The sequence below is a fragment of the Bombus vancouverensis genome, chromosome 2 (assembly GCF_051014615.1).
Source record: "Bombus vancouverensis nearcticus chromosome 2, iyBomVanc1_principal, whole genome shotgun sequence".
NCBI classification, from domain to species: domain Eukaryota; kingdom Metazoa; phylum Arthropoda; class Insecta; order Hymenoptera; family Apidae; genus Bombus; species Bombus vancouverensis.
The window spans coordinates 7,484,045-8,043,086 of record NC_134912.1 but is presented as its reverse complement, the minus strand read 5'-3'; the positions used below and the strand labels follow the sequence as shown (position 1 = coordinate 8,043,086).

The 559,042-nt window shown below is 33.1% G+C and overlaps 35 protein-coding genes and 2 long non-coding RNA genes across 80 annotated transcripts; 18 read left to right on the top strand and 19 right to left on the bottom strand.

The window, feature by feature from the left end:
- Positions 1-103,768: 103,768 nt before the first annotated feature.
- LOC117165655 (unconventional myosin-IXa) lies at positions 103,769-124,665 on the bottom strand. 5 transcript variants are annotated; one of them, XM_033348976.2, is made up of 15 exons: positions 123,984-124,665; positions 122,326-123,221; positions 121,937-122,238; positions 121,224-121,841; positions 120,848-121,146; positions 120,521-120,780; positions 120,141-120,448; positions 119,720-120,057; positions 119,566-119,626; positions 118,287-118,613; positions 116,112-117,035; positions 115,948-116,025; positions 113,633-115,878; positions 112,558-113,565; positions 103,769-112,237 (listed from the first exon to the last, which is right to left on the bottom strand). In XM_033348976.2, exons 3-15 carry the CDS (start codon positions 122,227-122,229, stop codon positions 112,140-112,142), a joined length of 6,858 nt encoding a protein of 2,285 aa, XP_033204867.2. In that variant the 5' UTR covers positions 122,230-122,238; positions 122,326-123,221; positions 123,984-124,665; the 3' UTR covers positions 103,769-112,139. The 5 variants fall into 5 exon arrangements, with proteins under 5 accessions (XP_033204867.2, XP_033204871.2, XP_076480397.1 ...); XM_033348980.2 differs by having other exon boundaries at positions 124,195-124,665; XM_076624282.1 differs by having other exon boundaries at positions 124,268-124,665.
- Positions 124,666-128,161: 3,496 nt separating this feature from the next.
- On the top strand, positions 128,162-146,939 carry LOC143303709 (uncharacterized). Its single transcript, XR_013060272.1, has 3 exons — positions 128,162-128,238; positions 128,461-128,570; positions 146,622-146,939. It is a non-coding gene; the product is annotated as an uncharacterized LOC143303709 (long non-coding RNA).
- On the bottom strand, positions 132,681-278,938 carry KCNQ (KCNQ potassium channel). The gene is made up of 15 exons (XM_076625225.1): positions 278,478-278,938; positions 258,848-259,218; positions 253,695-253,874; positions 248,273-248,447; positions 180,606-180,696; positions 174,839-174,965; positions 172,839-173,014; positions 172,433-172,573; positions 169,189-169,299; positions 168,378-168,584; positions 159,254-159,501; positions 156,751-156,843; positions 152,659-152,815; positions 146,684-146,806; positions 132,681-145,734 (listed from the first exon to the last, which is right to left on the bottom strand). Exons 2-15 carry the CDS (start codon positions 258,942-258,944, stop codon positions 145,633-145,635), a joined length of 2,028 nt encoding a protein of 675 aa, XP_076481340.1. The 5' UTR covers positions 258,945-259,218; positions 278,478-278,938; the 3' UTR covers positions 132,681-145,632.
- A 5,280-nt stretch (positions 278,939-284,218) lies between these two features.
- On the bottom strand, positions 284,219-289,204 carry LOC117166229 (arrestin domain-containing protein 17). 3 transcript variants are annotated; one of them, XM_033350018.2, is made up of 7 exons: positions 288,755-289,204; positions 286,770-286,925; positions 286,489-286,700; positions 286,021-286,203; positions 285,726-285,937; positions 285,182-285,369; positions 284,219-285,073 (listed from the first exon to the last, which is right to left on the bottom strand). In XM_033350018.2, exons 1-7 carry the CDS (start codon positions 288,867-288,869, stop codon positions 284,940-284,942), a joined length of 1,200 nt encoding a protein of 399 aa, XP_033205909.2. In that variant the 5' UTR covers positions 288,870-289,204; the 3' UTR covers positions 284,219-284,939. The 3 variants fall into 3 exon arrangements, with proteins under 3 accessions (XP_033205909.2, XP_033205910.2, XP_076483814.1); XM_033350019.2 differs by lacking the exon at positions 288,755-289,204 and adding an exon at positions 288,494-288,669; XM_076627699.1 differs by lacking the exon at positions 288,755-289,204 and adding an exon at positions 287,940-288,041.
- A 3,141-nt stretch (positions 289,205-292,345) lies between these two features.
- Positions 292,346-314,329, top strand: Syt4 (Synaptotagmin 4). Of its 2 annotated transcripts, none has more exons than XM_033350017.2 (7): positions 292,346-292,551; positions 294,131-294,445; positions 295,297-295,658; positions 296,317-296,475; positions 297,179-297,496; positions 299,555-300,104; positions 314,240-314,329. In XM_033350017.2, exons 1-6 carry the CDS (start codon positions 292,500-292,502, stop codon positions 299,672-299,674), a joined length of 1,326 nt encoding a protein of 441 aa, XP_033205908.1. In that variant the 5' UTR covers positions 292,346-292,499; the 3' UTR covers positions 299,675-300,104; positions 314,240-314,329. The 2 variants fall into 2 exon arrangements, with proteins under 2 accessions (XP_033205908.1, XP_076483813.1); XM_076627698.1 differs by lacking the exon at positions 314,240-314,329 and adding an exon at positions 304,460-305,939.
- Positions 306,183-309,438, bottom strand: Dolk (Dolichol kinase). Its single transcript, XM_033350016.2, has 7 exons — positions 309,190-309,438; positions 308,586-308,839; positions 308,158-308,378; positions 307,900-308,088; positions 307,616-307,825; positions 307,200-307,527; positions 306,183-306,988 (listed from the first exon to the last, which is right to left on the bottom strand). The coding sequence occupies exons 1-7, from the start codon at positions 309,267-309,269 to the stop codon at positions 306,855-306,857; spliced, it is 1,416 nt and encodes a 471-aa protein (XP_033205907.1). The 5' UTR covers positions 309,270-309,438; the 3' UTR covers positions 306,183-306,854.
- On the bottom strand, positions 309,768-313,059 carry Pgi (glucose-6-phosphate isomerase). The gene is made up of 11 exons (XM_033350015.2): positions 312,822-313,059; positions 312,433-312,526; positions 312,073-312,264; positions 311,883-311,963; positions 311,587-311,802; positions 311,285-311,524; positions 310,989-311,169; positions 310,755-310,873; positions 310,441-310,669; positions 310,303-310,369; positions 309,768-310,229 (listed from the first exon to the last, which is right to left on the bottom strand). Exons 1-11 carry the CDS (start codon positions 312,950-312,952, stop codon positions 310,106-310,108), a joined length of 1,674 nt encoding a protein of 557 aa, XP_033205906.1. The 5' UTR covers positions 312,953-313,059; the 3' UTR covers positions 309,768-310,105.
- On the top strand, positions 313,630-314,981 carry e(r) (enhancer of rudimentary). 3 transcript variants are annotated; one of them, XR_013061812.1, is made up of 5 exons: positions 313,630-313,901; positions 314,036-314,121; positions 314,240-314,327; positions 314,458-314,731; positions 314,839-314,981. XR_013061812.1 is itself a non-coding variant. In XM_076627700.1 (4 exons), exons 2-4 carry the CDS (start codon positions 314,083-314,085, stop codon positions 314,676-314,678), a joined length of 348 nt encoding a protein of 115 aa, XP_076483815.1. In that variant the 5' UTR covers positions 313,631-313,901; positions 314,036-314,082; the 3' UTR covers positions 314,679-314,736. The 3 variants fall into 3 exon arrangements, 2 of the variants coding, with proteins under 2 accessions (XP_076483815.1, XP_033205917.1); XM_076627700.1 differs by lacking the exon at positions 314,839-314,981 and having other exon boundaries at positions 313,631-313,901; positions 314,458-314,736; XM_033350026.2 differs by lacking the exons at positions 314,036-314,121; positions 314,839-314,981 and having other exon boundaries at positions 313,643-313,901; positions 314,458-314,736.
- Positions 314,982-315,813: 832 nt separating this feature from the next.
- LOC117166224 (phospholipase DDHD1) lies at positions 315,814-322,069 on the top strand. 3 transcript variants are annotated; one of them, XM_033350014.2, is made up of 10 exons: positions 315,814-316,419; positions 317,122-317,436; positions 317,979-318,146; positions 318,237-318,365; positions 318,432-318,573; positions 318,671-318,777; positions 318,867-319,180; positions 319,300-319,585; positions 319,656-319,790; positions 319,887-322,069. In XM_033350014.2, the coding sequence occupies exons 1-10, from the start codon at positions 316,356-316,358 to the stop codon at positions 320,030-320,032; spliced, it is 1,806 nt and encodes a 601-aa protein (XP_033205905.1). In that variant the 5' UTR covers positions 315,814-316,355; the 3' UTR covers positions 320,033-322,069. The 3 variants fall into 3 exon arrangements, with proteins under 3 accessions (XP_033205905.1, XP_033205904.1, XP_076483811.1); XM_033350013.2 differs by having other exon boundaries at positions 315,815-316,419; positions 319,653-319,790; XM_076627696.1 differs by lacking the exon at positions 317,122-317,436 and having other exon boundaries at positions 315,815-316,419; positions 319,653-319,790.
- Positions 322,070-323,143: 1,074 nt separating this feature from the next.
- LOC117166231 (regulator of microtubule dynamics protein 1) lies at positions 323,144-325,755 on the top strand. Its single transcript, XM_033350022.2, has 6 exons — positions 323,144-323,551; positions 323,638-323,817; positions 323,931-324,113; positions 324,365-324,579; positions 324,643-324,881; positions 324,994-325,755. The coding sequence occupies exons 2-6, from the start codon at positions 323,642-323,644 to the stop codon at positions 325,249-325,251; spliced, it is 1,071 nt and encodes a 356-aa protein (XP_033205913.1). The 5' UTR covers positions 323,144-323,551; positions 323,638-323,641; the 3' UTR covers positions 325,252-325,755.
- Positions 325,756-326,725: 970 nt separating this feature from the next.
- LOC117166230 (lysocardiolipin acyltransferase 1) lies at positions 326,726-329,079 on the top strand. The gene is made up of 4 exons (XM_033350021.2): positions 326,726-326,893; positions 327,012-327,219; positions 327,389-327,955; positions 328,038-329,079. Exons 1-4 carry the CDS (start codon positions 326,726-326,728, stop codon positions 328,205-328,207), a joined length of 1,113 nt encoding a protein of 370 aa, XP_033205912.1. The 3' UTR covers positions 328,208-329,079.
- Positions 329,080-331,516: 2,437 nt separating this feature from the next.
- On the bottom strand, positions 331,517-340,498 carry Nnp-1 (Ribosomal RNA processing protein 1 homolog Nnp-1). Of its 3 annotated transcripts, none has more exons than XM_076624170.1 (7): positions 340,297-340,498; positions 335,101-335,324; positions 333,494-333,664; positions 333,248-333,430; positions 332,878-333,152; positions 332,017-332,794; positions 331,517-331,827 (listed from the first exon to the last, which is right to left on the bottom strand). In XM_076624170.1, exons 1-7 carry the CDS (start codon positions 340,496-340,498, stop codon positions 331,594-331,596), a joined length of 2,067 nt encoding a protein of 688 aa, XP_076480285.1. In that variant the 3' UTR covers positions 331,517-331,593. The 3 variants fall into 3 exon arrangements, with proteins under 3 accessions (XP_076480285.1, XP_033205902.1, XP_076480290.1); XM_033350011.2 differs by lacking the exon at positions 340,297-340,498 and adding an exon at positions 335,464-335,893; XM_076624175.1 differs by lacking the exon at positions 340,297-340,498 and adding an exon at positions 335,792-335,891.
- Positions 335,991-338,524, top strand: LOC117166232 (serine/arginine-rich splicing factor 7). The gene is given in 4 exon segments (XM_033350023.2): positions 335,991-336,305; positions 336,577-336,956; positions 338,282-338,466; positions 338,469-338,524. Coding segments are annotated over 4 exon segments (612 nt in total). The 5' UTR covers positions 335,991-336,296; the 3' UTR covers positions 338,507-338,524.
- A 4-nt stretch (positions 340,499-340,502) lies between the features above and the next one.
- On the top strand, positions 340,503-344,688 carry LOC117166262 (uncharacterized). Its single transcript, XM_033350072.2, has 3 exons — positions 340,503-341,305; positions 342,719-343,062; positions 343,333-344,688. The coding sequence occupies exons 1-3, from the start codon at positions 340,503-340,505 to the stop codon at positions 343,893-343,895; spliced, it is 1,710 nt and encodes a 569-aa protein (XP_033205963.1). The 3' UTR covers positions 343,896-344,688.
- Positions 344,689-348,723: 4,035 nt separating this feature from the next.
- LOC117165967 (uncharacterized) lies at positions 348,724-352,098 on the bottom strand. Its single transcript, XM_033349510.2, has 4 exons — positions 351,947-352,098; positions 351,176-351,495; positions 350,688-351,103; positions 348,724-350,619 (listed from the first exon to the last, which is right to left on the bottom strand). Exons 2-4 carry the CDS (start codon positions 351,482-351,484, stop codon positions 349,887-349,889), a joined length of 1,458 nt encoding a protein of 485 aa, XP_033205401.1. The 5' UTR covers positions 351,485-351,495; positions 351,947-352,098; the 3' UTR covers positions 348,724-349,886.
- Positions 352,099-352,576: 478 nt separating this feature from the next.
- On the top strand, positions 352,577-354,124 carry Spase22-23 (Signal peptidase complex subunit Spase22-23). The gene is made up of 5 exons (XM_076627720.1): positions 352,577-352,881; positions 353,255-353,330; positions 353,534-353,620; positions 353,710-353,813; positions 353,905-354,124. Exons 1-5 carry the CDS (start codon positions 352,739-352,741, stop codon positions 354,032-354,034), a joined length of 540 nt encoding a protein of 179 aa, XP_076483835.1. The 5' UTR covers positions 352,577-352,738; the 3' UTR covers positions 354,035-354,124.
- Positions 353,818-356,437, bottom strand: Noa36 (zinc finger protein 330 homolog Noa36). Of its 4 annotated transcripts, none has more exons than XM_076627718.1 (7): positions 356,353-356,437; positions 355,834-355,974; positions 355,431-355,601; positions 355,076-355,307; positions 354,808-354,972; positions 354,628-354,699; positions 353,818-354,557 (listed from the first exon to the last, which is right to left on the bottom strand). In XM_076627718.1, exons 2-7 carry the CDS (start codon positions 355,951-355,953, stop codon positions 354,313-354,315), a joined length of 1,005 nt encoding a protein of 334 aa, XP_076483833.1. In that variant the 5' UTR covers positions 355,954-355,974; positions 356,353-356,437; the 3' UTR covers positions 353,818-354,312. The 4 variants fall into 4 exon arrangements, with proteins under 4 accessions (XP_076483833.1, XP_076483834.1, XP_076483832.1 ...); XM_076627719.1 differs by having other exon boundaries at positions 356,349-356,366; XM_076627717.1 differs by lacking the exon at positions 356,353-356,437 and adding an exon at positions 356,123-356,256.
- Positions 356,438-357,979: 1,542 nt separating this feature from the next.
- Positions 357,980-361,168, bottom strand: Taldo (transaldolase). The gene is made up of 6 exons (XM_033349572.2): positions 360,964-361,168; positions 359,905-360,028; positions 358,989-359,228; positions 358,781-358,906; positions 358,583-358,719; positions 357,980-358,470 (listed from the first exon to the last, which is right to left on the bottom strand). Exons 1-6 carry the CDS (start codon positions 361,058-361,060, stop codon positions 358,196-358,198), a joined length of 999 nt encoding a protein of 332 aa, XP_033205463.1. The 5' UTR covers positions 361,061-361,168; the 3' UTR covers positions 357,980-358,195.
- A 521-nt stretch (positions 361,169-361,689) lies between these two features.
- On the bottom strand, positions 361,690-364,470 carry Ugalt (UDP-galactose transporter). Of its 2 annotated transcripts, none has more exons than XM_033349557.2 (5): positions 364,012-364,149; positions 363,594-363,665; positions 363,337-363,456; positions 363,025-363,239; positions 361,690-362,938 (listed from the first exon to the last, which is right to left on the bottom strand). In XM_033349557.2, the coding sequence occupies exons 2-5, from the start codon at positions 363,610-363,612 to the stop codon at positions 362,291-362,293; spliced, it is 1,002 nt and encodes a 333-aa protein (XP_033205448.1). In that variant the 5' UTR covers positions 363,613-363,665; positions 364,012-364,149; the 3' UTR covers positions 361,690-362,290. The 2 variants fall into 2 exon arrangements, with proteins under 2 accessions (XP_033205448.1, XP_033205431.1); XM_033349540.2 differs by lacking the exon at positions 364,012-364,149 and adding an exon at positions 364,216-364,470 and having other exon boundaries at positions 361,691-362,938.
- Positions 364,471-364,722: 252 nt separating this feature from the next.
- Positions 364,723-366,472, top strand: Dim1 (thioredoxin-like protein Dim1). 2 transcript variants are annotated; one of them, XM_033349382.2, is made up of 4 exons: positions 364,723-364,869; positions 364,982-365,113; positions 365,238-365,374; positions 365,551-366,472. In XM_033349382.2, the coding sequence occupies exons 2-4, from the start codon at positions 365,036-365,038 to the stop codon at positions 365,762-365,764; spliced, it is 429 nt and encodes a 142-aa protein (XP_033205273.1). In that variant the 5' UTR covers positions 364,723-364,869; positions 364,982-365,035; the 3' UTR covers positions 365,765-366,472. The 2 variants fall into 2 exon arrangements, with proteins under 2 accessions (XP_033205273.1, XP_033205282.1); XM_033349391.2 differs by having other exon boundaries at positions 364,742-364,869; positions 365,030-365,113.
- LOC117165863 (Protein tyrosine phosphatase 52F) lies at positions 365,753-379,711 on the bottom strand. 6 transcript variants are annotated; one of them, XR_013061816.1, is made up of 21 exons: positions 379,658-379,711; positions 372,316-372,717; positions 371,960-372,247; positions 371,552-371,830; positions 371,205-371,471; positions 370,793-371,125; positions 370,348-370,665; positions 369,929-370,261; positions 369,523-369,822; positions 369,247-369,450; positions 369,014-369,119; positions 368,625-368,851; positions 368,464-368,540; positions 368,241-368,375; positions 368,047-368,169; positions 367,801-367,949; positions 367,490-367,625; positions 366,815-366,881; positions 366,639-366,737; positions 366,142-366,208; positions 365,753-366,067 (listed from the first exon to the last, which is right to left on the bottom strand). XR_013061816.1 is itself a non-coding variant. In XM_076627714.1 (20 exons), exons 1-19 carry the CDS (start codon positions 379,659-379,661, stop codon positions 366,652-366,654), a joined length of 3,834 nt encoding a protein of 1,277 aa, XP_076483829.1. In that variant the 5' UTR covers positions 379,662-379,711; the 3' UTR covers positions 365,753-366,208; positions 366,639-366,651. The 6 variants fall into 6 exon arrangements, 1 of the variants encoding a protein (XP_076483829.1); XM_076627714.1 differs by having other exon boundaries at positions 365,753-366,208; XR_013061813.1 differs by lacking the exons at positions 365,753-366,067; positions 366,142-366,208 and having other exon boundaries at positions 366,660-366,737; positions 366,815-367,625.
- Positions 379,712-381,218: 1,507 nt separating this feature from the next.
- RpL10Ab (ribosomal protein L10Ab) lies at positions 381,219-383,643 on the bottom strand. Its single transcript, XM_033349367.2, has 5 exons — positions 383,508-383,643; positions 382,626-382,781; positions 381,961-382,109; positions 381,554-381,726; positions 381,219-381,447 (listed from the first exon to the last, which is right to left on the bottom strand). The coding sequence occupies exons 1-5, from the start codon at positions 383,510-383,512 to the stop codon at positions 381,277-381,279; spliced, it is 654 nt and encodes a 217-aa protein (XP_033205258.1). The 5' UTR covers positions 383,513-383,643; the 3' UTR covers positions 381,219-381,276.
- Positions 383,644-383,768: 125 nt separating this feature from the next.
- Positions 383,769-388,250, top strand: LOC117165880 (TBC domain-containing protein kinase-like protein). Of its 4 annotated transcripts, none has more exons than XM_076627716.1 (15): positions 383,769-383,970; positions 384,056-384,362; positions 384,502-384,712; positions 384,790-385,039; positions 385,146-385,374; positions 385,447-385,721; positions 385,790-385,936; positions 386,014-386,134; positions 386,327-386,488; positions 386,555-386,732; positions 386,795-387,001; positions 387,110-387,369; positions 387,445-387,572; positions 387,653-387,815; positions 387,873-388,250. In XM_076627716.1, the coding sequence occupies exons 3-15, from the start codon at positions 384,508-384,510 to the stop codon at positions 387,978-387,980; spliced, it is 2,433 nt and encodes an 810-aa protein (XP_076483831.1). In that variant the 5' UTR covers positions 383,769-383,970; positions 384,056-384,362; positions 384,502-384,507; the 3' UTR covers positions 387,981-388,250. The 4 variants fall into 4 exon arrangements, with proteins under 4 accessions (XP_076483831.1, XP_076483830.1, XP_033205235.1 ...); XM_076627715.1 differs by having other exon boundaries at positions 384,052-384,362; XM_033349344.2 differs by having other exon boundaries at positions 383,769-384,362; positions 387,880-388,250.
- Positions 388,251-388,310: 60 nt separating this feature from the next.
- LOC117165904 (protein broad-minded) lies at positions 388,311-393,772 on the top strand. The gene is made up of 8 exons (XM_033349405.2): positions 388,311-390,073; positions 390,147-390,484; positions 390,572-390,768; positions 390,847-391,179; positions 391,267-391,586; positions 391,987-392,164; positions 392,244-392,459; positions 392,529-393,772. Exons 1-8 carry the CDS (start codon positions 388,398-388,400, stop codon positions 392,634-392,636), a joined length of 3,366 nt encoding a protein of 1,121 aa, XP_033205296.1. The 5' UTR covers positions 388,311-388,397; the 3' UTR covers positions 392,637-393,772.
- On the bottom strand, positions 393,182-397,101 carry AIF (Apoptosis inducing factor). The gene is made up of 12 exons (XM_033349654.2): positions 396,760-397,101; positions 395,967-396,256; positions 395,784-395,844; positions 395,537-395,697; positions 395,335-395,465; positions 395,075-395,250; positions 394,822-395,013; positions 394,541-394,734; positions 394,177-394,429; positions 393,894-394,078; positions 393,625-393,822; positions 393,182-393,530 (listed from the first exon to the last, which is right to left on the bottom strand). Exons 1-12 carry the CDS (start codon positions 396,848-396,850, stop codon positions 393,459-393,461), a joined length of 2,004 nt encoding a protein of 667 aa, XP_033205545.1. The 5' UTR covers positions 396,851-397,101; the 3' UTR covers positions 393,182-393,458.
- Positions 397,102-399,129: 2,028 nt separating this feature from the next.
- Positions 399,130-403,687, top strand: LOC117166051 (T-complex protein 11-like protein 1). 6 transcript variants are annotated; one of them, XM_076627861.1, is made up of 8 exons: positions 399,130-399,263; positions 400,035-400,148; positions 400,958-401,077; positions 401,193-401,461; positions 401,542-402,060; positions 402,153-402,337; positions 402,422-402,588; positions 402,654-403,687. In XM_076627861.1, the coding sequence occupies exons 3-8, from the start codon at positions 401,068-401,070 to the stop codon at positions 402,899-402,901; spliced, it is 1,398 nt and encodes a 465-aa protein (XP_076483976.1). In that variant the 5' UTR covers positions 399,130-399,263; positions 400,035-400,148; positions 400,958-401,067; the 3' UTR covers positions 402,902-403,687. The 6 variants fall into 6 exon arrangements, with proteins under 6 accessions (XP_076483976.1, XP_033205589.1, XP_033205627.1 ...); XM_033349698.2 differs by having other exon boundaries at positions 401,167-401,461; XM_033349682.2 differs by having other exon boundaries at positions 399,164-399,369; positions 401,167-401,461.
- On the bottom strand, positions 403,302-408,369 carry Rtel1 (Regulator of telomere elongation helicase 1). 4 transcript variants are annotated; one of them, XR_004466149.2, is made up of 13 exons: positions 407,960-408,369; positions 407,465-407,888; positions 407,122-407,377; positions 406,748-407,011; positions 406,367-406,677; positions 406,081-406,287; positions 405,838-406,000; positions 405,481-405,738; positions 405,174-405,413; positions 404,601-405,110; positions 404,337-404,481; positions 404,098-404,251; positions 403,302-404,019 (listed from the first exon to the last, which is right to left on the bottom strand). XR_004466149.2 is itself a non-coding variant. In XM_033349636.2 (12 exons), exons 1-12 carry the CDS (start codon positions 408,090-408,092, stop codon positions 404,172-404,174), a joined length of 2,991 nt encoding a protein of 996 aa, XP_033205527.1. In that variant the 5' UTR covers positions 408,093-408,369; the 3' UTR covers positions 403,302-404,171. The 4 variants fall into 4 exon arrangements, 2 of the variants coding, with proteins under 2 accessions (XP_033205527.1, XP_076483974.1); XR_013061870.1 differs by having other exon boundaries at positions 403,302-403,844; XM_033349636.2 differs by having other exon boundaries at positions 403,302-404,251.
- A 152-nt stretch (positions 408,370-408,521) lies between these two features.
- On the top strand, positions 408,522-411,192 carry Oscillin (glucosamine-6-phosphate isomerase Oscillin). 2 transcript variants are annotated; one of them, XM_033350065.2, is made up of 6 exons: positions 408,522-408,660; positions 409,331-409,479; positions 409,619-409,903; positions 409,979-410,337; positions 410,466-410,547; positions 410,893-411,192. In XM_033350065.2, exons 2-5 carry the CDS (start codon positions 409,356-409,358, stop codon positions 410,541-410,543), a joined length of 846 nt encoding a protein of 281 aa, XP_033205956.1. In that variant the 5' UTR covers positions 408,522-408,660; positions 409,331-409,355; the 3' UTR covers positions 410,544-410,547; positions 410,893-411,192. The 2 variants fall into 2 exon arrangements, with proteins under 2 accessions (XP_033205956.1, XP_033205955.1); XM_033350064.2 differs by lacking the exon at positions 408,522-408,660 and adding an exon at positions 408,822-409,228.
- Positions 411,193-411,486: 294 nt separating this feature from the next.
- Positions 411,487-415,033, top strand: LOC117166257 (uncharacterized). The gene is made up of 2 exons (XM_033350063.2): positions 411,487-412,251; positions 413,542-415,033. The coding sequence occupies exons 1-2, from the start codon at positions 411,762-411,764 to the stop codon at positions 414,294-414,296; spliced, it is 1,245 nt and encodes a 414-aa protein (XP_033205954.1). The 5' UTR covers positions 411,487-411,761; the 3' UTR covers positions 414,297-415,033.
- Positions 415,034-417,644: 2,611 nt separating this feature from the next.
- Positions 417,645-420,019, top strand: LOC117166269 (uncharacterized). The gene is made up of 2 exons (XM_033350085.2): positions 417,645-418,032; positions 418,212-420,019. Exons 1-2 carry the CDS (start codon positions 417,805-417,807, stop codon positions 418,932-418,934), a joined length of 951 nt encoding a protein of 316 aa, XP_033205976.1. The 5' UTR covers positions 417,645-417,804; the 3' UTR covers positions 418,935-420,019.
- A 767-nt stretch (positions 420,020-420,786) lies between these two features.
- On the bottom strand, positions 420,787-430,084 carry LOC117166249 (fatty acid hydroxylase domain-containing protein 2). Of its 3 annotated transcripts, none has more exons than XM_033350050.2 (6): positions 429,895-430,084; positions 423,415-423,544; positions 423,167-423,270; positions 422,418-422,745; positions 421,676-421,948; positions 420,787-421,476 (listed from the first exon to the last, which is right to left on the bottom strand). In XM_033350050.2, the coding sequence occupies exons 1-6, from the start codon at positions 429,920-429,922 to the stop codon at positions 421,317-421,319; spliced, it is 1,023 nt and encodes a 340-aa protein (XP_033205941.1). In that variant the 5' UTR covers positions 429,923-430,084; the 3' UTR covers positions 420,787-421,316. The 3 variants fall into 3 exon arrangements, with proteins under 3 accessions (XP_033205941.1, XP_033205940.1, XP_076483978.1); XM_033350049.2 differs by lacking the exon at positions 429,895-430,084 and adding an exon at positions 426,868-427,076; XM_076627863.1 differs by lacking the exons at positions 421,676-421,948; positions 429,895-430,084 and adding an exon at positions 426,868-427,088.
- On the bottom strand, positions 424,844-426,861 carry LOC143305152 (uncharacterized). The gene is made up of 2 exons (XR_013061871.1): positions 426,593-426,861; positions 424,844-425,786 (listed from the first exon to the last, which is right to left on the bottom strand). It is a non-coding gene; the product is annotated as an uncharacterized LOC143305152 (long non-coding RNA).
- A 1,171-nt stretch (positions 430,085-431,255) lies between the features above and the next one.
- On the top strand, positions 431,256-448,025 carry LOC117166418 (uncharacterized). Of its 4 annotated transcripts, none has more exons than XM_033350377.2 (11): positions 431,256-431,498; positions 432,446-432,619; positions 432,694-433,071; positions 433,155-433,507; positions 433,593-434,352; positions 434,508-434,574; positions 435,740-435,868; positions 436,004-444,887; positions 446,406-446,569; positions 446,885-446,939; positions 447,237-448,025. In XM_033350377.2, the coding sequence occupies exons 2-11, from the start codon at positions 432,452-432,454 to the stop codon at positions 447,259-447,261; spliced, it is 10,983 nt and encodes a 3,660-aa protein (XP_033206268.2). In that variant the 5' UTR covers positions 431,256-431,498; positions 432,446-432,451; the 3' UTR covers positions 447,262-448,025. The 4 variants fall into 4 exon arrangements, with proteins under 4 accessions (XP_033206268.2, XP_033206267.2, XP_076483816.1 ...); XM_033350376.2 differs by having other exon boundaries at positions 434,508-434,616; XM_076627701.1 differs by lacking the exon at positions 435,740-435,868 and having other exon boundaries at positions 434,508-434,616.
- A 4-nt stretch (positions 448,026-448,029) lies between these two features.
- Positions 448,030-461,257, bottom strand: LOC117166419 (arylsulfatase B). Of its 2 annotated transcripts, none has more exons than XM_033350380.2 (9): positions 461,150-461,257; positions 454,765-454,955; positions 454,143-454,373; positions 452,256-452,411; positions 451,868-452,132; positions 450,215-450,372; positions 450,011-450,146; positions 449,256-449,704; positions 448,030-449,085 (listed from the first exon to the last, which is right to left on the bottom strand). In XM_033350380.2, exons 2-9 carry the CDS (start codon positions 454,942-454,944, stop codon positions 448,585-448,587), a joined length of 2,076 nt encoding a protein of 691 aa, XP_033206271.2. In that variant the 5' UTR covers positions 454,945-454,955; positions 461,150-461,257; the 3' UTR covers positions 448,030-448,584. The 2 variants fall into 2 exon arrangements, with proteins under 2 accessions (XP_033206271.2, XP_033206270.2); XM_033350379.2 differs by lacking the exon at positions 461,150-461,257 and adding an exon at positions 456,701-456,857.
- Positions 459,336-554,504, top strand: Grd (GABA-gated ion channel). Of its 3 annotated transcripts, none has more exons than XM_076627704.1 (10): positions 459,900-460,039; positions 480,991-481,500; positions 505,205-505,352; positions 511,311-511,503; positions 512,329-512,549; positions 539,488-539,570; positions 540,253-540,393; positions 548,637-548,789; positions 549,419-549,678; positions 551,883-554,504. In XM_076627704.1, exons 3-10 carry the CDS (start codon positions 505,246-505,248, stop codon positions 552,270-552,272), a joined length of 1,548 nt encoding a protein of 515 aa, XP_076483819.1. In that variant the 5' UTR covers positions 459,900-460,039; positions 480,991-481,500; positions 505,205-505,245; the 3' UTR covers positions 552,273-554,504. The 3 variants fall into 3 exon arrangements, with proteins under 3 accessions (XP_076483817.1, XP_076483819.1, XP_076483818.1); XM_076627703.1 differs by lacking the exon at positions 459,900-460,039 and adding an exon at positions 466,496-467,188; XM_076627702.1 differs by lacking the exon at positions 480,991-481,500 and having other exon boundaries at positions 459,336-460,039.
- LOC117162160 (uncharacterized) lies at positions 491,888-499,448 on the bottom strand. The gene is made up of 4 exons (XM_033344016.2): positions 499,276-499,448; positions 496,415-496,620; positions 493,551-493,864; positions 491,888-492,220 (listed from the first exon to the last, which is right to left on the bottom strand). Exons 1-4 carry the CDS (start codon positions 499,420-499,422, stop codon positions 491,973-491,975), a joined length of 915 nt encoding a protein of 304 aa, XP_033199907.1. The 5' UTR covers positions 499,423-499,448; the 3' UTR covers positions 491,888-491,972.
- Positions 554,505-556,251: 1,747 nt separating the features above from the next.
- LOC117162169 (glycerol-3-phosphate phosphatase) lies at positions 556,252-558,592 on the bottom strand. Its single transcript, XM_033344045.2, has 6 exons — positions 558,312-558,592; positions 557,969-558,129; positions 557,749-557,886; positions 557,459-557,666; positions 557,229-557,370; positions 556,252-557,148 (listed from the first exon to the last, which is right to left on the bottom strand). Exons 1-6 carry the CDS (start codon positions 558,400-558,402, stop codon positions 556,962-556,964), a joined length of 927 nt encoding a protein of 308 aa, XP_033199936.1. The 5' UTR covers positions 558,403-558,592; the 3' UTR covers positions 556,252-556,961.
- Positions 558,593-559,042: the final 450 nt, after the last annotated feature.

The window sequence follows — 559,042 nt, the reverse complement described above, 5'->3', positions numbered from 1 at the left end:
TGGGATATCAAACTGAAAATTAGCTGGCTGCTACCGAGATCGTCGTCAATCTACAAATTTTTAGTCATAATCCTTCGAAAACACAATTTCAATGAATAATTGGTATCACTGCTTTCATTTTGTTGCCGTACGTGCGTGAATTTTCATTTAATGATAGGATTCCATCGTTCTTGTGTACGTCGATATGCAACGCCCAAATTACATAAACTCTCATTTAATCTGTATCGAACGCAAATTGCACATTGTTGTTTCCGATATGCTATGACTCACGAAAATATTTGAGCATCTGCCATAGGAAATTTGTATGAATATATTACATGTGTTGTAGAAACTTTTATGGACACATTACGTGCTTTATGCTTTTGGAAATTTCATTAGAAGTCTAATGAGACACGATCATCAGGATTATAGTCGTGAAATCTGAAACCAATCTGAAAATGTATCATATATACCAGTGAGTGAATGTTTATTGCAAACATACTCTTAACGGAAAATAGTATAAAATACAAATTGCTTTATATAAACAAATAATTAATATTAAAGATAGTCCCATTATATATTGAAGCCTATTGATATAATGGATAATTGAATTGCTTAAATAATTTTGTGATTTTTCTGAATTATTAAATGTTTGTAATAAACAGATTGCGACTTGTATTATATATAGGCACGTTTTCATTGATTCATTTCAAATTTTACCAATGTGGTTATAATAGTTGTATCATATCCTATGTTATACAAAGAATTCTGCATAACACATAATATCAGGACGAATAATAAATTTGCTCGTCTTTTACTAGGCCACGGATTTTGAAAAATATTATAGAAATTATTTGAAAAATATAAAAATACGTCTCTCTGAATCTTTTCATAGATGTATTTATGAAAAAACGAAATAAGTTACTCTTTAGTTAGATAAATTTGATCATATACGTTTAACAAAATAGGAATGAACCTATTATATTCACATTTTCGTCAGCTAATGTATCCTTTCTAGGGCATTGAAAACGCAGCAGTATTACGTGAAATATTTTTCGTATTTTCTGACAATATATTAAGGTTACGTATATTTTACCAGTATTAATAAGAATTTGGTGGGAACTGCGATAAGCCCCGGTACATAATGGAGAGTGGCACGGTTGCATCTCTAGGGATCTATACTAAATACATAGGTTCGATAATAGCAATATATGGAGTAGCATGCGATTTGCGCTATGTGGTGAAACCGACGTTAAGGGGGTAAAATCATTTTGGAACTATTCCTGTTGTTCACGATCCGATTGTGTGACCATATATCCCAAGATCACGTGCGTAAGTATGTATGCATAGGTATATATATAAACACGTGTTTGCGTGGGCAGATATATGCACATTTATGTATGAAAATGTAGAGCCAAATCAGATTATCCGAACAAGATTATATTCCGTGCAAGTGAAAATACATTGTTATACGGAAGACTTTAACGTTATTAGAGAGAGTTCACTGTTTCTTGGTATAATATTCTAAATGTGTTAGCAGCTTATCTTAGATTTCTACGTAGCCCTGATAGCTATAATTTCATAAAGATCTAGATATAATTTCAAGATGGTTATTTACGAATCAAATACTGCGTATCTGTAAGATTCGTTGATCTAGAATTATATCGAATTTCGTTGTTGAATTAACCGAATTAATTTGTTATTTTTATTCTTTGTTCTTCTCATCGAAGAAAATTTCTGTACTCTCATGTAAATATTTCGCTTTTCTATCTATAACGCTACAGTGGCTAAAAAAAGTGCTGGCACCCGGCACACATCCTTATTTTCCAATGAAGCGCTTTTTGGTCGGATCCTATATTTCATTTCTATAATATTAGATTTTTGCAGTCATATGAAACTACTGCTACAGCATACGAAATGTACTATACTGTACTGCATGATACTGTAGTATACTGTAATAACTACGATGATGTGCAAATACACTTTGTGCTCACTATATGCCACAAATGACAAGTTATTCATAGCTAGTCACGTTATTAGATATGTAAATAGATAACCATGTATACTTACATAGCAGTTAATCTAATATATAGTAATAATAACATAGAAATAATACTATGTCATAAATAATATATAATAATAGTATCTCATATTATTAGATCTCAAAGACAGTTTCATGGTCATACAATTTATTTTAAATTTCATTAAAAATATATTACATACAAAAATACGAGCAATAAACAAGGCAAAGGTAAGGTAATAAGGTATATACTACTGATATATGTATATATTCGCTTGTATCTTGAAATTTTATTAAAAAAATGAAAAATATCGAATGGTTTTAATTCGATGGCCAGGAATTGTATAATCAAACACGAATTTCATCAGTCCTGTTAAGCCTGGTCTTGACCATTCAGAATTTCTCAGACACGATAAGGAACATCTTGGTACAGCAAGCTTCGATGTAAACACGATCCAAATTCATGGCTTTAGGTATATATGTATATAGTCTCTTACTCATAGAACACGATACACACAGATGACTTCTGGATTCCTGATACATATAGCAATGGATTGCTGATGATTACTATAGGTTATACCGCGTATGTACGATGCGATATAGTTTACTCCTGGACTCTAGCAACTTATAGGATATTCTGGACTACGACAAGCCGATTAACATGATTCAGCAGATATGAAATATGCGAAAGGAAGCTGTGGTGGAGACTGTGAAATACGACGGAAAATAATTCCGGGCATAAGAAACTTAAAATAAACAGTACTTAAACTCGGATAACGAGCTAAAAATATTTTCTCGTGCAGCTTTCAGATGGTACTTTTATTTTCCTATTTGCGTCGACAAAGGGGACTCGGATGCGTAGGCGGAGCTTTGTCGTCGAGCGAGCCGAACACAGAAAAACTTTAGAATTAAACAAAGTCGTGATAAAATTAAAACAATCCGGGTGCACGAACGTCAATAGAGATCAGAGAATAATGAACATAGATGTAAAGTCATGTTAAATAAAACATAGCGGGATAATTAGATTCACTGTACGTAGGATTATCGTACGAAACGACAGATAAAGAATAGAAATTATTTTGCTTTAAAATAGTCGTCGAGTTAAAAATTGCATCTGAAGGTTGTAACGACCTTAATTCGTGCTGCAGTGCTATTTTTTGTAGAACAGCATAATTAGTTAATAAATAATGAAACAAATAGGATTTATAATTATTAAGCAAGAAATAAATAATTTCACCTGACAGAATGGAACATGCAGAAGAATATAAAAAATGAACAGTTAAGTAAACTAATGGAAGCAAAGTAGATTCGTAAACAGCTGACACGAATTAGATAATTATAAATGTTGACTGTAGTAAAAGATATGTAGTACTTCCAATGTCTTTTTTTTCCTTATTTCTTTTTATTTCTAAGTCTAAGAAAACCACCTAAAACTGAGAATTGTTCAAGGATTATCTAAACGGCGAGATACTTTCACCAGTCAAGATTACGTAGGACCAAGGATTACATAATCCGTACCTAACGTTATTTCTAATGCTAATTCTACAATTAACACGGATCTCTAAACCGTAGGGTTTAAACCGTGATTTTGTACCTTAGATATTTTTCATACATAGCAGACGTGGACGATTTTGCAACCCTATCTGTGTCAATGTTTCATAGGTCGTGGTTTTTTGATGATCGCGTAGACACATTTCGGGGATCTCGGTGGTTGTCTTACCTGAATAATTTTTAGATCTAGGCAGCCCCAAGGGTGTTGACGGTCTCTGGATCTTACTAATTTAGTAGCTTAGACGATCCCTGTGTTCTCAATGGTTTCAATCTGATTTCAGAACTCCAGCGGTTTTATCTCTTCCGTAATTATAAAATAGACAATTTCAAATCTCTTCAAGCATAAAATCATCTGTATATTATACAAAAAATGTCTATAGAAAATGCAATATTATTAGCTCGTTATATAAACTTCGGAACAATGACACGATATTTATCCTTGTAGCGAACTACTTATTGCGAAATAAGCTGAAAAGCATATTATGCCTCGTGAATTCTCAACTCGTTCATAATTGCAGCTATTAACGTTTCATTTTAATTCCACCGGTTCGAAAATAGTTCAACGTTTGTCGGGGATCATTAAGCCGGGGTGTAGAACAAACCGACCGCGGATTTAAATGTTCCAACGCCCTTCCTCCGTTCGCTCAAAATCTTGTGTACTTCAGCATTTGAAATTCCCCCGCATCAATTGTGCCAGTCTAAACGCGTTCAACAGCTCTCTCTCTCTCTCTTTCTCTCTCTCGACCATGGCCGTTTATTGCAGTTATTCAGCTGAAAATCCACTATGTACTGTGTTACGCGCGGAATAATTCGCGTTGTTCTTGGCATCGTGAATCGGCGAAACGGTAAATTACTTGAAAACAGTTTCTGTTACGCGAAATGCCGAATTCCCAGGGCTCCCAGGTGTTTCCAAGGGTCTCCTAGACGCGGCACAGCCGCGATGCAAATATTTCTAAGTGTTTGGACGGCGTGACGAGTAAAAGTAAATCGGATTACACGAAAGCATTCGGAGATGTTAGCCAGTCGCTGTTCCTTTCTCTCTTCATCAGGATGGACGACCTGAATTTAGTAACTAACGTCGTATGTAACACGGTATCATTTATTCGACGACCGGCGAGCGATTATACGCCGTTGTAACTGTCGGATCTATCCGATGATACGGTGATTTAATTAAAATCTTTATTAATTACCCGCATTACAGAACGATCCAGCTGGTATTATTTTCATATCGCGTGATCTTCGGACGTTCCGTTGTTCTCACTTCCGTTTTCTGTACGTACCACAGGAAACGGAGTTGTGGTTTTACGATTCCGAAAGTCGAAAGTTTTACGATGCTGGAAAATAAAAAACAATCGGTGGATAACAAACCGTGTACCGTGAAAAAATTCCAACCGAATCTCTCTCTCTCTCTCCCTTTTTCCTTCTTTTTTCCTGTGGGACATTTTTTGTTAGAACCGATATGTTCGCTATAGGATGTGTATATGTATGTATGTATGCGTGTATGTAGAATGGTGGACAGAAGAATGTTTATAAGATAAGAAGTATAGGAAAGCATGATAATTTTACAAAATAAATTTATATTTGATAGAAATAATGAATAAATATATATTGCAGAACAGATGATGGTTATTAACACGGGAAAAATGTTTAATAAAAATTGTTACTAAGACTCGTAGTATCCGAGTTTTAAACTTCCTTTCATTCGCCACTGTGTGTACGTAAATACGAAATTCCGTGGCAGGCAAGAACTGCGGATCGGTCTTTTGATGCAATTATTTTCTTAATGATCGTGATACGTATTAAAAGAGTGAAAAAAAAGGAAAAGTAGAGAAGAGAGGAAGTAATTGCATGGAGAAGTGGTGGAATTTTGCGAATGCGCAAGAAGGAGGAATTGTAAAGCCGTATGCAGTCTGTAATAGCATTCAATGGAGGAATAACGTTCGTTGCACAAAAGACCTTTGTTATGAAGCTGCATTCTCTAGTTTTTTTCCAGATTTTCCTTGAGTTTTATTCGTTTCAATTGTGCGCCGAACCAGAAAAGCGTACGCATGATTCTTCCGATACGATATTCATGCATTACTTTTTCCACGTAATTTTCTTCGTACGTCATCCTTACTATAGAGTCGTGTTCAATCAGCCGTTACAAAGAAATCGTATTCTGTTGAAATATGATATCATCATGTATATAATAATGCGAGTAAGGATATTATTACGAATACAGAAAATTTATAGTTAATATTCCGTTCCCCAGTGAAATATTGTTACGCGAAATAGGATACTCTTCAATTTTTTGCCCACTTTCATACAGACAGTTCTTCTCCCTTTGCCTTTGATATCGATAAGAGATCGCGTGTCATATTTCATTGGATCGAGGATCGGATAATTAAACATGCCAGCGAGATCGATGTTTTCCTTTTCACGTCAAACAAAACATAGCTTTATTAAAGTTTAAATCGAAATCTCGGCCGATCTCATTGGGGATTCGATGTTTTTTCTTTGGGATTTCCAACGAAATTCTGAATAAAACTGAATAACAATTTTACGAAATCTGATTAGCACGTTGACTGGCACGCTGGTTCCCGTGATTGCCTCTCCGCCATCGCAACGTTTCGAAATCCAATCTACTATGTATTGTACATAAAAATTTCGTCTATTTTTACTTTTTTCCCTGTCGCGTTTCGTTTTTATGTATTTCTGGAAAAAGAAAAAGACTTTTTTCACCCGAAATGAAATATTTTCTAAGTAGAGAAACGCTAAGAAAGAGAAAGAAAAATGTTCTTCCGGAATTTTCTATTACGAACAATGAACACTGTAAACGATAATGCAGTCAGTACAATATACGAGTTTGATAAAGTTGCTTATGGAACTATGTCACGGCGAATAATTTTATCGGCCAACTGATTTTGCACACAAACGTGAAATGATATTACCCTGGGAATTTCCATTACAAAGAACGAACACCAAAAACCCTGTTAACATGCGAAAAATGATATAGGTGTCCGGTATAGATACTCACTGAGGAGCATTGTAAGGTACAATTTTATTGGCAATGAACCATACACGCATTCGCGTTACAATATTTTTCGTTCCTTCTTATATAATTTTGCTGTCCACAATACACACACGCACACAAACATTAATATAAAACACGAGAATGTGAATATTGTAAATAAAGTTTACAGCCAGAGAAGCATCGCGATTTACAGAAAAAGGATACGATTTATCTTTCGTTGTAATATATTGAAATTGTTATTGAACACCATTGAGTTTTCGCCATGGTGAACATTGACATTCGAATGAAACTAAATTACTATGATTTATTGGTGATGAACTACACACGCATTTACGTTGTAACGTTTTGTTTTGCTCTGTATAGGTATAACTTTGTTGCACACGATATTTGCATATTAATATAAAATTTAAATATTGTGGATAAAATTTGCTATGAAAAAAGGCATCATGATTTAAAAAAATATACCATTTAATTTTCGTTATTATATATTTTAAATTGTTATAAAGTTTCAGTAAGCTTTCGCTGTAATAAGAATTAAAATGAAACTAAATTACTGTAATATATGTTAGCAGTGTACACATATTCGCGTTTTATACGATAAATGCGTGTACACCTAAAATACCAGAATTCCAATATCGTAAATAAAGCTTACAGTTAGACGAATTGCGATTTAAAATAAAAAATATACCATTTATTTTTTTCCCCTGTTATATTGTAAATTGTTGTAACGCTCGATTCAGCTTCATTTTATTAAAATGAAATGAAAAAGTAGTTATTTATGATTTACTACGAAATTGTTACTGGTTTATTGCTACGAAATAAATATAACGCGCGAAGAGTTGTGAATTGTACGGATATACGTTTGATTACACGCGTTAACAAGGGTTACGTGCTTTTGCGTGTTCAACCAATTATCCCGAGTAATTCGGGCTTCCAGTGTCTCTCGACGCGCGAAACATAACCTATTCCAGCAATTAATTGTAATTAATCGCCAATATCTATGTGACAAACCATCCTGGTTAGGTATCGGTTGCCGAGATATCGAGACAGTACGTAAGTCGGACATCAAAGGAGCAAATGTAGGATTTGCTATTTAAACAGTATGAATCAAGACTCTAGAAGTGCGAAATATGTTATATACAAAAAATTGGCACATTAGACAGACGAAATGATATAAGATTGGAAATTGATGCAAATTGAAAAGATTCGCAAACGTAAAATTGGAAGTTGATAAGATCGATCGAATGAAATAAAATGTATAAAATAGTTGGAAACGAGGAATTTGAAATCGATAAAGATCGAGTAAATCTTGAAATACAAGGTTTAAAATTAATTTGAATTGGGAGAGATCCTCGAATTGTAGAAATAATAAAACTAGAAGAAATAATATAAATTGAAACAGTTTAGAAACAATGAATTTTATACCGACGCAGAATGATTAAATTTATAAAGTTATGTATCTCATAATTGAAACTAGGGCAACTCGGAGAATTTAGACTACTAAATTGGTATAAATTCCTCGATACAAAGCCTTAGAGCGAGTTTCAAACTAAGATAGAGCAACATTCCCAAGATTGTCAATTCTCCCATATCAGATTGAAGCGAAAACATTTGAAAAGTACAAAAGTAATAAAAGATTTTAGATTGGTACATTCGAAATCGATAGGGACAGAAATGTAATAAAAATACAGTGGGCAAGTTCGATAGAAATTCGGTATCATCGAAATGGTCAAAAATATAAAATCCTAACCCGGTATGCAGCAAGCGAAAGCTGTGTCTCGGAAATTTAAATTTTGCTCGAATCAAAATATTGAATTTGCAAACAGGAATGGTACAATTGACGTAGTCTCGCAAACCAGTATACATGCCACATACCTAGAAACTTCTCGCTATACAAAATATTTTGAAGTTTTATTAGCACGGTAATGAGATTTGACCGCCGTAATTATATCGGACAAATATGTATATGAAACTACAAGATATTTAATGTAAAGTATATCAAAGCTCATAAAAGTATGTAAACAATCAATCGAGTCTCTCAAAATCTTTCAGAAACCAGGCTGATAACTTTCACTTTTAATTATATTCATATTATAATCTTTTACTAAATGTACGTTTGCAGTAAACGTCTTACAACTTCTATGTACATTTTTGGATTGATTTTGAATTTTACCGATATAATCATGACAATCGTGTTCCGTAACGGAGTTAACGAAATTTCGTAATATTTTACAAAACATATAGATAAAAGTTTTCCATAACAAGTACCCAAATATTTTCACGAGCTACCTTACGATAGGTGCACGTAGAATCTTGAAACGAGCAACGAGATCAGAAGACACCGAGAGGCAGAGAAACTACGGAATATTCTCCTCGTGGAGAGACAATACAAACGAAACGCAACGAGAATTACCAGATAGAAAATTCGCAGCATGACTCCTTAATCCGACGTCCAAGTTCACGTATGCAAATAATAGTACATGCCTGTGTTCCCTGGCTGTTTATGCTCGAAGGCAAACAAGTCGGTACACAAAGAGAGGCGTGTGTGCAGAGGTTCTGCGTCCCTGCAAGCACCAAACCGCTTTACACGTGCCAGTGCAAGCACGGCTAGCGTTTAGACCGAATCGAAATTGAAGCGCCGGAGGAGACTGATGCTGAAACAGATTGGATTTAGTTGAAACGCATATCGATCTATCATTACGCCATGGCCCGTTGCTTCGATGTTGTATAATTCTCGTTTTGATGGTAACGCGCGTTGCCCATAAGCTCATCCTGCGTTGTGCCGCCTAACTTTCGACAACAGGGATTATCACACTTGTGTCTTTCAACGCGAAAGTTATTTGTTATATTATACGATAGTTAATGTTAAACTATTCCATGTGATATGAGAAACAAGCGTGCGTCTATCGTATGCAACTTGATGACGATAGTTTTGTATACAACTTACGTGGAGTTGAATGCGGCTACGTTGTCCTTGAGCGTGTTGTGTTTCGTAATTTGGCGGGATTCTCTACCTGTTTGCCGAGGAATCCTGTAATTTCCACTGTAATTCATTTTACTGGCTTGTGCTGCAATGAGGTCCGACACAGGAATTTCTCTTATTATTTTCTTATTGTTAGCTGCGAATTATTGGATACTACAGAGCTTCGTTTTACCCATTTTTTGAAATAGTTTGGGAGTGATAAATTACTTGGAAAATTTTATTTAATTCACGTGTATGTTCGTATGTGTGTGTGTGTAGGGTTAATTATTAGTTTGCGAATTGGAGAAATTTTTAGATTCGAAGATTTTAGAATTGAATTTATTTTTCAATGAGACGTGATTCGCGAACCGTAACCCCTTTTTCAAGATTAATAGACGAGTGTGTACGAGAACAACTATAACAGATACTTGGATTAGCGAGCTGGTTTCTCCTTAATCAGGGTGCTTTGGTAGGACCCTACGCTGTACAGTTAATCGATCAAAGAAGCGGACCACTGAAAAGCTTTACATTTCGAAATGGTTTTGGTCGTTTTAACGAAAGATGCAACCCGAAAATTATTTCCACTCAAATCTTAAATCTAACTTTAGTAAATGTAACTTTTACTCGATGTTTGGAAATAAAAAAAATGTTATTTCTCTTGTCTTCTTTTTATTTCTATGCTACCAAACGTAATTATGAACACACACTGGCAGCATACGATAAAGAGCGAGTATACTTATCGCGTTTTACTCGATTCTTTTTCCCAATATAAAGGCCACGCGTTTCAACATTTCGTTAATTTCCGCCTCGCCCAATATTTAGAGAAACTTGGAGCGTTTAAAACGCGCCTTTTTGCCGCTTGCTTCGTATCTGCTGCTAGGATAACGTTGGTACGTGCAGCAGGGTGCAGTAGTTGGTAAGATATACGTAGGATTAAACCATTTCGACGTTAAGCCCGACGTCCAGCAATCAGATGTTCCGTTCTCACGTCCCGATCGCTAATCGCTCTCGTACTAATAGCGGAAAGCACTTCAACCCCGTCCCATCCCCTCTCTGTCTCTCTCTCTCTTTCTCTCTCCACTACTTTTAACCCTTGCTGTTAAAATGAATCTAAAAAGAACCTTTTAACGTCCATTTTACGTATCCGTGTTGTCGGGTACTTTCAACGAAAATCACATTCAGCTGTTGTGCTTTTTACCTACATTTTCCTCGCATTTTTCTTTATTTACTTTTACAAATAGTACATCACGCTTGACAAATGACGTTTCTTCTGCGAAGAAAAGATTGAAAACCCACCTACGTTTGCACTGAGTAAAAGTTATTATAAATACCAATTATTTTTGTTCTTCTATTCCTATAGTTCCTATTCATTGAATTACGACAACGTACTGAAATTTTACTTTTGTAATTACGACATATCATATGGACACATAGTGTATCAAATAGATGACAAACTATATATTCGATTCCTATAGTTTCTGTTCATTGGATTACGACAACGTACTGAAATTTTACTCTTGTAATTACATGTCACATGGACACATAGTGTATCAGATAGATGGAAAATTATATACTCGATTCCTATAGTTTCTGTTCATTGGATTACGACAACGTACTGAAATTTTACTCTTGTAATTATATGTCACATGGACACATAGTGTATCAGATAGATGGAAAATTATATACTCGATTCCTATAGTTTCTGTTCATTGGATTACGACAACGTACTGAAATTTTACTTTTGTAATTACGATATGTCACATGGACACATAGTGTATCAGATAGATGGCGAACTATATATTCGATTTCTATAGTTTCTGTTCATTGGATTACGACAACGTACTGAAATTTTACTTTTGTAATTACGACATTTCACATGGACACATAGTGTATGAAATAGATGGCAAACTATATACTCGATTCCTATAGTTTCTGTTCATTGGATCACGACAACGTACTGAAATTTTACTTTTGTAATTGTGATATGTCACATGGACACATAGTGTATGAAATAGATGGCAAACTATATACTCGATTCCTATAGCTTCTGTTCATTGGATCACGACAACGTACTGAAATTTTACTTTTGTAATTGTGATATGTCACATGGACACATAGTGTATCAGATAGATGGCAAACTATATACTCGATTCCTATAGTTTCTGTTCATTGGATTACGACAACGTACTGAAATTTTACTTTTGTAATTACATGTCACATGGACACATAGTGTATCAGATAAATGGCAAACTGTATACTGGATTGTCCAAATTATTATCAAGTACGTAGACGATAATATATATAGCAATTGTTTAATTTATTTCGTTCCTTGTTATATCATATTAAAAGTATTCCTGCGTTTCACTTAATCAGGCAATTTACTTGATTCGAATGCCACTGAAAATAAAGCCTAGCTGTTGATACTTTGAATTTTGATGTTGAATTTTTGGTTGAAGCCAATATGTTGATCACTGTATTATCCAAGTCGAAGACAAAAATTCAACATACTTAACAAAACGATGATGACATAGTAAAATATATGATAATCCATGCGACAGTGCATACGCAGCATGCTGGAAATAATACGAGTTGTAACGGCAGACAAAGGGAGGAAATACATATAATTGGCATGTATGTGAATGACACCTTAGTAGCCCATAGAATTTGCTATTAGAATTCGCTCACGTCTTGCAATTTAACTAACAAAGTGAAAATTACTAAAAATTCTGAACGGTTCTAATTCGATGATTAAAGGCTTTAGACACCTTATCACATTCACTAACAACGTCGAATTTATTTTACTAACCAACCGATGGAAGAGCAAGTAATAGTTTATCATAAATATTTCAAATTCTTTCAATTTCATAAAATTCTAGAATCTAAGCGATAGAAATAGCAACGAAAACAAATACTGAGCGATCCCCTGAAATTTCTTTCGCAGCTACATCTTTTAAAGAATTCTATAATGTTATAAATTGATAAAAAAAAAAAGTATTCGAAATAAAACTCTGCGTCAACGTTAATCTCCAAAACGTTAAAAGAAATATCAGGTTCATTCGCATCCTTTTTCTGTGAGTTGCTTCAGATAATTTATACACGATCTAAATGAACTCTCAAGAGCTTAAACGACGATGTTTCCGAACTGTACGTCCCTTTCGCAAATACCTTGTTAAAGTAGTAACAACTTTAATAACAATACCGTTGGGTGTATAATATACGCGCATCGGAATGTATGCAAACTGGGCTGGAATACAAATCAGACGCCAAGAGGTTTCGCCTGAAGTTTAAGAAGTTTGTCTCCCCGAATGAATAGCGTGTCGGATATCATAGATAAATGACTCGAGCCTGCATCGAGGCTAAGGAGGTTATTACGTTTCTCCAGTTATCAAGACCCGAATAATTCTTTCATTAAAGTTGAACTACATTACGCGCAGAGGAGAACTAACTTTCCTCATACGGACTATTCTTCGCCATTTCTGCAAATATAAAAAGCTTTATTCGCAAAGGTTATATCATATCGTGCGACCTGAAACGTGTTAGTCATTTCTATTGTTTTAAACGACACGCTGCGAATCTTCATTCTTTAACAGTGATTCGATCGAACCGTGGATTGGGTCGTTGGCATTATAAAGGTTGTTCAACATTAAATGATAAAGTAAAAGGATGACTTTTGCGTCATAGAAGATGATCAAGTCGATGTCCAATTGAATGGACCAGGCACTGTATTTCTCGAATGGCTGAAGTTGTGGTTGCTACGTGATGGATGCACTGTATATTTTGCGTATAGCGTAACGGTGACACTCGATAAGATTTTTCCAAAACGATGGAAAGTGTCTTTTTGGTTTCTCTTTCGCGAATGATCAGATAAGTTTGTCTCTCATAGAACGATAAGTTTGTCTTGTTATTCTGTTATTTAATCATAAGTAGCTTCGAATGATCGACAATGATGCGATAAAATCATTTGATATTTTATTAGAATTTCGAAAGTGTATTATGTTTAAAATAAATGGAAGTGATCTTCAAAACCTCCTCAAATATAGAACGATTGTTATTGGCACGTTATGGCCCCTTTGGTGCTATACCATTTTCCCATAAGTACAGTTTACCTTATATCTTTAAAAATAAATAACGGGGATATTGCAAGTAGACAATAGTTACTGTTTTATAGCGTATAAAAGGTTTCAAATAAATTCTACTTGCGAAATATAATTTGGTATGACACGTTACTGGAATTTAAATCAGCGTGTGATCAGAATTGTGGCAAGTTATTAAAAATACATTGAATTTTCTGATGTAAGGGGGTACCCTGAAATAGAATGTTCCAAAACAGCGTTTTTTTGTGATTTTTTTTAGAAGGGAAAGAAAGAAATGAAGTTATTGAATTTTGAGGTATGATTTTATATATATTTAACAAATACAAAAAAATTTTTTTTAAAGTAAAAAAAATTATAACAAATTTCTAATCCTATTTCATGGGCTGCAGTTTTCAATCGGCGTGAAAGATCCACCTCGTAATTCTTGATCGAAACAAAAAACCAAAAAAGGATTAAATTATTATATATTTTTATTCTCGATAAACTAAACAAGTTCGTCAAAAAGTTTATTTAAATAATTGTTATAGTACCTTAAAGTTTATCTTTTCTTTTTATAAAACACATTCTTTCTTTAAACTCGCCAAAAGTTTTAATTTCACACTATTTTCTGCCTTTTTCTTAGTTCATCGAGAAGAAAAATATATAATAATTTAATCCTTTTTTGGTTGTTTGTTTCGGTCAAGAATTACGAGGTGGATCTTTCACGCCGATTGAAAACTGCAGCCCATGAAATAGGCTTAAAAATCTGTTATAATTTTCTTTTTGACTTAAAAAAAATTTTTTTGTATTCGTTAAGTATATATGAAACCATACCTCAAAATTCAATAACTTCATTTCTCTCTTTCCCTTCTAAAAAAAATCACAAAAAGACGCTGTTTCAGAACATTCTAATTCAGGACACCCCCTTAACGCGAAACGGTAACGTATTAATAGGCAGGATACTGCGAAAACGTTTCTTCATGTTTCTATAAATTTTTGTTAGTTTCGTACATAATGGAGAGCTTTTCAGGGTAACAATGATGAAAGCGCGGTTTTTTTCCACAGGGCGATAACGAAGTTACACGGTAATTGAGATTTCCCTGGCACTTTCCACTGTTGACGTTTTCGTTTTTAAGCTTGTCACTCTATTGAATCTTCATGCAGAGTACTCTGGAAATTACTGTTACATTTGCCGATGTATTCCGCAGGTAAAAATAATACAGAAACGTCACGCGAAGATACGTTTATAAATGCTTGATTAAAAAGTTGCAATAAAAGTATGAAACATAAAAGAACGATCGTTGATTTAATTTCATTTGATTGACTTTTAGAGTCAAGTATATTAAGAAATATTTTGGGAATAATAAATTAATTGAGAAATTCGCTCATATCGAGTTACATTTATTTTCACATGTCAAAGCGTTATCTGCTTCGTCAATGAAAGCTTAACGCGAATTATTATTAAATTAATTCGACAAACTATGCCAGTGATTAACGCATACTATAAACACTCGTTAATAATAAAACTTTTAAGGACGATCAATCAGACGATGAGAACAAAATTTTCCGAGACATCTATGTAAGACACCCTCTATATATTCCAACAAAGTTACATTCGACAAGCCGGAAATTCCGAAGCCGACAAAAAATCAGCGCCATTAAACACAACGCTGTTACTAAATATACGCAACACATACCGCCTGGCCACTTGTACGAGCGGGTTAAAGATATGCAAATTTATGTATTCGCGACATGTAACACGTAAACCTCGTATACCAAGCAAGCTTGTTGAAATTCTCGTTTACGTTGTTTTCGTTGTCCTATCGTTTTCGTTTTTCGGTCGCGAAATTGGCGACGCTCGAGTGCGGTTTTTCTCTCCTATAATACATAGAATGGCGTCGATAACTTTGTCAAGATAGACGATTCGTTCGTGCGGCTTCTTTCAACAAAAGGAAAGACAAGAAAGAAAAAGAGAAGGAAGGAAAAAGAAAGAAGAAGAGAAAGGTAAGGGTAGCATCTCGATGGCGCAGCTATCCTGGTGAATCGACCCTTATCGTTTCGCGAAAAGCCACGTGATCGAATTTAGCCGAGATTGAAGCCGGCCGTGCACGGTCGTACGGGACTTCCGGTAATCCACTTTCCCTTAAACCGCAGCCACCCTTAAAGCAGGATAAATGGTTAGCATGGAGAAACCAGAACCCGAAGTAAATTCTCGAGAGTGCACCGCGGATTAGCTCTCGCGCTAACTACTTGTATTACAGGGAACAGTCCCGACGAAATTGGAATATATCCTCGGTTCCGCCTACTTCCTTTGACACACTAAATATTCTATTTCCAACTTAACGCTGTGTACGTTCAGCTGTCTTGGCCACCTGCAGCGATTAATAATCACCGTTGAATTGCAGGTGAAACTATCGTGTCGTTTGCCGATGCTATCGAAGCGCCTTTGAAAGTATGTCAAGAATTGGACGCTATTCTTGTTGAATATTTCATTTAATTTAATTTCAATATACCGATCGAGAAACCCATCGAATTACAAATGGATTACAATGTGCATACACTGTATACACGTATACATTACAGAAGTTCAAACGAAGAATGTTTAAATACGCGAAAAGAAGCGGAGAAAAACTCCGGTACGAAACAAAAATTATTTGCGATCGAACACATTTTATAGATGGGGTGGAAATTTCTAAATTTAAATGCGAGCCTACGCGCTAGAAATTTATTCACTTTTCTGAATGTTCTCGCAGAGGCGTAGGAATTTAATAATTTCAGCAGCCATGGACAGGAAACGAGACCATTTATCAGATTAAAGGGAAGGATCAAGGTAGCCACTGTCTTATGTGATTCAAGAGATCTCAAGTTTAGGCTATCTAAGATTGGCTTATAATCGTGGTCAGTGATATTCATTACACGTACAGCGTAGGAGATGTATTGGATCTTCGGGTAAGTCTTGAACTTTGAAACGTGAGGTCACGTTTTTGCTCAGAAACAACAGAGATTCAACACGAATGGAGAAATTCTAGCAAATAAGATGGCAGAAGATTATCGCAAGATGTTGGAATAAAGTTTATAATTTTTTAGTAGAAGAGATTTCCGATTTATCCGACAACCTCGAACGCCATTCCAGAAATATTTATATATATAAGGTATAGTTTTGTATTTTGTATTTTTGTATTCCGTGGGAGAATCACGTATCATTAAACCATTATGTTAAGAATGTTCCTTCGAGCATAGAAATTATGATATAGATTAGTGGATGTTGGCATGTACAGTATACATATTATTTTTTGACGTTATTGCGTGATACGTCTTGGAAAATGTTAGGAACGTTTCTTTGAATTTGAAACTAGGGTATAGATTAGATCGAAACGTAAGTGGGTGTTGGAATGTGTTGTATAGAACACTAGGTATAATTAACCATGTTGCACGAGAATGTCCATAATACTGACCGGAGTTATATCTCTTACCGGTTCAAAAAAGCGTGTCGAGTGATTTAAACGTGAATGTTCTAGGTGTGGTTCTGTTGCAGAGGTCTAATTGTCTAACTTTTTCGCATACGCGGTATGTAATGGAAAATTTAAACGAGATATTTCAAAATGTGTTTTATCGTATACTTTTGTTGAAACTTTGTAAAAGATATTCGTCTGCTTTAGAGTTTAAATACAAATCGAAGTTTTAAAACTTGTTTAGAATCATCAATTAAAATCATCGTTAATGACATATAATTAATTTTATAGTATGAATTATAATAAAGTTTCCCTTTCTCAGAGCCATCAATTAATGTCACCACTAATAACCTGCAATTAATCTCATAGCCCGATAGAAATATGAATTCTAATGAAATGATGGACATAATCTTGTGTTTGCAAACTCCTCTATGATTTACTTTCTCATTTTCTCCGTTTATTTCCGTATTTATCGGTACTGTTCTGTTATTCTTATTCACGGCATACGAAACGATTCTTCTCTGTTATAAAAAAAAAAAAAACAATGTAATATTATAAACAGCGTGAAATTTTGTTATGACGAAATACGAAGAAAAATGATCGAAACTTTTTTAGAATCAATTGTAAGATCTCGTCATCACTGTGCACGCGATTTAAAGCCGCTATTAGGAAGTCGAAATTCACGATGAGGATATTTTTGGTTTAAAATCAATTTGCTGGCGTTCCACAGGTTTTCATGTAAAACGCAGAGTGGTGTGCCAAATCCACACGACGTGCGGCAACATCGACGGTGCCTGGTACCTGATATGATTTTACCGTGCCTTCTCTCGGCCTGGGAAAATGAAATTTCCCCTTGCCTCATTTTCGTACGCGCCTATATTCCCGTTCTGTGTATGTGCGTCCGCCAGCCTGACTACGAGAAAGGTCGATGTCGTTGGCTGAAGTAAAACGTCAAATTGCATTTCGAAACATTTACATTGAGAATAGTAGTGATAGAATTAACTTTCCGGAAACTGTACAATTTCTAGCGAGCAAATACCCGCACAGTACGTAATTTGTCATGAGTACTATATGTTTATGCGATATTATTGCTTTGTTGATAGCGTGTGTTTGATATTTCGTGTTTATCGTCAGTACTCGTTCGGACTCTTATTTCAGGCAAACTGATTAGTTCCAGTTTGTGTAGATCTCCAATTTCACTATTTGGATACGTAATTAATATTGAATAGTTAGGATTGGATTTTCAAAGAAACGAACTACTTGCTTTTATAAGTTTAGTTATTGCGAGAACATAAATACGCGCAAATCCCAAGATTGTAACTCTCTACACGCTTCTCTTTACTTTTCTATTTATCTATTTAATCGATGTGGGTTTTGTGCAGCTCATTTTGTGATTCGTTTATTAAACAAGTATAGCAATTTTATCGAAGCAATTTAACAGTTGAGGAAGATACTATAACAAGTATTTTACCTTCGAAATTAATCTCCTCTTCGTTAATTTTTCTGCAGGTATTTGTTACCTTAAGTATTCGTAGGCAAACTGGGTCGTGGATAAAGCAAACGAAAATTCACCTTTATATTTCTTTCCACGCAACTTTGATTTTTAACGAAAGAATTGTAAGTATTTAACGAACGTCATTGTATAATATAGCAGAGGCATTGATTTATATCTAAGAATTCTTGCAAATATTTTGAAAGCCACGAATCGTAAAAAGCTTTTTTTTCGACATAAACGACTAAGTTTGTCTACGGATTATGGAAAAATATACGTCTGTCTATGGAGTGTTAATACTCCTTTGCAATAACCTTGCAATGCTTAAACTTTCGCGAAGAACAGTACTAATAATATTTATTAAAATAATTAACGTTATTCGTACAGTTTCCATTGATCCCGAGAATTTCCATCGAACTAAATAAATCTCGACTAATGGAAAGTTGACGAAAACATCTAGCTCAGTCCTCGCATATTTCTCTCCCCAAGAATTCAACGACTAACGAACTGGGAAGTTAAATCGTGCACCCTATCTCGTAGCCCTTGAACAGAAATAACTAGCACAATTACCCAAACGTAAGTACTTAACCGATTAAAATCGGATAACGAAAAAAAAAAAAAAAAAAAAGGGAAGGAAGCACTAGTCGAAATAACCGTGCCACCAATTACATCGTTGACTCCTTATTATCCGGAAGTAATCAGCCTATCGGTATCATCTGTGCAACCCGATCTGGAAGAGGGAAAAACGTGTGGCGAGAGAGGGGCGTGGTGGGTAGTAGGACACGGGGAAATCATTATTGCCGGCAATCACGCGAAGTTCACACTGCGTCGTTTGCACGAACACGCGCGGCGTACCATCGGTGTTCAAAGCAACCCTCTTTCGCTTAACAAACGCTTTCATCGAGAACCACCACGAACCGCGACCAAGTGGCGGGAATTGAAGAAACCCTGGAAGGGAGGAGAGGCGAGAAAAAAAAAAGAAAAGTAAGTGGAAAAATCACGCAGAGAAGTATGTAACGCAAGCTGTGCATGATACAGTGACGTGGAAAAATTTCGAGTCAGAATAAATCTTTAAGTTTATATTCGGAAAGCGATATTCGAAAGAATTTGAAATAACGTAGCGCGCAAGGATATGACAAGTAAAAGAAAATATAGTAAAATAGACAAACGCCGCTGTATAGTCGTATAATGCTTCTTAAAATTCTTTAAAATATCATCACTTTTGGAATATAAAACGAGAAATCTATTTGGCCGGAAACTTTTGCACGCCACTGTGTATCTCGGCGTGTACAAACGTTACTCGCTGTTGTTATGACACCGGTTGGTAGTCGTTGCGTCAACAATGTACCGCGTAATGCATCAGGGAATTAGAACGTTGCGCGGACAGAATCCTTCGTATCTCGTGTGCTTGTGTGCTCTCGAATTAAATCTGGCTGCGAATTCGCTTAAGAGTTCCGCGAATTTTCGCCTTCCCCTCGTCACGATTGGATCTCGCGTGGAATTTCATTCTCGAATATTTTTCCCTTTCCAAGTTCAGTTCGAAATCTCCAACTTTCGAGAGCGTGTCTCCTGCCAGAGTAGGCACACGATACTTCGTTGTTCGAAACTGGATCATCTCGAAATATATATCGTTTGGATTGTTGAGAATGTGCCATGGAAATGAAAATTTTGGTGTGTAAATTATACAATTGCTGTTTTCTTCATCGAAACTGATACGTATTCGTCACAGATCTCTAAAAGAATTCACGCGTGCGTTTTAATCGCATGACTTTCTAAGAGGATATCTCTTCACAGACAGATGAACAGCTTTAATAAGAGTTCGAAGAATTAATGTTTTATTTGTGAAAGAATTCTCTTTAGAAAACTAAAGTTCTTGAAATAGAATCGTCATTTATTCCAATGCGTTAAGGCGGAGCAAGGATTAAGAATGATTTCTTTATAAGCTACAGCTACTTTGTACCATAAAGAATTCAATGACTCGTGCAACTTTTAAAACTGAAAACAACAACTGAAATTATTGTAATACGTAGAAAGAAATTTGCACTTAAATAATTATAGATCATTGCAGATCCAGTGAACCGATAACCCGTTTATGTTTTGCAATTAATTAATTAATCAATGGATGCACCGATTAATAAGATCCGAGGCTGCTTTCCTAAACCGGAATCCTTAATCGTGACAGGATTTTCCTTCGAGCTCGGCATTCCGCGAATGGTATCATAATTCTTTGCACGTCATAGTGCAGGAATGAATCGCGTTTTCGAGAGTTGAAGCGTTTGTATGTCGGAGGTTCGTAAATATTGAAGAATATTGCTCTACGCTCTGGCGTGGTAAATGTTTTGAAAAAATATTTGCCCGGCGGATAGTTAGAACCGAAGGGAAACTAGGCAAAACGAAGCGACAGTTTCGTTAGAGGTTCGTGTGTGAAATGAGACCAATGGAGGATCGGGTCGTATTTTTGTAACGCGGAAATCGTTCGGCCAATCGTAAAAGTACGCCTCTACACGAAAAATATGTCAAATGACGCGTCGAATAGAAATTCATTTGGTATATCACTTAGGTAATCGCAGTAAAATTAAAAACGATATCGATCGATTCGCTTCTATCGGCTGGGCACTAACGACAAGCGTTTTCTCTTCGATGAAAATGCTCGACCGTATCTTTTCTCATTACTCAACCAAAGAGTATATAGGTCAGAGATGTTCCCATTGTCCATCCAGTTTACGTCGCTACGCTTTCACGAGGATTCCGCGTTAAACGGATGAAAATTCCAAGACGAGTTTCGAGTGATTTAAGAAGACCAGCCAATAGCTAAAGCGAGCAAATTGGTTCTCTGGATTGAGAGACAAACGTACGGATAGGGAAACGATCGACGCGAGAAAACGTCGTTTCTTGCTACCCTCTCGTCAACGAACGCACCTTTTTACACGCTGTGTCGTCGTTGGGCACTTTCTTCGATTTCTTTTTTCTCCTCGCCCTTTCCGACGTCGAAGCAATTTCGCGAGAAGATTATTCACTCGACGCTTTTAGTGTTTTAGTTGCGGTGAATAGCAGAAAACACGGAATAATTTAGTCTGACGAGAAAGTGCTTTCGCAGAATTCGATGTTTCAGCCGTCAACAACATGGATACTTCGTTACTTACACGACGAGTCGATAATTTAACGTTACGACAGGAAAATTCTGTGCAGTTATTTGTGCAGTTTTATTTTAAATGTCATAAAGTTACGAGTGTTATAAAGGAGATAATAAAACGAACAAAATGTTTATCATCGGACAGCGACACGTCCGAATGTCTGTTTTATAAAAGCTACCGGTAGTTGGAAAACATGAATCATTAATATTTTAAATATTTTTGTCAGATCAATGAATTTGTTTTTATACATTTACACTTTGTATCTTTATATTACATATTCCATCGCTTAGTTTCTGTATTTTATTACCTCCGTATTAATATCCTTTGCGCCGCTTCTATCTGCTAAACAATCGAATTTATACCACCTTTATAACAAAAAATATAATGCATTAATACCAAGGTAAACAATCAAAACATAAAACCATAAAAGTTAGATGGAAAAGGAAACACGTGATAATGTATTCGCACGCTGAATAATCGGAAAATTAATACCAAAGTAAGAAAACAAACGCAAAATACAAAAGTATTTCATCTACTAGCCACAGACTAAACCAAAGTTTCAGAAAGGAAACCAGATGAAAAAGAAAACACGTGATTCTGGTTCACGTGGCTATTATGTAATAAAAAACAGATAATACACTGCTATACTTAATAATCAGGAAATTAATAGGAAAAGGAGGAAAAAACGAGAATCACGAATTACGAAAAGCACTCCTATTACCTAGAAAATAAACCAAAATACCATAGAGGAAACGGGAATCTAAAAAGGAACATGTGGTTCCATTAAAAAAAGCAATCGCATCTGAAAAAAAGTAGCGTATCGCAGCTGCAAAAACTAACGCCACCAAAAAGTAATACCTTCGCCACGTTTCCTCTATCGTCGCCCATAACAGGAACACGGGTTACGCAAACTACGTAACTCACCAGCGGTACACGCTGAAGCGTGCTCGTGCTTTTCCATCCTCTAATACGTTCGTAACTTTTATAGCAGTCGCTAACAACGGACTTACCACCGACCGCGTGAATATAAACGAGAGTACACATCGTACTCAGCAACGAAACAATGGAGAGAACCATCGACGAGTCGTTATCGTTCTAGACAGCGGTATTTTTGGCTAGAATGTTCGTTAGGCACCAACGATCGTATGCTAGATCGATAACTATACACGCACGTTCAGAAATACTAAGACACTTAGAGAAACTTAAACCAGTTTGACAACTCAGTAAGATATTACCAGAGCCTTTAAGAATTATCGCTGCGTTTCGAGTTTTAAATTATAGAAGACCAATATTTCAATATTATGATAACAATTACACGAACTATGTATAATAAAATGAATGACTTCCTTGTCTATATTTGTCTTTCGATCGGCATTTTTATCAATTTAAACATTTATATTGTTATTTGTATTTTTATTTGTTTCGTGTTCCATGCGTGTCACGAACGGTTTTACAGCGTGTCTTTCACACGCTGCTACGAAATAACGACTATTATATTTTTAATCAATCGATGGAGAACAAAAATAGCACCAAGATAATAAATTTTCTTCGGTTCTAACGCGATGGATAAGACATTTTAATGAAGGAGAGCAGAATTACGATGCGCTATGTTATTGTAATTCTCGCAAATAATTTTAGCTAATTTTAACATACATGTATTATATCACGGTACTGCATGAATACCAAATTTTCATCGATTAACCGTTTCCTTGATAGTGGGCATTAATTGACACGTTTCGTACGAAACCAGCAGGTGTTCTGATTCTATTGAACAGGACTGTACTACATAGAACACGGTCGCTGGTTTATCGTGGCGGGAATCGTGTCGTTTCTAATGATATTCGGCTATGATTCGGTAACATCTCCGTCCACGATGCAAATGCGGCGGAAGTGCACGGTAAAAAGCTTCGTTGTCCGCGTTCTCTTTTAGGCAGACTATCCCGAGACGATTACCATGTTTGGCATGGCGCGAGTCAGCGACTCTTTTATCGTATCGTTCCCGAACACCGATTCCTCTGCAAAACATTTTCTCATGGGTCTTCACGTTTCACGTGACACCCTCGCTCGGGATTTCGTTTCAGTTTTCGGCAAAGATTTTTCACCTACCCGGTCAACAGCACTTAAACCGCTTCTGATAATTCCTGATAAGCGGAGAAATAATTGCGTCGGGACGAGTCTTTAATCGGCGTGTCGATTGCTACGAAACGATCGCAAATTCGTCGATAATCGCGTTATCGTTTTTAATTATTCCGAGCTTACCGTGGGGATTAACTCGTCTGCTATTGATCATTTTTCGTCTTTTATGAATATTCGCGAATACGCTGTTAGCGAATGAGAATTACATAACGCCGCGTTGTCATATGAAAATGGTGGATTTCAGCATGATGATACGAACGTTTAATTCGTTACGTTGTTACGTAACGTAGAGATGGCTTACGGATGGCGGAAGCTTATTTATTGTTTAAAAATATGGAATTGTTTATTTGACAAGGAAGGAAATCGGTTTTTTTTTTAATTAGCAGGCAGAAACGGACGTTTGAAATTTATACGTATGTCGCAGGAAAGAAACGAATGAATTAAATGGTAATAAATATCATTTTTGTCTATATTTGTCTGTTTTATAAGAATTTGCCATTCCTTTTCCTAAGTATTTCTCCAACGGTTTTACAACAAATACGATATATTATTGCAACATTCTTTTCTAATTGCATCGACATATGAAAGTTCGTTTCCAAAACAATTGGGAATTGGTCGGTTCATAAATCATATTTTTCTAAAATCCACTTCTTATGCATCTTAGTTCAATTTTCTGTTCCTTGCCTTTGAGAATGGTTTCTGTGTTGCAAGTCGGCCATGTAATCCAACAGCTGCTTATCTACGCTTTACCGTATCCAAGAATAATCCGGTTTCTCGAGTAATATTAAAACTTGCTTGAATTTCACTTTTATTCTGAAATCTTCTTCTTTGGTTACTTTACACAGCATATTCCATATTATGAAAATTTGTATTCTTTAACGCGGTAATCTCGCGGGATAAGTCTGCACGTCCTAAAGTGACCACGAGGAATCTAATTTTTTCAATGTTTTTTATTTCTCATCCTCGATGATTCTTCTCGTGGCAGAAAACTGTCAATTCCACGTTGTTACATTCAAATTATAAATATACGTAATTCTACGCGATCACCAATATTTACAAATACCATGAGAAATTAATTATTTAATGAGGAGTTATGACCCTTACGATGGATAAACTAATCTTGAATTGAGAAATATAATTCTTGAAACCACTCGAAACGTATGAATTAAATAAAAAAAGAACAATCAAATAAGTCATCTCCTTCAAGTAGAATATAATTTTGTTGCGCAGATATAATTTTGTGATTGATAAAGAACAGAGGAAATAAAGCGAAATAGCTGCGAATTAGAAAAAATGATATGGCGTTAGAGTGGTTAGGCGATATATTTGGGTTATGTAATTATCGGAATTAGGTTTCAGATATACAGTTCAAAACTAGTTCAGGTACTAATTCTAGATAAGCATCGACTTTAGCCGAATATCTAATTCAAAACTGGCTCGGAATTAACTTAGGCATATGAAATTAATTTAAGCCTAAATTGGAGTGTCTAGCTAACTTAAGGTTTAGGGATCTAATTATAATGGGTAGTGGGAGTAAAGTATACACTTAACTTCGAATTAATTAAGATTCAGGTACTTAAACAAGAATATGCGTTGGATAACGCGAAGAGTCTGATGGGGAACATTGATTTTACTCAAACTCGTAGTTATATCTAACAGACCTATTTTTCTCTCTCGTCGATGTATTGAAACTACTAATTAAAAGATCTTCTCTTCCTCTCGGTTATTCTATTCTTTGATTCAGTTCCAATGATTTATCAGTTTCGAATTGTTCATTCAATCTATCCTTAACGAATTACGTTCACTTACTTTTCGTTCATCTACATTTACTTCTCTTATAAATTTATAAATGTTATACATTGGGCATATCATAAATATTTATCAAATCTTTGACAATCGTCCCTTATAATTAATTACCTGCGAGAATATCAGAATTGACAACGTATTGAAATAGATCAATGTCTGAATTATCGGGAATTAACATTTTTTGACAGCTAGGGTTTAAAAGGCAACGTTCATCGCGATGAAAGTTTTACAGAACGTTTGATTTTTAACCATATTATATCTGGGATATTGATTAAATAGAAAGAATAGACAGTAATTTCCGGAATTTTGCACAGAGCGGTTGGTTTGAAACCAATATCCGAAACATATCTTATATTCTATAGCATCATATCGATATAGCAGCATATCGTACAGCGAATACATAGATATATACATAGCGAATAAAGTTAAAATAAAGAGCCATGTCAGAGGAAAAGGACCAATCCTGTAGCGATGCTGTTAAAAATTGAAACTTTAATACCATAATATCAATTGTAGAAAGAAGGTTGGTAGAACGTAGAAATACGTATATACGTGTACATAATTCATTTTAGAAAGAAAATGAAACATTCGCAAGCAATTCGTGAACCTTTAACAAAGTACAATGCCATAATATCAAGAATTTCGTATAAAGTTCATCAACGTAATGCAGAAATGTTACTTCAGTAAGAAGAAAGAAACTCAACACGGTGACCGTTTGTACGATAATTTTGCTAAAGCGTTTTACAAAATGAAGGGAAGAAAGAACGTAGTGTATTTCGTAAAAGCGACAGACATTTTCATATACGTTATAACAGTAACAGTGACAGTGAATGCGCGTCATTGAGAGGAAAAGAAATCGTTTATTTTGAAAAGAACGGCAACCGAGCCGAGTAGAAGAATCGGAGTTGCGGCTTCGTTTAACGAAACTTGTAAAAACGCTGGTACAACGACGCCAGCACAAATTTACACGAAAATTCATGAAACTGGGAAATCCCTGGTATGCGGGCAGTAAAAGAATCTTTGAACACCTGCTACGTATTTGCATAAATGAAAAACTGGCGAAAGTTCTTTCCTCTGTAACCTGCAAGATAATAAATTTTATACAAGTTCCAACGATCGAGGAATAAAAAAATAATCCTTTAAATACCTCCGAGACCTTGCGAAGCACTTTGCAATAATTAGATTTAAGTCATTACAACGTTGCCTCGCTTTTAACTTTTAAACACACGCGTCAAATTATTATTTGATGCTTGCAGGTATATATCGTTTTAATATAACGTTGTATAATGTAAAATAATAACAAGGGGATGGTTAAATGAATTAAATAATTATTTTCAGTAATTAACAGTGAGAATGTTAAAGGATCATAATTTGTTAATGAAACTTATACAGTTCTTCGTCCTTACAGTTTTTCAATCTTTCTTTTCATACTTTCTTAAGGATTTATTACAATATTAAAATACAACATATTGTTAATTTCTATCGCTTAAATAAGATAAACATTTGCAAAACGCATCTCCATAAGTTTCTCTATTAAAGATAAATGTTTTCAAAGAAAATGAAGCTGAGCCACACGCATTTATAAATATTGTATCAGATATGACGGTAAAAAGCTGCACTGGATTATTTCCTTTTGCGCATAAAATTAAGCCCGCATCCTCGATGAAATTTAATCAGAATCCATAGAATATCATAAAAGTTTCACTGTAGCTCGACCATAGCACTCGGAGAGGGTTGACGCAGACGAGAGACCGGATAAGTCTTCTCGGTTGCGCGATTCAAAGGATCGTAAATTTTGCCCGATGTCGTCCTGCCTTAAGTTTTCCCCAGAGTTAGGGTAAGACGAGGTTCTCTGGTAGGCGAGAACTCGAATCCATCGATCAACCACTTTTCGTTGGAACTGTCTGGATCAAGGTGAAGTATCCTTCAGAGGGGAAGAAAAAAAGTAGGAATTCTTCACTCTAGTGAAATTCCAGCCAGAGGTGGGGTGGGGGGCACCTGTATGCCGAAGCAAAGGTGGAAAGAATTGTATGGAGAAGAAGTCGCCTGAAATCTGGAATTTACTTTTAAATGTATTTCGGATTTTCCGCGATATCTTTGACGCTTGGAAATAGTTCCGATAGGAGTTGGATACGCGATACAGGAATTTGTATTTTCCATCTATTTCGAGCTTTACTTCTCTCGTTCTTTTAAATACGCAGCGAAGGATACGTAGAAAGAAAAAAAGAACCGAATATGCTGCTGGTAGGAAAATTCTTTGAAATTATGATTACGAGAGAGAGAGAAGGAGATAGAGAGAACAGGATATAATATAACGGAAGTAAATTAAACAAGATTAAAATTAACGTCAGATTTCTCTCGTATATTACTACATTTCTTTTGCTATAAACCAAAGATATTCAGATAATAATTAAAATTTATTTCGACCGAGTGGAATACGAAGCTAACTCATCGAAAAAACACCTTGTACAAAGAAACAGCATTTTTAAACATGTATTCTAATTTACTTGTTACAAAAGATGAAACTGTCGTACAATAATGTTTGATTCTCGTAAATCGATTCTACTTACAACGTTCTATCCAAGCATTCGGTAATCGCTTTAATCTCTTCTAATATTGTTCAAGATTATTCCTCAAACTAAATGATATCACGCGATAGTAATAATAAGTTTAAAAATTAGAAATTACAAAAGACAGGAGGAAAAAACGAAACGCCATCAAACATCACTTGAAGCGTATACACACGGGACAACGTTTCAACACGGAGCCGCGTTTACGTCCGGTCGCGATAAACAAAATGTAATTTCGTCGTCGAAAATGTACACACGTACGGGGACGAATCGTTGCAAGTTATCGATGAAAAACGGCGTATTCCCAGGATGATTTGTTAGCGGGAATCGTTAGCGCGAGCGAGGTGCAATCCGTGCATTGTAAAGCAATGTTTACCAGCACGGTGACTATTACCGCGATACCAGTTACCGATAGCCACGCGCGTATCGAGTATACACATGGCGCGAAAACATCGTGTTTCGGCAACTCGGTACACGGTCGGGTAAACATTGAAAATTATTTACCATAAAGCGAAGATTTTGTCCTGTTGAACGCGCGCGAACGAAGTACGGTGGGCGGTCGTGCGTAAAATCAACGTTTATTTCTTTTGACGTGGCCATCTTCCAGTCAGTTCCGCCGTGCGAGACTTCCGTGAAAAGAACAAAGGAGAAAGGACGACAGAAAGCAATAAGAAAAGGACAGCTACGATATATTCCGAACGAGGACACCAACGTCACTGACAGCAACACCGTGTGCACGTGAAAGTCTTTCACGGAAACTTCCCCCTTTAAACGGTCTTCTGGCCCTTTCCTTCTTAATCCCGAAGCGACCATGTTGAAAATTCGTTAGAACGGTAAGAGAGGACTCTTATACCTCGAGAAGAAGCCGTTCTTCGTAAATATTTCGCTCGATCGAAGTAAAGACTAATCGAAAACCGCTCCAGTGACAGATGGTTATTTAACAGCAGTTAGGGGTTGATCTCTCTATCTTCTCAGTTATCGGCAATTTTCAAAGATCATCGGTGTAAATTCGGCTACGATCAACGGTAGAATAATTACGACAGGTTACAATTTCTTCATTTTCCCGGATGGAATTTATTTTACCGAGGTTTCATCCACGCGCGTGGAAACTCTTAGGGGAAATGAAGATGGGACGCTTCCAAATTTTGCGCCTCGGGGTAGCTCGAGCGGCTTATCTCGTCAGTCTCGTTCGATGAAAACGACGCAGCAATCTTACAAACTCGTGAATTTTTTCTTATTTATTAGCTTTAAGCGATCCCAGTTATAGCCTCGGTTATCTGCGAATCTACATTGTACATAGATATATTCGTGTCTTCGAAAGAAGTTTAACCCTTTGCAGCGTGACTTGATATTAGTTTTTATCTCAGGAGCTCCTTTGTCGAGTTCCACTCGACATTCTTTCAGTCCCACTTTTTTTTGTGAAACGTGCGAAAGAAATTGTTTCAAGATATATCATACACTTCACAACGATAGTGTGAATAAAAGTGGTATTTAAGTGAATTTGTTTCTTCCTTCATTTATTTAAATTCTCTTATTTTTTAGTTAAAGTGAATTTCAAATAAAGCACTTGAAAGCATTGGGAGCTGCTGGTAACGAAATTGAAATAAAATTCGGAGTGCAAAGGATTAATAGATTGATACTCTCGTAGTCTGTTTCTAGATGGATGCTTCTTAAAAGTCGCAATTTTATAATCGTATTTATATATAATTTCGAATTTTTAATGGGACGATTTAATGGAGTAATTCAATGTAAACAGCTGGTAGAAAATTTAGCCGATACTACTTTTTCCGTTGAGTTATGTTTGTTGAGACTACATTTTCGCTATGATAGGAGAACAGGCTATTTTCAGGTTTCGTTGTAATCAAGTTGTTTATCTAGCGTTGGGATCGATGGAGCAACGTGACATTTTGAACAGTAACGGGGTTGATATTATCATTATTTTACAAGAAAATATTTTGGGAGCTAGATATACGGGTCATGAATAAAGAAAGCCGGTCGATACCGAGGTTGTTTCGTTCCATGGCGAAGTAACGTATGACTTTGAACGGTAGGATCACGGGTCTACAACCTTATTTTATGTTCATCAGGAAATAGGAAAAGCTAGTACGAACATAGTTTTACGGACATATTTACTTTCATTGGTTTACCGATGTGTGCCAATAACCTATTGGTATTGTGGAAAGAATAGTGTCATACGATACAAGGAACGGTTGCCAAAGTTCTTTTACGTGAATGTTATATTTTCCATTTGGTATTAATTTTTACGTAAATTCTACTAATACTAAAAATTGAAGCTTGATACTGAAAATATTTATTTGTGTAATTAAATCTTTTACCACGAATAAACTAATTTGTTATAAGGCTTTTTAGAACATGATATAAAATGTACAACTTGAACACGCTTTTTAGGGATATAGGTATAATATATTTAAAAGTACAGATAGTATAATAAAGAAACAAATTGTTGTGTGTAGATCGTAATAATTTGATCTCATAGTTCTTTTGGTATCTAAAGTATACTTTGGTTGATTATTCTTACGTATTATAACACAACAAGCTTTGTCATGGTGCGATTTAAAAAGCACGATAAGTTTTATGAAACGATCGATTTAATCTTTACTTTATAGTATTAATTATCGTATGTACGTAAGATAAACGTAAAATATTATACGACAAACCTATGCTTACAACGTTAGTTATAGAAGTAGTTTCTTAGATCAACCGTGTATGATAGTTTCTAATATTTATATCGTGTACAGAAGAAGACGTGATTTCTTAATTTTTTATTTACGTTTACTACGTCTCATCCATTTCACATATTTGCCATTAAATTTCGCTTCTACCTTTACTTCTACTTCCTTCGATAGTAAGAAACTGACATTCGTAAAAATTGATATTCGTATAAATTTTATTGAAATTCTTCACGATGAACGTCTTTACGGAATTTCCTTCATTTTATGAAGCTACTTGGCCTGGATATATCATATTTTAAATAAATATGTTTTGCTATTAAATAAAAAATTACTCACGATTATTATAATAATTCATAGTTATATGTGTATTATTCAAATCGAAATACATTACGTGGCATACCTTGATACGAGGAATAAGTAACAATACATTCGTTTGCTTATTTCACTGAAACTATTTTCATATCCAGCGTAAAACATCTACCGGTTGTATTTGCATAATTAGAATACACTATCAACATTTACATATATAAACGAAAATATTAGCAACCTGTACCTTTACCACGCTATGTACATCAGCAGCTTTATTCGTGTCAGCCATCAAATGTAAAGAATTTTATTTACATGTATGTAAATAATATATATTAGTATGAGAAGAACAAAGAAAGTGTAAAGAACAATAGCTCAGCTTGTGAAAATCCAGTAAATTCATCATTGATTCGCGATTATCTAATGGAATGATGTGAATTACTACTTCTAAGAAATATACAGCAGTAAAATAATCAAAGAATTATTGAAAATTAAAAGGATGATTTAACAGACCATAGAAAATGTGAAGCACCGAACATCAAAGAGTAAATTCCACAAAGTCTGAACTTCAAGTTGTAAGAATGCCAGGATTATTACCTAGCGTTAGGAGTTCTTTTACCGAAGATTACCTGAGGTCTCAGGATCCCATAGCAGGACTTCTAACCTTGGCCCCCTAATCTTGAAACTTTACTAAAGTTGTATTTTCTTCTTGTATCGCACATCTTGTCGTATCCGTTTGTGTTTCTTTTTTCTTTCATTCAAAATAAATTTCTTTTGGTTCCATCCGAATCGTCAATACGCTCAATCAGCCATTGATTCCTTTTGTATATTATTATCGCGTAATATCGTGACAAATACGAATACCTTAGAATACTTTACAAAAAAACCAGTCGACTTCCCAAAAATGCATTCTTGTAAATCAATGAAATTACTATGATAAACTACGAACTGATCGTTTTAATCACTTTGGTAGTTCTAGGATTAGAACGAAATTTACACATACTCGTCACGCGTTGTCCTCAGATATACAATAACACTCCTACACATACATCACCTGCCAATTTAAAATATCGCACATTCGCTTTTAACAACTTCTCACTCATCGTTGTTGATATCTGGCAATAACTTCGAATTAATAAGGAAATTAGCAGCAAAAGATTCAGCGTAGAAACAACTGGAAACGTGATTATAGACTTTTCGCTGATAGCGTATACCTTTAACGATCGAACCGTGAAACGCGTTTCCCGTGAAAAACATGCAGGTGGATTGCTGTTGTATGTTTCTCGGGGCTCTCTGGCCCGAATAACGCTTCCATCGACAGATCAATGGAATCCGAGGAAGAAGAGGCGGTATTTCGGAACAGCCTCATCTGGCCTCCTTTCTTTGACAGTGTCGGGCAAGAGATCGAGCAGAGGCTGCTTCCTTGCCCGAGGCTCGAAAAGCCTCTATCTAGGTCGGGTTTATCAGCTTGAATCTATCAATTACATAAAACAGCAGGATCTAGTGGCGCGCGCGTTCTACCTTGCACACGAATGCTTCGTTGGATATGAATGCTTTTCGGTAAACACCGAGTCGAGCAACGCTAAGCTGCGCTCTCACTGAAGCAACAACGAGGAGTCTTTCGTTCATGCTCCATGATTCTTGAAAAGTTGCTAATTGTTGGCCAATCTTTTTCCGTGTGTCTTCAGGTTTCTGTTACCAGTAACAATAGTTTCTGCTTGTTGTCTGTCAAACGGTGAAGATCAAAGAGAAGCAAGAAACAGGCGGCAACACGTTGCGACTGAAACAAATGCTTGTACAGTTTGACGACTGTCTCGACACATTTGCGTATGGACAACTTATTGCTAGGGACAAACGTCGCTTCCAGACTGAACGTTCCTTTGATTATGTTGCTTCAATGTGGACAAAATGTTTCTACAAGTTGACGTTTCAGCCGTACAGAAGTCACAATAAACAATTCCATAAACTGAAAAGCAGAAAAAATTGGTGATATCGTAAGTGCTATTTTCGAAATTCATTATTATTTCTGAAATTCCCTATTGTTTCTATCGTCCCGTTTTAACAAACGAGCTCAGGGAAGCAAGTAATTTATTTCTTTGCAATCTGAACATTAAAGTCGTCTTTATCTAATGGAATTGAGAAATTGACAAAAAGTGAAGTTGATCGATTTGGCTGGCGTAAAGCTGCGTCCTCGCTAAGGCAACAACGAGCAACTTTTTGTTGCCTGCTGTTGCTTGTACGTTTCAAATAGTTCCACCAGAATCGTGAAGGAACACGGCGAAGTATCGGACAACAACTGGTAACAATTTCAAGAAACATAGAACCCCAACAGAAAGTTGCTTCGTTGTCACTTCAGTTAGGACGCGGCTTTACGCGATTTACAATAAGATGGCACGTACTTGGCGGACGCTGGTTCGCGTGCTCGTGAAAAAATGCAGTGGGTGGACAGGCGGATAGAACGTAGAAGGGGCAAAGGCTTGTTCCAAGAAATAAATAGGCTACAAACAGGGAAAGGGGATTACATTACACCGTCGAAGGGAAATTCCTGTGCCAGAGATAAACGTCCGAGACGCGTGTCTAATGCACCGTGCCGGAGCTTATCAAACCTCGCCGTCGTGTTATCGTGTATATACCTTTAAGGTATAAGTAGCACCATGCTGTGGACAGTTTACACTTTTTCACGTGGACACACGCAGCTGCAGCTCGCCAGCAGGTAATCGTGTCCACTGTTGTTTGCACAACCCGTGCAGTTGGATAAATTCTATCTCATAGCGTGATGTATTTTAGAATGTTCAGTGTAATCGCAGCTTCCCGGGTATACAGTCTAGATAGATGGTGCAGCGTGAAATTTACGTGACTCACGCCGCGGACGTGTATCGAGTTCTTAATCGTCGTTTTGGATCTCTTCGTTCCGATATTTTGCAGAATGCGAGATACAGTCTGGTATGGTATACAGTCTAGGATGGTATCGATCTTACTTTAGATGTAGATGTGGAAGTTGACAATTGAAATTGAAATGGGAGTGTATATTTACATAGATTTTCCTTGGGACGTTACTAATTGAGCATCTATCAAGTTAAACGGTATCGTATCAAAAGAGTCGGTGACGAGGTAGACCATACAACGTGTAATGTTTCTTTTAAAGCCAAACAATTCCTATAATAACGATTTTTTTAAAATATTTTCTATGATTTATGAGATATTCTTGCGTTTTCAATTAAAGAAAAATTCGTTATGTATTATATTTCTACGCTTTATAAAAATGATCCTCAGCTGAAATGGAAAATGTATAGAATTTGAAGCTTTTTATGAAGTTTCATATTGTTTCACTCGTTAATTCTTTATTTGGAAATAAATTCTGTTCTTGACCGTCGTAATACATGGGTTCGGTATATATAAAATTAAATTAACGCTACACCATGGTTCTTGTTGGAAATCAGGACATTACAACGTGTAGCAATTTGTACGGTACTGCCTTCCACAAGTACAATAAATTTTTGCTAGCTGACACAACGGCGCGCACTTGTAACTATACTATACATTCCTAAAATGCTCATCTCTGCTGCTTCTTGCTCGTGAACGTGAGGTTGTTTGGCCGTTAAGCCGAAAGAATTTTTAAGGTCAGGATATGAACTCCCTTTTTTTGAGAGATACTAAACTTCTCTACTCTCATAACATTTCGAAAATACACCGCATAAACGTATACTTCAGGTCCATAAATTTTGTCAAGTCATAAACTGAAATTTCAATTATCAACTAATTTCAGATATAATTCTAGTTATCAGTAAATGCAACATCGAAAACATATTTTTATCGACTCTCTTTAATTTTACCTAGATATATAGGAAATTTGTCAATAGATCTTTAACCTTCTTTTTATTCAAATAATCTTTTTTCAATAAATCTTTCTAACGAAGTTCCTGCTTCTCTTGTAATAATTTTCTAACAAAACAGGAGAGAATTCAATATTCCCTAGTATTATCATTAACCCAGATATGCCAGTCACCTTTTCAAAAGGATGATTAGAAAATAATTTTGCTATCTTTTTTTTGCAATTTTTGTAATATCTATTGTTTGATCATACTGTTCAATGCCCTTTGAAACACATAGCCATTTTTTACGACACTGATAACTTTTCAAAGATATAGCTTAAATATCAGATAATTCCAGATAATTACTTGGAAAAACATGTGAAAAAGATTCAAGTATATCCGGATTAAAAACAAAGGATATTTATGTTCGAATATACAGATTTTCATAGGATATTTATGCAATGTACCGCGTTCACAATGTTTACGTTACTAATTTATAAAACTTTTATCGATTTCGACCGTACAATAAAATCTCTCTGGCAGTATATTCGAAACTAATTTTACACGAAGAATAATATCAGTGTCCCGACACGTTTGTAATTGCCGCAGGGCTGCTGATTAATGTTTTAAACAATAAACCAAGGGAATGTATGCGCACGATCGCGAACTGATAGCAAATCCGTTCGCGGAAATTTCGTCGGTGATTATGCTTCATGAATTTCAATCGTGGCTCCAGATTAAGATCGTTCAAAATTGACCGGTGCAATTGGCCGAATCGACGAACGAACTTGGGACGATTTGCGTATTTATGACGTGCATATACAGCAACCCACATTGAGTTCAGCCAGTTGATGGTCGAAGGATTGACCCGGCGATCGTGTAAATTAAAATGCAGTGCATACCGGCCGGTTCTGCCGTCTACTTAAAATCCACGATAGAAGCACGATATACTAAATAACTTAAACGCGCGCCGCGAACGATCTTCTGTCAGTGAAAATGGCCGAATACGATTCGTTTCTCTGCTATCTCCGTTTTAAAGGAATGGTATTCAGCAGCAACGATAAAACGACGAGCGATGGTTATGTAAATTCGCTAGTTTATGATAGTTTAAAGCTGTATTTCGTCTCGTGATTCGTAATTTTCTTGAATCTTTTCCCCCTTACAGATTAGTTTCCATACTGAGATTTGTGTTAGTTTTAACGAAGAAAAATGTTTATTTTCTATTAAGTATTCTGGTCTTCCTTTTGAATTAATTAATGTAAAATATTTACCGAAAACGATAACGAGGAATTTGCATAAGGTAGATTAACTTAGTTGCAGTTCTTGAATTTTGATGTCTGAAACATACTCTTGATTTAACAAACAGAGAAATGCTTAATGTTTTGAGAAAGTGTCTAATGTAAAAATTTTAACGAGAAATGATACACGTCAGTGATAATTTTTTCATACGTTTCCTCGATATTAAGAGACGTTTTTAACGATGAAAAAGATACGTGTCGAGTACTGCAATATCCTACTACTCGAACGTTCGATTTTTATCATAAAAAATAAAGATCTCTGAAAAAAAATATGTGTGCTACATGATGCTTTAATGTAGAGAGATTTTAAACGTCATCGAGGAGCAATTTTTAGCTTCGAATGTTTTTACAGTTTTTTTTTAAATTAATAGCGAATATCATTGAAAAGCTTTCTCGAAAAGCTCTGTTTCAAATAAACAAATGCGTAATTTTTCTCTCATATGTATTACTTGAAAATTTACACGTTCATGAATAATATAAATGTGTAAAAATATATGGAATATTGAAAGTGAAGTATTCGTTAAAATAATTAAGAGATGAAACAAATTGTTAGTTTTATCCATAAAAATATGAATTTCTATAAAGATCAACAATCCAGTTATATTTCAATAAACCATATCATATATCACTCACAATGATTTAAATCTTTAATTCGTTAACTTCGAATCCACAGTTCCTCTATGTCATAATTCTGTTTAACCAATTCCAGGATCTCTATTCAACGCGGTATATCCGCGAATACGAGCACGTTTGTAGCATTCTCCTCGTCGCACAAATCAACCGTATTAAAAGGCCGAATAACGACGCGATGCGACGAACACGTTGGAGGAACGTTCGTCTTCTGTTTCCGCTATACGTACAAATCAAATTAAACAAAGGGCTAGTCGGCCTCGAAACCGCCGTTACACGGTCATTCGAAGCGGTCACGCTTATGAATCAAATTAAATAAAAGAGACGTGAATCGAGACACGAGAACTAATGCTGTTCCATAAAACCGAGGGCTGGCCGCTCGACCCGTTCAAAAACTCGTGAAATACGATTTGACTGTGGTGAATGGGCGATAGCGAGCGATATCGAGAAAGCTCGAGATCCTCCCGTTGAAGCTGGTCACACTAAAGTCGTGGAAATGCCGATAAATCGGCCGATCTGGCACCGAGACCCTATGTGGTACATCATGACGTGTCCCACGATATTTCTTAGGAAAATCGGTGCCACTTTAACGTCTGTTCGGCTTACTCGCGACCGAGCGATTATGTGCGGCCCACCGCCTCCTAAACAGACGGAACTTTCTGCGTGTCACTCTTAATAGTACTATTTATTGCGGTAATAACCGGTGCTGGTGAAGCAAGGCCGCCTGCAGGCTGTCGTACACTAAGAATATCGGGGCGCAATCCTCTTATCTTAGGTACCGTTCGCGAAGAATAGCAGCCCGATATTAACACCTCGCTGGTCGTGTAACGTAAGAGAAAGAGGAACGATGTTATTTACCGGTCACGCTGTAATCGTATACCGTAATCAAAGACAGTTATGCTGTAATCTGTGCAACGTTTCAGAATATATAGCTATCAGGATATACAGCGGAGTATATGTATAAGAAAACAGATTTCAGGTGTTAGCGAAGGGTTAGCGAGTTATTGCGGCATAGGCGGATCAGCTGTTTCTCTTTTACCATTTCTTTACACGCGTCGTTTCTCGGATCAGGCGAGTTAATGGCATTGCCGAACCTATTACACGTTTTAGTGTTGCGATACGAAGTTGTGCAGTTGCGGAGTTTATTCAGCGCATTCGGTGCTCGGGGGAAAAGCCAGCGCTTTGATGACAGTTTATATATTCCAGCGAACGTGCTTTATATTTTACTATAGATAGAAAATTTAATTAGAAAAAGTAAGAAAAAATGACGGTTTCAATAGGCCAAAAAGGTCTTTAAATAACGATAGAACGAATTTGAACGACGAATATCTAGCATTCTGATTTTCTTTTATATTCGAACAGCGTAGCAAACAATATTTTTCCGTAATAGTATCTTTATTTCTACCAACTATCATAGTATGACCGTGTTAGGATGAATGTGGCGAGGGAGGTTTATTCTCGAAGAGTACGGATACTCTGTTTCATATCACGATACTTTATCACGTTCCTTTTCAATATACGTCTCGGGAATATTACGGGTGTAAAGTTTTAGGACAGCAAAAGATATTGATCGGGAACGGAAAGTTTTTTGCAACTTTTTGAAACAGAAAAGGCGACACCTCCGAGGGAGGACAAGATTCGGAAGGTTCTGCTTGAGTGTATGATTTAGAGGTAGAAAGTTAAGATGACGCAGGGCTTGCGAAGTTCTCTAAAAACTTCTAAACGTCCCTAGTTACAACTTATGAAAAGTAACAGTGTAAAGATTAATATTACCGGAGCTATCAATAGCTCTGAACTTTAACCGAGTAAAAATAATGTCGCTTCGCATTTGTTTAGTCGACGTTGATAGTATAACAAGTTAACCTGCCGTGAACTTCATCGTAGATAATTTCACATGTCATCACGGCTAATAATCGCGGCCATAATTCAAACACACTTTGTCGTAGCGTTTCACGGCTCGATCCCTCAGGAATTTGCATCATCATCCTAGAATAGTAGTTTTTATCGCGAATTTCCTCCAATTATGGAGGTGTCCATCTTTGACAAGGGTCTTCTAAACTGGCAATGAATCAATCGCTGCAAAAACCGCTCACCTTCTCTTTTTACGATCCCTTACCACCGTTCTTCTTTTCTATACGTTATCGAGGTATCCTTCGTTATTTGCAGTCGAGGAAAAAAATAAGTGGACAGGTAATGGAAGTAGATATTAACGAAATTTAATCGAACTGATGTTATATATAATTCAATTTTATTCGTTATGGCCACCCAAAAAATTTCTTTCGTTATAAGGAAATAATGGATGCACAACCATTTTTCGTTTTATATTATTTTATCGAATTACGTATGATCCATTTTGTTTTATCAAGATAAAAATCACAACGTTCGACAGATTAGGTTTCATGTTTGTATAAAGATGCGTTGTTGTGAAAGACGTATCTGTGAAAAAAAGACACTTTTCGAACAACTTAATATATCCTGATAGTATTGAGTTGTCAGATGAGTCTCAAATTTGTCCTAGTATAAACTATAAACTTTCTTCCAACATCTTGTGGTAACACAATTAAATCGTCTAGCGCCATTATTCCATCCACGTAGAATTTATATTGTTTTTGAGATAAGTTCGAGACTTGCAGACAACCCAATACGTAGACCATTTAGCGAATAATTGAAATTAATATTTATATTTATGTGTAAACATGTCATATTTAACGAATCTTCGTTGATACATATTTTCATTCTCTGTTCATTTATTCTTGTCCACGACTGCATTTTTCTTGCGCCTCCGTGCTTTCGTTTTCCACAATGTCGCGCGCTATTCTTTAATCGAGCATTTACCGAATGGACAATAACTGTAAATCCAGACGATTAGACGCAGGAAAATTGCCTGGAAGGTAGTATGTGAGCCGGATATAACGAGACTTGTGTCGCCTTTTGCTATTCCGTTAGTGTGCCGATGCGAAAGAAATATAGAACGCACAGAAGCGTCTACACGCGAGGAAAGAACAAAGAACGTGTACGTAACGTGAAAGAAGAACTTTCGTAAAATAGCGTTTCGTATTGCACGTAGATCCGGTTCGAAGAACTAGAAAATGATTTGTCCGCTGGTGTGCTACCTCATAATGTGTGTACTGTTCTTCCTTGTGTGCAATTCCGTGTTAAGCTTAAAAGATGTGAAAATAGAATTGGGGATTTTGTGTTGGTGTCATGTGGTGTATAAACGTCGCTGCTACTTGTGTACTTTATTCTCTGGTTTTCTAAATTGTACCGATTTGAAATACTATATCTATACAAGACTTTACTTGAACGTAATATAATCTTATCAAAGATGGTCAATAAAGCAATTGACGAATATATATATGTTTTGAACAAGTTCAGATTAGCTAAATAGCCTTGATCCTTCGATAATACGTAATTAGAAAATTATCAGGAAATATAAATAACGATGCGCCGTTATTTATGCTGTAGAAACAGTTAAAAGAGGACAAATGGGAAATAATGTCCGATCGTAGCATAATTCAAGGTTCATAGGAATATTCGAATATGTGTTGAGGTTGACTGATAGAGGAACGAGTGGTTGAATTTGTAATAGAAAAATATATTGAAATAAGTATAGGTATAAGTATAAGTACAGGTATAGTGTATGCTGATCCAGATCCTCACTCTTACAATGTTACGATATAATAGAAAGAAATTATGATAGGGAGCACGTTCATATATTAATAGCAAAGGGCATTAGCAAAAAGTTAATCTTGGTGTGTAGCTCTAGCTGAAGTCTACTTATAGCTCTTTTATTTCTAGACCTTGTAACCCAAAACAACATTTATATTCAAAGGCACGATAATATGGATCTCTCCTTATCTTGAATTTTTTTCACTAAATTCTATTCTCTTCGTAAGAGCTGTCTCCAGGTTACGGATATACAAATGTAAGGATGTAGAGTTTTTCTTGAAGTAATTACTTTAACAATATGAGTTCGTTCAAATTTAAAGGAGAACTTCTACATATTAATACAAAAATTTACATATTGTAATTTTAATTATTTGACACTATTTGAACTAGCGAGTTCAGTCATACGAGTTTATGATTTTTCATACGATTGCGTTGGAAACTAGTTAAACAAATGTGAGAATAGAGGCGGATAGATTCATCAATAAGACTGCCTAGCAAACTTGTGCGCGTTGGATGGAGAGATGTTCATTGGGAAACAGGGATCTATTTGAATAGATCTCGATGGTTAGGTAACGGAACTTGCGGGAAATAGAGATTCCGCGATGATAATGGAAACCCTCTGGTATCAAGTATATGATGTTCCAATAGTATGAAACAATGGTTTCTGGCATATGAAGTGCTATTGATGTTACCGATGACCGATGCTTTCTTGACTGAATGATTTCTGAATGGATCTCAAGGTGACGGTATTGATCGCTAGCATTCTACTAGTAGACACTGTTTACCAGAGGTACATCCATTGATTAATAATTTCACGACGTAACGAGTTAGCGTTAGTAGATGGTACGATCAACGTTAACGTTAACGTCAAGATAATAATAATAGTTATACATTTTTATATCCATATATAAAATTATATCATACGCGTATTATTGCCAAGAACATCTTAACTTTCAATCGGCAACAGAATGATAGATTTATTTAAAAAGTTCGCAATATCTTCTTTTAAAATTTAATTTCTTCTACTATCAAATTTATCAGCGTTATACAAGAGAATTTATTAATATTATTTGCGTGTATCTTGTGACCTATAAAATTTCATCAACGATATCGATATATTTCACTGTTTTAAAGCTCGAACGAAAGCTTCCGCGCGATTATCTGTGGATGAAGTTTCTAATCTACAATTAAAACCAAGCCACGGAATCTTCCAAAAGAATGGTGCAAGGAATTAACAACAAAGACGTACTTACTCATCGGACACAACAGAAAATGGCTACCATGATCGCGTTCGCGAAAGTTTGCTGCACGATGGGGCGTAACGTGTTCGAACCATTGAATAATGAATAGCAAACGAAATTGTTGAAAGTAGCTCGGCTCCTCTATTCGGTTTCGAGGCGGGCCGAGTAATTCACCGTATGAAGAGAGCAATTGAAAATAATGCGGCTGATGGACGCGGCTCACGAAAGCGGATCCGACCAACGAGGGATACGAGTTACAAAACGAGTAACAATTTGATCGATAAGCATTCCGCACGGAAAGAAAAATCGTCGTATTCGTCATTGGAGTGTCTGCGCGAGTACGCTGCCGGCGATTTATGGATGTCGTCGTGCCGCTGTCGGAGCAGATTTTCCATTCGACAATTTTGTCGTTTTTAGCAAAGCAGAAAGAGTGATTGATCGATTTTTACGATTTAAACTATTTTATACCGATAATAACTACGACTACGAACGTTTATGTAAAATCCAGATTTTTATGGATACCAACGAAGGAATGCGTTCGGAATAGTGATTTGTTTCACTCACTAAATTTTATATCGTGTATAGTGGCTGCTCGATAATACAGTTGCGAATGATACTACGAAGAAATTGCGACGGTACTCGTAAAATGTGATAAACAGCGTCGTATAATATGGTGTAAGTAGATAATTCTAACAGATTTGATTCTCTAGGGAAATTAATAATTGTAAAGGATATAATGGCTTACCTTTTATATCTGAACTGATTTATATTATAATTCATGTAGCTCGTGTGACACGGCCCCTGATAATTAATTTACTTTGTACTTAGAAATTTATAAATTTTCGTATATTATGTATCTATGTTCTGTCATATTTAATTTCGTATAAATGCAGTAAACATTCGTAATTTAATAACAGCATACACGGCTGACCAAAAAAGTCAATTAAAAATTCTGCTATTTTGCATAATGTTTTGGTTAAACATCTATCGAAATAGAGGAACTTTCTCGGAATTGATAAAGGCTATTGAAAGATTCAATTTATATACACCTGATAAATCATTCCACATTTTTGCTCAATAATGTTACATGATTTTTGTTTTATTTTCCAGACGATAATGATTAATTTATGAAATTCGATTACATCGCTATTCTTACATCTTTAATACTATTAAGATTTCCTTTTATAATATCTAATACATGTTCTACAATTCGTTAAACGTTAATATTCTGTACGCCAAGGCTATATAAATGGTTTCTGTAGATTTAGCCGAAGGAATTAATGGGTAGATGAGAACTTGTAACTAAGATAGCAGTTAATGGAAGGATTTCTAATCCTGGTAAGTAATAGAACAGTGAAATACGATATAACTTAAGATTATTATAAATTCTACCGGTTCTAGAAATAGCTGTCGACATCGTACAGAATATTTATTAAATCGTTAAACAGATTATTAGTCTCGTCTGGAAGTTGAATTTCTATAAAAGCATTTGTCACGTTGATTTCCAAAGATCGGTGACCGATTATGATAAATATCGAACTTGTACAAATTGGAAATTCTTTCAACATCCAAACGTCTTCCTATCTAAGGCAGGATTTGCCAGATAAGCTTTACTGATGAGTTCAACTGGGAAATCCCGGACGAAAAGGAAACTTTCTTTCCTCTTTCGTTGCCATCAAATAGGAATTTTTCCACTTGCTCTTACAATTCGCCGAAAATAGAAATTCATATTTCAACGATAACGTGGCGTTCCATTATGTATTGTTGTAATAAATAGAAAAGATTACGACGTGAATAAAAACAGAGGAGCTGAAGCTACCGTACTTTGAAAACGTTATCTTCGTTACGATTCCTCCGTTTACTGGCGTTAATTGCAGCTTCGTAGTCGACGAACGCACGACTAATCGTAAGTTACTTGTATCTGGCGCAATATTAATTCTCCCATGTTCCCGATACTTGTTTATTATCGAGTGTAACGCGTTCTCGTTTACTTAATTGACCTGCTAATCGCTGTATTGATCACCGGTCGTTAAACGTTCTAACTTTATGCGCTGTATTTTATACGTGTATCGATACTATCGATACGTCATTTGTACGTCAACTTCGTTAAACCCTAATTATCGCTTTTTCGTCTCTCAACTTCTATTTTTCTACATTCCAACGATCAATCACCGTTTTACTCGATTATACGTGGAAACTGAATATTCGTTAATTTATGATATATAATCACGTGAGCTGATGTGGGCTGCGGAATATAAATTTTTAGTTGGAACCCATTTGTTTAACATCGATATACGGTCGTTTCGAACCGCGTTTAATTGATTCATAACGAATTGATTGCAAACTACTCACTTTTTATCTCAGTTTTCTCACAATGTTCATTGCAAGACTCTCTCTCTCTCTCTCTCTCAACAATTTTATTTCTCCAATTATTTTTCGATATTGATTAATAACGATAACACGAGCTTCTCGATATATCGTACACGGTGCACTTGTTTTAAATCAATTGGCATACTAAGTTAACTACCCTAAAATTTCTATCTAAATATGCCTACGTTTAAAACAGCGTAAACATTTTTCAATGAAATACATCTGATACTCCATACTACAATAGCATACCATCTAACGATAGAACGTCTCGAACCGAGAGCTAAACGGCAAATCTTCAAATCGCAAAAGAATCTGGTTACTCCCCGCGAATCTCAATTTCTGATAAACGAACGATCTCAGTATAGTTCTTCACGGCAGCCAACAGCTTGGTTAAGCAGATACTTATTGCCGTATAGATCGTTCAGTTCGATCTTGGTACAATGCAAATCGCCCGAGCAGCTACTTTCGAGGCAATAAAAACGATCTTACCGATCCGGCGGAGCTCGCTAACGACCATCGCCAATTCTTTTCATCCATTCAATTTTTCTTCCCCCACCGCTCCCGCGTCCATGGTAAATGAGACACGAATGATGTGAAGAGAGGTCGTTTGACCCATATCCGGGGCGAAGCTGCCGGTTAATGAGTTTCGGTACCGCGACGACAACGTCGAGTTTGCGTACGTTCCCTCAGCTCGTGCCACATTTTTCTCTTTTTTTTTTCTGCAGTGGCATCGACCGTCATGTCGATACGAATTTTAGTTATTTACGGCGTCGGCGTTCGGCAGTTACCTCGTCGGTGCTGGCATGATCGCCGCTTGAAATTCGCAAAGGCAAATGGACAGAGAAGTTATGATAAACGGGATCGTGCGAAGAATCGCGAGATACGCTGCGACGCTTCCACGGAAAACCGGGAACCGATGCTCTGAGATAATGTTGCGAGTACCATAGTCTGACGTTGCTGTTTAAGCACCCTCGTCTCAAATCGATATGTATAGAGAGGACTCGTGCAGGGAAAAAGGAGAAAAAAGGCTCGGAGAGTAGGGACGCGACTGAGAAGTGTTGGGCAAAAAGAGCAGGTGAAGAAGAAAGGTAATGATAACGAGAGAAAGAGAGGAGTAGAGCATAAAGAGAATAAGGGAAGAAAAAGTGGACGATAGATGAGGTATAAGGGGAAAGAAATAAGAGAAGAATGGAATAAAGAGCGGAATATATGAAATCATTTGTTGGAAGATAAACGATCTGTTGGATGATGCTCGTATCTAGAATTTGATTTCTACTCCAGTCTATCTGGTTCGGATAAGTTTAACCATATTGATCGGTCTGGTTGGTGAACGAGAAGGTAAATAGCGAAGCGTGATAACATCTGTACCGGAAGCCTCCGCAGTTGATGGATGTCGCGCGGAATACGCAACCTCGCCGAGTCAAGTATCGTGTTTCAAAGGCAGCAGAAACTACATGAATTTTCTAATGGTTGTTAATTTGTAGCTATCGCCCCCCTTAAATGTGATGATCCAATGGCGAGACAAAGCACGTATTACGGAATATCTGTTGAAGCAACTCTTAAACTCTTAAAACTCTTAAAAGTACCACAACTACATTTCACAGGTCAATTTTCTCTTATACATTACTTTAGCCTTCACGAAATGTCCACTCTCGCTTTTACCGCATGAGCGCACCCTAAACGAATCCTCCATCGTTTAAAGCTATACGTGCAAGACTGTAGACAATCTCAGACCAAATTTACCTTTACCCACTAAAATATTAAGCTGCCCTCTGTACAAAGTACTTACGAAGTTAATTAACTAATTCGAAACAGCACTGTATTACGTATATACAAGTATTATCGCACATAAAAAATACATCGTTCCTTATTCTTCAGTGAAGAAAAACGCAAGTACGTAAAAGCAGTGAATTATTCGAGATTTTATATATCGTTCTTCGTTGTATTTTATGGTACGGCTATTTGTATATCAAGGTGGTTTTTAATACCAGGATCGGTAAAACTTTGTCTTCTTGAGAAGGATTCTTATCTATACGAGGGAAGATTATTACCATCATTTCAATGTGCACGAGCTGTAACGTTCGTACGCTATCACGTGACGTTTATTAAAGCATTACGGCATGCTTTATTTCATCTCCACGGTTAACCATGGTTTTTATCGAACCCTTCTATTCTCCCTTGTTCACGGTATGCAAATGAAGCTGACCGTTAATATCGTCCCGATAAAATCGTTAGATAGCACTGCATGGAGATTTACTCCCCGTTTTCGGTTCAAAGAGGTAAAAAGGGGCGATATGCGTCGTACATCCAAGGTACCTCCGACCTTGCTTAGTATAGGCACGCACTTGGGAAAAATAATTTGCACCAAAGTGTCGAACATAAATCCATCTTTACCGTCGTTATTTCGTAAGATATCGTAATACCGTGAGAGCTACGAAAAATAACGCGTAGATTATTGGCGTATTACCGGCGTAAAGTTTTATGGAAAGTTTTTCCTATATCGCTGCGTATTTTACGTTTTCAATCGTCGCTTAAGGTGGCCTTTTTAACCGAGAGCAGAGCACCTTATGTTAACAGTATGATAAAATGAAGAATTTACAAAATGAAAGGTTTGGAAAATACAAAGTATTTCTGCTTCGTCAAGATTTTGTCATTTCTGACAACAAATATGGAAGATATATGTTCTTTCAGTTGTCTATAATAAATAAATATCGCTAGAACGAACATAATTGGTTCTGGAATTTTCTTCGCTATAGCATTTATCCGATCGTTTTAATATATATTGGAATATTGCATGTAGAAATAATTCGTTCACAGATCCAGTTTATATAAACGAATTATCGGAAAAATGACAAAGTAAGATTTATTGATCCGGTGTAGAACATTGTATCATTCCTAGAGCTTTCTTTTTAAATAATATTCACGATACAGAAGTATTTGAAGTTTTCAGGGAAAAATCGTTTTATAGAGAAGATAGCGAACATAAGGTGAGCTGAAAGCATATCTCGCGCCATCATTTTATGCAACACATCCTCAAGCTTAATTTTCAGTTTATGAAGAGGATCTATCTTCAACGATACTCTATTACGAGCTTGTTAATTTAAATAACCTTATCGTGTAAATTATCGAACTTACTTTAGAAGCGATTAATACTTCGCCAACTAAAAGACCGTCTATAATAAAAATTCAAAGTAGGTAATAACATGTAAACGACGACAAAGGTAGTAGATTTAATAATAAAACATTGCGCGTATTAATTAAAAATTCTAATCGTAATCTGTCGTGTCCGCAATTGAACCGCAGAGCTTGTTAATTTAAATCTCAGTAGAAACTAAATTTTAAAAACTAATTTTTATTAATATTAACTAAGCTATTAACTACGACTATTTTCCCTTTATTTAACACGAATAATACAACATTTTAAAAAATATTAAATTTAATGCACGCCGTAATAATTATTTGTTTCTCCCAGTCTCGTCTCTAAATTTCAAGAATTAATTCTACCATTGTTAAAAACGCCTGCTTTTCCACTTGATACGAATAGCAACGTTACTCTGTACAATGTTAAATCTAATTCACGCCATAATAAACTCCTCTTCCTCTTAATTTCCTTCCTTTCCTCTCTTTTCCTTATTAAATTACCAACACCTATGTTACCTTATTTTGCGCTCGGTATCGGTACCTACCCTATTCCGGACTCAAATTAACTTTCTCTCTCTCTCTCTCTCTCCTTCTGCCACTAATTCAGTCTGTTGACTTGCAGTTAGATATCAAAACCCTTACCTCCTTCTTTCCTATTTATTCTACTCGGAGAAAAACAGACCTTATCTCCCCGCATTTCCTCCGCTAAGAACCTATCTACAGAAACGTCGTATCCAAAAAAACATCCCTTCCTCGACTTTGTCCGACGAAACTGAGAATACACGATGGGAAGTTCGTGGAGATTTTCGAGTCGTGCGGAGGAGCGAACGCGCACCAATTAATGACGTTTCCCCGATCACTTGCCGGCGAGTTACGATCGAGGAGGGTTCGGAAAACTCATGCGGGTGAACTACCGTTAAACAGAAAGTAGAAGTCATTATCCACAAATTACCGAACACCCGAGGCTCGGTGCTCGTTTCAAGAGGCCACTAAAGCGGTATTAAAACTTTTTTATTTATGGATTTCTCCGGAAGAGTGTTTCTTGGCCCAAGGACCCCTTGCACAAGCTACACGGTCTGTTTAATTTAACATTTTAAGGCACGTCGAATCACCACGCCGCGCTGACTGCACGGACGATTTTTGTTGTCTTTTTTAATGCATAATTAAACGCACACCGCCACGCTGATAAGAAGAAGAGAAGCTTGCGAACGGAAAACGGAAGTTTGAGCGTAATATTGCAACACTGCGTGGACGAGTGCATAGAGAGAGAATAAAAAGCAGAGTGGAGACTTAGCCAAGTACGGAACGTTGCGATCGTATTGTATATGCACGTTTGCATAAATAATCCTCCGTTTCCCACCACTCTGTTTTTATCGAGAGATGTTCTCCCCATTTTCCTTTATTCCTACCTATTTCACAAATTCTTTTCCCTCCTCTCCTTTCACTCTTCTTTTGTAACGCTTTATCGTTAAGTTGGTTTATCGTTCGTTTAATTTTCCAAACGAAGGCGACGGCAATTTCTTTTCCATTCGACAAGTAAATACACGTACACAAGCAAACCAAGTGCCGGCTTTCGAAATCTTTATGAGCCTAAAGACTTTAAAGCATGTCTTGTAATATTTCGCGAGTGATAATTACATGGTTGCGAAATATGTTAACGTGTATTTAAAAAGCGTTAAAAAGAAAGAATGAAAAGGTGACAAAATATTCTGCACTGAAATTTTCTGAAGAAAATTCCCATATGATTGCATTGAAAATTCCCCCCCAGTAGGAAAAGAAAGGGAACAATATTGTAAGTGAGAAATTTTATTCTCGTTCCGTTTGACGGAAAGTTTAACGCGAGGTTGGAAGACGTTTTAACGCAGGGGCCAAAAAGTATTTGCCATCTTGACACTAGCAAAACGGTTCATTAATTATCGACGGAAGTGCCAGGTTGTCTTTCGTCGACGAACCCCATGGCGAAAAATCGAATCGGACGCGCAACCAGCGACCTGTCAACGTCAACCGGCTGAATCACCAATAAAATACGAGCTGAGTTCGGAATAGCCAGAGGGTTCTTTCCAAACAACTGTACGGTTAACACAGGCCTCGCAGTACAAGATAAAATAAAATAACTCTAGCGGCGAAGAGATCCGTTGTTTCGTCATCGATACTCGGTTTCGTCGATGAAAATATCAATCGAGTGGTATACCATGGCGATTCTACGTTGACTCGCTTCATCGAACTTCCTCCGGCTACCGTTGTATATCTCTTTCTTCGCTCGAACAAGTAAAAGAGAAAAGACAGAAAAAGACGAGCAAAAGAAGGAACACGTTGATTTTGTAGTAGTACGTGACCGACCTACGGTTAAATAGTCACGCTCTAAAATCGCCCTTTTCATACTGACCGGCTGGCCATCGATCCCATGTAAGCGAAAGGAATTAGGCCAACCGACGATGACATAGCCTCGTATCCCTCTCGATCATTCCTCGTATGCCGAGTAATTATTCGTGTATCGGCCAACTACTATCCTGCTCGAGTTTCAACCTTTCCATCCTTCGCTCGTCTCTCTCCTTCTCTTAGAGATAGAAAACCCATCTTACGACTTTCATAATCGTATTCACCTCGTAACTGGTCGCTGGTAACCAATGTAAATTTATGGTCCGAGGGACTCATGGTACGAAAACGTGACGCGTGCTCGTTACTCTTCGCTTCCATGACAGTGCGTAAATCGTTACGCGGGGAGACGAAGCGAACGATCCGGGACTCAGCCATTTGTCGATGTCCTCGTTGCGGTAAAGATGGAATTGCAGTTAGGCCGCTAGTCCTGCTATCCTCTAAACCGATTCCCTTCCTCGTTACCTGCTCTTTCACCACTCCCAGAGACCTCCTTCGCTATGGCCCCCTCGTAGAACTTGTATTCCCGTCACGGAAGCGAGGTCGCGAGTATTCTCGACACGGAAACGAAAGGTAACGATGTCTTTGCGGGAAACGACATCGACGTGATATCACACGTGATTCCCAGTGTAGCTACATGCGGTACATGCTATACGCCGAGGCTTCCTGCTGTTCTCACCTAAACTCGTATTCGGCCGAAGCGATACCAAGACTTGATACAATTTGCTTCCGTTGTGTTTAGTCGACCCATTAATAAATAATCGAGCCCCTTCTCTCTGTCGTCCTGATATATCGTCGTACGCTTCACTCGATTACGTTAATCACCGGATGGATGATTCGACTCGTTTCCTGATGGAGCAACGCGTGCTGGTTTCACCAATGGAACTGGCAAGGATAGGAAGAACCGTGTAGTCGTTTCAGGGTCCGAAATTGATAAGGACTTTGGACAGAGACAAAAGAAGGGACATTAGTTAAGGCTGGGAGGAAATCAGGTCGATTTTTATGGTTGCGTAGATGTTCGCTTGTGTTAACCCTTTCAGCGTGTTACTGTGACGAAAGACGTGGGAGGAATGCTGTGGAAAATGTGCTTTGCTTGTATATCGTCCACATTAGTTGTCTGTCGCTAGTGAATTTTAATAATTGTTTCGGTTTTAGAACGATGGGAAATTTTAAAATGTCCAAATGCCCAAAACGTAATAGAGAAAAATGTGTAAAAGTGTAATACTCATTAAATAGCATAAAAAATTGCTTTAAGTTGAAGCGAAACAAACCTATGCGTAAATTCCATCCTCTTCGATGTGTTCGTAAAAATATAAATTTGCACAAACATTCGCAGTTAGTTTAATAATATAACTTGGATATAATTTCTTTGTTACTCAATTTCTTATTACGCCAGACTTATTAGCGAGGGAGCTAAATCACCGGGAGTGTTTTTTGAAATCGATAAATCATTGTAAATGCTAAAAGTTGCTATTCCTCAAAGCATATTTGATAAGCGTATAAGAAGTATACCGAGTGTATGCATAAAAAGCAATATGGTTGCTCTGATATCAATCCTCTGCAATATTAGATCTCAGAAGAAAGTCGTCGTATATTCCTTTTGATGGAAACAAAAATGGAAAGCAAGTCGCCTAGAAACGTTAAAAATGTCATCGGGCTCTTCGATCCGTTTTCCTGTTGCTATGGTTTACGATGTAAAACTTCGACCTTACGTTGTAATTTCTCACATTTACGAATTACGATCCTCCATTCCCATAATTTATTCCTTCTTTCTCATTACTCTACTTGGCAACAAAAATTATAAAAATTTCTCTCCTGAGGGATTCGTGTAAACAGATGTATCTCGAACCAGGTGGATTTGCTAGGTGCAAATTTAATCCCTGTGCTGATGTTTCGACAGGAGTTGGCTCGCACAACATCTATATCCCCTATGGTGCGTGTTGCAGAGAGTTGACCACAGGGATAAGTTGTACAATCTCACGCATCAACACCTAGTCATCTGACAAATTCATGCAATGCATCTGTCTAAGATTTATCGAAACTGATATGATACAGGCAACGTATAGTAAGAACTCTTCATTAGAAAGTTGATCCTCGTTGCCAACTATGATTTTTCGTTCGTATAACGCTAAATGCATACATTTTGCTGTGCGATCTCGCTACGATCATGTATCTCTCTTTGTTTCTCTGTTATGAACAATAAGGACAGACATATGATCTGCGCGATATCGCACGTTAAAATTTCGCTCGTGGAGTCTCCGCATAATAATTCATGTTCAGATAAGTGGATTAAACTGCTAGAAATTCATCTCATTGGACATTAACTAGAATTTCGTTTAAATAAATGAAGCTCGCATAAATGGAGTTTTACTGCACAATGTTGAAACTAAATGAAGATAATGTTTGGCGAAATCTTTAATGAGATCGTATTAGGATTTTACCTCTATTATTTTATAATTCTTGTAATTAACAACTTTGTAATTAAAACACTTTTATAATTTCACAATAGAGAAATTTTCTGGAAGGGGGTCCTATAAGGCAAAATGAATCGTTTATTCGTTCGAATTGATAATTATAATGGCTTTTAAACAATTTTAATCTTTTTATTTCTCCCGAATAAACAAAATATTCATAAAACGGTTCAGCTATCCGACTATAAATTACACGTTGCGCTTATACATTTACCACAGACCTATTTTCTTTTTCAGAAAGCTCGTCAATTTCATAATTAATGGCCAATGGAAAATTATTAATTTTCCTTTGAGGTATCGTATTTATTCGGGTAAACGCAACACGCGATGTTCCACATCATTATTACGTAAAATCAATGTGGTATATTCGACCAATTACTAGGTATACACGTCGTCATTAAACACAATGATAGATAGCACCGAACCATCATTGTTGCTAAATTACCTCGTTAAAATCGAATCGTTAAAATTTTATTTAAACCTGGACATTTGTTATCGTTATCGCTGTGCTTTTGTTCTTGTTTCAACAAACGTTAGATCTGTTTATCCGCTTGGCGTATTCACTGTCTCGCTGTGTCGAAAATTAAACGGTGATCACACATGGGAATATTACAATGTACATGAATGTCGTATCTTTTACGGTAACTGTTAACATCGACGACAGAAGAACAAATATACACAATGTCTCTGATGGATAAACGAAGAGCGCGAGTTCAGGGGAACAGTTCATCGCCGAGCGATTACGAGCTGTCCATCGGCTTGGACGTCTAACACATTTATTGTAAAGGTGTATCGATAATCCCTTGACAAGGTTCGGCCGAGGCTGCATTTACCCCTGACAGCGTAGCACGTGACCTCTTGATCCCCCGAATCCCATTTTTCTTCCGTCGTTCCGCGTTCACCACCGTATCGCTTCATCTTTTTCTCTCAACAGCTGTTCCTGTCTTCCAGTTCTTTCTGCTCGTTCACGTAACTACCAGTCTTTTTAGTTACGGCAGTCAATCCTTCCGTAAATTTCCGGGAACGAGCAGAGACCGTTTCTATTCGCTCTTCGTTCGCTTTTCTATTTCTCTGTTTCTCGCTCTGTTAAAATCTTAATTCTTTGGAGTTTTTAATGATGTGGAAACTGTTGGTAATTACCTGATTCAGTTCTATTTCTTAGAGAATAAATGTATCCTTGGGAAGCAGGTTTTACCTTTAGACAAATTAGAATTCGCCCTTTCTATTTTTCCATCTCCTTATCGAAATATTAATTTTCTGCAGCTTTGTATGATATGCCAAGTGATGGTAGTTATTTGACTGTTTCGTATTCTTAAGTGAACGGCTGCTTTCAGGTGAGTTTGAGTTCGTTCTTCCTATCTATTTGCTCCTGTATTTTATTACAATTTTAATTCTTTACGACTATCGCTGGTTCACTTATCTTTCTCCTGACTGAATCCTATTAATTGTCATTAACACTAGAACTACCACACCAGTCAAATTGACTGGCTTTACAATTTTATTATTAAATTCTTGCTTCATGTTATATCTTTTTTTCGTAATGATGTAATGGCTTTCGCAACGATAACTAAAAGAATAATATAATGAATTTTATTTTGTATTTTATGTATTCAAACTCAAAATAATTTTGTATCAAGGCTACTTGTACCAATACCAGTCAAAATTACTGGTACTTGTCAAAGTGTAAAAGAGTCCTGCAATATGTTTATCGAACCACAATTAACCAATTTCCTCGTTTTGTACAACTTACCACACGTTTTTAAAATTTTTACTGCGCATCATTCAATATGATGATATTAGTTATCGATCGCTGGATCGTTAGATGCTAGCACTAAAAATACCACACCAGTCAAAATGACTGACTCCACAATTTTATAAATGTGTCAACCCTCGTTTAGGGATCATGGTCCTAGATGGATTAATAATACGAAAAATGTACTACATAACATGGAATCCCTTCTGTAAGAAAGTAATAAATCAATAGCTATAAAAATATTCTATTATTACGTATCTTTTAAAGACCAGTTGTTTTGGCTGGTTTTGGTAGAAGTAGCTTCGTGCTAACTATCGGTAGTTCTAGTGTTAATGTATTCGCTGCTATTAAAATCCCATATTATTATTCCTTCCTCCCATATTATTTTCACCAGAAAAATCTTTATCAGAAATAATAATATCTGTTTAACACACTACTTGTTATTTTGTTCATCTTCTTTAATCATTTTTACGTGACATACAAATTAATTATAATTAGAATCTAACGAATTTATATTCATGAAAGTGATGATTATCTAGTTCCTGTGATATGTTTTCCTCATGCCAACTGAATATTCGAAGAGGCAATGGTCCCACCTCCCATTCATCTTTCATAAGGATGGAGGATATACAAAATTCTTGTTCCTGATAGGCACTTGGATTTTAATCAATCGGGAATTAACAGAATTCTCAGGCATCAGCAATGATTATGAATAATTGGTTATCATGAGAATACCAACGCGATGCATGCCTCATCTGATTTAGGCAAAATTCAGGATAATGATATCGATCGCTCTTGATAATAGAACTTAAAATTGCATAAGTTTTTCACACATTAATCGCTATTACTAATTATATTCTATTGTACAATTATTTACTAGATATCATTTATTAATGTTCAATATTAGCAAATTGACAAATTACGAGCGATAGGTTGTAGATATCCAGCGAATAATTTTATAGATTTACTTCAAATAATGTAATCAGATGATTTATGATTTGTCCAGTTTTGTAAAACTTTCGTTACTACGGTTATAATTGTTATACAGGAAAATTTATTAATACCGGTAACCCGTAATTTGTCAGTTGTTGAATCTCACTAAATTGAACATCAAACGCGTATTGAAATCTTAATCTCAAAAACAACGAAAGAATCGCAACTTCAATCAATACCATAATTACTCCAAAAACTATTTCTCTCTAACGCATTTACTTATAACCAGCGTCGAACAATAGCAACGGATATCTGCTTAATTCCGATTTTCCTGTGTATTGTTTCGGCTTTACATAATTAATAACCATCGCGAGGCGCGATTTCGTATGCGATTTAATTTCCCATTGTATCGCGATCGTCGGGTTCCAATTACTGCGGTTCAATTTGTACACGGTTTGCACGAAGAAAAAAGAAGAGAAAGGGTTTCTCCCTCGTCGATTCGATACACGCCGACGGCGTACATCGTTTGTTGTAACGCAATTTGCAGGCTGCTTTTTTTTTCGATAAAGATCGATTCATCGTACATGCGATTACCCGCGATATCGCGTAATCGTATTAACCAGGGCATCAGCGAGCACGTCATTTATTGTAATAATGGCCGATATCGGTAATTTGCGATTGGATGCAATCAGGGAACGGGCCGCAGACCATCGTTTCTCTCCTACACGTGTTTATAAAGCGGCGACGTCTGTAACGGAAGAGAAACGATGATTCTCTCTGCAGCAAATTTCTGAATATATACATATATTATAGAAGCTGCAGTTCGCGTAATGCAATGACACACGGGGTATGCTTTAGCTTGACATCCGGTCTGATAATTCCAATTCAAAGTCGACACAGTCAGGTGCGTGACTGGGCGAGCCCTCCAAGTCTGAGGAGCTCTTCCTTCGCGAGGAAATTTACATAATCGATCAAGTACGTTCCAGCGGAGCAACGTCGGTCGTTTCACTTTGCCTCGAAGTATCCAACCGCTTTGCATGATCGCGAAAAAAGCGAGGCTTCCTTTGTATGCCATTCGCTGCATCCTCTTATCCTTCGTCATTCGCCTTCAATCCCCGTCTCGGTCGTTGCTCTCTATTTTCTCACCTAGTTTTCGCACTCCTTCACTCTTTTTACTTCGGACTACGTGCTCATTTCGTTTCTCGTACACATTTGTCTCGTTCAACCTTCGCGTCCTCCCTCCCCTCCATCGTTCCTCTTCTAATCCTTTATCTCTTTCCTTCCTCCACCTCACTAACAGAGCGAATCTCTTATTCACTTCCCGTTTATTTACCGTCTTTCGTATTTTCATTTGCCCTATCTCGAATATTACCTCACTCTGCTTTGTTAATCGTCCGAATTGCATAGACCATCGTTCCTTCCTCTTTTTAGGAGTTTTATTCCTTGGCTAGCCTTTTAAGACTAAATACACATACAATCGCGCTCAATGTCAATTAATTGTCGTACATATGTATTTTCTACGGGATATACATTTCTCTCTTTATTTCTCTTCTCTTACAGTTTACAAATTTTTATTTCGGTCCAGATAAATTACCAATATTTCCAGGATACATTCGATCACGTTCGTAAAGCCTTGGATGATATTTACTTCCTTAGCCTTTAGCCTTATGATATTTACTGAGGTATAAGACCTCAACCTCAGCTACTTACTATCACTCGCATTTCGAATATTCAAAATTCATAATCGTCAAATTGACGCTCGCTTTTCACAAAACCCTGAATCGTATCATTTTTCATTTTATTCTATCAATTAATCCGTATATATTTGAAAATAGATAAATGTATTAATTCCAAGTTGATTATACAGCGCATTAAATAGGACAGACGCCTAATATGTCACTACCCTTCTTTTTTCGTATCCTGAAAACGTAATTTCCGTACCATCCATCTTATTTGTATCTGCCATCTACCGACCTAAGCACCTTCACTCATTTTCAGTAGCAGATAACAAACCCGACCCTCACGTTCCTACAGTCGCAACCATCTTAAAGGAAAATATGCACTGCGCATCGCATGTTGCATTGCTTCGACCACGGCCTTAAACATTTTCACGTCTCTAATTTTCCCCCACCAAACTATACTTTCTGCCTTCCTGTTTCGTTTGTCATGCCAACTTCAATTCAGACCTGTCCCACTTGTACGTTCTAGTTTGCGTATTTCTAAATTGTCCTGGCAATTACATCGTTATGTCTATACTGTTCAATTAAGCCTAGGCCAGACGAGGCAGCCAATTACGCAGGGTGGAGGATTTAATTGCGTCGGCCTGCCCGGCACGCTGCCTCCACGCGGGCAGGTATCACCACCGCCTCCGAGGCCGCCTCTCGCGATGAAGGTATTTTCGTGCCGCGTGGTGTACCGTGCCGCGGCCGCGGCTTATACCGGAAGTTACCGTCGAACGCCGCCATACCGATGGTCAGACCGGTGATTCTCCCGCGGCAGAATTCACTACCACGTATAATTGATGTGTGTATGCGACGGCATAGCGATGCCTACGGTCTCGGTGTTGATACAAATTGCAGAGAAACTTGGAATTATTGCCGTCGCTCGTGACACGAAAGGCTGGTAAAACATTCCAGTACGCCAATTACGCGTACATATGTAGCGAAATAAAATGTCTACTAGTACAAACATAAAAATAAAAAAAAAAAGGAAAAAGAGAGAGGGAGGAGAGGAAAAGGCTAGACGGGCAATTCACTCGCGTCGTTTTACGACAAACTCAAATTTAACGTAGCTTGTCGTGGGTTTTCGCATTTAATGCCACTACCGTCACCATGGTCGCGACAACAATTATTTTGTTCGAGATAAATGGCAATCGCTACTATATTCGATCGTTTCAACTTCCCTCTTTTTTCGTAGCTCCTTTTATGAATTGTACAAATATATAACGATGATTTAAAGCAAATAGATAACGTTGAGTTTCACCGCGTCGCGTTCTATTTGTCACGCGTACTTTCCCTCCCCTTCAGCTACGTACCGTCTTTCTATTTTTTCGGCTTTTTCCCCTGTTTTCAGTATAACATACTAAATAAGGTTGCGTATAAATATTCTGCTTTAATTAAAGCGCCGTGTACACAAAGCGCGTCGCTGCGTGTACAAAATAAAATGAAATCAACATTAATGCTTTCGCGAACGCACAATCTCGCATTCATTAGGACGTAAAGCCGAGCACAAATCTGAGACGGGGTGAGAGGTAAGGGAGGCAATGCTAGGAGAGAATGAGAGAGAAAGATGGGGAGAGAGGGGGGAAAAAGAACTCGAAACAGAGAGCCGGTTAAAATACAATTAGTACAGCATGGTTTCCAACAGGATGGCAGTCGGACTTATTGCTACAATCATTCTCCGGTTACGCAATATTGCTAAACACCAGACTCCGCAGCCAGCGTGGTCGAAATGAAGCGCGTTCGTTATACTCCCGGAACGAACTAATAAAGCGAACCAACTATGAATTATTCCTATTCAATTCCCGTTTCGCTTAATTAATACGTAACCCAACTTTCATTGAACTTCCGTCCTTGGATCTCGCTTCTCCTTCGAAGACATGCGTTCCAGGATAGCACGTTACCTAACGTCGCGACGTTATTCTACAACGATGCTACGGTAGATGCTCGTTCATACTTCTTTATTTTTCTGCTACTCTCTTGGTGAAAATTTCAATTTTCCAAAGTTTTGAATGGCATAGAAAACTATTGGTAATTGTTCATCTGTATTTCCGAGTGGATAAATGCTCCCCTAGGGCGCAGTTCTATTTTTATACGAGTTCATATTTATCCTCTACTATTTCATCGTTCATCCCTTTTTGTTAAAATCCTCTCCTCTTAGAGCTTTGAATGATACAGCAACTATTATTAGTTACCTCGCTTGTGTACGTATTTCTGAATAATCGTTCCCCTAGAATACAGATCTTCAATCTTCCTATTTCTTTGTTTTTCCCTTTTAGTAAGATCTTAATTATTTAAATGTTCAATAATACGCCAACTATTTGTAATCGCTTCATTTGTCCCCGTTTCTCAGCGAATTCCACTAATCGTCATTAAGGTCGACAAGTATAAGTTATTCTCGTTCAATTTCCGTTTCGCCAATTTAGTACGTAATCCAGTTTTCATTGACATTTCCCTATGTTCTGTCGAGACATACGTCCCACGATTGCATTCGTTATCTAATAGCACGACGCTATTGCCTAATGGTATACATAGTATATACCACTATATGTATATATATAACGTTCTTTTTTTTAACTATTTAATTTGTACTTTACAATTTGTTCAGCCGGACATTTGGTAAACTTTCCTAACTTAATTGCTAAATAACATGTGGATGGCTACCCCCAGCGGGATACCATCCTCGGGTTTGACTATTTTATTTCTTTAGTGAAGTCAATGGGGTGTTATGTATATAACGTAACAACCACAATTGGTGCTTTTAAACGTGTTTCTTCGAAAAGTGCTTTCTCCTAGATCCCTTGTAAATATCCACCGCTTTAAATTTCTTTTGCCGGCTCAGACCGCTTATCCGACAGCTAGCCGTGTCTCGGTATCCGTGTCGCGATACCCATGTCCCGTGGAAGAAGCCTCCGTGCGAAAGGCGTCGGAATTCAGCCACTTAAGTATAGTTAACACGAGTAGGCGAGTTACGTATATCTATACGAGGCTAGATACAGTTACGTAGACTCGCGGCAGCTCAGACGACACCCGGGGAATCCTTATCCCTCTCACTCCAGCATCCCTTTTCAGTTGCTCTGCCATCATCCGCACCCTTGTCTGCTGTCTACCTTTCTCCAATGTTACGCGCGACTCTCTTGCTCTTAACGTTCTCTATCCTTTCTACGCCAGCCTGCAGTCGCCTCTCCCTTTCCCTCTTCACAACCACGGACAATCCCTAGTGAGCCACCGGCGCCTCTACTCTCGACGGCGCCCCGGGTCGTAATTAGTTTGTGGCTTCACCGGAGTCCGTCATCTCCCTACTTTAGCTCGGGTGGAAGAGGGACGACGTTGGCTGGCTTGTTCGCTGGCTGGCTGACTGGCTGGCTGGTTGCCCGCCTGGCCAATCTACGACGGCAGCTGGGAAAGAAACGGACGAGCGGAACGACCGCGACAACGAAGATGACGACGAGGTTATGCACGTTCGACGTCGCGAAGAAACGGCGAGCGCTAAGAACGAGAAGAGCCTCGAGACGAACCTGCGAGAGGGTACTGTCGTTGGAAAATTAATAAATGGAGGGAGAAGGAGGGAGAAGGGAAGGAAGCTCGAGTAGCTCTCGTGAAACGGTAGGGTTGTAAATATTAGGTAGTTCTGAGAGCTACGGAATTCAGCGGAGATTTTGGCGGGATTTATTGTATGCAATTAACCCTTTGATGTTAAACGTTCGGAAAGGAATGTATGCTCGGTTTATTGCATCCCGCATCCAATGAAAGGACGTTTTGTAGAAATGTTGTTCCTTTCCATTAAGAGGAACAAAAGGAAGTGCACGAGGACAATGATTCGTTTGTTGTGCTAGATGCCTGGTTGAAATCAGAAGTAGGAAAGGAATAAGATATACAGACTGTGATGTATATCTGAAATGACCGAAGACTTGAAGTTTACATAAAGATTTCTTTTACTCTTTAAGTTCTATAACGAGTATTTCGCAGTTTAATTGCGAAGATCTTAGCATCAAAGTTAGATACGTACTTTAGATATATGTATGTATATATGTATTTAAAAGCATACTAATCTAACACGTTATAAATATATGAATATATAAAAATATCCTGGATCTGTATTTTCTCGTTATATCATAAATGTATAGCAAAATCTTTATAAAATGGGCAATTATCGGAACAAATGGAAAGTGCATTTAATTATTTATTCATTCGATGTTCTCGCGGATATTTTCGCGTTTGCGAGAGCTTCCCGCAAGTTTCGCGAAAGCAGTCGAATTGACCGGTGCGCACAATTATATTTAAGTTTATCGATACGTTCGCCTGTTTCCATCTGGATCGTGTTATCAGAGTTAACCAATAGTTTCTCAAAAGCGTACTTTAAACCAACGATAAAAGCAACTAATTAAAACACAAAAGACCGAGTAACCAGCGGAATATCTAAACGATGCGGCGCGCTCGATTTCCTCGCCCCGGCAAACCGGATTCGCCAGTCGAACAAAAGGTTAACACCGGCTTTTAACTCTTTCGATTCCGTGCGTTCTCGTGATTTGTCAAAGAGCCGTGTATCTTGCTATTTTAAATACAAATGAATCAAATTAGAAAACCAGGTCCTCATTAAAATCGCTCTAATTAAGTATCTCACGCGATCTGTCATCGATTTCTCGCAGCAATGGGGGTAACGAAGCAACCCTTTCGGCCACGTCTTCGTGTGCGTCACGCAATTTCCGCCATCGGCGTGTGTGCATACACGATTATACACAACGGAACGCGATATCAGCCGCCAATCAATGCAGCGTTGCGTCTCCGTAAGACGTAACAATAACCAGTGGCGCGACGCCTGTTCTTGTAATCAAGAAGGAAGAAAAATATTCCCAGGAACCCGGGGGAATTCTCGAGGAAGCGTGAGATCGAACAAAGGTATCGACGGTTACCAATACCTCCCCAAGGAGACCCGGGCTAAATTGTTCCCGAAATGCAGCGTCTGTTACTTCAACGTTTTATTCCATCCTCCTTCCACCTTTCGGTCTTTCTTTTCGAGAGAGGACTTTCTTTCCGTTTCTCGTACATCCTCGTCCCGTTGATTCTGTGTGAGTTTAACGATTGTCATTCGGCTCCTATAGTTTAAGAGAGATAGGATAGCGTCGCCTGGCTTAGCTAAGCCCTTGGCTGGATACTTGGCCAGCCTCTCTTGCCCTTCGTCCGATGCCGCTCTATCTTAGATATAAACATGTCGCTCGTCGTGTATAGCTATTGTATCTTAACAACAAGATAGAGGATATCCGCGAATCTCTCTTTCAACCCTTTGTGTAATGATGATACATGGAACACCAAGTTACATAAGGTTGTACCTTTAAACGACAGCTTCTCCCCTCAAAATATAAGGAAAGAAGAGCTCGGTAAGACGTTGATAAATCTATTGTAACTTTCCGCTTCTGTAACTTTAAGAAGATGACTTTTAGGTTATATTTCTACACTTTCTCGATTAGGTATCACATAATTTTTCAAATTGAAGCTTTTGCATATTTCTGTGATGTTCTCACGTCGAACTATGGGTAGATAAATTTGGAAATAGGAAAGGTATTTTCGAACCTGTCATGGTAATACAGCGGATCGAATATTAATGGAACGACGGAAGACATCGATATTACGTGAGATACTACTATTTTTGCATTAGATTCGCCTATCTCTTTTTCAACTGTTTTTGCTTTGTTGCAACGACGTTAAAATAATTCCTACATTTTATACCTCGAACAAGGCAAGTTAAATACCTAGGACTCCACTTAGACACACAACTTGAATGAAAACAACATACTAAATCAATTATAGACAAAATACGGATAAAAAGAAGACAGATGTACTGGCTAACTAGTCGAAATTCTGAACTCAGCATAGACAATAAACTAAAAATCTACAAAACGATAAAACAAATTTGGACGTACGGAATACCACTATGGGGGACAGCAGCAATAAGCCACATAAGTAAACTAGAGTCGCTACAATCGAAGATACTGAGAATAGTCAACGCCCCATGGTATGTCAAAAACGAGGATATACTCAAAGACTTAAAAATACTAACGGTCAAAGAAGAGATCGACAGGTACGCAGAAAAATACAAGGAAAGAACGGCAACACATCCAAATCAGTTGGCTGCTCGCGAGCAAAACTCTCATAGAAAGAAGACTAAAAAGAAAACACCCCACTGACCTCACTAAAGAAATAAAATAGTCAAACTCCAAGATGGTATCCCACTGGGGGTAGCCATCTACATGTTATTTAGCAATTAAGTTAGAAAAATTTACCAAATGTCCAGCTGGACAAATTGTAAAGTACAAATTACATAACAAAAAAAAAATGTTATACCCAAAGTTCCCATTCCTACGTTAGATTCGACGATCTTTTCTTCTATTCTCGTTGAGCAACAACGGGTTCTGAACGTACACTAAGCATACAGAGGGTAGACATAGTCGGCGGAGATGTTGGCGAATGCGTGATAGTCGCGCGACACCGAAGCACACCGGATCGTTCCCCGTGCAAAACAGGATGAAAGTTTGTCGCGTGGCAAGGAGCTAGGACAGGAGAAAGGAAACGAGCGGAAGGCTGAGTTTAGTAGGTAGCAGCGGCAGAGCCGGAGTTGGTTGGTACGGGGTTATATTCATGGCGACAGCGCCAGATGTGCAGTAACGCCGCTTGGACGTTGAACGTCCCGTTGCTTCCAGCAGGATATTTATTGTGCCTCGGACACGTTACTAGCTCCTTGCCGAACGAACGTGCTGGCACGTTCCTACCTTTGCTCCTCGCTGCCTGAATTCTTCGATACCCGTTCGATCTCCTTGCACGATTTGCACGGATTTCACGCTCGGAATGATTGACCGATGACGATCGTTCACGGACCCTTGTACGGCCGAATTATTATACCGTTTTATCGAATGGTCCTCCATTTTAATTGAAATCGACGACAGACATCAATACAATAATAGCGTCGTTTATTCTCTGGCTCGCGATATTCACAGCTTTGAGGAAAATGGCTAAGGTATTCGGGGAAAACTCGACTAAAATCTTGTTTCCCATTTTCGAAATACGAAAAGTTTACACTTGGAAATTGTTAATTGTATATTACTTTACGCGTGTTGTTTAAAACGGTCCTTTTGTATCTTTATTGCATAGCAGATCTAGGAGTATCTTGGTTGTCTGTATTCAACGAACGTCCGCCATTGATAATCTACTTATTCTTTTCTGATATGATCGCTAAACATCGATATATTGAAATCAATTGTCACAGAAAGAAATATTTTCAATTAATATTTTTGTTAAAAAAAACATAACCGCTGTGCGGAGAACGAATAGCCTTTCAGACTTTAATCAGATCGAGCATTTTGATCCTTACAGTGAAAACTACAACCTCTTAATAAGTCCACTTCTCGACAAAACAAAATCGTATCACAGTCTATATCTGTTTTTACTTAAGACAACTTCCCAAACTTATCGACGATGTTCCTCGGTCTCGTTGTGGGGAATGTTCTGTATCTCCTCAAAGTGTTTTCTCTTGAAGTGGTTTTAATGGGATTGGATGTTAATGTTCTGAAAAATCGCACGAGCTGCCCAGCTGTACTCTCTGATATCTCATGCTCGCGCCGTTATTTCATTGGCAAGAAAAAACTTTCTGCTGACTGTGTACAGATAATGAAAGTTATTCTTTCCTCTCGTAATGGTTCCTAGAAGCTATCGATCAATTCTTAAAAGCTGCTTTTTCGAAAGCGATGTGCTTGAAAAATGGAGAGAAATTTTGAACCTAGTGTCTTCTAGGGTGGTTTATCTTCCCTGTGATCTTAGTGGATTTACGATGCATGGTTCTTGACAATTGTTACCTGCCTTGTATAGAATCCGCTGGGAATATGTACAATGCTTGAATATAGAGTTTCTGTTGCAACGATGCTATTTCCGCGAGTAAAATGATGCGGCAGAATAGTCACTGTAACTATAAAATATTATTGGAAATCTCTTATCTTTACGATGTATACAATATTGCAACTGGGATACTAATTTTATGGAATTTGTAATAACGTTGCCTTTTGTTATTTGTCGATTTTACTTAAAATTATCCATTGTTATTTACGTTACTCTATAATATTGTAGTTCGCGCTTCTTTTTCTCCTTTTTGTTTTATCCATTTCCAACTTTCATCTCTTTCGTACTATCATTACGTAATTGGTGCCTCAAAGAATTATCATTATATAAATTCATTTATATTTATCGATGGATAATCGATACTACCCTGTTAAATTTTCTTTTACGGTTAATTAAATGTATCGAAGATGATATTTGTTACGAGTCAGGTATATTTGATATTAAGAAAATTTAGACTAAAAATATTGAAGTTATATTATTGAACAACAGGAATAATTAGAATATTCGTGTTATTCTCTTAGGTGAATTCCAATTTAGACAATGTGTCGTGAAAGTTACTGGAAGTATAATGTTAACGTTTGTGGAAGGTCCATTCTCCAGTATAATGTATAAATTATTTTGGAAGATACAGTAACATCACCATTGCAACAATTTTTTAATTTTAGATTTAGGTAACATAATATTTTGAGGAGTCCACGTGTGGTTGCAGTTTCATTTTAAAAAATGGCATTTAGCATTTACCCAACCTAACCCGATCCTACAAAAATAATTAATGTTTTAATTAGATTAATAATATAATTTCAATATTTATATCTCGAAGCGTTTAAGAAGAAGAAACATCGAAGCAGCGATCAAAGAACGTTTCTTATTCTTTTATCATTATTCTTATATTTCAAGTTTATCCTGACTAATATTCATCGCGAAAGAACTCGTTCATTGTATTGTTTGCGTTATCGTTTACATTATATGTCACATCTGAACGTAATTGGCTGCGGGTGCTCGATCGGCATTATTCCGTGGCAGATTTATTTCTGTCGGTAGATTCAATCTGGTTTTCATACCCGCTCCATCAGGGACAGAAATTGCCGCGAACGCAATAATAATTCTATGAACGGTTCCGCAGTTATGCAGTCGAATCTATCGGGATGCGCATTTATTGTTGCCCGCGAGTGCTATCGCGATTCTGGTTTCCTCTAGTTCTGTTTTTCCACCTCTCTCTTTCCATCACTGTTTTTTTTTTTATTTTTTCGTTTTCGTCCGACTAGTTCGATACAGATCGTTCGATCCATATTTTACAATATATTTCGACGCACAAACAAACGTTATTATTTTTTCTAGCCTCTCGAAATAATCGAGAACACGATTTTAAATTGCGTACAGATTTCTACGTGCTGTTTGTGAAACATTGTAAGATCATGTAGAATTTTAACGTATGTATAACATGGAATTCTAGCTCGAGGCGTTGCACGCTGTTGCATTTATCGAGTTTTCTAAACGTAACAGTTCTCTTTCCCTTCTTTTTATTGTTTTTATTATTTTAACGTTAACATCGATGAGTGTTATCAGACCGGTTATAAAGAAAATCGATTGCGAATTTTCCGGTATTTTGACCGATTTCTCTCCTTGTTGCGTTTTTGCTAGACGGTTAAACAAACGAATTACACGGAATATCTCGTACGACACTTCTTGAAGTTTGATACCTGCAACCAACTCACCGGAAAGTTTTCACTACAGTTACAGCGAATTTGTTACGATTCTCGCGCTCTTTTCCCGGGAAATGAGGTAAACGTTAGGACAACTCTGCACGGTCAGTAGTTTACGACGCGTTTCGATTTACGACGGTGTCGCGAACTTCTTATTGCGGTTCTGGAAAAACTGCAAACGCGCCGCTTCTTAACTTGTGCGGAATGACTATTTTAAAGTGACTCGCGTGATGATGTACAAGGAAAATTGTTTCTGTACAAAATTCTTCGAATATCTTTTCATTTTACTATGATCTTTGCGTTGTGTGCAGAATTATGACAATTATTGTATTTGCAAAAAAAGAAGCACAGCAGATAGTAAAAAATAAATCTTACGGAGAATGTGGTCTTTTCTTTCGTTATTTAAGCGTATACAAATTTTGTTACCCTCCAGAAGATCTGTCTAAACATTTGTTGTTCACGAAAGAAAAAATAGCTTGATTTTGCAAAAAAGATTATTCATTTTATCTTAAATTTGTAGCTTGAAAATTATATTTTTTTAATATCCCAGTTGTACGATTTGTATTGGCCTACATTCAATATGATTTAAATTATACCTCGAAACTGCAATTTTATGGCGTTCTACTTTAAATTTTCAATAATTCCGAGTCGAAAATTACGAATGATTTTTTCTGTTATTTTCTATAAACTTGTTTAACGTGGCCTGATGATTGAATAAAGTATTACGGAAAAAATCCATCTCAACGATACTGTATCAGAGTTTATTCGATTTAATTTCCTGTTCTACGTAATATTCACCCTCCCGGAATATACGTTCTCTTTATCTTTCAAAATAAATTTGTTCTTTTGCGTTTAATTTATATACTAGAAAATAACGTAGATAAGTCTCCAATATCGATATCCTTGGTGACCACACAAGTTCCTCATCCCAAATTACTTTTTGTCTGAAACACTGTGGCCCTATTAGAATCCTCGAATTCTTTATACTTTAATAAATCTTGCCTTCGTTTTAATCGAATATCATACAAAGGCTAATAACGTCTTAGACGATTGTTGATACGAAGTTGAAACGAAGAGAAATCACGCGTATCGATGATTCTTCGAGAAATACAATTCGGTGAGAAATGGTGGAGAAAACGCAATAGGGTTAATACACAGTTCGTAAAGCACGAATCGCGCATAAACGAGTCAAACAAATCGATAGCCCATCAAACAGAAATTCGGCAAACCAACGGCAGACGGATAGATGCTGGAATTGCTACATTCGACAGCACTGCTTTCAAGAAGTTTCAAATGCAAAGCTGAATACACAGGTGCGGTTTGACGCACTCGCTCGTAATCCGCATCTAACCCACTTTACACCTTCCCATGTAACTTCTGTTTCGAATCACGCATGCATAATCGCATGTTTAATAAGCTACGTCGATGGAGAAAAAAGAACTAAACCAATGCACGGCTCGTTGCTCGTTCGATTTTCTTTAAAGCGTGCTTTTCGTCCTCGTCGCGTTATTTCTACCATCTAACGCGGGTAATAATCTATGCAAAACCTCGCTGACGATGGCAAATATGAAATTAATGTTTTCTCAGTTCAAACTCATTCGTAGAATAAATCTGAAAACGCGTGCGATCGAATTGGAATTTATAAACAGCGAACAAATGGAGAAAAATGAGCATGCACGTGGTTAGAATCCACGTCGACTAACTCGAAAATTGGAATGTAGAGAAAAATGGTTGTATTACAAGCGTTATCTTTCAAATTTATCTACAAGCATACTATCATTTACATTATCTCTTTACAATAAACGAATTTATGGTAGTCGTTTGTTTTTTTCAGAATTGAATGCCGATCCAGTACATGGACGATGGAATGGAGAAATTGATAGACGCAAGTTTACGAAACGAAACGGCGATCGTATAGTTGTGAAAATTTCTGTGCCGACATTACGGAATTTGTTTATGGCACACGATGCCATTGGAAAAGGAGAGTGCAGAGTTCTAGAAGCATGTAACACGTGTGAGGTATGTTCGGTTGACAGAGGTGAAGCTGTATAAATCAACCCTGTCGGGTTACGTACGAGGTATTTTGCTCTAACGACGCACGTATCCTACTGATCTTTACTCCGTAAATGTTATACGAGGCAAACGGACATGTTAGTTGCGTTAAATTTACTTATTACACGGAGGAATTTATCGTGATACGTAACTATAACATACGGCAGTATTACGCTGCCCGAATTCATATCGATTTATTTTACGATCTCAGTGTAGCAATTTTAGTGAATCGAAAGACGAAAAAAAGACGAATAGAGCGATTAATTTAGATATTTTCTTCTGAAATCAGCAGCCTTCAATTATTCGGAATGCCACGGTATTATATCGGTAATACTTGTTTACGCAAGCGAGCGTTAAAAAAGAAAGGTGAATAATTTATCGGGGGCGGGGACAAATAAAAGTATCGTATACATTCGGCGTTCGATAATAAAAACAAATTGATTCGCCTACGTATTCGCAGTCGAACATGCTTTATATCGTTTGGCCGACCACTTAATATTCCATGCGCAAAACGAAATCGATTTACAAAAATTATCGCACCGCCGGTGAATAACCAACGAATGCAATGTATCTTTTCGCGTTATCGTTTCCGACGGTGGCGGTACACACGGTTTTCCACGGAGCGATTTCAATTTCATGCAATAATTGGCATAAATGGCGCGAATATGGAAATGCATCGTTTTACGCGTAGCCCAAGTTTCGGCCAACTTGGGGAATAGTCGACGGGATAATGACTCCCACCCCATATAGAAAACTCAGTTCCCATCTATTCAACGTCTAGTTCTGGCGCGCGGAGAAAATTCAGGAAACACGCATTGCTTTGCATATATTAAAACTAAGTGTTCAAACGGCGTAGCCTGCATCGCGTTCGTGATATCATAAGTACATGCGGGGCGATGAATCGCTCGTTGGGTTCCGAGAACAAGTCTTCCGTGCCCGGCGAAGTCGTTTAAATTGTGTTATTGCGGCGCGATAAATTACAGACGTGGAAAGAGAGGGTGAGAGCAAGAAGAGGCCACGAACGCCACAAGGTGGGAAAAGAAATTTTTCGTAGCGAACGCGCGAAAACTTCTCTCTCACGGGCGGCGATAACTTTCAACGTTAGGAAAAGTACCGAGCCATCCACCGCCACTGCCGCGCCGCGTCCTGGAATTTAACTTTCGTCCTGATCCACCTGAACCCTGTTTAATCTTCAGTTTACCTTACCTCGATCTCACGAGCCGCTGGTGAACGCCTCGACTTTTCCTTTTTGCAGAAATTTCTTATATCGCTCATGGAACTCTCGTCTCCTACGTCTTACACGTAACACATCGGTCGGGCTGAATTCGTTTCGAAACTGGACGATCGAGCTTCGAGATGGCTACGTATTTATGTGATAAATATGGTGGTGGATGTGTGTACGCTGGTGGCCGAGGGCTGGGATAGGATAACTGTGACTTTTCAGACAGTAATTTGTTAAGCTCCGGATCATATTTTTCTCGAGAACTTGTGCGTGGCTGGAATTTCTTAGGAAACTTTCTCCAGCAAGTTTTCAAGTTAGATTCTCTGAATGGTAATTAATAAATCGTTGGTATACGTGAGTGTAAAGATTGACGATTTGTGACTGCTTTTCTTTTAGCGCTGAATGTGAAATATTGTTGTTTCAAGATTTGGATATCATAGAACGATATTGGCTACTAAAATTTATTCCGTCGTCGATTGATCGTATTAAAGGAAAACGAATTTACTGTAAGTAGAAGAATAAATTTGCTAGATGCGGTCGAGTCGGTAACAGAATGACGACGTGTTTAAACATTGATTTAAAAATATCTCGTTGTCAGCCGTCGTAAACAATGAGAATATTCGTGTGATATTTTTGCACGCATTTAAACTTAGCAAAAGCACTGTAAAAGTAGCTGAAGACATTCATTTAGTTTGTCTAGTAAATATAAAATATCTAGTAAATATAAAAGACAGACATGCAAATGTTAGGGCAGTTTAAAAAGTAATGCGATGTTTCGTTAGAACATGAACCGAGAGGAAGCCTGGAGAATGTCATCGACGTTTGAGATAGTCAAGATATATTACTGGAAATAATTTACGATGAAAAGCAAGAGAAATAGCGTTTCAAGCGAAGGGAAACCATTTTACCATTAGGCAGATTAAAGAAATACGTCAAAGTAACGAAAATGGGCTGCAGAAGCTTAGACGAATGGAGATAACCTTGTTCGATTCCAAAGGAATAAACAGGATCCGTTTTTGAAGCGTATTATCGCTTGTGATGAAAAGTGGATTTTATTCAATTACTGAAAACGTTTGAGATAACATTTTGATAAAGATGAACATGCAAATTTCATGCCAAAACGTTGTTTCGCTCGGAAAGGAAAATAATCGTGACACAATATAGAAATAAAATCCTGTTAATATTAAAATCTATCTCTTAATTCGGTTAATATTAATATTCGTAAATTAAAATAATTACTAGTAAATCGGCGTATTAAAGAGCAGTTTTATTAATTCATTATGACGAATTATAATGAATAATGAAACATCTCGAATACGAATTAAAATTAAATAGATTGTATAAAGTGGAATAAATTTTATCGAAATTACTAATTATTAATTATTATTAAAATTATTATTGAAATTAAAAAGCCGGACAAAATTATTTTTTGCGTATAACATTTGAATATTTAGTTAAAAAATCGTGACAACCTATTCTCTTGTAATATTCATCGTCTGTATCCTATTCATTTCCTACAATCCGAGGGCGAAATTATCACAGGAATATATCGTAAACAAACAGATGGAGTTAATAAAGAAATAACCATGCGTTGGCTAACAAATGGAAATTAAACCTGCTGTATTCCTTGCGCATATCGGGAATAATCATACGAAAATTCCAGGCATCAGAATATGAAATATAGTCATATCTCGTCTATATTCTTTTCACGCAAAAATTTCCAAATTTGCAGTAGAAAATTTGTTAGCATAAAAATCGTTTCAAAATGAGGGCGCTCTAAAAATAGTATCGCGAATATTTTCATAAAACTGAAGTAACACAATTAATTAGCAATTGAGAAGAGGATATAAAAAATACAATTTGGAAGATGTACAAAAGATATATGTATAAACATATGCATTAATCTAGCAATAAAAATATAGCATGCAACGTATTGCAGGAAAAACATAATATCTTGCTGGGGACCCATTCACGATCCACTTGTAGAACGACGACGTTTTTTAGCGTTTAACCGAGAAATTATTTCAAATTTTCTATTGAAGTTTATTATCATTACAAAGACTGCTCGTCTTTGACTTGTCCAAAAAGACAATTTAGTTGCTAGAAAGACAAAGGCGTCATTACGTTATTACTAGGATCGATCGAGGAGCTTTCGACGATCGCATTGTTATCAACTTTCTATCTTTTTTATACGATGGAAAAGGACAAAGTGCTGTAAAAGCTGCTATATAATTATCAATTTAAACGGAGGAAATATTAAAAAACCAGAACTAAAATTTCCAGTGCTATAAAATAAAGCATGAAGTTTCTCAATCTCGTTTACCCTCGAAGAACGAACATGAGATAATTTGCAGATAATATTTTTCAATTTCGACCCTGGTATTAAGTTAGTCGAAGATCCCTACATTTCTGTATAGATCAGATATTCCGGTGTCTTGTTCTGCACCCAATAAAGATCAATGTATCGTAATACCACGACATGCTAATACAGTCGGTAGTTCTGACGAATTTACAACCCTTCAGTCCACTTTCCCTAAAGTTCACCCAGTGTAATACTCTTGCGTAAGAAACTTGCAGGCCACGTACCGTGGTATCAGCCGATGTTGCAATACGGAAAACCTGTTCAACGATAACCGTTTCGATCGTGTTATTTCTGTATGATTTGAAATTTGAAGCAGACACAAATGTTGCAGCATCGGTAGCATAAATTGCTGGAGAGCGTACTTGGCGAATTTTCCTCCATAATCTATATGCTGATGTAGCAAAGAATTTCAAAAATATCAGGAGACAGCCAATTAGGTTAAGAGCAAGTAAGAAGAAGCTTTTATATCCGAAGTAAAGTCGCGACAAAACTACACAAATACTACTAGCTGTTTTCTCGTATTGCTCCTATCGTAGATAAGTACAACAATGTATCTGGTATGCTATATCGAGATTAAATTGTTGTAACCTTATGATAAGAACAAATTGTACGACAATAAGGAAACATATGAAATTTATGACGGCTTATAATTACGCAACGATATGTACTGTAATATTATTTTGTATAATTCATATACACATAAATAATACAATGTCACTCATTGTACAACAGCAAAATTGACTATAGTAGCCAGGACGTTGGGTAGTTAGGGAGTAGTTGAATTCATTGCACAATGCACACGCGTTGAACAAGAGTAATTGGACTCCCAGTGAATTTATCGAACGAAAATACTAGAAAATAATGTATCATTTTCAACGTCGTGTTACAAATTTTAACAAACTACGGGACAACGGATTTCAAATATTCCACAAACATAACTGATATACGCATATCTTTTTAACGGAGATATAAAAATATAAAATATGTAGAAACCGCGAAACGACGTCGTAATATCGTAATATCTTTCATAGTCAGAACTCATAATCACCGAGTTCTAGGATCTTCATCGCTCAAACACGAAGGATATTTGACTCTTCAAATTAATGAAACGTTAGATATTATCTCAAATAACAACGAAGAAAAGAGTAAAGAGGGTAAAAGATCTCGTCAATGAAAATTTCAAGATCGCCAAAATTACAGGCGCATAGAGCTAGATTGAATGCGCAAGTTGCAGAAAAGAAGATGAGGTCTTACGACTATGGCTACGCGTGAGGTTTCATGACCGAGATCTGTTCGAGTGGTGTCTTACTGGGCAACTTCCCACAAACAACTCGTAGATTCTTATTGGGCAAGATTCCACGACTTCCAGATCTCACTGGCCAAGGTCCATCGATTTCACAGTCTTACCGTGCAAGGTTCAACAGTTTCAGAATGGTCTGAGCCGATGATCTGCGACCTTGGGGTCACATTGAACAAAGCAGTACGAGTCTGGTACGTTATAGAAGAGGTACATAACTAATTACATAAGAATCTACATAAAAGTTGTATTGAACAAATTAGAATGAAAGGTACGTGAAAAAATACGTAATGCAAAGGACAAAAAATATTGATCAATAAACGTCCATAAAGTTGGGAAGAATGCATCGTTGTAAATTTATAAAGCCCCCGTGAAAAGTCATCATTCTGACTACTCTGATAGTTCTAGCGTTAATGGACGATATCTCACGATTCCTCGATCTAACTTGGAAATGCGTTTGATGGCTGATTTACGCTTTGACTGCCACGTTGGTAATATATGACCAGCCATGGTTTTTCCAACCAGAGCGTTGGACTTCTTACAATTGTAAAAATTGTATGAAAATTGACAGTTAGGTCATTTTGAATATAACCGATAAATAGAAGATACTTTGAAACAAAAAGTGCCCCATTGAACAATTAAACATTTTTATTAGAACATCAATAAAAAAAAAAGAACAAATCTTGCATCTAATGGTGCACTGTGTTTGCATCCATATCTTTGAGGGGTAATCTACGAATATTATTATAAACACAGCTTAGAAAATAATCGTAAATGCCGCTTTATAATCATATATATAATTGAAGTTAGAAGTGTGCACATACCTTACTATTATATATAGAATGAGCAAATACTGTTTATTAATATCTTTCAGTAATATATTCTGGACGTTTTGCTTACGACGAAATGACGAATGCGAATGGTTTGTTGAAATAAACGAAGTCTTGTTATAATATGTCATTATCAACTGTTATCAAGGCGTCACGGTGGTCACCCGTGACCACTAATAAGATAAAAGGTCCATTGGGGGAGAATGTTATCTTACATCATCAATTTATTATTATTTTGCCATTATAACTTTGAATAATAAAAATACTTCCGTGGCGTCCTGAGCGAACCATGTGATTTCGGCGTGGCAGTCAAAGTGTTAATTAAATGAGATCCTCGATTCTAGAGTCTACGACATTGTTTAAAGTCTCGAAGGTCCAACAATTAAGTGTCACCGTTTCAACACGTCACCAACTAAAATAATATGACACCGATTGTAAAATCTAGTCGAGTATTGCGTGATTCTCATTAAGTAGAAACTCACGACTCCAGCATTTTATAGGAAAAATCTACAAATGCCAATGTTTATCAAAGTCCCACAATCTCAGAACTGCCCAAGGCAAAGTCCCACAGATTTGGATGGTTGCGGATAAGATACTACGATTTTAGGATCTGGTCGGGCGAGATTCCACGATTCCGGAGATTTAGTGGGCGAGATCTTGCAAGCTCGGGATGGTCCGCGATCGTGTCTCACGGTGGTAGTGTCTAAGTAGGTGAGGTCCTATGACCCAAAGTTTGGCCGAGGTTCCACGACTTCGTTGTCTAGTCTGCTGGAGTTCTATGACTCTAAGTGTGTTCGAGGTAAGTCTTTTAACCTCATGGACATCGAGAATCAATTAGCGTCTAATATAAATTTATACGACGATATATATGATATAATATGAAATACATGGCAATCTATGTTTTTATGAAAACAGACACAGAAATAAAACCTAATAGGAGATTTATTTTACCCTTTAAATGTTACGAATGTACGTTACTCTTATCTTTTCCTCTTAAAATTTTATTCATTCTTGGAAAATCTTGATTGAAAAATTTCAGAAAATAATGCATCTGTAACCCGTACTTTGTTCTACAACAAAGAATATACTACAAAATGACCTCCTCGTGGAAAACCAAATTACTTCAATGTAAAGCAGACTGCAATATTACTTGTAATTTTTCAATTATAGTTCGAAATATGAATATCAACTTGGCGGACGCTTACCAACGTCTCCTCCAATTACCAACTTCACGACAATTTCACTTTTGTCGTAATGATAAAATAATATTAACAGAAGCGACGTCAAAGTATTCTTTGTAGGAGAGCAGGAGCGCCGTTTAACGCGTGCTACATATTGGTTGGTATAACGAGGAGAAGCTCTACCACGTGCCGCAACTTTATGGCACTTACAATGGCGGAACGATATTCATTAATCAGAATGTCCAACACGTGTTATCGAAACACTGCTAGTTTGCATTCGGAAAAGTTATTGCCAAACTAAATTTGGCGCTGCGTTCGGTCATGGCTATGGAAGGATAACGAGCAAGTTCGTGCCGAAAGTTTAGCTCCCGTGGACCGTATCAGCTCGACCGTATTAGTATTTCTAAACATAACGATCATGGTGTTGTTGGTCTTGCAGCTTGATTAACTCTTCGTTCTCCATAGTCTTCGCGGAACGTGGAAAATCTGACGACCCGAAGATTGTTTGGGATCGTCGAAGATAAAACGAACGGAAGAGCAACAGAGAAGCAAGGACAAAGCAGAGAATGGTAAAAGATAAAAGAAGCAGGTGAAAGGTAATGGAAAAAGGAAGAGGCAAATGAACCCTTCTTACTCTCTGATATTCAATTAATGTTTTTATATAGGAAGTGCGCTGCAGTCTGATAATTAGCGAAACTGGAGTAATTGGAAGAGAACGCTGAATGTATAATATTCAACGTGATATTATCGATATCGTGTCAGAATCGGCGATATTGGAATATATATATATATATATAACAAATATAATAAAAAATACAACTGATAATCGGATCGAGCGTTATTTTTTTCTCCATTCTTTTGTTTGCCCTTGTTGTTGTATTTTCTTTCTCTTTTTTTTGTTTTCTATGTTGGTTACTTCACCACAAGCGAAAAAAATGATTAAATTTTATTAAATTGCATGACGTAGTGGTGTTCGGGTTTATAGGGGAATAAAAGAATGGCGGTTAACTCTGTTTCGCCGCGAAATTGGCTATTCTAGATTACCAGAAAGGAAGTTTTTCCATAACGGCGTACTGTTGCTCGCCTTTATTGCCTCGGAAACCAAAATGTAACTTTCGAAAATTGAATGCGGACGCGAATTCTTATTGTATTCGCGTAAAGATTTACTAAAAACGGTCGGTGCAACAGATGTTCTCGCGCTGCAAAGTTCCGCTGCTGGTACATACATTTGTACGCTCAAATACGAGGAAAATCGGGAAGTTTTACGGATATCGTAACAGGGGCCGAAAAACACAGCTCGTTAGAACATATTTTTTAGGCAGATTACGTAAATACAGAGATTTAGGGGTTTCCTGTGGTGGAGACGTAACTAGAAATTTAATGACGCTGAAAAACTGAAAACTGCACGGCGCTCGCTACTCGACGAAAATTGTCGAGAAACATCGAGGAAAATTATTTCCCCAATTACTTGGTATTGTCTCTCGAATTATTTGATGTACTCTATAATATCCTCGAATAAACTCCCGGCAGCACAAGTTTCGAAACATAAAATAGGTTAAACTTCGTAGAAGCGAGGTAGATTTTATCAATAACGAGGTTTGTTGGTTCAAGACTAGGGCTTATCAATTCTGAAACGAGACTATGTTGGCCTTAAAGGTTTCTGATGATGAACCAAACCGATCTTTGTTTCCTAAACTAACCTGAAAGTAAGTCGAAATACGAGCAACGTTGAATTCAATATTAAATATCTTTCAATATACAAGTATACTTACTATTTTATACTATACATTTTATACTTACTATTGTATAGTATAAACTACAAATCGAAATATATAAACAAAAATCGTTTATTGCGTACTTCCTACAAAATGCTAGATAATTAACTAATTCATATATTCCCAGATAATTCTTAAAATATGTATGTACCACGCTCATAAATGCTCTTAATCACACCGATAAATCACTATAACAAACTTTTGAAACATATAACGAACCAAACTGCCGTAAAACAGCAACTTCCTGATACTACACCCCCATACTCTACTCGTATCGTACTGGAAAAGTTAACATCAGCTACGAAATAACAACAAAATCACACGGCATAAAAATACTACCGTGGGCGTTGGTTAATCAATTTAATAGCTGACAGCTAGTCTTAACGCAATAGAAAACCATCGTGGATTAATAAATAATCCATCTTTTCTCTTTCCTCCACATCGTTGTATAAACATTTTTTTCAGACACTCGCTATTTCTATAAAAATTATCTCTAAATATCAATACGTAGTGTTTTAGTAAATGTAAGACACAAAAATGTTGAATGCAAAAGTTATACTTTATTCTAATTCAAATCGTAATTAATACCAATTACAATGGCTACAAAAGATATTTGACGTCTTTACTATCCGATGAAGAGATGTCTTATCAGATTCTATATTTCGTGTTCATGGTATCAATTTTTGCAGTCATATGGAAATGTTACCAACATATGCTGATAAAGTATTTAAGCGTTTGAGTGCCAGGGGTCTTTGAAAAAACAGAGTCGAAAAATCCCGAACAACGCGATAATGTTTGTCTTAATCCATTACGAAGAGAAACAAGCGACGCAATAGCGCTCGTCATATTTGTTATTTTTATGAAATACGTCTACATTATTATATATGCGTACTACTAGTTTATAAATATTTCAAGTTTTGTTCAATAAAAATTATTGAGAAGATAACAATGAAATACAAAATACTGCCAGTCGTCCGTAGCGTTCAAATGTTTTCCACATAAAATCCAAAGAGCGCGATCGCGCTGCTTGCGACTCAAACTGTTAATATACCATGTCATATACAATTCATACCGCAACAAATAGCGTCACGCAAAATTCTTTTCATAGCGTCTGTAAATGATCACTTCGTGAAGTCGCCTTAAAGCAAGTCCAGCGTAGCTATCTCGTTCAATGAAAATATATTTGTATTCCTAAAGATATAAATATAACGAACTTCAACCAGATTTCTTTCCACAAAATTCCTCGATTTTTTTAAATTATAAATCTTTACGAACCACCTAAAGAGATGTTGCAAAAAATTCCAAAAAATTTCGAACGCAAGATTTGACTAGAACACAGACGTACGGACTCTCCGACTGACCGATGACAAGAATAATAAGAAGCTAGGGAAGACGGCGAAAGAAGGGAAAAAACAGGGAGAAACAAAAAGAAGGTTGGCTTTCATGAACCACAGAAGCTTGAGTGCGCTGCTCGGTGGCGAGTGAGTGGCGTGTGTTGGTATGACCCACCCTGTTCGGGAAACGTGTCGAGAGGGATGGCAAGGGTCGGAGTTATATCGGGTTTCCACCACCTCCGGGCGAACTCCGCTTCGATGCCCGCGTCGTAAACAAGCCGGACAGACCGCACGAACACACGAGAAGCAACGTGACGCTGGAAGACGATGCTCCGAGCGGAAAAGAGAAGACGAGAAGAAATAAGAAAGCGGGTAAAAAAGAAAAGGACACGGAGGAAAGTAAGTAGCAGAAACGTTTTGCAACCGAGCTACTTTCTCCTCCTTTTCCCTTTCTTCGTATTGCGTTGCGTTTTGCCCTGACGTAGCCGGTTTACCCGGACTCGACGTTTCTCCTCTGCTTTTCTCCAGCCCTCGGCGACCGCTCGTAAATCGCGATAAATAAATCATGGAAATTTATTTACCGAATTATTGCGACGCGTTGAATTCGAATACGTTCGGAGAAGGTGGAAGATGTTCCGCTTCGGTGGAGGATAAAACGTACGGGGATAACGCCCGCGAGAAACGGGGAGAAAATGGTGATGTAGGAAGATCTTTTGTATGGGAGTTAAGTTACTTTATGGTACCAGATTTAGGAGGTTTTTTCGTGCAATGAAGGGTTGTTTGATTTCAAAGGTCGTATTCTGGTATTTTGGTAAATCTTATTTATGGTATTCAGCGGCACAAGTGGATTTTTTCCACACAGCAGATAAATATAGGAAATAATACATAATGGTCGTATTCGTGTAGGGGATTTTTTATACGCACAGTCACTGCTTTTTTGTCATGTGAATATGCTCGACGTAATATTTTATACGTCTTTGAAAATTGTTTGTTGAGCATTTTCTTCTAATATGTTAGAAAATGCTTCGTTTTTGTTAACAAAACATTTCTTTGTATCTGTAGCCGTTTCTAAGTTGGCTTTTATGGGGTCGAACTTTGGAAGGTGATTTCATCCCTTAAACATGAGTTACCGTAGATAAAAATATACGTATCTGCTACTTTTGCTTCTTCTTCAAGCCTATAAAGTTTCATCCAAATCGGACCCGGATGTGACCCTTCCTTGAGGGTAAAATTACGTTGCTATGCTGCTACAAAGTAATAGCTACGTATTTCATACTGTACGAAGAAAGGCGAAAATGGCGTAAAGAATTTGACCCAACATCAGCTTTCTTCTATTTTGGAATGGTAAGTAGAACATTTGAACTAAGTATGGTAACTTATTATAATATTCAGAAATGTATAGATTTTTTTTCTTTTTTTATTAGACTTCAATTTTACCACAATTTCTTAAATTAAGTATTTTGTCACCCGTACCATTTTTCCTCGCATTTGATAAACAATTTAGCGGCAGCTGGTAAGGTAAGGAAGTAGTAGAGGTAAGAAATATCGTAAACTCAGTGGAAGTTATCGGCGTTAAGATAGCCGTGACAGAATAGTAAATTAGTTTTCAAGATCAGCCGATTTTATTTCCTCCGACTTCCATTCTCTGGATCGCATCGATGTGACCATGTACACGGAAAAGATGGACATTTTCGGATCGTAAATCAAAAAATAATCGAGCCGTTCAAAGCAGCAAAAGTCAGAGTCATTAACCAAAGCTCGTGCATCCGTAATTCGACGGACGGAGGTTGTGGAAATAAGAGCAACGCGTACAGCTATTTCTAAGTTAATGAAACGAATAAACCGTGACCATCTGTCCCTGTTTAATCCAGTGCCTCGTAAAACGGTGCGGATAAAATACGAACGCGAGAACGTTTACGAAAATTCCTAATACCTTCCAGACAGGCGATTACTTTAACAGGGTTTCGTAAATAAAAATCAAAATCACTGAAACAGGCTAAATCTCTACTAAGCTAATTTACGTTAATTTTAATTCTGCACGTTGCTTCGCGAAACAGTTTATTACAATCTTTGTTAATACTTCGAAACTAATCTATGCCGATTGGTTGGTATTTCGCCTATACAGAGAACCGTATTCCAAGTCGTAACTCGTCACACTTACTAACTGCACGCGTATATCCGAGAAGCATGTCTGATAAATATAAACACAAATCGCGTAAAGTAAAAATGTTCCTACATGTATAAAAGTATAACGGTCTGTTTGTTTAACACTTTGACTGCTACAATGATCATTGGTGACCGGAGCGCTTGAACTTCTTACAATTGTAAAAATTTTATGAAAATTGACAGTTAGGGCATTTTGAATATAACCGATAAATAGAAGATACTTTAAAACAAAAAGCGCTCCATTGAACAATTAAACATTTTTATTAGAACATCAATAAAAAAAAATGAGAACAAATCTTGCTTCTAATGGTGCACTGTGTTTGCAGCCATATCTTTGAGGGGTAATCTACGAATATTATTATAAAGACAGCTTAGAAAATAATCGTAAATGCCGCTTTATAATCGTATATATAATTGAAGTTAGAAGTGTGCACATACCTTACTATTATATATAGAATGAGCAAATACTGTTTATTAATATCTTTCAGTAATATATTCTGGACGTTTTGCTTACAACGAAATGACGAATGCGAATGGTTTGTTGAAATAAACAAAGTCTTGTTATAATATGTCATTATCAACTGTTATCAAGGCGTCACGGTGGTCACCCGTGACCACCAATAAGATAAACGGTCCATTGGGGAAAAATGTTATCTTACATCATCAATTTATTATTATTTTGCCATTATAACTTTGAATAATAAAAATACTTCCGTGGCCTCCTGAGCGAAACATGTGATTTCGGCGTGGCAGTCAAAGTGTTAAAGTTCGGATTACTTAATTTATTATTTGCTTAGATAAAGTGTCGAACGATAATGTAGTCTGTCTCGAAATTTTCCATTTCTTCAAATGAAATATAACTAGGATTGCTTCGTCGCATCATCCTCTTTTCTATCAATAATTATCTCGTATCAACGTCAAGGTAGATAAATTTTCTAATTTGCATTTTTTCCATCCATATGTCTCCCTCAAATAGAATCTAATTTTAACTATTTATATGCATCCTTCTATATGCTAAATGGTTATCTAGCCATAAATAAGTAAGTGGACAAGTAAATACAAAACCGACGACGTCCCCTTCCTATTTAGAAAAATATTTGCAGAACAGAGGTTCTACACTTCGTATCTACAATTTTAGTCCCGGTCAGTGCACACACGATCTTTAACACGACTACCGACACGAAGAGGGAAGGCGGTTCTGGGCAGAGCGTATAGGAAACGAGACATTTTGCGGAGAATTCTAACCCCAGCGACTTTCCACGGAATTACTTGGCGGCCGTGCACGTAATTGTTAACGGTGCTGGCAGTTTTCACAGAAGGGAAATAGGATTGAGTTTACCTTTGACGTACAAACAGAGCTTTCAACGGATTTTAATCACATACGCCGTGTCGGCTTCCATGGAAGCGGATGTGTCTTTTTTCTTCGTTTCTCTTGTTTTATACGCTGTTCCGTGCTCGCCTTGGAACAACATGTTTGCTTGCAGGCTTACACGTCGGCCGTTTTTACGCGTGTCCAATTTCTACGGGGTTCTGCCTGTCGAATCCGATACCGGGGAACCTTGTCGGACGCGATAACCACATCGAGGGAAATACGTAAACGGAAAAATATATTAGAATCGCTGGAACGAATAATTTCTCACGTTTCAACGGTCGTATTGGTTTTATATACAATTTACTGAAACGTATCAACGAGATGGTATTACCGAGGTAAGCGAGCCAAGCGAACATATCTGATTTTTCCGATCATGACAACGATGGCGATTTTTCAAAACGTCTGAACGTTATTCTAAGAAGAATCGCAATAATATACCAAGGACAATTCTAAGAGAAAAGGCAATTCTGCACGTCGTTTTCAACCGTACGATGGTTGCATGTAAAACAGATTTAAAACTGGATACCAGTTCATTTCTGCTGAAACACCGGAATCAGAGAGTTTCATTCCCTTTGTTTCTCGTTGGCCATATTTGTCCTTTTCTCGTTTCCTTCTGTATCTTCTTCGCCTTTTCTTTTTTTTTTTTTACCTTCTTCCCTTAACTGCTTTCCCTTCTTTTATCTTTTTCTTTTCCTTCTCTTCTTTCTCATTTTCATCCTTCCGAGTTATTCTATAAATCGAACATCGCGAAACGATCTCAGCTATCTTTTTACAAATAGACAAAAAAAATTTTCACGTTACACGTTGATCCTAGGGGTTAACTGAAGTGTTAGTCTATTCAATCATAAAAGCAGCTAAATTTCATTTTTGGGATTCACTTATTGTTTCGGCGGTACAGCGTGATCTCAAACGAAGACAATATGCATTGATAATAATAACGTTGATATAATATAACAATATTTAGGTATTTTTCAATGTTTGATTTCATACACGAAATATTTCACTATGTCTGAATTAAAGATTTCTAATTTATATTTCTATATGTGTTCATGCCAAATGTTCGTGCTGACTATTCACACGCATTTACGTTACATATAGTCAAAACATATATTAATGTATAACAACGTTTGCTAATTTCAGTTGACTTACCGTGTATTAACCCGGTACATATTAATGTAGCTGCGTATTATTCAGTAGCCATGCTTTGTTGATATAATGTTTTCAATCTGAACACGTATTAACGTGTGTAATTTCAAATTACACGTGTGAACCATTTCAATGTGTCTGCATGTTTGTTTCCATGTTTCAATACGTGTATACATTTTAATTGAAATGAATATATTTCTCTGTTATCTATAGATCAATGATTAAAAAGTACATCTCTTCTGCTTTGAAGCATTATAAACACAGAACAAGTTCGAAATTCCTATTTCGAGTAATAGACATTACAATTTTAATTACGTAAAATTTGATGCACAGAGACTACTTGTATTTTCAACATTCCATATTTTATTTGGCCTATTTTAGCCAAAAATACGAATACCAACATAAGTTTGTTCATTGCCTTATCCAAAAAACAGACGAAAAGTTTTCAATTTCTAACTTATAAAAGAACACCTGTAATAGAACCGGGACAAATTCAATCAGAATCGCGAACAAAATTATCGTAACATAAATTAATCACAAGGTGAATGAGATATGACGAGGTTCTTTTGTTGTCAAAAACACGGAAGGATCGAATAAATTAAGCGAGGGGAAATTTCATTCCACGCGTATTTCATTGTATTTAACGAAAAGTGATAGCACCCGGCGAGAAGTTCAATTCTCCCAAGTTCCATTGTAACAAGTATTTGTACGTTTCTGGAAAGTGCCGACAGTTCGAGGGGCTGAAGAAAGACCGCCGCCAGGTGGAAGAAATTGCGGCACGAGCAATTTGCGAACATTATCCGAACGGAGGTACGAAGACGTTTGGCAGCGAACGGGAAGGACATTCTTTCGAATTACACCACCGCCGTTGTCGGCTGCCAACGACGAAATTACATTATCACGGAATTGCATGGTCCCGGGACGAAAACCGGATGCGATGAATACGAATTCACTTGTACGTATCATCGAGAAGAAACAATTATCAAAATAGGAGGAAAAAAAAAACAGAAAGCTAATGTTGGACCTAAATACGTGCCAGGCGAATTCGACTATTAGCAAACTATATGACAGTAGTTACAAAAAGTATTTGTACGTAACGTTATTTTTCAAGGAAACTTTTTTTAATCAGGTAGCACATTTCATCTTTGTAGCATTAAATTTCTATAATCAATCATATTATACCAGAGTAGCACTTAATACTTAGTAGTACTTATAAAACTTAATATACCTGGACTTAATTAATTAGTATGTAAATACTGTAATAAATACAATGGTGTAGAAATACTTTTTGTAACCACCGTAGATTCGAATTCAGAATTAAAAAATACTTTCAAGTAGATTGGATCTCTACGTGAGTACTCTGAAAAATGATAAAAGTACTCGCAAGTAGAATGGAACATTGGACGAACAGATTCGAAACTTAATCAGCATCTTATTAGAAATTCTCCATTTTCTTTTAAAATCATTTTTGTTGGTTATCATTCGCTATTGTAATTTTCTATAAAGCATTGTAAATCAAATATTATTTCTAAATAGTTGTAAAAACAAACAGTAAAACAGAATGTATAGAACGTATAGCGATTTTCTGATTCTCGTAACTCGATTACTACTTGTAAAACTATCGATCCTTTCTAATATCGAAGTAAGTGGATTTTCGAAACTTGCGGGTACTCGTTCACAGATTCGAAACCAGCTTATGAAAGTCGAATATTTCGCAAGTTCGGTGAACGAACCATTGTATGTTATGAGTATTATTTAAATTTATGACGCGAACATATAGATTTGATTCGAATTTGTAAGTGAACACGCTGAACTTGATCCCATCGCTAGAGAGGACAAACTAGAGCAGATTATAAGAGGAGGTAGGGAGCGAAAAATGCAACAGAAGGAGCCAGAGAGAAATAACAGAAGAAAGAACGAAAGATGGAAGAAAAGCTTTCTCCGAGTGAGAAACTTTCGCTGTCTATTGAAACACACGACTGTTCAAAAATTTAGCCAGACCCAGAAAAAGCGTAGCGAACTCGTCCCTTCTGTAGGGCATGAGCAAGCCCTGTCTCCGACAGCTGTCGCGTAAACGTCTACTTTGAAATAGTAGCGGCCTTAGTCGACGGGAAGACTTAGATACGCGGGAGCAAAATTCTTGAAGTTCGACTTTAATGGCGGCGACCCCATTTCGAAATAGACCGTCTATTAGCGAGGTCTTAATATTTCAAGAGTTTTACGGAATTTTTAAAGAAGTGGTTCAGCCTCGCTAGCATCATCTAACGTTACATTAACGTTACGAGCCGACTTACATTCTTCTAGAGCCACGTATAGAATGTACGTAGCCACCGGAAAGCCAAATAAATTTTATTTCGTCGTGACTCAACGAATTCCTTGGTTTGTATTCTTTTCTTTTTTCTTTTTGCATTTACCAGTATGCAACGTCTAGCAACAAACGAAACAGCTAAAGACTAATAATTCTTGGATATACGTGTTTGCAAATAAAATCTTTGCTTGCGATGTTTGCTCGTGAGTTGCCCGCTTGTTGAAGCAAAAGTAATTGATATGGATTGCTAGGAAATCCCTTGTATACCTAGGCAGATTCTATGCTGTAGGAGTTTTCGAAGGATAGAATAAATTATAGCGCTGTAAGGCAGTTTAGCATGCTAAGAATAGCTTCAAATGTACACATAAATATAAGATTAATATAAATAAATACAATAAGTAATTCTCATTTATACTATCCAGTACAAAACTGCAGTTTAACAACGAAAACGATTTATCGATTTAACGCTAGTTCCTGTAATCAGTATCACTCGGTAGTAATTCATCCTAATGACCACGAATTTTCTGTTCGTCTGTTCTCTTTTATACGATTCAGGCATTCTCGTGTCTTATTCAGTTACGTCCGTTTCAGATCTTGGACAACAATGTATTCTTCTTTCATTCTAATATCGAGCAGTAGATTATGGATCTTTCACATGTGAAATTCACTCGCTTGCAATAAGCATTAACACGAAATTCTTATCTCCGCGGTATTTTATTCTTGCAATTGCTGCGATCGAATTTATCTTCTATTAATTATAGAAACTTAAAAGCGATAAAGGTTCCGAATATAACCGAGGTCGGAAACGTCGTTGTAAACAAGACGCTCGAAGTCGAACATAATTTTCCATGTATTTCTGTATGTAAATCGCGAATTGAAGTTCCCTCTTTGATCTGAGTGTACGAAGGTCGATTCGATAAGCTCGTAGCCGTGAAAGACAGAATCTTGACAAATCGGTTGTACCATGTATGTACGCAGGCAAGCGAACCTTTAAGAGCACTCTCTACTTTTATGGCAAAGCTCTTAAGAGTACATAAACAGAGAAATCATTCGTGCTGCAGTTAGTGTGCCGCTTATGTACGTTCGCATTAAAATCTCTCTGCCTTTCCGGTCGGTGGCCTTTCCATTAAAGAGAAAATCTAGCTATGGTCGAAAGAAGCGAATAGGTCCGTTTCATATCCGGGGATATATTAAACACGAAGCGATTAGAGAGAATCGATCGCGCAAAGAACTCATTTTCTTTTCTCAAAAGCGCACACACACACACATAGTATTTAGCTAGCAGCTTTTTACCGGCAACTACCTTATACTACAATTTCTGCGTTGCTCTTTCAGCATTTTCTTCAAATTCCGCTAGCGTTCCATGAAAATCAACATTTTCTTACATTGATTCGATATTCTTTCTCCGTCCTATTGTGAAGAGAAGAAAGAATCACATAATGCGCTTGTTAGCTTCTTACAACGTAGGTAATATTTTCTCAACGTCTTTGCTGGTACGAATGAACCATTAAGAACTTGTGACTTTCATGGCCTGCTCCTACGCTGCTACGACTATTCCAGACTTAATATCTACAAATAATAGAATCTCCTTTGACAAAACTGACATCGTAGCGGTCTAAGAATCGCTAAGTCTGTTGCAGGCTAAGTGTTCCACTTGAAGATACAAGAAATCCCTGTTTTTTTGGCTCTTCCTCTGTAGGGAAATAAAGAAGCATAGAAACAATATCAATAGAAATTGGAAACACTACCATTTACTTCTCAGCTAAGTAAAAAGCACTTGATTGGTAACCAGCGATCCACGATGTGAACAAAAATGATGCAGAGTTGCGATGAAAGAAAAGTTTTAAAATTGGTACTCTACGATGTATCAGACATATTTTCTTCCATGTTGATAACGGTCCATTTATAAAGCGTACATTATATCTATTCGTTGCTCTCGCCAAATATAACTACATTTTCTAAAATTACAATTTCGTTTATAACCTTCTATCGTCCACATACGAATTCAAAGTGCACCCTCATTCCTTATCTATAAAAAGAAAAAACTACCTATAATGCCGAAGAATTACTCCTGCAAGTTCCAGATAACATAATTTAATTCGAACGCCACTGCTCCAACTACTACAACGTCTATATTAACATAATTTAGACATCCAGTGAAACAGTGTTCGCGACTGCATCAACCGGAAAGATGCTCTCCCGTTCTCAATAAGTGACACTTTTCCACGGTACTACAAATCGGCGAGCACGTACGCAAAACGAATTTTCGAACGCGAATCAATATGGTATGCATCCGTAAAGTAGGACATACTTCCCGATGCATTTGCCGGTGTTCTCGTCGCCGTGCCGGTTACGGTAAACACATCGATGTGGTTAAATCGACGAGGTACCGAACGGCGTAGCTTCGCTCGAAACGTCCACACAGGAGGTTCGGAAGGTATAGCAAAGGTAGAAAAGAAGATCCACGGCCAGGAACGAATTTATTCAACGACGTTTGTCACTTGGTTCGATCGATCGTGGCTTAAGGTAAAACCTTAGAGCGCGGCAAGGCAGAGCATCGCTTGTGCTCGAGCAGATTTATAGCGTTATCGAGCAGAGGTTTTCCACGGGATTCGAAGTCTCGAAAGACGTCGATCCGGCTACCACTACTCTCGACCGGGACCTTATCCCGATTCTTCTTATATCCCACTTTACCTGACTGCACCGCGCTACTCTCGTCATTGTGGACGCATCGGGCCGACTCGATGTCGACATCGATTTTCTCATAAGAGTACGGTGAAACTGATACTCGAGCTCCCCGGAGTATCCCCAAGCCCTTGAATCTCTTAAAAAGTACTTCCTACCTGACCGATCTTCTTCCACTTGTCCTTGGAACGGGACGCTCAGTGGGTCGTTGCAGATCTCGAACGTCGCGGCCGCCGTTTCATCGTATGCGGAGTTTTGTTCGATCTTCGGTTTTCCCTTCGTCGCCACGATATCTTGTTAACGCTACTGTCAAACGTTTCATTTTCTGCAAAAATTGCGACGAACACCAATGTGCAGTTTTTTCAATTCCTATGAAATTCTAGATACTAATATGGATCGAAATACAATGATGGATTATTGGCAGCTTGATATGTCGGATGTTTGATACTAGAAGGGTCTTGTGATCCGGATTTTTGTGAAATTTTGAATACCTACGTGAATTAAAAGCGCGTCGGGTCACTGACGAATTTTATACCTCGAAAATTCGATTCTAAGCGAATCGTCGATCTTTGTATCATAAATTAGATATCGCTAAACGATACTTGTATTCGATAAGGCTGCGGACATTTATTTTCACTCATTACAATATGATATATGTGCATTTTTATTTTCATATAAAATATGAATTTGCATAAATATACGCAGTCTATTGATAAATCTGAATATTTTTTATTTGAACACGGTCGCTGGATACGTCTCGTATCGGTGTCGACATGTATTTTTATGATACGCGTAACGATGCTGACTCGAATGCGAAATATAAATAAAAATCAGATTTTGTAAGCAACTTTCAACGTGTGCAAAATTTTGCGATATGCAAATAAAATTCCATATGAAACTTATTCGTAAGCACATAACGTGAATCAACAGAAATATATAATCAATAGAATAAAAGGGAATGAAATCAACGGTAAACGTTTGAAACAAATAATTTGTGGTTTTGCAATTCAAGAGTTTGCTTAAGATTCCAGTTCCGTGGAACTCTGTACGATTACACGTTTATATATCGGATAAAAGTTGCAAAATTTGTTCGATGTAATATATTCGACTTTTCGAATCAACTAATAATTACCATAAGGATTTACGACTTGAAAACCGATAAGGAAAGTTTATCGAGTCCAGTTCATTAACGTTGTTTCAAAAGTACAATCTTTCCTGTCTTCTTCTCAGCCATTGAAGTAATACAGTTTGAACTGTTTGAAGTTGCTCGGTAAATCACATCGGAATTTCTTCTAAACGAGGACAATAAGGTTGCCAACAGATTTAAACAATTTTCTACTTTTTTACAATACGTCAAATGGATAACAAGAAGTTAATTTTCATTTCGTTATAAAGATTTGATCCGAACTTTGCAATACTCTTTTTTTAATATTTCTCAACGAAATAACATTTTAAATATATCTATTCAATATTCTATCAGAAAGAAAGTTAAAGAATGTTACTAGTGTATATATATATTAGTAATTTCTGTATCAGAGATTTTTTACTATCTAACACATTTAGAAACTAAACTAATCAACTTCATTTCCTTCGAAAAATTCCTTAATCATAATATTAATTGAATATTAATTTAATTCTTCAGAAATGGAAACATTAACCGGAAAGATTTAATCTTGCATGGAATTGGCGAAACGTGAATTTTGTTTCTGTATAATACAGATACCGCAGTTATTCATCGCTTCTGTCAAATAAAATTCCTTTTTATAAAATTATGGCGTTTACATCTGTTTCTATATCTATATATATGCTGTATTGTATATTCTTGAAACTTCCTGTTGCCCGCTGCTGTATATTTATCAGTCGTCTTGTACGTAACAGTTCTCGTATTCCGCTGCAGACAATAATAAGCAGAAAAATAAATGTTGAGTCGATGTTGTGTTGCTAGTTCTTGCAAGTAACTGCTTTTGATGCGCATACGAACAGCAAGTATAAATCCCTGATTGAGAATCGGACTAAGCACGTCAGCAAGCGACTCTGTTGGAAACCCAATGTAGTAACGTCGAGTTCATGATTCCCAAGACGTGCAGAACAAACTATTTTGCGGACTCGAGATAAATCACGCCCAAGACTTTGTTGCAAGAAACTTGGGGTTGCTAGATTTTGAATTTGTACCGATATAACAAGGTCTCTATTCGTTCGTTTCTCGATCCTTCTTATAGCTCATGGCAAATATCTTATATCGTGTCGTAACATAGAAGAAGGACAATCGGTTAAGCACAGTATTCTACGATATTAAAAATTCATACAATTTGTCTATTCCACAAATACGAATCTTTATGTTCTGTTCCTATTTTGTTTCTAAGTATCTACGTATATTTCTGATCTGACGATAATAACAGGATGATATCTCTCCAATATTATTGACTAAATTAGTCCAGAAATTTAAAAATCGAGTTTCAAGTTTCATTAGAAATTGCTTTATACGTCAAATATAAAGTCGAATTGAAATTAATAGAAATATCATATCAAATTGTACATAAAAGCTAAGAGTAAAAAATGTAAAATGAAGAATAAAACAGGTTTATTCCAAAATAAATTTTCGCTTTCAATTTTTTATATTCTAAAAGATGTATTCCATGTATTGTATCTGTACCGGCGTGCAGCAAAAATAGTGTCTTCGTTAATTTACGGAGTGATATTGTTCTGAAATATTTTTATTTCTTACGTTAACGCTTAAATAGAAACTTTCGTAATCTAGAAATTAAGAAATAAATAGCAAAAGCAACGTCAATTTCGATTAGGCCAGTTTTTGTCTCCTCTATACGTAGATATACGATATTTATATTTAAAGGAAATGTCACGGAGATCTGATGTTTCTAAATATAAAAATTATACCAGCAAATTGGTGATGCGAATAACGAGTTAATCAGAAAACTGTCAAAATAGTAGAAACGACTAATTAAAAATTCTACACAGAAACTTTCTAGATATTCATTATTTACAAGAATATATTTTTCGAAGATTTACATCATTTTTAGAACGATATATGGATATTGGTTTGTAACTCTTCATACGTTTCATATATTTAAATATTTTTCCAATCCCGTCTCTTCGACACAGATTTTACATTTTCATCATAATCCCAGTATTAATGATTACCGTACGTTCTCAAATTATTCGCGCATTTTTTCCAATTCGTCCGCTATCGATCCAATTCGATGAAAAAGAAAAATTGTTTCTAAACGGAAATGTGTACACGCATTCGTTCTACGATCAATCGTTTCTCGGTTATTCGAGTTTGATTCCCGGATTGACCTCCTTCCATGCTCAACTTACATATATTTCCTTACGAGCTTCCGTTTAATTGAACAAATACTATATCTCGGCCGAATACCGATGCGGATAACATTTCCCTTCGTCTCCGCTGTCAAGCTGGGACTTTTCCCTTTTTTCAATTACCTTTCGGGGGCTTCGGCGGCGGATAACATTTCAAATACTGATCACTTCCCTTGCGTTATCAATTACAATGGTTGCCGGGGGAATACCCTCAAGTACCGGCCTCCGTTATCTTACTGCTGTTGTTCCTCGAGTTTATTATACCATAAGGCGTTCCTGTAAAACATCTTGGGACAATTCGCGCGATATTTGTTTGGTACTTTAACAAGTGCGATGTTCGAAACAATTACGGGACCACGTTTCTGGACAATTTAGAAGAACAAGCCGAATGTCGGGGATGAAGAAACTGCTATTAGTAGAATGGTATGTGTGATATATTGTGGTAATGCAGCAGCGTAGTAATATAGCATTACGATAATATAGGATGGCCTGGCAACGGGGAAGAATGTGATCCCTTGTGCGAGAGTAAGTCAAAAGTGGAGAGTTATCTAATAACTTGAAATTATTCTCGTGAAATTGCTTTTCACCAAAAGGTCAGGCTTATTGATTTTTGCAACGAGATAATAGTACGCCACGGATAATAGATAGTTTGAATAATGCGGACTACTGTTAGATTTATGAAATACCTTCATCACGAGTATTTTATATAATTTTCCGTTGACGATGCTTCGCAGAAAAAATTAGATACATGAAGCTCAGATGTATGTACGATCCCATCTCGTATAATAATATAAATGTGCTATCATAGTCATATATCGTTGTATTATTTTCGTAATGATAATATACGTAGGATGCCTTTTAAACACTGAAAGCTCCAAGTACCAAACAGTAAGCCCTGCTGGCCCAATTTCAGCCACGATAATATTAACCAAATATCGTACGAACTAACCATCTTCCGTTAACAAAGGAAAACCTATTATAAATAATTTAAATTTCTTATTAGAAGACATGTCGTACAAAAAGTAGAAAGAGGAAAAACAAGCGAGATCTGGAATCTTTGTGACCGAAGACAAATAGCCGATAAAAGGATCCCGGAAATAGGCGATCTACTGATGGACGCTCGACGACGCGACGATCTAATTTGGCTGGCAGAAGGCGGTATTAAGCGGGGGCCCGAGGACTGTCGGTAATTAATTCATCGACGCAATGCTGGTCCTCGGTAGAAAGTCTGAAGGATCCAACAGTCGATTCTCGGCTGTTTGCTTTTATCCTTGTCGCCCGACACCGATCCTCTCGTCTTCTTCTCGCCAACCTACGCCTCTTTTCCTCACGGACCATCGGCGAAGTTCGTTCGCAGAGTTTAACCAGGGCTCCGCTATCGACCTGGCGAGCAACCTCGGCGTCTGCGTCGATGTCTGCGTCGCGCAGACGCCCCGACACGGGCCGGGTTCCCTCCAATCGATTTCAGATTTTCCAGCATAACGAGGCCGACTGCTGCCCAAAAATTCCTCTACGCGCACCTTCCTTCTCTGTCTCGTCTTCTCCGCCAGGGCTGTCAACCCCTTTCACTCTATTTCTCTCGCCTGTTTCTTGCACTTTCGTCCCCCTCCTTCTCACCTCTCCCCCTCCTTTTATACTGCCGCTCTGGCTTTTCTACGGGGCCACGAAAGTGGCCCCTGCCGATCGATTTTCGATACGGATAATTGTGGATCCAACGTCCAACGTCTATTGAAAGTTTCGTTTTCTCGCTCTTCTTTTTTCTTCTCTTCTCTTATCCCCTCTAGTTCTTTTCCTTTCTTTCACCTGCTTTCTTCTTTCTCGTTGTCACGCTCGCGGATTGTTCGCGCATAATCCGAGTTCGATTCTTTGACGAGAGTCCGATTCACCGGGATGCTCTTTCTTCGATTGATTTCCACGAAACTTTGCCCGGCTTTTTTTCTTCCTCGAGGCGTTGCTCCGAAAGGTGACTAAGAGCGAATTGTTCTCTGATTCTGGTAATCGAGAGCGTCAGATTGCGCTTCGAACTAGTTATTCCGTTAACAATTACCATCGTCTGGCTCTTAGTAATTAGCTTTTTAATTCGATCAACAGTCTCGTCACGCGTTTAAATAAATTTAGACGGCGTTCGATATTTTCCGGTTGGCAATAGGTTCCCTCGTAAAGAGCAAGACAAAGGCATCCGGCCAATCGTAGAAATTATGTCGACGGTGCAAAGGCGGACTGGTACGAACGAGTCGAAATAAAAAGGCAGAAGGTCAGTGGGTTTCGAGTATCAGAAAAATCTTTTCGATCGTCCCTTCGCGTCGCTCGTCGTGTCCCTCGCTTCGTGTTTCAAGAAGATAGTAGAAACGTTCCGATTATGGTCAGACGTGTGCCGCATATATTCTCTAGTCTTTCAACGGTAAAACGATCGCTATCGTTTCTCTTTTACCTCTATCATGATCTTGACACGTTTCATCCTAACTGCTATCGACGATAGAGAAGGTGGATGCATTTGAAAAGTGTCACGGGACTTTTTTTATTTCGCAAACTACGGCAAACCGGCTGAATTTGTAATACAAGACAAGTCGATACTAGATGGCTCCTTCTAACTCGTCAATCAGAAACGCAATGACCTATCCATGTCGACGATTTCTCACATTTTTGAACGCAACTTCTTCTTTGCCTTTTTCTTCTCGTCCTCTTTCTCTGCTTCTCTGTCAAACGTACGAGTTTCTGTAGCAAGTTACTTGGCGCGTTTCGTCAATTTCTCCTTCGTAACATTCATGCGCTACAACGTACCCGATAGCTCGCGAGACTCGCGTAAATAATAAAAAGCTTCTCGAATCCGCCGGTAACAAATATCATGCTAGAATTTTAATTTTCAATATTGCCTCGAAATTTCAGACGCGCCATCCGTTCGTCTCCGATATCGTATCTCATTCCGTGCATGTTTATGCATTTTTATTTGCATCCGAGTTGCCGGTGTATTCAGGGTTAAAATTTCGTAGTCGTCACCCCTCCGAGGATCTACTCCACCCTCTCTTTCTCTCTCTCTCTCTCTCTCTCTTCCTGGTTGCACCCCTCTGTGCCATTGCGAGAACACGCTTAACCCGGCCGAGTCGCGCAATGGAAATTCTGATTGCGATCAATCAGCTTCCGCTGCTTCAGATCTTCTGCTACTGGGAGGAACAATAAAGCTGACGTCCGCCAAATGCGTCTCTGACCTCCTTTGTACTTCCATCATTGTTTTCCACCGGAAAGCACTCGTCTGTTTTGCCCTATTGCCGATGCGGAACGAACGCACCGTGGGAAGCTCGTTACACGAATATCTTGTGCCCTTTCCTTGTTTATGGATTACAAGTGGCTTGGCTTGAATCTCTATCGAAATCAAGGGTCGTTCTTCGTTTCGTCCCTTTTTCTATATAATCTTACTCGAAGGAGGGATACTTAACCAAATCGATCGTTCATTTTTATTGACTGCCCGGTGGCAGATACGACGAATGAGCATCAGAAGCTACGGAGAACGAAGAGACGAACAGATGGAAATTCAATTTGATTCGATTAGCGAACCAAAGTGGAAGGGTAGGGAAAGAGAGAGAGAGAGAGAAACAATTGTGGCCGTGGTTCGAATTCTCGAGTGACCCTATCTACTCTGGATGATCACGACCCGAGATTTCGATAGTCATTCGATACCAGCCATTTAGACGGTTTTCGATGCTTCCAGTTTTCCTGTAATGATAGATACGAGCGGGGCTAGAGGCCGATTCTCATCGAGAATTTTCCGCGTCCGCGGACAGACGGTTCTGAGAGAGAAATGCAATGTTTATCGACAACGTCGAGAGACTCTTATTATATTTTGACGCGCGAGAGACCGAGCTTAGTCAAGTGAAAATGACGTTAATTAATAATATCGACGGGATAGATAAAAGAATTTCTCTTTCCGATTATAGCGACGATTTTAAAAAGGGGTAATTAAAATCATTTTTTTCTCATTATGGTAAAAAAAAAAAAAGAAAAAGAAGGAAGAAAAAACACGTCACGGTTGACGTTCGGTCTTGTTTTAAAGCTTTCCCCGCAGCAATCCTTTAGCAACGTCCAATTTTATCAAATTAGAGACCACTTTGAGAACGAAGACGCGACCTCCGGCCACGAGTTTCTGTTTGACTTCTATTTAAACCTCCAGAGAGTTCGTCCACCCTTTGGCCATTACCGTGGCCGCAGTGTATCCTTTTAATAATCCACCGTGTATAGTTTCGCTGTTGATACTGGCACGATTTCGCAGTTAACGATAAATATCTGATACGCCGCGATGGAGAACAGCGTCGCTGAATATTTCGCGTAACGCTTATTCACCGAATAATAAGCTTATTCGCCGAAACGAATGCTTTCTGGCTGAATAATTGGACTGACCTACTTCAAAGGGCTCGCTAATTACGTAAAGATATTATCTTATTCGCGCGGAACCAAGTAAATACAACCACTACGGCTCATCTCCTTCAATCTCGGAGCGGTTTACTTTTCGGTTCAGGATTTCGATCCTCTTGTACTACGTGTTCTTTACTTTAGAAACACTTGCATAATGTTCTCGGAAGGTTATCGATATTTACAGCATATGGGTTTCCACTAAACTCAACTCGGAAATTTGAACGAATCTGAATAATTCGAATGCCGGGCCGCGTACTCTGATTATTTGAAAAATCTTGACAAGATTGGATCCATATGAATAATTTAAGCGGTTTCAAAGCTCGACCGGCTCGCTTCTGCTGAAGCTACTCGAATTAAAACAATCAGTCGAGTCCCTTTGTAGTATATTTGAACAGTACGAAGTTGTAATATACGAAATATGTCTACGCAATATATATTCGATTAATTTAACTCTTTTGCAGTATAGCACGGGAATGAGTGAGATTAAATTTCACTTTTTTTTTTAAATTATTATAGATACCGAATGTATTACAATTTGTTTCTTATGAAAGAACTTTCGAAAGTATGTATTTGGTATATTGATATCAAAACTGCAAGAGAAACCTTGGCTATGCGGAAATAATTATTTTCTAAGGCGTTCGCTGTCAATTCGCCAATTTTATTTTATTATACGTACCTGCGAGAAAAAAAGATTTCTTAGAGTAACGAAACGAATCAACATGCTGCTGTGCCTGAAGAATGAAAAATCATTATCTATAACACCAATAAGCATTCTTGTTATCACTTGAAATCTTTCAATTGTTTCAAAATCGATCAAGCATATCGGTGAATTTATGTTATTCGTTTGATCTCGAATAATCTGAATATAAGCAAATTTCCAATCACACGGACCAATCATTCAAATATGAAATTACCCCGTACTTATTCGAATATTCAAAGTATTAGCGCGATAATCGAGTGTCGTTCAGTTTGAATTTCAAATATCTAGACAGCTCTATAACAGCGTTCGCTTTCCACCCCTGTCATACGTTCCTACGGATAGAGTATCATGCTACATGAAACCTGTACGGCGAAAAAGGAGTATCAATTTCATTTAATTAAACTCATTTAAACGTAAATGAAAAGCGTTCCCGTTCGCGCGGCCGTCCGGGATTCTATTTGAGCACCATAATCAAAGGAGTTAATTGACTTCGCCGCGAAGCCAGTAACTTCTCGTCTTCTTCCGACTTCGAATCGTATCGACAGGATATCGATCCTTTTATTCCTTTCGAACGGAATAAATCAGAAAAGTGTATTACGTTCTGACGCATGATAGCCCTAGGCCCCAGAATTCGTAAACCCTATGGGTCACTCCATAAATCAACCCCTTCGAGTATGCCAAACCATCACCCTCTACAATAAAACTCATTTCTTGCGAATCAATATTTCATCCGCTGCTCAAATCCTTTAATTCAATGATCGAACAGCTTTCTGGGAAAAGCATACGTAAGACAAAATAACGAATTGCGTTCAGATTGCGACTTTTAACATGCGTATACGTTACACTTAATTCAGTAGAATCAAAGCAATATGAGAAAAATAAATTACAAGTTCTCGGTAAAAGTAAGCATTCGTGTTAACAAAGATAGTTGCATATTTTCATTAATTGCAGAAACAATCGTTTCGATTAATTTAGCCAGGACACGTTTAAATCGATAATTTCTATATTTTATATTTACATTTTTACATTTTACATTTGTATTGATAATTCTGTATGTACCAAGGAAATAAAAATTCTATAATAATTCGACCATTTGATTAAAAAATACGCTTCACTCCTGTGTATATTTACCATTGACCTATAGATTCCTTTTTCAGGAAGCTTTTCAATTATTTCCCTCGTTGATTCTAAATTGATCAATCACGTTACACTATGACGCACGTATATATAAATACTTCGCTAAGTCAATAAGAGTTAGATTTTGTACTAAATTCAACTTCGACTTTATCTCGATTAAACTGCAATCCTATTTTGTGTGTCAACGTTGAAACAGCGAACAAAGCTGGTCTTAAGGAATACATACTAGCACAAACCGCGCACAATATCAATCAGTTTCGACGAAGCTCTGCTACATCCGAGTGTAACAATGACAACGGGTCAGTCGGTCGAACTTACAACTTGTCATCAGCCACGTTCATCCAGTGTTTTCGAAGACAGTTAACTAGGCAAGAAGTTCGTCGGTTACTGACGTTTCCGGTCGTTTCGGATTTTATAGAACTAGAGGTCGTAACCAAGGCTCAAACGTTGGCTGATTTCCACCATTTAAGCCTCTCTTCTTCCTCGCAAAATTAGTTAACGCCTCTGAAAAACATGACCAGGAGTATTGCCTTTCGAAACGAACTTGGAAAACAAGCTTGTATCGGTTCACCCGTACAGAAGCTATAAAAGGAACGAGTTCTGACGCAAGACGTTAATCAACTCACTGGTGAAGGATTTGCTGTCATTCATCTTGTTTATCGTCTATTGGTGAAAATCCATTGCCGATATATGTATGTATAACGTAATCGATAGGAGAATACGAAGATGAATAAGCGTGAAATATAGCAACTGTAAAATATAATATAAAGATATCGATGGAACTAAATGCAAAATAAAATGGAATAAAAGAGTTTTGATGTATCGTTTCGATATATTGATGTTTTGAAAAAAAAAAAAGAAGAAAAAGAAGATAATTGATCTATGGGGAACGAGTTTAGGGAGATTCTGTTGCATAAAGATAAATATTATACGAAATAAAAATACGAGTGTCGATATGATCTCATTTGGATACATATCGGCCTGTTTCCCAACCGTCTTCCTAGTTATACATAAATATTGATTTTCTCGAGCAATCGAGAACGTTCAATGCGGCCGTATGTAACCTCGAAAGGTCCTTGACATTTTTACGTGCTTCAAGAATATAGATACTAATTGCGGCGAGCGAAAGTATTGTTACAGATATGGTAGGATCGCTCATGAAAAAGTCAACGCATGATATAATCTATCCATATTGTTTCATTTATGTATATGTCATAGCCTAATATCTTCAACAAAGATACATGAATCGTACGTATAAGAAATATAGGAATGAAATGTTAATGGAAAATAAATGATTGATTGGAATAAGACCCTGTTCACTATGTAATTATCGTAGCGATTAGCGATTACTTTTTAATAATTTCGATATTGCGAGTAAGATGAAATTATGTGGAATAACGCTTGAAATGTATTCTGGATGAAATTATGAATTTTAATATCTTTAAATGAATTTCTCCCTTAATAAAGAGTTTTACCAGTACGCGCCATAACGTTCGCTTTTGTTTTAACGAATTATTACGAGGTAATTAATTAAATTCAATAATACGTTTTCTGTTACTTTCCGCTTATTTTTCAAACTTCTTCCTAGATTGACATTACGCTTTCAAATACTCAGACGATTAATTACGGTGGATAAACTTTCCTACGAAAATTATGAAAATCGACATCTTCGAAAAATACATTGTTTTAAGTTTCGAATCTGTTGCGAATAAAATAAACGAACTTCTAAATTTCATAATAAACGAAAAATGAAATACGAATGAATTACACTGATTCAGCTTTAATATGTCTGACTACGACTTATGAAAGTATCTGCGGACATTAAATACGAAGTATTAAATATGAAAATTATAAAACAGCTTTAATACATTTACTCTTTTCATTTACTCTGAATACTAATGTAATATCCACGACATTAATACCGATTAAATTAAGCTAAAGATTAATACGATATCAAGCAACGCCGACGAGTCATCAATCATGGTCAGGAGGCAGGTCCGTACTGCAAAGGTTTAAATTGTGAACGTCGATCGGTCATTTATTTTCCACTGCTCTAATGTTATAAAAACTATTCCGATACGACCGAATTGTAATTCGTTCAGTGCACAAACATATCTGGCGAAGGACTGGGATCTGAACGGAACAGATTCGATGTCTTCGCCACATCGATCGCCGTACCACGACAGAATACATATACACGATGTCGAGGTATTAAATCTCCATTGTCGACGCGCCGTCGATACTTCTGAATTACGCTCGACTGGCTGTTCGCACGTCACCATTTGCAAAGCATAAATTCGCTTTGATTCGCGGACGATTCACGACACGTCGAGCACATCCGGAAACCGCTGTGTGCTTTCACCCTTTTCCACGCCACGTTCCACTCTCGCCAGACGCACCGAGAGCCACGGCCAATCACGAGGGACAGAGCAATTTGTTCAGCAAATTAGGTTAAATCTGAATCTTGGTGGTCTCGTTTCCCCGCGGCCTCTTGCCATCGATTATCCACGCACACACGCGCCTCTCCTGCCGGAAGAAGGGGACACAAAGGATGAAACGGGAACGCCGCGTGTCCAACCGAACGGAAAGTGGAGAAAAATTGCGGGCAAATTACTTTGAGTATATGTTACAAATGGTGCGGTAATAGGTCGGATTTTTATGTAAGAAGCTCATTTGGCAAATCGAGTAACCTCGTAAAAAGTGGAGAAAATTGATGAAATTATATAAGATAAGCGTGGATGCTTTGCGATTGATAAGGTATTGCGCCGGTTGTCTGAATATCGTAATTATACGTAAATACAATATTTTCCTTTGATCTGAGTTTCATATTAAATTTTTTAATCGAGCGTGGTGTGTTTCTTCAGCAATTAAGAAGAGTAATTATTATGCGAATTTTAATATATAGGAATTGCTATTAAAGGGAACCATGAAGCCTGCTTGGGAACCAGAGAGTAATTTACGACTGAAATATCCAAGGTAAATATTAAACGCAGAACAGTTAATAGGAATCGCGGATATGAGCTCATGTACGAAAAACAGAGAATAAAATCGTATCAAATTCATACAAATTAAATGTAGTATATAAATTTATACGACGTAAGTACATAATAACGAAATATGGAAGCACCGTTATTTTCATGCATAACATAATTCAGCGTATTTTAATCATCAGCGACGTTAAAAGTCTGTTTATATTTCGAAATTGTTTAATATCCAAATAAATTAACTGATTAATTATCCAGACGTTTAATTAAATGATTTATCGTTATTATATGACAACGCGTTATTGACGGCAAAAAATGGATTGTACGGAATGATGCTGCAGGTTAATAACGTCTGTCAATATCGATAAATGGGTAAAAATGGATTTAGCCGTATTTTCTTCTTTATTCTATAAAAACGTTTAAATGTTTATGTATGTATATGTAATCTTGATAATACAAACTCTACATTGTATCATGAAAGAAGCTGTCGTAAAATAAATGATCACCCTGAACAATTTAAAACCATCTTTCCTAACATGAGATTATATAGATCCCTCTTTCTCTTTTTCAAGACGTATCTAAATAATTGATAATCAAAATTTCGACTCATTTGTAGAAATATTGCATGTACGCTGATGCCCCTCGAGTCTTAAATAAATTATCTATAGCGGCAAACTACTGCAAAGCTTGTAGCATTTTCTTAACATTAAAATTTCCAATTTTCTCTGTTTACAAATCCTCTATGTACATAGATGTTTTTCACATTCTAAATAGTTCACTTGCAGCAGCATAATTGTCCCTAATTTCTAATCTGCCCCGGTATTTCGTAATCTCCAATTTTCCTCTCTTGATAGTCCCTAATTTCAAAGCTCTCTTTGCCTGGTATATATTTCGTAACCTCCAATTTTCTCTTCTCAACAATATCGCTCCGTTTCAACCCTCGTATTATTGTTTCCCTTGCACATTTTCGCACCGGTGTTATCTCGATCCTTTTCAACACGTATATGCTTCTCGTCAGAAATCCATATTCCATGATCAACCTTACGTCAAGCCACAGAGACGAGAAAAAAAGGCAATGTCATCGGCGAAGGAACTGAAAACCGTTGTCATCGGTCGGCGAGCAAAAAGGATCATCGTCTTCGTACGTGGCTTCGAAGAAAAGAAGCATACGTGGGCGCAAGGGAAGAAACGGTGCACGTACTCGGGATAGAAGAAGTGGTGTCGGCCATTTATCGGCAGGATTTACTGTTCTACGTCCCTCCTCTCTACCGATTGTCCGTGAATTCGAACGGTTATATCACTGGAATTTCATTTCTGTCCGACTGCGGGACATTACCGTCCGTTTGCTCTGTCCCACGAGTTGTGAGAGATTTTCCTGTCCGCCACCCTCATAATTTCCCCTCTCCGCCGTCTCTGCCATCCTTCAAGGACCACCGGGATACCTCAAAACGACGTACTTAGTAGCCGGCGAAAGAACAACCGTATATATTTGCGGGAAAATGCAAATCATCCTCGATATGAACGAAATCAATCATCGCGGTTTGATTTAAATTTTCCATCGCCGAGTAACTAACAGGATGTTGCGAGTTTTAAGCAAACTAAACACTGTTCTGTGCTAACTAGGCGAGTTTTTATAGACGATAGTATCGAGGGACGAATGGTTTTTTTGAACCGTTCAACTTGGACTTTAAGCGACGAAGTTTTATTCCTTGTTGGTATAATCGCGGAATCGACGGCAGTTCCTTAGTTTTATTAATGCTGCGAGCAGCTTTGTTAAAACTTGAGAGCGGACGGGCTCTTTGTAGAGTACACCGAGTGTAACGGAGAGATTACCCTGACACGGTTGCGTTAAAAATCATATCGAAATTTTTCATTCTCTACCGTTTTAATTCAAAAGTATAAGCGTTGGCAAAAAGATATTTGCGTTACATAAATAACGATAGATAATTATTACGCACTTAATTCCGTTGACATTTTTCTCAAATTTTTTTTTTAAATTGTACAAGTTCGACTTCTGGAATTATTCGAATACGATGTTCCTAACAAAATTCTGGTTACCTAATTCACTTTTCCGACTCGCAGATGCCCAACTTCCCCATACCACGAGTTCAATACAGCATCAAGCCGCGGAGGTCTAGCCAGTTTGCCTATCATAGCGGATAATTAATCCGGCAAATCATTGGCCAATTGCAATTGCCAATGCGACCACGTTAATTAACGATCTACGGTTAATGGATGGACTACAAGCAAGTGCATTGCGTAAAACGTTGATTTGCCAAACATTTTCGGCAAGAATTATTCCATTGACAATTATCACGTGCATGGAAGCTCGTGCATGTACGGGCACGAACGGGATCTGCTATTTTCATGAGAGAGGTCAACGCCGAAGCCACGTACCAGTAATAACATTGCAGTCTATGACGATGCTTATTACGAACCCGATATAGTGCACACGAAATCAGATACTGCAGAAGTAAAACTAGACGTTCTTGTAAAAATGTCTCATACAACAAAGAAAAAAAGAAACTATCGTAATTAGGATCATAAAGGATAACAGGAGCTGTAGCAATCGGTTTCATTCTCTTGCCCACCTTTTACCTATTTTCTTCTAACGCTCACGAAAATTAACACGGACCTCCTGTATCGTGCAAATCCTTTGTTACTTTCAAGATTAAGAACCGTTACATGCGCTTTCATTCGCAGATTCTCAAGTCGAACTTAACATGTTTATATACGTATAAATATATCTATGTGAAATATAAAAATATATAAAATAGCCCACGAAAATGTGATCCAATTACTTTTATGAACGGAAGCTTGACATTAACACGGACAACAGCTACGAGATTTATCTGAATTTCATCTGGATGAAAGTCTAGGAAGTCGTTGACCTTAACTTTGAGATGTTAGCGTACGGCTTCTAACAGACTCAAGGTTCCATTGATATCAAAGTTTTATACATAGAATCCAATAACTATGCGGTGCACGTGTACGGATTTAAAAGATTGCTTATATTCTTATAACTTCAGTGTTCTGGTGTAACAGTCTAATATATAGTTCCAAGAACCTTAACAAAAATCTTTTTTAAATTCTAATTTTTCAATTTTATAACAACAAGATGATCTTCCTTAATAAATGCTTTTCTTCGATTTATTAAAAGAAAGGAAATAATATGAAATGTAATCTCCGTTGAAACTGCAACTTTTTACCGTAAAGTTTGCTGTTTTTTTTTCAGGAGAAAAATATCGAGTGAAACATTTGCGAGGATTAGACGAAAACGTGACATTAGGTATAAGGTAGATACTTATTATTTACTGTCAGGTATACTGTACATAATATTTCTTTTGCCTTACAAATATTATATAAAATTACAGTCGATCACGGAGAGTAACCTCGCACACAGTCTCACGGACACACTGATATACCCACACGCACGGTAGGCGACACGTACACGCGCACACATGCACACTACACGCGAAATACTCTAGCTCACATACCAAGTAGACGTTATTACAGATTCGCGGATCAACTCGCCAAACCTTCCTCCTAAATTTACGTACAGATACGTGCACGTTATAGCTAACTTGCCTTATAATATCAGAACACGTGCATCCCTCGCGTCCTCCCGCGATCTCTTTCCCTCGTTGGTTCACGCGTTTTCACTCCCCTTCGATCAAATTTTGCCTCGTGTTATCGTTGTTTGCTAAATGACAAAATTTGGAAACAGATATTTTTGCACAATTTGTACCGCGGTTTCTCCTTATCGAAACACAATGAGAATAATCGTATTAAAATCATTTACAAGCAAAAGAGTCTGAAAATAGAGAATCAAGTTACATGTAATGCGCGCCACGTTAAATTTAAATTTCGATCGTTGATTCTTAATTTGTTCCTTATCTCGGTTTTTCAGGCCAAAAACAACCAGAAAGAGTTTAGGTCACACATCGCCCGATACCTCTAGTTTCACGAAAGACAGCCTAACGGAAGAGAAAAAGAAGAAGAAAAAAGAAAAAGAAAGAAGGAAACTCGTGGAAAATTACGTTTTCTAGTAAATCCGAACCGTATAGAGAGAAGAACAAGTGCTATCCACTCGGCAGACACGTAACATAACCGTTCTATCGCATTCCCGGCGAATACTACGTGGGACAACCGGAACAAAGAGACAGAAAGAACCAAGGCACGGGTAAAAGGTAGGAAAAAAGCGAAAGAAACACGTTCGTTGTCCCTCTCAACGAGTGGTACTATCGTCGTCGTGAGTTAACGGCGAAAAAAGACTGGTATTTCAAGCGTGTACGAGACGCGCTCAGGACTCTCTTTCGCGTTTATTGCCAGCTTCTATGGGTTGTGCTCGATGGAAGGAAAGAACGAGAGGGACGATAGAAGGTGGAACAAGGTGTCGCGCGTTACGTGCATCACCGTGTTTCGATCGTTCGTTGCGTTCTTCGTCTCCGTGGCAGCGGCGGCGGCGGCTATTTGGCTCGTTTCACGGTGCTTCGTTCGCTAATCCCTGCTCTGATTAGGGCGCGAAAACACGCGATCGGACGTAAACAAGAGGAAAAAAAGAGTCTATTCTCCTCGATAGAGATTTCTTCGATGGTCTGTAAAAAGAACCGGATGGACGCAATGAAAGGAAAGCCGGAAACTCGCGGGATCAAAGAGGAGAGCGCTGTTTCGTGGATCGTCGCGCAATTATCCGCACGCGCGCCCAGAGAAACGTTCCTTCTTGGTACACGCTCGAAGGTTCCCATTGAATCTATCGAAACTGTCGTACGATCGTCCTGGTTCCATGTGTCCGGAACGACCGTTATGGGTGCAAGTTTTTCGCTTCGGGACCGGAAACTTGCGCCATAGAGAGACCCGTTACAAGTTACATCGAGGGAAGTTCGAGTTGCGAGAAGAAACGTGGTTACGTCTACAAGACGCGCATTCCGATTCGTGGTGCCACAGTCGTAACGGAGAGTTCTGCGATACGCGTTATCCGTCCTTAAGGTCGAGTGGCTTTCCTCGTGGCGGATTTCCGCTCTTCGCGTATTCGTCTCTCTGACAGTACCGACTGATCGTTTCCCTGGAAGTCTTGCGTGATTCTGTAAACTCAATCCGACCTTATCTTCGACACCCACCCAAGCACACACGCGCGTTTAGTACGCGCGACGCATCGCACCCTTGCAACACACGCAGCCAGGCAACGACACAAACAGATAGCGGAAGGATGAACGCGCGAAAGAAGGTCTGAACGCAGCGCTACGATACGCTACCTATGGAAAATCGCGACGGTGGCCGCGTTTTTGGCCGCGTTTTTGGCCACGCTGGATGGACGTACAGGAGGATAAAGGGAATCGAAAGGACTGAGAAAAGTATGCGCTGAATGAGAGCGAGTGGAAAGAGAAAGGTGAGCGTGGCAGGATCGTGAAATCGCTGAGAAAATCGTTCCGTTTCGTGAAAATTCACCAATGGAAAAGAACGGAGATTTTCAACGGATTTCGTGATCTACGCGAACGAAGAGAAAAAAGATTGAAGCTATACCGATCGCCGTAAATTTCTCCGCTCTCTTCGATCCTTTTTATACAGATATACATACATATATATGTGTGTGTGTATATATATATATGCGTGTGTGTATATACCCGCAGTTTATTCGGTTTTCGAAGCGTTTTTGGAAAACGCGCGATCTTGTACCAACACATGCATGCGACGATGTATCGACTCGCGATGTTCGAACCGAGCGACGTAGGAACGAGCCGCTTATTGAAATTCTTTTTTACGCACACCTACACAATTTTTGCACACGTCTTCTACGTACATATATATATATATATATACAATCATATATTTATATATGTATATGTATATCGTCCTTCGTCTGCGAGACATCATCATGCCTATTCTCTTTAACTCATTCTACGTTTATCACACGTACACGCTCACTATTTTGTTCGAAGAAAAATAACAGGTATGTATATTATACATATATATGTACACACACATATAATATATGTATATATATGTATAAATACAATGAACGAAGTATCCAAGTACGTCGCACAAACATCTTCCTTCGTAGAAGGGAACTACGAACCGGCGCATACGACGCCAATACATTTTTCTTCTATCTAGACAACGATCTGCTAAAACGAAAGATCAGAATTCGATACATCGAACGATCGACTAACTTCCTCTTAACAGAAAGGGAGATAACAGGGAGGAAGAGAGGGAGAAAGAGAAAAAGCACGACGAAATTGGATACTCCGATCGCGCGATCGTGATCTTAGATTTTACGCCAAGCACAAATGGAAAGAACCTTTCAATATCCAGACGTTTCGGTGTATAATCGTTGAACATTGGATGATTCCGTTCCATCGTTTCCCCCTCAGCCCTCGATCGATACCAGACACCTCGAATTTCGCAGTTTCGACAACCCTCGTCGACTTTCCTCGACCACCTTCCACGGCGTCGTTCGCAGTGTATTTCGTGCATTTTCCATTCTCACGCACGATGCTCGTAAAACGAAAAAACCAACCGCGTGTATACTGCAGGTACTTGGCGCGAAAGTACGCCCTCACGTTGGCGACGATCGTTCGACGAATGGTTCACGAACGATCGCCGACCAGGTCGATACGTGTGAACGATAAAAGATAGGTTTCCTCGAAGATAGAGTCGAATCACTGTCGCATCTGTAATTGTAATAAGCGTATTTCGTAGAATTGGGCCAAAAAACTAGAACGATACTTTCTCTTGTTGTCTCCGTAGTTATTTAAGCGATCTCAATTCATCGTTTTACTTAGCATCATGTTCGATCGAGCTTTTATTTCTTTAGAAGAGATCGGGGAGTAAAGTCGATGCGGGTTTAGATTCTGGTGATCGTGCTCTAATCGTTGGACCAACTCGAGCGAGTATGATCCGTGAAACGCAGTGAATCAAGATCTCGAAGACAAAAATATAGAATGGAGTATGATGAGAATCGTCGTCGGCGTAGCCGCACGCGATGAAGCTAATTAGGACTTTTAGGGGCGATATTGTCATGAAGAGTTCCGTTTTCTCGCGCTATCTTATCGCCTATTTACAACGCACGGCGGCCCAACGCACGGCAGAGTGAAAATCTCATACGAATCGATCTTATTCGCTCTTCGACGCGACCGATCGCGACAAAAATCTGATCGATCGCGTTTCCTTCTATATTTAATCGACGACTCGATTGTGAATCGGACACGATTTATTAAACATTATTGCATCGATAACGCTGATTCCTTGGAGAAAGCAATTTTCATCGATTATTCAACGCTAGACGGATTTCGAATACGTGAAATTTTCGCTCCATCTCGAGACGGAGAGTCGTCGAGAAAATTGCCGGTGTCGCGACCCATATGTCGGTTCTTTTTCGTTCTCGTTCGCTTTCCTCCCTTCACGATCGAGATAGATGATACGTTTTGTGCGCTCAATACTAGCACGAAACACCTTTTTTTTTTTTTGCACAGTAGAAGCGTAATGCGTTTGCGTAAAACGATCATTTACAGATACTTTTTTTTTATAACGATTAGTTCTTACTCGTTACGCGGTTAAAAAGACTACCCAGCTGCGCCACGGTGAAATCACTAACACGATTTACAAGCTCTAGATCAAACCGTGGCTGGCCTTCCTAATGATAAATTTCTCGAGAAGATGAAAAACAGAAAGTGTTCCTTACGGGCGAAAGAGCCGACGATTCAACAACCGATCTCGATAAAAGAGACAACAGACTAGCCGAAACAAAAATTAACCTATTTTCTTTTTCTTTTAGTCAACTTTTTGCTTCGAGAACGCACGATCAAACAACAAACGGACTTGTCCAAAACCTTTACAACACACTTTACACACTGAAATTAACAGTAACGTTTTCAGCATAAAGAACGTTTAACGTTAACCAACGTGTGTTCTCATCGTGAGCACGTCCATTATCGATAAAAAGGAAATACCGGGGAAAACGTTTGATCGTATTCGAAACGTTTCACAATCGCAAAGAAATAAAATACGGCAGTTAAGGTGGTGAAAAGATTGACAAAATTATACGATTCGGTAATTACTCCGTGAATTCTCCGTCCCATTTAATTGATATTTACTGTGAAATTGATTACGAGCTGTTAAGCCGCTAACATTCTAAAGCTTTAATGAGTATCATTTAAGAAATAATTGAAGAAAATTGTGCTGGTATCAAGTACAAGATTGCTAGAAAACCCTGAATCGATATTTGAGAGGAACCCCATGGGACGGAAAAGAACGAGTTTCGCTGTGTACGTGAGGCGTATCGTAGGTAAAAGGGTGAATAATACTGATTAAGATAAAGGAACCTTTTGCATAATAACGCGTATGTTTATCGATCGATAATGTACGCGCCCGTGCATACAAAACCGTATACTCTTGCACGATACTTTCACGATGATTAAAGAACACAAGGCGCGTCGAACGAAGAATTGTTTCGACATCGAGGAAGAGACCGATCGAATAGAATTCGTTCGAATGGCCGTGGCCAACGTCACAGATGTCACGAACTCGAGAAAATGCAATAACATTTCAACGTTAAAAGACAGGCTACTACTGCAATCTGCGTAGTAGAACAAAACGCACGTCACAACGATCCTATCCTAATCAGTGTAAAAATCGATCAACCGTAAAACGAAAGATCTCACGCTCGTTCGGCTTGAGCGTTAAAAAAGAACGACGCGCGAAACATGAACATGGACATTTAAAAGAGTTGGAGTCGCTAATCGATCATTCTAAAACGAACGTGACACGAATTACGTAGATTTCGCGAGTCGATGAAAAAAAAGAAGAAGAAGAAAAAGAGGAAAAAAGACAAGAAGAAATTGCAACGTTTTGGAAAGAAAAGAAGTCGCGTGCCCTTTTCCGAATTTCCCGGTTTTAATGCTAACAGTTACTTGGATAAAAGTCACGCGCGATCCGATGTAATTCAACGCGAAATGATTCGATTCGACCGTTCAAATTGCTCCATAACGCGTTCCTAAAACATATTTCTACAGCTTGGAACATGTATGTATACCGCATAAATATTTCCCCACCTCTTTTCCGCGAGCAAGATCCTTTCTCTGTCGTGGCCGATCGTTCGACGATATTTACAGCGAGCTAACGAAATATCGGTAAAATCGTGGGGCATAGATGAAAAAAGAAAGGGATTTCGATTTTTTAAAAAAAATTAATAAAAAGCAAAGTAATCGAGTGCATGTTATTCTAAAATATTCTTAATATCCCGAAACAGAGAGGGAGGGAGGGAGTGAGGTAAGGGGAAGGGGGATATGATTTTGGTAATTCGGTGAATACAAGCATAACTGAAATATGAAATTGGTGGGAAATTGATACGCTTTGTCGTCGAATTAAAATTAAAATAGCACGATGGAATTTTCAATTAAATGCAAAATAAAAAAAGCTAGATAAATTAGAGATGTTGGAATAAAAATAATATTTCTTTCTTCCTATTTTTGTTTTTACTTTTCGCGAAACACGACATCGAAATATTTTATTCCAACGTCTCGCTCGAATAACTTCACGACTCTTTCAATTGTTGGATATTCGAGTCTAACACGAGGACGCACGACAGAAAAACAGACCAACTGTACGCTATAGCGGTGTATTAAAAAAAAGGGGGAGATGAGCATAAAGAAAGCTGAAACTTAAAAAAAAAAAAAGAAAAAAAAAAGAGGAAAAATAAAAGAAGAAAAAAGGCACTGGACGACAGGGGAACTAAAACGAAATCGTAATAAATCTCAAGTAAAAAAAACCGTCTGCTCAGTCCGGTGCATACAAAAAAAGTCTTTGTATATACATAAGTATTACTGTATACAAATGTTTTCCACGTGTATGTGTAATCCGTGTGTCTATGTAATATTTATACATTAGTACGTATTCGCTCGAACGCGTTTATGTATATAAAGGAGTCTCCCTGTATGAAAAAAAGTAGCCTAAGTAAAAACTGATACGAAAGTACATAATTGGCAGGCCGTGTGTGTGTTTGCGTTTTATGTATTTTATCAACGGAATATAGGCGTGTATAAACCCTATACGGCATATATCGACAATAGAAATAATCTTGGTAACGACTCTCGTAAAGATAACAATAATAACAGATTATTACGAGATACTCATTATCGTATATATCGGGTGACTCGAGAAGTTTACGCCGCATTATATTTACCTAAAATGGTTCTACTTGTACGGGTATGTTTAGGCATTATCCAAAACGAATCGCTATTCTGGCGAGAAAAATTAGAATTGCACTCTATGAAAAATACTTTTTAACGAGTAAACAAATTTATTTAATAATATCAATATAGTAATAGAGATTAGAATGGAAGATTAGAAAAGATCATTAATGATTAATATGTTTCTGCCAGAAAGAAAAAAAGGAGGAGGAAATAAAGGAAAAACAAAAGAAGCTGTGGAAGAAACTGGTTGATTACGCTTTTCATAGCATCCAAAGATACGATTAAAATATTGATCGGAACAACGGTATAAAAATTGGCACGAACTTCTCGGATAACCTAATAATATATGTACAAGCTACAATTTGGTTTCCTCTTTCCCTCTTTCCGCGTGATTCGAATCACTTGCTTGAAGCAGCGATTCGATAACTATCTATTGCATCGCGTGCGCGAGTATTCTATGTAAAAAAAACAAAGTTAACGGAATATGTCTGGCAAAAACAAAATCTGACGAGGTGACTCGTTATCACTTCTTTTCAAGCCATCGATCAATGATATTGTTCTATACACCGTCTTTTCTATCGTCCTTTTTCCATTATTCTGCTAACGAAACAATACGAATACCTTCCTTTCTAAACCTGCGGTTGTCAAAAAACTCAGCATAAACTTGCGCCTTTTCTAGTAAAAAAAAAAGTAGTTATTATCGTGTTGATTCACGCAACAGTCTATAAAATCTGTAAGAAGAGCGAAGAACAAGGATAGATTGTTTTCAAACGAACCGATAAAAAACTTGAAGTAGAAGAAGAATTTAAATGCGACTAAACATTTGTAACAACAACCGATAATCCTTGTCTAGTTTTCCGTTTTTCTTGACAAGATAACTATCATAACTCTTCACGTCCATGGTACAGAGGAATGAAACATGATGTATCAAAATGAAGAGATATTCTACTATAGAATACCTACAAAATGTAAATGTTCTGCTTCGATGGAGCTTTCAAGATATCCAGCCTGATTGACACAGTCTTCAATAAAAGGAATGCATTCCAGGAGAAAAATAGCTTATAAAATGAATATTTAATACATTTCACGTGAAGCTATATATTCGCGTAATTTGTTAAACATTCTTTAGAAACCCCTGAAAGCTTTGCGACAGAGTGAAAAAAATAATATATATATATATATATAATAATATATATATATATAATAATATATAATAATATATATATATATATACATATATATATATATATAATGTTTGATCGAATTATCAGCTGAACTTCGTGTGGAACAAATTACTAGACCTACCTAATATCGTGTTTACTACTTATTTAAATTACTAGCGGCTTGCCGATGAGACCAGAGGTAAGACTCGTCGATTCGCTGCCGTCAGTCAACGCTTCACAGCGTGTGTCATGTTGCTACACTTGACGATCATCATTCTTCGTGGTAACGTTTATCGTGGATGGTCATACCATTACCATGTCTTCATCGACACTAATGATCGTCGGAAATGCATTGTCTGCGGAACTTTGCCTCTGGATAGGTCTCTTTCTTACGAGTCCGTCTATTGACAGACATAAAGCAAAAACCATAAATTATAATGATTTAACTTAAGAGAAAAGAATCTAACTTTAATCAGTACTGCTAGCATCTATGTTTCAAAATATCATAAATCTTCTTTAATTTGTCCTTATTATCATAATATAAAAGATAATGATTTATATCATATTATTTGAAAAGTGTATATTAGAACATGCGACTAAATCTTTTCTTTCTTACACTGTATACACGTGCACACAGGCAAAAATGAACTTGTTTTTCTGGACGCATACGTGCATAAACAGTATTCGAAAGATCAAAATTAACGAAATCATAACAATTTACCGGCAGAAGATGGAAGAAGATCGTCAAGAGATCCATCGTCCAAGTCTGTGGCAGATAGAAGTAGGTCGTCGTCTGAAGAAGCTCTCGTTAGGCTGGGAAGAGTTGAAGTTAGTAGGGCCTTTTCCTTTTGGATTTCTTGTATATGATCGACGAGAAGCGCCTCCTCTTCATCGCCTCGATCTCTCTCTCGATCTGTAGTACCACCTCTGGCAGTCACACTTGGGGTCGCAGCGTTTAACTCCTCTGGGCTGAAGATTTTCGAAGATCGTAAACTGGATAAACGATAAGTCGCCGTATGACAAGCGGATTCGAGTGTATTTATGTCGGCTAAAGTTGCTCGCACGACCCTCAATTTCTCTTGTACGATCGTTTCGACGCAACAAGTCTGCCTGCCAACATCTTGTAAAGAATCTTGCGCGGGCAACGTCCTATTCGTCCTTAGAATGCACGGCGCGAAGACTATTGCTAGGGCTGACGGAGACATTCGATTGTCGACTTCATGAAGCGCTACTCTAGCTAGATGAACGATCAGTCGTTCCATCAAATCGAAGTTTGGCTTCGGCAGCTTCTTCAAAATTGCAAATAGCGTACTGATTCGATCCCGAGGATCCGTTAAGTTCGCAGCATGCAGAAAATCATCGTAATACTCGAAGGTGAGGAGAGGCTCTGGCATATCTCGAAAGAAACTTTTCAATACTGCTGCAAGCACGTGTACTTGATAATTCTCAAAGTCCACTTTCTCTAGATCACCTTCGTCCATTTTCACTTTTAATTCCTTCACTTTGGAACTGACACCGCTCTTTCGATATATACCTTCCGTATACAGACCATGCATCTCTATGGTTGTAATTAACCGATCTACCACTATCGGTACTTTACCGTCACCACAGTCCAATTTATACAACGGTACACCAAATATTTTCCGTGAGTTCATTTCGTGCGACGCTTCCTTTCCACATTCTGCCGACGCTTTTATATAACACTTTTTGTGGCACGTTAACTTACAATCTAAACATAGAAATGTAAATACGAATAAATAAATGCTACAGAAAAGGGAAGAAATATGTATACTTACTCTGACAGACAAGTCCTCGCTCGATAGGCCACATAAAGAAAGACGTACATACTTCACAAGCTGTAGGGATGTTTATAATAGTTAACTGGAACATATGATTACCATGACGTATTGGTTCTTCATGTTTTCGTTTCTTTTCCTTCTTACGCTTGCTTTTACTCTGTTTCTCCGGTGCTTCTGTTTTGACTAGCGTCATAAATTCATTCATGAATCCTCTAAATGCATTTACTCCCATCGTCACGGGAAAATCTTCACTGGTATTTTCTTGTTTGCAGACTGTTTCTATTACGTGCAAAAAGTTCGCAATTAAGTCAGTGTATTTGATGTTGCCTTCCACACCTTGCTGAATAGCAACGCTGTAAGTGATCACTAGGTCGTCTTTAAATTTACGCAAAGCCTGCCTAAATACACGATCGACTTCGCTTGGCTTCCTGCCTTCCTCTTGTCCTTCCATTATGTATATCTTCTTCGTAATAAAATCTTGCATGAGAGCTAACTCTTTCGCGTCGGATATAATCTTATCGGTACTGTCAGAGAACGCGGATGTACCGGTTAAGCTGAATTTCGATACCACTACTTGTTTCGAGGCATCGTATGGCGTTCGTGGCGGTTTCCTGTGTTTTCGCCTACCTGGAGTGTTTGCTAATATACATGGCATTTTAAGTACTCCGCCATTCTGAATACATTTGACATGGTATAATTGTTTACAGTCAATACATTTGTGCCCCTGTGTTACGAACGCATCCATCTTTTCGTGGCAGCATACGCACACATCGTCTTTGGCAAACCTTGTTACTTTTCTAAAACAATGACCGGCTAACGTGAAAAGATTGCCTTTCCATTCTAATAGATTCATTCCAGGTGCGAGTTTTAGGTCATTGGGACTTGTATCAGTTCCAGGTTTGTCTTCGCTAAGTCCTGATATTTTAGTTGCTGGGTCCGAATTTCTTCTCCTCAGCTCTAATGTTGTTATAGCGTTGGATCTCATGCGCTTTCCAGGTTGTTGTGTCTTCGATGCAGCTTCATTTTTGTTTACAGGCCAATCTGTTATTGATCTGGATGGTGTATCATGCGGACTATCTTTCCGAGGCCTTATAGTTGTTGCTTTATGTAGGTCACTCTCTTTGATTGTACCCAGAAATAGACTTTTGGTTTCTCCACTGTTGGTTTCTGATACACTCTCACCCATAGATCGGCACTGGACTTCTCTAGTGGGACGATTTCTTCTGGCACTTCTGACAGGCACGTCGGGTTCGCATTTTTCCTTTGGTTTCGAATTTTTCTCCTTGGGCAAAGTTCCTTTCAACAAGGGACTTTTTAAAGCATTTTCATCGTTCACAGCATCTAATTTCATAGATGTATCTCCTTCCGAGTTTTGCCTTCTCAAGTAACTAAAATCTTTCATTTCTTTACTGTGGCCATAACCATGATCACGTCTGATAGGTGAAACTGGGACGCTTTCAATCCGCTCGCTCGGTACACTATTATCACTTAATCGACGTTGTTCTCTAGCTGACGAACTATCCATATGAATAAAACGGTCACTATCCAATTTCACATTATAATTCGATGCTTCGTTTGGTTTGTCTTGTTGCACTTGCTCGAACATGTTATCCGCTATACTTTTATATTGAGAAACGTTTGGAGAACGCGTCAAGGTTGATTTTTGAGGACCAGGCAGTAAATAATCACTATAGTTAATGGACGAAGAAAAGTCTGCTCGGCGACGCCAGACGTCTGAATTTGGACTATGCGTTAAACTCATGTTAGATTGATGGTATGTAATTTCTCGTGGACTTGGAAATGATGGAGCTGTGTTAAAAACAGGCGGAGCACTTTGTACTGTACTCGGAATTTCTGTATCAGTTTCTCCATCGCTATATCCCGTCGATGAACTGTCTGCTCGTTTATTAACAGACGGCAATCGGCTCGAAGCATTTACTAAGTTTGTATTTGCGGCAACTACTGGAGATTGATCACAGCGTTTTGTTCTAGTGCTCGGTATCGGTTTGCCATAAGAATTGTCTTGAGATTCAGAACTGTTGCTCACTTGAGATTCATAGCTTCTTAAACTAGTCAAACTTTCCAAGCTACTTTTACGCTCATTAAATTCATCCGAAGGAAAAGAATCCGTATTTCTTAAGATCGAGCTAGATTCTTGTAATATTCTTGTATTTGGTATAATTTTACGCTTTGAATATGACATACTCGTATCAGCTGTACTATCTCGAAGTACATTATCCATTCTACAATTAACACATATTATTGTGGTTAAGTATCAAAAGTTTTAATGTAAAAAATAGATATTTATTTACCTTGCTGACGTAAGACGATTCTGAGACTCCGTTTTACGAATCGTATTAAATTCCAACAAGCCCTGATCTGTGAGTGACCTGTAAATTAAATACAAGCATTAATAATAATACAAGTACTTGTAAATATACATATTATAGTTTTAACCTCTTTTGCAAGTACTTACTCTTCGTTATTCCTGAGCCTAGGATATACCTTACTGTTATCATATACAAGCTCTCCTTGATTTTGAGTTTCTTTATACTCTCCGATTTTATCAACAAGCAATTTTTTCTGTTTTTTTAATTCTGCGAAAGTCTTCCTCGCTCTATTACCGCGAATATGAGCTTGAAACATAATTACACAGGACTTAAGTTTCTTAAACCAACTATGCTGTTTATATGCCCTCCAAGCAGACTGGATGTGAATGACAGCCTCAATTCTAGTACGTAAAGAATGAGCAAATCTTTGGGCAATGACCATCCTCCAAAATGATTGTATTTGCACAACTGCATTTTTCAATCTAAGGAACTTCCTTCTTTCTAAACACGCACGGAACCATTTTTGTATAGTTGTAATGCTTGTAATGATTTGTTGGTGTAATTCAATGTCTAGTTTAATTTTTTCTGATTCTCTAAGAAACACTTTAGTTGTTCCAAGTTGATAATCATCTCTATTTAAATTTAGTGTCAATAGAAAATCTCTAACGTCAGACTGAGAACTTAATAAGCCCTTAGGTAATAACATTCTATACAATTGAATAAATTCCTCATATGTTAATCTAACGTTAAATCCAGCTTGTCTTATTCTGACTGTTTCTAACATTCCTGTATATCTTAACTGTCGTTGCACTGTTTCTTCATCGAACTCGTTTGGTACCTTGTTGGCATTGCTTTTAATGCATCTAATGAAGAAAGGGTTTGCTTGGTTTAACGTATCCATAAGACTATGCAGACTTTGTTGAAATTGTGCAGATACTGTCATAGGCTGCTTTCTTGCTTTTCCAGGTCCTGAGCCGTAACTTTGCGTTCTTCCAGCAAGTGTTTTTACAGTTTGTAGATTTTTTAGACCCTTCTTACCCCGTTCTCTTGGTCGAAATGATTTATTTTTCCTGTAAAAGTATTAAATTTTAATGTGTTATTATTGAAAATTATTTCACGAATTCCTTTTCCTATTTTTTAATTTCTTATCAAAATAAAAAATATACATAAATTATATGTTTACATTTTGAAGGATATTAGTATTATTTTAGAAATATTTATGTATTTTGGTTCTTCTTTTTTCTAAATTAGTATTAAATATCCTGACATAGAAAAACAGGAAAAGGAGAATTTATGATTCCTATAATGACATGTATGGCATTGCAAGTAGTAACAATTAATTATTACAAACGTACTATGAAAGAGAGTTAGCAAACATTTAGCAGAATGTCATTAGAATTTATATGACTAGATTATGATAGCAAGTATAGAGAAGCATACAATATTAAGATTAATTGTGTACAAAAGTGGTTATCTGCAGATTTAGAAGTTTTTAGAAATTCTTAGTAATATAAGGAAATATAGTTTGATAATTGTGCACTAAATAAATACATGGATTAATATGAACTATTAGTGTTAATGATAAGCAATTTGCATTCTTTACGAACTACTAACTTTATGAGTTATGGTTTTCATTAGTACATAAATGTATTCTTATAAAAAATTTGCAATTCGTTTAATTCATAAAAAAATATTATCGTGCAATTAATTGTAATTAATTGCTAGCAAGAAAGGATATGTTTGTAATATTGGGAGCTTAATGCTATAGGATCTTTTTGAATTGAATATATATGCTGTATCAACCAGCATGTAATGTAAATTAACCCATTCTTAATTTGTATAGAAATTGAATTGAAATAAATGCATTATTGATTTTTAAACATTTCTTAATTAAGCTTATTGTAGGGAATAAATGGGTCAATTTAAATATTATTAATTCAAAAAGTAAAAAATCTACTATTGTGAAATTAACATGCATTAATTGTAGCTAAGATTATGAACAAATAAATTATTAAAATGTGATGACTAAAAGACGACCGGCGATAATGATCGTGAATATTATGGTACATCAAATAGAATGATTTTGATGACCTCTAAAAAATATGTGAAAGCTTCATAAAATAATGAATACTTGTAGAAAGCTGTGTATGACTGCATGGGAAGACCATTAATGTCCTATTGAAATGCTATTACCTATGCACAAAGAAATCCTTCACCCAGAATTACTATAGAGCACACACTACCTTTATTGTAGAGCAGTGAATTTTTGTAGCTTAAATATTACAATGTTATGGAATATTAAATAGGTGCTGTTTACATACATGACTATTTGATTAGCGCGTTCCATGACGTTTGCTTCGTCTTTTGGAAGCACCCTCTCTAGCGGGTTATGAGTATCCCGTCTGAGTTTATTATTACTATGAGGCTGGTCTTCCCTGCCCCTTATTAAGTAACCCTTCATCGTGGTTACATTTGTCGGGTGTTGCGTTTGATTAATGTTTCGAGATTGTGGCCACGACAATCGGTTGTTGTTTACATTGTCGTTGTTTTCGAGTTGTATAGAAGATAATGTGGTAATGGGTATAGTTGATGGTATGCAGACACTGCGCTGCTTCTGATAGCTTGGTGGACGATTATGTTTGTGCAAACTGAAAAAGTCTCTCATGCTTAGTTTTTTTTTTAGTAGTTTTATGTATTTAAATAGTAACCATATATTGTTCAATATCAGTATTTAATTTAAACTTTTAAACTTTGCTTGCTGGTGACTTTAGGAAGAAAATGATTTCATTGAAAACAATCTGTTTCACGAGTGATGAAATAATGCGAATTTTAATGATTGGCATGAATTGTATAAATAAAAAATTATTGTTGAATTGTTAATCATGCTTACGAATAATAGCAAGTAAATTAATATATTTTAAATGACAGAATGTAACTGTATTACGAAAGTTATGAAGATTGCACTCTAATCACATTTAATACAAAAAGTGCACACAGAAAACTCTAAACAATTTCTCACACATAAGATTGGGAAAATTATATGGATTTACAAGCTGTTTATAACTTGCAATCTCTACTTTGTATTATTATAAATCGAGTGAATTTGTATTTTAAGCTTTGCTAGTACACTCTTGCTGTAAAGCTAAAGATAAACATTGTAAATCCATAAGACATCTTAGCATAAAAAAAGGTAATGTTTGCCAAAATGACACATACAGTGGATCAAAAGACCACTTACGCGATTCGGTTAATAGTTAGATTGACGGTCGACAACGTCACAAGATGGCTACAGGGACAAAAGACATGTGGCCAATGTAAATATAATTAACGTTTGCTTCAATTATAAACACATAGGAACCTCTTCAGCTTGATGCAAATATTATCAACGCACAACGTAGATTTATATTTTGTAGGGTGAGATAATATGCAGATAAAACATATTCAAAAACAAGCGCAATAACATTGCCATTTGTTTATCACGATCATTATTATATAACTAATAAATATTGCTCTATATTATGAGTATACAAGCACTCAAATATTTCGTCACCCTTTACGAGAGTAAAGATTATATAAAATTAGACATGAAAATTATGATACCTTATTAAATTCTCGTTCGGTGTCCTATACCTGTTTTGTATAGATGTTTTTGTACCATCAGCTAGAATAAAAAGAAAATATCTCCATATTATTAGCATGAAGAATTTAAATATAAGTAAAAGAATATTCCATATCATTAAAGAAAATACTGTACCTCGACCATGTCTATGAGCTCGACCAGCTTCTTGGAAAGCAAAATGAGCGCGAAAAAATGCTCGAAGTATTGCCCATCTAAATACCGCAACCGGATCTGCACCCACTAATTCTCGAACAAAAGCAAGGGAAGAATTCTTCAATACACCAACAACACCATCGGGTCGCATTAAATCCAGATTTTTTTCTCTCATATTAGCAGCTTGGTACTTAACAGATCCTGCATAATGACGTACAACAAAGGCTGCTTCGCGTCGTTGTGGTGCTTCATAAAATGGATTGTCTTTATGTACTGTATTAAATTTTTGTAGCAGTGTCTCATTCGTTGCACCCGGAAAGCTGCAATAGAAAAAAATTTAATTGAAAGAAATGCGAGATATTACTTGTGTTTTTAAAGAATAAAGCCAATGCTAAATACTAACTTGCATTGATCATCTAAAAGACAAAGGAGGCCATTCGGTTTCCCTTCTATTAAATTTAAACAACCTGAATTATCACTGTAGCCTATATCTGTCCACCTAATCCCCTGTTTTCTGTACTCTCGTTGTTCATATTGGAAAACATGCTGATTGAAATAATGTTGTAGTTGTTCATTAGCATAATTTATACATAACTGTTCGAAGCTATTGCACATTTTAAAGTCTTCAAAACCAAAGATATCTAATACACCTATGCTATTGCCTTGATGATCTCTGAGGGTATCTTTCTTTGAAAGTAAAGCATGATTCACCTATCAACAACAAAATATTATCTTATAATTTTTCAAAAGACAAATTTCAAAGCTAAAACCACAATATCTTACCTGAAGCACAATCCAATCAAATAAAGCTCCATATAAACACTTAGCCATAGCATCTCTTGCTGCAATTGCTTCTGGAAGCCTATAGTTAATAACTAATGTTTCTCCAGACGCTCTTGCACGTTTAGCAGTAAGTGCAGCCAAAAGAGTTTCTTGTTTTACTCGAAGAAGTTCAGATATCAATGCAACCACTTCAGGATTTTTAACTCCCACAGCTTCGTCGTGATGGTGATAAGATTTTCTAGGCTGAAACTCCACATTACCTAAAATAATGCCATCCATGTCATTAGATCCTGTCATAAAAAGTCATTAAAATAATTTATTAATCACCGAGTAAAAGAACAGCTGACAGAACTGCAAACAATCGTCTCTGCTTTTCTGGTGTAAATCCAACCATTTCCATAGACTGTTTCAGCCTTGAAAACTCGTGTCGTTCATCAACATTTTCTAGTCCATAACAGCCACTTTTATTTAAATAATTGTAACGGTCGCAACTTTCTAAATGCAAAAGTTGCTTTTCTTGTTCACTTGCTCCAGCCAAAAGGTAATAAAATACATGATAATTTCTTTCATTTCTTCCTTGAGAAACTATTCTTGATTTTTCCAAAAGATATTTTTGTACGACCGCCCTAAAGATAATTTTATCATAGTCTTTAATAATTATAAAACTATATAATCTTCTACATCTTATGTATAAGAATCTTACCCATGGACCATTCCATTTTCTTTATAATTCACTTGGATAAATTTACCAAAACGGCTACTATTGTTGTTATGTGCAGTTTTTGCATTTCCAAATGCTTCTAGTACTGGACCAGCACTGAGTATTGTCTGTTCAACACCACTACCATGAGAACCTTTCTGACTAAGTGCTGTCAAATGATGCAGTAGAAAATTTGTTGACTCTGTTTTACCCGAGCCACTCTCACCACTAATAACAATGCACTGATTTCTTTTTTCTTTAAGCATGCAATGATAAGCTGCATCAGCTATGGCAAATATATGTGGAGGTATATCCGGTCCCAACCTTCTATTTTGATAGAGTTTTACATATTTTGGATTGTAAATAGGGTAAAATTTAAACGGATTCAATGCAATTAATATGCTGCCAACATATGTATATATGTTTCCAGCTAAAAACCTAGCCCGAAGGTTGTCCAATAGAGTTTGTTCATTAAGATCTGGAAGTTGACATAGATCTGGATACTCCTTATCTCGTGGTTGATATAGGAATCTATTAAAATAGTCCTTGAGGAGTTGTGGATCCATGGGAAACCTACTATCTGACCACAAATAATCTGGTTGTTTTTTGCGCAAATAAAACCTAAAAATAATAAAGAAGTTAGTCTAACACATACATATTTCCTTATATAAAGATAATATTCATATAGTTATAACATTTTAAACAAATATATTTACCTGTAGTATTCTTGTTGCGCTGCATTTTTTGGCCATAATAACATAAGTGCCACGGGACACTCACATGGCCCAAGTCTTCTTTCTTTACATTCTTGCCCAACAGAGTTTCCTACTACTTCTGCTAACTCATAACCATTTGAAACAGACGCATCAATTAATCCAAGTCTCTCTATAATACACTCCACTATTTCAGCTGAGGAAGTTTGTTTTGTAGCTTTAATTGAAAGTGCTTCATATTCTGGGCTCCATTCACCCACAAATACTTGCACTACCCCCGAGACACAACTGTCCATTTTTTAACCCTATAAAATTAATAATATTCAATTTTAAGTCTACATCTATGCATATTGTTATTGATTTTATTACTTTGTGTTCATATGCTATTTTACCTTGTTTTATATAGGGTTAACAAATTTGTCCTCTATCATCCAGGCAAAATTTCAAATGTATTGTTTCTTCTTCTTTTTGTTTCTCAATTATGTACAACCACTGATGTAAACGTTTAAAATAATTTTTATACATTTTGTTTAAAAATAATCAGTTACAGTTTCGCTAATTTATTTACAGGTAATTTTTACATTAATTTAAATTTGTCAAATGCACTCAAAATTACCCAATATTCATAAACTAAAAGACTTTATTTATATACATATATATCATGTCAAATCTTAATCATGAATTGGTTCAACAAAATAAAAGTTTGTATTTTTTCTTTCGTTGCAGTACATAACATACAGAAATAATTAAAGTGCTCCCAAACTTCTCTTGAAGGTCGCATTTAATTTTACCATATTATTTCATCAATAGGACAGAATACCACAAAGTATTATAATCATAAATTAATATACCCTTTCTTTTTTGTATAATAAAACAGAATCATTAAAATTATTCTATTGTTTCTTTGTTTTGTTTTAAATTTATATATTCAGTCAATTTTATAGAATCCTGTTGATTTTGTTCTTCAATAATTAGAGTATTTTGAATTTATAGAATGATGTATTTAATTCAGATATCATGCATTTAACACTGAATGTCCAGCAAAACCTTTCTGATAGCCATTATATTTTATCATGACATTTACTGTATAGTTGCAAAGAGTGTAGGTGTGCTATTGTTGGCAGGCAGTAACTCAGTATCTTCACTGAGACAATAATCCAAGGTTTTCAATGTTTTGTAAACATCCTCATGCCATTTGAGTATTTTAATACACTTATTGCAAAAGATTACAGATGTATTTGCATTTGTACGTATTGTAGAACTTTTGTGCGTTAAAGAAGTATCTTATCTGAAAAAAAATGTATGACACATAAATATTTTACATCAAGTATTTGTTGCATTGTGTAAATAATGTCATTGTTGTATTTCTCTATTACACGAATTTAATTGATTCAAACAATTTCATAATGCAAGAATATTTTATTTTCTTTTTATATTTGACTTTACATATAAATACAAATTATCTATCAAATCCACAATAAAATGTGAATTCTGGGTAATATTGTTCTAACCTTAAAACAAAAAGATTATATCTATACATCTCTTTGTTACTTTAAAATCCCAATCCCTTTTTGTGTTTTTTCTCTATGAATTTGTGTTCACCGAATTTAAAAATATCCCCCTAAATCCTTTCGTCATTGCTGGTAATTTTTCAATTAAACAGTAGCGGATTTATCTCGACACAAAAAGAAGGAACAGTGTAGAATAATATTCTAAATAATCTCGAGTGAACGGTAATCGTAACACATCGATCATTCGTTGGATACACAAAGGATTGCGAAAAACGACATACGTTCCCGAGATACCGATTGCCTCGGACCTGACGGCTGACATTCGCAGGAAAACCGTCTTCCGACGCCGATTGGCGGGTCATGGACCACACCACCAATCAGCAACGATCTGCGAGTGTGAACGTCAACAGAGTAAACCGGGCTTAAATTCATCAAGAATTTCTCGTCCACGCATAACACTTACTGATTGTTACATATCATCGTTAAAGAATGTAATGAAAACATGCAAGTCTATTCAAGGAATATGCTGCTTTTGTTACCTCCTTTGCTGATAACAAGACGCTCGGTGTGACACATTCTTACATTCTTATAAATCATCAAAACCTTCGCATTCTTGTGCATGCTATCATGGACTGAAATTTTCACTGTAAACTCATTGCCGTCTGTTTTCACGATTTCGAATTTCCTTCTTTTTTTGTTCGTTTATTTAAAATATATCCCCTTTTCTTATAAACCGTTACAGAAACGTACTATCGAAAGAACGATATGATACAGCTGTGGCTCTCGCGCACTCGACATACACTGTTCTTCTGTTTTCTCGCACCTAGAGAACACACGTACAATACGGGCGGATTGACACTTCAGTAAACAAGGTCTACTGTCACCGATACTCCTGCGTTAGTTCGGTTGTCGCCGGTTCTGCTGAAAATTACACTAATATTCGTGAATAATCGTGTTCTTGAATTGATAATACCGATGACACGGATGATGGGCCCTTGCCCAATTTATCGTCCTTCGTCTCCTCTCGGGATCCTGCGTCCCGATACGTCCACCATTTCGATTTTTCCGATCACGTGGTACGCAACGTTCGCTTTGATTGGCTTATTTCGCAGAACCACGTGACTGTTCGCTGAAGCACAAACCACGGTTCACGGGTATATAAACAGATCTCAACATTCGTTAGAGAAAACCGTCTGTCTTTTGAATTGAAAAGGATCGTGACAGAGGGCAAGAAAAGATCTTGTTCTGCGAAATAGACTGAGATGAATACAACGTATCTGTCTTTGCTGAAACATTCATAGTACCTATATATATATATATATATGTATATATGTGTCACGCATGCGCAGAACGAAACTTTTCCCTACCCTCCATGTCGATTTTGTTTAACTCAAACGACGGATGGTTTCATCAATGCTTCCACTATGGAAACTCCAGACCTGTTTATATGACCGCACTATATATACATAAGATCATATACATAGGTATACAGGTCTGGACAACCGTAGTTTGGCGTGGTCTGGTCACTCCTGTATTGAAAGCATAGAGACAAGTGTCCGCCAAATGAAGACAAAGAAATCAACATGGCGTCGATATCAGATAATGTTCTGCACATGCGCAAGATATTGCGGTTCTTTTGAAATATAATTAAAATTCACTAGCTAGTTATTTTATATTATTAAAACAATTATAATAAATCCAATCTATGCGCAAATACCTTAGTAACGAGTGTTGTTATGAACGAAGTATTTACTGAGGAGGATATATAACTTTTGTATGCAAAAACAAAATTCTTACGTTACACTCAAATACTCTTACTCCTACGTTTTCGGTATAGGAGTGTCGAGATCTGTTTGTATGACTGTGGTTTAAACACGGAATAAACCGTTTTCCTTTGTATTAGAAATAGTTAAAAGAAAAATACATCTAATCTCAGTTTGTAATCTAAAATAGATTTAAAGTAAAATAGCAATTTTCCAGTAAAGTACAAAACATTTAATGCCGCAAATTGACGTAAAAACTATAGAGCACGGTTTTTTAATGGAGATCGAAATGTAACGAACACAAAGTTTGTCTTGGAATTTTATAAATAATTGTAAATAATTACCATTATAAATTAATTAAAATTTAATTTTAGAAGCACGTTTCACGTTCAAAAAAAATTCTTATATTGGTATTAAATATTTCTTTGGTCTTTTCTCCTTACAATTAATTCATTAATGTTATTAATGAAGAAATTTTTACGATAAAGTTGGAGGAAAAGCGGAAACGGAAATATCTTTTTATTTCTGGTAGATTAACACTAAAGCTACCGACACTTCGTGTATGTCTATTCCTACCGCGTGCGGTCAAAATGACCGATGATTAAAGAAGTAATAGTTTTTATGATTTAATTTAGATAATGGTTAATTTATAACTAAATGTATATAAAATGATGAACCTTCATAAAATTACGTCCAAATTTACTTTTGTTTAATTTCAATTATAGGTAGGCAAGACAGAGTACAAATTTTTCTCAGAAAATAAAAAAGCAAACTAAAATTAATTACCGAAAAATTTACTGTATGCATGTTTTAGGAAAAGTCAGAAATTATGAAGCGATATCATAAAGTTTAAATATGGTTAAATTTGTGTAGAAATCGCGAGAGCGGACAATTTGACCGCGCCGGTAGGTTTAGTATTAATATCGGTAAAGTATGAAATTTGAAAGGAATTGGTAAGATAATTTTCATTTCTGTTGCTACTTTATGTTTAAATCATGGTCATATAAACAGATCCGGACCATGGTTGTATACATAATATTACTGGATATTACACAGGCACGAGTGGTCCAGACCTGTTTATATGACCGTGGCACAAACTTCCATTGAGAAGAAAGTTGTATTTGGAGCTATTTGTTGATTATTTCGTAGAGCACTTCATACAGAGTATTCTGTATTATTTTACTCTTTACTAAGGACAGGATAAATGTGACATTAAATGGGATTTTATGTCTCAGATTCTGATATACCGACCTGGAAAAAATGAGGCTTTTTTTACGCCCTCTATGATTCGCTATAGCAAACACAGGAATTATGTACATAAACAGGCCTAATATGCAATCCTTTTTCGTATCCTACGTTTTGGCGTACATCTGACTCATTCGTCATTTTTGTGTCACATGCGACATTATCGATTCAATATAGTAGCTGTTTGAATTATAAAACTAATAGAAAATCTTCTAGAAAATTATAAATAAAATATGAAAAGGATATTCTACAATCGCAAAGGAAGTATAGAATTTTATACTTACACATACCTCTGCCCCAGAAAATCGCAATACAATTTATGGATAACTGAAATAGACAAATTACGACCAATAAAAAGAGCAAAAGACCAACGAAATAAATAGAAATACCAACAAAAATTTGCTTCTGTGAATAAGTATCTCGATCAAGTACATCAAACTTCATAAATCTGCCAAGATTAAGATTTAAGTCTTACGTAATGCTTTCCGTGATATCTTGAGCGATATTTTACATCTTACACAATGTCTTCTGCTATCTTGCAATATCCCACAGCGTCCCATGATAAATATTACTTCTTACCTAATGAAGAAAGAATTTTGGAAAGATATACACAGTATAAAAGATTATACGTATAAAAAATGTGTATATATGCTGTATATGTGGAATATACAATTATATATATTTGTATATGCAACAGACTCTGGACTACAGCAGAACTTGCGCAGTTTTTAGATTGATATCATTTTGCAAATAGTAGTATTCGGAAAAATGAATACTCGTATCGCTTTCTTAATATGTAGTAATATTTCAGAATATTAATATTTGAAAAACGTGATTCCAATTACATTTACTACAAAATTTTGTTTTATTATAATATAATACATAATCTGTTAGAAAGAATTGAATAACTTACGTAAAAATTTCAAGTTTTTTACGAATTATAGAATTTTACATGAAAATAAGTATCAAGAAAATGCAATATCAGAATACTAATAGGACATAATACATACCCAAGTTATCTACATCCTAGTGACAGAAATAAGAATTAATATTTGAAATTATACCATTTCGCGCGGCATCATATTGAAAAGAGGACGCAACTGCCGAGAAGTCGTCATAAATGTGAAAAATTCTAAAAATTACTAGATTGCCAACTTAAATTTGTATGTTAAAGTTTTAAGTTTTATAGTAATTAGATTTTAGTAAAATTGTAATTCTTTTTGTTGTGAAAATTTCATTTTTCCTTATCTTAAGCCTTCTAATAATCAAAATTATGTTTCTAGGAAGATATTATAATATTTCATGTGTTTTATTACAGGTTTTTCACAACTTCTGCTTTTTCCTGTTATCTGGGAAGAATGCAGTAATGCTTGAAATTTAAACACGTATGAAACTTTGCATATTATCGTATTTCAATGAATTCTATTTCTTGTATTTTATTACAATTATTATTAATTAAATAGTAAAGTCTGGTTTTAAATTCTTACATTAGAATCCCAATTCTTATCAGTAGTAACTAGAATTTTGTTTCTTTTATTATTAAAGTTCTAAGTTTTAAGGTTAATAGACTCCCACATGTGAGTATTTTAGATTTTTTGAACAATCGTCATTTCTAATTGTGAATGTAAAATATTAAATAAAAAACTAAAGGATATAACCTAACAAATCATCATTTCTTCTCAGAACAAATTATTGTTAAAGGTTTACCACGCCTTCTCCTTTTTCCTGTCCCTTAAGAGCGGATGTTTAGAAGAAGAGAACTGGCGGTGCCTCAAAAGCCAAGAATGTAACTGTGTATTTTGTATTTAATTTAACTACATTTTTTACATCTTATGTTAATTACTATTAATTAAAACATGGAATCCGATCAAGAAGTCTTAATATCATCATTATAATTTTTCATTTAATAGAGATCAGTCTTTCATTATTTTAAATTTTTAAAATAGTTAGCATTGCCATTAAGAATAAATTATAGTATTTTATGCTTTGTTATTTCTGTTCTTTCTAGTCTCCACTTCTTCCATTGTATTCGACGATTTTGATTGGTTGACGATTTGATTATAACTTTCCTCTTTTGGTCCACAACAATAACGATGACAACATTCTTCGCATTTGGTCGTGAGTTGCATACATTTTTGTATTTCTGGTTGTTCAATCATATCGTAGGATGAAAGGTCTCAATCAACATAGGTGACTGGTTGTACTATGATTAGAATTTTTGACACGCATGGTGATCTTGTGTATGTACTAAACCTGTGAGAAGTAACATTTTCTTGTCTGTACTTTATTTATTAATCCAGGATATCTTTTCTTGCACATCGCGTCGTCAGATATTGATGATAATGAATTAATATATGAGTACAATGTTTACACATACAGGGTGGTTGGTAACTGGTGGAACAAGCGGAAAGGGGGCGATTCTACGCGAAAAAAGAAGTCGAAAATATAGAATAAAAATTAAAAAAAATTTTTTTTTTTTAATTTTTCCATCGAAACAACGATCTACAGTGAGATCCGTTATAACGTACCGCAGGCGTACCAAGCGAAAATTCAAAGTCGATTTTCTCGAAAGCAAAGCCTCCAACGAAAAATTCTTATTCTATATTTTCGACTTCTTTTTTCACGTAGAATCACCCCCTTTCCGCTTGTACCACCAGTTACCAATCACCATATATTATATATCTTCTATCTGTATATTGGTAGTGAGATCTAAATTTCATCATTTCTTAATATGGCTTTTCCCAAATTCAAATGTATTTCTAAATAGTCGAAACCAAATTTAATCAAATATACATCTTTTTATCGAAGTAATATATATTTCTGTATATTATAACTCAAAATCGTCTGTAGATTACGTAGACACAATTCTGTTGGGACAGGGAACAAATGAAGTACACTAAAGAATAGTAGATATAGTATATTCAACTTTAACTAATATCTCATAATATTAATACTAATAATAATAATAATAATAATAATAATAATAATAATAATAATGATAATGATAATGATGATAATAATAATAACAATCGTGGTGGTGGTAGTAGTAGTAGTAGTAGTAGTAGTAGTAGTAGTAGTAGTACTAGTAGTAGTAGTAGTAGTAGTAGTAGCAGTAGTAGTAGTAGTAGCAGTAGCAGTAGTAGTAGTAGTAGTAGTAGTAGTAGTAGTAGTAGTAGTAGTAGTAGTAGTAGTAGTAGTAGTAGTAGTAGTAGTAGCAGTAGTAGTAGTAGTGGTGGTAGTAGTAGTAGTGGTAGTAGTAGTAGTAGTAGCAGTAGTAGTAGTAGTAATAATGATGATGATGACGACGGCGATGATGATGATGATGCCGATGATGATGGGGATTATGATGATGATTATGATGATAATGATGATGATGATGATGATGATAATGATAATAATAATAAAAATAATAATAATAATACTAATAATCATAATAATAATAATAATGATATACATATGTATAGTCGTATAGACAATATCGGCGCAAATGTACAATATTTGAGAAATCGAATAATTACGCATAATTCATGTTAAAATAGTATTAGCGCTTACATGTACATATATAATATAATAACCGCAATACGTAACACATACATCATACATTGGTTCATCCGTTATTTATTATTTTTCCATCACTTCTTTTTCCTTTTTTCCTCATTTCGAGTTTTCGTCGCTCGTTTCTAAGAAACGATCAATTCACTCGAATACCTCTCGTTTTAATTTTTTTATTTTTATCGTTTTTATGCTTCACAAAAAAATGTCGGAGGATGGATCGCGAAAAAAATATATATGTAATTGTACAAGCTCGACTAATTAAGTTACTTTAAGATCTAAGAGTGTCGCTTGATTTCTTGACAGCGCGCTAGCCAAGTTCATTTTCGTTTTTTCTTTTTTTTTTACTTGTTTGTTTGTTAATTGGAAGGACACTTGCAAAATATCTTTGCCGCGGAGAAGATCAATCGCGTTTGATCGTGAGTGTCGAGAATCGTTACACACCTTTCTGCTGAATCAGTCGATAAAACAGATTGATCGACGAAAATCGATCGCCTTAATATTATTGTAAAATCGACTATTTATTACTTTTGCCTTTGTTGGTATCCCACTTTTAGACTGGCTGTATCGTAAGAGTAGTTTTACGCAAATGTTGTAAATAGTTAATTTATCGTGCAACAAAGTTATATCAAAGTGTTTCGGATTTTAAATAAGTTATTTTATGATACTTTAGGTTTTAAAATATATAATTGTGTAATATTATTTAAATTTTATGGCTATTTAAACCTTCAGTTGTATCATTTCTAGAAATGTTCATGAAGAAATATCTCGTGAATACGTTTTATAGAAATTTGTTTATAATTGTTTACGAAGCATGCCGTCAGCTGCATTTATGGACGAATAAATGTTGTATAAATGTCTCCTTTCTTTCACCGAATATTGCTACAGACTTCACTTCCTGCAGACAGTTTAAAAGTTATTTATTAAAAGTTTATTGCACAAACTGCTGAAGACCTGTATAGTAAGGATACTGCAATCATTGCGTTCTTGAAAGAAAGCTTACACAGCTACTCTATGAACAATTCCTTAAAAAATATACCTTGGTTGAAATTACAGCGATTGGACTATTCGTCTCTGTTTGGAACTTTTGTTTCCGATTAAATCGTTTAGTTTAGAGACTATCCGTACATTATTTTTATTTCTCCCGGCATATAAATTGAGAGTTCAAAGAAATTTTCGCAATATACTGCGACACATATCAATAACATAAATTAAAACCATTACTCACTCACATTGGCTAATATTAAATTTATTATTATAAAGAGAAAATAAAACTTGTGAGATATTATAATAAATTTACAAGAATAAGGGACTCTTATATTAATATTACAATTAGACAATACAATGAATATTTTCCCGATCTTTTAATAATATTTGTTCAAACACAAATTTCTAGATTTTATAAATATTTCACATTAATGATATATAATAAATTACATAATTGAAATAGTTCTTCCAAAATAAACGATTTCATCGTAAAGCATGAGGAGTTGAATACTTTTATATAAATCGGCAAGTCCGGTACCTACGAATTTACAAATATGCCCAGTCGATTTCGGCGGCGGACTATAGTTTAATTGCTCTTGAAATAAATACATATGTATTTATAACAAGTCATTTTCGCCTATTTACACTTATGCACGCATTATAATACAATTATGAGTATTGATAGGTAGCACGCCTTATACATATATACCTATATAATTATATTTTTCAAAACCATATAGTGCGCTATGTAATACAAGGATTGCTCTGATTTCCTTTGATTTCTAACGTATGAAAAAAGGGATATTATATATATTAAGCATAAAGTTGTTTCAGCTGAAGCTATTTTCTAATTTCGCGCGTAAATTTATATCCTAATCTTAAAGACGGTTCAAACGCTATTTACATTTTTAACATTGAATTCGGCACAGATTACCTGTATAGTTAAAAAATAGTGTGTAGTTAATAATGAAGATAAAAGAAGTCACAGAACCAGCAGTAACTTTATGTTATAATTTATAACAATTTCACTTGTCTATTAATCTCGTTTTTCTTCTCTTAAGTCTATCTAGTTAACAAGTTTTTCAATTATATTCCTCAATTATATTTGTAATTACGATTTACAATGTCACCTATTTGTATACATTAAATCATAAAATTTGATACTAGTTATTTATCTACGAACTATTATTTGATAATAGTAAATTAAGAATTCTCTTATCAAATGTTTTCTGGTTAGTAAAACAAATGCAAGGGAATGCACACGATATGGTATTCACCGTCGTATCAAGATTTTTATCAAAACCTCGCGCCAGGTTGAACACGTTAAACTATCAACGAACTATATAGTATTCTTAACGATTCTAGTATCAAGAGCACTAAAATCGAAGAGTATTGCTGGATTTGTTATTTAAATTGATTTACAAAGCGGGCGCATTTGTATCACGGATCGTTACGTTCAGTTTCTCTAACCTCTTACTTTGAATTATTCTCACATTGCCATTTTCTTTAAGTAAACGGCGATGATTCGTATTTCTTGAAAATTGCTTCAAAGTCTGCAATTACTTTTATCGAATAATTATTGCGTTAAAAAGGGTGTTTTTTTTCTATATGCAATTAAAAAATTTTACATTGAAACCAGACTATGAACTTCGAAGAAAACAAAAGATACGAGTTTACAAACGCAATGGATCAATGATATAAGAATATTTTGTTTATTTATATTTCTAATTACTATCGTTTCCAAAATAACGAAACGAAACATTTTTAGATTGAAAATTTTCATGGAAAGAAATCCCAAGACTTGTCAAGTTATAAAGTGTATACTGGAATATTTTAAACAAAAGCACACGTGTAATTACATGAATTAATTTTATAAACTTAAACTTAAACTTTCTCCTCGTCGTAATACCATTTTTTCATCTTTGAATATTCGAAATCAGCCACCGTTAAAGATCTTGGCCCCACTTTTACTGGATAAAGCACGTGTTTTTAAGAAACATACAAAACAGAGATACGATCATCGGAATAGACTCCAATATCTTCGAAGTAATATTTTAATTACGTCCTCACAATAATGGTCGGCCGACAATTTTTCGAACGTAGAAAAAGACACACAGCCAGTGCAAAAGTTGGACAAACTACAGCGTACAGGTTGAATTGCCGATTATATTTTTCAATACGTCGATCTCTGTATTTATCGATTACGATTTATCGGTACAGCGATAGTATAGTCTATTTTATATTGCACAGACTGTTAAAACGAATAATGTTGCTCAAGAACCTTTCGAGATTTGATTCTTAAAGTTTATGTACATCATATTATATAAATATTTGGTGATGTGCCATTGGAACGAGTTTAGTAATTTGACATTGTGTCTGTATCACAACATATCGCTCTGCTGTATTATTAAATCCCATGGAACGTTCGTGTTAAAACTTAGTTATACATTTTATCGTAAATATTCCGTCTTGTATCATAGCTTGCTTAATCTACCTTCATTTTAAATACGATTCGATTTAGAAATAATCCTATAATTTCTTCGATATTAAATATCTAATTTCGGATAGCTTCGACATTATTTATACAAATTATCGTATGTCGTATTAAATATTAGTGCGAACTTCCCAGAGGATCCATCGATTGTTTTACGAGTTCACATAACGCCACTCTTGGGCAACACAATTCGCTCGAAACGTCTGTATTCGTGTATAGTAACCATAGTGTAAGTAAGTACATGCCATGTATTTACAGTAGAAGGAGTTAAAAAACCAAATGACGAGAATTCATTTTTATTTTTCCAATGATATTTCTAATGATATCTCACGCTATTACACGATTTCCAAGTTTTGTCTGTTACAGTGCTCCGGTTTTTACGATCCTTTAACAAAATATAGATATCATGCAATAGCGGGAAAGCACGTGTAGCTTATTGCAATATCTCAATATCGCTAAACAAATAAGTAATGATTCGATTTCTTTATAAATAAATTCTTTTAATCCTGCTACGATTCCTGAGTATTTATATGCCAATTTCGGATCTGTTTTAACAAACCAGACAAATTTCAATATAAAATACAAATCTAAAATTACTCTTATCGACGATTTGTTTCACAATTCCCTTAAACTTAAGAAACCTTTTTAACATTAAAAAACACGATTGGACAAAAAATGGCGGAAAGGTCGCAAGCAGAGTTAATATATATAGCTATTTTTTCGAAGAATTTATCATTTAGCTTTCCAACTCTTCAAGTACGATCTTAAAGATAGTTTTGCGTGATCGTTAAGTATAATCGTAATTGATAGTCACGTTAGATAGCTCGTTTATTCGGTAACTATAATAGAGAATAGTAGTAAAAACACAGCGCGTGTCAGATCGATCGCGGAAATCGGATTGCTTTTAAAGATTTCCGTGATTGTTCCAACCATTTAACGTTAAAAAGTCAACAGTATTGTCGACGAGCTACTATTAGCGGATAGTAGAGGCAACTACGGTGATATGATTGAGTTTCGTTTGTCTCGTTTCCGTAGCTTCAAAAGATTCGATCGTGAACCCTTCTCGCGATTATTTTACTTTCTTTCTTTCTTTTCTTTCGTTCGCAACGAATACGTTTCCTGCATCGCAAAATTGTTCAGCTACTTTCATTTCCGACCTTATTTCTAGTCGATTTTAGAATCGCGATAACATTTACACGTTCTTTCAAGAAAATCCGATCGAGCGTGGATTTTACATTGAAGTTTGTTTAAAAGTTGAAAGTAGACATTCATTTTCCTTGGTTCGATTAAAATTGATTCTACTGTAATGAAAAATTAATTGTGATGGATTTACATAAAATTTGATTTCATATATGGAAATAGGATTTAGTATCCATTTCGGTCAAGTAGGTTTGTCTCATGATTGTTCGAAAATATAGAGTAAATCGTGTCTTTTCTTCGTTCTTTTGTTTGATTTTATCTTTCTCTCGTTTTATTTTATCCAGTATATAAAATCACATGCATCTTTGTAATTATGGTACACGTCGAATTCGCTTTGACGATTGGAAAAAATCCTTCGTGTATCAGGTTTCTTTCCTTTTTTATAATTTAAAACACATTTTGATGCACTAGATTTCATCTACACATAAAAATGCAAGAAACGTGAAACCAGGTTAATACAGGAAACGTACTGATCCTTGATCCAAAAGTATCACGACTGAGGATAAAAGGAGATTATTTCAACATTGGTTAACCATCACAACAACTGGTATCTTTACTTGAACTATTGGACTATGTTGTTAGTTAATATCTCTTTGTGCGTTCGTACCAATTTATATTTAATTAAAGAGAGAACAAGATTCATTATAGTAACAACGCAGGTTTGGCTGTTTGATTTTACATGATCGAGGCGTGAGACTAAAAAAATGGAAATTACCTATCTATTATATGTAGAAGCATCGGTAGCATAATTCTGTAATTAAGCGATTATTGCTTTCGATTTCGTTGCTGATATATCAAAACTATCGAGGCAGATGTTAATGAATCTTACAAACATTGCATTCTAACGATGTTTTTAATAATCTATTATCTATCTCAGTGCGTTACAATTAATTGTAGGTACCTTTTCGAATACATAGTAACTTCTTCATTTAAGAAATTTTATATTCATAAGGTTTTTTAATTAATTGTGACACTAACGGATCAAGGACATACGAAATCACGTTCGTTTCAATAAAGATAGAATGAATAAGAATTAAAAGTAATTATTTTTAAAGATACGTCACTATGTGGACAAATACACAATAAATAGCTACGTTACATTGTATGAGCAAAGTATTACAATTCTGACAAATTTTTGTGTTTTCTTACATATACTTTATCGAATGGATATATAAAACAAAGCACCAGTCATTTATATAATAAAATCATTACCATATTTATTTGTCGAATTTCCTAATTAATTTCTTAATATTAGTCTTCAAAGAAAAGTTGATTTGTTAGAAACTTATGGAATGTTTTCCGGGAGACTTGTAAAATAAAAATAATTAAGGAATTGCGTTAGCGTATTAGCAAACGTTTCGCGATTTTTGTTACAACATCGTACGAACTGAGACAACAAGAATAAATTTACTTTTACAAAAATATGAATTTACGAAATGTAAGATTCGGTGTGACTTAATAGTCTTCACTTGCTGATTTAATATACAAACTTTTACATGTTATAATTTTCAAATTCCTAAATCTAGCGAGTAATCGAAACTCTGTAAATGTTATATTTCATGTACGTACTACAGAGAATCTATATTAAGAAGAATTAACCTACGACATAAACATCATTTTGCAAAACGATGTTCTTTCCATACAATTTACTGTTAAAGTTTAATTTTATTTCGAAAATGCCACTGAAACAAAAGACGAATTTTAGGTACAATAAATAATTGACAATATTAGAATTCTGCGAATATTCTTGTGTTTCGATCACTATGGCTGCTGCATTTTTGAATTAGATTTTCGAACAATTTCCAACACGATCCAAGCTTTTGAAGTTAGACCACGCCAGCCGTGAGGCGAACTTAATTCGAAAGATATAATTTAATATAAAGCTTAAATTCGATTAAATTCGTTCTGTGACAAAACATTTTTATGTCCATCCTTTGTAGGACGCGATATTGCAATTATCTAGCGTAACACGTAGCAGGAATTATAATCTGCTTATTTATTACTTTATTCTCTAGCGAGATTGATTGTGACGCGATGTAAAAACGCGAAGTAATTTCGAACTTTCGTGAACTAATTAAAACGATGTAAGATTTTCAAATTAAACAGTTTCATAAACAAAACTTCTCTGTTTCTAGACGAAATAGGTAGAATTAATTTTATTGGGTCAAATTCTCAGTGACATACGCTATAATTTTGTGAAAAGCAATAACAACAGTTAACGCTAATTATTGTTTGTTGTTTTGATACTGAGTTATGAGGATTTACAAGAAACGACGTTTCAGTATTGCTCGCTTCATTTCCTCTACAAGATTTTTTACTTTTCGTTCGATAGCAACAAGTATATATGTAATTTCACAACACTTGTTACTGTGATTACGTTTAAATTGAAAACTAGAAAAAAGAAACTACCACTATTTCTAACTGTCATAAAAGTGTTAAAGATCCGATAGCATGTTTTATTTTAGAAATTGCGAGCAAATAGAGATTAATCGAAAGAACGAAACTGGTTCGTTTCTGCTAAGAGAAAGGAAAGAATTTCGACTAAAGGTTATCACATGTTCTAATTGCGAACTGCAAGAACTTTTGCAAAATTTGTTGAAATTTTAATTCGTAGATTTAATCTTTTCCCTGTTTATACACGCTACAATGCCATTTTAACACATTGCGTACGGAGCTATGTTTCTCAAATTTCTTTTCCAAAAATTTTGAAAAAAGCTTTGATCATAATTCATATAAAGTATGTGTGTAAAGGTTTGCAATATAAGAATATTATATAAAAGTATTGAAAAGTATTGAGAAAAGAATATTGTATAAAAATTATTTTTTGTCGTATTACAGTATATGTATTAGTATTATTGTGGGCGTATCATAAGATCAAATTATCGAATGATACACCTGGAAACATGGATACATTGGAAACTACGAAGAGTAGTATACTATACAAACGTATATACAAATGGTTTTCAAATCCATTGCAACTTTAATCAATCTTTCTCAGCTTTCAAAAACAAGAATTTGTTGAAAAACAAAAAATTTTGCTTAATTTAGCTTGGACAAAATTAAATAAATTTCGTCTAAGCTGTAACTAGACAGTTGAATGTTAGTCCACTCTCCCTTTTTTTTTTATTAGAATTAAATTCTTTTTTCATACCAGCTGTCTAATGAAGATCAACGGTATTTCAACTTGCTACTATGCCATTGTTTCATTTGATTTGCATGTGATTATTGAATAACGTCAATATTTTCACTATGTGAAATCGATCTAGCCTTAAATATGCAGTGTAAAATTTCAATATTGCAAGATCAGTACGCAATGTATTAATATCGTAATTATCGTATTATGTTGAATTATAACTCGCGTAATACGAGTACATCCGAGATATCTTAAAACCACGATTTTAACGCTTTGCGCTCAATTTTCTAATTCTACTATATAATCTTTTTTATAATTTTCTTTTTCATCTAGAAATATGCATTCATTAAATGTCTTTTCCTTCGTTGAAAATAAACTCGGAAGAACCCGATGGTATGAACAAAGATCGAACATATCATTGTTGTTTATTCAATTGTTAATTCCTCAGTGAAATGAATTTTTCTTTTAAACCGCAACGAAGATTACATTTCCTGTAGATATCACATTTTTGCTACGTTTAAGTTAAAATTCATTCTTTGTAAAACCGAGAGGCAACGTGTTAAATAAAAGTTACATTCTATCTCGTTTCAACCGAATATCCGCGAATAATTTTGTATAATTACACGAAGCAAAAGCGTCTATGTACATGTATATCTATTTATACATTTTACGATATATACGTTACACGTACACTATTAACAATCGTATTACATGTATTTTCGGCCGATTCGCGAACACTACTTGCCTTTCAAGATCCTCGCCATAAATGTTCTACAATTTTTAACAAAGCTATAAATACAACGTATCAACCATGTAAAAGTTGTAAAACATTATCACGACTGTGATAATATATATTTTTATACATATCCTTTATAACATTTCTTTACAATTCGCAAAAATCGTCTCTCTATGCTCGGAGTATATAACGAGAAACATGTTGAATTTTGCAAACGAAGATACAACCTACTTCTCAAGCACATTTATGGTAAAGATTTGTAGACGATTCGATTAAAAAATAATTGGGAAAGTTTTCCTGATTTCACATGATTTTTAAGATTGAAGTTTAAGATAATTTTTATTTCTTTTTCTTATGCTTTTTTTATGTTCTTTCTTTTCTTTAATCACTATGGTTTTGATGAGCGTCGATTAATACTACCTTCCTATATGAATAAACATGATAATATTTATACGCAATTTGATTATATTCGAAGTCTCTTAAATGTTTTCTATTGTAATTAGCAGACATTACGGTGGTCCAGTTAAAATGTTGTACAACGAAAATAAGATATACCGTTGTGAGTATAATTTTTGGACGCTTCGATTGCCCGTGTTTCGATCCTTCTTTTTGTACAAATTCAGATAAAATTATTCGTATTGACCCTTATGACTGCAATAGTAGATAAGTAACGTGACAACAAAGTGAAAATGCAATTATATCGTTATTTACTAGTACATACTCGTAAGTTATTCAAGAGATATATGTTCAGGAAAAGAGGCCGTATGAGATAGATGGCTAATTCGCGTGACCAATCCTGGACAATGTTGACATTTTATTGTTTTTATCAAGTAACTGAAATAAATAGAAGTGTATAATAAATATATACTTATAAAATATATTATACCGATCCATGTTTCAACTGAAAATTAAACAATACGAAAACCATTGATAATTTATAACACTGCTTTTCATATTATCGTAAAAAAATTTCATACAAATTTAAACGTTTTAATTTCCTTCTTGTATAGTTTACGTTATAGTAAAGAGAAAAGGAAAAGCTTAATAAAAAAAATATACATATAAAATTATCTTTGTATGTTTGTCAGATTTCTCAAGTTACTTAAATTTGATTCAATGGGTCAATTTGGAAATTATTGCAATGTCAAATTAGAATCTACCCAGTACCTATCTAGTACGGGTTCTCATTATGATCCAAAAACGTACCTCGAGTTTCATCCCTTAAAATTCATCACTTATATAACTTTTTGGTTTAAACTTAACACGATTCTTTCACGCTGTTCTCCCGAGATTATCAGTTAATTTATAATAAATGTTCCCAGAGTATTCTCATAGAATCGAAAAATCGTGTGTTCCAACATTGATTATTAATCATTGTTCACAAAGAGATTTTATTGGAAAACGAAATCGTTAATGTTTATATACTCTTTACGCGCGTATTCACATTATTGATTGTCTCTACTTGTGGTCGGCAATATAATAATCGAGTGATTTTTTAAATTCATAAACCCTTAAAACGTTCTCTTGAAACGATCGATTGAACCGACTCGATTTTAGGATTAATGACATAAAAGTTTCGAGATCCTAAAAAACGTTTCTCGTTGAATTTTTATCAATACAAAAAATAATCTGGGTAGTATGGGAGTATTATCATCATAATATTTTTTTGTTTATATTGCATGAATAAAAAATTAGGTTGCATCCTCAAAACTTTCGCAGTAACGTTACTTTCGAACAATATTTGTATCCTCTTAAACAATAATTTCTTCGCGTATTCTTCATAAAATATTTCATCCATAAAACACAAGAATTGCACGTATACCTCCTTATTTCTGATTACTTTTTTAATTGCAATATTTAACAATTCTTTTGCAACATAACGCGTCTTTTTCAAATATTTTTCATCGTCATATGAAAGCATGAAGATTGTTGCGTACAGAGATATTGCTATTTAAGAATTGCTTTCGAGATTTAACTTCACACTCCTTTCGTACAATTTTCTCGATTCTTCCCCATAATCTTGTCTCTGTGAATTATTATTTACACATGTTTATTTATGAATTATTAACTTGCTTTATTCTTATTTGTATACTTATCCAACGAGAAACGTTTCATTGTCAGGGACGAAAGAGACTAACGTCGAGTGACTTTGCATTACGAAATTGAAAAATTCGTGCTGTACCTTCGGAGCGTACCTACATGTATGTATATATTGCCATTATAATATAGTTTAATAGTCCTACGATATCTCCTACGTTATTTATAACGCTATCTTACACCTAATTCTATCGTTGATATTATTAATTAGTTGCGTTATAGTGGAATTAGTCGAGTGAGAGGCACCATAGAATCTTTATATCGTAGAATCTTAATACGTTGGAGCGCGTTTTACAGAGTATTTTTCCGTTTCCATTGAAGTGTAGCAACGTTTTCGAACAAACCGAAAAATCTACCACAATGACAAAAAACCGAATTATGATCACAAAAATAAGCATTACATAACTTAATAATTATTAATGGTACATTTACGATCGATTGACTGGAATATGTTCGTCTTAATTGGACAACTTATATATTACGATTAGATAGTCGACTATAAAAGAACGAAAACTCTTTAACAACATATATTTTACAATTTTCTTCGTTATCCTGTTAATTTTATCATCCGAAATAATATTTTTACATCTACAATTTTTTATATATCCAATTGCATTCGAGAAATTAACTTCCTTGAAAAATTTTTAATGATACTAAAAAGATACTCGATTCAAAAATACTCCTAAAAAGCTGCTTCGTTTAAGTTATATATTCTCGCTATATATTCATATGATATCCATATGTATGTATTTATATATATATATATATATACAGAATTGCGTTACGTTAGACTCTAATAATAATATAGTGAAGACGATAGATATATTCAGTGCAATATTTCGCCCGATTATGTACGTAATCCTAGTTATCAAGAAACTGGTCCGTCCCGCACAGAGATCGATTAAACTGAAAAATTTTCGTGCATTTCCAAAGCACACGTGCGTCTCAAAGAAACGATTCGCAGAAGATGCCGATTTGTTTTACCATTCGAATGTATAACGATATCCTCTCTTTCTTGTTGATTTAATTAAATTCAAACCGAAATGATCGAGTATGAAAGAATTGATTTATCACAGATTCATTTACTGTATCTTTGAACATGGATACATTGCTTGAAATCTTGAACTGAAAAATTTTGATGAAGATTTCTTCTTTTTTAATTATATGATATAAATTATTATTTAATAATAAATATTTTAATCACCTTTAAGCGAAGCGAGGCTACTTAATTTTGTTAGCCGAACTTTTGATTTAAATTACACGTATCAAATAAAAAATATTATTAAATATTTAAAAACTTATCAAATATCAAATAAAAAAATAATTGTTATTATAATTCATTGGTAAATTGCAATAGAAAAAGGAAAAAGGAGCAACGAAGATAAGTACTATACAAAAAAAAGAGATGCTCTATAATTATTTCATCTTTTTGAAACTTATTTGAGTTCTAATTATTGTTTAAATAATGAGCCCAGAATTTTTATAGCCATAAATAAAATATAACCTTTCCTTTACACTCGAATGGTCATTGAAAAATAAATAATAGACAGAAAAATGCTTCTTGTTGTACGACATACGTATGCACGCACACGTCTCGAATCGCTTAGAAATTAGATGTGAATTTATATATAATATTTTACGGTGTCAGTAACATTACAATTCGTTATATGCCATATTCGATAGCCTACGTAGAAAATATAAATGTATTTATACATGCAGAATATAATTCGAATTTCTTTTTCTCTTTCTCTTTTTATTTTTATTTCTGCAATATTTCCACTATCACTATTCTTTCGTCTCTTGCGTCCAAGTGCACAATCCTTCATGCATTTTCGAACAACATCGATATAAGATATTCGTGGCGTGATATAAATATCTGAGATTGTACAAATATGTTAGAAAATGTATTGAATAAAATTTTTTGAATATTTGGACGTTCTTAATCAGAGATTTATAAGCCAATAATTCTCTAATGTCTCTAACAGAGACAAAAAGATTTAATGAAAGTAACAATTAAGAAAATTAAATATCCATCAGTTAATATTGCTCTCTTATATATTTTCTGTCGTGTTTCAGAACAGTTTTCGTATATAAGATGGTGCCGAGAAAACTTACTTCATTCTATTACAGTTTGGATCTGTGAAAACCAAATATTTGTCAGTAAATCACGACTATGAATGTTGGAAACCAATTCGAAATAAATATTTTAAATGATTAAACTATTAAATTTTACGACAGATTTTATGACAATTCATGAGAAAAGATAACGTTTTTCGTAATTTCCAGCATCGTTTTTACATTAAGACATATTCGCACAAAACTTGCGGAGTGAATTAAAAACCACGAATACCCTATATAGCTACCAATTCTACATTTGCATCAAAGATCATTTAGGAGAAGATGATATTTCAACGATTTCAAAGTATAGATATATATACATGTATAACATTTTCACGTAGTCCGGCAAAGTTTGCGTTAGAAATCGAGAAAAAATAAAGAGAAAGAAAGAGATAGCGAGAGGGAAGGAGAAAAATGTTCGTTTCGAGCAAAAGTATGTATAGAACTCGACATCGCGTTTTTGTACAATGCGTGTTCCCGCTTATCGTCCACGCGTACACGCGGCTGTACCTCGATTTCCTTCTAACTAGCCTAGCAACAAGTTTTGTAAAGTCCGTGATTAATTTTAAGGCTTAATAATTGATCATTATTAGCGGAGACTAGAAGTTGTATCTGTATGTGTATATATATACACACAAGCACACATGCACGCGCGCAAACACACAATGTATATAATAAGTATATTATTCTATATATATATATATAATATATGTATATAAGCCTATTTATAGAGATATATCTTGTCTAGGAAGTTTCTCTTTATTTGCTTATTGTTCCTCTCTATTATTCCTAGTTGGCCCAAGTGATGTTCCCAATACGTTTGCGTCGTTTCTCCGGCGTATCGTCCCACGTAGCTCTTTTGAAGAAGCTTCTTCTATTTTCGGTTTTCTTATTTTAACACTTCCCCTACTCCGATTACCAACTTTTTTTATCACGTTTCTTTATAAAACACATATTTCGATAAATTCTTCAATGTTCACCCGCAGATCCGATTAATTCGACTCGTTCGGAATTTCGATCTCTTGGTTACAACGTGCGACGCGAAGAAACGCCGATCAGCCGAAGATCGACGTAGTGAATCGATTAAATCTCCATTAACACCAACGAAGAATCTTCTGTACCTTTTTTCTATTTTATCCTTTTTTTAAATTCTCTTTATTTTATTCAATTTTTCGTTTATTTTCTCATTTCCAACGTTTCTAACGCTTCTATCAGCTTGGCAACTATTCCTCGTTCGTGCGAAGAGAATTATCGTTTCTGTGCGTTTAGCGTGATCGTTTCGCGAAGGCTATTCTCCGAGGACCATTGATTCTGCGTAGCGGAAGTATCCAAGTGACAACGTTTCCATCTTCAGTGAGCTTTCGTTCCCGTCCACTCATACCAATTTTCAATCCCTTTAAATGTGAACCGATTTCTTCCGGGAGAAGCGCGTCCTCTGGGCTGGGGAAAGCGAGTTCCTTGAATCTTTGGTGTTCTTTTTCTCTTTTACCTATCGACGAGGTGCGAACAAGTTTAAAGGAAACGATATCTTCCATTCTTTCTTCCCTTCTTTTCCGAGTTTTTAACGTTCTTTCTTCTTCCCTTTTTCTTTTTTGTCCTAAACGAGTTTTGTATGATCTTCTGATTTTGTGAATGCTCTGCTTCGATTCACCTCTATTCGTTTAGTTACAGTCCATGTTACGAGTCATTGAAAATTAAAGCAATTTTTAGAGTTTGAAATAATGGAGTTATCAAAGCTTCACTGATTCGATTGTAACTTCTTTTCTGTGTATCATCTATATTCTTTTCGATCTTTATTTCGTAAACGTACTTTATTTTCGGATTTATTCGAAAAATAAAACAAATTGTAGTTTCGTTCTATTAATCATTGCATCTTATTTCCCTTTTTCCTTTTTGGGCAGATATTCTTATTAATTTTATCTTCAAAGTAATTTTAACTAATCACAATTCTGACGTTCACGTTATATTTATTTATCTTGATGTTTTCACGATTCATATCAATTATATTCCAATAACAAGCAACAGATTATTCATTTACTCTTACTCAGTTAACATACACCATTTCTAAAATAAATCCAAATCTGTTTTTACAACTACCAATTGAATGTTTAATGACAGATTCATTCCTTCTTTAATTCACTGTATCTTCCTGAATTGCGTCTTAATTAGCCAATCAATCAACTAATCTATCTTTCGTTTTTCGTTTATTTCACAGCTTTCATTTCTATCAGCGGTTCTTTGCTGAAATTACTTTAAACCTTCGCTACCTTGAATGCATCCACCATTTCCTTTCATCCACGCCATTCATCGCTTTTTCCCATACTTTTTTTCAAATTCTTTACGATTCATCATTTCTTTCAATGCTCTTCCAAATCCTTCGCGATTCATTGCTTCTTCCAATATCCAGCCAAATTCGTCACTCCTTCCGGTGGTCTTCGAAATCCTTGATGCGATTTATCACTTATTTCGATACTTCTCCATTCCTTCGCGATTCATCACTTACATCGATATCTTTTCGATTCTTCGCGACTCGTCACTTCTTCTTATATCCTTTCATTACCGGCGACAACAGTAAGAAAAGACGGGAAAAGAAAGAAGAAAAAGAAAACAAATGGGAGAATAATCCGATAAAACTGTCTGCGCCTGCAGTTTCCTTTGAACGTTATCTCCACCTCGGTTAGTGACGCGAGAAGTCTCACGAATCAGTAAATATGTGCCGTGCTCGAGGGCTATCGGAGACATCGATTCAGCCGCTTTTGCTGAGCATGTTCGAGGCGACGCTGGTTATGGTAACACGGGGCAAAGTCCACGGGATTGCTGGTGATCGCGAAACAGATGGCACGAGCTCGCCGGGGGCTTTCTGTTACACGTCGTCCTCTATACTCCTCAGAGGTATTTGTTGCTTTTGTGCCACTGCGTTCAGCACGTAGACCAGCTGGTCCAATTTCTTGTCTATCACGGACAACTGCGGACAGAAATGGTTTCCATATAAGAATCAATCTTCTCACTGCGACGCTTTGGATAGAAAAATCTCTGCCTTCTGACGCGAGATAGTTTCCTTTGGACTTTCTATTTTATTCCTTTTTTTCTTTTTGTTTAATTTCATTTCAGAGATCAAGGAGAGAAGATTAATAGATCGAGTTTATGTTTTATATTTTTATATTCTTTGCTTTATATTTTGTTTCTCTTTATTTTTAAATCATGAAACGAGGTAGAAATTCTGAGAAGGAATCGATCGATGATTTTAGATTCGGTTAAATACCATTTATTACGGAGAATGTTATGACGGATTTAATCAAAGGAGACGACTAATAACACGATTCTTAGATTTCGTAGAAAAATACAAGGAGAAGATGGTTCAATCCAAAAGTTGTGACGAAAATCGTTATTAATTTTCCCCGAACAATCTTTAAAAGAGGAAGGAACAATGAAAATTTCAACTTCCATTTAATGATACTCGAATTACATCTTTCTCGAATTCGTCAACTTTGAAACCCTTGTTATCGCATTATATTATTACGATGCAACTATCCCTGTTAATACGGTTGAATTGAACTCGAGTATCTCAGCACGATGTAAATTTAAACACGACTTAAACTTCCATTTAATGATACTCGAATTACATCTTTCTCGAATTCGTCAACTTTGAAACCCTTGTTATCGCATTATATTATTACGATGCAACTATCCGTGTTAATACGGTCGAACTGAACTCGAGTGTCTCAGCACGATGCTGCGTAGGCACCCAACAAATTGAAAATTATACTTCTCATTACATCTGTTTATCTGCAATCCTACAGTGAAAGGAGATATACTGTGAAAGACTAACAAATTTTCTTCCTTTCAAAATAGATAAGGGGAAATCAGCATTGAGGATGTAATGGAGCCGGAAAAAAGGTCACGACGGAACTCACCTGCTGTTCGACCCTGTATAAACGTGCACCTATAGTCATCGGTTTCACGTTGCCTGCTCGGTCGATTCCTGCTAGGTAGCTGCCTGGTTTGCCCAGGGTCTGGTCCAACCTCCTCTGCAATTCCTGTGAAAATGCGCAGGTTAAACGCTTAACGGTGTAATGTGGTATAAAATTAGAAACAAACGAGTTGTTTCTTTCGAATTTTATAACATAAATATTGTTTAACGTGAAGATATCAGACTTAATACAAGAGACGTATGTAATTAAATAAAGGGACGTAAGAGTCGTTAATAAACTTGCGGATTTCTATACACTTATGGGGATTTTGAAAATACAGAAATGTACAGAATGCACATAAGATATAATACTCTGAAACTAGAACACTCCTTATAATATTTAATAACTAATACTTTCTGCTTAAGTTCTATTTCTTTAATATCGTTTATAAAAATATTCATTTGTATAAATATCCACTGTCCAGTTATTGACATGTTTTCAGAGTTATACGTGATACTTTGTTTTAATCACTTAATATCACTTAAAATAATTTAGTTATTCATTCTAAATGCGATACTCTGTGCAGTCTCAAGTAAGAGGAATTTAAAAGAAATAACGCAGCCTCATTTTATTTATATCTAATCTGTAATATAACTTACTTATAATATACCTATGGCGGTTATAGTCATTTTTCTTTCTGATCAATAAAAGTTTACTTGTTGAAAACAATATTATTTCGTATTTATAATTCTTGTATTCATAAGTCTCATAATTCTCTTTCTATTATCAGAGTATGTAATTAACTTGCGTTTTCCTATTCGTGGGTCGAATTTTCCCTCAAACTTAATATACAATTATACGCACGCAGAGACCGTGCTCGCTCAGAGACCGACATTTTGCCAGGCGTCGTGCTCAAGTACATCGTATTATGTATACATATACACGCACGCACAGGCATATATACATACATACATACATACACATCAAACGTATAATTGGATTTTCGAATGTGAATATTGCATTATCCGTTCATTATCCTGGATCGAAAAACAACATTCGATGTTCATACGCGCATTATCGAGCGAACGAAATTGATTGTGTTGTAGAAATGTTTAATTAGCCTTATTAATTAATCGTATTTCACGAGTAGCGAGCAACGGCAAATACCGTCGACTTGCTTGATGCTGGTGATAAATTAATGTTGGCACAGAGATTAGGAGAAATTATAAAGTAATACTTTCTTCAGGTCAATAAATATATTGTGTAGTATATACATACTAGTGAAGATTATGGGGCCATCGAGTGAAAAAATAATACGAATGAAGCGTACACTGTTTGCAGTTACTAATACAAAAGAAACCGGTATTTATTAAACAAGCAATTTGTTGCAAATTCACACTCACTTGCACAGTTTAACGCGTTTTGTTTAAAGGTAAAAAATACATCACTAGCTTCTTTAAGGAGAATATTATATGTTACTGCCTTTTTACATAATATCAAGACCTAAAATGTTTATAATTATTCAAAGGTACAAAACTCTCGTTTTACACTTTCGTAAAGTTATTGCGTTTCTTTGATTGTTGGCCAGTTTTGTATTGGACTGCGCTAGATTTGTATTAAATTATTTTTATCGATATCAGTAGATATTTACGATCAATAACATCAATCATTTATAATTTAATTATCAATAATTAATGAATCAAGGAATGTTGGTTATCTTCTATTTTCGTTATCAGGAATACCGTAGGTATATTATATGCAAGTTGCACAAAGTCAGAAATTCATAAAGAATAATTACAAGAATTTAATCCGAACCAATATCAATCCAACTTAATAATGTAATATATCGAGGTTCATCGTATCTCGGCACGCTATTGAAGATCTCAAAAATTGCAAAAACAATGAAATATTATCTGCCTATTATAACGATATAACAAATCGATGTTCGTACAACTACCATAATGTTGAGAATTATGTATGAGAATAAGGAAACGCCATCTTAGCGTGATACCGTGAAGGTTTAAGAATACTATCGATTTTCCGAATATATAACAAAGCCTGGTTCTCGCTCGAACAAAGGATGCCTCGTTCGCGTAAGCTGGATCAATATGATCGATGATTCGCTTTGAATAATCACAGTGTTCCACATCATTTCCGGATGAGTTTGTTATTCAGCATTTTCGACTCGTTTCAACGCTAGGAAAATCAGAACAAATTGTAGATATCCTTTTTCGTAGATAACAAGCGTCGGATCTACGGTAATGAATTTCGTTGGCTTCGTTAAATTTTTTGTATTAATTAATCACGAGAAAATAAATAGTTTTCGCGTGACGAATGGCTTAATAACGAAATTTTCAAATATGTGAGAACATATTGATTTATTCGAGAAGTTCGTAACGATGTTTGAGAAGGAATTTAACGTAATATATTTTTATCGAATACTTAGAGACAATCCACATTTATCGAATAATGTATGCATCATTTTTTATACCGACTTATATTTAATTTATATTTAATTTATACCGATTTCGGAACAGAAGGAAGGTATCTAAATTCCACATATATTTGTTCTTTTATGTATCTATTTCTTTTATGTATCTATTTATATGTCTATTTCTGCAAAATGGCTTGACCAACCGCAATCATTCTTTTTTGCATTTTATAGGGCATATCTCCTGGTTATTTTTTGTCAACTAGTTTTTCTGTTGCAAAAATCCAATTTTTACGTATGTTATCGATTACTCAGTATTAGATTGAGCTATCGGTATGAAACCTTTTGCATTTTCTTGTCCACCGATCGGCTCCGTTTGCAAAATTTCTCCAATTTGTTCGTTATTAACTATCGTTATTGTAAAGAATTCGTTCATTAATTTCATTTACTTGCGTTCAGCGATTGCTTTGTCATTGTTAGATAGATGTCGAAATGATTGTACTGTAGCGACCTAGGCGAGCGCTTTGAAATTGCGTTTCTCAAGATAGGCTTTAACTCGCGTTTCCGTCGCAGGAAACGTTGTTCTACGTCGTTTTCGGCTATAAGTCTATCTTCATTGCGCAATGATTTGGGACACACTATTGAGTTATAAAAATATCCTTCCCTATCGCTGTTCATATTAATAATATCAGTGGCGCAGTACAGCTGATTTATTCTTTATTCGCATACAGCCAATACAATTTTTTATTCATTAGTAAGAATTAAAAATTGAAATAAATAATAAATAGATAGAAATAAATGACCGCCTAATTAATGACAGTGAAACCCATTTTACGCTGGCCTTGTAATATCTATCGTTTCCATTAAAAAATGTAAAATAAAAGATTTTTCTGAATTGAATGAATAGAAATGAACATAGATCATATATTAGATGTATTTTTAATTTTGCGTCACTTTCAAGAAGATTGCGATATATTTAATACACAAGTTATGTTTAGTAAATAAATGAATAATCTTAATCGTTGCTCCATATGTGTCTAAATAGAATACAAATTTTTTACGCATTTCGAAGTCGCTAATATATTGTTGACAAAAAATCTTTTATTTGTAGTGAACTTTCGTAGAGTAAGTTCACAAATCCTTTCCGAAAAGCTTCTCGAAATTTCCTGGCAATGAAATCCTCTGAATATTTCATGCAAGCCTCTAGAATAGTCTAAAATATTAAAGTCCTTGCTGTCGCAAAACTTGTAAAGAGCAGAATAAATGATAATGGAAGTGTATTATATTTGGAACGGATTAAATGTTAATCGATATTTCAAATAAATTTAATAAATTAGTATCATACAATTAATTAATAAAATATTATATGAAAAATTTAATCAAATAGAACTTGATACAATATCATTTTTTTTTATTAACAAGAACATTTGCCGAATCCTTCAATGCGGAATTTTAGAAGATACTTGCCATGCAACATTTCAAGAAACTTAGAACGCATCCAAGTCTTAACCATAATTCGTACAATAGTTCAATTAATTTTATAGCATCCTAATAGCAACTATCTTCTCATGATATATCGATATAATATATCAACGTTATATTGGCCCAATAATCGAAGAAAATATTCGCAAGCATAACGAAATAAAGTCATATTAAAGAGAAACGGTTTTCACTTTCTATTAATGAAGGGTTATCCCTTAAAACACGGCAAAGTTCAAGCACACGAGTATGATTGATACAATTCCAATTGGTTACGCTATTATGTCGACAGCCGATCACCTAACCTAGACCTGTCGTTCCTTCTATTGACAACTCCGTTGTCCCGTGGTCTGACATTGGCTTTATTCGCCCGCAGCGATTGGCAGAGACGTAATAATTGTCGACAACGCGAAATCTGCATTTCTCCGATGAGAAATGATACGCGACGTAGCAGCTGCCATTGTCTCTCAGCCGCAGCTCACAGCACGTTCTATCGCGAAATGCTAAACGTTACTCGCCTCGATGACCGATTTCTTTTTTTTTTTATTCTCCTTGCTATTTTTTCTTTTCCGCTATTCTTTTTTCTTTTTTATTTTTGCATTTAACGGAGAATCGACGAGTATTCGCGCAGATGGCGATAAAGAGAATTTTCAATAAGCGTCGATACGATCCGATATTATTAACGAGTCCTTTTTTGTTACTTTTTCAATCTCTTTCTTTTTTTGCCCATTAATTAGTTTACTAGAGAAATGTAATATATTTCATTTTTCGAAATATTTGTCTTTTCGATAATTAACGAATATAAATTTGATTATGTGTGAAATTGATGTACGATCAGCGAAGAAAGAAATTATATTCGCATCTTCATCAGTGTTTTTCTTCAGTTAAAAATCGAAAATGATGCAACTTCTGATGTGTTGATTTTCGAATGCCATTGTTTCTGCTATCTTGTTTTTTTAATAAGATTTTGTCGTTTGATTTGACAAGTTATACATGCGTGATTTCTTAAATATTAAGATTGACGCTTTAAGGCCACAAAATAGCGAGAGAAATTGATATCTAAAATAGAAATAATTTAATTGGAAACTAATATGTTAGGAAAAAATGCTTTTCGAATAAAAAATATTGATGCTTGATATTATGTGATCTTTTCGTTTCTCTATCTCTATTCATAACTCTTGTGTTTTTATTCGTTCGTGTAATGACGGAACTTTCCTGTTGTCCGTAAATATAAAAGTTTCCTTCCGCCTCTTAGCAATTTTTTCGAAAATTACCTACGAAGATTTACATTTGAACATGAAAGATATTTTCGTTCATCTTTTATATCTTTCCTGCTTTGCTCAAATATTTGACCTGCGTGTGTACACAGGTAAACATTAATATTCGCATTAGCGATAGAACTTGCGAGCTTCGCGAGTCTCTTAAAGGATTCAGCTTTCTCCTTAATCAAAATTCCTTCTTGAAATCTTTCTCTTCTTTGCAATAGGGTTCGTAAAACGAAAAGATGAAAGTTTAAGGCACTATTTCTTGTTCAAAATGCCATAAGGAAGAAGGTTTCGCGAAAATTTCAGCTAGGAAGTTACATGATTTTTTACTTTCCTGTTTTCCAGTGTACAATTTTTGGATCTCGCAACGGTAACTTGACATTTCATAAATTCAAGGAAGGAAGTTAGCATGACAAATGTGCAACTTGCGAATTGAGTTCTCTGATAATGTTCCAGAACTATAGTTCAAGTAGAACAATATGATTTGAAACTACAGTGTGGACAATTTGTCTAAAGGCAATGTTTCACCTAAAAACCTCAATTTGTTAACAATGTTGCTGCAGTGGTAACTTTTTAAGTTAATTATAGAACATAGTTGCAACTAAAGGTATATGTGATTTGGAAGTTACACAATCTATAGATTTACATATATCTAAAGTTTATTTTATTTGCTTATCCCTGTACTATCATATTGTATCGTAGTAATTATTAATTTCTATATTCCAAACTATTTCTGTCTATCAGCAACTAACTCGTACAGTCGTTTCGTAATAATACGAAACAAAGTAGCAACAAAAACTTACCTTTATCCGAACCATCATATTCAAGTGACCTTGACTATACTGTTCGATCACATCGCGCACGTCGTACGGTTTCCGTGCTTGCTGAAACTTCCTCCTGGCCACGAAGTACTTAATCTTCCTGATCGCCCTTATGGCGTTTCGATGTGCTTCCGTCAGCCTGAAAATTGTAATGATTCTATTTTCAGTCAATTTACTCACACTGGTAACAAACAAATTTTCCAATATACATATACGTCATTACCATTCACCATTCGTATCACAATTAATATTTCTTCGTTTCCGTTTACACAGATCTATCCTATACATAAGATTATGTTTACTTTATGAATCGTTTACTATTTCGTATTGAAATAAAATTTGTTCCTCTGTTCGAATTATTATGTATAAAAACTGGAAGTCTAAGAAAATCGAGCTAGATTCGGTTTAAAAACGGAAAAAATAGGAGGGAAAATATAAAAACCGTCCAAAGGAGTTTGATTGAATGTGATAAAAGGAAGAGAAACTTGGCGCAAGTAGAGAATTTATTTTATTATCCAACACCGACTATAGATCGTCAACACTCGTATAACTTTGCTTATCGAAAATATTTTCCGTTGTCAGTTCACGATTCTACTAACTGTTTTAAATGATACGCGTGCTATCTATCTCACAAGGACATTCTCGAGAAAAGTGGCTGTCCTTCGGTTGTTTACTATTCAATGCTGTCTTACCGCGAGTAAAGACGTATTCTCATTGAGAGACGTACATAAATGGAACAGGGAGGATTTTACATGCATATGTATTCCACTAAGAAAGGACTCGTGTTATTTCAACAATCTCGTCAGTGGCACACTTTCGACGTTTATTAGTGTCGCAATTGATGATGCGAGTTTATGCGAAACGATGCGATGTTTGCTGGTTGTTCCTTGTTCCGTGTCATGGAATTTTATGAGTAATTTGCGCTCTTATTGCTTCTTATTCTTATAACGCTAAATTACTCGAGTCAATTAATTTATTTCTACAAATTATGTGGACACAGAAATTAAATTTAGTTAGCTATTGACTGAAATACGTATGATATGTTATTTTTAAATATCGAATTATTTTAAATTTATAATAGAACAAGATAATATTTAAAGAAATGTTAAACTGTTCGGGCAACTGCGAAATTGAATAATTACAATTTTTACCATTTTTTGAACGTGTGTTTTCCTAGAAACTGAAACTGGAACGAAAATGAAACATTAATACAATACATTCTTTGTTTTGTGACTTTACGTTTTCAGTATTAAACGTAGTAATGAGAAATTATTCAAATGAGTTTGAAATTGTTCCAAAGATTGACCAGCTTTCTTATCGTGATACTATACAGTAAAGACTCGCATTACTCGCGACTTTTCATTTGCCAAAGTTTGCATTCCAAAGATTATATAGATTTTATAGATTTGATTTTGTAGATAAATTACAGAAAAATTACAGTAACATTACCAGATAAAAATAATATACAAGATCCGTTTATTCAATTCAAATACTAAACACCCTTTCTCTAAACAATCTGCATAAATGGAGAGCATTTTTCAGCACTTTATCCAAATCTAGCGGAAGATGTTTGTTTGCTCATCTGGAAAATTTCACCATTCGACTTATCTATTCTCAATTCGTGAGTCGAAAATTCCTAATTCACAGGAAAAATTGGAGTGGCTCGACAAAACGGTTGGCCAGCCGCCGACCGCTTATTTTCACAAACGATTTCACGTTTCAGCGATGAAACGCGGGAAACTCGAGCTCCGAAACGCTAGAAAAGCAAAAAATAAAATAGAGAAAAAAAGAAAAAGAGAGGGAGAGAGAGATGCGACTCGCGAATCAAACGTTAGGGATGTGCGTCGCGGGGCAGCGAGAAGAACGGGAGAAAAAGAAAAATTCTGAACGCGACTTGTCTTTGTGTCGGAGGTTCGAGTGCCAGGCTTGCAAAGAATGTAGGCCGTCCATGAAGCGAAGTAATGCACCGGTGAAAAAAGCACTTACGTTTCGTGCTTTTTGAAGTGGGCGAGGGAAAGAGAGAAAGAAACAGACGAGTAGAGAAGAGGAGCTTTTCACGAGAGCCGCCGCAAGGTAACGCTCCATTCCGCTTTCGAGAACGGAGACTTCCTCGAAATGTCAATGCCACGTGCTCGGAATTTGCTTTCCTAACATATTACCAACTTTGCTGTTGGTTTACTCGCGGCGATAATTTTCGATAATAACACTTTGAGGAGAATTTTGAAAAAATTCTTCCTGGACAAGGCTAGGGGAGGATAATTGTTGGTAGTAGCTTCTCGAGGTAAATGTCGTCAAGATGCACGAAAAATATTCGAAATTAGAACAAGAGACAGTTCATGAAAGCTCAATATCTAAATCACAGGCACGAAAAGAATTTGTATGATCTATTTGCATGAACGACAGACTACAGAAATAGTGACAAACAAGATATTAAGCAAGTCTTTGATATTTTTTTCGTGATCACAACGTTAAAAAATAGGATTCAATGACATAAATTGATTGAGAAGATACTGCGGATGAAATATTTCGTTAACACATAAATAATGAATCGGCGCAAGAATCTTTAAAGAGATAATTTTTAAAAATTTGTTTTAAATAAGAAGCATATTAATATTAGATTGTTGTAAAAGTTTCTTTCGTTTTGTAAGGAAATAATAGATGCGCACACTTTTTGTTTTATTTCGTTCCAGTAGAATTAAGTGGATTATACCTAATTCGATAAAATAATACAACAAAAAGTGTTGTGCATCTGTTACTTCCTTACAAAACGGAAGAAGCCTTTGCGACAACCTAATACAAAGTTCTAGATTGAGATATTAGAAAGAAATACGTGTATGGTACAAGCTCTCTTTACCCCCACAAAACGAGTCGTTGTTACACTCAATAATTGCTGCTTGCATTCAACAGTGATTCTCGAGCACATTTAAATTTCTGTTCGTCGCACGCTTTACCCACTTGCTTTGCAGCAGTTCTCGAGATCGATCGAATAGCAGAAAGACCATGAATCGCGGCACGTTTAACATTAACGAGATCCGAATCGTTGAATCGGATGCACACTGTACGGTGCCGTTTCGAGCTGTTTCCAGCATGTATTACAGAAACCATACGTGCTGGACGAAAATTCTCCGGTTAATATCGATTCCGCATGCAAAATGAAAGTAATTTGCATGAAGATGTAGGCTTCCTCTATTTTCGCCTATGCCTTGATTTTGCTTGCTGTTAACAGACTCGACGTGCAAACGAAAAATAGTCGAACGATACTATCGTTGCCAGTTTTTTCAAGGCAGTTCCATTTAGACACCGACAAAAATTTTACTGTTTTTTTTTTTTTTTTTTTTGTAATTGTGAATATTTTGGAGATTAATGAAATTTCTATTAGATAATTTTAGAGTGGGAAAAGTCTCTTGACTATTTCACTTCGACATGATGACACATGCTTTTTGTATTTAAGTATCTGAATCGTCTAATAATTAATTTTAATAACATTTGGATGAAAATTTGTTAAGAAATGTTTGTTTTATTCCACGCGTCTTCTAAACATGTATTATTAAAATCCAAATTTTGTTTCCTTTCTTTACATATGTGCTACATACTTTGTCGACTCTAAATTATATCGAATCGAGCGACAGTTAATGAAAAGACCTTTTTATTCATCCTACAAATTATTCATAGATTTCTGTAATACTAGGTACCATTTGATAAACTCTGAATTATGTCAACAATTATTCATTGTCTCTACGAAATACAGACATAAATTTGTTCAATATCAAATTACTGTTTCGCACATTAGCATATATGTACTTACAAATCTCTTTCATTTTTCAAAAAGTATTTCGTAGACGTTAAAATATAATCACAAATCAAAAGAGTTACCTATATCTCGATTTATTCAATCAACTCTTCAAATCCGATTTAACCAATCGACTCAATCAAAGGAAGGTAACTTACAAAAGACATTTCCATAGCACAAAATCACAACGTTGTGTAGTTTGCTTCCATCTCTCGGTTAAAATACTTTTCCTCGTATCTTCATACGAAAATCCAGTAAGATGACAGAAAGAAAATCGTACTTACGTGGTGACTCTCTGTGGTTCCTCGATATCAATGTCAATTTCATCGCTGGTAGCCTCCGTGACGGAGCTCGTCTGCGAAGTGAAGAGGCTTCCCCTGCCAACCGGAAATACGCTACTCACACTACCAAACTCAAGAACTAGTTCGTTCGACGTTCAAAACCGCTCCAGAGAAAGTGCCCTTCAGCCGGTTGACGTTTCCTGTCACGCCAACTTTCCCGAACCAGCCATTATTTCCCCGCGAAATTTCCAAAGATTTTCTCCGTTCCCGACCCTTACGCACACTTCACATGCTCCATTTTACCAGCGTTTGATGCTCGAGTAAATGAGATCTTTTCGCACCAGTTATCTATTGTCTAAAGTCGGCGGATCAATACAAGAAAAAAAAATGTACGTACAGCTACAAGACTATTGTTAGAGAAAGTAGCGAAGGGTTTATAAGAAGAATTTATTTAGAAGATTTTTGTTCGAATATATTTTAAATGCATGTATAAATTTTTAAATATTAAATCGTAGGAATTGTTATATCTGTCGGCTTCTAAGCTTCTCTCTGGAGCGAATTTCAAAATTAAGTAACTAGACTACTGCTTAGATTACTCTTTTCATTTTCACATCAACGTTTTATGTTTCGTTCCGCAAAAAGAAAACATTACGAGATTTCGTATGAACACAGTAAGGGGATAATATCATTATTCCTCGTTACAATGCAACAATACCATAGTTAGCAAAGAAAATCCACCATAATCTGAAACTCAATTAAATAAGAATAATGTCTCGAAGTAAAGTCGGTCGATTAATTTTACAAAGATAACCAGAATATTAAAATAAAGACGACTGTATAATCAGACGTTCTTGATGGTAGGAACAAATATTTTTATTAAAGTCGCATTTACATTAGGCAATTTTTGCCCGACTCGTTAAAATGATAGAGCTATAAAAGAAAAATTCATTATCTATAGCTTGTATCTTGTCGATTCACTGGTCATTTCAAAATTGGATATTCCAGAGGCTTATTTAAAAATTCAATAAGTTCGCGGGACCTCATTTCCAAGCGCAGACTATAGAACTCAATTTGCAAGTTTATTTGAGAACTGAATAATATTGAAAGTTATGGAACCGTGGCTCGAAGTTTTGAATGAAACGCCCGCATCGATGGTCTGTATCATAAAACGTTGAATGAAATGTGATTTTTGTTTAATTTCCTCGTATAATACCAAAGCTATTTGTGTCTAATCTGTAGATCGATTGGAGTCTGTGTACGATATTCCAAATTATTTAATCCGAAATTAAAAGTGGCCAGTAAAAGTATTTTACTATGAAAAAAAGAAAATAACTTCATTAAAAGATTTATTACTGAAACTGAAATTTGAATAACCGCGATAACCCGAAGATTATTTATCAGATATTGATTGGTGCAAACCTACAAATCCCTTTTATATTATGCCATTTTGTCATATTTTATTCTACTTAATATGTATTTATATATGCAATATATATAATTAATTAATAATAATATAATGCAAAAAATTTGTCTAAGTAATCTATTGTAAGTAAGTGTAAAAGTAAAGTATTGTTATCTAGGTAATAAAAATGTACTCAAAGTCGAATAATGTATAAAAATAAAGAAGTATAAAGAATAAAGAAAAAATAATTAATTAATATTGTCAGATCACTAAGCAACAATAAGCAATCTAAATTCGTAGTTTGAAAATTTCTTTAAATCTTCGTCGAATAAAGCATTTTAGTGAAACCTAAAATTGCTTATCAATGTAATAATATCATTAGATCGATATAAATTCTATTCTAATAGAAAGATACAAACTGAAAATTAAAGTTTCTATGTAAATGTATTGGATGGAACTTACATCTGTTTGTTCGAACGTTAATTCATATTATTGGAAAGTGAAATTGTTAATGAAGCAGTGAGTTAGTGAATTCCTATTTTCAGGGGTCAATTCATTATCCTGATTATTTTATTCGAATTATTCAAATATACACAGTTGCAGTGTAATGAATTTAAAGGAAGTGAAATTTCATCTTTAACTTTAACGAGTCAAATCGTATTTATTGATTTAAGATGAGGTTTCTCGTTGATTCTAAAATCAGTTGCAAAAATTGTGTACCTTTCACGTGTACAATCAACTGTCACTATAAAAGAAATCAATCAAAGATTGGCATTGATTTAATAAGATAAAAGATCTAAAATTATAACATATTGGGTTATCAATGTCATGATCGTAGATTTTCTAGCTTGTTATCAAGATTTACTGGTTTGGATTAACATTTATGAACAGATTTTTTTTACTTTAAAATAAACTTATCGTACATTATACAAATATCAATGGAAAAGAACTCCAAGCAAAATGGTTACCAAACCAACTACCAAAGTATACTATCGGTTACCGATAATCAACACGGCGCTTAATATGTTCATTTTCCGCTCCTACCAGCAACATTCGTCAGCTTTACTAAATTAACAAAAAAGAACAATCGATGCCTCGACTCACCGATTGTCGCGTCTAGCACGATTAGGTGTACCAGCCTTCGGTTCCTCCATGTAGAAGATTACGTCGCCCTCGTTCTCCATCCGTTGGTTGTCATTCTGACCCCCGGTATCGCCAGTAGCACCGCCACTGGACACACCACCGGATATCGTAACCGGCGGTAACTGTTGCTGTTGTTGAACGTCCATCCGGTTCCTCGATTTTCGCCTCTTCAGTACGCTCGCCTTTTTTGCCACCTGGATCATCAGAGACTGAACCCCCGGTGCCCTCCCATTACAACACACGTCGAACACAACATGCACTATCCCTACTAGCGAGCGCCACAGCTCGGCCCCGAACACGGATCCATCTGAAAAGCTCCCTAGTTCGCCAACGGCGGTATATCTGTGCACTGAAAATTTAAGCTCGTTCGGCTGCCGCGATATTATTCAGGATTTTCGTTAATAATGGACGGATAGTATCCATATAGATAGCATCCATAGGTATTGGCAGAAATCTGCACCTGGGTTTTCATCATACACTCGGAACAGATTCTTAATATATTCCGTGTTGCAGCAATTTTACCTAGTTTGTCATCAAACAGATGTTACGACTGAAGTGACTTTACGATTTTGCGTATCTTTATTGTCAGAATATTAAATGGCCTAAAGATTAACGAGGGAAAAGTTCGATATAGGTCATCTGTGAGCCATGTGCGGAATGTGTTACTATATTGGAGCTATTCCGGATGCATTGCTTCTTTCAGCTACGTGAGTTTGATGACTCCGAGAAAAGGGGAATTTCTTGTATTCACTTCGATTAATCTCTCTTAAGAGCAAACATTCTATAGGTATGATAATATAATGGCCAGATACACAAATGATTGGAATAAGATGCAGACTTTGTCAATAACTTTGAACGAGACACATTCACTATGGAGGATGTTTTTCAGTGAAACGAGATTGTGACGAATGACTCTGTAACGTGTTAACATAAAATGAAATAATAAATTAATTACTACGTGTATAGGGATCACAGAAAACGTGTGAATCTTCCTTATAGTTTGACCAAATGCATGATCCGCTTTGTATCTCATCAAGTAGTAGTGACAAAGGAAACGGAACATACGTACATTGATTCGAATGTGGCAGTTCTCTGGCAATTTTAGTTTTCATCAGATTAATCACACGGTACTATCCTGCTTCGAGATTCGTCTCTGATTATTAGCGCAAGTTTAATGACGCCATATTGATAGTGTACAGAACTCCTGATGAGATTGCTAAATGAGATGAGATTGAAAAAATGCGGAAATACTATTCTAAAGGGACCTGATCTCCATTTGAAATCCACGCAGTATCAGCTTGTTGCCAATCTTCTTTGTAAGTCGAATAAAATATTTCGTAAATCAGTCATGAAATCGTTTGTGTGGATAAAATGGTATTAGGAGGAAATAATGGAAAATTGTTGAAACTACATTCGTGAATTTGAATAAAAATGAAAAGATATTATATGTATATATAATAATAATGATAATATGAATACATATGTGTGTGCGTGCCATTTACGCATTAGATACCAGACATTTATCAATTTTATAGAATAAATTACGAAAAAATACTGCGGAGGCACAAATATCAGTCTCATTAAACTATTTCCTCGGATGAAGAAAGGCCAATTAAAAGTAATAAAACTTTAAAAATAAATCGGTAAACGATCTATCCAAAGAAAAAAAAACTAACCTAACAGCAATCTAATTGCATCTGCATTAAAATAAAAACAAGAAAGGAATAAGGTAAATAGGGTAACGTTTAGAAATTAATTAACAAGAGGCTGAGAGACTCGTTTGAAATTCTTTTTCGCAACATTCGTCGCATCATATGGAACGGTAATCGTTGTACGTTTCCACAAGGGGAGAAAAAGTTGGAAAACGAATTGTTTACCGTACCGGGAAGAAAAAACAAGACCCACGGACGATGAAACTGTTCCTCTCCTTTTCAGACTTATCGAATTTTTTCCGTACAGGAACGAAAGTAGGTCAGCATCGGTTTTCAAATCTGCTCTTGGAGCAGGCAATATAACTACGCATTAACGTCATTTTTCCTTAGGCTCTACGCGTTAAGTACTTATGGAGGGTTTTGGAAGAATATCACGGGATAAAAATTCATAAAACTTCCGTAATCGACATAACTTGTCTACTCGCGAAATCTTTACGAAGAAAGTTTTAGCATTCAAGATGAATCGATCGTGAGTTTACGTAGCTCTTGACGATAATTTGATTTTCGAATAGTTTCCATAATTTGGAAACTATTAACAAAGAGGTTCGATACCTCCTACTAGCCAAAAAGTTTAGTATCTTTTGGATGTATCGATTCGGATGGTTCTTAGTTTGATTGAACAATTTCAATCACTTTATACTTATTGATATTGTTAATCCCGATAAACGATATTTATTATGGAAGAACATAACAAAAATTTCTCACAAACTTATTCTAATCTAATTTAAAAGTAATCGAAACGTTGCACTCGACAGTTCAGTTCGCATAAACCGATGTGTTGTAACCTTTAAATCAAATCAACGAATCGAACACACGTGAAAATAAAGTGATAGAAAGACGAAAGAAAAGTGAGCAAGTGAGAGAAGTCCGAAGAAACCAGGAAAAGGAAATTCATTGGGAAAAGACGTCAGATGAAAAAGGTGAGAAAGTACCGTCATGTCTCAGTGCGTTTTAGTATTCAATCCTATTTGCCAGCGTGAAAGCTGTAAATGTTTAGCATGGACAATGAAACGTTCTATCAAGATTCAGGAAACAATCGCACGAGACAGAAAGGAAAACGACAACGGAAATATTCGAGCGACGACCGTGACAGCCGACGAGCGTAAATTCTCGTTCCCCGCGAACGCGTTCGTTTCTTTGCTTTGCAAGCTGACGCGAAAATAAAATGGCGAGACGTACACTGTGCACCGAATCGGTGAAACGACTCTGCTTCAAATGCCTCGAAACGATATTACGATTGTGCATCGCTTTACAAATACCACTACACGTTCAAGTTTCTTTTTTATATTTCCAACTACATATAAATTTCGATCAATAAATTAAAAATTAATGAGAAAAGAAATAGGGAAGTTCCTACTTACGTATATTTTCTATAGAATATAAACTTCTTTTAAAGGGAAGGATACGTAAATGAAATCTTTTTCTTGTATTTTTTATCTGTTCTGCATAGGAAATAATGATAACGTAATAAAAATAGTTGTTAATAGATATTAGTTTATAATATTAGTAATAATGTTATGTAATGTAATTAGATATTAGTGGTAGTGAGTAATAATAATATAATAAGAGGCCAAAAGTCACCTAGAAATGTGTTTAGGTATCCACTGCTCGCATGGCTCTTATATTCTGTAATTATAGGTTTTAATAAAGATATTAGCAAGTATACATATTTAGTAACGCAAGCAATTCAATTGCAGTGCGCTTGTAATATTTTATACATAGGTACTAATAATGTAATTAACTATTTACTATCCATCGCTATTAAATTATATTGTAACATGAATAAAATCAGAATATTTTAATTTTGTAATAGGTATTTTAATATCATGTAGAGTTATAGAAATATAAGTTATTGGAATATGAAAAATGTTCCTTTTTAAGATAATTATGTTTAAAGCAGAGTTGTTATCACCAGTGTTGTGTCGGTTCATATTGTGCGTACAGGATGTCAATAATATCAAGAATACTTGTTAAGATTAACATGTAGTGTAGCATTACCTGAAACTTACGAATTTTTCATCTGTAACTGTTAAACTCAAACTTTTTTTTATATTTCAATCCGTGTAATGATTATGCTACATCTAAAGGTGGTGATATTATATCGATTTCTAACATCGAAATATATTTTCCTTTTCAACATTTGAAATTCATTAAAACAATAACATTGCTACGTACGCAGGTTTCTCTTAAGGACATAGATTACAATGTTCTAGAATTGTTTACGTTTGTCAAAGCCCAACGTAACATACATCTAAAAGAACTATAAAATACTCAGGAAACTGAGAAAAGGAAGTGAAAATTGATCGAAACCAATGAAACGAAATAAATAATTCATATACAAGCTTATAAGTAGCTATCAAGCGATACTGCAACTTTAACTTCGTCGAACATGATCAAGTACTCTCCACTTAAGCATCGAAGCGATACAAATTGCCAATAGATTACTCACATGAAGCGCTTAAATACGAATGACAAAAATAATATAATTGTACGCGTTTAAAGAAATTTCTCTACCCACTTTTATTTCTAACAAATCACAATCAAAAAATGTCAAGACACGATATACAAACGATCAGACAACTTTTATGAAATATCCTCGACTTTCTCAACACCCTGTACGTGAAAGCGTCGCACATTTATTTTGCACAAAGACACCGCATACACTCAATTAGAATTCATGCACAATAATGTGTGACGCGGTAGAAATACATTGCATAGCGCAGATCATTATTATTTTTCACGATCCAAGTGGTAAAACGAAGCTTAATATAAGTGCAATATAGAATAAAAACACAACAATATAGATACATACATAGAAAAAAGAGCAATAAGTATTATACGTCGAATAAACGAGCCTTTACGCGAATTATCGCGAATATCTCGCCCCTCCCCGCGTTATACAGGGTGTATTATACTACGCATAGAATTGCCAATGATCGCGTCTTGCTTTCGTAAATACTGTTTTTAAACAAAATCACCAGCGTATCTATTCTATGAATATGTATTTTACAACAGTCACGTGTTTTAATCACTTGCAATCATTTTACAGCAACATATTTCATTAATAATGCAAATTGCTTCGAAGCTTAAATTGCTAAAAAGCGTATAGAGTAAATTTTGTCGATTTATTATATACTCGACGATCGAGTTATTTAACATAACAAAATCATATCTGGACAAATATGTCGCGAAAATTGAGAAAAAAAGTAGTCGATATCGATCTCAAATTCCGTGTTTGTTTGCTTGTGTGTGTGTTTGTGTGTGTGTGTGTGTGTGGTGTCATTGGAAGCTGAAAGTGATTATCGACTAAAATATATCACTTAAATTTTAATATTTGAAACATTCAACAGACTCGCGTGTGGCCAGTGATTCCGAAAACGCGATAGGTTCCCGTTACGTGACAAGGAAAAGTGAATAATAAATTGGTAAATAAATAAACATGCAAAAGAGTAAAAATTGAAATAAATCTAAATAGCCTTTACATACCATCTTCTTTACACAAATCAACTGAAATATATTAGGTACATTTTATATATATCGTATCAGAGAAAGGAGAGATGTTTTTTGTATGTATATGATATAAATTTTAATGGAATTAATAAAAACGCGACAGGTGAGCGTATGAGAGAAGAAAGGACGGAACAGAAAGAGCGAACATAATGGGATATATTGTAATACGCGCGAATTTTTGGCAGCAGATGCGATAGATATTGATGTTTCCGGCGTAGAATTTCTTTCTTTTTTCCATGAAATTCCTGTGTGCCGAATTTATTTGAAAATTTCGTATATTTCAAACTGTAGAGCTTTGCTTGAAATATTCACAAAATTAATTTATAATTCATAAACCTTTGTTTGGCACGATTCATTTATTTATTCATATAGAGTTTCTTTATGTTTATTAATATATTACATTTGAAAATAATGTTCTCCCCTTGTATACTCGTTATTCTCTGTAGAATTAATTTATCATTTTTTATATTTCTATTGTCTATGGACATTGTGTTCGATGGCAGCTGAGCAAGAAGAAACAAAAAGGAAAAATAATAATTTGCATCAGCCACAAAATATTAATAAATACAATTTTCCAAGCGAAATAATTAAATTACTGCCAAGGATATTACGTTTAAAAAAGTTACATTAAAAACAGCATGGTTAGGAACAAATTTTTTAAATATAATATATTTCTTGAACTGATACGTACCCGAATATGATACAAACTTAAATTAAGTCGTATCGGTTATTTGATACCAAAAAAAATTAAATTAAAAATTTTTTTCATTTTTAAGCAGTACCTAGATGCGAGAAGCGATTTGCATAACACTTGATTAATCAGAGTTTTGAAAGCAAGGTTTATGAAAAAATGTTAAATATTATCGAGAAATGAAAAGCCTTTATTCAGTTGATGACTCAAGTTCTCTTGAGCTTCCTTTTGATAAAATGTTGCATGATTCATTACAAAGAAAAAATACATAAACAAATACAATTAAGCATTCACTTAAAATTAAATTGCACATGATCGATGCCAAAAATAATAATCGCCCTTCTAATGTAATCGAACGAGAGATGTTTGTTTATGACATAATAGATAAAAATGTACATTAATCGTATTCTATTCAAAAATACAATAAAATTTTTATTAACTTTCCTTGTAATGCAAATTTGTACACTTGTATCTACTTAAATATAAAAATAATTTTTTTGACTCTTAAGAAACAACTTTCAAATTTGGAAAAAAAAGGAAACGCTAATCTTTCTCAGACAAATGAACATCAAACTATTTTCGATTATATTTAAATACCTGCGAATAAAATTCTTCCAATTTAATTGAGATTCTTTAACACATTCATATAACGTTTATCAGTGAATAAAATGAATTTCTGTTATTAATCCACGAAACTAAATATGTACATTAATCAATGAACCATTCAAAAAGTTCTTTGCAGGTAAAAGGGATCTTTTTCGCAATTTCTCTTTTGTTATAGGCAAAAGACCATCCCTAATTCGATTACACGGCAAATTACAGCACGTTTCGGAAATTCGTGAACAAACGAAACGGAAGTTAACGCTTCGTTAAGAGGCAAACGATCCCTACGAAAGAAATCGATGTAATTCGTTTTCTCAACGATGAAATAATGAACGCAACAGAGGAGGGTTCGGATAAACAATAGAGAAGCGAGATTTTTCTCGTGCCACGACAGAAAACTGAGAAAATATAATAATACAGAAGCTTTCAAGCGTAATTTGAAACTGCATCAACACACGAATAATCACGAGCAACACTCAGTTATTATTATATTTCGAATATATTGAACGGCACATTAAAAACACAGAGCAGAATTCGCATTCTCTGCTTGCATACATCCACTGCCAAATTATTTGCATGACCCTGTGGGATAATCGAAGTCCTGCGATCGATACTAATTTCACGGGACTTCGTGTATCTCCGTATTAATTAACGTTTCTTTTCGTTCTCTTTCTCTTTTTTTCTCTTCTATTTTTTATCTCTTCAGTTTTAATGGAAGTCGCAAATTTTCTCAATTTTAACGGTAATTAACGAATCAACATGCCAATAAGTACCTTCAATCCAAACAATTCATTATCGATACCAAACTCGAACGAGAACTCTGATATAAGCAGGTTGTTTTTGAAATGACGTCGGAAAATCACAGATATACATTTGAAAAATTAAGACTGCGGAAAATCATTACCTCACTTTACGCGCTTCGTTATTTACTTTTACTTATTAATTTTGAGATTGGAATTTTGGTACGTGTTAGTAAGATTCATCTTCACTGTTGCGTTACGCATAAATGAAATTATGCACGATAGAATTTTCCAAAATAGTTTATAGTGCATCGTTTATTAAGTTTTGAGGAATTCTGGAAGGATAACATTTGGAAAGATTTTTATGCCAAAAAACTAAATCTCGTCTTGTATTTCATAAAATAACAGCATAAGGTGTCGTATAGATTGTTATAAAAACATATTAGGAATTATAGGAAATTTGTTTTATACAAAAAATTATACAAATACTTTATACATAAATTACAAACTATATTTGGATTGCTTTGACGATAATACGTCTGTAAATTTTCTAATGTCATTTTAAAAACGTTTTATGTTGTATACCAACTCGAAAAATCTCGGTAATATTTAATTAATACAATCCCATATAAAATAGAATAAGAAAACAGTTTGAAATAGTTGAACTTACGTACATAAACAAATTACCAAGTAATATTGTTTCTTTAAGGAAAATATCATAGACTGATGACGTTACCTTGTAACGAAAATAAAAGCGAATAATCTCTTTCGTAACTGAATTCTCTGAAATTTGGTATAGTTTACCGAGATCAAACGAGGCAACGCCGTCTCACATACGGCAGGAAAATCAAACGAAATTTCAATTGTGAGAAAGGAACATTCAGAACATAAAGAAAGGAAACTAGCTCGACGTTTTTCCTATTGTTGCAACAGATAAGCGCATATGTTACTGTAAAATTATGAATTTCTGTAACTTTTCTCATTCTCAAAATAGTCGGACATCGTTGTGTCATATTTAATTTTCAATCATTGTAATCTTTACTCGAATCAGTGATGTAAAAAGTCAAATTAAATTACTTTCAAATTTTTATATCATTTTTATTTGATAATTATTCGTTTTAAAAATATCTTCGTTTGATTTACATGTGTGAGATTTGTGTGAACAAAATTTTCGAAAAAATGCACATTGAAATAGCTAGAACGATCTTTCATCTATAAACATATATCAGAAATAAATATGTACCAAATATACGACTATACTTGAAACAATGATATGTTATTCTGTACAATAATCTACAAACTTCCCAAAATATATACAGAATTTAAATGCCACACAAAGTTCAGATTCATATCGAAAATATGGAATTTAATTCTTAATTTCTCGACAAAGATTTCCTTCTACGCAAGCATTTCTCTACACAGACTTTTACATAAAATTCATCAATAAACAAATTTAATACGAAACTTCCACTAAACTGTCAAACTTTCACTACTGACTCTCGCTTACAACTTCTAACGCTGATAACATTCAACGACTTTCAAACATCGACACATTATAACTACACATCTACCATTTTACAGTAACATCCACCGTAATCTGTTCAACGAAAATAAACATCAACCAAGTCTCCAATCGTGATATTCTGAATCCGGTCCGTCATTGAAAACAAGAATGACTGAAATGATCCCGGCCTAAAGAACGGCAAAGAACGAATATCGCAATCGTCAACGTCCAATTAGACGATTCGTAAGCAACTAGAAACAGCAACAATCAACGGCTACAGTAGCTACTGCCACTGAACTCGGGCCAAAAAATCGCGAAATCTTACCTTTCCCAAAGGTGTGGACGGTTGTCCGGCTGGTGTTGGATCTTTGATGTAGATGTTCCACGTGGCCACGCTGTTGATGGCTTTGTCGGCAGCGTAGCACCTCCACAGACACTGTATTAACATCGCAGCGGCTGGTATCTGTCTGTTGAAGTGTTTTTGTCGTTGTTTTTGCTGGACTTTTAGTGCAAAACCAGAGCCCAATATTCCCTGAAACGCGTATTTACCAAATCGCTGAATTCCACGAAACAAGAAACAGAGGCAGTTGATGAAATTATATAAGTTTAAGCATCGATCGAGTGCTTTGGCAGTAAAATTTAAAAACTTTCAAAAAGTGGAGTTAGCCACTTTTGCCTGTGAACAGCTCGTTTGTGTTTTATCTCTTAACACGTTGACTGCGTGCGTGGCCCTCCATTGTGAGTGAAATTAGTCTTAAAACTATTTATATAAGTAACTTAATAATCTTAAACTTGTCAATCTGTTTTCGATGGCATTTGAAGATCATTAGCTACTGACGCCAACGTAGCGTCATCCGCTTTCGGAAGCACGTAAATCATGACGCCACAGTTGCGTCATCAGCAGTCCACGTGTTAATGCGAATGTCAACAATCCAACTATCGGTACAATTGTTATAACAGTTTGTTTTACTATCATTGGAAAATACGTATAATGCTTGTTTTCGAAAATAAGAAATTGTTCCTTCCAGAATATTCTTTTTAACGTTAGAAATATCGACGATTAAAATATAAAATTTATGCAAGAAATCAAAATGGAAAATATGTGGAAGAATGTATAACGCTAGAATTATACTTACGGCTGGAAGTGCGAAAAAGGATATGGCGAATACGCTGAAACACGAAGCGACTATTTTTCCCATCCACGTTTGTGGGACAGTATCACCGTAACCGATCGTGGTCACGGTAATCTGAAAAAGAAATAAAATTATTTCTCGTTAGAAGAGTTCAAGCATTCTGAAAATGAAGAAAGAGAATCTGTACTTTCGTTTAAAAAAAGTTACTTAAATAATTTTCATCGTAACTTCTAACATCATAAAAACGTGGTAACGATTGCTTCTGTCTTTATGATAGCCATTTTATCAACATCACACTTCCTCGCAAACAAATAAAAGAAATATATTTTCTCTTAACACTATATATTGTATAAAACTGTATAAAACAGTTGACTAAGGAAGAAGAAATAATGTCAAGAAAATTAACAAACCACTGTACAGCTTGCACGACTGAAGCAACAATTTCGCTAAATTTAAAAAGAGAACCAACAACTGGCATTCGAAGAAAATAACGTCAAAAGTAAAATTCGAAAATAAATGTATAATAAAGAAAAAAAAAAAAAGAAAGAGGAAGCGCACAAGAGATGAAACCGCAGGAAATACATGTACACCTGTAAAACCAATATACTCATTACGAATTTGAAATTCGCAGCAGGATAACCTCAAAGCACTGCCGATCAAATTGGGAGGAACATAGAAATTGTAATTTCCGATTTCACCGTAAATTTGATATTATGCGTTATTGCGCCACTGCCATTAGCCAACAGGTAATTTATTAAAGGCTGTTCCGGTTGAGCGCGGCGTGGTAATTAACACCAAATTGAAAAACAACCTAATTAAAATTTCAATTCCGCGCCGCGTCCCTTTCAGTCGCGGCGAAACGATTCCAGGAGAATTTCCCGTCTCCTGGAAAATCGGACAGCGGTTGAACAGCGGCAATCCGCGAGGCGACGTTAATCAAGCCCACATTTAAATTCTCGGCCTCGGTTTCATCGATCCTTGCTGCCCGTTCGACAACAGCTATAAATACAGACATATTTTCCGAATGATTAGCGGCAGTCGCTTAACAAACAGTCGTCCGTACGATCGAGTCAGTTCAATTGGTTTCGACGAAAATCTGGAGAAATCCGTGATTCCAATTAATTATTGGCGTTAATAGAAATCGAACGAGTGGAGCAAGAGCTGGAAGATTATTAAGTGGAGCTATGTGAATGAGCATGAATATATACATACATATGTAGTTTGATACTCTGATAGACGTTACGAAATTCAGACAATTCGTTGTCAATTTTGCAGTGACTTTTCACAGACGTTTTTCAGACTTTTTCTAGATATCTGGTTTCGTTACTTCGAATCTGCTTGATATTATACAACCTACATAGTTATTCGCAATGATCGTTATAAAAATCTCTGAGTTACAGAGTTTATCGAATAGCGTCGAGTTTATAAAAGTGATCGCAAACGATGATTTGCAGTGGTTTAAATTTTTCTTTAAGATTTATTTCAAGCCTTTTCCAATTTGATTTAATCTTAATTCGAGTTTTATCGTTTGTTTAGAAAATTTCTAATTTTGAGAAAAATATAGAAAGGTTGTCGTTAACATCTGCATCTCCTGTTCCTTGATGTTATCAGAACAAGTTTGATAATTGATTAAAAGTAAACATATAATTTTAAAGTAGAAGCATTCGTTTCATAAATTCCCAAAAGTACAACTGCTTTTAACTGTTTAATAATTAATAAGGGAATATGATAACAAGCTTTACACAGATCCTACTGCATCTGTTCCGCTGTTTATGAAATTTTCCAATCGTCTACATGTAGTCGCTTTGTTGCTGTACATGTGTATACCTGAAAAAAGGACAATACACGAAGTTTCATCGTAGGTAGAATTGTATTTTGTTACAAGTACTCGTCTGAAAAGCTATAAACCAACAACGAATTTGTATTTATTAATCGTTCCCAATAAAAGTAATAAGTTTTATCCCATGGTTTTCTTTGTTAAAATCACTCCGATGTTGTAAAGAAAAGAAATCGATAGAAATGCGTACTCGTGGATTAAAACGAAAGCTTCCGAATATTTGTATAGCCATTTGCAAAAATATTCCCGCCGAAACCAATTCGAAATTTTGAAATCAAAGATCTGACTGAAGGACACAGGTATTTCTAGATTTTAATCCAAATATTCCAAGACCGTTCGTGAAATAAAATTTCCCAAAATTCAGCTTTTATTTCTAAATTTCATTATCTTACAACATTTGCGACTTACTTAAATTAAACGAAACTATATATACATATATCTTAATCTCTAATTATATACATCTTAGCTCTATCATGCAAGATTCAGGCTTTCAACATACTCGTTATCAAATTAAAACGTCTAACGTTTTCAAATTCATGATAATTGGCAATTGGTTCGAGATAAAATTCGTTTTATTTAATACAACGTTTCTGACATTTATACGTATGTACATATATGTATGTGTCTCCTCATTTAACCGTATTATCCGGCCAATGGAACTCGATGTTACCTATCGATTACCCTCGATTACATTAACTTGCCAGATACTTCAAATAATTGTCGTCCAATTATTTTATCAACTAATATAACGGCGAAATTTATATTCAAACTCTTTCTGTGAATGCTTTATAGACATTCCCCAATAAAATGTAAATTTAAATACGTAATTGCGTCGGAAATGATTATTCCTGCGAATTTGAAGTAATTTCGGATCGCTATTGAACTATTATTATATAAAAGAAAGTAGAAATTATTAAACAAAAGAAAGTAGACGAGCAAGGAAGATGATAAAAAATGAAAAAGTACAAGAACATTTCTGGCGCGATGCGATCTTCGATTCTTTTTTCCAACAAAGTTCTTTTTCATCTCGCATTCGTTCTCGCATCTTCTATTGTTTTCTCATCCGCATAAAATTGCACGTATCCTATACCACACATACACATATCGTTCATCCTTATACATATTTGTACGTTGTGTCATTTCCTCGTGTATACTTACGTATATATATATATATATATGTAAATGTGACCTCAAAAAGACGATAAAAATTGGTAGACAACATTCATACATTTTGTACAATAGCGTAAGAAATATAAAACTTAAGGAAATATTTTTCAGACAGACTGTGCATAGGAGACGTCAAAATACATGTGTATGATATCGCTTAGAATGACAAAATAGTTTGTACCAGTGCTAATAAAGCTATGAAATTGTACAATAAGCAAGCATTTAAAAATAAAAATCACATACCACGCCCCACCATAACGCATCGGCGTAGCTGGAAAAATCTGTCTTGCCATCGGGTCCAACAACATCCTTTTCGGCAAGATACACGAAGTAGCTGCTGAAAATAAGACCTAGGAACCCGATGTACAATGTCGTGATCAGCTCCTGAAAAGTATGAAATCGTAAAAAATACGATGAAGCATCGCGTTATTTTACACTGGCTAGTGGAATCGTTTCTCGATGAAATTATTTATCGAAATTATTGACCTAAATAACTGTAAACATACGTATGTATTGATTGCGTAATAAGCCCGATGAGAACATTCGATATAGGTACAAGTATCAAATAGAACGCGAGAAAACGTAAAATATTCTATATAATCAATAATTAATACTTATTGAATCTAAATTTAGACATTGATTAACGTACCTGACGATGAATAAAAACGACGGAGCCGAGAAGTCGCCACGTGCCACCTTGTCGATCGACATGAAGCATCCGCAATATTTGTAAAAATCGGATTCCTCTTATAGCGGAAGTGGCGAACACCTGACCATTGCTTCCCACCGACAACACCACCATAGACGCGACCACCACGATTAAATCTGAAGAGAGAAAACAGAAAGAAACAAAAAGAGACAATTAATGATCGATATCATAGGACAGAAAATTCATATGGAGTGACAGTAAATGTTCATACTAGCGTAACGATAGTGTATCAATTTTTATATTGATATATGGTATACTCGCTGTATTATTACACACACGGTCGAGACAGACTCATTTCTTTAACGTATAAAATAAAAAAAGACATTTTAAGATAACAAAATTCGGAAGAATAGAAATAACAAAAAGAAAGTCAGGCAATCTATATAAAAAATTTCAATTTTTAAATATATATACTACAACTTTAATTTATTTTTAACGGAATTTTGCCACGGTATGAACTTTTCAAAATATGCAGCATCTCATCCCCGCTAACCCTGAATCGGATAAATGATATCTCAAAATGATTCAGTTTCACAAAATACCGATTCTATCGTGTTGTGTCTGAAACACTGCCAGGTATAACCCATGATACGTGCACATCCATGGCCGATGACATTTCCTTGCCATTCCGCGTCGCTACGCTGGTTATTCACTCCATGGAAATCGAGCGTGTGTAATCGGCCTTACCGATAAACACGCGATGCCTGATCCGATTAATATCCGGCACCGTGTTACAATTTACCACGCTCGTAAAGTTCGTTTGATCGCGAATCAAGTCGCGCGTCACGAAGCCGTCGCTGTTCATTCTCGAACGATCTCGATTATACTTTCGCGCGATTCAATTACGTGAACAGCACGAGAAGCATCGCCCGTAGCGAGTTTACGTCGGATAGCTCATGAATCACAATGGAATCGCGTACACGATATTAGAATAGATGTGAAACATTTCGGTATTATCGATCGGAATTTTATCAATATAAGATATTTTAGCGATAAATATCCTTAATATTTAATATCAATATCCTAATTATTTAATATCAAGGTCGTGCAGATATAATTATAGAAAATTCAGAAAGGATAACGATATATTGAATTGAAGAAGGAAAAGTAATGTACGAGGCTTAACTCGATAATTGGCACTTGATGAAGGCTACGAATTTATCTTACTTTTATGCTTGTAACATAGACTCGAAAGAATTAAACCGATCCTTTTAATACGAAGACAATAATTCGCTAAACTCTGGAAAGTTTGCGTCCCGATTTTAATAGGAACGTTTCTGACAGTTTCTTAGTAGTAGATTTGTCATACTCGAATATTAACGGAAATCTGAACAGAAAACAAGCCATTCGATAAATTTTAAAAATCATTTTCCAAGTAACAAATTTGTCATGTATGAATATTAAATGATATTAAATAATAATATTAAATATTAATATAATAATATTAATATTAAATAATATTAAATAATATTCAACATAAATGATATTTGTTATCCTACTGCAGAAAAGTAATTTTGAAAAAACTCTCAATGAATGACGAGCCATTCGATACGTCTCAATCAGAATATAATATCTTAATCGGTAAATCATAATCTCAGCTTTTGACGCTTAATACAAATCATTGTGTCTCATGAACCCATAGACTTCTCTGTTTGTTGGTCAACTCGCAGAATCGACTTAGAGATTCAACTATAGAATGTAGGATATCCTGATGATATGATGTTCGATCGAACTTGATGAGAGGATATCTCGTATGGATAACGAGTGAATGACAAGTGCGGTAATGAAATCAGCAGGGACACGAGTCCGACAAACAGTTTTGTCACCGGGGGAAGTTTCAATTTCGGCCACGACAATCGATCAACGCGAATATTGGATCAGCCCTTGGGCTGCGAACTAATTAGACCGGGACTTGACGTGCATTAGCGAAACGCACTCACCTATGATACAAATCGGTTTCCGTATGAAACGGAGCCTGCCGCAGCAACCCATGTACTTCGATCTGCATCCCGCACTCCACAACCTCACTAGGTATTCCACGCCAAAGAACACCACCAAACATATTTCCTGTAAACACGAAAGAGAGTACATAATGCAAGGCTTTTTAATTAACTTGCCAAATTTCTCAATCGAAAATGGCAGAAAATGGTTGAGATCGAATGTGCAAGTTTTAGAATAAAATAGATCAATGGATACTGAGAAAAAATACGATGTTTTTAATGTTGAAATATAAAACGCACCAGGCGCATGTGGAAGATTTAAAAAATGAAGTACTTTTGGGTCTTATCGCAGGTACTAAGATATTTCGTATCCGAATTAATAGACGGACGAAAGTTAGGAAAAATAGCTCGGATACCAGAATTTTCGTATAATACAACAAGTATTTAATTCAGGTTTACGTACGATGCTTAAGGTGAAAGTTGATGTTTGCTTTTATATAATCATGTACATCTAATAGAAAATGTTTGAGATTGGATATGCAATTTTTAAAATGAAATAAATCGATGAATATCAAAAAGGAAGTATGAGCTTTTAATGTTACAATATAGGACTTATAAGGCATGTCAGTTTCTGGATATTACATATAAAATGTAATAACGTAAATGTGGTTAAACGCAGTTAAAACTAAAAAAAAATAAAAAAAAACAATTTAAACATCGTTCAAACAGTTTTTCCGAACAGTAGAGCATGAAAAATATTAGATAATCACATGTTCAACTTGTATCCACATGCCGTACATTCTGACCATTCAACTTCCATTCACCATTTTTCCATTCCACGTAATTCAAACGCCGCTTTATTCTCCACGTTACCATGAAAACTTCTTTTTTAACAGAGATTTGAACAGCCCACTAGATTCGAATGTATAACTTTGTCAAAGAATATTCTAACTGTACATTCCATATGTTTCAATCAGATTGATTGGAATTGTTTACTTGTTGTTGCCGCGTGTTTTTCAGTTCGATGTTCTTCTTCGTTATATATGTCTAATTGTATTATTATACACAATTTTTTATAGGAATTTTTAGTACAAAATCTTTAAAATGATGAAAATCAATCGTTATACGATTTTAATTTTTGAAACTTAATTTGAAACCTATTTAACAATTTCATCTTGTATCTGATTTACATACACACGAACACGTTTCATCACACATGTTTTATCTCTGACATTTCAAACACTTTGTATTGCGTTCTGTGTGATGAAATATGTCACGTATAATAAAACATGCTTTGTAACATGAAAGTACAGGTGTTGCAAAATTTATTGATTTACGCGTTCCTTCAATAATAACGTTTAAAAGTTTCAAGAGGACGTTTCATGAAAGCGATAAATAAATTCCACACACATAATGATCTGTTGATGATAAGTTTTATTTACCATAAATTTCAGTTTAGCAAGTTTCATATTTATTTTATCGTTCGTATATTGCATGCAGCTTCCAGAATTAAAATTGCATATCAAGAGGATCAATCAAAAAAAATGAAATTAAAATCTCTATTGAATTCTACAACAGAACATGCTACATTTACTCGTATTACAACAAATATTGGCAGTGCAACATTCGCGTTTTCGTTGAAACAGTGTTTGGATAAAGCTCGTCGAAGAACTTAATTTAATTTAATTAGTTTCTTCATCGCGGAAGAAATAAAATTAGAAGAATAATAATTTATTATTATTAGAAAAACAAGGAGGAAAAGGAAACAAAAAAAAAACATCTTCGAATTAAGAAGAAAAATTTACAGAATAATACTACACAAATATTTGAATAAACACAAGCATCGAACAAATTTCATTGAACGATCAATGACGAACGCATCGAAAATGCGAATAAACAAGTCAATAGGTTAAATGAGCGAGAAAAATGCGATGTAAATTGCCTCGAATAATCGATAATTGTAATAACAGGGAGAAAGGCATTTCCTTGATGACTTTCTAGGCAGCGGAATCATTAGTCTCCTGTTCTTAAAATAAATGTACAACGAGCGCGATGCTATACATATAGAGATGCTGTATCGATTGTACGACCTTTATTGCAATGACACGACGCCCTGTAAAAATGGGGACATCGATGACAGAATCGCGATGGTCTGCTGTCCCGTGAAACTTTCACATTTTTCTTCTTTTTTTTTTTTTTTAGCCCTATTTTGCACGAATACTTCGTTGATATTCTGGATGGTGTTAAAATTCAATAAAAGATAATAATGGTAAGAGTATTTAACTTACCTACATGTTAAGAATTAGATTCGACATTTGGATTAAATTTGTATTGGTTTGGATTTGGATGGTTCATGGTGTTAATATTTCACAGATAGAATTAGCGTTGAATGACGGAAGGTAATTAAAAGGGTGAATGAACTTTTTGTCAATTGGTATATATATAATTAAATATTATTGTTGTATTGTTATATATTTATTATCATAATTATATTATTTTTGTAATTATATATACCTATATATAATTTAATTATACCTATATAGTAATTTATATATACCTAATATGGAGAAGCCAAGCGTATATAATATTTTCAGATATATATAAAATAAAATAGTCATTGATAATTTTATTCATCATTTTATAACTATATTATATCTTGACAAAAGGAACAGAAGATACTATCCTTTGATTAATTACCGATGTTAGTTATAAAAAGGAACTGGTTATTAAGAAATGTACGAGATGGAACTGTCCACCTACGTTTACTTTTAGGCCAAGATCTGTCTAAGAAAACCGGAAGTCAGGATGTATCATGAGGGTGAAAATGGTAACGTGTCAAGGCTCGTAATACGCACGTAAAAAGCTTTTTATGGTGTATACTCGTGGTACATAAGTAAGATTTATGGCTCGTCTGACAATGGACATGGACAGACGGACACGGAAAATTCCTTTTCGAAAAAACAATTACGATACCTTCCGAATGCCTCAAAATCTATCATTGTCTTTACTTTTTGGTGCTTTTTGAGACAACGTGACGCATCAGTATCGGAAGAGAGTGGGTGTACTTCGAAAACTTGCTGGAATTTCAATTACAGTAGAAGGCTTTGTGTCGAAATAGTATTCGCATAATTCGATCGTGTTTAATTTAGGGCGAATAAATGGAATGAAAGGTATTTCAGTAGTAGGAAACGTGAAAATTAATTTATATTTAATGCGTCGGTACTACTAAATACTTACCGATAATATTGCCACGGTAGCGCATCACGTTATAATTAAAGGGCCATAAAAACAAGAATAAAATAGTGAAACATTAGATTTCATATCAAAAAAAAAAAAAAAAAAAACTATAGCTCGTAGTGAATCGCCCGAAAGCGTAACGTACGTTCTCCAGCGTTGTTCGATTCGAGAATTCAAATTAAATTAAATATTTACGAGCAAAACCGACATGTATTTTTTGCAGAGTTAATTTGGAAACATTTACGGCATTATTTACTTATTTATTTTCTCCGATTGTACACCAGTCATATTCCATCAACGTTATTCTTTAATCTAACATTTGAACGCAGCATCGACCTTCCCGCCTCCGACCTCAATTCCGTTAAATACCGTTCTCACTGCACTTCTATCTGAACATTTTCAAGTTTCTGTCAATTTGGCTGTGTTTATTCTCAACTGAACGAAGAAACCCTTTTAGCTTGAATGATATTTACGCTCGTTCCACGAATCGTTTCAAATAAACGCGTAAGATAGAGGAATATTTTTTTAAACGTCCACTTCTGTTGATTCAATTATCCACGTCCTTTCGTGCGATAAGAAATGAAAAGAAGATGCGAGAAGTTTAATAGAAAATAGATACATGTCAATACAAATTCATTACACACATTGCAATATAAATTTCTAAGAAAACGAATCTGAGAAGAAATAATTTTTTTTTAAATATAATACCAAATCGTAATTATTTTAACTGATAATTGAAGCACATAACAAATGGCGATTACTATCGAACTTTGGCTTAAAAATTCATGTTACTCGACATCTTTGAACAAACCATTGATTCATTAACTTCGGTATTCTGATAGTTCGAATCTACTAATGAGAACAATTCGAAGGCCTAGAACTTCGATCTTCATTATCGCGACATTCCACGATATTTATCAAACAGTTTGAAGACCATTAACGGTTGAAGTCCACATTGATCACGATTAATCGTGAAACACATGCCAAACTGCACAGACTTCTATAACGAAACATCGATTTACGGAAATTTAGTATTAAAGCATACACATTAGAACGCGCAATTTTATTTTAGTACCGCGTAACATTGAAACCTGCAATTAGAAAGATACTACAATCGCAATATAAATTTCTATGTTGAATTTTCTTGATCATTTTAGATTTTAGGTTTTTACGGTGATTAGATAACATAGTTATGGTACTTTGGGTTCTCGTCGCGTTTTTATCAGTACATTACGCTTTGTTCCGACATTTTGCGAATATTCTAAATTCACTTCTTCAGGGTAGACCTGAAAATGAAGCGCAAAGTACTAATAAAGCCAAGATTGAAACCCGAAGAGTCACGAATATGCTCTTTAATTATCATACTCATAAAAGTATGAATTTGCAGAAATATTCGCAATGTAAATACGACAGTACACGATAACTACGTTAGAATTCACCTTTCAACATGTAGTTTCGAGTAGTCGATTCAGCAGTGAACAGAAAATAAACAAGACACGAGGGAGAAGCAGCTCGATGGCTTTGAGCTGCCACTATCTTCCACCAGGATCGTAGACAACAAGCGCTTTCAACGAAAAGAAAAGTACGTTGTTTCCTCGAGAATTGTGTAAAAGCACTAAAAGACCGATGGAACGTTAAACGCTTCCCTGAAAGATATATGGAATAAAGAGATCGTTCTCTGTGATTTCGGAAGTGTTTGTTTGCGAGAAACAGCTCAGCCCTTTGGCATTGAAAATTTCCCCTTTCGAATGTTGACGAACTTCCAGCTGACTTTCTGCTTTCAAACCCGGTATAACTAATTAGGCCAATTTATCTTAATCAAGCTACGCTCGAATTACTTTCCAAACGAATTACTGTTTTGTTTGAGACGAAACTCGTATTGAGCTTAAGCTTCTACGATTTTGCGTAGCATTCGAAGAATTTTGATGTGCAAGCAACACTGAGAATAAGTCAATTTTTGTTCCCACGAATTCCCGGTAATTTCTCATTTTATTTTTTTATATTTTATTTAATATATTTATAATATAAACGTCATTTAGTAATAGCGTTTTAATTCTCACGGAAGAACGATTTCAACTTTTGATTATTTTTCAACTTACAAGTCTATTTTCTAATAGGAATTTACTTACCGATCTTTATGTTACGTAGGTAGCGTTATTTTTATATTAATATAATAAGTATATTAATTTTGCAGTTTCAATCTTAGGAGATTAATTTTACTTTTCAAACACTACCATTATCAATTTAAGATAATTATCAAATGATAATCACGATTGTATAGTTTTTTTTTATTTATTTATTATTATCCATGTTTTCCGGCTTTGGAAGACTTCCGGTTAGCCATTATATTGAACTAAAGAGTAGACGTAACTTGATCTTGAACCTAACTTGATTTAATTTAAAACTTATAGTCATGATTACGAGCGACAGATGTAAAAATTCTCGAAACATCTATTCAAGTGCACTATGAAGAAATTTTTATATAATGGGTGTAAGAAATTGACGATGAATATAGTAGAAAGCTACTTACCATCCAAAAGAGGGTTTCGTTCGCGAAATTACTGTACTGGTCTATCGTCGACAAAACGCTAAATATGAGGCACACCAATACCACCATGAACCTGGAAAAAAGTAATTTCGATTAACAATTTCATTATTTTGCGCTCGTTATTTACCAATGAATTGATTAAAGGACTCCTTCCGAGTTGTCGAACCGTTTAATACTATGAATTTTAAGATTATTTATTGATGTAACGCTGTAACTCTCTTAAATTACCATTCCAATAATAAATGTAATAAAATTTATACGTTGAAAGTTTAACACAGGACTGCGACAATAGTATCGAAGTATCTTTACGAATATCTTTTAGTTTGTTTGGAAAATGTAGAGAAAGAATTGCTCGGTACAAGGTTTATACGCAAAGTTTATAAGGTCTAACAAGTCATGAGGTTTGGCGGAGTGAAGTCTAGTAGTTAGAGAGATACGGTTCCTGTTGAAATTTCCGAGAGATGTTCTACTTGCTATTCGACGTCCTCTGACATTCTGGTTACTGTTTGACTTATTACGACCATCTGATTTCTACTGCTAATTTCAACTTTAAACGGAAACTAACATCGCTACGCTACCAACTTTACAACTACAATCGCAAGAGCAAGATACAAACGATACGATATTTTCAGACTTCGTGTATTCGTGACTTTAGCATTGTCGAGGGAGATTTTTCGTTCAACAATGAACGTAACAGTGTAATAGTATCAGCTACGATTCGCTCAAATTTACAAACAGATAAACAAATCACAGTTTTTAGATGAAATATGTAGTCCGATTTTGAATAGAATTCTATGTTCCAAATATTTCTACGCTCTTAATCTCAATGAAATTATATAATAAGAATCCAATGGTTTTTCTAACGGATAGCTTTGTACGCAAATATCTTGTTGATCTCGAAAGGATTAAATAGGTTTATCTCGTACAATTAAACGATTGAAATAAAAACGTTCATCGTTGGCTTCCACTTTGTTATACAGACTCGAATTAAATAATAAAAAAAAGACTTTGCTATACTTATCACTTTCAGATACATTTCGTTTTAGAGCTCTTACATAAAATTTTTAATTTATTTCCTGTTATACGTATATAACATTATTATATTATAATAAAAATATATTATTATATTATATAACATTGTGTCAGGGAAACAAGGAATGAAATTTTTACTTCGACGTCACATACTACGAAAGCACTTAAATTTGTTAGTTTAGAATTTTACATAAAGGTCCTCATGATTTATAACTGCTCATTTTCTGCATCGGAAAAGATCTATCCATCTTACTACATGGATATATTGGGAACGATGAAACAATAGATGATACGCCCGATTTATAATTGCGTCCTGCATTTTATCACGAATCATTGTCATTGAAAATTCATGAGACGCCAAACGCGTTACTTACGTCGCCGCATACATTATCAGTCAATAACAGCCGGGTCATGGAAGAAAGGACTTATTTATAAGCGAACCAATTCATATGCATGCATTACGTATCGATTCTAACCGTTTTATCATCGAGACATTTAGACAGCCGCCGAACTGGGACGTCCGCTATACCTTTATCCAAGTTTTGCAATTCATACGGTCTTCCGGCGAAAAGACACTTATAACGATATGCTATTTTTAGCAAAAACCTAGTTACTATTATATTATAATCCGTCGTTGAAAACAGCTCTCTAAAGTAGTAAGCTGCGCGTATCAATCAGTCGCGAGAGTCGCTGCACATCCTTAAAAGGTTCGTTTGATTAGAATAAACCACGCTTTATACAATATCATATTTATTTATTAACATGTAGGGAATAAATATTTCTTGGAATAAACATATTTATTTAAGCCGATTATCAGGCAATTACAATGAAATAAATAATCTTTGATCGTTAAGAATTTCAAACAATAAGACAATCGGGATTAAGTTGGGATTAAGTAAGCAGAACTTCTCAAACTTGCTGCATGTATTAAATAAGTCCGATAAATTCGAAATTTGTTAGTTTAATAGGTCAAGTGGGTGCAATAAACTAAGATCGCTTAATTCATTAAACCTATGGTGGCAATTATTCAATATTTCAAATAAATGAAACATATTCACAGAGCGATATCCAATCTATGGATCTAACGTTATTAAATAAATGGAAAAATAATAGGTGGTACTATTGAGGTGAATATTAAACTTGTTGGTTTGTTTCATAAAGAGACGAGTGATAAAATTGTAATAGTCAATTATATTAAAATCACTGCAGGTACAAGTACAGAATTAGTGTATTTTTTTTTATTTAGTAGAATTTTTACAATCAATTCTCATTGAGAATTATAAGTAAATTATTTTGGCGTGGTACTGTAACTTGGATTATAAATGTTTATAGTATGTTTGATTCTAGTTGAATCTAATGCTTAAATCTAAAGGGTAATGTCTTTTTAGTCTGCGGATTTGATCCGTCGTGTCAATTAATTGGGTAACTAATAGATTTTGGTAGTTATTAACTTTTATATTATATCTGTTACTGAATTTGGATATTTCTTCTTTAACTGTGGGTACTACTATTCAACTCTCTAACCGTTCGCTATTCGACTAACTATTCGACTATACGACTGTCCTAGAGAGCACGTTCCTTTATTTGTATCAACAGGTGTTATTATAAAAAGTTCAATTGTAAACTCCGGTTGACGATTACAAATAACGGCAATAATATTTTGTCCGAAGTTCGTTTACTTTAAGACCTTGCAAACCTAAATAACGTTGGTATCCCAAGGCACAATAATATGAGTCTCTCCCGATTCAAATGTTCCGTTGACTCATGTGGCGCTACACTATTATGAGATTAAAGAAAAAATTGCAGGTCGTCAAAAATTAATTAACGATACAGTATCTAAATAAAACTATCACTAAGATTTCCTAACCCTGTTCTTTCAAAAATCGACTATCTTTTCGTATCTTGTAGTAATCTTGTACTCAACTTACTAATCGCGTAATTAATCGACTCCCAAAGTTAGTTAAATATATGTATAAGGCTTGTAGTATAGGTTATACGACCTCAAGATAGCCACACTATCCGAACTAGCTTCTCTTCTCTAAATTATAGTAATTAACTCGACGGCACGTGATCCTTTCGACTCACGATATGCCCGTCTCGTGTGCATACGATTACTTTATACCGCAATATCTCCGAAAAATTTATTTGAAACTTTCAGACGATTCTTTTATCATCTTCTTTTCCTAACAACGGAAATCCAAACTAAAAATATTCTACTGGCTCATTGGCAGACGCTTCAACTTAAACATGCAGAGTAAAATAATGCTATATAAAGCCATATTAAAACCTGTTTGGGCCTATGGATCCAACTATGGGGAACAACGAGTAATTCCAATATAGAAATTCTCCAACGATTCCAATCGAAATCTCTAAGATCCTTAATAGATGCGCCTTGGTATGTTACCAACGAAACAATACATCGCGATCTTAAGATAGCCACAGTTAAAGAAGAAATATCCAAATTCAGTAACAGATATAATATAGGAGTTAACAACCACCAAAACCCATTAGTTACCCAATTACTTGACACGACGGATCAGTTTCGCAGACCAGAAAGGCATTACCCTTTAGATCTAAGCATCAGATTCAACTAGAATCAAACATACTATAAACTCTTATAATCCAAGTTACAGTACCACGCCAAAATAATTTACTTATAATTCTTAATTAGAATTGATTGTAAAAAATCTACCAAATAAAAAAAAAATTTTCTTTTCCTGTATTTCTCTTAGAAAAATATACAGAAAAAAATCTCGTATAATATTTTTCTTTCACGTTTTTTCCCATCGTCGAAAATGAGTGAGATAGTTAAGGTGGTCAAATTGAAACGAGACACCGTATACTTACGGTTGAAATACATGCTCAGTACGAATAATTGAATCCGTAGAGATTTGAAAGGAACAATGAGGACCGTAATTGCAATGCAGTGATAAATTACTGGCTGAATTATACTCGTTTAGGTCACGAATGCACACATTATTAAATCGATTCGCGCAACCAGAATCGTCGTTTCGCGTGTTCGGACATTTTCAGATGGCCAGAAAAATATTTATTAAACGTGTCGATGAGAATACAATTTTTAGGTTGCGCAAATCGCTTTTCTACACATTGATACATACATAGATTTCGCGATTTCGAGACCTCAAGATCCATCGTCTTTTTCTGGATTGGATTGCACGAATTTCCTTCTCTGTGAATTCCATCTTCATCTTCTCGCGAACTTATTACAGAAAACAATCTTTTTTTTTGAGAATTTCACGGACAGATCACGTCAAGTTGCAGCTTCGCAATTCGATTAGATGTTCCATTATATCTCTCTATCTCTGAAGCAAACTTACGTGACTTACTTGAATCTCGTACCGTTGTTAAGTAAACCACTAAACAGCCTCCCATTCAACTGGAACCAGCGCTAAACGCGCGTTACACGACGACCTATCATTCATCGTGATCTTCTTTTTCTCAGATTTCATCGAATTTCAGTTGGTTACAAAAGTCAGTTACAGAAGTTTCCTAAAATTGAACTTCTATGTACAAGCAAGCATTTGATGTAACACAGGTAGCGGATCGATCTCGCGATATTTCCAAGAAATTCACTTTGTATTCCCTGTGTCACGCAAACGATGAAAATTTCCAAAGCGACTCAACAAATTTTTCCGTGATTATACACAGGCTCGAATGAACTCCAAAGCAATTTAATTTATGTCGGTGGTTCGTATCAGCACGCGAAGACAATCTACGAAGCGATGCGGAATAACAAACGAAGCAAACGCGATAGAATATGCACGAGCACGATATGTAGGGCGATATTTAACAGTTGGAAATGCAGATACCTCGAAATTTCACAACTTGGCTGGACTACTTTGATTCGATTTAAGGCTAATCTCGCGTATCACCGTCGACCTTATCGTAGCGACTTACTGTCGACGTTGGTTTAAGATTCTCCGATGAGGAGAATGCGACGACGGTTAGATGGGAATGTCGTGAGCGGAGAACGAATTCGAAGTTTGCAAACTTTACGACGTTGATAAATTTTCCAAGCTTATGGAATTTCGAAGAATTTTCCATAACAACCGTATGCGACAACGTTCTATAAAACTGTTCGTAATACATCTTTCTTTTTTTACAAAAAATTTGATATTTCAGAAGAATATAATAAGTTTAATCGTCGATTCTGCACAACAACGTCTTATTCAGTTATTCCATAAATTTTGTCTCTTTTTTTATCTAAAGTTTAATGTGAAATTACAGAAGAGCATTGCCACTTTGTCAGTTCAGTCATCAACGTATTTTTACAAAGTTTTTGTTATGTTCTATTAACGAATAGTTTCCATGCCATACACACAAGGTATGCCAACTAGAGAAAAACTCGTTAAAGCCGATTTGTTTCGACCGATGTAAAAAGTATTAAAAGGATTAATAAAAGTGATGAATGTACAATGAGAGATTGTAAATTATTAATTCACGAAAAAGTAACGTAATCTATTATTTCACCTGCAACAACCTCGTACAAAATCCTCTAAATTCTCCGCAATTTTCTACCAAATAATAAACCCTGCAACTTTCAACGATACGCTATTGAGGTACAATAGAAAAAAAAAGAACACGGCGCCGTATAACACCGTAGAAATGAAAAAAAGGGAGCCGAACGTGGACAATTATCATAGTAGGTCGATGAAGGTGACCCGCAAAGCGAAGGTAGCCTAAGGGGTGTGTAAGATCGAAATTATAGTCGGCCGACACGCCATCTTAAAGCGTGTTCCAAAGCGAGCCGACTTCGTTAACGCGCCGTTCGTCGTTACTTAACGAGCTATCGCTTGCTAATAAATTACTTGCACAAGCGGATGAATCCACCGCAACGTTTACCAAAGCCTTCGGATTTCCTACCGTAATACCCGCGAAATCATCTCGGCGTTTATTCCATCGTAAACGTCGAATGGGAAACGCTATCTGCCCGTGGAGATGTCGGCCGCATTTCAATTCGCATCTCTGGCCGTATGTACCCCCAGCCGTTGATTATCGTCACTGTTTTCTCGTTTCGCTTGTACACACGATGAATTAATAACAACGTTTAAATGAAACAGATCTCGCTAGTTTGAATCTCAGGAAGTGGTGGCTGGAAATAAAGAATTTCGTGCTTTCGGATAATAACGTGAAAATTGATTTTGTATTACGGACGAAGTGAAACTTCTAATCTCTTACGGTCTTTGATGATGAAGCTTTAATTAAGTTCGTGTTCTTGTTTATATTTAAAATAAAAAAAGATATATAAATCTTTTCTAAATCGACATCCAAAAGTTATTCTGTTTATTATTGTCCGTAGTAAATTCACTATTGTTTGCATTCAATCGGGGAAAAGATAACTTTTATTCAAAAACCGATCGTGCGACCAGTTCGATAGAAATAGATATATTAAAATATACCTTTGAAAATATAAAATATATTAAAAATATTAAGTGTCGTTATAATGTATATAAAGTATAAGGAAGGTATAAAAGGACTGTGTACTTTTAGTTCTATGCTCTATTTCGTTTCTTTACATTTAATTATCATAAAGTCGAGTTTTAGCTTTAAAATGTAAAAATCGGTAAAATAATATTTTATTTTACATGGTTGAAATGTTTTCTTTCATCGTATATCGCGGAACAGCCCATACAGTTAGTGTGTTCACGACGTGGTCGACGTCGATAGGCTCTTCATCGTGGAGGATAGTCGAGGAGTGCTCGAGAATTTATCCCTTGTTGGTCGACCAGCTCTATCAAGTGGTCTGCGAGCAACGTGTCACGAACGACGTTCCTCTTGTTTCTGTATCACCAAAGAGGATTTACGATTGTTTACCCTCTTTTGACGTTCACTTCCCCAGTTTTTATCTCAAGTTTCGAAAATTCGGAACTATGCACGTGTCACGCTAAGAACGTGAACGAATCTCAGCAACTTTAACCACATAAAAAAGAACCATAAAAAAGAATACAGTGACAAACATTATGAGTTACCATTGCTATTTACGATCATTTTTTTCGATTGTAACACAATCCAGATCCAAAAAGTGTAATATTTAACACCATCTTTTCAAACAATATTATTTACGAATGTTATAATTCGTTTGAATAGACGTAACTTTTTATAGGAATTATCGTTGCAAAGCAATCCCTCTAAAAGGATTTGATTGAAATCTGTAATTTCCCTTTGTAAACTGAATTATTGATTCTAGACGAATCAATATTTCCTACTAATTGCAACATTCCGTGTATAGTTAGAAGAATCAATGGGAAAAATTGGACGCGTGGTTAAGCATAGTGAGAAAGCATCGTGTAAATCGTAACCAGTTACATCGGACCGGTTGAATCATATTCGTCGAATTAATTTCGGAATATCGGTTAAACTGCGTTCGAGTGTTACTCATATACAAGCGCGATCCATTCATTGATTGTTTCTCTCGTAGTTAACCGCAATCCAAATCACAATGGTATTCTAGTGTTATCGACGTTTATCCTGGGGATTGACGGGTAGGACGAAATTTTGCGATTAAAATCACTTGTATAACCGCTATTATCACTTAGCTGGGTATCGTTATGATTAACTTTGTAAAACAAAAACAACCATAGTTTAGGTATTAAAAATTAGATAGAAAGACAAGTGTAAAATAATATAGCAAGCAAAATAGACATTGACTCTACTTAAATATTTCTACATACATCGACGTATGATGTTGATATTTAAATAATTGTTGTTCTTAACATAATTTGAATCTATTTCGCGGAAAGACTTCTGGTTAGTTATTAATATTCAAGTCCTCGATTTCATTAATGCAATACATCGTAAAGTATAGTTTGCTTATGAATGCGACAGAGTGGTGTAGAAAGATCAATAATAATACCTATCCAGACGTACAAGATTTATTATGCTAGAAGTTGACACGAATGCATACTTAGTTCGCATAGGTTACGAGCCAATTTTCCAGTAAATCAAGCGTTTCGTAAGAAAATGTTTCATACGGTACACTTCCTAATCTTCCTAATTTTTGAAAAAAAAATTTCTATTTCGACAAGCATTTATAAATAAGCAGAATTATAAATAGAGATTTAAAATTTATTCGTACAGATAGAAAGTAATTATACGCTTAATACGCTCCCAATACAATTTAATATAATTAATAACAAAAAGTGTAAAAATATTATGCTGTAAACGAACGGTGCGTAGAAGACTTCAAACAAACATCAACTATGTACGATATCAAACAATCATTGAATTCATATCAAGTACAATAAATACGGGCGACCAACATCTGAATTGTATGTCCGCACGCAAACAGAATATATCCATGAAATTTATAAATACATGTATCAAATTGTAATTTCAATCATATTATCTCCGTATTTCGATATCGATGATAATCTCCTTAGTGGATCATAAACATATTACATTCTCTTAAACAGAAATATACGAAGACTCTCGAAAAGCTTCCAATACCAATCACAATCGCGATTAATTGAAAAAATTATAATCTTCTCGATATACACAGTACATCGTTTATTTGTTCTAAATTAAAATCTAAAAGATTTGTCGGATCATTTCTTCGAGCTAATAATTCTCAACGTTCGAAAAAACATTTTCTCGATTCCGTAACTATTCTGTATATTCCATGCGTGTATTATATTAAAAAAAATACCAATTAACAATATCACACTACCTTTCTTTCACATATCACCTACCAAATTATCTTCTTCGTCCATTCTTTCCATTGCAATCGTAAATCTCTGACAAGATCAACGTTTAGGCGAATATGACACTTAATTTATTTCGACTTTCCGAAAAATTTTCGAGCGGAACTCGAGATGTTGGACGCGGATCGATTCGTTTGCCGAGCGAATATATTTTTCTATTTTACGAGCGCAGGCGACCGACCGTTAAAAAATTTAACGATGCTCGTGTAAAAGATTGAAATACGAGAAAATTCATGCCACGCTCAACACAGAAAGATCGCGCGCATGTATCGTCAAGCATGATTTCCGGGCTAAAAATAACAAGCGGCACGCAAATAGCTAGCCTATGCATTGCACCTAATAAGTAATGCTGCTATTTATGCGGCGACAAAGTAGGCCGAAACGTTAGGGTCGTTCCTATTTATTAAACGACGATGTTTCTTCTCCGACCACGAGAGATTATCGTTAGTGGTACTGCAGCGAAAAAGGTCGCAAGAAATCACGATTTTTTGTCTAATGGATATATGAAGTATCTTCTTAAAATTGGTTAAACAGGAAATTTCTTGATATTTTGTACCTTGAAAAATGCTAATATACGTGAAGTGTATGCGTGATTCTAGCTGAATCTAATGCTTAAATCTGAAGGGTATTGTCTTTTTAGTCTGCGGATCTGATCCTAGTGTCAAGTAATTGGGTAACTTTTCTTTTTTTTTTTGCACGTGGAGAAATCCTCATGGACACTCCGTTGCTGTTAATAATCGGTAACAGCAGAGTAGTGTCGGACTCCTACCAACTGAAACTCCACGATGACCATCCTACGCGTATGACAGGAGTGCTCCAGGAGTGCTCCAGGAACCTCTTATGAATTATCTTCTGTTGCACCCCTTTCCCGTGTCCTCTTGTTCGAGCCAGTCCTAATAATTCTCTGTCTGTTTAATTTGGCGTTAGCAATCCCCTCTTCTAGTCGTGGTCCGTTGGGACGACGATAAAGCGGCTCTAGGCCGCCTGACTGCCATCCCCTTCCATCGTCTTATTCTACAAGGGTGAGAGTTTTTCTTTCTCTCCCTTTCTGCTCGCTCCTTTGCGAACATAACTCGCTCGCAGAAGAGGCGGACAGCCTCGTATTTCTGTGGCCAGCTCAACATCGCTTCTGTAATCGCCAAGGAGATTAATCTTTCGCCTATGGGTATAGCGGGACAGCTCCCACGCCGGACAAAGCTCGTGCTGCGCTGTGTCCCTGCCCTCCCCGCAGTGGTAACAGATGTTCATCGTCTCCCGACCGATTTTCCTCAGGTACTCGCCGAACACGCCGTGTCCCGTGAGCACCTGGGTCATCCTGTAGGTGAGCGGGAGGCCGCGGCGGCTTCTCCATGTCTCCCAGTTTGGCAGCACCGCCTCCGCCCTCAATGTTCGCCTCCCTCGTTGATCAGCTGGGATCGCCACTGGTCCCACGCGTCCTCCTCGGCGGTTCCTAGGTCGTTTGGGGCCGCCTGCTCGGTCGAGTCCTCTCCCGGTTCCCATACTCTCATGCGGAAGTAATTGGGTAACTAATGTGTTTTGGTGGTTGTTAACTCCTATATTATATCTGTTACTGAATTTGGATATTTCTTCTTTAACTGTGGGTATCTTAAGGTCGCGATGTATTGTTTCGTTGATAACATACCAAGGTGCATCTATTAAGGATCCTAGAGTTTCTTATTGGAATCGTTGGACAATTTCTATATTGGAATTACTCGCTGTTCCCCATAATTGGATCCCATGGGTCCAAACTGGTCAGAAATATTGGCTTTATGTTTTCTGAATATCGAATTATTAACAACTCATAGCGAACATATTAATGCAATAACTTGGATATACTCTCTGTAAAATTGTTCGATTAGAAATCTGTCGATTCTTAATTCTTTTGCATATCTTCGTAGGAAATAACCTGCATACACTGTATCATCTGATTTGTTTAAATAGATACATATCCGACAATTTCACACATATCAATTTTATTCTTACACTTTTCGAAAGTCTTGGAATATTAAGAATTCGTTTCAACTCGAATTCAACTCATATTCAATTGGAAATTCGAAAACTTGTCAGAGACACAGTAAAGCTTACAACATACGTATGATGCGGAAATTTAAGGTACAACTTTACGAGTATTACGAATATTATCCATGTTACATCGGCCTTTTTAAAAATTTCGCCACTGCAACGAGCCAGTTTTACGAAACGGACGAAAAAGCTTGCTGCCTTGAAATATTGGAGAAGTAAATGTATAAAAATATGCAGCAAATGTACCAAGCAGAGTCTAGACGCAGAATTATAATTTTCTTTTGCTGCTGCAATCCGAATTTTGATAAAAATATAAAGAACTATAATATACTGTTAATGTACATTTCTTGTAATTACGTTGGAAATTTCCTTTCTTTTAATATCAAAAAATTTGTTAAGGAAAACGACGCGATGTCTACGGCAGAATTAAAATCGTTTTACTAAGAAACTATTAAAACCATCGTTTCATGCATCCCCTGAAGACACTCTCGATTATACGCGAGCCACACAATGCGAGTCAATTTCCTTTGTTCGACGAAGGAACGATGAATATTCGTCTCCAATTTCGCATCGATTGTAGGAAAACGTGCGTGTGTAACAATGGTGCAACCAGTGACAAGTATTCGTTCGGATAAGACAAATAGATATTGCAAATAAAGTTTCTGTTAACGTTGGAAAACAGATTATGATTAAAAATATTTGCACTGCTGGTAATGGAATTTATGATAGCTACTGTATATTGTAATGAGAATATAATTTACGATGTTTACTGAGATTCGTGGACAGTCGTACCATCAAGTGTCGTACTACGAGCGTTCTAATTATTTCAAAATGAATGAATTATATAATTCGCTAATAAGAAACTTGGAACAATGATCACGTTGGAGGTCGTGACAATTCTAGGTAAGATAATTCATTTTAAAACAAGAGATATAAATCGTGAAATTTATTAAATAGAATACATGTGGAAGCTATAAATAATTATTAATTTCATTGTTACATGCTTCAAACGTATTAATTTAACAGATTTCTCTTACATTGACTCTACTCTGTTAACCAGGAAAGAGGAGTTTCTGTGCTAATCGAAGGGTATTACATATTTTTACGTATTAATTTTTTAACTTCCACTGCCTCTTTACTCCTTAAAATAAATTTCCCTCTTAGTTGTTTCAACGCGAAACCATGAAACAATTCAAATAATTTAACATCCTGAAAATTCATTATATAATTTACAAACCTAGGACTCTCAGTGCTTAATACTGAAAATGTAGAGAAATTATGCAATGTATTTCTTATGCGTCTGATGACCAACAAATTATTCAACTCAATGAAATATTGCACAGTAGAAAATAATTTATCACTAATATATTTTCGCTGTCCATTCAGCTAAAATAATTAAAATCACGCCGTTAATTCTTCTTCGTACTGACTATTACCAAATAAATTAAAGCAAATAATTTTCAATCTAAAGCAACAAGCCATTTTTTAATATCACTGTATCAACTATTATATCTACTATCATGTTTAACTAGCGGTCTATACGGAATTCAAATCTCTTGAATGTTAAGTATTCTGAACTGGAAAATTTCTTATAGGCAACACGCAACGCGATGACTATCACCACGAATATAATATTTATTTCCATTTTGCATATTCTACAGGATACAATTAACTATAGCAGTGTATGATTAAGCTGTTACTTCGGATTTCTATTATGTAAAATTGTACGAAGCAAATAGAAATTAAATCTTCTTTATCGTTTGCGACAAATGATCATCGCAACCATTAGCTCGATTAATTGATGTCTCGAACAGAAAGAAGAACCGTCTGAGCTCGGTCGACGATCATTGCGAAGTGTGAAACGATTTATAACTCGTGCTGAAACGTTCGGCAAACAATTCAACTGATATAAGACAAATAGTCCTGTGATAGTTTTCACGACAAAATGATAAATATTTGTACAGCTAGTTGGACTTCGATTAATATCATTGAACCATAATTTTTCTTCTGGACAAGGAGACCATGATCACGGATAAGGAACAGATTAGGCCTGTGGTCTCATGAAATTTCGTATTGTACGACCTGAAATCCCAATTTTCCACATTTTTCTCAAATATTAAGTATTTATTCTCGTGACACTTAATTTTCGTGACAATTTAATTATTGGGATGGTAATGTACAATAGTAGTATTTCAGAAGATGGAAGAACTCGGAATTTACTTCTTTTCTACCTGCAATTCTAGTTTCTACAACTTTCTGTTACTTCCTTTCCTTTATACTAATCTCCAACTTTCACAGAATAGTTTCATGAATGAAATCAGTTTACACGCGTAGCCAAATGAAACTATTTGAAACGAATCTTTCTATTGACTTCCGAAAACATCCATAATTCTCGTGCCAAGAAGACGGATGCACATGAGCTAATGATAAAATAAAATGAATCACGCGCCCGCTCAAATGAGTCATGAATGCGTGAAATTTATCAATTATGGTATTCATGGTATCCCCCTGGGGGTAGTCATCCACATGTTATTTAGCAATTAAGTTAGAAAAATTTACCAAATGTCCAGCTGGACAAATTGTAAAGTACAAATTAAATAATAAAAAAAAATTTAACAATTGTTAATTTCTAACGCGTCGTCCAAGAGTTCGGTATGTGATGTTCCGTTGAACTTTACGAGGAAATCGGTTCGATCGAACCACTTGGAACATCCGCCGAGCGAACTTGTAACCGAAATCGGTATTGATGTTTCGCGAAGCTTGCAATTATGATAAAAGGTATCTAAACAATAATACACGGGGAAACCAGATAAATTATGCGGTTAGAACGATGTTCGCGCCGAACGAAAAACGGATTCACGCTTGCGGAAATGAATGGCGCGTTCGAAGAGTGACAGTGGATGCGTGGAGAGCAAAATGAAACACGCTTCCGTGATAATTTCCGATCGTGCCGTTTCGCATCGTGAAAAGTGCGATAGTGCAGTGTATTATCGCGAAATCAACACAGATCCGGTCAAATCTTTCGCACACGCAAACCGAGAAAAATAAAGAGAGAGAGAGAGAGAGAGAGAGGAAACGAAGCGAGGATCGATCAAAAGAAAAAGGAAGCGCAGGTGGATAGAAACAAAAGAATGGAACAACGAGGGAAAGTGACACGAACGCAAGCTCATTAAAAAGCGCCGAGGAGAATCGTTTCGCTGCAACAGGAAATTAACGAGAAACGATAAGAACAACCGTTCGATGCCGGTCTCGTGGTACGCGATAAAAAAACGAGAAAGAGAGAAAATAAAAAAAAAAAGAAGGAAGCGTGAACGTGGTTGCGTTCGTGCGATCAATAGACTTCGATGCCACACGTACCATCATGACGTATACTTTGTTTTCGTAATGAATTATTTAAAGGACTGCGGTACTTGGCAGCAACTTTGGAAAAAAGGAGGTCCGCAGGGAAAAACAAAGAGGGAGAATGAAAAACGGCAAAACGCTGAATAATGCATGAGGACCAAAAGTATTTTGATACTTATGCAGGTGATTGAGAACGTGGGCGGATCAAAGATGGATTTTTACTGTACACGAGGCCAGAGAAGCAAACGGGAATAAAACGGCGGTCAGGAACGATAGAGAAACTCCAGGGTAGCGGAGTACTTTCAACCATCGGCAGTTTGGCCATTCCTTTTAGTCAGCTTTTACGATGGCGTTTATTTGCAACGCTCGCCTCGCGAAACGCTGCATCGTCCAGGGTAAGAATACTTCATAGGGTATCGAGCGACGGTGATAACGTTTTTACGATTTCACGATTTGAGCGTTGAGAAATGGGACTGTTTGCGTTAATGCGTGTGTATTTTTGCTTTCCTTTCCTTTTACGTCCGCTCTTATCGTTACGCGATGGCAACGAAGTTTCTACCAGAGGAAATATTTTGCACGATATTTATTAATCTCGAATAGGATTATATTTTACATGATTAATTGATATTATAATGCGATAATAATCGTTTTCTACGTCGTAAAAGTAATTGATAATACTTGATATATTTTCGTGATTGCTTCGTTTTATTGTAAATGAGTTTCCATTAATAAATCATAGCGGATCATAAAAACCCTGTGTGCGTCAAGGGGTTGGCAGAAAAAATATTGCAGGTGCTTCTGACAGTCGAGAAAACCGTTTACGCTTCTTACGTTTAATATACTTCTTACGATTAATTTTATGAAGATGGAAAAAATTGATCGTAAACGCAGATGTATAAACTGTTGGAAACTTATTTTGGTATAAATAATACAAATAATCGATATTACTCCCCTACAAAACCAATACGCATTTACTTGGAATATCAGTGTTTTGACAATTACGAATGTTTGTCTCTTTACATTCTCCTTTTTCTCCCGTAATATTATACCAATCCTCTATTTCTCGATTGCAGATCGTAAAGAAAGATGGAACTTTATTCGAGTAGTAGCTCTAAACTTTAAAACCTAGTTTACTGCTGCTGCTGCTGCTCGACTAACAAGTAATGATAGACGATAAATAAAAGTAGCTAATAATTTAAAACTCTCATTACGTTAAGCCTTTGTAACACTTTGTAACCCCGCGTGACTTAAAAGTTATGTTGTCACGTTTATCAAGTTACATAGCTATACAACGTATTGCCTATATGAATCAATTTTGTTGAAGTAATTTCTATCTTTCTTACGTCATAATAATTCATTATTATATCTTTTCCTTACGAACAATCAAGAACGTGATTAATAAACTGCGGATGTTTGTGCAAATTCATATTTTCATAACATTACGACGACTATTTTATTTTTCATATTTTACATACTTTTTCATATCACGTACATTCTGTACGTCCTGAAATTCCACGATATCGTAATATTATTGCTGTGAAACTAGCGTATGGCAGTATTTGGCTTTAAACACGCGATATTGTTCGCAATAAAAAAGAAGTCATATTCACGCGTCGCATAAAATGGAAAAACGAGCGTGCATATTTTACGCAGCATCTTTTCCCATCGGGAATTCCCACGAGTGATCGAGAAACACCTCGAGCGTGTTTTGTCAAGTGGAACGAGCCGACAGAATCGACGTACAATGAGAAACGCGCACGGAGACCGAAGGATCACCGTCAAACAAGCTTCGACGTCTATATAATATAACAGAGGCGACGCAAAGACGATACAAAAGAATTTCGATTCACTTGTTGAATCGAACCGTTTCTATTTCGAATAGCTGACGTTGCTTCCTATATAGAACGGAGAAATATTTGTCTTCGAGAACAGAATGCAGGATTGCAAAGGTATAGAAAATGGTGGATGATCCTTGAGAGGAAATGAATGGGGCTATTGATTAAAGCATGCAGAAAGTACGAAAATATATATACGTCATTCCCATGACTTAATATTTAAATATCGATCAATTAAATTCCAACATATTGTTACGATCATCGTATTCCTCCAAGTCAGAAGAGACGACATATTTATTTACAGAAGTGAATTATCATTTAATAAAATAATAATTAACATTCTTTTATAAATTGTACAATCATTTAGTACATGTTCCTTGGTTTATAGTATTCTTCGAGAAAAAGCTAACGTTAGACAATTGTTTTTCCTCGTCTGTTTTCTGATATCTAATAAAAGTATAAGCTTCGAATCATTAACAGTATAGTGAAATTTCTTTAACAATTTCTCTAACTCTCTCTTTATTTATTGGCCAACTCGTGTCACGTATTAATTTCGTTAAGTTGTCAAAGTGACTCTTTAAATATTGTCAAAGAAATAAACGATCACGATTGCCAATGGTTGACGCAACATGAAGAGAGATCTCAGTACTGAATACCAGAGTAACGAACCTGTCGATACGTCACTAATTCCTCGAGCAGTACGTTCAGAAAGGGAAATCTCTCTAATACTGATCCTGGAACATTAGCATACGACGAATCAATTTCACGTATGGTACATCGGGCAAAATGTCAGTTTTGAATATTAATCCTGACGAAATGTAACTACTCTAATCAGATAGATATTAACATATATCGATTTATCGCTATTCATTCTGCCCGCAGAGAAATCACATACGATATTCCGTGATAATTTTAATAGAAATTCGATTAAATAAAAGATGTTGATTGGATTTTCAACGATAAATATATTCTTCTTTAAACAGCTTAAAGATAAGATGTACGAAAGTGTAACAAATTTTACGAGCCACTCTAAACATACGTAAATTTCAATCTCAGTAAAATTCAATCTCAGTCGAAGAATCCCCTCAATCAAAGATCGAATAACGAACATTGTAATCTCACATTTACCCGCATGTTAGATTGTTGCGCCATGAAACATCGAGAAAAACGATATAAATAGATGTAATTTACTTTAGAGCAAGTTCCAAAATAAGACTATTTAATGAAATTAGAGAGCATTCTACTTGAATTGCAAATTCACGCTCAAGTAATACAATTCTAACAACATATTAATATTTATCATTTAATCTGATCTAACATGTATGTTTACCTTTATCTTTATGTAAATTAACGTGGTTGTTAATGACCTCAACGAGCTGGTGCGACAGAAAAATGTAATTTAAAGGGAAAGGACAGAAACAAGATCTCGTTGAGAAACGACATCCATTACACAACAACCTGATACGATGTTCCGTTCGTTGTTACGATCATCGATGTTAACCATCGCAACATCTAACCGATATAGAACCTCTCTCGTAAAAACTGCATCAAAAGTACTCACACAGTGAAATGGTAGATGAAGCAGATCCACCCGCCAGGATGTTCCAGGAACACGTACAGTCTTTCCTGGAAAGTCTTGCCCTTTTTATGATGGAACACGTACTTGGCTTTAAAGGCCTGGTCGATGGGCAGATAGATCGGGTAATACGGATCGGGCACACCAGCTTGGTTCAAGCTAGGTGGCTCAACCTCCGTGGCGTTCATATCACTATTGATAATATCATCTTTGCTCTTCTTCCGGCGATACTTCCTTTTCATCGGCGTGGGCACCCTCTTGTGGTGTGCCTCGCCGAATCTCGGCGACCGGAAACGTCTGAGGAATGTGAAACGACGACTAGGCGAAGAGCTGGCCTCGTCCATCTGCGTGCCGTTGTCCTCGGTGTCCTCGGTCTCGCTGCCCGGCGTTTTCAATGCCATGTCCTCCGATTCAAGGCAGTGCTCGGTGATGAGCTCGTCCTCGCTTGGCTGCAGGACGGCGTACGCCGTGCTCGACCGCCTTCCTGTGAGCCTAGAGCATTGGTCCTTGCTTCGTGGAAGACTCTCGTTGGTCTCACCTGGACATTTCCAGGATATTGCCGACTTGTGCTGAACTCGATAGATACACGCCGAGCGTCGCTTTCAGGAATCGATTTAACGTTAAGGATTTGCAGCTGACGAATAAACGCGAACAGACGCAAACAAACGTGAAGGAACACGAACGAACAAGACGGCATTAGTCTTCAACTGGTATCGTTCACCTAAGATACTTAAATAGAAAGTAAGGACCATTAACGCGTGTTTCACTGCCACGCGAATTTTATACATACGTTTACTTTGACCATTTTGACAACCACGATAGATCGAATTTTTACAAAATGTTACATTATATTTGTTCATATTTATCTGACAATGACATCTAGATTATTCACATTCTAGATTATTGTTGACGATGTGTACTATTGTACCGTCAAGCGACAGGATCGTGTTTATTAATGTTCGCTTGCGCTGCTGCTGGCAATGCAGTTTGCGGTTGCTCGTTAATGTTCGTCTCTGCTCATTCGTCAAGCGCAGATCCAGTTTAAGTATCGCGTTTGATGCTCGAGGCGGTAAATACGATCGAAATTGATTATAGGCTGCTTACTTTTGGGAACATTTCCAGTTCTAAGGTGATTTATGTAAGGTAATTTACGTAACGATGTGATATTGGGAAATGATTATGACACATTTCGGTACGATAGGAACAGGAATTAATAAATTAAGATCGAGTTTGTAAGATACACTCGCAGCAGGGATTAATTATATTTGAATTCGAAAATGTAGAATATAGTAACGCTGGTTTCTTTTGTGGATACGCAACGAAGACGTCAAGACCTTCTTCTCTTTCTTCTTTCAACGAAATATCACAGTACGTTAATCAATAATACGTAGATAATTTTAATGAATTCCTGAATTTTTAATGAGTCGTTCAACTCAAGTGGAAGATATCGTAACGTTAAGAGTGCTTCAACCGATTACAATTAGCGCTACGCTTCGTAAAAAAATCTGAAAAATTATGTCAACGATCGAAAATTCAGAAATCTTCGACACTTGCTGTCTCCTTATTACCCTGAAGTCTGACTTCATAGCGAACAGTATACTATGGGGAACTTCGTTTTTAAAACAGAAACTTTCTATGCGATATTATATTCCAATTTATATCTACATACATCTGATTAATAATTTTTAAATTTTTCATATCAACTATTTTTCCAGCATTCTTGGAGTGTTCGGATGTTCGAGTTTCGATCGAGCGAGCAATCGCTAAACGACGAAAGAACTTTTTATTTTAATTTACATTTTAATGTTGCCTTCAATTAGAAGAAGAATGACCATTCGCTCGTTTGATCTAACCGCGCTTAAAAATTTCCAAATCTATTTCGATTTGACGATCTGGCTACTTTGATTTGCGATCCTATCACATCCTATCAATATTCTAAAAATGTCAGTAAATAGACGTCAGGATTGTAGCAGTAATTTTCGTTTCCATCAAATCCCGGGAACCAGTTTTATGTTTGATTCTTCTCATAGCTCACTGATTACTCGACCATTGACCGCTCGTTCGTTGCAATTGGCTTTTAGCAAAACTCCTAGTCAATTTTACGGGACAACGGACAACAATTCCTCAAACAGTTACAAACGCGTCACGCTTTTCCATCCTCGATCCTTTTCTATACCATCGCGTATTTCTAGAACATTCATCGTGTAATCGATTCAAGCAAACGATCGCTGGTAAAACGTTTCGATTGATTTCTGAAAAAATTTGTCAGTTCTGATTGTTTCGCGTGATACGTTAATAGCCAGAATGACATTCCATTGATGACAAATTCTATCGTCGATCATGCGACATCTCTATCTCGCCACATTGGCAGCTCGGTACGGCTTATGCGGCCTGAATTTTGTAACGCGAGGGAAGAGCGAATTTCTGGGCAAACGAGCCTAGGGATTTCGGGCTGATCGATCGACACGATGAATGGATGCTTCGAAGTACAAAAGAACGTTTGCCTCTCAATAGGATCGAAACTGATCAGTTTGGTTCTAATAAGTGCTTCGTCGTGGCTTCGATTGTGACTCTCGTCTGATGCTTCATTGTTGAGAATATTAATAAGCGATTAATAGGTGGAATCAAAAGATAAACGATTGATAGAAATAAAGATCGATAGAAGAATAGAGATCGGCGAAATTAAAATTATTTGCATGTAGCGGATTTAGATGTTCGAAATTTCAGTCACGCTAAGTACATTCTTAGTGACTCAAAAAGTACAAGAAATTTATTTCTAGATCCTATAGATAGAATTTAACATCCAATTTAAGTGTTTCTCGTTGCTCGATAGATTCAGAAGAAACATATTCCTCCGTGAGATTCAAAATTAATAAATTATCAGAAGTTATTAACTAAAGAATGTATTTCAATTGTGAATTTCCAGTCAGAAAATGATGTTTATTCTATTACGCCAAGCGTAATACTGAGAGGCGATCGATGTAGTATGTATAACCTTCAAGAATATGTCAATTATTCAAAAGAACATAAGATGAAAATATAAGGTTCTATGTATTTAATAAAAGATTTTCATAACCTTCGAGAAAAATTACTTTTTTCTTTAACACGCAACGGTTGTGCTTAGCAATAGTTTCCCATTGTAAAAAGCTATAAAATACTTAACTATTCTCTCATTTTATACACTGCTACCCGTCGTTTACCATCTACGACGTTCTGTAATAAAAAAAAACCTGTAATAGCTAGAATATAAGAGAAACTACTTCTCATTAGAAGAAACTACCTAAATCATATGATAATATCATATCGACGATACTGGAGACCAACATTTCACGAAGCGATAATATTTATAGCCCTTATTCGCCACGCTGCTACGTTTAAATCTTTATTCTTTTAAGGAACAAAGATTTTCGTTATCGAAAATATAACACGTGTGACTTTAGTTTTCAACTAATAGTCGTAAGATGGAAATAAAACGCTGTTTCGTATTCAGCCTTCGAGCAACCGTATTTGCGACAGTGTTACGTCTCGCCGTTGGAATGTTATCACAAAAGAAGTGACAATCATGGTGCGTCTATGGAGTTTGCGACATTTATCATGCCGAGAACATACTTACTATTTAATATGAAAAGGCGATATTTCTTGAAAATTAATTATAATTGTAAATTCCGTTGCTTTCTATTCCTATTATTTGAATTTGGTATAAATAAATGGTATTGATTTGTTATGAATTCCACAAGCTCTAATTTTTCAAGTTAACTTTAAGTGAAACGGATGATTAAATTTCTAATAAATAGTAATAATACTAAAACTGTAATTTTGTTCTCTTCGGCGTATATTCGTTTAATTTGAATATCGTCTTGGTCCACGTGCATCGTAGTTGTTATAAAAGTGATAAATAACATTATGAAAAAGTTCTCTCGGAACCATTACGAGATTTTAAATTACGGTATAAAGAATACGAGTATATTCAACATGGTTTTGTTATAGTATATAGTATCATTTAACCTTTGAACTTTGATATTACTATTATATTATTTTAATAGGCATACTGTTTATCAACCAGTAATTAACTTGATTCAATGTGACAAATAACTGACGTTTGGATTGGGTTCATAGACTTGATTACGACATGTGCTCTACAAACAAATGATGAATTTCACCGCTGAATTAATTATTCGATTAATTGACCCGACTATAATCAAATTATACGGGCACGATTCACGGTAACAATCGTATCACCAAATAGCTGAAAATGACACGCAGCTGGATATTTGATATAAATGCATAAGGGCGATTGATAAAATATATTTTAAAATGTGTTTCAATAAAAAATATAATACATTCTAACTTATTTAAATCAACTGTGATAATTTAATAACGTAATAACATTCCAATAATTTTAATTTAATATAATTTCACTACGATACATGATAATTAACGATTAACATAGTAATAATTTTTTGCGTTTTATAACCAACTATAATTCATAGCAAATATATACGGGGTATAAGTGACAATCTTAAACTACAAACTTTTATAATCTCTTTCCTTTCTCTCTTTGCGGTAGAACTTTCTTCTTATACTATTTTGATCGACAGGCAACGTACGAAGTCCCGACACTGACCACTCCAATACCGTGCGAATGCGAGACTTTTTAAACGAAGCATAACTATGACGTGTAGTAAGTAGAGATTCTAAGAATAAATTGGAACACAAATACGATTCAATAGCGCGCAAAAGTTTTCAACAAGCTCGACCACCTTCTATTTTCTACCATGTATAAGGACAACGATTTTAATGAACCTTGGATACATCAAGAAGAATCTTCATGATCGTATAGTAAAATTATCACGAAAATTCCTTCTATGAGACACGCCGGCTGTAGTATTAACAAAGCAAGGAAATTGTACGAGGAATCTATCTCGCGCTCATTCCATTGATAAACAGATGAATCGTTCGCCGAGTAGGAATTATTCAAATATTTGATCCAATGAAAATCGTTAAGGATTCGCAATTCCAGCTAGCGCGAAGCTAGTTCTATCGATTGATTCTGATATTTTCTTTGAGAAATATTTACCTGTTTCTTACATTCCTTTTCCCTCCGTACTCTTTCTTCGTTTGTCCCGCTAATGAGTTTAGACTTTTCCACGATCGAATCACGATTTTGCAGTGTCGCAGTAGATCAAGATTTTTCTATCTCGCCGCCGGTGTAGCAAGAGTAGCAAAAACGGCTGAGAGATTCGATTATCGACCACGTACGTGACGGTTATATTTCTCAGCATCAATTGAAGTAACGAGATTGCTCGACATGTCGCTGTATATCGGCTGCCTTCTATAGTACAACAGATCTAGACCGCTTATCTGTTGTGGAAAATCGGTCGAGTGAATATCGGAAGATACGAAATTTTACGACGCGCTGTTATTAATAAACGAAAATTCTATCGATAGCTAGTTCCATGGAGAATCGTGCAAGTGAGATAGGAAATTTTTCTTATAAGCAGAGGACTCGGATCAGTTTGTCGTAATTCGATACTTCGTGGATACTTGCGATACGATAACTTGTAATACGTGACTTGTAAAATTCCTGGTTTATAATATTACTACGATGTGTATAAAAAGGCAGAGGGAAAGGCTATGGTGAGAAAATGTTTGCTACGAGTTTCAAAATGAAATCAGGTATTACTTGGTATTTTACATTATGAAGCAGTTCTATTATCAAACTTATTTTAAATGGCTTTAGCTTGTTTTTAATATAAGTAAATAAAAGTAAAGTTTCTTATCGGATTCAGACTGAGGCTATATTAAAAGACACGAGTTTTCGCGATCAAATTGTTGCGCAAGGAGATGGTGAAATTAGATTAAAAACTCTTGCATTGAAGTTCCATGATGGGAAAGCAGATGGTGACAAGCTGTTACTGGTTTGAATTTAACGCGTATTACAGTACGTCGAAGAAGTATTGAAAATTACTGAAACTCATTTATGCTTTGTTCAAATATTAATTATATTATGTAAATTCGATATTCGCGATACAGATAGTACCTACGTCACAATAAAATCACATGAAAGATGGAATATTACTTGATACCTTATAATAGAAAGTAATTCTACTAACAAAGCTTCTTCTGATGCTTATATTTTAATAACGAAATCTGACATCGAAGATCGATCGGTAAAGTATTAGAGGAGCGAAAGTTTTGTAACGAGATTCTAACGGTATCAAAAGTCTTTGTTGATGGCTCGTTACGCGAAAGTCTATGAAGTAAAGTTAGACATTTCTGGCCTTAAAATTTAACAAAAGACTGAAATTATGATACAAGTTTAACATTGAAAATAAAAATGAAATATGATATTAGCAAACCAGATATGTATTCAGAAATACAAATAATTATAAAAAAATACTGGCAACAGTCGGTCACCGATATATTTTGGAGGCTGTAAGACTGTGTTTTATCACGTTCGGGATGAGTAAAGATACACCACTAACGAGATGACCCGATAATTTATGCTACAGGGCAGATTCTATACACTCCAGTGAATTCTACTTTAAACAGAATTAATTAGTGGACTTCGATTACTGAGTCTTCGTGGACTTGAAGCTTTACTGCGAAACTGTAAAAACGAATAAAACCGATAAAATTTCATCTATTTCTGTATTATTCCGTTATTTTTCTTTTTCCGCGAGTATCTTATGTTAAAAACAAAATAAACTCGGTAAAATCGAAAATTTTAATTAAATCCAAACGATCTTACTAAAAAATAGTCCTGAATTTTTAGAAATTTTTTGCAACACGAATCACTGCACTCTCAAAAAATGATTAGATATATTGTCACAGAAATTATTGATTTCAATCATCCTTATGGACTTTATGAACCAATGAACGCTATTATGGATTGTAACACGTACTAAAAGATCGTCTATAGTTTTCTATTTGTGTAAAGTTACACGAAGCTCGGGGTTTTGAATCGAACAAAAGAAACGCTTTAATTTAGGTGGCAAAGGCTACATCCAATTAAAAACCGATGTAAAAGCACAAGCCTTTCATTTATTGGAGTTAGTCTTTTTTCTTATAGGTTATACCCCGATACACTGTTATCGTTAACTTTATTCCCTTGTAAAATGATAACCGAGCTCCGACGAAACGACTACGACATTGAATTTCTAATTCTTTGAATATTTTTGACGAAAATAGTTGATTAAAATTCATTCGAAAAACTTAAAAGATTCCATTTTATACAACAATTGGCATTTCTACGATTTCCGTAGTAATTGGTAGATTCGTAGAACTAAAATATAAGTAGAGTCAATATAATTTTTCTTTGCACATTACAAATTGAAATTTAGGTTTGCTCATTGTTTAAATGATTCGCCTTAATGCCACATTTTCTTCGCGCATCGAAAGCCTTTTTGTTCTTGTCGAAATGAGAACGTGATTACAATAAATTAATTAATTAAATAATTAATTACGTGATAAATAAGGAATGTTTGTGAAGGATTGTCTGAAACTACCGATGAGATTCCCAGTGTGTCGACTTTTCATCCAATACATTACAGGAACAAAGTTTCCCACCTAAATCAAAGTTTTGGAAGTCTACTTAAACATATGAAACTTGCATTCTTATTAATTAAAGCGGACCTATAACATATTTAACGAGGACCCAAGAATAGGTACAGTTGTTGAATGATTAATCGTCTATTAGCCACAAATCGATGTGATATTTGGCCTTTCAAAACTCCCCGTTAGACAGCTACCATCAGATTATTATTTATCACCGCGCTGACACTCTGCCTTCGAAGTGTAAAATGCAAAGTGCGAGCTGTTCGCTCGACAACCGAAAACTAAAGTTACTCATCTCATTAACTTCCTATATACATGTATCGCTAAAAATTACGTGGTAGTGTAAGAAATAAGAATAAACTAATAAGGAATATCAACATTGCTTATTTCAATTTTTAAGAGCCGATTAATATTCGTTAGCTGTTCAATAGTTATCGAGCGTTGATCGTTTACATTTTGTCAAATCTCCGCTTCTATATTTCCTTTCTGGAAGAGAACTAGTCTTAAAGTTACCTAACCGAAATCACAATGATAATAAAAAAGATAACTTGACAGTAGTATATACTATAAGAGTTCGATATACTAACTATACTGCAACTAGCAATCTTCACCACGAACGAATCTTAAAATCTGCGAAAGCTAACGAAATTGGACGTCCAATTAAAACGCGTACGATCGAGCCTGCAGGTCGCCGGCGGACAAAGAAAATTGGTGCAAGGATCGAGCTAAAAATGCGCGAACAGTGCACGTGGAGACCAGATACCGATACACGCTAGGCCGATAAATTGCTTCGAATTATCTGCACGCTCATCGCCAGCACTTCCTTTTCTCTTCGAGCAGCGACCACCTCTATAGGCCGTACAGATAAATTCTAACGATTACATGCAATTTCCCCGGGACATTAGCGAACGAAGAATCGGAAGTTGAAGCAGCTATAGCGAGCCGCGAGATATTCATCGGGAACCACTTTAACTTCGACCGAAACCGATTCGCTGTTTCCAAAGAAAGAAGAGAAAACAAAGAAGGATAAGAACGAGAGTTTCGTTCGATGATCTCTTTGAGCGCTTCGCCGATACTTGAGAACACTGGTCGTAATTTCACGTAGCTGATCTAAATTTTCTATTTCCACGATCTACGATTCTGTACGACACGAGATATTGTCGCATTATGCGACAGTGACGATTTATTTTTTTAACATTGTCCCTTCTTTCTCGCTCAGTTTCATTTTTCCCTTTTCGATTGCACCGCAAGAGGATTTTCTATATGTCTGTTTTAGGAAAACCAGAGACAGGGAGAAGTAGAAGTAGAGGAAGGGCGGAGAAAAGTAAAATTATTGGAAAATAAAGTACAAGTAAAAAGTGGGTAAAGAAGGGACGAATGAACGAACGAATGATGTGCAATGGGGAGAATGTTTATATAGAAAGGAAGTATTTAGAGATAGAGAGAAAGGACAATCGAAGCATCGATATATATTGTTAGGCTACTGTAGTCATCAAGTAAGTTTAGCTTTAGTTTTGTTTCATGTTTGTAAACTACGTACAGCCAAGTTTAATCTCCAAGCCATAAGGCTGCAATGAATAATTACAATTATAACTTTTGTCAAAAACGTGTTTCAACTCCAGATGATCTTCTATCAACAATGATAATAAAAATGTAACTTAGCTAATAACGGACATATGGAAACCTTTGTTACGAGTGAATTTAAAATTTTGCCAAAACTAATCAAACTAAATCTCTAGTTAAAACCCGAAACGCGTATCATTGGACTTCATTTTTGTATAATCCGACGTTTTTGCTGGAAAACCATGCAACGCCGAGAAATATATGGAATCACGAAAGAAATGTTGACAAGATGCCTGTAAATATTAACGCAACCATCCGCGTATTCTCATGTCCACATCAACGAGTTTGTACACTACAGCGGAACGGATTACAGGGGCGTAATAGAAAGGTCAATGGCGTTCATACTCGTAATCGATAATATAATAATTCCGTTCTGATGTAGATTATATACTGGAACAATGTCGTGCGTTATACTCGACCACGTTCTGAGCACCGAAACTCGCGTTATCCTACGTGTTCATTCAGCTAACATTACTGTAACCGCATTATTACAGGCGAGCAATGTTAATATCAGGACCACAAGTCCTATTTAATCGATATTATTAACTAATACCATATCCAAAATTTGTTGTTACACTATTCTAATGAAAATGTGTCATTTTCTATTTAAATTTCTACTTAAACGTATCGATTAAATTTTTCATCACGGTTAACTAAGTTTCTGATTAATGGCTATTCTCCTAAAGCGATACAAGGTAACGTAAACAATGCCGCGCTTGAACTAGCTAACCCAAACATTGCCAAATCACAAAATAAAATTAAGTAAAAATGATAAGCGTATATGGATGAAAATAATTAATTCTTATATTGAAATGGAAGAAGCATATGTATATGTAATTTCTACGAGTATGGAAATTCGGCGAATAAATATCAGCGAACAAATACATGTTGTGAAACGTAACTATATATGATATACGTATATTTGTATGTTTGTATTAATTTAGAATGATTGCTCCGTTATAATAATTCGAAATTCGGAAATCTATGTACGAAATATACGTATACTGAATCGATACTTCTTTTTTTCCATGCACGTCTCTCTTATCGAAAGATATAATACCACTGAAATATATGAGATTGTGAAATCTAAAGCGAAATAATACAAAGCCAGCGTTTATGATTGAAAAGAGTTAAGAATTATCACAATGCTCCACCATCAGGTGAATGGGATCGTTTTATTCTATCTTGAGACAATGAATTCCACGGATCCTCCAGCTGAACAGCTGGAGCCCGCTTCAGTCCGCGAAGGGAAACTTACTCGAAAACGGAAGCCTTGTTAAGAATGCGTTAACCCAACGTTCGCGTTGAGAGAAACGGTGAATACGAATAATGTAACTTCCCAGAATCAGCTGCAGGCAAGTTCCCTCGTACAGGTGAAACACACTTAGAGACAGGGACAGAAGATTACTTGAATCGTCATGAAATCCAGCAAAGAATGTAATTGTACTGCGTGGAGGCGGATTTTCGTAAAACTTAATTAGGCTGTATTATCACTACGATCATCTAACTTTAACGCTAGCCGAAACTCACTTTCTCTCGTACTGCGTGTATTACAGCAATGGACGTTTAAGATACATACCTTTTTAGAGCCGAACAATTACAAAGATTAATAATTATTAATACTCGTTAATAATCGTCAAAGGTAACGCTGATTTTCAATTATAAAATATGATGATATTTTATATTAGGTTGTCCGAAAAGTGTCTCTCTTTTACAGACACGTCTTTTACAACGAAGTATCTTTATACGAACATAAAACCTAATCTGTCGAACGTTGTGATCTTTATCTTGATAAAACAAAATAATATAAAACGAAAAATGTTGTCTATCTATTATTTCCTTATAAAACAAAAGAAACTTTTAGGACGACTTAATAATTTGTATGACATATGGTTATATTATACAAAATATAACCATATTTATATATTATAAATATATTATAAATATAAGTGAAATTAATAATAATGTAGTAATGATCGATGAATATTTACGAAACGATGCTAAGAAAATTTGTCAGCCGAACTCCGAAATGCACATAGAAATTTCATGACACGAAAGTGGCGATATACGAGTCTCTCTTTATTGATTGTAAATAAATATAACTCCCCTGTAGTATTAATAGGGGCATCTGCATATCGATGGAAGCTCCCTGATATTTCATAATGAGTCGCATGGAAGATCGAGAATCAAGCGTGTTTCACTCACCGAGCAACCACCAAAGGACAAGAGATTTTTCAGTTTTCCTAGCGAGGGAAACAAACGTCCCCTTGTTGTTGCTTATTTTTATCTCAAAGACAAGATATTCTTAGTATACTCGAGAAAAACAACTAACATGCTAAGTAAGGGAATGCTCTCTTTGCAACCGATTCAAATTTTTGGAAATTGCAAACAGAAAGATACCACAGGGTAAAAACAGATAACTCTTGGTGGAATAAATAATGGGTGAAACAGATGAAAAAATGGATGGGAAAAAGATTGCGGCAAGTTCGAGAAAGCAGAGATGAAATTCGTTCGAGAATATTATTTTTGTGATTACTAGAGGCGTAATTTTATTCGTTAAAACATTGCGTTATAAACGTTGATCCAATATAACTATTTTATTGAATGATACGTATATTTGTTTACCAAGGGTCCTTTACAATCGCGGATATTCGAACACTGAAGTTTTCCATGAGATTATGGTAATGAAGGCTGAAACTCCTGCAGACTTGTCTAAATAAATATAAATGTTATTCTTAGACGCAAATCCCCAAAATAAAAATTGCGCGTCTCTTATTCAGATGAAAAATATCTCTACTTACGTTCTATTTCTTTAGCGATGTTCATAGAAATATGAATCTGCAAAAACGTCCGCAGCCTATTTATTAAAGGAAGACCGAACTAAGTAACATTCAACGAGGAACCATAGAAGAAGGCAGAATTCTGCTTTTCTCCTCGAACAAAGGAGAAAGGAAAAAGATTGTGAAAGGGAAGAAACGAGTGAAATCTTTCGCTCACCGCAACGAAAACACAGCTATTACTTTATTTCACGTGTTCACGAAATCAGTCGCTCTTTTTTCAAAGAAGATTACACTCCAGCCGGCTTTCTTTCCGAGCTTCCGTATAATACAAGGCAAGAAGCTAAAAATCAGCAGCTCGTTGCCTACTTTCCACCGAGCTGTGAAACGAGAGTCACCTAAAAGCCATCACGACGGCTTAAGGGACACTTTCAACCGGCGTCGTGCTCTTTTGATATTTCAATTCTTTTTTTTTCTTTTTTTGTTTTTTTTTACTGTCTTCCGGAGAGTTAAGAACGAAAAGAAATCCTGCTAGAACAAACTGCTAGAACAACGTTCAAAACGGAGCGAATAATTTGTTAATTCGGAGACGAGGTCTAACGGAGCCGGTTCTGTAAAAACCGCGTAAGAAGATTTCGATCGTTATTTCGTGAATGAAAAAGTTAAGCGGATCGATCGTTTGCGATAAGAAAGAGGAACATTTTACGATAGGAAACTATCGCAGTAGTTGTTTGATACTGCTAAACTTTTTGGTATCAAGCTTAATCCGTTTTAGTTTATTTACGGTTGCGATATAAATTCGACTTTTGTCCTTTGTACTGCTCCTTTTAATTAGTTTTTTGTGGCAGGAAATTTTATAACAGCAAAAGAATCGGCAGAGACGAATTAGTTCGCCAGTTGAAAATCTTCGTTCTTTTCTAAATAAATAGATCGATTTGTAAATTAATAGCGAAAGTAATTATCAATTTATCAATAATCGCCAAGTAAATAATTTTTATCAAAATACGTAGCAGTTGACAGGTTAGTTAATTCGATTAAATAACTTTAGTATGTACTTCCCGTAATATCTGGTATAAAATCAAGGAAGTATATTACGAATATTTAGGAAAAATAGTTTGCGCAAGTTTTCTACAGACAATGTTCTCAAAGTCGGTCAAACTATGCTGACGTATTCTATTTGCGAAAGATAGCCAGAATTCACGTATACAAGTTTGATTGTGGCCACGCTCTCTGCTTCAAACTAACTAGGCAGAGGTTTTATTTCTGAATTGTTAGAACTCGGCTTGTTCTAGCGATATGGTCGATAGTAGAAAAAGTCCGGTGTACTACGTGTTACTGACAATTAAAAAAATGAAACGTAGATTCTTAGAACATCTACGCATCTTATTGTAACCTAAACGAAATTTTAATGTCATTTACGTCTAGTTTTATTCTATGTTAGATACTCAAAATTAAACAGTTTTTTCGTAAATTGTTTTTTGTAGAGATATCTTCGTGTCGAACTTGTAATTGTATATGACGATATATTGATATTTTAAATTGAGGCTACAAATACCGAAGATGATGACCTGTGACAGCTTTTGCTTGCAATTATTTTCAAAACAACCCCACAAATTTTTTTCATTCGATTTGTGGCACTTTTTATATTTTCAAGTTATCGACACACGATTAGTAGTTAGTTCATAGTAATTCATAGTATTATTAGGTTCATGCTATGGATAACGTAATTATGATCGTGTTACAATCAAAACTCACGAAGAAAATTGTTTTTAATGAATGTGAAACAACGTTCGAATTATCAGATTATTAGAGTAACAGAATATCAGTTAAAGAAAAGTTCAATAACACACAGATTACATGGCTCTCTGCCGTTCATTTGCTTTTAGTTAACGTAAAAGAATATCTGATGCAATAAAAAATAATTCTGACGTTAATAATATCAGAATAAATATCGACAGCGTCTAAATATCTTTTAATTAGGTACTGCCGAAACGCAGGTAATATTTCACACGAAACTCTTTCTGTGTCGTTTTATTACAAATTTCCCGTCCTCGTGTGAAACTTGTCGATGCAATTTAATCCTTTGTGAACGAAACATTATTCAGGTTCAATTTAAAAGCAAATTAATTGTAAACGACAAAGTTTTAATTTTGAAAATTTATCGTGCTGTTGAAAATTCCATAGAACATTGAAGCTTCAATGTCAAAAATATCTTGGAACATTAACATGTAATATTATTGACAGAAAATCTAATGTAACGCAAGAGTCCCTGTATCTCTCACTCTCTCACTCTCTCTTTCTCCCTCTCTCTCCCTCCCTCTCTTCATAAATATCAATTTTTGGTACCTACTGAAACTATCCCAATATTAATACTCGTTCACAAAATATCAATTCAATTAATCGAATTCGAATTCTATTGCATCTGTACAAGAAATCTATCTTCTGTTTGATTGTAGAATTGGACGGTTCATAAGGGCTATAAATACGAGACAAACCGAAGGAAATAGAAGATACGAGAGCGAAAGAACGAGGCTGTTCTTTTCTAAGGTTTAATTTATGACAATAGATCATTAGAGAATCAAGAACGATCGAATAAATTCAACTTCTTAAAAACCAGTATTCCAAGAGCAAATTTATAACAATACGAAGACTGATATAACTTGAGATACCACCAAACCCCCTAAACTAACCACAAAAACTAAAGACACGATAGAAATCTACGATATTCGTAGAGAATCACGTGTCGAAGCAACCTAATAGAAGCATCTTTGTACAAGAAATTGTAACAACGAAACAGAACAACAGAAATCGCCGAAAAACCAGCAGTATTCCTATAATTTCAGTGAGCAGCCAAAAATCTTCCGATCGTTACACCATATAGAACGAACTGAGTTTCCTCGGCTAGTCCGAGTATACCTGAATGCGTGCACTTCTTATGATTCTGATGACCTTGGCAGTTAACATGGTGTCCGTGAGAATGGTGCGTAGGATGATGCTGCTGGCGTTGCTGGTGCTGGTGCTGGTGCTGATGCTGGCTGATCGGCGATTTAAGCACGCTCAGCACCAGATCTTCGTGAGATGGCACGATCGTCGTGAGCTGTCTGCTCTGCCTGTATATGTTCTCCTGCTCCGCACGGTTCATCCTGCATCCAAGTCGTCGACGTTGCAAATAAAATCCCGGATACCATTCGTGTCTCCCTCGACCCGGACCGCTACCTAGCATAACAGCGTGCAGCATCCCGACGCTCTCTTGCAGCAAGAACTTTCGTTCATCTGACCCACCGCCAGACGATTCTCCCTTTTTTTCATGGTCGTCTCAGATCTATGATCACTTCACGATACGCGGTCTTCTTTCTTTCTTTTTTCTTTTCTTTTTTCACAACTTGATAAAATACACGTTTTATACGATTTAAACACTATTCGAGTATTTTGTTACACCGATTCCGATTCAATTTTCAATTCAGGGAACAATGGAAGTAACAACGTTTCCGGTTAAAGATTGCGTGTGCAATTGGTCATCGTTTGATGAAACTATTTATGATTTCGGGTGTTAATTAAGCACTGACGAACGTCTCTTAGTACGTTTTAATGGGTTCGTTCGTTATACCAATTTAAGGGGAAATTAACGCGACGAGTACCTTTCTTTTTAATGCAACACCCGATTTATGCTGTTTGAACACTATTTGGACATTGGAGACGTTTAACTCACTTCTGACGCAGTTTGATAACGATTTAAGGGGATTAGGGTTTTAGGTTAAAGATTCCCAGTGTAGTATTCTTCCACATCGTTTAACAAAACATTCGATTTGTGGCATTTAAACGCTATCTGAATATTTTGATGACGAGATTTTAGGGGAGAAACGGATGCTGAGATTTCAAATTCTCGCACATTCCTTCACCACAATTTCGTAAATCACTTAATTCGTGGAATTTGAACGCACTAGTTACACACTGGAGCCATTCAATTTTTCGCTAAACTTTGATGAACTGATTTTTCATAGTTACGATGTAGTAGCCTGGCCTTAAAATTGTATTACAAATTTTAACAAGTTTCGTGCGATTAATATCAAACTGATGAAATTCGTATACTTTGAGACACTAACGCGTAATGAGGATCGTAGTCTTTGAATGTTTTAATCTTTCATGCGTATATCTTGTAAGAAAAAGGATTTTTCGTGAGTGCGGGTCTTTCAACTCGAATCTCTAAGCTACTATCACATTTTCGAAATTTCAAATTTGCTATCAAACACTGGCCAATCTTTCTCTAAAGTCTTGTATACGTGTAAACACTTTTTGCGATGGAAAACAGAAGAATAAGAACTAATGCCAAATTAAACTGCTTTCTACTCTGCTTAAATCAACCGCAGATAATCACGAGTTTGATCAAAAATTTCTTAACCACTTTGATCCTCGAACGCGAAATAGTCGATCTGAAACTGTAACGTTTTCTCTCCTCGCAATTTGAATCAAATTTACGCGATCATTAGCCTATTGGCAGAAAGGTGGCAGAGGGGATCGATCTCTGCCCAAGATCGTTTCCTATCGTAATTCAAATCAATCGCGAACTATCGTAATTCACAGAGATCGTGCGTTTCAATCTCACATGGAAATTAACGACACTTTCCTCCCCCTTCTTCTAAAGTACTTTCTTTTTTATCCAGTTCTCGTAGTTTTCTCCTGTTTTGTCCATGTAGTTTTTCCTGCTGTCGCAACAAAACGACCCTCCATTGCCTTTCCTTGTTTGTTCTTCGTTCTTTTTCCCTTGAGAAGTATCGAGCAATTTCACTCGTTGTCCAACTTCTTCTGCCTTGCAATGCTGTTTCCCTCGCGATATCTCTCGTTCCTCGTTCGATCCACAATCCCGCAAAAGCGATTAGCTCTCGTAATATACTTTGCCTTGTCGATCGACTCGTCCCTTGAAAGTTGGACGATCGAATACGAATCGCTCTTCAACTTCCAAGTTTTTGTCGCATACGATGGTACAAATTCAAGAATCTATCAAAACAAATTTCCGAGGGAGAAATTCTGTCACAGCAGAGGCCATTGTATAAACAGATCGACGATCTTCAAGGACTTGGATTCGATAGCAATCTTCAGTTATATTTCACCCTTTCTGCCTACACGTGATACTTAAATCTGACTCGAGCGATCGTTTCGAGTAATCGTTAATTATACGGCTGGAGCGCGTAATAAAGGCGCAACAGTAGCAACGATAACTTTCTACCCCCCCTGAATTTGCCTTGCGAAATAGATTTCTCTCCGGGAAACGTGAAGAGGAATCACGTGCTCGTTCCTTTTCCTCGGCTTTTCTTCTCTACCTAGTTGATGTCCTCAACGTCGAGACTCACCTCGAGACTCTTTTAAAGGGATTACACCTCTTGCTTTTCCACAACAGTCTGGTCGACGAGATTGGCATTCTCAGCGAGTTGCGGATCCTCTTGTCGATCGTTGCGACACGACGCGACATTGGACAGTGAACATTCGATGCTCGAGCCGTTGCAGAAACTGATCCCGAGGGTTTCCCGACGATTTCCGCTCACTTATCTTCCAAACAGTCACACACGAACTCTCGTGCGACGGACTCTATTATTCTCGACGTGTTTACCGTGTCGAGATAAAAGGAACGAGAAGTACTGTTTCGTGTAACCTGAAATTGCTTCGGGATTTTACTCGATATCGCGTTACGCTAGCAAAACATTCTGCTTTACTTCTACGCTGGAATTAGCGTATTTATCGTTCGGTATTTTTATCATTTGATTGAAACGCGGTCTCGTCAACCACTTCAAAACTTGTAAGTTCTAACAGGGAAGCTTTTAAGGAAGCAATCGCTTCACCGTGAGGACGTGCAAATTCGAAACTCGACGTCAGCTTGCCACGGAAAAGGCTCAAGAAATCTCTTCTTTTCCGACCAGCTTCGAGCTTCTGTACAAACTATTTCCTATCATCGAACGTAATGTCTATTTCGAGATTGAAAATCCCTTGTCGAACAAATAGAACGGGTCTTCGGGAAAAAGAAAAGAATACGCGTGCATGGGTGGTGTGTACATGTCGGCGAAGAACGTGTATTCAACACCATCGGATCATCTCTGCTCGAACCTTTCGAGATCTTGCCCTCGTCGGATTCAGGCGTTTCGTAAATTCTTTAAACGCGATCCTAGCTCCGTTTTGACGTTTCTTTCTTCCACCTCTCTATCAACCTCTAAAATCCTACAATCGGAGTAGAAGGAACGCGAGAAATTGATCGTTCCCTGTATTTTCTTCTTTTTTCCATTCAATTCGTTTGATTTGTAGCACGAAATTGCTTCGCAATAGCGAGATCCCTCTATATTGCTCTTATTCAAGACGTCCGCCAGTAGATCCACGTGAAAAGAATTTTGTTGGACTTTGTAAGATTTCCGATTCACCGTGCCCTGGAGAGAATGAATAAAACGATGTAATTTCGGCCCTTTATCCGCATCTTTTCGGGGTATACGGTGATTTAATAAGGCAACGAATGCGATCTCCACGGTCTTATCTCAATCATCCTCGTCACGGGCCGCGTGTTTAACGACGGGATTACATTTTACGAAGCCTCGAATCCGCGTCCGACCGTTATCCCCGGTCCGATAAAATTTTAATTGAAAGTTCCCACGAGGACGCGTCTCCTTTGACATTTAAGATCCGCCTATTTCGTTGCAGTGCGCTTTCATACCCGTCTAAATGCGGGTATGAAACCGCGATTCAATTTCGTCGTTCGTTTCTTTCTTTCTTTTTCTTTTCTCTTTCGTTCGCCTCTTATACACGCGTCCTCGATTCCTACGTGTCTACGGAAAGTAAAAACCGTTTGGAGTTCGTAAGATGTTGGATCTCGATCGATTTGGGCATGTGCAGGTTAACGTTCAGGATTTCGAAATCGTTGTAGCATCGTTTCGAAAGAATAAGTTTGACACAGGTGTACGATAATTTGCCTCTTCGATCCGTTCCCCATAATTGCGCGATCATTTACGACTCCGATCGAGGGAGTTTGAACGAAAAAGCTTGGCCGAGTAAGTTTCTTGCAACCTCTGAGAAAAGATCTCTTTCAGTCATAAGCACAGTTCGTCCATGTTTTCGTCCCTCGAGCTTCGATTCCTAACTTCTTCGAATCCTCGCACGCTCGAAATCCATTTCCCTCGATCGTTCACAGACTGATCTTTCTTTTCCCGCGCAATGACAATTATTCACGTACGTTGCAACGAAAAAACCACGATCGTCGTAAAGCCTACATTCGACTTTCACGGATTTTCTCCTAAAGAAAAGAAGGCAGAAAGGAACAAGGAGGAGGAGACGAAAGAAAAAAGAAAACAGGAAGGAACGAGTTAAAGTGCAGTAAGATCGGTGCGAATTTCGCTCGTGTTTCCAGATGATTTTCACGCACGTGTTCCCGCACTCACTCGAGACGGAAGCACAAGGAGGTCGACAAATGGTTGTTCGAGGGCGAGCGACTCGTTGATCACGCAATCGCACCTGGCAGAGGGAAGAGGAGGGTGGATGATACACGAGGTCGCGTGGCGCTGGTCGAAGACGCGTAATGTGCTCAGGACGACAGCCCGCAACCAACTGTGGCTCTTGGCCACCCTGTAGTTCCGCCACCCATCGCAACCCCGAATAGGTGGTGGCTCTCGGCGCTTGTACGCCGCGCACCGTTTACGGATCATGAGAAATGTTTTCATCTGGCCTACCCTCGTCGAGCGACAGATCGCACACGCAAAAACCTTACGCTTCTTCCACGGTACTCGAGTTTCACTCTGGTTAGTGCACTGAGCGTACAGGCTTAGAACGATTCATAGAGGGTCTAAGACTTTAACACTAGAACTACCGATAGTTAACACGAAGCTATTTCTACCAAAACCAGTTAAAATGACTGGTCTTTAAAAAATGGGTAACAATAGAATATTTTTATCTTTATTGATTTATTACTTTCTTACAGAAGGAATTCCATGTTATGTGGTAGATCTTTGGTATTATTAATTCATCTGGGATCCCTAAACGAGGGTTGACACATTTATGAAATTATAAAGCCAATCATTTTGACTGATGTAGTATTTCTAGTGTTAGCGATCTAGCGATCGATCCGAATTTTTCCTGACAACCGATATCATCATATTGAATGATACGCGGTAAAAATTTTAAAAACGTGTGTGAAGTTATACAAAACGAGGAAACTGGTTAATTGGGGTTCGATAAACGGATTGCAGGACCCTTTTACACTTTGACAAGTACCAGTCATTTCGACTGGTGTCGGTATAAGTAGCCTTAATATAAAATTATTTTAAGTTTGAATACGTAAAAAACAAAATAAAATTCATTGTATTATTCTTTTAGTTATCGTTGCGAAAGTCATCATTACAAAGTACATCATTGCAGAAAAAAAATATAACATGAAGTAGAAATTTTAAAATAAAATTGTAAAACCAGTCAATTTGATTAGTGTGGCAGTTCTAGTGTTAATAACGGCTTGATAGCAATTTTCTTAAGCAGTTAGCTGTTTTTTACGAGTATAGTCAAAGTAACGTCATGAAGAAATGGCAATTGTTTTATTCCATTTTTATTTATTTTCATTTTAATTTCATTTTTATTTCAAAAATCTCTCATTTCATTTCGCTCCAACTATAATTACGTTACGTTACTAATTCTATATTGTAACAGCCACGTGTGCTCTGTGTTTCACGAGTATACTCGACGTCGCTTATTTTTTGCGACACAACTTAGGCACACGATTTTCAAAGAGCTCGCAAATCCTAAATGGTTAAGTGCAACAGAAGAGAAAAATTTCCGTCGAATATTAGCATTTTGTTTGTAATAATATTATTATCGTTGTTATCATCGTTATTAGTGTGGCGAATTCTTGGATACACAGATATAATGCGCGGGGAAATAAATTACACGCGCAGATACGCATATGAAAAACAAAGAAAAGAAAAGAAGAAATTGCTAATGCTTCTGTGTTCCAAAATGGGTCTAATCGGCTGACGATAGGGTACTCTAAGAGCGTTAGTAATTAGCAGAGAATTTAGAGATCCCGCGAATAAGCTCCACAGCGTTAATACTACGAGAGACGACGTTACTACGATGAGCCGCAAATGATAAGTTGGACTTGAAGGTGACGTCTAGATTCTTGACAATGCTTAGCGTGGATAATGGTATAGTATAATTAAAGACTAAATTATATTTCTTGCTGCTAAATCTAAGGGTATAACGTTTAATTAAGCTGAGGGACAATTTATTCAGCGCACACCAATCATGAAATCTATTAAGATCTACGTGAATTAATTGTGCGAATTACGGACCTTTAGTTCTATGAAAAATTAATTAATATAATGAATAATTATGGTAATTACAGGTTGAATGATTATAGGTATAACGCTAGCTTGTATAATACTGAAAACAAATGTTACTTAAAGTTTCACATCTCTTCTTAATTTGCTAAGAAATTAAACCAATTCGTAATATTCAATTACGGGAAGTTTCAAAAAATTAATTTTTCTCATACAAACAAATGGGAAAATATTACGAATCCTGAAGATAGTTTTGCAACTAATTTCATTTCTCTCGAAGTATTTATTGGAAATTACAAGAATTTATAGAAGATCTGCGAAACGAAATGTCTGCAAAGCCATGGCTTGGTTGGATTAAACGGTTTGGAATCCATTAAGCGTACAAATTCTGCACCGTTTATATTGCGTTTCTGCAACTATTTTAAGAATCGTAATTCCAGCCTTCCACTATCTTCCTCATTTTTATTAAATCCTAATTGCAACTTATAATCTTAATACTATACGGCGCTAATTATAATTGCCGCAATTTTTTCCATGAAACATAATACGAATATTTTCCCCATACCTTTACGAATTATTACACGTGTAATATTTGGAATTTATTGATATACAAAGTAAACAATTACGATCATCGGATCTTGGTACAACCAGCATTTCCTGGATTCATTATCAGTTCATAATATAAAGATAAAAGCTTGGAAAGTTACATAACTGAGAAAATTGTTATGTGAAGAATTCTCCTACACAAAGACGACACGAAACCAGATGCAAATACGTTCGAAAAACTCTTTGAAAACTCTTTCTCGAAACTTTCGTTAAGAGTTCTTTCTGAATATCCTTTCTTAACTCTTATCCGCAGTCTTCGCCCTTAAAAGGATTCACTCCCACGGTTACACAAACATACATTACACATTATATATATACATATATACACATAGCAACGTTCAAAGCTAGCCAACTAGCATTTTTAAAATATTAGCTGTCCAAATATTGTCTTTCCGTTGTGTACAAAATATCTTTTACTTCTACGACATTTCAACAATCTTTAGCAAAGCGATTTTTACATGCATTTTAGTTTTTGTATAAAGAATTTTCACAAATTGTTTTCGCGACCAGTCGCTTAGAAAGTACGCAAAAAATGTTAAATCCTTAAAAATTGACTTTTATAAATTGTAGCGATGAAAGAAAGTGACGATGGATAGATTGGAAAATTGAAGGAAATTGACGCTGAAACGTCGAAAATCTGGATCGACCGAGTTGATTATAAAAAGTTGGAAGATAAAATGAAGGAAGAAATGTGTACAATGGAATGGAACAAGAGGAAGGAAACGATATACATATTTCCGCCGTGACTGATTAAGTTAGCAAATCCAACGATAGTTTCGAAATCAGATGCGAAAGTTATACAGAACTTACCGACAGTTCGAATAATTTAAGCGGAACTTTTTGAACCGGAACAGAATGAAATTATTCAAACATGGCTGCAATAAATCGTAGAACCGTTGCTGAATTTCTCTACATTTCCTTTTTTTTCTGTTTTATTGCTTTGTACGATAACTTTCCCAACATTTCAACCATGCACTTGATGATATTTACCCTAACAATCCCAGACCAGACAAAGTAACTGGTATGTTAAAAATATATTAGAACGAATACAAATACCTATTTTATAGGAATCAAACATACGATAAGAAAACGTCCACGGTTTTGAAACAAATAGTTTACAGTGCTATAGATACTTCAATTTCTTCAAACTTCATCAGATTGCAGGATCTATTGCGTTGGTAAGTAAGTGATTGCGGATTTTGTCATTAGGTGGTATTGACAAAATCCGCAATCACTTAGTTGTCAACGCAATAGATGGAAGAAGAAACGATCGACAGAAATAAGCAACGCTTAAGAATTTTCTATCACTACCACGATGTTAAATAATACTAATAATAATAGTAACTAATAATATATATGGTATTCAAGTAACCTAATTACGAAAATATTAACAACCTTCATCGCGCCTATTTATTCTTAACATATTATATTCGTTAAAAAAAATAACAAGCTGAAAGAAAGATAAAGATATAACTCGTTAGTGATACTCTTTTTAAATACACGTATATATTTATCTTTATGCGCATACGAGAAAGCAGAGAAAAGGCAGAAATTAATGGGAAAATTTCACGATTGCATGCAGATGCACGTTAACGAGAGATCTTCGTCCTATGGGCAGCATCATTAAACAAGTTTGTTTGTACTGAGAACAACGCGGTGAATGTATACCGCGAGGTCGGCTCGTCTGGCGAACACAAAAAACGGTGGAATTTGTAGAAAATTGTGAAAAATATTAAAAAAGTTGAAATTAGGTGTAATTTCACAAAATTACGAAACTCAGATTTCTATAAATGAGAAAAAAAGGAAGGTGTTATTGATTCGTTTCTATTTCTAGCATTTCTCCTGCAAGATGCAACGATATAAATAAATATTTTACTGGCCGATTCTTATTCCCTTTGAAAATGAAAAACTGTTACGTATATCAGTGTAAATATCAACGTCCTCGACAGTCAGCTTTATGGTCACGTTTCTGATCTGCGGGATCAGAAATTCTTTTCTGTCGTTAGATAAACGAGCAATGCGTCCCAAAGGATTTCTTAAAGTGTCTCGCAACCCTTCTTCGACCACGATAAATTTTTCTTACCGCCGTCAAAAGGGAAAGAAGTCCCCTCTCGGATGCGTGCCACGTACCTTTTTGCAACTCTATAGGGACGCCAACCCATAATTAACAATTCGATATATACGAGATGAAAAATTGAAAAGTATACGTGATACATTCGATATAAGAATGACTTCGACGTTACTTGATTTGTTATTATTAAGATACATTGGCAAATTTGGAACGGGTACAGCCAACGAGTAATGGAACAAAATATGAACGAAAGGAAGGGGAAAGTAATAACTGAGATACCGACAGGAAGAGATGGCGATATTCAAAAAACAGTGGGAGGACGACAAGATTAGAGAATCAAAATACGACGGATTATGTAACTACATACAAAATATCAGGATGTCACGTCACATAAAGGAAGAGGGGAGAGGGCAAAGCGTTATAACTAGAGGGATATGGAAACGTAGAAGATGCGAACAAGTATTGGAGATCGGAACAGGAAAGAATATGTAAAAGTGAAATATTGAGGGGACGTTGAAACATCTGATAGAAGACAGTGTAGTAGTGGAAGGAACAAACACAAACGTGGAGAAAATTCTAGGTAGATAAAAGATAGAATGGAAGTGTAGAAATGGTTAAGGAAGATAGAAAGGAGGAGGAAAGGAAGAGGAAAGATAAAGTAGGAAATGATGGGAGAAATATCAAAGATTAAAAGTTGCAATAAGCAGACGGCTAGCAGTAGGAGTGGCTGACGGAAATAATAGTTTTAGAATAGGAAGAACTTGCAGCGTAGATTCTTAAATACATAATATGTTGTAACTAGGTTAAGGCTAGCATAAGAATAAAGTATACAAGTGGATGAGTGAAAAGATCGGACGAGGAGAAGGTGTTAGAAAAATTGTAAGCAAGTCTTCACCGTGATGTCGAGATCAAATAAATTATTGCTATTATTATTTTGTTGAATTTTTGTTCCTGTTTATTTTTTCTTCATCTTCGTTTGTTATAGTTTTATAATTTTTATTTCTAGACAAAACAGATAAGATAACATTCTTCTAGAGAGAAAAATATCAGTCTAAATTGGAAGAACGTAAATCATTAATCGTATTTTATTAGATATACAGAGTGCTATCTCTCTACATCGATGGATTTTATGATTTTCTTCGTATAGTCGGCGAATCAACTCGATTCTGTCATCACGAATCGTACATATATATAATAGAACTGTCACGATAAAAATTAAAGATTCACAAGTGAAGCATATAAACGCGGAAGCTTTCTAAGGAAACGTTTTAGGGGCAATTTTGTCAAATCAACACCACTGATAGTGAAAGAAGCACTAAAAGGTCTACTAAATATACTGTACCTATACATACCTATAAGTATACAGAAATTAGGTTATAAATATATGCAAATAAATACATACTATGTGTGTATAAACCCAAGCTATGTAGGTATACAGATATCCTGTAATGACATCTAAATGGAAATCGGAAATGACCATTTACATGCTTCCAACTCCAATTGTTATAGCAATTTTCCGAACGTCGAATTGCAGAGAAATATATGGAAAATGAGAAAAAGAAACATTTCTTGAGTAGAAGCACAATCTAACTTCATTTGCCCGGTCCAATTTCATGATATCTGTATCTCATATAGCTTACCGGCTTATAGTGATAAAACGACTTCAACTGATAAATGGCTTCTGGCGAAAGGATTCAAGCCACCTTTTGGCGGCAGTAATGCGTGGTTGAATAGCAATCGATATAAAAGTAGGATTACCAGTAGCTCGTATCTTCGGACATCCACGAGCGCAGTATCGGTTGTGGTCTCGTTTCGATCGAGCAATTCAAGAGAGAAATGTAATTTTAGTTCCTACTACTTTCCATATTTATGCTTATGTCGATTTAATATTCTTTGACACGAAATTAAAATGTAAACATTTTAAACATATATAAAATTATGTATGTTTAATATACCATTATATAATATACAACATATTCTATCATTCTTATTATACAAATATATATAATATATAAGTCAGTATATATAACACTATGGATTAAAAAATATCATTAAAAACAAAAAATACCTGTTATCGAAAGATGCATAACATGATATCTACATGTACTTTAACACTAGAACTACCACACCAATCAAATTGCAGTTTGACAATTTTATTTTCAAATTCCTACTTCATGTTATATTTTTTTCCGCAATGATGTAACGAGTTTTGCAACGATAACTAAAAGAATAATATAATGAATTTTATTTTGTTTTTTATGTATTCAAACTCAAAATAATTTTGTATCAAGGCTACTTATACCAATATCAGTCAAAATGACTGGTACTTGTCAAGGTGTAAAAGGGTCCTGTAATCTGTTTATCGAACCTCAATTAACCAGTTTCCTCGTTTTGTACAACTTCACATACGTTTTTTAAATTTTTACTGCGTATCATTTGATAAGATGATATCACTTATTAGGAAAATTCCGGATCGATCGCTAGATCGCTAGATGCTAACACTAGAAATATCACACCAGTCAAAACAACTGGTTCTACAATTTTATAAATGTGTTGACCCTCGTTTAGGGATCATGATCCCTAATGGATTAATAATACCAAAAATGTACTACATAACATGTTCCTTCTGTAAGAAAGTAATAAATCAATAAATATAAAAATATTTTATTGTTACGTATTTTTTAAAGACCAGTTATTTTGACTGGTGTTGATAAAAATAGCTTCGTGTTAACTACCGGTAGTTCTAGTGTTAAATATTCTACATTCTTAAATTTAATTCTGAAATTAATATCCTTTATGTTCTTTAAATTTACCGATATATATGCGTGTAACGTCTGTACAACGATAAAGAACACTCGTCCGAACAGTAATTTTTCCTTAAATCGAGATTCTACGATTTTAATGAGAACGCCTTCTAACGTCTGGCCAGCCAGTTCGAAACTAACAAAAGCGCAGAAACGTTTCACGGCACGTGTGCACTTCGAATCGACATTTCGCAGAGCGAGCTCGTTCGAGGCACGAAACAACCACGAGAAACAAACACCGTCAAAGTTGCCCGTCAGGCTCGATTAATCGAACAACGTTCCCGTTTTCCAGCCAAAAGAAATTTCGATGTTTCGAGGCTGAAGCTCGCACGTTGCAGAGGCTAAAGCGTTGCTGCGGTTGGGATGAGTAATGGAGGACAAAGGCAGCTGTTTGTCAGAAATATTTCCAACGTTTTGACCACGCGGTTCCATCGAAACGGCATCGATATGGAACGATTTCGGTGGTAATCGAGAAACAAGAGGACTTCTTATTGATTCACATTTCACGTTGTCCTCTTTAAAGTCTCGTTGTTCCCAAACGTCTTCCGCGATATCCGATTCCCGGAAATACCAGTATTTCAATGGAAAAATGGCTTAAAAATAATTAGATCGTTATGTTCTTGGAAAATATCACTTTGGAAAAGAGAATGGTATTCCAAGGTATCGTGATTCTTCTTTCGCAAATGTATAAAATATTTTACGTATTTTGTTATCGTACATTATCACTTAGATCGTAGGTCATGGATCGAATAAAATATTTATTCGATTTATAAAATATATTTCAATTATTTCGCAATTTCATTTAACTGAGTGTTCTCTTCCTCTCTCTTTTTTTTTTTTTTTATTTGAACATAGCGTAGTATATTTTAGGTTGAAGGATTTTGTTCATTTTGTAAGATACCGATGATTAAGGATTGGTTGAACGATCTACTCTTCGTTATCTTTGACTCGCAATAGATATTTATGTAACAGATAAATATTACAACAGAGACTATACGTATTACGTATGATCCATTTTGTTCTATTAAAATAAAAATCACAACGTTCGACAGATTAGGTTTCATGTTTGTATTATATAAAGATGCATCGTTGTAAAAGACGTGTCTGTAAAAAAAAAACACTTTTCGGACAACATAATACCACGCGGTTTTGTTGATTCTAACGAAGCTACAAGTTGCGAGATACGACGACTGAGTAGCTTTGAATGTAAATGTTACAAGTATTAACGAAATGTGATTTTTCTAATATCATGCTGCTAGGAAAATGCTTCGGAGACTTGAGTCCAATCTTTTAGAACATTTTATATATTGCATTATAATTGGTGTAATTGGCTCGTTAACAAGTTAACGTATTATTATTCGATAACGAACGAAATAAGCAGAAACAAACTGCTAACTATTTTATCCATTCAACCTTTTCCCTCTAATGTCGATATACCATCGATAAAGTGAAATTTCGTCCTTGCTATCGTGACGACTTTTCCACCTCTACGATTTCCACGGTGACCTCACCTGAAAGCGTTCGAGCATCCCGCCGGTTGCTTCGCAAAAGATAAGTCGATAAGTCGAGTCAATGGTAGCGAAGGTATCGCGTCAAAAGCAGTCGAAAGATCGACAACACGGACTACCGTATACAAAACGGTTTAAACGGAGTTTATTCACGGTTTGCTGCCGTCTTTATGGCCCCGAACGCGGATGGGAAAAGTTCGATTAACCGATGGGCGGGTTAATTGATTTTATTAGATGTTCGAAACGAGTTGCGAACAAAAAACTAATACCGCTTGGTGAGGTATAATTTTATATAACGTAAGGGATAAAATGCTCGAAAGCACAAGGAAATTACGATATTAAACAAATAAGAAATTGATTTTTCGATTATCACAGACAGTTGTTAAAAACGTAATTCGATAATTACCATAGAAAATATTCTAAAATTAGACGAGTCCTTTAGCGTCATTATTAAACCTGAAATATATCGTTAAAAAAAATAAGAGTAGTAAAATCAATTTACTTATCAAACTCGGACGAATCGAATGAAACTAAGCGCATTCTGCACATTCGTTGATAAACCAAATTAAACCATTTAGCAGAGTACGAGATACGATGTTCGAAGTTCCAAAATATTATATTAATTTATATTAACGTACAAAATTACCAAACTACCATCTCCAAGATTTTTCGGCGTTTAACTTTTGCCCCGTTTGTCTCACATTTGCCCCGTTTTACGTTATTATAGCTTTCTCTAAACTGTAACACGATGCTAAAATAGCAATTTCAATCTCGAATAGACTATGACTGTTTTCCCTTGCATCCTAATTACATACGACACGCGATAAGTAAACTATTCAAATACGTTAATCGATTAATTTTCATCCAATTATTTTAATTACCGCTACATAGTCCAAAATATAATCCCGCATGGTTGTCTTTTAGAAATGCAGAATCATTGGGACGTCTTGAAACAATATGTATGTATGTGTGTGTGTGTGTGTGTGTGTAACGGTGTAAGCGGACAAGGGAGTTGAACGCGCTGTAAAATCACTCTCGCCGCATGCAATTATGCCATGGCTGACCTATACACCTGCTTTCGCTGCCGAGTAAACTGGTTAAGACTCGTGGGAGTAATCTCTGACCAGGGTAATAACCAGCTTTGTTAACTGTTTCTGTGTAAACGCCACGCGACCAGACATCCCCAATGGAAAATACGTGTATGGTCAATGTTAAGTATAATTCTCGCTGATGAAATATCATACAGGGAAGTGATTTCTGAGCTTATTGTCGTAACGATTTGTTGCGTCTATACGATTAATGGAAGTAACGTGACAAGACTCGTTAGAAAGACAGGAATTTCGAGGATAACTATAGGAGGAATTAACAGAAAGTTACGACAGCCGTTCAACTTTCCTTATGTGTCTTTCGAATAATTCTTCTGTCGTATTAACTTTCGAAGACTGAAGTGAAAGTAGAAAAACCAATAGCTGAGTTATTCAAAAAGTCGAAAAGGAACAGTTGAATGAAATTGGATAACACGGAAGAGGATAGAATAGAGTCGTTCGTGGTATTAAGAAGTTTGTGGCAACTACAAACTGTTCTTAAAAATGCTTTCGAAGATCTTTTTGAAAAATTTGTGGACATTTGAACAAAGACGAAGTTACCTTTATTAGACTTGCAAATTACATATTATATTTTATTATAGTCTATAAACCGTATCTTTGTTTAAAATATCTGAACCGCAGATATATTTACATTAAATATAAAATGAATACGCACGAGAAAGAAAGAGATTTTATAAATAAAGCCTGGAAATATCAATTAAAAAGCAATGAAATGTCAGATCATAGCTACCGATGAATTTGTTTTGGAACTGTGCTTTAATTTACATATAAAACAAACGCAAATCTCGCTAACAAAATAAAAACTACACGCGCACCATCAAGCATACCAGCAATCGTACGAACACGTGTTTCATCATCGCCGACCAATTCATATTCATCGTCGATTCATCTCTGGCCCATCGATAATCCTTAACGACACTTCCAATTGTACGTGACTTTTCCAGCAAACATGTATCTAACTTTTTCAGCCACCTCGACTGGCTCATAAACCAGACAAGAAGCAATTTCACGATCAAAAGCGATCGATCGAATGCAATCTCAACCGGCTAAAAAGAAAGAAAACGATCGAATCGAGTTCTGTAAAAGCGAACAGCCACACCACGAAGGTATTCGAGCTCTTTAACTTCGGCAACTGTGCCGACACCAATATCGTAACGCCTACTTGTCACGATCCGATGTTCGGTGCACGCGGACGGAGTAAGTAGTTCGTAGTGAAATGCTAAATACCGTCGACGACCCGCGTGTCTATTTATAGAGGCGGCTGGATCGATATTCGGCCGGTATAGCAAGAGTAAACCGGGGCTAGAGCACGCGAGAAGGAAAAAATAGGAAAGGGAAGTGAGAAAATACGATGAAATCGGCAAGAAAAGCTTACAAAGAGCGAATACAGAAAGCGAAGAGAGATAAGAGAGATATCAAGCGAAAAAGATAAATACAGCGAAGAGCATAATTAAGATATTGTCACGCGAATTTTATATATTTTTCCCTGGCAATTCCAATAGATCGAAATATATTACGCCATAATATTTCATTTTTACAAAGTATTACGTCGTACCGGACCACTTTTCTCTGACAATCTAAACCGTTCGCGTTGTTGAAAATTTGTTAGTCTCCTTCCGCTGTTGTGAGTAGCAATATCGCAATGAAATCAACGAAGAAGCCTATCTACCGGAACAAGTCGACCGCCAAGGCAATAAATTGATTTATTTTGCATAGTTTTCTTAAAAAAAAAAGGAAAAAGTTTATCGTAGCAATCTTCTCTTTTAACGGCCGGAATTTATTATTCAGATGAGTAACGGTGATAAAGGTTATTAACGAATTACGAGCTTATTATTTCGCCCGTTTCACACCACTTTTATATTACTCTTTGGAAAAGCTTTTCCATTACTTCTGATGGCTTGGCATGACTTTCGTTTATAACAGTCTTTTATTTTATACGACTTTCGCGGGCTTATGCAGTGCACTTGCTGGTTACGTCGTTTTAAAAAGGCATGAGATAAATCAAAATGTTTTTTATTTGTTACACAGAAGGGACCAAAAGATGTTGGCTGTGTGCTTTCTCAAAATTGAATCGATTTATCGTCAGTTGGGAAATTTCTTTTGTTGAAACGTGCATACGTCTTTTTATCCTCCTCTGTATATTAAAATTTCTTTCGCGCTCATAATTCGCGATAATTTATCTTCAACGTTTTAAAGTTCTTCACATACTTGTTTTTTTGTTTTTCTTCTTTTTTTTTGGCACAAGGTGCACGAATAAGGGAACGTTGAAGGGAGCGAATCGCCCGAGGAATCCCCGTTTTGTTCCAAAATCAGAAGCGCAAATGCGAAATGTGAAAGTTCACGTTAAATTTAGTTGCAACGCCGCTCATCCGAGCCTAGCGTTTGATCTCAAAGCAAACCACGATCTACTCCAATCTTCCACCTGCTCTCCTTGTTTGTTCCTTTCACACGCTTCTCCTCCACCATTTGTTCATCTTTCTACTCGACGAATCCTTTTCTTCGTTTCGTTTCCCTTTCCTGCGAAACATCGTTAGAGTGTCCTCGCCCGGTTGAATCTATAACAACTGTGAATTTAAAAGCAAGAAGAAAATTTGCAAATAACTTGTAGTAGTTAACGAAGTAAATGTATTCCGAGCTCCACTCCAGCAAATAGATCTGGATAGGAGATTTCTTTGAAAATATTCTTCTTCTTTGAAAATATTGAAAATATTGTATACATTAAGAAAGTAGAACCTAGATTTTTTTATTCGAAATCATGCGAATCTCCGTACGGAAAGTTTTAGAAATCAAGTTATCAAATTTACAAATCATTAAATTTAACGAGATTTACCGATTTACAGATTTCAAACATATGAAAGGAATGAAAAGATATGGAAAAAGATGATATGCAAAGGTATAAGATATTTATAAGATTTTACACGTGTAAAAATATATCTAATCAGTGATTAGTTAATCCTGAAACAAATTTTTCCGACGTTGTATTAAGTTTTGTAGTTATCACGTTTTTCAACGTTCCATTTAGAAAAATCGAAACGTCATGGTACAAATTTCCCAGTCGGTGCTCCCATGCCGCCGCGCAGCTACGCTCGCGTTGCACTCAATAACCACTATCAAACATTTGTCAAAATAAAACCGCGACAACCGAGTAAAATAAAAAGTCGAGAAATATAATACGCGAAATCAATGCCGTTAATGCTTCGATTGCGATTTAAATTGGTTCGCTCGTGAATACGCTGATTTCTCAATTTTGTCACGTCAACGATACACGATGCCGCCTCTAAATAAAGGACGACAAATCTCGTCGTTATACTTGCCTTCATATTTCAGTCGCCTGACTTTTCCCAATATCGCTGCGAAATTAATGGTTAGACTGCGGATTTTTATACAAATTTGTCTTTTTATGTACACGACTAAAGAAACATAACTTTCAGATTTGTTTTGGTTATTAAAAATTATAACGAATGCTCTATTTTAGATATTTTGTACATTATCGTTACATATTAGATATATTTTAACTAATATTTTCACTATAACATACAAATTACACATTATATGCGTTCTGTCCTTATCTCCGTCTTCAAATTTCTAAAACAAACACAGAATACTCCGCAGCGTGTCAAATTACGATTCGATTATACAAAAGTACATTAAAGAATGGCCCCGAATAAAGAACGAGTCGAATGGAAATCGTTTTAAAAATACAGCCTTCGAAATTTGATGTTTTCTCAAGACGAAATCTTTTCTAAAGTGTGCTCCTTTTGTGCCACAAGAACTTGTACAAATAAATTTTGCAAAATGGAAATTATCGATGGAGAATCGTTCTATTTCTACTTCCTACTAGAGAATACCACTAACTCAACTCTTGTATAACCAGATAGACGCGAGTCGATCGTGTTCTCGCATGAAAAGGAACGCGAACCGACTCGGCTGAAACTCTGAAATAGAATGTGCAAAGGGGCCCATTAGCGACCTGTTTGTACACTCCAACGCTCTGAAGTGAGCACTTTCCGTGCTACTTCATCTTCTGCTAAGAGGCTGACCTCGCCGAACGCCCGGATCCTATTGTCTCCGAAGTGAAGCGACGTCTTCGCCACAAAAAAACAAGAGGATAATTCTATACGAGCTCGTGTCTGTTTCCCATTGTCATTCGTTTCAATGACGGAGGCCTAAGGTGACGGATCTCTTTGCATTACCTTCGTTTTGCCTGCCACTGGAACCAACTGAACTTGTGCTAATTAGGAATTTTTCACACAACATCTCGAGTATCTTACGGTGATTCATTCACGGCAGTTGAGCTCGAAAGGTTTCTATACAATTTGACGATTTTGAGAGAGCTGGCTTTGTGCGATCGAGAAGACAGATACATATGTAGTTTCGAAGTACCGTAAATATTTTACATATAAATATTCTATTTGTGTATTATATAGATAGATATAATATTGCACGTTTCAAAGGAGAAGTCAATTATTAACAATTTCAAACAAACAATTTGATAAATATTTCGAACACAGATACTTCGTGTCTATAGGCACTCTGGGTAAAAATATAAATATTTTTTCATAATGTTATATCTTCCAAGTGGAAGTGCACTTTTACATCTTTTCGCAAGCGGTTTCGCAATTCGAAATTTACAAAACGTCAATATATTCTTTATTTCTGACTTCTCGCTATTTTTTGTATTAGAAATATTATTATATATTACGTATTAGAAATTCGAAATTCTCAATCGTTAAGCGACATTTAACGACTCGACCGATCAGCTGACCTCAAAACGAACTAGAACATTGTATACGATAATTTTACTCTGCTGCTTACTATATATAAATCGGTCGTTTTATACGAATGGTTTTCTGATGGCAGAAAAAGGAAGGTAGAAACGATAAAAAAAAAGGGAAAGCAAAGGAAGATGAAGAACGAGAGAAGCGAGTTTCTTTCTAGCTTCGCTAATGGTCTCGTCAATAAACTTACTCAGCAAATCCTGACTTACACATATAACGGCTAATGTTGTGTGATGCAGGTTTTGCGTATGTATCAGCTTTGATGGAGAGAATTTCACAAGAATAACAATTACCAGATAGTCGTCAAATGGCGCTTTCGGAAGTTAATATACAAATTTCTAGATATTATTAAGCTTCAAAATATTTGTACATTCTCTACCAAACTTCTTTAAATTCTTCTTTATTTTTCCTTTGAAATAATAAAATGAATAAAACAAGGAGTAACATGAAAAACAAAATTGTCAAATTATAATCTCGTTAGCAAGCTGTAGCGCAAATCGTTGAATTATTTCAATTTTTTTATACATTTATGTAGATGGTCACTATAAAATACATATCGATATTCTCTGATGCGAGAAGATCCTCTCACACGTGTAATCCAATTTCTGTATTCTTCCACATGAATGGTGGCTTACGATACATCTACCATGCGGTAAATAATTAATCTGTCGTAAAAGTTAACGAAATCATCGTCAAACGTTTACTGTCACAACTTACTCGCCGCACATCCAATTTGAATGGATATTTTTAGCAAATAGAATCTTACTCTCGTTTTGGTAAGCGGAAAGAACTTGTTATACTTTGAAAAGATGCTCAACATACGCGATTGGAACGAGAAATCGTGCATATGAAAAAGTTTTCTTTCTCATATTTTGTTTTAAAGTGCGAGCGAAGATATTTTTTAAGTAGTTAGAAAAATATAAAAAGAAAGAGCTTAAGAGAATTAAAAAAGTATTCAGTTATAATATTTGGTATTTATTATTACATTATGTTATATTATATAGTATTTAACTATAGTCATAGCGTTATAGCATAGTTTTGACGGAAATAATTGATAAAACAAAGTATCGTTGATAATATTTTCATTTATACTTTCTTGAAAAACGTTATACGTATATTCAAATAGATTTTCAACATCAATTTTCAGGAAAATTAATCCTTGCCTGATCAAATTTTATCTGGCGCTTTTAATTTTTTCTACGGAAGATCACCTTCTCTCCGCTTGTACAGCGCTTTCAGCCACATCTTAGTAATTTATTTTAACGAAGTAGTAGATGTTACTGTCACCGCATGTGTACCATGTTAGCTTTCACGGGAACTCTTCTCTCCTATTTTGTCATTTAACTTCCGACATTTAACGATTATTGCTCCACGCTGTGGAGTTTACTTTGTAAGCTATCAAGAACATCCACGAATTAAATGTATCCTCGCGCCTGTCATCCATAATTGCGTTAGTTTTATTTCTCGTCGATTGCGCCTTCGCAAACAACGGGAAATTATGAAAAACAACGGGATCACAGCTTTTTACCCGAACATATCAATTTTGCAATGGAACAGAGGAGATACGAGCTCGAGCAAAAGAAAATCTCGAAACTCTCAATGAATTATTTCGTAGTTTCTACGTGAAAAGCCATATATCGTTATAAATGATCCCACGTATCCTTTGATACAAGATCGGGAAAAAGGAAAAAAGGAAAACTCATGCTCGAAGAAAAGACCTGGAATTCTTCGATAGAAAATCGTTACTTGAGATGCGGTGTATTTGACCGTGCAAATTATTCGCCTAATAGAACAGCCGTATTTTTCAATAGCATTATTTTCACTTTTTCTTTCCTCTTCTCGTCTAACAAAATTACTTATTATTCTCGGAAATATGGATATTTCGATTTTGAGATCAATCGTTGGCAATCTATCACGTAATTTATACAGTAATTTCTAACTATAGTCGAGTAACTACACCACCTAGCTACTTGTTGCAAGGATAATGGAATTATGCTGTCACTTTTGCTCTCTCTCTCTCTCTCTCCGAATTTCGAGAATTACCTATTATTCCATATTAAATATGCATGAAAATTAATTAAACTGAAAGGCTAGATTAAAGTTCGTAAATGAAAATGTTAAACTTCACGAATTACAGGTTGAAATTCATAGTCAGAGTATACGTTGAATTTAATCTTCTTGAAGATTAATGATTAGATTCGCGATTCATGTAGAAATTATATCTGTGTGCGTTTTCCACACTGTGTACAAAATTACAATATACTGTATATATAAAATAACAATATACTGTGTACAAAATTGATATCATGAAATGCCATCGAGAAAATATATTTCGACAATGTTTGATATTTTACGGTAAAATTAAACGTTCTCGTTTGCGGAATTATTTTAACAACAAATATAGCTCGTATTTATTTGTTAACCTGACGATTACAAAAAAAAAGTGAACGATGTTATTCGCATAACGAATCAACTTCCTAAAACAACATCATAAAATATATGAATTTTTATCAAATTTTTTGTTATTTATCTCGTAATTGATCTCGGAAATTAAACACTTGAAATTAAAGAAGATGCATCATAAAGTAATCGCGATTATAGCACTCCATTCTAATTATAAAAAAATATTCGCAACATTTAATCGATCGATATGTAATTTCTCGACAAATATGTAATAAACATATGGAGACATACAGATAATACAGCAAATATACCTAAGTATACCATGTAGTATAACGATATGTTTGCTAACATTGTTCGCAACTTCACCGTGTTTTCCGTATATTTCTCGTGTCGTACAGCCTAAGTGCCTGTTCTTTTCGTCGCTGAAATTGTCGTCAGGATGCACAAATAAAATACAAAGCGGAGAAAAATAGAGGGGAAAGACATGAAAAGGAGAAAAGAAGGTGGCGATTCAAAGCAATATTTCGAACGCTACAAGAAGAGAATCACTTTGCAACCACAGATCTGTCGATCGATCAGGCAAAGTATCGATATTCAGACTTGGACGAGTGTACAGCTCTCGGTGAATTGCGCCTTTTTCCCTAAACCTCGATCAAACGTGAACTTCAATAGCTCTTTTCTCCCAATGAAAACTTTCACAGACTTCCACCGTTCACGCCCGAATCGTTTATCTTTCAACCGCAAGCTTTTTTACCTCGTCAAACTTTGCTTTTCGTACGATTGTGCCTAAACAGTATTTAAATTCAGATTTAAAATGTAGATGCAATATATGTTTTCGCTTCTTGGATTTAGAATAAAAATCTAGATACAATTCGTGTCTCCTTCTCTTGAATATTTATGCAATTTCATGTTTCTGCAGATATGATTGAAGGAATGGAACACAAACGTAGATTTGTTTAACGATTTCTAAAATATTTTAACGATTGCCAAAACTTGCTAAATATTTTACATTGTATATTTATACGTTATATGCATTCTCTCTATATTTCTACATGTTTATCCGGAAGCAACTGTTCGGAAACGGAAGACAAATAACTTGATACATCTGACAGCGAACGAATCACAAGTTATTCGTTCCAAGTAATCAAGCACAAACAATATCTCTTAACGAGATATTCATTTTATCCGGCACACAGTGCGAGAACCATGAATTCTAAATTTTTCGAATTATTCATTCTGGATCATTGAAAAAATAATCTTTCCTAAGGAGATATTACACGCGTGTTTCCTAAGCGTCCCTCGTTTCATTCATTGCACGGTGCAAGGACCATGAAGTGTACAAATTCACCGCAAACAGCCATCGAGAAACATACGAACTCCGAACTTTCCATCGAACAAGTTGATTCAAACAAGTCGGTGCCAAGAATGCAAGAACGTTGCCTGTCCGGCAACGACTCGCAATTTAAGTGGCGCGGAATCAACATTTCGAAGAGACAGGAAGAACATCCAATTGCTGGGAGCAAGAAGGAAATAAACGCGGAAGAAAAACGATTGCGAGGTAGGAGGGAAAGGTGAAAAGCAGCGAAGCGAACGCAACAGTAAGAGTTATACTTTGTGGCAGGGGTCTTTTGGTCGCCGAATGGGAAGAATCGATATTCACATGCGGGTCGATATCTCGCGGCAAGGCCACACCACGACCCTTCTGCATTATTGATGCTTGATGGACGGCTTTTGTGGAACGGGGTGTCTCGCTGTTTGCGGGTCACCAAGCCTCGCGTGCCGACTGCTCTGTGTCACAATAATTTTCTCGCTGCGCACCGGTTATCCTATTCAACGATGGACGTTTGCATGGTGAATGCCTGGAATGCGACTAATCGAGACATTAACAGATAACTAACTACCCTTTTTTAATGCATTCACCGACGCATTAGATCGTACCACGAGTTTTTATTTTATCAAAAGTTTCACGTAAAGTTACAGAAATTACGTCTTTCATCATAGACGTACGCTCTCTTGTTTACTGTTCGTTAGAAACTAACTTTTCTGTCTCCTTAACTGTGAACTTTTGATCGCGTTCTGTTAGGTTTACTTCTTTCTTTTCTTTTTTCTCTTTTTCTTTTTTGTATCGTGTAATTTATAAATTTGTGACACGTCTGACAGAATTTGAAATACTTGTTAGTCGCTATTTAAGTTGCAATAATTTCTTCATCTTCTTAAACTTTGCAACTATTAAGGATGAAACGGTAATTAAGAAAATAGATATGTTATTGATAACGGTCACTCACTCTCTATCGTTGTTATTCATTTACTTCTTAATATCAACGTATTCTTTGCTTACATGGTGTCCTTTACGTAATCGATATTCTAGAAAAGTCAGAAAATTAATATCTCATATTACGGACGTAACGTATAGCACGGTTGAAGATGAATAAATTGTACCGAGACTATAGTAACTAAACATGATTTATTGGATGATAGGACGTCGAGGATGATGCATGTTTATACTCATACGTAAGACACATCGATTCCATCATACTTTCATAATCGTGGAACTGTCTATCGTTAATGTTTATCGTCAAAGACATGGAATTTTTTAAAAAATTTTCAATCTACGTCAACCTAATCTCTATACAAATGCTATAATAAATATAATGATGTCGACATTCTTCCTACAACCATTGTATGTCCTGTCTATAGAATTTCAAACTTCAAGATGGGTCTTAAAACCGGCTTTTTAGTCCAACGTCGCTCATTGTCAGCCTCCCACTAACTATAAAATTAACCATTTAAAAAAGATAGTTTCAAGTTTAAATAGATTTAACCGGCGAAGAAAAAGTTGAAACTTTGTCATTATATTCCTTCGTCAAAATCTTCATTAAACGTGATAATATAGATCGACTCTTCCCGCCACTTTGAAAACTAAATTGCTCTATTGGGTTGGCAACTAAGTGATTGCGGATTTTGTCATTAGGTGGTATTGACAAAATCCGCAATCACTTAGTTGCCAACCCAATAGATCTTCTGAATCCCCTAAATCCACCACGTACGGATATATCAAACTATAGTGCGGTGCACGCGGTAACTGTACAATTGTGCGCTTTTCGCAAAAAGAAACTTTACTAAATTTAAAAACTAAAAGGATGGACGAACGCGATAGTGGCACGGACACGCGAGCACAAACCGATTGGCTCGTCGATATTGTGCTAGCGGGCACAAAGCGAATTCTTTTCAAGACGATATTGGAATCTCCCAGGCCTATCGAGCTTCCCAACGGCTAAATCACGGCAACGAGACACGTTGATCGATAATGGTTTTCGGTAGCGCGGATTTTCATCGACGCACGAGCAACAAACGCATTATACGCGTCAACCTTTGCAAAGCAACACCGATTCGAATCAAGCAATTCCGATCGCTCCTACTACCCAATACTCGTTGCTCTTTTTACTTACAATTACAGCTACTGTTTCAGTACGTGGATCCGTACAAGCTGTTGAAGTATTGGTTTGGCAACTAAGTGATTGCGGATTTTGTCATTAGATCGTATTGACAAAATCCGCAATCACTTTGTTGTCCACCCAATAATTACTTCAAGAAAAACTCTACACCTTTATTTTTGTATATCCGTTACCTGAAGAGAACTGCTATGAAGAGAATAGAATTTAGTGAAAAAAATTCAAAATAAAGAGAGGTCCATATTATTATGCCTTTGAATATAAATTTTGATTTGGGTTACAACGTCTAGAAACAAATGAGTTGTAACTAGATTTCTATTGCTATTTCTTGCAGTCTTCAGCTAGAGCTACCAAGATTAACTTTTTGGTGATGTCCTTTGCTATAAATGTATGAACGTGCTGCATATTCAATTCTATTGTATTGTAACATTGAAAGAGTGAGGATCTGGACCAGCATACACTGTACCTGTACTTATACCTATACTTATTTCAATATATTTTTCTATTACAAATTCATCCACTCGTTCCTCTATCAGTCAACTTCAACACAAGCGGATACTGATTTTTTTCGCGACAAATTGTTTGCAATTTGTTTATCGCGAATATCTTGACCCTTCTTTGTTTTTCTCTTTCTATTGTTCATAGCCGTATCGACTACGCAGGTTTGCAGGAGTTACAAACAGACGAATCGTTTTCAGTAATTATACAAACTCGTAGTTTTAAGAATATAATTAAAACAGAAATAGAACGATGGTGGAAAATTGTTTCGAATATCATAAAAGGCATTGGATATTTTGTACAAATATTTTGTTCATACCGTGTGCTTTTACGCCTTTTAATCTCCTATAAATGCGTAAAATCTAGTTATCAGTGACGCGAAAGAGTGAGATAATTACACAGTGGATTAAAAATTAACAATATCTAGATTATGGATGTTGAAATATGTGAGTGAAATATGGGAAATATGAAAATGTAATATGCCAACTTACGCATGATAAGTATATTGAAAATTGTGAAAATATTCTGCAATAACAAAGTCTTCATTATAAGCGCTCGTTATCAAAAACCAGATATTACAGAAAAAAGAGACGATGGACGTGTACGAAATATAATCTTAACAAAATCTGCGAAAATTGTGTAACGTATGAAATTATGCGAAATAATACGCGGATCAATTTAAAAAAAAAAAAAGACAAATCAATTTTCTGTAAAATACGCGTTTGTATAAACAACCGAATCCCATTAATAATTCTTCTACTGATTTATAATCTTCAAAATTATTCTTCCTAAAAGTATTTCTATATTTTCACATAGCATTATCCTCATCGCCGATTATATTAGGTTGTCCGAAAAGTTTCTTTCATTTTATAAAGAAATAATAGACGCGCAATGTTTTTTGTTTTATATTAGTTTATTGAGTTGTGCACGAACATGATAATAGAAATAGAACAAAATGGATCATACCTAATTTAATAAAATAATATAAAACAGAAATTGTTGCTCATCTATTATCACCTTATGAAACGAAAGAAACTTTTCGGACAACCTAATATGATTATATTTATAATATAGTACATCGAATTTCATGTGAAAAATTGCGAATTTTTCAACATGCAAATTTCATGAAGAAACGAAAGAACGAAAGAGCGAGTAATATTCAGGCAATTGTAACAAAAATAACTTGAAGCATCGTGAAAACCGTTCTTCATTCAGTTTACGATGTGGAAAAAAGGCTGCAGTGGAAAAAAATTCATTTTAATGTTTTGTAGCTTTGTCAATGTTTATATTGGACTGCATTTCTTTAAAATTCATTCGTTCGTTTAAAAATTCATTCGTTTAAAATGCTACCAGACTTTACGTTACGCAGGAGAAACGCTCAGGCAATATTTTTAATCACGGTTATAAGTACTTCTTGAAAAGCACAAAATTCAATTCGCTGAAAAGTAGAGAAGTTAAAGTCTTGTCACTACGCCATTCAACCTGCGACTATCGCGTCTACTATTATTGCAATTGCTAATGAATTTTTGAAGATGTTAACTCCCACCGTTTCCTTCCTTTTCGTATATTGTTTAATAACTTTCTAATTAATTCGTGTCGCCTTCCAGCGGATAATTTTAATATCGAATTAATCCACTAGCGACGTTAAAATATTTTCACAAATAAAACTCTCAATGTAACAAGAAAATGTCGTCGTGGAACGGCTGAATAGTAGTTGAACTGCCATGTAGCATAATTATTTTAATATTTAAGAGAAACAGAGTGAGGACGAAGCGATGTTTAATAATTGTCATTGTATCATATCAAATATGTTACTTTTGTTCATTTTGACACTGTAGTTTCATATCCTTATGTACGAAGAAGAACGACGTAAACAGAAATTTGATTTATAAAATCACTTCAAATTTCTCGAATTATTCAGAATCCGTTCACGGATCGAGGAAATTGGTGTAAAGTTTCAAAATTTACAATAAACAATAACAATTTCGTTACAGCGCAATTTTAAGCGTGTCCCTCTGCGAGTTATTTAGCTTCCTGCGTATAAAATTCTTCAACATTCCAGTTTCGTATTAAACTATTCGATTTTTTCAATGGCCAGAAAATTTTCCTCGCATTTCATAACTGTTTGCTTAATCGATTCGTATAACATGCCCTTTAATAACCGTCACATTTTTATTGTAGAAGATATTTCGATACGACGCGCACCATTAATGCATATTTGGATAGGTAAAATTTATTGGAAGAAAGAAGAAAAATTGTAAAAATGAAAAAAGTCCGTGTATAATCCCATAAATATCAATAGCTTATGACAAAAATAATATTTTAACAAATAACATACGCGTGTACAAAAAGACGGCCAGTGTCCTACATTTCCGAAATACTCAAAATTGATTCGTAACCTATTTAAAAAATATGCAGGGCTTTGGTCACAAAGTTTTAACATTCATACACATACATGACGCATACATACTCTACTCGACCAAGCTATCGCCCAATATCTAAATTAAACATCCACTCGATTCTTCATTTTCCTTTAAAAGTTAAAGGAAAGACGGGAATTTAAAAACCTGGTTCGTCGTTCGTCTTAATTCTAATTTATTTAATTCTTTTTAAATTGACAATTTTCTCACCTGTATGGGACGCACGTAGGATCTGTTATGATTTTATTCTTCATTATTGCATCGGTATATAACAAAATACGATACACAGAGGATCAACGCAAAGTTAATTCGACGTATGAAGAGCCATGCGGCATTAAGGTAATCGTGTTGAAAGCTTTGCAACGCAATGATAACACGTTGCAATCCTACGCAACATGAACAATTTGAATTAAAAGGGGAAACCGCGGCAACTGTGCGAGGAAACACGAGTAGCTGGGCCGAGCTCGCAAAACAGAAGCACAATCTAGCACAGAAGCTCGGATCCACGCGAATCCCGTCTTAAAGCGGTCGACTAGGGCCGCTTTACAGACGTCCTTTTCTGTTATCCAACGCGGTACCTTGAAAAGAAGTAGGTTACAGGGTCCACACATAGTCGGGGACAAAACTATGTGAATTATATATCTAAATTTTATTTATTATACGTTTTATCTTCCATATTATTATACATATACATATTTGTTATACGTTATTTACAATTTACTTTTAATCAAATAGCTTCGATTAAATAGTAAATAATCGAAATGAATATTTACATTTTTATGTAAACAAGCTCTATTTAACAAAACTTCATTGGCATCCATTTCCACTGTCCAGTACGATGAGACCAGGAAAAGAACGAAACACCAAGGTGAACGTGGAAGGATAACGTAGACGTACAGCTCTGATATTCATACGTATAGTTACAAAAGTGAGAAAATCGATATTAGTCGTTAAGCTGCTAGCCATCCTATCCTGCCTCCTCCGATTCATCATCCGTTTCCCTCTGATACACCGGGCCTTGATTTTGTCCTATTCCTTTTTTCGATGCCAACTCCGAAGCGTCCTCCAAATTTCTCGATACATTGTCCGCGATATTCGTCAATATCCGTTTTTTTTCTTTTCCTCAGTCCCTTTGAAACTATTCTCTACAGTAACGAAAATATTCTCCGCTCTTTCTATTTCGAGATGTAGGAACGTATGCAATCATGTTAACGTTATTTAGATATCCTACTCACTGTGATGCTCATACGTCGTCGTATGATTCAGAATCTCGTGTTAGGCGGTCCCATGTATCGTACTCGTATCTACGCATACTCAGTTAGTAGCAGTTCGAAGATAGCGAAAATGAAATTTTCTTATTTTTACACGCGGAAGATTCATTTCATTTATTTCATTAATGAAATCCTCGTGTAATAAAGAATTTAATTATTCGCATTCTTCGATCACGGTATCCATATGTGATTTTTTAAACTTCTATCTTGGGAGGAGAACGTAACCCAAGGAACCACCAAGTTCGTATATCCTGCGAAGCGTTGTAATATTAGGAAATTCTTCTTAAAAAATCGAAATGTTATATTTATCTACAAAAAGTTGTCTTTTTTTCGAAAAATAGATAGAAACTCAGAATATCACCAGGTATATCAATAAACAATTATCCTCCAATACGGAAGAAAATCTTCCACATAGCTGATACAGCAAATATGTGTAACGTTATAATAACACAAGTGTTAATAATTAACAGTAGATTTCTAGCGGAAAGTTTATGATTTTAATGCACTGTTACAGTTGGAAGAAATTATTCTGGAATTATATTTTACTTGGGTAAAAGATGTACAAAAATTCAATACGAGAGAAAAATTTCGTTCGGTAAAACGGAGAGAAAAGCAAAGTCGTGGGAACATTGTGGAAACATTTCGTTAATGGGAAAACAGGTAGACGATGTTGGCCAGCAAAAAGAAGGAAATTGCTGTCCAAGATCGATAGTAATGATGGAGCGAAACAGGCAGAATTATGACAGCGAATTCTGATTGGATCTCGTTAAAGAAATTCGTGTCAAGAATAACATGTAACAAAGGCGAGACTGTGTATCGAATGTGACTCTTAACTCGTTACATTGATAACGCCTAATGCAACAGTAGCGTGCTAATAATTGTGGACAATGTTTGTTTCCAGGGTTATTCGATACTTAACCATATGTATGATGTGTAGCTTTGAAAGATGTTTCTACAGATTGAAACGTCAAAAGGAAAATATCCGTGCAGAAACGTTTGAGAAATTCATGTTTTTCGTGAAGAAAGAAATAAAGTGAAATACTTATTTCGGTGGCTATTAACAATTCTAAACAACACAAAAATGCTAAAATATTGTATCCAGTTATATTCAAGAAAATAACGATCTTCTTAACCCCTGGTCGGTTAAAGTTACAAAATTCCGAACATACATCCTCTGTGTGCACGTTTTACAAGGGATATTCCGTTTTGAGACGCAATTCTCGGCTTAATGCCGTTTCAAGTTAAACGAGCAACGCATATCGCTACCACGTTGCCATTAAACGACGTATAATTTTGCTTTACCCGGCCTTTGGAAGATCTCGCGAAATGCGCTGCACTCTGCTTGTCTGTTCTTAAAACGATACAATGCATATTACGTATTTGTACGCAACTTGGCATACTGTTAGGAAAGAGATTAAAATTCAGCAACTAAAAATTGTATATGATCTTCCTCTACCGTTCGTAAATTAATGGCCTTAATGCTCGGTTGATGTATCGAACGAACAGCTACGAATATAAATTATACGATGCAAAAGTTCCATAGAGTATTATTTTACATAATGTAGAGTAATATTTTACATAATAAAGATGCGTGAATAAAAAAATCATTATTTTCAAGAGATCGTACGCTGTTCCTCGTTGTACCGCAATGTGTTATTATGTTTGTAACAATGCGTTCCTCAAGCTTAAGAAACGTTTTAGCGACAGTAAATCACGATCGGCTCGAAAGTGATTTAAAAAATACGTCGCAAAATTAATCTATCGGGTTGAATAATAAATTCCTTCGTCTTTCGCTAATGCATTCATTTAAAAAACTATTGTAGAACGTGTTTGATAGATATAAATTAAATACGTTGAACGTAATTGAATTTTTTAAGCCATATATAAGGAAGAATATTTTAAACAAATGGGACGAAAAAGTTACTTGCTGATTAGATAGATTTTTTATAAAAGTGATAGGACTTGACGAATGAACTTATTACTCAAGTTCAACATTTTTGTATAAAGAATCACCTGCTGTCCGATTGTCTGATATTTTGACCCTACTCTGTATAAAAGCAATATCGTCTCAGAACCTATGCTGCGCCTGCTTCGATGAAACGAATGTACGTCATAAAAGTAGCCGAGCCTTTCTTTCAAAATACCCTACGTACTCCTCGATACCGCATTGACCCTATTTCAGACGTGCTCCCTTCCGAACGACGTTCCACGAGGAAACGATATACTTTTCCACGGCAGGCTCCCCCAGGTGTATTAGTATGAAAGCCCCGGTTATCATCACTGAAACATTCCTCACGCGAACAACTTCTGGCCCCTTCGATGATATATGCGCAGGGGTTCTGCAGGGGGCAGAACACCACATGCACAGCCGTCACATGATCCAATTTGAATAATTTGAATAACTTGACACGACAGCAATAGCGTACCACGAATAATTCCTCCGCGATGGACAAGGCAAATTACTTAATTGCATGTCTCACGATTCTTTTTCTGGAACGGTGGCGGGCGATTGTAAAGCGGACCGACATCATCAGAAAACGTGTGATCTCGTTGGCCAAAAATTTTTAATTAAAATCGGATTCAGTCGCACGACTTTAGATGACTGGGAATGGCTTCGAATCTCGTGCATAGTCCGACGATTAGATTACGGATTCGTATGAATTTGTGGATTCGAAGATACAAAAATACATAGAATTCGCATAAAATGCAAAAATATTTAAGACGTAGTGAGTATAGCTCGTAGCAAACAATTTCAGAAAAAAATATCTGAAATTATATATATATAATTTCCTATATAAAAATATATAATATTTCATATGTAATATCAAGCAATTTTTAGCGATCAATAAGTTTTTAAAATATTCTATTTTTATTAACAAAAATGTTAAGCTTTAGTAATAAATTCATTCGTCAAGTCCTATCACTTTTATAAAAAATCTATTTAATCAAGAAGTAACTTTTTCATCCCATTTGTTTAAAATATCCTTCCTTATATATGGCTTAAAAATTTCAATTACGTTCAACTATATTACCTTGATTTTTGTTAGTTTTTTGTAAATGATATTTCAATCTGAATATTGCCAAGCGTTATCCATAATACACACTTATCTCTTTAAAATCATCTTTAACTTTTCTAAATAACATCATTTACATGTTAATTTCAGTACCTACTGTAACGAATCAGCTAATGTTCGACAAATGTAATTGGCAAATATTACTTTATCAGTGGTACTAATTCAAAGTATTATATTTTAATGATAATCGGTGTGACAAGTGTAGCTTCCCTAATCTCGACATACGCATAATCACTCCGTTACAAATTTACGTAATTAAAGCATATTATATATTATTAAAAGTAACATTTGCATGTTCCAACAGTGCTACAAAGCAGAATGAGAGCGAGAATTATTATCGCGAGTACCTTGTTCATACACGCTTAATTTGCAACAACCATTGTAAGCCTGGCTTACATTAGTTACATTAACCGCTTTGTTACATCAATGAGTTACCGCTCTCCGTAGTAACCACTGCAACATTCTATTTTTGAATTAGGGTTCCAACCGTTTTAATCACCAACCTAACTAGTACTCGTTATCAGTAGCTTATTTACGAATTTAGATGAAAAGCTCCTTTTGTTCTAACCTTTCGTACTCCACTGATGTTGCTGCAACGATATTAATAAATTGAAGATTGTATCTTGTACCGTTTCTAATAATAAAAAAAATTGAGAAAAGGACGAAGATTACTGTATAGGTTTTTTTGAAACAAAATAAAAAATTTTCGTTACGTAAAGAAAAATATCAAAAACGTTACTTTGCTCTACTTGTATATTCTAGTGCAACTTCTTCATCGAATATCTCTCTGGAAAACGTCACTCTATCGACGCGATTTAATTAAGGACCATATTCCACCGAAGGAAAAAAGAGGTAACAGTATTTTTTCCAGATAAAAGAAGTAAGGAAAAATAAACGGTGTTTTTCATCTGTCGGAAAATTGACAAATAGACGGTCGTTAATCTTTGTAGAAAAATTCTGTTTGAGAGGTAGGTTCAAGTAAAAAAAGCTGTTTTCTTAATATAAAAATCAGTGAGTCACCAAAGACATGTATATGACTTTTGAAAAGTATAAAACAATAGAAATGCTAAGATAGGATGTAGCAATAGAAACGTAAAGCAGAAAGAATTATTTAAGGATTTTGTTTTTGCAACAAATATTTACGTTGCAAGAATTATAATTCTGTGTAGTACACGGCACGAATGCTGTTAATTTGTAACGTTAATTTTTGCAATAAACGTGTAAAAGCTTTTGCAAGAAGGACCGAAGTACGACAAATCGAATTGCAGATTTCTGCATAGACGCTCAGTAAGTGATGTAGCCAGGATATTGATCAGACCAAGGGATACAGGTCGGTATAGAACACGCCATCTGTGCGAAGAGAATTCAACTTCCTAGCAAGCGCAATAAATCTTCTGTAAACAACGATGAAACTATCGATCCTAACTAATAATTTAAATACATTTAACCTACGTTTTGATAATTATTTTTATCATTTCAGAAATTTTAGATATGCATTATACTTTCTACCATATTTTTTGTGCGAACTAAAGTTATGCTTAATTTTAATTTTAATTTTGATAATTGAAGAAAATTGTTCTTTTAGCGACACTTTTAAAATACAATAAAGGAGGATACACATTTTTACAAAGGATACAAGAAATATCTTCGATGTTTCTAGTGTTAAGTTATTCTAACATCTTTTCCTAATCTTTCCAAATAATAGCTTGTCTAACATTTCTTTGTTTTTCATTTCTTTTTGTAATTGCAGTTAGGAAAGGGGAACAAGGTGTTTCAGTTGCGCGGAATATATGTTTCATACATTTGTATAAACAAACTGATGGATAAAATACGATGTGTATTTCCCATGCTTCGTGAAATACTCTATTCGCGCGATCAATCTTACGAAGTATACCATATTCCATGATATTTATTAACTGACAACAAAGATCGATGTGGTAACGTTCAGGGAAGATAATATAGGAAGCGGGACCAATATACTGCCATTAATCCGCCTTTGACATATCACCACGCAAGACAGCATCCAAACGAAGCTGCTTGAAATAACGTGTCCTATTAAATTATTAATGTTTATGTAAGTTCACACTTTTACCAGGGCGACTGAAAAAATAGTATCTGACCGAACCACCCTCTAGATTCTAAATATTTCGATGAATATCTTGATTTGATCGTTTCATATATTTCTCTGTAACTATTATTGTACGTCCTTGCACGCTTAAATTTTTCAGAAATGCATAAACATCCGTCGTCTATTTATTATTCACGGTATTCATTTATTATTCATTATTTTTTGCATAATGTCTTCCAACGTGAAAAATTCGGTTAATCGATGGAGAAACGACTCTTGAAGGAAAAAGATCGTACACGTAGAAAAAATTATTCATCGTGGAATATCCACGGTCAATGTTTATGTATTAAAGTCATGACGCAGGCGAAAGCTGCTGATTCATTTCGACTAAAAAGTATTACATTTTAAATAAATGCAGGCTTCTGTGCCACTCGGTTTACAAACTTTTAACCAGGTATATCGTGTGTCATTTCAATATATAAAATATTTAGTTAGTTCACATTTTTCTACTACGAAACGTCGAAACTTAAAAGGTCCTATTGAAATATGCTTTCTCCTACTTCACGTAGAGAAATTTCAAAATCCATATATATTTGTACTACTCATAGATATTCAGAAACTTGAATTATTTTATAGTAACAATACATATATGACTGTTACCAAAACGTACGATATAAGCTAAAGACAAAAGCGATAACGTATATTGCATACAGTAACAATAGTCATCGATAAAACGAATAACGATACGAAATATCAAAAGCATCAAAAACATCGAACAATGTATATATATAAAATTGATAGGTACTTACACAGAGAAGTGGTATAGGAAGCACTTCCAGCCAGTGGGACGCTCCAGGAAGTTGTAAACTTGGCCCTGAAAGGTCGCCTTCCCAGCACGCCGATGTTCCTTCACGTGATAACGACCCTCCCACGTGTTACGTTCGCCACCGGTGTTTGCACCCAACAGTAATCGTGGATCAACACCTGAACATTCGTGAAATTTCGTTGAATACTCCAAACACCGATAAAAGTACGGAAATTTGAAGATTTTTCGTCAGGAATTTCAAGTAACATTCCACGAAGCATTGAGTTTCCGCGAAGCTAAAGGATAGATAGGATGACTGTAAAAACGTTAGACTAGATCTACGTATAGTATAACGTAAAGGTTTATCGTTACATCATCTGCGTACCAAATATTTTATTTTCATTTTTATTTTCATTAGAATATTTCATTTTAGTGTAATGTTAGCGTCGTTTCTTTTAGAGTTTTTTTTTTTTGAAGGATGTAATATTTTTTAATGAAATTCGTTCCGAAGATATTTTACTTTTCGTATTTTCACATATATTTTCTTTATTCATTGAAACTTAATTAATACGAAATATGGTAATTTTATATGATTTAAGATTTCAGTTATCAGCAAACGAATGCAATAGGAATTAAATATAAAAATGACATCAGAATTTTTAATTCAGAGTTTTTAACTTAAATACGTATACGCGTATTGCAAAATTTTGAAAAATCTACACACATGCAAAGATAAATTCTTCCTGTTAGATACTATCAAATAAATATTAACAACGTAGAAGCATATATTTATGACACATGACAATAAATGCACATTTTGGTTACGTAATACATTACATACAAGTATATACACACATATAGATATTTTCAATTCAGTCTGGTAAAAATAAGTAACTTTAAAAGTTAATTTCAATCCACCAGGTGCACAGACGTTCACAACAATTTGTCGAGGAATTGTTCGAGAAAGTTTAATATCAATAAGTTTGCAAATAGCGCGATAGAGGTTTATACATATATGTATATAGTACTCTCACATAGACTAATCGACACTGGTTATGCATAGTAAAATAATTTATAGACACTGAGCTTTATAATTTTATTTACACGCGAAGCACATTAAAAGAGAACTTTATCAGTTATATGATTTCAAGCTTAAACCCCAATTAACGTTGTTAAGAGTATCAGATCGTTACATAATAAATATCAGGCTTTCAGTTATTTTAAAGTCATAAAACTTTCAATAATTATTTTCATTCGTGTATTATCCTGTTCGGAAAGCTTCGGTCAACTATTTTCTTCACTGATTCAATAATATTCTCAAAGCAATTGTACGTTCTACATTTTGCAAGCAGCGATTTGACAAGTTGAATCACCAACATTTTCTACAAATATCAATTTGATCAAATTGCACCGAACCGATACAGCAACAGAAATCAAAAGAACTTGCACAATTATTTTAAAAAGTATATTATTTCGGATGGTCCTTTGTTTGATTAAAAATGTTCGTTTTAAAGCTAGTTGTACCCATTTCCGCATACCATTCGCCTCAAAACGCATTTTGTTTATGCATTTATGGAAAATATAGAATGATATATTTTAGGTTTCTTAGGTTTCACCTTTTTAGTTTCTTTTACTTCTTTAGTGCATTGATAAAATTAAGAATTTGCATAAATGTCCGTCATCTGTTTATTATGCAACAATCAAATATTTGATTCAAGGCTTAGGGGAAACACAAGTAGATTATTGTTAATTAGTTTATTCGTCCGAAGATCCTGTTACTTGGTTAAAGCATGAGCCTTCAATACGCTAAATTATTCATTCATACCAGGAATTACGTACACGGTGTAGCTTAGAACGCATCTCCGTATTATACATCCATCCCGTATACATATAATCTGCATAGAGATCGTATTATGTTATATAATCGCATAAACTATTTACCATTTGTCAAAGCCTCAGATGTTCCGCGAAGCTGCTGCAAAAGCACATCGCGAAGCCCATATATGAAATAGAAACGCGTTCAATGCAATCGAATCTCTTTGATAACTCACAGCTATGATTTCGTTCGATAAAGATAGTATAAAATAAAATCCGTATTTAATTAAAATACTTAAATCGAATTTTATTATTTGCTATCATCCTCGTCGATTCTTAATAGTAAATCTTGTATTTACTAGAGCTATATCATTTAAGTAAGATTGATATTATCTTATAAACGCTCCTATTCCGAAGGTATTGTTATTATTTCCATCGTTTTCGCAATCGATCGCAAAAATTTCCCTGTGCAACGTACAGCACTGCACACTCGCGGCAGCAGTTACAAAACATCGAACTTCATATTACCGATGAACTATAATACGAGTTACGTTCAAGTCGATTAATACGTAATTATTTGTTATCCACTGACGCTGCGTTCGATAGGATTTATTCGTTTATTTATTAAACAATGTCGTACAAATGAAATTTTCCAACTCCTTTTGACGATATACATATCTTTAAATAACAAAGAGAGACGCGTTTATCACTCAAATACAATCGATATTCCATCAGAATGTAAAATAAAATTTATGCAAAATTCTTATTGAGTAACCCAAGAATGAAATGCTTTATTACATAAGAAATTTACAAATTTGCCAATTGCAATAATGAAATTCTATCGCCAATCAAACAGCAAATTGCTCGAAACTTTTTCAATTAAAATTCGGTATGCTAATTCAACTTACGTTTCTCATCAAAAAATACATTATTTTTTGTCGAGTGCGACAAAGAGACGCCTGTTCGATCGAATGGATTGTCATCTGACGAGATAAAAATTTGTGGCTACGGGACAGAATTGACGAGGGAGAGACGCACGATTGCACGAGCGGTTCGATCCGCGCCTTTTTATCCGCCACTCTTTCATTAAAAACTGTCGAGTGCGCCCACGAAAAAACCACAGCAAGCTGAACACGAACCACAGGTTCCGAGTAATCCAATTATTTGGCGAGTAAATATCGGCCACGCATGAACTTGAAGCGGACAGAAACAACCTGATGCGGAATTAAAGCATGTCACCCATAAGGAAATACGATATTCTCAGGGGATATTTGTAATTAATGCTATTCGAGCCACGAGTCGAACAATTTCGAGCGATTTCTTTTTCAGGATACTATCGACTCGATTCAGTTTAACGTCACAATGACTACAGAAGGTATTAATTTTTTATGTCCTCTTGCCTGATTATAATACGGCATATTTTATTAGTTCTTCTTCTCCGTAATAAGTTGAATACTTGAGACATTGAATAATCAGTTTAAAACGGGAATTTATCTGTATATAGAACGACATATAACTGTATCTGAACTTTTAAACAATCGTTGACTTAAAAAATTCAGGAGATCATGAAACTGTGGCATCGTGCCATTTAAGAAATTTAAGTACACCGAAGGCGTAGAAGATTGCGATGTAAATAAAATCTTCAACTAATTACATCTTGTTCGAGACGATAAGATCAATTTTTCCTTCAAGCGCAATTTACAAAAGACAATATGTTTTACGTGCACTAGGTATACAATGATGAAACTGAACTAAACACATGACAAAGAGTTAGATTTTCAAATACTGAAAATCCGATATATCGTTACTTACAGCGGCAAGTAATTTAACAAAATTTTTCTGCCAATAGTTCGCACCATTTTCCAAGTATATCGTTCTTTTTCGATAAATTCTTTACCGTCTACCATTATTTTCATATTAATCCGAAGCATATTCGTTTTTAATACCTTATCGCGTATATAATAAATTATTTATCAAGCTTATATTATTTGTACCGCAGAGCAGATATCGGTGTATCCAAAAATACATTCGATACAATCATGAATTTATCTACCTTTGATCTAGCGCTTTACTAACTTTTTTCTCACACTATCGCTTAGCAACCTGACTGTAACCAGGACCTCACCCCTGAAACGCTTCCGCTTACAGGATATGACGTCATCTACCCTTCCATTACGAACTGAAAGTAAGCCGATCCTTCGCAGTCAATATTTAAGCTGTATCTACATACGCCACTGGTGTCCGAGAAATCCCAACAATTCTTCACATTTCACCAACTTACTTTACATTAAAATTTGAAGGAAGAATAATTTCTTATCCAGAAATACTATAGCACGGTGCATGTTTATTTCGTTTATTTCAGATTATGAATCTTCTCGATTTATATATTAAGAAGCGTTTAATTTATAAAAAGAAACGATTATAATCGACCATTATGCAAAGTAACATGTATGGACGAAAAACGCTCGATAATAGTTGAAGTGGATCTCACTTCTAAGAAAACTCTACATCTTCTCTGGTATTTAGTTTTTGGCACAACGATTCTCTTCACAGCAGCTTCTTTCGTCTCTATTATATTGGGTTGGCAACTATTCCATTAACACCTTTTATCATTATCACCTAATGACAAAATTCGCAATCACTTAGTTGACAACCCAGTACCGCGGAAAGATCGCCGACATACAGACAATGTCGACGATAAAGCTCAAATGCCGACAAGCCGAAAGAGTGGGAAAATTTCAATAGGTCTAACGGCTATCAATACATTTCGGCACCGCAGCAGTTGATATTCAGTTAGCCACCAGAGAGTCAAGAGTCAAAAGTCGTTAATCGAGAATTGTGATATCACGCTACTGCATTAAGTTCGCGTTAAATAATCATCGTTTATCTGTTTAATTCTCTGTAACAAATCAATTTATCAATACATTATCATGTAGAACAGAAACCACTGGAAATCCTAATTTCTAACATTTCTGGTAAAGAAATCCTATAATACATTCATCCACGCGTTTGCTTTCTTTATTCCGAGATATAAAACTTCAACAATAATACAAAATACAAGACCATAAATTTCAAAGGTCCACGAAACACACAAAAATTAACACTTTAACGACCAATAGCCTATTAATCGGTTTATGTCGCCGACGCTCACCGACCGATAGCCTATTAATCGGCTTTTTGTCGTCGACAATCTTTCTCATTATTTGAGCAGTAATTTGTTATTTAGTACTAAGGTATCTTGCTCAGTTGCGTTAGTTGCATTGCTTTGTAAGCTCCCCACAGTTTTATACCAATTTGAACAACTTACCATTCGTGATGAACGAAAAGAATGGTATTGGAGAGTCTAAACCGAAACAGAGCCGACGGCAGGGAGAATATGCTGAGCCTGAGCTGCCGGTCGGACGTGCGTATACTGTTGAACAGCTAGCGGTCAGTAAAGTGTTAAGAAGGTGAAGAAGCTCAAATTCCAATGAACAAGGTTACCATCTAATGTCGATTGCCATCTAACAAACCGGGTCGTGAAACTCTCAACACATTATGATATTAAAGGTAAATAAATATCGCAATATTCAAGTGCATCAAAGGGGAACAATAATCGTGAATAACCTCACCTCCGCTAAAAGTATCATTGTTGTCGGACTGCAGCGTAGCACTCGTGTCGGATAAGGGCGACGGTGCTGGCCTTAAATCCGACGGTGGTTCCAATCTCAGTAAATCACTTCCGCCATCTCCACCGCCTCCGTTTCCTTTTCCGACCTGTACAATCGTCACGTTCAGAGGTCCCCGGTTACCTGTCGTAAAACAGAGAAACTGCTATGAGGCTCGGACACCAAAAATACATCGTCTAGATGTTTGCAACGACGGTGCTCGCTGGTACTACTTCCGGCCAATTCGTCGACCAATGTATTGCATGTTTACCAACTAACTTGCAAATTGGAACTTGCATTAATCCATCAAGACGGTTTCATTTGTAGTTTTTTTTCTTCGATCAATTTATATAATCCTTTTTTTTTTTTTTACATTTTTTTTATCTTCTACCATATACTACTCTCTAAATACTAAGAAGTATTTAATAAAGCTCTTTGTATTACTTTATAAATTACTTCCTATTACTTTATAAATTTTTATTATATTCTCGACTATGCGTGTGACTTTATAAATGATTATCGTGTAATCCACGGAAGCATAAAACGATGGAGAAATGATGAAAGCTGTATGTATTGTAAGTGTAAGAAGAACTAGGGATATTACAAAATTATTAGAAATATAATCGGTATAAACGAATTTTATCATTATCAAGACAATCACTAACAAGTTTCTTTCTTTCATATATGCATGCGTAATAGTAGAACGAAGCATATATATCTTTTTATTCCATCTAGAATTTCCATCTCAAATAACCCAGCGATAATTAACCAAGAGTAAATTACTCGTTCGATAAATGGAGAAAGAATGCAACTTCGTGTATGCTGAAGTTACATATAGTTTCTCGGGAAATTATTATAGCCAGAGGCCATTTTTTCGATCGATACTGGCGTTGTAGACGCGATAATTAATTACCACGAGCTCAACTAAAAATACAATTACGTTAATGCGGTATGTTACATCTATATGCACGCAACTTTCTATAGAAAATGTTTCATTCTTCCTCTGCGGTACGTGAAGCGCGCACACAATGGTGTGCGCAACACCTTAGAAACACGTTCATTGAAACATTCTTGCGTTCGATGAAAACCAACCAGCATGTATAATGTCGAAAATCACCCTTGCATGGCTCTTGCAAGGTCAGCATTGAAGATTTGCAAGTCAGAAACACTTGAATTATCAGATGTACGAACATCTAACACTCGAACGATTCGAACTCTCGAACGAGTTGGATAGGCGATTATTCGAACCATTTCATCAGCCGAATAGAAACGTCGAATAGTCCTGCAGAATCATTTAACATTTCGCTAACGTTTTAACGTTCGTATCGTTCGAGTTAATCCATCGTTTAGGAATATCTATTTTCCACTCACTTTCCACCGTGAATCAATCGATCAATACTAATTCGACGAGCAGCCAACCGTGCAAAAATCGCGTATCAATGTGATTAAAGACCTTTTAACCTCGGGAAGAGTAAATTCGCGACGCGTCAATGAATATTCAAAGATATTCTACTTTAACTTGAAAGTAAATCTGATATTAGATAGCCAGGCTCTGTAATTGAAACACAAAATTAAATCGAGCATGTTTACATCAGTTTGCTTCATCTTTCGCGAATTCTGAGTTTATTAGTAATTGAATTAATTACGAAAAGTAAACGAAGGTGCGTGCGAATAGTTAAACGCTCACGATGTTTCCCACGTGTTATCATTTTCGATAATATAAAAATGGCCAACGCAGATCGATCAAAGTACGAGTAGTCGACGGCTTGGAATTTTTTCCGCGTTATATTTATTCATCAATGTCGGTCAACCGACCAACGTCGTTGACAATGGCAGATTATAATTATTCGAAGGAACACGATTATGAACGAGGAAATAGGCGATGAGTTTCTCGGGAACGTTACTAAGTGGCAATTAACCTTCGTTTTACCGAGCTTCGAGTAAGCTGTGTCAACGTTAAAGCCACTTAACTCTTAATCTATGCCTTCCCTGATTTCCGATTCAATAAATTATCGAAAATATCCGATGTGATAGAGCTTCCGAAAGAAAACAATCAATTCCTCGGAAAGAGCGTCGATGTGTAATATACTCTGAAATATACTTTGTTAAACCTGCTATCCGATGACTTAATGCTATGACCTTTTCTCTGACACAATTAGACATATAATATTTGTGTACGTGTGTATATATATATATATATATCTTCCTACAGGTTAAACTTACTAACCAGTGACGTAATACTACGACCTTTCGTTGTTTCACAGTTTTACCAGGTCTCCTCGGGGACTATCCTTGCTAAATGTTGGTAGATAGGAAAGAGAGATATAAGGGAATAGAGACATTATGTTTGGGTAAAGAAGATGTAGTAGTTGTGAACGGCGGCGTATTTCTAAGGGTCATGCAGGACAAGTAGATCAATGCTATTTTTATTTTCTTTTGCGATTTATAACGAGGATTTAACCTACGTATGGTCAGACGTATTCGTAAAGCTGAGGGAATCGAACTCGCGTAGCTATTCGATACGAAAAATCCGATTGCTTGTAAGACGTTTATGATAAAGATCAAAAATGACAAGTATATGACTTAAAAAGTAGGAATTCTTTTTACAAGACCCAACTATCAAAGCTACACAACCAATACACGGATATTTATTCGAGCCATCGTTACTCGTCGCGTTTTATTTCTCCTTTGAAATAGTTGACCATCGTGCCGAAGATTTCACGATGAATACGAAGAAACATCAAATCCTTATCGCGTCCTATCTATACAATCCGGTAGAACACTACTGACTTCCGAGTATATCGTATACGTAATAAAGGAAGACAATAAAATTTTACTGCTTAAACAGCCCTCGTAAAGCTCGGCTTTTCATAACCGATGACCAAATTCAAAATTATGTCGACTGGTGCACTCGGTGCAGGACCATCCAGATTTTTATGAAAATTTAATGGACGCTGCATAATCTCGGTTAGACGAGATTCGTCGTTAACGTAACGATTGCCCGACGAATTTTCCATATTTTGTTCACAATATCGATAAAAATTCTACGCTCTCCTAAATATCGTCCAGTATAAAAATATATGTATATATATACAAAATGTTAAAAGGTATTGTATTTAATACATTTATACGGATTATGTAACTCCATTTGTGTAAACGAAATTTCAGTCGTGCCTGATTAACTGAACTTCAACTGAGCTCCTATTATCTGAACTACTGCCGAGCATCAATCCATTTATACGAATGTCGAACAATAAGATGTAAACAATAAAGGCACGCATTATGCGACACACTCTCGTAATTCATTATTGATTATGTATTTAAAAGGAAAATCAATGTTTCGTTGACTCCTCTTGTACGAACGTGAACTTTCTATTAAACTGAACGAAAAATGATAGATGGTGGGGAGAAATAGGTGGACTTCTATTATGCGAACGACCTAGTTATTTGAAAGGACTAGTCCTCCGACAGGTCCATATAAACGAACTCTGCAGTATTTATAAAACATTGATATTATAGGTAAATCTAGCTTGCATGAAAGCTTAATCGAATTAGAAATAATTTTACGAGAAGTTTGTTCTATAAAAAAAACAAATGTAATTTGAAATCTTGCGATTGGCGCAACCTCCTCTTACGGCTTTTGCAATTAATAGGATCCTTCAAGGATTAAAATTTAAAATCTATCAAGCGGTACAAAAAACTTCTTCGCGTAAAGTATACGTTTAAAAATTGTGTGAAAAACTAAGAAGGCAAAACAGGTAAAATAGAGATAGTTCTAGGATCAAAGACAGAAACTGTTATTCAAACGGTATAAGAAATTCTTCAGTACTGAGTAAACATTTATAAAACATGTGAAAAACGAAGAAAACTTGCAAAGACAAATTTACAGATGGGCTAAAAAAAGTTGTAGGATTAAGAATGAAAATTAGAAAAGAATTACTCTTCACACGGTACAAGAAGTTTTTTCGACTGAGCGTATCTACGTATATTTAACTCATTCACTCATCGTTCGAACTAAATGATGATGTATTTCACTTGTCTTGCTTCACACTTTTCTTGTCCTCGCAACGTTTTATAACAGTGTTAACAATATACAGACAGAATGTATAATCTTTGTTTTTGATACGCCAGTGTCAGATATGAATTGTTGCTTTCCGTTAAAATGGATGTATCATTATTAGATGCTCTTTTTAACATGCCGGTTCTTATCCTTATAATTTTTTAGAATCTTCGACCTCAAAATGTAGTTTCAAAATAGAAAACGAAAAGCAATTTGAAAAACACTATCGCGCTCTGAGTGTGAAATTTGGAACGTGGATCTGTATGTCGTACCGTGCTTTAAAATATATCACACTCAATTGTATTATTAATTATTATTAATAATATCTTTAAGAAAAATTATAATTTAATTATCAAAAACTTCGTTCCATTGTGCTTGCGTAGAGAATAGTATTATCCGCCACAAATTGCAATGCTGTATCGTTTACGCGTAATTCGCGTCAAACTCTGCCGTACAGAGAAACAGCCTCGCACAAATTTCAACTGTACTTAAGAGATTAAACAAGTGCGCAAAGTGCTTAACGATGTTGAAAGTTAAATGTCGCGAATTATGAAGAAACATTTTAGTTTATTTAATTTTTCGCTAAAATAGCCAAAAAAGAGCACTTTGATTTATTCCATTGATTCAAAATGATACTTAGCGTTAACCTTACCTGGCTCGATTAAATGATCGGTTTCAAAATTTCATTGAAAATTGTATATTTATTGTTTATGCAATTTCTTATATTATCCGATTAATCAATTTCTCGATTTTTCTTAACATAGGAATCTACATAAAGTTAGATGAACGAAAGAAACAAGTACAGTTTTAAATTAAATTTTGAATCAGGTCATTCAACCTGGTAAAGTTAGCGTTAGACTGCGTAGTTATAAACAAAGAATGTATCTGATGAAAACCATCCCGAGTCATAAAAGATAATAGAAAATTTTTCCAGAAGCGATACAAAGGTGGTACAATACGAAGAAGACAAAAAGCTCATAATTCATTAAAAAGGTGTGAAAAAACGGGGAAACTTTATGCGATGGCAATAGATAAGATAAAGGGAGAAATGTGTTACCTGTTCTGGAGGGTGGAAGCAGCAATCCCTGAACCTCCTCTAGAGGCATCGCCTGTCCGTGATGGTCTCGGTAAGGTCGATGAGGTCGATCCTTCATGCCTCCTAACGAACGCAATGGTGGCGTTCGTCTTTGCCAGTTTCCACGTTGAACAACGATAGTAACGTTTGTTATCGGAGGTAAGGATCGAGGCGAAACTCAGGATCGGGTTCGGGAAACTGTGCGAGTCCTGAAGGACTCCTGACGATGACGAAGGACGGTGGTAGAGCGTCATCGCCCCGCCGTCGTCCCTAAGACCATGCCCAGCTTACAAAGAATCTCGAGTCGAACAGTTTGCAGTGTGCTACTTCAACAAGTTTAATCCTCTTTCGCTCTGTAACGATAAACAGAGAAAGTTTTGTTAATTATTGGAATTTCGATTGTCAGGAATAAACAGCGCGTAAGAAAAAGAAATCGAGGAAAACTTAAAAAAGAAAGTTTAATTCTTCTCGGTGGAATTCTACACGGATATGGATATGCGTGTGTTTATTAAATTTTTCCATCGAAATATCTGAAGTTGGAGATTCCTTTCATTGGTAAATAATATTTGATGTATTAATGAAAATATAGAATCACGGAAACGAGCATTACAATTTTTTATATTTTATTTTATATTTGTATTACTTAATATTTATAGTATTTATATTATATTTTATATTTGTTTCGACAGTTTTAGAAATTAATTTTAGTCGCCGCAACGTTTCGTGTTCTTCGCGTATAACATGCTATAGATTTAATTGACCACCTATTGCAATGATGTAATAATTATAATAATTCATTAACTAGGGCTGCACATTTTCTACCATCGATTAATAGCAAATTGTGTATTTAACAAGTATATTTCAGGTAATTTAAATACGTCGGTTTTTTATTTATAAAGTTTCGTAATTAAACATGAAAGAACTATCGAGGAGATTATTTATTCGTTGCGTCTCATCGAGTTGTTAATAATCTAATTCTGAAGTAATCAGAACGTTAATTAACAATCAGCTAGGTCATGCAATCAATTGGCAAGTTGATATTGCACATTTAATAATATTGCGTTCTCTGATAAATTCCGTAATGCCGTTAAATATAATTAATAATTATCATTCGATTAATCGAAGGTACAGAATTTTATAAAATTTGGCAGACGCGCGATAAAATGCAGATGATATTTCATACAATTTGGAATTATTTTATATTATAAAATGAATTTGGTCTTGAAATAATATATTCCATCACTTTATATGATATTATTAAAAATAACAAATTATCGATGGTACTCGTTAAATGCAAGCTGAGTAATGGATCTTATGCCAAAATTTTACGTATCTTACACGTGATTTCGATTGTAATTGCCAAGATTACTATGAAAGGACTACGACCATTTTTTCTATGAAACCAATTTAGGTCACATATTAATTGCTGTTGTGAAAAAGTTGTATCTTGTAGATAGACATAGGTATAATCGTTGAGCTGCTGATTGCACTGTCCTCGAAACTTATCATCAACCTTACAGACCACTTTACAACAATTTTTCAACCCATTTATGTATCATTAATTAACTGGCAATGAATAACTTTTCTCGCAATTCTACATTTTATACTTGTACTTTTATTAAATCTATGATTCTGTACATATATTTTTATGACGTTTCAATCATGCATTTTTTATCGTTACACATTTCTTTCTGTTTGAAAAAATAATACGAGAGGATATTAACAGCTGAATTAAATTACTTGAAATATTCCATATGATATAGTAATCTACAGTGCCACGTCTATCTTTCCATTGTTTTTCGTTACAAGTAACCCGTACGATCAGTTGATGCGATTATAAATACCGAAAGGAAAAGATAAGCTTAATGTTGAAATATCTTTACAACTTGAAAATTATTGGAAATACTGAAAATTGATTTAAAACATATTTCTAGTGAGAAAGAGAAACAACTTTTGATTATCACACCTTTGAACATGAACTACGCGAAGTAGACTGAAAACTAGCAATAAAGCGATCTGCCAATATACAAAATCTCTTGCCTATGCATATGTAGATCGTACCAATAACCAACACCATAAATCATTCAACGATGACAGAGTTCTTTCGTATTGCCAGCAATTTGGTATCAAAACGATACTTCTAAACAGCTTATCATAAATCGTCATTCTCATTGTTGTTTTATCATAGGAACGTACACCACGTGAATACAAAATAATTAAACCTTCCACGTTTACAGAATGTTAAAAACCAACCAATGTGCAAAATAAATATTCACATAAAAATATAAATCCAAATTTGGTACTTTCACTCCTCGTTAAAAAGATAACCCAGGTGTGCTATCTTTAATTTCTCAATGACGCCTGCGAAGTTTTTCGTCTGTAACGTATAATATCAAAACATTATGAGCTCATAATATACGGTTCATTGAAAATAATTAAAAATATTGTGAGGTTTAGTGTGTAACAAAAAAAATTGTTTTATTTTAAGAACGAGATGATAACACATGTATAGTAAGAAAATAATAATCAACATAAATTGTAACTAACAATAATTACTTATCAAACATATATACTTATTTAATAATGGGTACATTCCCCTTTATTTTCTATGACTTCTATTATACGATTTGCTATCGATTTATATAGTTTCTGGATATAATTTTGACTTAACGTATCTCATTTGCGTACAATTGCATTTTTTACTTCTTGTACGTATTGATACTGCTTTCCATTCGCATATACGCCGTGAACAAGTTCTGCCCAGCAATTTTCAATAATATTAAGGTCCGTGGAGCGTGCAGGCCGCGGCAAAATAGATATATTATTTTCATTAAAATATGATTAGACCAATCTTGATGTGTGTACAGATGCATTATCTTGTTGAAAGATGTAATCAGGTCCAGAAATGCGTTCTGCGTGATTATTTATTTGTTCTTTGATTAAATTTATGTATCAGACACTATTCATTCTCCCATTGTTGAACTTGATACTTGTCTTGCCGAAATAACCGATGCCGGCCCAAACCATCACGCTGCCTCCTTCCATTTGTCGTCGAATGTCTGACATTGTCTCTTTTCTTGTGTCATGAAAATAATAATGGAACCCATCAAAACCATCCACTTGAATCTTTTTCGTCTGAAAATAGTACCCTTCTGCATTACTTTTTCCAATGCATTCATTCTTTTGCAAAGCGTAAACGTTCTACTTTGTGTTTCGTTGTTAACGAAGGTTTCTTTCTTAATTTTAGCCTCTTGATATTTTTACAGGATAGTAAAACCCGACAAACACTTGAAACACTGGCACTAAGACTAAATTTTTCCATTATTTGCTTCGTTGTTAACTGCGAGTTGGAAGCTACACGCAAAATTGCTCGCTTATCACGATCGGATAACGAGGACGGCCGACCAGTACTTTTCTTTTTGCCACAATCTTCAACATTTCTCAAGAAATTCTGTATTACTCTACGACTTCTTCTTATTACTTTCGATATTTTTGCTACTGATAACCGCTGCTGTTTTAGTTCGAGAATTTGCTTTTTTTCAGACTCGTTTAATTTTTTTCCGCATCCCATACTTACAAATTTATATAATATTCTACTGTAATCTTTACTCGTTGATAGATCGTGAACTACTGAGTAATTTCTAAACATATTAACAGAGTGTGTTATCATTTCGTTCTTAAAATAAAACAATTTTTTTTGTTGCACACTAAACCTCATAATATTTTTCATTATTTTCTGAGCTCATAATGTCTTAATAGTATACGTTACAGACGAAAAACTTTACACGCGTCATTGAGAAATTAAAGATAGCACACCTGAGTTATCTTTTTGACGAGGAGTGTATGAGTATGTAGTAGTCATAGATATCGATTTAGTCGCTACACGCAAACGTTTACAATTTACGGTATATTTTTGTAATCTATTGCACATATATACGTTACAGTAAATGTGTATATATATATATATATATATATATATAAGTTATATTAAAAATCCAACAGCATCAAAAAACTATACCGAAAAGTGAGAAGAAAACATGAAATCTTTGACTTCGATATAATCTTCGGAAATATAATTTTTATTATTAAAGAGCATTAATCAATAATTAGATTTAATAATAGCGAGAACACGAACGTTTTTGTGACTCGCTCTATATACGTATATAACGCTGAATTGCAACTGACGTGACCGTTCCCATATGTATTTTTGCCTATAGACACGCTTCACGTTCTCATACCCTCGGTCGTCGAAGCGGAGACGCGTAGACCACCGACAGCTGTTTGTTAAGAGTACACATTACGTGCGTGTGAAATAGATCGATAGAAATGCTGTCTCGGTTAGTAGGTCTAGTTCAACTGGAATTATGTAGTGGATCGTACAGTATAGACATGCGAGATCGTTCGTGTCTCTCAGACCGACAGTGACCTTATCGTTGCACGTGATACTTTTTTCCTGTCTGTCCTTCGTCTATCAATTTAGTTGGCGCCCCTTCTTTAAAAAAAGAAGAAGAAGAAGTAGAAGAAGTAGTAAGAAGAAAACTGTAAACACTTTTTCCAACGACAAGGGAACACAACTTGACGTGAGCTCTCCGAGTTTTTTTCCAACTCATTTTTTTTTATCACGATGACGACTATCCAACCATTAAAACGCGATTTACCACGATGTCCATGTCGCGCAACTATGCTACTATGCGAATATTTACGTAGCAATGGGAATTGCGAATGTGTATCAAGATTTTGAAATTAGCAGTGCCTGGTGTCCGGAAACTATTAAATTAAAACTTCAGTTTTCCTGTCCTTTATTTTTGAAGGTAGATCCAACATGTACATTTCATTTAGAGTACATTTACGAATTATTAATTCATTTTGAACCTTAGATAGCAAAGAACTTACACGAATATACGTACTACCAATGAATATAGGCAATAAAAATATCGATAATTATCTATGGGGAGTAGGAAAGAATGAGGCTAAACTACGGGTGTAATACTCGTAGGAAGAAGCAAAATTTTCGCTGCAACTATTCGGTATAATAAATCTATTATGTTTTCTAACCGCTGTTTCATTCTACTCTTGGTATTATGTTCATTCTTCTTCTTCGTATTATGAGATTTTCGATTTCTTTATTAAATTTATATGTCGTTGTTTCGTCGTATGCTAAAACAATTTTTAAAATGATAATAATAAAGCAAACATAAGTCAGGTTTGGATTCTGGACTATTTGATTCATCATAAATTTATAAAACTAATATCGCGAAGCCAATATAAAATATATATAATATATAATACTGTATATAAAATATAGTATTCGTTTTTCTCATCCGACGTCCTTAATTTTCTTAGAAAATTATTTCTGATGCCGAGTATACTTCGCCGTTCGAAAACATCATTTAGAAGCCACTAAGAATGATTTAATACGAAGCCACCGAGTAACAGTAATTTAATGCGTAGTAAACTGTTGTAAACAACTGCAGGCCATTGTATTTTTTGACGAAACCACTTCTTAAGTCATCTGAGATCCTACTTAACGAACAATTCTACGTATAACATGATACATAAATAGTTCACGTGATTCGCGTGTAAAGTGAATTATGTATTTTGATAAAGTACATTACGAAGGCGAATGAAAATGCACGGAGAGCATGCGATCTCTTAAGAAACTCTAAATAACCAGCAGGAAACTGCTTCCAATCGTGCGACAATGACTTTCATCAAATACGTGATACTGTGAAAGAACTACGTTGAAATTGAATTTGAAATATAAAATACCTCCTCAATGAAGAACATTATTTTCAAGCCACCAACGATGATTTATACGGTAATTAAGCATTTTGTAAACACTAGCCTGGTATGAATTAAAAAAAAAAAGATTAAAATTAAAACTACAGAATAAAAGATGTTAAAATAAAATTTCCCTTCTAAGTAGAACATAAAAATACCGGAATTTATCAAATAAGAACTACGTTAAACAGTACGTTACAAAAAGTAACGTGCCCGACTGCAGTTAGATTCGAATCAGCTATCACTTGAATAATTATGAAGGTTGCTGTATGTCATTAACTGTATCTAAAATAATGAGAATGGGAGGATAACGATCTACTTATGTCCCTCTTGTTACACTGACTCCGAGACAAGCATTCACTTGACTTGCGTACGAGATTCATACCTTCCGTTTTCACAAAGTTCTTTGTTGAGAACTTCTCGCGCAGAGTTCAACAATACAGCGTCAAAGTCACATTTTTTGCAATCAATGTTTGATGGACTTTTAGATTAAAATCACGCTGAACCGTGACGTATCTCGCGCTTCCGTCTTCCTATTACGCGTTTAACGAAATTATGTAATCATATTATCCTTAATTTCGGGAACCTCATAGGACCACGATATTAAAGGGCTACGAAGTTTTTAATCTTGAAAGTAAACTGAATATATTCTCAGAGGTTCGTCTAATTTTTTACGGCATTTACTTAAATGTTAACTATGCTCGTTATTTGAAGCAAAAGGTAAGGGAAGAGATATTAACTGGAAAAATAGCAGTAGAGGTATTCTGACCCATTAACTAACGGACAAAAATTATTATTTTCACTAACAGGTATAATTATACGGAAATTTATTCCTTCCAACGAGAGACCAATGTTTTTATGCATTTTATATTATACTTTATATTATATTATATTATACTATATTATATTTTGTAATATTATTTAAACATATTATGCCATATATCTACTTAAGTGGATCGGAAAATATTGGTTTTTTCGTACTGCCAGAATTAAATGTACAGAATATAAAACAAATAACATGTTCATGATATTTATTAAAAACATATTATGCCTACACTTTGAATCGATACAATAGTCAATAATTAATAATAAAATCTGTTATGACCACATAGCATCGATCAATACATCGTCAGAAAAATAATGGAGACCTCAAATAGCAAGCGACTTGACATTTAACGAACTCGTGAACTTCGAAATTCTAGGACAATTCACTGACCAACCCATTCTTCCATATAGACTAAAACTACTCGATTAAAATTCGTTTTTGAAAGAGGAAAAGGTCAATAAATCCTTCCAATCTGATGAATTATTTTATTAGGTGTAACAATCTCATTATGTGACCAGCGATAATGTAAAAGATATAATTAATTTTAAAGGCTATTTTTATTCAGAAAATACGCGCTTTTAAGCGAAAAAAGGGATATAAAGCTTCTTTCCAACAATCTGTACGCCATAAAAGAATATTGCACCAAAGGTACAGGTGACGCATGAAACTGCTATGTCTAATGAAATTTTGTCGCATCTTTCACTGTTTCAGCGCTATAGTTTGCCCTGGTTACATGGAACACCTTGTAGATCATTTAATGGTTCTATTTTTGTTCCACTGTAATGGTTTAAAATTTCATTCTAAAATAAATAACCTACGTGGCTAAATCATATTTAAAAAATATAGAATATAAAATGCAGAAATAACGTGTAACCAATGATGGAGATAGCCATTTCGTGTCAGTTATTTAATCGCTCACTGACAACAAGTGATATAAAAGAATATCTAACTATGCGATACATCAAAAGAATAGCTTTTCTTATCAGGGACTTATCTATTATAGGAACAAAGGCAATAAAAATTGTGTTGCAAATTATTAAACGAACATACCTCGAGATTCCTGCAAGAACATATACATGATACTAAATATTTATGTGCATGATAATTTTACTACTTTATGAATTGTCGCAAATGTCTTCTATTCCATTATATGTTTATTCTATTACATAATATCATCTATTATAGCTATTAATTTTTTATGAAATTATATTTGCTGCCCTATTTCGTCATATATGATTCAGCATTGCACGAAAATATTTTATTCCACGTTTCCGACTTATTTCTTCATACAGAACCGCCGTCTTTAGACTCGTCAATAGAGTGGTACAATTTTAAATGAACGAAACTGAGATGAAAGATATTTTGTCCTTTAGCAATTCAATATGTTTCTTGTATTCGTCTTCTACGGAGGATCATAAACTTCCTAAGCACACGTTAGACACAAAGATAAACAGGTATGTTTTAACTACTACAACCTCTACAGTTTTACTTCTTCAGGTGATAACGAATTCTGTACATTTGCATATAACGATACGACAGTTTCTTCAATTTTATCTGCTCGGACGTCAGTGAACAACTTAACTATACGATACAGTAAATTAATTGCTTTTAAATCTCTACCTTTTACTTTAAGTTACTTACTACTCAAATCCCAAAGATTGTCCACAAATTCTTTAATCGATACGATAGAAAATGAAAATTATATAATCTTTGGATAATTACATGATATTATAACGAGAAAGCGTGCAATGCGATGATTAACAGAGCGCAAAACGTTCGCAATAACGAACGCGCGAAAGGTATTTCATAATCGATGGCACATTAACAAACTAGATATTGTGACATTTCATGGAAATGATCAATACCGTGTGGAGTTGACAAAAATAGAGTCGTTATAGCGTAATTTTAACAGGTATCATCATCTCGATTTACGTAATCGATTTCCATCCTATAACATGTTTAACAACGGAAAATTATAACAGCTATAATAAATTCGACATTCTACAAATTTTCTAACTTGATATACAGATCCTGTAACCTATAAATCCTACGACCTATGAAATCTGTAGCCCATAAAATCCTGATTCTGTTTTAGCTTCGGATTTAATAAATCCTATTTTCCGCAGCTTTTACATTCTACAGATTCTGATGACCTACAAATTTGATAATGTACAGTTTACACAAATCTTATACCTTCGCTCTAACGTCAAATGTTTCACATGTAGCATAATGTATTTGACGTAAGCATACTTTACGAAATTAACGATTTTGCCATAAACTCGAAATGCAAAATTACTTATCAAAGAACAAGAAGACACCACCAACACGATCATAACTGTGTAAATACCTTTCGACCTACATTGCCACCCATTGTTCATTAATACCGTAACGCAATAATCAGATAATTTATATCAGTACGTATCATCGATACGAAACGTTATTACCATGTGTCTAGCATCCATGACAGAACAATTTCAAACGCCACTCAATCAGACCATAATCCCCATAATCTTAACCCTTCGACCGTGATGTGTTCGAAGAGGAAACCATTTGCTACGCGCAGCACGAGATTGTTAGCGAAGTACATTAGGAACATTAAACATCTAGTCATCGCTTCTCCTTTCATCTACAAATCGATTTACCATGCCACGTATAACGCGATTATCTCTTAGCAGCGACTAAAATAAGAAGAAAATGTAGAATAACATTTTTTACATAGACGAGCGATGAATTTTCGAGCTCGACATTCTCAGAAATTAAATCTCCGCATGACAAAGCTTTATCATAGATTTTCTTTTGAATTTTGAATTCAAAACCCAAGTAACTTGGCTAACTTACACGAATTATACATTTACGAAAATTACATATTCCGTTTGCTGTGTGTGTATTCAGTTCGCTAAGGAAAAGGCTCGACCAATATATCTTGAAATCGCTCATTGAAAATTGATGCTTAGGAAACAGAATACGAAACATCGTCGACTGAAAACGTTTCGTGACAAGCTGCCCTTCCCTTGCTTTCCAGTAAATAACTACAGTACCCAAGATTTATGTTGACGTCTATCAATGATCGATGTGGAGTTGTCATGCTAAATGATCCCCTTCCTTCTCTAATCGTATTTTCTATTCAGGTCGCTTCAGATTTGCTTACGGATTGAGCTTCTTTTATCTCCGCCAAGGGATAGAAAGAAATATATTAGTCAGATGTACTTTTTATCGGGTGCATGTGGAGAAAGGGGAAAACGAGAGAGAATGCATTGTCGCGGTTTTAAAAGTATCGATTATTAGCTGGTGTTTATTCCGACATGGATGCAGCTTTACAAAACATACCCGATTTCCGTTAATTAAATGGCCAACTATCCGGCAATTATCGAGTGACAAATTAATGACGACTTCTATTAATAGACTTCTATTAATACATTTTTTAATAAAGTAAAGTAATATTAAAAATTATTTTAATATTAAAGTAATATTAAAATATTTTTGTATTAGACGAATTTATCTCGAAAGATTTACTTCTGTAGACTCAAACCGATAAATACTGTCTACGGTTGAAATATAAATTTTTTTTATCACTATCGTGACTAAGTTGCTACTTCTTGGCCGAAGTATGAGATGAAATACTACGTATCACTATTACTACCTGTATTGGTCACTATCCTTAAGCCATCAGCGATAATAACCCAACATTGAGTTCACGCGATATTTTCTTGACGATTTATTTGCCAATCAATTTACGTTATTGAATTCTGTTTTTTAATATTTCAGCACTAAAAGGAAATTCTAAGGATTCGACTAATGTCTTTTACGTCACTGTGTCTTCCATTTGGACTATACAATTTGATAAAATTAAGAGAAACTGAAGTATTTATAAATTATGATTAATGCTTGGCCTTTCGTGGGTTAAAGGAACGAAACAATTTTTCAAACTTTAACATATATATGTGTATAAATGAATCGTTGTTATGTCAGATTAAATATTTTATATCAAAAGTAGAAAGTATTTAACGCTTCATATGTTGTATATGATAATTTATATATTAATTATTAATTATATTGATTAATGTATATTAATTAATATATATAACACACGAAACGTTAGATACTTTCTATTTTTAATAGAAAAATATTTAATCTGACGTAACAAGGATTTTCTTCTATCACTAATTGTAAAGAAATATTTTTCGATTTGAATGGAATTAGAATATAGATCCTAATCACTAAATATAAACATCAATTTTGTATTCGTTCTGGAATTTAAATTATGGACAATTGTAAATAAAATTTCGTGTATACTAGAAAAATACAATGTAAAAATATGAATGAAACCAAGCACGCGTTCATGTAGGAATAAATATATTCAAACTGCGAATGAATGAAAACATGCAATTATGTAAAACACCTCTAACTCACTATGTAAGATAGTGTTATAAGTCAGTGAGTGAACACTTGCTTTATCTCGAGTAACCATCGCTGCAAGTATATCTCTTAATTCAGAAGCTTGGCGAAGGAAATCCTTGAATTTTGTATGGACACAATTGCTATCGAAGTGTTCTGAACATGTTTGAATTATTCATGGTTCTTATTCATTGTCCTTGCAAATGCTAAGACGGCGTTAAACACGAAGCAAGAAACATGAAGTTTAAAAAACGCGACGACAAAACATTTCTAAAGGCAACAGCAGCGAAATTAAAATTAACGAATCAACTTGCTTCAAAATTATTCTCGTTAATGTCATTATTCGTTACATTACATAATTTCAATTACGTTATTTCTGAACCGATATCAAAGAGCAAATACTTTGCATCTTAGAAATCAACGACAAAGCAATTTCATGTAATTTTCCTAATAAAAACGATACCCACGTAAGATAAGCGTCGTTAATGATAACAAATGATATACGTATATATGTATGTATTATATGTGTGGTCATTATATTGTGATTCCCGGTCAAGTCTAATTTTATTGTTCAGCAGACACGATGTTTTAGCTGTGTGTAATAACTGGCACGTATAAATCGAGTTAAATAGATGAAAGATGACTATAACCTTGATGACCAACCGACTTTTCGATCGGTCATGTTTATCTGTTCAACGTATCAGAACTGCTAACATTAGTCAGTTCTTGAAACGATATATACTCATCCTGATTCTATAACGAAACTTTTATATTTCAGAAAAATAATTAACATTATTTCGTATAGAACATCTGATATTCGTTCATGGTATTTTCATAGCCTCCCCGTGAAATAAAAAGTAAAGTAATCAAAATCTCGAGGAAATTGACCTTTTATAATAATTTGTAATTTGACGTTACAGTGGAAAGATTGAAAGTATAAGATATAGATAGTATAGTATAGTATAGTAAAGTATAAGGTATACTCTTCGAGTATTATTAAGAAAATGATACAGATATTATTTAAAGGGAATATTATTTTTCGAATATCGAATATTATAAACCGCGTTCCTTTCGTAGAAATAACGTTAATTCATATTTCTTACAGGGAAAATTCCTGCACATCGTACGAGATAGACCAACAGTCTGTTTTGATAAATTCCTTTATGTAATTCGCTGAGAAATCTATTGGCAATATAATTTAGCGTATCGTGCCTCGAAAAGATCTATAAAAGTATACTTTTACATAAACCTACTACCGCGGCGCCGTAAATGATATACTTTTAATGAAATTACTTATCTCACGTCAGCGTGGTTTCGCGAACGAAAGGATATTAGAATCGATTCAGCATCTTGAATTTTGAACACGAAATTGAGAAGACGATCCACAATGGAAGAGGAGGTATAATGGGAACTTTGGTAGGCAAAGCGGTACAAAAGTTACTGACTGCCGGCTAGTGAATTTATAAAAGCTTCTACAACTTCAACTGACATTTCACTGAATCCTGTAGATTATATTTTCAGGAACTGGAGAAACTCCTATCCAAGAAGACGACTCCGATAAAGTCGTCCCATCCTGAATTTCATACTTGCACGCTCTTTCACTCGCTACTCGTTCCGCGAAATAATCTAACATGTAAAATAGAATTTAAGTTTGCCACTTTATGGATGTTATTAAATATTGTTTAGTGAAAATCATCCTTTCTTTTTCTCAGCCTTTGAAGACATTTGATCGAATAATGGATAATTTTACAATTGATTAATTAATTAAATAATAACGTATACTAACATTAAATAATTTTCACTTCCTTCTCAAATGTTCCCCAATCTTTTAGCAATTTTACCTGCAGAAAACAAATCTAACTGCAATCTTCTATTTATCAAAGTTTTGATAAGGTCTTGAAACGAAAGATCAAGTTTAAATATCTATTTTTACCGTAACAAACTACTTTCTATGATGTTGCTTCGTTTACCACAATAAACTGGCATAGTAAAAATTCATTATTTCGGATGACAGCTGGAAGATAAATTTGAAACTGCTAGCTAATCTCGCATATATTTACATATCTTAAAGGAAACAATGAAAAACAAGTTGAGCATTAAATATCTGCTAACAAAGTTACTGAACAAAATTTATATATTTTATACAGCGTCTGAAATTCTCTCCTGAAATTTATCGACAGAATCACGCGATCAGCGACCAAACTGTTGTTAGACACGTGTCAAGTTCAGTTTAAGGCTTGACAAAACAAAATACGTGACTTTCCATTTAACGCGTGATTCGAAAATTCGAACCGCGCAGTTCCTAAACGATCTGAAACTGCTTAAACAGTTATCGTTGATAACCAGCCGCAAAACATATGCATTGAAAACAGTTTGACAGTTTACTCTCGAAATTCATATACATATACGTTATTTGTATTTGCTTCGACGATCAAACGTGATCACGAAATATTTACACCGGGTATTATAAGACACTGTGTATATAACAACTCCACATAACGAGGTACACTACATAATACCATTTTTTATATCTTTTTGTTTACAATTAAGCGCTCGCAGTTCGAGTACCAACTATACAATTTAAATTGTATAATTTCGTGCAATAGAAAAAAAGATTATCATTGCTATCGACAATAACACTCGTTAATTGGAATTATCAACGAACAGTTTGAAAATATTTGGAAGATTTTCACCAATGATTTTCAAAAGCGAATAGAAGCAGATACGATTTAACGTCGGACACAAAATAGGATATTTGACCTTGTCAAAAAGCAGACATTTCTCAAGCAGCATCGCTCTTCTGGGAGCAATATGCTATGTAACTGTGCTAAACGATTCGTTTTTCAAACGAAGACAGACGTCAGGGCTTTTATCATAGCCCAGCGGGACTTTCAAGGAAGAGGTATAGATCGAAGAATACCAGCAAACGCGAGTGAAAAGAAGAAAAATTACGTTGCCCTCTGTTCACCTGATTTTCGCAGCGAACGAAAGAATAAAGCCTGATTCACACTAGCGGTCAAACGTACGGTTAAATCACGATCGATCAAAAATCTAAGATTTTTCTCAAGCATTCGCACTAAAAGATCATACACAATCACGTTCAGTCCAAGTCTCCTTCAATTTTTTTTTTTTTTTTTTAATATTTGATTCCTGAGATTTTGATTCTTTTTGAAATTTTTTCCCTATTTCGATCCAAAGTTTCATTTTGTCAAGTGTGTCACGATATCTTTCGCGACTGAAATCGTGGACTGACATCACGTTACAATTTCGTACAAATTTAATCACGTTCTTCATGTTCGTTTTCGACTGTCGACCGTGGTCTTAATCGTCAGCAAATCGACAAACCACGGTCAACAGATTTTCATTTGACTTGACCGAATCATCCATAGTGAATGCTCTCATCGGATCACGTGTGAACGATTTTGACCGGCACTTGACTTGACGCGATCTGACCGTACCGTGATCGCTAGTGTGAATCAAGCTTTACTGGACTATTTAAGTTCGAAAAATCGGCAAAGCTCAGAATCATTGCTCTTCGTTAAACGGACGACAAAGCGAGATCATATACCGTCCGATCAAAAGTTAAAAATCTTTATTCATAGGTAAAAATGAGCTTGAACGATTTTGTGATACTGAAATAGAAAATTTAAGGTCAGTACGCAGTTCGAAGGACTCAGAGGAACGCGAAAATGAAATTGAAATTTTGAAAGTTTGTAGTTCAGCACTGGGATAATTGAATGAGCGAAGCACGAAAATGTTAAGGAAAGAAAAATAAGAATTTTACAAGTTAACTGAAGAACATTCCCACCTAGAAGTCAGCCAGAGTAATTTCTTAAAGGACATGAGGAGATCACTATGCAATTCATGGAACATATGCATGTTCAGAAGAATGAAGAATTTTTTAATTAATTGAAAAAGTTGCTCGCTATTTATTATCTAGGAAGGAAGCGAGCAGAAACAATTCGTAATTGCCCTTAAGATCCATACAGTGGACAAGTTTCAGTGAACAGGAAATGTAACGGAAGATCAAATATTGGCGCAATTATGCAAATGACATGAATCTTTTGGCTGACAGTGTAGTTATAACAGTTCTTGGCCGGTTTCGTCGTTTACTTTGCACGTGCTCTTTTCACGTCATAATTTTAAGTCATCGCGAGTCTCTCTCCTTTAAAAGTCAGCTTTTATAAGTCACGGTTAATCGCAAGCGTGGGTCTTCTCCTGCATCAAGGAGAATGAACTTCAATATTGAAGTTGAAGTGAAGAATTCTGCAGGAGAAAAGCAAATAACGGGACAAATATTTTAAACAGAAATAAAAATATAAAGAGTTACGTAAAAATCCGTTGTGACATTTAAATTTAGTATAGCCTTCTGATCTTAATTCGTCGTCTCCATAAAACAAGATAAAATCGTCATGAAGATTAACAGTTCCGTTATAAATGTTTCCACATCGAACTTCTATTTCTTTTTTGATTTATTCCCATCCGATATTGATAAAGTACAGCTGTCCACAACTGCAAAATATTCGGGATAAATAAATTAATAGGTAGACAGTATTAGGTCACACGGTCAAAAAGCTTTAATTATTATTCTAATTAAAGAAACAACGAATCTAAACCTGTAAAGTTAATGTTACGATTTAAAGGTTAAAATATCATCGGAATGATTAAAAACCGTAATCTTGCGAGAAATATGAGCTACCCAAAGCCAAAGGGATGCAAATGATACTTTTCTGATATCGAGAAAATCGAGTTTGAAATTCAAATGTGTTACGAATTATCGAATATATGAAAATAACGTTATTGCACCTGCATCTCTTTGGCCTTAAGCGCCATGTATATAAAGTAGAATTATAATACTCCGTGTTGCTAAAAAGTGTACACTATAGATAGGGTACGTCACGCTGTTACCAAAGCAATAATAAAGAGCGTATTTTCTATTTGATACAATAAAATTGAATGTATAAACTTGCTGATATTCTATTTGACCTAGTTTTAGCTTCTAAGCGCTGTGTTAATGACTTCAACGTGTGCAGATTGTACCTACTATTCTATACACCTACTTCATGTTCCTTATCCGTTAGAGACATCCATCTATAGATAAAAGAAGTACGAAGACAGGAGGATAACTAGAAAACGTAAGAGAGAAAATACATTTGGTCTTCGATTACAGCTATATCGTTACAAAATAAGTGTCAATTTCGAAACAATGAAATTTTTGATGAAACTTAAAATCATCTGAATTAATATATCTTCGTCGTAGCACATAAGCTCGTTTTCGTGAAAACAAATCTAGTATAAACAAAATGTGACATTATATATATTTCTAAAGAAAAATGGCCCGAAAATCACATTTCCGCGTGTTGTATCTCGAAAGCATCAGAACCTCGTTGCTTTCAATAGAACCTTGACGGTAATATCTTAATCAGAGAATCAAATAAATATTCAAAATTGTAAACCTAGAAATTGATCGTAATAATCTTCGAATAATTCTATGTTATTATATAATATTAATAAACGTTATTATATAATATTGTATAATAAAAGAAACTCTTGTGAACGTCGATACGTATTCAGATACTGTCAGGGTAATAATCAGAATATATATGTATATAGGTCAGAATAGTAGTAACAGTTGCATACTACACAGATGTAGAATAGCGAGCATAAATCGATACATAATTAAGCAAATTACCCAGAGGCAATCACTGTGAGTCACATAGGGTGTCATTAAATAATTTAAGGAGGATCGATATTTTTCCAGCATAGAAGAAAATGGCATAAATGTCGGTACTAAATCGTGGTAAAGTCATTCGACGATAACAGGTAGTTGTACTCAGTCAGGTATGCTTTTCTTTACGTTTCATTGTCGCACCATCTTGGAAACTGTATAAAATCGGCAACTTTGGCTAACAAGTCAATCGGATAAAAGCTTTATGTATTAGGATGGAGTATGGTGCGTATTATATCAGGGCAAAATTCATCCTACGATTCTCTGAAAAATCACATATTGTGCAAAATTATTATTGTTTTATGCGAATAATGATAAGAAGTATAGAAACAGATGTATGACAGTTTAATACCGTTTCTACAGCATTACAATACATCTACGGCATTATTAGTGTCCATCAAAATGTAAAAATATATTACAATATTGTTTGTGAGTACGAGATGAAGCATATAAATATTAAATGAATTTTGATGGCTGAAATTTACATGGAAATTAAATCATTCAACGGCTACCGAATAATGTCTTAGGGGTGTAGACCCATTTTTGTTTTAAAATCTCACACCACGAGAGAAAATAACAACACATAATTAACGGCATTTGATTTGCAAATAAGAAAAATGCAAATATTTATTAGTATACATATATAAGGTACAAACATAGTAGACTATTTATTAAAAATTTCATTCCAGGATTGTCCGTTCAGTTCTAAGTCCGCATGTGTCCATATGTCTATCAATTCCTTCATCCTGACAACCAAAACACGATTACTTGGTTTACTGATGGATTTTACAATCTCGCTGTAAAGTGGCAAATCGTTTCATACTGAAAATAAACAAAAACGTTTATTCGAAAATATACTAAAAAAATAAAAATTGTATCCTCAGCAAAGATCTCGCTTTCCCACTAGATTTTCCGCTATCAACAAAATTCGACCAACTGCAAATAGATCGTTGCAACACACGGTAATCAACTACTTCCATGTCGCTTCACGCAAACAAAAATATGTACTCGTTTCACTGTTAGCCCATTCTCCGAAAAATAGGCTCAATTCGCGATGGCGTATTTCGCGGAACAATGAGAACGTGACACGAAAAACAAACTACGTATGTACATGCGCGAAATACTCGGTCTATCAATGATGTAAATGTGGTGTCGTCGTGCTTTAACTAGATGAAAGTGAACAGCGAACAGCAAAATCTAAATGTCAATTATGTACAAGTAATTCTCGATAGAAATAACATTGGGTTCTTTTCCATAGAATCATAAATGATTTGAATGAATGGCTCATTAAATATCGCTAATATATCCATATAATAAGATATTAAGAGAATTAACGTACAGGTGACCAATTAATCAACAAAACGCTATAATTTACATGTAATATAACTTTCGTAATAATTTCAAATTTTTTAATTCTTGTTAATTATAATATTCTTGTTCCATCTTCGGAAAAATTCCTGCCATGCATATAATTATTCGTCGTTTCTATAATGTTACATCATATATAGAAATCAACAAAAATAATTTTCAACGAAATAGAAGATCTTCTGCCGCTTATAGCGTCGAAGTTACGTGTTTATTTTCCACGAATCATTGATGTTTCTCGCTAATCTACGAAAAGGTTGTTTAAATAGAACACTGCGTGCAGAAGATACCATTGATCTTATTACTTCACGCGTATATTAGTTCGTTAATTACATTGCCTGTTTCCGTACTAATAATTAGCATAATGAAATTTCATAAATATCTCGAGCTCACATAAGCTAGCATGTGCTCTGAACTTCGACCCCGTTTATTCACGAAACGCAAACCTTTGGGTTACTCACCCGCGTCAATTATCGACTACGCGGATAAATCACCGAAAACACGCTAGAAAATGTATTTCTTACCTTGACACTTGATCTAATGAGAAACTAAAGGTAATTCACCGAATGCTTAATATTATAAATAATACGCGAAATAAAAGAAATTGTATTGAACGGAATGGGTAATTAAGTAAGTACAAGTGATCAGGATCAAACGCAAGCCAGACATGGATTTCACTCGACGGGGAAATTAAGAATTCGTGACATACTTTAGAGCATTAATAAATTGTTACGACAATGAGATAAATATTACAGAGTATATATAGTTTTATCAATAACTTTTATATTCTAGCAACTTAATGATGTGAACTAATCTCTGTTTTATGATCAACATAATAATTTGTATTTTTCAATTAATTGTCATAGATGATTGGGCAGAAAATTCAAATCATGCACTTCAATATTTTTAGCATACTATTTTACCTATATGTGGTAAGCTTTGTAACGAACACAATTTCATCGTTTTATAATAAACATACGATATTTTCAGCGAAGATGAAAAAAATAATTAAAAGATCACGTACTCGAGTAATTTTATCGGTCGCTCAAGTATCCAATATCGTAAAAATGTTCAAGGTATTCGATAAAAGAGTCATCGTAAAAAAACATCAGCTACACTTCTTTTTCTTTCTTAACATTTGATTAATTAGCTGACATAGTTCAGTGAAATTGTTTTTAACGTCGTATCGTTTCCAATATTGTTTCTCAATTGCATCACCAAAATGCGAGAATTTATAAATTTCCAGTTATTCGAATTATTTATTCACTTTACCATGTAGCAATCAATACAAAGAATCTTCTTAACATCTGTATAACAACTGTTTAACATCATTATCATGTATAAATATCCCTCGTTTTTAGGTTGTGTTGCTTCTCAACTAGTGAGCTCATTAAAATTTCCTAACAAGAAAATGTAACATAACTTTACATCGTATGTCGAATTTACTATCAAAGAGGAATCCAAAACAAAAACAAGTCAACGATCACACGCCTAACAATACAAAAATAAATGCTTACCTGTTATGACAACAGCCCAGAAGAACGAGACGTGTACCAAGAGAGAGATAATACGGAGAAACAAACTGTTATCCAAATCACATATTACCAATCACCAGATCACCAATGCATTCGAAGATATGTGGACGAGGATTCCTCGAGACGTCCTGGTGGCATCAATTCCTGCGCTTGCTAACCAAGAATTGTTCATTGTTCACTTGCTTGCACAAAATTATGACAGCAAACCGAGAATGGAGAGGAAACCACCGTGGATCTGCACCTGTCTACGATAATAGGCACGTGTACCAGCGATCCATTCGCGTACACGTGTATACGCCGTGGCGCGTGAGACACACACGCTTTGACTATCGATTATGCGCGAAAAGCTGTAGGGCAATGTAGAAAAAAAATGGTCCCTCGAGAGACTCGCGAGCTACCACTACCACCATAGGCGGCTTTTCTACGGAGACAACTCGTCCTGCGGCGTTACGGACGGACAGCTCTGACAGGAGGCGTACACGCGCGCCTCCATCCATCGCGCATACGTTCACGCGCATCGTGCCCTCGGCTCATTAAGCAGGCGCGCCAACTGTAACGCTTGGAATCTTACCAGGCTATCGTAAACAAAAGCTGGCTTATTCTGTGACTTTGAACTTCAAAATTAATCTATACAATCTACACACGTAATAAAACAGTAGAAGGGTTGTGTTTATACATTGAATAAACAACATAAAACATCAGTCATTCAGGAACAGTCATAAGTTATGGAGTCCAAAAAGCTAATCTTTGCAATTTTTGTCTGTTCCTTTGCACTCGTATCACTGCTTGTTAAAACTACTAAAAGTAGGAACTACTTTGAACGGATTTTGATGGGGTTTTCTCTGGTGTAGAGCTTAATTTTTAGGAGAGAAAATAGGATATATTTTATCTCGATCCGTTTTGTAGAAGCTAAAAATAGCCTAGCATCTGACTTGTATGCGCTCCCATATTTGGTAAAGGTCAAACAATATGTCTAAAATCGAAACTTTTTATAATTTAATATTTTTTTACAATGGGGTGTAATGTAACTGTTACTATAAAAAAATATATATACATAATGTAATAGTCGTGTATTTTGTAATAATTTTTATTAGAGTAGTCGAAGTGATCAATTATTCGGTCAACATGTAATTGAATGTAATAGATAAAATATTCTATATCTATTTACGTTATTATAGACAAACTCTAGATCGACCATTCTTAAGATCTTTCGTTATCTAAAAAAGCCAAACAATGACAATATGTACTAGTTTACTATTTACTATTTTGTTTATAAAATTCAATAAATTGAAATATATTATAGCTAAATATAAAACACAACAAAACAAAGAAAATATATAATTAACTTAGAAGAATTTAGAAAGGGAACTGTATTTTATGCAAACATGTATGGCTGGTCAGATGGCTAATTACGAATAAGCTAGACTATCCGTTCATTTTATGTCAAATAACACGGTAGAGAAGGGGAAATACACCATTCAAAATAAATTAGAGGATCAAGTTCCTGTACAATGTAGGAAAGTGAAACGATGAAGGGATGAAAGAAACATGACATACTCCAGGTGATAATGACTTTTTAATGGACTAATTTTGTATGTTAAAGCTTTCAAGCTACTAAATTTAATATCAGTAAGGATAATTTGTAGTGTTGAAATCTTTAAAATATTGTAGTTTTTCTTATATAAGCATAGTAGCATTTTTTAACATACAGTGACAAAATTTTATTATTTTCAATTAATTTTATTAATAATTTTTTACATCTTCCTTTTTACAATTTTTTTACATTTAATAAATTTTTTTTAGTTTTAAATATCATAATTGGTAGAAACAGATAAAAATTACTCTCTGAATTTATAAGAATGATTAAATCTGTACTATGCAATAATTATAACCGCAAAAAACTTTAAATTTTGATTGCTGTGTATCCATTTCATAGAAATTTTACACATTACGTATCTACCACTTTATACTTGTTTCGTCTTCTCCTGCACTTGTTTCGTTCCATACGAATTACAAATAACTGCAAAATGACACGATAGTGATTAGATATATATTCAAATAAGATGCATTTTATTATCTATTCATTACTTCGAATAAGGAAATTAATATGAAACCATCAGAATGATTAATTGATGAAGAATTTCAACACGATTAATATATTATTTTATACGCATTACATTATATTATATAGTATAATATTTAATACATAATATATATAATATATATATATATATTAAAAAGGAGAGAAATACATATACATATATTAATATGTTAATTCTAAACTTCAATCTTGCAATATTCGATTGCACGATCGTAAAAAGAATTATCATGCAAATTGAAATATTATTTTCAAACATAAAAGAATTACTATTGCAATTAAATTATCATTCGAATGGTCGTATTTTTACGGCTGTTGGTTAAAGACACGTGTGTCCCACGCAATGGTTCTTCATAATGAAAATTTTCAAACAACTGGACGAAAATTAGCCTACCTCTATCGTAATCCATACTATCCTTGCTAGTTGAACATCCGCACAATAGTTAGACCATAGCCTACGAATATTTCATTTGCTACTCTCAAGGACGCAAAACCGTCCCAGTGATACTTCCATGTAATCGATCAGCCTTAGACGACCACTTAATTTTCCGGTATGTTTCAAGGCTTACATTTTTCCATACTTGTTTTAAAATCGAACTTCACACAAATTTGTTCTCAATTAGTAAACGAACCGCAGATATGTCATCTTAATAATGATCGTGTGAAAGTTTATAATCTAAAATTTTCATATGATCAGTGTCGTTGCCAGAAAGGAGTTAAAATACTATACTTCATTCACGTTTAAATGCGGGTTTCTTACTTAGCAATCTGCGGTACCATAACGTAAACACGTTTTGTAAACACGACAAAATATCAAAACATCTGGGCATATTTGTGCAGCAATATGTAATTACCTCGATCGAGAGTAATCGTTGCCACGCCTTAGAAATTTGCTATTGCATGTCCAACGATATCGAACGTGGAATAGCGATAATACGTCACTCCACTGAGCCTCTATAAATTCCAAATATGGAAATTTAACCGGCTAAATTAGAGCATCGACGAGTCGAGCTGGACACCGTTCCGACACGTTCAATTATAAACCACGATGCTTTAATTAGCGACAACGTTTCGAGTGTAACTTACGTAACAATAGATTATGGTTCAGCGGTACGCTAAAATTGGTTAAAATTTAACGCCTCATTTGTCCAACTAGCGGCTAACACTTATGCGGTATATTGAACATCGCAATACGTAGTTATGTATTAGACACGAGTAGAATTGAAACGTGATACCTCTGTGACCGCGATACGTCGATGTTCGACTCTTGCACGATATCACAGGAGACCTCGTTAACACTCGAATCAACGGAGCTTCTGTTCGATCCACATACAATAGGAATATAGTTCCATTAACTTAACCCTTTGTATTCCTACAGTGGCTACGAAAAGTATCTCTACGCCATTGTATTTAGTATAACATTTATATAGCAATTAGTTAAGTTCGAGCATATCAAATATCGTGTCATTTCGTACAATAGTATTTTCACGTGTCTACAAAAAAAATGTGTCATTAGGAAATAAGGATATGCACAAATACTTTTTGTCACCATTGTGCATCGAACTAGACGCGCAATTCTGATTCTGTCTCATTTTTCCTAACTTTTGTATATAAGATATAATTTCTGTTATATTAGGACTTTCGTAAATCTTCACGCCATGCAAGTGCGCTATAGATAAAAGAAAGTTCTTTTGCGCTATACGACAAAATATTTTTCGTTCTAATTTAGAAGGAACAAAACTAGAAAAGATCTAGGTATATGTTAGCTATACTAGCATATAAGAGTTAATAAGGAATTTAAGTTAGGTGTAACCGTACTCGATATCATTTCTGTTCGAATTTCTCTGGTCCAATCGAAGGTCCGTCCATTGATGGACAGCACTATACGAATTTCTACAAAAATATTTGTATATACCTAATTTGTATATACCTAATATATACACGGTTATGAAATAATTAAAGTTGTTTCTAAAAATAATGAACGAAAAATAATTGATATGCGAAGAAAAAACGCGGATGAAATTATTTTGTTTGGTTACTAGTTTCAAATAAGGAAACATTTATATTTCCTTATTTTTATATATTATATTATGAGTTGAAAGCTGCGCATCATACTTCTGAGAGTTCGCAGCCAGTTAGCAAATCAAGACTTAGTGAGCCGAGAGGAGGGGATAGTAGTGGTCAGTTGACGAAAGAACTTGAGAATATTTATACAGATTCATTAAGAACAAGTATTAAGAGCCAATTTCATTACTGTGAATACGAAAAAATCTTTCTGAGTAATTGCAAATAATAATTGTGTTGTTAACGACAAAAATTATTTTCTACAAACTCTGCGGTGTTTCATTTCGATTTAAATAATACACAATTCCGCTATAAAATCAAAGGGGAAACACAACGGTTCTATCGATTTAAAGTTGAAACTTAAAAAGTAAGGCAACCCCTGAATCGAATTTAACGTTGTGCCACTGATAGGATCCGTTCCGCAATAAAAATGTAGCAGCACGATATCGAGTCATGCATTGTCTAGATGCAGCAAATAGATAAGAAATACCGTGTGTGACGAATCATTCCTCGATATGACGAAGTTATCGATAGAGATCTTTCCGCAAAACATGATTAACATAAAATCAATAGACACCTTGAACGCCCATGTCGTGACCAGAGAATAAGATATAAAGCGTTTTTATTTTTAACACAGTTATATTATTCATTTTTCGATGGAATTTAATTGATAAATCGCTATATACTATTATAGTTTACATATACTGAAACTTAAGATTTTAAGTAATTATAATCGCATGAAAGGCGTCGATAGAACGGGAAATTTTAATTCGTTAAAAATTTTGATTAATTTACAATTATTTGAAGAAATTCATTTCATTTGTTTAATTTTTTTAATTTAAGAAATTGATTTTAATTTATTGGAGAGAGTTATTCGTTTAATTCTCGGGCAGACATTTACGCGTCTACCGTAACTGCAGTAGGTAAGAACATTCCTGCACAAACAAGGTTGAGTAACTGGGACTTTATTAAAGTACAAAACTGAAAAGTAAGGTCAGAAATGAGATGAATGTAACTGTAATCTATTGAGCATGCAATAGTGTATAACATTTCCGAAATGTTTTACTCGTACATTTCACTAAATATATTTATAGAATAACAATAATAAAAAATAATAACACACGAAGGACAAGAATTATAGATGATAGTATATAACATTTTCGAAATGTTTTACTCGTACATTTTACTAAATACATTGATAGAATAACAATAATAAAAAATAATAACACATGAAGGACAAAAATTATAGATAGGAGATATTTATTTATCTCTAAAATTGATTACTTTATTATGTGAAAAGGTAATATGAAATAAAACTTAATCAAGTGTGGTAGTATACTTACAAATATCAAATTAATGAAGATATTTATCTTAGAATGGAAACTAATGTCTGCACAGTAAACGATTGTATCCTAATTGCGTTTTACTTACTTATGTAGAATTTTTTGCGATAGTTCAGTATCATTATAACGTTTAATCAATTTGGCATATAAAGTCAAGCCTGTACTTATACATAATGACAGTTACTATAATTCAACAGTATATAATTAAATATCGTAAATATATGAAAAAGAACGTTTTATTGACAACAAGATAGATACAAATACAAATTTAGGGATTTGTATCTTCATTATACACAATATATATGATATAACTAATATAACAATATGATATAACTAATGATAGCATATAATTAAATACATATAAAAATGTGACTCGAACAAATTATCATAAAAGCTAAATGTTCTTGTATCGGCAGTTTAAAAATGTTAAATATTGCTTTAGATTGTAGTCATTCCTACGAAAAATATCATAGAAAAATATGCATAGTATTTTTTTGCATTTCGAGTATTTTCTAATTGTGCGCCTTAATTAATCAGAACGATTTCTTCGTTGCAGAAATGCAACCTTCAAAACTAATTACAATTTTTGCCATTAGTGGTATATGACTAACCCGCATCTCAATCAAAATGTAATATCCCTAATGAGAAATTACATAAATTAAATTATACTGTCATTCTTATGCTTTAAATAATTATTTTCTTGGGATTTGCTTTGGTTAATTATTTTGCCCGCATTCTTCTGTTTTAAAAGGAAGTTAAACAAGACGTGCTTCAACAACTCTTAATTCAGGCTATCAACTTAAACAACATACACAATCACGAGCTCCTAATTTTGATCAAAGCTCCTAGAAACTGTTTTACAGACTGTAATATGTAACGCGTGTATGACTTTCGCTTTTCTTTCCCAAAACAAAGCACCAAATTATTTTATTTCGTTGTTTACTGATTCGCCGCAAAATTGAACACGGGATATTTTGGCGCGAAACGATTCGACACACCAAAAATATACTCGGATTCACCACGTTCCCACAGACTTCTAGCACCATTGGTTGATTCTTCGTATGATGGTGGAGCTATAATTTTATACATTAATTACTGTTAAACTATATCCTTTCTTAGAATACAATAGTTTAATTCATTAAAACTATATAATTATAAGAAATACATGAAAATATTCTTACGCAGATTAGGGTACAAATTCGATGGTGGACTTCCGTCAACGCTTGAAACTGGAATTCCTGTCATCGTCCACCCAATTTCTGAGGGTTGTGGATATCCTTCGGCCGATGGAGCACTTGGAGTTTGATAATTTATTAATGGTACCGTGCCCACAAATATAAGGGTGTTCTGCGTCAAATTTCGATGGTACCTAACATAGAATCAACCGCTCTAACTCATTCAAAAACATTTTTACGAGCAACTAGAATCGGTTTTATACAGCCAATTTTCCATTGTGTCGTTCAATTGCCATTCTTTGCAGATCATTCGATGAGTCATAGTATCATCGTATCATACAAATAGTGAATAGCACTGATTTATTTATAATGCTTCACAAATGTAATAACGCATGTATTTAATTTCACTTGAAACATGTAACATTAAAAAAATTCTCTTATAGTAAAATTAATAGTATACAAATTAATTAATTAATTAATTAACTTTTGCGTATATAAAAATTAATTAATTCGCAAATAAAATATTCTGCATAAGGTAACATATACTAACCATCCTGAGACACAAGCTACGACTTTAAGATTATATTCCAGATCAATAATTCCACAATTCCTCAAGTTCGATGGAGGAAGTGGAGGTATATCGAGCTTCTGTTCATAATCTGCAGTTCCGTGTCCTTCGACGGGTCCTTTGGCAACTTCCGCTATCACAATTTCCTCCGTTTTAGTATCAGTGGTCGGTGTGGTAGCCCGAAAAGTCACGATCTAGACTTCATGTGATTCCATTATTATCTCGAAATATTTTCACTGATATCGCATATTTATCAGCATCATCAAACTGTATATACCTTACACAAAATGAGTTTTATAGTCTCCACAGTGATTCCTGACAAATTTTCAACGTTCACCTTTATTGGCATTGTTTGACCTGGTACGTATCCCCTCACTGGTAACGAATAGTTAACAGTTAATGATGGTGTTCCGCAACATAAGCAGCAAAACGTCTTACTCATTTCTTCTTGCACCTTTTCCTGAAAATGTATGCGTTTCTTTATACCATAATAAAATTTTACTACATCAACTGTATGTACAAAAGTTAAACTATAAAACATAATATTGCTATAATTTTTATAAATTTTAAATATGAAAATTTTCACTCTCGATTTAATTTTCTACTTCGAAATGTATGCTAAATTTTAAGGAACTGAGTGTTCCCATAACTGTTTAACGAATGTCAACTATTTGTAGCTTCAATTTCAATCGTAAAACGTTCACCAAATTTTCACTGAATGGAGAATTTTCTGATGAATACGTACCGAGGATCTTACTTCTTGATTAAGGTCAAAAGGCGACACTACTGTAAAGGGGCTCTTTACTTCTTGATCGAATTTCCAAGGGCGATCCAGAGTCGCTTTGACTGTATACCGAACGTGGCCAAAATCGGATTCGAAACTGCTGGGTAAATTCATGGGTAGAATACATTGAAACGGGAATTTATGCTCGCCGCCTTGTATCTCGATTTCACCTCCTAAAGAAAATTTATTACTTTTTCCAATGAAAGTTCTAACCAATGAAATAATTTAAGGTAAAATTTTACCAGAAGCTGATCCAACAAGATAATACTTTGTATCGAAGTATTCTTCATGTGCGGTGACCGTCTGAGTTCCATCTCTGTACTGTCCTCTCTCATCCATATCCTGTTTGTCTGTTGTCCAACATGTATTCGCCACACCTTTTATTTTTACACATATGCCTGGAAAAATAATGAAATTGTTAGATATTATTATTAATCAATTGATATTCCTCTTACATAAATTATAGAATATCGTATACATATGACATTCTATACTATAAAGAGAAATTACATATAGTTCAAATTCATCAATCTTAATTTCATACTGCATACGGTAATGGCTTTTAAATTTATCTAATTGAAATCACATATTGATTTAAGTACAATTGAATACAATTGTACTCCGATACAATATGAGTAAGATTGAGGTATTGTTTTTGTGAACATTGAAAACTGATTATTACTTTCTTCACATCTTCGCTCTAGGTAATATAGATGTAATTTAATACTGAAATTAAATAGTTTTGTTACTCCATTTCATTGCGTATGATATAAATGTATATATAATATGTGATAGTATACATTGCCTTGTATGGTTCTAACGTTTAACTCGATTTCAGATAACTCTGAATAGTAAACTTATCAGAGCTCCATACTTTCAATTATTTAAGGCGTTTCACATTGCTCGGTTTAAACAAAAAGTGACACATTTTTGAAATTACCATTAACAATGAGATAATAGTGTAAAATTAACCGCGAGCCAACCGCAAGTTGATGCTAATAAAACATTACATCAACGTCAAATAAATGTCAAGAACATCGTACCACGAGAGAATCCTATAGAATATTTCTATGTGGCTGACATAAATTTAAAATATAAATAGCATCGCTTATAGAAGAAACGTTCGTGATCTGTTAAAAATGTTACAAGAGTAAAAGGTGATAAGGCATAAAATCATAAAAAAAATTAGCAAAAATAAGCAATAAAAATATATACAAATTCCAGAAAAATTAAATTAATAACAATATTCTATCATATGAGAGACTGTAATACAATAGCAAATAATGATATTAAATAATATTACAGCAAAGAAATACCAATATTAAATAAATAGTACCAATACTAAAATAGGATATTAGCTATAGTAAAGTAATTAGAAGAATATTGTTATATATAATATAGTAATACAATACAGCGTGACGAAAACAAGTGTTCCACGGCCGATCGCCACTGTTCATTTCCACTGTGCGGGTGTGTATAGTCGTGCTATAATTAAACTACACCTTACCACAAAGAAGAAAAAAATATTCTCCACAGGAATGCGGCGACAGGAGCTCGACAATATACATCGAATATCATTTCGAAATTAGAAGGAAACTTAGAATAGAACATGCTCCTACATAAGCAGTATACGGAGAATGCATCTAATATTATACATAGTTTCTCCCACACTCAAGTAATAGTTCTTTGTTCCACATTCGCTTTAACTTTTTAGAGTTCTTACAGATGGGAAATAATTTAACAATATCTCCTTAATAGAAAATACTAAATAATTTCACTTATTCCTTTGCTATTTAAATTTGAGCAAAACTTACTTTTCTAAATGTAAAATGTTTTTTAAATGTTTACAGTCATTCTTTAATTCTTCAAAGACTTTTTTCATTTAAATTACAGATTTTTCTTCGTTTAAATTATCTAACTAAACGAAGAATACTACAAATAATTCTCGTTACTTCTTCGTACTTACTGCCACTACCTCTCCTGATTTTCTAATACGGCATATATCCTCGAATCTGTAAAATGCACTACACATCATGATCTGTCCGGCGACACATAGCCGTATTTCCAATAAGAAAGCCATATGAATGTCGCGTATCTCGAACACTTAGAAACACCTGTCGATCTCTAGATATTACTAATCGAGTATATACTATCACATATTACTCATCCGGAAATAACATCGTCTGACTGAGTCACTCGACAATACTTTCGAATATGCATAACATACCACGAATCTTCTTCGTACTGTTTAATACCACGATGATATTTCCACTGACGGTCTGTCCTGGATAATAAGTCCCCCAAGGATTGTCGTAGATTATTCGGAAATCCTTTAGTCCCATGTCTGTTGCGACACGGTCACACCTTTCGCGGTCACTCGATTTATAAATTCGTTTTGTTTCTTTATTTATTAATTATTCCAGTGACGTTCTGGGATAGATGTGCGATCATCCAACATACGGTCGTTCATCCGTCGTTCTTGTTCCACACACTGAGCACACGCAGCGCGGCTATATCGAGCCGCTCGTAAAAGCCGGTCTGATCGTAGTTACGAGTCCACGTTACTACGTACCATTCGATATTTGTCTTCTGCGCACATACCAACTGACGCAGTGCTGGTAGAACGATGCTACAGGTCATTTCAAACGGATTATTGACAACGGCGCTTGTTAACTCTCGCGCTGAAAAATCTAAAAGAGAGGTTATGATTCAAAGAAAAGCTACGTTAAATTCAATATTTACTGTTTTGCTATACTTTGATCTTAGCTATCAGGCCTAGCAGTGATAAAAAGTAAGGTGACGTTAGATTCGTTATGTGCTATTCAACTGTACTTCGATCATTGGTATCAGACTGAGAAGCGATAAAAGAAGATCAAGGTGCAGTATAATAGTAAACGATGAACTTAATATCACTTTTCAATTTATCACTATTTTACGTATTATAGTATTTGCTATTATATCGATGATACAACTGATCCGTGGTTAACGTGAATATGTGTTATCTGCTTCTATAAATGCAGTTGAAATGACGAAGTTTCGTAAAAGATATGTAATGCAGGAAGCAAAACAAACGAGATAATAATTCAAATAATTTCTCTCATTATTTTGGTACACATTTTTTTCCAGTTTTTAAGCATCCTGTATATTCACACTGCGTCAACGATAACGTGAAAATACGACGATTATGGAAGAATATCATACTATCGATATTTATATGACCATTTAGAAGCTCCTGAATATTAGTACTTTTAAAATTATGCTCGCCACTTTTGAAGTTTCCCATATACACGCGTTCTATCAACGATGACGTAACAACATTACGTTGGCCCCATTGGTTAAGCGTGGATAAACATGCGCCCAGATAAAGTGTTTTCACGTATCATGGCGCTGTAGCCTCGTGATGGAACCGCGCATGCTTTTATTCAAGTCCAATGACGTCATAGGCGGATAACAGATAAGATAGCGATGATGTAATTGACGAAGACGGCTGATAATAAAGCTAACACTTATCCTCAAATGGTCGGACTCTTCCAATTTATTAAGATAATTAAACGAGTTATCGTTTTTATCGGTTATCTGCTTAAATTATAATTAACGGAATGATCGAAGTTCGTTTATACGATAGTCCTTAATATAACTTGTATTTCAAGAGATCCTAAATTTCCTATCAATGATATGTCGCTAAAAATACCAATGATTTAAAATTAATAGCTATTTTTAGAAATTACTTTCAAATACAACTGTTTTATTTTTAATACCATGATATTTTATAGATCATGGGAACAATACCAAAAGAGTAATTTAAAGATAAAAGTAAAAATTAAAACGTCAAACAATAAAAATAAATATCGATATAAAATAATGATTACAAATGAAAATTATAAGTAGAAAAGTAGAAAATTATTATAGATAAAGTTCTTGAAGAAATGCATTTACGTAAAAAGTATATATAAAAACCAATTATTAATAAAATTCGAATGAACTTCTTTATTTTGATTGAAAATCTATTCTATTCTTTTCTAAAAAAAAAAAGATTTACGCGATCGTTAAAGATTTAGTAATAATTTCTATAAAAGCTTGAAAATGAGACCAGTTATCTGTCACTCACGTAATCCCAATTCGTTTAAAAAATGTAGTAGATGTGCACGCGCCGTGTCGCGCTCTGCGTACACGATATTTTACGGAAATTTATTTTCACGTCGAATATCATCGCTTGTGTTTTCGGACACAGAAAATACGAACCTGTCCACGTGAATGAGAAGGTTAGTATTCGATCCTCAAAAATATTTCACAGTTACGAATACACTCGTATGTATGCGCAACACGGCCTTCATCGACATTTCGATCCAGTACAAGTGATATTTGTATGAATAAATTTTCGTCAAATTTGATACGAAGAAAAATTTAACATTACAAAAGGCAAGATATATTTCTAAAATATTGGGCGGTTTTAACGAATTTCTTCAATTTAGACAAAGAAATTGTATACGTATATTTGACATATATTTCTGAGATTATAAATGTAAAAAATATGACATTCTAATTTAATTAGTAACATAAAATTCGCAATTTATGCGTGATTCGTGCCATCATACGAATGTTAATTTATTCGCTTAATTAGAAGGTTTGAGGCGATAGATGACTCATAGAGACTTATCTTCCGTATGTTAGCTGTAATGTAGATCGATAATTCAAAACAGAACTCGCGCGAAGTGGATTAAAGTTGCAGTTTTACTTTTAGTCTCACCTTTCCCTTCGACTTTGATGCTTTCTCCATTTTACCGAAGGGGTGAAAATAAATTAACTTTAATAAACGTAACTAATATAAATATGATAATAATATCGTCCGAAGTAAATAATTAAAAATATCGCGGCATAATTCTTCCTGAACATACAAAATTTCTATATTATTAGTCTTTATATAATAATTTCGTCGGTATTACTATATCGCAATATTTTTATCGGTATTTCAAAACGTATTAATGAAGATTGTTAAAACAAAACATTTAAATTATAAATATGTAAGTACGTCAGTTTCATGCAGAAGGGTCCATTGTACCTGTAGTCCACGCCCAAATATAAATATAGATAGATATTATCTATTGTTTCCTTAAAAATCAGTACAGTTCCCCGGGTCGGTATTGGCCGTAACATTGCAAAAACAAAAATGAATTCCACGATGAAATATTCTGACGGTTACAAAACTGTATGAATATGCTTTCAACGTAATGACTAAACGATAAAAGAAACATTATATTAAAAATATAGAGGGGAATCATCGATCCTAAAAATAAGAAAAAGGAAATGTCTTTACGCTAAACAAAAATTACATAAAACATGTTATCATTCAGACCTCGCTATCTTCAAACTCCTTCTCAATCGTATCACGCTCACCGTGACACGTTAAAAACAAAACACCACCCTAACTCTCTCGGGCTTCAAAATCCCAGGATTATCAGAAACGCGCACAAATCTTTTAATTCCTCTTCCCTTTTCCCTGAAATCCCTCTTCCATCATGAGTCATTCTTCGTGGGTAATAAAAACCAGTCATCCTATCGTTTCTCAGAATATCAGTTCTAAAACCAAGCTACTCCAACAATCGATATCCCGTCGATTCGACCCCTGGTTGCGCCACTTCCCCTCAAGTGCATCATCCTGTGAAATCCTTCGTTACCTGCAGGGACGGGGGCCCTTCTTTCGTCGTACGACCATCGAAACAGCATTGTCCCTGGCGTCATGGTCGTCGTCACCGTCTTGATCGTCGGCGTCGTGGTCGTCGTTGGTTCCTTTTCCAGCGACGTCTATTCCGCGCAAGCCCCGGACGTTACTATTGATCGGAGCATTTCGTCCGATGGTCGCCTCAGAATACCACGAACGGTCCGCACGCCGTAAATATTCGTTCAGTGCGTCGTGGCCGAGTAACTTACGCGGATAAAAGCGTCCAAATAGACGGAGGAAAACGTGGCCGAACATGGTCGGAGGAGTGACGGAAGACGGACCTGTGATTCGACCCGTCGATTTCGGTGAGTGGACTACGTTTACGTGAAATTCCACTTGCCTTAGCCTTTTTTGCGTATCTTCTTCGAACCGGGCAATCCTCGTGATTCAACCGACATCGATCCTCCTTCGCAACCACAATTCCGAGCTCTTTGCTCGATTTACGCGATTACACCATCGTGCATCGCTTCTCCTTCTTTCGGGAATAATTCGATTTCGAAGATGCCATTCGACCGATTCGAATGGGACACTGGTTCGGGATTGAGGAAATCGTGGCGCCGATAACCGCAGACAGCTGTTACACCGCGTAATCTTGTGCGTTTCGTGACTGGGTGTTTCCATCGATTGCGATCGCTTTTATTTTATTTCTTCTCGTTGTTTGTAGCTGCTTGTAGTTAAATCAATGTAAATTACTTTCGAATTTGTTCTCGTTGTTTCGTACTGTTAGCTGCTTGTAGATGAGTCAACGTAGACTAACTACTTTAGAATTATACATGTAATCGCAATGGTTGATGAATGGTTTAATAAATTGCTTCAATTCGACAATGTATGCATATAGTGGAAGATGATTGATTTTACGGCTAACGACACACAACAACATGTGATATTTGTCAGTCGATGCTTGTATTATCAGTATCAATTAGTTCACGTATATACGTAGATTCGACGGTTGATGCTGTTTTGGGATGTTTTGGGGTCGACGTTGCGAACTCATACGGTTCCATAACTCGTTATAGGGAAACTTGATGACCATGTTATTCGTGATAGAGTATAAACTTAAACACAGCACCCTGAATAAGGGATGAAATTCGAGTGTTTCTTATAACATTTCAACGAAAACGTTATTAAGACAGATATGAAAATAGCATAAATTGTATTTTAGCAACATCGCGTGACTTTTATTGGAACTCGTCTTATTTTTGATCGATTCGTGACGTTTACGAGGTTTGATTAAACTAGCAAATAAGACGCGCACGTTGTCACGATGATTCAACGTTGCCAGGATTTGCTATTAGTCAGCAATGAGAGGCTAACCTTCCTATGAAATTCAAATCTTCTCTGATCGATATGTATTTTCGTCTTCGTACGAATTAATTTCTTCGATGCTAATTGCGCAAAAAGTATAACTACAGATTTTAGATAGATATTTTCCTGGCCTGAAGTTCTCATTAACTACAACCGGTTGCCACTTGCATTCAAGCGCGTAATGGAATTAAAACACGCGATAAGAAATTAAATTAAAAAATATTCTTTTATAATCAGTGAGAAGAGTAGGTTAAAATATAAAACTGAGAATGTTAAATTAAGAGAAGAAAGATGTGTTTAATCTTTGTCGTAAGTTGAGGTCTTAAGAACAAGAAAATTAAAAAATACGACACATATTTACAAAATGTTATAAGAAATACGATGATATCTTCCAACGTCATATACTTATATATACGCATGTAAGTACAGTAGTTTTAAACATAAAATACACATACTTGATTACTAATTCCTCCATAATGATCGTTCACAAGCGAAATGCGTATTAAAAACAAAAATTCAGTAAACTGTCGATAAATAAAAAGTAACAGAATTTCAAGGAAAAATATGCATGAATTTCAGTGTCGACGACGACCGTAGTCGCACTATGTATAGGAGCCGTTTTCCTACTTTGCGCCGTCGCCATGACCTGGTGGCTTTGTCGACGACGTCGTGAACACACCAAGCTGAACTCCGACAAGTCCCTGGCGTTCAGGCCGCCCCACAGAAAACCGACAGCAGTTAAAAGTCCCGGTAGTACCAGCCACTACCTGAAGAAAAGTCCCAGCCCGACCGGACTAGCCAAGAGTCCTCCTGGTTCAGGTGGACAGACGCCCAGCCCGACCGGATCCCAGTCGTCGAATCCTGGATCACAGCCAAGAACACCTCAGGGTACAGGTATAAATCTTCGTTCAAGTACGTTTATTAACTCCCCTTTCTAATCTAATTCTAACAATCAAGTCGGTCGAAAATGCACAATTTTGTTTTCAGCGGAATTATTTCCTGGCTATATATTAATGCATTCTTCTGTAATTTTAACTCTATATCATACGTTTATAATACGACAAAATGCAAAACACAAGGTAGGAAATGAAAAAAGTAAGCGTTTTTTTATAAATACGAAAACGTGATTGTTTATTTTGTACGAAGAATGAATTAAAAATGGTTGGTTGGCGGTTGACACGGACTTGTGCGCTTTCAACGATTAGCTGAATAACACGAGCGTTAATGGCTAACACGTCGATAACCATTTAACTTGTACAAAATTTATTATTCCGGTTATTACTTCCGTAATTGGATACAAGAATCGGATAAATTTTAACATCTTTACTTTCACTATCAAACATTTGACTATTTAGCCGTCGGTATCGCGTCGTAAGAAACGAGTGAAGATATATATACAAGCTTCTTTCTACAACCTTGGTAGCTGAAAGACGTTTGCTACGGTTTAACTTAGAAGCGACATTTCCGTCCTCTCTTGGAAGTTCATTTAAAATTTATTCCGATTCTACATAAAAGACAGTAGTCGCGGAAGGAAAAATTCTTGCTGTACAACGAGAAATTAGGACAAATAAATTCTAAAGTACTAACCACGTAAAATAATGAATATGGTTGATAGAAATTACTTTAAATTACTAAATGACTGAATGTACTCGGTAGAAATTATTCCTAAGCCAGAGTATTAACATGTTAGAAGAGACTGGCTTATCGATGATTAAAATATCGGTTGCTCGTTCAATCAACTACAGGCACCCCGGCTCAGACACCTTCTGGCGAGGTTACTCTAAGCATCGAGAATGAACGGGACAAGGCGGAAATTGAGAACAACGAGAAAACAGAACGCGAAAAGAACCACGGAACAGAGAATAACAAAGGCGATATGGGTCAATTGGTATTCAAATTGCGGTACGTAAACGAACAAAATGCACTCGGAGTGACAGTGGTGAACTGCAAGGGTCTACCTGCGAGAGCTACCAGCGATCCTTACGTGAAATTGAAGTTGTTGCCGGATAAACAACACCAAGCGAAGACCAGGGTACTCAGAAACACCAGAGACCCCGTCTATGATGAAGATTTCACGTTCTTTGGAATATCGAAGGACCAGCTACAGGTAACAAATTCTTTCTACTTTTTGTCTTTTAAAAAGCAACAATTAAATTACAGATTTTTATTTGTTTATTTCTTTTTGCTTTAATTTGTCGTTAATAATTAAATGGTATTCGAATGTTAAGAGCGTGAATCTTAAGAGTTTGTTATGGACAATGGAGAATTACGATCGAAAGTGAAATTACAATGGTATCCAATAATTCGCTTGAGATTACTTCTTTATTATTTACTTTCTTTATTGTCATCTCAAAACGAAGTGATAACAAAAAATCGACGTTAAAACTAATAACTATAACGTTAAAGTGACGATACGGTACAATATTTCTTGCTTAAGCTGCGTTAATACTTTTGTAAATATTTTTATCGTTTCGTGTTTCGATATATGTTATTGTTATTAATCAGACTCCGTTGCATGAAATGTTTGATTATTCTATGTCCATAGAAAAAGATGTATATGTGATGAATTTATAAAGATAAAAAAGAGAATGAAGATTTTGTAATATATATAATATTTTAAATTTAAACTGAATTAAGTTCAGGACATAAATATTCTAAATTTAGAATTAGCCGAGTTCAAGATATAAATAAATATAAAGATTAGATGAATTAGAAAACGAATCGAGATATCTCATCGAAACGTATTTTTTCGTTATCGTTCACAGAAAATCAGTCTGCACTTTATAGTGCTCAGCTTCGATAGATATTCTCGGGACGATATTATCGGTGAACTGACATGTGCACTTTCATCGGTGCCCGATTTGGAGAACGCTGATAACCAGGAGATATCATTGTGTCGAAAAATATGCCCTAGGAGTCTAAAGGTAAGAAACAAAACACTAATGAATAATTAACTTTTTCAAGTTACTCTACTAATAGCTTGCAATTTTTGTCGAATTTCACAATTAGCGTTAACAAACGTTCGTTAAACCATTTTCCGAAAAATGTTATTTCTCCGTTCTCACACGCAACACAACGCAGCGAACAAAGATAATGCGGAGAATAGAAATTACAAAAAATTAACGTAATTTGTATATTAACTTTTTTACAGCTCCTCGTGAAAGGAAGAAAGATACTAGAACGAATTTTATTTAATTAATTATCTAGCAAACAGATTGATCATCCAAAGCTATATCTTTCTTTAAGAAACCATGAGAGCTTTTCGTAATATCAATAGGAAAAGGTACACGTTTGTTAATGTGGCAAAACTTGATGAAAAAGAGAAAAAGAAGGAGGCTAAAAATCCGGTCAATTTTATTTTTCCGTTCTAATTATTATTAACAAAGCGTTATTCGAGCTTCAATACAATAAAATTCGAACGCGCGATGCAATAGAAATACTTTTTGCATTTTCTTTCCTACGAGCTGCTCTAAACGTCGCGTTGAAGGAATTAAAAAAAATGATATCTTGATAACTATACGAATAGTATAAAATCTCTATCTTTTTATGACTTGCCAATTTACTTGTCAAAAAAGAACGTTATATTTTATAGTGAAAGAAAAATTGAAATCATGTATGTGATTATAGATTCAATCACAAGGCAGAGGTGAGCTGCTAGTCTCCCTTTGTTGGCAACCGATCAACAGCAGATTGACGGTGGTTGTGCTGAAGGCGCAGAATTTACCGAAGATGGACGTGACTGGGCTGGCAGATCCATACGTCAAGATCTATCTTTTGTATAACTCTCAGCGCATAGCGAAGAGGAAGACGCGCGTGAAGAAACGCACCCTTAGTCCGGTCTTTAACGAATCATTTGGTTTTGACATCCCGAACGGTGCTGATGGTCTTAACAACGTCAGCCTCGAGTTTATGCTGATCGATTGGGATCGTGTTACAAGAAACGAGGTACGTACCTTCAACCGCGTTTCTAGCTTACTACGTGTCACTTTCGTTCCCCCATTTTGATCAGTAAATTCAAGTATTTCTCCAACGTGCAACTTTCATTTGCAAATTTGTCTCCTTAGAAATTATAATTTAATTACTAATATATTCTTATATACATATATAGCAGTTAGGGTAGATATTTTATTTATTTTCCATCCCTTTACAAACGAAATGTTACATTTGCAAAACAAACGTTTTGTCGACTTTTCGATATCACAGTAATATTTCAACCTCGGTCATATGTGATTAATAGTTTTTCAGTTAAATAACGATAATTAACAATTTTCGATATAGTAAGTTTACCGATAAAGTTTCGTGTATTTATATTTTGTGTTCAAAACCACCCATCGAATTATCTTTTCAATTTTTGTACGCCATCCATGAAACCATTCATTGCTTGCGTTTCACCAAAAGATCAATTTCTAACTTGTTTTTCACGCGCACGATCTATAGGTAACGCATATATATGTGGATAATCACTGCATTATTTAGCGTTTCGTTACTATCCTAGTTAGAAGTGTATTTTTAAGTGATTTTTTATTAATGAAGGTAAAATTTTGGAATTAACTTTAGGATAATTTCTCTGGTTCATAACTTTTAGTTATAGTTTGAAATTTTTTAAATAATTTCTTTTCAAATGAAAATAAAACCTTTTAATAATCGTTATATAGTATGTAATTATTGGTAACGTTTGCATTCGTCAATCTTTTGAAATTCTAATTTGAATTAAATTAAAAGTTATAATATTAAAATTTAATAAAATTAAAATAAATTTGAAAGTTAAATTTTAGATTATAATTTTAAATTATAATGTTACATTTTTAGTAAGCAACGTATAAAAGCAAATCGGAAAGAGAAAAATCAGTTTCGTGAGATCTGTAAAAAAACCTAAGAATTCCTTCTACAGTTAAAGATATTAAGATGTAACGTAGTATTATGTTACAAATCCTTCTCGCAATATGCAAAACGCGAAGCTAAGAATTTCTAGGAATATACCTACTAGGTAATTTCGTTCGTACTAGTGTTAGTCAACAAAAATGTATGTGATTGATCGAACAATTAAGTCATGCACATGCATACAGTGGTGCGTGTGTACGTATCATACTGTACGACCCTCAAACTGTAACACTATAGACAGGTATAGCGTGACACGACTGAAAGTCGTAGACTCGCACGGTGTAGCGTGATTTTTCATCATTTTCTTACGTAACATAACACTAACTAAGCATGGCGAACTCTCGTTCGATCGATAAATCAATCCGTGAACAATCCGAATTTTCAAAATGATTACCGCATGTCACGTTTTTATTTAGCTGTACGAAATACTCTATGAAATTAGGTCAAATTATATCCATGACATACCGAATAAATTCAAATAGTAATTTGATTAATCAAATAAAATCAAACGAAACAAAGCTGATAGCAGATCATTTAGTTTCGGTTTTTCTACAAAGAACACCAAGCGATATAATAATAATGTAAAATTAAAAAAATATAATAACAATATAAATTTGAACATTTGAAAGATTTTAATACGTTTACACATCGAAATAATGAGAAACGCTTTTAATAGGAAATATACGTAATGATAAATCACCGATTATTTCGTAAATTATTCAGAATTTCCAGCTTTCAAGTGGAAGATCTTGCGAGATGACGAAATTAACTTAAAACTGATTAATTACGTAATTATTCTATCCGTTAGACATACGCTTATACTGTATAATAGCCACTTACTTTACCTTCTATTTTAAAGTCAAAGTATTTATATGTAGATATATGATACATACATACAACATTTTTACAAATAACATAATCGAAGAACAATTAAAATCTCTTTTGAACTCGTCTCGTCTTATCTCGCGATTGATCCTTTACACTCCAGAAACTATAACAATTGTCAATTAACCAATTAGTTTCAGAGAAGTCGTAGTTCGGTAAACTGCTCTGTAAACAAGATAGAATCGACAAAAAATATATTTCTCGTACCCATTATGCACATAATTGTACATTTTTTAGGTGATTGGACGACTCGAATTCGGTGGACCGAATTGTCAAGGATCCGCTTTGAATCATTGGAGGGAAGTTTGTAGCTCACCGCAGAGGCAGATCGCCGATTGGCACAAATTAAGGGAGTAAAACTAGTCTCTCCCAGCCCTGTCAACTTTCCTAGAATCCCGTCTCCAACTATCCAAATGCCCCACGTCCTTCTCCATTGCGAAACCACTGATTCACCCCTTGAAACCCTACGATGAAGTAGGGTATCTGTTTTGTAAACCTAATACTCGATGTATATTAGGCTTGAAACGAGTGGCGGCACGTCCACCCGCGATCGATGCCACTGCGTATACACCGTGTGAAATGTTACCGTCTACTACTGTCTAGTAGTCGTCTAACCGTGTTACGTGTCGGCATTGTCGGTACGAGGCGTGCACTACGAAGAGCTACTTCTAATTATCCGATCAATTCTGAACGCAGTTCGACTCGATAGCGAAACCACACCTGTTTTTCGTTTGGACACTGAACAAATTGAGATTATCGATCTTCCTCGTCAGTTCCAGTTCATTGCGTAAGTTTTAAGCTTTCGTATTTTAAGTTTTAAGATTTTCACGTAACAGAAACACGCAAAATAATACCCACTCCTCTGAAGATGATATTGATAGAGCTATGGATTTATACTATTGAGAGAAACAATTATTCGCTGAAAAAGATAATGGACAGTGAAGATAAATTCAGGATCAGTAAATCGTTCACTCTTCGAGCGTAGATCGCGTCTTCGTTGATCGCAGTGGCAAACGATCGCGAGAGAAACGCATACAAAATGCTTTACGATATAAATATAGTTGTTAAGATTTCCGACCAGGTGGCAAAGGGAGGAGGAAAATGAAACAGTTAAATACAAAGCTAATTTGCCGATTATTGAACATTGCTGCACAGGGTCGTACTATAGAAAAGCAATGCTTTTAATCGGAAAGTTGAAAGAAGAATTCTTGATACTTAAGTGTATTTCGAATCCCATGCAAAATCTTTGGTTTATAATATTTCATAATGCATGTAGTTTGATTTGAAAAAGTTGCGAAAACTTACCCCGAAACGAGCAAATTTAAATATTTGATCAGCAATTAATAAAACTCTCACTAAAGTATAGTACATGAAAATTTATCTTAATCTTTGATTTATCTACTTTTCAATTTCGGTCATTGACTTCAATGATAAAAGCTTAAAGCTAATCTACGTGAATGTTTACGAAGGACCTTGTTTTGAACAATACATTTGTATTTTACGAAACAAGAGCGTTTCAATGAAAGTTTGTTACAGTTAAAAAATAACGTATGAAATTTGTATTCCATTTAACTCGTTCGGTTCTTTTTTAATGCAATCAAATGTGCTGGGAAAATTTCGCACGACCCTGTCAGATCACAAAAACCATCGGTTTTGGTGAAGTTAATGTGAATTAATCGTCAAAAGAATATCGAAAATCACGCGACACACTCGCAACTGTGTTTATCTCGTTCGTTGTGTAAATGCAAGAATCTCTCCAAAATATTCGTCGAACAACAAATTACGATAATCGGGAACAATCTTTTAATATAATTTTCAGTCAGTCTCTACTCTTGGGGAAAGAGAAAAGAAAAGGAAAACAAGAGAGAGGGAGATATAGTGGAAAAGAGAAAATAGAGTATTTAGTTTTGCTTCGATTGCTATTTCTTAATATTTACAATACACAGGATTCGGAGAATTAATAGAACTCTCCAAAGAGATATATATATATATTAATAGATAAACGAATAGAATGCGGTTTTGGAGCGATTCTTGTATAGAACGTATGCAAAGACCGGAAGACGTGGAGATAATACCGCTAATATCAAAAGCATTGATCTAGTTAAAAACAATAATACGATTATTCGTTCCTGTTGCAAAATTTTCTAACTCCGCGTCAACTGGCTGAACGACAATTATAACTCGATAATTAATAATAAGGAAAGTTACGATCGCTGGTGAATACAGATTTCAGCGTCGACTTTTCGGAATATCGAAAAACTTCAAATAAAAATGCTTCTCCTCGAGATAAAATTCTTGGAGAACATTGAATAAGATTCTTGACGTGCTCCGGGAAAAAAGCACTGTAACAAATGCATAGGAGGGAAGACACAGTATTGCTATAAAAGCTTCATGGTGCATTGAATTATTGAATTATCATTATTGTTGAATTATTTGCGTTATATTTGTTGATTTTTCCTTCAAATTCATATATGATTGCCTTTACTTGCTTTAACGAAAGCGAAGCATTTTCTTCTTCGTGTCATTAATAATTGTGGAACGGGGTCGAGGAATTGTGACGTTGTTTTGAAGTGCCAACGGAGACCGCTTCGCGATTGTAAATATGTAATTTACGTTTAAATGGAGGGGGGAAAAAGAATGATACGATGCTCTTTATTTAGTTACGACGAACCCATTGTGGTTTCAATTGCGATTAATGGAAAAATTAGAATTTATGACTATAGTTTATGAAAAGATTCCATTTACACAGAGTGCAACAAGAGATCAACCATTAAGTAGTGGATCTTGTTGAAATGTTTCCAGTAATAGTCGATTATTGTTGAAATGGTAGAAAAGATAGCAAAACACCGCTTTCAACGAATGAAAGTATTGTCGACTCTGCTTTACACTATTTAATTAAATATATTACTTTGAAAATGAAGATTTGTTACTTAGCAGTGTATTGATGTACCTATTGTTATCAATAGAGGATTATTTTTATTCTATTATCGTTGTACGTCTGAATTATTTGACAAACTTAGATATATACGTAAGGGTACGATTAAAAACGATCCTATAATTCTTTAGAAGGGAAGTTAATAGCTTCTTAATCTGTTTCACTGGAAAGTAAATTAATGTAGATAAATATGCACACGAGATATCGGCAATCGATACAATGAATTTAAATCGTATAAGAATGAGGAGTTTCTGTTTAAAGGCCCCGTTCGCATGTGCCGCAAATACAACACTGCAATGAATAACGAATATCGATTAAGTATTATGGTAGGCTCGAATTCACCGAAACTTTAAAGTTACTTTAAACTTGAGATAACCTTTAACATACGGAACTTATACACGTGGATCAATTATGAGAATATCAGCTTCGTGACTAAACTGTAAAGTACACTAGATTACCACAGCATAACCGACCACTGCTAATTACAAAATATTTGCTATGTTTGGAACATTTTTTCTGACGATGTGTTTAACGAAACATAGCGAGAGTCTCACGGTGAACGCAACAGAAATGTTCCTAGAAAGTAATCACGCATAACTCGATTAAGCGAATATTTTTAATGTATCGAACGTTTGATGAAAGGCAGAGCAACGTTTTTCAATGCAAAGTTACAAAAGTTTCACATTTTAGACATTATACATTTCAAAATATAATTTGTAGATTATTGACAAACTTACAGTGAGTCCGACCTAGATTGCAATTTCATTCAATAAATCTCGTTTACTTATTCCGTCACCTCGATTTAATTCAGATCCAAAGTTTAGAAAGTTCCAGTTCCAAGTAAATCGACGTTAATATATTTCTTGTTTATGTAAAAGCAAGACTACCAACCACGTAATGTTGCATTTCATGACGAATGTCGAAGTAATGAAATTGTAATACAGATGCATTCGTAAGGTTATAAATATCAATGAAAGTGTTAAATAACATGCATCAATTATACCTTAAATACGAAGTATAAGTGAAAGCGAAAATAAGTCACATAATTATTTAACCGAAAAAGAGAATTTAAAACACGTAGATCGAATCAAGCAAAGCATGAATGAAATTTATTGGCTTTTATGAAAGTTTGAATTGGTTAAAGACGTGATATATCAGAACGGAATAAAAAGCACCGCCACAGAGGGTCGTATTAAACCAAGCAAAAATGTAATCTGTATTTCCTGTCCGTAAAAGGAAAGCGCCTGACGTGTAAAACGTTTAAATACATATGCGTGTCAGTCGGTAACTGGTAAGATATAAAGCGATTGCTTATTTTTTTATCGTAACTTTTCGCTCCATCGTCCTTCCTTTGCGAAAGATGCAATGGCAAGACCAGAAAGAGAGCTGCTAAGACAAAGGGAGAAACGAATTCTTTGCAAAAGAGGAAGATGCAACGACAAAATGTGGGCATAGGTCAGCACCAAAAAAAAACGAAAGTAACAACAGGTACATCGTAATATATCACAAAAGAAATTCAAAAAATACACCGAATACATAAATTTTCGTAATTAAATATAGTAGAAAGAAAAGAGAGAAACCAGAAGATCGGTACTATTGCGCACCATGATGGAACGAAAGATAAAAATAAAACGGAATTACACGATCGAGAGTTTCAGGATATTTATTTAATTGCTATACAATTACAGATACAACTATATAAGAAACGACTATAATAAGTAGCACGTAGTAAAACATCTCATAAATATCATCTGTCGTTCTCCTTGAGCTTGCTATTAATCGTTCGACGATTTTCGAATAAGACAGCGATTTACCAATGCGAAAACCCAGCTTCGTGAGATCGACAGATGCGATGTAACATAATGAACGTCGGTATGGAATGCTGGAAAATCACCGTTCTTGTCACAGTTCCTTTCATCGTTTTTATTCTTTCATTTGTCGATAATTTCGCGGTTAGGGACTTTACAACAACGATTTTTTGTATTGAGATTTACGATGTAGTTGATACTCGTTTATGGAATATAGAAAAGAGATTCACTTCAATTGTTTAGAATCCAACCCTTCCCTGTTTTCCAATAAAATATAATACGTGAATTTATCATACATATTTAAATGCAATGAGTCGCTTAAAAATTATTTTCTAATTCACCATATATCGATATAATTTATTATTTTTCAACATTTTCTGTTTTATATGTATGTTTCAGAACGTATTTGTCGCTTGGTCCATAATTTTTCTGAGACATAACTGTCGATATAATAATTTTGACAACGATAAACTTTTTATTGTTCAATAAAACTTTACAATATAATAATTACACTTCCCAACGTACAATTTAAATTTGAGGTGTATACATAAGTAAAAAAAGATTATATACTAAAAATAATTGACTGTATTAATATATTGAAAAACGTTTCATTTGACATTAAAACAGCCTGACATTTTTTACAAAAGCAAATATCTACATGCGGTGCGACGATAATTAACATCGTTTAAGTTGGAAATGCAGTAAAAGATGCGTAAATAATTTAGACATTTTATTTATTCCTAGATTAATTTATTTATAATTAATATATTTATTTATGGATTAATTCTATGTTATACCTTAAATATCGTATATTTTCAACTTAATAAATTAATAAGAATCTTTTACAAAATAAGTTTTCAATACTATTTCGTAATGCTATTTCACAAAAATAATTTGAAATAATTCATGACTTCCGTATCATGTTTCATATTGCAACGCCAGATTAAACAAACTACACATAACTCATAAGTTATGTAATAAGCTACTTTTATGTATAAACTCTTTAACAATACGAATAACCACGATAAGAAGTATTTTATTTTTGTGATAATTTTTATACTGGAAAAGATAATATAAATTTTCTACATTGTTTCTATGTCATCCTCTTTCGTTTTTGTTTTCATCTTTCTCTTCTGATCATTTTAATGTTGTATTTTAAATGATGCAATCAATCGGCAGTTATAAATAAACTGTACTTCTTGAAATAAAAATATCTAACCGCACATTTAATATTTACAAAAACTAATGGCACTTATAAACCATTCATAAATATATACACATATAAATACCAATAAACTTTAATAAATTAATACGACATAACCACTAATATTTAAAAAAAAGTTGTTTAAAAAGATGGTATAAAAAATAATTCGTGAAGAAAAATGTTAACAGAGAAACTATACCACTGCACATATCAGTTTACATAAACTTAAAATTATAGATCTACAATTTATACGATTGTAATATTTTCGCATACATGTATTTTTACTATATCAATATTTTTAATCAAATATTAATTTAGATGTATTTATAATTTTAGTTTATTATTCGACTCGTCTTGTAAACAAACGATTTCTACACAGAAATTAATATGCGATAACGTGACAAGACACGTCAAACGATTTAGAAAAAAAAATAAGAAAGAAATCTAGACACTTTTAATATATAATGTTATTAATACTTTTCTTCACGAATAAAACCTGCGGTATAATAGAGTTATATTTAATACAGAGTTCGCAATTAATGATAAGCCTTGACAAGAAATCGGTGCTTTTCGAACATTCCGCATATCATGTACGCGTATAGACATGGCGTATGATGACATGTGTACGGTCAGATTTTAAGGCTGTGTGGTCAATAAAACAATGAAACGAGATAATTTTAATGATCTTTTTCAGACCTTTTTTATGGTAGCTATATTATTAGCTATATATACCAGGAAAATTTGACATTAAGAAAGAATACGATATACTAATATAATACGAATTAATTACACTTTCAGATTACTGCAAGATTAACGCAAAAAAAGTTATTCCACCTTACAATAAACATTTATTTTTTCTTTTTTTGTTTATTCTTTCCTGCAATTACTAAACAATAAAATATCAATAATACACATACATACAACTATAAAAATATTTTATTATTAGATTTTGTTTACAAACTCTTTCGAGTGAAATACAAAAATGCATCGGTAGGAATGAATAAATTATGCGTTACGGAATACCAAATTATGTGAGTCGTCGTAACAGTACAAGCATTCCATTCATCTTTTTTAAACAAATCAGATGATTAAATGCAATATCAAGGATAAAGTAGCTAATGTTTCATGTGCTATTTTGTGTTTCAAACAAATTCATATACACATTTAATATAATATTTATATACAAATATGAACAATTTTATATAAATATTATTTAACATAACTTTCAACAGTAATATACATGAGTAAGATTTTTCCGTTATTCACTTGAAATATAAATTACAAAATAAATATTTCCAATAATGCATACATTTTTAAATGATATAAAACTATGGAGCTATATAATAATGAAACAGCATATAGTGCAAAAAAAAAATTTTGACTAGTAACTAATTTTAAGTATTACTCGTAACAAAACAAGTTAGTGTGAAAAAGGATGTTATATACAAGGAAATATATACGTATCTTCAAATATAACGACACAAAGAAAGAAATGAATTAAGGAAACACTACACCTTTGGTCCACACTACATTGAACAATCAAATATGTTCAAATTTGTTTTAAAACAGTTACTGTTACCTATTGTTTGCTTAGACCATTAGACACATGTACATGAACAATGGTAATGCCAGATTGTCAACTTGATTTGTTTGTGCTTCAATAAATGACAACACGATACTCGATAATAAGCTTTGTAAAAATAACCAACCATTATCTACGTAGCCTATTAAAAAACATACATTAATTTTGTGGTGTACCAGTATATATTTTTTAAAAATAACAATTTTAATAATTAGTTATTTTAATCAGTATTTTATCAGACTTCCACAAGGATATTATTAAATATATTAAATATATTTAAATTTATATATATTTACAATATACATAAATTTAATTCATAAAAATTTAAGGGAAAAACTTTAAATAATACATACCCATAAATGCTAAAAGACATATTAATCCGATTTGGCTAAAAATACAAGCAATAGTTCCTTCAACAGACTTATCTGAATTGGTCCATTTATGAAAACCCCATCTACTACCAACAAAACTAGCAGCAGTATCACCCACACCAACTGTTAAGATACCACTAAGCAAAGCTAATAATGAAAGATTGTTGGTAGGCATCCAAAGTGGGAAAGACAAACCACAGAGCAAATAGAGAGGTGTTAAAGAAATCAAATTATCTTTCTCATCAGCAAACACAGAAAATCCCTGCTGTAATAATTCTCCAAGAGGCGATATTTGTAAGTACCTCATCAACTAAAAAAGTAAGAAATTATCAATAGAAAACTTAAAAATATCGTAAATATAAAATTCAAGAAAACTTAGTTTCTTAAACTTGATATACCTCAAGAAATACAAACAGTCCCATTATTACACCACTAGCTAGATACAACAATATGCGTTCATATATTAAACCAGGTATATACACAAGTACAGCCAATAAGTGAAACATTTTTCGAGTTGAAGATGTTGCTTGGAGATTTAATAATACCTGGTAGGTGACAACTATTACACCTAGTACTAAACATAAAGCCCAGTATCCAATTAACATGATCTGTAATATTTGTAACTGTTAAAAATAATTTGATACTTATATAAGAAATACTGCAAAATTATTGTTATGCGCACCTTATTTGTTTTATTGCAAACAAAGTAAAACGTCCAGATTACAGGATTTTGATCCAATAAAATATACATTAATGGTAAGACTACAATCAATAAAAGTGTGATTGTCATTAAATAAAAATTTCTGGCTAAGCGAAACATTGGAAAATAACTAGATATTAAACACACTGATATCACATATAACATTGCAACCTGAAATTATAATTTTCAATTATTGATCACATCAAATTTATTATTTGTAGAAGATTTCCTTTAGAATACCTGTAAAATAACTGTTGCAATATCGTCATCATGGATTGGTGGTAAATGATATCTTAGTGGCAAGTTTGTTACTACAGACATTAGAAACAAAATACATCCATGCATAACTGCTGTTGCTTCTCCAATTGTGAAACAACAAGGAAATGTAGACATCAATTGAAGAATACCCCATGTTCCTAAACTTCCGATACTTAAGCCCCATGTGACACTCACCAGTAATCCTGTTCTTATTTATCAAGAAATAAAATAATTTGCTTTAACTAAAATAATATGATTTTATAAAATAGATAATTAATATTTACATAAAAAAGTTGATTTAAACAAATCATATTATAAGATAAAACTTAATATAATTTAACTTTAATTAATTCATAAAATAATAAAGGATATTATTAACAATATAAAACTATATTTATAAATTGATATACCTTTATTTACTACAAGGAGGTATAATAAGGATGTTATTATAGCTGGTAAAAAATATATAGCTTGAAAATCTTTAACTGTCACTTTCTCAGTTGACAATTTCAAATATAAACATATGGAACTAATAACAAGACCAATTCCTGTGAGACCCACAATGAGGCAGATTTCAGAGTAACTAGCACCTTCCTTTAATAGAGTTAAAACTGCACTTAAACCTACTAATGTTCCAAGCCATAGTCCACTGTCAGCTTTTATACTGAAAATATTTCTTAATGTTAATATTTTTATATGGGACTTAGCTGAAGATAAATCATTATAAAAACACTTTTATTATAATAATGGTATCATTATAGTTATAAATAAGTAGCATAAAATAGATCAAACATACTAATAATTTATAATACATAATTGAATATTTTAAAATATTTATATATACATTATTTATACATACAAAATATTACAATATATTGAATAAAATTTAACATTACATAATTTTTAATGATGTAAATACAAAATTTAAACATATTAAATAGTTAATATTCTTAAACAGATTTCTAGGTTAAGTCACGTTGATCTTTACATTCATACACTGAATAATAAACATACCGATGTTTTATGCCATTATCTTTCAAACTTTGCAATATCCTTTCTTCTAAGTGTCTGTATTTGTTTAAAAGAAATTCCATTATTAATAAGGTACCTAAAAAAAACGCGTTCTACACCATCAATAACCACACCCCCGATCTTCTAAAACGGAAAACGTGAGTATGAAGTGTGAATGGGTAAATGGTGTGATATCGTTTGGAAAGATGAAACACTTTTTCCGCCGTATATTGCGTATTGTATGCATGTATAGTAAAATACGCAGTACAACATATATACATATGTACATAATAAAATATAATAATAAGCAAATGACGAAATATCTTAAAATATAGATTCGCTTTGTTATAAATTTTAAAGCTTTATTTTATAATTTTTTATATTTTTTGCCTTTATTTGTAATATTTTTGTATTAAAATTTTTCTCACATATTGTTATTAGGACGACATATAATATACGTTTAAAACAAAGTTATAATTAGATATTTAATATTGGATATTGAATTTGGATAATGTTGGATAATGAACATATTTGTTAATAACATAGAAACCAAGGTAATAATAAAAAAAGAAACAGAAAAATATGATTATATTATTTATTAAATACATATTTATAAAAATTATAGAATAATGTCACAAAAATAAAACAACAGATTATTATTTCGATAAATAATTTTTTCATCATTTAACAATTTGCAATGTCATCTTATATCTTTCACTTACAGTGATTTAATAAGTGTATTGATATGATTAAAAATTTCTTGATACTACAATTTGTGATAAGAAACAGTAAAAGAACATTAAAAAATTATATTTCTATAACAACTTGTATATACTTTAACAAGAGTTTGATTGTAACAATTGACAATTACTACTTTATCGTACCTCAATTATTTATTTTATATCATTTGAGGAACTTTTTACGAGCTATGATTTTTAGCAAATGCGATCAATCCGTTTGTTGATGAATCATGATTTGTAACTGCTTGAGTACTTTCTAATTCAGGTTCAATTACCTTTGCCAACTGCTTCCCTAATTCAACACTATTAAAATAAAATTATATATTTTTACATATTTCGAAGTTTTCAAGTATTCAATGATGAAGTTATTACGTACCCCCATTGATCAAAGGAATTGATATCCCAAATAATCCCTTGCACGAAGATTTTATGCTCGTACATTGCTTTAAACATAAATTACGATTAAACTGAATGATACATTTAAATGATGTATTAATATATGCATTAAATTTACCAATCAAAGCTCCAAGAATAAAAGGCGTTATTTTCTTAAGGAGAATAGTATTGGTTGGTCTATTTCCCTCAAACATCTTATGTGGTAATAATAGATTTATTTGCTCAGGATTCATTCCTGCTTTTTGCAATTCAGTTCGTGCTTCATTCTCATTTTTTCCTTTCATCAAAGCTTCGGTTTGTGCAAAACAATTTGCAAGCAATATTTTATGATGGAGATTTCCTTGAACCTAAAATAAGAATGTCTTATTACCTGCTATTATATTAAAACTTTCTTTTCGAATGATAGTTTCCAACTATTAATTATAATAGTACCTTATTATGTGACTGTATTGGAATTAAAAAATCAGCGGGGACAAGTCTAGTACCCTGATGTAGTAACTGGTAAAATGCATGTTGTCCATTAGTACCTGGTTCTCCCCATACAATTGGTCCTTAAATATTTAATTTTTTTCTCACATTAACTGAATAAAACACTTATAATACTTAAATAGAAAAATTAAAAAATTGTATTTTTTTCTAGACATATAAAATATATAAAATATTTACCAGTACTGTAATTTACAATTTTCCCTGCACGAGTAACATATTTTCCATTACTTTCCATATCTCCTTGTTGAAAATAAGCAGCAAACCTATGTAAGTACTGATCATATGGTAATAATGCATGTGTTTCAGCTTTGTAAAAATTATGGTACCATACTCCAAGAAGAGCTAATATAACTGGTGCCTATAAAGTAATGTTTTATTAAATACACAACAAAATTCGATGATTCAATATTTTTCTCAAAATATTAAAAAGATATAATTATAATATTACAAACAAAGATTAAGAATATACTTGCATTTTTCTCCAATGGAGCACTACAGAAATGTTGATCCATAAAGTATGCACCGCTCAATAATTTTTCAAAATTTTCAAATCCAATAGACAAACAAATTGATAAACCAATAGCTGACCATAATGAATAACGTCCTCCAACCCAGTCCCAAAATCCAAACATATTTTTTTCATCAATACCAAATTCTTTCACTTTTTGATTATTAGTAGACAATGCAACAAAATGACGTGCAACTGCTGCAGGCTATATAAAAATAAGTATATTTTATATACCACTAAATTTAAGATCATTATTTCATTACTCACATCTTTTAAAGCATCCAGAAGCCATATTTTAGCAGAAGTGGCATTTGTAATTGTCTCTTGAGTAGTAAATGTTTTCGATGCTATTATAAAAAGAGTTGTTTCTGGATTCAACTTTTTCAAAGTTTCAGCAATATGGGTTCCATCTATGTTACTAACAAAATGAACTCGTGGTCCAACATGAAATGCCTTTAATGCTTCAGTCACCATTAAAGGACCCTATATATATAAATATATAGCTACATGAATAAAAGAGGAATCAATTTATATATCTTATGATCACAATTTATATAACATACCAAATCTGAACCACCAATTCCAATATTAACAACATCTTCAATTGGTTTACCAGTAAAACCTTTCCATTGTTTTGAAAGAATCTATATAATATAAAAATATAAATATTATATACAAAGTTATTACTTCCGAAAGTTAAAAATAAAATATAAAACTGTCTTATACATATATATATATATAAATAAATTTTACCTCATTAGTAAATTGTTTCATGTGATTTAATACAGCATTCACTTCTGGCATTACATCTTTATTATCAACTAATATTGGTTTGTTAAGTCTATTGCGCAAAGCAATATGTAAAACTGCTCTATTCTCTGTGAAATTAATTTTCTTTCCATTAAACATGGCATCTCTTGCGGCTTCTATTTCACGTGTTCGTGCCTTAAAATTTACAAAATATATTATAATTGCGAATGTAATAAATTATTACATAGCATTTAAATATATTTAAATATAAATATAAATATTAAATATATTTAAATATAAATTTCTTCTTATTATAATTAATGCAATATAAGTTTAATACTTGTACAATATTACAATACATACTAATTCCAATAAAAGTTGCAATGCTTCTTCAGTAAGCCGATTCTTAGAATAATCAAGTAAAATTGGCCCATCTTCAGGAGTAGGAATTTCTAGACTAATTAATAAATTAAATATCGTTAAAATGATCTTTATATAAAATCATATTACAATTATTTTCCATAATATTTTAATGTGAAAGGTATTCCGTTATTGTATATAAAATTGAGCGAAAGAAATATTTCAAGAAAAAAATCATAACTATATAAAATAATACGTAAAATAGAAATGCTTTTTTTCATTTTAATCTCATAAACAATTCAGACGAAGATTTTTACAATAATCTCATTTTATTAGAGCAAACAACCTTCGGGTCATCTCAAGGTCATATGTCAAGGATTGATAAAACTCACCTAAAGTTTTCGAAGCGTTTAGGATTTTGTTGAAAAAGATCATATATTTTAATTTTTGAACCATTAATATCAAAATACTGTTGCAACTTAGTCCATGCCGCTTCGGTAGTCAATTCTGGTTTCGGTTTCATTTTCTTAATTTAAGAAAACCGCGCTGACAGTGTGAAATCCAAACTCGTGCTCTGTGGCTCTATGTCGACGTCGACTACTCACGTATAAAGTTAATTCAAGATGTGCCACATTTCTTGTATGTTCAAGCTGCTTCTCAACGTAATCTCTCATAAAAACGGTGTTTGAAGAATATCTTTCAAAAAACTATCATACTATAATTGCATTATATATAAATATAAATCTTAATATTTTAATTTTACAAATACACGCAAATTTTCAACAAATATTCATTAAATACTATTTAATATACAATAAATTTAATATGATTTAAAATGAGTTTGATAATGTTAAAGAAATAAAGGATTTTTATAGTATAGATTTTCATAAAATTTTCTTAATATTTTTAATTAATAATATATATAAAAATGGAATAAGGAACAATAAAACTTTGCTGAATAAATTGAATAATATACATTTCCTTAATATAACAGGTAGTTTTGCATTCAATACTCCTAACATAATTTATTTATCGTAATCAAATATATTTAATATATTTAACTACTAAATCATTAAGTTTAATCATATAGTCTTATAATTTTTCATTCGTTTTTAGGAATTTCACATTTCTTTAAAAACTCGACGTTAATTTCAAAATTTATATTTAAACATAACATGAATGTTAAACATGTGGAACGTAAATTGAACCACGAGATATACAAGAAACGAAGGAACAATACGATATGTTCCCATTGAACTGATGTATGTTCCAAATTCCAAGTTCCAAGTGAATCAAGTGTTATCATCGAAAACTCTAGAGTCGAAATTTTGAGGTTGCTTTCTGAAGGGATTTCGACGTTTTATTTTTTTTATTGCGTGGAATTATTGTGGCAAAAGTAATAAAAATTGGGGAAAAGTTAAACGCCGTTAAAATCATATAACTGAGTTGTTCTTAATTCAAGATCAAAAATGGTAATCGACTTTTGTTTTGACTATTTTAAGTTATGTCAAACTTTTGATATTTGTTTATTTGAAACTTAAATTTCTTTTCACGTTCATAGTTATAAATATACATATGTTTTAACCAAGTTAAAATTATTACACAGTTTACAGCCAATTTTAGATATCATAATATCTTTATGTTAAAATACATATGTGTATCTATGTCTTTTTACACTGGGACACGAAGAATGTAAATATTTACTTTTTTGAAATATTATAACCAATAAGTATTTAAAAATGAAAAATTGTTTAGTACAGTGTATACATTAAAATAACTAAATTGCAATATTTGTTTTTGTCTGTTATAGTCTCACACAATATTGCTTGTACAACCAGGTAATAGACCTGAAACAAGAACATACTCTGATTACGAAAGTGTTAATGAATGTATGGAAGGTAAGGATATTCTATATTGTGGTTGGAACTTAGTAATTTTTTAATTGAATCACAGAATATTTAATCATGTATCAAATACATATATATATGATATAAATATAGGAAAATAAGCTTGATTTTTTTAATACAGGTGTATGCAAGATTTATGAAGAACATTTAAAAAGGCGAAATCCAAATACGCCAACAATAACATACGATATCAGTCAATTATTTGATTTTGTTGATCAACTTACAGATTTATCATGTCTTGTTTATCAAAAATCCACAAACACATACGCCCCATACAATAAGGATTGGATTAAAGAAAAGATATATGTTTTACTACGTCGAGCTGCAGGACATGGGAAATAATTAATAAATAAATGTACATCTATAATTTTGTGTATAATAAAAATGACGTTTAGGTAAAGATCTATATTAAAGTTTGTAATAATAAATATATAACGTACAGAAAAACTGTACTATTGTATATTCATATACTATAGAATAATCTCCTTAATATTATTTTTAGGGATAATATGATTTCTTATTTCACATATATATGTGTTTATAATAAAATAGTTATGTGGTTTTTTAAACTTGTATTATTTTTAAATGAATGTGAATATATGTATTAGTTCAATGAAATATATATTTCTCTTAATATTAAAGAAATTCTATTATTTTATTTATAAAATGAATTTATATTATTTTTTAAGTAGTAATAAATCGTTCGAAAAAATGTTTATTAATTCTTACATAAATACATGAAATTATAAATATTCAACATTTATTATTCATTTAACTTTTACAAAATAGAATAATAGAATATATGTATGTAGGTAATGTGAAAGTATCATTAATAGAATAAATCAAATTTTTTAAAAATTATATTTATATGTATGTTACACAAAAGATGTATTTAATATTATCTAATTCTATTTAAAAATTTATCTAAAAAATCAATAGTTATTTACCTGGTACCAATGAGAGTGAATGATGAGATAACACATTGTATATAAAATAACCAATAATTCTTTTGCATAATACATAAGAGACAATTGGAAAAACTAACATTTTATATGCATATTTTTCATTATGTACGTTTGCAATTTGCGCATGAATAAATCTGTAAAAGAATCTGGTTTGTACAAGATGAAATTATCATTTTGTTATAAAAATTAAGGCAAATGATAGTGCGTATTCGAATTAAGTTCAATATAACATTACATTAAATGTAATAATTAAATATCAAAAATGAAAAATATGCAATTTTTACAAGATATATTGTATTTAATAAATATTAGACTTATATATAAATGTAAATTTTACAAACAAGTTGTACGTATACAGTAATACGTTTCAGTTTATTTTTTATTTTTTACATGATTCATATGCATTAGCAATAAGCACATTGTATCCAATCACTCGTAAATATATGCGCTTATGCATACATCTATATATATATATAACTATATATCTCTATATACATATAGAATGGTACATAGTAATATAAAAGTACGTATGAATTGTACATATCGCATACTGTTTTACGCATTGCGTTTATACATCAGCTGTCTACCATTAAATGCAGTGGTTTTGACGAAATACGAAATTGGAGTTATATAAGATAACAAAACGTGAATAAGTTTGTTTGTTGAGACCCAAGTCCTAAAAATCAGTTTTGAGATAACGTCCAACTACTGTAGAGAACGATTGCCAGTTCATCAATCAGCTCTCAACGTTGCATTTGCTCGTGAACGAGACACCTTTATATTTTAATCAACGATACCGTCATAGGAATTATCCTTTATAAATACTAATAAAACAATTTATAATATTTTCTACTGACAGACTGTGGATTTTGTGTTATAATTAAAGTTTTATCAATGACAAGTGTTCAGTAGTGTCTAACGTTAATTTTGATAAAGATTGTTGCTCTTTGTACGTGTCAAATGTTACAAAAAAATTGATATGACATAAAATATTGCAAAATTTTTTAATCAGATGATTTAGAAAATATCCTGTGATTATTACATAAGTGACAGGATGTCTGACAAGATTGAAATTGATCCTTTTAGTGAAACACCTCTGGAATCTCAAAATTGCGAAGGTAAAGTTATCAATTATTTAAGATTGTCTTTGCAAATAACTTAAACGTTATTCATTATACAAATTTGGCGAACTATTAAAAGAATCTATTATTTAGTGCATCTGTCGTCAATAAGGAGCAATTCGTATACTCAGAATATCTATAATACGTATAAGTATCTACATATGTACTCGATACGCGCAGTCGATATAAAGAAGAATTTGAAAATTATGCAAAGTTACTGCAAATTGTAATATCTATAATATCTGATAAAAAAAAACTTTCTAAATGTTTATCATATCTAATAAACCTGAAACTCATTTTAATATACTTTAATGAAACCTATAGAAATTTAACAATAATTTATCAATTTTATAAACAATTAATGAAATATATATATATTTGAAATCTTACTCGATGGTGTTCAATTTATAGCTTTGTAATACATATAATTTAAACATATATACTTCTCATGTATTACAACTTATTAAATCAAAATATACTAATAATGACTGTGTGTGAATCTCTTATTTTACATTTTTTGTTATTGCATGTTATATAATTTGACATTGTTTGTAAATAATAAACTGAAAGATTAAAAACTATAACATTATATCTTTTTAACCAAAGTTTTTAGTAAGTTTTATATTTTATTAAATAACAAAAATTATATGTACCATGTTAAATTTATTTTATTCTAATTCCAAATTTTTATGTTTAAAGAAATTCCAGAAACTACCAGAGAATTAAATTCAAAGGATAACTCACAAAATATAATAAATGAATTAACATATGCAGAACCTTTAACTGCAGAACAAATACGATGGTTTTATAGAGATGGTGTAGATAAAAGATGGGTAGAATTCTGTGGATATGATAGCTTAAGAATTGAATATGCTTGGCAAAATTATCAAAATTTCCTTAGTAAAAGTAATAATATAACCAACAATCCACCTGCTGTTGAAAAAATTGTAGTTAGAGGAGGAATGTATGATGTGGAACTAGATAAAATGAAATGTGTTTCAATATATTGTACAGGTATATGTTTTATTTAGCTTCAATCTCATATATCATTATTTTTTTAATATAATTTAACAAAATATAAAGTAACTAAAATAATTCAAGCTTATATTTAATTATTTCATATTACATTTCACATTCTAAATAAAATACAAATTTCTTCATTGTATATAATATTTTAATTTAATTTGAGTAATAACGTTCATGTTTTTTATGAGTACTAATTATTATGTCTACCATAAAAATCAAACAATTTGTTATCTTAAATCTATTATAATTAGTTTCATTTAACCATGATTAATGTAATCAGAGTATAGGTTGAGTGTTATATGTATATTGTATTGTAATTTTTTTTCAATTTCTATGTATATTTCAGATAGAGAAAGTTTTATGCACAAAAATATTTTTATGATTTTTTCACTTTTAAATTAAAAATATTTCATTAAATAATTAAAAAGATAATTCATTAAATTTTTAATTAATTAAATAGCTACACATATATTGTATGTATATGGTTTTGTTTAAATAAATGTAATCATCAGTTTTAATTTTATTTGAAGGTGAAGAATGGGAAATTATGAGAGGGACTTGGTATTATGATGGTAGTTGGTTACCTTTAGAGGCAGAACAAGCTAAAATTATAGAAGAAGTTCATCTTAATCTTTTTCAAAAGCAAAATTCTGGTCAATCCACTTCAACATATGATACACCTTCTCACTCTTACGAAGGTATGAATTTTGCTTTTAATTATATATTACTTTTTGTAATAGTATATATACAATGTAATATAATAAGGAATTAAATTTTTGTATTTCTAGTATTACACACGGAACATTTTTCTGAATTTCATGTTGACTGGCATAGTATAAATGATGTAGTATTATATAGCGAATATAGGCATAAAAAATTAATGCGTAGTGTTACATCAAAATTAGGTTTTGCAAAAAGTAAGTATTTTAAAAATATATAATTATTATTAAACATTTATGCATTACTTATAATGGTTTTTATAGCAACAGGTTATCAACTAAGAAGAGGATATAAAATCGCAGCTGTAAAGGAAGATAAACCTCATGATATTGATCATATAATTTTTGTAGTTCATGGAATTGGTCAAAAAGGAGATACTGGAAAAATTATTCGTAATACAACATTGTATGTAGAAAATATAATTAATGATTATAATATACTATATGCAATTGATATATAAAAGTTTTAAGAAATTAATCTATTGTATTTAATATTTAACTAGGTTTAGAGACTGTGTAGATTGGTTGAAACAAAAATATTTTCCTAACTCTAACTATAGAATAGAATTTTTCCCTGTGGAATGGCGTTCATCGTTAAAGCTTGATGGAGGTAAAAATCTGATGTACAATTTCTCTAATTAATATTTAGATTTTTACATTTTTTTAATAGCATCTTGTATTTAATGAAAATTATTTTAGGTATAGTAGAGGCTATCACCCCCTTTAGTGTGGTAAGCATACGGCACTTATTAAATACATCAGCAATGGATATTCTCTACTACACAAGTCCTCTTTATGGAGGGGAAGTAAGAGCTGGATTACAAAAAGAATTAAATAGATTATACTTTATGTTTACTAGTCGTCATCCTGGTTGGAAAGGGAAAGTTTCAATTTTAGCACATTCTTTAGGATGTGTAATTGTTTATGACATTGTCACAGGCTGGATGGCTCCAGATACAAGACCTCCATCTCCAGAAACGCAAGAAGTTTTAAAACAACGATTACAATTCCCCGTAGGTGTTATTACTAATTGTATATTATTTATACAATATAAGATATTTATATACAGTAAGAATAATTCAATATAGTATAATATTAAATAATTTTAATTTAAATATTTTCATAATTCCAGATTGAAAATTTATTTTGTTTGGGTTCCCCATTATCAGTATTTCTTGTATTACGTACACCCTCTCCATCCAACAAAACAGATGTGATGCCTCAAGGTTTATGCAAAAGATTTTACAATATATTTCACTGGTCTGATCCTGTAGCTTATAGAATGGAGCCACTTTTAGAAAGGGGATATAGCAAAATTGAACCTGTTCTAATTCCGCCATATGGAGGAGTTGATGGTCAACAAACAGAGCAGTCACCACCAACAATGAGTAACGCTGACCAAAATTGTTCTCTTATAGGTATATCAGATAGTTTCTATTTATTTTCAAATTATTCTATTTATTTTCAATTTAAAATATTTAATAGCAGATAATGATGAAAAAGAAGAAAATTCAGTAGATATGTCTAATCGTGCACCAGACAAAGGTTGGAGTCTTTGGGGCTTAGTCCGTGCTGGTTGGAATGTTAAAAAAGATGTTTCTGCACCTATCCAACCAGGTCAAGGTAAAAATATTACATTAATTTTTAATTAATCTGATAATGATAAAAGTTATTCAATAAAAGGTATATAATTCAATATCTTTTTACTCTTTTTGTTAGAATTAACAGAACGATTGGATTATGTACTTCGAGCAAGTTTAGGGAGGAATTATTTTTACACATTAGCAGCACATACAACATATTGGAGTAACTACGATGTAGCTTATTTTGTGCTAACAAGACTTTTTCCAACATTAGAAACATGATGTTGGTTTGTATGTGTAGAATGAAATCAGTCAGATTCTGTTAAAATTTACTAGTCCATTGTAGGCCTTTAAAACTTAAGATTGGGAGTAGGCCTACCACCAAAACAATCTGTGATAATGAAAAAAACGATACAATAATATTATAGATTCTATGTAATCGTTTTATATCTTTCGCATAATTTAAGGTTAATGTGGTCGAGTTTCACAATTAAAAAATTGAAACGAGATTTTACGTATTCTATAAGGTACCTCATTTACATGCAGTATATTAACGTAGTTAACTGAACGATTGTTTAAATAATTTCATCTAATTAGTAAATTCTTCATCATTAAAAAGATATATTTTATAATCTATGTTGAATATGCAAATATAGTTTATGTAAAATATTTATTTAAATTACTATAACATATTATTGAATAGTATATCTTTCAAAAATTTGTATTATACAGGTTAACTGAAAAATTATTAGTTATATTTATTTTTTAGGTAGAGAAGTTATATTTTAGATCTTAAAATAGCATTAAAATTGTACTTTAAGCAACGCTAAAACGTCATAATTAACTATCATAATAATCTAAGATCATAAATCTATATTATAAGAGTTTGAAAAATCCTTTTGCATTCAATAATATAACATTTTTTTTATATATCTTCACAAACTAATATCAATACGAAATTGTAATTCTACTTTCTGTTACATGTGTACATAGTTTTGTATATTTTATATTGTTTATTAATATGTTACGTATTATATATTATTTACATGTTAGGTAAAGAAAGACAGAAATGTATTTAATCAAATTTTAATTAGTTATTTTGACTTATTTAAAATTATTGATTGAGACCAATATGCGTTAAATATTTTATTTCTTTGTTATAGTAATCTTTTATTTTGCTATAAAAAATGAAACTCGTCCTATGTACCGAAAGTTTACTTAAAATAAGACAAAAAATATTTGATTAATTGTATCAACCAAGGTCGATCCATAAAACAAATAAATGATATCAATATGTTATCTTCGTTGCTTGGAATAAAAAAGGATAATAATTTATTATTATCTTTCAATACTTATTAGATGATCGAATTTCCCGTTAAAATAACAAAATTTTTCGTAATACGTTAGAAAGACTATACTTTGTTAATGCTATTTCCATTGTATAGTCTTTTTTCTATTTCATTACATGTATTAGATTCATTTATCAAAATTTTATAGATAATTTGATATTAAATATTAATTCTATTTATATTATATCATTTATGCTATAAGTGGAAAAATAACTTTATTACAAATTCTTTATGTAAAAAATTACATATATTTGAAATATGAAACATTAGTGACAAGTGTTGATATATATATTTCTTTTATCATATATTAAAAATTTAAACCATATGTGAACAAAGAACAAAATTTATTTTATCAATGTATTTAAATTTTGTTGACATATTTTTCTGGTATTATAATCATATAATATTATTGTAATCATAAGTAATATTCACGTATTATGTAAATGTGTTCATATTGTAATATTATATACTTATCAGTTTTTAGAAAATTTAATAATGGTGCACTTTTTAATGACTATTATGTAACAATAAATTTTTAAGGAGCTTTGTCTATAATACACAATTTGGTAGCATGACAATAATATTAACTATTCCAAAGATAAATATCATATCAAATTTTAAAAATTAGAGTACATAATAGGCATGTAGGAAAAAGCCTCCAAATCATAGTGCAAATGTTAAATGAAATAAATAAATTAAAATTATAATATCAGTAATAAAACATATACAGTCTTTTATTGGAAACATTTAAAATTTAACATTTTAATAAAATATTTAATAGTATGATACATACACACACCGACACATACATATGTACATGTGTATATACGATATATATATACATAAATATGCGATGCCAAAGTTGCTAGGTATAATTAAATTTTATTTAATTTTAAATATTTATCCATTAAAAATATATATAAATATATAAATACATTTATATGTTAATAAACATATTTTTTCTTAGAATGAAGAAGAGGATTTCATTTATTCCTACATATCTAAATATATGGTATAGTTATGTTATAAAAATAAGAGTATATATGATTCCCTTGTTCTATATCAATTTTTATATTATCAATGTGGATGTTATAATACATAACTGATATATTACAATTTTACAATTACTTTTGTACGATTTTTCTTAAGTTTATTCAGTTTACATTTTAAGTGATAAAAAAATTAATAATTTGGTGAAACATAGATAACAAAATATCTCATTAATGTTGCAAAATTACATTTAATTATTTCATTACTTATTGTTATCTTATTGTAAAGAAAGCCCTATATTTTTATGAAATAATGTTGAAAAAATATTAGGAGGAATAATATGAAAGTTTTGACGTCATTTATTTAAATAAATTCAAATTACATACATAATTATAGTTATTCCTTATCTTTTTTCTGTAATTTCATATCCTAACTATAAATATATAAAAAACATGCAAATTAGTATTAAAAGTATGTTTGCCTTTTAATATGATAATGTAATGATTATAATTTGTAATCGTTATTAAATTACATTTCTTTTATGGAATACAAAATTACTTTATATTAAATATTCAAATATGTACGTACGTATAAATATACATATGTATGTATAGCTATTAAATTATGGACATTTACAATTCCGCGTTTTGTATACTTTTATACATTTTATTTTTCCATAAATGCATAAATATTTGCAATATAGTAATTACTTTTATATATAGCAATATAGTAATTAATATTATCTGTATATACAATATTATCTATTTATATTAAATTTATTGAAATACATATATCTATTTATTATATAAGGAGGAACATGTATTTAATAATAAAAAAGAAGTGTCTACTGCATGTATGGATACATATTATATAAATATTGTAATTTACGATATAATGGAATTTCTTTCTTTCCTCTTAATTTTAAAATTACTCGATTAAAAAGTTGAAGTTATAGTTATGTTTCATGAAATTTATGTTCGTGAAATATGATGAATTGATTTAGAATCACGTGAATGTATGTAAATAGCAGAAGCATTGTATGTATATACATGTATATACATGCATGCGTGTATAGCAAATCGTATTGTAGTTGTTCATACTCTATAATTTGAGTTTTAAATCATTTTGTACTTTGAACTTAAAAAGAACATTATATATCGTTAACAAACGGTTGAGTAATAAAGTCGGATTTTTAATGGAAATTGGATTAAGTATTCGTTTGCCGAAGAAACTCTTAATTGCCGGCATACAAGGTGGTTTCTGTGATGCGTGATCAACATTTTATAGAAAAAAGGAAAAAACGTTTTATATGCGTAACTTGAAAGAACATATGTTTCTCTTTTATTGAGATAATAAAATGTTTGTTTTATGGACATGGTTATTGTGTATTAATGAATGATAGTCGTGGATAATTTACATAATTTTGAGTATAATTTATAGTAAGAAACCCAGAGAAATAACGGTATTTTACTATGTTTATGCTACTTACTAAAAAATAGTAATATAGAATTAGATTTTTTAACATATTAATATATACTATATTTACAGCATAATGCATAATAATTTAATTGCTGCTGCCATCGGTGTAACCGTTGGTGTTATAAGTGCAGCTAGTATTTTTATTTACCGTAAAATTTTGGCAAATCAACAATATAGCACAACAATTTCTGACTTAGATGCAGCCAATAAAAGAATTGATGAATTACAAACAGAATTAGAAGCTTTAAGGTAATAATATTATTTTGATATGAAATATTTACATAAATATTTCTTAAATTTATGTATTATCCTATAAAATTTATAACTATTTTGGCATATATTATTATTTTGTTTCATTTAAGGTTACAACTGAAACAACAGAAAAAGAAAAGAAAAATTTCACGAAAATTTAACTCTAACGATAGTACCTATACTTTAGATAATGACACAGATATTGATGTTTTTTCAACAACAACTGATATTGGAGATGATGAGTTCTATGATTGTTCCGATGGTGAAAGTATTGTTAGCGATAGTGACTTAAGGTTGGTAAAGTAATATAAATATATGTTAAACTTATATAAATAACACGTACGAGGATTTATAATTTATTCTAGTAAAAATGTGAATCCACTTCCTGAAGAAACATCTTAAGAATATTCAAATTATACTATTTAATTCGTGATTTAAGCATGTGATTACTTGTACTAATTTGGAAAATTAGAATTTGATCATTTTGGCGAGTAAAGTTATTTTAAAAGTGTAAAAGGAAGAGATTATATGTTCAGTAATATAGGATCTCAGACGAACTGAACCAGCTGGATATAATACTTAAGGAGATTGATGAACAACTAAATGATCAATTTGATGTCAAGACTTACTATATATTGCAAACATTAGTGAGATCCCACCCAGACAATGTAGAAGTAGTATGGAGATTCACAAGAGCTAGCTACCATTATGCAGAAGCACAAATTGATAAGAATATTAGAAAGTTAATCATTCTTGAAGGTAAATACAATATATTTGTTTATTTTTGCATAATGTAATGAAAACAAATAATATTTTTAATAGGTATTCAACAGTGTGAGAGAATTATTGAAAATCGAAAAGCAGATCTGTATAAGTGGTATGCTATCCTTATAGGACTACATGGAGACTATTTATCAGTGCCAGACAAAATAAAGAATGGCATTGTTTTTAAGAAATATGTAGAACTGGCTTTAGAAATGCAACCAGATGACTTTGAATTACATTATCTTCTAGGAAGATTTAAATATGAAATTGCTAATCTAAGTTGGATCGAGAAAAAGGTTTAACTTCTAATTTAATTTACTAAAAAATTTTAATATATACAAAATATTATTTTTATATAATATTACAATTTAATACTAAAAAGCTTAAATTTTCTTGTACTCTTTACAGGTAGCAACATTATTTGAAATTCCAAATGTTTCTATTGAAGAAACACTCATTTGTTTTGAAACTGCAGCAAGGCTTGGAAGTACAAATCCATACACTCAGTTATACATTAGTAAATGTTATATTGCTTTAAAGAAATATACATGTGCAATTGATTCGTTAAAAGAAATTTTAGGAAAACCAATTGTATCAGCTGATGATGAAAAAGTACATACAGAAGCAAGTAAACTTCTCGACAAGTACTCAGGATATAGTTCATAGTGAAAAATAATGTATTTGTACATCACACCTATCAATAGTTATACTATTTCCGTATACATATATAGATAAAAACAACTATATTACAGTTTAATCTAAACGTTAACATCAAACAATTTATAATCAATTATTACATGAAACATAGGTACTAAACAATTTTCAAAATATTTTATCTATTGCAGTATGTATTGTAAATCTGTTAATTTAAATTTTATGAAAGAATGCAATTTGTAAAGATCTGCATAAAAAATGTACATCACTAGTGCAAGGTTTTGTAAATTAGAAATATGTACTTTAGTTGTACAATTTAGCAAATAATATTTTATATATATAGAAAACGGTATATACATTGAAGCGCCTGGATTTAGTTATTTTCTTAAAAGAATTTATAGAATTTATTATTAGTGATATTCACTGTATACATCTTCTAAGTAAAATTTATAATATAAAAAGTCATACAAACATTTTTGTATAATTAAATTTTATAAACCTTATAAAAAGTGTAAATTTCAAGTGATTTGTCCCCTAAATATTTATAAATCCAGTTACTTTTGGCATTACAATTAAAATACACTTTCATTATTATCTATAATATTTTATTTGTATAATTTGCAACAATTTTTATATTAATAATTGATAACTTTTCCACCTTAGTAAAAATATATTATACTAGCTTAGTTATATTTTTTTTGTTCATTTTAATTTATGTAATTATATATTTTTGTATTAGTAAAACAAACTTAAATAGAAAGTTAAGATTATCAACATAATCATAAAACAAAAAAGTAAAAACAAATGACAAAGATCTATTCTACTGCATATACACACATATATCTTTTTGTTATAATATTTATTCTTATAACATTTATAAAGAAACTGTGGAAACAAATCAAAATTTTAAAAACAATTATGAACTTTCCCCTTGTTTTAACAGATCAATAATGGTCCAACACAGCATCCCAGAACTTAGTAGATATTGGGTGGAGAATGGGGTGAAAGGGGTGAAGTAGAGGAAGCCCCTCTAGTAAGATAGAAGAGAAGCCAAAGAAAACATTTCAGAACATTTCAGTTAACATTAAATGCTTGAAAAAAGTAGTTCATTTAAAACATACACATGACAAGGTAAGTTCTACTATTCAAAATATTATATATGCAAATTTGTAAACATTTAATTTAATTTATATTAAACTTACACTTCTGCTGTTCCTACTTCTTTAATATTAAATATTATTTAAAAATAAAAATTTTCTCTTTTTTTATAAACTAAAAATATTTCGTTATAAACAAAAGTTTCTATCTTTTGCCTTATAATTCTTTTATATGATATATGATTTAATTATAAGTAAATGTTCTAAGGTATGTATTTCTAGTACATATATTTTATAATAATAGATAAGTTTTTAAGCTTTATACATATAATTGTTATAAATAAATATATTATTACATATTTCTTTAAATATTCAAGACACAATTTGAGATGCGTGGACTTTTACGTGGTACTTTATATTGTGCACTATGGTACAGCAGCATAGTGGCTGGTTTTCTATTTATTGCTTGCCCTATGTTACCACTGTTATTTTTTAGTCCTCCAAAGTTTCGAAAATGTGGCGATCTATTACTTGCTTGTTGGGAACTTTATTCCACAGTAAGCAAAATAAATGTCTTCTTTTTCTTTCTTTTTTTTTGTTTCAGAGTCAAAATTTCCTTACATGTGAGTTATGTAATTGTATCATGAATAAGCTAATAATTTCAATATATTCTAGGCTCTTTTAAAAGTATTTGGTGTAAAAATTTTGGTATCAGGAGACCATATATCTCCAAATGAATCTGCTGTTCTTGTAATGAATCATAGAACACGGGTGGATTGGAATTTTTTGTGGGCTGCAATGTATCAAGCATGTTTACCTAATGTAGCAACTCATAGATTAAAATTTGTTTTAAAGGATCCTATACGACATATTCCAGGACCAGGTAATACGATAAGTGATCATAATCCCACATACTCCAAAAATATTCATAACATACCTTTCATAATACCATAACTACCACATCATTTTTATACAATGATCATTAAAAACTTAATTGTTATTCCATTTGTTTTTCTTAAATAACATAACAAAATAATGTCATTATATAACAGGATGGATAATGCAAATGTATGGTTTCCTTTATATAACTCGTCGCTGGGAAGAAGATCAAAACCGATTGTCACGTACCTTGGATTATTTAGTGGCTCTTGATAGGCGCTCTCAATTGCTTATATTTCCCGAGGGTACTGATCTAACAAAAAACAGCAAAGAGAAATCTGATAAATATGCCATGCAACATGTTCTGCCACAATATTCTTTTACTCTTCATCCAAAGACAACAGGATTCAGTTATTTAGTTCGACATCTTCAACAAGCAAGTTATCTCAATGCTGTTTATGATTTAACGATTGCATATCCTGATTATATTCCACAATCTGAATTAGATTTGATCAAAGGAAAATTACCAAATGAAGTACATTTTCATATTAAGCGAATACCATCATCGGATGTGCCAACAGATGATTTAACATTAAGGCGATGGTTAGAAGAAAAGTGGTTTAACAAAGAAGAAATATTAAAACAATTTTATGAAAAGAAAACTTTTCCTGCTGAAATTTGGCCGTTAACAAAATTACGCCCTTTACATATTGCCTTTAGTTTCTGGAGCATTCTAACAGGTAATATTTTATTCTACTTATTTTCACTAATTTTTGATAATATTTCTATTAAAAATATCGTATCTTTTTTTTTAAATTTCAGGATGTATGATAGTTTTACTTATTATTTCACCAGTATTCCAATTATGGACACTGGTACATTCAGTTTTTTTTATTGCTCTATCATTTTTTACTACTGGTTTTAATCAACTTGAAATGGGATGGTATTGGCGTTGGAGAACACACTTCCTTACAAAAAAATATGATGAATAAAATTTTAAACTATTTAATGCAAATAGATTTCAGTATTAAATTCCAATATTAAATTAAATTATTTCTAAAACTTTATTATAAATATTTTAGACATTCATAAATAATCTATATATGAATTTGGAGTAAATTAAAGTTGATTTAATTTTCAAAAATCGATGAAAGATATTAATTTTAACAAGTTTATATATTAGAAATTTTAAGTGGTATAATGACAATTCAAAGCAGAGCATAGAATATGTGGGAACACTTATCTTATAGATAATATATAAATTTAATATGAACTAATTTAAAAAAGTTGTTTTAGAACAAACACAATTTAATATATTTGACTGAAATATATAATAATAATGCTAGTCTAATATCATAAATTAAAGGTATTACTATAGTGTACTAGATAAAAAAAATGATGGAACTATAAAATTATAATACTTTAATGTTGTGGGAAAATTAGCCCTCCATAGATTACTGAGTTATAAAAAAGAATTTATATTTTACATTTTTTAGTTCTAATTATAGAAAATAAAGATTGTATATATCATATATACACCATAATATTTAATTTATTCTTTTATACCATGTGCTATGGTTTAAAAATTACTGTTTTTCATAATTTTGTTTATATCTTGATACAGTTTGTAAACTATGGAGAGTTGATACTAATATCGACAAGTTTTAAAAAAAATATATTTTGCTAACTTAAATGTTTAGGATGTACTATCCTTTTCTCATATTCAGTGTTAATATTTATAAAAAATGGTTTCGATTTATATATATGACAATATTTTATTTTTGTTTCTAAAACCTGAGAAAAGAAGTATTTAATATTAAAGTACAATCATAGAAAAATTAACAAATTTTCAAATACCTTTTTTATCCAACACTCAACCAACCATACAATTAGGTTAACAATGTTTAATATCAAAATGTACAATAATGGTACAAAACTCTAATTATTTATGTCATATATAAATATTTCAGACATTTTAAAAATTGTACATTACAAACAATTAAAATATTACATTTACACAAATTACCAGATCAATTTTCAGAAAACTTTCTGTGTTACTTAGGAACGTACTTTATACAAAATTTATGCATGAAATGTGTATAAAAATATTCAGTTTATTACATGTTATTGCTAGAGATTATAATATTAATTTAACACATATAGTTTGATATTACAAAAAGAGTTCTAAATTAAATATAATTCACTGAGCGCACGCATGCTACAATTTTTATACTTTAAAAATCATAGATATTGTACAAATTTCTTAAAATGTGTTGCAAATGCGTGTTATAATGATACTTTTATTGAGTATAATTTGAATACTGTAACAAATTTTTAAAAAAGAATCTCGATTTTGCTTTTTATCAATAATTTATATTATAACTATTGAAAAACAATATAAAATGAAATGATAATTAATTTCGAATGATAGATATGTAGTTTAGCAATAATTAATGAATTTTATGATCATAAATTTTAACAGCATTAAGCATTATAATTTTTCGAAGATGTTTAATCTATCTATAATATAATGATATAATAATACAAGCAGTATTATATGTATGTATTTAAATAATGACAGATATTTATATGTATTTTTTAATTTGCATGATGCTATAATATTTGGTTTGAATATTTTTTAGGAATCATAATTAAAGTCAATCTAGCTAACGATGGACACAGTGCCTCATTATCTCATATTTCAAAGTACAAATGTACATACATATATGGTATAAAATAAAATTACTTTCGTGAAACATTTCAAAATCCTGCGAAATTTAAAATTCAATCAAAGTAAAGTATGAGATACTTATGCACTTAAAATTTCTTAAAGTGTCATTTCAATGTATTTAAATGGTATGAAATATAATCTTTTACTTTTCGTATTGACTGAATTATACAAACAATCTTACAAGTTTCAATTCTTTTGTAATGGAACTTAGTATTAAAACTAAAAATATTATGTAATATATGAATGAAATGCATAGAATATAATTTTTAAGTATTTGGTTTCGTAATAGTAGCTGATCCTCTATTTTTCTATAGCTATAGAAATGTTATAAGTAAAAGTGAATTCATGTGCCAAAAACATATGTGTATTAGTGTACTTTTATGAACAGTATTCAAACAAGAAGGTTGTATAAGAATTTTAAAGACTTCTCTATTTAAATTATCTGCTTTTTCTAAAACTTTCATTATCATTGGTATTAAAATTTTACTTACCTCAGTTAAGACAAGAGGCAAATAGATTAATATTGATTGCTTACGAATTTAAAATAATTTATTAATAAAATATCATTTTTTATTTGGCTTGAATAATAATATACACTTTAATCTTTTCATTTTCAATATACTTCATACTATTTTTAAACCATAAATACATTTAAATATTTTTGTTATTTAAACATTAGGATATATATTTGTTACATGTAATGTGTGTGTCATCACACAAAAATAGACAAAAAGAAAAGTAATATAAATTGTAATTATATAATCATATAATTTATATTATATAATTACAGTTTATATTATTATATAATTATATATATATATATATTATAATTATAAAAAAATCAAAATAATATATTTGTTCCAATGTGTATGTATTTCATGATGCGAGAAATATACATATATATGATGAAACTTTATTATTATGTAAATGTAAGTATGTATGAAACTTTAGTATAGTATTGTGAAAATAAATGTAAATGCAATAAATACATTTAAGTTTATATTATTATATGAAAAGTTTTCTCTTGATTGTTTATAAGTTTATAATTAAAATACATAGTTATGATTGCAATAATTCTTTTTTTCAATTACAAGTGTAAAGTCACACGCACCGTAGATTACTATGCATAAAAAATATAGTATTCGTATATCGTGTGTCACCGCACGAGATCTTCCGATTTTTTCCGGGCCGCCCGGAACACTCGAGTATCCGTGATCCCGATGGTTGGACGTTAATGTGTTTAATCACTCCAATGGTTTTGGCAGAGATAATTAAGATGAGCGTCAAGTATACGTATACATAATTATCAATGATGTTAGGTCTATTTTATTTATAGTTTTATGCCCATGATCAGAAGTTAAATGCGAGTAAATAGCAATTTATTGACAGTAGACGTACATGACACTTGCCATCTTATATGTCGCAAACATGGGTTACGAGTTAAGTAGATAACTCTGTATTCCCATATTCTGTATTTTCCGTATGTTAATTGTTATCCCGCGTTATAAATTTTCAAAAAAATATGTAAGAACCATCATAATACATGAAAAATAATAATTAATAAGAATAATTTATTTGAAAAAATCGTAGTTTTATTTGTTTTATTAACAAATGATTATTACTTTATTTATTAATTTAACAAACATTTTACACATTTTTTCTATAAAATGGATTAATTGGACTTGGTATAGGGCTTGCTTTTAGTACACCTGCTAATGGTTTCTTGTTTGCATCAAAAGGTATAGCTGGACTTTTCCGAATTTGTGAAATATATTCAGATGTATGTTGAGCTGTATTACAGTGAAGAGCAATTTTCACTCGTTTTTTAGAACTTGTAGTAGTACTTATTTCATGTTTTCTTTTTAAGCTTATTGGTGTTTCCTACATAATAAAGATATTTATTTATATATATATATATATCAATATATCATATTATAATAGTTTCAAACAGTATAAAAAAAGACAGTAAGTTTGAAAATTTAATTGCCATTTTAAAATAGATACGTACGTATTTTATGAAAAATAATAAAAATACAAAAATATATAACAAGTAAATGCTATAAGACTTACATTTTTTTTATTCTCTAATTTTGTTAATATAGGTACCAACCAAGTTGGTTGTTTATTATGTACATTATTTCTTTGCTCGTGGTTACTTGTAACTGAATTTTCATCAATTTCCATACATGACTTTGTGCTGTTATTATCCATCAAAAGAGTGGATGGTTCTATATTATCAGAAACATTCCATTTACCAGTAACTTTTGATTTTGTTGACTTTTTTCTCTTTACTTGTTTGACAATGTTTAGTGTTTTGGCAGCTATATTCTTGTTCTTTTTCAATTTTATTTTTTTATTTTCATCAATATCTTCAATTAATAATGAAGAATTATTTCTTAATTTATAATTACTATTTCTCGCATCTGTTTTACAAATATTCTGATTTTCTTTTGTCTTAGATTTCCTTTTCTTCAAACTCGGATTATTTTCATCTAATATTTGCGAATTTGTATTTATTAAATTATCAGTAAAATCTAATTTATGCTTCATTTTTCTTTTTTTTTTTATAGTTTCGTCATTATTCATTTCTACAGTATTATTTTCATGATTAGTTTCGTCGTTAATATTTTCTGATTCTTCTTCACTAAATTTATCACTTTCATCTTGTATTAACTGCTTATTCTTTTTCCTTTTGCGCCCTTCTTGTAGCGTATCCGAATATAATTCCTGCTCAAATTTTAAAAGACGTACTGCAGCTGACTTTATATCTGTATTTTTTTTTTGCATTTTTGGAATTCTTATTTCCTTAATGCCTAATGGCATTTTACCATCTGATAATTCTATAAACCTACAAAAATATTTCAATCAATTTATTAGTTTGTTACTAATGTCTTTAATATATTCTTTAATTGATAATCACACAATACATACTCTTTAATAAGACGACGTAATTGTCTACGTGATTTTGTTGTTGATAAGGAATGAAATTTATACTTATTTAACAAATCAGCTATCTGTCTTGGATTAAAAGGTATTTGTGGCAATTCAACATCTATTCTACCAGCTCTAGGATCTAGTGGTTTCTCTGTATTATATTTCATTTGTTTTTCAAGATAAATGTCTACGTCTCTGGTAATATTATTATCTTCTTCATCTGACACTTCTATTTTTTCCATAGCATCAATAGAACCAGCAGGAAAACCAGCCTATATAAAAACAATAATACATATTATTGTCACTATAAGTTATAAACAAATTATTTCATATAAGTTTTAAGATAATAAAAAACATTAATATTCACACTTCTCCAAGCTTTAAATTTTTCCATATAATCCACACCAATATCTGATTGAAAAATCAGATATCTAAAAATATGTCTCATTACATGTTTAATTTGTCTTTCATCATCCATAGGTATAAGATATGAAATAAATGGTTTAATAAATTCTGTAACAGCATTTTCTGGTATATTTCCATCACTAATCTATAAAAATTAAACTTGTTAATAAATTAACAATAAATCAATATTTAATATAAAATAACATACTTTTGCAAGTTCTTCTAGATATATTTCTGTTATATGCATAGTAAAACCAATACATATTTTTGGATCAACTAATAATTTTTCAAGTATTTCAGAAATATCTTTTACCCATTCAATATCCCATAAATTCTCTTTACATTTCTGGAAAGTCTGTCGAATTATTCTTCGAACTAGCTGTAAATACATATTTATTAATAAAAAAATTTAACACACTCCTTGTCAAAAAGATAATCCAGGTGCTATCTTTAATTTCTCAATGACGCGTGCGAAGTTTTTCGTCTGTAACGTATAATATCAAAACATTACGAGCTCAGAATATACGGTTCATTGAAAATAATTAAAAATATTATGAGGTTTAGTGTGTAACAAGAAAAATTGTTTTATTTTAAGAACGAAATGATAACACATCTATAATAAGAAAATAATAATCAACATAAATTGTAACTAACAATAATTACTTATCAAACATATGTACTTATTTAATAATGGGTACATCCCCCTTTATTTTCTATTACTTCTATTATACGATTTGCTATCGATTTATATAGTTTCTGGATATAATTTTGACTTAACGTATCTCATTTGCGTACAATTGCATATTTTAATTCTTGTACGTATTGATACTGCTTTCCATTCGCATATATGCCGTGAACAAATTCTGCCCAGCAATTTTCAATAATATTAAGGTCCGGGGAGCGTGCAGGCTATGGCAAAATAGATATATTATTTTCATTAAAATATGATTAGACCAATCTTGATGTGTGTACAGATGCATTATCTTGTTGAAAGATGTAATCAAGTCCAGAAATGCATTCTGCATGATTATTTATTTGTTCTTTGATTAAATTTATGTATCAGACACTATTCATTCTCCCATTAATGAACTTGGTACTTGTTTTACCGAAATAACCGATGCCGGTCCAATGCTGCCTCCTCCCATTTGTCATCGAATTGCTGACATTGTCTCTTTTCTTATGTCATGAAAATAATATTGGAACCCATCAGGACCATCCAAGTTGAATCTTTTTCATTTGAAAATAGTACCCTTCTTCATTTCTTTTTCCAATGCATTTTTTCTTTTGCAAAGCGTAAACGTTCTACTCTGTGTTTCGTTGTTAACTACTTTTTGCTATAATCTTCAACATTTCTTAAAAAATTGTGTATTACTTTATAACTTCTTCTTATTACTTTCGATATTTTTGCTATTGATAACTGTTGCTGTTTTAGTTCAAGAATTTGTTTTTTTTTTAAGACGTTTAAATTTTTTCCATGTCCCATACTTACAAATTTATATAATATTGTACTGTAATCTATACTAGTTGATAGATCATAAACTACTGAGCAATTTCTAAACATATTAACAGAGTGTATTATCATTTCGTACTTAAAATAAAACAATTTTTTTTGTTACACACTAAACCTCATAATACTTTTAATTACTTTCAACGAACTGCATATTCTGAGCTCATAATTTTTTGATATCATACGTTACAGACAAAAAACTTTACATGCATCATTGAGAAATTAAAGATAGCACACCTGGGTTATCTTTTTAATGAGGAGTGTATATATAAGTGTATTATAGAAAAAGGTATCATATTAATACTTACCATGCAAAATTTATCTAATCTATATTGATCTATACCAAACCATTCAATACCTAAAGTTCTTAAAACACATTCTGTATAGAGTAATACTACCTCTTTAGTTTTTAAACAATGTACAATTTTACTAAGAGATTCTGCTAGTTCTTCTTGAATCAAAGGTTTGTCTGACATCCACATATAATAAAATAAACCTTTCCATAATCGCATAAAATCCGCCTTTGTAAGTGCTAAAAAAAAAACATACAAAGTATATCTTTTCGTAATAATATAACGAATAAATAGATAAACAAAATTTAGATAAATAAATTTAGATAAACAAAAATCAGAACTAATTGGAATTTCAATTAACAAGAATACAAATCTTACAAAGAGTACTTTGTGAACGAACTATCAACCATCTTTTTAAATTTTTTAGTACTCTATCTCGAGTTACTTTATCGTTACATGAAAGTAATCGAGCAAATTTAATTTCTTGTGCGATAACAATTGCTTTTTTATCTTTTTCAATCACTTGCTTTGAAGATATATGTTTTACATGTTGTATAGACTTTTGCATCGGTTCACGTATACAACGTGCTTTTCTAACTGCCATTTTTAACTATTCTAAACAATTTTTAACTAGTACCCAAATTTCAATTTAAAATTATTATTTTATAAATGTATATGTATTACAACATATAAAGTTTATAATCACATTTGCTAACGTTTCGTCAACACGTGAATTATATATAATTGCAATTATATACAATTCGTACAGTACGCTACAGTAGTACAGTATCGTGAAGTTCGTCTAAAACGTGGTCTGAATCAATTTCAGTTCTACCAATAGTAAAATCGAAATCATTAAAATATTGTGCTATTAATATTGTACATACGTGAAATAATTTAATTGGGAAATGTTAAGTCTTTTCAATATTTGTTTTATTTGTTTGAAAAACAGCAGAAAAAAGGAAGTTATATCTATATTATATTTAAATTATAACAGAAATATGTAATTATATCAGTTAGTTCCATATTTTTCATCGTTTATATCTATATTTTTAAATAGAAATCGGACTTTAATCAACCCCTATATTTCGGCGAAATACTAAATGTAAAAAATTGACGTGCTTGACATGCAATTTTTTTCTTCAGTATGAAAAATTGAAAATTTTGTATATTATATCGTTGTATGTTCGTGCTCAATAAATTAATCGACAATGAATAAGGTATAATTTTGTCGAATATGTTATACTTTATTTTTTAAAGAAATTAAATATTCCGTAGAAGGAAATAATATATTGTTTACAAATGTCTGAGTCTTTAGGACTGCTATGACTTTTAATACTTTTCAATATTATTAATAGATATTACAGTCGTAGTTAAATCATTAAAGCATACAAGTTAAATTCATTAATTGTCTAAAATACATTATTAAGTAAAGATAAAGGAAATTGTTTATATATATTCAGTATTAAATTATTAAAATATATTTTTCAGATGCCAAGATACCCTTCAGATTGTAAAGTCTATGTAGGAAACTTAGGAAATGGTGCAACAAGACGAGAATTGGAAGATGCTTTCTCTTATTATGGATCTTTAAGGAATGTATGGGTAGCTAGAAACCCACCTGGATTTGCTTTTGTGGAATTTGAAGATGCTAGAGACGCAGAAGATGCAATAAGAGGACTTGATGGGAGAACTATATGTGGAAGACGAGCTCGTGTGGAAGCATCTAATGGGAGAAGATTAAGAGATAGAAGTTATTTCAGAAGAGGTGTAGGCAAACTATTTCATCCTGAAGATAGGTGTTACGAATGTGGTGAAAGAGGTCACTATGCTAGAAATTGTCAACGACATAGAAATACTCGTAAGAAAAGGTAAGTATAGAACATATTCACTTTACACAAACTTTATGGCATGCAAAAAACCATTAGACAAGTAAGCAAGAAATATATGCAGAATTTGATTTAACAAATATATGCTTAAATGTACAATGAAAGTAATTTGTAATAACGAATTTTATATAAGGTTTGGGTCTTTAAATATTGAACATTTTATAATAGAATATTTATATTAGAAGATAAACTTTAATATATATTAATTAAAAGACATTTTTTTTTATATTTGGTGTATGAAACAAATGAAATACGAAATAATTTTGTATATTAAAATTTTACATACTATACCAAAGTGCTTTCATTATCAAGAACAATATCGATATAATATTGACATTTTTATAGCAGACCCCGCTGAACAGGCATACGTAAGAGAAACGTGTTGCTACTGAGATTCTCATCAGATTCGCCTTGGGTTCACTTTGTGATACTACGTAGTTACAGCATAGAATATCCACATTTCTCTGGTTTCTTTCTGCATACTACAAGCAAAAGAGGAAAACACGGCCGATGGAGTGGCTAGTTCTGCATACTGCGATACTTCTAACGACCACTGAGATCACCTTAGACTGAAAGTTTTTGCGCATCAGCACTACTGGTATCTCTGATATTCTTCCTTTGTCTTATTATCTTTGCCAAATTATCATAATAGATCTAATGGTCACTAAAAGATAAACTGTAAGTCATCTCATCTAGCCACTCTTCGCCCATATACCTGACATATTTATATGATTTCATCTCTATAAGTACTCTGTTCTCTTCTTTATGGTATTGCTATTACGTACTCTACAACCTTCGGTAAAGACGGTACATAACTAAAATAATAATGAAACAAAATAGATATAATTAGTTTTAAAATTAATATAGCATTTTATTTGTAATACTTAGCAATTTAAATTAATTTTATTAATATGTTATATATATATTTTTATATATATATAATATATATACACTTATATATTGACATTTAAGCAAAAGAAAAGAAATAGAAAATATTATAAAATATGAAGATCCATTTTACAAACTATAATAGTATATTAATATTTCCGTAATTTTTACTTTTATTAGAATATGAAGTAAACTATGATAGTTTTCCTGGGTACTTGTCGCAATTTTTGCAAGCCCAATTATTCCATAAATCTCTTAAAATTTTGCATAAGATATACTACACTACATTCATAGAAAAAATAGAAAATTTGATACAATTGACATAAATAAATATATGTACTTGATAGAGAAAAGCAATAAAATTCGAAATTGTAGGCAGTTTCAATATAATCGTGATTTTAATATAATATATATTTTAGATCCCACTCCAGGTCTTATTCACGGTCAAAATCGCAATCAAGGTCACGGTCTCGCTCACGTTCGAGGTCAAGATCAAGAAGCAAGCATTCACGATCATCATCTCGTAGCCGTTCTCATAGTAGAAGCGATTATACTAAAGAGAAACTTTGTAATAAACGGCGATCTGATTCTAAAGATCATAGTCCGCCAAATCCAAATCTGTTTCTAGATATCACAGCAAATAAAACGATGTATATTCTTTATTTGATACGTGTATGACCATCATTTTTTATGTTATTTTATCAATTAAGCTCTTTTGTGGCAAACCTTTTCTAGCCTTTCGAAATATGTACATATTTGAAGATACCTGTGATACTTCTTGGCACAAAAGTGCTACTTTAAATAATTAAGATATTGTGATTGACTAGAGATGGAGAAAACATTATTATTAATATTACTATACATTTATAGTTTCTATATTTTTTAAATGTTCAAGGTGTATATATATATATATATATATATATATATACACACATATTTATGGTCCTAAGTGCATCTGGATCAGTCTGTATATCACTATTTAACATTTTAGTTTATGGCCACACTATATCCCTTTCATGAACAATACATTTGTTGTAATTTAAATCATATATTGCTTTCTAAAATCTCCTTCACATTATAATAACAAAAATAGAATCATCACAATAAGTTGATTACATACTCTTAAATGTAAGATGTTGCACACAGGGCTAGTAGAATTTTTATACAATTTATGTATACAAGAAAATGTTGGGCATACTAAGAAACATTTGCAGTCTTAAGAAGTCTAGACACATAGATATATATACTTACAATATTTGACAAAGAGTGAGAAATGGTTTTAGGAAGTAAAGCAAAATTATAGTTAGGAGATTAGTAACAAAAAAAAAGAATATATATACATTTATACGTATGCAAATCCTATTTGCACAATTTTAAACAAGAACCTAAAAATGAGGTTTTTGCATGAAATTAAAGTAAATGTGACTCTCATGGACTTTTTATATAATATATAATAACACACGTACATATATCACGTGAATATATTTACAGATAACGAGCAGATCATTTCAAAAAATGTTTTGTACGCATTTTCGCGAAGTAACCTTTTTATTTTTCTAAGCAAAAAATATTCTAAATGCGCTCTTTGCAAAATCTGTTTTTTGATCAAAGTAAATTAACTGTAAGTAATTAATTTGCATAATTTCGAAATATTGAATAATAGAAAAAAAAACAAATTGTTGGTATATAAGTAATATTTAATATATTATTGATATATTTTAATGCTTTTTAATATAACATTTGAAGTTTAAAAAAAAATAATTATCTTTCTGGAAATGTGAATGAAAAGTAAAATTATGTTCCGCGATGTATATATGAAATCATAAAAAATGAGTTAACGATGATATGACATATTCTAATTAGTTTACGCCATTAAAACTAAAATTATATATTGTTGTAGTTTCTCCTTGTATTCGATTTTTGCATAATTAAATCAAAATTATTTATTTTCATATAACAGCATAAATAAAAATAAAATTTTCTGCATATTAACGTAATGTAAGGAAAGTGATGAATGGTAAAATGTTACTTTGAAAACTAAAAATGTTAATTATTTTGATAAGTAAAAGTCCTTGCACTATTAACGCTTTATTAATGAGAAGGAGAAGCAGATAGATAAAACAATATTCGTGAATGTCTAAAACGCATAAAGCTGTAGAAATAAAAAGGATTATATATCATGATTGTGATCCAATTTTTCAGTATGTCAATCTACAATAAATTCCTTGAATGCACCGCAGGGGGTTTTGAGAAGTGGGGTAAAGAGTAAAGGTGGGGATGTTTAGCAGAAGGAGAGGGGAAGCAGAGAAATCCATAGCGACGCTTCGTAAGCAGACTCATTTGATTTTCAGTCACGTATTTGTGATTCGTTGGTCTGTTTTATGAGTTGTTTCCACACTCGATTCACGTACAGAGATTTATAATTTTTACTCACCAACCGATATCTCGATCGTATGGTAGACAATTACACCGTACCGAAAGACCAATGAATAAACAGGTGTATTAAAAAAGAGAAAAAACAGAACACAGCAATGACTGCAGTAAAGTAGATCACGGTGTGGAGCTATCTTCCTCTTAAAAGGCGTCAAGCCAATTACCAGAGAATCAGGTTCAATTAAAAGGCGAGCAACTATCATCAGAATGACTGCTGCTTATACAAACGAACTCATATCACAGGAACAGAACATAGAGAAGAAGACAGGCACAGTAGTCAGTAAAGTAGTGCACAACAAGAAAGAACAAGCAACGCGCGAGGAAAGCACCGAATTTGATTCTGCAATGATGAAGCATGCAACAAGTGGTCAGGAACAAGAAAAAATCCTTGTTAATCAAGAAAAACTGACGCTTTCTACGTCAGAATTGCTCGAACAGAAAGTTAAAGATACCGTAGAATGTAAAAATATCGAAGATGCTGAATTTCCAGAGAAAAATGAAAATACTTCGATTAGCAATGAAGATAATGAAAATGCAAAAAATATTGATGAAATTAGAAACGAAGTGTTGAAAGATTGTGATTCAAGTGTACTACCAGATTCAAATTCGCTCGTATCAATGAAAGTTGATGCGTTTTTTACTGAGTGTGATTCTCAAGATGCAACGTCGGAAACACGTGGAACCGATTTTTCTTCGGAGGATAATTTTAAGTTAGAAGAACTGCAAAACTCTATCGATAATATTACTATGGAAACGAGCGATTTTTCAAACAATTATGAAATTTCTAATGGATTGTTAGAAGATGTGGTTCATCAAAAAGACGTTGAGGAAATATATGATCCCGAAAGTGAATTGAATTTTCACGAAGCTGTACGTGCTGGGGACGCTAAGTGCGTTGCGGCACTTCTTGCCAGTGACTCTGTACAAAACCTGGACGAACCGGATTGGAATGTTTCAGGTGATCCACCCCTGTTAGTAGCCGCTACGAACCATTGTTTCCCTATTCTCAGGTAAGAAATTTCTTCAATAAATTGTACAAGTTAAAAGTTAGAATTGTTTTATATTTCTAAATAAGATTTTTGTTAAACATATACAAGTATATACTAATGATATAATTGTGAGCTACAGTCCTGAAAAATTTAATTTGAAAGTTTCGAAATTATACCTAATAATTGTCAGTAAGTATCCATTTTTTTAAATTTGCTGAAATTTTATTAAAAATATATTTCAATTTTTTTAAATTGACACAAGTGTGTATATACATTTAGTCTTTTCATTTGAGCTTGAGAGTTATATCTAAAAATGTAAAGATGCAATGACTATATATATTATCTTTCTCGGTCTTCGAAATATTTGTTAGTATTACTTATTTTGTTTAATGTCTATATATAAGTATGTTTTAGATAAATATAACTAAAAATATAAATAGTGCTTGCCTTTTTTTAATCATAATAAATTTGTTCTTGAAGAAATTAATTTAAAAAGTTCCTTGTTATTAATTATTTTCACATTTTTTTTATTATTTTCCTATGTATACGAATTATTACTTTAATATTCCATATTACTATCAAATATTAAACTTACATAAAATATAATTCTTTTAAACAGAAGAAAAAAGATTCAAATATTTCCTATAGTAAATACAGCGATCTAATTTTGTCGACTTTACTGAATTCTAATTTTGCCCACTGAATTTTAGTGGGGAAATATGTTGACGTCGTAAAAAGTATCCAAACATCGGAATTATTACGATCGAGGTAAATGAATACGTGAATCATTCTTAATGAATTTTACCATCAAACTTGTTAATAACCATGAAAATGTTCTTGTTTATATGGTTTTCCTCAATATCTTTCTTGCCATGTTGTTACCAGATGTTCAAAGATGTAATATTCCCGAAAGAATTTCACGTAATTCTGTAATACTAACACGAACAAATACTCGCAGAAACATAATTTGCACGTGAAATGTAAAAATATTCTACTTACTATCTATTTTTTTCGAATAATATTAAAACGACTTCTAAATCGTATCATAAAATTTCTAATGTTTTAAAATATTCTTTAGCATTACATTTGAAATGAATTTAGCAATACATTTATCGGCACATTATTTATTTTGGAATTCTTTTCACATTAATAACCCTTCCTTTATGTCTTCTTCAAAATTAAAAAATTGTTTAACGATAAAGAAATAAGATTGGATCAAAAATAATTTAAAGAACGCAGCAGAGTTAAAAGTCTATTGTTCTATAACATAGAATTTCAGTATTGACAAATTATTTGTATTGTTATCTTTAATTAACATCGTAATTTTTATTGAAATTAAATTTATTTACAACCTATTTTTACCAGTAATAACGTTGCAATTTGATAGATACAGAACAATCGAAAATAAAAAACGATTATTTCCAACTTTCGTAGTTTACTACTTGCGAACGGATGCGATCCAGCTGTGCGTTCCCCTCGTGGTGAGACGGCGCTTCACAGAGTGATTTTAAATGGAGGACCAGGAAATGTATTACAATTTGTAGGAGAACTCCTGAAATATGGTTGCCCGTCAGGCGTGAAAGAAGCTGGCGGTGGTTTAACCGCGCTGCACATATTAACACGCCAACTAGCTCACGCACAAGGATCAAAAAATTTACATCATAATTTTGAAGCAGCTTTAGAAACGCTTGATTTATTAGCACGCGCTGGTCCTGTTAATGCAAAGGACCATCAAGGTCGCAGCGCACTTCATATTTTAGCTTCCTCCACTATTTTTGGTATGAAATTCATGTGCATTCAGATAAATTAAAGCATTACTTTTTTTATCGTTAAAAAGTATTTTGTTAAATAACAACATATTTCTTAATATTTAAAACAAATTATACTTAAAAATTAAAATTAATAAATAAGAAATAAATTTAAACAATTATTATTATATTAAGATTATATGTATATTTAAATATCAAAAGTAATCTTCACATCTATTTATTCCCAATTATTCTTATTTTTTTGTAATAAATAAATAAAAATAATTTTTTTTATTACAGACAACAATCATAGAACTGAAATCGAATCATTGATCGAAACGTTGTTGGCTGCTGGCGCGGATCCATCACTGAAGAATGATAGAGGAGAAACTCCTTTACACGAGTGCCTCGAGTGCGGTGCTTTAAACACCGCGTTTTTACTTATATCTCACACGCCAACCGGTATAATGTCGCGTTATGGTGAAACTCCATTGCACATTGCCTCTAGAAAAAATTATGCTGACATGGTGGCGAAACTGTTGGAACATGGAGAAGATCCTAGTATACAAGATGCTGGTGGTAATACACCGTTGCATTTAGCCTCTGCAAGAGGTTTTCATCAAACCGTTTCTTTGTTGGTTACATCACCCCTTGCACAGCTAGAGAAATTGAACGTAGAAGGATTGACTGCCCTCCAAGTAGCCGCCGAAAGTGGCTTTGTTAATGCAGTACGTTTGTTGTTAAAAGCAGGCGCAGACCCAAGTCAAACAGTCAACTATTGCACGACGATTTTTCATCGCCATCCTGATATTTCCATTTTAATAGATCACGAATTGAGTAGACGTCGTCAGCTCGCTGCTTAATTATTTCTTTATATCTGTTTTTACTAATAGACTGTTGAATTCATGGTTAATCCAATTAAGCTTCCTTTACTTTTATTGAAACATAATTTGTAATAAAATCTTGAATTTCGTCAAAAATTCGAAAGTCAATTAATCTGATGATTATATTGTTATTCATTTTTATATTGATATAGATATTTAATAAATATATATTTATATAAAAATATATTTCAAAATTATTGTTATTGAAAATGTTCAAATTTTGAAATAAATGACTGTATTAGAACATTATATCTATAATACTATAGACAATATTTTATGTTTGTATAGTCTCTGTATGATAATTTTGAGAATATCAACTATATGACTGTTATTTTTTCACGCGGCTTAACAAAATATTTTTTATAAAATTTAAGTACTAAAATATGTTATCTAATAAAATTATATAATTTTTTTATTAATTTTGGTACATACAGTGGGGCCCTTTATAACGCGAGAGATATGTTCCATGTTACATGAATTCCGTGTTATACGGGGTCCACAGCACAGGAAAAGAAAAATTTAAAATAGATTACATAATATTATAATTCACATGTACATATTCTTCTTTGTTTCTCAATTATAGGTACTAGTATTTGCTTGTTGCTCAAGACTGTCTAGTATTCAAATATGTAAAACTGGGACAGATATAATTAAAAATGATATATACATATGTATGTAAATGCCATAATTTTTGGCTGTGGATAAAAGTGCCTTCTAAAGATTTGTGTGATATCAAAACATGTTCTAAATAAAGGAATAATACCAATTTAAATACTGTCTTATTAAATATGCCCTTAACAATATGGTTAATTTATTATCATACAATATTACTTTAAAAAATAATAATAGATTAATTAAAATAACATTACTATATATTTTGTATACATTATAAATCATACATAAACCATTAAAAAGAAGAAATAATAAAATAATCATGTTTTTATAGTTACTTATATACAATTACGTATAAAACAATTTCTAGTTAATATTCGTTTAAACAAAGTTTTATAGTAAATATAACGCAAAACATGTAAACAAAAGTTGCGTAACGACTTTAAAATACGTAGTTCAAAATTACTTTATATTTCATGTAAAATGCATACAAACATGACTTTTTTACTTAAGAAAAATACTAATTTTATATCCTCTAATTGAAGTTTAAAATATAAAAAAGCATGGAAAGCAATGTTTCATCTTAATAATGTATGCTGTTAATTTTCCGACTCTCATATTATTAATTAAAAATAGAGACAGCTATATTTTATTCAAATAAATAGCAATTAGTTGAAACAAAGTTAAAATTTGGGAAGTGAATTACTATGAAATAACGAATAAAACTATTACGAATCATTTTTCCATACGAGTATAAAATGACAGTCGAAGAATTAAAATATTTCACAGCCGTTACATTCAGTGAATGTGCACATTCAGCGTGCTTGCCCAATTTGTCGTTGCGCCGCACTTATAATCTTTTGTCAATACATTGTGATAATATCCGACATTGCACAATTTTATAAATTGCTGTAGAAAAGTTGATTCCTTTCTTTCATTCATTTACTGTTTGAAATGTCTAATGCAACGTTTTCTTTGTTTTAAGAATTAATTAAGGATTAGATCATGTTTATTATTTCAACAAATTTTGTTGGTCTTTGTTTGATGGTTAATGAGTAATATTTGTTGCATGCAATAAACAGTTACAGAATATTTAACTTTTCTTTTTCAAACAAAACATATGTAATAAATTCATACATATTTAATTTATTTACCTTTGAAATGTAAATTAAAAAATGTTGCATCAGCATCCAAAAACATTTTTATTATATAGTATTTCTAGATTGATTAATAATACTAATCAATGAATTATAACTTCTTGAAAACTAATCAACTGTGATCATTGATCATTGATCATATAATACTGTCATATTTAAAGATAAGAATGAGTTTCTATCTTTGCAATAATATAAAAGTATTAATTGTATCAAGTGCAATGAAACATTCATATAACGTATTCGATGTATAGCTTTATGATACATTTATATCACTTACAAAGAATGAAACAATGATTTAATTATTTTTATGAACATACAATTTTTTTAGTATATTATACTAGAATTTATTGTACTTCAAAATTTATTTCACACATAATGGAACAAATTTTTCTTTGGCACCTTTTAGTATTCTCAAAAACTATTATTTCAAATATATTAGAATTATGAAAACATTTTGTTCATCCATTCTTGGCTATATCCCTCCTCTCTTTCTTTTTCTTACTAATGATGTAAAATATCTAATTTTTTTTATAAGAGACATTTTAAACTTAAGACTGGAATTTAATTGTAAAATATGCATTAAAATATAAAATTTAATGTAATTTTATGTTGCATTGTCATTCTATGAGTCATTAAATTTAACTATTGCCAATATATAAGTATCCTAAACGATAAATTTAACTTCATATATATCCATAGTCATTATTCCATATCAGCACTATTATTTAATATAATGGTGTAAAGTTCATTATATTTTAAGTTTATACATATGTATATCTACAAAGTAATTTCAAAAGATTGCATTCATTCTTTATTTACAGTTTCTTTTTTATTTTCATCATATTTAGATAAAAAAAAGAAAAAAGTTTCAAATGTATTGTATTTTAGTTTGCACAATACTTCTCTAATTACATTGAAAGCATTCAATTCAAGAAAAATCCAACTTAACACATAACAAATTTAATTAGTTACAACTTGAAAGATTGAAAGAAAATACAACTTATAATATAATGTTGTCTTTTACCACTTATATATTCATATATTCTATGTATAAAGTTAATAATGTATATTAAATCACTTGCTTCATTTAAATGTAACAAACTTTTAACAATACAATATTTTCAAATATCTTTAAGAACAATATTTGTGAAAAGAAAACTTATGAATTAAGAGAATGATACAAGCATGCTTTTGAATCTAATAAATAAAAATAAAAATAGAAGCTCTTTGACTCTTTAGATCTGGTTATTTAAAATTTAAAGTGAATACATGTGTAGTTATTTATTGAAATAGTTTCTATATGTATAATCCTATATGACTATGAAAACATATATTCTTCTATATGGGCCAGCCTGCCTTTTCTTATTTACTATTACATTTTGAACATAAAGCTCTTAATTTGTTCAAGGATATAAGTGCACTCTGCATTCAAATCATATATTAAATGATAATATAAGATCTATGTATGTAGTCAAATATATTCTCATATAAAATTATTATATAACAAAGCAGAATATTTTACTATTTTATATCAATTTATTCACTACCATTATCTATTCATACAAAATATGTATGATTAGTAATAACTGTAACAAAGTTTTACTTCCATCATAATATGATGAAACATAATATGAAGTATTAGCAATAATTATTTTAAATCCATATGAAAAGTTATACTTGTTTCTTTAATAGATGTTAAACTATGGCAGTGAATATGTCAATATTATGAGATAACATGTAGTTACGTGTAATCACGGAATCTTTTATTACATCTTTTTCTAATACCATGTTACTACAATATGTATTTAAAATTACTTATAGCATGCAGCATTTTTTCTAAAAGTAAAAGTGTCTAATGTATTCAATGAATAATCAGTTTTTCAGAATAGCATTTAAGAATATTGTAACATTTCTATTCATTAAATGTGTTTATATGCTTGTAAAAAATAAATGATTTTAATTAATTATATTTTCAGATGTATGTGTTATGTATATGTTGTAAATATGTGATGTTATATTTTTTGACAATATTCAATATAAAAGAATTATGTTCTTAATATTAAACTTAGCAATGCACCATACTTGTTACTCTAGTTTCATTCACCTCTTCTAAACATTTATATTAATACTTATAATAGAAGGAAGCTGACAAAACTGTGCAGTAAATATCGTGCATTGCAAAATTAAGATTTAAAATATGGATATTATTTCTTGTATTGAGTACTAGGTATTAAAACAATCTTAACATCTTTTTAGTAATTTCATATTTAAATCTAATTAGCAAATAACAAATATGATAATAACAGTCGTGATTAACTAAATATTATGGTATGAGCATGATAGAAAGAGCCTAACAATGATTAATATTTTTTTATTGAACTATAAATATGCAAAATATTGCATAGAAGTATATAATAAATGTGTGATAAAAGTATTTTTATACACTTTAAAGATTTTAAATACATATATTAGACGTTTTTAGAAAATAAAATTATAAAAAATAATATAATCCAGAAAAATCAAGTTACTAACACTAAATTATATTTTAAGCAAATAATATTGAAATTTTTTTAATATTAACAAAATTATTATAAGAATATTAACATTATTTATAAAGAAATGTATATAGATAGAAAACACTGTTTGTGTATATTTAAAAAGCCATCAGTTTTAAAATTAATCAATATACAAAAATCATATTCTTATCTACTGAATAAAAATGAGTGATATATTATGTTACACATATATCTTAAATATATGTAGTATAATTAAAGTTTTTATTACAGATTGAATTATTTCTCTTAATTTTGTAAAAGAAACATATTTTAATCAACTTTCATATATATACAATTTATAACAACATATATCTTAAATATATTACAATTAAAGTTCTTATTACGGATTAATTGTGTAAAAGAAACATATTTTAATCAACTTATATATATATATAAGTCATTTGCTTTATAAATTGTGTATATATATATATATATATATATACATATACACACAATTTATAAAGCAAATGATTATAAAATATATCAAATTCTAGATAGAACATGATAATGCATTATTAAAATTGTGTATTTTAAAAACATTTTTCTAAAGAGCTATAATATACTAGTCTCCATATGCATCTGTGTCTGTGTGTGTGTGTATGTATATATATATATATATATATACCTGTATATACAGGGTGGTTGGTAACTGGTGGTACAAGTGGAAAAGGGGCGATTCTACGCGAAAAAAGAAGTCGAAAATATAGAATAAAAATTTTTCCTTTGAGGCTTTGTTTTCGAGAAAATCGACTTTGAATTTTCGCTCGGTACGCGTGCACTTTATCACGTCTCCTTATAACGAATCTCACTGTAGATCGTTGTCTCGATGGAAAAATTAAAAAAAAAATTTTTTTATTCTATATTTTCGACTTCTTTTTTCACGTAGAATCACCCCCTTTCCGCTTGTACCACCAGTTACCAACGACCCTGTATAATACCTGTGCTGTATAATATGTATATATATATACACATATATGCAATGTTTTACTGTAAATATCTATCATTTATATCAAAATCACTCCAAATTATGGCCATAGTTAAATTTTAATTGACTACTTTAAAAGTAGCCATTTAAAATGATATATTCTTTTATCATCATCCTGTTATATTATCACGTCATAAACTCTCATTTCAGTTAGTCTATTTGAGCCTCATCAATTCCTATGATACAGGAAAATTAGAGCACTTCTGCTTCCAATTCCCCTACAATAGTCAATTTGAAAAATCATTTTACGTACAATCTTTTATAAACACATTTGTATATTATACATATAAAAGAGATTTTTTCCTTTGTGCATACTAATAGCACTTGGAAAATGACTTATTCTTTAAAAATACTGTGATGTCCTTTGTGTACGTTATACATAACTAAATGCTACCAAATGAATAATAAATTGTAGAAAAAATCGTGAGATACGATTTTTTAATTAAATGTGTTGTATTTTTACGCACTAAAAAATTTCATTTGTTTAATATTGTACAAAATAAGTGTACAAAAACTATACAAACTAATTTAATATTCCTTCTTTGGTTTTATAGTATTCAATATTAGAATTCAATAAAAAAGAAAAGCGTATTATTTCATATTTTTTATAAAATGCTACAAATATTTATTATGTAGGCACAGTCAGGAAACAAAAAATGTATTATTCACTTATAGATGAACTACGTCTACCAGAGGCTGCTAAATCACTAATTGTAGAATTGTGACGTGTTTTCCTCGAACCTTCATTATCATTTACAAGATTTGGGTTGACTGAATGAGAAAGAGCAGCTGTTTTATTAAAATCTATTGTAGTATACCCCTTTTGTATCTTATTTGGAGATTCTGGAGGAGATGTGGTAGAATTTGAAGGACCATCTAATGGTGAATTCATTGGTACATCCTTTGTATCCAGATCTAATACAGCATAATTTACTTCTTTACCTGAACCACCTGGTGGTGTTGATGGAGGTAGAGGTGATTTCTCTGGAGCAGATACTCCAGAAAATCTTTTTCTTAAATTTTCAATTTCACTTGGTTCTAAATTAGCATAACAATGTCTTGTTGTTTCTTCTACATCAGATTGAATAGACAACAATGGTGATGGTCGTGATTTGGCACCAAGAAATTCTGGATATTCTTGACCAGGACTTATATTTATGTAGGCATGTCCAGATTCACTGTTTTCGTTTTTATCTTCTTTAAACTGCATTGCTTCAGAAATACTATGACTTGGAGAAAGTGGACCAATATCAGTATTAATGTCTACATTCATATAAGTTGCTACTGAGAGTGGTGATTTAATTTGAGAAGTGACTTCTGAACTTTTGTATATAGATGTCAGTTCTAATGATGCTGAACCATTATCAGATATAGAATTACTGACTGTACGAGATCTATAAAAATATACAAGATTATAGATATTATTAAACAATACAAACAATATAATTATATTTTTAGTTACCTCTGTATTGCACTTCTAAGGCTTTTGTTGTTATTATGTTCCATTTCTAATGATAGAGAAGACAATATTTCTTCATTCACATAAAGTGAGGACGGATGTGGTTGAGGAAATGGTGGTGGTGGTGGTGGTGGTGGTGGTGGTGGTGGTAGCGGTGGCAACACAGGAGGTGATGTAGGAGAACTTATGTTTCCTTGGGATGACATAAGACCAGTGCTACTTCCCACACTATCTAATCTTCCAACTCCGTTTTGTTGATTATGTGCAAATCTAGGACCCACGTGATTATTAGTTCTATTTAATATGAGATCCAAATAGTTAGGCTCAACTGGTATTGTCACTCTTGTTACTGTAGGACCAGGATGAGAAGCAACTGGAAGTTCTCTGGATATTGTATCATCTCCACTATTATTACAAACCTATAATAAATTTTATTTGAAAAATACTCATATGCATATTTTTACATTTAATATTATAAAAACTAAACAAACCTGAATATTTGTTTGCACAAGATTAAATAAATGTGCAGCTCTACGACATTTAAAAGCATAAATGCCTGGTCCTGTAGAGCACCTCCTTCCTGATTCAAAGCTAAAAATTTCAGCATCATGGCCATATCGCCTTAAACATCGTAATGGCCATTTAATAGGTTGTTTACCACGTTGGTAAAGTATTATATCAGTTTCTGTAACTTCTAAACGTCCAGGTGTAATTAAATTACCTAAATCATCTACATTCGTCACTTGAAAAACATTTGGATGTAAATCATTAATATCTGTTCGACTATTGACACAACCCATTCTTTTTTATTCTGAAATAAAATAAATCAAATTAATTTTAATGCAAATGTCATTGCAATGTAACATGTATATATTTTAGTGTTTATGAGGTTGATATTAAATTTAAAAATTAATGTCTCAAAATATGACATGTTTCAAGATTTAATGTAAACATTAGATAGGATATAAAAAGAAGAACTGTTATTCAATGTTAATGATTATATTGTTAATATATAATCTAATAAGTAAACAATTAATTATCGTCACCAATTTTTAAGAATTTTCTTGCAGATAATTTAATTTAAAAACATATATGTTTGTTAGTATAACATTATAGCGAAAAATAAATCATGTTAAAAAATAAACAATTTAAAAAATGTTATGATGCGAATCTTAACATCTATCTCGTTAATTACATGAGAAGAAAATGTTTTGAAGTTAGAAATAATCATAAAAATATTTTAGTAATATTTAATTACTTACCAAATGCGACATATCCAACGCATTCAACTCCTTTCTTAAGACAAATTATTTATTTTCTTTCATACAATACATTACACATTCCACATAAACATGTTGCATAGTAATCTCCACTTCCTTGAAGTTGCTGCAGATAAAAAAGTAAACTATTATGTGAATTTGTGCATATATTCACACCAGACAAGAAACAACTTAGATCATCAATTAGATTCTTTATATTCCAGTAATCTAATTTAATGTATATGCATGAATACTAATTATTATACATGAATACATATATTCACATTATTAGAAATGTGATAATTATATCAATCATTTTTAAAAGAATTGATATTCTTTACAATTTGCTCTTATAAACATACTATATGAAATTTATTTTCTACTTGTTAATGCTCTTATTTATCTATGAAGTCTCATTTATTTATGAAGCTAATATGGATTTTAATAAAGATATAATTTAAACAATAGAATGTAATAATAGAATGTAATAATGTAATAATAGAATGTATTGTAAGCATTTCTGTAAAATGGAAACAGTAAATAAGTAAATTTACGTAATTTGAGTAAACTTACATTGACTGTTAAAGTAAAATTTACTTTATTTGTGAACACGGTACATTATTCGATATATTTTCGAACACCAACCCGGTGTTCCATTGTGTCGAAGTGCTGACGTTGAAAATCGAAATCGAGGTGACGATGATTTTGGTTAAAATATTTTGATGCATGATTCGATTAACTGATTTATTAAATACGAATTTTGTATACCCTAATCATCGATATTAAAACGTAATAATGCATACCGTTTTTACGCGCAGTAATGCTATTGTGGCATATACTTTGACTGTTTCGGCGTGTCTAACATTTTGTTGTTTTCTCTCTACTGTATTTATTGATTACAGAGCAAATGCAACTTTAAATACTGTAAAAGTAGTTGTGTAAGTATAGTGAATTTATTTTACAGATATTATAAGAGTAAATTCAGGAAAAATTATTATTTATTCACGATATTTCATCTCAAATTATGTGTTATTATATCTGACTTTTTCATTACTGGATTATGTATCTACTGTAATATAATATAAAACTTATTTCGACGTAATATAAATTTTTTTGCAAAATGTTACATGATATATTATGAAAATATTATTTGAATATCATTTGAATTTATGGAAGACCTTATGAAGAACTATATAATATAAACATGTTGGTTAAAATTATTAATATTTATTTATAAATGTTTAAAATTAATACTATTTACTTGTTTATGAAAATAAATATATTAATAATTATTCACGTTTTATTTTGTAGGAAGAATGTAGCAGATTATAGTGCTTCAAGAGAAAAAAATGACTTGGGATACTTAACATTTGATTTACAAACTGATATCCTTTTTTATTATATAAATATTTATCTATTATACTTTTGAATATTTTGATTTCTTATATTTTAAGCTTCTTTATATCAATAGGAATATTTATCAAGCTTTTCTATTTATTTTTGTTTATATTTATATTAATTTTTATCTTTTTATAATAATATAAGATCACAAAATATATCATTTCTTTACATATATTAGTATATATACATCTGACTCCATTATTTAATTGGAATGTTAAACAATTATTTTTATATCTCACGGCAGAGTATCAAACAGAAAATAATGGTTTTAATCAGGTATAACATAAGTATTGTAATATAGGAATATTTTTAGTTTATAATCATATTCATTTTGTATATTATATTAAAATGTTTTTGTATCCTAGGTAGTGTTATGGGATAAAATAGTACTGCGTGGGGATAATGCAGTACTTGACTTTAAAAATATGAATACAAAATATTACTTCTGGGATGATGGTAATGGTTTAAGGTAATTTTTTCTAATAATTATAAGTAGAACTTTTTAATCGAAGAAATTATACATTTTTATAAAATAATCTAATGTTTGCTTCTTTTTCTAGGGGAAATAAGAATGTAACATTGACATTATCATGGAATATTATTCCAAATGCTGGACTTTTGCCAAGTGTTAATGCCTTTGGCTCTCATACTTTTGCATTTCCATCTGAATATACCTCATTGCGTGTGTAACATACATTTCTGTATATGCAATACATCCATATTCATTGCTTTGTAAAATTTCTAATTATTTTACATAAAGTCGATGTATAATAAATTTAATATTTTCATGTATTATTATTTAATAGTCAGGAACTATTAGGTTTCCCAATTAGCTTTATCCTATACGTATCGATATTTGATATACAATTTTTCATATTAAAAAATAGCATGTTATAATTTGTTATAAAGACAACAGTGATATATTTATTTTTCCATTTTCACATTTAGTTGTAAAATTTAAATTTTTGCTAAACGTTTTTATTAATACTTTGATGCAATTTATTATCGCAATTTTCTTGATTTTCACTTATTAACTCATTTACCCGCTCTCTTTCTCCTTCATCATCACCATCATCATCATCGTCATCATCATCGTCATCATCGTCATCATCATTATCATCATCATCAGCATCCTCATCATTATCATCATCTTCATCTTCATCTTCCTGATAAGATGTATGATTTTCAGGAATATAGTCTTGTGATTGATTTCCTGTAAAAAAGATGATATACAGCAGGCTATAAAGACAATAAGTAAACGTAAAAATACTTAAGACCTTTACCATAATAATTATATTCACCTTCATCATCAGATTCGTATGTTCCACCTTGTCTACCAAATTTATGAGTTCTTGCTACAATAGAATAGAAAATATAATTTTAAAAATAATTACTAAAAATTATAACTTTTTAATTAAATGTAGATATAAAAAAGTAGTATTAGAACTAATTATATTACTTACTTGACATACTAAGATCTTTTGTTTGAGATGTTTCAAAACCACATTTGGGGCAAGGTATAGGTTTGTTCTTTTCATACTTAAACCCTTTTCTTCTAATATGATCCTCGCAATAACATGTTTTACATCTTAAGCAAGAGTATTGTCCTAATCGATTGCATGATTGACCTAAAAATATTAATTGTTTACAATAAACCAAAAATTATGACACTAATATAATTATACGTAAAGTATATTTATACTTATATTTTTATCTCTTTTATATTCTTACACTTGAAACTTTCTGCCTCCAAAACCTGACATGATGCTTGATGTTCAAATTGATCATCTTCACAAAGAAAGCAATTACAAAATGAACATCGGAATATTCTACCACCGTGATCCCACACACCTCTTTCACATTCTTGACAAATTGCATCTATCAATGGACATATACATGCATGAGTTGTAAGGCAACGTCTTCCGTGACAAACCCATGCTTCACAATGATCGCATATGGCTCCCTTTAAAAATTTATGTCTGTTACTTATACTCTCATAGTTTATTATACTGTATAATATATTTAATTATTATAACTATACGTAATTATATATATATTTAATTATATGTAAGTTACATGTACTTACCACCATACCCAATCCAGTATTAAACACACCAGGATGACGAACAACACAATCTCCTGTTTTTAGCATACACTTTATTTTTCCACAATGAGCACACATTGGTAATCGTTGTACACTTTGACAGAAATAACAGAAGGCTCTACTTTTTTGTTTCTTGCTACATTTGTCACATTCCTTTATTAAAAATTAGATATAAGTGTGATATATAGAAATACGGATACTCTGCTTATGAGATATAGGCTATTTTTAAATATTTTCTACTAATTGATAATATTAATAATTAATATATTTGAAATTTTATGATATAAAAAATATATTTGTGAAATTGGGATTTATTTTCGGTATTTATTTGTAAAAGGGTTAAATTATGATAATACTGATGTACATTATAATATATCATATTTACCATTACTGCATTGCATGGAAATTTAGCTAAATCTAATTGATCTTTAGCGGTTCTAATTTCTTTTTGCCTTAATTTTTGTTTTTCAGCTTTCCGTCTTTGTCCTGTCTTTTTCTTCGGCATTTTGGAAAATTTAATATCAATCTGACAAATATAATTATTTGATTAATAATAAAACAAGGTTAGAAACGTTGGAGTACAATTTCGATTAATTGAACAAGGTTAGGGTAAAATTCAAAATCATTCCATACAGTTTAGTTTAATTTAATGGTTTACTTTCAGGATAACATACATCATAATTACTTCATTTCGTATATTTATTTTCGTATTTTTAGAATATATATAGTGGCCTAGCTAAATGGGATCACCTAAATATTTGCCTTATTTATTGTTATATAAAAGAACTTCTCAGGACAAAATTATAGTATTTCAAGGATCACGTGCAACGCTAAAAATAGTCTTTTTTCACAAACAGAAGACAAAATTTAAAAAATTTTTAAGACAAAAAATATAAATACCTACTCGATGAATGCCGAAGGAGAAAATAAACTATAACTATTTCTTTCATGGTCACTTTTTAAAGAAATTATAAGGTCTATACATATATTTATACTATATATTTATTCTTCAATATCCTTGTAGATTATAAAAAAAAACAATTCAACAACCTTAAACATATCGTGCCCATTATTTAATCCTGAAATATTTGAATCTGAAGTATACATACATAATATTTAATTACATTCAATCAATAAGTGGCAAAATTAAGAAATTAAAATTTTTTGGCTCCTAGACAAAATTTCTTAACTTATGAGGGCTCAAATGAAAGTTTAGAACCTAAAGAATTAATTGAGATTGGTTTTATCAAACTTTATCTGGTTTTATTTAAATAGTCTCCCTGGTTTCTTAGTTATAAGGAAATTTTAAAAATCCCTCAATTGGCGGGTCTGTGATACAGGCGCTCGCACATATGGGCAGTTCAGAAATTTATGGAATTTAAGCTTGGTTGTCGTGCCCATGGAGTGTTAGAGCATTCTGCTCATGTTTATAAATTTGAAATTTTGAGAACGTGATTATACAGAAGAGCTACAAGTGATCATTGAGATATACAACTACGCGAATCATATGTTACGATGTAAGTGGATACGATATGAGAATAGAAAGAGATCGCTACTAAGAGACTCCTTCTGTCCCTATCTAATCAGGCATGCATTTCATTGATCGACGCTGTTCATTGATTGGTGTTATATTTACATATTTACCGCATGATGCAAAACTATAGACTATGTCATGATCATATAAATAGGTCTCGACACTCATGTACCAAAGCCTAGGGAAAACTGAGTATCTGAAAATTGAGTCATGACTAGTTATGAAAAATTAACATCGAATCATCGTTGCAGGAAGATTCTCGTTCTACGCATCGTGATATGCTATGAGTGTCTCAGATAGAAACAGAAATGTTCTTTTTGTGTCTATCTCGTAAGAATGCGAACTTTGTTGACCGTCCATATTAATGTTTTACGATTAGACGCGATACAGTTTTTGAATAGTATTCCCTAGCGAGTGCCGAGATCTGTTTACATGATCGTTGGAATCTATCATGGTACGACCGTGAATTATACAAACAATTATAAACACATTCGTAGAGACGAATATTAGGGCGCAATACTTCAAACGGAAAAGGCCATTTCTGATGTTTAATTTAAATTCATAGCATTTGTGTTTTTTATAATGTAATTCTTGTAGTTGTTTAGTTCGTTTCCTTACTTAATAAAACATTTGTTATTTCTTACCGTTAAAAATCGAGTTCTCAATAATCATTTCCTTCCGCGGTTTTTAAAAGGATCATGAAAGGAATAATTAACGTGAACAATACTCATAGGCTCTGAAATATTATAACCATGTTACGATGGAATAACTGAATTAACCTCTTTATGACAAAATTAAAAAATTAAATTTTTCGATCTATAAGGAGAATTGCTTAACTATTCTAGGATTAAATTAATGCTTTAATTCTCAGAAATCTTCTCTATATAGTATTATTTCGATTTCCTAGCTAATTACATGCAATTATTTTGGTGTCCTGATATACTTTATCAATTATAAATAAACTAAACTCTTGAAATAAATCTTTATAAGTATGCACTTTCTTAATATCCCATTTTTATTTAATGTTAAAAGTATAATTTCTATGTTCATTTGTACATTGTTCACATATTGTGGAGATACAAAGAGTGGAATGTATTACATATTGAAAACTTATCATTCGAAATAATAATTATTTTTTAGTATTGTTGTGTACGATATTTACGATAAAACATTTGTTACATAAGTATGTTTAAGAAAAGTATTTTGGTTATATTTAAGATTGCATCTTTGCATGCAATAGCTTCTCCAATTTGCGAACATCCACTGTGAATTTTCGAATACCTTCGCTTAATTTATCTGTTGCCATTTGATCTTCATTAAGAAGCCACCTAAATTCAGCTTCACTCAAACTGGTCTTTTGAAGATCAGATCTCTTTGCTGCATCTACTGTAAGTACTCTGCGAATTGGTTCATAGTTCCTTTCCAATTCTTCTAATAGCTTGGGACTTATAGTTAGAAAATCGCAACCAGCTAATTCTTTTATCTCACCTTAATGAAAAAATCATATAATATAATTTTTATTACAACCTCTAGTTTTAGTAACTATAATTAATTTTAAAATAATCATAACCCCCTAATAAATATTAATTTTTATATTTACCAATGTTCCTAAATGAGGCACCCATAACAACTGTTTTATATCCAAACTTTTTATAGTAATTAAAAATGTTAGTTACAGACATAACACCTGGATCTTCTTTAGGATCATACAACTTTTTATCCGTATTTGCCACATACCTAACAAATCACTTCGTTTGTACAGTTTTTTAATACTTATAAAAAATATTGTTGAACTTACCAATCTAAAATTCTGCCAACAAACGGTGATATGAGAGTTACACCTGCTTCTGCACATGCAACCGCTTGAGCAAAAGAAAATAGAAGCGTTAAATTACAATGGATTCCATATTTCTCTTCCAGTTCTCTATACACAAATGAATTTCACTATTTTGAGTTTAATCTTTTTATTAAACAGCTGGTTGATAATAAAAATGAGATCAGCTTACTTTGCTGCTTGAATACCTTCCCATGTAGAAGCAAGCTTAATTAACACACGATTTTTATTTACACCAAGTTCTTCATATAAAGCAATTAACCGTTTGGCTTTCTCAATGCTAGCTTCTTTGTTAAAAGACAACCTAGCATCTACCTCTGTGGAAACTCTACCAGGTATAATATTTAAGATTTCTTTACCAAAAAGAACACATGTAATGTCTAAAGCTGCTTCAACTTGTTCTGTCAAAGTACTGAAACAAATACATTAGTTTATAAGTTTCCCATTTCTCTAATTAAGAAGCCACGTAAATCATAAAATTATCATATTAATTATTACCACAGTTATGATTTCAAGTGAATACTTCTTTTCTTTCATACCTTTTGCTGCATACACTTCCTTTTATTTTTCTTTTTTATAAATTTTAATATTCTCCCATTCCTAATACTAATCTTCATAGAATTTCCTACATTTTCATACAGATTTACTTTAATTCCTTTATATTTCTTGATATGTATACTATTCTGTTCACGTATATCATTTTATCCCTTATAATTCCTATAATGTCTTAAATTAACTTTTACTGTACTATAGATTCTATATCTACAAATCTATCTACTAAAACGAGCATTTATATATTTTTTAATTATAATAGTTATTTAGTATTAATAATAATATAAAAACTATAAAAAATTTAGTGTACTAATTTTTACAAATTAGTATTAAAAAATATACTTTTCTTTATTGTGTTAAAATAAATATCTCATAATTTAGTACTAATATTTTAAGAAGACAACAAATTTAATATATATTAAAAATTTGTAAAATAATGGGCATTTAAGTAATAGTAAAAGCAGCACATTTATTTAAAATATTTATTAGAATAACTATACTTTCAATTTGTTAATTTAATATTATAATATACTTACGATCCAGACTTTTTTCCATATTGTACAGCTTTATCTATTAAGTGAGCATATTTTTTTTGATTAGCTGCAGCAAGGATCAAAGAGGGATTTGTAGTTGCATCTATTGGCTTAAATTGCTCCATAGCTAAAGACAATTAAAAAGTACAATGAGATAATAAATTAATGCATTAATAAAAAATTTATATAGTAATAAGATAATACATTCATTTTAGTTTGTAATAACATATATTTTAGTGTAAGACATTTATATATATTCCAAGAGTTATCACTGACATCTATAGGTCAAAGATAATAGATACATACATACATATCTTATGGATTACATTACATGATAAATAGAAATTTTTCTATTTAATGCAACAAAATATTATCTACATAGTATTAAAAAGAATGGTTTATAAAGTGAAGGTTTATAATAGAATATAATAGAATGAATCAAACTAAAACTACTTATTTTACATTTTAAATACATAATTAAAATTGTATGTAATTAATTTGGTTTTTTAACATATGTTATAAATTATTCATTATGATATAATACAATGATTTTAATGATATAACAATTACAATAAAATCATATAATGTATTTTGTAATATAAAATATATTTTATATATTTATATATTTAAAAATGTACGATGGTAAAGAATAATAATTTAGTTACATTTTAGTTTTATTACATTTTTATAAAATATTGATAAGTATAAATAGCATTATTATGAAACTATTAAAAAAAAAGCAATCGTAAGATCGGAAGATTTTGTAATTTCCCCTACTCTTGCGTGCATAATGTAATCTAAACTTTAAACTAATATCTGCTTTCTAATGAAGTATTGCGTATTCTATTATAGTGTTTATGCATATATGCATTTATAAAATGAATGTACAATAAAGTAGATATATAAAAAATATTTATTCTTCAAGTAAAAAGATGTTTAAAAGATAAATTAAAAGTGCGCTATTAGTGTACCCCTACCATACTTTTTTTTAGTCACCTTCACCTTTGACCGTATGTGTATTAGGTGCAAAACCATTTATTTAAAACTTATTTTATTACTTACCTTGAAAATCACCGGTATCGGCGACAATCGTTGTGATTTCTTTTAGTTGTATCAATGAGTTCGTCATCTTGACTTTCTTCGATTGAGGCCCACTCATTCTTATCGTTACTTTTATATACCGACTGGAAATCGAAAATTCTGCTTCTTACACTGGAGCGATTCAGCATTCAACGATACTGTACACGCCTGCCAACTTGCATAACACTACCGCTTAATTTTCTCCAACACTACTTACATTACGCAAGTAACTTTTACTATCGATCTTTTGTATCTGAAATCGATATTATTCAAGTATTTAAACAAAATTCCATTGATTTATAATTTTAATAATATAGTAATATTTATATAAATATTATTTAATTCTAGGTTTTCATATTTTACAATTTGAATATTTGAGATCAGTATTTATTATCTGTAATTGTTATATGTAATGACCTTAGTAATGATGAGAGATAAGATCTATACAGAAGTACATATGTTGATTCTTTTGTAACCAAACATATTTCCCTTATAGTTTAAATGCATTACAAAATTAAAAATTATTTCATCTTGTTCCTTACTTTTTTAGTCTACAATTTACATTATATTTTAAAATTGTAAATAGATATATTTTAATATATAAGTTACGTATGCATTATAAGACATATTTATTAAAACTTAAGTACAATAATAGTGAATTCAGTTTTGTTGATACATGTGTATACTTATATCTATAATCAAACATTGTAACATTGTATAAAAATATATAAATTAAAAGGAAACAATCTTATTGTTTTTTATATGCATTCTAATTAAAATTATTTGTATATAATACTCTAAAAATATATCTCAATTTTTAAGATATATTTTAGATGGAATATTTTTATATATTGATGTATGTAATTTTTTAATTTGTTATAAATATATGCTTACTTGATCTTAGTTAATTTTAACATAGAATTTATTCAATAATGTATTTATATATTCTTATTTCTCTCTAGCATATGGTCTATTAGTAAATTGTATTTTCTTATGAAAATATTCTGAACTATCAATTAATTATATTATTGATCATGATTAATATTAGGAAATCAATTTGATTGATTCTATTCTTCGATCGATTCAATATATTCAATCAATTCCATTATACCTCTTGTTAAAAAGTATAATAGAATACTGATAAAGTATGTGATAACATATATACTAATATGTAAACCATATGAGAGAGAGATTCCCATTTTATATGGAAGAAATGTATTAAATTATGTTGTTGAATGAACATGTTAAAACACTTGCTGAATTGGGAAATATCACTTTCATCTTACAAATAAGTTTAGTTTAATTTATATTAAACTTTATCACTTCGAGAATGTTTATCGATAAATGTCGATTTTGGTTGGTGACTGTACATAAAAATCGAACATATTACTAAAATTGCACCTAAAGAAAACTGGAAACTCAAGTTAAAATCGAAAAGATATATAGAAGCTATACAAGAAATAATAATGGCTAAAGAGGTGGCAAAACCTTTAAGTATATTATCTGCATACTTAACTACCATTGCAACAATAAGACCTCCACCTGCTTGAAGTACAATTAAATAACAAATAAATAGATCATAGCCAAAAAAGAAGCCTTGTTTTCGTAAAATTTCACCATCATTTACAAAACATGTAATTAATCCAAAAGGTAATGATAGTAAACTTAATTGAACATTTCTCATCCATACTGATATATCTGAATCTTTTAGTATTTTTTCGAAGTATATCCCTGCAAACCCTGATAGAAAACATGCACTTAAGGCAGCTGAGAATCCAAGTAAATGATTCTGTTCTATACCAGATGGTAAAGCAGTATCTGAACTTTGTGCTAGTTGTACTAATACTACACCTATGACTAATAATATTAGAGCTCCCCACTGAGTATTCTTTAAAGACTTTCGTAGTATTACCACAGCAAAAAATGCTGTTGTTAAAATTTTTAATTGGTATGTTACCTGAGGAATAGTATGTATAAAAAGCATGTAATAAATAGTATTAATAGGTGAAAAATATCAAATATATACTTAAGTATTGGATATACCTGATAAGTTGCTGCATCTAAATTAGATGCTGATATATATAAAAGATTATTCTGTACAACATATAGAAGTGATGGCACAGATACTTTTAGAGTATCAACAGGTTGTTTTATGATTGTTGACTTTAGGGCATCAACAAATTTTGGAAAGTTTCCTTCTTCAACAAGAACTAATATTAGACATGTTAAAAGTTTAACAACCTCCGCCATAACTACCGCTGAAATAACATTTAATTACTATACATTAATAACTTACATGAATGTAATAAAAATAATAAATACAATTTTTAATTTATATAAAAAAATGTAATATACCAGTTGATGAAAGAAACATATCTCCTGATCTTGTACGTGCATAACGCATACTAAGCCCAACCAGGGCATTTTGTAATGTAAGTGTAATTAAACTAATGTATTTTAGTGTCTGAACACTTCCTGTAAAATAAATTAAGAAAAAGATATCAGAGAATGGTTAAGGAATCAATACATTAGTTAGTCCATTAGACATACTAAATTTAATTTTATGTTAAATTTATTTATTACAATTTCTTATATTAAAATTATAGACTTACGTTGTTGTGATTCCATCATATAATGTTTTTTATAACAATTTTTATAATATAAAAGCTAATGGATCATTTCATCTACAAAATAAGATGTTTTATTAAAGTTATAAATGTAGTGTTATTAATGTTTTACATTTTAAAAAATTTATTAAAAAATTGTTGAACATATGTATATGCATGTGTATTAAATATATAATTTAATCAGAAATCTTTGATTATATATAATAAATTATAGATATATTTACAAAACATTAACATATTTAAAACTTAATATTATTTGTCAAATGTAATCTTGATTTTTTAATTCATGTTCAGTATAACGTTTAAAGAAATAATGCAATAATTATAAATCAATGTAACAATACACAATACATATTGTAATTTAAGAAAAAATATATAGTAGATGAAATAGTATAAAACATACCAATTATTCAGAGTATAAAAGATTTATGTTAAACGAGTGTATTCCTTATGATTATGTGACATACGATTAATATTTAAGTAAAGTATGTATTAAAAATTTTATATTTAGCAATAAAAATAAAATGTGCATAGGATTTATATCTACAGTAATACATAATACTAACTGTAATGTTCTTTTTCAAATATATAAATACTTTCATTTTACCTTTTTCTTTATTTTTACTGAAATAAAAAAAGAGAAAACAAGGAATGGTAAATATGCACACAAGATATGTACACGTTGACATTTATACCCCTTTATTGCCTATCGTCAACATGTGTATGATGTGCCTATAGAAAGCCGAGATATTTTTAAATCTAAAATATATTAAGTTTAGTTATCTTAATACATATTTAGATATTTTACTAAATCAATCAAAATTACAAATTTTTAATAACAATGATAGAAAATGATATTTCACCAACTAATAAAATAATTTTTCTTGCCATTATCGGAAAAATAGGTCAGATTTAAAACATTTAAATCTTAATAAAACTTTGAAATTGTATTGTTAATTTATAGATATTGTAATTATTTAATATATATGAAAAAATAGATATACGATAAAATAAAATTGTAAAAAGAATCTAATAATCTTATATTGTAATATTAATATACTATATAACTAGATATAATTAAAGAGATTAAAATGAAACTAGGGATTTTTTAAATTATTGCTAATATGTTGGTGGCAATGAGGTAATGGGTGGTAAATTTTAACTTTCGCAAATAAACGTATTATAGCGGTGGTGTTGATCGTATTGCGAGAAGTTAAAAGAAACTTTTATTCCATAATCTTGATCATATGATAAAACCCATGTAAGTAATGTATAATTATTACATGATTTTGTAGAATATATTGTTATTCTACACTTTTTGTTTGTGATATATACCAATAAAAAGTGTTCTAAACTTGAATATAAAAATATAGGTTACATTAAATTTGTTCATTTTTCTTGGATCTGTATTTGATAAACAGAAAACAATGTCTTATATGTTGTCACATCTCCACAATGGATGGCAAGTGGATCAGGCAATATTATCTGAAGAAGACAGAGTAGTTGTAAGTTTTTAATTGATTTGTATTAACTTTTAATGGCTGTCATGGATGAAATTTTACCTCGTAATTTTACTATCTATAGCGACTATCTATATATGAAATTGTAACTAAAAACAAAATTTTTTAGGTTATTAGATTTGGTCATGACTGGGATCCAATGTGTATGAAAATGGATGAAGTTCTTTATAATATTGCTGAAAAAGTAAAAAACTTTGCTGTCATTTATCTAGTTGATATTACTCAAGTACCTGATTTTAATAAAATGTAAGGTTTAATATGCAATTAAAAATCTTAAAATGTTATTTTATATTTTCATAAAATATTGTTTAAATCATTATTGATAGTATTATTTTAGTCAGTAAACTGGATAATATCTTTTTATTGTCTTAAACTATTAAAGATATACGTTTTCAGAGAGATGTAAATATGATTTTTTACAGGTATGAATTGTATGATCCTTGTACAGTTATGTTTTTCTTTCGAAATAAACATATAATGATTGATTTGGGAACTGGAAATAATAATAAAATAAACTGGACATTAGAGGACAAACAAGAAATGATTGATATCATTGAGACAGTCTACAGAGGTGCCAGAAAAGGTAGAGGTTTAGTTGTTTCTCCAAAAGATTATTCTACAAAATATCGTTATTAATTATCTTTATTGACGAAAATATTTTATATTAATGTATAAATCAGAGAGAAAATATTGGTATATAACTGAACTTACATCAATAAATAAAAATATGGCATAATTACAAATAAATATAAAGTTATATATAGCATATATGTACTTATGCAAATTATTGTAAAAATAATAAGTATATTTGTACATTTATTATTTTACATTTATCTGTAAATAGCGATTATAGTTTTGTATAAATTGGTTAATTTATTTTCTATACAAGAAGAAGTCAATAAATCATAGCTTAGTGAAGAAAGACTAGATAATTAAATCCTGAAAACATATTTTTATTGGTTTTGTGTATATTATTCATTTTTGATATGTATAAATATTTAAATAACACTTACACTCAAAGGAAGATTGCACTTCTCATGTAGGACTTTTGTCAAGCAATAGTAGGTAGGTAGCTTATACCTTGAATAACAATTAAAAGATTAGACATTTATATTAATTAAATCTATTGTAATCCTTAAGTCATATAGCCAGTTTAAACTAAACAATTACAACCTTATATTGAAATGTTATTATTATAGTTTCCTTAAAATGTTCTGTCTGTTTTAAAAATATATTATCATATGCATTCCATAGAAATAAAAAAGAATTAAATTTATGTATTGCAAGAATAAAATTTGATTCACGTATTACTATAAACAAAATACAAAATATCATGTTTCATTACAGTTGTACTTATATGTACATACATTACTTATTACATTGATCTTCTATATTAAATAATACATCTTCATTTTATGTTAGAAAAAATACTACCACTTTTTTATACATATAAATTTCAATATTGTGCAAAACAAAAATAAATATTTAAAATTACTTCTTACATGCTTACCTCAAGGTTGTGACTAGTGTAGATTTATATTTGAACTTGGTACTATTCTTATTTTCCTGGAGGTATTTTCGTACACTGGATTCATAGGTGGTGGTTTATCTAAAGACAAAAATTTCAATATTTAAAACGAAAAAAATAGTAAATAAACTTGTTTGTAATAAGCATGACAAACTTACAATTCTTTAAACAATAGGGATTTTTTAATACTTGCTTTGTACAATTGTATATGTAAGCATACTGACTCTAAAAATATAATAAATATTAATAGTATTAGATATACAGGATCCAACCGAATAACACGTAAAAGCGGGCATAATGTGACTGCTTGTGGAAAAATAAGAAAAGGTATAGAATAAAATTTTTTCATTCTCGGCTTAGTTTTCGAGAAAATCAAGGTTGAAAATTTGTGAAATTTATATGCTTCAACATGACAAATTTCGGATTGGACAGGACAAAATAATGTAAAGTTTGAACACATTTAGTTAAAAATTGAACTACTACACGCGTATGATAAATTTTCAAATCTATTTTTTTTGAAAACAAAGTATCCCGTAAAAAAGTGTTGTTCTGCATTTTTGATTTATTTTCACACGTGGAATGATTTCCTATCGATTATTTAATCCTGTTCAGCCCGCAATTAGTCATATTCAAATATATTTGACGAATTTTCAAACTCGATTTTTTCAAAAATTAAATCGAGAGTAAAACAATTTTATTCTATATTTTTCCTTATTTTTCCACAAGGAATCACGCCTATTTTTGCGTGTTATTCGGTCGGATTCTGTAGATATATAATTTATGAGTACATAATTTATATTAATATTAATATAAAAGATCTTGGATTTTCCTACTTCTTTTTGCACCATATTTATTCTATCACGTCGTAATCTATATACTGTTCCAAACACATCCAATTTTTTATTATCTCGAAGATGTTGTAAAATTATATCTATTGCTATTAAAGTGCCAGTTCTACCAATTCCTGCACTGTAAAAGTATGTATTATATATATATATATATATATAACAAATTTATATAAAATAGTGAAATAGTAATAATATTAAATAAATTCAAAATGTAAAGTAATAACAATACTGAATAATATTAAAACATCAAGATATATGATATTATTAACTATTATACTAAACTCATATATTTTTACCTGCAATGAATCACAATATATCCTTTATTACCAGTAACATTACGATGTACAATCTGGCAAAAATGGATTATTGGTTCAAAATCTTCTGGGACATCATGATCTGGCCATTCTTTGAAATGTAAATGTGTTATATTTCTTTTTTTGTTTTCCTATATTTATTATTTATAAATAGGAGAATTAAATTAATATATATATAAGTACAAATGTATTTTATTAAATCTTGTAACTTAAGTTTAAATCTTGTACCTTTTGTAATACTAGCGTTCTTTGTGTATAAGATCTATAATCTAATTCACTTATACATTTTATAGTCAAATTTTCATACTTAAAAGTTTCCCTAATTGTTGGAAAATATTGATGACATTTCTCCTACAAAGGTATCAATTTTTAACATTCATGCGTTAAACGAGATTTAAATATATTTAGTGCAGAAATCTTACTTTGTCTTTTTCAACTAACTCAGTCAACATAACTATTACATTGATGTCATATTGCTCTATCATTCTCCAAAAATCAAATGTTGTTTCTTCTTTTGGTCCTTGACAAGCTATATATTCATTTTCGCCACTATAGCCCTGAAAATAGTGTATACCTATTTAATTCATATTTAATACATAATATAATTCATATTTAGCGTAAATAAATAATTTTATGGTTACTCACCTTAATAAAAGATGCATTGATGTAGTCAGTATTAGGATCATTTTCAATTACTTCCAGCTTAACTCTTGAAAAATCATCTGAAAATATAAATTTAATAAAGTATTTTTTTTTCATTTTATATATAATTCACATCTTTATAATATGTAAATCAATATTTTTACATGGTAAAATATCAGAATATCTGTTTTTCTTCTTATTGGCTTGTAAACAAGCAGTATTGGTTGGCATCTGTAAATCAATACTAAGAGTTTGAAGTAACTGAAATTCATTGCTTAATTTTCCAGGATTATCAATAAATTGTTGACAATGAGCTATAAATTTCTTTTTTGAAAAAGGTGTAGGAACTGGTGATCCAGACATGTCAGAATGTAGAAATCGTCGTAATATTCTAAAAAACATGTATAAATTATCATTAAATTATTAATTATGTAAATTTTTTGCCACAATGTATACTTTGTTACAATGTTTAAATGTTTAAATTTTTATATTTTGATGAATATTATTTTTACTGTGACAATGTTGAACTAAACAAAAAATAAGATTTACTTACGCACGAATTGAACATTTGCGAAATAATAACATTATTGTTGATAAAATTCCCAAGAATAAAATACCAAAAACAACTCCACTAACAAGTACGATATCTATTTCAGCATCTAATATAATTTAAAATATTTAATGAATACAATAAAATTTAATTATGTATGATTTTTGCAATACCAATATCGAAGCAACTAAACGAAGAAAAATACAAATAACTTTAAGAATCAATAAACACTTTACTGGTTTTTATTAAAAAAGTTGTAGAATCAGAATATCCACCACGAGTAAATGCCCGCATTCTAACATGATACCATGTATTTGGTTTAAGAGGACCATTACAATAAATTCTTTTATTGGTATTAGATGAAATTTCTTTACAATTTGTATTTTCGCCAAGTGTATACTTGACTGCTTCCATATCGCCATAATCAGCAACAGAATTAGCTGCAAAAATACGGTAATAATTCAAACATTTTTAATTAAATTTGAATACAAACTGAAAAATATATCACCTACGATAAGGATTCCAACATAGTCTAGTAGCTTGATAAGGTATTGTAAAGTCTTGTAGCATAGCTTCTTTCCAAGAAGATATATTTGGCCATAATATATGATTTGTATTATTTGTCATATTAAATCTAATACTTGATGGAATATTATAGTTCATTCTTGACACTATAATAGAATAATAAATAATATCACCATTTGTATTAGGGAATAAGGGAAGTAAAAGTGTAGCTGTTGTTGTAGTTCTTCGTGCACTAGCTGGATCTATAGTTATAGATTTTATATAATCTTCATCAGGTTGAGGTGGAACTAAAATATAAATAATGTGTAGTAACTTATTAACGACATTTTAATACTTGAAGATAAATATTTTATGAAAGTTGCTAGTTTATATTATTTAGAGTTAGATACATACTGCCAGCAGGATATGAAATATTTTTAAATGCTGGTATTCCAAAATCTTGGATTCCCTGAACCTTTGTTACCACTTTAATAATATAATTATATTCTGCTTTTAACTCTTTTAAATTTGTTATGACCGTATCATTTTTAACATCATTTGATAAAAATTGTAATGTAAAAGAATGTGGTTCATAATTAGTTCTAATCCCATCTACAAATACATTAAAATATTCCAATATTCCATTTAAAGAACATGGAATGCCCCATGTCAAAATGGTATTCAAAACATTTTTATTATTTTCATTGTTTACAATTGAATATGAAAAGTTGGATACCATCCCTGGAACTAATATATAATAACTATGGTAATATAATAGAGTTTAGTGATATTGAAATTATAAATATCTATAATTTCATGTAATAAGAAATTACCTCCAGCTGGTGTTTTAAATAATACTAGGTCATTGTTATAACTTCCCCAGCCTGCAGAGGTTCTTGCTTTGATTTTTGCTGTATAATATGTAAATGCTGTTGCATTTAAATATTCAAAAATGAACGTAGATCCATTAAAATGTTTAATGGTTTTTAAGGTTACTGGTTTGCACCAATCAGGCATATAGAAACATATTTCTCCTTCAAATACAAGTTCAAATTCATGTAAATTCCCTGCTAAATATGATGGTGGTTCCCAAACAAATATAAATTGTGAATATGTTATATTTGTAACATTGAGAAAAGGTGCGGATGGTACTGAAATATTAAAGAATATCATATATTACCATTAATATTACTTATGACTTTTGTTATTTCTTGTATTTTTAATATAGGTTAAAAACTATATGTTTAACATAATTTTTATGCATTTCTGCTTACTTACTATCTTCTGATGTTGTTACACTTATTAATTTACTTAATTCACTATTTCCTGCTTCATTAAGAACATATGCCCAACATATATATGTAGTAAATGGACTGACATTCTTTATTATTGAATTTGTAAAATATTCATCTTGAATATGAGAATCTATATGTACTTCAGCTTCTCCATTCTTAACTTCATAACCATGACCGTTTGTCATTGTAGCATTACACATAGCTTTTAAAGATGTTAAAGTACAGTTACTGTTGCCTTTCTCAATCTTCCATGAAAGCATTATGTCATGCGTTGTAACAATTGGTTCTTTCATATTTAATATTGGTGATTTCGATACTAAATGAAATTTTCATTTATTCTTAAACATAAATATTTTATAAAATATACATATATAATATTCATAATTTCTTTTTACCTGTTGATGCTGTTCTTGTATCAATAGTGATCATTTCCCCATCATTATTGTCTTCATCTACTGCATTAATATAAATGCAATATGGAGTACATGCATACAAATCACTTATTGTTACATTTATTCCAGTTACTTGTTCTGTTTTTGGCTGTGGATCAATAGTAACACGGTAATATTTAATACATTTAGCTCCAATTTCTGGTGGTTCCCAATGAATAACTAAAGAAAATGCATTAGCTTCCACAGTTGGGTTTTGAGGTCTACTAGATTCTTATAAAAATAATTATTATTCAAAAAATTATTAATTAGTAGCTATGTGTAAAAACTAGTATAATCACTGACTAACATACTTGGAGAATTTGTTTTTAATGTAATATCAACACCATTAGATTGTTTGTTGTTTATTGAAACTGCTTTAATTATAAAGAAATATTCCTCACATGGTTCTAAATTTGATGAAATATATTCCTCAGTTGTAATTGAGGCATTATTACAAATATTTTTAAGGCATTGCGCAATTAAATAATGATTTACACATGTTGGATAATCTGCTGGTGATTTCCAGCTTAATTTAATTGTACTAGAAGCAGTATGTGCAACTAATTTTTGAATATCTCCAATTTCAGTAACTAAAAAGAATGAATAGTATATAAATTGTATATTATACTTTTAAAAACAATTTCTGCAAAATAATTAAACCAGAGTAAATTTAAATAATCATATTGGATATTAAATTTATATTAATATTATAATTTTACTATTAGAACTCGTCGCGCCTGTTACAATAACTCCAGTCGAGTTTAAATCTTTGTCAATGGCTTTTACAATAAATGTATAATTGTTGCATGGTTCTAGATCAGTGGCATTATATTGTGTATCTTTTACTATGGTTCTATTTCTTGAAAAACATAGTTGATTCGAGTCCAAGCATATATCGATAGTATAAAACAATTCACTTGTTATATTATCACAAGGAGGTTCCCAGGAGAGAAATATCCATTCTGTAGCAACTAGATCAATCGTTAGATTTTGTACATTTTTTCGATCTATAAACAAAGCAAACGTAAATAGTAAAATCATTCATTTACACTGACCTTTATCTAAATAATTATACCTTCTTCGTTACATGTCATTAATATATCTTCCGATAAAATTTGGTTATCTTTCAATTCGTTAGATGAAATAGAAATATGCTCGAATTTTTGAACGAAGTCATTGTTCGTTGTATCGAGAATCGATATATTAGTATCGTTGTTTTTCAGGTAATCATTCGGCAGGAGCTCATTTTGTTCGAATTCCGTAGCTTCGTCTAGAAACTCTTTTATGCTCATAGAATTATTTAGTTCTGAAGATACTACATATTCAGCATTGAGATCAAATAAAATTTTCATCGAAGCGTTCACTGTTTCATTGTGTCCGATGTGTCGATGATCGATTAAATTATTTTCACTGAGCACATAGATGATCTGTAGTGCGTAAATCAACACTTTCAATCGTTTTTTTCGTACCATGTTACCTATAAGATTGCAAATTGAAACAGAGTTTCATTATTAAAATCGTAAAAATCTAAGATAACAGTTTGATGTTTTTTTATCTTAATTAATTAATTAACTGCGTTAGGTAAAGTATCAGGTTCTGGTGATAATTTTATTGTACACTTTATACGTCGTATAGTTAACATTACGTACTTGAAACGATGTAATCTAGACTTTCGAAAGATTTATTTCATATCACAACTAAAAACGAAATCAATATTTGTGATTCTTTCTGATAAACTTAAAATATACCTTGAGTCAATTCACAAACGAAAAATATCATTGTTGTCACAAATAAATTGTATATTAATTAGAAATGATAACGTTTCATTAACCATGATTTCGAAGGAACGATGAAAAATGTTAATATTAGAAATAAAGAAATTTGATAAATAATCGATTTAATTTTGACCAATGTATCTTTTTAACACATTATTTGGATAGGTTACATTGGCTTCTGCCAATATAATTCTTTTTCTATTTAAAATGATATTTTTTTTCTATCTAAATTAATTGAAATGTTAATTATATATATATATTTCAAAGTATTATATACTTAGTCTCATAATTTAAAACCAGAAAAATAATTTTATACCAAAGACTTAACAATTGAAATTGTAATTTTTATACGTTTTGTGCATTTATGATTGTGCATTTCACTTCATTTAACACGTTATGTAAATTTATTTTGATTACTATTATTATTCATTTTATAAATGCATTGTAAAAAAAGCAGATATTAAAAATAAAATGGTATGTGTACAATAGGCGTTTAAAGTGGCAAGTAGAATTTCACAATAATTGATTGATATGTTATAGCTCATATCAATCACGATTCGATCAGCAATGTTTTTTCACAGATCATCGTAATATGAAAAGTCAAATGCTCACGATTCTTTACCCAATCTCACAAAAAATTGTTCTTCATTGATAAATTACAAACATATATTCTATATTTTTCATTACGAATTGAAACCTTTTTCGTATATAAAACAATTGTTATGTTTTATCCACTTATTCAAGAAAAAGTCGGTTTATCTAGGATTAAACTCTGCACATAAGAATTAATTCGTTGTTTTCAATAAAGTTATTAAAAATTTATACACTCGAATCAATGAGATCTATTAACAAAGGTACGAAGAACTATTTTGAAAACTCGATGTGTTAGTTATTTTCTTGATAATCATTCTGACTTCTGATCACTTACCAACAGGTTTTCGTTTATCCCTCCTATAGTCATTGATATTGCTGATAAGAATCTCAAGTCTATATTAAACTCTTAAAAGCGTACTCTGTACTACTTTATTAATCAAACATGAGGGTAATATTTATCTTGATCTTTTTACGAATTTTAACAATTTTTTATTATATTTTACATATAGCTTTTATAAAAATTCGTTTCTTTGGAGTCTTACATGAATTATATTTATTATAATAAGTTTATAAAATCACTGAACACAATTATTACGCAAATGGCTGTTATCGAAAAGCTTTATAATGATTAAAATTGTATAATTTTAATTATATATCTATAATTATATATATATAATATATGTATATATATATATACATGTAATAACGCATATATAATAACTGATATGTTAACGCATTGTTAATAATTGGAAATCATAATTAATAAATAATTCATAATATTTAAACTACATTTATATGCCATTATATATGTGTACGTAATTCTTAATGCAATTGTGTATGTTAAGTATTAAATTAAACATAAAATGTACTTGCCCAAAAGATTAGACTTTGCCGCGATTTGAATCTCTCAATGTTATTCATTAAATATCAGTTTTCCTTTAATATAGATAAGACCTCCCGTTTTCATTAACGTTTTTGCGCATTCTAGTAAAATACATGTGAATCGAATGTTAAGCACTATGATCAAAATTCTCTATATTAAAATTACATTCAATCGTAAAAAAAATAAAGCAGCATTAAGCTCTCGGATAAATCTACAACTTCATTGAGGCTGCAATTTACTTATGAAGCGAAATAGAGGAGCATATGTATATACATTTTTAAAGAATATATTATAACCTCCTCAAAGGTTGTTAAAAATAACATGTTCTGATTATTTGAACCTTTTAACTCACAAAAAGTCATATTTACGCTTGTATTTGAATAGTATATTTATAAAATATATTTGTACAACTTAAACGAGATGAACAACTTAAATTTATTAATTAAGTAATAATTAATAAATTATTTATTACTGATTATTTGAGTAAGACTTTCAAATGAAAAGAAAATATATAAGCTGATATAAGATAAACGAAAATTCGACGAATAAGGAATCTTCATTTTACTATATGTATATATAAGCGCAGACGAGGGAAAATTTAAGACACTTTTATTCTGTTTACTTTTTGGTATATCTTTAATTTATAACTTTTAATTTTTCAATATAAAAAATATCATATTAGAATATTCATGAAAAATATGTTTGAGATAAGTTAATAAAATAAATATAAAGAGGTACGTTAACTATATATATGTAATTAATAATTTAATAAAGATCTGGTTAAGTAATAAAAATAAATATTTTTTAACATTGCTACAATTATTGTATAATTTTATATTTGTATTGTTGGAAAAACAAATAGAATTACTATTTATTTCTCAAGCGATTTATCATTTGACCATTTCACACGTATGTTAATGTAATTTGATGCGTATACTTGCGACGGTATGTCGCAACATATGTGCCTATGATTATGAACGTGATGTAAGTCATACATATATATTGTTGAGAAATGTTAAGTTGGTATGATCGCTGCTTACTACAAGCTAAATTGGTACGACTTCTAACGACGCTCTTTTGTCTTAGAAGTCGACCACGTTGTTCTATTGACTTGGAGATTCCTGTGTGGTAAGACGTGTTATAAGACTGAAATATATTGGAGAAAACGAATCTAAGTGAATCGTTATTTTATAAACCCAAAACCTTATTAAATAACAGGTTATGGGCCCAGCACGCTTCCACTGCGGGGAAAAACGGTATTATTTTTTTGAGTTTTTTGTGTTTTCTAAGATAATCCGAGAAGAGACCACGCCATGGCCGATCACGACAAAGTAAGTGATGTGGACAGCGATATGAAGCCGGTCCTAAGAAAGGGGAATTACGAGTATTGGAAGACAATGACGGAAGCCTCGCTAATTTTCCTGGGTTGCTGGGAGGCAATAGAACCAGGATTTACGGAAGCGCAAAGGCTGGACCCAGAATGCATGAGGAAGGATAACATGGCACGTGCATATCTTTTCCGACATATTCGCCCCGAATATATCGGAGAAATTAAATCCTTGAAGACAGCGAGGGCAATATGACAGTTGACCCAATTCCTTTAACAGTAAAGAAATCCACACTGTTTCCCTTGCTGCTTCCTGCATTGCCACGAATTCCGCTTCGCACGTCGATTGAGCTATAATCGGTTGCTTTTTGGATAGCCAGGATATCGCACCACCAGCGAGTATGAACACATACCCGCTCCTGGATTTCCTGTCTACCGTACAACCCGCAAAATCCGAGTCGCAAAACACCTTCAGAGGTTGCCCGGTCCTTTGGTATACTAACTTCAAGTCTTTGATCTTTAGTAAATATCTGAATACCCGCTTCACTGCTTTCCAATCGGATACAGTCGGATTCGCGCATCTTTGGCTTAGTTTTCCTATTGCACACGCAATATCAGGACGACTTACAGTAGCTACATACATTATGTGCCCCACAGCTTGTTCATATAATTTACTGTCGAAAGGCTCATCACGTTCAATATCAAAACCAGCCTCACATTCCCTAGCTAGCGGTGTCGATGCTCCCACCACCCCAACCTCACGAGTAATGTCAAACAGATAACGGGGGTGAGTACACAGGAGAAAACTTTGAGAACTACCTGAAGGAGAAAGGCATCTTACACAGGAAAACAGTTCCTAGAAACCCTGAACAAAATGGGGTCTCCGAACGAGCGAACAGAACCCTGGTCGAGATGTCCAGATGTTTACTCATCCAATCTGGACTCCCTGACTATCTGTGGGAGGAGGCTGTGAACACGGCATGCCACATAAGGAACCTATGCCCATCCGCTGCCATCGGAGACAAGATCCCACTGGAATTATGGAAGGGTAAGGGATGTGACCTCCAAGGGGAGATAAACAGACTGAGAGTGTTTGGATGCAGAGTCTGGTATCTAAAGAGTCCAAGCGGAGGAAAATTCGAGAGCAGAGCGGATGATGGGATATTTGTGGGATATGACAGACAGGTCAAAGGTTATAGAATTTACCTACCGAAGACCCAAAAGGTGATAATATCCTGTCATGTCAGGTTCGAGGAGAACACGTTTCCCTACAAGAGCGCTAAGGCGGAAACGAACCATATAAAAGATAAGTCCTCGGAATGGATATGGGATGTAGAAACCTTTGAACATAGGGGAGAAGCCGGTCAAACTGACGTCGAGACACAGAGTGACGGAGAAAACGACGAAGGGGAAACCGACTACTTTATGGATAGTTTAACGTGTGAGGACAATCCAGTGGATACTGTGAGTGTATCGTTTGTGCCGAGGAGGTCGGCAAGACTACACAAACCGAGAATATGTGATTGTTGTGCTCACACTGCGACTGTTTGTAAATCTCAAAACGTGTATGTACCTGTGAATGTGTATGAAGCCCTGAGGGGGCCAGACGCTCAAAAGTGGACTGATGCAATAAGGAAGGAACTAGACAATCTAAAAAGTAAAGATGTGTGGGACATTGTGCAAAGACCCTTAAATAAAAACGTTATAGACTGTAAGTGGGTGCTTGTGATAAAGAGAGACCCTGATAGGTATAAGGCTAGGCTAGTAGCTCGGGGATTCTGGCAGAGGCCTGGAGTAGATTATTCAGAAACCTTTAGTCCAATAGTAAAACGCAGAACTCTAAGAATTCTGCTTGCTCTATGTGCGGAAAATGAGTGGGTTTACGAGCACATCGATGTGGAATGTGCGTATCTCAACAGCCCTCTGGATGAGGATTGCATGGAGCAACCAGAACTCTTTAGAGTTCCAGGTAAAGACAGAACTAAATTTGTGTGTAAGCTCAAAAAGAGCCTGTATGGACTGAAGCAAGCTGGAAGAATGTGGTTTAGGCACATCAATAGTATTTTAAGAGGTATGAGTCTGAACCCATGCGTGAGTGATCCATGTGTGTATGTGGATGCGTCTAAAAAATTGATTGTAGCTGTGTATGTGGACGACATCCTTGTGTTTGGGACGAATGAGTGGATTGAGATATTCAAAACTAGGATTAAGGACAAATTAGATGTTAGAATGCTAGGTGTAGACACTCAATTTCTGTCCATCCACCTGAGTAAGCCAAACAGCACCACTATAGTATTCGATCAATCTGTACAGATAGGTCAAATGCTGGATCTGTTTGACATTACTCGTGAGGTTGGGGTGGTGGGAGCATCGACACCGCTAGCTAGGGAATGTGAGGCTGGTTTTGATATTGAACGTGATGAGCCTTTCGACAGTAAATTATATGAACAAGCTGTGGGGCACATAATGTATGTAGCTACTGTAAGTCGTCCTGATGTTGCGTGTGCAATAGGAAAACTAAGCCAAAGATGCGCGAATCCGACTGTATCCGATTGGAAAACAGTGAAGCGGGTATTCAGATATCTACTAAAGACCAAAGACTTGAAGTTAGTATACCAAAGGACCGGGCAACCTCTGAAGGTGTTTTGCGACTTGGATTTTGCGGGTTGTATGGTAGACAGGAAATCCAGGAGCGGGTATGTGTTCATACTTGCTGGTGGTGCGATATCCTGGCTATCCAAAAAACAACCGATTATAGCTCAATCGACGTGCGAAGCGGAATTCGTGGCAATGCAGGAAGCAGCAAGGGAAACAGTGTGGATTTCTTTACTGTTAAAGGAATTGGGTCAACTGTCATATTGCCCTCACCCCTGCAAGATATTCTGCGATAATATCGGAGCTATTTCATGGTCAAAGGACGAAATAGTTGCTGAGAGTTCTAAGCACGTCCAAGTGCGCTACTTTTACGTTAAGAACTGCGTATCGAGGGGGATACTAGATTATACTTATGTACCTAGTCCTGAGAATGTGGCTGACATTCTCACCAAAGGCTTAAATAGGATTAAGACTCAGCAATTTACCAAAGCTATGGGGCTTGTAGAAACTAGCGATCAAAGGGGAGTGTTGAGAAATGTTAAGTTGGTATGATCGCTGCTTACTACAAACTAAGTTGGTACGACTTCTAACGACGCTCTTTTGTCTTAGAAGTCGACCACGTTGTTCTATTGACTTGGAAATTCCTGTGTGGTAAGACGTGTTATAAGACTGAAATATATTGGAGAAAACGAATCTAAGTGAATCGTTATTTTATAAACCCAAAACCTTATTAAATAACATATATTTTGTTTCTAGATATTTAAATTTTTGCGTTTGAGTGTATTACAAAATATTTTTCCATTATGAAATAAAACGTTCATAAAATATGTAATCTTTTACGATAAAAAAGATAATGAATTTTATTAAGAAAACAAACTAAAACAAACAGATTTATTTATTTATGTTCTATATATTGTAATTTTGTATAATTAATTATTAATCATCTGGTTCAATAACAAAATTTTGTTTCAGATATTCTAAGGGCTTTAAAATATTCTTGATAAATTAGTGGAATGCAAAGTAGTAAATAACTGTCTTTATACTTTTCTCTTAGCCTTACATTTGCATATAATGGAGGTAAGTGTAAATTATAACATAATTTTGGCCTTTCTTTTTTCGGTGAAAAATTTAAAACATGAAATCCCGCTTCAAAATCCATTGACGTTTCATATAAAGCATTACCATACCCCATACCCGAGCCTTTATTTAAAGACATAGTCAGAGAGGAAATGGGAGTACTCACGCATATGGTTCCGGTTGTTTCCGGATTAGTGCTGAACCTAACGGCTAAGTACTGAAAATGTTCCACGCTAGCATATACATGAACCTATTTAGTTCCACGCTATAAAAGACTATTTCATTGTACGGTTTTATGAACAAGTTCATACTTTTCTATTCGAGATAGACAAGTAAGAGAATAACATAATCACGCAATACTGAAAGAAAGTTGCCTCAGAAAGAGAAATTAATTATTTATTATATTCTTTTTAGAGAAGAAAAGGAAACCTTACCGTTTAAACGATAATGGATTAGTGGAATGATGAATAGTAATAATTTTAATATATTTTATACACAATAGACTTTTAGATTTAACATTAAATTTGCTTTATATTAAATAATAAACGTTATAATAAATCTTAAATTTCACTTTAATAGTAATTTCAATGGTTGATAGGTTGTGAATAATATCAGAGAGGAAATTCCTCTCTGATAGTATATCTGACGTAATGTATATGTTGCATGCGTATTTATTTACAGAAACGATAAAAACAGAAGAACAAATTATCGGCAGACAAGATTTGACGTCATGACTAATTTATTAACCGAAATTTTTATCTTTTACTTTGAAAATTTACTTGTAAAATTTTTATTTTATATGCTTAACATTAAAGGTAATGACATATAATAGCACAAGAAAAAGAAAGAAAACGAGAAAGATCAATGTGCTAGTGTGCTATGGTGTATTGTGTTCATGTCTAGTTATATCATCCGTTAAAAGAGTAAGCCTTAGGCTTGAGGCCTTTAAAGCTTTTAAGCCTTAGGCACCGCCGTCCAAAGTTGTCTATTGTCTCTACCATCGTCTTAACGAATACGTCGTCTTCATTTGTTGGGTTATACCTCGTTTACGGTGAAATTAAATAGGTTTTTGTATATGCTAGCGTGGAACACTAGGACTTGGCAGCGTGGTGCAGCATTTGTACTGTGGAATAACTAGAACAATTGGTGTGAGTTCTCTCATTGCCTCTCTGACATAATACAAAAATATGTAATTGTTATTTTTCTCCCAAGCTCACAACTCACGCACAAGGTACATGTGACCTACACCACTGTCAAAATGAACGTAGATAAATCATAACTTCCATGGATAAATATGGAAGTGACTTCCTCATATCGTTACTCATTTCTCAGCTATTTAGCAAAAATTTCTTAGTTATATAAAAATATAAATCGATATAACAAAACAAACGAAAATCTCGACTTTTTTCTTGATACAGCATTTTCATAATTACCGATACATATAATGAATGTTTCTTTTACAAAATTTTTGGTACCATATTAATGATAAAATATTATAAATACATCACAAAGTAATTTTTCTTTTTAATGAAATATTACACAATACGATTACGACGATACATTATGTTAAAACATATAGAACTTTACTCTAGTAAATGTAACAATTGTACACGATTTTCAATAAGATAATTATAGTACATGAATTATGATATTAATACATTTTTAAATTATAAGTTTGGAAAATATCAAATAGGAAAATTTTTTATAACAAACTGTAACACCATACATTGAGTTATGTCTGTTTTATTTTTTCATTGTACATCAATAGTATTTATACTAATTAAATTAGTATAATCTCTGAGGTGGTCCCATAGAAGATTTAATGTGAAGAGAACGTACATTTTGCCAGTGTTTTTTCAACAATGAAACTAAAAAGTTAATTGAAAGATGTACATTTTGTACCAATTCATCTGGAGTCATTCCCACGTGACCTACAGCCACTGACAAACATAATACCTGAAAAAGTTTTTCAAATTACATTTGGATATTATAAATTACAATTTTAGCAAGAATTTGTAAGTAAAATATTTTTTTGAAACAACGAATATGCAACAAAATTTACCTTCTTCATTTGAAATTTAATTGTAGCTTTCACCTCATCAATTTTCCCTACCATTGACTCCTGATGAGATAGAAGACCAGGGAACTTGCCAGCTTTGTTCAGACCAGGACCAAGAATACGTGGAATTTGTTTAATTAAAGATTCACTAGCTAAGAAGGCGTCATATTTTTTAGCTGTAAAAAGCACACGCAAGTTAATTTTTAAATCAAATTATATTAAAGTTGATTTAAAAGATGTCTCGACACGGATTGAGGTACGAAGGAATAAAACACAACGTCCTCACCAAGTGAAGAATTTCATTTTCTTCCAGTAGACGACCACTACTACAAATTACAAACTAGCAATGGTGCTTTTTGGAAGGCACAAAGAAAAGAATTAAATAGACAAAATAAAAAGCTTCAAATTACCTAGTTTCTTTACAAGTTTTTTGTTCTTATTTAATTTTTTCAATGCTTCTGCATCCATATATGGAATATTATTAGCTTTAGCTTCATCACAATGTTGTTGATCTCCCAAAACACAAACTTGCATCTTTGGTCTTGGAATATTCTTCAACCTTTAATAGAGATAAATTACGTGTGTAATTAAGTAATTAATATTCCTTAAACTGTTGATTCCATATATGTTATTATGAATAAATATTCAAAGTAACACTCAAAGTGGAATTCAACATTATTCCAATTACTCAAAAATGAAAATACAATTATCAAAGTCAATATTCTCAGTAACATATTGGATAACCACACGAAGTATTCAGATAATACATGCAAAGTAGTTCAACATCACTGAACATTGGTTTTAATAATTGAATTGATTGAATAGTTACCATAGTCAAATATTGACTTACCAGCAGGATCATGATTCATGATCCTGTAATAAATACAACGGTAAAAAACCTCCCCAATTTATTTAAGACCCTGGGTAGAGGTCCGCTAGGTAAAACCTAGCTTCCTGACTATGCATGAGGCAACCTTTTCGGATGTTAGTTAAAAAATAAAAAAAAAAATAAAAAAAGGAAAAGAAAAGAGAAGTAAAAACCGAAAAGAATCCTCAATGTCAGGTAGAAACATACTTGACGGTGCCTGAGAAACGTTTGTCCTTTTGAGGATCATAATTCTTCAAGCCAATTTGGAGTTCCACTGTTTCTAAGAATTTCCTTTTTTTGTCTTGTGAATTTTGGATAACACCATTCACACATTCATAGAGAGTATCACGTGATACTTTGGACCTATTGATTAAAATTATTATTACAATCAAAGTTGAAATTTAAAACAATTATTACTACTATTATAATATACAGAATACAAATAAAAAAAAGTAGGTCTTAGAACTGAGATACGGACAGAGCTTTGTCAATTGATTCATTGATACTAGCATGTTTTTGTTTCTAATGAAATTGTTTATAGATAAGATATGAATTGCTACCAACATTTTTGTACATGAAATTTTTTTATTGCTTGGTGTTCACAATCAATCTTATAAGCAGTGCCCATTTTCTTTATTTATTTCCAACATATAGTGAACTCATGTGAATTTATTTATTATTAAAATAAAATTATATTAAAATAGTACATATATAAAAGATTAATATTTTCAATAATACTATACTACAATGATAAAAATGTCGGTTAGGATTAGAATATAATTTAAATAAAATATATAAAACTGTTATAAAATAAAAATAATTCAATACATAATAGAAAAAGTATTTATTTATATTTACTAAATGCTTAAAATTTATTTTATAAAAGACTTTTAAAGATGCATTTGAAAAATTATAGTACAATGTGGAGATATCATGTCCAGAAATTGGTACGATATAAAGCTTCAATAACGATTATTTTTAAAAAATATTGGTAATTATATTAAAAAGATATATCGCAATAAATATTATTTACAATATCAAAGAAAAAAAATTTCAGATTTATAAAATATGAAAAGATTAGATACTCACGTCATTGTACCTCCTTACAAGATCACTGAAAAGAAAACGTCCTATCTACTGCACGATTAAAATCAGAAAGGAAACTGCTATGTTAACAGCAGAACCAGTAAAACCAATACATATTTTCTAGATGGGATCACGCTTATGAGCATCCTAGCTCATAGTTTATGAAACTGTCACAGATGTCGTGCTTGCAATTTATGTGAACTCGGCTTTAAATTTAACTATTTCGGTATGCATCGATATATATATATAGTCTATGTATGTTAGACTATACATATTATGTACCAGAATTCCTATTACCAGGTCCTACATTTATATATATTGAAGTCTGTGAAAAACTGTCTGAAAATTAAATCGTGACTAGTTGTGAAAAATTAACATCGAAGGCAAGAAGGTTTTCGTTTTGCAATCCGTGACATGCTATGAATACCTCAAAGAAAGAGACACTCTACTCATCTCTGTCTGTCTCGTAAGAACGCAGACTTTGTTAATCTTCCATGTTAATTTTTCGCAACTAGACATGATTCAATTTTCGAACGATTTTCCCTAGCAAGTGTCCAGATCTATTTATATGATCGTGGTTCATGATACATATACATATCAGTGATATATACATATATACATATGTATGTATATGTAGTGGGTGCTCTTGTTTATTCTTGTAAACAAAATTGATAAATAAATCAATAATTTGGTTTCATTTGCAAATGATAAATAATTAAACTATGAAAAGACATAATTCTAAGAGACAATTAAATGTATTTTTATAATTGATAATGGTTATAAGTATTCGTTGAGGTTAATGATGTAAATATCGATTTATAGTTTAAAATTTCGTAAAAATATATATTGATAAATCAAGTACGTATATTTTATAATTATTTCTTGTATTACATGACGTATTTTTTAATATATATGTAAATTTTTTGTCATTATTAAAATTAAATTAGTTATTTAAATATTGTTAAGATACTCTATAATAATATGTTCTATTTTATAGTTGAGGATGTGTCCAGCACTTTTAGAAAACGAAGAACGATGTTTTGGAGGGATGACATTTTTTGCCCAAAGTCATCCAGTTGAAGTTTGTGGTAGTAATGGTTTACCTCTTACACCAAATTCAATAACCATATATGGAAAATCTCAATTTTTAAAGACTATTCACCATCCAAATTTATCTACATATCTTGATATAATTAGAAGTAAACATGGTAAATCTTATTATATTTAAAAATTAGAAATTTAAAAACATTTCATATAATTATCTAATTAAAATTATTTTTTGTAGAACGGGTAGTAGTAGTTGCAGAATATAATGGAGATACATTAAATAAAAAAGAAAATTTGAACATTGATGATATTGTGAAAATAGCATTTCAATGCCTGTTGGGTTTACAGCATATGAATAATTTAGGCTTAGTACACAGACATTTAAATCCTGAAAATATATTAGTCAATAAAAGTGGAAATGTACAGTTATATAATTTTGGTTTATATTATATGACAGATAGTGGAAAAAATGTATCTTTTCCTATTGGGTATGTCTTATAATAAAATATTTAGTTTAATAAAATTTAATTGCAATTGAATATTTAGTAAAAATAAGAAATACTTATTTAAATGCATAATACAATTTTTTATTAGTTATCCAAAGTATACAGCTCCTGAAGTATTTCTGAGTTCTGGTGTCAGTAGCTCAAAAGTAGATTCTTGGTCTTTAGGTATGATTATTGCAGAATTATTATTGGGAAAGTCAATATGGCCAGGTGTAAAATTATCTCAATGTTTGCGGAAAGTTCTTAGTCTAATACACTGTGAAACTTCTGTTTTTGAACGTCTTGCAAGAGAAACTAATTGTTACAATATTTATAAGGTATAATTTATTTGACTCTTAAATCCTGGGTCACACTCTATAGTTATTTCTTTGTGTTTATTATTGTTCTAGGATTTACCTGATAAAGTAAAGGATTTTGTAGATTGTTGTTTACAAATTCACCCCTTAGAGCGCAAGGTACCAGAAGAGTTACTGAAGTTACCTATATTTGAAGAATTTTTGTTACAAAATGAGAAAGAAAAAGAAAAAAATTTATATAAGAATGTTATTGTTAGAAAAATGGATGAATTATATTATTTATGGCAATTAGCAGGAGGCGATATTACTGTGGAGTTAAAGAAACAGGGATTTATCCGGTCAAGACCACCTATTTTATCAATTCCAAAGTAATAGAAGTTTCATAAATATCATGTTCTGTGGAAAAAAGCACAATTTATTTTAATTTTCTTTTTAGTTTAGTGATACTTTTAGGTCAAATGTTTGGCAGAAGAGACACAGCAGGATTACTTGATTTACGTGTGGTTAAAGTTCCTCTTGATACACTACATCAACGTTTGTCTCATATTCCATATATAGCTAATTATCCATGGTTAACAAATCAGTAGGTATAATAAAGATAAATGTAAATTTCACATTTTTCTTCAATATTATATAAATCATCTCATACATGCTTTATAGAATGCGCGTTCAATCGCAAGAGGATTTGATAGATGCTGCTTCCCAGTTACCTTTAATTATAAGAGAAAGAGATACAGAATATCAATTTTATAGGATTGTTTTATATGATAGATTACTACAGGTGATTATATTATTTTGAATATTTGATATATAATAAACTGTTACAGGTAATTACTTTATTTGGAATATCTTTGAAGTTTAAAATTATTTACTATGAATTCATTAATAAAAAATATCACTAATAAATTATTACAAAAATAGAATCTTTTTATAGAACACTTAAAATATTTACTTATGTATATTGATAATTTAGGTTTATCCAATTACACGGGAAGCAATAATTGAAGAAGCACACAAAGATATACCTCCACCTGTTAGGGGAGCTGTATGGGCAGCATTGCTTGGTATTACTGGTGATATTCAAAAACGTTATGATATGATTGATAAAGAAACACCTACGCACACAGATCGACAAGTAATTCATCATTAAGTCACATTACATTATTTATCTTTATGTTTTAATTTATTAACAATATCTTAGATAGAGGTAGACATACCAAGATGTCATCAGTATAGTGAATTATTGTCATCTGGTGCTGGTCACGAAAGATTACAAAGATTGCTCAAAGCATGGGTTCGAAATAATCCTCATTATGTTTATTGGCAAGGATTAGATTCGTTAACAGCTCCATTTCTATATCTTAATTTTAATAACGAAGGTAATAAATTAAGTAAATTATATAGTACATATATGTAAACTTTATTAATATTTTTATTTTAGCTAGAGCATTCGAATGTCTGTCTGCATTTATACCAAAGTATCTTCACAAATTTTTTCTGAAAGATAATTCTGCTATTATACAAGAATATTTAGGAAAATTTTCACAAATTATAGCTTTCCACGATCCACAATTAGCTAATCATCTTAGATCAATCAACTTTGTATTAGAATTGTTTGCAATTCCATGGTTTTTAACAATGTTTTCACGTAAGCCATTTATTATTAATGTTTGGATTATGTAAAATTGTTCACATCATAAATTTTCCTCTTTTGAAATTGTTGATTATTACATATTCTTGAACTTTCTTATTTTAGATGTGTTTCCACTTCACAAAATACTTCATTTATGGGATAAACTTCTATTAGGAGACTCATCATTTCCACTTTTAGTTGGACTAGCAATATTAAAACAATTACGAGATTCTCTTTTAACTTCAGGTTTCAATGAATGTATCCTCTTATTTTCTGATCTTCCTGAAATCGACATCGAATTATGTGTTAAAGATTCTATGATGATGTACCAAAATACACCACCTAGTATTACTTATAGAAAACATCAGTTTAATCAACCAAAAGTATAAATATAAACTCTATATATTCTTCAAGATAATTTATTAAATACAAATTTAAAAAAATATGTTATGTTTTAGGATATAAATTGGTTAGAACCAGAACCAGGTACTGAAAAAATGCCAAGAATTTCTGTTGATGACTTTTTAGATTTATTAAACAATAACCCTGAAAGATTAATAACTGTAGATGTGCGCAATAACATACAGTGAGTAATTTATTTGTAAAGGAAATATTACATTATTCTAAATCATTTCTATATATATGGTAATCATTTACTTTATATAGATTTGAAAGAGGTGCTGTAGTAGGCAGTATTAATATTCCATTTACAAGCGTACAGCTTTCCTTAACTCATATTGAAACTCTTGGACCACATGCAAAACCACTTGTAGAAAATAAAAATAGCGTTGTTGTAATTATTGGGCCTCATGATCAAAATAATGCCTTGGTTAGTATTATAATACAAAATTTAATTTTTCAGCATTGAAATAAAAATGTTTTATAGTTTGCAGATTTTTTGGTAAAATGTGGAGTTGTGGGTGTATGTTCTTTACAAGGAGGAATTTCTATCTTACGGGCAAAATCTCCAAACGTTATAGTAGCATTACGATAAAAGTAATGTATAAATGCTGCACTTTTTAATGTAATAAATTACAACACCACATTTTCATATTTGAGGATCATACAATTTGTATATATATGTATATATATATAATTTTAATTACTCATAAATTGTAATATTTTATTTAACTATATTATATGTAGAATATTATGAGGCAATTGTAAAATATTATATCTTTCTAACATTGAGATTATAAACGATAATAGTACATATAAAATATGTATTATATTAATTAAAGAATTAAATTTTTGTTATACTATATACAGTATACTATATCTTCATTTGCTTTAGATGGTTACTATAGAAACACAGTCAAAACATTTTAGTATAAAGGTTTCATTTACATTTTCGAGTTACTCTAATTGTCTAAATATGATTGTATAGATAGAATTCATTCATTTTGCAAATATGGAAGGTGATATTTCTCCAAATCTCCAAAAGTGGATAAAAAGGTGCTTGAAAAAAGAATTTGAAGCAAATATACAAAAATCATTGAGAGAAGACGTGGATAATATTAATATTGCTCAAAAGATTATACGTTCAAAAGAAATGTTCATTTTAGTGAATTCTATAAGAGCTACAATCGTTGAACAATCTACTTCGAGATCTACATCAACTCTACTCTTCGATTCGCAACCACAGTCATCCTCCTCTTGCATCAGTGATCAAACAAGTGAAGATTGGAATTCTCCATTAAATAACGATGAATGCTATAACGTTATTCTTGATAAAATTAATCAAAATAAACCTGCTCATGTAAGATTAGCTGGTTACGAAATTTTATTAAAAAGTGAACTATCAAATTTAAATAATAATCCCATATGGGATTCGCTTCAAAAATCTTTATTAGATGGTCTTATAGATGAAAGTAGATCTATTTTTGAAGCTAGTTTACAGGTACACGCTAAATTGCTCTCTTGTTTACAATCGTATGATGTATATACCAATTTATTGAATGGTTTTAATGCTCAATACCACTCGCAAAAGACATTTGAAATTTTACCTACATTAATTTCTGGAATTAATTTTAAATTCTTTTTCCATGAAAGAATATTTCGTATCATACATCTAATACTTCGTTATCATGAAGAAAAGTTAAAAAGTGCAAGAAATCCTGATAAAACTATAGAACAAATGATAGAAGAATTTATAATATTTTTGAGTACACATGAATTTGGAACTGCAACACAGACAAAAACATTAAATATACTGAATATTATTTCTGTATTAGAACCACGTGCTGACTGGAGTAGAAAATGGATTGTTAGTCTTGCTACTAGAAAAATATTTCTAACTGCTATAGGAAAATCACCAAATTTATTACAACAAATAATGCATTATGTACAAAGAGGACTGGAAGAGCCTCCTCATTCTATAGCAGCTTCTATTTACGATGATCCAATGGAAGTTATTATTAATGGAAGTACAGTGGAAACAGTAACTTATCTTCATTGTTTATGTTTTGTATCCCAACTCTGTGTTTATAAAGCAGGCCGTGAACTTCTAAAGGAAAATACATTTGACATTCCATTTTCAGTTTCTGGATTTTTAACTGCTTCTCTGAGAGCTTTAAATAAATTATCCATCGAAACATTAAGCAGTGTATATGATGTTTCTTGTTATGCTCTACAATTTGTTTTAGACCAACCAACTATATTATATGATTATGAATTTTATCATATTGCACTATGTCATTTATCATCTTTTTCTGAAAATAACATTAATATATGGCCACATACATTAAATATTATTCTATGTATGTTAGACACAGCAGATGGTTCTACATTTCTTATCTCAGAATGCAAAGAACATACAGTAAATTTTGAAAGTAACATATCTAAATGTCCAGCTATGTTTATTATAATAATAGCATCAAATATGTTACGGCAACCTTTATCCATAATGAATGTAGAATATCTTGTTAAATTATTTGAAGTAATACAGAAGTTATTTAACGTATTTGATGCATATGAAATAATACAGTATAAAGTAGAAAAAGAATTTTATCCTGCTGTATCATATTTTTATAAGAAATTAGATAAATCTTATTTTGAGAATGAAAATAAAGCTCAACAGATAAATAGGTAATTTAAATATATATGGCATTTGTTTTTATTAGTTAAATATAGTATTAAGAAAGTAAAATTTTATTTATAGTGCGATTAATACATTATTACTTAAGATGGTATCTATACCATATGGATTGAAAAGTCTTGTTCAAGAATCATCAGTATTTCAAGAACTAATTGAAGGATCTACTGCACCTTTAAGAATGTCATGGACATCAATTGAAGTAGTTAACTTTGTATCATCTGCTGCCTTTTTTCATTTGGGGTATAATGTAATTGCTAATCTTGCACCCCATGTTCTATCTACCTTACTCTCAGAAACATGTAAAATACTAGAAGATCCACACTATTTTCATGACCCATGGGATCATGAAAATATTCAGAAATTTTTACATATACTAAAAATTTTTTCTCTTAATTTTAAGTGTAAGAATAATGATAAAAATTTTTCATTATGTCATACTAATTTAATTTTAATTTATTTATATGAATTATTTATTTTTTATTTTATAGGTTTTTGTGCATTTATGTCAAATATAAAAGAATCATACAATAATGAAGAGCACAATTATCCACTTAATTTATCAGAATTATTTAATGATTCAATAAATCCTGAATCAAATTATCACTATTTAGGGCTTCTATCATTAAATATTGTGATTTGGAATTTGAATATTTGTTTATATCTATTAGAATTACTGAATTTTCAGGTAATACATCTACATGCTATAAGACTAAGATATTTTCATCTCTTCTTTTTTATATTTTTATAATATAAATCTTTCCAGAATATCTTGTTAGGATTTCAAAATTTTAATACAGAAGTAATAAGTGAAGAACTGAATACAAAATACATTGATGATTATACTTTAATACAACATAAAATTATATCTAAAACATATTTTGTTAAAAGTAAAGATGAAGAAGAAGTTTCAGAACCAGAAGAATATAATCTACCAAAGTTACTTCCATTGGAATTAATCAAAGAAAATTCATTCTCAGAAACCGAATATGGCACAGAATTAGAAAGTTTGCTTCGAGAAAATAGATCTGGATTATTAGATAATAATTGGGTCCAACAAATTAGAGAAGCGTATATAGCATCGCAAGATCCAATAAAAGTAAATACAGATTTTTTGCTTTTATTGGGTTCAATTTGTTAAGTTTATCTTGTTATATTTTTATAAGATAAATTTTTTATTTACTAGAATACAGTATTAATTCAACTAGTGGATCAGATGCAGAAAGCAATTCCTACTTCAGAATGGGGAGAAATCTTTCAATGGAAAGAAAACATATCATCAAATATAGATTGTTGGTTTTCAGAAGAAATACACGGAATTGATTTAGTTCTGTATTATGCAGAACAAAATGATGTTTTGAAAAATACAGTTGAAATGAAAGAAAAATTACAAGAATTTATAAATGCGTGTTATGCATTTATACAATATGAAAGACCAGCAAAATTTGATGGATTTGATTGGTTTTTATCAACAGTATTCATCATTTGTAAAGGAGACGTTGACAGGTACACACAAAATTACCAGTGGAAATTAAATTTTTGCATAATATAATTTTATATAAAAAACACAAACATTTTATAATTATTAAATAATTGTTTTATTTTCTACTATTGTACTTCATACACATATACCTCAGTTGACCGCGAATATACCCCTGGTAGCAATTTCTAAATGCTGCAGTATCTTAATAAATAGATCAAAAACTTTCTGAAGAAAGTAATATTGAAATTGCTACTACTTTTTTGAGAAAAGATTATGGGGTAACTCTAGCTAGTCAATGTATCATCATTGGTAGGTCTCAGGTTGAAAACTTGGTCATCATTGCAATGATAATGCACATAAGACAACTATTTCACATCATTGACCTATATTATATTATGATATAATAGCATATGATAATTACAGATGTAAAACATTTATTACTCAATTAATTCAATTCCCAGTAACTCCATTTTTATGGTGTAATTTGGGAAAAGTTGTGGATAAAAATATTAAAGAAGAATGTGCCACACAATATACATTTATGCAAATTTTAGAAAGCATTGTTAGTAATGAACTCCCACATATCAAATTTGCACTTAAGGTATATATTGAAAAATAAATTTCATTCTTATTTGCCTTCCATCACAGATTATTATGTATTAATTTATATTTCAATGCAGAATGCTTCTGGAGTGGATTGGTCTTTAATATGTAATTTAATGGTATCACAATGTTTTTGGGGTATACTTCCATTGCCCCAAATTATGCATTTTTTCGCAATTTGTGTTTTGTTTTCGCCTGATTATATAATATATTATTGTGTATCACTTTTATATCATTGTCAATTTTCAATAATGGAAAGCACAACGAATGGAAAACTGTGGCCAGAACATATGGTATGTATCATAACACATATTAAATATAATGCCTACATATTGTATAATTTATCTACGTTATTTATATAGGTTTTGGATGATTATCAATGTCACAATTATATCAAATTTATGGATTCATTAGACAAAAGATATGGGAACAAAATTTTACCAAAATTTTCGGTTAAAGGATTTAATTAAAAAGAATAAAATATAAAAATAGCAAAAAATTTCATTTTTTACTGAATATTCATTATATTAATAAAACAAGATAATTATATACATATATACAGGGTGGTTGGTAACTGGTAGTACAAGCGGAAAGGGGGTGATTCTACGCGAAAAAAGAAGTCGAAAATATAGAATAAAAAAATCTTTTTTTTTTTAAATTTTTCCATCGAGACAACGATCTACAGTGAGATCCGTTATAAGGAGACGTGATAAAGTGCACGCGTACCGAGCGAAAATTCAAAGTCGATTTTCTCGAAAACAAAGCCTCAAACGAAAAATTTTTATTCTATATTTTCGACTTCTTTTTTCGCGTAGAATCACCCCCTTTCTGCTTGTACCACCAGTCACCAACCACCCTGTATATATATATATATATTAAATAATAAAACCAGCTTTAAATATGTCAACACAAAATGACTTTTAAAACTTATTTTAAAGTAAATTTATATGTATGTATGAATGTTTACACATATATAACTATTGTTGGTATGATATAATATTAAACTCTGCTCAACTAACAAAACATTTTCATTTATTTTCTAGTAAAATTCACATTTTGTAGCTAGTTTAATAAACATATCTCATTGTCTATAAGAATGTTTCCACTTATTTTTATGGAAATTACTTTGTACGTAGTATGTGCAATATTTATACAAATCGTATTTTATAAACTCAGGAATAAAATCAGTTGTAGGCTTTTTTTTATTTGTAAAATGTTTTAGAACTGATAGATAAATAACCTTATGTACAATAATGACACGATATAGTCATATAGGTTTTGTGTTAGTGGAATCAGTCATCATGAATAGTGAACAGTTTTGCTACTTCATTTAAATCATCATATTTTGTGCCTCTTGCAAGCACCTGTAACAGATACATATATAAAAGAAATATATCTTTTAATATATATTTTGTAAAAACTGAACTTTCTTCTGTTCTACACATTTCATGAACGTACCTGTCTAGCAATAGACATCCGATTAAAGATGTTCCAAAGAACTATGCCAACCACAATATCATCACGTAAATAAAAAACGACTCCTTTTCCAAAATCATCATATTTTTTAGGTTCCTCCAGTGAGATTTTTGAATTATCGGAACATTTTGATTTATCTGTTTCTTCTAAGCTTGATTGTATTTGTGTTGAATTCAATTTCTGTGGTTCAAAAGTACATAATATATAAATAAAGTTAATTATGATTGTATTATTAGTATACTATTCATTACCTTCGTATCTGAAGATTGTGTGATTTCATTTGAACTATTAACAGATGTTATCGAAGCATCTGACTTCGTTGTTTTTACAAAAACTCCTACAGTTGGCAGTGATGAATCCACAATACCAATTGCTTCATATCCAACCTCTGGTCCTAAGTCGGACCAAAACATTGATTGATGTAGATATGGTTTTCCTAGTTAACACAGAAATACAGATTTTATCATTTTTCATTTTATCTTAATTTTTATATTAATAATTAACATAGCATATATTGAGAAAATCTTAACTTACTTGCACCAGTCATATTTTCTCCTGCCAATCTTCCTGAGATCACAGCATGATCATGATGTTCTACTCTTCTTCTACCAAGTCTAATGTCATAAAAGCAAGCTGCATCTCCAGCAACCCAAAGATTACTCCTTGCTTCTAATTCCGCATTAACAAGAAAACCGCCTATTTCAGGATCTGTTTCTAAATGTGAAGCTTTTGCCAAATCAGTATTTGGTTCAACACCTACTGCTACAATCACTTGATCGGCATCAATCTTTCCATGTAAACAAAAAAAAGAAAAAAAAAGAATGATCACTCACTTATCAACAAACTATCACTTTCATTATTATTTTTATTTTTGTGTAGATATTTAAATAAAACGTACAACACGATTATCCGAAAGGATAAGTGATAATTGTCCACCTTTATAAGAATAATCTTCTACTTCAGAATTAGCAATACAATTAACACCTTCTAACATTGCTTTCTTTGTTGCCCATTCGCTTAAGTATTGTGGTAATACTTGATCCATTATAAATTTCTCTTTATATACTTGATATACTTTTCTATTCTCAGGTACTAAATAATAATAAAATTAATTATTATTTTATGTTAATAATTAATTAAACAATGGTATTAATAATAAAAGATGTAATAAAAACCTACAATTACGAGCCAATGAGCAGGCAAGTTCCGAACCAAGAAATCCTCCACCAATTATAACTGTATTTTTATACTTAGGATCATGCACAGCATCTTCTAAATCAAGAAAATCTTCTTTTGTTCTGAAGGTTACGATTTTATCCTTAAGTTCATCTTGCATTGATTCAAAAACTGGGAGATTTTTAGGTGACGCACCTATAAATATATTATAATGAAAATTGTATGTAAATTTTAAATATAAATTAATTATACTTACCAGTTGCAATAAGACACTTGTCATATTTTATTTCATAACCATCATCAAGCATCACAGTTTTGTTTGGAACATCAATTTTTGTGACTTTCCAGCCTGTGGCTACAGCCACACCACCTTTATCAGATTGACTCAAATTAGTAATATCTGAATAAAATTCTGGTGGTTCATAAAATATGCTGTAAACATAATATATAATAAACTACTAACTATATAAAAACATAATGAATTTCTATTTGAATAAATGATCATTCGATTATTACCTTCTTTGAGCACCATTCCATTGCTTAAAAAGTAATTGCGCACTTATTTTTCTATCTCTATTATACCAAAGTTCTTTGGATAATGGAGGTCTCATATATGGCAAATCTTCTTCTTCTGTTATTACTAAAACCTAAGGAAAATACTGGTTATGTTATTAGATCCTAGTTCAGTAAATGAAGAAACAAAATTATTACAAAGCACCTTAGCTCTAGGATCTCTAGATTTAATAGACCTAAATGCAGAAAATGCAGCTGTTCCACCTCCTATTAAAAGATAAGGTATTTCTGAAGGGAATGAACTAGAAGTAGGTGGAGATTTAGTTTTTTCAAGTGATCTTCTAAGTCTCCTTCCATTCTTTTTTCCTAATTATGTGACATAAACATAAATTAATCATGAACATCTACATTTAAAAAAACATTTTATAAGTACAAGCTCTTATTCAACTTACTCTTACTTACATCCTTTTGAGAATCTGTTTTTTTCATAGTAAACCAATTTGAAGAAGATATCTACATGTTTCAATGAAAATATTAAAAAGAAAGAAAAAAACAAAAAATTTATAATATTATAATCTGTTATAATCAAGAGTACAAATAAGACATGATATACAAAGCAATCTCTAGTATCATACCGCATATATTGTAACTCCTGCTATGAACAAGGTTGCTAATATTTTCCAATATGGCGATGAAGGCTTCTTGTCATTTGGTTTCTTCGAATCATCTGGTTTTCCGCAAATTTCATAACAAGATGGTGGACAAGATGCATTAGGATGAGACTCACATATAGGAACAATTCTGTTTTGTTTGGAATAACTACTTTCAGGTACACATTCTTCTGGTTTTATGGTGGTCCCTGGAGGTTTAAATGCTTTATCATTTGTATTGCTACTATACCATAAATTATGAACACTAAATATTCCTAAAATCAGAAAAATATAATAATAGTTAATTTAAGAATAATTCTCATTAAACATTAATTTAGAAATTGTTTAAATATAAATAAAATTAGTAATTGTTTTACTGCAAGAAAAATAAGCATTATGAAATAATTGTAATTGAATAATATGCTCTACACAACTTTTAGGCTTCTTTTAATAAAAGGATTTTTTTCATCAATAACATCATATGAAACAAATACATTGAAAAAATGTATACATTGTCTGGCTTTGAGGTTATATCGCATGGTGTACTTTCAGATAAATAAACCGGATATAAATTTAACAGAATATTAATTGAAAGATAGTATCATCTGAATGTGTATATACAATTATAAGATTTTACTGTCAATGTTTGTAATTAGAATGTCAAATAAAAGATTTAACTTAATATTTAATTGGAAAATACTAACAAGTTCAGTAGCAGAAGAAAAATTGATATAAATTAAAAACTACGTTTTTGAAAATTAAGTATATCAGTACTTACCAACATATTTTGAAGGTCGACAATAGTGATTGGCATATGAATGTCTCGTAAGTTTTGGCAATCGTCCTATAACTCTACCGTAGCTTAACATTTTTGACGGGCCAATTTTGGCCTTACGCAATATGGAGGAAGCGCGTGTGGCCGGTTCTATTATCCACACGCACGACTGGAAGTCGCTCTATAGTTTTCCCTTTATACTTGAATGGCACAGGACACTCCATTACCAAATTTCTTTGGGAAACAACTTGCCGTATTTACGATACATCGATTTTGAAACAATTCCAGAGAAATTTGTTATACAGCGGGAATAAGATTTGTAAATATGTTAAAATATTTATTACAATTTTAATTTATTAACGAATGACAGCCGCGCATACTCTATATAGATAATCGCGCAACTTCATGCTAATACAAATGAAGCATACAGAACGTACATATGTACCTATCACTTAATTTTATCATCTGAAATATATATTTCCATTGTAACACAAAATTTGAAAAAATGTTTCTTACAGAAATTACATAGTTTTATAGGAAGCAATGAATAGCAAAAATAGTTTTATTGTATGTTACAGAAAGTTAACGAGATAAAAAGACCAACTTTGTATTTTTATCGAATGTTACATTTTGTTTGTTTGTAAGTTATAGCCATTTTGAAGCCAAATTCAACGATCTATAACACTCAGAATGCCACTAAGTATAATACTGATATGTCAGCGAAAATCGTATAAGCAAAGTTTTCTGCGTAAGTAATAAGTATAATGTGATGTTAATCTTCAACTCTTTACAATTTTTCATTTGTTTTTCAACATTCCAGCGGCATTTAAATAGAATTTAAATTCTTCTTTGTGACTTTCGCTGATCTTAAAATATTTATGTATACTGTTATAGCTCATTGAATCTGTCTTCAAAATGACTATATATGAATATATATACATGTACATATAACATAAATATATGATTTTTTCTTATAAATCATTATATTAAACTATCATTATTATTATATTAGCTTAAATCTTTTCCTTTTCCTTCCTTGAGGATCAACAGAAAAGCTAACGTTAAAAATTGATAATACATATGTTTTTATTTATGTAAAAAATTTCAAAGAAATTTGTTTTTTTTAAGTAATTTTATATATAAAGTGTGTTCTTAGTGTCAACATATCAAATGAATCTCAGGGACTCTTCTAATTTAATAGGGAAGCTTGATTCTCCTTCCAGTAAAAACCGCGCGATGAACCGACATTTTGAAAATCGTAGAAATTTTCTCGATTAACAAGTTATGGGACATCCTTATCAATTGGTCATAAGGAGGTGTGTAATTAAATACTTAGGTAGTAAATACATATGTACAAATACGTGGTCAACCGATTTCTTGGGAAGTCAAATATTTTTACCATTATAGGTATACAAGATATATATATGATGATTTTAAAACACCTATACATAAGTTTGCATATGTTCGTTTAATTTGGGCAAATGAAACTGATTAATGAATAGAGAAAATAATTAAAAACGCTTCCTTTAACGTGAAATAATATTATATTTTTGATAAGAAATTGTAATTATGTATAATAACAATTACATTAGTCATACTATATATAGTATTATGAATTGTAAGTTAATATGAATTATTTAAAAAGTCGAAGGATAATCGTTAAATATACATTGTATTTTTACTTACTTTTGTGCAAAAACATATTCTGACTAATTCATTTATTAGTACCTATACAACCTTTGTAAGATTCAAGGTGGACAACAGTGACTCATATTATTTCCGAAAATGGTTCGTCTGCACCTTGAAATTCTTAAGATCTGATGTATCATCATCATTATTGTAACGACTTTACTATAGATATGAACTTCTTTGAAACCAAATTATTCAACTCCTTATTTTGTATTTAAGCAATCCGTATTTAAGCATTCAATATCTTAAAAAACAACTTAATTTCGTGAATTTATGTATCACAAAAAAGCAGCATAAGTAATCATAAATTCCAAAGTAAAGTTTTAAAAATAATATTTGTAATCGTTATTTTTTTGTAAATTTCAATTTATGGAATAGCTCAGTATGGTTTTTGATTCTTGGCTTATATTACATACATATAGTTTATTACATATGTATGTCTTGTCATTTATAAACAGTATCATTTTTAATTAAGCGTAAAATTACACTGTATATATTTTTAATACTATTGTGTTTAATGTCCTTAGTATTAAATGTATGAATAATGTACATATCTTTATTTCTTGAATGTATCATGTTATTGTTTGAAATAGTACGTAGAGGTATAAATATCTATAAAAGAATATAAAAGATAATTATGGTAATAATAAAAATAATTTTGCGAAAACTAAGAAATGGCAATTTGCAGAGGACGCTACTGTCTTATATATTCTAAGTTTACTGTTGAGCATCAACCTAAAAAGTTGTAAATACACAATTCGTAGTTGTTTGGAACAAAATTGATTTTTCAACATGACAATTTACATATAAAATTGCTGGTAAATTTATAATAGAAATGTGAATTGTATTATGTAAAAACATTGGAATGTTTTGGTAAAACAAGTCTAGATATTATTTTACGCATTTCGACTTTCTAGTGAAAGTGTAAATATGTTTCCTCAATTAAATTGCAAATTATCAAATATAATTAAATCTAGAAAAAGGCACTTTCGTATTCTTTCGTTTCTAAATAAATAAATGGTAAAAAATGAGTTTATGTATACAATATTGCAAATTTAGTTTTGTTTGTAAACTGATCAGCATATACATGCGTTGTTTGATTAGAAAGTAAAAAAAAATTGCATTCAGAAAAATATTTCGAGCGATATGCATAAATTATTATTTTTGATATAAAATATCTAGAATTGATAGCAAAAATATTTAGAAACTAAACTTTTGCGAAAGGTGCATTTTTTTTATAAAATATAGAAACTATGGTAAGTTTTAAATTCTAAATAAAAAATGGAAATATAATGTTAATCTATGAAAAACTTTTGTAAGTATACATATAGTAATTTTATTTATTTTTTGTTTTACAGACAAATATTTATAATGATTTTGTATTTAATATACATAGTATAAAATATTTTAGAAAATAACATGAAATATATTATAATCAATAATTATTTTAATATCATATATTAAATATGTAGCAGATATAAGTGTAAATCTGAGATAGGTTATTAAAACATAGAAATATTATATCAGTCTTTTAAAATCAAATAAGGAGGGTTGTTCTTATATGTACCTTGTGAATGTTCTTTTTATAGACAAAGTTTGACCTCCTTGTCTTCAATATCTATTGCATTTAAGTGCCAGCTGTTTCTCAGTGCTGATCATGCTACAACAAAACAGTTAAATCAAAAATTAATCATGCCAGATAGGTATACTTTTCATATATTTATAAAACATTTTAATCACATAGTAAAGAATCTATGCTAATTAAATGAATTACTGTATTTATTATCTAATTATAAAATATCTGTTTATTAAGAAAACTACTTTTGGAGGCAAATTTAAATTTTACGAGGTGGAATAATAAAATATTTCTTTTTTACAATATATCTGATTTAAGGAAATATTATTCGACACATATTTATTTTTCAATTTTATTTCTAAAGACAAGATTATTATGATAATTATATGTTGAATTATATGAAACACAAATTTTCTATTATTTATATTGTTCAAAACAAATTTACATGTTTTTAAATATTGTTAAACATATGCTAAAATGGTACATATTTTGTTAGGAATAAAATTTTGGTTAGTGCTGGAGTAATGTAGGGTATAACTTTTTACTGCCTCTTTATTAGTTGTAAACTTTCATATTCAATGGCATTGTTAGATTTTATTTCTGATATTTTGTTTTAGTCAGTGTACATTTGCATAATCTGAGATCTGTAGTGTTACTTATATAATTGTTTATTAGTTTTAATACACTAATTATAATTTTATATGTAATGATTACTGTGTGTTATATATCCTATCTATTTATTAATCAAATGGTGAATATTAAGTATAATATTTAACAGTAAGTAATTAATATTGTTTTATTGTTTATATTTTACAATGTGTATTGTGTTTTATTATTTGTTATGTTATTTATTGCTATAGACTAATGGTATTTATATAATGGAGTTTGTATGTGTGTTATCACAATTAAATGTTAATAATACATACTATTATATAGGAATCAAAAAATGGAAAACAATGAAGAACAAAAATCCAATATCAATGAAGCTAGCACATCTGTACCTGTAGATTGTAAATCTGATTCTCATCTTGAGACAGAAGAAGAAAATGCAAAGGGGTAAATTATTATTTTTTTAGTTGAAATATAATATGATTATTTTCTTAATTTATATTAATATTTTTCGTAATTAAATGTGTATCACACAGGCAAAAAATACCAAATTTTGTGGTAGGTGGATTAATAGGAGCATCACCACCAAAATTTGTTTCTCTCGAAGAAATCATAAATGCTGCAAATGGCATGAAAAATATGGCATTAGCACATGAAATTGCGGTGGATAAAAATTTTCAATTACAAAAACTTGAACCTGATGATGGCACAATTCATAGAAAAGTAAAAGAAATTATGCATAAAGCTTTTTGGAATTTATTAGCAGAGCAATTAGATGAAGATCCTCCAAATTATACACAAGCGTTGGTTCTACTAAAGGAAATTAAAGAAGTAGTATATTTATATGGCTTTTATGAAATAATGTATGATTTTTGTATCTACATATGTTCAATAATCTTTCTGTTTTATAGACATTAGATGAACTAGTATTACCACATCATGCAAAAATTCGAGAAAATTTAAAAGAAGTACTTGATGTGGATTTAATTAAACAGCAAGCAGAAAATGGTGTTTTGGACTTCCATCATTATGCACAATATGTGATATCCATTATGAGTAAAGTTTGTGCGCCAGTAAGAGACGAGAAGATTCGAGAACTTAGTCAAGAAACACATGTTATTGAAATATTCAAAGGAATAATGGAAGTACTGCAATTAATGCGACTTGATTTGGCAAATTTTACCATTACTATGATGAGACCAAATATAGTTGCTTCAAGTATTGAATACGAGAAAGCCAAGTTCGCTGAATTCTTAAAAGTTAATACAAATGGTCTACAATTTACAGAAAAATGGTTGTTGAGGCATTTTGATCCAACAAATATTATGAGCAGTTCGTCTGACATTAATGCAGCTCGTCAGCTTACCCATTGTCTTTTAACTGAAGCGTATCTTGATCTTCTAGAATGGGATTTTAGTCCAGATGCAGAAGTACATATGCAACTATTTGTGTTAATAATATAGTCAATCCTCGGTTATTTGAGTTAATAATAATACAAATTTTATTGCCATCATTTTTACAGACTTTGATGCTTGATCAAAGTAGATTACTGGAATTGCGTGATAAGACCAGCAGATTAAGCATTATAGGATCTGTAATATTGCTAGTAAATAATACAGTAGGTGCACCAATTCATGGTGTATCAAACTTTAAGAAGAATATTAAACAACATCTTAATGTGTTGTTAGATTCTGTACATTCAAATAAGTATGTACATAATAACATCTGATATATATATATATATATATATAGGTAGTCATAAATTAAATTTTTCATACTAACTATTAATAGGGATTTGGAAACTGTAATGCCAAATATTGTATTACAAGTAAAAACAGACCTGAAAACGACATTGCACGAAATTAATGCTGCTTCCTTATCTCCAGAGATAGAAACATTATTAGAAGGACAAATATTGGATCTCATCAATCCAGAACATAAAATAAGGCACCTTATAAGTAAGTATTGTATTGGACCTATAAAATTTATTTTACATCTTATTTACTTTGTATACCTTTTTTAGATTTAAGAATTCGGCAATTTTTACAAAAAATAATATTATCTCAATCTACGGCACCACAACAAGTTCCACCTGGACTTTCATCACTACAAGAAGAATTAACAGCTATAGTAGCTCAATTTTTGATACTTATTTCTCATAATCGAAGTGTATTTGGAGAATATTATCAAGAAATCATTACTAATGCACTTATTAAAAAAGAAACTGAAAGTAATAAAGATATGAGTGCAATTCATACCATGGACTTGTAAAGCAATTGAGATTTTAAATCAATTTTTGTAAGGGAAACATATTTATGTGTTCATAAAATAGCACATTAATTAAAAAAATAAGTGACATATATATCTTAAAGTAACAATTTATTTGTTTTCATACGTTAAGTTTTCTAACAAAAAAAAAGAAAATAAAGAATATATATTAAAAATATAAAAACAAAAACGTTATACAGAAAAAGTTCTGATATTGATGTAAGTTATAAATGATACAATTAATTGTATGAGTGAAAAATACTTATAAAAAGGAAAAAACAATTTTCACATATATTGCAAATAGTAATTATTTGTTTTTAACTATATGCAATCACTATTTTACATACAAGTTAACTGTAACTTAATCTTTACTTTGTAGTTGCATATTATGATGAGCTGCAACTTATTTTTTATATTTGATGCTTTAACATGATTTCCAAATGTTATTTTAAATATTGTATTCAAAATTTATAATGAAAAAATATGTAACATATATTTGTATATACACGCAAAAATTAAATTAATTCATATTTAAATTTTATTGCATTTTTTGAAATAACTAAAATCATTTTAAGTTTATTTATTACATCAAATGTAATTCATAAATTGCTATATGGATTCTAATATACATACAACATTCTATTTTTTTTAATAAAAACACATATTTCCGTATTTTTATTAGAAAACTTATATTATAACTTATATTTATTGTATATTATACAAATTGCTTTTGAATATCAAGTAACAAACGTTCACTGCTAAAATATAAGTTCTTTAAAACCATAATAATATATATTTATTTATACAATCCTATTGCACAAAGATATTTTCTAAAACTTTTCCAAAAAAATGTTAAACAAATTCGAGATATATGGTTGAACCATCCTATAGAATTTTGAGATATGTTTTGCAAAAATCATCATGTTAGTTCAAAACGGCGTTACTTCTAAAACAATGATGAAAAATTGTCAGACAACACAAGATTTGTGACCACAACCTTAGGCTATACTAATATACAAGAACCAGGATGATCTTAAGCTAAAATGATCTCGCTTCAACATGATCTTGAACTGTATACTGTTACAAGTATCTCAGGGGTTGTGAGATCTTGAAGATGTAAACTCAGGAAATAAATATGAATCTATATTAATCTAGATATGGATAAAGCTATAAAATATGTTTAATTCGTTAATACTTACTTGTAACGTGGTTTTAATAATAACTCTTTATATTAAAATGTTATGAATCTTTGAATTCTTTTCTATGTTTACTGTTACGTTTGTGTATTTGTGATCAAAGTAATATGATTTTCAAATACAGAAATGTGTTGCTTCTTTACAAAATATTTAAAACCTAGAAATTGTGTTAGATCAATAAGGGATTATAATATCACACATTAATTGGTCTACATATATATTTATTAATATATATAAAATACCTATAAATAAATGAAGCAATTCCTTATTAGGGGAAAATAGATTTTGAAGTATTTTCAACAATTCCTCCAGATTGCCTGTTCTTGTATAGTCCTGTATCATTTTCGCAAATATTTTATAATCAGCTTCTGATAAAGATCGTTTTACCTAAGGAATGTATTATATGCAAAGTTATTGCAACATAAATTTCTTGTTAATTAAACTTTTATTCATTATGTATATTTATAATTAATCATAATTAGTCATAATCGCAGATGATTACTTACTTCCTTTAAATATGCTTTGCCTAAAGCTTTTTTATCAGTTTCTTTATTATTAGTTTCTTCAAATATTTGTTGAGAATATGTTGTATTGTCTGTATGATCCCTATTTACACATGAAGAAGTTGAAGCACCAGATAAATGTTCATTAAATTCTATTGGTAACATCTTTATTTTCCTTTTTTTTGTGGCAGGTTCACTGATATTTTTTGTTAGTTCACAAGTGGTATAATCACTTCTTAATTTACAATTACTAAAATTAATTACAGGCTTTGACTCTGTTTCTAAAAGTTCAAACAAGTTTCTTTTTTGTGTTTCAACCAATTGTTTACTTTTCTCATCTTTCTTAGTATAAGAATCAATATTGAAGATATCTTTAGTTGAAGGGGTTTCAATTTTTTGCTTCAAAGTAGCTTTTCCGGTGCGAGACACGGTTGTATCAAATGATGCTGATATTGCTGGTAATGAAACATAACTGCTTGTAAATTGTACACCAAGCATATTCGGTTGTGGAAACTAAAAATAATTATAAAGTAACAATACTTAAGTATGTTTCCTTTTTTATAAAATTAAACTTACAGTGTGTCCTGCATATCTGAAAAAATCTTTTAGCTCTTTCATAATAATACCAAAAGAGGTAAAATTTTTTATATGAGGTCTTAGCCAAGCAGATAAATGTTTCTTAAAACTTGGATTATCAAATCGACAGTCACAAAGAATTATAGCTCCATAATCATTTTTATGGCGTATTATGCGGCCAATGGCTTGGTTAACAGCTCGTGATGCTTCAAGCTGGTACCATTGTTGACCAGACAAAGCCTGAAGAGGAATAAGATGCATAAAATTAACATACTTGATGAATGTTTAATATCTCAATTCTAATTACCTCTTTATTTTGTTTTTTCATTTCTTCTAAATACCGTTGTTTTAATATAACTCTCGGATCTTTTAAAGGTGGAAATGGAAGACCTGTAATTAATACAGCTCTTCCATTTGCATTAGCAAAATCAAGCCCTTCACTCACTTTACCCCTACAAACTGCCATAAAAATAGCACCTTTGCAAGAGGGATCTTTAATTTTTTCGTAATACTCATTCATAACATTTATAAAACCATCTCTGTATTGAGGTTCTACATATATAGGCTGATAAATATAAATAAATAAGTTTTACTATCTTAGTTATAATATATAACTATAATCATTTGAATATTATTGAAATTAAAATTAATTGAAGGTAATTACTTTACGTTCTGCAATTTTAGTCCATAAACCTGTAGTTTGCCACTCTTCTTTACACTTTTTCATTATTGGGTATGAAGGAAAGAAAACTAATAGACCATGAGGAATAATACAACTAAAGTTAAGCACTGTTCGCCCAAGAGATGCTATATATTTTGGATCATTTCTAAAATACAAATTATGTTTTTTACATGATGTATTATGAAAGAAATTATATATTATATACAACATATTTAATAAAAATACCTTGTATTAAAAGAAGAATTTAATGAATAACCATCAGGTCCTTGACTAAGGACACCGACACAAATTTGATCTCCTTTCACAATATGCGGATTTTCTAATTGAAGTTCAATTGGTATTCCAAGTTCAGATATGAAAGGTTTCAAAGGAGATAATGTACCACTTGTTAATATTATTGAACGCACACCTTGGTCCATTATTTGTTGCATACTTGATTATTGTAATTAATATACAAATACATCAATACAGTCTATTCAAAATTAAATGCAGTAATAAAAGAAAGATTTACCTAAATCCAGGACTAAAACACCAATAACTGATAACTTTGCTTTCATTCTTCTTAAGTATTTTTTTTGTTTCCCAAACTTCATTTTGTTTTGTTTTTTTCTGTTCTTCTAATTGAATATACACTTTATAACATTGTTTGATTTTTTCTCTATAGCGTGGACTATTACCACTGCTAAATACAGTTTTTAATAGGTCACTGAATTTCTGAAGTGCATGACCTTTTCTCGTAAATGGAGAAGTGCTTGTAGTTGTTAAGTAAAAAGCAATTTTCTCCAACTTTTCTATTACAAGTTGTTCTCTGCCATGAGTTAACTGTTGAATATATTTATTATTTTTATCTACTTTACACAATTATACAAATTAGAAAATATTAATTATGTACTTGTGCCTTTCCTAGTAATTCAAAAATGTATCCACCAGGAAATGTATCTCCCTCATTGCGGTTTAGGATTTCTATAGCATCAATAGCTTTCTCTAATTCCAGAAACATAGCTTTTAAAATACATAAGTCATCTGCAGTAAAATCTTTTACAGTATTTCCTGAATTTTCCATTGAAAAATCATTTTCTTGTTCAACATTACTAGCCATATCTTCCATTACAGCTGTTATTTCATCAATACACATTGCAATATCTGTACTACATATCTACAGAAATTTTATGTAGAATAAATTCTATATATATTTTACCAACTTAATTTTACTCAATTTTTCTTAGATTGATAATAATTGCTATTAAATATAAATTAATTTAATACCTGTAATGATGCTGCTTCTTCACATGTTTTCTCAATATTGTGTGCTTCATCTAAGAGAATAATATTATTTTGGATATCTATGCCTTGTGTCTTCCGTGATTTTGAATCCAGTAAGTAATTATATGGCATAAAGGTAATATCTGCATTCTGTTTAAGTTCCCTGGACAAAAAGTATGGACAACATTTAAATTTTTGTCCAGCTTTTACTAAGTCTTCTATATCAAGTACTTCTTGTTTAAAAAGAGGATCATCTTTCCTGAAACATATATTTCTTCATCAATACTTTTTGCTAACAAAAAAAATTTATCAATTTTATCAAATATTAATATTACAGTTTTTTTACCTGCTTTCAACATTATTGTAATAGAAACATGTCCTAGATTTGATTTTAGAATGACACATATATATTTTGTTTGAACTACTAGTTTCTTTGGAAACTTCTGGATGAATACAAAGCTGATCTCGAGATCCCAAAACAGCTGTGCTTACATGTTTATAGGAAGTTCTTTTTAATTCTTGCATCGCTTGCGAAAGTTGGGAATGAGTTCTAGATGCATAGATAATTTTTGGTGGTGCCCAACCTAAATTACTAGTAGGCTCGGAATCTCCTGTTCCTTCTTTAAGTCCATTACTCAATTGCTTAAAAAAATGTCCACCAAAATCAGGCTTCTCAATTGCACCAATTAATGATTGTGCTTGTAATTGAGCTTTCTTTGTTAATAACCAACTTAAAGAAGAACATAGAAGACTGAGTGTTTTCCCCGTACCTATAACATTTCTATGAATTAGTTTTAATATTTCTTAACTAATATATAATAATAAAAAAGGTGAATAATACCAGTTGGAGATTCCAAAACACCATTTTTACCGTTTTGAAGACATTCTATCACTTTTACCATATATTCTTCTTGTATCGAATATGGTTTAAAAGGAAAATTTACAATAACGTTATTAATTGTCACGTCTGGCATTGCAACGTTATAAATTTTATGCAATATACACAAAAATTAAGATTTTCATAACATAAGAAATGTGAATCTCTCAGTCAGCATTTATAGAAACATCAAGATCGCATTCCCGCCAAATTCTGAGCTACTTTGATATTAAATTACATACACCATTAAAGTATTTACTTATATACATATGTATGTATAAGCACTAACTGATACTAAGTATAAAATTTATATTTGTTCTGATACATATCTATTACATATAATTAACTTTTCTTTCTAAAATTATAATAAAAAGAAAATAATAGGAAATATATATTTCGTTTATTAGATTTCAAAAAAAGAAAATATATATGTAATAAGGGTATATAATAAATATTTTATTTTCGATTTATCAGCTAGTTTATTTTGTATAAGAATCTATTTTCAAGTATTAACAACACCTATAAGTGGAATATATATTAAATCTTTTGCTAAGTAGTAAAGGCTCGAGATTAGGTCATTCACATCAGTGGCATCAGTTGAATGTCAGCTGATTTCATGTTTGACCAACTACTGTAAGAGTAGGTAATTCTTAATTTTTCTTCAGGTTAGTATACTTCTATTATCTTTCATTTTTTGGTTTCTTGCAGCAAGTATAAATTATTATATGTCAGAGTTGTTGTAGCATTCGAATTTATAAAAATGAATAACATTAAAACTTATTAGTTAGAAAGACTTAATATTTGTTTTTTAAAGAGTAATGACCATTGGTTATTGACCTTTAAAATAAATTACCGAAGTCCATTCAACATTCCTGCATTTAAAACATGCGCACCACATACGACATAATAAATATGTATTCGAAATAAGTTTTTGACAGTGATAAAATATGTATCTATTGAATATATTTGCGTCTTCAAGATTTTAAAAATAAAGACTAACAGAGAGAAAAGATCGGAATAAAATTTTTATATAAAATTTACTTTAACAAATGAAATATTTCATGTAAAGATAAAGATAATATAAAACTTGAATCTGAAATTCTGTGATCTCAATATTCCGTGTGTTCAGATAAGTTCTTTGCCATAACGATATCTCTGCATATATACTCGCATAAATATATTATCGAGAACTGATAAAACTATACTGTGCATATTTATATAATTAATTGAGATGTTAGTCATATTATTGAAGAATTATATTTCATTTTTATAAATTATTTAAATTTTTTCGATATATATTTTCCGATTGTGTTTATAATTTTATAATTTTTTCAGTGTTCAATTAGAACATAATTGTAAAATGCGTTTAGTAATCTGTGATACAGTGGATTATGTGGCAGAATGGTCTGCTAAGTATGTTTTAAAAAGAATTAATGATTTTCAACCAAATGAAAACAAATATTTTGTTCTTGGTCTTCCAACAGGTATGTATTACTGTATATATTATTATCTTTCATGTATTACAAATAGAAAAGAAAAAGAAAAAGGGGGGAAATATTTAATGTATGTCCGTTAGCAACGATTGTGGAAAATAAATTTACAATGGTTGATTATCATCTTTAGGTGGTACTCCTTTAGGGATGTACAGAAAACTTATAGAATACTATAAAGCAGGAAAAATTTCCTTCAAGTATGTAAAAACCTTTAATATGGATGAATATGTTGATTTGCCCAGGGACCATCCAGAATCTTATCATTACTATATGTATAATAATTTCTTTAAACATATAGATATAGATCCACAAAATGTACACATTCTTGATGGTAATGCACCTGATCTTATAAAGGAATGTGATGATTTTGAAATTAAGATTAAAGAAGCTGGTGGTATTGAATTGTTTATTGGTGGTATGTAATTTGTAATATAACAAATAAATTCATATAAAAAATTAGTTGGATATAAGACAAAATATTGTGTTTCAGGTATTGGCCCAGATGGTCATATAGCTTTCAACGAACCAGGTTCATCTTTAGCATCACGTACAAGAGTAAAAACTTTGGCACAAGATACGTTAGAAGCTAACGCGAGATTCTTTGGAAATGATATTTCTAAAGTTCCTAATCAAGCATTGACTGTTGGTGTTGGCACAGTGATGGATGCCAAAGAAGTAATGATTCTTATCACAGGATCTCATAAAGCATTTGCTCTTTACAAAGCAATAGAAGAAGGAATTAATCATATGTGGACTGTATCAGCTTTTCAACAACATCCTCGTACAATAATTATTTGTGATGAGGATGCAACTCTAGAATTACGTGTGAAGACAGTCAAATATTTCAAGGTATAAAATATAAATTTCCTACAATTTTAAAAACTTTTGTTTAAAATATTTGAAAAGTAAAAATTTTAGATATTTGTATTCTAATTGGAACTTAATTCATAACTTTTGAATTTGTATGATATATGCAGGCTCTCAGTGCTACACATCAAAAATTGATTGAAGAAGATGGAGATGCAATCCTTCGTCGTTCAATACAAAACAGTTAAAATGGTAGTTATATTTTTTAACATTGCATAAATATGGATTACATATCTGTATTTTTGTTTTCTGTTTCTTTTTAAATTAGAGCAAATTGAGAATTCTGTACTCCTTATTTTGTTGTTTATTACAAAAACATTACATCTTTTCTTTATGTTGTTTATATAATTAATCTACATTAATAATGTCCATTAATTGTTTAATAGTATTTAACAGTTTAATAACAATTTATTAATGGTATTGTATTACGGAATATTACTTGTAATGTTATAATTTCATTATATAATGAATTATCTGAAAAATTATTATAAATCGTTTTTTTGTTATGATAAATTGTAAAATGTGTTATTTTTACAGAATTTATGGAATATTCACAGCAAGCTAATTGATGAAAATGGGAAAATATCGATTTAAAATAATATAAGATATTGTTATACATATATGAAAATGTATAAAGTCTCGCATAAAAAGAATTTCGATGGATGTGACGAACTTTACACGGTGTACGTGTACATTATGCGAAACAATTGATATGAAAACTTTATATGATATATACACATTTGTTTCAATAAAGCACGAGTTATAGTATTGTTATTGTTTCATATTTTTGTATCAGTATATTTTTTCATAAATAAACTTATGCTTTTTGTCACAAAATTTTTATCATATACTTACCTTTTCATTCTGTGAAATGAACTGTAATATAATTAAAAGAATACTTCTAATTAACAAGTGTGTCTAAACGTGTAAAAGGAAAACATAAACTTTAAATAAAATAATTTTTAAGATGTTACACGAATAAAAAAATTTTAGAAAGGAAACACGGGCATATATTTTGAAAGATTTGATTTCCTTCTTAAAATCGAGGTCGAACTGTAGGCAACAAGTGGGAGAGATCGTGCGTAGAAGCGATCATTATCATGAAGAGTACATGATAAGTGGAACTGAGGACAATACGTAAGTTGGTTATTGGGATCGTACTGACTTGCCAGAAAGAACCGTTAACATTTGTATCGGATAGAATTGCTGATAATAGTCACACACCGAAGTAATTGATAAGAACATTAATCTTGTGATCTTGTCAGTAGTCGATCTTATAAATTCAGTCAATATCTAAAACCTACAAATTGTTCTTCGGTGCTTCTTTCGCCAGCTGTGACTGATCGATCGAAAACTTACTATTAGATCGTTTTTCTCTCGTTCGCGTACTTCTCTCTGCTATAATAATGAATGACAACAGCGATGCGTTTACAATTAAAAATGTTGTACTCCGTGATATCGAGTCGGTTCTGCGTCAAAGGATCGGGGATCATATGATCATCGAGAATTATACCAGCAAATCATTATTACCCCCTGGAGAAAATTACGGAAGTTCGATTTTTAGCGTCGATGTTGAATTGAAGGATAAAAATACTGGAAAGAAGGAAGCTCTTCATCTTATTGCAAAGATGTGTCCACCAACGGAATATCAGAGAGAAATTTTCAACAGTTCTCGTACATTTATGAAAGAAATCTTTATGTACGAGACTATTTTACCAGCTTATAACAAGTTGGAAGTGGAGTGTGGATTGAGGAAGAACGAGGTGTTCGAGATTTTGCCAAAATTTTATGGATCTAGACTGTCTCTACAACCGGATAAAGAATTCGATGACGATGCTGTTATCCTTATGGAGAATTTGAAAATTGAGGGTTACTACACAGGCGATCGATCTATAGGTATGTATATTTACTCTGGTATAATTTGTTAAGTAAATTCTTAACTACCATTTGTCTTTGAGAATAGACTAAATTTTAATTTCATTATTACAGTCTAGTACATAATTTTGGAAGTATTAAGGACAGGTAAAATAATTATATTAAATAAATTTTTGTAATACAGTAATTTAATAAATAAAATATCGAATAATCTGAAAAAATATGTTTATATTTGTGGTAATGACAAAAATATGGGCGTATGTATACTATCGTTTTATAAAATTGTACATCGTTTTAAAATGTAGCTATCTTTTTAATCATATCTCTTTGTACTTTTTACGTTTAAGTTCAAAGGTTTAATTATTCGAATCATTTGTCCGATAAAAAAAGCGGGACACTCATTTTTACAACGAAATGATAGTGAAATTTCATTTAAAGTTTGCTTAAAGCGAAAAATGTTAACACGAAATATTAGCGGTTTGATGTTATGTTTATTTTTAACATTATATATATAAATCAACTCTCTCTTAAAATCGTTTAAGATTGTTAGTTATAAATTGCTTTGAAACAGTTCCTATCTTATGAACTAATAGAAGAAAACTGTACTGTATTTTTATAGAAAAGATTAAAAATGAAATAATATAAATAAAAATAATATTAACACGAAGTAAAACTTAATACATTCGCTGAAAAATTTAATTAACATAAAAATTTATATAAAATTTAAAAAATTAATTTAGAAAAATTGAATATAAAAATTTTCTTTACGAACTATGTTCATACACTTTTAATTTATAAACTTATATGTTATTAATTACGAGTAACAATGTTTAATTTTTCTACTAAGTTATATTCAGTATCTTACACAAGTATTTATGTATATAATCGTTTGATATCTACCGAGATTCTATCGTCGAGATTTCTTACTCTGGTATTCTCGCTGAATCATGCTCGTATATCCTTGACAATTTAAAGAAATCCTTAATACGTAAATACCTTGATTTCTATGTTAAGAACTCATTCTCAACGATTTTTCGTTGTATGTGTGTATTCGATTTTTCGAATACAAAATTTATTTAAATTTTAACGACCTTTCAATTATATTTTATCGTTAAATTTTCTTCATTTCGATCATCTTATACAAATTCTATTTATAATAAATAATACGTACAAATTTGTTTGCACACAGCGATTAAATTTTACTTTAAGCAAGTTCCTTATAGATTTACTAAACCTAATATTTCGAAAGATATTTGTACTTATAAAATGAAATTTTATTTTCTTATTATTCTGTTTGATGGTTTTATACAGGTTACGACTTAGAGCACGCAGAAGAAGCAGTCAAGGCTTTGGCTAGATTTCATGCTTTAGGAATAGCTATGAAAGAGAAAAGACCTGGTATTTTTGAGGTGTTCAAGATGTACGCAAGACCTTTACAACATTCAACGGACAACACGGATAATATGTTTGCGTTGGTACTCGATCAAATAAAGAATGACCCGGAAACAAGTCCTCATTACGAGAAATGTAAGAAAATTTTAACACAATTGAAAGTGGAAGATCTTTGGATTGACGCTCTTCGAGAACCATGGACGACCATCATTCATTCTGATTTCTGGGTGAACAATGTGATGTTCCATTGTAGCGAAAAAGGGAAAATCGATGGCGTAAAATTCGTCGATTTCCAAATATACCTTTACGGAAGTCCTCTGCGTGATCTGCTGTTTTTCCTTTACTCTAGCGTAAAGAACGATACAACGGAGGAGCAAATCGATGATCTGTTGGATCTGTATTACGAAACTTTCATAAACACGCTAAGTAAAATGGGATGCAATACGAGTCTGTATACCAAGGAAGGATTTCAAGAGAAATTGGTCGAGGATGCCGAACGTGAATTCATCCATGTAAGCTGGATGATAAAGGTGCTCACATTGGATACGAAAGAAATAGAGAATTTTGACGTAGATAAAATGCAGTCTGTACTTACGGGACAAACGGGAAATCAATTATTTAAAGACCGACTACGGAAACTCGTGCTTGCCTTTGTTAAACGTAATTGGATATAAAAAAATTATTACGAGGGTGGATCTTTCCATACCTATAAAGTGACATCGTATATATGTACCTACGTAATCATAGCATATTATTTTTTAAATGATCGTATCTGATTTTTCCATATATCACAATCACAGATATATCACATCAATAAGAATTATATTCTCAATGACTAATCCAATCCATATCTGTAATCTGCAACGAAATATAATCAGTTCAATTAAATAAAATTCAATAAAATAAATCAACGATATAATATCGAGTCTAAATGACAGGTGACAATAGGAAAGAATTTGGTCGAAAAACAGATAACATTTAAAGATAAACTAAATCAATGATAAAGGATGGACTCATAAATAAACATTTGATTTTTGGAGAGAGGCATTAATAAAATTTTAATCGACATAAATAAATTATTTTCAAGAGATATAAATGTAATTAATAGTATAATAAAAATACAGTAATATTTTATATTTATTATGGTATTATCGTATGTAAAAATTTCGTTATTCCAACTATATAATTATATGTATATAATAAGAAAATCCTTCTTTTATATAAATTATACAGAGATATAAATAAATAATTTTTTTATGTGTCACAACTGCATAATACGACGTAATGAAATCATATCAATGAATTATTTATCGGAGGATACGAATATTTAAAATTTTTACATTAATGGACACATATCTTTCATTATCACGAAGAAAATAGAATAAATTAATAAAACTATTTTTAAACACAATGCGTGTATTTTATTCAACTTACGCGGAGATTAGCTTTATCTCTTATACGTAAATGAACGTAATTTCTTATGATGAGACAAACAGGATTTGTGATTAATCTCGATCTATCATCGTTTTTAAGATAAACCAATAATTTTGTTTAAGGTTATTTAAATTTTGTTTGTATTACATAATTGTTTTCAACTATATCTGAAGTATAAAGTATTAGTTCACAATTGCTTCACATGTCTATTAACGTATTCGTAACGTATTCGTTCAAGTAACGTATTACTTTGACAAATTGAATTAGATATTGTTATCAAACAAATATTAAGACAAGAGCTTAAATTGGATTTGAACATAATCCTTCCTGGATAACAGAGTTATGAAAGTTAGTATATACAAGTAATATCCAAACGTCAAAACATTGAAAATATCACGAATAATGGATTGTTTAGAATGTCTCTTTTACGAAAGAGACATTAAGAGACTTTTACGAAAGAGTTTTATTCTCAGATAAATTCTATATTTATTTTAATCTACGAAAGTAAATAATATAGGAAAATAGGTAATAATATAAGAAAATGGAAATGAAAACATGCGTATATATATATATGTGTGTTATTTATAGGAAGTTAGTATAAAAAAATAATGGCAATGATAATACTGAAGAAAGAATGACGAATATGACCTTGTGAGTTATCTGATAATGAAATATCAAGAATCGTTACAAGCGTATCTTTATCGCTTCTATAAAACAATAATTCTATAGGTATCGTCATGAAACGGTAACGATATAGAATTATTAATCAATCATACAGCTTAGAAAATAGCGATAAAATCACTATTCAATATTTTTTAGTGGAAACTTTTACGTTATAAATGATGTCGTACGTATTAAAAAATTGCTAATGTACTTTTCATATTCGTGTTTTATTAAGCTCTATTCCTGCAACACTATTATTATTCCAGAGTGTTTTTCGACAGAGTAATTTCTCAAACGTGATACATAAGTATGTACAAAACGGGCAAACAATATTTAACCCTTTACGAAGCACGATAATCGTAACAAGCGGTAATGGAAGTATCTTTCTTTTACAAATACGTCTTTTACAACGATGCATCTTTATACAAACATGAAACATAATCTGTCAAACATTGTGATCTTTATTTTAATAGAACAAAATACATCATATGTAATTCGATAAAATAATATAAAACGAAAAATGTTGTGCATCCATTATTTCCTTATAAAACGAAAGAAACTTTTCGGACGACCTAATATGTCAGAACTACGAGAAAATTTATTGATACATATGTATACCGATCGGAATTGTGATGAAAAAGAATAACTTAATATGCGAAATATAATTTATATAATAATTACTTAATAAAATATTAGAAAGCATCTTTTTAATTATAAAAATGTTCAAAAATATCTGATTATAAAATTATTCTATAATAAAAAAAATATTTTTGTTTGTATTATTGGACTAACAAAATGTAATAACGTTAAAAATATAAATATGATGTTAAACATTTAGGTATATGCTATAATAATATAAATATAAGTATTGTCCGCTTCGAAGTACAATGTATATATGTGTAATGTTATATAATGTTCTTCGTGACGGTATGTAGGTATCACATTTAATGATAAGTTAATCGTATCGAGGATCTAATATAACTTTCTATAGCCCATATTTTGAAATAATTGTCGATACAATTAATGCGAAAATTTATATTTTACACTTCAATATGTGATTGATTAATAACTTTCATTTTTTACATTAAGTAAACAATACACAATCACTGTAATATTTTTTGTATTAATCATATACTACGAATTTTTTATACTAAATGGGTGGCAAATGATTATACGAGTTAATAATTTCTTTAATATACTTGGTATTTTTAACATCACTCTTTCTATCCTGTTAGTACAAAAATTTTATAGAAAAAAAACATAATTATTAAAATTTAAAATGGGCTAATAATTTAACATATCCAATCAGATTTCTATGCTCCTATTAATAAAAGTCTATAAAAGATTTATTTCCTAATCTTATTTGGTGTCTAAAGTGTAATTACATATTTAATTCCTGATATCAAATAAATCTTTATACTTTTACATAAAGATTATCCTCATCAATAATAAATTAATTCTTATTTTAAATAAAGCTTGTCTGAAATCAGAAATATACATATTTTATATTCAGAAACTCCATTAACTTCATATTTTTTGTTGTCATTAGATTTTCATTTATCCATAATAGGATAAAAACTTGATGTGAAAAATTCCAACAAGATAAATATATGTATATACAGTTACTCACATAATTGATCAAACACTCTTTCAAACAGAATTACTTTTTTAAAACAGGACCAAACAATTTGAATTATTCTGGAAAGTTAGAAAAATTACTTTACTAGATAACGTAAAAGTGTTTGATCAATTATGTGAGATGTATAGAGATAAAAAAAAGAAAATAGAAAGAATGAAAGAAATTAAATTTATATTTTCTTAAACATAAATTACTGAAATTGAATTATTTAAAATCATAACAAAAAGAAAGTGAAACCCTATGCATTCAATTAGTGGAATATATTTATACTATATGTTTCTACATGTATATTTACGCAATAGTTAATGCCTGCTTACGATGGAACGAGAAGTTTCTTAGTGGTTGAGACCACTTTTTTTTTTAGTTTTTCTATATTTTTATAAAAGTTTTAGCCAGATTTATCTGCAATTGGCCATATTACGAAATACAATTCTATAATTAAAATAATGAGTTTCTTTATGATGCAGAAATTCCATAAATTAATTCTGTTTATATGGCTCGTATCTGTTCTAACCTTATCTATCAGTGATGAAATTAAAACAGATGGTGATACGACTTTAACGTTAATGTTAAATGCAAGCTTTACTGATGGAGATTCCAAAACTGAACATCGAATTTTATCTTCGCCAATTCAATTTACATCTGAATCTGTTAATTCTGCTAAAACCCAAAACGTATGTAGTAATGATATTTGACAATTAGTAAGCATAGAAATAATTATCTTTAAACTTAAATCATATCGTTTAAAAAACGAACGGTTTGTTTAATATGTTTACAATATTTTCTATTTAAATAAGCTACATATAATAATGACAAGTAAATATATAACTGAAATATGTAAATGTTATTACAGAAAAATGTTGCCACCCCTTTAGTTGCAGGAGAAGGTGGCCCAATTTCAATTATTTCTACTACCGAACCAACATTTTCTACTAATTCACATAAATATATAACAAATGCTACAGACAGTTTAGATGTACGAGTTAATGTATCAACAGAAGATGATAATGTTCCTTATGTAAAAAGTAAAAAAACCACTTCTAAAATTGTATCAAGGAAAGGAGCAAATTCTTCCATTGAAACTATATCATCCAATGATACGAAGACAATAATTAAATCTTTAACAACAACAAATGTTCATAATATTGGGAAGATTGATACAAACATGAATGAATTAAAATCAAATATTACTGAGAAGCATACAAATACTGTTTCAAATGCTACTGTAAATAGTACTTTGCAGGTTACAAATGTGATACAGCAGAAACTACCAAGTGCAGCTGTAATAAATAATGCATCGTCAGTCCGAGAACATAAACATAAACCAACTAGAACACAGGCAGATTCTTATAGTGATAAGCAAGCATTTATAGATCATGCTAACTCATACTACTCAGGTTCACGCTTAGGAATGCCAAAGAAAATTGATTATGTTTTACCAGTTATTGTTACTCTTATAGCTTTGCCAGTTTTGGGTGGTATTATTTTCATGATATACAAACAAGGTAGAGATTGTTGGGATAAAAGACACTATCGGAGAATGGATTTCCTTATTGATGGGATGTATAACGATTAATGTCAACAAATATCATTCAAAAAGTGGGATCCTAATGCTAGTTTCATATATGCAATATATAACAATTGAATATACTATTCTGCCATTATTGCTGCAATGAACATATATATATTCCATATACAAATACTTATAAATTTTTTGGTTTACTATAACTTGCTACATATATTTTTATTATTTTACTGCCTTGATATGAGATTTGTTATTTTATATATACTATGTCATGTATGAAATTTGAACATTCATCTTTGTAAATTTGGATAAATGGTGCTTAGGAAAGACAATATGGAAATAATAACAAATTTACAATTATAACAATAGCAGTATTTTATGATTTGTACAAATAAAGTAGTTTCAAAGTTAAACTTTAATCTTATTTTGTAAGATAATTATTAACCTGTTTATAACTTTTATAGGTGAAGAAATGTACATTAAAATAATTTTTGAGATTAATGGTTTTACTCAAATAATTTTATCTGTAAATGATTTATTATTAACTTATGCTGATTTATCATAAAAAGTTCTCAATAGAGAAATAAACGTATTACAAATTTGATTGTGAGAACAGTATTGTTATAATTTCTTTTAATAACTCAAAGTAAAATTTTTCTGATAACAGTATGAAAATGTTTTCACATTAAAGGAAATTGGTTTTTTCTATTTCCATATAATTTCCTTCTCACTATATCTTGGTTGTATTTTTAAATTTAATAATGCTCTTGAGAATAATTTACGAATTGTAAAATAATAATATCTAGCTCACCAAAGAAGTGTCTGGTTTGAATAATTTGATATCTCAATTTAATTCCTATAATTGTTAATTGTTATTTACATTTTTGGAAAGATATGTTTATGTAAAATAATAATTATTGTTGTAAACATGCGAATGGAATAGGAATTGAATGTCCATTTGTAAATTTATTATACTATAGAAAATATAAGCAATGATTTATGTAATTACTTTATCCAGTAAGGTTTTTTGCAATTGTTATTAGTAATGATTAAATTTTATAAACTTCTTGTTTATTTAATGTTCGTAAAATTTGTATGTTATCTGGGTGTAATAAAGCAATAATTATTTATATATATATATGTAACAAGATCTTTCATATTCTTATAAAATATAAATACTTGTAACTAAAAATGTTTGATTACTTTTTACATTATATATTACGTTATATTATCTTTTATGTTATATATCATAATTACATTTTAATATTAAAGAAAATTCGTAGTTTTGATTTTTTCTTTTTATTAGTAAGCTTGTTATGTAGATACATAAAATTATGCATATTAGCATTGCATATAAATTACAAAGTTTATAATGACAAAGAATAATGTAGCCATTTCTGATAATAATTGTTAACAAATTATAGGACAGTTATAAATATGATATATAATTTTGTATACATGTATTAATTTAATTCATACATGTAAAAATTTATTATACGAAAAAATAGATGAAGCTTCAATTCCGTGATTTGATCTGTGTTTTTAGTATATAAATAAGTTTGATTAGAGAAAGAAGTTATTGATATTAATGTCTTCAATACTTTTAAATAGTTTGACTTATTTTGCAAATTTAAAGCTTTAAAGTGCATAATCTTTGATGGCTAGTAACAATCTACAGCAATTATAATTTTTACTGTAATACTACAATCGTAATTTCATCTTAGATTAAATATTTATTGCTTTTATTATTGAATTAAATATAAAAATAGTAATTGTCACAAATAGCTTTATCTTAATGTTGTAATTTCAATATAAATATAATTTTGTTAAGTAGATGTTCTCAGAATATTGCTATGTCATGTAATTATTAACAGGGTAATATCCAGATGAAATACTCAGTATCTTTCTAAATTTCCCAACAATGTATTTGTCGTAAAAAAGATATTCTAATAATCTAAAATTCGCCCATTAAAGTCATGGTAAAATTCTTTTCGTTATAATTTTAGAACGATCATTTTTACATCTGAAAGTATTCGTTATAAATACTCTCAGAAAGTTACATTTGTCGTGTTTTCATACAAAAAAATTGTTTACGCGGATAAATTGTTTAATAATAATAATATTACAATCGCACCATTGTAAAGTTTGTAGTAATTGAAACTGTTTACAAACTGATAATAATGAAAAATATGCAGTTTCTACATAAAGAAAAAAGTACTTGGTTGACGAACGATAAACATTAAAAAATTTTAACTTCTACTATATCTTGTTAATTAAATTTAATTCATCGATTGTTCTCCACGAAAATTAATAAAATAAGAAGAAAGAAACAGAAAAATACTACAAATGTAGAAGTATTTATACTGCATTTCCATATTAAACATATTCTTGTACTGAACTTTCATATTTAATCACGATGTTCGATAAAACATTCTACTTAGATTTATACTTCACTTCATCCGGAAAAGCTTCTCTTGGAGGAACCAAGCTAAGCATCATTACATGACGTTGATAAGCTCTGGAATTACGAAATTGCGTATCTGTTCCGTGAATTCGATCCAATACTCCCAAAACTCCAAAGCATTGATTAAATCTAAAATATAATAAGTCCAATATTCAATATTAAACTTCCATATAAAATATATTTATATCGCTAGAGACTTATGAAATACTAGTAAAAAAGGAAACAAATTATTTTATTAGCGCGTGTACAACTCAGTTCAAGCTATTTAATGTTAAGGATAAATAATCTCAAAAAAAAAAAAAAAAAAAAAGGTTTGAAAATTACTTACTTTAAGTGGTGAAAATCGTGAGCTTCTGGAGATGGAAAGAACGGTAGGTGGTAACCAGAATGAGCATTTAATGTAGAGAGAATAGCAAGCGAGAACCAAAGCCAAGCAGTAGCCACATGAGAACCTACGATGAATACTCCCAAAAACGGTGGTAATAGATTTGAGCCAATGTGTTCTAAAGGATGACAATATAGCGATGTTACAGCTATAGGGGCCGTCCATTCGTGGTGCTGTTTATGTATATACTTATAGAGATAACGGCTATGCAGAAATCTGTAATGTAATTTTACTTTTACATAAGTTTGTTTACAACAATATAGGCATATAAAACACTACGTAATACACATACGTAATAATGCAGAGGAACATTTATTCAAACGTGATTTTAATTGCTTAGTAAGATAATTAAAAATTATTTTTCTGTTTATCTATACAAAAGTATTACTCCTTAATTACTTTAAGCAATGCACATAATGAATCATTTTAATCTACTACACACATAAATAGATTTAGTACAAAAAATAATACAAGAATGATTTAGAAACTGATATTTGGCACATTTAATTTTCTTTTAACTCAGTATACGTACCTTTCAAGATGAATTAATTTAGGGATTAATACAGGCCATCTCGTATAATCCATATTTATTAACGGTAAAATGTTTTCTAATGAAGCTTTATGAGCGACTTAAGAGCAAAGTTAACAAGATACCTTAATAGGGGATAAAAAAGAAATTGCATACCTATGTGAGTAATAAAATCCAATTTCCTCGCATAATATGTGGATGGCGATTTCAACAAGCACCCAGTGGAAGGTCGGCAATTCGCGTACAGGCGGATAACCGCGCCATTCCATAAAGTGATAACTGACGCACGCTAGAGGAACTCCAACAATGATCTGATTGAATAGTACTTGAGCGATTACTTTGCACAATTCCCTCGTGTCGACTGGTTCGTTCGTACCCGGTTGTATTTTGTATCTCCGCAAAGCAGCCGGTCGATTAGTTATGTCTAGAATCGTGTAAATCCCACCGAAGAACCAATATACGAAGAACATTAGTCCCAATGAGCCTGGAACGTATTAGTTCCAAATTTGTAATTTTTTACATTTTTGCAAGAAATTGGTAAAAATACGTAAGACGACAAGAATGTTCCAAGATAAGTTTCAAATAATTTCTTTCTTCAGTAGATCTTGTTTTTTTTCTCGTATAATAAAATATCATATTTGTATAAATATCTGTTTTCTTAAATAAAAAAAGAGGAAATAAAAGATAACTTAATTGTATATTATCGTATATCATGTTTCATGGAAGTGTATCATCATCCTTATTATTAAGATCTCTAACATATTTGAAATAGTTTTGTGATAAAATTCAATTCCGATGACATCATCATCATCAATCGATCTCGAACTGGATTTTTCATTTTAGACTGTACTTATCTAGGAACTGCTGTATACTGTATATATTCTCGTTGCTTCATCTCGATATACCATGAACCCAAAGCGTGACAGGATCGTCTCCTAATTTGTCTAAGATTTTGTCCCATTGTGCTTGCCAGAAATCTCCAGAGGCTCCCCAAAATCTTTGTAAATGCCTAATAAATGAAAGGATCGAAACAGTGAAATGATTATGGTAAACATGAGTCGTTCAATCTTAAAGGTAACAATATCTCTTAATATTTGATCGAATTGCAAAAATGCGGTAGCCATATTTGTATACGTCATTCGTTAGAATTTACCATGTTAACGAGTTGCAGAACGCAGCAAACCCGATCACTACGGTTCCGATTACGAAAAGGACGCTTCGTAAACTCGAAAGCAAAGTTGGTGGTGTTTGATTCTTACAATCATCGCCGGTCGCAGGCGTCACTGTAAAGAACAGATTGTTATTAACTTTATGTATAGTTTTTATAGCTCTTTTGATTACATCAATTTTATATCATCACAAATGGCATTTAATTTATGTAATTTGGAAGAGATATTCTTTGATCTTCTTGTTATTGTTACTTAAGCTCGCCGTTTTTTTCAAAAATTCAAATTCACATTTAATAATTACATCGAGCGATTACTTATTTTAATTACTTATCCCGTATAATTTTTTTGTTTCCTATTATGTTTCAGAAAAGGATAGTAATGGAAGAAAGTTCGGTTTCAAATAAAAGTGTGTGAGGAAAGACGGCGCGACGTTTGCACAACAGGACGTTATACAAGATAACCCGGATTCGATCGACAATGCACTGAACAGCCACTCGACTTTAGCCCTTTCAAACGTGCGATTACGTGCAATTACCGTTTTTAACGTGTTCGCGGACAAGTTGCATGAAGCCGATTATCGACGTTCGAATTATTACATACCATGCCATACCATATTTACGAATTCAACATTTTCAAAAAATATAACAATTTTTACACGGAAATAGTATACATGAAACATAAAAAAGACTATTATAAACGGATACATTTAATAAAAAAAATATGTCGATAAAATGCTGGTATTTAAAGATTTTCTACTTTACACCGTTAAAACAAAAGAAATAAAATTAATTTCTTTTTATTAAACTATCTTATAGATGTTTTAACAAGCAAAAAATGAATAAATACATGGCAGTCAGAAAAGGTCGCATGCATGGCTAACAATAAAAATTAATACAGTAAATTTTGTGATAGATGATGCCTTGCTTGTTGTCTTAACGAATGGCATCAATGTTTAAATCAACTACGAATATGCCATCCTGTACGTCAAGATCTAATTAAATACACGTAGAACCATATTGTAATGTATTCACAAATTGATTTAAATATTGTTTAATATATACATGAGGTATCGTACAGCTTACAGCTTTGAAGCGATAGAAGGAAAATAAAAATCTCATTAGATGAAACAATATGATTTCGAATAGTGCATCATATAATGTATTATATATGACTGTTCTCGAAGTGGAGCTTAAAGATCTATGTGACTCATTTTCTTTTTTTAATGAATCATTTGTTAGACATGTCATTCTGCTGCTATCTATTGAGCATTTTATCGCGCATCAACCAGATTAACATGACCTTGGCTTTTTCGTGCTTCGATTTTCCTTCCTGTTAGCTAATGTTTATTTAAAGTCCCTTTTATCTTCCCTTATTCAATCTTTTCAATGTACATTAATTTTTAAAATATACCTATCTATTATGCCATCTAATTTATTTTCTAAAATATATATACATATATATATTACAAAATTTAGTTTATCTTTCACAGTAACATCAGTTTAAATCACATCCTCTTAATGATTTCTCATAAAATTTGGACCGATTATGAAGTAGTGCGTTGTTTGATGAGATGAACGGATAAAACTAATTATAAATGGATATACTGTGTTGGAAAATTTTGTTCGTCTAATCGAATAATTTTTATGCAAGGCACATAAATATTTCATGCTTTTGTTATGTCTTTTACTGATGTTTTGATAATATATAATTTTATATATATATAATTTTTTAAAATAATTTCTATAAATCGTCAGACGTAGGATTTTCAAGTCACGTTAAAAAGCGACTTCTGCTATAATATCGTAATACGTAAGGGTGAAAGTTTCACGAGCTCTGAAAACATAATGAGATTTCACTTATAAAATAAATACATCAATTCTCGAAGTTTATTTTTACGCTCTCGATAATATTGACAGACATATTTGTGTTAATCCGTATTCGTAACATAGATTTGAAATTTACCATGGATACTCGTACTTGTTATATTTGTTTGTTATAAGTCTTCAAAAGTTATGATATTATCATTGTTATATAATCGTATTGTAAGTGTAACAGCTCCTTCCCGAAAAACCAATAGCATGATATCTCACTATCGTGAAAATTTCAAATCTAACATTTCATACGGAAAAATTTATCATTGCGGCACATGCAATAACACATGGAAAATTTCCATCGTGAAAATTTCAGATCTAACATGAAAAATTATTTTTGTTTTACGATTGCGACATATTTCGCAACTTCTGTTTAATGTTCATATTATAGTTACAAACATCTTTCGAAGATTAGATTCTTCTACAACAATTTCTTTGGTAACAGTTCCTTGTGTAGCATTAATGATTCCGGGTCATTGTTTTACCTATAATTCAATGATAGGATTTATAATACCATAGTAATCTTTCTAAGATAGAGTTTTTGAGTATGGATAGATTTCGTATTCATTATCTTTATTTCGAAAATTTATCATTTTCTATTATTGAAGATATTTATATTTATCTTTTTATGCATTTATGGTAAATATAAAGATGCAAAAATGCATAGAGTGTACTTATATACATTACATCAAAAATATATAAGAAAATATATGTAAAATATATCATTACATATAATATCTAGTGGGTGAAGAAAATTTTTGTAGTGCGAATTCTCGTGAAAAAATGAGTCGAAAACGTACAATACAGATTTTGCGTACGAGTCTTCACTTTTGAGAATATCGAGTTTCAAAATTTGTTAAGTATATTTAAACGGCTAATCAGAGACTAGGTATGAATACGAGATAATCGGTAGGAGATTACTCTATATGCGAAAATAAGACAATAATGTGAAATAAAATTTTTCCATTTCAAACCTTGTTTTCAAGAAGTTTTCGATAGTTTGAACATATTTGGCTAAGAACTGGCTTAGTATAGGCGCATAATAAATTTTCAAATTTAGTTTTCTTGAAAACAAAACGTCTTACGAAAAAATTGTATTCTACATTTCTTACTTATTGTCACATGCAGAATAACTTTATGTCGATAATTTAATCTTGTTCAGTTCGGAGTTATACAAGTTCAAGCATACTTGTCAAATTTTCAAACTTGATTTTCTCGAAAATAAAGTATCATACACAAAAACTTTACTCTACATTTTTGATTAATTTTTTCACGAAGAATCATCCCCTACCCGGTCGTACTGCTATTGTCGAAACACTTTATAAATATCCGCAATTTATTCGTAACAAGATTCGAAGAAAGTCTCCTTAACGTGTCAAGTAAATACATAGCTCCCTCTTTGGTTCACAAACTCCACTGAACATCTCGCACATGGTATGTATCACAAAGCGCGGATTCGAAGAAAGGAGAATTCGAAGTATGTATTTATAATGTACATTTGCACAGTGACACGCTTCATTCACGTTTCGAGACATATACTCGTCTCTGTCTTCACTGATATTATACCTTTTCGTCGAAAAAAAGTTTCGAGTAGTGCCATCGTGAAACTTGTCCTCAGGATCTGATTAAAACACGCACTTTTTATATTCACGCTTTTATGTTCAGACTCTGATGTACGGCATTGCGTTGTCGAGTGACACATACTGGCCAAACTCGTGTTCTTTCATCCTTAACTATACCTCAGACAATATAATCGCCCCTCCACCACTCGCTCCTTTTTACTTGTACCACTTAATCTTTTACTAGTCTGTGGAAGTAAATATTAGATCGTCAAAAGTCCATTAACCGCTACTAAACATGTTTATGTTTGATTTCTGATGATAACTTTTGGAATATTTTGAATGGAAGTTAAATCAGTAGATTTGTCAAATGTTCTAACTTTTGGATTAAAAATTTCTCGGAAATAATCAATTATAAGAACGGTTTTCATATAATTGATTTATCTTTATATTTCCCAGTTTTATTATGAAAAATAATTTCATCGTCAAATTTACCTTTACAAAGTCCATAGCTTTAATTATTTTTGAAATATTTTCTTATTAGTCATGGAATTCTTGCTTTATACAAATCTTAGTTCTTATTTTCGTAAATATTTTTCATATAAAACTACAATGTTTTGTATAATATACATATGTATATATCTATATGTCATAATGACAAAGAGCATATACAATGTATTTTCGTTGACGCTTAAGTATTCCAAATATGAACGTACACATTTAAATGAATCACTGTTAAAAGAATGTGTAAAACTAAAATATTGTTCACAAGTCATTCTGCATTAAATTATTTGATAAATATTCAAATAAAAATAATTAATTTCCAACTAAAGAGAAGAATATATGTAGCTTACATGAAAAGTATTAAAACTGTGATATTAAAAATTTAGATTGCAACATTTCATAACTCATCAGTACAGTGTATGTATAATGCATTGGTGGTAAGTTGGCAGATGGAAAGAATGCGGGTCCGATTGGTTATTTCTGTTAGACTCAACACGATCATAAAGATAAGCACGCGTATTGGCCAAAAGTGTCACATATGCAGATAAAACAATATAGCAACGTGTAACGGTAAGCGATAGAAAGCAGTGCCTCCCTTGCCCCTGTGACGTCCTGACGACCAGCGTTGTTTGATTCGTGAATATTCGAGTCACCGAACGCGTTACTTTACATCTAAACGATATAATTAAGAAATGCTCTTTAAGTTTTAATTTACTTGAGCTATCTACATGAACACTATAGCACTTACTTAAAAATGATGAAATGGACAATAATTTTTTATATAAAAAATTGCTTTTATAAAAAAATAAAATAATTCAAAGTTTTAACTAGTTGGTCAAGCTTAAAACTCCATAAACGGGTTAAAGGCTTAGGTAAGTTATATTAGAGAAAACATATATAATTCAAATGCTAAGCATATAACAGCTACCTTAAATGTCGAGCTAGATTAAAGGTGAAATACATATAACGTGTAAGCATTATACAAACTGAACTACCATTCATAATCTGCAAGCATCAACACAGTATATATAGTAATAGAAATACAAAAAATTCAATAATATATATTTTTTATAGAAATAGTATGAAATATTAGAATATTGCATCATTTTATTTGCATTAAGTACATAGTGTAACGTACATATAAAATAATTGCATAAGAAAATATGTACATATATATTAATTGTAACTACAATTAAGTATAGTTTCAGTTATGAACATTTGTTAAAAAAGAAGATGAAGAAGATGAATTTCATAACATCGTTAAACATTTTTGCTAGATTCTGTTAAAAATATTTACAATAAAGAAACTTTGCTTATTATATGACTTGATTCGAAAATTGAATCGCACGTGACAATTTAACCCGATTAAGGTCAAACATTGCTTTCGCATAATTTATCCTATTGCACCGTGTATCTTCAAACAGTTCAATTATAATTTTATTTGATTTATATCTGTGCAATAATCTGTTGCATAATATGAATTATGGATATATACTACTTTGTCTGGAACATAGTTCGACTCACAAAGCATTACGTGTCTATATCTTGCGTGCAATAATTAGATAATATGTGTGGAATTAATTAATACATTACATAAAGAAATTTAAAGCAGACTATTTAATACATTCAACACATACTTACTTCTTGCGTGCTCGAAAATGTATTTATTTTATTGTAAAAAACAGTTCTCTCTGTTATTTTTAAAAGTGAGTACATCGTAAATTGAAAAATATTGATGGTTATATGTGATACTAAAATGTTTTCAATATTGAATAACTTTAATTTTTTAATTCGAAATTAATTTATAACTCTAGTACTATTGTATGATACATTCATCTCTCTATAACAAAAAGGATTACTTACTTAACTAGAGTAAAGGATTTATTTAACACAAATAAATAAATAGCTTAATCTACGTTCATATCAACGTTGCCTGTATATATTGTAAATAAAAGCTTCCACAGTGGGAACGGTGTATATATCCTTATTTTTTTGCATGATACGATAAGCGGGGTCATGTTAATGTCTTGATGAAAATACTAATTTCATTATTGATTAAATTCATATCGCTCACCTTGTGTCTGTGATCGTGGCTATGGACAAGTTGGTAAAATAGAAACGATAATTTCCTTTCATAATTACGATAACCGCTATACAAATCAAACTTATTAGCGAGCAAAAGACAAAAGACCAAATTGATCAATTAATGCGCGTTTATTTACATCTCCGCCTACAGTTTTCTTCCCTCCAAAAGTGTATGTCAATAATCGAATGCATATCGACACATACACATACACATATACATCGACATCACATTTGAGATCGTAGAATAAGTAAAAAAATGTAGAGAAGGTGAAAGAAGTACAATCAACTGCCAATGAACTATACTTAATAAACGAAAACATACAGTTCAACGAATTATGGTTTTGCTTGTGGTAACTGTCACAGTGCCGCCGTAGATTCACTCGACTTGTTTCGACGTGTTTTATTCAAGTGTCAACAGGAAGAAATCGAAATGGTCTCTTCCTACCTTTGAACTGGTTCTGCACGTCCATCATAGTTGAAGATGGTAGCGTTTAATGAAAAAGCCACGGAAATTCTTGCGTCTGAAGTCAATGGATCGCATTTGCCACAGTATACATGATAGTCGATAAACGCAGACCGTTGATACTGGCAAATGCGCCGTAGCACCAAGCGCGTACCTCCAGCTCGAATATACGTATACATATACATACACTTTCATGTGTACAACTATATATATACATGTGTGTATATATATATATAGATGTGTATAGATCTGTATAGATGGGTATATATAATAAACCGTATTCTATAGTGTACAATGCAATCTATATATACATGTGTATATGAAACCTGCGTTTACGCATACGTATTAGGTTAGAACTGTACTTATGTCTTTTTCTTTTCTTGTAGAGCTGACTACCATCAACGTGCTAAAACAGAAAGAAACTTGATTAGAATAATATTTGAAATCTATTTATTCATTCACATTCATTTCCTATTTTATTCTTTATATAATTTATTAATAAATGTTAATAAATACTATGTATTTACTGTTAGATGTTTAATATTTAAAAAGAGCGCTATAAAGAGTATCTGGATTTTGCATGCTATTCTATAGGTGTTGAAATGTTTTCTGTTGTACAACACACATAGGAATCAGCTGTTATCACCTGTTGTGTTACGATGTATGTACCTATATTGAAACGTACGTGGTAGGTTACAATAGGATTATTTTCTTTACTGTTAAATGATCGTCTGAAGTTAAACAATTCATTATTTGTAAAATACAATAATCCAATTATTATAAACTGACTATTGATTTTATAAAAGTAAAAAAATAAAAACTAATTAATATACAGATAAATTTTTAATTATTTATACCAAAATAATAAAAGAATCAAAAATTGTATAAAAAATTGTTTAGTTTTAATGAACGATTTATTAAATATACTCCTATATTATTAAAACATGAATAAAAAATGGTATAGTGAATCTTGCTAAAAAATTATTTTCAATAACAATACTTATGCAATATTATATTTTTACAATTGTGGTATGTTTATACCCTACATAATCTTGTCTGACAAATATAAACAATTTTATTAAAGTTTTTAATAAAATATTGCAAAATTAAATCATTAAATTCATGGTTTTCATAGTAAGTACATAATAGAGGTTTCCAATTTGTATTTCACTAATATAAAAATGAAAATTCTAATATATGAAAAAAAATCAAGGAATATATTCGGAATAGAATTGTATAAGTTTTAAATTGTTATTCTAAATCTTCTAACAGTCATAAAGACTTCCGTAATGTGGCAGCACATATGCGCTTAAGAAATCCAACCAACACTTCAAACTCCAACTGCTTCCGTATGTAAAGGGAGTAATGTAGACTTTACATTTTGAGACATAGGATTACAATTTACCTGGTATTTTTATGTACTTATTAGTAAAATTATTGTAAATATTGTAAAATTAATGAAATATGGACATGAATGGATTTGGTATTGATTACATAAAGATGTGAGTGATAAAAATACTTTAATAAAATATGTGCACGAATGATAACGGGTTTCCATCTTGACAATTTCAGAAATATAAATAAAGGTAAATACAGTTTGAAAAATAATTACTTTGTGTTCTTATAAAAATACAAGTTTATTTAGAACATATATGAAAATCAATTATTTTGATATGATTCCTAGTTTTTAATGTCAAAGAATGTTAGAATATGTACTTTTCTCTTGTAACATAAATTACGTCATCTCATTACTATTTAAACTTATCTATGTAATTTTATTTATTGTTTATCATATTATCTATTTACTTCGTAATTTATGTATATCATGTACTTTTTCTAATTAAACATATTTTGAGGTTAACTTCTTCAGTTATCTATTCATTAGAAAGCCATATGTGTCATATTATAATTTCAGTTTAGAATATTGTATGTAGAATTTGCTTAATTATTTTTTGATATTATATTAAGCAAATATATAAATGTTTTATATATGTTTTATATTGTAGCTATATAAATGTTTTGATATATAAAAATAAATTCATATTAAATATACATAAGTACTAAAAGTTTTATATCTAGATTTATATTAAATGTATATTTCTTATTGTTGTATATAATATGTATACATTAAAATTAATATATGTGATATTTAAGTACGCATTAATGAAAATATCTATGTACAATACATAAGTCTGATTATAATATTAGTATATTTCTTATCTGATAGTTTATATAAGATGTCATTGAAAAAGTTCCTACTTAAATGCTGTGTTGTAAGCATTAAATATGCCACAAGGTAACTCGTGTGTATTCTGACATTCAATATCTATACATATAGATAATACAATTAGTTTACCCCCGTTTAGCTTTCATCCAATTAGTCTATAAAAATGAGAGCAGTGGGTGACACACTGTCTGACCACTTTATAGAAACTTTCACTGCCATTGTCATCATAATTTCTTATTTAAAAGAGTTTATGTTTGTTTTATACAAATTATAATGAAGTGGTTTTTATTGTTCTTAATTCTACAGTTTACAATGTGGGGTGCATCAGAAGAACCACCAGGAACCACGGAAGGGGAAACATCTGAATCTATGGCGCATGCGAAAGAAAAATGTGAACAAAATAAAAGCCAGTTAGAATCTCTTAAAGAAATTATGTTGAAAAATAAACAGAGTTTAAAAAAAAAAGAAGAGGAAGTTCAGGTAATAAATATTAATGTATAAAATTTTAATGAAAAGATTTGAATATTTCATTGAAAATTTAAATTTAAATTTAGGAATATGCAAGGAGACTTTCCAAAATTAAATCCAGAGCTAAATTGTCACGTAAGAGTAGAGAAAGAAATTTGACTTCTACAGATGTAACTCATACATCTGAGACATCTTTGGCAGATACATCTGAAGGAAGTATTGATGATATTAGTCAGGCAAAAACTGCAAAAGCAAAGTCTACTTTACTCCAAAAGAAGCTAGCAGAAAATAGAAAAGCTTTTGAACAACGTAACAAAGAAATAATAGAAACTAAACGTGCAGTTGAAGAGAAAGTAGAAGCTATTAGGCAACAATTAGAAGAAAAAGATGTGGCAGTAGTGGGTTTTCAAAGGGATCAATTATCATCCATTGCCCCTGTTAAACCAGTCATGATTACTTCTGATGTAAGCAAATAATTTTTACATCTTTTCAATAATAAATATTTTTACTATGCTATTGGTAATTACACTTAATATTTTAATTATAGGTCATGTCGCCAATACAAATTGAGAGTATTCAGGAAAAAGAAAACAAAATTTCAGAACTTACTAATAAAATTTTGGAGCTTGAAGCTACAATTATGGATCTCCAAGAAAATTTAAAAGAAAAAGACTCTGTTATTGAATCTAAGACAAAGGCAGTTACCCTTATGTCTGCAGATCTTTCAAAAAAGGGCAAAACGACGTTAGATACTCTCGAAGATACGAAAGACGAAATGCGAACGATGCAGGAACACTTTGTACTTTTAGAGACATCCCTGAAAAATAAGAATGAAAATCTCTTAATACAATTGCAAGAAAGGGATAATAAAATAACAGAACTAGAAAATTCGGTTGATGGGTAATTTTATAAACTTGTTAAATATATTTTATAACTGATTAAAATATATTTATTTATTATTTCTTTTATCTATTACTTTATTTAGGTTTAAGAAAGAAATTAACAAGCAAAAGTTGTCTGAGTCAGCAAGTGCTGACTTTTCTCGTTCCACAATGGATGCTTTGGTAGAAACTAAAGAAGCAATGAAATCAATGCAAGAAAATTTTGTACTAATGGAATCTTCCCTTAAAGCGAAAAATGAGAATTTATTACAACAGTTAAAAGATTATGAGTTGAAGTTAGCAGAAGCTAATGAACGAGTATTTAAATTAGAATCTGGTATTGGAATAGTCAGAGATCCGACTGTTGATGATTTGCAGTTTAAATTGGAAAAATTGGAACATAATAATAAGCAGTTGCAAGATGAAAAATATGAGTTACAAAAAGGTGTTGCAGAATTACAAGATAAAATTGTAAATATATCTATGCATGGTAATGGTGCAATAATGGAGAAGGATAATAGAATAGTTGAACTTGAAAATTTAGTAGAAGAGTTAAAACAATCTAATAAGCTTCTTGAAGAAGAATCTAAAGCAGAATTGCAAAATCAAGTAGTAGATTTAACATTAAAAAATGAAGAATATTCAAATAAAATAACTGATCTTGAAAATTTGGTACATAAACTTGAAGAACAAAAAAATGAAATCGTGGCAAAATTGCCAGAAGAAAGTACAATTAAAGAAGGTGAAAAAGTGATGAAACTTACCAAAGAATTGGAAGAATTAAATAAGAGTATGATTAAAATTAAAGCACAACATAAAAGTAAAATAAAAAGCCTACAAAAACAGTTGGAGAACTTTAAAAAGGTAAAATATATTAATACTATTAATTTATAAGTTTATAAGGCCAAAAATTTATTAATCATTTCAAAGCTTCATAATTTTTAAATTGATCAATTATTTGAAAGTATACTTACTTAAAATAATAATGAAATTCATTTACATGTAATTTTGTAATTTAGGTGTCTGATACAAATGCAGAACTTGTCAGATTGGGGAACCAAGTGGCATTATTAGAGGAAGAGAAAGGTAACCTTCAGCTGAGTCTGGTAGACTTTGATGAGCTTAAAGGTAGGAACCAGGGCAGAAATTCTGTCATCGTTGTTTTCATTGTTCTAGTTTTGTTATCAATTTTACGTGCAATGCATTGTCTATTTATATTATTCTTAAAATAATTATCCATAAGTCCTGTTGTTGTCTTCCTTACTGCAGACAAATTTCAATACCTATGTACATATTTATACATATGTATTTAATGATACATATAAGAAATTTATATTGAATTTTTGATAACTGATCTTGTATATATGAATTAGTCATATATATATACATATATATATATATATAGCACAAATTGTTAATATTTTTTGTATTCTTGTTGCTTACCCCATAAGAGAAATATTGCTATTGAGACAATTGTAATTGTGCTAATTTCCGGTGATGGAATCTTTTTACCTGATTAGTTAGATACTTATACTAAATTATATAAATATTTATTGAGATTACTAATCAATTATGTTATATCAGGTTTATTATTTTAACATAACATGGTACCTACTTTACTTGTCAAAGTTTGCTACACTCTGATTCATAGAACTAGATTTATTTGTTAGCAAATATTAAATTTTGTATTACCTTTTACATGATTTTTTGCATAATTAACGTACTTGCATGAACAATTAGAAAAAAAAGCAATTTTGCCATCTTTTTTAAAACCTTTGCAGTATATTGTATAATATTATTAATATCATATAAAATAACTGTCTAATATGGTTCAAAATATACAAGTTAACACTTGGATATATTAATAAATAAACAGGCGATAATTAAATTAACAAACAGACCAATTTATGTTTGCTTTAAATTTGGGAATTTGTTTGTTGAATTAACGATTTGAAGAATATTAATCATGCTTAGTGTAAGATCAATTAATCTTAAAATTAATTAATTAGTGTAAGGTTAATTAATAATTGGAGAACAGTTGATATGTTTACTTAAAAATTGTTGAATCTAAACTTGTTGAATCTAAGCTTGTTGAATCTAAGCTTGTTGAATCTAAGCTTGTTGAATCTAAGCTTGTTGAATATGGATTTACTTGTGATAATGTAATATTTAAGTTGCTTGCTTTTGTATTTACTATCAATTAATATCAATTATATACATACATCATTGGCATGTTGTACGATTTGCATAGCCTCAGCAGGAGATTGGCAAGAACGTGTTGTTGATCTTGAAAGTAAAGTTTCTGCTCAAACAAAAGAAATTGAAATGCAAATTGAAGCCATTGCTACTCTAGAGAATCAAAAATTGGATCTTATGCAAGGTAATCTATGTATTGTTTTTTTTTTGTATTAATTTGAATATAAAATTAATATTGAATACCAGATGCAAAAAAATTTTAAAAGGCATAAAATATAGATTTAATTATTCCATAATGAGTATTTGATTTTCACTTTAGAGCTCCATATGGCGAAGCGGGAAATTTCGTCTCTAGAGGCAGAAAATGCAGAATCCGAAAATCTTAGAGTAACTGCAGAAATGAAAGTAGTAGATCTTGAAGAGCAATTAGAAGCTATGCACAGATTGCAAAATGAAAGTAAATTAGAATCTTCAACGGAAGCTAATCATACAGAATTGATCAAACAAGTGACAACCTTAACACGAGAAAATACCGAGTTATATAATAGAATATCAAAACTCGAGGAAAAAGGAACATCTGACACTGGGTCAACAGAGTCGTTCGAAACTGTACAAGAATTAGACAAAACTGATTTATTGAAAAAGGTCGAAGATTTGACACAGAAAAATAGTAATTTAACCCTTAAATTAAATAAACTTCAAGAAAAAGAAAATTTCCATGCTGAATCTACAGAATCTATAAATGACCCGGATAAAAATGAATTATTAAAGAAGATTGATCAATTAACCCAAGAAAACACGGATTTAACGATGAAGTTAAGCAGAGTGGAAGAGAAAGGATCTTCTGATACGGGTTCGACAGAATCTTTTGAACGGATTCCAGAGCACAACGAAAGTATAACAAAAATCGAGCTTCTCACACAAGAAAATAGCGAACTTGTAATTAAACTTACAAAACTTGAGGAACAACTAGAATATGTAGAATCTAAATCAAACGTTGATTTGAAATTAAAAGTTGATACTTTATTACAAGAAAATGATAATCAGTCTGTAGAATTATCTAACCTCAGAATTCAAATAACAAATCTTATTGAAGAGAATAGTAAATTGCAGAAACAAATTGAAACATTGTCTACGATTGTCAAATTGGATGATGATTCTCAAATTGAAACAAAATTATCTGAAGCTTCTGAGATATCAATTAGAGAAATTGATTTTAAAGCACAAGTTGATATATTAATGGAAGAAAAAAGTCTTTTACAAAAAGAGGTAAAAGAATTACGTAATTCATTAGATCAGTGGCATGAAACGACTCAGGATCTTCAAATCAATGATTTGAGAACCAAAATAGAAGAATTATTGAAAGAAAATGAAGAAGTAGTTACGAAGGTGTCAGAACTTAAAAGTTTTAATCAAAAGTTGAAAGATAATTTAACTGAAGTGATGCTAGAAAAAGAAAAATTACATCTAAAAATGAATCAAATGTTGCAAGATGATCCTGATAATGAGAAGTTAGAACTTATTGAAAAATTAGAAAAATTAAATCAAGAAAAACAAGATGCTGTTCAAGACAGCACTGGTTTACAGAAATCGGGTCAGGAAGTATTTGAAACTCCACAATCCGATGATGCCCTGTCTCAACAAACAGAATCCATGATTGTTGCTTCCTTAGAACATGAGATAGAAAAATGCAAAAGCTTAATCACAGAACAAACAGGCCTAATTGAAGAAATGAAAATAAAACTTGCAAACAAGGAAGAAGAATTAGAGGAAAAAGGTAAACAGATTATGGAATGTGAAAAGTCTGGAAAGAAAGCAGAAAGCTTGGAAAATGAATTAAAAGAAATGTTTAATACTTTAGAAGAATGGAAATATAAGTGCAATGAAATGCAAGAAAAGATGGAGAAACTGGAAGCAGGAAAAGCTTCCATTGAAGAGGGATTCAAAATTTTGCAAAATGAATACAAAATATTGCTAGATGAAAAGGAAAAGAAAGATGCAGAAATTATTTCACTGCAACAACAATTGCATAGTACAACGACAACATTTGAATTAAAGCATCAGGAGCAGATTGCAGCTGTCTCTGAAAAGGATAATGAAATTGCTAATTTTAAAGCAATTATTGAAGACAAAAATCAAGAGTTACAAGCTAAAAATGCAGAATTACAAAATAAAATGATTATGATAGATAGTTTACAGGATGAACTTAATAACTATAAAATGTTAATCCAAGACAAAGATTCATTGCTAACGTCGATATCTAACGAAATAGCAAATCTTAGTAATCTAGTGAAAAGTAAAGAAGAAGAAATACATTTTTTGAGAAAAGACATTGTTGAATTGAATAACAAAGTAAAGGAATCAAAACCTATGAAAGATTATGATGCTTTGGTAGAGCAATTGAAAGATAAGAATATGATTCTTGATGAACTAGAGTGTAAGATCAATGCAACCACAAAAGAAAATAGTAATTTATTGGAAAAAGTAAAAAATCTGTCTCAGCAAAATTACGATGTTCAAAATCAATTAGTCGAGAAGCAACGAGAATTTGTTGATTTAATTACAATGAAAGACCATCTAGAAGTACAAATTGTGGAAGCTAAGAATGAAAAAAGTGAAGCTGAAAGGCAAGTTTGGGAATTACAGAGCATTATAGATAATAATACAGGATTTGTGAATGATGTGCAAGCAGAATTAAGAAGCACATATAAACAAATAGAACAATTAAAAGTGAAGCATACTGAAGATACCCAACTGCAAAACCAGAGACTTGAAAATGTAATTGAAGAATTGAATGCCAAGATGCAAGAATGTGAAATCTTGAAAGGTGAATTAGAAGAAAAAGAAAGACTAGTTGGTCATAATATAACTGAAGAAGCTAAACTTGCTTTAGAAGCTAAAGTTGCCGATTTGGAGCAAAAGTTAAAGGATTCGGACGACAAGATACAAATGCAGCTAGAAAAGATGAAAAAAATTGCCGCTAATCTAAAGAAGAAGACAGCGGTATGTCAAGAACTTGAGAGTAGAGTTACCGAGCTCGAAGAGAAGTGGACGACCGAAAAAGATGAAAAAGAAGCTAAAAACAAGCAAATTCAGGATGTGGAGATTGCAATACGCGAAAAGGATAATAGAATAGCCGATTTAGAAGAGAAACTAATACAAGCTAGGAACGAGTCTACAGAAGCTTCCAAAAATATCGAAAGATTAACAAATGATTTGACTAATTCAAAGGAGAAGATGCCTCTCCTTATGCAACAACTTACAGAAATGGAAGAGGAAATTGTGAAGTTACGTAAAGATATTGAATCTTCTACAGCAGAACTTGCAACAGAAAGAGAAAGCAAACAGAATATAATCTCGGAATATGAATCTTATAAACAGCAGGTTATTCAAGAAAATGGACGTAAACAATTGGAGCTAGAGGACATAAAGGAGAAAGCTAGAGAGCTTAGTGTACGAATGCAAGTTATGGAAGCAGAGTATGTTGACCAGCTTGCATTAATTAATGATCTTAAGGCTCAAAATGGGCTATTACTGTCAAAGCAGGCGCATATTAATGAAAAATTGGAAATTGTTGAAAAAGAGTCAGAAGAACGCAGATTGTTCATCGAGCAAATGGAGAAAGCAGTTATTAACACATCAACGGAAACCACTCAAACTTTGGAAGAAGAAGTTACTGAAGATGATACAAAAATGACTGGAGTCCAACATTGTAGTCATTGTGAACAATGCCAGACTTTGGTGCAAGCATTGGAAGCAAAATTACAAGAACGAGAAGCTGAAATTGAGAATTTGGATAATGAATTAGCTAATTCCATTGGTAACTTTGTTCAGATGAGAGAATCTCTTAGATTCAACGATTTGATGAATCAAACTAGTATGAGAAACAGATCATTGGAAGATCCATACAATGATCTTTTGTTCCAGTATAATTCATTGATAGCAAATCACGAGGAGGTGAAAGCAAAATTGGAGGAAACATTAAGAGAAAATAAAGAATTGATAGGAAAAGTTGAAGAACAGCAATCTAGAAACGCTACTTTGGAAGAGAAGATAGTTAGAACAGAGCAGATATTGGAAGATAATAAACAGAACACAGAAAGATTGGAAGGTGCTGATCTATTAAATTCTGATTTAAACAAAGAATGCAAAGTACGAGAAACAGAATTATTAAACATGCAACAAAAGATGCAAATTGTTCAGAAACGCGCTGATGAACTAGAACAACAATTGAACTTTCAAATAGATTCTCTTAAATCAATGGAAGCACAGAGAGAAATGGCAGAAAAACTGTTGGAAGATACTAGACACAGTTTGGAACAAGAAATTGAATCTCTTAAAGTCGATAAAGAATCCAGTGAAAAGAGAATAGAGGAATTAAAGATGGAGTTAGATGCGTATAGAAATTTGAATACAGAATCTATAGAAACATCAAAGAAAGAGTCACCCATTCTTGACAGTGCTCCTCAAAATAATGCTCCCCAATTATTTGATGCTTCTAAAATCTTTGGTATGTCATCTACTTCCAATTCCGATCTTTTGACTAACAAAGAAGTGAGAAGGTTGCAGACTTTATTAAATGAAAAGGAAGCACAGTGCTCTAATCTAACTCAAGAGATTAATCATCTGCAAAAATTGATGATTGAAGAGAGGACACAGATATCTCAGAATTATAGTCAATGTGTTGAAGAATTAGAAGTTTCACAGAAACAATTACATGCTGCAGAGGCAAATGTGGAAAAGCTAAAAGAAGTACTGACTGAAAAAGAAAAACAGGTTGATTTACTGAATGTAGAGTTACATAATCTTAGTACGCAAATGATGGAACAGCAAAATGATATCGAAAATAAGTTCAAGGATTCATTGTTAGCTAAAGATAATCAGATAGAGAAATTAAACATGACTTTAATCTCCATGAAGGAAGAGTTAAACAAAACTGTTGAAGATCAAAACCAACAAAAAGTCCTTTTGGACTCGTGCAAATTACAAATAAATAACTTAGAGGCAGAATTGAAAAATTCTACCGATCTTGAGTTGATACCAGAGCTGGAAAATCGTGTATCAATTCTTACCAAGGAGAGAGATTTGTTGCAACTGCAAGTGAATGATTTGTCTAGGTCCATGGAGGAATTGAAGGACTCTATGAACGTTGAACGACACTTGCAGATGGAGATTGAGAAAACTATGCACGAGAGAGATGAAGCTAGAGAACTAGTTGTAAATCTTACTCGAGCTCTGGAAGAGGCGAATAAACAGTCCGATAAAACGCTTACCATCACGGATACGTCGAAAGAATCTACTCCATTAGAGGAAATTACTGTTGGACAACAGACAGGACCGGAGATCACGAAAGTTACAACAGAGGAAATTCAGCAGGAGGTTTCCTTGGATGTGGAAGCAGCATGGGATGCTGGGTCGATGGAAAAACTCGACGAGGAAACCTGGGGATGGAATGCGGATGATGCTCAGTTAGCTGATGAACAGCATCTCACTACTACATTGATTCCAAGCAAGGAAATGCAGTTACAAGCCAAAATAGATGATCTTCAGGATCAGATCAAAGATTTAGAGAAAGAGAAGGAGAAGATGATGGAAGAAAGCAAAACTACTCAATTGAGGAATGCAAAAATGATAAAAAAATTGAAGGAGTATAAGGTACAGCTAGAGAGTCTCCAGCAACAGATAAAAATACAGAAGTCAGCAAGTGATTTTTATGAATTGGATTCTGCAATAGAGGAAGAATTGAAGTCTCAGATTAGTAAATTGGAAAAGACCTTGGTAGAGCTTAAAGAAGAACAGAAAAATACTGTTGCTGAGAAAGAGGCTTTGATAAAACGTTTAGATGTGGTAGTTTCTGCGAATGAAAGGTATATGGAAATGAAAGAAAGACAGGACATGGATATGGAAGTATTACGTATTCAAAATAAGGAATTATCTGATAAAGTCGAGGCTCTTGACAAACGACTACGGGGAAGTGCAGTTAAGTTAGACGAAACTGACATTTCTCAAAATGAAAACATTTCTTCGAACAAAGAGTCTAAGCCAGCTACACAGGAACGTTCTCGAGAAAAGCGATCTGTTCAAGAAGCAGATTATGAAAATTTGTGTAAAACATATAAGGATGAGATCGACGATCTTAAGGATGAGATGGAGGCGCTTGCAACTGAAAATGAGCAACTTCAACATTTCTTAGAGGATTTAAAGATGAAATTATCTGCTTTAGAATCAAAACGAACTGCGGAAGAAAATGAATCTATCCAGATCGTAGACGATTTAAATAAAAGAATTTCGGAATTGCAGGGAATGTTAAGCAAATCTAGAGAAGAATATGATTTATTGAGGAAGCAGTATGAACAGAGTTTGATGGATGCCAATGATCAAGTTACGGCCATGAGACAAAATACTGATTTTTTGAAGGAGGAAGCATTTGAAAAAACTAGTAAATTGGAGATGGAAATAGCCGATTTGCGTCAACAAATCGAAACCTCCGAATCAAATGCCATCGAACTACAGAAAAGATTACAGGACGTTCTACAAGAAAAAGTATCTGCAGAAGAAAAGCTAACTGCTTTAACGACATCTTCAGAGAAACAATTATCTTCTATGAATGCGTCGATGGTGGAAGTGATCGACCTTTTGAATATCAGAATACAAGAAGTGGCGGATTTGAAGCAGGAACTTCAAAAACAGTATACGGACAATGAAGATGCAAAGTTAAAATTGCAGGACACTATACAGGGTCTGAATCAGGAGCTCAGTGAAAAGAAACAACAGCTGGAAATTCTGAAGAAATGTCTTAGTGACAAAGAAAATGAATGTATTCAGCAACAGAGTATGGAAACTGTCAGTGCTACTGTCAGTCAAGCTACTCAAGAGTTAGTACAAAAACATGCAATAGAAATTGAGGAAAAAGAAAAACAGATACAAAATCTTAATGAAAGACTATCGACGTCGGAGAAAGTTATAAGTGAGCATTCGCTTGAAAAACAGAATGATATTTCTCAGTTTCGTGCTCTGCAACAAGAACTGGAACTTTTAAAGCAGAATTTGGTGGAAAAGGAGTCAAGTTTAGAATCTATTCAGGTTAATTTAATATCAATAACTGACCAGTTGACTAAGAAACAACTAGAGTTATCTGAAAGCAAGGCAAGAGTTCAGGAATTGTCGTTGGATAATCAAAGATATACGGAAACGATTGAAGAACTGAATAAGCGTTTGAATGAATCTGAAGCAGCATCAGTCAGTATAAATGAATACATATTACGTATTCAGACTTTAGAGCAAGAAGTTCAAAGTACGATGTTAACTTTGACGGAGAAAGAGTCGATTTTGCAGCATCATATTCAGGAAACTGTAGAGCAGAAGACAGTTTTAGACAACAATAAAATTGAAATTGATAAACTTCGTACAGAGGTACAAAACGTAGAGGATTTGAAAAATGAGCTCTTAAGGAAAACAGAACGAATAGACAGTTTAAATTTGGAATTAGAAGCCACTCGTAAGACATTAGAAGAAACTCATCATAGTTTGAATGAGAAGGTATCTCTATTAGAGAAGAGCAGTCAAATGTTAAATGAGAAACAAATGGAAATTGATAGATTATCAACTACTGTACAGCAGGGTCAACACCAACAGAGCTCTTCTAATACTATAGATGGTTTACCAGTTTTTAGAATGGGTAATAATGAACAAAATTTACAGCGTACGATAGATAACATGCAGGTTGAATTGGAAAGGAAGGAAGAAGAGATTGAGCATTTGAAATACATTCTAAATGAAAATACGTATCCCAATATAATTCAAGAAATGCAACAAAGAATCAATTGCCTGTATAATGAAAAGGCTGAGTTGGAATCTGCTTTGGAAGTAGCTACTATAAGAGCCGAAGACAAGGAAAAACAAATTGATGCTTTGAAACAACGAATAGAGATACAAAATCAAGAATTTGTTTCCAAAGAAGAGGCAGGTCTTCATTCCAAAGATCGAAGATCGGTTCAAGATCAAGAACAAATTGTTAGGCTTCAGAATGAGTTGTATGCCAAGGAACAGGAAATTAACGAACTAAAGTATGTCATAGCTGAGAAAGACTCTCAGTTGTCTCTTCAGGCTAGCATGGAGCCTCAATCAGATGAATTTGAATTGCGTGAAATGGTGCAGAGATTGACTACTGAATTATATGGTAAGGAACAGGAAATCCAACATTTGAAATCAACAATTGTTGAATTGCAGAAAGAAGTTTCTCGTTTGCAAGAATTTGAGAGGCTCTCGGAAACAACTAAAGAAGTTATACAAAAACTTAGTATCGAGAAAGAACAGGTTCGTTTGGAGGCTCATGAATTCTTGGAGAAGAAACTGAGAGAGAAAGAAATGGAGATCGACGAAATAAAGCAAAAGTTAGCCAAGGAAAATCAAAATATTTTAAACGAACTACGATTGAGGGATAAGGACATTGAAAATCTGAAGAAACAGCTGAAAGAATTTTCTACGATAGAGCAGACAATGAAAAACGAATTGCACCAGAAGGACGAAGAATTGATTCGAGTAAGCTCCGACCTGGCAGAGAAGGAACGTAGGTTGGCCGAATTGAGTATCACCAAAGATGCGGAACTTCACAATTTGAAAATTCAAATTCATGAGAAGGAGGAACGTATAGAGGAAGTTTTAGCATCATACGATGAAGCAGGGAAACAACTTACCGAACTCAAAAATACTTTAGCGGCCAGAGAAACGGAAATAAATTCATTGAAGACACTTTTACAAGAGAAAGTGAAGGAATATGAATTAATTCGAAATGTTTTAACGAAAGACGTCCCTGCGGCTGATACTTCTGCAGTTCGAAGCGTAGAAGCTTCTGACGAAGAAAACAAAGCGTCGACTTCGCAAGAACTAGATCTTGCGTTGTATATGCTTCATCAAAGGGATGTCAGATGCGAGGAATTGACGCATGAATTGATGCAGTTACTCGAAGAACGTGACACATTGCAATTACGCCTCTCTAATGCAATCAGAGTGAACGAAGAGCTGAGAAAGATGGGGAGTTCAGCGAGCTCCGATCTCAGCCCAAAAAGGGAGGTGTCATCTTCTAGCACTGTGGAACCAATCGTGGAACATCCTTCACCGTCAAAGTCTGAGGGACCAGTCGAGATAGCGAAAGAGGCTATTGATACTCCAATTGGAGAAGACAAGGAAACTCTTGCCCTGAAGTATGTATTATATTCTTTTATCCTAATTAAATTGTATATATAGTACATAATTCATTGACATCTATCATTATTTACTATAGTCGCTATATAGTGTTATACACATTCCTTTTTGGAATAGTTGAGGCATTAATACTTAACTTTATATGAGGTAATGTATTAAGTTGTCCCAAATGTTTCTTTCTTTCGTTTTATAGTTCCAATGGAACAAAATGGATCATACGTAATTCAATAAAATAATATAAAACAAAAGAATATTGTGCATCTATTATTTCCCTATAAAACGAAAGAAACTTTTGGGACGACTTAATACATATAATATATCTCTATGCTTTTAAATAGAAGTGGTCTTCAGGCATGGTTTATTTTGATTCTTTTTTATTTACAAAGAAAAGATGTATTATTATTGAAGGACTTATAAATTTCAATTCAAACAATTTTCGAAGAATTATTATTTTAAAATAATACTTTTTAGTGCCAAGGAAAATAATTACACGTTTGATTCTAGCGTATTCTCCTCTGTAATATTTTTTATTCGTTTAGCTGATAGTTTCTATTAAATAGGATATCATAATTCAATAAAAAGAGTTTTTAACATTGCGTTAATTAAAAGATTACACATTTGTTTAGCCCCTAAGTTTGCTTAGCGCGTAGCAGATCTGGAAACAAGCTTTCCAAGTTGATTCATCCTTTCCTCTGTAGCCCTGTATGATCTGTTCATGTTGTTTGAAGCTCTGCACCAATTAATCTGAACAAGACAAATGTTTTCAATTAAATATGAATGCGTTTCAAGAAACGAATGAGTGTCAATTTTTTGGAGCTCCTGTTACGCCCAGCACATTAAAGATTCAAAGGTTTGATAAGCAAAATTTTCTTTCAAATCTCTTTTCCTGAATTATATACAAGATGCCTCGAAATCATGGTACAAACAGTCAGGTGGTGTAAAAATAAGCCGAAAAGAAGGAATAACATTTTTTCGTTTAACGCTTCATTTTTAAGAGAAGTGTGTTTGAAAGTTCAGCAAATCGTGACATTGTCTATGTTTAATACTACAGACACGAGCAGAAACAAAAGTTTTATAATTCCAAATTTCCAGCTAATACCGGGTACCTGATGGGCTTTTAAACGTAATTTTTTCGAAAACGGAGCCTTAAATAAAAAAGTGATATTCTTTTCTTTTTCTGACCTATTTTTACATGTAAAATCACCACCCGATCGCTTGTAGTATGATTTCGGAGACACCCTGTATAGCATCTCTAGATTGAACAAAAGAAAAGAAAACATAGATATTGGACTTTAATGGGTTCAGTTTAATAACTTCACGGATCAGCTGGTTGTAAAGATATAAGCTACTTATAAGAGCTTTAAATGTGTGAATGCGGTGGTAAATTCGTTTCTGAGCATTTTATTCGTAAGGAGAGAATTAACTTTACATTTTCCTCGGCGGAAATATGTTAAGATGTGTTTGTGAGTAGTATAGTAAGCTCCTTATTTCATTGTACAAGCTAGTTTTCCCTTTAGGCTGTCGCAGCTGCAAACGGTGAGCCACGCAAAAGACGTGCGATTGAGGGATGAGCGAGAATTGAGGCACACACAGCAAATGTCTCTGCTAGCGCACAAAGACGTTCTAAGTACCTTGCCCCCAGAAGCAGCTGCCCGGCTCGTCAATGCAAATTATACACTCTGTATGTATCCTCAGGCATATTTAACATTTCCAGTTTTCATCTTCCAGAGTATTAAGCAATAGTACGTAGTTAGCAGTTACGTAATAGTACGTAGTTTGGCTTTGTACGTGTTTTGTTTTTCATTATATTTAAAATTTTTTTTTTAATCTTAATCATTATCATAAAAGTGATGTAGTAGAACATTTGATTAGTTTGAAGAGAAATTTAACAAGATATAAAATTTTAGGAAAATGTGTTAGGAAAGGAAGATTTTTATAGAAGTATCAAGGTATTTTTAAAGCGTTGGCTATAAATCTTCTAATTTTCTGCTTACAGCTAGGGATGTTCAGAGTCAGTCGAGCGTTTTGCTGAATTGGCTGTGGGGAAAAAGGTAGTTTTCTAATATCAGTATAGATTAGTTTTGATTAGTTTGAAGAGATAATAACAGTCATTGACCTTTAAACTAATCGTTTCTAATTCTATAAAATATTTGGATGCTTAATCTCAATGTTGAATGAAATTTTTTTCCCTCATCCGTTCCTTTCATTTTATGTCTTAATTTATAAACTCAAGAAAATATTTAGAATCGCGAGACAATGCATTATTATTTCTTTTTTCGAAATTTGTATATCCAAGAAATGTTTATCATAAGATAATTAATATTAACACGATGTCAACGTAATTGTAGCACGCCAAAGGTGGTGCACATGTGATGGAATATTAATGACGGTGAAGTGAACACCATCCTTGCCTTCTGGATACATTCCTGCCAAGTGCCAACTGCCGGGGCTATTCCTGTAATTAGACTAGATCGAACGAGATAAACGTGATTAAAGATGTGACGCACGTATTCCTGTGATTCAAGGATGCAAAGATGTCTGTATTTTTAATGTGACAATTCTGAGCGTTGAAACATTAATCGCGTCGTGCTTCTGGAGCTTTTCCTGAAGCTTTTAAAATGAAAAAGTCGCTCCATCTCTTCAGAGGAAAAGAGAGTGTGAGAGCATGACTAAACTGTATTATAATCGTTGTATAGCTTTTGTGTTTAGATATAACGAAACATTGCCTTGGAGAAGAACTGTATATTTCAGTTATTTTATTAGCTATGAAATTGTTAATAGTATAAGATGTTTCTCGGGTATCGAGTTCCGATATCTGATGGAAGAATATTTATTCCGATGGTTACTCTTTATAGTTTTTGCAAACAGTTTTGTTCAAAATGCGTTTCATGCAAATTCTCTGTGATTTGCCAGCCGTTTAGTGACTTAAACGTTTGGTATCAATGGTATCAATGAAATGGATAGTAAATTGAAATAAAATGCTGGCAAAACACAAGATCATCGAAATCTAGATATCGATCGCAAATGGAAGTGCCGTATTTGTTGCTTTTTAAATGCGATGATTCGAACTTTCTATTTCCACGAAATTTTGTACAGAGACAAGAAAGCGTCGGTGAATAAATAAATTATGAAACTGAGGTATTTATTCATAAAAGTGTTTTTATTGTTGATCATTCATGTGACAGATGTCAGTTAAATGAACGCACGTGCGCGTGTGTTTAATTCTGTTAGAAGTGATATAATCTAGTCATAGGTGTAATTTTTGTTTTTAATCAGTATGAATATTTCGTAAGCATTAATTAAGATTGTCGACTATTTACAAATGTTGCGAATTATTCGATGAATTTTTCTCAAAGTACAACAAACTTACTGAACAAGCGGTACCTTTAAACTTGGAATTTGTATTTTATCGTTGTCATCCTATTAACGATATAATACTCCTGTATATCGTATGGATCACGTTTTCTATAGGAAAGTAAAGAACGAGATGACACGAGATAAAAACCGTGAAACTTGTGTACTCGCTTTCATTTAATACATTTCGTGAATTTATAAATGAACAAGTATCGTGTGTAGTTTAATTATTAGAATTCAAATAGAATATTATTAATATCTTTGCAAAAGAGTACGACGAGTGTAATAAATTTTTACGGTAATTAAAAGAGGTTTAGCGCTCGTGTATCTCATTCGAAGATGTCAATTTATATCTCCGTGTCTAGGCGTATCATTTCGTCTTGTATCTGGTACAACACTAGATATGGAAAATGCTTCTTCGCTGTCATCTATAGTACAAGTGACTCTTTCATGATAATTCTGATATTCAGGATTCCCCAAGTTGTTCGAATTAGTTTTCCGACACTTAAAAGCAATTATTGCTCCAATGACGAAAAAACAAAAAATGATAGATATTACTACGATCGCCTGATCGGCATAATATTCAGGCTGCTTAATATTCGTATAAGCGAGCATTAATGGATTAGGTTCGGCCCAACTGGTCCAGGTGTTATTCCAAAGCGATGGGTTCGATCTGGGATCTCCATCCAAATTACTAGGAGGTATCACTGTTAATCTGTGCCTAATAAGAATCGTTTCAAATATAGTTAAAATCACAGGATTTCTCTCAGCAAGATTCACCATTTCGCAAGGATCTTGTTCTATATTAAAGAGACATGGTGCTATCATTGGCTCGCAAGGGATCTGTAATAAAATTATAGACAAATTTTTTAGCGGTTTGCAACACAAGATGGTTATAAAACTTATTATAAGTTATGGTATTTTTATCAGTGAAAATAAAAATAAAATAGCGTAGAAAACTTATACGTAACATATGTAATTTCAAATAGGATCTTTGTTCGTACGACACTGACCTTATTTTTCTCTGTAACGTTACACTTTATTTGTGCTTTTTTTCGCATTTCGATAATGTCCTCGCTGGTAAGTATCTTCTCTTGAAAATTGGTTTTTGAAGAAGTATCGTACACAATTCTTATGTTTTCTTTTTTCTTTTTGTTTAGTTCCATCGCTTGTTTAGCGGTAATAATACCAGAAATAGCGACACCAGTTTTGCTGTACAACACTTTGTAAGGATCGTATCGAGGGGAAACGCCCTCGGATGGGTCTCCACTTGCCCCAAGCCAGGCGATGCCAGTTTCAGTCCGGCCGATGATATATTTAAAATCGCCTCGTCTAATAGCAGCATAATCAGCGAGGTCATCGATGTTGATCACTATTTCGGATCTGGGACTGATTTTGCCCGACACCAAGGATGGCCAGAGATCGAATCCATCGATGTTTCCGAGTTGTATCCTGTCCACTCCTAAAGGTTACACGAGTTTTGAATAAAATAAACTTTACTGTGTGTCAATCTGATTTTGTAAACGTTTCAATTAATCTAGTGTTTGTTAACGTTTTTAGTAATTTTACCGTAATATCTTGCAATATCAATATGGTAAAGTATTTCTATAGAGATGTGGACGTAAAGTGACTTATAGCAAAATCTTGATCCTTTTAATAATTTGTCTTACAGTTGCTTTGAAAATTTTGCGAGAAATGAGAATTTAATAGAACGCGAATTTCTAATACCGTAGAATGATTTTAATACTTTTAACATTATTCTATTAACCTGCTGCAGACAGAAGTGTAGGTAACCAATCGGACATGAACATCATTTGATTCGACACTCTTTTAGATTTTCTAATCAGAGGACTCCAGATAGCTGCGACTCCTCTCGTTCCACCTTCCCATGGACTGTTCTTTATCTGGAAAATTCTCAAAATTTCAGCTATTCCAGACGAACGTACAATCGTTCTATGTGGAATATATTTACGCCACGAAGAGGGTAATTGCTGCCTTGATTGCTCAGTATACCGTTGGTTGGTGCACCGTTGTCGCTCATGAAGATTACTATGCTATTTTCCAACATGCCGCGACTTCGCAGTGCGTCCATCACATCGCCAACGCTTTGGTCCAATTTCGATACAACGGCTGTAAGTACAGGTATAAATTATAATATTTGAACTCAGCGCGATGTTAGAATATTATTTCCACGTTTTATTCTTTTAACACGCACACAAAACCTTCAAAAGTACATTTTATTGTTATCGACGGAAATTGTTTCTTTACTTAGAAAAACGTAGAATTTGATAAGGAAGTACGATAATTGATATTTTAATTGTAGAGTGCTAAATATCGGTTTACATTACGATCGCTATTTTAAATTGTTTAAAAGAGCAGATCCGTGGAGGACACGTTGTGACAGACACGTTGTGAACGCTGTTATTTGTAAATGTTGAAAAACGATAAAGTTAACACTGCGCACGTGCGACGCGAATTCGCGTCTTTCATTTTTCAACTGTTGGCGATGAGAGTATCCTCTAAAAATGTTAACTACACACTTGTATAATACGAAATCGTTATCAATATATTAGATATAATATTGGCTGTGTAGCGGCACTCGACAGTAAACTTTCCAACAGTTTATGTCGCGTGACGCACGACACAAAGACCCTATACCTGCGGACAAGATAATTGCCAGATGTCGATACACCTAAGCACACAGAATAAAATTAGCCTCTACAAGACCGTAATAAAACCTGTCTGGACCTACGGAATCCAACTATGGGGAACAGCAAGTAACTCCAACATTGAAATACTTCAACGCTTCCAATCGAAAACGCTAAGATCCCTAATTGATGCACCTTGGTATGTAACCAATGAAACAATACACCGCGACCTCAAGATACCCACAGTCAAAGAGGAAATGGCAAAATATAGCGACAGATATAGCAAAAGAGTCAACAAACACCGAAACCCCCTAATCACTGGACTACTTGATACGACGGACCAGATTCGCAGGCTGAAGAGGCACTACCCGCTAGACCTAAACGCTAGATTCAATTAGTTATCTAAATTAAGTAATATTTACTTATTTATAATACTTACTTATAAATTATACTTATCTATAATAAGTATTAACTTATTATAAATAATCTCAACGCGAGAATTGATTGTAATTTTAATAAATAAATAAATAAATAAATAAAAAAAAGCATATCATAATAAGAAACGTTACTAGAAGTATCTTTAAATATGGCCGTTGATTCTTAATAAGTTATTACACTTGTTAAATGCTATTTGGAAAGTTCATTCCGCTTTTTAAGGAATTTGGTCGACATGAAAGATCATATTGAAAAGTTTTTCGCCGAAAAATCTGAGAGGTTCTGCAAGGATGGAATATTCAAGTTGCGTGAAAGATAGAGAAAGACCGTGGAATAAAATACCTATATATAAAAAACCTACATAATTCAATAAATGTATATCGAATCGAAACGTAAATCGGAACGAACTTTCCCAGCGACCTTTTGAACCTTTTCCAAAAATACGCAGAATTCTGGCTAGATACTTGTTAGAGCATACCGTCCTCAAAGTGTAAAGGTATAATTGAAGTAGATAATTTGTCAAGAAAAAGGCTAACGCTTACCTGCTTGGATTCTTCTTTCCGGGTCGAGAATGTATGAAAATTTGGCGATCTCTTCGTCCGGTGCTCGTAGCAGTTGATTTTCATTACCTTTATGGACAGCCAAGTGAGCCAGGTATAGAAACATTGGACGTTCAGTATCGTGTTCGTTAATCAGCCGCACAGCTTCGTTTGTGAAGAGATCGGTAGCGTATTTTCCTGCAGTGTCCCATGCCACTGTCAGATTTCGCCTCATATCGAAGCCTTTGTACTCGTTATATAGTGGATCCTGAGGAAATTTTTCTTATACAAAACTGATTTATATAGGTTTTATATTCTAACGTTTCATATTTAGGAAAATAAAATTTTAGAGATGACAAGTTATCACGAAGTTAACTTTCAAAATATTTACCGGTTCTTGCGCGATATGAGTGTAATAATCCTCAAGACCGTTCCAATATCCAAAGTGTGAGTCAAATCCACGATACGTCGGAGTATATTGTTTTTTGAAATATCCTAAATGCCATTTTCCCACAGCGTGTGTTTTATAGCCTATCTCCTGTAAATACTGAAACGAATATTCGTACGAAAAATATATTAAATTTTGGTCCAAATCGTAGTTTAAGGCATTAAACTTAAATTAATGATTCGCTTAGTGTCTTTAAAATGTTTTCATGTCATCTACAAGAATATGGAATAAAAATATATATGAACGTACATCATATAACACATACATAATTCTCACTTAAAAATGTATCTGTGACCTTCACAGGGCATTTCAAGATCATTGCAAGGTAAAGTAAATATCGGCACGATATGTACCCTTCGAAATCGTACAACATTTGTTTCAAATCCTTTTTCGTACCATCTATAGTTTCCGAGATATTTACGTATTTCCTATGATATCGATAACGCGGAGAATATCATAGCAAATAGTTTTTTACAATTAATTTCGGTAACTTAATCCAGTGATTTGACTAGAGTAAGATTTTCTTATTACAGAAAACAAATGAATATTTAATCGAAATTACGATATAATTAAACATATGAACAACTAATGAATTTACGAATTCTGATAATTTGGTACACTCGAGACCATAGGCAATACTAAGTTATTGAAGAACATTTGTGGGAAAGTAATTTAGAAGAATAGTCACGATTAATATACAAAATTATTGTAAATATTTCGAATAAACATGACTGCATTTTTCGGTGTATTGCCAGCAGTTACGCCAAATTTTTTTTATTTCGAAGTAGAGAATTTTCTCTATTTAAAAATAAAGAATATATTCTAGTTTCCATTATTTGAATAATTCTATTGTATTCTGATCAAGCAGATTCTGATATTTTAATATTTGCTTTATGGTAAATTTGCTTGATCATGCAAATGATCATGGACTAACAAAGAATTTACTATGATTATACATAGAAGTTATTCGTGAGAAGAATTGTAAAATACTTTAGATAAACTTCCCAATAAATACTATTTAATATAGATAATATTATATTATATAGTTAATATCGCTACTTGGCATTAATAGTGGTACAACTATTAATAAGTGGTACAACAAGAAATGTAAATTTTACAGGACTTTTTAAAATTTATATTTTTGAAAATACTAAATACGGGCTTTATTGAAGTAACTGCCGTTTAACGCAAAACTGATGCCACTATAAATATGCCATTTTTCGTGATAGAAATAGGAACATAATGTAGATTTCGTATTTAATAAAAGCAAGTTTGAAATCTTTTTACTTGTGCCACTATCAACGCTCTGTAAATAAGGTATGCAAATATTACTATTAATATATATGTTATATATATAATTATACAGGGTGGTTGGTAACTGGTGGTACAAGCGGGAAGGGGGTACGCGAAAAAAGAAGTCGAAAATATAGAATAAAAATTTTTCGTTCGAGGCTTTGTTTTCGAGAAAATCGACTTTGAATTTTCGCTCGGTACACGTGCACTTTATCGAGTCTCGTTATAACGGATCTCACTGTAGATCGTTGTCTCGATGGAAAAATTAAAAAAAAATTTTTTTATTCTATATTTTCGACTTCTTTTTTCGCGTAGGATCACCCCCTTTCCGCATGTACCACCAGTTACCAACCACCCTGTATAAGTTATGCTAATAATACTAATGCAAAGTAGCTATGTAATATTTAATGTAATGTAATATATTATATTATATATTTAGTATAACATAGTATTTATTAAGCTTCCTAATAAATGATATTTTATTAAGATGATAAAATCGAAAGAAACTCACGTTGCGTGATTCGTTCAGAAACCTACCTGCGGTAATAGTTTCTCACTTAGAGGAAGCCCTCGTGGTTCGGTCGGATAGAGAACAGAATGTTGCATACCCAGATGAATCGGGTTTTTTCCAGTCATCAAAGCGGATCTGCTTGGCGTGCACAATGCCGGAACGTAATGATTATTTAAGATGATACCATTGTATGCAAGGGCGTCGATGTTCGGCGTAGGAATTTGATCCGATCCGTGAAAGCTTACGTCGTTCCAACCCTATGCAATGATTTTAAATAAACAATTTTTAAGTAATTGAGAATATGATTATTATCGTCTTTTATTTTCAGTACATCTGAATGATATATTATTTAATTTATATTAAATATATATTAAATATTAATATATTGAATATAATTTATATTAAATATTAACACCAATAAATGAATATCACGAATATCATTAAAGCGGCACGATAAAAGTTGATATGGATTTTGCGAGAAATATTCTTAATAACTAAAAAGATACAAAATTTGTAATTCTTTAGTATATTTATAGTTTTATTTGCAGAATATCTTTCTTCGTATCTGATATAACGTTACTTTGTTTAATTATAACGTCCTTTTTTACGGATACGATATATCGATCCTCTGCTGTTATTTGTACATACCAGGTCATCAGCAAGAATAATGATGATATGTGGCTTCTGTTTAGTTTCCGGCGGTTGAAAGTTAATTTGCACTTTCGGCCGCGAAAATAAGGATGTGAAGAAAACTGTGCCCACGGCTGTTACTATTAACTCCGAGAGAAATAGCACGGTAAAGAACTGTAGTATCAATGCGAGGTTCATCTCGAAATCAGCTGCAACAAATAAAATAAAATTTCACATTCACAGAAGTTGATTACAGATCAAATTTAAAAACTGATCCAATCTATTAAGGTACCCATACAGTTCGTAGAATTGATTGTATAATAAATAGTTATAATTTGATTAGCTGCTATCACAAATATTGATTAAGTAAATTACAGGTTTGATTGAAAACGAAGTGTAAAGTTTCAAAGTACAAATACCAATAAAATACTATCTCGAGGTTGAAATTCCAACATAAAAGTTAATTACAGAAGGAAATAAATTAATAATTTAACAATAGTATAATACACAATAATGATAATTAATTAATTAAAGTAATTAAGTAAATTAATAATACAATATCGTACATGGTTGGTGATAGTAATACTCCAATATCAGATGTTTCTACGTTTAGTCCAGCACTTGTAACGATAGTACAGTGATGTAGTGCCATTGGCATTACTGATTTAAAAATCTCGAAGGCCTGGGCTTATATACGAAATGTTAAACAAAAGAAAAACAATTCTCTAATATATGAGCAGGCAATTGTTTAATCCAAGAGACTAAAGAAAAGCGAAGAGCGTTTTCTACCAGCGTTATTTACCTTATAGTATTTCAATCTATCTTCAGGTAAATCCATATATTGCCGCCCGTAAATATTCAACAGTAACAGTATTTGTTGCAACAGTATGTGAATTTGTATTAAAAAGTACAAATTAATGGCAAATTAGTAGTTAAAAACAGTACTTACGAAGTTAGCAAATTATACATTGAAATTATCTATTTAAAGAATTAGCTGTAGTATATATATCTTTCTTTTTAATCAAACAATTAAATATTAAATAAATATATAAATAAATAACAAATTAAATATTAAATATTAATAATTAATTACTCATCAATCAATCCACAGGACTTTTATTTGACGTATGAAATAACATCAGTAGTTGTATGAATTTAGAAGATCGTTTCGTCATCTCATTTATACAGAGTGGTCCGTAATCATTGATATAATTGGGTGTAGAGTAATTCTACGAGAAAAAATAAGGCGAAAATATGCAATAAAAGTTTATCTTATGACGTTTCGTTTCCGAGAAAGTCAGTTTGGAAATGTGATAACAGGTATATTTAAATCTGGCTAATACCAGACTGAAGAAAAGAAAACGATCGGTAGGAGTTCGGACAATTAAACAGTTTGAGCTTTCCAAATAATAAGATAGTTCCCAAACAATAAAATATTCGCGAGCTTTAACAAATATATTGTTGCAACTTAGCCCTAAGAAATCAACGTCATATATACAACGTCTACTCTTTCTAAGGTACGCTTAATTCGCTACTCTAAGAATAGAACTATTTTTTGTATTCACTAGAGAAGACCGAATTTTTACGGAGGAATTAAGTTTTGGACATTTCTCCCCATACTAAAGTTAGTCCTTACAGGTAGTGAATATGCTGGTCCGTGCTATAAACATCAGGATGGTCAACTATTCTAAACACTTTCACTGTACGAAGCTATCCTTCATCGATCAATAAAATTGATTACTGAGGTGTTACAGTTTTTCGCATATTTTGAGGCGACTAACGACGATAAAAATCACTTTGTCACTCGGTGATTAATCTATTAGCATTAGAATATTATACATTGGAAAATTATGTTAATTAATAACGTTCTATCGATGACACAATTTCAGCCGCGTTAAATGGATATGCATAAATATCTTTCAAACACGTGAGAGCGAAGGAAGAAAGTTCTTACGTTCATGGTAAAGGAGAAGAATGACTGTCCTGTATCCAACTATTCGTTGTAAGCTGTACATTTTTTCCGTTTATGTCCGGGTGGCATCTTTCCGTGGAATAAAAGAGATCAGCTTTGTTCGGCTGGTCTTTGCCAACGCGAGAACCGACTGACTGGGAAACTCAAAACGCGTTGGCTTATTACTACTTTAGATTTTCCGTATGGCTAGCGGCGAGGAGCAAAGGGAGGATCTGGAGCATAACGAAAGTGCTGTTCTGGGGGAGGAAAATGAAGGAGGCGAGTGCGAGAAGTCGCAGTGATGCGTCGTGTATGTATACGTGAAAATTCAACATTCCTTTCAAATCACTGTGGTTTTTGTGCATGTAAAATTACTATGCCATGGAAAAATCTTATTTAATAATCTTATGGTATTTAGGCAGAGAAAGAGAGAGGGAGAGAGAGAGAGAAAGAGAGAGAGAGAGAGAGAGAGACTTTTTAATAAAATAAATGTTAGCGCTAAGATAGTTGTTATTTAATAATATTCTCAAATCTATTCTGTTATTATTATTTATATAATGCAATGACACTAGTTGAGAACGAACAACTTTTTATCTCAAGTAACTAAGGTGATATAGCTTTTGATGTAGCATTTCGATTCGACCAATAATTCCGGTGGAATTATTATATTATATTAATGAGATAGTACATATTATGGGTTGGAACGGTGCCACAGTTTGGACAAATACGATTTGAATAATTAGATGGAAACACAAGTAAAGCTTGGAGTAGCCTGCGTCACGATGTAATTAAATTTTCAATCGGCATGACATTCAAATTGTCATAAGCAGAACGCTGCGAAAACGTTCGCTAATTGTCGCTAATTTCTTCAATTTGTTTCGATTGTTACGTTTCGCTGCTAGTTTTACAAGGAGTATTCCATTATTTCATATTTATCTATTTTTATGGAGTCAAAGCAAAATACTTGCACATATGAGATCGTGCCGATTGGAATATAATATATTTATATTATTACGTTACTTACTTAATAATATTTATTATGATTTAAAATTAGATATGTTTTTAGTCTTTGACATCTCGTATTTCGTTTTATTATAATTTATAATCACGATCTCATCGCGATCTCATGTACGAAGGCTATCTTTTTCAAAGAGTCTCTATATACGACCACCCGTGACTGCAGCTGATATAAAAAGCATATGCGCATTGCTATGGTTATTAATTGGATACAGACTTTTTGTAATTGAATGAAGATATTATTAAATAATAGAATCTTTATATGTATGCACCTATACAATGGATAAATTAATAAATGGACGTTGGATTTAACGAACCACTATTTATACATTATGATAGATAAATTATGATAGAAGGGATATACAAATATTTTTATTGTCTACTGTATATCATACTATATATACAAGAATGCACTTAATTATTGCTATGTAACTCTACTTAAATGAATGTAGTCGGCTTCTTTCAAATTAAGTAGCAAATTGACTCCGGTGTAAAAAGAAACGACGTAGTGAAACACGATTTATATTGCGAGTAAATTAACCGATATCAAAGATGTAGCTGGATGCGCGTTAATAATGTACAGTACGTGGAAAAAGTAATTAGCAGATGAATGAATTTGATGAAATACAAACTTATATTTAAATACTTCATCCGTTTGTATTCTGAAAGGTATTTATTTTGTAGAAATTCAATTTATTTATTACAAAGTTCATCATATTGTAGTTTTGTTATTTGATATCGGTATAAATATTGGAATAGCAAGGAAAATGTTTTTATGCAATTTTCTCCCAGATTTGGTAAAATATCTTATATAATTCTTTTCGATCTTAAATCCTCGAAGAATGTTTGATTTTTATGGTATTGACAAGAATGTCGTAGGTGCAACTTATTTTATAAGATAAAACGTGTTTTCTTTGTTTCTGTCATTTCTGGACTTTCTTTGAATACAAAATATCGTTGGTCCCTCTGTGCAGCCGTAGCAAATACTATCAAATCCCATATTCTAGAAGTTTGAAGTTTTAAAACATAAATTTCTAAAACTTTGATTTGTAATATGTACTTTTGTATTCCTTATATATTTCTTAGATTTGAAATTTCGTGAGAACGAAACCAATATTTACTTTTTCTCATCATTTATTACTTATTTAAATATTAATTGAAAGATTTGTAATTTAAATTTTTTAATCCAAACTATTCGAAGCTTTCAGATTCTAATGTTGAATTTAAAAATTTAGACGAGGAACCAAATTTAACTTATATTTTAATTATACATATATTGTCGTATATTTTAATTTCTCAACATACGAAACAAATCTTTAAGTATATATTATCTACCTAGTATTTATTTACATGTATCTATAGTTTAAATAGACAGACTTTAATAAATCTTATATCATCTTGCGAATGCTAATATGATATTTCAGTCAATGAAGAAGTTAACAACTATCGATACAATTAAGAGTTTACTAAAATTTTTCTTTATTCTATTGAATATTTGATTTACAATTTGATTTAGTATGGCGCTCGTTCGCTGTGTGGTATTATTTAACAGCCACGTCGCGAACAAGAGCATTTGTATATCGTATTGCAGACTTCAGTCGACGTTTGACTATATGGGGTCGCATTGGATGGTTCTCGATCATTAGGTTACGCGCACAAACGAAAAATTGTCGCGCAACATTTTTATCGCTTTCACTCGCATCAATCAAAAGTTCAGTTTCTCCTCCTTCGAGGTATTAACAAACGAGTCATCGCGTTGTCCATATTTAAAACGCTTACCGTGCTTTCGTAAGTGAAAAGATTGTGGCGCGAAAAATTGTCGCTAGTACGCTCATAGTTTTTGTAGTCGACGCGTGTACCGGAGAGGTTAAGATGAGTGAAACGTAACAGGATTTATTTGTAAACGACGTGAACGGAGTTTATGCACTGATTCGCGTAGTAAAATGTGTACATAGTACACGCGACACTACCTGATTTTCATTAGTTTACATTCACTGCAGTAAACTCGTTTCGTGCCTAATTTACGCATTTCAATTTTTCGAAACTCGATGGATATCTTATTTGTTTCTGACACTTTTTCATTAGCACACGCATTTTTGCTTATTGTGTATACCTAAAAACGAGGTTATGTCATAGACATAGTCTTGTACTTTTACTTCCGCGAAAGGTAGAAAATAGTTTCTTACGAACGTAAAATGAAAATGGACTACATAGTTTTCTTAGACGGTAATTTATTCGAAGTGAGTGCATCAACGAAAACCAGATTTACTGATGACGAAGCTGTTACTTTCTACGAATTATTTTACATTTTGCAAATATCTCAAGGTAATTAAAATTTGTTTGAAATTTTATTTCATTTTATCGGAACCTTTATTTTATAATTTAGTTCCATTGGATTCAATAGATTCGTTGTAATGGCTGCTCGATGATCCGACTACATATTTCGAACGCGGCATGTATTTTAATTGTTGTTGATAATAGTACCTAATAAAAAGTAATCGACAAAAGTAGTATAAAGTATAAATATTAATTTTGTAGATGTTTTTTGTGCAACAATAATGTATTGTGTTAAGTATATAGTTAAGTATTATAGCAATAGTTACTAGATACTAATTAATATTTACTAGTTACTATAAATTTAGCGAATAATAATGATTATTCCATTTACTTAATTGTTCTTCCAGTTTAAAAATAATTGTAATTCTCCATAAAGGAAAAGAAATTGTTATACATAAATATTAAATTGTTGTTGGAATGTAATTTAGAGTATATATCCACAGCAATAAGTCATATATATTACTTTGAAAAGAATCAGATATGGAACAGTGATTAAGGAAGTAGGTAAATATAAGGTATAATTACATACTCGTTAAAAAAGCAGAGGGAAAGTAGTAGTATTTTTTTTAATAAACTTTAGAGACATAATAGAAAGTATTAAGAAATAAGAGTGATACGTAAAACGCTTTAGACATAATATGTTTTACTCATTTACATCATACGCAGCCGTATTAATTTTGAAATTATTATATATATAAGATATGAATTCACATAATAATCTTGAAGTTATAATACATAAGATATTAATGAATTGCTAACATTACAATTTTCACATGATTAAAATTACAATGTTTTAAAATTGCAAAAATGCAAATTTTCAGAATTAATTTTACTAATTATATTTTTATAATTATCGATATAATGGAATTATTTTTATACAAATATCGATGTAATATATTGAGTATATAAACTGAATGTTTCTTGGTTACGTTTAACCTACCACCTTGTGCTCAGGAATCAGTTTAAAAACAATCAATTATCTAGGCGAGATTTCGTGTAAAATTCACATGAAACGATAATTGGAATTATTTATTTATATTTATATTATTATTTATATTATATATATTTAATAAGGTACATAAGAAGGCAAGAACTTACCTTAAAATATAATGGTACACTTTCTTGTTTGCCAGACTGAAGGAGACTGCGATTTATCTAATTCACGCTTAAGTTGCGCGTTCCTACAACCTCGAGAATAGTTTTTGTATTTCGTCCATGAACGATTGTGACTCGAAAGGAAATAATCGAATCCACTGTGGTACTATGCACTATATGAAAAAAATTATTCTGGTTTAACGAATTTCTTAAAATAAATATCAATGTTGCTTTTCGTGGACCACTTTCTTCTTTTTTAAACTCTGTTATATAACTTTGTTATCGAGTTTTTCGTATCGTATAATTAACTATTTATTCTTCCTCAGAGCTCATAATTGCGTAATTCTTTAAAAAAAAATCATCTTAAACATTTGCAGTTTATTTAAATCAATTTCATAACAGATAAGTTTGCGAGAGATTTTGCGGTATTACTAAATGAAATAAAAAAGTTTGCTAGAGTGCAATGAATAGAAAGAATAAAATTAAGCAGAGTTTTTGCACATACTTCGTGTTTATTCGATTGTCGACGTGTGATTAAAAAATGAGTAAAACAACACGCTTTTTTTCGTATTTTCGCGTAAACTTACTAAGCATATTCGCTGAATGGGCTTGCGTTTTCAAATTCTACGCTCCATGGAATAACTTTCAATTAATTCAAACCATTTAAATTCATTTCAAACTATTAATTCGGCAGAATATGAAGTTATGAACGGATAACTGCAACTATCTGAGTAACTTGATTCCTGTTCTTTTCCATTTAAGTCAGCCACTGTATTTGACGATTATAATGCAAAACTCTTTCGTTTCATCTAGATTGAGAAAGTTATGAAGTTCTTAGCTACTGTGTGGTTAATACTGTCTTCCACTCCATACCATTCTGCGAAATCATGGATTTTCAAATCGACGCTTGCTTCCAGAAATTTAGTTTGACTCTATACCTATAGTTAAATTGATTCGATAAATATTTCATCTAATTTCTTGTTCGCCAAGGATTTCACTCCATGAACATATACTTTAAAACTATCGTAATGATTAGTACAATTTTTCTACAATTAAGAAATCTATATAAGTTGAACAAGAAATTAATCGATATTACTTGCTCATCAAGGAAGTATTTACACACGAAGGAAATGTTTATAATTACATTGTCTCGTGGCCTAAAAATCTCAAACTCGACATATTTTACAGCGTTTCTACTAAGTGCATAGAAAAGAATAAAACAAAATTACAAACTCCTACTTTCTTCTTACAACTGGAACGAATATAAAATTCTGAATCACGGTCAATAGAATTTCAAACAAAGAACATATCTGAATACTTGTATCACAACGATCGATGTTACGAATTTTTAAATTGAAAATGAAATAATAAATTCGATACCTATTATAGCCTGACTCGTTACATATCTTTAACAAAAATATAAAAATATAAGAAAATAAACATAGATAGTATAGATATCTTTCTATTGCAATGTTATCTATTGTATTCGTTTCTTTGCTATCATCTAAAAAGATTTTAAAATTCTTTTCTATGGTATTATCAAGAATTATGATTTTTAACTTGGAAATGTCTGCATATTTCCATAACTGTACGATTTTAAATAGATTCTATAAATTTCATAACGTAGAATTTACTTATGATCTATAACAAACAAATAACAATTGTTATTTATATTTTGCATCGTGTTAGTTGCCTTTAATTGCCTTTCACTTTTCAAATTCCATTGACGAAAAACATGCAAATCACTGACAGCTCAATTGTTGGCGAAAACTCCATATAATTCGTTACGCAAGTGCAAACCAATTTCAGTCAAAGAACATAAATCTGCACGGAACAGAGCATTTCAATGTTAGGTTAATATCTCTATTGTACCTTGACCACATAGTTATTTACGCTATTATTGTTCAACAAAGCGGTCAGTCATCAGCAGTAAAGGCGTTTTACGTGTTGTTTCTGTTTTTAATTAGTACATATAGCGTGTCGTAAAAAATTGGAACGGTTTACGACGTCGAAATAATTCGAAATAAAATAACTTTTGTTAGTTACTCAAGGAAATAGTAGTGCAACGTGATATTAACAATACGATGAGTTTGAGAATAGCAATTTAATGTAATTTATGCAGCAAAATCTTCTGTCGGAATTTCTTTTTTCAAGCAATTTGGATTATTGCATATATATATATTTTTATAGATTTTTTTAGATCATTGCATATCGTAGTAACACTTGTTTCTTGTTGTACAAGAAAATAATTCTATAGCACTTGTAATAGTTCTAAGGTTAAAGTTGGGGAGCTTAAGATTAACGACGAGGCATTATATGAAGGGACGATATAAAAATAGCATAAACAGTAAAATCTCACTTATCCGAAATAATATGAAAAAACAAAATTGTTCGGATAATTGAATGATATCACTTTTCTCATATAAAATTTCACTTCTTCAAATATAGATTAAAATTAACTGGCAGTTTCTTTAAATATTTCTGGATCCCATATCTTTTTGGCTGCTGAGTCTTATTATAATTCTTTCACCATAAATAACTGCATATATTTATATTCTTTTTGTATTTCAAACTATCGAAACGCTTTTTCCAATGCCTCGGATACTTGGGCGTCAGAAGGCACCTCTCCATTGCCAGTAGCGTTCACTGTTTCCATTTCTATGAAATCGTCTCTATCGAGATGAAAACATTTCGTTGCGTTAGTATATTTCAGATATTCTACTGTTGCCAGGGAAATCTACCTGCTTTAGACAATATTCGATATCAAGTTTGTGCTTTTTAATGTCGTCATCATGGCTTTTTCAACGTCATGTATGTTTCCTGATCCCGTTGCACTCACTTCACTCTTCAATTTTCTAATTATGTTAGAATGCTGTTAGTTTCATATTAAATTCTTCCAATCAGAATTCACTGAATCGAATAAAGCAAAGGATACATTGTGCACGAACAGTAATAAAATATGTACATATTTGAAACGGAAAAAGGTATTCAGTGGTGGGCATAATTAACTTAATAATTAATTATGGAAAGTATATGAATTTGTTAACGAAATAGAATGACTGGTTAATAAGGATTAGAGCATTAATAAAATGTGATCTTCGTAGTAGCCTATTAACATCATTAGTCGCCAATAAGTAAATTTGATTAAACGTCGAAGGACTAACAGACGTTAAAAGCGATAGAAGATCGCAGATAATATAAGAGATCTTGATAATTATGTGAATGTTGAAACTCGAAATGTTCCTGTATATAATTTCATGGGAATATTGATATAATATTTCGGGTGTCGTATCTTTACGAGTGTCCTCGAATTAGGGATCGAAAGCTTTAATCTTGGCGAAAGATTCGTACGTGACTGCCTTGAACGAGGTGGCCGGGATACATTTTCGAAATGCAACAGCTGCGTCGATTTTGAGCGACACGTGCTACAGCTATGAAATATGCCATCCTGAGAATCGTTTTGTCATGAGAATCGGACGTGTTATCTTGGTCGAATGTGGGGGATTATAGTTGGAAGACGAACGGTATAGAGGGTGCAATAAATTAAGCGGAGATTTTGTGATTCTTAACGAATGAATGACACGTACGTTTATTTCGATTATACGAATTTTTGGTACCTGTATTTATTCCATCTTATTTACATATTTTACATATTGTTCATACACATTACATGTTATCATTATTTTATTTACATGGAAAATAATTACATACATGAATTTTTATTTACGCGAGAATAATTTGTAATCTAGGGACCTTATGAATTTAAAATAATCCTTGTAACTAAGAGATTATTGTTTTTGTAGTAACATCCGAGCTACGGATTTTATATACTTACATTTTTCGTTCGTTAGCTTGGTTTTTTAATAACGGTGTATTTACTGTTAGAACTCATATGTGTGTTATATTGATGTAAAGTATTCATTATTTAAGAATATCTATTAAATATTATATTTCATTGAATTAAATCATATTATTACTGAGCGGATTTTTGGAAATAAAGTTATTATTTTAGTAGAAAGGAAATCTGAACACACCCGGTATATAATGCGAAGCTGTAATACGCGAAAGAAGTAGTAAATGAGCTGTACAAAAGGCAGAATGCATTATTTATTTAGCGATCAAGGATCGAAGATAACGACGCATGGAAAACTTCTCGAGCATCTGTCTGAGTGAAAATAAGAGTCGTGTGAAGTGAATTTTAATGCGCGCTAGATTTTCATCGCTTTATCGACGATTCCGTTTCGTGATCGCGTGCTCTAAAAATCTTGTTTCTAGTTTGTTTCTCATTTGACTAAATAAATTCACAAAATACGTTGTACATGAATATATGTAGCGTAGCATCACGTTAAAGAATCAGAATAATTTGAAATCGACTTTCACACGAAGATCGAAATTAATTTAAATGATCCGTTTTATCTACAATACAGTGGACTATCGTTGCTACGATAAACAATTAATTGAGAGTTCGGTCTTCTTTGTCAGAATAATTTGATAACGAAACTGTAAAAAATGTTGCCCCTTTCACACAATTACAGTGGTGAACAAAAGAAATCTTATAAGATAAGATGTACAAAAAACAATGTAATTTTGTTAACTGGACCTAAATTCAATAAAAGCGATCTAACGCAAAATTGATGACTGTAACGAATACCTGTGAAAAATTTCTAGTCCTTGTAAAAAATGCATAGCGTGTTCTTCTATCCGTCACTGTAGGTTTACTTTCCTGAGTGAATGCTTGCTCGTGGTTGCACCACTAAGGTGTGTTTAGATCAAGCTGTAGCAGCACATGATTCAACGGAAGATTTGAATCGGAAGAGACTCATATTATTCTGCCTTGGAATACCAACGTTGTTTTGGTGTCTAGGTTCGAAGGAAAACGAACTCCGGACAAAATATTATCGCTGTTATTTGTAATTGTCAATCGGAGTTACATTTGAACTTTTTATAATAACACCGGTCGATACAAATAGACGAACGTGCTCTCTAAAACAGTCATTATAGCGAGTCATTATAGCGAGTTGAATAGTAGCATTGAGCGAGCGACGACTATACACTATCATACACTATCTCTGTACTTGTACTTACAGTGATTTTAATATACATTGACTATTACAATTTTATCACTCGTCTCTTTATTAAACAAACTAACACGTAGTTTGCTCGTTGTTTGCTCGTCAAAATCGAAATCGAGAATCGATGACTGTTTACGCTAAACGTACTACGTTCTTGCTCGTTTGGTCTAAACTCACCTTTAGATGGTTTCGAACCGCGTCTAAATTAATTTCATAAGAAATGGAAGCTCTGATACGGCTTTGTCGGTGTTTGCGAACATCGACTCTGGTTCGTGCAAAGTTAAATAGGATTAAGAGTAGGTTATGGAGACATGTACTCCTTCTGCATTACGAAACTCCTTAGTTTGGTGATCATTCGCGGCGCTAATAGTTCCTGTCCCTGTTGTTCTACGCTTTTCTAATTTTATTAAACACGCATCGAGTTAATTGTAAAAATAAGAGGGACTACGTTGTACATTTGTTATTACGATAATAGGAACATTGATTTCATAAAATGCAGTTCTAATTTTTTAATGGAAATAAATATATCTTTCGTTAGTCGGCGCAATAACAGCCATAAACGAGAAAAAGAAACGCGAAATCATGCAAACCATTCGAAAAACCTGCTCGAACCTCATAAACAATAATAGATATATAGTACTTTACCTGGATTTCGGCCCACCAAGTTATACCTGGAAACAAGAAAACGGACACCATAAGCAAGGAAGCAACAACGGGTTCATTAAACAATAGAAAAAAAAATAAAAAAGCAATAGAAAAACCAATCCCTTATGAAGACCTCCTCGGTTCGATCTACAATATCGAGAAAGGGAATGGAACACGACAAAAGGAACAAAAACAAACGCCCATTCTCAACTTAAATAGAAAAGGAAAGTCGACTATGACAAGGCTCAGAATTGGACACACGAAAATCACTCACGAATACCTCCTATGCAAAACAACACCAATAATTTGCACCTTGTGCAACCAGGTAACATCCATATAAGATAAGGGTAGCTGCTATATGCTAGATAATAACATCTTCTATCTGAACCCAAAGACTTAAGTACAAATTGAATTGAAAGATCGCTTTGATATCAAAGAATCACATCATAGACGCTCTAAATTAGCTGAAGGAAATAAAGGACAACGAAACGAAATAAAAGAAAAAAAAGAAAATATTTTTTCTCTTAATTATTTGGTTCAGACGTTTTGGTACAAAATAAATATGTAAACTCATGAGTTGTAGTTGTAAGGCTAGCATCGAAGGTTACTTGTAAGAAAAGGTCGTGAACAATCTCGATAGCCAAAAATGATACATAGTATTAGTATTTTCTTTTTTTTTTTAGCTATGATCGCTCACATCAAAGGAGCGCGACTATCCTTAATTAAAAAGAAAGATTAGAAACATGTAATATGTAATATGTAACGAATAATTACAAAAGGGTAAAAGAGATCAGTATGAAAGTGTACAAAAAGGTAGCCTCGAAGGCTCCAACTTCCAGCTGAAATTGAATTTCGTTCAGCCTTTGTTAAACGTAACCTCTGGTCGTCCCTTTTCCATTTACCCTTCGTATCAATTCATTCTCGAGATGGGAGCAGGTGGTATTGAAAAATAGATACAGCCGAAATCTTAAAGGAATCGTTAGCGGTTTCGCTCAAAGTAGACAGCGCGAGGACACTACGTTGAGATCTCTTCAAGAAACTTTTCTCGTTTCAGTCCCTGCCTTTTCGTACCAAGATTCAGCTTCGCAAACTCTTCGAAAAACATTTACAAACAAAAGTATAGCGATAAGGAGTAAGGTTTAATTTGTTTGTACTTCTGGTAAATATTTGCATGTGCTTTAAAACTGCGTTAGAGACTGCAAGTTCTGCTCGAAATTACAAATGTTATGTTCGAACAACTCGTCGAATAATATATATATATATAAAATAGAAGATGTTTAATTAATTTAGATGTGGGACGTTTTCAAGATTATTTGAAGCTCAATTTTTTTTTAATTAAAAAAATATATTGTTTTCTGTAGATTCCTATTAAGAATTCGGTTAATCAGATCCTTATGAGGGAAAAGACGAAACTTTTGTACTCAATATTTTTTTTACAACCGTAGTTTCGATATTTCCTCGGTGCTGGAGTTCATAATGTGTTTGGAATAAATTATTCAAATCCTCAATAGTAACAAATACTCTTGTTCGTATTGTAGAATTCGAATAATTCTACTGTTAGGAATAGATTTTTATTCGGATGATAATGTATTCGATACGAAGAAAGGATTTTTTAGAAGGGACAATATTGAATATATTATCCGTGAGAAATTATTTTACATCTTTCTATGCGTGGTAAGATTGTTTTCTGGAATTCTGCCAAGATCAAGACTCTCGAACGATAATCGACTTCAAGAACTTGAAAGGATTCTGTCTTATCCGCAGTGACGTTTTCCATCATGTCTCCGTTAAGGTAGTACGCAATTTCCGGATCTTCCGGGAAGAACATCTTCCGATGAAGACCATCAAAACCTCGTCAATTGAGCAGGAAATAATGAGAAAATTACTTTACGCGTTTATTAAGTCTCGATGCTTGAACGAGGACTAAAACGGAGGAATAGTTTCTCTCACGTAGAATGTACAGTTATCTTTTTAAGAAACTTAAGAATTACATTTGATTAATAATTTAATCGAATTGTCATAAAGACCGTCAGTTTATTAAATCTTTTTAAGATAAAAACGCTTATATCGCGTATTTATTCTCAACAATATTCGCTAACGAAATAAATAATTTTATCGTGTGTCTCGTTCTTTTTTCATATTTGTTGAACTATTTTGACGTATATATAGAATAGGTGAAATATAAGTCGATAATTCAAGATCGAAATCTGAATTTACGAGTGGCGTGATAAATTTGGCGCACAACGAAGATGGCTTTAAAAAAGAATCTTAAGAAAGTTCTGTTGCTCGGTTATAAGCGAAAGCATAGGCAGAATAGAAGACAAAGGACCAGGTGTCAAGGACGATATCGAGAACCCTTGAAAGCGTTCGCGATCAATCGTCACTGGTTTATCTCCATTTCGCTAGACTGCATTCTTGACTTACGATCGAGGCTGTGCCAGCAGATCGATGAACATCTGCGAGATAAACAGCGGAAAACGGGAGAAATATGAACGAAAAATCGAGAGGAGTTTGAGAACCAACAGACATATTTTTCGATCTGAGATCTTTTACATACCTGTTCGTATGAAAGCGCGATTAAATTTATTTCAAAAAATTAGAAGCCAATGGGAATAAAGTACAATTTTAAAGATAATACATTATTCGGTGATAGAACTTTTCTACGAACGAAATAATTATCTTCGGGAGATATGTATACTTCAAAAGTTATATCGATCAATTCCATAAATGGAAAAGTAAAAGCAATTGATATTATATACACTATTTTTAAATTAAATTAAATAGTCGAGTAGAGAGTGTAGATTTAGGTATATTTTATTTTATTTCATTATTATATTATTCTTCGTATTATATCTTTTTTTTACATTATTCTGTTTTATTTATTATATCGTAATATTACATTATCTTGTGAGTAATCCATTAGTAATACGAAGGAGGAGAGGTGCGCAAGTAAGTGAGTAATGGATTAATAATTATAATTATTGGAAACTTAACAGCTAATTGTAACGATAATTCTGGCTAGTAAGTAATTGACAAAAAGATAACTAAGTACTTAAATATAACTTAAATACCAAGAATTACTAACTACAATACAATAAGAACAAAAACAATCAGACAGACAAGATCTAAAGCGATATAAGGAATTGTTGGTGTGTGTTTAAGCGAGATGGTTTTAGAAAAAAGCTATGCATGCTAAAAGTATGTAGTATCATGCAGTTGAAGCAGCTAAAATAACCGTAGAATGTACGACGATGTTCAACTTGCAGTAGTTCACAACGACGTACATTTTTGGATGGAACATTAAGTATAAATTTCTTTATAATGTCAGGACCGATTATTAGATCAGATGTATAGGGTGATTTATTTTAATTTTTCTTTTACCTTGATCAAAGTAGAGAGAGTCGAACAGTGTATAGGATGTTTTAAAAAACGTGGACAAGAATTTGAGTATATAAGTTGTGTCGTTCAGGAGCCACGTTGCTCAACTCTATAAATTGAAAAGTAAAATAAGTGATGATATATCGTAAACAAATTTTTTTCAAACCTACCTTTTAACAAACGAACTCATGGCGGTGGATAATCAATGTTTCCTAAAAATCGGGCATCGATTGTGTATTTATATAATAAACTTAAAAAATTGACAAAGAACGGGGTTGATCAGTTACACCCTTTTTTTATTTATAAACTCGTAATAATTCTTTTTCTCCTTTAACGTTTATCTCTTCAAGGTTGCTTCTGTATTCGATATTGACAGACCTTGCTGTTCAAAATTCCATTATACCGTTAGTCGAAACGTACGATTTTGGTCTCAAGGTGTTTCTCGTGGCAGAACTTAGTCGCGAAAGTAATTTCGGTATATTCGAAAGTCGAGAAGTCAATTCGATAGGAAACTTTTCGCGCAAAGCGCCGGTGTATCATATTATTCACGGGAAACTTTAAAGCAGAATATTGATTAAAAACGACGCTTTATAATACGAATTTCAGTTTCAAGAATATACCAAAGAGAAGAACAGAATGTTCAAGTAATTAAACGACAGGTGAAAAATATTCGTACATTCTCCAACTTGCTGCATTTTTTGCTGAATCTTCGTTATCGCAGTTGGGAATGACTCTCTCGTTGGTTTGTTTTTATCTTCGTTACGTTAATTACTTATTTGCCAAGATAAAGGCATTTTGTGGTATTTTATTCGAAAGCTCGAAAAGTAAATCTCACCGAGATGATTTTTTGCTGCGCTGTGTTTGCGCGACGAATGTTCGCAAATTCATTTCGCCAGACGATGAGGCGACCCCGAATTGAGGGTTCTCAGGAAAGTAGAAGATTTTCGTGAGCATCGTGGGCCAAGCAAACATGGAATATTGCAAATGAAACTCGGCTCCGTGCCTATTCGTATCTACCTTTTTCTTGTCTTGTGTGCGAGGCAAGTTTTGACTTCCTATTTCAAATTCTTTTCTTCTTTATTTAATGATTCTTTGCTCACTTATCGCCTTTCAATTTTTCATACAACCCGAAAAATATAATTTCCACTAATACAATTTCCGCGAAAAGACATAAAATTGAAATCAGGTATGCAGCGTTCAAATAAAAAGTGAACAACAGTTTCGTGTGTCTATAAAATTAATTTGTTTGTCGAGTATACAACGCTACTGTTCAAATATCGGGCCTCCAAATACTTTGAGTACACATGTTTTCGTGCTTGTTGATTGTGTTTGTACATGTTAATTGCTCTAACAATCGTTAAACGATGACAGACTACGTTACGATTGTTCTTCCCTTCTAAAACTATCGGGTGCTTCCAACATAAACAGTTCAACACGCTAGAACGAATTAACAATGTACAGCGCAATATGTTTACGCGTTGCAATTGAATATGAAAATATCAAATTTCGAATGTATCTTTTTTATTTGGAAATTAACGTACATAAATAGCTCGTGATAAATTTAAATACGTTCTATCGAGTTTCAACTTTGAGCTAGAAGCTGATAAATCTAAATAACTTTTATATTCGCATATACCTTTATTCTCCAATGAAATATTTTTTCATCGTATTCTATATTTCATTTTCACAGAATTTTCACTCGAATTTTCATAGTCGCATAAAATTACCATTAGGTGATTTAAAATTTACGATTTAATATACTTGGTCCTGATCGATCAGTATCTATGTAAATGTTACGATACATCGATGTGCAAATACCTTTTGCGACCACTGTATATCGATAGCAGTCATTCCAATTACGACTAGAAGAGTTGAGAAAATTGTGGAGTCCCTCTTGACAGATTACGGTAAATCGAGGTATAAGTTTATCCTTGATTGTGAGAAGCTCGTTAAAGCTTCGTATCGATCGGACCAACTACTTTCTCTGTCGAACAATACAACGGAAAAAGAATAGAAGGCGGAAGAATTTGATGTTCGGTTGGCCAATTCTGCTTCTCTTAATCTTCAAGAATGTACCTGCAGTTGAATATCTTGACAGTGTATTATTTTCTGTAATTTCGCTGGAAATCTCAAATCGATGGGATTACAAAAGAACGACGAAAAAGCGCAAGAAACGTCGCTTTTTTCCGCGTATCTCGGACACGGAGCTTTCTGCAGCGGAGATTTAGTGGATCTCGGGAGAATACTCTGAGGCAAAATTGAACGTTTTCGAAGAAGAATTTTAGAACGCAGATCGGTGTCTTTGCTCATCTTTTTTGCCCGATGCTCAAGTGGAAGTATCGAATTCAAATATTTGATGTCACATATATGTAAGTTAAGATATGTTAGTATGGCGATGAAACGCATAGACGTTAAATCTATGAATTAAATATCTCAGCGCTGTATCGTAACGAATCCAGCTACTTGTAATAAACAATCACCAAATAACAGATAAGTGAACAATTAACAACAGTATTTACGATTATAACAATAACGATCTATGCCTACTATTATGATACACAATCCATCTAAATGCTTCACCTTTTTCAACGAAGTATCAGGCGTTAAAAAATAAAGAAATATGTGATATTAGAAACTGACAAGGTAATTAAGAAAATCAATACAAAAATTAATAAACATTTTAGTGAAGGTAGAATAAAAGAGTTAATTGGAACGATTCATAAAGACTGTAAATATAAAAACAAAAATGGTATGACCATTAGCTCTTCTCCTATAAAGGCTTGATCTCCTTTTCCAGAGGAAATCTCCCTGAAGATTGTACTTGACTTCCGTTTCAGATTGCCAGTGTATAATTTAACTTTCTCAGAAAAAAAAGAAAGAAGCAAACCGGGTTCCTGTTATGAGATCTTAAAAGCGCCTAAAACTTCTGTTTCTTTTTCTTTGCGTTCTTTTTGCAAAAAATCAGCAATGCTCGTAACAAGTAGGTGTAGGCCCGACTTGTAGAGATAAAAAGAGAAGGAAATAGGAAAAAAGAAGGACGATGAAGAGAGATAGTGTGAGCTGGACGCGAGCTTGCTCGACTGAAGCCTCTTTACCTAAGAACTTTCGCAGAGTACTTTCGATGCTTTTCCACGATCTCGAGTATATTCCACCTTCCGTTCAACATTCCGCCGCTTCTGGATCGAGTACTGATTAATTTCATTCGAAACACCGACGTTTTATCTCGTTTCGTGGAATATAAATGAAGAAGCTGTTCGTAGGGATCATTTCGAAATGTCAGAGTAGACTTTTCCTTCTCTTCTTTTACATGTGTGAATATCTGTTTGTTCGTGATGAAATAACGTTCCGTGTTTGAGATGCGAATGTGTATATACAGTGGTGGACAAAAGAAAGCTTGAACTACTTATTTGTGTATAATAATTTTGTACTAAATTTTCATTACCACGTTGATAACGTTCGCTTATTCTAGACACACACATACGCGCATTAATTATATCCACTAACAAGTTAATCGTTCTTATCAATCACGAGCCCTTTTTCTAAAATCGTGGCTTTCTTTCTACTACTTATCTCTTGAATTTATCTTTCACACTCCGCTGTATCATTCAAATTTAGTTGAAAATTTAATCCCCATACTCGACAGTTGACGCACCGATCACCGACTCGTCGAACTGACATAAAACCGTCGCCCGGTTCGTCCAAATACTACTATTACTCTACCGTAACTCAAAGCAACAATGCATCAACTCATCATACCGCGGATATTCAATTAAAATGAATAATTACGCAATTATTAATTTCTATAACTATCTGACTGATCTATATAAGCACACGTTCGCCACATAATACCAATCGAACCTATCAAAACCAATCTATCTCCTCCGCTCTCTTCCCTATCCACGTCCTTCAAATAGCTTCCAGCCTCCCCCAAACCCTGCTCCCCGCCTCTTTCACCCAACAAAGACTTGGTAAATTTCATCATCGAAATGGTTCGATTGTCTTAAAGAGAGTCATTCTCGTCGGTTGCGCGGTATAAAAAGGGCAGAGTATCCTTTTATGATTCCTCGGGAATTTCCGGGTTCATTCCACCGTCGATGAAAATCAACGGGCTTGGCGTTAGCGTATATACAGGTTAAGAGGGAAATTCTTTCCTTGAGGTTTCGCGGTTGCAACGCCGAATATAGGTTATCGAGGGTATAAGGCGAAAAGAGGGTATCTGCGACGGAGGTCGAAGTCAAAGTGTAGGCAGGTTGGAAGAGGAAACGAGACAGACACAAAGGGGCGAAGGTGGGACAAAGAAGATTCCTGAATATCGCTGACGATGCCATCTTGGAGCACCCTTCATGCGGAGTTTCTCCGTTTAACTCGCTGTTTCCCTGGCATCCTTCTTTCCCATCATCCATCTTTTATCGTGCTTTCACGGGCCGGCTCGATCTTCCGATACCTGGGAAGAACATGCGGCTGATCCGAAAACGTGGTGAAAACGAAAACCTGTACAGGTCCCATACGTAGGGGCGCTGCCTACGAAATACCTTTTACCTTTATGATCACATCTCGCGATTTTATCCGATTTAATACACGCCCGACGAGCATCCAGCTCAAAGGATTCATTGAAGTTGGAAGTCCTTTCGGCTATTTCCTCTTCCCTTCTAACCTTTCTCTTGATAGCGAAGGTGGTGCAGGTAAAACCTGCATCAATTCCTAATGTGTTTTAATTGTTCTCCGCTGTGTATCATTTATGGTGATCTTCTTCTTCTTTTTTTTTGTTTAATCGTTCTTAACATTTGATTGTTCCTTGTGGTGTGTCGTTCAACTTTCATTCAATTATCCTTCACGATATCTTTTGCGTGTATCATTTATCGTAATCTTTTTCTGTTTAATCGTTCTTAATGTTTGATTGTTCTTTGCGATGCATCGTTTATCTTAGACTCTTTTCGTTGAATTGTCCTTCGCGATATCCTTTCTGTGTATCATTTGTCGTAACTTTTGCTTGACCTCGATCTTATAGATTCTATGTAAGAATTTTTATTTTTATATTACGCAAAGAAGTAGCAGGTATACAATAAGCCTTCTTTTACACAACGATACACACGTGCGACATGTGTATGATGGATACCGATTATACATCGCCTTCATAATAGCTTTCATAATATCATACATCGCGATATATGTATCGGTGTGTGAAAGAGGCCTAACGCTATCGGACACTCAAAGAGTTCATACATTTTTGAGAATAGATATTTCATGAAGTTTCTTCATAATTACAAATTTTTTTCCAAATTCGTGCATACGTAATACGCATACGTAGTGTGCATACATATAAAGTGTACGTAATAGAATACGTAAATAAAAATATTCCGCCTATAGGAATTGAGAAAAGGTATTTAAATCGATAATCTCGACATTATTCTTGAAATAATATAATTATGCGTGACACGTTAATGTGTATATCTATTAGAAAGATTTGCTTTAGTCTCTTTAAATTTTATACTAATACGATGCGCTATTGTTATACTAACAATATGCGAACGTTGCTCGCTTTTCTTTTCCTTTATCAGCATTTGATAAAAGCTAACGAAAGTGTAAACCAGCATTCGTTCGAAGTTTGACGATTGCTTGCCGAATCGGAAATCGAACACTCGAATGCTGTAAGAATGCTCCAAGGACGTTTGTTCGATTCTTTTAGATATTATAATCTGTATGAACGTTTTCTCGCGTTTGCCGTGAAGGAATGGGACGTTCTTAGAGCACTTACATACTTATATATTTACATGTGTACTTATGTGGTTCTATATCGTCAATATATCGCTGATGATACAAGGGGGGGGGCGGGGCTCTATAATCCATCAAGCAGCACCAACAAGAACAGTAAAAAAATATATAAAACGTGTTATCAAGGAAATGGTTTTTCGCCAGAACCCGCAGATGTTCCTCAGCGATCCCTTCGAAATCGTAAATGAATCCTACAGGCATTCCTCTGGCAGATAAGGGGAAGATAGTTCTGCCATTTAGTACCCAGTCAAGATCAATCTGAATCCTAAACGACACGGATAGATATGACATACAATTTACTTTTTTCTATACATGTAGTTTTTACATTATAAAATTTTAAATTTAAATTCCATCGTATGCTCTTTGATATAGTAAAAAAATACTATTTATGTCATATATATATAATATATATAATATATATAAGAAGATATCTTTTCTGGAACATCTGTCATCAATTCTTTATAAATAAATAAATAAATAAATAAATAAATAAATAAATAAATAAATAAATAAATAAATAAATAAATAAATGAATGAATGAATGAATGAATGAATGAATGAATGAATGAATGAATGAATGAATGAATGAATGAATGAATGAATGAATGAATGAATGAATGAATGAATGAATGAATGAATGAATGAATGAATGAATGAATGAATGAATGAATGAATGAATGAATGAATGAATGAATGAATGAATGAATGAATGAATGAATGAATGAATGAATGAATGAATGAATGAATGAATGAATGAATGAATGAATGAATGAATGAATGAATGAATGAATGAATGAATGAATGAATGAATGAATGAATGAATGAATGAATGAATGAATGAATGAATGAATGAATGAATGAATGAATGAATGAATGAATGAATGAATGAATGAATGAATGAATGAATGAATGAATGAATGAATGAATGAATGAATGAATGAATGAATGAATGAATGAATGAATGAATGAATGAATGAATGAATGAATGAATGAATGAATGAATGAATGAATGAATGAATGAATGAATGAATGAATGAATGAATGAATGAATGAATGAATGAATGAATGAATGAATGAATGAATGAATGAATGAATGAATGAATGAATGAATGAATGAATGAATGAATGAATGAATGAATGAATGAATGAATGAATGAATGAATGAATGAATGAATGAATGAATGAATGAATGAATGAATGAATGAATGAATGAATGAATGAATGAATGAATGAATGAATGAATGAATGAATGAATGAATGAATGAATGAATGAATGAATGAATGAATGAATGAATGAATGAATGAATGAATGAATGAATGAATGAATGAATGAATGAATGAATGAATGAATGAATGAATGAATGAATGAATGAATGAATGAATGAATGAATGAATGAATGAATGAATGAATGAATGAATGAATGAATGAATGAATGAATGAATGAATGAATGAATGAATGAATGAATGAATGAATGAATGAATGAATGAATGAATGAATGAATGAATGAATGAATGAATGAATGAATGAATGAATGAATGAATGAATGAATGAATGAATGAATGAATGAATGAATGAATGAATGAATGAATGAATGAATGAATGAATGAATGAATGAATGAATGAATGAATGAATGAATGAATGAATGAATGAATGAATGAATGAATGAATGAATGAATGAATGAATGAATGAATGAATGAATGAATGAATGAATGAATGAATGAATGAATGAATGAATGAATGAATGAATGAATGAATGAATGAATGAATGAATGAATGAATGAATGAATGAATGAATGAATGAATGAATGAATGAATGAATGAATGAATGAATGAATGAATGAATGAATGAATGAATGAATGAATGAATGAATGAATGAATGAATGAATAAATAAAATATATTTATATATATAGGCATGTAAACATATGTATAAAACATTTGTACAAATTTTTCAACACAGTTAAGTGCTGTCTATTGAAAACGATCGTGTTTGAAGAGCAGAACGTGTTTTCATTAGAAAATTATACAATATCAAACATTTGTTTCTGTAAACCAAATGTCGATATTATCACAAAAATCGAAAACAGTCATAAATTTAATTTCCAAATATTTGCACACAAGAGAAGACACGTATAATGTTCATTTCTCTTTCTATGTTATAGAAACTAACTATCTATATAAATCAAATGCAAACGTGTTTGTATTATATTATATATATAATCATATTATAATAATTATTATATATTTGTTATTAATATATATTATCATATTAATTATAATTTCTACAGAGATATATATGTTAAGAGAGTTTAAGTTATAATATACATATACATACATAGAAGAGTAGGATTAGTTTCATGAATTTTGAATGCCAAATGAGCTGAAGCCAAATGTAAGAAACGTATAAGTATGCGTGAGTTTCAGAAAATATTGTAAAAGTCCATTTTCGGACTGTGAATATAAAATTAAATAAAATAAAGGATAAGATAACAACTATCGTAAATGAATAAATAAAAAGTTATTAAACGCTACCGATATGACGAACGGAAAAATATTTCGTCGGGAAAGTAAAATCGTAACACTGGAAGTGATTCTTTCGGAGAAACGTCTGAAAACTCGGCAAACTCTGGAAATTACGCCTCGCGATTTTGTGGTGAAATCTGCCATTAAGTTGCCGTCGTAACAATGAAAATACCGAGGAAAAAAATTGAGATCGTTGCCTGTATTTCTTCAGAAACGATCGCGGCTGTAATCAGGCAGGGTGGAGGAAAGACGCGAGATCGATTTCCGGATTAAATTACCAATTCCTTGAGATCTCACTGGTACTTCGATGGAGAAAAAGGCTACGTAAATAGTAGTAATCACTAGCAACCTCGATTCGAGAAATATGGTTCCCTAGCTCCTCCATTAATAAGACGATAACGAGGCTTTAAATCGATGCGAGTGTCCGCGTTCCTTTATACTTCGTTGTGTTACTAGTGGAAATAATATCATCGGCGAAGCCATGATATGCTTATAAAAATTATTTTGTCGTAATCGTATCTAGGTCTTTTGTATGAACGATAATTATAAAATTATCGCGTGGTATGTATTTTTGTAGGATGCTTACGAAGCATATACTAAATCCTAAGAGATACTTAGTAATTTACAGTAAAGTGAATTAATTGATTTCCTGGCTGACATTTTTGCAGAATTTTATTCTTAGTTGTAATTATTAAGAAAGGATTAAGTTAATATAACAATAAATAAAATCAGGATATAATACAGGAATTAACATTCAATGTAAAAATATAATACAGCGTAAGAAACTAGGAATAAGAACGCAACACCTTCCTTGTAATAGGCTATGGGCTTAAAGCACAAATAAATCAGTATTATTATCGTTACAATATTTAGTCATGTTTGACATTTTCAAACGGAAAAAATATTATAACCATTACGACGAGAAACGATCGAAATTTTGTCTTTTCCGTCTTATTTGATAATAAAATGATTCGATCCGATTTAAGAAAGCTTTATCTCTATCTTTTCAAGTTCTAGCCCTTTGCTAAATACTGGTACCAAAATATGCAAAATTATAAATTAAAAGTGAGATCTATAAAGTTTTCGTAATACGCTATACATGGTAACGACGCGTTTCAATCAATAGCGAAACGTGCCTCATTCTCGAAAAACGTCGTCCACTTGAGACATTATCGAAGAATCGATTGGAAATTTTGCTTAATGCGCATAGCGGTAGCACTCAATCTTGGAAATGTTTTTTTATATTTCGTGCTGCGATCTTCCTTCCGGCGAGGTTTGTCGGATTTTAATAACTTCCGTTCACGGGTTTGGTATCGATAATCCCATTGTCGAGTGAATATCGAGAAAACTCCACTGCTGAATGGAGTACCGTAGAACCGCAGGAGACTGCTAATGCACTGTCAACAATGGATCTCTCACCAGGAAATCTCCATCTCTCTCTCCTTCTCTATTGCAATGAATTCGAGCTCTGTTGACTTCAACTACTTCACGTGCAAATGCCACGATGCCTGGACAAACCGTAATTAATTATTATAAAATTTAACCTATATTTCTATTGTACTATATTATGGTATTACAGTGGAACCTCGCTTTATCCGCACCTCGTGTGTACAAACAAATTCAGACTCAACCTCAGAAATACAAACTCTTAAGGGAGCCCCTATTATCCGAACTATTAGGTCATCCGAACTGCCTTGTACCCAGAATTGTTCGTATAAACGAGGTTCTACTATATTTTATTAATCAACATTATATTTCTTTTTTATTTCTTTTCTTTGGATAAAATATATATTGTACGTATACGTTGTATTGGATAATGTAATTCTATCCTGTTAAGAACGCAGGATTTATTTTACGGATATTTTCTGTTCGTATTATCGATCGATTAAAATATGCGATGAACGTGAATTATACTAGAAAACTTCTTCTTCTCCAATATGATTTCAAACAATCGAATATAGGAGAAAATGCAAGGAATGATATCTGCACGCTAGCTTCAAACTTAGCACGTGCGTGCCATTCCTCAAATTTCGCTCGATATTCAACTTTTAAACTTTGAAAAGTATTTCTTCGATGAGCGAGACGAGGAGATTCCTTTAGAATGGTAGTATCTAAGTATATCGCATATGCACGAGGTGTATCGAAAATTGTAATATAACCGCGAAACAGGTCGCATAAAATTTTTCGCATTTTCGTTCGTTCGAAATAACATGTCTGACCAAATAAATTATGTATCGTCTAAACAATCGTTTTTAAAGGAAAAATCTTAAACGAATATAAATGCACGAACACGTATTTTTCCCTTTTTGATCTATCGTCTAACGTCAAATTACCTTTTAGTATTTAGTTCGATCACGTACGGAAAACAACATTGAAAACAACGCATTGAAAACGGAACTCTGTTACGTACTACATCTGCTAACGATAACGCTTCCATTTAAAAAATTTCAGGTCTCGCACTTTATCAAGATGGAAAATCTCGAAAGAAGAGAAAGGAAATAAAAACAGAGACCATCGATAGATCATCGATCTGATCAATTTTGGGAAACCGGTGGGGGATCGGGCAACGAGAGCTACACATACATAGCGATGCGGAGCATCAGCGAGAGAGTAAGAGGGAAAGCGCAGGGTGGCAAACGCCGAGTTGCCACCCTTCGTCAGCTGTCCTGTACGAGGCAGCCAGTACGCGTCGTGGCTTCGCCACGTGCTTTTCGTCTCTTTGCAAAGTTCGTGTTCACCATCGTCGACGATGTTTTCATATTTGACCGTGATCTTGTTGTGTTGACTCGCCGATCAAATCGAACCACGGATTCTCCGCGATGCGATCAATTTGGGACATCTGGATCCGTTCGTGACCATCGGTCGTACATACTGTTTCGACCATGTGACGAACGAGACGCTTATCTTCGATACGAGTTCATTATGGAGATTCCAGCGTTTTTTCATCGAGCGTAATAATAGGTGAGTTTGTGAAAAATATCGTTCTTTTAATATGCAGTTTACTAATAAACTTAGCTTCAGTTTCGTTTCAAAGAAACCAGTGACACGAACCAAAGTCAAGATCGACGTTTATATATTAAATTTCAGTTGAAAAGAATCAGCAATTTTTTTTGAAAAAAAAGGGAAGAGAAATGAGGTTTTTAATAATCGAAAGTCTTACTCGTTTAATTTTTTTGTGATATTCGTTGCTGCTTGTATATTTTGAATTTTTTATCGTAGTTATTTCTGTATCTTGACGATTCGTTTCTTACTTTATTTTGACAACAAATTTTACAAATCGAACGACGTGCAATTAGAATCGTTTGACCTTCGGTGAGAATTTTTAACACTCTCTTTGTACCTTGCTCGTGGGTGTAATTTTTGGTTCGGCAACGTAACATTAGTTTCTATTGAAATTTAGTTTGAAAATTAATTTTTGTTTTTTTCTCTCTTGCAATGAATTTGTTCTTTCTTCGTGTGTTTAATATCTGCGATTCTTTTCCGAGAAAAATGATGAGGGTGCAAGTCGGAGACAAATGAAACTAAGACGTGTAATAATGATAATTATTTACTGACGCGAGATAAAATAATTGGATGATAAAAGTAAATGTTACATTGTGCTTTATTAAGAATTTAAATGATAAGAAATAAAAATAAGCTTGTTTTCATTGAAAGTAAGTTAGGCAGTTATTTGTTTTGAAATATAATTTTATAAACTAAAGGTGAAATATTAATAATGATTATAAATATTAATATGGACGGCGTATAAATTGAAATTCGAAGTGCATCTTTTTGCACAAATATGTACAGATAAAAATAAGTATAGAACAAATATTTATTTTAGTATTGTGCTAATTTTTGATACGTCAGAATAATTGTTTAACATTATTCTTGAATTGCAGAAGACGCAATGGCAAATTATTTTTGCCACTTTAAGAATTTAGGAATTCAAGTCTAAAAATTACGATAAAAAACTTCACTTTCTTAAGAATAAAGTCACGAAAGTGTAGTAAAAAGTTCCTAAAAATCGTCAGTTTATCTAAAAATTAGGCATCTTTATCCGCGGTAGCAAAGATTATGCTTTATCCTCTTCTTCGGCAAAGTTGTTCGCCACTTTCATTAAGAATACTTTAAAAGGTCGAAAAGTGTATTTTCATAACAGCAAGTGCAAAAAGTTTGAAGCGTAATTCGCTAAGCTTAGGAACATTTCGAAAGTTGGGATAAGCTATACTTCTACTTCATCGTTATGGTCAACACGTTCGACAAAGTTACTGGTTTGCCAACCTTGCTCAAGTTGGATTAGAAAAAATATGTAATATTGCTAATTATTTACTGATGTGAAATAAAATAATTGGATGTTATCAAAATGATATTGCAACAATAAAACTCGCTGAGAAAGATGTACTCATTCATTGGTTTTTTCATTGAATTCCAATCGAAAGATAAATTAGAGAAACAAACGAAGAGCTCACTAGACGTACAAGCATATGATATTCGTAAAAATAAATAGAAAATTTCACGTTAACGTAAACTTTGTAAAACCAATGCTTGATACGTGATCTTAGTAACGTTATAATTCATTTTAAATAATAGTAAATATAACGCAATAAATACGTGTGATATCTGGAAAATACAAATCTATAATTCATTTTTTGAAGAAATACGTTCCTTAACTTTTCACATTCGAGTTTAGTAAAAGATGGGAAAGATATTGCGCCAGAGGAGAAATTATTTCTTGGGATGGACCTTTTTCCAAGAAATTCGTTTAAAGATCTTTTCGTACGACATCGTATAAACTTATACTTGATGTTCGTAAATTGGTTTCACATGCTATGGAACGTTAGTTATTCAACGAATCGTACTTTTATTATGTACACGCGCTCCGGTAACGCTTGAAGAGAAAATGTGACAAGAAGTACGAGGAGGTAAGCAGTTTCGTTACGGTGAAAAGAAGCTTGTAGGTAGAACGATATCTAAATGAGACTTAATAGAGATGATCTTTGCTAGATGAATGAGAGAGTTGGTATATGATTCTCGCGAAGCGAAATAACGTGATAATTGCTTTAATGAACATTTATAGCAGTCGTTTTTATATGCGAAATTTGTAGCTTTCGCAGCGAAATTAGAAGAAGTTAACGTGCTCCTTTTTAGGAGAAACAATCTATCTTTTTATGTCGAAAAACTAAATTAACATACTATTCGCGCTTATAACTATATTTTATTACATTTTTCGTAATTCAGTGCCGTATATATTTAGCAATTTAATTTGCACGAAGGAAGATTTTATACATTTCTGCCATACATGGATGGTTACCTTTATTAATAAAGAAAATGCTTTAAATTACTTGGCATAGTTTAAAGATGATTTAAAAAACAAATTTTGAAAGAAATTATCTTCTTATCTGAATGAAATAGATGAAAAGATCAACCGAATAAAATATATTGCGACGCATTTGCCGTATAAAAACATCACTCGTGAAATCTTTCCTTGGAGAAATTTCTTAAAAAAACTTTCTTGCAAGAAAAAAATCACTAAAATAAGATCACGAATTCCTAGAAATTATATTTCTCGAAGAATATTTACTCGAATAAAATTAAAAATATTGCATCGATATATGATAATAAGAAAAGGAAATATTACGTACTTTAAAATTTTAGTTTATTAAATTGAAATTCAAACATACCACTGATCATAATTTCTACAGAAAATTACTAAAGTTATACTCAAAAAAAAAAAAAAAAAAATAAAGATATTCAATTAAAAATTCAATCAGATATCGATAATATTTAATTAGAAATTTAATTGGATATCGATAATATTCAATTAAAAAATCATATGTGGGAAATAAATTAAGTACTTTAAGAATTATCATAGTATTACATCATTATTAGTATTAATTATAAAATTGTTAATACTAATATCGATTCATATTAATTCCTATTATACCGTACAACGTCGAATCACATTTTCAATCGTTCGGCTCAATCAACCAGTTTTCATCGTCGAATCGATAATTATGTTGTTCATCACCATCCACAGGCTTTTCAATCGTTTGTTCAGCCGATCTTTTCAGTAAACTCGATGTTTGTCAATACGTGAAACATACACAATGTATCGGCAATCTGATTTCGCGGGAACGAAACGAAGATGCAAGTTATTCCCAGCCTGATTAGAAACTTTCGTCATAAAAGTTTGCCTCTCTCGCTGAAAAATCTTTTCTATATTTTAAACAATTAAAGAAAAATAAACAAAACATGGCTATCGAAGCAAATCTCCAATACCTCGACGCTCACCCTGTTGTTAGAAGTAAAACATATTAAAAAACTGTGCAAAAAGTATGGAAAATTAGAAATGCGAAAGGAAATCTCAGACGCCGAGATTGCTCTTCGAAGGAAAACGTGATTAAAATAAAGATATTCTGTTATCAATTGTTACAATGACCAACTTATTTTCCAAGAAAATCCCAAAACAGCTTACAAAATTGCTAAATATGATAGTAACGTGGAAAGATATGGAATATAAAAAATCGCTGCAGAAAGAAATCTCGAACACCGTAAGACTATTCTTCGAAGGAAAACACGCTGCAAAATATATTCTGCTATCAATTGTCGCAATGACCGAACACGGCTTTGGTTATTGGGTCAAAACGAGTAAAAGGACACGTGATGCCTTCACTGGAAGCTTATGTCTTAAGATGCAGATTTTGTTGTATATGGTGGTTCGAAATGCAGCATACTCGTAGTTTTCGAGATATTAACAAAATTCTATTAGTACTATGTACATTACGAGATGCAGCCGACGCGATAGTCGCTTCGCTCGCCGGTCGACGAACTATTTATAATTTATAGTTTGCACGTAGGTATAGGATTATATAGGTTTGGGTTATCCTTTACTTTCCTACCGTGTCGTTTAGGTGGCCTGTTACGAGCGAAGCGACTATCGCCTCGACCGTGTTGCGCATGCAGTCACGTATGTATATCTAGGCAAGATGCAATGTATTAGTAATACTAATATATTTTTCTCGATACAATCTCGCGAACTGTGAGTTTCGGACCACCATAGTTGTAATTTTTTAGGGACGAGCTTCCGATCAAGGTATCACACGCCCTCCTATTCGTTGTCCCAATGAGTAAAACGAAATCCAATGACCAACTCATCGCTGAAAAAGTCTGAAAATATGTTGGAAAAATGTGAAACAGAAAAAATGCAGAGCAGGAAACATAGAAAATAATATAAAATAAGAAGAGAAATCTCGGATACCGCGAGGCTCTTTTTCGAAGAAACTTCGCTTTCAAACGCTTTATTCTCGTCCGGAAAAACCGTCTCACGGTTACGGAATCGTGTAGCGACTATCGCGAAAACACAAAAGCCACTGGAGAGGTCGCGATAAAGTCCTGGCACCCTTGAAAAGTGAGAAGAGTGTCAGTATCATTATTTACCCGGGACGTTTTCATGGCGAGAGACCTTGTCGACGATGGCAGATTTCGTTTCCTCGAGAATCGTGTGCCGACCGAATATCGCGGCTCCTGTGTTCACAGGGGTGCGATGTAATTTCTCGTTGACCCATCTGTGATGTTTTGCTCGATATTAGCAAGCTCTCGACGTTAAAGCCGGCCATTTCGAATGGAAACGGCAGCCGCGCAGTTTCCTGCAACCGTGGTGTTATTTTGTAACAAACGGTTTGTAATAATATCACTCGAGATTGCGAGGCTTAACGAAGTCGAAGTTTCGTTTGCATCGTAGTCGAGGCTCTTGATTCCGTTGTAACATAATTAGAAATTGTGATGAGATCGTAGTTTACGTATACAGTAATTCTGTTCGGTTTCTTTCCGTTTCTTCGTTTCAATTATAAGCTTTACATATTTTCACGTCGCATCTACCGCCAATTGTAAGCCATTCATTGGCGAAAGTGACACGATTCTATGATTTTCTTTTATATCGAAGAATCAAAATTATATTGAAAGAATTTGATGTGTTTCGGATAAATTAGACTTCTGTGCGGTCACAGAACCATTTGTTGGACTGCTGATTTAGTTTAGAAGTGGTGCGAGGATTCCGGATTCCAAGAAATTTGACACGAAATTAGATCGGCCGTAGTGTCAATTTCATGCAAATCGAAGTAAAGGAGATCTTTATTAGCCACTCGGTAGAACTTCGTGTTTAATTCAAAAGAAACTACTTTTGGTGTTTTTAGCTGATACAGTTGTTGATATAAAGTACAAAGTGAAAGCTTAATGCACCTGTTACTTCCTTGCCCTTTAATGTACGCATTAATCTTTTGAGAGAATTTCTCGAAGATAAACATTTTACATACGATCCATAAACGACTTTTTCATGAACTTTCATTTGTTTCTTCATGTTTCTTTATGGACGATTTGAAACTTTTCATAACCACTGTGTTTGTAGATGTGTACTTTATGTATCTTGTAATTATTCGTAACAAATCGTACCGCGGATTATGTAGGTACAGGTGAAAGTATGAGTCGAATGGTAATATTAACGAACGTCGATAACTACTAATTGTAACGACATAATTGGTAGCATTAAAATTGAATTGTATTCATTTCTAACAAGTCATAAAATTCTCTCTTTCTGTCCACGTTATATATTCCGTCATTGTTCGCTTCGCGTTTCTCTATCTTTACTATTTTTATATTTTACTGTATTTATTTATATTATTGCTGTCTATTACTCGTTAATTTCTTTTTTGCTCTTATATTTTAAAGGTGGTACTGACTTTAAGTTAATAAATAAATAGTGATACTTAGAATGGATTTCCTATTTAACTTATAAATATTTCACAATTTGTATAAATGCATTTCTCGGTAGAATGAGCATCATAGAACGCTATCGAAAGATATCGTGAGAAAGACTGGAAAAAACGAATTCAGAGCGACGATGGCGGTAACAACGTGCGTGAAAACGTGACAAATAAATACTGACAGTTCGGTGCCAATATGGGTCGTGATATCACTTTAACAACGACGATAAATCTAATCGCGTGAAAGCCTCGATACCGTAAATATATAGGGTGCTTCGGTAAATACTTAGTATGTATCTTGATATTGTCTGAGCGAGATAAATTTGCACTGGAAAAACTACGTGTAGAAAGGCGACCATTTTATGACAAAGAATTTTTTCAAAGTAGGTCCATTCGTCTTTGTCTTTAGAAGGATAACATTCCATCTTTTAATATTTTTATAACAATTACTAGTATCTTCCGAACAACTATGAAAACTTTTTATTATACCCAGTTTTTATACGTCATGAGACTCTTTGATTATCTAGTATTAATAAACATGATATAGCAAAATGTGTTAATACGTGTAATACATGAAATGTTAATGTAATAAAACATTGAATATTAAAACAAAAGAATATTTTCTGAAAAAACACGTCGAAATAATTTCTATGCAGTGCGCGAGTAATTAGTAACGTGAGTTTATACAGAACCATTTAGTTGCTTCTAGTTAATAGCCATAACAACTATAACAACAACGCTATATACGATTGTTCGTTAGTAGTTATAGACACTAATCGAAGATTTCTTGTAGACGATAACGTAAGTGCAAGTAAATCTTGTCGTGTAATGTCTTACATGCCAATAGGAATATCGTAATACAGAATTTAATAGCAACTTCCATTTGTAAATAATTACTAATAGTTTAATCTAATAATATAATAATTACTAATAGTTGAAAGATGCCACCGGTACGTCTAACATTGTGTCCGTGTAAAACAACGTAAGTGTAATTATGCGATAAATATGTTCAAACACATGGTCACTAAATATGACCAATTCTATAGTTCTTACTGGGAACATTATAAAATGCACTTTCGTAAGAAAAATAAAAAGTGTTTGAAATATATGATTAGTTATATTTATTTTATTAAATAAATGTATTTTTTTGTGTTTCATACAAGTTATTTAGAGACAAAGAGGATCGATGTTTTCTCTGCAACTAAAATGTAGCACATATAAGCTTTTCTACAATTACGATTCTTTTTCTGATGAATTTCGACTATATTAGTGCAAAAAAATGGAAAGTTTTTCCTTTGGATTATTGTACACTTAAGATTTTATAATAATCAAAACAATTCAACTTGCGAAGATAATGTTAAATCAGTGAAGTATTTTCTCGCTCGTAAAAAATTTGATGTTTAGCACTTACAGTGTTGTCTACGAGAAGCCTTCGATCGTTTATCAAAAATAATAATAGTACAAGATTATATAGATAAATTAAATCATCCACAATTTTTTTTGTTTCGTTTCAGTGTGACTGATTCTTTATTGTAGAAAAGATATTATTATAAACAAGTAACGTACTATTTTTTATATTAAAAGGCTTAAAAACCTGTCAGAACATCACAACTTTATAATCACTTTGTTTCTTATAAAGGCCTTTTATTAACTGAATTATGACTCTGAGTGGCCAATAAAGTTACGAAGGCAGTCTATAAAAGCGAATGAAACCGTTGGAAATTCTGACAGTTTTCCGACATGTAAAGAGCACATTTAGATGCGGTGAGATTTATTGTAGAAATGAAATTTCTTACAACTCGCGTTATGATACCGAAGCTGTACTAAAAATCTTAAATGCGTCTAGTTCCAAATAATTATATTCAAAATGAATATAGCAAACAAATAATATAGCAACTATTTACGTAATCATCTTATGAACGAAATTTCTATGGATTAATAAAAATCTTTATACGAATCAATAAACTGTCGAAATGAACCCGTAGAAAAGTACAATATTATTATTCAATATTAAAATATTATTCTGAAAACGAAAAATCCCTAACAAGTAGTAAATATAATAAATCTGTAGTATTAAATAGATTAAAAAGAATCTTTAAATAAATATGAGTAATGTATTAAATATAGTAAAAAAAGTAGTAATTATAGTAAAAGGTAGTAAATCTAAAAATAGTAAATCTTTAATAAATAATATATTTAAAAGCTTCCATAAGGATATACGATTTTTAAATTCGTAGACTGTGCTGGTCCAATATTTTAGCTTTCTGAACGTGATGGACATATACCTGCATGTGATTATAAACCAGGAATAATATCAACTAACACAACAAATGTTACATGTGTACACCTCAATCGCAGATTTTGTATTTTATGCTTGTATATTATCTGTATTGTATTTATATGCCCTCGAACAACAGTTTCATGTAATAACAAGAGAGAAGATAAACTCTGTATACATATATGGGAATTTTTGCATGGACAGCTGGTTGAATTGGTTTAGTCAAAGTAAAGACGCGAGATTTCGAAATTGCATTGTTTGGTTCGTTTTTAAGAGCGAGTGGTATTATACGAGTTGGTTAAAAAATTTTCCTTCTTTGACCTATATTCTCGCATTGGAGATTAAAGCGTTATAATGGAGAGTTCGTATAATATGCGAATCATTATGACAAGAGATTTGAGAAGCCTGTTCGAATAATATTTGTTAGCGGTCGTACAATTAAAAGTATAATAATTGAAATTTCAAAGATTTGTATGTACAGATTCGTTCCGTTTGTAATATAAAAAAGAAATATGTGTTTTGTCTATGAATTTGTTCGTAAAAGGTGTATGGATTAGATTATTTGTAAATTTTATAATTTTATAAATCTGCTATGCGGAAAGAGAATCGTGGAGCATATTTTCTGCTTTAACTTACAATTTAATCGGCTGAAAAATTGCAGGAAGAAATGGAGTGACTCGAATAAATTACAGATGAATGGTGGGAATAATATTATGCAATTTGCATCATCCAATTTACTTTTGATATACTTTACAATTTTACTTTTTTTAGTTTACATAAGCATAGCATCTGTTTACGATACTTTTAGTATATACATTACAGTGAAATAAGTTTTCCTATAATAATTTAATAGTACGTAATTTCAACCGATTAATAATCCTCGTACGACCGTTTTATTGGAGCTACATCGATTAGTTTTAGATTTGTAACACAGTTCCAAATAAATGCAAATCAAAGCATTAGCCATTAGTAACGATGACAAGGAAATACATTATTCATTATATTTCGGTTGATTAATATACCGGATCAAAATTGAAACCTTCCCAATTTATTATTATTTATCAATCTCATTACATAGTTATCGAAAATCTGCCTGACAGTGATTTGAATAATTTTTCACGAAAATATTAATTTAACATATACGCAAAACTCTGTAATATAATTGATACGAATAACATAATAATTAATCTCTCAACCAACAAAATGTCGCGATAATATTCAAATTTAATTTACAGAAGAAAGTTCTACACGACTAATAACTCTTAATAAATAAATCAAGTCTTACTACTTTGAAACATACTCGAGCGCAGATTACACGTGTTTCGTCTAACGATGCTTTGAAAAACTAACGAGATACGATCTATACAGGAGAAAAAGAATGTGTTGGAAACCGTACGACCTCGTATCGAAGGGAATTTCCGCAGTAAGAAAAGCGCCATTGGCTAAACCGATAAACACCAGAAAGCTTTAGCCATGCGACTACGTTGAAAAATGTTTGCTTCGAGGCTTCTTTACTGCTCCTGAGTTAGGAATATCCTTTTGATGATACAATCCATGTCGTGGATAAGGGTTCCCTTTTTTGATGCAAAATCTCAATGATACATCGTGGCAACCGTGAAATAAAGTACCAAGGGAGTGAAAAATTGCATGGATGACGAATGATTAAAACCTGTGAATAGATGTTTACGCTGAAATATCGTTTGCGAGCGAAGGATGGTTCGAGCAATGTACTTATACGGGGAATCATCATGCATAGCACCGCGTAAAAATTTGATCACACGTGGCAAGAACGTGTATTGTCTGTGTGAGATTTAGAGGCAGAGTGCAGATCTTTATGCAAATTCGTATTTTCGAGAATATAGTTAAAAAAGTGGAGTCTCGGTAAAAAAAATTATTTTACCTACATCTGATGTATTTTTTTTTTTAATTCATTTCTGTGTAATTTCGCACTTTCAAATTTTTTATACACGCATAAAAATTCGTAGCTTTTTTTATAAAAATTTATAAAAATTCGATACGATTGAATCAAGAGAACGCGCGTATCAAAAGGATCGTATTATGTTAAATAGATCATATTAAGTTAAGCTTACGAGAGTTGTGAGATAGAGAGCAATAGCATGTTACAACTTGAAGAAATTATAATTTCACTAAATTCCATGACACTTGGAAGCTGAAGCGTATCCTTCGATAATGCTTGTAAGAATATGAATAATGCTGAAACATTTGCAGCGTTATTAATAACGTTACCCTTGTCCAGAGTTGTTTACTAAAATGATACATTTAATTTCCCGGACACGATCCTACAAAGTTTTACAAAAAGAACGGATTATTATAAAAAATTTTGCATAATGTTAATGTAAGACACGAAAGACGTGACAGATAGTCCTCGTTGTCTGACATAATTTCACACGATTTCACAACGTGCTACCACTTCCGCTGTTATTAGGCTCTTCTTCTTCTTTTCCTCCTTCCTGATCTGCTTCGTCGTTTCCTTCCTCGTTGGCATTCAATTTACTTGTTTCGTTGTCGTCGTTGGAATATTTCATATTTAATTGCTGCGATTGCTGTTTTTGAGGGCTGCGATGCCGCGATATCGATCTCCTATATTGTTTGCCAAATCCGTCGTGACTGGATTCTGGACACATCGAGTTTCTCCTCCTCGCTGCAAAATAATTTATACAACTCTTTTAGCTTAATCGTATCAGAGTTCGTGTAACACCTGTTGACAAAATAAGTCAAGACAGAAAAGAGAACAAAATCTCTGTGATTTGTCACTACGACTTTTTGTTGCAACAAAAAAAGCGGGTTCTTTATCATTTGCCATTTACATCTGCCCTTATGCCACAAATTGAATCAAGTATTATAGTCGCCAGTCTTCTGACAATGAGCTCAATGAGACACAATAGGCGAGCAGAGGTTTAATTTCGCCAAGCTCTGAAAAATGTCCTCGGCGTCTAAATATAGAGAAAGTCTACGCGAGACAAATCGTTCTTTTCCCCTAGAGAAGAGGCCCTAAACTTAGCCGTAAACTCAGAGGCTTTAAAAAACGAAGAAAGCAACGGCTGAAAAGGGACCAAAGGGAAGGGACATTCAGCCAGATATCGATATTTTGGTAAAAGTCAATTGAAATGAAATCAATTAATACATAGAGAACCTACAAAGAGGACTGTGCGTAGTAAACGCGAGCGTTGTTATTGTAACTCGAGGTAAAGTGTTTTTTATTCAAGGACTTTGTTATTAAACGTATCGTTCAATAACAGAAGATTGTTTATCGTTCATTTCATTTCAATTAACCATCAACTTGATACCGAAGATATAAAAGGTACGAATCTCCAGCGAACGTGATACGCGCACATAAAAATTCAATTTTGTAAGCAAAGCTGTACCGTGCCGACTGGAAGAAGATGGAAGGTTTCGTTTTATCTATATTATCTTTTTATCACTTTTTACGTAAGATCGAAACTTTTATACCCATCTTTAGAGGTTTACGCTGTATATCCATAAAGAAGAGCAATACAACGAGGAATTAGTAAAAGCATCTCGGAGATTTTGCTTTGAGTGCACTTAAGTAGCCTGCAAGTAAAAATGTTGCGGTTTCGATTTTTCTCCCTTTTACCCGGTTTCTTTTATTCGAAAAGTCTTTTGTCTTCAGACGAGCACGATATCGAGATGGACTCTTATCAGAATATAAGATAACTCTTGTCAAAATACAAATCTTGCAGAAAAATAAAAATATAATATAATAGCAGATAATAAAAATATAAATTACATAAATTTTGCTAATCTCGGTTAATTGCCAATTATTCTAACATCGGTAATTTCGTGCATCGTGTTTCACGATTTAATAACTCGCAAATTGCATAACATTCCATAAGATTAATCTTTTATTTTATAGTCAGTTTACTCTAATTTTATTTAGTTTTCGTATATCGCTGCTCCGAGTCGGCCAAAGTGTCTGGGTATTTGTAAGTAGCATTGTATGTAGTTTTTACCTTTGGCCTTTCTATCCTCGTATTCGCTACAGTCCGACAAATCGCTGTAGTTACTTGGATCCCTCCGCTTCGTCTTGGTTCTTTTACGATTAGGCGAACCCGACGTGTTTCCAATATCTGCTTCAAGCCTGCTGTTCGAGATCTTGTGTCGCGGTGACCGAACACTTTCCCCCTTTTCTTTGTACTTTAGTTTTCGTATCTCTCCGATGTGCTTTGGCTCGTCGCGTTTCCTGGATCTGCTGCGACGTTTTCGTCTTTTCTGACTATCGCTGCGTCTTCGTCTTTTCTCGCCGCGTGGCCTCCTTCGTTTCTCTCTTAAACGATTAATTTCCATCGTTATATTATTCATTCCTTATTATATTCGTTATATATTAGATTCTTAAACTTAATCCTGCGTAGACAAGCCTGATGGTTCAAGTAAAACTTCTGCCTTGAAAATTCCTTCGAACAAACATTTTGTTTCGATGGGAAAAAGTCAAATACTTCGGGAATCTAGCGAAGGAATAATTGTATGTAATAATTGTATCTATGTAAGATGAGGAACAATCGTATAATGTTACAAAGATTTTGACAAGTATTTCAAATTTTTTCCAAATCCTACAACAGTGTGAAAATTAAGCTCGAACGCTTAAACGATCCGGTATAGCAACAGAACGTGAAAAAATACATTTACCTATGAACGTTTGAGATGAAACGCAATATGAATCAGTGGAAGTAACTATTTTCTGATATAGTCGAATACTTTTATTCCTCTGACGTTTGAAAATGGAAAAAATCATTTCTTATAAAAATGGAGAATATACTTTTCTATGAGAATGAGAAGCACGTGTTTGTGCGTATTTTTTGAAACGCGCGCACTGGGCTTTAAGATCTATAAAACCTTGTCTAGAAATAGAGGATATTCTTATCTGCAAGAATCTGCGTAAGTCTTATAAAAGAAATAGAGGATGTTCTTTCAATCAGAAAAAGGGATACATATTCGATGAGTTCTATAGAAAACACCTTTTTTAAATCTATAAAATTTCTTATAAAAATAGCGAATGTCCTTTTCTATAGGGCTGAAGGATATATACACTTCTACGTAGTCTTTGAAATACAATTTTTTTTAAATCTATAAAACTTTCTATAGAAACGGAAAATGCCTTTTTCTGTAAGAACGGGGGTATGTATTTATACGTGTTCGTTGGAATGCAGTGCTTTTAAAGCTGCAGTCGCATTACAGAAATATGACTTTTCGGGTAAAGCGAAAATTGTATGGAGCAATGCATAGAATGATTAACCGATTTTCAACTGATCTAAAGTTTTCCGGAATGGGAGTATCGGGATATTGACAGAATAGTTATCGAACAGTGTCTTTTTTTTATTTTTCTATTTTCTCTCTGCAACGTAGTTGTTCTTTCTATCGCGTCTCATCAGAATATTTTCATTATCTAATTCTTTTATTATTATAGTATTATATTTTAACGAAATCACGAAAAATTATTCAAGCTCGCGTTAAAAACGCCTTTTCTCCTCATATCGTTATAACGAATTACAGTTTTAACCATCGCACTGTGCAGAAAACACAGTTCCGCAAGTAGTTGGCAAACATTTAATCTAGAATTTCCAAAGACTCTATGAGCAGTTCGAAAGCAATTATACATTTTGTTATCTAACATCTATAAATTCAGACGTTGGAAACTTATGATTTAACACTTTACTCCGACAATTGAATCCATATAATGTTATTACCAATGTTATTCTAATCCGTATAGTACTAAAAATTTGTTGAACTATATCAACCTTGTTGCATTATTAATCGCCCCAATTTTTTGAGTTTCTGTTTTATGTAGAGTTCAAAAAAGCCGCTCAAAATTCTTCAATACTCTCCCAAGTTTCCAGAACATCGTCAAACAGCTTTTTATTGCTACGTGTTACCTTAATCGTTCTTAAGGGAAGCAAAATTTCAAGAAAGATATGGAGAAAATGTGAACTGATTTAAAATTACTGGGAATTAATCTAAGCGTTAATGTTAGTCTAAAGTTTAATTTATTTACTCGAGATATTGATCGTCTCATCCTAACATTTTTTAATTTTCGATGAAAATACGCAAATATATAGAATATACATATTTCTTAGATTTCCTATAGAATATACATATTTTTAAGGTTGTAGAGATTAATTGCTCAAAGTGGTTAGAGCAAAGTATAACTGCTCAAGGATCGCGTCAATTTAACGATTACCTACGTAAAGGGACAAGTTGACATTCTGCTCCGCATGACGTCTGCGTTTAACATCGTTTTACGAAGACGAGAACTTGCGTAACTATATTATCCGACTGATATTAATTGGATCATAGTCTCACTAGTCACAGGGAATCATAGAAAGTTATAATGAAACGCGATTGAGCATGCTATTAAGGTACAGAGGACAAAAGTTCTTGCTATCCAAGATACTTTCTCTCGCGTGTTCTAAGAAATAAACACGTTCATCGCCTATCGATTAGATAGCGTGGTAAATAACAATTGAAAAATAGTGATAGAAGTTACCGCAAATTACATTCGTCGATTTGAGTTAGATTGCGAGTATCTTTGCAAACATGCATTTTTCTTAACACAACTGAAAAAGTTGCACCTAAATACTGATTTGCTCCACTCTCTAAATATTATAGCGAGTGCTCTATTTTGGATATGTTATACATAGTTCTGTATTTTATCTTATTTTTGCACATTTCAATTTCCAATAAACGCACGAATGCTCGCATTTTGATTATAATATATCGATTCTCGAAATATATAATGTATAGCGGTGTTTAGCGTGATAAAAACTCAAAGACGCAAAGACCCTGGGTTCAATCATAATTAATCGATCGTTATATAATTAACCTATTTTCCTCTTCGTCGTTGGATTGACTTCTCGAAGACGTTTGTTGTATGTCGGATATGTTCGTTCCATCGGCAGATCTCTGTTCGTTATTCTCCTTCACGGACTGCTTAATCGGAGCTGGATTTAACGTGAACACTGCCTTGTAACGACCACTTCTATGCCGCAACAATCCGGCATTCACCGCGTGCTTCAGAGCCCGATGAACCTGAAAGCTTTTCTCATAAGAAACGACAAATGGGAAGCTTGCGGGAAACGTTGAGCGCATTTTCGTGTTTTATAATTGAGAAGTTGAGAGGACAAAAATAATGGAAGTACCAAAAATTTGTAATGCAAGTCCTATTTCAAGGCGTCTATGTAAATACCAGAGGCGAAAATTCTTAACGTACATAAAAAATATGCTTTTGTTACGGTACAACGTTTATCGCTTAAATAATGTAAACTTTCATTATTTACCATATTATCGCTTATTTTTGACAGTGCTGTAAATAATTATAGACGCAAACACGTTGCTTGTACTATTTTTTTGAGATTTCTGAGAAACCACTGATCGTGTCTGGATATGTGGAGAGAAATTTTTTTTTTTAGTCTAACGTCGTAGGATGTCAGGAGATGTTACATGGCGAAATATTGCCTTTCATAACCGAAATAATAGACAGAGAAACGATTTTTCAACGAGACAGTGCTCCTACTCATATAGTTGCGACTACAAAATAATGGTTTCAAGATTTCGGAAACCAAGTATGGGGAACAGCGAGTAATTCCAACATAGAATTTCTTCAACGATTCCCATCAAAAACTTTAAGATCTTTAATAGATGCACCTTGGTATGTTACCAACGAAACAATACATCGCGACCTTAAGATACCTACAGTTAAAGAAGAAATATCCAAATTGAGTAATAGATATAACGCAAGAATTAACAACCACCAAAACCCATTAGTTACTCAATTACTTGACACGACGGATCAGATCCGCAGGCTAAAAAGACATTACCCTCTAGATTTAAATATTCATTTATTAATAATCATTTATTATTCACGTTATAGTACCACGCCAGAATAATTTACTTATAATTCTCAATGAGAATCGATTGTAAACTACTTCCAAATAAAAAAAAAAGTTTTCGGAATAGAATTATTATCATGACCAGCTTTGAGTCTCAATCTGAAACCGATCGAGAACTTGCGGAGAATTGTACAATGGCAAAAAAGATTTACGATCAGGATAAGCCGCCTATAGAAAATATCGTGGAACTTAAGAAAGAAATAAAATCCGCATGGGCGAATATTCGAAAGGAAACTTTAAATAAGTTGGTAGATAGTGTACCTAACAAATTAATAGAAGTAATCAGAAATAATGGAAAATCCATTAAATATTTAGCGAAAACGTAACAAAGTTAACATCGAGTTTATATTCTTACACAGTCAAAAATACAATTTTAAGAGGAAATTTCATTTCTTCCAAACTTCGAGAGAAGAAAATTGTTCTTTTATATTACAATATGAAACTATATCAACAATTTTGCCAATTTCCGTTTCAGTATTATGACAAATCTATCTAAACTGATAGTAAGATATTCAATGTTAATACTACCAGCGATATTTAAATAGCAAATATATGCATTTATATGTATTATAAATATAATAAAAATATTATTGCAATGTTTATTAATATGTAATTTAGATTTATATTGTAATGACTCCATAAAAAGGTAACGAGTGTTGCTTCTAATTGCTAATTCAGCATTAATTTTTACAATGTGCGCAAATTCGCATATTGTTATTACAAATCGATCAGAGTGCCCGTATACTTTTGAGTGATCGTGTATATAAATTTAGTGAGGAAACAAACAGTCAAAAGTGTGACTAATCGTAGTGTTGGTAATTTCATTACTTGTACGTTCTACTTGAAATTGTTTTGAAATTATATAATTTACCAGCAGAATTTTATTGGATATTAAATATCACTAATATAACATTAAGATAAGTAGGAGCAAACACTGTCTGTTCGAATGTATAATCGTTGGAAACTGCGGCATTAAGGAAAATGCTGGAAAATGCTCCTTCTTCCACGAAGGATGGAAGCTTCGAGGCGTCTGGTGGATCGTCAAAGACGTTCGAAGATTCTTAGAGCGCTTCGAATTGTTTGACAACCAACTACAGCATCATTGTGAAAATCTTGTAAATTCGTGGAACCAGCCCTTCGCAGATCGTTCGCCTTTCTATCACACGTAATTTCGAGGAATTTCTAATTTTTAATTTTCTCAAAGAGAAAATTTTCGCGAACACTAAAGACTAAAAATAGAAATCGAACCGTAGATAAGGATAAAGATGAGCTTCAAGGATTAAAATACTAAAAATATTAAAATACTAAAAATATTTGTTTGACGATTAGAAAATTTCGATCGTCAAAACTCGAACAAATCGCTTCTCCTCTTCTCGATTTTTAAGTTATTAATTATTTGGAGTAACTTGCTCCAAATTTACTTGCGCGTAAGTGAAAAAAATAACTTCATAATCGAAATCCACGTATCTTTAAATTTTCAAATTTAGCTATTATGTAAAAAAAGAGATACACCGATAAGTATCTTAGAAATTTTTCAAATCGTTTGAAATCCTAGGAGTAGTGGGAAAAATTCGTCTTTCGTTACATTTACTAAATCGTATCATTTGCATAATGAATATACCATGAAACTCGTCCCATCCTTGAAAAATCAAATAACTCTTTACGAGTGCGAAAATTAATATTGAAATAAACAGAAAGAAACGAGAAAAACGTAAGGAAATGGTATGATTTTCAATTGACAATGTCGAATCACTAGGAATCGTAGGAAATTAATTTACGTTCACCCCTCTGTCACCTGCATCGTCAAGTTCCTCGGGGGACCCTTGGAAGTTTGTCGAAGGAAGTCGAGGACATCTCGAGCGGTGGATCCTTTCCCCTCACATAGATGCACCACGGCATCGAGTACGCGATTCATTAGTCGTGGATTCGACGCATACACCATGGTTGATTCGCTTCCAACCTCTTGCAACTACGCTGCATGGAAATATAAAATAATATGTATATTATATATATAAAATATATATATAATACAATTATATGAATATGTAATAAATATAATATATTAATAGATATAAAGTATTAAATATAATATAATTATATAATATATCATATATATAAGATGTACATATATAATATAATATATATATATAAATTTATTAATAATAATAATATATATATAATCATACTAGATTGTACTAAAAGTTTCTTTCGTTTTATGAAGAAATAATGGATGCCCAACATTTTTCTTTTATATTATTTTCCTGAATTATATATGATCTATTTAGTACTAAAAAAATTATACAAATACAAATTTTAGTACTACAAAATGGATCATACATAATTCAATAAAATAATATAAAATAAACAAATAAAACGAAAGAAACTTTTGGAACAACCTAATATATATAATAAATATATAGTATAGTATATATATATAGTATGTGCAACATGTCATGTAATAAATAATAGCTAATAATATTAATAAATAAGATTGATTAATTATATACTGTAATATAATACGTAAATATAAATATGTATAATATAGTAATACGCAGGGTGTCCACTGTATGAAAAAATAGTTCAGACAAAAGGTCAATGGCTTCTAAAGGGGTATAGTTTGGTGTAATTATATTTTTTTGGATGGACAAGCAGATAGAGATCATATGAATGCAAAGGTAACGCAAACATAAGAATACCGCGTCGCGTCTTTTCTTTTCTCTCATACATTACGTTAGACAAATTAAAGTTAACATATTTACTGAACTAAAATAGTTTTTTGTTATGAATAGGTTAACACATTGTTGTAGGGAATACCGAGACGCATCGATTACTGTGTTTAAAATTACATGATTCCATTTACAAAAACGTACATCACCTTCATACGATCTCTACCTGGTCATGTACAAAAAGACTAAATACTCTGGATTACGTCCCCTTTGAAATCATTCACTTTTTGTCTGAACCATTTTTCGTGATACAATTGATAGTTTTTCAGTAATTTGCATGATTTTTTTTATAACCGAGCATACTGTATAAAGTAGCTGTACAGTATACACCCTGTATAATAATAACAGTAGTATAAAATATGATAAAAACAGATAATAACGGAATAAATAATGAACTTTGAAAATAATTACTAACTTTATCATTGTTACAGCTTATTTTTAATGAAGCAGTTCTTCTATATCAAATTGATGAATTGATGATTAAGATAATTTACTAATATCATTCAAAAGTCTAATTATAAAAATGATTGAAAACAGAGTTTCGAATTTATTAATTTACATAATAAGCACATAATTAGCATAAATTATGCTAAATATTTTAGGATTATGTATTGTTATTACTATATGCACGGTAACGAGTATAGAAAGAGATGATTGCCTTTATGATAAATGAGAACATAATTTAAAAGAAAGTAGATAGTAAGATGCGACTTTTACCTCCTGAAGATTTAAATCCTAAGAGAACGTAGGTATTCGAATCATAACATTGCCGAAATAAATCGATGGTATAATTATGCAAATTGGAATTTCTCCAAACCACAAATTTAATTAGAACATATCGAATTTTACTCGGATCAACAGCAAACTGACGCGTAATGCAACGCGTTGCTGGGCAGTTTTATTGTCATTTTTTAATCTCGATTCTACAATCAAACGTTGCTAATTTCAATAGCTACGTTTGAATGTGTCAGTTTGATAGAAATTGTATCATTTCATCGAAAATACCGAAATCATAAAACGATACTACAACTTGACATACATTTGTTCTCTTTTTTTTTCTGAAATACTGGAGTTTCCTCGTGATAAAATATACAGATAATTAAATTGTATTTTCTGAATATCTTCTAATTAATTCTAAAAACTGTATTACAATTACACGACGACTGTGTAATGAAATGAAAGTTATATACATTTTATAGCGATATAATGAGCATAATCTGTTCTATACAGAAACGCAATTTATTATTTAAATACTATATATATGAACACAGTGTGCAAGATATTTACATTATGAATGATATTGCAATTACATTATTATAATTATTCTATTTAACAAATATGTAACCGTTAATTTATAACTTGTAATTTACCAGTTTATTATTGTAATAATAATAATTTATTGATTGTCAAATTATTATGTACAGTTCGATGTAGTTTCGATCTATAATATTATTTGCTACTTAACTACTTTCACATACAAGATATCCCTCTCAAACACAAATTTTTTAATACAATAATGATCTAACGTCGAACTTGTGCTTATCTTTACACAGTTATCTCAGCTATCTTCTTTCATGTACAACGTCGTATCGAGAACATTGTCACGTACTGTTCGATCACACACAACCTCCCTCATAAGTATCAGTACACTCGATGGTTTGCTATCAGGGAATCGGTTAATCGATCAGAGAAGAAGAAGTATGATTCAAAATACACGACAAAAATGTAGAGATCTACTTGCAAAATCTATAAAAGAACAGCGAATTGATATAATTGAATAATTAATTTTTTATTTTGATCTAAATCTCCATTGAAAGAAATTGCAATAAGAGAAATTTGCTCAAAATCTAATGGAAATTTAGAATCTGGTATGTAAAATCGTTTACGACATATATGAAATCAAATAACGCCAAATAGAATGGACAAACTAATAATACATATGTATAAGATACGGTGAAAAATTATTAAACCAAAGTCTGAACGATATCTTTTACTCCGCAAAGAAAGAAGTTCAATGGTGCGGAATTTAGGTGATCTACGAGAAGCGTTACCATGGTAGATTTATCACAATCGTTGTATTCTACTATTCTATGTGACACTGCAATGACTTCGTCTATATCATTTTCGTACGAGTCTACTTCCTCATTTTCTTCTGTCACTTCATGCAGCAAAAGTTTGCCACGTACTCTCTTCGGTGTTTCCTTGGTTTCTTCGGTTTTTTCGTGATCAATTAGTCACGTGCTACCATATTGCTGCTATCTTTTAAACTTAATTTTTTATGAATTCCAATTACATTTCTGTTCGTAAAACAAGTGTGTAAACACTTCGTATGTTTACATACGGTATTGTAATAGAACATTTCACTAACAGAACGTTCATATAATACAACATTCAACTAATAGAACGTTCATATAACAGAAGCTTTAACTAACAGAACGTTTATATATCATAATCTCCATATAATAGAACGTTTAATTAACAAAACTTTCGTATAATAGAACATTCAACTAATACAACGTTCATATAACAGAAGGTTCAACTAACAGAACGTTCATATAGTAAGACGTTCAACTAACAGAATATCCACATAATAACGTTTCGATAATAAAAAAAATCCAACTAATAGAACGTTTATATAATATAATAAGCTATATAATAGAATATGTCACTAACAAAACGTTCGTATAATGGAACATTCAACTAACAGAACGTACATAAAACAGAAGGTTCAGCTAATAGAACGTTCATATAACATAATCTCTATATAATAGAACGTTTAACTAACAAAACGTTCGTATAACAGAACATTCAACTAACAGAACGTTCATAAAGCAAAAAGTTCATATAGTAGAACGTTCAACTATCAGAATGTTCACGTAATAAAACGTTCTAGTAATAAAAAAGTTCAACTAACAGTTCAACAACTAACTTTCATGTAATAAAACTTTCATGTAACAGAACGTTCATATAACGTAACGTCTAAATAATAGAACGTTGAACTAACAGAACGTTTATATAATAAAGCATTCACACAACGGGTGTTCATATAATGATAGATCTACTACATTCTACAATTTTGGAAAATGTCTAGGACGGAAGGTCGAACGAGAAGCGACCTGATTATCGACGAATGTCGCGGTGAGCTAAATTGCAAGTCAAACGCACCCTCGGAAGTACCTTTCCCCCAGTGTTGCTTTCGCACTCGCGTGTGTACTCTCGTAGGACGACGTGTTTACCAGTCGAGGCATGTTTACTGGAATTTGCGGCCTGTTCGTTTTCCAACGTGAACGCCATCGCAAAGACCGTTTTCAATCGTTCTGTATTCTCCGTTGACTAGAGCTCCGACCGAGTTTCAACGCTGGAAACGATGTCCACGATGACCACAAAGGAAGAACGGATGAATTAATTCGCTAATTCGATTCCTTTCTGCATCCGTCAATTGGCTGCACCCGCACGTCCGTCCTTTGGGCCGCGGTTACAGAATAGTATTAATTATCGCCGATCAACCTCGTAATTGAAACGTTCTCCACCGGACGTGAATGCACGTACTCAAGCGTGATGCGGAATCATTGTTCGATGCACAGCTTGAACGGCGAATTTCATTGATCGAAGAAAATACGACGATTCGAGGTTCTTTAAGCAAATTGCTTGTCGTTGAAGGATTTAGAGAGGACCAAGAGATGATTGGTTGATTGTAAAATACCTAGCGTAATGTTGTACGTTTGTCCAAGGTTTTTCGTTTAAGATATTTATTTCAAAAGGATAAACAGTCGTTATAGATAAGATACAGTTATCGATTACAAGATACAGTTATCGCGTAGTGATAGATAGGATTGAAAATTGTAAATTATAAATTATTAGTGAAAATAATTAGTAACATAACATTTGCAATTTTTCCAGTCAATTTATATTACGGAATTTTGTCTTCTAACATTACAAAAACGAAATTCCAATGATTTGTTTCCAGTATGATCGACTTCGTAAATAAAACTTTCAATGTTTATGGTCTTTTTAAAATTAGTATTAAATTATTATTCAACGTATGTATTTCGATCGTTCTATAGCAAAGTTATTACAAAACTAGAACTTTGATTCGTTATCGTTGATAATCCTTTGGTCTATTTTTTACTGTATTCCCCAACCTGAATTTTTCAAATCATTAAAAAGATAATTTTTTTCCAGTCGTCCCCAGAGAGATCTTCCATCGTTAAAATATCATTCATCGAACGTTTAACGAACTTCCGCCGTGAATTTGCCTCTTTTTCTCTTCTCTCTTCTTTTCTTCGCCTGCGCCATTTGCCGCGTAATAAAGCCGGAATAATTTTGAATTTTATTTTCACTCGTCGATGAATGAATCACCATCAACGGCACACTCGACGAAGTTTCACCATCGACGTTCTACCCGGAATAACCGATCGAATGGACACTCGAAACGGATTCGATTCGACTGTTCGCTAGCAAAAATTGTTCCTCTCTAATTCGAGCAGTTCTCTGTAAAACTACTTGAAAGGATAACGCCATCCTATATAAATATTCGTATATCATAAACCATTGGGTTATTGTATAAATTGTATCGCTATATTAAAAAAGATATTCATTATTACAGACAATGTATTTGAAAAAAAACAAATGATTAAATAGATAGATTGATAGTACTATAGGGTAAAAAAAATCTTTTGTTCTTTATTTAGATGTAAAATGGAAGAAGTAAAAATATTAGGCAAAATATCTTGCTTTTAAAAATATTTAAAGGAAAACGCAGTTGTTTTAAACGAACTATAAACTTATAATGTTTGAATATCGTAATTATGTCTTAGAATGAAAAAAGCTTAGACTATTTATAGTCTCTATAAAAAAAAAGGCAAAACCGAAATAATCGCCGATTATTTGTTATATTTTGTTATATTATCCAACGTACTTTTGATATTATAGTATCACTTTGAACGATACATTTTTGTTGAAACACTAACCATCGTTCTTCTGAATATCTCATTTCAGAAATAGAAGGTATCCGAACGCTAGGCGTTTCAATCGAATTGATGAATGAATTAGGACGCATTGCGAGGGAGGATCGGTCCCAAGACATCATGAAGCAGCGAGTCCTACTGGCCCTCGCCAACTTGATCACCTCCTACGCATCTTTCCTGTAAGTACCTTTCAAATTATTTTTAAGAAATCTTATAATTAAAAATATAAATATAATTATAAAAATCTGTAGCGGTCCATGGCCGTAAAGAAAAGTTCAAGATTCAAGCGCATGTGTTGGTTACATGACCTGCGAAACGACGTCAGAAGTTAGAACGTCGTAAAAGAAAAACCCCTGGAACTTGCAAAAATATACAAGGGCTTTTGATAATAAAAAGAACCGTTTCCCTAACCCTAAAAGAAAACTTTCTCTTTCGAGGGCAACCTATATAAAGGGAAACGAGGAAAAGCTCGAAACGGTTAGTCACAGAAGTCAGTCAGAAACATACGTCGCAAATTGCGGTGCGCGGAAATCTACGCTGTCCGCGGCGTTCGTAGCACGCACTTCCTCGTTGACCCTTGCCATTTCGAACACTTGCGATTTACGGAAACGATGTCTTCATGTGGCGCTAACACGTTCACCTCTGTCTTTTCAAATCACATTGAGGTTCCCAATTTGAGGTGGTAAGACGTGTACGGTGTCAAAGAAATACTCCGCGAGTTGATCGAAGACAGACTTGACAATCTTATTCGTGCGTGTTACCTGATCCCTACTGGTACCGTTCTTCGTTTGCTCGTCGTCGACTAAATTTCACTTACCACTCGCGACGTATGTCGAAACAGAAAGTTTTCTTTCTGGGTAGGGAAGCAGTTTTTTTTTAATTATCGAAGGCCCTTTTTTTTATTTGGAAGAATTTTACAATCAGTTCTCATTGAGAATTATAAGTAAATTATTCTGGCATGGTATTATAACGTGAATAATAAATGATTATCGTATGTTTGATTTTAGCTGAATCTAATGTTTAAATCTAGAGGGTAATGTCTTTTTAGTCTGCGGATCTGATCCGTCGTGTCAAGTAATTGAGTAACTAATGGGTTTTGGTGATTGTTAACTCTTAGCCTAGATTGTTAGCCTCGGACGTCGTTTTGCAAATTACGTGGCCAACACATGCGCTTAAACCCTGGACCTTTCTTTACGACCATGAGCCGCCACAAGTTTTATAATTGTAATCTTATAAATATAAATAAAAGCATCTTAACGAAAGTGTAAAAAGACAGTTTTACACTGCATTAACTATATATTCAATTTACTATCATAAAGATCGAAGATCAAATATCATACGCTCATTTTTCTCGCTACATTAAAGAAAAGCAAAATAACATTACATAACTCTGCCTTATCTAAAAAAAATTGTTTACGCAATAATAGAAAGTTAGAAAATAAATGCGAATAATAAAGAAACGATTTAAACAAAATCAGATTAATAACAGAAAAACATGTATTAACAAAAATTGCATTAACGTATTCCACCATCGGTAATAATTAAAGCAAAATCAATTTTTTGTATCAAAGCGTCGCGTCTCGTCGTAAATCATAAAAAGAAATTACAGATATCAAACATAGAAATATCTAGGCTAATAAAAATGATACGTCAAATCATCTGATAACAGAGACACTTAAGTACAATATGATTAAGTCGTACGATTGATCTTATGCGATGGGTCAAGCTCTCAGCTCAGGATGTATTTTCCAGTGTCCGTTCGACGAGAAACCGTGAATGCAACGATGGAATATTCGAAGTTGGATGAGCGTCGTAATGCAGATCGTTGGAATCCTGTTTGATTTGAACCCTCTTGTCAGACAATTAACCCAATTCGAGGCGGTGGCTGAATAACACTCCATTTCTTGGAGTTATTCTCATAATTGTCCATTTCCTCGTTTCATCATGCGAACAATTTAATTTAGAATTTCGAAAACATCATATCTCGTTCGATGTATGCTCTGCTCGTTCTAAAGTTGCGTGAAGACATATTTAAAATAATTTTTTTTGCAACAATATCGATTTTCTCATATAAATGCAATCATCTCGGACGACGTATAAAGAACGAATAATTAAGTAAATAACGATCGATCGAGTAAACTAATTGGAATTCTCAGTTCACGAATGTGTAAAGGACCTATGACGTTTATATAACTCATATACAAATCATAATTGTAAATTATGTAAAATTTATATAATTATATAAAGTTGTAATTATAGTGAACTTCAGAATATGCCCGTCCAAAAATATTTGTGAAAGAATTTACATAAATCTGACGTGATCTGCACGCGGTCTAAATCCGATGCATAAATTTTTTGTAATCGCGCGAAAAAGTTCCTTCCATTCGTATAAGAATTCGTTTTATTTTTCTACTCCTTTGTATCGTATATATATATCATTTATCGTAGTCTCTTGAAGCGTACGACACGGTCATTCAAGAACAAACTCCTTCAGTCCTTCCAAATATTTCGAGAAACTTTCGTTCAATTTTTTAATCAACTAGAAATTCCAACATTTGTCGAAACGAACGAGTAGAGATTTAATTTTCTCAACAGCGAAGTGCTGCTAACTTGTACGAATCGAGCGGCGAAGCATCTATTTTCATCATAGATCTGTAATAGGCAAGAAATTTTGCTGTCTCCGGAAGAAGCGAAAAATTCTCGTCGATCCATAAAGAGAATTCGCCTTGATATTTACATAAAAGACTAGCAAGAGGTCGAGGAGAACGTTAATCAGCTATATGAAAGAAAGAACGTTCCTTGGAAAGCATCACTCGGATTCTTATTTCCCTCGCAAACAGGTCAACTGTCTTTTAATAATTTCAATATGTAAATCCTTATATAAGCATATCCAAAGCCTCTTACATGTGTATCTCGACGATGCGCCGCTTATATCGTCACGAGGCAAAAGTCGTTCATGGTGCATCGATCTGTACGGAAGAGACGCGGCGAGAAGAATCGAGAGATCGAAAGGCACGATGTCAGCAAACAAAGAGGACCGCTAGTATAGGAGATCCTAGAAAATAGAGTAGTAGACGGGAATGGTAACGGATAACAGTGGCAACGTGTCCGATCGAGCAGCTGGTTTTCATCGTGACCTAAAAGAACGGACAGGCATTAAAATGCCGCTTTATTTCGGTTTAAAAACGATCCAGCCGCAATTTTCGTTCTATCCTGGCGAAATTCCCTCGTCCCAATTTCCACCCCCCGAGTGTGTACACTGTGCCACGTGTACACATGTGCTGCTTGTACCGTGAAACATAAACGAAACGGCATTGAACACGAGAGAAAAAAATGAGGCACCAGGGCCAAAAAGCTTACTGTTTTTCTGTTTAGTGTCCCTTCTGTATTTTTTTTTTAATTCTTTTTCTATCTTTTTCTTTTTTTTTCGAGTGAGGATAAAAGAAAATAGAGAAGAGAGAGAGGGAGAGAGAGAGAGAGAAATTTATTAATTTACATAGAGAGAGAGGAAATGTTTAGACTCGACAAGTTTACTGTTTCTCTGTTTAGTGTCCTTTTTACTTCTTTAAAATTCTTTTTCCATGCTTTTTCCCGAGTGAAGGTAGAAAGAAATAGAGAAAAGAGAGGGAGAGAAACCCCCGAGATTTATTAATTTACATAGAGAGAGAAAATGTTTAGGCTCAACAAATTTACTGTTTCTCTGTTTAGTGTCCTTCTTACTTTTTTAAATTCTTTTTCCAAGTGAAGGTAAAAGAAAATAGGGGGAAGAAAGAGAGAGAGAAACGCTTGAGGTATATTAGTTTAACTAAAAAGAGAAAATGTTTGAGGTGGGCCGAGAATGTGTTTGCGTTTCTGTGGATTCTTTTCGTTTTCAGTCTTTTTCGGTGTCTTTTTTCAAACAGGAGAATGACAATACGATGTTTTGTACGGGTATACGTGGAAGTAATTTTGCTATTTCACAGCTAAAGTCGAAGGGAGAACAAATATGATGTTTCACAGGGGAAAGGGGTCACGCTGGAGAATTTTCAGTTCACTGATCAAAGTAAACTCGGTAAAAAAGCGTTTCGATGAATCAGAGATTTGTAGCGTGGGAACGCATTCAGTCATTGGCACAAAAAGTTCTCTAAAATACTACAAATTAGAAAGTTTATAAAATCATATATATCGTTGGGCAATTTCTCAAATATTTAAATACTTAAATAACACTAAGAAGATAAATATCAAGAATAAATATTATTAGACTTCAAGTAGCCGAAATATATTTTCCGTTACCCTTATTACTTTTTTATGTATTTATCAACCATTAAAAATTATTAATATAAATTAAATCCATCTGATTTAATCCCAATCGTATCAAATTTCAGCTACAAACTGCTTCAAAAATGTACAATACGTTTCCTTCTGTCCGTCCCTTTGCATCTCTCGCTCCTCTTCGACGATCCCTTTCGCAGTAGCTGTGTGGTACAAAGCAACTTTAGTTTGCGATAACGGCAAACACTATGGTACGACCAAATGTCCTCGATACTTTCAAATGTAGAGGATACGGAAACCAAAACGACCTAGCACGTGCTTTGCAAAGACTTGTTTTGTAATGCGTTTACAAAGGCTTATGCGCTAGTACGCACGAATTTGCGAGTGAATCGAAAATATATAACGTTCGAAAGATTAAAAGTACGAACGAAGAATGGCACAAAATAGTTTCATCGAGTAAATCAAGTTTTACTATTTTAACACTTCAGCAAAGCAAGAGTGTTTGATGAATTTATGAAAAACATGAATTTCCATAAATATTTACAATTATAGTGAATAAATAAAAAGTATAGTGAAATTAAGGAGAGAAAGAATATTCTTTGTCCTAGCGAATTAATTAACATACTGAATATTTGATATCATCCAACGTGAACATTTTTATTTTATAATAATTTCGGATTCGATGACTCTGTAATCTTAATAGTCATCGATAAAGTACGTTCTATAGAATAAAATCTGCAACTAAAAATGGACATTCCTTGTTTTTCTCTTATAGGCGTTATAACACGTTCGAGCTTTAGAACCACGATATTCCAAGTAGTTGCCTACTAGTTTGCAACGATGCGAACTCGATGAATAACCGGCCTCTGTATATGCTAAAATTGATGGAGTAATCGAAACTCCTTGGGCTATTAGCGACCTCGAGGAATATCAGTTAACGATTCGCGGATTTGTTACGTGTGTGCGATAACTGGACTGTGGATTTCAATGCATTTTTATATTTTTATGAGTATGACTAAAGAAATGAAATTTAAATACAGTTTCATCCACCAAATATTGTAATATAAATAAATGCTTGGCTGCAGAGGTAACATTGAAATTGTTAAATGGATTCCTCTATTTTTCGTTATATTAGGTTGTCCCAAAAGTTTCTTTCGTTTTATAAAAAATATCAGATGCACAACAGTTTTTTTGTTCTATATTATGTTATTGAATTATCTAATTATCCATTTTATTGAATTATTCCAATAGTACAAAATGGATCATACATAATTCAGTAAAATAATATAAAACAAAAAATGTTGTGTATCTATTATTTTCCTGTAAAACGAAAGAAAATTTTGAGACAACTTAATACCCGATTCTTAGTACTTGACATTCAGACGTTTTCAAAACACTGCAATCTTACGTCTTTCACACTATCCGCCACCGAGATAAAAACTTCCAAATTCAATAGGACGATATAAGAAATTAAAGCGACTGCTCCGAACTAACTGTTTTCGACACATTGGGAAACGTGTTTCGGCAATGCCAGCGGCGCGTGGAATTTTTAAGTTTGTGTCTCGATAACGCATACTGCAAAAGACACGTGTCTGTGGCGTTTTTAAAACGTCTGGACAACCTGTACATATTATGTTTGCACTGTTAATCATATTTGGTTGATTATAGTTAGTTAATCAGTTAAGTTAATTAGTTAGAAACGAGTTAGGTAAGACAGCTCTTTTCGTATAAGATTTTTAATTTTTCAAATCGCTCTCAAAGAGAAAAAATCAATCCGCTTTACAAAATTTCTTTCTCTGAATTACCTCCACTTGTCCCATTTGATTCTCTTAAAATCACGCATTTTTCACTGATGTATAGATCGATCGTTTTGAAAAATGTTTCAGAGCGGCTACTGGAGCAAAAGCGTCCACGAGGCAGAGGACGCAGAGCAACAATCACAGCAACATCAGCGAGCTACTGGACAATCTTCTTCGCGGTTACGACAACAGCGTCAGACCAGACTTCGGTGGTCCACCAGCCACGGTTGAGGTCGACATCATGGTGCGCAGTATGGGTCCGATTTCCGAAGTCGATATGGTTCGTATCTCTTCGTTTCCCTTTGTTTCTCTCAGCAGCAGCAGCAGCCTGGCTACTTGATAGATAGCCATACACAATTGCCTGAGATCTCATTCATTGTGGTACAAATTCGATTTCATTCGTTACATGATTCGATAGGAGTAGAAGCAGTTTTGTGAGTTTCTATTTGTAGAATGTGCGCATTACACGTACGAATGTAAGCATTACACGTATGCATAAACAGTTCGTGAATTAATTGAAGAAATGAAAAAATAAAAAGAAACAAAGGTTAGTGTATTTTTATAGAATTAGTATTTTGTTAAATATTAATAAGGAAGAATGAGATTGTTGTATTTTATTGTATTTCTTTATGATGTCGAGGCTTATGTCTTTCACGATCTTTCTTGAATATATACGCGTTTGATATATTCTGTTTCTATAGCTGAATGTTTTTTCTTTCTTTCATTATTATTTAATTTGTACTTTACAATTTGTCCAACTGGACATTTGGTAAATAGAACTTAACGTATTTCTTGAAATTAAACCTTATTTTACTACCTGTCTGAATATAACTGTATCTCGTGGTTCGCTTTATTTCGTTACTTTAAGATTTATCTGCCAAAGCATTTGTATATATATAAAGGAATGAGATTATTTCTGATCTATCGAAACCAAGTGCAAAACTTATTTGCTCGAATTATACGCGAAGCTTTTGCGCCAATACTTATATTGGATAATGTATTATTATCGTGGAGTACTATAATGGTAAAGAGGAGGACCTCGTTGATTAGAAAGTTTTATCGAATACGAATTTACAAAAGTAAGAAGAACAAAATCTCTGCGCAGACATATTCAATGGATTGCTACTTCCGGCAATCGTGGGTGGATCGACGTTTGGCTTTTCAAGGTGGCAAAGAAACTCTGGCGCTCAGTATATCGATGCTGGCAAGAATCTGGAAGCCGGATACGTACTTTTACAATGGAAAGCACAGTTATTTACACACGATAACCAGCCCTAATAAGTTCGTCAGGCTTTATCAAGACGGCAGAGTTCTGTATAGTTCAAGGTAAGTAATTATTTTACACGATTTATAATATTTTTCTATAATTTATAATATTTTGCATAATTTTTAATATTTATTACCAACGGTTGCTTCTCATTGTCCTCGAATTTTGGATCTTCAAAGACGATTTCAATCTCCTAAAAATGTCTTATCACGGATACTAATTTTAATATAGTACCTACATACGTTTTAATCCTGAAATGCTAAGATTAAAATTTTTCTGCCAGAACGCAGAGTAGAAATGTTTTGCTCAGAGAGACGCAGAATTCCAATTTCTCGAGGCTGAGAGTCCAATGTCAAGACTTTCTTTACCATCGACAGACAGAAACTGAAATTTTTAATTTGGCAGATTCGTATAAAAATGCTTTGCTTTTAGAAGATTTTAACACGCGAGTTTCTTTTATCATAACGAACGAAGCAGATATTCTGCGTAGAAAAAGTTTCAATTATAAATTCGCTAAAGCTTTACCTTTGTATAATGACAAATCCTTTCATTAAAAAAGAAAAGAAAAAAGGATCGTGATTATATGCAAATCGTTTGACGAAAATCAGACGTATTAAATGAGACGTTAATAACACAAAACCCTGTAAATGAAACGTAATGATTAAAGGATAAAATAGGAGGTTTGTTAAACGTAAATTTTACGATTAAATGATAAAGTAAAAAAGTATATTCCCGAACGTAACGATTAAAGGATAAATAGGGAAGAAAGTAAAATAGGGCAAGAAAAATATATATCTAATATGAACGTGCGAAATAACGTGGTACGCTGAGGTATCTTGCAATATCTTTCAATCAACTGCAGTCAGTCCGTGAAGTTTATGGGGATTGTGCAAGTTTTCTGTTTTATTGCGTTACGTCCGTTTCGTGATCGTCCTTCGCTTGATCGAGCATGATGCAGCGGTTCCAGCTGGCCGCCTTGACTTGCGTTTATGTTAAACGACTCTATCGTGTCTACACTGGAAAAATGTTTGACCATCGTTTGAGAGCGAATGATAAATTCTCTCCTAGTCAAACGTTTCTGGATCGAGTTCAAAAGCTGTCTCGAATTCAATCACCCACATAAAATCCTCCCGAGTTTCTTCGCAAAAACCGAGTGTTTATTCATCCGACGCATTGAAGGATATGAATTAAATAGAGAAAGAGGAGTATACGTTCAAGTACGTAAAACGATGTTAGTAGACAATATGACAAAATTCCTTCTTAGTGTGATGGTGATTTTAAAGTTTGTCGATATAAAAAGTCTGCGCATCGTTTAAAGTTTTTAATTCTGTATTTTGAAGAAAATGCAATGAGATTTTTAGATTTATGGCTGTAGAATTTAATAATAATTTATTCTAGATGATCGATCTTAAATCAATGGTACAAAGATTTATCCGTTATTACTACAAATAATATTTTATTGATCTATCGAAGTAATTGTTTAGATTACATCTCTGTTGTTTTAGGTGAAATCATGTTAGCAACTGTAGAAATTAATGGTTAACGATTTATTGAGATATTCGATTGATTACATTATCTGTTCCAGAATTCATAATGTTACAAAGTAACAAATTTTTATTATCCAATAATTTGAATTGTGCGTTACATTCTCGTGACTATACTTGAAACTATATTGCAATCGGTCGTACAAACTATCCATAGCGGTCGAGTTTACACGGTCAGTTATTATCTGAGAGTGTTTCGTTCTGTTTCGAAAGTTCGTTCTGTCATCGACAAAATGTAATACAACGCTTAACACTAAGCTTCTCAAGGCCGATCATATGACCGGTTACAAAATTTAAATTAAAATTCTACATTCATCGTTATTTCTTTCGTTCGTCTAACTTTATGTAAATTCTTGTGTTATCCGATTAATCAATTTCTCAATTTTTGTTAATATAAGAACTTACACGAACTTAGATGAACAAAAGAGATAACAATGAACGTACAATTTTAAATTAAATTTTAAAACCAGTCATTTGACCGAGCCTGGGTAAGATTAGTGTTAATACTTTCTCTGTTTCATTCACAAGAGTGTTCAACGATCCAGCTATTTCAAATTGTCCATACAAGGGACCGATAGAAGTACACATCTGCTACAAGAGAAAAGCAGAGAAAACAAACAAAGAAACAGAATGAGGAGCGGAGAGAGAAAAAGAGAGAGAGAGAGAGGGAAAGGGAGAGAATCAAGCGATGTACATTTCCCCTTTGTTAACCCATTCCCTTTCTCTTGACCTAGTCTTCTGGATCGGCTCTATTGTGCAGACCAGAATTAACCCTTGAGCTCAAGGTGCCTCTGCACACGTACGTACATGCACATCTCTCTGGCTTCCCTAAGAATCACGCGTCGGGCTTGTTCTTTCAAAAAGTGCATCGTCCTTCTCGGAACTATCATCTTTTGTGTACGGTGACCGAGAGACAAAGGACTCGAGATTATTACCTTGATTTGCGTCAATGTTGTTAATTCTAGAGCGAAATGATTCGAATAAAGCGTTACACGAAACGTTCTTCCAGATTCTAGGCAGAAGCTTTTAGATGCAACTCCCTTGAAAATTGAAATATGAACTTTCCCTCTTTGAATGATGTTCATCTTTCCTAACCAGAAGAGAGTACGATTATTGAATATTCGTTACGATTATTGCTGAAATAGGAATAATTATTAATTTAAAGCTGTGCACAATCTCATAAAACATCGTATGAAACATATTTATGAAACACGCGTTTCCTATATGGATAAATTCAATAAAGAGAAATGGATAAATTCCAGGCACGAAATTGAATGGCAGTTTGAATTTTATAATTGATGTTGTACAGGCGTACACGTGTAACTATTTTGTTACACGTCTGATTGATTTACACTGGTATCAAACTGCATCTTTCCATCCACCTGATACAAAAGGGCTCTCTCGTATAAGAATATATTTTCATATAATTTTAAGAATTCGAAATCGTTTACACGTCATAAACGAGTTTGAGTGTTTCTACGATTTCGATGTTTACCAGATATGATTAAAACATCACGCATGCAAAATCGAAGAATAGCATTTCTTTTAGTATTTCAATAATATGTTTACTATGATTCAATGAAACATTTTATACGAATCAGTAGAATTGAAAAATTACGATGCAATAATATTTTGTTATTTCTTAACAAGGAGTTGATCAATTTAATCGATAATTCAATAAATCTTGGTGATGTTTGTAGTGCCTCTAAAAGTATTTGTTGAAGGCTTAGCCAACTATCCCTGGGATGTGACCAGAGCGGAAAATCGAATTCCTTCGGAAACTCTGTACACTTTCGTGACCGATCGGTAGCCATTAAATGTCGATCACGTCTGCACTATTTGCACAGCACTTTATTAGCTGCTACTACAGCTTTCCGTAAATATTTATTCGTACGGCTGTTAGTTACTTTACCGAGATTGAACACGTCTGAACGTAAAGGCATTAAGTACCTACCAATTTTGTTCAACCTTGATCAAATCTTTTAGAAAACTTGTTAATTTTCAACGCTCTATTAGTATTAACGTCAGCTCTAACTCCTCCGTAATCGTTTAATTCAGAAGTACAATTAGAAATTAATTTAATTTTCCACGACTAACTTTATCGCTACCAAGGGGAAGTAAGTTTCGTTAGGCACACAAATTATAAGATTTACGATTAGGACCGTTTCTTTCGCGTACACTTTCCGCGAAAAATTATTTATTATACCACTTGTGAGTTATAAATATATTAAATGTGCAGCGATGTCAGAATATCCAGAAATAAATGTGATAAAGGTGGTAGGCAAAAAAGAATCGCAAAGTGGTAAGATACGACAATTTAAAGAAATCAAGCAGATTTTAGTTAGAGGAAGATAAAAAGAAATGTAAATTATGTAGTGATAAGGAAGGAAATTTAAAGTACTATATTTTCTTTTTTTTATTTTCCTCGAGATACTTTACATGTTATTTATGAAAACATTCGTAAATTGGCGTAACAAGTTACAATACTAGTTTGTAAGCATAGTCCCAATAATCCACGCCTTAGAATTAAATATTAGGTTCTCCCAAAACCTTTCTTTCCCTTTATAAGGAAATACTTGTTTTATTACTGCAAAATAAATTATACGTGATTCAGTAAAATAATATGAAACAGAGGATGTTGTGCATCTATTATTTCCTTAGACGAAAGAAATTTTTGGAACAACCTAATACATTTGTTCGCAGATTATTAAGTGTCTTAGTTAAATAGATCATTAGAATGTTTTTTGCTCAGTCTTCTCGGAATAAACGTTCAATGTAAATTGTTTGCCAGTAGATTTGGGTGGTCTCCTAATCTCTTCTTATGTCTCGCAAAAAGACGCGTTAATTGTGTTGTATTTTCAACTGATTGCACCTGGAGATCTTTCCTGAGATCCTCGTTTCTAATGTACCACGGAGCATGAACTAGCGTACGAAGGATTATTGATCGTACAGCTCCTGTACTTTTAATGAAGCACTATGTAACGAAGTGCTAAAGAATGAAGTGGTTGGAAGCTAATACGAAAGAAATTTCAGAAGAAAAATATTGCGAAGAGACAGTTAACTGGATTTACTCCTTAGAGAAAAAGTAAAATGGAAGTGCGAAACTATGTCAAAACTGGAAATAAGTAGCATATATATATATATATATATATATATATATATACACATACATTTTTATACATATATTATTTGTAACTGTCACGAAGTAGAGCTAGAATGATTGATCTACATTCATAAGTAGAGGACAGATTCTTATGCATTTATAAAAAAAAGTTGGAAGTGCGAAATTGCACAGACTGTACATTATATGAAAAAATATATAAAACGAACAAAGTGTAGCTCTTTTCATAACATCCGGCAAGGGAAACAATTTTCTACCGAGGTTCTATTTTTTAAATTATACTCTGAAAAATATGAATTTGCATAGAAATGCGCAATCTTTTCGTAAGTATGTATGTGAAGGTTTGGATGGATTAATATTTGGCAACTATAATGCCAAGTCCATTTCAAAGGCGCAGAGGGCGAAATTAATAAACATTATTGTATTACCTGCGTCTACAGAAATGGAAACAATGTACGTTTCTTATCTCGAAAAGCACGCTGTTACTAGAATTTCACATTGTTTTACATGATTATGTATGAAACAACTGGTTTTGGTTCGTTGTGAAGCAATAAAAGTGATGTTGTACCGCGAGATTAAAAGCTTTCAGTAGAAAAACTTGGCATAAGTCAGGCAGATCGTTCTACTTTGCTTTCTGGCTACGATAAAGTTTCCAGGTTATAAAAGTTCATTATCCTTTTTATATACATTTTACACTTTCTTCGTCGAACGAGGAGCAAGCATGTAAGTCTCGTGCGTCGATGTGAAAATGGGTCGACTATACTTCCGTAGTAAACCTCGTCAGAGACGACTCAATAAAAGCTCATTGACAATATTTTTCAAAGAACGTTGTTAATTTCATCCATATTGATACAATTTTTCGATACAAATTTTCAATGTTTTAACATCAGATATTAACGAACGGAAACTGCTTTCGAGATTCTACATTTCTTACGATAAAAATGACTTGCTTCGTGGAGCTTAAATCAATTTATTCAGGAATATACTGTGTATAGGTCTTTTTTCGCAAGAAATGTAAGAGTATTCACCGGTCCCTTGTACAATTAAATCACTAATATCATTACTGAGATTTTACAAGTACACATTTTTAAATAAATAAATAAATAGATTTTTATATGTAACAGTAATAAATTTATATACAATTAGATTAATAATTGAGTATATGGTACTATACAAACTATACAGAAATTATTTGTTACCCTTGTAAAACAACTCAATTTCGTAAAATTATAGCGCTCTTCCTCTTTAAAGTTTCCTTTGTTCCTCTGCAACCAGCGATGGATTGTCAAACACTTCGAATCGCATCGAATAGGATTCGATACCCTGAAAACTCCTGAAAGTCTCGAAAGTGTGGAAAGTCTTGAAAATCGCGATTATTTCGATAGATCTTAAAAGGTTTAGCGCGTAGTCAATGTTTTACGAGCATTCTGAATGCTTTAACTTAAACGGTATCAATGATATACGTAAAATACATGATACACCTAATAATAACATAAAGATACCTATCGGAGAATATCTAGAAAATTTCAGGATATCGGAAATGCATTTATGCGAACGACTTGCAGGATTTACAAGGTTTACAAGACCTTCAGGATTTTTAAGATTTCCAACATTTTCAGGAGTTTCAGAGTACCTATCAAACTCTATTCGAAGTTTTTTTTTTTATTTGGTTATCTACATTCACAATTTGTCCGATTTGGACATTTGGTAGAATTTTTTTTGGCTGTTTGATTATCATGTAGGTGGCTACCTCCAGTGGGGTACCATCTTCGTGTTTGTTAGGTTATATCCTTCTATTCGAAGTGAATCGAACTTTCACGGCCTCAGAAAATATCGAATAATTTCGAAAACTGAGACTCGAATGTTCGTCGCTATCCACAACTACATATGTAAATATATCAACTGTATACAACTACGTCCTAAACCACATGCACGCTCTCTGGAGAATAAAATCGCGGCGCGATTTCACGGATGGCCGAGCAAGCAGTCGGATGTTGGTTCCCTCGATGGGCAGCATCTGCTCATTTCCAGACAGAATAGACCACCTAGAACAGGCCACTATTCGTCACAGATAATCTTTAGCGTGTTCGCCTGCGCGATCTTCCACGGCCACGGGGATTTCGCCGTTGGAAATCCATGATTTTAGATTCTGCCTACGTGGTACGGAGAAGAAGACCGCGCACGTGATCCTCAGGCCAAAGTAGTTTTAGGATTTCGTCGCGTCTGTATGCTAATCGAGACGGTTATTTTCATGCAAACGAGACGGCCCACGAAACCTGTTAAATAATACGCCATAGTAAGCGCAGACTAACAACGCTCCTTCGCTTTCGCTATTTCCCATTTTCCTACTATTTTCGCCCTTTCTCTTTGTCCTCTTTACCAGACTCGGGAATCACTCGTCCTGAAAATTTCTTCTATTCCATGAATTTTTCTGGAGCCGGATAAAACGACTGGTGTTCACCACTGGCGTTGTTCCGCTCGGTTAAGACACTCGTCTGTTTGAGGTAGAACAACTTGAACGAAGGGACGAGTTGGTTTGTTCGGAGCTTGGAGAGCCTCCGCGATTGCAATTTACGAAGCAGAGCGCGTTTTTGTACGGAGAACGAGCAGGTTGTTTGCGCGAAAATGGGAAATCGAGTCAGTGGTAATTGATAGCAAATTGACGCATTTGGGACGTTGCTTTCTTCGAATGTACAAGGAATATAATAAACGTTGATAGACAACGGTATTTCTTACGTCGTTTATGTGATAATCAATTAAACCTAAGTATCCGAAGTTTTATATTATTTACATAGTACAGTTCCATGTGATTAGAAGAATTTAATGTTACTTTTATTTTCTTGGAAAAATCTCTCCGTTTTAATATCGATGTTAATTTGTACATCGTTCTTTCTCATTATTTTACTTTTTTATTTAAACGCACATACTTGTTTCACTCACACATTTGAAAATGAAATAATCTTTCTATCACTTTTATCTCCGCCGCAAAATTTCTCATCGCGAGTGGCCTGAATCTTGCTTATATATCAAGCAGCTACAATCATCAAACTATTTTTTACACCTGAAGTTCGTATACGTTAATGGAAGAGAAGAGATCAAGAGTAATCAACATAAATGAAACGATTTATAGGGAGGCATTCTATTTTCAGAAAAATCCTATTCGTCTTTCCCTCTAACCATTTCGCGCATCCACGCGAAACGATGAAAAAGAACCCTACAGTTAGTCCATATTTAATTAAACTCATACGACGTCTACGAGCATTACTAAAATTAAACAGGAAACCAGTAAAAGTCACGTTAAAAACGAGTTAAAAATACACAGCTAGGTAAACGAGATAATTCCCGGCATATTTTTACCGGAAAAACGAATGAAAAGAGAAACGAAAGAGGGTCGCATTTCCCTTTGAACCGAGAATCAAGCCGGCAAATACTGCGTCAGAGGTTAAGACGAAGCGGCGAGGTAACCGGAAGGAGGCTGGCAAATGTGAAGGGCCCCTGTAACTCGGCGCCGTGTGTACACTTCACGCTCGAGATGATTTATATCCTCTTGGACGGAATCAAGGATCTCAAAATGCCTGGTTGCTGTTACGATTCCGTTCGTCCATGCGTGGAACTGGCTGGAATTCTCGTGCCAACAGACAGTTTCCAATATGATCCTCTCCTTGCTGCGTTCGTGTACATTCCTGTTCTTGTGTACGACGCGGACCACGTTTCTGCATGTGTTTGCCCTGGTGATTATTCACGTTATCTGAATTTAGTTGGCGGCAATTACTCGTCGAAATAATCGATTCGAATGCCACTGGGGCGCAAATTTTCCAGCTGTTGATTCTTATAGTTTGTTAGCCACGTTTCCATCGCCGGAATGATATCGAGTTTGGACGATAGAGTATTGTCAAAATCTGGCTAACAGAAACGTCCGAAACGCTTAGTAAAGTATTATCCTCTGAGTACTGAAAAAATTGTACAATTAGCGCAACTGTTAAGTTGTTGTATAAGAAACGTTGGATTTTCTCGAACGAAATTTTAGTCACAGCTTAATCGCCAGCTTCTTCAAAATATTTCATCGAAGCAATTGCGTCGGTATGTTTTTCCAACGATGAACTAGTTTCGTTATTTCGGATTTATAAGAATCGTCAATCCTAAAATTCGTACATTTTTTGGAACAAAAATGCACATGTGCAACTCTTTCTCATATAATTTACATATTAAAAAATTGGTTAAAAGGAATAAACGATATCTTCGTCAAGTAGCAAATTTGCTCTCGTACGATTTTTTCCCGTGTAAGAAAATCACATGAATATTCTGATTATTCACAGTGTTCGTTAATGAAATGCCTACATGTAATTTAATCGTCTTTACCAGGAGTTATTTCAAAATCAAACAATATTCTTACCAGTACGATGCAAACGTATCGAAGAAATAGCAACGGTTCATGACGACTGACCGGAACGTATTTCAGATTTTTTTGTATATCAATATCCGCGGATTTCTTTTTCTGCTTTGTTTTTACACTTTTATTCGTCACGATACGTTAGACCGCCTTTTTCACTGTTTTTTTGCTTGGACAGCGATGAAAATTTATTCGCAATATCCGTGTTAGGATTTCGCAATTAATTACAAGCTTCCATGCATGGACGACCATCCGTGGTTGGATTCAATCTGAAATGATACAGCTGATATACCCGCTGCGTTGAACAGATGCCGGACTCTCCACTTCATCCTTGCACGTGCTTGTCTCGCTCGCTAATATGAGTTGATTTGTGCCTAGAGAGATGGACGTTGACCCTATTAGTCTCGAATTAAGTCTAACGTGATATCTGTGGAAATAATGCACGACCATACTTGAGGAATGTTAGGTAGAATTCGAATAAATATAAATCTATTTTCTATTAATTTCGAATTTAATCGAAAGTCGTAGAATTCGGACAGGTTTGAAGGATACGTTTGAAATTGAGAAGTTTTGTCGAACGGACTTAAGCGTTTAATATATTGCTTGCCCGTTTTATTTATTTTAGAAAAAACTATACTTCATTACTCGAACTGTCTACTAAGACAACTGGACAAACTAAGATCATTTATAACTAAACCTAACTTTTTTGCTCTTCTAAGTTTCTAGAAAGTCTGCAAAAATTTGGGATTACTTATCAACACCTCTATTACATTATACAATAATTCCTTAAGACAAATTATAAAAGCTTCTATCGATGAACATTTTTTTTTATTATTTAATTTGTACTTTATAATTTGTCCAGCTGGACATTCGGTAAATTTTTCTAGCTTAATTGCTAAATAACATGTGGATGGCCAGCGAGATACCATCTTCGAGTTTGTCTATTTTATTGTTTTAGTGAAGTCAGTGGAGTGTTTTCTCTTCTTTTTATGAGAGTTTTGCTCGCTTCAGCAGCCAGCTGGATTGGATGTGTTGCCGTTTTTTCCTTGTATTTTTCTGCGTACCTGCTAATTTCTTCTTTGATTGTTGGTATTTTTAAGTCTTTGCGTATATCCTCGTTTCTGACATACCATGGGGCGTTGGCTATTGTTCTCAGTATCTTCGATTGTAGCGACTCTAGTTTATTTATGTGGCTCATTGCTGCTGTCTCCCTTAGTGGTATTCCGTATGTCCAAATTGGTTTTATTATCGTTTTGTAGATTTTTTAGTTTATGTCGGTGAAAATGAAAATTTTTTTCTCTTTTTTGAGAAGTTCAAAATTAAAATTTTGATTGAATCGTTAGTGATCGATGATGAGTAGCTGTTTAGGATTATTATAGTAATCTTGTAGCATGTAACAAAAATGGTACCACGATGCATCAATCTTTTCTAACAGTGCAAATTATGTCAGTTTATTTAATACTTTAATTGTTGATGCGAAAGAACGAGGAACACTATCAAAATCAAGGTTTTCAACGCGGTTTACATTATAAAATCACAATGTAAATTATTGATAGTCATAGTTAATAACGGAATAGCGCTTTCGTTAAATGAAAATTCGTTAATTATTGTCGAATATTAGAAACGCCAACGGGACTGTTAGAAAGTATTAAATCCGACTGTAAATTACAAGAATTCCCAATACACGTTCGAACCTGCGGTTTGTTTCAATTTATAGCATGCTCATTTGGAATGTAGCCAACATTTTAAAGTTCAGATCTTTTTGCTCTGTCTCCTGTAACATACCGGCACGCTCTGACAAACGATCGTGCGTTGCCAATTATCTCTATAGCATGACGTTTCAACTTTAATACAGATAACTCTGTCACGATTAATCGTTTCTTTATGATTAGTTTCGACTCGTCAAATTTGGGAAATCCGTTTATTATAGTAATATTATTATATTATATCAGTATTATTATTTATTAGAATAAACCATTGTCTTTTTAGATGATAAAGGTATGAAAAAAAGGAAAGAAGAAAGGGTTTTATAATATTTTATAAATAAAGTATAATAATAATAATAGTAGCTTATTGACTTTCGTCTATCGCGACTTTGACGGTTTACAAAATTGCAACAAGAAAAGATATAAATATTAGAATATTTAGAGAATTATTAGCTCTAAAATTACTAGGGTTGTCTGAAAATACAGAAAAGCCTTGTCTTCGACGGTGTCAGCATAATATCGCCGTTCGGAAAAATGATTCCGGAAGAAGCATTAGACGCGCATGCAAACTATGTTATGTAAATAAAAGACATCGAATGGACCGGACAAAGACACAAAAGAATTTAAAGAAAACAACAACTTATTGTCCAAATTGTTCCGACCAACCTTAGCTATGTATAGAATCCTTTAAAGTTTTACGTTATAAATAATTTTTTTAATAAACCATTTTCGTATTACTTTCATAACAATTCAATAGTTTTATTATTTCCTCTGGAATATCTTTTCAAATACCTACGACGATCCTTCGCAAGTAGTCAAATAAGTGCCACCCGAATACGGGTGACGCGGCCCTACCGGAAATGTTGCTGATACCTGAATATCGTGGTAATCAACGTGTTAATGGAGCCTTCCGGATGCATGGAGGTGTCGTCGGAGGTGTCTGGTAGCCAATGATGTTCCGACCCTTGATTCAAGAGTCGAATCCATGTAACAGCGTGTGATGGCGTTGCCCGCATATACGACAGAATCCGGCGGTACAATGCGAAAGTGTGTGTCGTGTCCTCAAGCAGTTGATACACGCTGATACTTCTTCGGCGGCTACAAGGCGTTCTCCGATGGTTTTCATCCTGACGGTGTTGCAGATCCAAATTTTATGTGGTCCACGGCAAATCGGACAGGATGACAGAGATTGAGACGTGATGAATGCATGCCCTCGATCCTGTAGGTTCTAAGACCTGACAGCGATCGTTTACAAATGTCAGAAGTTCGTTGACCTTAGGCAATAGTATGGGTTTTGTCTGATCCTTCCACATTAATTCGGTCTCGCGATCTAACTTCGATGTAAGGAAATGTAACAGCACGGTATCTGCAGTTGGTTGTCCGAGCGCTTCCAAGGCGTTGTAGTGGGACTCTACCTTACTTGCATATGCTTGTAAATCTCGATATGATGTTCGGCGTAAAGGGGCAATGTCAAATAATTCTGTCAAATGCTTAGCCACGATTTTTTCCGGTCTATTATATCTTCGTTCTAATATGTCCCAAGCGGCTGAGTAATTGACTGCTGCGTTGCTTAACGATGCTATAGTGTTAAACGCTTCATGTGTTAAAAAAGAGCGGAGATAAATCAATCGTTTACAGTCGTCAAGACGAGGGTTTTCGTGAACTACGGAGCGAAATTCAACCGCGAAACCTGGCCAATTTTCGTAAGCTTCCGAAAATGTAGGTAGTCGAATTTTCGGTAACTCGACAGAATACGATAATGATGTGTCCGATAAATTTGTTGTAATATTTCGAGATTTTTGATCTGATCGCTTGTTTGCCTCCTCAATCATCTCAGACGCGCGTGCTTTGATCTGGAAGTACTTACATTTAAGGTAAATGCGATTCTGCATTGATTGACTCTCGTCCAGATCGTCTAATTCGCATTGAGTTTCCCTAAACGTCGCGTATTCTTCTTCTAAGTATTCTAAATTGCGTTGGATAGCAATTGATTGTATCCCTTCCTCATTATCGTCGAGAATAGCGCGCAATGATCTTAATTCTCTCCTGAACGCTTCTCGTTTTATGCGCTTTTCTTGAATAGAGGTCATAGTGGATTCGACAAATTGAACAAGATTATCTTGTAGTTGCGATATGGACGTCAGTCCGGTTATCGGTGGCTGCTCGTTAATGTGCGGCAGGAGGTTGAGTGTGTGTTTGGCACCGAAGGTGACACTTATATTGTTGTGAGATTGGAGTTGTTGGAAATTGCTATGCTGATGATTGTCCAGTTGCGGCGGGAGGTTGCGTGCCTTCCTCGACCAACGGGTTATACCTCTTCGAAAGTGTCGCTCCTGACGTCACTGGCTTCGCTGAAGTGATAACGCTTCCGCTGCTGGTTTTGATTTTTTTCACGTGACACTGTGTGGTCACTGGTAAGTGCATTTTTCAGTTGACACGTATCCGGCTCGAAGGACCATGTTCATTCGACCAGTCGCGGAGAGACGCAATCGCGAGAAAGCGCGTCAACAGGAATCGTAAATTCCCGTTACGATTTGACAATCGACGACACGAACTGTTCGATTCCCTATTTTGATTAGGATAATAGAGGTAATTTAATGAGTATAATGCTTGATCAACAGTTCAAAGATATATATTTCCAACAACTTTGTAGAAGAGATAGTTACGCTGATGTGTAGATATAAGTGACGTAGGTGACTGATCTAAAGGTGAAACCCCGGTTGAAGTGGATAGGTCGTGATAGGTACTGAAGAAGTACTAGAGTATAATTAACAGTATATTTATTAACAACACTCCCAATATACACTTTGTGTGGAACTTACGATTGCGCTAACGGTTTGCGCTTCGCGATTACAAGTTCGGTTTCTAGACGGTGCGATACAGTGTCGATTGAACAGAGATCGCGGAGCGAGTTCGGACGATGATTGCTCACGATGCGTCGCAGAGCTCTAGTCAATTATTCATTGAACTCTCCATCACGATGATGCTGCAGAGGAAAACTATGATGGGGCGTGTCTAAGGATCATCGGATTCGTCGAGGAGAGCCTTCGTTAGGAAAGTGAGGGAAATGGACGTTGCTGTTAATTGGTTAATTTCTATGTTGAAAAAGGATGCTAGCCGCCCTTGAGAGAAAGTTGCTAGCGGGAAGCATCGTACGTGAGAAAAGCAGATTTCTCGTATCTTCCGTAGTAGGTGATAGATTTAGGGACTGTTAAGAGAAAGACTATTTGTTCGTTTGAAGAACCTTAGCTAAATAAATCCTAAGATTTATAGCTGGTCCTTGGGCTAGTTGAAAATATATTATATCGATTACCGTTGGAAAGTTTACTGTCGAGTGCCGTTACACGGTGAAGAAATGTGGACTGTTCTAATGTCGATGAACCAGTCAACAGATCGACTGATCTATAGTCGTAGATCCAGCGAAGTCCGATGACGATACTGTTGCAAAGGAAAACTCTTGCTCGGTGGAGATTGCCCCACCACTGGTCGCTTGCGGGTGGAATCCTGGGAAACATGAGAAAATTCACGTTTCCCCTATTTTTACCTAATGGAGCAATAACCATAAGGAACGTCTTGAATCGAAGATGTTTTAAGCCGCTAACCGGCCTTAACGGTAAATCCAGAAGCCTCGTTTTATAACCGTTCCTTAGGATTATTGTGATCCAACTGTGTTGACGTGGCGAGTGGCCGCCTCTACCGAGGGATAGATTCCAGGCTACGCAGGGATTCACCCAACAAAACACTTATACGTTATAAACGTCCTTAAATCTATTCGTTTAAACAAAAGGTTCTTATTTTTAACGCTATTTATATTGAATAATATTTTGCTTTTACTTGCTTTTAATTATTACCAATATTTTAGACTATTCCGCTGTGATATAAATCTGCACGCTGAATACTGCGGATATTTGTACAGTATAGGTCCTTTGGTTTCTCAGTTTATAGTTATTGCATATTGTACGTTACACTGTTTCCTAATCCTATAAAATATATTGTTTCTACTATTTAAGTTAATTTCTCCCCTTCCAGCTGGTCTAAGCTATGCTATATTCCTTATCATATGTATTGGCACTAGACGTAGTCCTCGCATTTGTATGCTTCAGGTCTTTGATTTTCTTGTAGATAAAATATGGGAAACGGAATACATCAGATTTTTATGTTTTCAATGTTCTTCGAAGCATAAGACGATATTTATGTTTTTCTTTAAATAGATCGGTACAGGAAAGAAATATCATAGCTCAAACGCTTCGTAATATTGCATTTAATAATATGTTATTATTTTTTATATTATTTAGTTATATATGTCGGGTTTACATTAGAATTAGAGTTAGGGGCGTAAAACGAATCTTCGTTCGGACTACACGATGTCGTTATGCAATAGAGAAGACATTGACTAGTGCAAATACGATTATTATAGAATTGGACAAGTAACCGTGGTAATTAGATACTCGAGGAACTAATGACAATGATCTTAGGTTCAATAACGAGTCCACGGTCAACGGGATGATAGATGAACATGCTCACAATATCTAAGTCGAACTCTTTGTTAAAACGTGGAATATTCACCGAGCGTACAGACACAAAGTAACTCGCTAATACGACCTCATGAGAGAAAGACTTTCCGTCGCGATGATGCTGCGGAGGAAAACTATGATGGGGTGTGTCTAAGGACACGAGATCATCGGATTCGTCGAGGATAGCCTTCGTTCAGAAGGCGAGGGAAATTGGCGTTGCTGCTAATTGGTCAATCTCCATATCGGTGGTTAGAAAAAGATGCTAGCCGCCCTCGAGGGAAAGTTGCTGGTGGGAGACGCCGTTCGTTGAAAAATAGGCCTCTCCTATCTTCCCATAGTTGAAACAAAGACTGTTCGTCTGTTTGAAGGACTTTAGGTAACTAGATCTTAGTGTTTATAACGGCTAGCTGATCACGTACTGTGGAGACGCGTCGGCATCTGGTAACCATCATACCCGAAGAATAGAATCTGCGTGTGGCGAGCCACGAGACAGAAACCGTTGGAATGTTTACTGTCGCGTGCCGCTACAAATATTTCTTTTAAGGAAAGCTATAGAATTACTCCGTACTTTTGTTAGACAAAGCGTTCATCCCGTGACTGCGGCTACGTTCGGCGACTGGTTGTCGCCTCGAGTCCAAGCTCATTATCACAAGTCTCGAACAAATACAATCAGATCGAATGACGACAATTGTTTAATTACGTCTATGATAGAATCTAGATTACGGTGTTAAGGGATTTTCCCGAAGTTCCAAAGGGAAGGTTCCGATGTCCTTTCATCTCCGGCATATATATATTATTTTATATTATTTAGTTATATATATGTCGGTGTTCAGTCTTTCTAGGGCTTGATCTATCGAGTCGGCAATAATTAGGACGTCATCCAAGTAAACAACAACGTATGAATGCGCGAGGTCGCCTAAGGCATTGAGAATGGCCCTCTAAAACACGGACGGTGCATTTTTCAATCCGAACGGCATAGTTATGTACTCGCATTGTCCGTCGGGTGTAACGAACGCCGTATACTCCGTCGAATTAGGATGAATGGGAATTTGATGAAACCCGCTGGCCATGTCTAGGCTAATGAAGTATCTCGCCTTCTGCAATCTCGCAATTTGATCCACGATGAGGGGTAGGTAGGGGATAGCGATCAGCGACCGTGTTTTTATTTAACGCCCGGAAATCTACACACAGTTTATCTGAGCCGTCCTTTTTCTTCACGAGTAACATAGGGCTCGCGAATGGTGAACTACTAGGCCTTATGATTTTTGCTTTAATTAGCTCGCTGATTCTTTCTCGCACTATTGTCCGCTCTTCCTCACTAAGTTTATAAGGACTTTTTTGTACAGTGATGTTGGGATCGATTAATCGAATCTCTAACTGGCCCGTATTTACGCGAGTACGCGTGAAACCCGTAATAAATGACTCTTTAAAGTTTTGGAGAATGGAAATCAATCCGAAATCAATACCAACTACTTCGGTGTCTACCTTGTTAAGATCGATCTCCCTTTCGGCGGTTTTATGGCAAGCATTAACTAGCTTTGTCTTGCTAATGTTAGGCTCTTGGACGTAATATTCACATCGAATCCTTTGTCCAAGATTTCGCGGCCAATCATGATATCGTACTTTAGGTAACTATCGGCAAGGACGTGAAATTTTATCTCCAATGTAAGGTCGTTAATCTGTACGATGGACAGAATCTGAGACGTACTTTTAACACAAAAATTCCCGATTCCTTGCATTCTACTATATCGGTCGTTCTTTTACCAGAAAATCTCGCAGCTACGGATTCTTTAATTAACGAGCACTCGGCTCCGGAATCGAAGTAGAACGGGAGCGCCTCACCCAGATGACTTAAGCTACCAGCTGGAGGTTTCGCCGCGCAGAAGTCGGCTCGGAGTTTGTTCTTGGGACCGGGTTTTCGGTCTTGTTGTAGCGGACAATTAGCTGCGATGTGGCCCTCCGACTGACACTTGAAGCAAACCACCTGGGAGGATGGGGCTGTTTGTCTTCCTTTCGGGCGTTGTGTAACTCTTCTTTGCTGATCCCTACGCTGCCTAGTGCGGCACTCCTCTACTTTGTGTCCGCGGTTACCGCAGTAGAGGCACCTCCCGTGGTGGGCCAATGGCTTGTGTCGTTTGACTGCAGGTTCCGTCGATGGGCCGTTCGACGGAGGTACTGCCCTCTTCTGCACGTGAGAGAAAGCTCGCATTTCCTTGAGGAATTGATCTCGGGTCCGAATATCCTCCGTGAGTGCTAACTTTTCGAAACGCTGATCGTGCCGGATTAGCCGTAGAAAGACGGCGGCGTTGATCATTTCGGTGCCGGTTATGTTTTCCCATCTCCCATAACAATGTGTAATCCAAATGCAGATTCGTTTCACGCCCCTAACCCTAATCATAATGTGAACCCGACATATATATTATTTTATATTATTTACTTATATGTATGCTACGTAAATGACATACGAGGTTCAATTAAAAAAATCAAAGAACGTTTTCATTTCCTCTGAGAAATATTAGAAATATGTAAAAGATTAGCAGGTATTTTATCCTACTCGTCATAGAACGGGAGAAGCTTCTCTTCTTGCATTTTCCCCGTGCATTTACCGTTTTACGAAAGAAACATCGATTGGTAATAACGCGAATGCCCTATATACCAATTTTTCCAATATCTATTCCCGTCGAAAACCAAATTTGCTGATTCATAGAAAGATGCTCCGCGGCAACCGAGAATCGAATCTCGAGGTAAGTCAAACAAGAAAGTGTCACGCGTCGCATATCTTGAATATGCTCGTGGAGAATCTTTCCAACAGAATGGAGCTAACAGAATTCACAAACGTGGTCCGAACGGAGTAAAATTATTAAGAGGTCGTTTGACGGCTAGTCGGAAAGACACGGTAAAAATAGACAGCTGTGACAAAAAGGCGCGGCGATTCGTCCTCCAATATGCAATTTCCAATCCAACGATCTACGATCTCTCTTGAATTTTTCGTCTTCGTCTCTCGGTTTTCCGAAGCGTAAACGAATATTCCCGGGCGTGTTGCGGACTGACTCTCGAGGGTTGCACGCGGCCCACAATGAAATCCATTCAACCTGATGAACAATGAAAATTATTTTCCCTCGCATATCGTGCATCTCGTCTGATACAAAGGCTCCACTATTACTGGGAAAAAGGATTCGCAGTTAAATATTGAATCGATTCGTGGCAAACGTTCGTTTCTCGTGATCAAACCATGGCGTTCGTGAAGCACTGTTGACCTTTTCCAGCACTAAACTCTGCGCTCTTTCGTTTTATTTAGAAAAGTTTAATATTTCGTAGCCTGAAAAGTAAGTTAATGGCATTGTACGTTTTATTTTATTTTACTTTTATACATAGGTTTTCTTCCAGCTGTGTCTAATTACTGTACATATTATTAACGATCGTATAAACTGACACAGTAGAAAATCTGTGAGTGATATAACTACGAGCGTTTAGAGGGAGAAAATACTGCTCGTCAGCTTTCGTATTTACATATTACATATTTATTTCACAAGCATTCGAGTAGAGCCTCTGGCACCAAGGGCTGCTATGCAAAAGTAACGAATCTCTACCGTTCAATCGATATGAATTATTAAAATCCTGTTTAAAATGTTGATTCTTGAGGATGAAACATAAAAAGAAGTGCACACAGACGTATTACCTATTAACTCTGAAATACTCGAACGGTGTAACGTTAGCTTATTATACCATGAACAAATTCTCATACGCGGTAAATACAGTAGAGCGTGCCTTATCCGAACTAACAGGAGACAAAACTGCTCGGATAGTGGAATTTCCGGATGATAGAACGATCAATTTTCTGATATGAAATTTCACTTATTCAAATATAAATTACAATTAATTGACAGTTCCTTTAAATATTTCTGTATCCCGTATCCTTTTGACTGCTGAGTCACATAATTCTTTCAGCACTTTTTTTATTTGGTAGACTATTTACAATCAATTCTCGTTGAGAATTTTAAGTAACTTGATTTGGCGTGGTACAATAGCTTGGTTTATAATAATTTATATTATGTTGATTCTAGTTGAATCTAATGCTTCAATCTAAAGGGTATTTTCTTTTTAGTCTGCGGATTTGGTCCGTCGTGTCAAGTAGTTGGGTAACTAATGGGTAATGGTTGTTGACTCTTGTGTTATATCTGCTTCTGAACTTGTATATTTCTTCTTTGACTGTGGGTATCTTGAGGTCGCGGTGGATTGTTTCGTTGGTGACATGCCAAGGTGCATCTATTAAGGATCTTAGTGTTTTTGATTGAAATCGTTGAAGGATTTCTATGTTGGAGTTACTCGCTGTTCCCCATAGTTGAATCCCATAGGTCCAGACAGATTTTAGTATGGCTTTATATAGCATTACTTTGCTCTCAGTGCTTAAGTTGGAGCGACGGCCAATGAGCCAGTAAAATTTTTTAAGTTTAGCCTTGAGTTGCTTCGATTTGTCTATGATGTGTTGTTTCCATGTCAATCTCCTGTCCAGAGTCACGCCCAGATATCTGACTGAATCCTTGTTAGGAATTGTGATATTGTTAATGGTCACCTGAGGGCAGGTTTGTTTTCGCAGCGTGAAGGTTACCTGTGTGGATTTATTTTCGTTAATTTTGAAGCCCCATTTGTGGAACCACTTTTCCATAGAGTCAAGACCTCGCTAGAGAGTGTGGGATGCCATTATTGGGTCTGAGTGGGATGCTAGTAGTGCTGTGTCGTCAGCAAATGTCGCTGTTGTTATCTCTGCTAAAGTTGGTAAATCGGCAGTGTAGATGGAGAACAGTAGGGGTCCAAGTACACTACCTTGGATTCTTTCAACATGAGTAATTAAATACAGTTACGTTCTTTTTGTACTTCGAACATCTTCGTTACCACTTTCATTTGCTCTTTCCATTTGTATAAAATCGCCATTATTATGTTAGTATACAAGTTTTTTCTATCGTTGCCAGCATCACAGGAATCTACGTGGTTTAGATAATTCTTAATATCATATTTTTCTTTTTTAATGCCTGTTACGACCGTTCGCGGAGAGACGCGGTCGCGAGGAAAACGCGTCAGCGAGAGGCGTAAATTCTCGCTACGAATCGGTGAATCGACGCCGCGAAGTAGTCGTTCCCCTGTTTCGGTTAAGGTAACAGAGGTGGTTAAATGAATATGACACAGCAGAGTAAGTTATATTTCACCGTTTATTCCAACAACTTATAACGAAGACAGTTACGCTGATGCGTATGTACGAGATGAGTGAGTGACTGATCTACGGGTGTGTATACCCGGTTAAAGGATGTTGACCGTTCGAAGGATGTAGAATCAGTACTGTCTTGGGAGACGATGCTGTCCCGGAGGAAAGCTAAGGATGGGTGTGTCTAGCGCACGGGACCATCGGATTTGTTGATGCCGATGTTAGTTAAGAGAGTGAGGGAAATAGGCTTCGTTGTTAATTGGTTAAACGAAGGGTCTTAACCGCCCTCGAGAGAAAGTGGTTAGTGGGAGAAAAGTTGCAGCGTACGTGAGAAAAACTAACTTTCCCTTATCCAGCCGTGTCTTTAGAATATAGTCTTTAGAAATTCTTCGGAAATAGACGTTTGTTTGGTTTGAAGGACCTTTACTAGGAAATCTATGAGATTTATGGAAGGTACTTGAGGCTATTGAGGGTACGCAGTGAGTATCCGAAGACATCTGGTTGCCATCTTGCCCGCGGTGTGTGGCCTAGGCTAGGTAGAGTGTTACGCGACGTAACAATGCCCGTGATTTTTCCAACATCATTTTGTCATATTTTTGCCAATTTCGTTGCACCTACACCACCTTCGAGTTTCTTAATTACGACGTATTTTATCTCGATAATTAGAACGCTATTAATTTCATACTAAATATTTATAATCAGAGTTCACTCAAGCGAATAAAGCAAAGAATACACTGTATATGGACGCTAATAAAGTATGTCCATATGTCTCTATGAAAAATATATTTATATCATTTTGAGAGAAAATTACGTTCGTTCCTGTTTAATGTTTATCGTTTTCCTATTTCTAAAGACCTTGTACCATTTTATTTCTCCCATACACGATTCAGCGCTATTCCCATAACTGACACGATCAAGGATCAAAGAAACGCAAATAATTGCGTTTGTTTCTATCTCGGTCGCTTAACTATGAAAAACTACGAAAAGTAAAAAAAAGAAAAAGAAAGTAAACTACGAAAAACGTACGGAAGGTAGGAAAAGCATTTTGAAGAAGGTGCGAGAAAGGAGATGACGCTCTTCTCTTCCCACGCTTTGCTGAACAAGTCCTTCCCATTGCTTTTGACGTACCAACGAGCCCTTTTCAACTTCGAAAACGTTTCCTGTTTCCGGCCTGGCAATTAAGGTGAAAGTTCTCCGTTGTAAACGTCGTTTGATGCGCCTTCAGACACCAACAGGTACGATTGTAACAGACATCGCGAATCATCTTGCGAACTTTCGAAACGAGCATCATCACAGAGATGACAGTATGTTGAGGAAAAAAAGGAAAGGGACGTGTTATTGAAAATCGTATTCGAAATAGGGAGATAGTAAATGAAACGATGAATTTCGAAATTTAGTCATGCGTTATAATTAGACTACGTGTATCCGTGTAAATTCATATTTTTTACAAATACGATTGAAAAATAAAACTTGGATAAAAAATTGTTTTATCTATTAAATATGCATTTAAACCTTGGTGTTTGCTCGACCAATTGCGGGGAGACGTAATCGCGAGGAGAGACGTCAACGGGGGTCGTAAATCCCCGTTACGATTATAACAATCGACACCACGAGTTGATCGATCCCCTGATTTCCGTTGAGATAATAGGGGTAATTGAGGTTGTATAACCCTGTGATTCACAGAATTATAAATTATATATTTCCAACACTTAGATTACACTGACGTAGAGAAATAAATAGTTAACAACTTGTCGCACGAAGATAAGATACATATGTACGTTAGAGCAGGGCTCTTATAATTAGATTTAGTGTATTAGTGGACGGAGCACTATAAGATATTTAAGAGAGGAAGTGTATGCTCGACAATACCGAGACCGACTCTCGCGTTATGCTTAGACTGCCCCGTTGGGCATTAGCGTATACTTAGTAGTTGACTTTTCCAATGATGTAGAAGAAGTGAAGTTGAGTGACGATGCTGTGTCGGAGGAAAGCTAAGGATGGGTGTGTCTAGCGCGCGGGACCATCGGATTTGTTGGTGCCGATGTTAGTTAAGAGAGTGAGGGAAACAGGTTTCGCTGTTAATTGGTTAACCGAAGGGTCTTAACCGCCCTCGAGAGAAAGTGGTTAGTGGAAGGAAAGTTGCAGCGCACGTGAGAAAACTAACTTTCCCTTGTCCCGCCGTAGTAGACAATAGTCTTTAGAAATTCTTCGGACACAGATGTTTGTTTTGAAGGACCTTAGCAAGCAAGTGACTCGGGTTTATGACGGGTGCTTAAGGATATTGAGAGTACGCCGTACGGAAAAGCGGACATCTGGTGTCCGTCTGCCCCGCGGTGTGTGACCTGAGCCAGGCAGAGAGGCCCGGCGTAACACTTGGATATTTTATATATTTTTGCACGTCATGTACATTCTCCGAATTTTCAATAGATGTATAGAAATCCGCGGTCTAAGTATGACGTTACATCTCGATCGACGATGTGAAACATAAAATCAACATATTGCTACATTTCTCCATGGCTAAATTGGAGTACTGCTCCGGAATAAAAAATCTTAGACCTTTCAACTTTAGAAATGAATAGAATATATTTAATATTTATTTTATTTGATAAATATTTTGAATTGCTTTAATTTTATTGTTATTCCCTAGGAAACATTAAACTCGTATAGTAATTAACCTGTAAAATATTCATCGATTTACATATTTATGATTAAGATATAAATTAAAAATGGATATTTTAGATTAAATATTTCACCGATATTCATGATTATTTGCTGATATTCAGTTAACGTCAACTTGTAAAATTACCGAAAATAAGTTTATAATGTACAAGTTGTAACTTGTCAATTCGCTGATATTATTAGTAAATTATCGCGCCAGAGGACCCTGAAGATTAAACGAGGAAATCTATACGTCAATGCCAATTTAATTAACAGCTTAATTAACTTATGTTGTTTCCAGGAACGATATCGTAAATACTGTTTCGACAGACTTGCCGTAAAATGAAGAAGAGGAAATGAATTTTCTATCTCCTCTTGTTGCGTTTAATTTCTGTCTTGTTTCAAACTATCTTAATTGGGTCTTCTTAAGAAACAGAATTAAGAAATAAACATAGATAACTAATCGATTGCTTGGAACACATTTCGTTCCTATCAACGTGTTATTTTCAGCGTGATAAACATCTACATACTTTGAATCAACTTAGAAATATTTTCTCTGTTTTTTATTTTTCTCCGATCGAATTTCTTCTTCCTCTTAAAATATTCACAAAAATGAGAGAATTGTTACGTCGCCGAATCGTCCACGGCAACGGTGGATTAATTCTCTCGTCGAAAATCGATCGATTGTTTGGAAGAAAATCGATCAAACCTACGACGGAGATTTGTATATAAGACGTGCTTAGAAAACGACGGAATTGTAGCCGAAAATTGTCGAAAGCAAATTGCTCAAGACCTATCTTCGTGCTTGAACGTGCTCTATCCTCGATCAAAATCGTGGCTAGACCAGATACGTGACTGACACTCGATACGTGAGAAATATCTTCCTGGTAAACAGGCCGATAGATGCACGTAAGATTGACAATCGTTGGTCAGTGAAAACGCCGATATTGCGCAAAGAAAGCGCATCTCGGCCTGAATTTTGACTACTTAATGTAACAAAAGTGGCATTAAGAAACACTCTTCTCACACAATGGAAAATCCTCGCAATGTTAACTACAAATACACTATACTGTGCTGTATAATACCTGTTTACGATTTAGCTCATTGAGAGTCAAATGGTAAAAAAAAAAAAAAAAAACGCGTAAAAGATGAAAATAACGTAACTTACAATTTACAATTTAGTATTGTTTTGTCGGGATACCGAAAAAGGATTGGAGCAATTGATATAAGTTAGAATTAAAATAATAGGTCGAATGATTGCAATCGATTCTCATTCTTTAAAAGCAATTTTCTTCAGAAACACTTGTACATGTACGTACAATCCAACAGTAATTACATTCAATATATTCGTATATATATATATATATATATTACTTGAATTCTAATTAGAACTCAGGATGTGTACTTTATCACTTCCGGTCTATCCATCTTGGTGGTCGACACCAGAGATATCCTTAATAGCACGACCAGCCAACAAACTTGAAATTATGTGATCAGAATCTGCATCATCACACGCTTGTGAGTCATATCGTAGTTCATTTGGAATTCCACAAATCTCGGTTGTAGAACGACATCGCGATAAACGACCCATGGGTAGTAGAATTCTGCAACAAAACATCCATCAATTAAAAGTTTCAGGCTGAATCTCGTTCATTGAATTTCAAATCACAAATTGCAAACACAAGACGCGAGCTTTCATAAATCTGACGTTATGCTTGTCAAATTTCCCTTTATAAAGTATAACTTACCTTATAAGTAAATATAAATTATTATGTAATATCATTTTTATAATATAAATATATTATAATATAATATTTTGTAACATAACTTATATTTATGCAATATAAATTTATATTTATAATTGTTTTATATTACAAATCAATCTTCATAATAGAAGAAGTTACAAAGAATTTGAAATTAGAAATTTCTGTGAAATAGAACTGGATGTACAATGCGATTTTGAGTAGGTCAGAAATCAAAAGAGCACGAACGGTTAGAAGGGACCCATTATTATTATCAATAGAAAGATAAAATAGACTTGGAGAAGAGAAAATGTTCATGCACGCTTGAAAATACCTTTGCACGAAATATGAAAAATTTCCGCAGATAGAAAGAAACTTCGTAGTAATCGAAATTCTACAGTGAAAACAGCCCATTTAGCGTATTTGGAAGTTAATACCGACCGTGATCTGGCCGCTGGTGAATGTAACACATTCGAATTACAAATTGGCCGATCGAGAATGTTAGGATGATGGATCCGATTAGTCACGGATCGTCTCGTATTTCGTAGGTTAACTTCCTCGATATCTGGCGCGATAACTCGGTCAAACTGGTCTGGCTGATTTTCCACCTATCTCCGATATTTACCTCTAAGCACGAACGTGTGCAAATTTTCGTGATTTCGCAACATCAAACTCGTTAAAGAATGAGCAAACCGTAGTCGTTGTTAAAGATAGAAAATAAAGGTAGTAAATAGCTTTCTGTTTTATCTATTTTCCAGCCATTTGCTGTAACAATTACGATCTCCCGTCTATCTTCTTCGCTGTAGTAATTATAATCCCAATAGAATCTTGTAGGAAATAGTTGCGTTAAATTTATTTTTCTTTAAGTTTCTTAAATTCTGTATAGTACGAGATCATATAATTATAAACTTAATTGAAATTAATTAATTTGAAATAATTTTGAAACGTGAAGATATACGTTCGCTGATGTATAGTTATTAAAATATGTTCACTAATAATAAAAAATTACTTATCATCAAATAAAGTCTTTAGACGTCATTGTACACCTGAACATGGAAGATGCATGACGTGTCAAAAACATTGTTTAATGTCGCAATTACTAATGTAACTCGTAATGATCTTTTAACGAATCTTACTACCTAATCCAATGATCAAATTGCAAACACAGAAAGAAACATTTCATGTGTGCTTTTAAGTCGACAATAAAATATTTCACGATTCCTATTAACCCGTCAAATTACAAACTGTAAAAAGACCGTTTCATCTGCTTCCAAGCCGACGATACGATATTTAACGATTCTCACTACTCTGTCAAATTGCAAACTCTAAAGAAGCATTTCATACGCCTCCGAGTTAACGAGAAGGTAAAAACGAGTCTTACTAATCCGTTAAATTGCAAACTCTAAAGAAACGATATTTCACGTACGTCATTCTACAGAACTTAAAACAGACGGAATAGATGAATAGCCAGAGAAATCCACCAGTGGTAGATTACTCCGCGTATTGCTTCGTATTTCATGAAAATTCGTAGCCGCCAACTGTCCGTCGCGTTAAAAGAACAATAGCTAAGCCGTGGCTCGTTCCTTATCGTCCGTTGCTCTCCAAAACGTTCGTTCTAGCAACGCTAAATAATATTTTCCAATAGCACGGTCCCAGATTTCGTCCGTATGCCCATTGTACACGCGAATTAGATAGCCCAATGCTCGACGGACCGCAGTACCACGAAGCAACACGTGGCGAATAACGCGTGTAAGTTGAACACATATTTCGAAGGTTCGCCTATCAATTATCACGTTCACCACGTACGGCGAACAAAATCGACCGATACCGAATGTTATAGCGCTATACAGAGGCTGCAAAAAGTATTGGCACGGCATATTGTATTTGTTATAACATTTACTAATTAATTAGCTAATCACACATGCTAATTAATTAGATCTGAGTTTATTAAATTTATTATGTTTTATAGTATAAATTTATTTGTTCGAAAGATTAATTTTCTCAACGGACCTTCAATTACGCGATAACATTAATGAAATTCTAATATTAATGATTTTCGTGATAATCGAGTATATTTTCTTTTTTCTTTCTTTTTCTAATGCTATAAACTGTTTGATTTCAGACTTACGATCAAGGCTGGTTGCCCGATGAATCTTGAGAATTTTCCGATGGATACGCAGAGATGTCCATTACAATTTGGAAGCTGTACGTTTTTAACTTAAAAAGAAATTTTACTATCCGTCGTTTGTTATAAATTTTCACCTCCCTCTTGGTTTCTTTTATCTTAATCGTTAGTAGACTGTGGATCTTTGTGTATTTACAAGGAAAATAGAAAAAACACGCAGAATGTAAATATAATTTACAAAGATGCGTAAAATATCTAAACCTGTAATAGGCTCAGTGATACGTAATACGTGAAACAATTTTCTATCTACGTTTCGTATTTTAATCACATTCATAAAAATGTGACATTGTCTAAAAATTTAATTACGGTTATGCTGTACGCCAATACAAAACCTTTGCGTTTATATAATTATTTTGTAAGTTACAACGACTTTTATCAAAATTATTCTTGCCAGTGGCGTTCAAGAAAAAGGAACAAGTTATGGAAGAAATTCGAAATTTCCGAGGATATTTGTCAAACGTAAAAAGCACTAAAAGTATAGAATACTCTCATATCTGAAGAAGGTTCGCGTAATTGTCGGTTTTTGCGTGAACGTGTCGCACGAGAAATAAGAGAGATTTAAGATCAGCAAAGAATACGTATTTTATAGTAGCCACTCGGGAGGCTTTTCGTCGAAAGGTGACACTTCAACGACGAACGAATTCGATACTTTTTTACAGCTCCAGCGCGACGTTCTAGTAAGAAATATTCTCTTGATTGCAGTCGGTTACACGAAACGGGACGTGATCTACAAATGGAACAGCGCCCGACAAGTAGCAATCGCCGAGGACATGAAATTATCCCAATTCGATTTAGTTGCCAATCCCACTGCGAATTATTCTGCATCGGCGACGCTTTCACACGGTGAGTCAGTGCCTCCTTCTTCGGCACTTTATTCGAAACTTTATTTAAGAAAAAAAAAAGAAAAAAATAGTTGCTGAAATCGCTAGAGAAAGGAGAATTTATTTCACGTACTTGCCATTTTATTTTATTATTTTTTTCTTTTGTTTCATCTTTGCTCTTTATTTTGGACTCTTTCAGCGCTTTTTTATACTACCATCATACCTGTTTATAACGATACAAATTTACAATTTTTCTTAACATTTTCTTCTCTTCAGGCGAGTGAACTTTTTATTTATTTATATACATGTATCGCGTGTCGTAATTAATTTATTATATTAAATCGGTACATTTAATCAACTTTCTTACACTATTTTATAATATGAATTTCGATTGTTCTAAAGAAATCGTGGCACTGTAATTTCACTTTAATGTTACCTCGAAGCAAAAACCAAATAAAGATATTAGTAATATAATTACAAAAAAGGACACTATTATTATAAAAGGTATTGTTATTATGAGAAACATAATGTATGATAATACTATACGATTTTCGACTGCTTCAATCCAAAAATTTAATCTTTCTCATAAAAATTTTAATGTATCACGATTAATCAATTCATACCGAGATAAATGACCAGCGTTCATAACAGTTGACTGCAATTCTTAAATTATAAAATAGCCAGAGAAAAGGAATAAAAATGGACTATACAGGTGTCAGTACGCATCAATTAATAAAAAAACTAATCGATAATACAAAACGAATAATCGAACGATTCGAAGTAGAAAATTTCAATCATAAATCCAGCCTGTCGTATTTTTCAGATCAGAAATAATCTGATTACTCTTGCCATTCTGTAAATAGACTCTTCGTTGGTCACTCCGCTATGTGTACTATACTACGAATCTAATATCCGCCCTCAAAATGCATGGAAGCAGAAAAACGCAAAAATCGCAAAGTAAATCTTGATCTCCAGTAATACGACGTATTAAATATGCACTTTTCCATTATAGTTAGATGAAATCAACAACATGATATTCACAATTCCCTACAGCTTTAGTTTGTAAATATAATTTACGAAGCTACGAAAAAGAGTAATAAATAGAAAAATGAGGAAAATAAGTTTCTGTATATGTTAAACAGCAGTGAATATGTTGCGTGTAGTTGGTTTTCAAGTGTTGTCTTCCTCCGTAGTTGAGCGCTGGTATGAAACAGAAACAATAAATCGAACGATATCATCAAATACTTTATCCTCGAACGAAGTATGATATATATGTACCTTATAAAATGGAGTAGAAAACGACAAATGAAATTTCGATGCACTCGAGCAAACAAATTGAAGATTTCACCTGTTCACTACGTGACAGAATTTTCGATATCCGAATGAAAGTATTACATGCCCATACGATAAAATTATGAAATCGATAGCGATTGAGAGTTCTGCTGAGTTTTTTTTATGTAAAATTCGAATTTTCTTAAAAATCTCTGTTACGTCCCGTTATCTGGTACTGGCTGAATTCCGTCCCTCGGTCGGGACGGCCACTAACGGTACAAACATCATAAATCAGACTGCAATAATCCTAAGGTACGATCATAAATTAAATATTGTCCCTTTTACTTTAACTTCAAAGCCCTCAATTGCTACAACATAGAGGTTAAATGGAGACATTCCTTAGGGCCAGCCAATCAAAAATGGGGAAACGTGGGTTTTCCCATTTTTCCCGGGATTTCTACTCGTAAATAACCTATGATGGGGCGACCAGCGACCATCCCCGGTTCAGTATAAATACCTCCGTTACAGAACAGGAGTTTCTAGTTAGTTTTCTGCTTGTTCTCTGATCCGTAACATTTTGGTCCTTCGAGCCCGATTACGTATCAAGTGAAAAGTGTACACACCAGTGATACCCACTACCATAGAGTACCACGCAAATCCATCACTATCAGTGCAACGAGTTCCAACAACTTCAGTCTCACAACATCACAAGTGTCACCTTCGTTAACGAAATACCTTCATCACGAAGCATGTCGACCGCGTCAAAAATCAACTGTCTGCGACGAAAACGCGATAACCATCTCGACAACATCCAGTTTATAAAGAAAGGCATCGACGATTACCAACAATCCGACAATCATGACGTTGGTCTTTTGAAAACATATGAAGACGTACTCAAGGACGAGTGGAAACGGTTCCAACTAGTTCAGGAAAAATTATACGACCTCGACGAAGAAGACAACACGCAAGAACAAGAAGGGTTTAAAACTTACATTTCCCTGGTCGCTCAATTAAGGAATCTCATAAAGGGCGAGCGATCATCAACCCTGTCGACGGCCAAAGGCAGCGATTTTCCCGCAACGGAAATTCCATTACCGAAACTGAAGTTCCCCATCTTCGACGGGAAATTTGAGGAATGGGATGGGTTCTATCAGCTTTTTCGCTCGACAATAGACGACGACCACCGCCTCACGCCTGTACACAAATTCCTATACCTTCGGTCCGTCCTAACGGGAGAAGCAGCGGACTGCGTGAATGGATTACCCCTTAGCGACAAAAATTACATTACCGCTATAGCCATTCTCAAGGACAGGTTCGAGCATCCACGATACATCGCTTTACGCCACAGCCACGCAATCGTTAATTATCCAAAAATAACTGAAGAATCTCCAACGGCCTTGTGGCATTTAATCTGCTCGACCACCCAAAATCTCTTCTTATTACAGAGTTTAGGAGAACAAACCAATAGAAACGCTATACTTATCGGCCTCATCAGTTCGAAATTACCAGAAAATATCATTAAACAATGGGAACTTACGTTACCTAACAAGGAAGTGCCTCGGTATACTCATTTACTGGACTTCCTCGAAAATTTGGCACTTATCTCCATATCATCCTTCGAGATCTCGCCGACAAGAGGATCACCGGATCAACCCAATTCGGTCTATCAATGCGCGCGACGAAGACACGCATATGCCGCGACACAGGCTCCGTTGACATGTCCAATCTGCCAAGGACCACACACCATTTGGAAATGTGACAACTTCAAGGCTAAACCCATTAGCGAGCGCCTTAAGGACGTTACAAGGGCATCCTTATGCATCAATTGCCTGAAGGAAGGACATTCAGTGCAAGATTGTAACGTCGGATTATGTCGTACGTGCGGACAACGGCATCACACGATGCTACATAGGGCCAAACACCACGCAAGGGCTTGTCCCGCAACATCCAGCTGAGCCTCCTCCGTCAAACAGTCGATCCTCGACACCCACCTCATCACCTCGTCATCGGAAATCTCCAACAAACCACAAATCGAAGACACCACGAACGAACTCGTCCCCAACTCCATCCTCCAGCGATTGACGAATACATAAACAGTGACGCCGACAATCGACGATTCCAATGACGACCGAACCTATTAACCCAGTTTTTTTTTTTTTTTTTTTTTTTGAATTTTACAATTTGTCCAGTAGGACATTTGGTAGAATATTATAGCGGTGTACTAATATAATGGGCGTATGGTCAGAGGTAAGCTCGAGGCTGGGTGCTATGTTTAGTTTATTTGCGTTTAGTCCCTTTGCAACTGCAAAGTCTAGCAGGTCAGGTATTTTGCTCAGGTCTGTCGGCCAGTATGTCGGTCTTCCTGTGGATAATATATTGAGGTTGTTATTTCTAATGTATTTTTCCAAGGTTCTGCCTCGAGGTGTGGTGATTCATCGTGGTGGCGACGATGTATCTTCCTTCGCTGGTGCACCAGACGTCGGAAGCGTTCTTCGCATTGTCTGTCGTCTGAAATATGTTTAATCGGCGGTCCTTCGTCGACTTCCCAAAACCCCGCGAGCTCCGCTTGTAGAGCCGTCGTGGAGGCGTGAAATGTTTGTCGCGGTGTGGGAGTTTGGGTCCCCCCGATGACCCATCCGAATCGCGTTTTTTGCAGATGCAGTTCGGGGTTGTCCGGCTGCGTTAAATTGATTTGTTCGACACACATCGACGCAAGTGTTGATCCCGCGCTCAATGAGACATCGATCGGGGCTAGTAAGTGGAATCGTGGATCGGCTAATCGGATATTCCTGGGTATGTTAAGTGTCGAGCGATCGATGGGTTGATTTGGGATTAAGGTCGATATGGCTGGGATAATGAAGAACGTCAATGTGCATTCGTAAGTACCGTCAATGGAAGTGAGCGTGGTCGTAATGTAGCGTTTAGAGGTCGTCGTTAAGGTTTCGAGGGCTCCAATTGGGACCGAACATTTCCCTTGTTCAGAGTAATTTTGCCAGTTTTTCAGTTATGAAGTTTATGCTAGCACTGCGCGACAACAGATTGGTTGTTGTTTATCGTTTAAACTGCTGATTTAAGCCGTGATTACCAGATCGTTGTGTAATGAGTCGGATGCTACTGGGTTAATCAGTTCTGCCCGAGCAGCCGAGCTAAACGGGCGTGTAAAACAGTGCTTCAGAGAAAGTGCGGCAAGTGGGGAAGAGAAACCTAAGAACGGTTACGCCTATAGCCAAACGGTGGAAACCCGTGTCCTATATTAAGAAGACTAGCAAACCTACTATGGAAAATATTCCACCGATAAGAATTATAAACAAACAAAATCAATACTACATACACAAAACAACAGATACATTAAAAACAAGTCAACCAACAAACCAAGGACAGGACTTGCTCAGCCACAATAGAAGTTGACATGGAAAAGAACAAAGTAACAACTCAACAGGACGAAAGCTGAAAGATAGCCAGCTATAACAAAAAAAGAAAAATAACAGGCAACCTAGATATGGAAAAGCAGCGATGGCTGCAAGAATTACCGCTAAGAAACTCCTACAGCTCGCTAACAGAAGAATTAGACAACGACCCAACAAGCAACACCGCAACCCAATCAACACACATCACAAAACCTCCACCAATATTTGTTGAGGCGCAAATAATAGACCCGCTTATTGATTAACTTAACAATATTGTCGGAAAGGATAGTTACACAATAAAACAAACAAAATTAGAACAGGTAAAAATCCAAACAAACACACCAGAAAATTACAGAAAAGTTATAAAAGAATTAAGGGGAAAAAATGCCATATACCACACGTACCAGCTCAAAACGGAAAGGAGCTACAAAGTAGTTATAAAAGGACTGCACCCAAAAATTAACACAAAAAAACTAAGTGACGAATTAGCAAAGATGGGCCACCAAACAAGAACTATAAACAATATTACAAAGTACGATACGAAGCAACCACTACCGCTATTCTTAATAGAATTAGAACCTAAAAATAACAACAAGGCAATTTTCGATATTAGAAAATCTTAAACACACTAATCACAGTCGAGCCACCCAGGCACAAAAAAGACATACCACAATGCATGAGGTGTCAACAATATGGACACACTAAAAATTACTGCAACAGGAACCCGGCATATGTCAAATGCGCAGAAAAGCACCTAACAGCGAACTGCCCACACACGGGAAAAATAAACGACGTAAAATGTTACAATTGCGGTGGAAATCACCCAGCGAGTTACAAAGGCTGTCTAGTAAGAAAGCAACTTCAAAGTAAACTTTTTCCGCCGCTTCGTAACAGGACACACAACAATTTCCACACGCAACAGGACAACACAGAACCTACGTCAACACCAAATACACAGCACGCAAGGAACAATAACCACACTAACACCAACACCGCTAGAAGCCGAAGCTACGCGCAAGTAGCTATCTATCGCGAACACATCTCTCCGCGAACGGTCGAACAATCTCCGTTTCGTAGTTTGAATATCTTTAATACCTCAACTTTCGATCTATCCATTCTCATTTTGAAAAATACTTTCAAAATTGACCCCCTCGAAAATCGCACTTCGTATAACACGACAACCATTTGTATTCCACACAATAACCTACCCATAATACTTTCAGCTTTCACCTTCGATCTATCCTTCCTCATCTTTAAAAATATTTTCCAAGTCGCCTCCCTCAGAAATCACGCTTCATACGACATAATAATACTCGTATACCAGACAATAATCTATCCGTAATACTTCAACATTCATCTTCGACCTGTCCTTTCTCATCTTTCAAAATATTTTCAGAATTGTCTACCTAAAGAACCGTACTTGTACACCAGGCGATAACCCGTAAAAGGAAACTCCATTTAAGAATAGATTTCAGCGAAAAATCCTTATCAACGACACGATGTATCAAGGATCAAACCGAGGAAGGAAAAGATAGACGACGGAAGTATAATCGAAAGAGAAACGTATAGCCACGATAAGAGTCATCGAAGAATGTCGGTGGCTAAGGCTTGTTCGAATTAGAGAAACGAGAGGAAGGAATTGTCTCTTAACGACTGCAAAGGATCTCGATTGGAAACTTTTATCGGGCCACGCTTACGGATTCTATAGGAATATCGAAGGTACGAATGAATCAGCCCGGAAGTGGGTGGGATTCGAGCGGACCGACAAGTGGTGCGAGAAAACGACGACGTAAAGAAAAAGGAAAAGATGGAGGAGAAGCAATGGAAGAGGATAGGGGATGAAACAGGAGAAGGATGAAGAAAAGAGGTTCCACGTTGAAAGTTGGCAACGGAAGAAACGACGACTAATTGCAGCATCCTCCTGCAGAAAACTCTCGTCCCTCTTGTATTTCCATCGGCTGATAACGAGAAGGGAGACGCCAACTCGCAACGACTTCCACTTTTAATTGGATTAGCATCGATTAATACTCCACAAACAATCGTCGCGTCGTCACTGTGATTGCATCAATAGGGTAGTAAAAATTTTTTAAGGATCCGTGAACGTGGCGCAAACATTCACGTGTATGCATGGTATCATTTCTGTTTGCGTTGGACAAATCGAAACAGATGCCATTTGTTCCTTGTACATTGTACTCGTTATCGAGGAAAAAGTGCAGGCAAACAGAGCGACTAGCTGCTACGTTGGACGCTAGGATATGGTTTGTGCGTAACCGAAGAAACTAATGATCGCGACCCTGTTTGATTTCGATTCCGGTCGAACCTTGTTGATATTCGATGTGGAACTCAACTACAGATGAAAATTGAAACGAGTGGAAGATAAATATTATATACATATCGAACAATAGGCGAAGGTGGACCGAACGAAAAGAATCGTGGAATATTGAATTAACTCGATTTATTAGTTTTATGAGTGAAATTGTAATCCTCTTTCTCTTTTTTTCATTTGAAACATAAAAAAAGATAGATTACAAATGTGGATTATAGTATAACAAGGAACAGAGGACAGATTAGGTACTACATATTTACCATTATATTGTAACGAAATATTAAGAGTAATATAATAAATATTTGTTAGAAACGATTTTACTTCTACACACAGATTATTCCTTCTCTTCTTTATCCTGCGAAACTCAAGCCATCGAAAACGCCTTAACACGTAGCGTCATAAATATTTAGAAATCCATTGGATCATTGAAATAAACAGTATAGCATCAAATTGATATAGATTCCCAGTCATATAGAAATCAAGAGGGCATCAAAACTTATTTACCGTGAAGAAAAATCAGGCCTAACTTCCGCTTCTAAAATTTTAGGACTGTTTATAGCTCAACAATCCCCATACAAAACTTCGCACAGTACGATCTAGCGTGCAAGAGATACCCAACGTCTCAGCACTAATCAGAACTAAGCCGCCCTCACCCGCATTCGCACCGACCATTCCAGACTTACGCACGAGTAGTTGTTAACAAAACAATCATCTCCTGAATGCCAATCTTGTGGCTCACCTATAACCATACAGCACAGTTTATCGGACTGCCCTAGATTTTCACCTGAAAGAAACAGTTGCAACATTAAAGCCGATACGAACGTCTAAACATGAATGTTTCTCAAAGCATTCATAACGCGTTCGAGACTTTTTTAAACAGTTAAACATATTCAATTCCATGTAACCGTGTATCATTAATCTTGTAAACATGTAATCGCTAATTACGCGCTATGTATACCTTGAAATAAATTCATGAATAAAGAAATATATTAAGTTGTCCGAAAAGTTTCTTTCGTTTTATAAAGAGATAATAGACGCACAATGTTTTTTGTTTTATATTAGTTTATTAAATTATGCACTAACATAATAATAGAAATAGAACGAAATGGATCACACCTAATTCAATAAAATAATATAAAACAGAAATTGTTGTTCATCTATTATCACTTTATGAAACGAAAGAAGTTTTTCGGACAACCTAATAGTAAATAAATAATAAATTTTTCTGTGTTACGTATTGAATATATTATCTGATTACAGCGGAATATTCGATGCTGCTGGTATATTTTCATCTGCAGAGGCACATGGGTAATTTTCTTATACAAGTATACGGGCCCTGTGTTTTACTCGTGGTCCTATCTTGGGTCTCCTTCTGGTTAAATCGAGAAGCCACTGCAGATCGTGTATCACTGGGTAAGTTCATAGCTAGGCCATGTTTCAAAGATACACGTACGCTAGAAGCAAGTAAATAAAAATAAATCAGATTTTTTAAATGACAACAAAGGTTAATCGCGTGGTAGAAATAATACCAGAAGTATATAATTATAGTGATACTTTTACCGGATATTTAACTTGTTACGTCGATTGGAAATTTCAGGCAGTTTTATATTGATTTTATTCGGGAAAAGGAATTTCTATCCGCCTATTTATTAAATCATATAATGACTTCATCTTATTTGTTAAACGATGTATAATAGTTTTTCTTCTGTCTTCTTCTAATAATTAGATTTTTCTTTATTAAATTCACAAAAAACATATCTGCCAAAACATTTTATCATTGGGAATTGGATAAAATCATACTTCGATTGTTTGCAACATATCTGTTGTTCAAATGAATGATAAAACAAACTGTGAGGATAATCGATAGAGCACTGCGACAGATGTAACACATTCGTTGTTTTATCTCAATTATATAAACAATAACGACTGCGTTGGTTTCGAGCCATTTTAAAAATGATATTTTGAAGCCGAATACGTATATTCTTTGATAACTTGACAATCGAATGAAATATAAATAAAAGTCCTTTCATATTTGTTTAAAGGTATAACAACCGTATTAACGATGACATTTCTGGGATTAGAGGCGCGGACAGATTTGCCTAAAGTTCCTTACCCCACTGCCCTGGACTTCTTCGTTTTCCTTTCGTTCGCTTTCATTTTTGCCACCATTATACAATTCGCGGTGGTGCATTATTTCACCAAGTACGGTTCCGGCGAGTGTTATTTCAGCTCCGATTTAAGCGAAAGTGAGAGTTCCAGCGACGAGGAGGAGGCGAATACACGACAATTGCAGAAAGAACCGGTAATTTGCATGCATTTGATATTTTATTACTTCAGTGAAAACGATCGAACGAACGAACAGTTTATCAACTTTTATAATAACCATTATCACCCGTCAAACATATTTAAATCTGTTTTCACAAATTTGTCCATTGTAAATTAATTTAATTGCATCGAATTTGTGTTAAACCATTTGCCTCTACGGTTATTTAATTATTTCATAATAACGAACATTTATGACGTGGAAGTATAGAAATTATATTATCTTCTACGCAGAGAATAAAAATAATCTTATTCTGTGCGTAGCGTTCTTTCAATATCTAAATCAGAAAAAACAGATATCGATATTGAGATTGGCACAACCTATATTCAATTATTCAAGTGTTAAAGTTTTGATTAATAAGTAGCGACTACGATAAATCACCGGTATTTAAAATGGAAATGGAACAAAAATACTCCCAAATTCCAATAACAATGATAAATCTCTCGCTTATATTTCACGAATACGTGCAAGATCGTTCAATATTCATACTTTATAAGAGATCATGCAAATCTCCGTTATTTTGGCATTGTTCCATATTGAAATCGGCAAACCCGATTTCTGAGTTCCGATTATAAAGATCGAAATCGTCGCTCTGCCAGCGTGATAATCCATCATAGACGCTTTCTTACATCTCCTCCAATATTAGACACACGCTTCTACGAAAACTTGATAGCGAACATTAATAAACAAAATCTATGTTACGAAATATCCACAAGTATTGAAAGATACAAAGAAACTTGTTTTACACGTTTTGCATTTATCGCTCTTCTTTTTTTTTCTACAGTAGGGTAGTACAACACTCGTGAAAAAGAAACAGATGAGAGCTTTTATTGAAATCGGTGAGGGTCAAATGAGAAACTTCCTTTGTTAGCGAATGTAAACCTTTAGAGACTTAACTTATTTTTCTTAACGCTGCGTATATTTTTGGAAAGACTGAATTTATTATAAATGCACCAACAAAATAAAAGACTTTAATAGGTCATCATATTCTTCATTATGGAAACGAATTGCATATAAAGAAACAAAATAAAGTACCTGGACCATGATACTTTGATTTACATAAGAGGAAGAGTATACGTATATATCATTCGATCTCCATATAACAGTAAAGAACATGAAGTATAAAGGGAATATAAATGTTGATTTAAAGTTACTTTAATCCAATCCAAGAAATAATTGGATTCCTAAAGTTGTATGTAGGTTACTGCAATGAAAAGCCTTAATAGAAGGAAAAGAAAAGTTATTCGCGTCGAAATAAAATTACCTTCGATTTGAAATACATTTACATGCATGACCAACGCGTTAATTCATCGAATAAGTTCCATTTGGTGGATAAAAGAAGGTTTGAGAAAATATACTTCCAAAAGTGCGGTCATTCGATTGAAACGAAGATAATTCGATCATTTTTAACGTTTCCATGTACAAAACAGAATCGAAGCATAAAAGAACACTAAGAAGTCGTCTTAAATATCGTACACTGTATCTTAACATACTCACAGCCAGTAATTGTACGAAAATCCTGAAATTTCAAGATGACAAGTTTCGACAATTATGGTTATATATTGTTTTCAAAGTCTAAAGTACTTTACATCGGTTATTATTATTAATTAAACTAAACACAAGAAATCCTTCTTTCCTTGTAGATATTCATAATCAGCTTGGCACGACTAGCTTATACTTGGACATGTTTTCGCCTTGGAGAGACGCGATATTACGTCAATAGTCGTTAATGTATTAATATTATTTTTATGCTACCTCAAATATATGGTTCCTATGCGAGCTTGCAAGCCGGAAACAGCTTTCATTTATCCGTCAATTATGCGACCAGAAACAGCGTAGACTAAAAAACATATCCACAGACACATGTAACGAATGGATGGTGAAATAAAACAATAAATACCAATAAAAAATAATAAATATAAAATAAAATATTACTTCGAATATTCTGGATCAATAAAACTAGCAGAAAACAACAAAAACAATCCAACGAAAATATTTGCAAGTTCCAGATGAATTTCGAGAGACAATATTTTCCTCCGCGCCTCTCGTTTTTTTCGTTTTAATTCTCGTTTAATTTAAGGGACGTTTATCATTTCACCTATCCCGTCGGAACATTATTAGACTATATATTGTATGCGAAAGCATTGAAACGCACGATAAATATCTGCTGCTACTTATTTCAGGTACTCCAATCGCACAAAAGAACCGCTGGAAACCTAACGGCACGAGGGCAGTCAAGTCGAAATTTTACGATGAATGAGGACGGTATGATCGAAGTGATACCGTTATCAGCGATCCCAGAACCCAGCAGAAATCCTACAGTGGGCCACTGGCAGATGTCCTGCGTGACCTGCAGCCCGCCCCCTCGTCAAGCTCCTCCGAGCAGAAAAGAGGGATCCGGTCGAAGGCGACGCAGAAGAACGCCTAGATACAATTCCGTATCGAAAATCGATCGTGCCAGCCGCATCGTGTTCCCCGTGTTCTTCCTGGCTATCAACGTGTTCTACTGGTGCGCGTATCTGTCGAGAAGCGAGCGTATCAATTACTACAACGTGGATTCGAACGGCACGTGAAATCGGTCGCTAAACGGGACAACCAAGGGAAAACAAGTGTACGAATGTTCTCCACGAGATTACTCAACGGAGAAGGAGATGTCGACCAATCTACGATATTACTTTAAGCGATCACTTAATAAAAATTGTTGGCCGGCGGGCGATTTACGAGGACAATGAGAGATATGGACGAGCGTATGAACGAATATTACGTTATCGTTCGTAAGTTCAATCGTATTAAATAGAAAGGGACAAGGATGCATGAATATTATGAGTATTAGAGACATTTGCATTTGTATTTTTAACTCTCTGTAGGAGAAGTTTCTAACTATTGTTTAAAAAAAGTTTTAATTATTGCTTAGCTTGCGATCAAAGTAAAATTTCACCCTGGAATCTTTTCGAAAAGAATTGCGAATATTTCAAGAGGAGATTCTAATATTTGACTTAACAAGTGATTAATTAGATAATATAACAAAGATGTTAATAAGTATGGCAGAATTTTGTTAAAAGTCTGAAACAGCAAGAAGATGTATGTTTGGATATAAACGATCTAATTTCTATATTGAAAAGATATATTTTATAAGTTTGTATACGAAACATTAAAAAATTGTGACATTTTCCAATTTCCTTTACAATTAGTACAATGATACATATTTCATTCGAAATTCTGCAATCTTCGCAATAGTTGTTCAATACGATTAACCTTGTGAACGATGCTACTGATAAATAATCAATACCAAGAATACGGACGAAGATATGAGACCAGACTAGGAAACTTTATGAAACGCTATATAAATATTTAGTAAAGCTTAAAATGTGAGTTTGTAATGTATGCGGAGAAACTGAAGAGATAAATATTGTTTAAATCGGTTTAAGAAATAATTATTGTTTAAATTTTATATCTTGTTAAATAGTGATTCATATCGTAACTCTTAAAAAACGAACTATAATAGGTTTTTTGTGTTTAACACTTTAAATATAGTAGACGAATTTATAATTTAAACAGTATCATTATTAGACAGTAAACAGTGTATATTATTATTACTATTTTATGACAATAAACGTTATGTTCACGATTCAATATAGAATGATATATGTAGAAATATCTCTTTACAATAACAATCAGATGTAAAAATATCTTTTTATAATTAACGACTTACAAGCCGTTTAAGGGTTAATAAGCATATTTTTTGTTGGCAAATAACATTATTCATTATTCTTGACAAAAATGGGAAAATTATCTGCGTTAAAATGAGATATATATATATATATATGAAATATTATGTTCAATCTCCTAAGTGTTAAATTATAGCACAAGAATATAACACGGATATAAAAAATCCCTTATCCGTACCAATTAATCATTCTAAATAGTGATAAATGTATTGGAAAACACCAATCTATTTCTGTCAATCACAATCACAGAAATTACTTCCTCCACTCTTGAAACAAGCAATTGGGTCAACAAATGATTGTATGACCATGCTAGAACGAGATAGCCGGTACAGTACTAAATTGTACTCATCATTTCCATTACAGATAACGACTGATTATTATAGGTTCGACCTTTGTCTAACAGTCATAAATGGTAACAAATTAAAATCGTCGTTTGATATTTTTGACCGTTAACGTGCCATACTATAGTTAGTATTTATGGTTTTCATTCCTCGAAAACACAGTGTTCAAGTTAGTCTACTGAAAAGAAAATTTAGCTTTAATACCTCCCTCGTTAGACTGTACAAAATACGTGAACAATGAAAAGATAAAACCTTTTCCTATTTTTTCTCAATTATCGACTTTTCTTCCTTCTTAATTGTTAATAAAACGAAATTTTATAATGTCGCGATATCTGTAACATTCAATCTGTTTCAGAGAATAAATTAATTCTCACCTTCCGTGCATGTGTGAAAAAAAGATTTCAAATGTAAATGATGCGATAAAGTTTAGGACAAATATATAAAAATTATTTGAAATTCCTACTTAAATGTAAGTTGCATCAATTGCAGAAAAAAAATTGTGCCAGTCTGATCTAATAATAAAATATCGGTGAAACGTACGGAATAAATTTTAATCATTAGAGGAACGTTTAGTGAGTGAAATGATAGAAATATTCAATGGTAATTGCGTATTAGGTGCGACAATAAAAATCAATTTTAAAAACAGTCCGTTGTTATTTATTGTAACATATATACACAAAATATGTACATACAATATAGCCTGCTACAATAAAATAAAGATATATAGTATTTTTCAACATATGGAGTATAGTGAGGTATACATAATACATGTCCTCTATGAAAATACTATTAAATAATGAGAAATATAATACAAATACAATAGAATTCTTTCATTTCTTATAACAAATTTGTAAAAAAAACAACAAAATATCGTTTATTTAGTTTCGAGATCATAGTATTACTGTTTCATGTTTTGTAAATATTTTTAAATACTTCTTTAAATTGTTCTGTTTCTTAATATTTAAGAAATTTGTATTTTTTATTGATAGAATGTGCTTCAGTTAATTGTTTTTCCTTTTTGACACAAAACAAATATTTCTTTACTGATAACAAATTATATATAATACTTTCTTATCTTTCATCATATTTTATGCAATATTTATCTCAAACAATTCATATTCACGATGAATCTCGTTTGACTGATATAATGAAATGCAAAACGCCATAATGATGATAAGTTTGTTATTATACTACAGTTGTATTAGCTTTTATAAACATATTCTGCTGTCCAAAATTTTCAAAATGAACAATATTCACGCCATTCAATTAGCACGCATGTTGTATTATTAATGCTGACATTAAAAATCTATATTGTTTCTAGTAAATAAAAGAGAAGTTACAAATAAAAACAGGAAAAGAAGGAAATAAGAAATAAATAAAAAATTTCCCTGTAGTAGAAATATTCGTACTTCCCAATTTCCAATTTCGTTATTACATGCACCTTGAAATTTGTGACCATAATATATCTCAATTTCAAATATCCTGCATACAATAATAAAACATGTGTATACATATATATAATTATATAACTTTCATTTTTAAGCATAAGGTGAATGATGCATTTCGGCACATTCAAAATATGCAAACATAATCGTTTGACGAAATCTCATACGTGTTTCCTTTTACAAAGCAACAGGTGTCCTATCCATCTTCGTTATTTATCACTTTATTGCCAATTTATCACAAAGATTTCTGGCACATTCAATCACTTCAACTTTCGCTAATATCGTACTTACTTTACAATAAGCCTCTGTAATATATTTATTGAGAGACTAGTATGTAGTATCGCAATACGCACTATACGTATATACTACATATGTATGTATTAATTTCTCTTTATCATAATGCCTCTACAAGATAGCAATCGTCTACGAATTCATGTTTTTCAAGTTTCGAAAACACATTAAACCGTATTATTTTTAAAATGTGCTCCTTCTATTTGAGATATTTTATAATCTTCATAATGAACAAGAATATTTTTAGTTGAGAATGACACTGTTTCAGGATATTACAGTTCAGGAATTTACATTTCTTTTATTTAAATTATTCTGATAACTTCTTTTATTGATTATTACAACATAAAATTTGCTATAGCTTGTAAATAAGGTCAAACAGACATATATTTATATGAACTTTTTTCAGATGCTGAATCAATCCCTGAGATATTGTCTATTACTCATATTACAAGAGATTTACTCCATATATTGAACGACATAATTATTAAATATTAGATGTTAATATTTGTTATATATAGATTATTTTTCTGATAAGATTGATTTTTAAAAAATATGAACAAATATTGCAATACTTTTTGATACAAAAAATATAAAAATATAAATTAAAAGCTTAAGATCCATTGATGCTTCTAAGTTCGGAAATTAATAAAATCAATAAACTCTTTTATGTCTTATTTAAAGTAACCATAATATTAAGAAGTACTTTAAAATAAATATATAATACATAAAAAATATATAACATAAACATTATATATGCTTTTAACATTTATTGTTATTATATACACACATACATATAATTTAACATATATATGTAATATATGTAAACTATAACTTCATTGCTGAGTTAAACATAGATCCATACATATATTTTACCTAATTCTCGCTGTATGCACCAGGCATGCAATGTTTTAAATGTTATAAAAATATTTAGGCATACAAGTAAATACAAAATGCTAATTCTATCAGTAACCACAGACTATCATATAGATATAATTTTTTGGCAAATCTTTTCTTTCAGTTTCTCTGAAGAACATTTATCAAAAGGTAATATTAATAAAAAATACCCAAAATTAATACAGTAATTTTACATATTTTTACATATTTGTACTGTCATTTTGTATTTGAATTGGAACACTAATCATTTTTAATATTATTTAAGATACTGTTTTAGCTAAAATTGAACATGTTACATATAACACTATAACACTGTATATTTTTATATGCAAATTTCTATATTAGCTAAATAACAATTATGTATTGTACATGTAACTAAACAATTTTTATATAATAAAACATCTTTAATTAGACAAAAATATATATATATATATATATGGAGGAACATTGAAAAATATTTCTTGCATATGTCATAATAAATAAATAATTATATTAGTAACCCAAACAATTAGAAAGACCAAAAAATATAAATGAGAATGAAATAATTATATATTACCAAATTATCAAGATGATGCAATCATTTTTAGTACATCACCTAACTCATTTGCATAATAGTCTGGAATTATCAAATCTTTAGAACTTGTAGTAGAAGCGTTCATGGCATCTACGTCATTTTGTGTTGTAATACCCGTTAATACAAGAAGAGTTTTAAACCCACAACGTTTCCCAAGAAGAATGTCAGTATTACAACTGAAATAGAATAATTATGTTTTAAACATACCAATAATAAAATACTGCTGCATAATGTTGTGACTATGAATAATATTTACTTGTCACCAATCATAAGTGTTCTTTGAGGATTTAAACCATATTTCTTTATAATATATTCGCTCAAAAATGATTCTGGTTTTCCAAGCATCACTGCTGATCTATTGGATGCCATTTCTATAATCTTTATGAAGCATCCAGTTCCTATATAATTAAAATTTATACTTCAAAATTTTAAAAAATATTTGAAATAAATATATTAATAGTGTAGCATAATAAATAATTTTGCAACCTGGGAATTTATTAGTATTTGGCGATGGTCTTTCTACATCACAATTTGTCCCTATAAAATGAACATTTGGATCTCGTAAATAAGTGGCAGCTTTCACAAGCTTAGGAAAACTAAAGTGTTTATCAAAGCCTACAATAACTGCTCCAACTTCTGGGTCTGGTTTAAAGTTTTCTATCATTTCTACTTCATCACCTTCCATTACATCTGGCTATAATAACAAAACAAATTTCATATTGTTAATTTGAGCTGAATTGAAGACAATTATATATCTTTTGTTTAAAAAGACTTACTCCGACACCAAAATGTTTGATACCTTCAGCTTCCAATTCCTTGGTAATACCATCACTCCCAACTACGTATGCTTTTTTATTAAATCTTTTTTCCTTAAGATACATAGCAGCCAAAAATGAAGAACATACTATTTCATCCTGAAGAAAAATTTAAAATAACATTTTAAACAATAAATGCATATTATTTAATCCAAAACATTACATCATATATTTTACTTACTATTGTTGCATCATACTTAAGATTTTTACACTTGTCCACAAATTCAGACCTGGTTTTAGTATTACTATTTGTTATGTAAAAAAACTTTTTACCTAATTCTTTAAACTTATTTACAGTTTCAGGTGAATTCTTTATTACTTGGGTTTCCTTCCATAGAACGCCTAAGGTTTACTGAGATTAAAATACCATTTATGACATTGTACATTGAAGTATTTGTCTATTATTATCTTACAATTATTAAATACTCCAATATCAAAAATATAATATAAAAATAACATAAAGTACGCATATTTATTTTCAACAATTTTTTATAGAAATTATTTTGCACTAAGTAGTCACTCACCATCACAGTCTGATAAAACTACATCAATGGAGTCTATGAAATTTTTAAATTCTGCACTTGATAATGACAATATATAACGTTTTGTCGTCATTTTGCTTGACCTGCAGATACGACTTTTCAAACTGAAATGAAGCTAGGTCTACTATTCACACAAAGTACACTCTTTAGCAATTAACTGCGGTAACTAAAAAGATGATCTTAAACAGAGCATGTCTATCACCCTACCAGTACTATCATTGACATTCACGCATTTATAACGTGACCTTGCGTGCTGGTTACGTAATATAGGAATATAAATTGTTCCTATATCATTCCAAACTACAGATGTATATGATTGGCAATTATATATATCAATATCAATAGAGAAATAATATGGGCTGCACTTCGATTTAATGAACATAAAGTTATTGCCTTTTTTATTGCAATTTAATAATTTTTAATGCATATAATCCAAAAATACGTCTTGCTGAATGTTTTTGGCATATTTGATGGCTTACTTTGATACCATATAGGCTTCTATTTATAGGATTCATTCAATGAATGGAGTCTCTGGCTGTAACAAACGCACGTGGATGTCGGCCAGTTTGCGGCGGGATTTTGAATTGTATATATTGGACTAGATTTAGATTACACATAACATAATATTTATGTAAAGACTATCAAACAGTCCGAATATAACTAATTATTTTGCAAATTTTAAATAGATCATATAAAAGAATCTGTAATGATAT

Coding starts and splice junctions, on each gene's coding strand:
- Grd (XM_076627702.1), top strand. CDS start 459,910: ATGAAAATGGACTACATAGTTTTCTTAGACGGTAATTTATTCGAAGTG. Junction 505,353..511,310: donor ACCTCCTACGCATCTTTCCT/GTAAGTACCTTT, acceptor AAAATGTTTCAG/AGCGGCTACTGGAGCAAAAG. Junction 549,679..551,882: donor GACAATTGCAGAAAGAACCG/GTAATTTGCATG, acceptor TACTTATTTCAG/GTACTCCAATCGCACAAAAG.
- LOC117166269 (XM_033350085.2), top strand. CDS start 417,805: ATGAGTTTCTTTATGATGCAGAAATTCCATAAATTAATTCTGTTTATA. Junction 418,033..418,211: donor ATTCTGCTAAAACCCAAAAC/GTATGTAGTAAT, acceptor ATGTTATTACAG/AAAAATGTTGCCACCCCTTT.
- LOC117165904 (XM_033349405.2), top strand. CDS start 388,398: ATGGAAGGTGATATTTCTCCAAATCTCCAAAAGTGGATAAAAAGGTGC. Junction 390,485..390,571: donor TTTTTCTCTTAATTTTAAGT/GTAAGAATAATG, acceptor TTTATTTTATAG/GTTTTTGTGCATTTATGTCA. Junction 392,460..392,528: donor AACTGTGGCCAGAACATATG/GTATGTATCATA, acceptor TTATTTATATAG/GTTTTGGATGATTATCAATG.
- KCNQ (XM_076625225.1), bottom strand. CDS start 258,944: ATGAAGGATCGACCTCATCGACCTTACCGAGACCATCACGGACAGGCG. Junction 168,585..169,188: donor CCTTTTTCGCACTTCCAGCC/GTAAGTATAATT, acceptor TACGCGTTTCAG/GGAATATTGGGCTCTGGTTT. Junction 156,844..159,253: donor CGTGCTAGACGCGACAATCG/GTGAGTCGAGGC, acceptor TCCGGTTGGCAG/GGGAAGCCTCTTCACTTCGC.
- Ugalt (XM_033349540.2), bottom strand. Junction 363,240..363,336: donor TATGTTTCTTTCATCAACTG/GTATATTACATT, acceptor ATGTTATTTCAG/CGGTAGTTATGGCGGAGGTT. Junction 362,939..363,024: donor TAGATGCAGCAACTTATCAG/GTATATCCAATA, acceptor ACTATTCCTCAG/GTAACATACCAATTAAAAAT.
- LOC117165863 (XM_076627714.1), bottom strand. Junction 368,541..368,624: donor ATATTCTGATATTTTACCAT/GTAAAAATATTG, acceptor TTATATTTTCAG/ATGATTTTTCAAGAGTTAAG. Junction 366,882..367,489: donor TAAATATGGTGCAAAAAGAA/GTAGGAAAATCC, acceptor TTATATTTTTAG/AGTCAGTATGCTTACATATA.
- Spase22-23 (XM_076627720.1), top strand. CDS start 352,739: ATGCATACCGTTTTTACGCGCAGTAATGCTATTGTGGCATATACTTTG. Junction 352,882..353,254: donor AATACTGTAAAAGTAGTTGT/GTAAGTATAGTG, acceptor TTTATTTTGTAG/GAAGAATGTAGCAGATTATA. Junction 353,621..353,709: donor AAAATAATGGTTTTAATCAG/GTATAACATAAG, acceptor TTTGTATCCTAG/GTAGTGTTATGGGATAAAAT.
- Dim1 (XM_033349382.2), top strand. CDS start 365,036: ATGTCTTATATGTTGTCACATCTCCACAATGGATGGCAAGTGGATCAG. Junction 365,114..365,237: donor CTGAAGAAGACAGAGTAGTT/GTAAGTTTTTAA, acceptor AAAATTTTTTAG/GTTATTAGATTTGGTCATGA. Junction 365,375..365,550: donor GTACCTGATTTTAATAAAAT/GTAAGGTTTAAT, acceptor GATTTTTTACAG/GTATGAATTGTATGATCCTT.
- Oscillin (XM_033350065.2), top strand. CDS start 409,356: ATGCGTTTAGTAATCTGTGATACAGTGGATTATGTGGCAGAATGGTCT. Junction 409,480..409,618: donor TGTTCTTGGTCTTCCAACAG/GTATGTATTACT, acceptor TATCATCTTTAG/GTGGTACTCCTTTAGGGATG. Junction 409,904..409,978: donor TATTGAATTGTTTATTGGTG/GTATGTAATTTG, acceptor ATTGTGTTTCAG/GTATTGGCCCAGATGGTCAT.
- LOC117166262 (XM_033350072.2), top strand. CDS start 340,503: ATGACTGCTGCTTATACAAACGAACTCATATCACAGGAACAGAACATA. Junction 341,306..342,718: donor CATTGTTTCCCTATTCTCAG/GTAAGAAATTTC, acceptor CAACTTTCGTAG/TTTACTACTTGCGAACGGAT. Junction 343,063..343,332: donor AGCTTCCTCCACTATTTTTG/GTATGAAATTCA, acceptor TTTTTATTACAG/ACAACAATCATAGAACTGAA.
- Nnp-1 (XM_033350011.2), bottom strand. CDS start 335,689: ATGGCAGTTAGAAAAGCACGTTGTATACGTGAACCGATGCAAAAGTCT. Junction 333,431..333,493: donor ATCTAGAAGAACTTGCAAAA/GTATGTTATTTT, acceptor TAATTTTTATAG/ATTAGTGATGGAAATATACC. Junction 331,828..332,016: donor AATTAGAGAATAAAAAAAAT/GTAAGTCTTATA, acceptor TTTATTATGTAG/GAAACACCAATAAGCTTAAA.
- Noa36 (XM_076627718.1), bottom strand. CDS start 355,953: ATGCCGAAGAAAAAGACAGGACAAAGACGGAAAGCTGAAAAACAAAAA. Junction 354,973..355,075: donor GGAGGCAGAAAGTTTCAAGT/GTAAGAATATAA, acceptor TAATATTTTTAG/GTCAATCATGCAATCGATTA. Junction 354,558..354,627: donor AGGTGAATATAATTATTATG/GTAAAGGTCTTA, acceptor TCTTTTTTACAG/GAAATCAATCACAAGACTAT.
- LOC117162160 (XM_033344016.2), bottom strand. CDS start 499,422: ATGGTGTATGCGTCGAATCCACGACTAATGAATCGCGTACTCGATGCC. Junction 496,621..499,275: donor CGAGGAACTTGACGATGCAG/GTGACAGAGGGG, acceptor AAAAGCTTTCAG/GTTCATCGGGCTCTGAAGCA. Junction 493,865..496,414: donor AACGACGAAGAGGAAAATAG/GTTAATTATATA, acceptor TAATCGTTTAAG/AGAGAAACGAAGGAGGCCAC.
- RpL10Ab (XM_033349367.2), bottom strand. Junction 382,110..382,625: donor CGTTTCTCAGGCACCGTCAA/GTATGTTTCTAC, acceptor TCTCTATTAAAG/GTTGAAGAATATTCCAAGAC. Junction 381,448..381,553: donor TTAAATTTCAAATGAAGAAG/GTAAATTTTGTT, acceptor AAACTTTTTCAG/GTATTATGTTTGTCAGTGGC.
- AIF (XM_033349654.2), bottom strand. CDS start 396,850: ATGTTAAGCTACGGTAGAGTTATAGGACGATTGCCAAAACTTACGAGA. Junction 394,079..394,176: donor AGAAAATATGACTGGTGCAA/GTAAGTTAAGAT, acceptor TGTGTTAACTAG/GAAAACCATATCTACATCAA. Junction 393,531..393,624: donor GGATGTCTATTGCTAGACAG/GTACGTTCATGA, acceptor TATCTGTTACAG/GTGCTTGCAAGAGGCACAAA.
- LOC117166249 (XM_033350049.2), bottom strand. CDS start 427,003: ATGTGTCACTCGACAACGCAATGCCGTACATCAGAGTCTGAACATAAA. Junction 422,746..423,166: donor TGTCACGCTTTGGGTTCATG/GTATATCGAGAT, acceptor AATACGTTCCAG/GCTCATTGGGACTAATGTTC. Junction 421,949..422,417: donor GGATTTTATTACTCACATAG/GTATGCAATTTC, acceptor ATTACATTACAG/ATTTCTGCATAGCCGTTATC.
- LOC117166230 (XM_033350021.2), top strand. CDS start 326,726: ATGCGTGGACTTTTACGTGGTACTTTATATTGTGCACTATGGTACAGC. Junction 326,894..327,011: donor GTTGGGAACTTTATTCCACA/GTAAGCAAAATA, acceptor AATATATTCTAG/GCTCTTTTAAAAGTATTTGG. Junction 327,956..328,037: donor TTTCTGGAGCATTCTAACAG/GTAATATTTTAT, acceptor TTTAAATTTCAG/GATGTATGATAGTTTTACTT.
- LOC117166051 (XM_033349667.2), top strand. CDS start 399,738: ATGTTAATCTATGAAAAACTTTT. Junction 401,078..401,166: donor GAAGAAGAAAATGCAAAGGG/GTAAATTATTAT, acceptor TGTATCACACAG/GCAAAAAATACCAAATTTTG. Junction 402,338..402,421: donor GATTCTGTACATTCAAATAA/GTATGTACATAA, acceptor AACTATTAATAG/GGATTTGGAAACTGTAATGC.
- LOC117166224 (XM_033350013.2), top strand. CDS start 316,356: ATGTCTGACAAGATTGAAATTGATCCTTTTAGTGAAACACCTCTGGAA. Junction 318,574..318,670: donor ATTATTCGTAATACAACATT/GTATGTAGAAAA, acceptor ATATTTAACTAG/GTTTAGAGACTGTGTAGATT. Junction 318,778..318,866: donor ATCGTTAAAGCTTGATGGAG/GTAAAAATCTGA, acceptor AAATTATTTTAG/GTATAGTAGAGGCTATCACC.
- Syt4 (XM_033350017.2), top strand. CDS start 292,500: ATGGTCGGAGGAGTGACGGAAGACGGACCTGTGATTCGACCCGTCGAT. Junction 295,659..296,316: donor TATCGAAGGACCAGCTACAG/GTAACAAATTCT, acceptor TATCGTTCACAG/AAAATCAGTCTGCACTTTAT. Junction 296,476..297,178: donor TATGCCCTAGGAGTCTAAAG/GTAAGAAACAAA, acceptor ATGTGATTATAG/ATTCAATCACAAGGCAGAGG.
- Dolk (XM_033350016.2), bottom strand. CDS start 309,269: ATGGAATTTCTTTTAAACAAATACAGACACTTAGAAGAAAGGATATTG. Junction 308,089..308,157: donor TTGCAACAGTTATTTTACAG/GTATTCTAAAGG, acceptor TTATAATTTCAG/GTTGCAATGTTATATGTGAT. Junction 307,528..307,615: donor GACTGTTTGTATTTCTTGAG/GTATATCAAGTT, acceptor TTACTTTTTTAG/TTGATGAGGTACTTACAAAT.
- LOC117165655 (XM_033348976.2), bottom strand. CDS start 122,229: ATGGACAGTTGTGTCTCGGGGGTAGTGCAAGTATTTGTGGGTGAATGG. Junction 121,147..121,223: donor GAAAATGGAATGGTCCATGG/GTAAGATTCTTA, acceptor AATTATCTTTAG/GGCGGTCGTACAAAAATATC. Junction 117,036..118,286: donor CGCGCTAATCAAATAGTCAT/GTATGTAAACAG, acceptor ATACTTTTACAG/GAAAAATAAATCATTTCGAC.
- LOC117166418 (XM_033350375.2), top strand. CDS start 432,413: ATGAAGTGGTTTTTATTGTTCTTAATTCTACAGTTTACAATGTGGGGT. Junction 432,620..432,693: donor AAAAAGAAGAGGAAGTTCAG/GTAATAAATATT, acceptor ATTTAAATTTAG/GAATATGCAAGGAGACTTTC. Junction 433,072..433,154: donor CAGTCATGATTACTTCTGAT/GTAAGCAAATAA, acceptor TTTTAATTATAG/GTCATGTCGCCAATACAAAT.
- LOC117166257 (XM_033350063.2), top strand. CDS start 411,762: ATGAATGACAACAGCGATGCGTTTACAATTAAAAATGTTGTACTCCGT. Junction 412,252..413,541: donor CACAGGCGATCGATCTATAG/GTATGTATATTT, acceptor GGTTTTATACAG/GTTACGACTTAGAGCACGCA.
- Rtel1 (XM_033349636.2), bottom strand. CDS start 408,092: ATGCCAGACGTGACAATTAATAACGTTATTGTAAATTTTCCTTTTAAA. Junction 407,012..407,121: donor AAGAAGCAGCATCATTACAG/GTATTAAATTAA, acceptor AAATTTCTGTAG/ATATGTAGTACAGATATTGC. Junction 406,678..406,747: donor AATTACTAGGAAAGGCACAA/GTACATAATTAA, acceptor TATATTCAACAG/TTAACTCATGGCAGAGAACA.
- Pgi (XM_033350015.2), bottom strand. CDS start 312,952: ATGAAACCGAAACCAGAATTGACTACCGAAGCGGCATGGACTAAGTTG. Junction 311,525..311,586: donor TTCTGGATGCTTTAAAAGAT/GTGAGTAATGAA, acceptor ATTTTTATATAG/CCTGCAGCAGTTGCACGTCA. Junction 310,670..310,754: donor CAATACAGTCACATAATAAG/GTACTATTATAA, acceptor TTCTTATTTTAG/GTTCAAGGAAATCTCCATCA.
- LOC117166419 (XM_033350379.2), bottom strand. CDS start 456,761: ATGTACAGCTTACAACGAATAGTTGGATACAGGACAGTCATTCTTCTC. Junction 452,412..454,142: donor GTGAGAAACTATTACCGCAG/GTAGGTTTCTGA, acceptor TATTCGTTTCAG/TATTTACAGGAGATAGGCTA. Junction 449,086..449,255: donor ACGTTACAGAGAAAAATAAG/GTCAGTGTCGTA, acceptor ATTTTATTACAG/ATCCCTTGCGAGCCAATGAT.
- LOC117162169 (XM_033344045.2), bottom strand. CDS start 558,402: ATGACGACAAAACGTTATATATTGTCATTATCAAGTGCAGAATTTAAA. Junction 558,130..558,311: donor AGTTTTATCAGACTGTGATG/GTGAGTGACTAC, acceptor AGTAAACCTTAG/GCGTTCTATGGAAGGAAACC. Junction 557,667..557,748: donor TCAAACATTTTGGTGTCGGA/GTAAGTCTTTTT, acceptor TTGTTATTATAG/CCAGATGTAATGGAAGGTGA.
- Taldo (XM_033349572.2), bottom strand. CDS start 361,060: ATGAGTGGGCCTCAATCGAAGAAAGTCAAGATGACGAACTCATTGATA. Junction 359,229..359,904: donor TATGGAAAAAAGTCTGGATC/GTAAGTATATTA, acceptor TATTTGTTTCAG/TACTTTGACAGAACAAGTTG. Junction 358,720..358,780: donor GTTGGCAGAATTTTAGATTG/GTAAGTTCAACA, acceptor GTGATTTGTTAG/GTATGTGGCAAATACGGATA.
- LOC117166231 (XM_033350022.2), top strand. CDS start 323,642: ATGCATAATAATTTAATTGCTGCTGCCATCGGTGTAACCGTTGGTGTT. Junction 324,114..324,364: donor GTTAGCGATAGTGACTTAAG/GTTGGTAAAGTA, acceptor TCAGTAATATAG/GATCTCAGACGAACTGAACC. Junction 324,882..324,993: donor TAAGTTGGATCGAGAAAAAG/GTTTAACTTCTA, acceptor TACTCTTTACAG/GTAGCAACATTATTTGAAAT.
- LOC117165967 (XM_033349510.2), bottom strand. CDS start 351,484: ATGGGTTGTGTCAATAGTCGAACAGATATTAATGATTTACATCCAAAT. Junction 351,104..351,175: donor TTGTGCAAACAAATATTCAG/GTTTGTTTAGTT, acceptor AATTTATTATAG/GTTTGTAATAATAGTGGAGA. Junction 350,620..350,687: donor CTTAGAAGTGCAATACAGAG/GTAACTAAAAAT, acceptor ATATTTTTATAG/ATCTCGTACAGTCAGTAATT.
- LOC117165880 (XM_076627716.1), top strand. CDS start 384,508: ATGTGTCCAGCACTTTTAGAAAACGAAGAACGATGTTTTGGAGGGATG. Junction 385,375..385,446: donor ATTGTTACAATATTTATAAG/GTATAATTTATT, acceptor TTATTGTTCTAG/GATTTACCTGATAAAGTAAA. Junction 387,816..387,872: donor ATGATCAAAATAATGCCTTG/GTTAGTATTATA, acceptor AATGTTTTATAG/TTTGCAGATTTTTTGGTAAA.
- LOC117166229 (XM_033350018.2), bottom strand. CDS start 288,869: ATGGGACTAAAGGATTTCCGAATAATCTACGACAATCCTTGGGGGACT. Junction 286,926..288,754: donor CAGTACGAAGAAGATTCGTG/GTATGTTATGCA, acceptor TTATTTTTCCAG/GCATATGTGTAAAAATAAAA. Junction 286,701..286,769: donor TCTTGTTGGATCAGCTTCTG/GTAAAATTTTAC, acceptor AATTTTCTTTAG/GAGGTGAAATCGAGATACAA.